Source organism: Ambystoma mexicanum, chromosome 3p (genome assembly GCF_040938575.1).
Source record: "Ambystoma mexicanum isolate Mex_15411 chromosome 3p, UKY_AmexF1_1, whole genome shotgun sequence".
NCBI lineage: Eukaryota > Metazoa > Chordata > Amphibia > Caudata > Ambystomatidae > Ambystoma > Ambystoma mexicanum.
Window position 1 is genome coordinate 152,036,972 of NC_090925.1, and position 524,013 is coordinate 152,560,984.

The window sequence follows — 524,013 nt, forward strand, 5'->3', positions numbered from 1 at the left end:
TTGCCCCAATTGTACAAAGCTACTCGGGGATAGTATATCCTGTGGAGTATCTTCAGTTGCACGAGCCGAATTCTTGCCGAGACTGCAGAGTCTCTAGGATACATCAGAGACGAGATACAATCTTCGGGTAGTATTGGGCCCACATCTCTTTCCCATTTCATCTTCAGGTTCTGTAGCTCTTTCGTGGCGAATGAGGAAATAGCGTTGTACATGGTAGACTTGACCTTATTACTCACACTGTCAAGGACTATGTTCCTTTCCATAGGCGTGCATTCCGGCATGCCCTCCAATTGGGCCCTATGTAAGGTGAGTGCATGTTATAATTGTCCATAATGATAGTGTTCAGTGTCTGGAAGATTGTGTGATGCCACGAGCTCGGGAAACTGTATCAACTGGTCGTTCACGAATATCTGCTGGATGGTCTGTATGCCAGCTGTTGCCCAGGTTGGCCATTTCGGGAGGTTACTGAGGCTCGAGAGGTGAGCATTGTTCCAGATGGGTTGGACTGGGGTAATTTTATTGTCCCATCCTAGGTACTTGTGCACTTCCTTCCACACCAGGGCTGTGTGTGCCACTATCGTGCATTCAGGCGGGCTAGTCTGTTTACAGTAGAGGCTTTCAATCGGGGACATGCCGTGTCGTGCAGCTAGTTCGCCCTTTATATGGGGAATGGTTGGGTCCCCGTGTAATATGTCATTGACTGTCGCCATTTGTGTCGCCCAATAGTAGATCTGGATGTTCGGAAGTCCTATTCCCCCGTCCCAGACTGAGCGTTGGAGGGTTTTGAGGGCAATTCTCGGGTGCTTCCCACCCCACAGGAGTTTACGTGTTGTTCCATCTATTCTGTGGAACTCTACGGTGGGGACATGGAGAGGGGCATTTTGGAGGATGTATAAGAACCGGGGTAGGGCCAGCATCTTAAAAAGTGCCGCCCTGCCTAGCAGTGTCAGTGGCAGTGCTTGCCAGTGGACTGCATCTTGCTCGTATCTTTTAACTAGCGCGTGCAAATTTTGTTTTACATAGCTATCTAGTCCATTGGTGATTAGAATGCCCAGGTAGCGGAACTGAGTGGTTTAAACTTGATATGGGGAACCCAATGCCGGTATGCAGTCTACCCCTTTTACCGGAAACAGCACGGATTTGGACCAGTTTACTCTAAGTCCACTAAAGTCTCCATAGTTAATTAGTATTTGCGTGACCACAGGGCAGGAAAACGCTGGGTCGCCCAGGTATACTAAGAGGTCATCTGCATAGAGGGATACTTTATCTTCCCAGTTCGACCCCCATCTGAAGCCAGTCCACGTGGTGGGGTCCCGCAAGAGGGCTGCTAGTGGTTCTATTATTAGTGCAAACACCATTGCCGAAAGCGGGCAACGTTGTCTGGTTCCTTTCCCCAATCGATATCACGCGAGGGCCACCCATTTACTCTAATCTCCGCCACTGGATTGTTGTAAAGGAGTTGCAACCATTTTATGAATGGTTCCCCAAATTGCAAAAGAGTCGAACACTTTTTCGAAATCTATAGCCAACATAGCAAGTGATTGTTGCAGGGCCGGTGCTCTCTCTAGCACCAGATGCAGCCTGCGAATGTTCATTCTTGTGGACCGTTGGGGCATGAAGCCACATTGGTCAGGATGGATCAGTGACGTGATGACCAATTGTAGTCTGTTGGCTAGTATTTTGGCTAGTATTTTGGCCTCACTGTTGATTAGGGATATGGGTCGATAGGAGGTGCATTCCTCTGGGGGTTTGCCTTTTTTGGGGATCACTATAATGGTGGCCCTGCGGAGATCTGGTGGGAGCTCGCCCTGTTTTAGGGAGTGTTCAAACACGTTAAGCAAGTGAGTGGGTATGTCCAGGTGGTTTAGCTTTTTCCAGATGTCAAGTGGGAACCCGTTGGGACCTGGGGTCTTGCCTGTTTGGAGTTGGGCAAAGGCTGATGATATTTCGTCAGTCGTTATTTTGTTGTCTAAAGTGGTGGCTTGTTCTGTGGTGAGTGTTGGGAGGTCGATATCAGTCAGTATGGTGCTAGCTACAGCGTTGGTGGGGGGTTTGTAGAGGTCCTCGTAGAATTCAGAGAAGCCTTCCACAATCTCTGCATCGGAATAGACTAGATCTGCATTCAAGGTTCTAATGCACTTCACCTTCTGTTGTCCTTTGTCACGCTTTTCCAGCCACGCAAGCATTTTGCCTGCTTTTTCCCCTGTTTCGTACAGACGTGCCTTCATAGCAATATGTGCCTTTTGGGCACAGTCTAAGGATAAATTGTGCAGCTTCTTCTGTGCCATTATAAGGGCTCTGTTCATCTCTGAGGTGTCGCTGGCAATGTGATCTAATTCCATGGACGTGACTTCGCTTTCGGCTTCGATGATTCTCTCGCCTTGTACCTTCTTTTTTTGGGATGTCCATGAGATGATTTCTCTGCCTAGGACTGGTTTATATGCCTCCCATAGTGTGTTGGGATCGTCGACCGAGCCTGCATTTAATTCAAAGTAGTTGGAAGTAGCTGCCCCTATCTTTTCTTGGAATTCCGGGAACCCCAGGTAGTAGGAGTTCAGTCGCCACGAGGGGGGCGGTCGTGGTCTCGCCGTTTCCAGTTCAAGTATCAATGGGGAGTGGTCAGAGAATCCCTGTGGCAGGAAGGATGTGCTGCATACTGTATGAATATTTTGGTGTGGTAAGAAGAAGTAGTCTATTCTGGACATCGAGGCATGGGCCTCAGAATGGAAAGAATATTGTCGAACCTCAGCATGGAGGGTTCTCCACGCGTCACACAGGCCTAATGCTGACACGAAGGAAGCCAATTTGGTGGTGATGGAGGGATTCCTGGCTCTCAAGTGTGTGTGGTCGAGGATATTGTCCATGACCTCATTGAAGTCTCCTCCTAACACCCATGTGTCTGCGGGGTTTGCTGCCAGGATGGGGCTAATTTCGGTTAGCAAATCGTTAAGGAGAATTGGCGGGGAGTACACTGCCATGAGTGTCAGGGTTTGGCTCAATAGTGTTGCTTGGATGTGTACATCACGGCCTCCTCTGTCTTGTAGTATGTGCGTGATCACCAGTGGAAGACTTTTGTGAACTAGTATGAGCACCCCTCTCGCACCTATAGAGAAACCAGTGTGCACCGATGTGCGGTAGTTTGGTCTTTGGAAGAATTTGCATGTATTTCCTGCTAGATGCGTTTCGGACAAAAAGGCTACATCCGGGGAGTGTCTATTTAGGTGCTGCAGTACCAGTCGTCTTTTGATGCTGGATCCCAGTCCGTTCACATTCCATGAAAGGGGTTTGAGCTTTCTCTGGGTTGAATCAGTCTCAGGTGCCATTGGCTGTTCAGGGTTTAGGTTCGCACATGCGTTCCTTCGGTTGTATACGCGGCGGTTGTACCGCGTTTGATCTGTACAGTGTGCTCATCGTGCCTTTGTATGCTAAACGTTGAATGAAGATATTAACTCTAACTCCCCCGTCCCCATACTCCACCACCAACTGAAGCATCTGTCGCCCCGATATAAACTTTTAAACAATTGAACTGTACACTACATCTGCCCGCCCTATGGCAATCCGGTTTTTCAGTTCAGGTTTGCCGGATGGTGTGGATCTGGAATAGTTTGCGGTTGGGCAGTATAGCACCGCTTTACGGTGCTCCGGGTACACTCTTTGTATGGGGGGGCGGCTATTTTGCTGGCCGCCAGCCGTGTTAGCCATTGCACCCAAGTTTGCAATGTGCCTCGTGGCTCCTTTGCTTTACATTAGCGGTGATTTGGACATACGGAATACTGTTGCTGCTTATTATGCCTCAGCATGTTGTGGGTTGTCGATTTGTTGTTGCTGCTGCGGATCCAGGTCAGGTGGCCGCTCAGGATGTGGTCTGTTCCATTCTCCTCTCCTCCTTCCCTCAGCGCTCCAATCACCTTCTATGTGCCTTTCGGCCCAGCTCCACGCCTCCCTAGGATCTGTGAAATGCACCGTTGTGTTCTTATGGAATATTTTGAGTTGGCTGGGGAAGATTAGCCCGTATTTGACTCCCATTGATTGCAGGCGTTTCTTGAGGGGATCAAATGATTGGTGCGCTTTCTGTACTTCTTTGGTAAAGTCAGGGAAGAAAGCAATTCTTGAACCATTGTACGTGACAGTTCCTTTAGACCTTGCCAGCTGCAGTACCGTATCTCTATCCCTATAGTTTAGGAACCTTGCAATAACTGTGCGTGGAGGTTGCCCAGTGTGGTCTTGCCGGTTGTGATGCGGTGGGCCTGCTCGATGGAAAAGAACTTGGAGAAGGACTGTGCATCATATGTGTCTGCGAGCCATTCCTCAAGGAATAACTCCATGCAAGCTCCTTCTGCCTTTTCGGGAAGGCCCAGTATGCGGATATTGTTCCGTCTTGATCTGCCCTCACTGTCATCCGGTCTTGATTCCAGAAGCTTTATGCGTGCCAACATGCCAGACATCTGGCGGTTCACTCCTCGAACACTGTCCTCAGTTTCGGAAATCCGCGCCTCCGCTTCTCCAGTTCGTGAGGTTAGCTTCTGCAGGTCGTGTCTTAACAAGGATACATCCGCACCAATACTGTCCATCTTTTTCTCCATGGAGGTTCTAGAGCTGGCAATGGCGCTCATTATGTCTCTGAGGGAAATGTTCTCCTCCATGCAGTCTGCGTCGGAAAGCAATGGCCTCTCTGGTAAACGAGTCAGCGGTGTGGTTGCGTATTGCTCAATTCTGCTTTGTGTGGAGGTTTTCCTGGGCTTATCTTTCCCCATTTCTGATATTCTGTGGGATGGCTTCGAAGGTCTGTGTCACGCCTGGAGGGAAACGCCAGCTGCAGTGTGGAAAGGCAAGTGTTATTGAGGGGGGTCGGGGATGAGCGCTCCTCACCTATAGTGTTATGAGTGCAGTGGTCACATGGAGCCGTGCCGGATATGACTTTAGTGGTACCGCCTTACAGGGAGGATGACCACAGGATGGAGGCCCTCGCCTGGGTTTGCGTTGTAAATGAGCCTGCGTTTGGGTCCAGGTCTGCCGTGGATCCGTGTTTCTGTGCACCTCGATTGTTGTGGGCGCTTTGTTTAGTACAGCTTGTGTTGTTGTGTTCGGGTGCCTCTGCTGTGCTGGGGGGGAGGGGTATAGCAGGTTGGGCAAGCATGCACTCACTGGAGCTTCGACGACGATTTCCTCCAGGCACCAGAGGCGCAAGGGTAGCGGTCGCATGGGGCCCACTGGGGTCAGCCTGAGCCCTCCAAATCCTCTATGTGGCGGGGGTGGCAGACACCTTTGTGCCTATGTGCGAGATGCTTATTGACGCTCTGCCTAATACGTGAGGTCTTCAGCTCTGCCTCACAGGCATTCTTTTGAATTGCTGTCTTTTTTCCTTTTGAATGCCGTGTGGCAGTGGTTGCATCTGATTGCGCAACGTGGTAGGGTGACTGGGGCGGGAGGCACATCTCCGCGGTCATCCCGCCATGTGCATGCTGATTGTGCCGCTGTTGTTGCAGTACAGAGTTATTTCACTGTGGCGTGCCACCTCTCCTCGCACCAGTAGTACCCCTATGGAGCAAGGAGCTGCGCTTGTATGGACTGTGCTTATACTTGGAGCCTCGCTGTCGGCGAAGTGTAGTTAGATTGCGCAGGTCATGGTGCTTGCTTGATTATAACACGGGCCACATTGCCTGGTCGTCTGTGACCCACATGTTTTTAGGTAGCCGCTTGTCTATGTCCATGGGCTGAGGGGGCCTCTATATGAGTTCACGCAGTGGGGGCCCCAGGAGTGGAGCTGTTCCATGGGGGAAGCGTTCAGGAGTGTCACGCAGGGGGCCTGGCCCCAATCTCCCATCCCCCCTTCTCCTTACCGCTGATCTGGGCCGTCGGCAACTGTCGGGAGATGAGTGGGAGCCACCCCCAGAGTCTATCACGTGCTCGACGCGAAGCGGAGTGCCCGCGGTTCTACCACGGCTCCGGGCCAGGTTGGTGGTGTTGTGCCTGCCTCCCCGAGGCAGACGATAGCAGTACACGGGCTCGTACACCGCCGCGGCAGTGGTGACTGCTGGCTGTTCTGTGCGTCTGCGGCTGTAGGTCGTCGGTGACGGATGTTCTGCGTCCGCCCCCAGTGACACCTCGCCACTGCTCTCTGATCTGCAGCGGGGGAGGGAGATCTCACGTCTCGGGGGGGACCCGCAGGCGGGAAGCGGGGAGGCACTCACTGGGATCCGCTCTCTCTCAGTAGGGAGCGGCACCAGCGGCAATCCGCATGTTGCTACGTTCGCTCTCCAGCTCGCCACAGCTTCTCACACCCCTTCGGTTTGTCGTTGTTTCGCGGGCAGGACTTGTCAATGGCATGCAGCGCCCACCGCTCTTCCGCAGCATGCAGCAGCCATTTTATGGCGCATGGGCCCGCTTCTTGTATGCTTTGCAAACTGGGTCTCCCGGCATCGATTTGCTTCAGAACCGGGTAGAGGTGTGCAGCGCAGGTTCCCACGTCGATGAGGCATTTTCGGTTATCTTAGGCAGGCAAATAAGGCAGGATTAATTCAGGATCTGGCTGGCGGCACGGGAGCGATGCAAGCTCACGTCCTCATCGTCAGCCTGCTCTCCAATATGATTATTGATTAAGACTTCAATAACGTTTATTGACTCTCTGTTTCACTCGGTTTTGACATGTTCCTTGAATATTTGATGCACTTTTCTAAATTCACCGATTTCTTCGACACCATTGTGTTCTTCTTTAAAATTAATAAACATTTTAACCAGAGAGCATAGGGTTCAGCAATGTATGCAGTATTTTTTGGAAAGGACAGGCTCACAAACACATCCCTATGTCCCATTGCACAAGCATGCATGTTTGCGAACAATGTGCAGCTGCTTTCTGGGTGAGAAATGTGCACAACAATCCGTCCAAAATACACACAGTAGAAGTGCTGTGTACTGTGTTTGCACCTTTTCTGACCACCGGAGTACAGCACATATTTTTGCCCTGCAAGTTATGGTGCACCACTCCTGCTCACCTACAGTGCGTCTGCAACGGAAACCAGCCATGTTTCTGTCCTTAAGTATGCACACTAGGGGTGACAATTATGAATGGGCCTTGGTGGCACCCACAGCCGCAGCACCAACAGGTCCCATTCTGGCAGTGTCATTGGGACCTTCCACAAAAAGGGAGCATATGCACGTCCGTGAACCCAAGCACAGCGACGCCTTCACAACATGAAGCACAAACCTTCCGTATTCCCTTTCCATTCTGCTCTGTACAGCCAGCATCATTCCGTAGTGGTGAAAAGTTGCCCACGCTTCCACCAATCACTATAAAGAACTCTCCATTTCACAGTGCTACTTCTGTACAATAGGGCTCTGGTACACACCATGGCCACAAACGCAATCCCTGTAGCGATACAGTCCCATTTCCATGACCGCTATCCTCAAAGTTCCCGGATGTGGCTTTGGAACTGCGTTCCGCCATGTGGGAAGAACATCCAAGCAGGGTGCGGGAAGGCTGATGTAGGAGGTGGCTGTCAAGAATAGATTTGATTTTTTTTTAAAGTTTTCTGCTAAACACCTTTCCCTTCGGATAGTATTTGCTTCTCTTTTATCTTGTGCGGACATTCTTCTAGTACATTTTTCACTACTTCGTGCAGACGGGCAAACAACACAGCATTGCCAGTGGGCAATAAACAAATGCCATTTTCTTGAAATAACTCCTCATTCCCACAACCAATGAGGTCATTGTTGCAGAAGAACATTCCAAAACAGGACACAAAACAGTTCATGCTTCTGCTAATAAGACACCTTCCTGCGTCGCCCTCCGAACGACATCCAGGAGCACTGTCCCATACTGTGCGTGGAGTGCTAGATGAGAAAAGCACCTTCGCAGTAGGAAAAAGTCACTTCACTAGCTTCACCGACCTCCTCAGTTGACGAAACAAACCTTCACAACGCGCGTTACCCATATGCATACTGCCGTAATGGAGCACAACATCTGCTCTACACAAAGTGGGCAAGTCTTTCAAAAGTCGATGCATGTCAGCAAAATTGGGCTCGTACAATGCGTTCCACAATGCGTCTATTCCTTCCAATCCAAAATTGCCAGCAAGGTTTCTTTCGAGGGCATACTTGTGCAGATCTGTAACGAAGGCATCTCCCAAAGTCCACACAATGTGTTTTGCCATGTCAGCCATCCTCACTACGCACTACATAATGGACAACATTATCACTGCCCCTTCCTGTGAAGCGCACTCACAGTACCTCATTGGGTAATCCCAACAGTCCTATGTCCATTGGCCAGCATCTTCAGAAGGGCAGATTGTGGCTCATGCGGTGCTCAAAACACCACGAAGACCGCACACCAGTAAAGCAGGAGCAGTCCACCTTCCCTTTCCACTACTCTCTCTCCTCCACTACCTCATTGGATACAAGTACATCGGCACAAGCAATTCCACCAATGTCAGGCAAGAGGAACATCCAGAAGCACTGTCCAATTCTCCTCGTGGTTGTATGGATGTGAAGAGCACCTTTGCAGTGGGAGAAATGCACTGCTCTACATTTAGAAAACACCTCAGTCAATGACACAAACTTTTGCAACCGACGACACATCATTGTCAGTGGGGGACAAAAAAATGCCATTTCCTTAAAATAACTAATTCCCACAACCAATGAGGTTATTGTTGCAGAACAACATTCCAGCACCGAACACAAAACTTTTCATGCTTCTGTTAATGAGACACCTTCCTGCATCGGGCTCCGAACAACATCCACGAGCACTCTCCCATACTGTGCATCAAGTGATAGATGAGAAAAGCACCTTTGCGGTAGGAAAAAGCGACTGCACTTGATTTACCAACCTCGTCAGTCAACGAAAGAAACCTTCGCAACGCACGTTGCCCATATGCATATGACTGTAGTGGATCACGACAACATTTGCTGTACCAAAAGTGGCCAAGTCTTTCAAAAGTCGATGCACGTCGGCGAAACTGGCCTTGTACACTGCGTTCCGCAATGCGTCTACTCATTCCAATCCGAAAATGCCAGCAAGGTTTCTTTCGAGGGCATACTTGTGTAGATCTGTAACGAAGGGATCTCCCAAAGTCCACACAATGCGTTTCGCCATGTCAGCCATCCTCACAACGCACTATATAATGGACAACATTATCACTGCCCCTTCCTGTGAAGCGCACTCACAATAGCTGATTGGGTAATCCTGACAGTCCCATGGCCATTGGCCAGCATCTTGAGAAGGGCAGATTGTGGCACGTGCAGTGCTGAAAACACAGTGAGGAGCGCACCCCAGTAAAGCAGGAGCAGTCCATCTTCCCTGTCCAGTATTTTCTCTCTGCTGCTACCTCATTGGATACAAGTACATAGGCACAAGCGATTCCACAAATGGCATGCAAGAGGAACATCCAGGAGCAGTGTCCCATTCTCCTCGTGGTTGTATGGATGTGAAGAGCACCTTCGCGGTGGGCAAAAACACACTTCAAAACGTTTGGAAAGGTCCTCACTCGACGTAACAAACCTTTGCAACCCACGTAACCCATGTGCATGCCGCCGTAGTGGACACCATCATCTGCTTTACCAAAAGTGGCCAAGGTTTCGGCAAACTGCATATATGTCAGCAAAAGGAGGCTCGAGCACAGCATTGCACAATGCGTCCAGACCTTCCAAGAGGAAATTGTGAGAAAGGTTTCTTTTTAGGCTGCACTTCTGCAGATCTATCATGAAGGCATCACCGAACGTCCACAGAATGGCGATCACCATGTGAGCCATCCTCACTATGCACTGTACAACGTACAACATGTTCACCTCCCCTTACTGTGAACCACACCCACAGTGCCATCCTCACTACGCACTGTACAATGTAAAACATTTTCACCTCCCCTTCCTGTGACACCCACAGTGCCTTATTGGATAATTCTGACAGTCCCATAGCTTAGCAAACTGCAAGCATATCACGAAAAGGGCACCCAAGCACAGCGTAGCACAATGCGTCCACCTCTGACAAGCGGAAATTATGAGCAAGGTTTCTTTTCAGGGCGGACTTGTGCAGATCTATCACAAAGGCATCACCGAAAGTCCACACAATGCGTTTCGCCATGTGAGCCATCCTCACTACGCACTGTACAATGTACAACATTTTCACCTCCCTTTTCTGTGAACCACACCCACAGTACCTCACTGCATAATTCTGACAGTCCCATACCTATTCGGCAGCATGCCAACAATCACAGATTGTGGCATGTGCGGTGGTGAAAAAAAATGCGAGGGCCGCAACCTACTAAAGCAGGAGCACTCCATCTTCCCACACAAGTAAAGCTGGGTTGCCAACTGTAGCACATACTACTCTATGCAATGCACACTGCTCAACCACATATAAGAAGTGATACCACCATAACATCCTGTATATGTACAATACCCCACTGGTACATGCAGTGCACACACTGCACGACTGCTCACTGGAACATCTCCACCCACACACACCTACAACTGTAGTCACTTCCACCAATCACCACACCCATACCACCGCACAGAAACCAACACTGTGCCTGATAAGTTCCTTTCAAGGGCCAATGTGTTGAAGTAGGTTGTCAAGGAAGGCTCTTAAAAGGCCCTACCCATAGCAAACACAATTGCATCGATCTGCTGCCCCATTGCTCAAAGGGGGCTATGCTGAGCACCACATGCAAATGTATGTGTAGCAACCACATGTTCAATATATCGTACAACCGTTCTGTGCACCTCACCTACTTGAACTGCATGGCTACATTATGTTGTGCTCCCTGTGATGAAGGCATAGCCTGCTGGGCCATGCACCCAACAGTCTAAGCCTTGGTCACGCCAACCACACCTTACCAAAACCATGCAGGTCACCATCTAACATGTGTCCAAATAACGCAAACCACATGGCCTCCAGCACTTCCACGCAATCATTGCACCGCAATGCAGGAATACAAAAACATGTATTCCACTTACGGTAGCGCACACACATATCGCTGTGTGACTAACCTACATAGCACACCATAGTGTACTCTTTGCGTAAATGCTATCGTCTTCTGCAATGCCGACTGACAACTGCATGGCTACATTATGTTGTGCTCCCTCTGTTGAAGGCCTAACCTGCTGGGCACATGGCCTAAAGCTTACGGCCTTCAGCCATGCACCCAGCAGTGTAAGCCTTGGCCATGCCGACCACAGCTTAACTATGCCATGCAGGCCACCATGTACGCATGTGCCCAAATAACATAAGCAACATAGCCTCCAGCACCATGCACCTCGCCTACTTGAAAAGCATGCCGACTGACAACTGCATCGCCAGATTATGTTGTGCTCCCTGTGCTGAAGGCCTACTACTACATGCAGTGGACACACTGCAGGACTGCTCACTGGAACATCTCCACCCACACACATGTGCAACTGTACGTGCTTCCACCAATCACCACACCCATACAACCACACACAAACCACCAATGCCCCACCTGCTTTCGACCATTAGCCATAACTCTTCAGCGAGTCGTCATACTTTCCTCTCCTAGACCTGCAGCCATGCATCAAGGGACTGCAGACTTACCTCTCATAGCACACCATAGTGCACCCTATGTGTAAATGCTATCGTCTTCTGCAATTCACTCCCCTTTTTCCCATAAACACATCGCCCCTACAACTGCCATGCCATACCTAAGGAACTGTAAACAACTGTCTTTCCTACTCACGTAGCCGCCCATCCCCATACTGTACCCAATACCGTAGGCACACCACCCTCCTCTTCTACTCACATTTCTCACAAACAGTGCTTGTGACTCGCGCCCCCTTTCCATCCTTTCTTGCACCCACCTAATGTCATACACTATCTTCTTCAGCCCCTTTCGCCACCAGATTTTCCTCCTACACAACATTGCGCAATCATAGCACACTTTTGTAACACATACTGTTGCACACTGCAGCACAATCACTATTTCACCTGCGCAGCCACCATGCAAATGGAGCACAGGAGCTCAGCCACATATAACAAGTCATTTCAGTGCACTCAAACCAACTTACAAGAGGCCCAGCTTCCCACACTATCTCTTACAACATTGCCACACACACCACAGCCATATCCTCCGATACACCATGGCGGTGTTTCGCTAAATCGTTCACGCACAGCACACTTCCCTCGCACCCCCCTTTCCACCCCTTCTGGCACCCACCTAATTGCCGTACACGATGTTCTTCAGCCCCTTTCGCCAGCGGATTGTCCTCCTACACAACATTGCACCATCATAGCAAACGTTTGACACATACCGTCACTGCACAATGCAGCACAATCACTATTTCACCAGTGCAGCCACCAACAAAATGGGACGCCAGAGCTCCCCCACATATAACTAGTAATTTCACGGCACACAATCCCACCTACAAGAGGCCCAGGCGCCCACACTTTCTCCTATAACCTAGCCACACCTTGCCACACACACCACAGCCACATCCTCCGATACACCATGGCGGCATTTCGCTAAATCTTTCACGCACGGCACGCTTCCCTCCAGCCAACCACCGCACGTGCCCATTGTTTGCCGACATCACGCCGTTCCGCTGGCCAATAACACTGCGCTCCGCGGAGCGAACAGGGAAATGGGGATGCAGATTTTAGTAATATACAACAAAAGTACTGGTCTGATTTCCACCAAACACACAAAAACAGACTTTCTGGCCCAAGCCCCCGCTCCTGGTACAAATTTTGTGAAAATCCATCCAGACGTTCGGCCTGTAGCTGCGCGGAAACAAAATGTTGGGAACTCCCTATAATTCCCCCCCAACCTCCCACGCGAAACATCCCCCAAATTCAGAGCCGCCCATATACTTTTTCTGCGAAGTTTGGTGAGGATTCGTCCAGGGACAGTGAAGTTATAAGCCGCTGACAACATGCTCTCCCTATGGGTTTAGCAACTTAACCATACCTACACGGCCGCTACCACGGGCTGTGTAATTGGGCAGGGAGCTTGAGGGCTGCCTCGATCTGCATGTTAACTTTTGTATTACATGAAGATATCAATGTGTAGGGGGTGATTGTTGGGTTGTGTGTGAGGCAGGTCTGCACTGTGGTTGGTGGGACTGTGATGTGTAGGATGGTAAGGAATGAGTTCCTGGTATTAAATGTGGGTCATTATTCGGTGGGCAGTCAATGTCGAAAAAATAATGTCGAATTACAAAAAGGTTGAAAACTTAATGTCGGAAAAAAAAAATTTGAATGCTTTATTTTTTTATTTATTTTTTTGGGGTTACGCATGTTAAAAAAAAGGTCAAAACAAAAAATAAAATAAAAAAGGGGGGTTGGGGTGGAGCCCCCCATTTCGAATATAAAAAACATAGTAAAAAAGACATTCACATTTTTTTTTTTGGAAATTTTTTCGACTTTATGACTTTCGACATTATTTAATTCGACTTTATGATTATAAACCTCATTATTCGAGTTCACATCTTTATGGAGCAGCTGGCATTAACACCATTCATGAGCACTAGGTCCCACAAGCGCCTAAAGGAGAGCCAGATAGCAGAATACGCTAAATTAACATAACCTTAGTGTCAGTTAAAAGGATAACACGCCCCTTTTCCCCCCATACCCCAGTGTATTAGGCTTTCCCAGCTATTGCACTGTTTCATGCTTCGAATACACCTTCCCTCTTGAGAAGAGCAAACAATGTTGCCTAGCAGGAAGTGTGCAGGTCGTGTTTCCTGTAATAGACACCACTCCTTGCTTTTCTTTTAGTAACTAGGATACCTCACTGTCAACATCAACTACTGCAGCAACCTGTGCACAGCTTCTAAGTTCTCTTTGGTCACACCAAAACCGAGATAGGCGTGCCACTGAGTTGAGTGGCTGGAGCAGATGCAAAAGTCAGCCCACAAAGTAAATTAAAAGCGAGAAACAATTTCTAAACCACTTCAAGGTTCATTAAAGGCAGTGCTTTTTTTATTGGTCGTTTAACGCCCATTTTGATTGTGTGTTTCTACAAGACTACTTCATAAACCTTGCCATTTCTAGCATTATTCCCTCTCCTCCCTTTCTTTTCTCTGGATCACACTGTTTATATTTTTGTCTACTGATTCTTCAGTCTGTCCTCTGACGTTTCTGTATTTCCACTCGTTTTTTAATGCGCACGTGCACCAAAAGTGGTATGTTGGTACAGAGCCCAAGGGTGACTGAGGGAAGAATTAGTTAAAAAAAAAGACGAGAAAAGGAGGCCTGTTTTAATTCACGAGAGAAAGTCCACAGCATGCACATCATTTCGGGGCAACGGCTACCCTGGCATATTCCTTTGTACCCTTGGCACTGCCTCTGCACCCCTTAGCCAAATGGCCCTCACACTTTCAGACTGCTTGTATAGTGTGAGCCACCACCATAAGCAATTCCCAAAGAAGTACACACTTGGTTCATTTGCATAAGGAAATTAAACATTTACCAGAGCAGCACTTGCCACGGCATCTTCAGAATTATGTCTGTGCAGGTTGCTTTATTTCTATGTATACATTGTGTGTGTGCCCCATCTCTGTGATCGCAGTTTCCCGTGTTTTAGTAATATTTTTTATGACTATTGTGTGACACTTCATTGTAAACTATGCACAGCAGTTGTTTGTACGCAGTTTTTTATGTTTAGTAAATTAACTTTTTATGAACAATGTAGGAATGGACGCGGATAGCTCAGTGAATTAAGTGATTACTGCTGCTTCCCATCAGAATTATTCATACTTGTATAACTGTGTCGGATCATGTAAGAACATAATACAAAAAACATAGTATTTTGGTGCAATATTAACAAACATTGGCAATACTAACAGTTTGGGCTTTTGTGTAGGCATAGCAAAGGCACTTGCCAGGCACTGCCATAGTGGTATCAACTGCTCATTGATGGTAGCAGGTGAAAAATGGTGCAAGTACCTGGGCACTTAATAGCTGTGCCTGGCATATGCCCAATACTTATACACAAGCCAAAACTGTCGGCTTTGCTAAGGCTTGTTTTTAACAGGACTTCAGTGAAGGTCACACATAGAGCTTATAAACTGAATAGCTGAATTCAGACCTGGTTATGACATTGTTTTTAACAGGACTTCAGTGAAGGTCACACATAGAGCTTATAAACTGAATAGCTGAATTCAGACCTGGTTATGACATTTTTTTAAACCTTTTGCACATTTACAGCACAAATTAAGTCATTAACTCACTCTCCGGGGACTGCTTTGGAAAAACACTGCCAGGCATTTCAGATCCAAAGTTTGATGGTAAGTCTTGATTAACGTGAGCAAAGAGTTCCCATGAGGAGGTGTATTGGGTGGGGAGGAAAAGGAACTGCGTTGGAATGGCCATAAGCATTATCATAGCCCTGGGCAGTCAATGGGTGGGCATTTAACTACAGAACACCTACAAGCTGTGAATCCCTCCTCATATGCATTTCTCCCCATCTGTACTCTATTGCAATACGTTCAGTTTACAGGTGGCAGAAGTGCCACATAATAGCCTGAACAAATTAGATTAGTACATATCTCATGGAAGCAAAGACACTGCTTGGGATATGATTTTTGTAGAGGCATGTTTGAAGTTCAGTAAGAATCACAGCAGTCACACTTCAATCAACACTGACAACACTAATTTAAGACTATGGGCCTCATTACGAGATTGCTGGTAGGCCGCCGGTGCAACCGGCAGCCTACTGGCAATCTCGGTTTACCGTTTCCACTGCCCGATTACGGGTGGTGGCAGAACGGTAACTTCCCATTCCCATGGAGTTCATTAGAACTGCATGGGATTGGAAACACTGAAGCTCCAGCACCGTTGCTAACTGAGCCAGTGTGTGATGCTGGAAATGTATTGGAGGGACAGGGCCTCCATGTCCTTGTCCTGTACTCCCTTAGCATGTGTGTTCTGTGGTGTTTTCTACAGAGGAGTTCATGTGAGACTCCTGGCAGTGCAACTCTTCCTCTTTTTGGTTGTGGTGAACAGAGACCCTTGGGATAGCCTCATGGCACCCATGGGTGGGGGTACAACCCTGTACCCTTGGTGTATGTGGCCCACAGAGCATGGTATGGGCTGGTGGCAGCTCCATGCTGAATTTGACAGGTGCTCTGAGTATCCTCCATTTACCAGCCCAGCAGAACTCCCTTACATCACAAAACTGCATTTCAGCAGTTACCAGCAGAATGGCTTCACTGGCTATTTTGAGCACTATTGGCTTGCATCAAAACTGGGGTTTGCTGTCACCAAAATGATGGCTGTGCTGTCTTTACTATGCACATATGGGGCGAGATGAAACATAGGACACCCCGAGGATTGCTGCAAGTCATTTTCTGCATGTGCACCAAAAAGAAGAAATCAAAAGCAGTTTAGTGCAGCGCTGCTATGCTGCCAGTTTAATAACTTCCAACTAAAGTAAAGGAAATGTTCTGCGTTTAAAATGGCTTTGCACTGATGCCATTTCAATTTTTTAAAAATTACACAGTTGGTTCCAGTAAGACACATTCATGTCCATTTATCTTCAGGCTATACACCAGCAAAGGAGGGCAGTCCTCGCTGAAAGGCATTCTGTGTCAAGGAAAATCTGTGAAATAGCAGAGAAAGTCACTCCAGGCCGCACGACAAACGTTTTACTTTTGCAACAATCTAATACAGTCAAACTTTTCAGAAAAAGCTCTCTCTCTCTTTTTGCTTGATGTCCGTTTCAGAGAACCCTTGTGTTGGACAGATTCCTGTGTATTAGAAATTGATTAGGGCTATAAATAATGTTCAGAATATAGATGCGAGAAAAAGCTGCATTTGTAAAGTGACATCCAAGAATATTAACCCACATGTAAAATTGTGATTTTGCAAAGCAAGAAAATGCCTTTTAAAAGGTGAAATGTTAAACTAAGGCCATGTGCTTGCATAGACATCTGATGGGGGTTTGCTTTAAAATATAAACATGATATTTAAAGGGCTTGCTTTCTGGTTAAAGAAAGACAAATAAATAAATAAATAAAAATACTGTGAGGCCAGCAGAACAGGTTTGGCAGGCCCTGGCTTCAAAGAGCCCTGTCTCCCCTGGGAACATATTCCCCTTCCCCAAGTGGACCAGCCCCCTGGACACATGAAAGCGGACAAGGTGGAGAATCTAGCACCCTCATCAGACGGAGCGGCATTGCTCCAGCATGAAACAATGGACTACCCTGGCACAGAGGTGTGAAATCCTCTGAAACATCCCCTCAACTCAAACTGAAGGACTTCAAAGGCGAATCCATGGCAACACTGGGCTAAGCTGACCAGAGCCTGACATTTAGCTGGGGGTTGGAAGGAATGCCCATATTTGGAAAACAAAGCCAGCCCTTTTGATTTCAGAGACTGTTCAGATCGTGTCATTTACTTCAGTAATCAAAAGACATGTTAATGTGAAATTATGACCGTTTAAATATCGTGTTTGTGCCATTAAAATAAGACGTTGTAGGTTTTCCTGGCATGTTGGGGAGCCAAAAAGCCAGGAAAATGTAATTTCTGGTGAAGACATACATGGTACAGCTTTGACATTATATGAAAACATGCCCTGTGATAATATGTATAGATATATACAATTGTACAATTTTAGGCAAAATGTTTTCCATGGAAATGGCAAAAGATTGCCAGAATGACTAAACAGCATCGCACCGTTTAGGGATTTGAATGGTATATTCTTTGTAAAATATCGGATCTGTCTATCTAATTTTTATAAGGGGGGTATGTATAAAAATAAGTGTTTTGCTCCATAACTTATTTTGTCAAAAATAACTTTGGTGAAACAAAGGTACATCATAAAACACCCACCCTAAAAATGAATCACCTCCTTCAGTCCAATCTGCTTACAGGGAGGAGGCGACTTCCATAGGCAGACCTATCCGATTTAGAGGTATATCTAACTTAGTTCTGCCCACATAGTAAAAATAGTCTCATGTCATCCGGCCTATAAAGTGGGAGACATTCAAAATTCAGGACACACAGATTCCAGAAAGACAGACCTTCCATAAAATCCTACATACAGACATTCAGGAAAATCCAGCATTCATAACTCAAACATCCAGAGATCCAGATATTCCATATTCACCCTGCAAGATTCCAGATTCCAGAAGCCAGGCCAGAGGTAGCTGATCCTATCCAGGCAGAACCACTGATCCAGAATTAAAACCCTACTAAAATCCCAATAATTCAGGGAGTATGGGGGAAAGGCTGTGGTACCCTTTTTGGGAGTATCCTGTGACCCGACCGGCTTTTGCCCCGCTACCTGCTTGCCCAGCTGATGCACCTCGCTGTCTCCAGTGTCCAGACTAGGCCCAGCTGTCCCTTCCAGGCGCAGTGACCAGATCTTGCCTCGCTGCTCAGAAACACGGTTCGTTGTCCAAACTATCCCATTCAAGGCTCTTTGCAAGTATTTCCCTTCCCTCACAACCAAAAACTGCATCCCTTGCTTTGTTACCTTGTGTTATGTCCAATCCCATAGAGACCCTGAAACTGCCCTAGCAAAATCCTTAAAATTGTCAGAATTCTCTGTGTATCTTGTTCTTAGGAAAATCGCTAGTGATCTCCATGTGTTAGCGCTGTTCCTTCCAATCATTTCAGTTTGTTGTATAAGTCCTTAGTACTATTTGGAATACATTAATTAAATTCTCATCTAAAGAGAAACACGGCGTGAAGGGGTTGCAGTTGCAAAGTAACCTGTTTCGTGGGCGGTGTTCCTCTTTTCTAGCCACTAAAATATAGTATCAGTAAAACTTGTCATTTCCTTTTCAAACCGATTTTCGCTGTACAACTGCTTGCATTTTCTAAACCGATTTTTCCTTCACCTTTAAGAATCCCATACTGTCATCCATTCTGGGTTACCCTTTCACTCTCATATCCTACCTGTGAGGTGTCTTTGTACTTTAGCATCAAAACTGAATCCCGATTTTGCCTGTTTAGCCCAAATTCCAAACCGTTTCGCTATTTTAAACCTGTGAAATGAATCAATTGCAAGTTCTCCACGTGTGATTTTGCAGCACTGTGTTTTTCCTTCAAGGTTGATTTTCTGAACTGTATGCCCTTTGTTAGTACATTGCCTTGTAGTTTGCTAGACTTCTGATTTCTTTGATACTGCTATACCCATTTTTGCCTTTCTCATTCAACTGCACATGTAAAACAAGTATTTAGTAATTCTGAGTGCCATTTTGCTCAATTTCAAGAGTTTTCAATACGATTGTGCCTCTCATTCAGAGGTGGAAGGTCGGATATTCATTCTGTTTGTTGCTTAATATACCCGACTCCTTGCTACTCCGTTCTACCCACACAAAATTCGGTTAACAAGGGTTTGAGGGGGTGTGGCAGGGGGAAACATTAACTGTGGTGCTATCAGAAAATGCCACCCAAAAAGTAATCTTGCCTTTATTCAATTGTGCACTGTATATCTTATGTAACAAGGTCAAACTAAGTGTATTCTATCAATGTACAGTGTAGTTATCACCACACTGGTGATTTCTGCCCTATGTTAAATTTGTGTGATTTTCATTGGAGTTTAAAAATAAATAAATACATATTGTATTATTACACACCGGCCTGGTTCATAGACAATAGTCCATTGCGACCCGGGGTATTTGTAAAAGGGGGAGTGATACGGGTTGGGTGCCTTCTCAAACTGAATTCGTAATAAATAAAATAAAAGTGTTTTAATTGTGCGCTGCATCCCCAGCCAGTAGAAAGAGTTCTGGTCTGGAGTGTACCGGGCCTTTAAAATCCTTAACAATAGGAATCAGTGGATTCCTGATAGGAAACAAGATGGCTCCTGTGACCTCTTCTTTTCTATTACCTGTTGCCTTGTTTTCCCAAAGTCCTGGGAAGCCCTGACTCTGTCCCTTATTACCATGCTTACTGTTTGCCTACACAGACGTACCTCAGGAGGATATTGGCTTCAGCTCCTTCAAGCTTCTTTTTGGTTACCCTCTGATTGGACCCTTGGCTATAGTCAAGGAGGGGTGGGTGATGCATACTCCCCCTATCATTACCAATGTAGTGGACTATGTGCTGGGGCTCAAACAAAGAATGGCACTCCTGATGGGTCAGGCTAGTGAGAAGCTGAAGGCTGGGCAAGCTCTGGTGAAATATTTGCATGGACAGAAGGCTTCCCTGATCAACTTCCCACCAGGCCAAGTGAATCCTATAAGACCTAGAGCTTTGCAGGACAAACGGTCAGGCCCTTACACAGTGGTGGAGTCCCTGGGTGAGGTCAACTATTTAGTGGAGCTTGGGAGGGCTGGTCAAGCTCCAAAGGTGTTACATGTAAATAGGCTGAAGGCTTTCATCCCACGATTTGAAATAGTTGCACTGCTGTTGGCTTCAATTGTTGAGGAGGAGCAGTCAGAACCACTTCCTGATCTGTTCCAGGGCAGTCCTTCAGATAGCTCCATTGAGGGTGTCAAAGTGGCCTCTCACCTGACTTTTGATCAACAAGCTGAGGTGAGAAGTGTATTGAAGCAATTCTCCCCCTTGTTTTCTCTAGCTCCTGGTTTGACATCAACACAGGAGATAGTGTACCTACCAAAAGTAGGGGATACAGAATGTCAGACAAATTAAGGTCTGACATCAAGACAGACATTAACAAGAGGTTAGATCTTGAGGTGATTGAACCTTGCAGTAGTCCTTGGTCCAGCCCTGTGGTTTTGGCTCCAAAGGCAGGTTCCTCTGAGTTGAGGCTCTGTGCGGATTACAGTGCTCTGAATGCTGTCACCAAGACAGATGCACACCCCTTGCCTACAAGTGATGAGCTGATGGATACTTTGGGTACTTCCAAATACCTCAGCACATCTGACCTCACTGCAGGCTATTGGCAAATATCCCTTGCAGATCCTGCCAAGGAGAAGACAGCATTCTCAACTCCATAGGGTCTTTACCAGTTCAGGGTAATGCCCTCTGGGTTGAAGAAAGCACCTGCCACTTTCCAGAGGCTTGTGAATCATGTCCTTAACGGGTTGGATGAATTCTGTCTAGCATATCTGCATGATATAGCAGTTTTCAGTGCCGCCTAGGAGGATCATGTGAAACACCTCAGAATTGTGCTGCAGGCTCTTCAGAAACCCACTTTACCATAAAGGCCAGTAATTGCCAGATTGGCAAGGTTCAGTGGTCTACCTTGGACATGATGTATGTGGAGGGAGGATACAGCCTCTTTGCAGTAAAGTACAAGCAGTACAAGACTGGCCTACCCCCACTACACAGACCCAGGTGTGAGCCATTTTAGGACTCTCAGGGTACTGCAGGAACTTTATGGCAGACTATGGCACCAAAGCTGCCCCTCTGACTGCTCTCATAACTCCAAAAAACCCAAGAAGGTATCTTGGTCTGAGGATTGTGCGAAGGCCTTCAATGGCTTAAAAGACTCCTTGTTCCAGGCCCCTGTTCTCAGGGCCCCTGATTATCAAAGACCTTTTATTGTGCAGACAGATGCCTCTGACACTGGGATAGGAGCTGTACTATCACAAGTAGATGAGAAGGGTAGGGAACACCCAATTGGATTCATTAGTCGCCAGTTTAAGGACAGAGAGCTCAGGTGGTCCACAGTAGAGAAAGAATGCTTCTCTGTTGTGTGGGCCCTAATGAAGCTGAGGCCCTACATCTAGGTGACCCACTTAACTGTGCAAACTGACCATAAGCCCTTAAAGTGGCTAATGAAAATGAAGGGAGAGAATCCAAAGTTCATAAATATATTTCACTTGAACAAACCCCTGAATAGTGGATTCCTTATTCTTAGAAGTCGGACCATTAAAGTGTGTGCTTCTATAAAAAATACTTTTTTAACCTGATATTTTATGAATGCAACTGTTTAAATATATAATGCGCCTTACTCGTATTGCATGTGACCTTAGCCCCAGTGCGCTTTGCGAGTGCTTCCTCTCATTGCCCACTGCTTTCCTCATTTTAAATACCATTTTTACATCTATACATGCACTTCTCATATTTTTGTCAAAAATGTGTTTTTTTCTTTTTATTCTTGTTTTTTCCCATAAATATTCACTAATACATTAACTTACTTTTTACTGTAATTTGCACTCATGATTACATTTTTCCTCTCGGCGTCACCTTTTCAATTTGTGTGATCCTGGACAAATTTGTTTTCTTTTCTTCTCCAAATGCCCTTATATTGCATAATTATACTGCATCATGAGGGAAACACTGCTCCCCTTCTTGGCACCCCTCCAATCAGCTCTGGTCTTGGTGTACATGCTTAAACCTTCATATATGACACCCTTATGATTCTCCATGTGTAGTGCATAACCTATGCTTTTTCTCTGTCCCCAACTATCAATATTTTCCCTATTCTGGTTACGTAAAGCACCCTTCTATGTTTTCATTTTGCAATCTTTTTCCTCATGGCACACTGAAGACTTTTTAACAAATAATTGTTCCCTTTTCCTTCTCAACTATACAATTGTCCCATACATGTTCCAGGGCCTATGCTTTTTCTAAATGTCCCATCCTTCATCAACAAGGAGCGGCTACTTGCTCAACATAAAATCAACAAATCAGGGGCACTCTTAGTATCTGCTCAGCCAAGACGGCATCCAACACCACCCCAATGAATGACCAACCCACCCCTTTTACAATGGGAAGTGACCTGTGTGATCTTAAGCAATGACTCAATGGTGTCTCTCCAGCTCACACATATACAATAACTAGTAACATCCATCTTATTCAAAAAAACAATATATTCAAATATAAAGCTCAATCATATATAGCTCTTCTCACAGAATCAATCAACACTTCAAAATATAACACCCTTGCTTAACTAAACAACCAGGGTTATATTACCTCACAACATACCAATTCAATTCAGCGCTTCTTTCAACACCTAGCTTCAACAATTATATACTAATGCTATGAAAATATGCTTTTCTCAAAACCTAATTATTTGTCATTTTATTCAGCAGGTATCAGTCATTTTGACCCCTAACTGAGTGTCCCCACTAAGGAACATAGACAATATGCATTTGTACTTTAAGAACCCCAAAACACTTAAATTAACTTAATGGGTTCCGGTTCAAATTGACATTTCCATTTCTGTTCGGGTGAGCCCCTGACTAATTTAAGCCTAGCACCGAAAAACACATTTTTCTCAAAACTGTACAAATACATCTCTAAATGTTTTCCTTGCATTCATAGTACACATACTAAATTAATCTCTTCTTAGTTTGGTCACATTTCCATACTTGTTTTTCATGACTTTTTTTAATGTCATTCTTTCCTTGTTTTTAATGTGAATACATACCCAAATATTTTCGTGATCTGCCCACAGTTTTGCTTTAGTGTTTTATATAAATATTTTCAACAACATATTGCTGCTTTTTCTGCACAAGCTGTACATTAACATGCAGGACTATCCCTGTGTCGAACTGTGGAACAGTCCTGTTTTATTTATTTTTGCAACCATAAATTATTCTCCTCACTCTGCCAACTGCTTATCTCTCAACCTTGAACAGACATTCTAGCTGGTCCCAGCAGCGCAGACTTGAACATATTTTCCTGTGTGTGTCAGCGCTGGCGTTCCGCCAGCTCCACACAATGCATACAAAAGTGGTCCTATATTTGTGAAATTTCACCTTTAAGACATGTAATATATGACATCCCCTTTCCTTCTTACTGGAGGAAGGGGATCTGAGGTCAGATTTAGTATCACTTTGATTTAAACACCCCTAAATTCCTGCATAGTTCCCTGTTTAAAGCAAGATTAATTTCTCTTCTATCTCATGTTTTTTGTGCTTCTTCGTTTACATTAACATTGCACCGATTTTTGCTGTCCAAAGCAATTTAGTACCCCTGAGACTGTCAGCTATGTAGGAATATAAAAATCAACCCCATAACTGCCTCCCCCCATTCGCCTCAAAGGGTGCAAAGTAGCCACAATGTGGCTTCATTTTTTCTATCATTTTACCAACAATCTTAAAAATATTTCCAAAACAACAAATGCAAGCCTGTCTATCAACGGCTTGCTCAAACCCTCTGCCTTTTTTTACTGATCCCTGCCTATCTCTGGGGTGATATACACCATCTACCTTAAATAAATAATGCAATTTCTTGACCTCACCTCCCTTTGTACACCTCATTACGGCTTCTGCAACACTTTGAAATACACATATAACAAACAGACAAACAAGTTGACTTCCACATTAATTATCAGCAGCGCTCCTCGCTTCTATCTTGCCCCTAAAATACCTTTACAGGAGTGTAAATCATTCCCTCTCACAGACCTGTCTATGTGCAGCATAGCAATACCCACTTGGGTTTTGGAATGACTTCTTCTAGATGTTCCTTGAGCGTAGGACTCCGGGCTATTTCTGATGCTACTCATCATACATTAAACAATCAACCCCCCATTATTCTTCTAAAACTACCAAATACCCCTTAAAATACATGTTTGTATTGTTTCTCCCTTTCATACCCATATCCCATAATACATACCTTAATCTACAGGTGTCAAAGTGCACCATCATCACATGCTGACAGTTATATGAGACCTCCCCCACCAAAGAGGGCACACTGCAGATTCACTTACCCCTTCTCTCCTTCTGGGTACCTCTCCTATCGCTGCCAGCATAGATCTGAGTTCTTTCTCCCTGGAAGGAAAATCTTCAGGGTCCCTTTGTGCGGTCGCCAAGTAAACAGGAGGACCCTGCACCCTCCATGAACGTTGACATCTGTGGACTAAGGCACTGGAGACCAGACAAGGACAGAGCGGGAAACGGACGCCCAGGCACTTGATTCAAAACCATCTTTAATACAGATTCAAAGACTCCAGAAGCAGCAGCACTGAACTCCAAAATCATTTGCCTTTTTACCCTTTTAAGAATGATGTACCATTTCATACAATTACACATCACATCTCTAATTGGTCCCTTGAGCCAAAAGCAAACCCCTTCTTATCTGTGATTGGCTGGCTTAACTGCCACTCACAAAGCCACTTTTGCTCATGTTGGCAAGCATTATTTGACTGACACATAATCTGATAAGCTTGTGTGAGATTCAGCCGGACCTCATTATAAATCCTCAATTGCCTGCCAAAAGCAGCCCTCATCTGATTCATGAGCCCTGCCAATTTCACTTGGCAGGCTATACTGCATGTGTTCATTCTCTTGGTGCCAACCAAGCAGCTGTTCTGCCTGATTGTAGCCTTCCCAGGCTCCTTATCTGAATTATTACCAATCATTGTCTATTTTGTCTGACAAGAAATTCCAAATATACTCCAACAGACATGCTTATTTAAAGTGAACTGACAATGACCTGATAATGAACTGCTGCCAAAGAATTACTCATTATTCTGGCATCCATCTTAGAAAATATCTGAGCCTGTCCAGCCTGAATATTCTGTTCAGCTACCAACAGTGATTTACTTTTGTGCATAACTTTTTCTGTATCCAACTTCTGGACTACTTGTTTCGATACTCATGATGTGTGTATAATACCCGAGACACCCTGAGACACCCTCCACTGCTGGATCACTCTGACCCTAAAAAATATATGTCACCCTATTATGCATTCTTTGTTTTAAAAAGCACTATAATTCTGATTGTTGCAATACTGGAACATTGATCAGCCCACCATGCCATTCACACCTAACTTGGGGGTCGGGGGGTCTAGCATTTCCTATATACAGCCTTGTGTTTGTTTAAGTGGTATCTTGTGTTATTAGTCATACATTTATTATTTTTTTCTTACATTTGCCATGTCCCTGCCTCTGTTGTCATCACATATCTGTTTTGTACTGGGAGGTAGATCTACTTGCACATGGCAGTAGACATGTGTAGGGGGCATGGTTACCCACTTTTCTGACTTATCATGATTTAATCCTGGCTTATATTGTCATCAGTCGTCTCCCAATATACCTGAATTTCTGGATCACTGTACGTGTGCTGCTCTGGGATAAGGGTTGCGTCAGGAACAACAATAGGCATAGGAACACAATACACCAAACCCCTATGAAGAAATGCTAGGTTAGATTAAATGCACAACACAAGGAAAGGTGGACAAAGGAATGCTGGTGTATGGTCTTTTAGTGATTGGATGGTATCTGTATGTAACTTAAATCAGTCTGCGTACACCAGCAATTTTGTGTTTTATGATACAACACGGGATAGAACGCTATTCACTATTAACAGTTAAAATTCAAAGCTGCAGCATCTAAAAAAAAGTGCTTTAAACATAGAGTCCTTATAAAGTGCAGTTTATAATATAAAATTATACAAATGTCCTTACATGGAAGACAGCCTGGTCAAGGCTGTCTTGATGTCCACATTACTGCACCAGCTCCTTAGAGTGTTTCTTTGTTTTCTAGTGGCTGATTTCAGGGCAGCATCAGTATGGAGGGAGCCCCAAAGTCCTTCTTCCTCAGGCCACGTATGCCAGAGGCAGCCCTGCACATTAGCTGCAGTTTGTGGGACCCTGAAGGGAGTCCTTGCTGGGCCACGTATGGCAGTGGTCCTGTGCTAATTGCAGAAATGGGTGGCCCAGGAAACTCTCTCACACCAACCCTGAGTATGTCAGAAGTGGCCCAGAGATTTAGTATGGCCCGCCATGTCAGGCCCAGCAGCAGTGAAGCAGTGATCCCCTTCCTAACCTGGCAGCCTGGGAGGCAGCGGTGAAGGTGGGGTGCACCAGATCCCCACGGGGAGTGCAAAGCAGCAAGCTTTGCTGCAGCAGTGATTTAAAGTTCTGTGCCCCTCCTGGTAACAGGGTGCCAATTTGATGAGGAGCTGTGATGGTGATTGAGAATGCAGTGTCCCTCCTGGCAACTGGAGCAGGTTTTGTGGTAGAGAATAGCGATGCACCCAAGTCAATACTCTGAAGAAAGCAGTGTCTCTGTGCTTAGTGCAAGATTAACTACTATCCCTGAGCACCTGACATGCGTACTGTTGCACAGCTATATTGGTGTCAGTCTACTTCTGGAGTGTCTAAGCGCCAATGCTTACTGCCTTGTGTGTTTGGCAATAGCATTAAACATAAGAATTTGAAATAATTGTCAAAAGACACATGTTTAAACCCATAGAATTATAATCTTAGTCTAGTCATTACATTTCCTGCTTGCTTTCTTACCAGGAAGTCAAGTCTTGGGGATCATCTCTTGTTCTCAAGGCTTTGGCCTCAAAGGTATGTTGTGACATAGCCTTCAGGGTGTTTTGGTAAGTGGATCCTTGCTGTCTGAGCCAGCTGGTTTCTAATGGATTATCCCCTCCCCTTCAGCTTAATTTGTTCCACCCCTTGTCCATTTTAGCCACTACGGTACTAACAGATGAGTTTCAATCGTGCAATCAGTAGCACTGATTGAAATGGAGCCAAAGTTACTCTGTTGGCATTTCACAAATAAACTGGCATGTTTGTCTTTGAACAAGGAAATGCAAGACCAGTGTTTCGCATTTTAGTTTATTAACAACTGACCTTGGAACAGAATAGCTTTTCTGTATTTTTGCAAGGATCTTGGGGTTGGTCACCCTAAGTTACCTGGGGGAACCCAGACGTGGACCACTTGCTCACTACGCTCAGAGAGGCACAACTCCACCTCACTGATGAGGCCCGACTAGTCCAAAACACGTGTCTGGGGTTGCTGTTGGCACTCTTGTTCAAAGGAGGATTGCCAGGCCTTTTGGTGCAGACTGCCCTTGTGGGCAGGACAAAGACTGATATGCAAATGTTTATTCCTCCTTTGTGAAAAGTACAGTGAGCATACAAATGATGCCTGCAGACTCTCAAAGTGGGGGAAGAAAAACACAAAACAGGTTGTCATGCCATGTTCTTTCTAGAGACGGGAGCCTGCTACTATTTATGTATTTTCCCAAGGAACTTGGGGTTGGTCACCATAGGTTACCTGGGGGAACCTAGATGTGGACCCCTTGCTCACTGTGCTCAGAGAGGCACAGCTCCACCTCACTGATGAGGCCCAACTAGGCTGAAGCACATTTCTCAGGTTGCTGTTGGCACTCTTGTTCAAAGGAGGTTTGCCAGGCATTTCGGTGCTGGACTGTCCTTGTGGGTGGGACCAAGACTGCTATGCAAATGGTATTCCTCATTTATAAAAAGTACAGTGAGCAAAAAGCGATGGCTGCGGACTCTCAAAGTTGGAAACATCCACAGAACAGGTTTTCCTGCCATGTTCTTTCTAAAGAGGGGCGTTGCTGCCTTTTTTGTATTTTTGCAAGGAACTTGGACTTGGTCACCCTAAGTTACCTGGTGGAACCCATACATGAACCCCTTGCTCACTGTGCTCAGAGAGGCACAGCTCCACTTCACTAATGAGGCACAACTAGGCTGAAACACATGTTTGGGGTTGCTGTTGGCACTCTTGTTCAAAGGATGTTTGTGGGTGGGACACAAACTGATATGCAAATGGATATTCCTCCTTTGTGAAAAGTACAGTGATCAAAAAGTGATGGCTGCGGACTCTGAAAGTGGGAAAACCCCACAGAACAGGTTATCATGCATGTTCATTCTAGAGAGAGGTGCCTGCTACCTTTTTTGTAGAATAGCAGCATTTTGCATAACGAAAATATTTACCGGCTTTGCTATCTTATCTAAAAAAGGGTGGTTGTGATGGTTTAGTTTTTATTTACATTAGCTTGTATGTCCATCATTTGTTTACATAAGCAACTTCAGATGCAGACATGCCAAAACCCCTATAATAATTGCAGCTCCTAAGAATCTGCTTTTTTTAACTGCCAGTGCATCAGTTACCATGTTCTCTTCGCATTACATCACATTTGAATATTGTGGATTCCTTAGTCTACCAATTACATGGATTTATTTTAGGTAAGGATCATTTAAACTGACTAGTTCACATTTTACAAAGTTGCGCTCTGCGTGAGTATGCACATGTGTTTCTATTACAGTTGATAATTAATCCTTTTTAAAATACACTTTTAACAAATAGCTTTGTCTTTGTTTTGAATTGTTGCCCTCTCGGCTACTGTATTTTCATAATATGGAAGACATACAAGATAACATAGTACTCATTTAGCAATATAGCACTCACTTTGGCAAAGCACAAATCATTGCTTTGAAAAAATAATCTGTAAACATTTAAAATTATACATTAACCGTTTGTATATGTTCTCTATCTCTGTGCATTCTGTTCTGAATATGCTCAATTGGGTTTTAAAAGAGTAGGCTGCCAAGCCAAATGTTTGTAATGCCCATACATGAAATACATGCCTATCAAATTCAATAGGAATGTTCCACTCATATGTGGCTGCCTTGTATTGTGACCTATTCAAGTTAGTTTTATTTCTCAACTCAGGATATGACACATTTATTTTAGAATAGAGCATCATCAAATAGGTCTGAATCAATTTTCCATAACACAGTAAGACACATAGATTTGTTATATCCTCGCAGATTATCTTTTCAAGAAAGAAGGCGTCATATGAGACAGTCAAGCATGTAGTACCAAAAAGAAACATAGATGGTGTCCTCACCACGACTCAGTGTAGGTGCCAGAGGACATTGGAATACACCCTCTGTCTTGTGATATCAGATCAGATAATCAGATTATCGAGTGTGTTTGCTCTTTACCAGAGTTGAATGAGTTTTAGAGGAATACCCAGGCACATTGAGTTGAAAGTATATGGTTAGTACTTCATGAAAACACTTTAGGGCTTACCCTTAGGAGGGAACAGGAGATAGATATGGGCAGGGTCCAAAGATGAAAACTCCAGGGCTGGATCATGAGATTCACCTGGATTCAGCTACTTCATCCAGTGTGAAGGACAACCCATAGATCTCAGGCTTTAGAGTGCAAGAGCCCAACAACTCAGCACAAGAGTAAGAGAGTTACTCATGGACTAGAGCAAAAGTCTGGGTCTAAACATGAGGAGCTCCAATCATTGTAACTGGCGCCTCTTCCATTTCCTGCAGGTGATACAGTTCAATGTTTCTCATAAGTGTGTGTCTTTAATCAGTTGCCTTTAATAGGTATACTGTCTCCCCAAAAAGCCAAAAGTGATCAAATCCATAAAAGACACTCTGGAGTAATAGACACATTACATTCACAAACTGGCCATTGACTCCCGTTAACCGTATTTGAGGTGCATTCTATTCAAGCAGGGTCTGCAGCTTTATAAGGCAGCACACTCTGGGGGTACAATGATATCTTGTAAATGACAATAGCTGAAAATAAATTCATAAAGATATCTCTTACCCAATATCCCACTGTTGATGTTAACTGGCGTAATGCTCTTTGATTCCTCACCGACCAGACACTTTTATTTTTGGTTAAGTCTAAACACATCAAACAACCTAATGCTCTTTAATGAGATGTTTAAAGACGTAGATGAGTGCACTAATGGCAAATTGTGGAAGTGGTACAAGCACTTGTACAGCTTACTGCACTACATAGGGATGTTGCACATCCTCATCAAAGATGTTGCAGTCACAGAAGAAACTGTGAGGGGGATCAGGTCTAAGCTTGACCCCCTCTATCTAAAACCATGATTCTTGATGCTATCTCCCTATCTAGTTTCCCAGGTTATTTGTCAGTGAAAACCAACATATATCATGAACCCTACCTCAACTACATGTTTCCTACTTTTAATAGAGCCCTATTCATTAAGTTCGTATTGATTGTTTTTCCTGTCGCACAGTTAACCAATAAAGGGTCTTGTAATTTCTCCAAATTCTGTCAATTTTGCACTACAGATAGTCTGGCATGTGTTTCCTATTGATCTACCCAGCATATGGCTCTCTGAGGAAGAGATGGATTTATCCCACCCTCATCAGTGATCAAAGTGAGCGGGAACGGTCGGGGGCGGTGTTCCACTACTATTATTTTCTGTTTTACCATTCCTCTACTTTTTATGACCATATTCACCATTCTATATAGAGGATTTGTCCACTGATGTCCCTGTGCAAGTGTACAGCTTTAATAGGAGCCTTAGTTACTAGTCACTTGACACTATTGCAGTGCCCCAGCCGCAACACTGGTCACATGTTACACTATACTTCCACCCACCCTCTCCACTGACGAACCCACAATTCCACTACGTTTTTCAGTGCACTTCTACCACTGATCCTCATCAAATACCAGGCATGCTCTAAATCTGATGTGTATTTTTTATATAAAATGACCAGCCATAGGGATGTCATATTTGCAGTTTTTAGCTTTCTGAGCAAGGCATGGAGAATTCGGTCAAAAGCAATGATTCGAAACGACAACTGATTTTGCTTTTTTTTAAAAACATTTCATGACGATTACCCTTGTTGGTTACGGATAATATTACTGTAAGATGTAATGACATATGGTTTCTGATCTCACAATATGATGCTTCTGTTATAATACACTTTTATGGGCTTATGTCCCAAATAAAGATTACACTGACTGACTGATAGGTTGTCGGGCTTCCATGACTGCTCCCTGATATTCAGGAAGGTCACCCTCAAAGATGAAGCCCACAATTAACAGTGCTCTATATTACAAACGAAACTTACCGTGTTCTCTAGGTTTTCGTGGACTTCTGAGCAATTGGCCACTATTTTCATGGCAACACACGACATTGTGCAAAATGCAAAGTTATATTATTCAGTTTTCCAGAAATACAAGAGATTCCATTATACAACGAGATGGACATAAGATTGATAAATCAAAATATACATCTACTGTTAATCACAGTATTTTTATGCTGAGTCAGCATCGAAATACCTACATTATGTAAGCACATATCCTCCATATCAGACTTGAAATCTACTAGGAGTATTTTATTTTGGTGAAGGAACCGCCTCTCCCTTTTTGTCTTAGCTTTTTATACCAACAGCCGTAATATGTCAGACATGAACAATTATTTTACTTGTGACAGTCTGTCTCCACCAAGAGCGTGCAGGTTCATATAATTTAAAACTCTGCTTTGCACACATGGAACATCCTGGAAAACCCTTTCCATGATGTTTTCTGTTTCTATAGAGCAGGCCTCACTTTGCAAATGCAACACTGTTGCTTGCATGAGAAATACTGCAACCCGTAGCAGGCAATATCAACCAATATTCATTATGTAATGTGATACTAACAACCATAAAAAACAAAACAAAAAATGTTTAAAAGTTAAGCGATGGAATAGGTATTAGAAACAGTGAGGGAAAGGCTTGCATGTTTTTATTTTAACAGAATGTATGACTGGGCAGTATAGCCTTTTCAAGCGAATCACTACGCACATAAAACCCTCAAAACAGAAACATGAGGTGGGCTGGTTTATTGCTGCACGCATAGAAGCCACGAAGAATTTGCTTGCATCCTTGAAATCTGAATGCATTGAAAAGGCCTGCAAATAGCACAAAGGGAAATCGTATGGAAATTGTTTAGCGACCCATTATGCAGAATTCCTGCAGAATGCCTTAACCTCCAAAATATTAGGAAAATCTGGTACCTCCTGTCTTTCAAGACAGCCATGCACCTCTTAAGCACTCTTGTCTTCTCTTAACTGGACTATTGCTCCAGCATCTTCTTTGATCTCCCCAATCATGCTTTCCATCCTCTCAACAAACTCATTAACTTTGCTACCAGGACCCTCTTTGCACTCCCTCACTTCACACCTACTTCCTTGTACGCACCAGGCTGGATGGCTGATGCTGCAAAACAGGGTCATATTTAAACTCCCCCTCCTGGTTCACAAATCCATCCACAGTAAGGCACTTCTGTATATATCCTCCTCTGTCCAACTCTACAAGCCTTCTTGTAATCTCTGCTCTGCTTCATCGACTACTCTTGTTGCACCTTAACCCCCTCCCTGTGTTTCCTCTCACTTCTACTCCTTCGCTCTGCTTGCTCCTTCTCTCTATTCACAATGCATATATGTATCATGTTTGTCTAATTCAATGATGTATTACAACTTGTTGCATCATACTAACTCACCATGTCACCATACACCTGCACATCACCACCCATGCACAGCTTTGACAAAGACTTTGGTCGAAACACGTTTTGGCTTTTTTCACATGGGACTAGCACTATATGTGACAAGTTAACCACTAGTACTCACGTCTCAATAAAACAAAAATAAAGCAACAAACTCAAGGTGTAATGACCTTTTTCACACCAATCCATACTAATAGAAAGTGACCAAAAATCCAGCGCCAATGCAAACAGGGTTTTCTTACCAGCTCTTGCACCCATGTATTGTCCCTGGTGACCGATCAATTTACTCCCCTAAATAACCTGGTCAGAATGTCACTCAAACTCACCCCATTGTAAGGAGCTCACTACTTCCCATCAACTCTGATATGATATGGTAAATCATTTATAACGCGCCTGTACAAAAGTGTATCTAGGTGCGACAAGACAAGAGAGGTAAGAAAGAGGGAGGACAAGATAAAAGATCGTACTAGGCCTTGTGCCATTCAGATAGTGCACGTGCGAGAACAAAAAGTGCAAGGGGAAAGGGAGGGGGGAAGTGCAAGGGAGAGGGGAGGGGAAAACAGTGCAGAAATGCTCTGAGTAAGTGCAGCCAGGGCAGCGCGGCTCTGGTTAGTGCAAGGAGAACAAGGGACTGTAGGGTTACAGTTAAAGCCCCTAAGTGCATGGTATGACAGATCAAGAAAGAGCCTGTTACCCAGTGAGACTTTGAGGGTAGCCAAGCTACCAGTCGGTACAGCAGACAGGTAGGTCAGCAGTGGAGGGAGAGAGAGAAAGCAGAGGAGAAGAGGAAAGTTTTGAGCTGCTTCTGAAACTTCAGGTGGTCCGCCTAATGTTTTGGCGGGGCAGGGAGGCCATTCCAGAGGGAGGCACCTGCAGATGAGAGGGATCTAACCCTTACACTTCCTGGAGAGGCGTCTTACCCTTAGAGAGTTGGAGATAGCTGAGCGAATGGCTTGAGAAGGAAGGTATTTTGGAAGAGAGCGTTGGATGTAGTGCTGGCCCGGCCCCAGAAAGCCTTCTGGATAATGCAATGGGTCTTGAACTTGATCCTTGTAGCTACTAGGAGCCAGTGGAGAGATTTTAGGGCTGGAGAGATACGGTCCCTGGGCTTGAGCCCAAGGATAAGTCTTGCAGTCCTTTTCTGGATTAGTTGCAGAGGGCGGAGAGTAGAGGCAGGCAGATTGAGAAAGAGGCTGTTACAGTAGTCCAGCCTAGATAGAGCCAGTGCTTTGGAGACTGTGAGCTTCTGGGGGAAAGTGAGAAAGGGAAGAGTCCCTTTGAGGAGGTGCAGCTGGTAGTGGGACTTCTAGGAGACATCCGAGATGTGAGGAATGTGAGGAGAGAAAGAGAGAGTAGAGTTGAAGATGACACCAAGGTTTTTTGCCTCGCAGGAAGGAGAATGAAGAGGCCCCGAGGCAGGTGGCCAGAGTGAGAGAGAGAAAGCAGGTACAGGGGTCCCAAAGAGAAGGATCTCCATCTTACTGGCATTAAGGCAGAGATCGTTGGAGTCACACCAATCCTGAATCACAGATAGACAGTCAGGAATGAGCGAGAGATGAGAGGCTGAGGGGAGCCTGAAGGAGAGCTGAGTGTCATCCACATGACACTGAAAGTTAGAGGAGAATAAAGATCAGGTAGGCCAAAGGGGCCAAGTAAAGGTTGAAATACCATGGTGAGAGGATAGAGCCCTGGTGAACACCATGGGTAGGGAGGGTGGTGGAGAGAAAGGGACCAAGTTAGATCTGAGACGGGCGGTCGAAGAGGAAGGAGGTCAGCCACTGCAGGGCCTGATCTGTGGGGCCCAGGTTCTCATGGAGATGATTTATCAAGATGGCATGGTTCACCGTGTCGAAAGCAGAGGAAAAGTTAAGGAGGATGAGAACAGATGGAATGCTAGAATTGAGATCAGTGAGCAGATCTTCATGGGTGTTCAGGAGAGCAGTTTCCGTGCCTCTGGCAGCTCTGATGTCAGACAGATCATCATGGAGACAACCAACAGTTTCAGTGTGGAGTGTAAGCAAGGATATGGCCAGCTTCTCCAAGAGTTTGCCCAGGAAAGGGGTGATGGAGATTGGGTGATAGTTTTTCAGCAGGTAGGATCGGCAGACAGCTTCTTGAGGAGGGGGTGCATAAGGGAGTGCTTAAGGGGAGAGGGGAACGTTCCAGTGGCGAAAGAGTGAGTACAGAAATCGGCCAAGGCTGGAGCGAGGATGTCAATATGGTCCTTGATGGTTCTATAGGAGTATGGGTGCACCTGTTTGGACGACACCTTAATAGACTAGTCTAGAAATTTTGTCAGGTGTTGTCAGAGAGAGTGGAGAAAGGAGGAGGCGGGGGAGAGATGGCCAAAGGGCGCCGAGAGAGGAAGAGGGAGAGGAAGAGGAGATAGAGGTCAGGATGTCCTGAGTTTTAGCAGAGAAGTGAGAGGCCACAACCAAGCTCTCTATTGTACGTTGATCTGTGTTCAAAAGAGCATTGTTCCTTCCTGTATATAAGCAAATAAATAAATAAATAAATAAGGCAAATAATTGGCTGAAGCAAATTGGGATAATCTGGTGTGGAGCTGCAAGAATCCCAAACTCCTGAATATTTTAGGGGCTTGCATCACATGGCCCAAAGTAAGAGGCTTCTCTTTCTATAGAGTCGATGGGGGTCATTACGAAGTTGGAGGTAGCCATGGGGCTATTAGTGCCATGGCTACCCCCTTACCGCATTCCGGGTCCGGGTTCCCGGAATAGGGACTTACCGGGTCATTCCGACCTTGGAGGACCCGGTAAGTCCCCATTCCGGGAACCATTCCCCATTCCCAATTGAGCCCCCATAGGGCTCAATGGGAATGGGAATGGAGCTAATAACGGGCCCGCTATTAGCAAGCCCGTTATTAGCTCTGAAGTTCCTTAACAGGTCCCTTCCATAATGCCTGGTAAAACCAGGCGTTAAGGAAGGGACCCACTAAGGGACCTCGTAGTAGGGCGGTAAGGGATTACCGGCACCGGTGCCCTTACCAGTGTCGGTAATCCCTTACTGCCCACCTCGTAATAACCCCCAATGTCTCAGCAGATAGTTGGGTCAGTCGTTCTGGGGTTTTAGCTAATTGGCCATGCCTAAGAACTGCCTATGTGGCAAAACTATTGGCATGGCATTGCTAAAGGGGAGTTACAGTGGCATATGAGGAGGGACACGGGCTGCTGATGTCCTTCAGTTATGGGCCCACCCATCATCTAGCAGGCGCAGGCTTATGTGTATATGCATTTCCACACATGTTATTTATTTAATTGTTCATTTGTGATGCACCAATACACATGTGCATTTCAAGGCACAACAAGGCAAGGAGGTGGGGGGCAAGGAGGAACGATTCTACTAGGCTTTGTACATTCGGATCATGCAAGTGCAAGTATTTATAATGCGCTTAATACCGAAGGTCAATTTTAAGCACGGATCCGGGATTCAAACCAGTGTTGCTCAGCATGGTCTTGTTTCCAAGACCCACGCGTTGCCACTGAGCTATCCTCCCTTCACATCCCATCACATCCCTGCCCAAACCACACCTACAGGATTTATTTTGATTGGTTGACTTCTTTGTGTGCATGTTCTGCTCTCCTAACACATGTTTATGTTTGTGCAGCGAAGTGTTTGATGTGTTGACTCTGGGCAGGCAGGGGCAGCACTCTCTCACACTGTGCAGAGCTTGCTTTTTAGGGCATGCGCCTGGGTGGTTATTTCTAAAGCTCATAGCCAGCCTGAACCGTGCCCGCATCTACCCAGTCCACATCTGTTTGACAATAGGAAGTGGATCGCAGGCAGGCAGCACGTTTGTTGCCGACAGTGAGTGAAATGCTGATGTGTCATTGGATCTCTGATGCAATTTTTGTCTGTTCGGCAATAGGGTGTTGTAGTAAAGTGGCCATTTCCTTCCGCAAAGATACACTTTGTTGCTCTGGGATGGATATATATAACTGGAGTAGCGGAGAGAGACCTCAACTTCCTCATCCTATTCCATACTGTTGCGATGAGGAAAGAGTCTACTAATTCAGACAGTTAGTGATCTTTTGGGGCACTCACCTCATATACAGTCACCAGATACCACTATAAGCAAAGGTGGAAGAGTAGATCGCTATATGGGCTGCAGATTGGTATCCTTTTCACCCCCCCCCCAGTTTGGGCTGTGGTGATAATGAGCTTTGTTTGTGGACTGGAGCTTGGTATCCTTTACATCACCCAGTTTGGGCTGTGGCGACAATGAGCTTTGTTTATGGACTGCATGTCATGATGCCTACCCCCGGGGACCCAGACCAACTCCAGCAACCCCGGAAGCAGGCATCAAGTTACCCCAAGTAAGCCCAACAGCCCCCGCTAGGGGCTATTTGGGTGCAGTCCTGGCACATATGGCGCCAGGCTCATATGGAGAGTCAGTCTTGGCGCCATAGGCGCCAGGCTCATAGATTAAAACTTACCTGATGCAGACCATGCTGCAAATTTACCTGATGCAGACCATGCTGCAAGAGCCCCAAGCCAAACGAGGCTTGGAAGGGTCTATTTTACCTAGGGACAATTTTTTTACTCGGGTGGGGCTGGGGAGGAATACTTACCTGGGACTACTTTGGAGGCTATTTAAACCACGCCCGAAGAGCAGCACACGCTTCGCGTTATTCTGCATCCAGCAGCGTAACGCTCACCGTGCCTGCAAATCTGTATCCAGTCTTCTGCCACGCCCGCCTCGAGTTTGGAGCTCCTAGAAAAAGGGAGAAAGAAGGAGAAAAAGTTAGAACAAGAGCAATACCTTTGATTCTTACCTGAATTCCCGATCCATCATGCCTTCGAGCTGGAAGAAAGATGTTGTTTTATGCGCATCGCCTCGCCTGCTGCAGCGCCGCGCTGAACTCACCGGTCTTCGCAGCATCTTCACATTTCACTGCATCCTCCTGCATGTCACCGCCGCACTCCGGCACCTAAGGAGAAGAAAAAAACAGCAAGGTGAGCCAAGGGAATACACAGAGGAATACCCCCCATAGACTTATCTGATTTTACCACCGGTGGTACTACTCTTCTTCACGGGTCGGGCAGCTTCCACTGCATCCTAGCCGAACCCCGGCCCCTAAGGGCAAACAAAGGACAGCAAGGTGAAACAAGGGACTAACAAGGGGAACCCCCCTCACCACAAAAGACTTATCTGATTTTACCACCGGAGGCATTATTCCCCGAGACTTCATACTTTCTCTCAGCGCCTGAATAATGGAGAAAGCAACAGGTTACATATGGACATTATTTTATCGAACTGTGTTAGATAATACAAATCTTTACCAGAACATTACCGGTTGCCACGAGGAACTCTTCAGTAGGGTCAAGCTGCAACCTGCAAGGAATCGGACAAGAGTGAAAGTCAGGCATTTGAACTCTTACGAACTACATACTTACGGCGTCTTGCCGGGAATATCGGAGTCAATATTGTCCTGGAACTCACCAATTCCTTCGAGCCAGTGAAGCACCTGGTTATCTACGCGCCCCTGCGCTCAATGCAGGATGGAGAGCTCATCGTTTCAAATCATCAAGTGAGACTATAACAGGGAACATCCAAGGTGATCAGTGGGGAGAAGAGCGGGGTGGGGGGGATTTACGGTCAACTCCACGGGTGGTTAATTCCGTTTCTCCCCTTGCAGAAGAATATTCCTACGGGACAAGCAAACAAAGCTAGGTGGGCCAGTCCAGTCCGTCATCTCGGCCCTATGCATCACATTGGTGGAGACCGCAGCAGTCCAGTCCAGATCGACGCCTCTGTGGGAGCCAGGTGAGCGTAACAGAACGCGAAGCCTACCCACAAATTCCCACCTGGGAGTTATAGATACCTCAGAGACTGACCAATTGGCCCAATTACTAGGGGAATTGAGAGCTGAAGTGCATTCCGCCCTTCAAGAAACCAATGTTCTTAGGAGAGAACTGATTTTGTCAAAGGAGCAAACTGATGATCTTGCTAGGCAACTATTGCAAAGCCAGGCTGGACAAGCACCCCTACCTGGTTCCGGGGGAAATCCAGCTCCTGTGTTATCGAGTAACCCTGTGCAAATAAACCTACCAAGACATATTCCATTAGCCCCACCCGAACGCTTTGCCGGAGATCCCAAAAGGTTCGCCGTGTTTATGAACCAATGCCGCTTGCACTTTTTATGCAGACCTGGAGCCTTCCCATCAAGCCAAGGTCAAGCCAAGGTAGGCTTTGTATTGTCATATCTCAGCGGCAGTGCAGCTGATTGGTCAATTCCACTAGTTACTCAGGATGACCCAATTCTTCGGGATTTTCAGGGCTTTCAAACTAGCATGGAAAGACTATTTGCCCGGCACTCCCAAGGACAGGCCCTGGATAACAAACTTTTGTCCCTTCGACAGGGTACCCAGGACCTTTTATCCTACATCGCAACCTTTAATAGGTTAATAGTGGAAACTGGATGGCCTGAGGTAAAACGAATCACGTTATTTCATCGAGGGCTTCGAGGAGAACTCAAGGATGTCTTGGCTCAAGTCATGAACCCCCCTCAAGACTGCGCTGAATATATAGACTTAGTGGTCCAGTTAGATCACAGACTTCAGAACAGAAAGGCTGATCGAGCCAAGTTTGAGAATCGGGTGTTGGTCAAAACCCACGCTAACCCCAAAGGAGCAGATGCTTCAGAACCCATGCAAATCGGAGGGGTTAAAGGACCCTTAACCCAGAAGGAAAGAGAAAGGAGACGACAAATGCAATTGTGTCTATATTGTGGAACTTTTGGACATTTTCTACGGGATTGCCCTGTAAAACCACCCATGAAGGTGGTAGGAGCTGCTGATAAAAGCCATATGGAGTCAGACTCGGGAAACGACCACGCCCGACAAGCGTAGAGGTCCGCTTGCCGAGCTTGAAGAAGGATACTCAGACCTCACATTTCATCATACAAATGGTCCTTGTAGATCCAGGGCAGCCATGGTCTATGCACGCAGTAAGGGCATACATTGATAGCGGGGCCATAGGAAACTATGTGGACTATGAATTGGCTTCCAGGATGAATCTACCTCTCTTTCCCGAAAAACCACCTCAGATGTCATCCAGTCAATGGAACTGAAATTGCTTCTGGGCCTGTAACTCACTCCACCGCAGAGATGACACTATTGGGTCAGGATGGGCATCGAGAGGCTATTGTGTGTGATCTAATCAAAGCTCCACAGTTCCAAATAATACTGGGGATACCTTGGTTGGAAACACATAATCCTTGTATTGATTGGCGAGAGAAGAGAATAACCTTCCCGGATTGTGCACAAACTTGTTACCCAAAGAAAAATCAGAACGCAGGCCTGGCCGCAGTAACCACAGCAGTCATGCAACTACCTCCAGAATACCAAGAATTCCAGGATGTCTTCCAATAGGAAAAGGCAAACACCTTACCTCCTCACAGATCGTACGATTGTCAAATCGATCTCAGACCCGGTGCACAACCCCCTTGTAGCAGGATCTATGCCTCACGGAACCTGAGAACCTTCACCTACGACAATACTTAGACCAGTACCTTGCCAATGGCTTTATTCGCCCATCCAAGTCCCCTGCATCTTCAGCTTTGTTCTTCGTACCCAAAAAGGAAGGTGACCTCAGAACGTGCATAGACTACCGCGCATTGAACCAGATAACTGTTAAGAACCGATACCCGTTGCCTCTGATCCCTGAACTACTAGACCAAGTGAAGGACGCTTGTATATACACTAAATTAGATCTCCATATCATCTGGTACGTGTAAAACAGGGCAACGAATGGAAGACTGCTTTCCGCACTAAGTATGGGTTATTCGAATAACAGGTGATGCCTTTCGGGTTGTGCAATGCACCAGCAGCTTTCCAATACTTCATGAATGATGTCCTTCGTGAACTCATTGACGTTTGTGTTGTTGTGTATATCAATGATATTCTAGTATACTCCTCTTCAGTATCTGACCATGTGAAGCACGTCCGAGCAGTCCTTGAGAAATTGCGCCAGCACAAACTATATGCAAAACTCGAAAAATGCATTTTTCATGCCACATGCCACAGGAAGTTGAATTCCTTGGGTTTATCCTGACCCCAAAGAGAGTCCGAATGGACTCACGGAAGGTGGACGCAAACCTTAAGTGGCCATCACCAAGTTCAGTTAAAGGAGTACAAAGCATGCTCGGCTTTGCCAATTTCTACTGCAGATTCATCCCAGATTTTTCACATGTCGTACATCCCATCACAGCACTCTTGCGAAAAAATAAACACTTTATGTGGACTGAAGAAGCTGAAAATGCCTTCCAAGAGCTGAAAGCGAAATTCACGTCTGTACCTGTATTAAAGCACCCGCGCCCTGAACTTCCATACATAGTGGAAACTGATGCATCCAGTCTAGCCATGGGAGCTGTCCTGTCTCAAAACGACCCTGAAACTGGCCAGCTTCACCCAGTAGCATTTTGGTCCAGAAAGTTCTCGGCACCCGAGTTAAACTATGCGGTTACCGACAAGGAGTTATTAGCCATTAAATCCGCCTTCAAGGCTTGGCGGCACTATCTTCTCAGTGCCAGGCATACCATTACTGTGATCAACGGAACTTACAGTATTTAAAAACAGCCAAGGCCCAATCGTCACGTCAACTCGGATGGGCATTGTTCTTTGCCGAGTTCGATTTCGTGATAACCTATCGACCAGGTTGTAAGAATGGTAAAGCAGACACCTTATCCCGAATAGGGATGGGAGAGGCAGAAGTGAACCCAGAACCAGTACCTATAATTTCTGAACAAAGGATTCTTGGCATGACTACTCTACAGACACTAGAGGACATTCAGGTAAAGATCCCAACTCTTTGATCCTACAGCCCTCCAGGACTGGGTAAATAAAGGCCCGGACTACTCTGTCACCAATGATCTGCCTTATTACCAAGGGCGGCTATTTCTGCCACACAAGGAACTACAAGAGCTAGTCATTTCCCGTTATCATGATACCCTAATGGAGGGGCACCCAGGTATTGCAAAAACTGAAGCTAAAATTAAAAGACAATTCGTGTGGCTCACTTGGCGAAAGGATATTAAATCATTTGTGATGTCTTGTGGCATTTGCACCCAAAACAAAAGTCAAAAGAAAAAACCAGCTGGACTCTTACAACCTTTAGACATTCCGCCTACACCATGGCACACCTTAGCGTTAGACTTTATTACCGATCTACCTCCTTGTAATGGGTTTAACACCATTCTAGTTATTGTGGATCGTTTTTCCAAGATGTCCCACTTTATTCCTTTAAAAGGACTACCTTCAGCCTCAATCCTGGCCAAAGAATTCCTCGAAAACATTGTTCGCATACATGGATTTCCGTCCGTGTTGGTCTCTGACCGGGGGCAGTCAATTCATTTCACATTTTTGAAAGAAATGTTGTCAATTGGCGCAAATTGATGTGAGGTTATCAACCAGCCACCACCCCCAGACCGATGGTCAAACGGAGAGGACCAACCAGACTCTCGAACAATACCTGCGTTGTATGTTACATCAGACGGAGAGTAATTGGAAAGACATTCTTTGGATCGCCGAATATGCATACAATAATTCAGTACACTCTGGAACTGGACAAATCCCCTTTTATACCTTATTTGGGCACCATCCTCGAACCTCAGACCTTGACTCACCCCAAGACTTAGAAATGCCCGCAGTGGGCCATCTGCACGCTACGATTACACAAGCCTTTAAGGAAGCAACTACACATTATAAACAGGCGAAAGAAAAATACAAGAAAGATGCTGATCGGCATAGAAGTGATTCTCCACAATACCAAATAGGGGACCAAGTATGGATAGCCACAAAACATAACTCTAAAGGGAACACGGACCTTTAACCCCAGATATTTGGGACCTTACTCTATTAAGTCCATTATCAACCCGGTGGCTGTCAAGTTGGACTTACCTGCTAATATGCAAATTCATCCCGTCTTTCATGTGTCACTTTTGAAGCCAGTACAACCAGGGACAAGACTAACCAAGCCACCAGACCCCATCCTTGTAGACGGAGAACCCGAATTTGAAGTTAAGAACATCCTGGACTCCAAGCTGATAAAGTCAAAACGTTTTTATTTAATCGACTGGAAAGGTTACGGACCACAGGAAAGGTCATGGGAACCTAGTGACCATGTTCATGTACCCCGATTGGTGAAAAAATTCCACCCAAATTTCCCAGACAAACCGAAACCACAGGGAAGAATGACTTTAGGAGGGGTCTTGGGGGGGTGCTGTCATGATGCCTACCCCCGGGGACCCAGACCAAGTCCAGCAACCCTGGAAGCAGGCATCAAGTTACCCCAAGCAAGCCCAACAGCCCCCGCTAGGGGCTATTTGGATGCAGTCCTGGTGCCTATGGCGCCAAGCTCATATGGAATGTAGAGTCAGTCCTGGCGCCATAGGCGACAGGCTCATAGATTAAAACTTACCTGATGCAGACCATGCTGCAAACTTACCTGATGCAGACCATGCTGCAAGACCTCCAAGCCAAACGAGGCTTGGAAGGGACTATTTTACCTAGGGACTATTTTTTTACTCGGGTGGGGCTGGGGAGGAATACTTACCTGGGACTACTTTGGAGGCTATTTAAACCACGGCCAAAGAGCAGCACATGCTTCGTGTTATTCTGCATCCAGCAGCGTAACGCTCACCGTGCCTGCAAGTCTGCATCCAGTCTTCTGCCACGCCCGCCTCGAGTTTGGAGCTCCTAGAAAAAGGGAGAAAGAAGGAGAAAGGGTTAGAACAAGAGCAATGCCTTTGATTCTTACCTGAATTCCCGATCCATCGTGCCTTCGAGCTGGAAGAAAGAAGTTGTTTTATGCGCGTTGCCTCGCCTGCTGCAGTGCCATGCTGAACTCACTGGCCTTCGCAGCATCTTCACATTTCACTGCATCCTCCTGCATTTTACCTCTGCACTCCGGCACCTAAGGAGAAGACAAAAACAGCAAGGTGAGCCAAGGGAATACACAGAGGAATACCCACATAGACTTACCTGATTTTACCACTGGTGCTACTACTCTTCTTCACGGGTCGGTGCAGCTTCCACTGCATCCTAGCCGAACCCCGGCCCCTAAGGGGAAACAAAGGACAGCAAGGTGAAACAAGGGACTAACAAGGGCAACCCTCCTCACCTCAAAAGACTTACCTGATTTTACCACCGGAGGCATTGTTCCCTTAGACTTCATTCTTTCTCTCAGCGCCTGAATAAAGGAGAAAGCAACAGGTTACATATGGACATTATTTTATCGAACTGTGTTGGATAATACAAATCTTTACCAGAACATTACCGGTTGCCATGAGGAACTCTTCAGTAGGATCAAGCTGCAACCTGCAGGGAATCGGACAACAGTGAAAGTCAGGCATTTGAACTCTTACGAACTACATACTTACGGCGTCTTGCCGGGAATATCGGAGTCAATATTGTCCTGTAACTCACCAATTCCTTCGAACTAGTGAAGCACCTGGTTATCTATGCGCCCCTGCGCTCAATGCAGGATGGAGAGCTCATCCTTTCAAATCATCAGGTGAGACTATAAGAGGGAACATCCAAGGTGATCAGTGGGGAGAACAGCGGGGTGGCAGGATTTACGCTCAACTCCACGGGTGGTTAATTCCCTTTCTCCACTTGCAGAAGAATATTCCTACGGGCCAAGCAAACAAAGCTAGGTGGGCCAGTCCAGTTGTCATCTCGGCCCTACGCATCACATTGGTGGAGACCGCAGCAGTCCAGTCCAGATCGACGCCTCTGTGGGAGCCAGGTGAGCGTAACACTGCAGCTTGGTATCCTTTTCACCGCCCCAGTTTGGGCTGTGGCGAAAATGAGCGTTATTTATGGACTGCAGCTTGGTATCCTTTGGACCCCACAGTTTGCGTTGTGGCGATAATGAGCTTTTTTATGGACTGCAGCTTTGTATCCTTTACATGACCCAGTTTGGGCTGTTGTGATAATGAGATTTGTTTATGGACTGCAGCTTGGTGTCCTTTACATCACCCAGTTTGGGCTGTGGTGATAATGAGCTTTGTTTATGGACTGCAGCTCGGTATCCTTTACATCACCCAGTTTGGGCTGTGGTGATAATGATCTTGGTTTATGGACTGCAGCTTGGTATCCTTTACATCCCCCAGTTTGGGCTGTGGTGATAATGAGCTTTGTTTATGGACTGCAGCTTGGTATCCTTTTGATCCCCCAGTTTTTCGCTGTTGTAATAATAAGCTTGGTTTATGGACTGCAGCTTGGTATCCTTTTCATTACCCAGTTCGGGCTGTGGTGATAATGAGCTTAGTTTATGGACTGCAGCTTGGTATCCTTTTCATCACTCATTTTGGGCTGTGGTGAAAATGAGCTTTGTTTATGGACTGCAGATTGGTATCTCATTGATCCCCCAGTTCGGGCTGTGGTGATAATGAGCTTGGTTTATGGACAGCAGCTTGGTATCCTTTTGAACCCCCAGTTCGGGCTGTTGTGATAATGAGCTTGGTTTATGGACTGCAGCTTGGTATCTTTTACATCCCCCAGTTTGGGCTGTAGTGATAATGTGCTTTGTTTATTTATTTATCTTATATTTATAATGTGACGGTAGCCCGCAGGCCTTGGGGAGCAGAGACAAGGACACGTTGCAAATGGACGGGTGCTTTGCAAAAACGGGACAGACAAACAATTGCGCAGTGGGCCTAGTAGTGGGTTTCCACAAAGGATTATGTAAAGATGAGAGTTTTCACTTGCTTGCGGAAACTCATGTAATTGGTTTCCAGTCTAATGTGGGTGGGAAGATTATTCCAAAGACCAGCTGCCAGTATCGGGAAGGATCTGCCAAGACCGCATTTGAGTTTATGTGAGGCAACTGTGATTTTGCTGATTTTAGCTTGGTATCCTTTACATCACCCAGTTTGGGCTGTTGTGATTATGAGCTTGGTTTATGGACTGCAGCTTGGTATCCTTTTCATCACCAAGTTCGGGCTGTGGTGATAATGAGCTTTGCTTATGGACTGCAGCTTGGTATCCTTTTCACCCCCAAGTTTGGGCTGTGGCGATAATGAGCTTTGTTTATGGACTGCAGCTTGGTATCCCTTACATCACACAGTTTGGGCTGTGGCAATAATGAGCTTTCTTTATGGACTGCAGCTTGGTATCCTTTACATCCCCCAGTTGGGGCTGTGGTGATAAAGAGCTTTGTTTATGGACTGCAGATTGGTATCCTTTTGATCCCCCAGTTCGGGCTGTTGTGATAATGAGCTTTGTTTATGGACTGCAACTTGGTATCCTTTTGATCCCCCAGTTCGGGCTGTTGTGATAATGAGCTTGGTTTATGGACTGTAGCTTGGTATCCTTTTCACCCCCAAGTTTGGGCTGTGGTGATAATGAGCTTTGCTTATGGACTGCAGCTTGGTACCCTTTACATCACCCAGTTTGTGCTGTGGCGATAATGAGCTTTGTTTATGGACTGCAGCTTGGTATCCTTTTCACCCCCAAGTGTGGGCTGTGGTGATAATGAGCGTTGTTTTTGGACTGCAGCTTGGTATCCTTTTCACCCCCCAGTTTGGGCTGCGGCGATAATGAGCTTTGTTTATGGACTGCAGCTTGGTGTCCTTTACATCACCCAGTTTGGGCTGTGGTGATAATGAGCTTTGTTTATGGGCTGCAGCTTGGTATCCTTTACATCACCCGGTTTGGGCTGTGGCAATAATGAGATTTCTTTATGGACTGCAGCTTGGTATCCTTTTCACCACCCAGTTTGGGCTGTTGTGATAATGAGCTTTGTTTATGGACTGCAGCTTGGTATCCTTTTGATCACCCAGTTCGGCCTGTTGTGATAATGAGCTTGGTTTATGAACTGCAGCTTGGTATCCTTTTCACCCCCAAGTTTGGGCTGTGGTGATAATGAGATTTGTTTATGAACTGCAGATTGGTATCCTTTACATCCCCCAGTTTGGCTGTGGTGATAATGAGCTTTGTTTATTGACTGCAGCTTGGTATCCTTTACATCACGCAGTTTGGGCTGTGGCGATAATGAGCTTTCTTTATGGACTGCAGCTTGGTATCCTTTACATCCCCCAGTTGGGGCTGTGGTGATAATGAGCTTTGCTTATGGACTGCAGGTTGGTATCCTTTTCACCCCCAAGTTTGGGCTGTGGTGATAATGAGCTTTGTTTATGGACTGCAGATTGGTATCCTTTACATCCCCCAGTTTGGGCTGTGGTGATAATGAGCTTTGTTTATGGACTGCAACTTGGTATCCTTTACATCACACAGTTTGGGCTGTGGCAATAATGAGCTTTCTTTATGGACTGCAGCTTGGTATCCTTTATATCCCACAGTTGGGGCTGTGGTGATAAAGAGCTTTGTTTATGGACTGCAGATTGGTATCCTTTATCACCACAGCCCCAACTGTGGGATGTAAAGAGCTTTGTTTATGGACTGCAGATTGGTATCCTTTTGATCCCCCAGTTCGGGCTGTTGTGATAATGAGCTTTGTTTATGGACTGCAACTTGGTATCCTTTTGATCCCCCAGTCGGGCTGTGGCAATAATGAGCTTTCTTTATGGACTGTAGCTTGGTATCCTTTTCACCACCCAGTTTGGGCTGTGGTGATAATGAGCTTTGTTTATGGACTGCAGCTTGGTATCCTTTTGATCGCCCAGTTCGGGCTGTTGTGATAATGAGTTTGGTTTATGGACTGCAGCTTGGTATCCTTTTCATTACCCAGTTCGGGCTGTGGTGATAATGAGCTTGGTTTATGGACTGCAGCTTGGTATCCTTTTCATCACCCAGTTCGGGCTGTGGTGATAATGAGCTTTGTTTATGGACTGCAGCTTGGTATCCTTTTCACCCCCTAGTTTTGGCTGTGGTGATAATGAGCTTTGTTTATGGACTGCAGCTTGGTACCCTTTTCATCACCAAGTTCGGGCTGTGGTGATAATGAGATTTGTTTATGGACTGCAGCTCGGTATCCTTTTGATCCCCCAGTTCGGGCTGTTGTGATAATGAGCTTGGTTTATTGACTGCAGCTTGGTATCCTTTACATCCCTCAGTTTGGATGTGGTGATAATGAGCTTTGTTGATGGGCTGCAGCTTGGTATCCTTTTTCATTACCCAGTTTGGGCTGTGGCGATAATGAGCTTTCTTTATGGACTGCAGCTTGGTATCCTTTACATCACCTCGTTTGGGCTGTGGCAATAATGAGCTTTCTTTAAGGACTGCAGCTTGGTATCCTTTTCACCACCCAGTTTGGGCTGTGGTGATAATGAGCTTTGTTTATGGACTGCAGCTTGGTATCCATTTGATCGACCAGTTCGGGCTGTTGTGATAATGAGCTTGGTTTATGGACTGCAGCTTGTTATCCTTTTCATTACCCAGTTCGGGCTGTGGTGATAATGAGCTTTGTTTATGGACTGCAGCTTGGTATCCTTTTCACCCCCCAGTTTTGGCTGTGGTGATAATGAGCTTTGTTTATGGACTGCAGCTTGGTACCCTTTTCATCACCAAGTTCGGGCTGTGGTGATAATGAGATTTGTTTATGGACTGCAGCTTGGTATCCTTTTGATCCCCCAGTTCGGGCTGTTGTGATAATGAGCTTGGTTTATGGACTGCAGCTTGGTATCCTTTTCACCACCCAGTTTGGGCTGTGGTGATAATGAGCTTTGTTTATGGACTACAGCTTGGTATCCTTTCGATCCCCCCAGTTCGGGCTGTTGTGATAATGAGCTTTGTTTATGGACTGCAGCTTGGTATCCTTTTCATCACCCAGTTTGGGCTCTGGTGATAATGAGCTTGGTGTATGGACTGCAGCTTGGTATCCTTTCATCACCCTGTTTGGACTGTGGTGATAATGAGCTTTGTCTTTTTACCTATTCTGAGTTAACTGGGTTTCTAGTTTGTTTGACACCCCATCCCTGGGATACATTTTTTCTGAGGGTTGCCTGATGGCTCTGCTCGGTTCTTTTACCGTAAGACAGGAGTCAGCAATGGGGATGTCGTTTGAATCGGTGACATGCAGGTGGATCACCGCGGAATCTGGTGAACGTAGTACACGTCTCTAATCGTACCATGGGCTAGGTTCTTCAGGGGGATGGGGGTATTTTAGGCTGACAATGTTGCAGATTATAGTCCCGGAAACAAGAAGCAGTTTCCACTCAAAGTGGGGCTCACAGAGAGATCACACTCCCTTCCTTCACCTGCTCCACAAGTTGCAGTAGATTGCATAAAAGCAATACAATTCTAGATGTAAAAAGTTGCCACGGTACAAGAAATGTGTTCTGAAAACAAGTGAGAGTGCACTCCCTTGGTCCACATGCCCAGACAAGCGATGACCCTCGTCGGCTACAGTAAAGCTCTCACGTTCCGCACGTAGTGCGGGGTCGAGCCTCCTGGATCCAGACTCCTTGCGTGAAGCAATTAGCTGCAAAATCAGACTGCACTGCCCTGCCACACTGCACTTTTCTATCCAGCGGGGTTCTCGTGTGTTAGGGAGAGTTCTCAGAAATGTGCTAATTCCCTTCACCTTATAGACCCCTAACAACTTTGCTGGATTTTGAGGACTTGATTTTTTTAACCTGGAAAGAGTGTGAGCCTTTTTTCCCACTCTTTCATATGTTTTGATGTGTGTTTTACATTTATGTTCACTGATTATGGAGTTTTAGATCCATAGGCATCATCTTTTCATGTGTGTTACACAGCACCCTCAGTGCAGTGACACAGGGATGTCTTTTAGATTTTCCAAAGGTTTAAATACCTTCTTTGGGATGAACTACTGTGTCCCAGAGAATGTAAAGTGGAATTTACTTTACTAGCCTTTCCCAAATTCATAGACCCAGCACACACAATCTTACAATGCAGTGCTGGAGGGGTTATCTAGTATTCCCTGTGTTTAAACACTCATGTAGCAGTCCAATGCTACCCTTTCCTATTGAAAAGGCTGGTGGCAGTGGTTTTACAATGAACTACCATGATTGTTCCTGACCGCGAACACCGGTAGCTAAAAATCACAGGAACCATGTTTTTCAAGATGGCGCCTTAAGCCCCTTTGTTTAAACGGGTTCCAGTCTTCTTTTTTCGCCATTTTGTTTTGGAAAGGTGCTTCTAGTGTTTGTCTCTGAGCGCCAAACAAGGTTTGGTCCCTTTGTTCGTGTGCCTTTGGCGGGCTTCAGGACTGAAGTCCGCCCTTGGCGTCTGAGTGTCTGGGCTGGGCAGGAAGTGAAGGAGGTTCCCTATACTCCCTGTGCTTAGTCCCCTATGCGACCCAAATGCACTCTGGCGTGATTGTCTGGCTGACTGTCTGGCTAGGACAGCCACCCTACTGGGTGAGTGACAGCTAGGCTTGAATGAAAGGGAGAAAACTGTTTAAAAGGCGAGTCTCCAGGACCGGAAGGCAGAGTCGACCACTGGAACGAAAGAACCGAAGACGAGCTGGAAGAGGATGGCTGCTGCAACCACTGGACCGTTGGTTTGCCCGGTGAAGCCCCACTGCAGGTCTGAATTGCCAAACTCCATTTGACAGAAAAGCTCCTTCAAGGACGGCTTCTTCCTTTGATTTGGTGGGACCAATTAACTCATAAGACACCTGAATACCATTCTCAAGGCTGGTTAGGTTTAACCAGGGAGAGGGACACCAGTTTGTGTTCTTGAATCTCCAGCTACTGCAACTGAAGTGACTCCATTTTTTTTGCTTTCTTCAACAAACCCGCGCAGTGCAGGAGTCCCCCGGCGTCCTCCCGCTTGTCCCCATGACTGAGGCTCAAGAACAGCGAGATCTGCAGGAACTGCCAGGAACCACGACTTCAGCAACATTTGTTTTCTTCACAAAAAAGGTACTGTGCCAACCCGAATGAGAGAACACCACTCTTGCGGAGAAAGTTTGTGAAACTTTCCCCACTTGCAGGCCTTATCAGTTTGTGACCCCACAAATGATTCTTGTTCGCCTGAACTACTTCTGAGAACTTTTGCAAAGACTTTACCGTTTGAGACCAGAACTGCTCTTTCCTATCCAGAACACTAGCCCATTGACTTTGGCATGGCCTATTGACTTGAATTGAACTATTCTGGTGAACCTAACTGTTTGCACTGCCTAGAACGTATATATAATCTATTCTACTTACTTTTGTCATTTTTGCTCACTGCTAAGTAACTGAACTGTCATTTGACTCTTTTTTCAAGGGAGCTCAAACTGTCTCAAGAACTTAGAGTTTTGTATTGAAGTGTATTGGTCTATAATATTAAGTTGCCTTCTTCTAGTGAAATGTTTTATAAATGATTGTGCAAATAAAGTAATATGCGTTTTACCAAGAAACCTTGAGTATAAATGTCTGTTTGAACCACTGTGATTAAAAGTCCTTTGTGTAACTACTTGTACTGCTCACATTCACTCTTGAGATAAGCCTGGCTGCTCAACTCGTTACCAACAAACTGTGTGGTACAAACGTATACCAAAGATTGGTCTTGCTTACACCTGTAGTCCTCATTGTGTGTGGTTGTCCCAGAGGGTACTGCATGCAATTCTACCTAACACTGGTGATCAGCTGTGAGGATAAAGTATAGTTATTACATTGAGAGTACTGCTATCACTTTTATTCAAATAACCTTCACAAGGCTAAGCATCACTAGAAAAGCATTTGTCTTATAATGCCAAATATGGATAACTTCAAACAGGAAGCCTTGATCATTCTAACAGTAGATCAACTGAAAGATATGTGTAAAGTCAGGTCTGTCTCTGTTAAAGGCAAGAAAAACGAATTGATTGAGAAATTGTTGAATCATCAAAGACTGGGAGATAGAGCTATAACCCCATCCCCCATCAAAGGTGTATACTGTTGATGAGGATGATAATGTTTCTGAGTTAGGCTCAGATGTTATTGATGAGTTAGAAGAGTCAGAGGAGTCTCAGGAAAAGAGGCCCTCTTTACCTCAACCAGCTCTAGGCCCTCAACCTATAGCCACAGGGACCCTATCAGGTCCAGTACTGAGTCCAGAATTTGTCTCTCTTTAAAAGTTGAGACTTGAGTTACAAGTTAAAAGGCTCCAAATGCAAACTGAAAGCAAACATCAAGAACTCAGGCACAGAGACATGGAATTGAATCATGCACTTGAAATGAATAAATTGTCTCTTGAAAATGGTTCTCTCCCAGAGTCTTCTAGGTCTTCCAGTCCTAAGAGGCCTCACATGCCTAAATAAGCTGTGAGTATGTATGAGGTGAGACTTGATATTTTAGATTGGTTGGCTGCTTTTGAATATACGTATGGGATTCAGGGTTTCACAGGGAATCAGTTGATTCCACGGCTTTTGTCTAGGCTCCCTCAGGTTGCAACTGATGCTGTAATGGAGGTGGGGGAACTTGAAAGATTGGAGTATGAAAATGTGAAGCTAGCTTTGATAGCTAGATTTGGGGACACTCCTTCCCAGTACCTTAAGAGGTTTATGACCCTCAAAAAGCATGATGGTACCCCTTGGGCCACCAGGGTATGTGAATGTTTGAAAAACTTAGATGGTTGGGTAAAGGGTTACAGAGTTAACACTTTTGAAGAAATGAGGAATCTATTTTTGTTGGAATCTATTTTTGATGCCTGCTCCCCTGAGCTGAGACAGCATTTGGCTGACTCTAAGGAACTTGATCCAAAGAAGTTAGCAAAGGCTGCTGACTTGTGGCTTGCCAACAGGGATACTCACAAGGATTCTGCGGCAACTCAGAAGAAGGATGATGGGAAGCAGCAAAAGAAAGATGGCAAAGAGAATTCCAATACCTCCAATCCAAAAGAGGGCCCCAAACATAAAAAGGGTAAGCCACATGGGAAACCGAATCAGCCTAGTGAAACCTCTGGTGCCAAACCAGAGGGAGGTCAGCAGAGGCCCCCATTTGTCAAAACATTTGGAAAATATTATGCTTGTGGGTCTAATGACCTTGTGAAAGATGAAAAGGTAAACCTTCAGAGATCCACACTGTCCCCTTAGCCTTTTCCCCAGAGGAAGAAGTACATGTGACAAGTGGTAACTTTCAAGTACTGGCTGAAGACCCCATTGGAGTCTCTGCCAGTGTTTCTTTAGTGTCCCTGGGTCTGTGGGAACAGCAGAATTTAGATGTCTATAATTTAATTCCAGATAACACAAACGAATATTACAATGACAGTGTACTTGTGAATGGTCAGGAGAACCCTGCCATTAGAGACACTGGGGCCAGCATTACAGTGGTGGATGAATCTTTTTTCAAGGCTAAGGATGTTGCTAAGGCACCCAAAGCCTTACTAAGCTTGCTGGAGGCCCTGTCCAAATGCTTCCTTGACTACCATCTCTCATCCAGTGCAACAACATGACTGTCAAGATACCTATTAGTGTGCAAAGTGAGGTGCCTGGGAGAGTCATGTTGGGGAATTACTTAAAATCTTTTGGAGTTGTATCAAGCACCCCCATGCCTCCCAGAAAAAGGAAACAGGAGCAGGCAAGGAGGGCCAGGGAGAGTACCTTAGATGGCTCTCCAGAGGATGTTACAGAAGAGTCTATAGCACCTAGCCCACATGAGCTACTGACTGCTATTTCAAAGAAGAATTAGACAAAGGGGAAACCCAAGATCTCCAAGAAAAAGCCAGAAAGCACTAATGTGCTAACCAGGAGGGAATCCCTGAGAGGACTGTCCAAAGTCACACCTGTGGCTACTCCATCAGCTGAGGCTGAGTGTGAGGAACAACCCGGAAAGGTTGAATCAGCTGCTGAGGATTCAGAGCTGGAAGAAGACCTGACCCCTGTTGGAGATCTGGATTCTAAAGACCATCCTGAGCTGCAGTCTTTACTGGCAGAAGGTGGCCCCTGTAGGGAACACTTCAGCAGAGGCCAGAGAGAGTGTCCTACTCTTGAGGGTCTTCACCAACAGGCAGCTTCCCAGCTGGACGGGCAAGAGCCAGGGAATCATAGGTTGTACTGGGAAGATGGCCTCTTCTACAGTGAACAAACTGAGTCTATCCCAGGGGACTACAGAAGACTTGTAGTGCCTCTAGAGACAAAGCACCAGTTCCTACAGTTAGCCCATGAGATTAGTTTGGCTGGTCACTTGAGCTCCAAGAAGACCAAGATAAAGCTTTCTCTGTATTTCTACTGGCCTAAATTGGGGTCTGATGTAGATATATTCTGTAGGAGCTGTCACACTTTTCAGACCTCTGGCAAGAGTGGAGCCAAGAATGTGGCACCTTTGGTGCCCCTACCAGTGGTGGGAGTCCCTTTTGAGGGTAGGAATCAACATTGTTGTTCCCTTACACCCTCCAACCTCTTCATGCAATCATTGTAAATTGGTTGTAGTAGACCATGCTACTAGGTATCCTGAATCCATACCTTGAGGACTGTTACAGTTCAGCCTGTTGCTAAGGCCCTACTTGGTATTTTGACTAGGGTAGGTTTTCCTAATGAAGTAATCTCTGACAGGGGATCAAACTGTATGTCCCACTACATGCAGGCCATGTGGAAGAACTGTGGAGTGACTTACAAGTTCTCAACTGCCTATCATTCACAAACAAATGGATTGGTAGAGAGGCTTAACCGTTCTATGAAGAGCAGGATAGGTGCTTTAGAGGAACCCCTTAGAAGAAAGTGGGACCTTCCACTGCCATGCCTTCTATTTGCTTATAGAGAGGTCCCTCAGGCGGGAGTTGGATTCAGTCCCTTTGAGCTTCTCAATGGTCATCCAGTTAGAGGTCCATTGGCCCTAATTAGGGAGGGGTTGAGAGTGCTCCTTCTCCCAAACCAGTGAGAGCCGCTGACTATGTGTTAGGTCTCCGGAGAAGAATGACACACATGATGACAGAAGCATCTGATAACTTAAAAGCAGGTCAGGCTCTGGTGAAGCATTGGCATGACCAGAAAGCCAACATGGTTGAGTTTACTCAAGACTAGCAAGTTTTAGTTATGGTACCTACAAGGCAGAGGGCCTTACAGGACAAGTGGATAGGACCCTTCAAGATTGTGGGAAAACATGGAGAGTTCAACTATCTGGTGAATTTAGGCAATCCTAAGGAGGCCCCCAGGGTCTTTCACACCAACCGTCTAAAAGCTTATGTCACCAGACCAGAAGTGGGAGCTTTGCGTCTAGCTTCAGCTCAAGAGGAAGAAGAGAGTGAACCTCTACCTGATCTCCTCAGGGGACAGCCTTTAGATGAGAAAATAGAAGGAATCTATCTCTCTTCTAATCTGACACTGGAACGACAGGAGGAGTGTAAGTTACTGTTAAATCAATTTGCCTTCCTGTTTTCACTATCACCAGGCCTGACCTCTTGGGGCCAGCATGATATTCTGACTGGTGACTGTTTACCTTTCAGATAATGTCAGAACCCATATAAAGGTAGAGGTCAACAAGATGCTTGATCCCGGGGTAATAGAACCCTCTATCAGCCCATGGTCTTGCCCAGTTGTGCTAGTGCCAAAGGCAGGATCCAAGGAGTTGAGATTCTGTGTGGACTATAGAGCTCTAAATGCAGTCACAAAGACTGATGCCCATCCTTTATCTAGGACAGATGATCTGGTGGACAAACTTGGTTCAGCCAAGTACCTCAGTACATTTGACCTAACGTCAGGCTATTAGCAAATAGCCCTGACAGACCATGCCAAGGAGAAAACTGCATTTTCAACCCCAGCAGGCCTCTACCAGTTTAAGGTAATGCCTTTTGTATTAAAGAATGCACCTGCTACATTCCAAAGGATGGTTCATCAAGTTATGAATGGGATAGAGGACTTCTGCATGGCATACTTGGATGACATAGCACTGTTCAGTCCTACTTGGAAAGAACATGTTGACCACTTAGGATAGGCCCATCCGACCATAAAGGCAAGTAAATGTCAAATTGGGCAGAGTAAAGTGGTCTACCTTGGACATGAGGTAGGAGGAGGTGAAATAAGGCCATTGCCCAGCAAAGTACAAACTGTACAAGAATGAGCCACCCCTACTACTGAAACCCAAGTGAGAGCCTTCTTAGGTCTCACTGGTTATTATAGGAACTTCATTGAGAACTACGGGACCATAGCTTCTCCCTTAAATGTGGTCTCCTCACCCAAATTTCCTAAAAAGGTCAGGTGGAATGAGGAATGCACTAAGGCATTTGAAGGACTTAAGAAAGCCCTTTGTCAAGCTCCAGTCTTAAGAGCTCCTGTCTACAACCAAACCTTAATTGTGCAACCATATGCTTCCACTACAGGTATGGGTTCAGTACTGACTCAGCTAGATGAGAAAGGTATGGAGCACCCCATCTGCTTCATCAGCAGAAAGCTGAAGGAACCAGAAACAAGGTGGGCAACCGTTGAAAGAGAATGTTTTGCTATTGTGTGGTCACTGAAGAAGTTTAGGCCATACTTGTAGGGATCTACTTTTGTGATTCAGAAATCCTAAATTGTTAAGATTGTCAATCAGCTTACAAGGGTTTGATTTGACCATTTAACATAGGTCAGGGTGTAATCACCAAAATGCAGATGGTCTCTCCAGAATTTTTGACCGACTGGAGTAAGGAGATTCATCTAGGGGTGGATTAAATCCTCTTGTCCCTGAGTCTGGGGGGGACGAGTGTTAGGGAGAAGTCTCAGAAATGTGCTAATTCCCTTCACCTTAGAGACCCCCAGCAACTTTGCTGGATTTTGAGGACTTGATTTTTTTTATCTGGAAAGAGTGTGAGCCTTTTTTCCCACTCTTTCATGTGTTTTGATGTGTGTTTTACATTTGTGTTCTCCGATTATGGAGTTTTAGATAACTCCATAGGCATCATATTTTCATGTGTGTTAGACAGCACCCTCAGTGCAGTGACACTGGGATGTCTTTTAGACTTCCCAAAGGTTTAAATACCTTCTTTGGGATGAACTACTGTTTCCCAGAGAATGTAAAGTGAAATTGACTTTACTAGTCTTTTCCAAATTCATAGACCGAGAACACACCATTTTACAATGGAGTACATGGAGGTGGTACCTAGTATCCCCTGTGTCTAAACACTCATGTAGCAGTCCAATGCTACCCTTTCCTATTGAAAAGGCTGGTGGCAGTGGTTTTACAAAGAACTACAATGATTTGTCCTGACCGCGAACACCGGTAGCTAAAAATCACGAGAGCTATGTTTATAAAGATGGCGCCTTATGCCCCTTTGTTTAAACGGGTCCCGGTCTTCTTTTTTTGCCATTTCTTTTTGGAAAGGTCCTTCTAGTGTGTGTCTCTGCGTGCCAAAACAGGTTTGGTCCCTTTGTTCGTGTGCCTTGGCGTCTGAGTGTCTGGGGTGGGCAGGAAGTGAGGGAGGTGCCCGAAACTCCCTGTGCTTAGTCTCCTAGGAGACCCAAATGCACTCTGGCGTGATTGACTGGTGGACTGTCCCGCAAGGACAACCACCCTGCTGTGTGAGTTCAGCTAGGCTGGAATGAAAGGGAGAAAACTGTTTAAAAGGTGAGTCTCCAGGACTGGAAGGCAGAGTCGACCACTGGAACGAAAAGAACCGAAGACGAGATGGAAGAGGACGGCTGCTGCAACCATTGGACCGTTGGTTTGTCCGGTGATGCCCTGCTGCAGGTCTGAAATGCCAAACTCCATTTGACAGAGAAGCTCCTTCAAGGACAGCTTCTTCCTTTGAGTTGGTGGGACCAATCAACTCATAAGACACCTGGATACCATTGTCAAGGCTGGTTAGGTTTAACCAGGGAGAGGGACACCAGTATGTGTTCTTGAATCTACAGCTACTGGAAATGAAGTGACTCCATTTTGTTTGCTTTCTTCAATGATCCCGTGCAGTGCAGGAGTCCCCTGACGTCCTCCCTCTTGTCCCCACGACTTAGGCTCAAGAACAGCGAGATCTGCAGGAACTGCCAGGAACCACAACGTCAGCAACATTTGTTTTCTTCACAGAAAAAGTACTGTGCCAACCCGATTGAGATAACGCCACTCTTGCGGTGAAAGTTTGTGAAACTTTCCCCACTTCCAGGCCTAATCAGCTTGTGACCCCACAAATGATTCCTTTTCACCTAAACTACTTCTGAGAACTTTTGCAAAGACTTTACTGTTTGATATCAGAACTGCTCTTTCCTGTCCAGAACACTAGCCCATTGACTTTGGCCTAGCCTATTAACTTTAATTGAACGATTCTGGTGAACTGAACTATTTGCACTGCCTAGAAAGTATATATAATCTATTTTACTTACTTTTGTCCTTTTTGCTTACTGCTATGTAACTGAACTGCCATTTGGCTCATTTTTCAAGTGAGCTCAAACTGTCTCAAGAACTAAGAGTTTTGTATTGAAGTGTATTGGTCTATAATATTAAGTTGCCTTCTTCTAGTGAAATATTTTATAAATGATTGTGTAAATAAATGAATAAGTGTTTTACCAAGAAACCTTGAGTATAAGTGTCTACTTGAACCACTGTGATTGAAAGTCCTTTGTGTAACTACTTGCACTGCTCACATTCACTCTTGAGATAAGCCTGGCTGCTCAGCTGACTACCAACACACTGTGTGGTACAGATTTATACCAAATGTTGGTCTTGCTTACACCTGTAGTGCTAATTGTGTGTGCTGGTCCCAGAGGTTACTGCATGCAATTCTGCCTAACATCGTGACGCATTAACTCCTGCTGTCTGGATTCCATAGGGATTGGCAGTATCTCAGAGGTCAGTAGTTGGTAATTAAAGCATCCTGTTAGCATTGCATGCATTGTCCGGAGGTTGGGGGAACACATTGGTTTGGTATATGCAGAGGAGTCTATTCCCATTACTGCCCACGAGTCATGCACGAACTTGCCTCTGCTTCGCCATTCTTTACAAGATCTGAACACTGAAAGCAAGCAGTTTGCTGAGTGGAAAGAGAGTCCCCCTAAAGGTGTGGGGAATGTATGACTGTTATGCAGGACTCCCCTGCAGAAAGTGAAGAAAGATGCACCAGAGATGAGAGTGATCAAGGCTTTCCTCCCAGAGTGCCCACAATTCACAACTCTCAAAGCATTGTTCTTATGGCTCCTTCAGAATCCCTTGTCATTAGCACATCATTAATGACAGTTCTGTAGCACATAAGCAGAAGAGAAGAGTCCTGCAAAATGGGCGTTTAGTCCCCTTTGGGAGTTATGGAGCTGACGCAGAGGTGGCGGCAGCTGTGTCCCTTAGCTACTGGATCAGGATGGCGATTACCATGACCTATGCAGTAGGCCGGTGACTCCCAGAAGTCACGTAGGGGGGCCGGGGCTGGGCCAATGCATTGTGTATCCCCGCAGGATATGTGCCGAGCAAACACTGAACATGGACAGTATTTATTTTATTTTTATTTATTTAACATATATAAAGTGCTCACACAGCCCGCAGGCATCGAGGTGCTGTTACAGGAATTGTTTGTTTTTCTTAGTTGCGTAATAGTGTTTTTTTTTTTTGTCTTAGTTGCGTATTTATAACGCGCTTAAACACCCAGAGGTTCTAAGTGGGGACCCAGGGATCGAACCTGTTGTTGCTTCGTGTCGTCTTGCTTCCAAGACGCGCACGCTGCCGCTGAGCTATCCTCCTGGGACAGCCATCTTTTCAGGCCCTAGCGTTCCTCGCTCCGACATTAACTGACGGTCGTGCAGGACTCGTTAATAACACGACCATGATGTGCGCAGCCGCATACCGTGGTCCATGCGCTCTGTCATGGGTCTTCTATCTGAGGAATGCGGAAGTAAGGCATACACTACTTGGCTGGAGGCAATGTTGATCGTGCTCGGAATGAGGACGTTGGCAGCTGCTGCTGCTGTTGTGGGTGGGCGAGTCAACTTTCCCTCTATTCTTTATCATGAGTCAGGTGCTTGGAGTGCATCTACAGTTCGGTTTGCTGTAGATCCGGTTTTGCATGTTCCCGGGGAGGGATACTTCTTGGCGGACATCCAGAGCTCGAGGCTTTACCTTGAGACATGGGAGAGCCAGGGAATTCATGGGTAGGACCGAGTCTAGGGGTCTGGCCTGGCTCCTAGGGCCCAACAAGAACAGAGCCTGGGGAAAGGCTGAGCAAAACGGGGGGGGAGCGTGGTGGGGGGGTCTATGTCAGGGGGCAAGACAAGGTGCTGTGAGTAAGGAAACAGATCGGGGACAATAAAGGACTAAAGCGGTTTGGGGCGAGAAAAGGGGCCAAACAGGACTGGGGCAACAAAATTGACTAAAAGGGTTGAGGACCACAAAATGGACCAGGACAAGAAGACGAGCGAAGGGGGCCAGAACAGGGCCAGCAAGGAATAGGGCAACAAAAGTGTGCTAAATTGGGACAACAAAAGGGGCTGATGAAAAAATGAAGGACAAGGGGCAAGAAAGGGGGCTAAACGGGACTGGGGGCTTCACAATTGGCTAAAGGGGTTGTGGGCTGCTAAAGGGCCGAAAGGGGCTGAAAAGGATTGGGGCATCAAAGTGGACACGAAGAGAGGCTAAAGCGGGCAGGTTCAACAAAAAGGGCCTAAAGAGGGCAGCAAAAGAGGGTGTGGGCTTACCTTTAAATTCACTGCCACGCTAGACGCTGCCAGTCTGACTTCAACCCTGCACCAGGGATAGAATACAAACATCCCTGTTTCAGACCCAAGTCATGCCTGCAGTTATCTAATTTAACAACTACCCAAGTGTCCCTGTAAAGTGGAACTATCCTATGTAAGAGGCCCTGGGGTGTACCCCAGTGATCGGGCTTGGCCCAAAGCAAAGAGCTCTGTATTGCATCAAAGGCTGCGGAATAGTCTATATGCCAGGTACGGAGGCAGGTCCCCAGTTCTGGCTGGCACAGCGAGTTCCCTTAACAAGATGTTGGGCAAGAGTTTGCCAAGAAAGTGCAATAAGGCAAGGAGCCGATCGCTTGCAGGGTCAGAGCACGGTAGCACCAGGACTCTTTCCAATAAACCGGGATGTGGCCAAAGCAAACTATGTTGGTAAAATAGCAGAATAAAACATGAGCCCATGTGTCCCTGCTGTTTAGGACATTATTATCTAGACCATCAGACCCTGGTGGCCTGTGAATTATCAGGCAATGGCATCCACAGTGTAGCTGCTTATATCCAACTAGATTCCCACAGGTCTTACCATCCCCAGGGGCCATGCTACGGAGCATAAGTTACAATTCTGCAGTGTCTATGTGCTCGTAACCAATTGCAGTAGCAATTTTTATTTGCCCTAATTGCCCATTTTGCCCTTCAAAAAGTTCGAGTTGGCCCAACTGGTGTGAACATCTAGTCTTAAACTGCGCTTCTTATGGGCAAGAAGAACGTCATATGGGGCCCAATTCTTAGCACACTCCAAGCCTACAGCACAAGTGGAGTGTGTAAAAGCAGCCGTAAGACCATACATCCACTCAGAGAACTCTTCCACGGCTTTAAACTTGCACAGAATATCCACACAGAGTCTGAGATTATCTTCACAATGTTAGGTGAGATCCAATCCACCCGATTGGCCTTTGTGTTAGTCACCACGGGACCCATGTCCCCTTTAGTGGATTGCTTAGTGCATGTCAAGGAAATCAGGGCATGGTCCCTGGCGTGAAATGCTCCACGATAAGAAAGACCATCAAATAGAAATCTTTCCAACTGATGACAAATAATCTATGGTAGATTTTGCTGTTACCCGTTGCCCAGGTCTAATACCACTAAGGGTGCACCCATTGGGCATGCATAGATTGGGTTTGTGCAGGCACTCCAACCACAGATTACTTGTTTTTCCCGTAGGAGTCCTAATGGGAGGGTCCCGTTTACTGACTCACAACAGCAGCCATTGAAATCACCCACTAAAGAGATGAACGCCCCCATTTCCTCCAGGATATTCAGTATGCTACACGTGCGTCTGCTTCCTGCAATGGGGGCGGGAGGGGTGTCGTAGCTGTTAATAAGCACCATGGTGAGGTTATTGTGGATCCTTACCTCAACTAGCAGCATATAGAGGGACCTTCCAGAAATAGGGACCTCCCTAGACTCAAGGAGGTTCGGGGTACCCATGAGTAAACCACACCTGGGCCTCCCTTTAGACTCCCTTAACAGTGGTACGGCAGAAAACCATTATCATCCAATAAAAACTCAACTCAGGAGCCAGCTTTCGTGCAGCAAAAACACATCATGACCCTTAAGGCACCTGCCTGCCTCCCCACTATCAATCAGCTTCTTACAGGCTTGTGAATTCCAAGTCCAAATGGTAAAAATGTTCCAAGAAAAAGCCAGGCCCTTTGCACTAAGTGAGATTACAAACCCCTGGAAGCCAATCCCTAGGCAGCTCACATGAGATTACAAAGCCCCTGGAAGCCAATTCCTAGCCAGCTCACATGAGATTACAAAACCCTTGGAAGTCAATCCCTAGGCAGCTCACATGAGATTACAAACCCCTGGAAGCCAATCCCTAGCCAGCTCACATAAGATTACAAACCCCTGGAAGCCAATTCCTAGCCAGCTCACATGAGATTACAAAACCCTTGGAAGTCAATCCCTAGGCAGCTCACATGAGATTACAAACCCCTGGAAGCCAATCCCTAGCCAGCTCACATGAGATTACAAAACCACTGGAAGCCAATCCCTAGCCAGCTCACATGAGATTAGAAAGCCCCTGGAAGCCAATCCCTAGCCTGCTCACATGAGATTACAAAACCACTGGAAGCCAATCCCTAGGGAGCTCACATGAGATTACAAAACCTCTGGAAGCCAATCCCTAGCCAGCTCACATGAGATTGCAAAGCCACTGGAAGCCAATCCCTAGCCAGCTCACATGATATTACAAAGCCCCTGGAAACCAATCCCTAGCCAGCTCGCATGAGATTACAAAACCCCTGGAAGCCAATCCCTAGGCAGCTCACAAGAGATTACAAAGCCCCTGGAAGCCAATCCCTAGCCAGCTCACATGAGATTACAAAGTCCCTGGAAGCCAATCCCTAACCAGCTCACATTGGTCAGAACGGCTGGTTGTGTGCAAATTACGGTGTATCGGTTGGCCTGACTGATACAAGTCATCTTTCAATGCCCTTGTATGCACTAGAAATGTCCTTGCATCAAGTCATACCATAATCCACTGTCCTTCGCAAATGCCATTATAACATGCAGGATATGTATGGACCCACAGTGTAGAATAGAGCGTGTAAGGTGTAGGTATCGAGCTGCTCCACCCAGGAAATGTCCGCTGATGTTACCACTCTTAAAGAAGGCATCATATGGAATAACGAGAGGATAGGCTCTGTTCAAACCACATTTAGGGACACACAATTCCCAAATTCAAATGCTATCTGAAGAAACAATAACAGCTGTGGTTTATCAGGAATTGCCCTCTGTATTAACAGGGGATTTGGCCAAACAGTTTGCTGCTGGTATAGTAACAGCCAGCAACTTTGTGGCTCTGGTTAGGCGAGCAATCAACGATGGCAGCAAAGATGTCAACGATGGCAGCAAAGATGTCATTGGAGCATGAAACTTCTTCAAGTCTGCAACATATGTCCCTTTCTCTGCTCATCTCCAATCGGTTTTGGATTCACTGTAGCACATCATTCTTTTGCCTAATTTACTTCTATGTCCTCTCTTAGGGAGAATTCTCATTCTATAGCTAATTTCCCTTACCTATAGAGTCCCCCAGGAGCTTTGCTGGATATGAAGGGTTTCTCCTGCTAAGAGTGAGACTCTTTTTCACACACTTAGGCATATTTGCTATGTGTGTTCTAGGCTATTTTTTGTGTTTAATGTCTATGGAATTTATCTCACCCTCATAGGAACCACCTTTATACACATGTGTTACACAGCACCCTCCCGTGTAGTAACACAGGGGTGTCGTAGTGACCCCCAAACATAGACTCAATACCCTGGGACTGACTACTGTCTCCTAGGGCATGTAAAGTCCCCATTGACTTTACTAGTAAATCTTTATGAACTAAACCAGTACAACCCGTCTTACTATGTAAGCACTGGAAAGGGTTAATACTTTTTCCCTGTTGTTCATTTTCGAGAGGGTACCGTACAGTCCCTCTCTCAAAAGTTTCTGGCTGGTGGCAGTGGTTACTACCAAAAATATTCGACCTCAAATATTTCCCTATGGGACTTTCCCATTGTTCGAGGCTACCACAATTACTGACAGCCTGTAACATACAGCCGTTTTTTTTTTTTTTAGATTAACTTTACTCCGGTAGGTTTTATTTGCCAGAACTTTTATATACATTCTTTCTCGTGTCTTTCTCTAAGATCATAACCCAGGTCAGGGATCCTTTGTTCGTCCTTTTGGCGGGCTTCTGCCAAGAAGCCCTCCTTTCGGCGCCAATGAGTCTGTGGTGGACCCATTGTGTGGGAAGGGGAGTAGGCCCCCTGGACAGGGTTGCCTCAGCAACCCATGTCGCACTCTGCCCTGATAGGCTGGAGGGTCTCCCACCAGGATGACCACTCCACTGTGTGAGTGACAGCTAGGCTGTATGAATGGGAATCTTTTTGCATAAAAGCAGGGTCCTTAGGACTGGAAGGACAAGACGTCGCCACTGGAACTAAGAAGCCAAAGAGGAGAGAAGCCGAAGATATCTGCAATGACTGAACCACCGGTGAAGCCCTGCTGCAGCGTCTCACCACTTTTCTCCACACGACGAGAGATCTTCATCTGCAAGAGCCTTCTTCCCTTGAGCTGGTGGGGCCAACCAGTTTAACAATCGCCTTCCAGGACCTGCCTTGGTCAAATCGCCAGTGCGCTGCACTCGGAGACCGGATAGCCAGGCACCCGTCCACCACAACCATGTTTTAAAGGAGCGTATCTTTTAATCCGTTTCGGCATCACCGCGGCTGGCTTCTTCCCTGGGCAGTGCAGTAACTCGAACCTTTCTCCACGATGAGAGCCTCTCTTCCTCTGCTGGACAACATGAACTGCAGGAACTGCCAGGAACCACCGCCACTGCAGGAGCCGCTTCCACTTTTTCAGGTACATTGTTTCGCCAGGCCTCCCGTTTTGCGGGGTATTGCTAATCCTTTGCTGAAATCCTTTACCTACCTCCTGGGTTGGCTACCCCTATCGACTAACATTGTCTGTCACTTTCTGCAACCACCTTTTCGAATCGTTTAACAAAGACTTGACTGAAGCTACAAGAACATTTTGCTCCTAGGCACGTTGTCCTGTACCACTGACTCTGGCACAGGCCTATTGACTCTGGCTAAATCTGTTAGAACTGCTTTCTCTAGATTGCTTCTCCCCTAGAAATGTGTTGGTGCACCTAACTCTTATAACCACCTTTTCTTTCCCTCTCTTTTTAAAACTTGTGAAGTGCCATTTTGCTCGGTTTTCACCTCAGTATTATACATGCTAATGTACTGCCTTGCCTAAACCTGTTCACAATCCTATTGGGAAGTGTTGCTAGGGTGTCTAAGAGTATATTTCTGTGCAACTTGTTCTTTCCCTCCCTTGTGAGAAATTGTTAGAGTGCCATTTGTGTTTGGTTTTCACTGTGCCATTTTGCTCAGTTTTCACTCTTGCTCAAACTTGTCTACAATTTAATCAGGGAGTTGTGTATACTTTTCTTGACAGATTTTAACCTGCTTTAATAACTGTGAATGATGTGTTGAACTAGAAGTGTGTATAATAAATATATATTCCTTTTAATACAAAGCTTTGGTCAGTGTTTCCTTGTGCCATAGTATTGTAGTCCTATTGTGTAAACCCTGAATACTGCTCATCTCCCTCTTGAGATAGGTCTGACTGCTTAGCCACAGCTACCAACTAAATTTCTGTGGTGCGGGCCGATACCAAAGGGGATTTATTGCTCATACCTGTAGTCTTAATCTTCTGTAGTGCTCCCTAAGGGAACTTCACAGGATTCTGCCTAACACTGGTGTACAGCGGTGAGGATAAAAATATTGGATTTACATTTTAGAGTGCTGCTAGTACCTTGGTTCAATTAACCACAAGGCTAACAATCACAAAAAGTTTATTTTAAACAAAGTCAAAGTATGGAACGTTACAGCCAGGTGACCCTCCTTACTAATACTGCTGATTATTTAAGGGATCTGTGTAGACAGAAAGGTCTTCCTGTCAAAGGCAAGAAATCAGAAATGATTGATAGACTGTTAGAAAAACAAAGTCTGGTTAGTGGGGCTGTAGTGCCTACTCCTCCAGCAAATGTAGCAAACATTAAGGATGATAATGTTGATGATGTTATTGTTGAAGAAAATGAGGAAGAGGAGGATAACCATGCCACCCCCTCTGGCCGTCTGCCTGCTCAAAAGCCTCAACCTGTGGCTACTGGACCTTTGTCAGGTCCCACATTAAGTCCTGAATTTATCTCACCGAAAACATGAGGCGTGAACTTGAATTCAAAAGAATTAGTGCCCAAACTGAACAGAGACACCAAGAACTAAGGCTCAAAGAAATTGAGCTCAATCATGAGCTAAAGATGAAGAAATTGTCTTTGGAAAATGCTTCTCTCCCCGAATCCTCTAGATCTTCCAGTCCAAAAAGACCCCGGATGCCTAAAGAGATTGTGGGTATGTATGAACCTAAGTTGGATGTATTAGATTGGTTAGCTATGTTTGAATACAATCATGGGCTCCAGGATATCACAGGGAATCAGTTGATCCCCTGGTTATTCTCTAGGCTCCCCCCTGTTGCATCTGATGTGGTAATGGAGTTGGGGGAGGTGGATAGGATGGATTATGAATGTGTAAAGCGAGCTTTAATAGCTAGATTTGGGAAGACACCTTCCCAGTACCTTAAGAGGTTTAGGACCCTCAAAAAGCATGATAGTACCCCTTGGGCTACTTGGGTGAATGAGTGTTTGAAGAACTTAGAGGGATGGATTAAGGGTTACAGAGTGAACACTGTGATGCTGGAAATGCATCAGAGGGACAGGGCCTCTGAATCCTTGTCCTTTACTGCCTTTTATCGTGTGTTCTGTCATGTTTTCTGCCCAGGAGTCCATGTGGGACTCCTGGCAGTGCAGCTCTCTCTTTTGGTTTGGTGAACAGACCCATGGGATACCCTTATGGCACCCATGGGTAGGGGTACAACCCTGTGCCCCTAGTGTATGTTTTTGGGCACCTGTGGGTGGCTCACAGAGCAGGGTATGGGCTGGTGGCAGCTCCATGCTGAAATTGACAGGTGCTCTGGCTGTCCTCCATTTTGGGATACCCAGGCCCTGCCATTGGAATCAGTTGATTCCTGATGGAAAACAAGATGCCCCCTGTGGCCTCTTGCTTTCTATTGCCTCTTACCTTGTTTTCCCAAAGTCCTGGGAAGCCCTGACTCTGTCCCTTCCCCCTGACTGGCTGTTGGGTGGAAGTTCCATATATGGTGTTGTTGTGAAGGCCCAGCTAGACTGACTGGAGCCTTCCCAGTGACTGTATGTTGTGGGTACCTCCTGTGGGTGGGACCTGGGTGAATGGAGTGTGTGACCAATATACACTCCTTGTTGTGGTTGTCTGGTTTCTGGCATGTGAGACAAAGACTGAGACAGCCCTGCCCGAAACTGGCCTGAATGCAGTGTGTAGTGTTGAATGGCTGGGTACTTGTCCCAATCCACATTCCTTGTTGTGAGTGTCTGAAAGGGAGGAGTGTGGCCTGAATGCACTGTGTGCCTGATTGGCTGACTGACTGCATGAATGCCCTGCTGTGTGATTGGCTGCTGTGTGTGTGCCAGCAGTGTGGATGAGAGACAGAATAGTATATCTGGGGACCTCTCACCACTGGAAATTGTTCAGAAGTTCAGAAGCGTTCAGAAGCTGAGTCTCCACTCAAGAGTAACTGGAACTGCTGACCCTCGACGCCCAGCTGGAAGAAGAAGACTTGCTGTTGCTTTTGCTTCGACCGATCCGAAGGCTGCCGTGTTCGTCGAGGTCTGACCCGAGAGAGGACCTGGCTAGGCGCCCTCTTCCCGTGCTCCGAGGGACCATCGAGCACCGCTGAATCTTCGCCGAAGCGCCCTGGAAGTCAGACCCTCGAAAGGCTGCCGACCCGAGACGGGACCGCCGAGGAGATCGAAGTGAAGCACCCGGACATCGACGCCGTCGAAGTCCATTGCCGTCGACCAGGGTTCGCAGGTCTGTGTAACCGCTGGAGGCCCGTCGAAGTTGTGTTGCCCAGCCGCGGGAACCACTTGATGCCGTGCCGCCGACGACCGGAGCCGTCCGCTCCTTGCCTAAGAACATCCGAATTGAAGGACTCCCTCGTCCGCATCGTCGACCGCTTTATCCTACCGGAGAAAGTCGAGGACGACCAACGCGCCGAGGAGAATCCGCCGGTGGGTTTCCCGCCACCTCACAACCCCAAAGACTCGAGCGACTCGACGCCCTTGCTGGGCCACCGTCATTCACAATCTTTGCGGTCCAGAACTAGTGTCGCTGAGGTGCCCCGCACGCCTCTTCCTCGCAGGGCGCCGACGTCCTGACGCCGACGAGCACCGCTCGGATCGAAGTCTGCCACCTCATCGACGCCGTTCTAACCTGTTTGTTGTCGGACGTTCGACGCCCCGTGTCTCCCGCTTGAAAGGGAAGGCAGTCAAGAAGGGCCGTCGATTCCCCGACACCGAACACCGAGTTCCTCAACGCTTCTCGACGCCTCTCGACGATCCGTGACTCCCGCTTGAAAGGGGGTCGCTCAAAAAGGATCTGTCGACGCCTCTTCGAAGAACTCGACTCCACCAGGTACATTGGGGGGGTAAAAACATTGTAGGAGAGAATAAGACTATTGAACAATATATGGACTGGGCTTGTGTTATATCTCTTTATTTTACAGGTTGCCCAGGTGGGGGGATCTCCACACAGAACTGTGTCCAGTAGCTAGGGCCAGTATTCTGCCTATTGTTTCAACCATCTGTTACCTCTTCTCTCTCTATTGCTGGTTTCCTTCTTATTGATCTGTGTGCCATTTTGACAGTATTGTGAATGCACTTTAATGAGGTCTAATATTAGTGGTACCACTTTAGAATTGTAGATATTTACCATTATTGATTTTCCTGAGCACAAAGTGCGTTATTGTGATAAGTGTACATAACCCTTGAATATTAATGATATAAAGACTGTGTTTTCAGTAATACAGTGTGTGGACATTCCTTTGTGGGGGCTTGGGGATACACTGTACTTAAGAACCAGCCTGCATCACCTCCTGAGAAGCTAGGCCTTGATTGCTCGTCCATCGCTACCGTAATAGAGAATCTTGGCTGGGGTCCTCTGTGTCTCTCCTCTACCATATAGAGAGTGGAAGTACAGACCCCCCCACCGGTCATTACAAACACTTATGAAGGAATGAGAAATCTTGTAATGTTGGAGTCTATTTATGATGCCTGCTCTCCTGAGCTCAGACAGCACTTGGCTGATTCTAAGGAAATGGATCCTGGAAAGTTAGGCAAGGCTGCTGACTTGTGGGTTGCCAACAGGGCTACTCACAAGGAATCTGGGGCAACTCAGAAGAAGGATGAGGGGAAGCAGCCACCAAAAGAGAACCAAGATAAATCTAATACCTTCCATCCCAAAGAGGGCCCCAAACAACAAAATAACCAGGGTAAGCACCAAGGGAAACCAAATAGGGCTAGTGAGTCCTCTGGTGCTCAACCAGAGGCAGGTTAGCAGAAACCCCCATTCCAGAGAGCATTTGGAAAATGCTGTGTCTGTGGGTCAACTGACCATATCAAAGGAGATCCCAGGTGCCAGGGTAAACTTGCAGGGATCAGCACTGCCTCCTTAGCCTTCTCCCCAGAGGAAGAAGTACAAATGGCTAGTACTCACTTTGAATTTTTTGCTGAAGAACCCTTGAGTCTTCAAGCAACGGTATCCTTAGAGTCCATGGGTCTGGTTAGCAAACAGAATAGGGGTGTGTATGACTCCCTTCCAGAAAACTCTAAAGTATATTACATGGACAGTGTTCTTGTCAATGGCCAGGATACTCCTGCCAGGAGAGACACTGGGGCCAGCAGAACAGTAGTGGATGAAAGCGTTTTCAAGCCTGAGGATGCTGCTAAGGCACCCAAAGGTCCCACTACTTTTCTGGAGGTCCTGTCCAGTTGGTTCCTATTCTACCATCCCTCATTCAGTGTAATAACATGACAGTGAGGATTCCTGTCAGTGTTCAGACTGAGGTGCCTGGGAGAGTCCTGTTGGGGAATGATCTAAAAACTCTAGGAGTAGTATCCAGTACCCCAAGCCTCTCGGTATAGAGAAGCAGAACCAAACCAAAGTGGCTAGGGAGGCCACTTTAAGGGACCACTCTAAGCCTGTGGGAACCTCTAGAGAGAACCCCACTACAAGCCCTGGTGTTAGCAAGATGGCCTCTAACCCAGGCAAATTTCAGGCTAGTATGTTAGGGAAATGGGAGCCCCAACCAAGCTCCATCATTGTTCCCCCAGTTTTAAAGTCTCTGACGCCCCTTGCCTCTGAGGAAGAGGTGCATAGGCCAACTGGGTCCCTCTCTAGGCCTAAGAGAACTGGTAATTCTCAGTGCTGGTGGAAAACCAGAAAAGAAAAGTCTAAGGCCAAAAGCCTCCAGACTGTTGGACCTTCTACAGAAGACTCCAACCCAAATCCTAGTATTAGGAGGGAAACTCCTAAAGTAGGTAAGGTTAGATCTAAGAGGAAGGGGAAGCAGGTACCTTGCTTAACCCCAGCCCCTCTACCCAAGGGTCTAAGACCCAACCTGCTCCCAAAAGAGGGGTGGTGAGGAACCCTGGAGGCCCCTCTAGATCTAAGGGAATCCTTTATAAGGACCCCTTGAAAAAGCCCATCACAGGTTCAGGAGTTGTACCAACCTCTGAGGGACTGGTCAACCAGATCCCCTATAACTTTAAAAAGAAAGGTGTTTCTCAAAGGGTTTGTAGGTCATATAGCTTACAAAGGAAAACCTTTGATTTTACCATTGAGCACAGGTCAGGATTTCACCACCAAAATGCTGATGATTTCTCTAGGATGTTTATAACCGACTAGAGGTAAGAGACTCATCCAGGAGTGGATTAGATCCTCCTGTCCCTTAGTCTGGGTGGGGGGGCGAGTGTTATGGGAGGATTCTCATTCTATGGCTAATTTCCCTTACCTATAGAGTACCCCAGGAGCTTTGCTGGATTTGAAGGGTTTGTTTTTTTTCTCCTGCTAAGAGTGAGACACTTTTTCCCACACTTAGGCATATTTGCTGTGTGTGTTCTAAGCTATTTTTTGTGTTTAATGTCTATGGGGTTTCTCTCACCCTCATAGGAACCATCTTTATACACATGTGTTACACAGCACCCTCCGTGCAGTAACACAGGGGTGTCCTAGGGACCCCCAAACATAGACTCCCTACCCTGGGACTGACTATTGTCTCCCAGGGCATGTAAAGTCCCCATTGACTTTACTAGTCAATCTTTATGAAATAAACCAGTACAACCCATTTTACTATGGCTGGAAAGGGTTAATAGTATTTCCCTGGAGTTCATTTTTCGAGAGGGTACCGTACAGTCCCTCTCTCAAAAGTTTCTGGATGGTGGCAGTGGTTACTACCAAAAATATTCAACCGCAAATATTTCCCTATGGGATTTTCCCGTTGTTCGAGGCTACCACAATTACTGACAGCCTCTAACAAACCACTGTTTTATTTTTATAGTAACTTTATTCCGGTAGGTTTTCTTTGCCAGAACTTTTATATAAATACTTTCTCGTATCTTTCTCTAAGATCCTATCCGAGGTCGGGGATCCTTTGTTCGTCCTTTTGGCGGGCTTCTGCCAAGAAGCACTCCTTTTGGCGCCACTGAGTCTGGGGTGGACCCATTGTGTGGGAGGGGGAGTAGGCCCCCTGGACAGGGTTGCCTCAGCAACCCAAGTCACACTTTGCCTTGATAGGCTGGAGGGTCTCCCGCCAGGATGACCACTCCACTGTGTGAGTGACAGCTAGGCTGTAAGAATGGGGATCTTTTTGCATAAAAGCAGGGTCCTGAGGACTGGAAGAGCAAGACGTCGCCACTGGAACTAAGAAGCTAAAGAGGAGAGAAGCCAAAGACATCTGCAACGACTGAACCACCGGTGAAGCCCTGCTGCAGCGTCTCACCACTTTTCTCCACACGACGAGAGATGATCTTCATCTGCAAGAGCCTTCTTCCCTTGAGCTGGTGGGGCCAACCAGTTTGCCAATCATCTTCCAGGACCTGCCTTGGTCTAATCGCCAGTGCCCTGCACTCGGAGACCGGATAGCCAGGCACCCGTCCACCCCGACCGCGATTTAAAGGAGCGTACCTTTTAATCTGTTTCGGCATCACCACGGCTGGCTTCTTCCCTGGGCAATGCAGTAACTCGAACCTTCCTCTACGATGAGAGCCTCTCTTCCTCGGCTGGACAACACGAACTGCAGGAACTGCCAGGAACCCCCACCTCCGCGGGAGCCGCTTCCACTTTTTCAGGTACATTGTTCCGCCAGGCCTCCCATTTCACGGGGTATTACTAAATGTGTTTGAAATCCTTTACCTACCTCCTGGTTTGGCCACCCCTATCGACTAACATTGTCTGTCACTTTCTGCAACCACCTTTTCGAATCGTTTAACAAAGACTTGACTGCAGCTACAAGAACATTTTGCTCCTAGGCACTATTTCCTGTACCACTGACTCTGGCAAAGGCCTATTGACTCTGGCTAAATCTGTTAGAACTGCCTTCTCTAGATTGCTTCTACCCTAGAAATGTGTTGGTGCACCTAACTCTTATAGCCACCTTTTCCTTCCCTCTCTTTTTAAAACTTGTGAAGTGCCATTTTGCTCGGTTTTCACCTCAGTATTATACATGCTAATGTACTGCCTTGCCTAAACTTGTTCACAATCTTATTGGGAAGTGTTGCTAGGGTGTCTAAGAGTATATTTCTGTACAACTTGTTCTTTCCCTCCCTTGTGAGAAATTGTTAGAGTGCCATTTGTGTTTGGTTTTCACTGTGCCATTTTGCTCAGTTTTCACTCTTGCTCAAACCTGTCTACAATTTAATCAGGGAGTTGTGTATACTTTTCTTGACTGATTTTAACTTGCTTTAATAACTGTGATTTATGTGTTGAACTAGACGTGTGGAAAATAAATATATATTCCTGTTAATACAAAGCTTTGGTAGTGTTTCCTTGTGCCATAGTATTGTAGTCCGATTGTGTAAACCCTGAATACTGCTAATCTCCCTCTTGAGATAGGTCTGACTGCTCAGCCACAGCTACCAACTAAATCTTTGTGGTGCAGACTGATACCAAAGGGGATTTATTGCTCATACCTGTAGTCTTAATCTTCTGTAGTGCTCCGTAAGGGAACTGCACAGGATTCTGCCTAACACCCTCCCATATGTTAGATGCGGCTCCTCGTATTGGAGGGACATTCAGACCAGCATTCACTAAGCCAATAGGAATGGCTTTGCAAATTTAGAGGACAAGAAGAGTTTTCTTGTCCTGTGGGACCCCAAAGAAAATGTACATTTCCGACTTCCACATTTGCAGCATACTTGCCAACCCTATGGACTTAGGCGGTAGGCTGCTCTGCTTTTTGTGCAGTCCTACCACCTGCCAATTTCATGTACAGATCCTACAGCTATTTATAGTGTCTGCTTGGATTAGTGGCAGCTTTATGGGGCTACGACCAGGCCTGGCTGACTGTCAGCCTGGTCCCTGGACATCCTGCTGCCCTGCAAGCAGAAATTAATTCTGTTTTTACAGGGGGTGAAGCGTTGAACTAATAAAATTGATTGATGGGCACATGACTTGAGGTGCAAGCACATAATGCCACACAGCCCATGGCTCAGCTATGTGCCCGAACTCTGCTCTCCGTGTGTTTCCTGCTGTGAGTGCACTGCAGAAATGTGCTTCCCCTCTGTGGTGGCATGCCCTCATTGTCTACTAGGTCTCGGTGATTCATTTGGAGTTAGACAGGTAATTGTGTCTTAACTTCCCAGTTCGCATTTATTTTCAGTATAGTCTGGGGAAATTATAAGCATTGCTCCTGGCAGTAAAAGTGCATGATTTTCAGCGATTGAGCCTGGCAAAAAACTGACCCTTCCCTGACAGTTTGCTCTGTGGGATGTAATTCTTCTGATCTTGATGCCAAGTTAGGTAATCGCATGAAGAATACATTTCATATTTGGCATGCAAAGTAGTTTGTAAAATATGAATTCCAAAGCCCACCAAAGATAGCAATACAGATAAACCTAGCCATTGCAACACCTATTTAATCTTGGATCAATATTTCATTCACTCGTTCACACTTTTGGACATTAGAAGTGTGCAGGAACGGCTTTAAAATCAATTTCTGTAAACCCTGGCAGTTGATTTTGTATTCATGTTCAGATTATGAATGCTGGACTATATGTATCAGAATACAAAATGAAAGGAGCATAGATGTTAGGTATTTATTATCATTTTACACCTGCCCTTTGACAACTAAAGAGCGCTTAAACGGCCCAAAAGGTTGCACTATTTTAAAGCATATTTTCAAACATGATCCATTCCACTCTATAGGTGCTTACCGAGCCCCAGTTTTTCTTTGCATTCTGGGACTTTTAATCTGAGTTTTATAATGGGAAAAACAGAGCTACAAGACCAAGAATGCAAAGGAAAAAAGTAGAACTGAATAAGCACCTACAGATTTGAATAATATGATATGATGTGGCCTTTTTAACGCGCATGTAGACAAGTGTTTCTAGGCGCGAATTGATCAAGTTGGAAACTATGTTAAAGATGTGGAAATCGCCTGAAGAGCCTATCTGATAAATCCATGTGCTTATAAGTCATGATTTGCTAAAGCTGGCATTTGTATACAAAGTGCAGAGCACTTGCACAACAAACAATCCTCATCATCATGTAACCCGGGTGGAAACCTTTGTGAGGGAAGAGACATCTACAGCTGGTGTTTGTAGCAGCTGTTAATTAAACTGCTGCTCATTACCAGAAAGTTAATGCAGAAATAGATTTTTGTTACTTGTATATTGTAAAATGAAAATATGTTTTGGTGTGGCAAAAGCTGTGAACAGTGCTCAGACTTCACTCATGAGTGGTATTACATGATAGACTGTCCTGCATTGGTGCAGTCACTCTGGCCATGTTTTCTAATTGTGGCATATCATTTTCACTGCCAAAACCAATATTACCAGTGTTCTTATGTGGGGATAGTGGCATATATTGATGCAGCCATAATGGACATGTATAAGCACAACCAGCATGAAACAGTTTTTTGTACTAGAATATATTGTGGGAAAAGCATCAGGATAATGCTCCTGTGCAATGCTGGTGACTTACATCTATTTGTTCATGAGTTCACCTACACAACTGATTGAAAACTGTGTGGCTTTATACTCATTTTTTAAAGAAAGTGTGTTTTAAAATGCACCATTTTAACCCATTATTTTAACTCCTTTCAGGAATTATACAATATGCCCTCCCACCGCCTCCCCAAACTCCCAATTCCTTGGTACAGGCTCCCTTGCTATCCTCAGACTCTCGTATGTTGGTGGGAAAACATTTACTCGTTCTAATTAAAAAATCACCAGCCGCTACTGCTCATTGAGCATTCTGATTTCTAATGATGGCTTAGAGGTCAAGGACACTCATTTACTGTCATTTGTTCTGGACCCTATGTTACGTTATGTTGTTTCCTGTGATGTCATGAGGTTAGTGGTTATGTGATGTAATTTCCTTTGTCATTATTAAGCTCATTCAGTGCTTTAAGTGGGATTGGAAATCGAGGGGGGGGCTCTAATTTGGGGATGTGGCCCAAGGAGATGCCTCCTAATGAGATCCCAATAACGAAAGAAGGGGTTGCCCCAATAGTGGTACAGCTGTGGTGGGGGTCTGGAGTAAAAAAACGTACGAATCCAAAAAGCTGGAGAGAATGATTCTAACCTAAATCAAGGTTTTGATCCAGTATATATTTTCATTTGGTATCACAGATATTTATAATTAGTTTCCCTCGGGAACTGAATTATAATCAAAAGAAGTAGATACAAAAGAAGAAGAGAAGAACCTAGTGGTTCTCAATTTATTCTGATTTACAATAAAAATACACTGAGTAAAAAAACAAGAATAAGGTCAAGCACTCTTGAATTCAGAAAATGCATGTGCAGAGAGTGAAAAATAAGTGAGCAAAAGACAGTGAAGACGAGGTCATACATACATTTATAATACAACCTGTGCAAGAACGTCACCAACTCAATCAGGCAAAATCATAAATACATTTATAACACAGCCTGTGCTGAAAGTGTCACAGGTGCAATTTACATTCAATTTACAATATTGTGAAGAGTTAAGTTCCATTTCATAAGACAATATTGTTGGATTAGAGGTCTGCCTATGTAAAAAGCAACAGTTACTAATGTCTTAAAGGTCTGGTATGGTATAGCTCAAAAACCTCAATGTCCCTTCTAGCATCGACCTGATTACGTTTCGGCGGGCCACCTGTAAGGCCAGGGTGTCAAAAACGCCTTCTTCGGGGCAGATTTGATGTGATAATCCCAACAGGGAAAGCAGACAAATATAAATTCCTAAAGATGGGTAAATATAATTGATAGAAACCTCTTGATGATTGTAATCAGTTAGCAGGGTAGCTTCATAAATCGCTTAATTAACTTGGTGTGACTACTTATTTGAAATGTCCTGAAAGAGCCTTACCCAACTAATTGGTGGAGAGATTTCAGGAACAGAGTTTTTTGACAGAAACCCACATCGCAGCAAACATGCGTGTCACAGCAGGGCGGACAGTCAAAACCAGTGTTCAACTGTAATATCTGTGGATGGACAAGGTTACCCTATTTTAGACAGTCCATCTATTTGTGAAATAATTTGATTCATGCGTGATAGTAAAAGTATGGCAATGCATACCTGGTATCCACAAATGTAGTGTGTCCATGGCGGGGTAGTGTCCTGAAAACGCGGTGTGTCCGTGTATCGCCAGAATTGTGGTAAAATGAACACTTCGTACCAATGTTCAGCCTAATTAGATGAATAGAGTGGCCTATAGTTAGAAAATACATGAGACCAATACACCTGCATTGCATAACGTGCATGGCTATTTCATAGCAAGTGAAAATGGTGCAATTTCTTACTTGTCACAAATGTGCCTGTTCCTAAGGATGAACTGGTCATGCGCAGATTCTCCAGTTGATTTAGTTCCTAGGCGCTCAAACAAAGTCGACCACTGTACTGTCCGGAGATACATTCTAATGCGTCCATTTTTAATCTATAGAATAAATGGAACACTAAGGGGTGGGCAGCTGGTAAAAGAGGTGGAGCTGGGGCATACTGGCGTCATTACCTGTGATTCGCCCAGCCCCTCCTTTTAAACAAAAGAAGGGCTCGGCGCACCAAAAGATGTGGCACCAGTGTGCTCCAGCTCGCATGCAGCAGGCAGCCCTTTCATTCAAGGAGCCCGCTTTAACCATGGGTTCCTTGAATGAAAAGTCTGCCTGCTGCTGGTGTCTATGTACTCAGGGCCATCTTAAGCACTTTGGGGGACCGGGGCACAGACACCTCTGGGGCCCCCCTCCAAAAGATCAAAGGAATGAAGGGATATAGATAACAACCCATAGCTTGATATGCTGCCACGCAGATATCAAAATAAGCATAGTAAACTTCCTTGCAATGATGTTAGAGCCTTATTGATTTGATATGGATGCACAGTGCCTTTAATGATCCTGCTTTTCAATAATGTGGTTGGAACCTAGCTGGTAGTCGCCAGTGTCTCTTGCCATACAAAGTGCTACTGGCCTGGCTTTGCCACAGAGTGTTGCATGCCCTGTGGTTACACACTCAGTCTAAAGAGGTACACATGCTCGTCTACATTTTTTTATAACTGCCCCTTGCCTTGTTCTCAACCTGAAATGGAGAAATCAGTATAAAAAATTACACCAGCCTTGTTCTTGAACATGCCTTATCTTGGACAAGCCAACCAGAATCCTCAGTATTCTGCGCAATTATCTTCACAATGCAGAAGTTATTATTTCACACAAGCGGCTTAACACATATATTGGTAACACTGTGTCGGCCTTGCTGGAATTTGGTATTGTAATCTTGCATGGGAACGCATACCACTGCAATGAGTACTTAACACACTGAGCTATCCTCTGAACCATTGGGACACTCAAATGTATCAATATGTATTTCAACTTTGGCTATTGCACATGGTCAATTTAATCCCCACAGAAAGGTGAGAATGCTACAGGTGTTGTGCCACGCAAACTATGTATACCACAGTGAACATAGCATTACAGGATGAAAAGATCAGAACAAAATGTACTTGTCAACAACAGACAGAAAATAGGTTTAGCCATAGCAGCAGACCATAGAAAATCCTGATGTGTGATAATTTTGTTGAATTGGGGAAACTGACTTTTTTTTTAATAAGGCTCCTTCTTGGCGCCCCCTCCAAGGTGGGGGCCCAGGACAAGTGCCCCTTTTCCCTCCCATAAAGACGTCTCTGTATGTACTTGAAAAAGGAGAAGGGCTGGAGGGCCCAGTCTCTCCTTTTGTTCCGAGCAACTAGTCATCACCCAGCATTCGTGCTGGGTGATGACTAGTTACTCGAAACAAAGGAGAGCTGTGTAGTCCAGTCCTCCTCCTGTTTCAAGTACATAGACATCAGGCAGCCCGCACTGCATGGTTACACCTGCTGCTTGCAGGTGTCAGTACTTCTGTTTAGAAAAAAGAAAAGGTGATGCCTTTTCTTTTTTCTAAACAGAAGTGCTGACACCAGCAGGCAGCTCGTGTAACTGTGCAGCCTCTTACACGGCTGCCTGAGGTGTCGGCGGGGGTGGGCCCCGGCAGGGCCCCAGCTCGGAAGCCATTTCTGGAGACTGGCGGGGTCGGCCCCGGCCCACTTAAAGCCCTGAGCTAATTACTATTTTTGAACCTTCAAGAATCCTACAGATTTCTGGTCACAGAATGTTGGCATGTATGTGTTTCTAGGTTTCATTACTTGAAGAAAGGGTAAAGGTCTGAGGTTCGTGTATGCAAAGTGTGATATGTTTATGCGAGGGATGGTGCAGAGCGGTTCATGTACGGCCGGGACTCTGAAGCTGAGAACAATGAAGAAAGGGCCTAAGGTTACTGTACATTTGGGGGCCAGAGAGGAACCAGTGCCGCCCCCTGGTCTCGATACAGATTCCAAACACGGTCGGGTACCGGCTGGGTCTTACCCTGAGGCCCCGTGTTGTTCAGGAGGAAGGTGGGAGGAGGAAGCAGGTAGCTACAGTGCAGATTAGGTGAAAGGTCAACCCTCTGTGGTGCCTTCCCCTTTAAGGGCACACACACGGCGGAAACATTGACATTGTCAGAGCTGTCAGAGGGAGACGGCCAGCAAGCACCGTGTGCTCTGTGGCTCATGGGGCGGGAAACATACGGATATTGGTAAGAGCGATCTCGACAGGATGGAAGGGCTGCACTCTCAGAGAGCTGCTGTGACTATTAAAGCCCCGGAGGATGGGAACACGGTGAAAGGAAAACCACCACCCAACCAAAGCAGCATCTCCACGGACTCAGGAGTTTCCCTCCATTACTCAGGGTTTAGCAGGGATTACGAGCGTTCCTCAGCATATAACACTACAATCACGTCTTTATATCCTTCAGACTACCCTGATGCCCTATCGCAGCCAGCACCCGGGGCACTGGACAGTGAAGCGGAGTCCACTGCGCAGGCGGGGTGTGAGGCGGGGTCCCAGCAGCTCCAGGGTCCAGGGTGGAGAAAGCCTGCGAGGGGCGAGGCCTCGGGACTGGCGCTTTCACTTTCCCAAGATGCACGCGGTGCAGGGAGAGATACAGAAGAAGGAGTGGATGTCACTGATGACCCGCTGTGCCCCCTGGCATGGCCAGGCCCCGCCAAGAAAGAGAAAGAATGGACTGAAGGCCCTCGGCCGTATCTACGGAAACAGCTCCCGAGAAAAGTGGACACGCGGCCCACGGAGACACCAGCAGGAGCCGGGAAGCGCTGCCCAAGGTGTCTGCTGCCCTCTAAAGGTAAGATGCGCAACTACACTAGTGATCTGTCATTTCTCAGGAATCGGGGACTGCGCTGCTCCGCTGCCAGTGCAATAATCCGCAGCTTCCGCATAGAAGTGCGTCAGTTCTTATCCTCACCCCAAGTTGCACGGCAGCGCAACTACGCCAGAAATCACAGCCCGATTCCCCTTTCTACAGTTAAACTAATATGTATTGTGGTAAATTGCACATGTCTGTCATCTCCTGAATCAACATTCTCTCCCCCTTGCTTCATTTGTGTCAGGGTTTGGCGGGTCTGAGCCCGGATGCATAGGGGTTCATTGTGAGTTTGCTGGTATCCCATTGGTAACTCCCGCAGATGCCGGCAAACTTACCCTACCGTTTGTTTCTTCCGTCTGATATTCCAGTGTTACCGGGATAATCCAGGTGGCGGAAACACCAGTAGGCCCCCGTTCCATGGGGTCCTATTGGACTCCACGCAGGGTTTTGCCGCAAGTACCGGTTCCGGTAATTGCAGCATTTTGTTACTGGTGGGGGCATGATTTACCGGCAGGTCAGGCCTCGATGTAGATCCGTGGCCCCCCACCAGCAAACTTGTGTTTATCCAGTCTGGTAAAAATGCTGGTGCTGAAATTACCGTGAATTTTACCAGCATTTTTTCATGACTGGGGAAACTGTAATGAGCACAATAATTGCCCTCACTGGCACTTATTAAACAGGTTTAACCACTTTATTGTAATGTTCAGATGTGGGGTTTGCGGTACACGTTTCAGAAAGTTACTTTTTAATTAAACCAGCCTTCACATTGTCATGGCAACATGCGCGGGTACATGCTGCTCATTGTTACTGAAAAAGGTTAAAGTTGATTGAACATGACTGACATTTGATGTGCAATCTGGCTGGCAGGCCCATCACATGCTCTGCTTTCAGCAAGATGTTTGTGTGCAGTAGCATATGAATTTTTGACACACCTTGATACGTGCCTGTTTTTGGTAGAGCTGGGAGAGCCAGAGATCTTGTGGCTACGACCGAACCAATGCGGAGTCAGGAGAATGGACGTGCAAAACGGGAGAGGTCTATCGGGAATGGAAGTGTAAAACGGAGATCTGTTAGAGCAGAGTATGTCCCGACAAATTTCCCCATCTCCTTAGCGAATGCCTCACCAAAGAGGAGGCCTTGAGCCGCTTTACCTCCTTTGTGTCTCTCAGAGGATAGGGCACAATTTGTGTTGCCCAATAGAAACCACTCTCTGTGTCCAATATGCCAGCATGTCTGGGTCTACTGGCTCCCCTGTGTCTCTGGCCCTCTTGGCTAGGTCCATGATCTTGGCTACTGGGCCTGTCCGATCGAGGAGCTTCTCCTGGCATCTCTTCCAGGATCTGTCCACCCCTCCGTGGAGGTCTTTTGAAGATTTTGTCACAAATATAATCATGCGTGGATCAAGCTCCAGCGTTTTTGCTACTTTCCCTGACAGTTCCGGTCTAGGGCATTCTGACCACATGCAAAGTCTCTCCTTCTCCAGTGGTTTTCGTGAAGGCTGCCAGTCTGAGGATTTTGGGTTTCTAATGGAATCGGGGTCAAACATTTCTGACACTTCTGTATCTGGTACCACAATAAGCTTTTCTTTTCTGGGTTTTTTCTTGCACTAGATGAGCACTGCTTCTGCCTTTGAGATGGGCCTCTCGTCATCTGTCAAGGTATCATTGTCCAGTGCCCCATCCGTATCCCTTATATTATCGTCCCTTGGGGAAGGGGGTAGGAGGCATGGCACTGCTGATCTCTGGAGGAAATCTCCTTTGAGTATCACGAAGGTGTCGGCTCCCTTTGGGGCTGTTTGTACTCCACTTCATTCTGGACCCGGGGGCGTAGAAGAGTCCTTTCTCTTTTGGGTCAGATTACTCCCCAGTTTGTCACCCTGTGGTTGGGAGACTATTGCGGGCGTGTCTTTTACTTTCCCACTCTGATCCGGGTGATTGTTGCTCCCCAACAGGGTCTCCAGAGTGTCTAATCTCTCTTGTAGGGGTCTAACACCCTGGGCCACAGCCTCCACCAGTGAGTTTCCCAGCACCTGTTTTTAAAACGGAGTGCCAGGTCGCTCTCAGGCTCTTTGCCTTCCTGGCTGCCCTAACTCCATGTGTATTCTTTCATGGTATCTCCTTGCCTGGGAGTGGACATTTTGTACGGGTGGTGCCACTGTCTGATTCAGCGGGCTGATGCGACACACCCGCTCTAACTAAGAAAGGCTTATCAGTAGAAATAATCTCACTCTTTAATAAATGTCTTTTTTGTGGCCGAGATGAGCTGATTTGGTGTATTGATTCCTTTCTCAATGGTTCCCCAGCAATCTCTGCTGTTGTGTGCTCCAACTCCGATATTCATAGTATTGGGGATGCTTGGTCACGCTCGCAGACCTTAGTGCACAATTATCACTCTTGCGAGGTCCCTGGCGAAGATCTGTTATATGTGCTGTTTTGCGAAGCCAGCACGTGCCGATTGCGTCACGTGTATTCGCACAAGAGCCGTGCACTGCTCCCTGCTCCTCGGCAAATCTCCAGAGCGCCAGGAGCTCCAAAATGCTAAGGGAGGTGGCAAACAGTCCCCCGGATGCGCACCTACTCAAGCACGGGCCCTGTTTTCTGCCTTCCTGTAGGTCGTGTGAAAAAAAAAAGTGCGCTGAAGCGGATCTCAACAGCACGATTATGGGACTCCACTAGCCCTCTCAGTGAAACAAATCACATTTACTACACATTAGGAGCATTATGAAACCTTCACACTACAATAAAAACATATAATTAACACGAAAAGTATCCATGCTGGACGGTATGTATACATGCAGTACTTATCTCATTGAAGAGCAGAAAGGAAAGAGGAAGGGACCTGGACAGGAAGTGAGTTGTTGGGTCCAGAGACAGGAAGGAACTACAGGATTGCAATGACTGACAGGTATTTGTAGTTCCATAATGTTAAAAAAGTTTTTACAAAAAAAAATGAAGTTTTTATAAGTATCAAAGTGATAAGATTTAAAACTGCTGAAGAGTAGAAATAAAGGAAGTTGAAGCATAATGCTTGCCTCAGGTCTTGAAGAATCAAACATGTTGCTAAAGTAACCATTCCAGAGGTATCTGTAGATAAAATGGCCAACACATAAGCATTCCAAAATACTGGAGTTAGTAAACCACAGTGGATCACCAATGTAAAAAACAGATTAGCAGAGAGACAATTCGGATGAATGCGGAATAGATACTGGAAAATCCTTTCATTTTTTGCAAATGGTAGCCACAGATGTCTATGGATTCCACCTCTAAGACTGAATTTCTACTGCTGAACAACAACACTGAACAGCCGGACATCCAGACCAGGCTCTCTGCTATGCACCCCGAGGGCTTCACACCCCAGCTGGCCACCTGTGCCAGGTCCATTGGGTTTGACATCAACAGACACCTCTCCTTCAAACAGCACATAGCAAGGAAGACACCAACGGCTTGGTACCAACACTATCTCCTGCGAAAAATTGAGCCCTTCATCTCAGAAAACAACATCAAATCTGCTGTCCTCTGCTGGGTTCTCTCCCACCTGTTGGTGGCTATGCCCTTTCGGAAGGCCTTTCAGCAATTATGCTGGCTACCCTGAGATGTGCCCTGCATGCTGCAGCATGACTCATCAAAGGACTCTGCAAATTCGACCACATCACTCAACCCTGATCAAACTGCACTGGCAGCAGCTGCAAGCCCAGAGGCGTTGCTGGGGGGGGGGGGTCTGAGGGGGCTATAGCCTTGGGTCTTTTGGTTGTAGCCCCGGATAGAAGCTCAGGGACTACTACCAAAAGACTATAGCTATCCCCGAATCCCGCCAGTCCCGACATTAGCTTAGCCCCTGATCTTTTCCAGACCTAGCAACACCCCTGTGCAAGCCTGTATCATCTGCAAATCCTGCTGCATCATATTTATACAAGGCTGTCACATTGAAGTCCCAAGCTACCTCACTGGGAAACTGAGCATTTCTGGAGGCCTATGATCCACCAGAAGTAAAGACATGTGCAGACTTGAACTCTCCTGTGCAGGAAATAAAATAACAGAAGACAGGCAATCTCTGTCTATGCCGCAAGACTCCGGAACCTCCTCCCCATGAACATCTGATTTGCCCCCTCACCTATAAAGTTCAGGAAGGATCTTAAGACCCTCCTCTTCAAGGAATGCATCGACCCTAAGACCTAGGTCCAGACACCCACCACACCACTCCCTAATTGAGACTGGGTGATCTGATCCCAACTATTTCCTTCCCTAGTTACGTGTAGATTCACTGCTGATAATTGGCTGCTTTCTGATTTTGTTAGATCCCCTCTCCCTTGTTTCTCTGCTCCCTAACCTTACCCTTCCCCTTATGATTGCAAAGTGCTCTGTTGCTTCCCGAAGCTCGGCACTCAATAAATACCCTAATAATAATACAAATTATAATAATGGATGCGTGTGTAGCTTTTTGTAGGAATGCATCAGTAACAAGGAGAAGGGGGGGCAAAAGGACTTTTTTGTTAGAGGGGGGCTTGACTCAAAAAGGCACTATAACGTGGTAAGAAAAAGAAGAAGAAGAAGAAGAAGAGTCATCAGCTACCCCTGTTCAACCGTGTAGGGGGGTAGGCTTAAAAGAGACAGGTAGCTAGTTTGTGCAAATACTAGCTACGGAAGGTCACAAGATGATTTCGAGAGAATTTTATGGTAAATCAATGTATTCATGAATTCAAACACACACATCTAAAAACTGTAGGTTCACAACGAACAATTGACAATAAATACTACCAGTTCACAAGTAGTATTGAAATTCGCACTATGGTACTAACCCTCACTCACTAAACTGTGATGTATAGAACAGTTTACAAATTAAATTTTGAGCTCAATTTGGCTCAAATGTATTTTTTATAGGTTCAATTGTTTGTTGTGAACCTACAGTTTTTAGATGTGTGTTTGAATTCATAAATAAATTGATTTACCATAAAAGTCTCTCAAAATCATCTTGTGGCCTTCCGTAGCTAGTATTTGCACAAACTAGCTACCTGTCTCTTTTAAGCCTACCTCCCCTACACTGTTGAACAGGGGTAGCTGATGACTCTTCTTTTTCTTACTATGCATCAGTAACAGAAATAATGTAATAATGGCAGACTTCCCAAATTTCAGACATCCTTTAGAAAACGTCGGAACTTAACTTAATGGTTACCCACTTGCCTCTGTTATGTTATGTTATGTTAGAGGCATTTAAGCGCAACGGCCACTCGAGGGTATCTTGCACTAGAGAGAGAGCAACGTCCATAGCAGGAAAGACAAAATGGAGTTAGTCATTTAAAAAAAGAAATGTCTTGATCGCTTTCGTAAAATCTATCTGATTACATAGTTTCTTTATGGGTAGTGGCAGCTCATTCCACAAAATAGCGGCTGCCACGGAAAAAGGCCAACCTCCTACCCATGCTCGTCAATAGGAAGTCACGATAAGCAGGTCAGCAGTTGCGGAACACAGCTGATGGTTAGGATAATCATGCACAAACTTGGCCTGGAGAAACTCTGCTCCCAGATTATGTACAGCCCGGTGAACAATAGACAGAGCCTTGAACCTTATGCATTGACTCACAGGCAACCAATGGAGGTGTCGTAAAAATGGAGACATATGGGCTCGATAAGGGGGGCCAATAGCTACTCTCGTGGCCACGTTTTGCAGACGCTGGAGTGTCTGAATAAGCCCCTTTGGTTCAGCCAGATACAAAGAGTTGCGGTAGTCCAGCCTGGATAGGATGAGAGCTGCTACCACCGGAGGACAAAGAGGCTCAGAGATCAGAGGGAGCACTTTTTTCAGGACTTTCAACTGGAAATGTCCTGTTTGACAAACGGCTGCAACCTGGCTATCCATAGAAAGAGAAGCCGATAGTGTTACACCCAGATTTCTTACCTTCCCCGTAGGAATGGGGAGGGCACCAAAAGAAAACATTTCTATGTATCTCTTCTTCCATATTTTTTCCTCGTTCAATATTCCAAGCTAAAGATCTCTAAAACCTGTTTAATTTCTCCCTTTTGAGCTCTTTTAGTGTTTCTCGTAACTGGGGGGTTGTGACCTCTGTGCTTTGCTCTTGCAGGGGGGTTGTGGCAGCGTCATTGCTGGCACTGTCTGGTGTTGGACCTGTGCCTTCTGCAGCTGGTGCCAATATTATGGCCCCTTCAGTGGTAGGACCTGTTGTGTCACTCTCGGTGGTGGTGGGGCCCCCATGCCCTTAAATGACAATTTTCTCTTCGTTGTTCATTGACCCCATTTGGCCCTGCGCCCTTTAGCTGTTTTACCCCCAAGTCAGTCATCATTTTCTCTAGCCTATCAAACTTCGCATTTACTAACAATTCTTGTTGCATGAAATATTTGGTTGCAAAATTATCCATCATTTCATTAATGCGTGTTTCTTTTTTATCTTTCTTAGTGTTCTTCCCGCAGTGTCTGCTGTCACTTGCTTCACTGTTGTAGCTGGGCTCTTGCTTTCCTTGGATTTCTTTTTCGGTGGTTCCACGGCTTCCTCGAGCTCTACCAACTCCTCTTCTTCTTCATCCGAATTCTCTCCCAGCCTTCTTCGCACCCATGCCCAGGCATGCACCTTCTCAGCCTCTTTTGCCCAATCCAGAAGCTTTGATCTCTTCTTGGTGGCCATTCTTTACCGTACTGCGTGTGCAGTCCTGAGCCCAGAATATCAATACATTTCTGACATTTCGGGCTTACGACTTTCTGTAATGTATGCGCTGTGCGGTTTAACAAACAGGCTTGTTTGCCTCCGACTGTGAAACTGAACATGTATCCTTGTGCCCAGAATATAAATAACTGTCTTTGAAAGCTCTGATGTTAACCTTTGGGCTCAGCGACTCAGTACAACGTGGGCCGTGCTGCTGCCCCCCACGCTTATTTTGCTTTTTCCTGTGAAAATGACACGTACACAATTTATATCAGTGTTGGCGGCTGCTCCGGATCACCGGGCAGCCCCGTGCTCGGGTCGGGTGGCACCCGACAACACACACACTTAGGCGGCGCCCATGCCGCATACTCAGGGGTGGGGGTTCTGCCCACCCCGCTCCAGAGCACCGGAGCTCCGCACACGTGGCCAGGTTGCCCGGCAGGGGCACCGTCCTTAAGCTGGGCCCCGTCCGTGGGCCCAGCCCCAACAGCGCAGCACCAGCCTGGTGCAGCAGGAACAACGCTGGAGCCAGAATGGGAGTGACTGGCGAGCCGGAAGCGGCTCGCCTCTTTTATTATGTTGGTTGCGTGGCTACTGCCACGTGACCCATTACAACATCCTGGGAGCTACCATGCTCCCAGGAGGGGTTTACATGCAACACCACTCCATTTTTTAATAAACAACAAAACAAAACACATCCCGCTAATTACCCACTACTACTCCTACAACCACTCTACTAATACACCCTTTATTAACCTGGGTGAGTGGTTTCACTATTGCTGAACGCCGCCCTTGTTGATCCCCCCCTGGCACCATTTAAAGCATGGCCACAATATGCAGGATCACAGCTTCCCACCGCCACTTGAATGGGCCGTTTTAAGCACGTCCAGGGTCTGCAGGATCCCAGTCTTCATGGGGGTGGCTACTGAGTCCACATTAAGCAACTGCGGGTCTGCAGGAGACCAGTCCGACATCATCCATGGGCAGCTATTCAGGACAGTTCAGTTCACAACTTAGGGCCGGCAAAGCCGCACCTGGGAAAAACCCAGGGGCCACATCGGCCAAGTCCACAGTCTTCGGGGGAGGCTCCCTCCGTACGCCTCCTTTCCTCTCCAGGGGCAGGCGGCAGGCAACCACCGGTGGTAGGGTGCCCTCTCTGCAGGCCCCTCCCGACACACCCATCACCAGCACCTGCTGCGCCCCCAGTCCTCTCCTTCATGCCTGCCCTTTTTTTTTTGCCGTTGGGGGGAAGGCAGGCAGCCCCCCTTCGTTGTTGCAGCTGCAGCCGCCACCACCCCCCCCCCCAGATGGGAGCGGGGCAGCCGACCCCCCCCCATTGCGGCGGATGCCGCTTCATTGCCTGTAGGGGCAGGGCGGGCAACTCCTCTGCCCGCTCCTCCGAGCGAGCACTCCATCTTTCTTGCGAGCCCCGCTGGTGCTGGGCCCGCCTTTCCTTTGTCGTGGCACAAAGCCACATCTTCCTCCGCACCGCAGGGCCGGGGAGGTCGCACCAGTCTTGTTTTGTTTGCGGGCCCAGTTGGAGTTGGGCCCGCATCATCTCTTTCCGTACGGCGATGGATGCCGTTACTCACACCCGCGACTTGCGGGTTGGGGGACGGGGCAGCGTCTCCTCCTTGCGGCCGACGCCGGGGCACCCTCACTCCCGACGGGGGAAGAGGCAGCCCCCGCGTTCTTCACTGCGGCGCGGGCCGCACACTTCTCCCCCCTCCGTTCCCTCGGCGGGGTACACCGACACACACACACGGCCGATGCCGTGGACACTCTCTCCCCCGTAGGGGAAACACCTCACCCCTGCTCCTGATGGTGGGGGAAGATCCTCTTCCTCTTTGGCGGGCCCTGCCGGAGATGGGCCCGCCTCCGTCCATGCGGCACAGCCGCCGACCTGTTCCGTCTCCCTCGGGGGACGGGGCGGGCAGCCATCCTATGTTTGCCGCTCCTCCCCTCCGCGGCTTGCGGGTGGGGAAGGGGCAGCACCTCCTCTGTGGCCGACGCCGCAGAAACTTCTCTCCCCCACGGGGATACGGGGGAAAGTCGTCTCCGCTCCTCCACATCGCGGGCCCAGATGGAGATGGGCCCGCACCATATCTTCTTCGGGGCACGCGGGGCCCCTCGCCTCGTCGCCATTGTTGGGGGCTGCTCCGGATCACCGGGCAGCCCCGTGCTCGGGTCGGGTAGCACCCGACAACACACACACTTAGGCGGCGCCCATGCCGCATACTCAGGGGTGGGGGTTCTGCCCACCCCGCTCCAGAGCACCGGAGCTCCGCACACGTGGCCAGGTCCACCTGGCCACCGCCGCCCCGGCTCTGGGGGCACCCAGGCCGGGGTCGCATCCCCAACCCACCTCACATGGCTGGGGGACCCACAGGGACAGCGTTGCCCGGCAGGGGCACCGTCCGGACGGCGTTGCCCGGCAGGGGCACCGTCCTTAAACTGGGCCCCGTCCGTGGGCCCAGCCCCAACAGCGCAGCACCAGCCTGGTGCAGCAGGAACGACACTGGAGCCAGAATGGGAGTGACTGGCGAGCCGGAAGCGGCTCGCCTCTTTTATTATGTTGGTTGCGTGGCTACTGCCACGTGACCCATTACAACATCCTGGGAGCTACCATGCTCCCAGGAGGGGTTTACATGCAACAATCAGTTCCTTGCCTCCTTGGCCCGCTTGCTCGTTCCTGTTGTCCCGGCATCCCCGGCCAGGCTTTCTCCACAGTTTCAGTCTTGGCGGTAACCTTCTCGCATCCGCTTGTTTCGTGCTGGGTCTGCAGTCCTGCCGGCTGGATCTGGTGCCACTTACGCCTCGACTGACGGCCGCGTTCCTGTGTTAGCGGTGAGTGGAATCCAATTTAAATAACTCTCTGCTCTTCTACTCCGTATTCCACCAGCGATGCAGCTTCCTTGGCCTCGTTCCCACGCTGGTGGTGAGTGGGATCGATTTAAACGACTTTCTGCTCTCCTGCTGTAGCTTTCTTGATCCATGCAGTAATATCTGTGTTAACTGAGCACGGGGAGATAAATCCCCATCTGAAGCAGGGTAAAGCTCACGGACCCGGCAGCTCGTGTTTGTAAAGAAAACCTAAATAAAGCTATGGTACTCCGTCCGGAGTCCCACAGTACGGGTTGAAAAAACCTCCGGGAGCAGGGCAAAGGTCATGGTCTCGGCTCCAACGAGCAGGACACTGCCTGAGGGGAAAAATAAAGTCTTCAGCGTACGGAGAAATACTTGTGTGGTGCTCCGTCCGGAGTACCTAAGGAACAGTTTTCTCCCTCCCTTATGCCTGGCTTTATACACCTAGTTTGGCGCTATGCCATGCATTTGCTCCGGGGGGGCTTTTGTTATACCCCGGCCAGCTGGCGCCGACAATTGTTAGCACCGCGTTGTGCCCCTTTTGTTCTGCTCTTCCTGTTCCGTGGGGCAAGGCACTTGCTAGTGCCTTGACACCCATGCCTGCCTATCTCCTATGCTAATGTAAGCGGCGGGGGGGGCAGCTGTGATGCTGGAAATGCATTGGAGGGACAGGGCCTCCATGTCCTTGTCCTGTAGTCATTTTTCATGTGTGTTCTGTATTATTTTCTGCCCAGGAGTCCATGTGGGACTCCTTGCAGTGCAGCTCTTCCTCTTTTTGGTTTGGTGTACAGACCCTTGGGCTACCCTTATGGCACCTATGGGTGGGGGTACAACCCTGTGCCCCTAGTTTATGTTTTTGGGCACCTGTGTGTGGCCCACAGAGTAGGGTATGGGCTGGTGGCAGCTCCATGCTGAATTTGACAGCTGCTCTGAGTAGCCTCCATTTTGGGATACCGAGGCCCTGCCATTGGCATCAGTTGATTCTTGATAGGAGACAAGATGGTCCCTGTGGCCTCTTGCATTCTATTGCCTGTTACCTTGTTTTCCCAAAGTCCTGGGAAGCCCTGACTCTGTCCCTTCCCCCTGACTGGCTATTGGATGGAAGTTCCATATATGGTATTGTGGGGAAGTCCAGGCCAGACTGGCTGAAGCCTTCCCTGTGACTGTATGTTGTGGGTACACCCTGTTGGTGGGACCTGGATGAATGTAGTGTGTGACCAATATGCACGTCATGTTATGGGTGTCTTATTTCTGGTATGTAATACAATGAATGAGACAGCCCTGCCCGAAACTGGTATGAATGCAGTGTGGAGTGCTGAATGTCTTGGTACTTGTTCCAATTCACATTCCTTGGTTTGAGTGTCTGGAGGGAGGAAAATGGCCTGAATGCACTGTGAGCCTGATTGGCTGCCTGCCTGTATGAACGCCCTTCTGAGTGATTGGTTGCCTGAGTGTGACCCAGCAGAATGAATGAGAGACAGAACAGTATATCTGGGGGGACTGCTAGAATTTGTTCAGAAGCTGAAGTTGATACTTGATGCTTATCCTCGAAGCCAAGCCGGAAGAAGAAGGTTGACTGCTGTTACCTTCATCACAATCTGAAAGCTGCTGTGCCTTCAAGAAACTGATCCAAGAGAGGACCTGGCTAGGAGACTGCTTCCCGAGCTACGAAGGACCATCGTGCACTGCTAACCTTCGCCGAAGCGCCCTGAAAGCCAGCCTTCGAAAGACTGTCAACTGGAGACGGGGACCGCTGAGGAGAACGAAGAGAAGCACTGGACAGCCATCCACCGAAGTCGACCAGGGTTTGCAGGTTTGCTATAATCGCTGGAGGCCTGTCGAAGCCGTGTTGGTCAGAAGCAGGGACCACTTGACGCTCTGCCGCCACCGAGCGGAGCCGCAATGCTCCATTGATTAAGACACTTTGAATTCAGGGACGTTCTCGCCTGCACCGTCGACCACTTTGTCCCGCCGGGGAAAGTGAAGGCAGCTGATGGGTTTCCCATCTCCCGAAGACCGCAGAGACGCTGACGACTCGATGCCCTTGCTGGGCCAGAGTTCTCACTAACTCTTTGCGGCAACAAACTATCATCGTCAAGGTGCACCGCATGCCTCGTCTTCACAGGACGCCCACGACTGATCGTCGACGAGCACTGCCAGGACGGAAGCTGCTGCCTGGACGCCTCTGTTCATCATTTCTTCAAGGGATCTCGACGATCCGTGGCTCCTGCCTTAAAGGGAGCCGCTCAAGAAGGATCCGTCGATGACCCAACATCAAACTCTGCCATTCCAGGTACATTGGGGTGGTAGAACTATTTAGAAGGAAATAAGACTCATATTGAACAATATATGATATGATATGACATTTATAATGCTCTCAGTACAAAAAAGAAGGTGGGTGAGGCGCGCACTCCCGGTCCTGGTCAATTGAACCTGTTGCAAAAAATATATAATAAGTAGCTGGGTCAAATCCCAAAATGGACAAATATTCACAGGGTTAGATCCCTTCTGCTGCAAATCAGGTACTCAGTAATAACAGGGTTAAATCCCTCAGCTGCAGTTCTGTGGTCTGTAGTTGTTCTCCTAGCGCTTTCTTATCTCAAATAATCATCAGGGAGGCTGTTGAGCAGGTGTGTCTAATTAGACTCAAAGGATTCTGGTAGCTGTAGTGAAAACGTTTTTTTCTGTTCAGGTGACCAGCAACCGACACCCCTCCAAAGCACAAGTCCTTCCCAAAGGTTCAATTGACCAGGACCGGGAGTGCGCGCCTCACCCACCTTCTTTTTTGTACTGAATGCTATGGGAGTCCCGGGCTCCAGAGGCAGCGCCACGGGGTGACTGTGCCCCACTTTGGAGAATCATAAAGATGGTTCTCTCCCCTCCCCCAAATTTGGGAAGGACTTGTGCTTTGGAGGGGTGTCGGTTGCTGGTCACCTGAACAGAAAAAAACGTTTTCACTACAGCTACCAGAATCCTTTGAGTCTAATTAGACACACCTGCTCAACAGCCTCCCTGATGATTATTTGAGATAAGAAAGCGCTAGGAGGAGAACAACTACAGACCACAGAACTGCAGCTGAGGGATTTAACCCTGTTATTACTGAGTACCTGATTTGCAGCAAGGGATCTAACCCTGTTATTACTGAGTACCTGATTTGCAGCAGAAGGGATCTAACCCTGTGAATATTTGTCCATTTTGGGATTTGACCCAGCTACTTATTATATTTTTTGCAACAGGTTCAATTGACCAGGACCGGGAGTGCGCGCCTCACCCACCTTCTTTTTTGTACTGGACATTTATAATGTGCCTATACACAAGTGTTTCAAGGCGCGACGAGGCAAGGGAAGGCGAACAAAGGGAGACAGAGACAACAATCTTACTAGGCCAGGTGTCATTCAGATTGCGCAAGTGCATGGGAAGGGGGAAGGGGAAAGGGGAAAAGTGCAGGGGGGAGGGTGAGGGGACAGTGCAGTACATGCGATACATAGGATAAATAAAACAAATACAAAATACGGCCAGCTTATGGCAAGTGCAAGGGTAAGTACAGACATCAGGTATAAGTGCTGGTAGGGGGACTGTAGGGATACAGAAAACAGTCCCAAGTGTGGGGGTTGCCAGGGAGGCAGTGCCGGTGTGTAACTGGTGGGGGAGGTGACCTGGGCACGAGATCAGCGGGTGGCCAGGTAACCAGTGCAGTTTCAGTGAGGAATTCATCAGGGGAGAGGAGGAGAGAAAGCAGAAGCAAAGAGGAAGGTTTTGAGGTACTTTTGGAACCAGAGATGGTTCTCCTCAAGTTTCAAGCAGGCAGTTCCAGAGGGAGGCCCCAGCCGAAGAAAAAGATCTACCACCAACTCGTTGCTTGGAGAAGCGACTGACCTTGAGGGAGTTGAGGCGGATGAACGAAGAGCTCGAGAAGGAAGATAGTTAAGAAGAGAAAGTTGAAGTTAATGAGGCCCTATGCCCCAGAAGGCATTGTTGACAATGCAGAGGGTTTGTGGACAATGGACTGGGCTTGTATGATATTTTTATTTACAGGTTGCCCAGGTGGGGGGAACCTCACACAGAACTGTGTCTATTGGTAGGGGCCAGTATTCTGCCTATTGTTTTAACCAACCTGCTTTCCTCCTATGTCTATTGTTGGTTCCCTTTATTAACTGATTTGTATAACATTTAAACTGAGTACCATTGATGCATATTAATGGAATCAAAGAGTATTTAATTGTGGTACCACATAGAAACTGTATATATTTGCCATTTTAGATTAACCTGAGCACAAAGTGTGTTATTGTGTGTGTATATAACTCTGACCTTATTTATATAAAGAACTGTGTTATCACTAACATAAGGTGTAGACATTCCTTTGTGGGTGCTTGGGGACTGCACTGTACTTAAGGACCAGCCTGCATCACCTCCCGAGAGATTTAGCCTTGATTGCTCGTCCTTCGGTACTGCATAGAGAATCTTGGCTGGGGTGCTCTGTGCCTCTACTCTGCCACATAGAGAGCAGGAATACAGAAGCCCCCTCCAGTCTTCACACTGGTGGCAGCAGTGGGATGCTTATGGTTTTAAGCCCGGGGGCGCAGAAGTTCAGCTGTCTGACCCGGTGTCTCCTTACCTCAGGCTGAATTAAACCTTCATAAATCAATATTTAAAGCAATTTTCCTCTACCCCACTCTCCGCTCCTGCACTATTGCACCTTTGGACCAAGTTTCAGCATGACTCGGACTTCCCCTCCAGCTCTGTGACCGTCTCTTCGGTGTCGGGCCTCTTCCCGCTTCCTTCCCAGAGCAGGTGTGTTGGGCCTCTGCCGGCTGCTCCTGAGTTCCTTCGGCGGGCTGTCCATCGTTGCCTCCTCTCGACTTTTGCTCCTCCACGTTTGCTGGGGTGCTGCGGCCGCTCCTTTTCCAGCCTCTGCTCCGTGGAGCCTGTCCACCCTTTTCCAGCCTTGTGGAGCCTGTCTGCCATGTTTACCACCCCCTTGTGGCTGTGGGCTTGCCAGCTTCGGTCGGACCTTTTCCCGCTCTCGTTCTGGGCAGGCGCGTGGGGCCTCCGCCTGCTGCTCTCAACTACTTGCCCGCTCTCTCTTCCATCAACGGACTGCCCCACCTCCAACAGGGTCTTCCTCAGTGCACCGTCCCTTCTGTGTCCTGTCAGTGCACCTTGACAGCGCCTACTCGGGCTCCCGCTTTTCAAGCCTCCGTAGAGGGGCTCCCTGTGTCCCCTCCACGTCTGTGGAGGTGCTGCAGCTGCTCCTTTTCAACTTCTGCTCTGGGAGCCTTGTGGAGCCTGGCTGCCGTGTCTACCATCCCTCTTGCTGCCGCAGGTTTGCAGTCATCGGTCAGACCTTCACCTGCTCTCATCCTGGGTGGACGCGCTGGGCCTCCACCAGCTGCTCTCAGCTGCTTCGCCCATCCTCTCTCCCATTAACGGGCTGCCCCACCTCCAGCGGGGTCTTCCTCAGCTCGCTGGCCCTTCTGTGTCTATCAGGGCTCCGTGACCGCGCCTGCTCAGGCTCACTACTTTCAAGCCTCCGTAGAGAGACTCCAGCGCCCGCCGTACCTTCATCGCTTCCACACTTTGGTCTCCCGTCATCATCCTGTCTCAGACAGTGCCTGCTCCAGCCCACGCTTCCCAGGCCTCCTGGTGAGGGGTTGCCCATCCGGCGCACCCTCATTCCGCCACGCACTGGTCTCCTGTCTTCAGCCTTAGACGCTTTGTGGCTTTCTCCTCCCACCATCATTCTCCTAGTCGTGTAGCTACTGTTCAAAGACCGCCTACCGCTATTGTGGCCCTCCTCACTGCCGCCTTCTACCAGCTGGTCTCACTCTGAGCTGCAGACCACCTGCTTCTACCTGGACCCTTCTTGTCTGCTGGCCCTCAGCTACCGCCTGGACTCTTTCTTCCACTGGCCACCAGCCACCACATAGACTCTTTGTTCCACTGGCCACTGACCACCACCTGGCCCCTTGTTCCACGGACTGCCTGCAACCACCTGGGAACACACTGCCAATTGGCCTCCTACCACAACCAGGACTTCATATCCCCTTCAAAACACCAACTACCACCTGGACCCTTCTGGTGATTTCCATCTGCTTCAACTTGGGCCATCCCTGTCTCCTGGATCATCTGCCACCACCTGGGCCCCCCTGATCTGTGGACCATCTACTCCCTCCTGGGCATTTTCTGTCTGTTGGCCCTCTGCCTCCATCTGACTCTTTCTTCCCATGGGCCACCTGCTACCACCTGGCCCCCTGATCTGCTCACTGCCTGCTACCATCTGAGCCACCCCTTTCTGCTGCCCCCATACCACCCCCAGGACTATTTCCTCCTGGAATGCCAACTACCACCTGGACCCCCTAACCTGTGGACCATCTGCTACCACCCCCAGGTCTCTATTTCCCACATACCGCCAACTACTCTGGACCATCTGCTATTGCCTGCCCCCCCAGTCTGCTGACACGCCCCTACCACCAGGGCTCTTTACTCCTACGAGCCGCCGGTCACCTCTTGTCCCTTCTGAACAGTGGACTTCCTGCTACCTTCTGAGCCCTACTATCTGCGGCCTGCTGGCCTCCTGCCTCCCCATCATCTCTTAACCGCTACCACCAAGGCCCTCCTGAATTATGGACCACCTGCTACCACCTGAGTCCCTCTTGATTGCCGGTCTCCTGCCTCTCCATCGGCTCCTTATTCTCCCACGTGCCGCCGGCCACCACCTGGGCCCTCTGAACTGCTGTCAGCCTCCCCTCCTGGGCCCACCCTTCCCTTGCCCCTGGCTCCTTCCACCTGGGCCTTCCGGTCTGCGTACCGCCTGCTTCCATCTCCCCTCACTCCATCTTCCTTTCAGCACTCTCCATCACTCCATCACCTCCTCTTCCTCTTCATCTCTCCATCATACTTCGCCACTGCATTCTCTTCCTCCCCCTCCACTCTCTTACCTACAGCACTCTCTTCCCCCTTTTCATGCACATTGCCAGATTTCTCTCTTCCTGTTCTCTTCGCCCTCTTCCCCCACCCCCTCCCTCTTCTCCTCTTCCTTCCACTAATCTTCACGTCTACTCCCTTGCTCAACCCCCTCCCCCACTCACCCTCTCCCTTCCCCTCCTTCCCTCATCGTCCTAACCTCATTTACCTTCCTATTATCCAACCCTCCAGTCTAATCAGCCTTGGCTTTGGAACGCCAGATCCCTCTGCAGTAAGACCGCAGCTGTCTTGGACATGTTCTTCCATCTCAACCTTCATTTCCTCTGTATAACCGAAACCTGGATCCCTCCTTACAACTCTACTGTTCCTGCCTCTCTCACCACCCTTTCCTCTTCCTTCACTCATGTCTCTCGCTCCACTGGTCGTGGCAGTGGTATTGGTCTCCCCCTCCACCTTAAATACCTTTCATCTACCTCCTCATTGTCTGTTCTTACCTTCCCTTCTTTCAAATACCTGTATAAATCCTTTTATTTCCCCTCACCCAATCTCCTTTCTAATCATCTATAGACCTCCTGGCCCCCTCTCCTCCTTTCACTATGACCTTGACCACCTCCTCTCACTCATCTCCCCCTCCCCCTCCCACCTCACTGTACTTGGCGACTTCAACCTTCACCTTCCCATTCCCCCTCAACCTTCACCTCTTCTTTCCATCCTCGACTCCTACCTGCTCTCTCCTCTCCCTTCTTCTCCTACTCACTCTTCTGGCTCCACTCTTGATCTCATCTTTATTTCCACCTGCTCATCTTTAATTCCACCTACTCCTCTTCCCCTGTCTCCACTTTACCCAACTATCTTTCTGACCATGCTTTTCTCTCCTTCTCCCTTACTCCCCCTCTCTCTCCTTCCACTCCTTTACCCTCCTCCATATCCTTTTTCCGACGAGACCTCTGTAACTTTAGCCCTTCTCTCTTTCTAGATACCTGTTCTTCTTCTCTTCCCCCTATCTGTGTCTTCTCCTCTCTCCCAGCTGATCTTGCTCTATCCTCTCTGTCCTCCTCTATCTCTTCCAGTCTCGATCAACATTACCCCCTCTCGTCTTTCCGCACTACTCGCAAACCTTCCCAACCCTGGCTCTCCCCTCACCCCCTGTCCATGCGTTGTCTCCTCCTCCATCTTGAGCGTCGCTGGCTCAAATTCCCCATTCTTTCTAACCAAACCTCCTAATTCTCTTACCACTCTCTATATGATTCCTTCCTTAACTCGACTAAACGCTCCTACTATTATAACCTCCTTCACTCCCAAGCCTCTCATCCTCGCCGTATCTTTCCAACCCTCTCTCGTCTTCTGTCCCCTCATCTACGTCTCTTCTCTCTCGCTGACTTCTTCTCTTCCAAAATTCTCTCTCTTCGCCAAAACATTAACTGCTCTCCTTTCTACTCCCCCTCCTTCCACTCCCCTTCAGCTTGCATGTCTGAATTCTCTACAATCCCTCCTTCTGATGTTTCTTTCCTCCTGACCAAATACCATCCTACCGCTGCCCCTTCTGATCCCCTTCGCACCCTTCTTATTCCTAAGATTTACCCTTCTCTCATTCCCTACCTATCCTCCTTCAATATCTGTCTCTCCTCTGCCACCTTGCCTTCTGCCTTCAAGCACGCCACTATCATCCCTATCCTGAAGAAACCTTCTGCTAATCCCCTTCTTGCATCCAATTTACGTCCAATCTCACTGCTTCCCTTTCTCTCTAAAATACTTGAACGCCTAGCCTATTCTCAGCTCTCAGCTTTTGTCACTAACCTTTCTCTCCTTCCCCCCTCTTAGTCAGGCTTCCGCCCTGAATACTCCTCCGAGACTGCTCTCACTTATGTTCCTAACTCCCTCCTCACCGCTCGCTACTCAAAGCAATCCTCAGTCCTCATCCTCCTCGAACTCTCTGCTGCCTTCAACACTGTCGATCACCCCTTACTTCTCAATACTATTTCCTCCTTTTATTTCAAGGGCTCTGTCCTCAACTGGCTCTCCTCTTACCTCTCTCTCACCTCTCTTTTGCTGTCTCTTGGGGCAGTCGAACCTCCCCTACTCTCCCCTTAAACTGCGGTGTTCCCCACGGCTCTGTTCTCTGACCCTTCTTATTCTCTCTTTACACCTCACTCCTCGCCCCTATCATCTCTTCCTTCGGGATTTCTCACCATTTCTACACCGTTGACAGCCAGCTTTTCCTCTCCTTCTCCTCCTTCACCCCTGACTTACACCTAAATCTCTCTTCGTGTCTTACCGCCATCAAAAACTAGATGTCATCCCACTATCTCTCTCTCAACACTGATCAGACTGAAGTCTTATTCTTTCCCTCCAACACGCTTACTCCTCCCTCTCCCCCTCCTATTCATTTTCCCCCTTCTAATCTTCCCATCTCTACCCATGCTCGTAATCTAGGCATTCACTTTGACTCTTCCCTTTCCTTTACCCTCCATATTTCTCTCACCTCTTGTACATGTCGCTACCACCTTTTCAATATTCGTGAAGTCTGCTCTTCTCTCACCTTCCATGCTACCAAACTTGTAATCTACTCCCTCATCTTCTCTCGTCTCTTCTATTGTTCTTCTCTACTCTTCAGACTCCCTGCTTCCCATCTCGCTCCCCTCAAATCCCTCTACCTGCTATCCGTACCCTCTGTCTTCTCTCTCCTCACGACTCCATCTCCAACTCGCTCTCTTACTTCGGCTGGCTTCCTTTCCACTCCCAACTTAAATTTCAATTCTTCTGTCTTGTCTTTAAATCTATTCATGACCTTGCCCCCCCCATATCTCTCCATTCTTCTTTCATTCTACACCCCCTCTCTCTCCCTCCGATCTGCTGATCTCTTCCTACTTTCTGTTCCCCTGCCCCATGTGCCTCTTCTCGTTTCCGCTCCTTTCAGCTCCTTGCCCCCCTACACTGGAACTCCCTACCTCTTTCTCTCCGCTCTATCCCCACCTATTCCTCCGTCCGCGCCTCTTTGAAATCACTCCTTCTCCATTCCCATCCTGACACCCTTATATCTTTCTCTCTCTCCCCTCTAGTACCCCCTTCATATTTCTCCTTACCTGCCCCCTTTCTCTCCTATGTCGTCCCCTCCTCTTGCTTCCTCACTCTATTCCCCATTCTCTCTCCTTCTTCCTTTCCCTTCCCCACCCCCTCCTTTCTTCTTTATCCTCATAGGCAAATTGTTCTACATACTGTTTTTCTGGTTTGATTCATATTTTATAATTTGCTTCTACTGTTATCATGTTCTATGTATTCTTGTTGTTAAATTAAAATTCGCTTTGGAGTAAAGCGCTACATAAAAACAATGAATACAAATACAAATACAAGAATCAGTGTGTAACCTTGCCGCTTACAAAATATCCACACTTTGTTAAACTGAGGTTTAGTTGTGTACTAGATAACTACATTACAAGCAATGGAATCTATGGCAAATGGTAAAATAACTAGGATGAGCTTAGAGACTCTCCAGAGTGCTTGTGAAGCCAGGGATTTAGACTTTGTAGATAAGTCTAGGGCTGAGCTGATAGCTGCCCTGGTGGACTACCAGACTTATTGTGAAGAACTTGAAGGGGGGGATGCAAACATTGAGGACCCTGCCCCTGCGGTTGTTACTGAATCTGATTCTGAGAGTGCCACCACTCTTGCTGCCTCTGTTCCGAACCCCAGCACTGCTCTCCAGGTGGAAGCCCTGAAGATTGAACTTTTAAAATTGGAGCTACAACTGGAACAGTTAGCCTTTCAATGTAAAAAGTTGGCAACAGAAGCTGAATTGAAGAAAGAGGAGTTGGCATAACAAGTGATACTCAAAGATAGGGACACTGAGCACCAGAAAATATAGCTGGAGAGAGCTAGAGTGGAGACTTCAGCAAAACTAGTTGAGAGTGTCAGGTCCCCTGCCACCAAGTTTATGAAAGATTTGGTTGGTGTGTATGTGAAGGGGTCTGATATCCACCAGTGGATTGAAGTGTTTGAAACGGCTTGTGCAATTCATGATGTTGATAAAAGAGATTGGGCTAAGTGTTTGTTAAGCAGAGTGCCTCAGACTGGATATGACTGTATTCTGAAACTGAGTGTAGAAAAAGGAGTCAGTATGACTGCAAGACACCTACCCAATACCTTAAGAAGTTCAGGGATTGCAAGTATAGAGATTATGGGCCTCATCACGAGTTGGGCTTTATTCCCGGCTGTAATACCGCCGACTGTAATAGCCCTAGCACCGACCGGTCCGGCTCTATTACCGCCGGATCACGAGTTGGGTGTTAACGGTAAATCCCCATTCCCCATTGGGTCCATTGGATTCAATGGGGAATTTTCAGCGCTAATTATGCGGGCTAATACAGCCGGCGGTAATACAGCCAAAAACAGGGGATTTTCACCTCCAGAGAAAGGCTGGAGGTAAAACAGCCCATTTAGCGGCCAACTCGTGATAGGGCCAGCCCTTAAATGCGGCTGTAATACCGTTACCACCGCATTTAAGGGCTACAGCCCAACTCGTGATGAGGCCCTATGTGTCTTGGATTGACAGGGTGAGTGTGGCGCATATGAACATAATGGGGTAGATTGATGGTTACAAATTGAAAACATTTGTTGAATTTTCTCACCTTTTTTTGTGTATTTAACTGTGTTTTACCCATTTTTACAAAATTGCACCTCAATTTCATGGTTTTGTTTTCAGATGGAGTATGTTCAAATCAAGGCTTTCCTAAAAGTTTCCAACAGCAATTACCAGTTTTCGATTTAGACCATCCATCAAATACGCCCACCAGTAATCTTCGTCCAATGTACAAAAGTGTGAGTTTAAGAGAGCTAGATGAGTTTCCTTGTTAGACACAAGTGCGGGCATTTAAGGATGAGGTGCTTCAGGTTTTCAATCGAAAGTGGATCTGTACAGAAGCGACAGGAAATTGCGTCAGTCTTATTCCAAATTCCCAGGATTTTGTTTGTTTTTAAGGTGTCTAACCTTTTGTTTTTTGAGCATTTTTCTGAAGCCTGTTCACTAGAGCTGCGTCAGTATGTTGCTGACCAGAACATTTTAGATCCCTTTCAGCTGGCCAGACTCGCTAACAAGTGAGTCTCCCACCGGGTGTCCCCTAAGGACTCCAGTGGGAAGGACAAGGACAAAGAAAAAGGGACCTCTCAGAAATCTGAGGAGTCCCAGAAGCAATCACAGTCGGGTAAACCAAAACCGTCCTCTCCTAAGACCCAAAAATCTGGTGGGCATAAGTCCTATGTGGGAGGGAGTAAGAGTAGTGGTTCTCCTGCTGAAAAGCAGGCTCCAAGTGGTTCCAGTAATGTACCTCTCATTCCTGGAACTTTTTGGGACTGTGGGGCTCTGGATCACAAGAAGGGTGACCCCAAGTATAAAGGTAAGGCACTTGGAGTCCAGGCTGTCAGCCTGACCTATCCTTACCCCTTGCCTGCGGTGGAGGCCACTGTCCGCCCCTCCTCTACAGGGGTCACATTCGGTGCCCCTGTGGAGATTTCCCTAGTGTCCCTTAGTGCCTGGGACCAGTATGCAGAAGTACTGGCTACTATCCCATAGAACAACCGTAGGTTTTTGAGAAGTCTCCTCTTGAATGGCCAGCCTTCTACTAGTTTGAGAGACACTGGGGCGAACATGACAGTGGTGGACAGTACCCTGCTCAAGCCAGAGGACTATACAGGTGCTCCTCTAAGAACTACCAGGTTAGCTGGTGGGCCTGCCAAATTATCTCCTGTAGCCTTAGTCACACTCATGATTGGAGACAAGACAGCAAAGCTTCCTTTCCTGGTTCAGGACAATGTCCCTGCTAACATTTTGTTAGGCAATGATCTAGTAGAGTTGGGCTTGATCTCTGATGGTCTCCCCATGACTGCTGCTGTAGTCACTAGGTCACAGGTGACACCGGGTCTGACGGAGAGTCAGGTACCCAAGCCAAAGACGAGGCCTAAGGCAAGAAGGAAGAACAAGAACGCCACCTCTGTGAAGGGGGCTCATTTTCCTCCTGATGCTCCTGCAGCACCCACTGCGATAAATGCTCCGCACAGGCTGGGTCCAGTGGTAAACCCAAACTCAAATCCTGAGGGAGAAGAGGCAGAAGACCCTCCTGCGGGAGAGGTGCTCAACCCAGAGGATCACCCTGACCTTCAATGCCTGCTGGCTCATGGGGGGACCCACTAGGGGTGACTTCTGCAAGGAACAGAGAGAGTGCCACTCTCTCTCTCTCGGGTGTTAGGAAACAGGCTCAGGCACAAGTTGAAGTGCCTATGGCATTCTGGATTTATTGGGAGGGTGAGCTGCTTGTTAGTGAGCCCACTAAGCCTGAACCTGGTGCCCGCAAGAAGTTGGTGGTACTCCAGGTTTACAGGCCCTTCCTACTGCAGTTGGCTCATGAGGTGCCCTTAGCTGGTCATCTTGGTACCAAGAAGGCAAAGCAAAGGCTCTCTGCCCATTTCTACTGGCCCCAGATGGCAGTAGAAGTGGAGTCCCACTGCAGGACCTGCCCAACTTGTCAGTTGCCTGGCAAGACTGGAGGCAGTGTTATTGCTCCACTGCAGCCATTGCCAGTGGCTGGCACACCATTTGAGAGGGTTGGCATCGACATTGTCGGTCCCCTTGATCCTCCCACTTCAGGTGAACATCGGTTCATCCTGGTCTTGGTGTTGATCATGCCACCAGGTTCCCTGAGGCTATACCCCTTCGAACTGTCACTGCCAAGGTGGTTGCCAGGGCTCTCCTGGGCATTTTTACCTGGGTTGGAATCCCTAAGGAGGTTGTCTCTGACAGAGGATCCAACTTCATGTCGAGTTACATGAAAACCATGTGCAAAGAGTGCGGGATAACCTACAAGTTCTCCACCTCTTACCACCCCCAGACCAATGGTCTGGTTGAGAGATTTAACAAAACTCTCAAGGGCATGCTAGGTGCTTTGGAAGAGCCTCTAAGGAGGAAATTGGATCTCCTCCTGCCATGCCTGCTGTTCGCTTAAAGAGAGGTACTGCAAGAGGGTGTTGGTTTCAGCCCCTTTGAGTTACTCTTTAGACATCCCGTGAGGGGGCCCCTTGCCTTGATCAGAGAAGGTTTGGAAGCCACCCCTCCAGGTCCTGCCAAGCAAGTGGGGGACTATGTGTTAGGCATTAGACAGCGGATGACACAAATGATGGGTCAGGTGACAGCGAATCTACAGGCAAGCCAGGAATTGAACAAATACTGCCATGACCTTAAGGCCTCGCAAGTGGATTGGACTCCAGGACAGGAGATCCTTGTGATGGAGCCTACCAAGCCTCGAACTTTGGCAGAAAAGTGGACTGGACCCTTCAGGATCATCTCCAAGATGGGCAAAGTCAAATTATCTGGTTGACATGGGAGTCCCTGGGGTAGCCCCTCAGGTATTCCACGTCAACAGGCTCAAGCCTTTTCATAGGCGAGCAGAAGTTTCATGTCTCTTGCTGGCTTCAGAGCAAGAAGAGGATGAGAGTGAGCCCCTTCCTGATTTCCTGATTCTCACTTGTGTACGAGCGCGATAGAAATAAAATATCATATATCATATCATTTGCTGCATAGCAACCCTCAGGATGGCTCAGTGGAGGGAGGGCATCTCTCTCCAGATCTGACACCAGAGCAGCAGAGGGCCTGCATGGCTTTGCTCCAGCAGTATACCCCTCTGTTCTTGCTGATGCAGGCACAAAATTGACATTGTTGACAGCGTACCTGTCAAAAGCAGATACTACAGGATGTCAGACACTGTGAAGAACCACATCCAGGCTGAGGTCGTCAAGATGTTGGATCTGGGTGTTATTGAACCCTCAACCAGTCCCTGGTCCAGTCCAGTGGTCCTTGTCACCAAGGCAAGTTCCAAGGCCGGTACCAAGGATTGGCACTTCTGTGTGGACTACAGGGGGGTCAGTGCCATCACCAAAACTGACACACACCCATTGCCCAGGGCTGAGGAGCTTGTGGACACCATAGGTGCTGCTAAATTTGTGAGCACATTCAACCTTACTTCAGGCTATTGGCAAATAGCTCTGATGGACCATGTCAAGAAAAAGACTGCATTCTCAACACTTCAGGGGCTCTACCAGTTTAGAGTCATGCCTTTTGGGTTGAAAAATGCACCGGCCACCTTCCAGAGATCCGTCATTCATGCACTCAGTGCACTGAAGGCCTTTTGTGTGGCCTACCTAGACGACATTGCGGTCTACAGTTCCACCTGGGAAGAGTATTGACTCGTCTGGAAAAGGTGTAGCAGGCCTTAAAAAGGGCAAACCTCACTATCAAGGCCACCAAGTGCCAGATAGCTCAGGGATAGTCACTTATCTTGGTCATGAGGTAGGAGGGGGTATAATCCAACCTCTCCCCAGTAAAGTACAGGATGTACATGACTGGGAGACTCCCACTGCTCAAACCCAGGTGAGAGCCTTTTTGGGTCTCACTAGGTATTACCGCAACTTCATGGTGGACTGTGGAACCATAGCTGCCACTCTGACAGCTCTGACCTCTCCTAAACAACCAAGGTAGGTTCATTGGACCTAAGACTGTCAGAAGGCCTTTGAGTGCTTGAAGGAAAGTCTGTGTAGGGCACCTGTGTTGTGTGCGTCTGACTACAGCAAACCCTTTTTTTCGTTGCGACGGATGTTTGCAACACCGGAATTGGATCTGTCTTGTCCCAGTTAGATGACAAAGGGAGGGAACATCAGATCATATTCATCAGTAGACAACTAAAGGGTAGATAACTTAGGTGGGCTACTGTTGAAAAGGAATGTTTCAGTATCGTTTTTAGCCTTAGGCGTTTTAGGCCCTATCTTACCGGATCTACCTTCAAGGTTCAAACCGACCATATGCCCCAGAAGTGGCTTATGCGGATGAAGGGTGAAAACCCGGAACTGCTCAGGTGGTCCATTACCCTGCAAGGGCTAGACTTCACCATAGGGCATAGACCAGGGAAGAGTCATAATAATGCAGATGGCTTATCCAGAAGGTTTGTTGACCATCTGGATGAGGGTGTCAATCTCGTGGGAGATTTGCCGCCCTATCCTGAGTCTGGGGGGGCCACTGTGATGCTGAATATGCATTGGAAGGACAGGGCCTTGCTCTCCCTGTCCTGTAGTCCTTTTTCATGTGTGTTCTGTATTGTTTTCTGCACAGGATTCCATGTGGGACTCCTGGCAGTGTAGCTCTTCCTCTTTTTGGTTTGGTGTACAGACCTTTGGGATACCCTTATGGCACCCATGGGTGGGGGTACAACCCTGAGCCCCTAGTGTATGTTTTTGGGCACCTGTGTGTGGCCCACAGAGCAGGACATGGGCTGGTGGCAGCTCCATGCTGAATTTTACAGGGCTCTGAGTATCCTCCATTTTGGGATACCCAGGCCCTGCCATTGGCATCAGTTGATTTCTGTTAGGAGAGAAGATGGCCCCTGTGGCCTCTTCCTTTCTATTGCCTGTTACCTTTTTTTCCCAAATTCCTGGGAAGCCCTGACTCTGTCCTTTCCCCCTGACTGGTTGTACGGTGGAAATTCCATATATGGTACTGTGGGGAAGTCCAGGCCAGATGTCCTGGGTGTTAGTCTTAGCAATGCACGTAGGTGGCGCGAGCTATGGTTGCTTAGTTTACCATAATTAGCGAATGTCAAGTGTTTTTCGGTTTTACTATGAAGTATAACGTCCCTTTAACAAAGTTTATTTTTACTGAATGTACATATATATATGTAGAGGAGGTCCCAGACATGGCCTGCACCCCTGCCCCTCTTTTTGAGGTACCAGGAGAGTACTCACCAAGGTATGTGACGTATGAGGAGCAGATGAACCAACAAAGAGCTGCACTGGGACTCTGCCCAGTGTACATCAGAAGATCCATACCTGTTGAAGCGCCCATAACCACACAGCCCTGGGTAGCACGGTACCCTATCAGACAGCCGTACCAGCCGCTGAGACGAAATGAAGAGTACCTACAGACAGTCCATGAAGAGACCCAAAGAGCCTTAATGGAAGGCCAGTGAAGATGACACAAGGGCCTGGACGGACTCGCAAATGAACAAAAACGGCTATTGAAGACAGCACGCCAGCACAAGCAGTTATGAAAATAGATGTAATGGACACAGGAAAGAGATGATGTTAAAACGTAAGGAAACGTTGCTACGAGACAAGATGGAAGCAACCAACCAGTAAAACGTGTGTAAATAGGTTTGGAATGCAAGAAGCTAAAGAAAACAATACTGCTTGCAATGCTTAGTAGAAGAGTAGAGCAGCAAGCGCCAACCATATATCTACCTCAACAAGGCACATTATAACAGTGCGACTCCATTTTGTAAAGCAGAAATGTACACGGGCTGCCAGAGGCCTAACAGGCCAAGTTTCATAACCCAGCCAGCGTCAAGAGAAGGAGCGGAATCGAAACTCAACCAAGAGCGGCTCATGCCTAGGAAATCGAGTCATCCAGAGAAAGGGAGGAGAGCGTCAGCTAACAAGACTCAAACTTCAGAGCATACCAGCCTGCCCCATGAAGGTCAAGATAAGGGAGCCCCAGGCAGGTAGCGAGGCTAAAGAAGAACAAATACACGAAAAGTTGGAAACTGAAGCAGATTCAAGGTGAACTAACACGTGATCAGCCAGGCGCAAAGAGGTACCACCGCCTGATGTCACCCAGAACCTGAGGATGCCATAACTTTTCCTGATAAGGGGCTAGAGTCTCGAGGCCATACCCAGCCAACTAATTGACACATAGCCCAAGATACTGATTGATGGAAGGGAGGCAGAATGAAACTTAGGAAACCAGGCACCTGGGTGTCCATTCTGCATGCTGCTAATTAAAAGTGGAGATTTATGTCTAGGGGTGTAACCTGCCCAATCACAATGGACCAAGTTATCTAGGGTCCTATAGATCGTAGAACCAATGAGACGTAGTACTCGAAATGACGTCTATCACGTGTGATGTAGAGGGAGGGGTGTAGACGCCCACCCGCTAAGAGTTATCCAATCCGCATGCTCCATTATCATACACATATAGCACCTATACTTAAATTCCCTTTCCTAACCAATCATATTGCATGACAAGTTTTTTTAGAATTAGACGTCAATGATGACGAGTTTTATGTATAAAAATTGCTGTTCGACTGAAGTTCGGGGAAGTCGGAGCGAGACAGCTGATGCTGATTCCCAACTGCTTCCCTGTTTGATGTACTTGTCATTAAACGGACTTCCCTTTGTCCTCATTATTGAGTCGTGTTGGAGTAAGTGAATCCTGCACCCGCATCCTTCACATGGTGCAGCTATCTTGTCTTACAAGTAGTAGAGGGTGAGCACTGACCTATGGGCTCGTTGTTGGACCTCTCGCTCTCCTGTACACTTGGTAGCAGAGGATGGTTTCGGCCATCGATTATGGACTATTGATTAATATAGTTATAAGACACCTATAGACCGACGGCACGAAGTAACTCTAGGCCTTCAGCAATATCACAAGTCCTTTCGCCATTCCGGCTCAGTAGGCAGAGAAGCTTCCCGCGGACAATGATAATGTAAGTCCATAAAAATTTGAAGTGGGTCTGAAGGAACCCGCCTTTCCAAGCATAACCCTTCTCATTCCCACGGGCAGCCAATCAGAGGCTGAAGAGGAAGGAGCGGTGATCCCGAAGCCCCAGAGAGGAAAAGATGCGATCGGTGAGTGAAACAACAAACTTGTTACTTTGGCAAATGTCTTGTAGGCATTAGAACAAGCAAGGGAAAGGTAACGGAGGGTGGCAAAAAAACAAAACAAAATAATATAATAGTCAGAAGTAGAGAAGACTGTATTATATATATATATATATATATATATATATATATATATATATATATATATATATATATATATATGGGTAATAACTCGAGTATAAAAGAGAAAAAAGCGTAAGGCTACCAGCAGGAGGGCACCCGAGAGAAAAACGTAAGGCTACCAGGGGGGCACCCGAGAGAAAAACGTAAGGTTACCGGGGGGGGGGGGGGCACCCAAGAGAAAAATGTAAGGGTACCGGGGGGGTGCATCCGTGAGAAAAACGTAAGGTTACCGGGGGGCACCCAAGAGAAAAACTTAAGGTTACCGAGGGGGGGCACCCGAGAGAAAAACGTAAGGATTCGCCTTGTTCCTGCACTTTAATACAGCGGTCAGAAGTAACGTGAACTCATAGCCCATATAATAAGGGACAATTAGACTACAATGACGTTTAAAGACGCATTAAAGGAGTTTGTTTAAACTCCATGACGGGGTATTGATTAGAAGGCAGGCAGAAGGCAGAATCGCGTAAAACCAAATTTCATCTCACACAATCAACGATACAGTTCTCTTTCATTCAACATACAACAGAACACATAGGACAGACACTTGACAGACTAGACGGACACCAGCTGGTCATACATATACCTATATTTGATTTTACGCGATTCTGTGAAGAAGAGGGAATCGCCAATTAATTGATGGTTTTGAGTTAATTGATAGTATACATTTTGGCGGGAAAAGATTGGATTGGAGCTTGTTTATCTGGTGCTCGCTCATACTAGTAGAAGGATAACAAACTGTATAAATAATGTTGGTAACGGAATTGAAATGGAGGTCACCCCACTTGCGCATCTATGCAAGCAACTACCTAAGCATGCACCTAAATTAAAAAACTATAGCCCAGAGTGGGTTAAGGGTAACACCCACAAGATGTTTATGCCTTGGCCACAGAATGGGTCCCTATCAAAAGCCGTCTTACAACACATGACCACTTATCTACATGCCACATATACAGGCAAGAAGCTAGAGAAACGTCTTGCTGTTCTAGAACTGTGGAAGATGTTTGAGCAGACGAAGGAGGAAGAGCCTCCTGCAGATTGGATATTAAACATATGCACGGAGGGGGGTGAGATGCCTACCGCGCCACTGGCCCCGCCTGAGCCAGCCATCGAGGGAAGTAAGACAGAGGGGCTCTACCCGTTAAGAGAACTAAAGGCAGCCGCGGGGTATAGCAACCCCGCTTATGAGTCGCCTAGGTATAGTAGCAACGACAATAAAGAAAAGGACCAGGAAATCAATCTTGCCTCTGCAGTCCCGAGGGACAAGGAGAGACGCAATGACGTAGGAAAGGATCAGGCACAGAGATGTGCATCTCTCGTTAAGGAGAGAGAGGGAAAGAAACGAAAAGGAAACGAAGGTAGAACTGATGCGATAACATTCGCAAAAGACGAATGGATGGGAGGGCAGATATTGCTGAAACTAGAAGAAAAGGAAGTGATGATGAAAGGCCAAGAGAGAGGTCTGATGAGACACAAAGAAGGGAGAGAGAAAAGGAGAAGGAAATGAGGGACGAAAGAATAAGAAGAAAGGATAGGCTGAAGCGAGAACAACTATATCGCGAAGAGCAAGAGAAACAGCTTGATCGCAAACAGAAGGCAGCCTACGACCAGTACAAACAGAATAAGCAAAGGTTGGAAGAAGAGCAAAGGGTACGTGAGAGGAGAATAAAGAGAAGAGAAGATGTGGAAATTAGAAGGGCAAAGGAACGTAGAAACGAAAGGAGGAGGGAAGTAGACAAGGCAAGAGAAGAAGCGAGGAAGCGCAAGGAAATAGATGAGGAAGCAGAACGTAAGCGCAGACAGACGGTACGAGATCTTGAATATTTGGAGCAGGAAGCTAAAAAAGCCAATCCTGTTGTAGAATGGGAAGACATAGAAGAATTCTTTCCTGCACATGACTCGGTACCAGGTACGAGTGGGACAAATATTGAGGATGACTTCGACACCAGAAGCATCGGGGAAACGATTGATAAGATATACGATGAGATGGGGATAGAACAGAGATCCCATGGGCGAAGGGAAGTTGAGTGCCTGGAGAGCACTCAGCTATATGACACAGAGGATGTTACCCGAAGTAGTGGGAACATGGGACTGTCCCTAGACAGACTGGAGATTGGGCAGGACGAAGAAGATGCAAGGAGTTGTGTAAACTGGGAGTATTCAGAATCTGACTCCGGTGGGGAAATGGAGGATGAGGCACACGAGGAAGGGAGACGGTGCGCAAAACGGCTCCCAGGGGACCGAGGGGTACGATGGTCAGATTCTAGCGAGTCCGCAAGTAGGACACCAAAGTCTTCCGCGCAGTCCGGCCGACATGAAGAAAAACACCCCACGGTCAGAGGGGGGCGTCAGCACCTGCCTGTGCAGATATATTAAGGGCATTGCCAGGGAGACGGCAAGGTAGAAATGCCACCCCAGCGATTGACCGGAGAGCTATGGGGAAAGAAAAGGAAGACTGCGCATTCCAATTCCCGGTGCTAGAAAAGGGTGGGGAGCAAGACCACAAAATATTCCATGGCCACACATGGAACGAGGGAACCTAAAAAATAAGCTTCCAATGCTGACATCGGGAGCCAGGAAGTGGATACATGAGTTAGAGAAAATGACAGGGGGAGTCACCTTAGCTATAGGGGATATTAAGGGCCTCCTAATTGCCACACTTGGTGAAAGAGCAGACGATGTATGGAAACAGGCAGGCTACCCTAGGGCAACCCTAATTAACACCTCCCATGATGGGGCGCCATTTAATAATTGTAGAGCAGCAGTGTGGAAAGTGCTGCGAACGCTATATCCAGACACTTCTGATATGGGGGCTATAATGACTCGGAAAATGAAAGAGTCAGAGGATCCGTTGATTTATATCCAGAACTTTCAAAACGCATGGGTGCTCAAAACGCATGAGTCTTGGACGAAATCTATCCCTGTATTCTACCACATATTATGCCAAGGGTTGCCCGAGCCAGTGCAAAAACAGCTCAAGAAATTGGTAGGAATAGAAGCCAAACCATGGGCTGAAATACATTTGACAATTGCACATTACTGTGGATTGTTGCAAGAAAAGAATCGGAAAAAAGAGGCAACTCGTAAGGGTGAGGAGGAGAAGCTGGTGCAAAAGAAAATCTCAAAGTATGCTCTCGAGGGAGCCATGCTGACAAGCCCAGCTGAACCGCGCGTACAGCAAGTGACTAATCTATCGCTGAATGATCAGGGGAGCGCAGGATTTTACCTGAGGGGAAGGGGTTTTGGAGGAAGAGGATGGCAGAGTAATTGGGGTGGGTTTCGAGGTAACCAAAGAGGCTTTCAGAATAATCAAGGTGCCTTTCAGAACGCACAGATGGGCGGTCCAGCTACGCCAGATGGACAGATGGCCCGACCACCGCCAGTGTGTTGGCTGTGTGGAATGACAGGACATGTGGCGCGCATGTGCCCAAGCCAAGGGATGTGGCAAAATGGCCAAGGAATGGGAACAGGCATGGTGAATCAGCCTGCCGTCCCGCACCAGGGCAGTGCCCAAAATCACACAGTGCAGCAGGAGGTGTCAGGCTCGCAGCAAGGTGTGCAGCAAGTGGTTCAACCCTCACACATGGGGAACGTACCGCAAGGACAATCCCAGCAGGCACGGCCGCAAATGTCGCAGGGCACAAGCTCCGGAGGGGGAGTCAACCCTGGAAATAGGGGAAATCAGCAAGTATACAGTGGGCCGAACTTATATATGAAATAGAACAGCTCACGGGGGACTCTGATGTGTTCTTTCCTATCAGTGACACCAGACCCTAATAGGGAACCTAGGGTGAATGTTGTCATAGGGGGTAAAGAATATTCCTTCTTAGTTGACACGGGTGCGATGCGCTCGTGCATACGAGAAGGCAAGTTTTCCTTGTCCGGCAAGGCCATAGATACTCAGAGTTTCACGGGAGCTCACAGCAGAGTTCCCTTTACAGACACGCTCCCAGTCTCTGTGGGAGAGCGCCAAATGAATGTACCCTTATTATATTCATGTCAGACCTCAGTAAACATCCTGGGTCGGGACTTAATGACTACGTTGAATATGACAATCTCATTTACCGATAATGGTATAGCATGCTCCTCTCCAAGAATGCATTATTCGAACGTGTGCGAAATGATCAGAGCTTACTCAGAAAGTATAGCCATGAGAGCTATACCATTAGAGCCAAAAGTCTTCGCATATGGCATGCGGGTGCGCATGGCGGGATTGCCAGGCCTCGCTGATAGAACTACGAGGACACCTGATGAGTTCCTATTCAGACCAAGAATACCTGTGCATGAAGAAGAGGGACAAGTAACCCTTAATGATACAATCTGCCGCAGTACGAGGGAAAGTGGTATTGGTCGAAGGATATGACGACGAAGGCAGACAATGGTGTGCGGTTATCGCCATCGAAGAAGGGTATCGAGTGAGTGACGTCACCGATGACGATCTGTTCGAAGAACACCCTGATCTAGAAGAGACAAGGGTGGAAGTGAGTCTCATATTTTGGGTCAAAATGATCAAACGGGAGGTGCCGCAGAGAATGATGTTGGTGCTGATACGTCCAGAATACTTTGATGACGACATGGCCCAAGTGCCTGTCGCGGTATGGACTACAGGACCCTATGACCTAGGCCTCCTGAAGGGGGCAGTTGAAGTGAAAATTAAACTGAAACCAGGAGCAATTTTACCAAGAGCATGACAATATCCTATGTCCAGAGAGGCAGATGAAGGGATCGCAAAGACAATTTCCGCCATGATGGAGCAGGGTATCCTAGTGACGTCAGAATCACCTTGCAACACAGTGATTTACCCTGTCAAGAAATCAAAGGGAGGGTCTTGGCGTTTAATCCAAGATTTAAGAGCATTAAACGATATAGTTGAAGCTGAGTTCCCTCTAGTCCCTAATCCATTCACAATTCTATGCAACATACCCACTGAGGCAAAATATTTCACAGTGATTGACTTGAAAAATGCGTTTTTCTCAATCCCTGACTCACAAGACCTGACGTCATTTACTTTCAGGCAAATGCGCCTGAAAAGCACGATGTTGCCACAGGGGTACTGTGAGTCTCCATCCATTTTCAACAGAGTCCTGCAGATGGATCTAAGCAATATTGCAGTAGACAGTGTTGTTTTGCAGTATGTGGATGACATTCTAATCTGCAGCATCACTGAGGAACAATGCAGGCGCGACTCTGTCCAGCTACTGACTATCCTGGCTGAGAAAGGATATAAAGTTGATAAGGAAATGCTACAATACTGTCATCGAGAGGTGCTGTACATAGGCCAGCTAATCTCACATGAGGGGAAAAAGGTAACCCCAGAAAGGGCTGAAGCTATTATGAACACGGCTAAGCCGCTCACGATAAAACAAATGCAGAGCTTCTTAGGCCTGTGAAATTATGTCAGAGCATGGGTCTTCGACTACAGCTCGTATACCAAGACCTTACTTCAGGCCCTAAGGAAGGCCCAGGTGACAAGGGAAAAAATCAAATGGACTGAGGTAATGAAAAGGGGGTTTGCAGAACTCCAGGGGGTGATTTGTAAGGCCCCAGCTCTCGGGATTCCTAATTATGCAGAGGAATTGTACCTGTTCTCACACACCGATGGTAATTTTATGACGGCAGTGCTCGCGCAGCAATCCTCACTGGGGTACAAGCCCCAAGCATATTAAAGCGGGAGTGTGGACCCGGTCATGAAGGGCCACTTCCTGTGCGAACAAAACCTAGCTGCTGCCGCGTTCGCCATTGAAAAGGCGTCATCCATTGTGATGGTGTGCTCCATGACATTGTACGTCGAGCACTCATTATTCGTCATACTAGAGAAGCCAAAGTGCATGCTGACATCTCAGAGAGCATCTGCATATGAAGTGATTATCTCTAACCCATTGATTAAAATAGTGCGATGTAAAACTGTGAATCCAGCTACGTTCATAGCTGAACCAGTCACAGAGGGAGAACCCGTACATGACTGTGCGAATTATGAGGAATTCTATGATGAAATCCCCAGGGTTAAGGAAAATGTCCTGGCAGGTGGTGAGATCGTGTTCATTGATGGTTCATCAAGAATCGACCAAGAAGATGGACAAAGATACACAGGCATGGCTGTGATAAAACACCTAGCAAATGGAGAGTTCCAGGTACTCATCAGTACACAAATACCATCTCACTATTCTGTGCAAGCTGCAGAACTATTGGCGCTGATACTCACCACTGAGAATCATGCAGACCAGGAAGTAACGGTGTACAGTGACTCTGCCTAGGTGACATCTACCGTGCATGCAGGCTTAGCATGCTGGAAAAGGAGGGGCTACCTCTGAGCGGACGGCACGCCAGTGCAACATGCAGCCTTATTGGATAGGTTGATAAAAGCACTACAGCTCCCAGTGGGCATGGCGGTCGTGAAATTCGCCGCCCACACCCAAGGGACAGATTTTGTGTCACCTGGAAATCATGAAGCGGACACGGAAGCCAAGCGTATGGCATCCAAGAGTGAAATGATCATGGACGTGGAGGTGGCACGTACCCATGAGCCTATGATGGTAGCACGAGCCACACCAGAGGCCTATAGCATGATGGGACAGACTTAGCTAAAGGAACTCCAAGGGGAGACACCACAGGAGGAGAAAAATGTGTGGAAGCGTCGAGGGTGTTCCTTAAACCCCTCTGACGGGTTGTGGAAGCAAGACAGCACTGGTAAACCAGTAATGCCTGTTGCCCTCCTGAAAGTAGCATTGGAGCAATTACACTACCCTATACATATGTCAAAAGAAAATCTCGCTGCAACGCTCGCAAAAGACTGGTTTACACCGAATTCATCAGAGCATGTTGCGTTCTTCATGGTGAACTGCATAATCTGCCAGCAATTCACCGCTGGGCACACACTAAAAGTAGTAAGAGGGGTTATCCCCCAGCCAAATGGGCCATTCCAGCACTTGCATATTGACTATGTCGACATGATTCAAGTGTGCAATGGGTACAGGTATTTAATTGTGGTGGTGTGTCCATTCCCTAGATGGATAGAAGGTGGTCCCTGTGCACACCCTGACTCTACCTGTGCTGCCAAATTTCTAGTGAGGGAAGTGTTCCCTAGATGGGGGGTGTGCGAGGTAATGAGGTCAGACAATGGGGCTCACTTTGTTAATGCAGTTTTCGAGCAGACCAGCTTGTTGCTTGGTATAAAGCACAAGTTTTCGTTGGCGTATCATCCGGAGGGGAATGGCATATGTGAGCGGCTCAACGGCTTGTTAAAGGAGAGGATAGCCAAGCTGAAACTCACATTAAAAAAGGGATGGCTGCACTGTCTACCACTGGCATTGAATGCACTTCGGAACCAACCAGGCTCCGACCATCATCTCACGCCGCACGAGATAGTCACAGGCAGAAGGATGAGGACCCCTCTTACCCCCCCGAGATAGAGCTAGTTGTGATGCCCAGCCAACAAGTGAGGTCTTGGGGACAGAGATGTAGGAGCACTTGAATTGTATGACATCCAGCGTCTCTGTCATTTCAGGCCAGCTGCAGCGACGGCGAAAAGGGTGCAGCACAGTACAAAATACAACAGGAAATGCTGAAACAGATGCCGCGCAGGGTTCATGCATGCCTCTCATCTTCCCTGGGGATGCTGTTCTTATAAGGAACTTTACAAGGAAGAAGTGGGATGAGCCACGATTCAATGGCCCTTTCATCGTAGAGGACTGCACACCTTCAGCCGTCAAAGTCCAGGACAGAAGGGCAAGGCTCTTCCTGAATGACATTAAACCTTATATAGGAGAAAACCCTCCAGCTGCATCCAACCACAAAGAAACCACAGACAACGGGGAAGGACCTCAGCACGTGCAGACAAGATCCATAGCGAGGAAGAAGGATGCATGAGCAGTAAAACAATGACAAAGAAATCTGTTTTAATTTGTGACTTTTAAATAAGAACATTTCCCCACACCAGAGGAAGGTGATAAAGAACAACAATACAGACACTCTGTGCATCACAGTTGCAGGGTGAAGAAGAGAACTACACATACAAAGCCACAACAACGTTGATAATACGAACTTGTGAAATCACGTCACGCTCAAGTGGTATAAAGACTCAAGACTCTGATAGACTGCAAATAAGACATTTTCTGAGAGCGTAACGCAGCATCCTGAAGCAACCAGTGTTGAGACTTTGTTTACAGAACGTATGGTATCGCCCAGAAGAGATCTCAAGTGGGATGTGCTAACCACTTCCAGCTGGTGATAACATCCTATCCGTCACTCATAGGAAGAGAAACCAGTGTCACAGACTTTATTCAAGATCCTGCCAACAAGAAAATAATCTGGCAACTGCTAACTGTCATCGCGGAAGCCTTCTCCGAGCTTCCTGAGCACAGTGAAAAAGACACTAATGCTTCCACTGCCAGCAGACATTGAAGAGCTCACCTTCACTTTGTTCTTTCAAATAATCGAGAAATGCCCAGGGCTTGTCGGGAGAATAACTGACACACACACTTTCATCAGAGACCCAAGAAACCTAGCTCAATTGAGCCAGCTGTGGACTAAACTAAATCACCTTGTGGCAGTCCACGCAACAGGAAGGTGCAGAGACTGTGTGAATCAAAAGAAAAGCTAATGACCAGGACCCAGCCAAACAGGACAAATGTCCCTATCACCCAAGGACACCCGGCTGGCGCATTACGTCCTGCTTAGACTAGTCACAGACTATCCGGAAATGGTGGGGAGGCCTGCAGATGTTGACATCATCACCTTCCTTAGAGATCCAGCCAACGTCCCACACATGGGCACACTCCTCCACGGCATAATGCTCCAGGTGGAGCTATCTAACTTCCAGCGAGAATACCTTAAGAGGTTCCAGTGAGACATTTCGCCATGGGACAGATCGCGGAAACAGAGAGACAGTGCCTTATCTTTCCCCCATGGGACAGATCGTGGAGACAGAGAGACAGTGCTTTATCTTTTCAATGTGGGACTGATCGAGGACAGAGACACAGTTGTTCAATTTTCCGCCGCAGGACAGATCGAGGAGAGCAGGGACAAGAACTACACCATTCTTACTCTTTCTTTTTACTTTTTCCTCAATTTTCCCATATTTTTATTTTTTATGTTCACTTTCATTTTTTTTTATTTTTGTGCGATTTTTAGCAGTTCCATCTTTTCATTCCTTTGCATTGGACAGGTTCCAGTATGTCCTCAGAACCAAGGCAAATTCGAGGAATGCACTGAGACACTTGAAAAGCACCTGTCACTTTAGTAGTAATGAACTCATGAGCTACGAGATCAGAGCAAGAAACGGAATAAATGACTAACTATGGACTTGTTTGAAATAGGGGCACAGAACAGTAACTTGGTTTTACCACCAGCACAGGGGCGCCCCCGCTTCCCTGGAAGGAAATGCTGCCAGATGTCCTACAAGTCTATTATGTGTATATGCGTAGTAATTATCATTGTCTTTCTATCGTTGACTATCAGAACTGCTTCCTCTATTGGTGCGCGAAGTGTCCCAATCTCAGTGCACCCACCAGATAATAAACGTCTGGGACCTACGAAAGCACCCAGACCCTATATAGTCATCCCAGTCCCAAGAAAACCTGATTGTAAAGTTAACAAACTAAAATGAAATATAATTATCAGTGATTCAGACACACTTGAGGTAACGAATGACGAGAAAAGCTGGAGACTTGGTCAGCACGGAATGAATGAAAACATGCCACTGACCACTGCACGCACCCGCACACAGAATGCACACAGACAAGGGCAAGTGACAATGGCTACATGGCCTCCAACGAAGGCAGCTGAGAAGGGGAGACTGCCTGCCGAACAATCAGTTCCAGAAAATAGTGGAAGTAACCAAGGAGAACCAAGTGAGAAACCAATGAAAGAGGGCATAGCAAAATCCTTCAAAAGAACAGAAGTAGCCGCAAAGGAACTCACAGAGAAAACACAAGTGCTGATAGATTATTTGATCCCATTCATAGTCAGAGCAAAGAAACTGCACGAGGAACTGAGAAATAGAACTACAGAGACTATAACAGTAAGCATGCCAGCTCAGACGCAAGAAACAAGCAGCAGACCTACGACACAGCCACACATTGGGGAGCCAACGGCGGTTAGAGAACCTCTATGGAAGATTACAAGAGGACAGGAAAAGAAACAAAAAACCTTCTCCTACCACTGCGATACAGCCAAGGCAGCCCGCTCCACCAAGACGCACAGAGTGGAAAAGCAGCGCAGATGCTTTTAGAGACATAGCAATAGCAAACTACAGAAGAACACTGAGAATCAAGAGAAACCCGCATGAAGATGACAATGAGCTCAGCGATTACCTGGACAACACAGCCCATCTCGGAAATAACATATGGTACCAGCACATGAAGGAAGTAGGACGAAGGCAGTCTGAAGGAGAATGCTTCGTCTGTGCTCTTCTACCGTACAGCATGGGAAAATCAAAGATCTTCGTGGCTGTATAAATTGATGTACCCACAGCACACTGTATGTCACATGTAGCAATGTGCAACACCAGAGGACAATGTATGGGAAGAGACACCTCCTTGATATGGGCCAACGAAAAGGTTTACCCTGATGAAGATGGCTACGTCCAGGACATTAAAACAAGAAACAGGGTGCACACAAGGAATCACATGATCAGATATGAGAATCCTGACGTCAAAGGATCAGGAACACGTTGGGTAATAAACCCAAGATTGAACGTTCAAGGAAAGCCTGCAGAAGAGGCTCCAATCTGGAAGAACAGAAGCCAAATGCAGATTTGGGGAACAGTGGTTTCCCCAAATGGATGGGAAAGGAGTAGTAATCTGCCGAGCTTGGATGGTCTTTGGAGCCTGCCGAGAAGCAATAGAGAATTCGCAGAGGTTATGCAAACCTCTATGGCCAAAACTGGTAAAGCTGCTAACATGGGTCGAAGACAGAGGAGGACCCCTGCAGATAGTACCAATGGAAAGCCCAAAACTATGCTTCAGAAGTAATGGCACGAGAAGGATGGGAGAGAATGTACATTGTGGACGAATCTTTGAAGCCCCAGGAATGACACAAGGAACTGCAGTTATTATGGACCATTACTGGGCGTGGGGATCCAAGGCATACATAAGGCTGCCGATAAACTGGGGAGGCATATGTACACTAGTGAACGTCCACGTTCCCGTGCTAGCAATCCCTAAGAATGACCTGAAGTTGCACAGTTTCCCGAAAGCAGATGCTCATCTAAGGAGAAGGAGATCTGTGGAACTGGTATCCAGAATGAAGAGAGAAAACTACTTTTCTGCCAAATCAGAAAAAAGAATTCCATGCAATTCCATACGAACACAGATTATTCAGCCTCACCTCAACAGTGTTCACCATGATGCTCTTGCCACACATCCAAATTGGAGTGAATGCTAAATGGTTGCAGATAACCAGTTATTACAGACCATCAATACCACTATAAAAGGATTTAACGCGATCAAAGAAGAACTGAGAGCAATCAGACTGATGACCCTCCAGAACAGATATGTGCTTGACATGATCACAGCGATGGATGGAGGTGTTTGTGCAAAAATCGGAGAATCATGTTGCACATTTGTACCATCGCACGATGAAGAAAATGGAACCTTAACAGAAGCCATAAGTATGTTGACAAACTTGAAAAACCAGGTGATCGATGAAAGTGATGAAGTGAACGATGACAGCTGGTTTGGAGACCTATTCTCGTGGGTCCCACAATGGATGGCAGATATATTCAAGTTTCTGGGCGCTTTACTAGCAGTGGTACTGCTAGGGTTCTGTGTTATCAAGATAATCATTACACAGTGCCAGAAAAATGCGAAGAAAGCCATAGGGATGAAAATAATGGTTGATGTCAACCAAGGGTGGAAACCCAGAGACCTGACCGATTAAGAAATAAGAGACATTGTGAAGGCCAGCAAATTTGCGCCAGAAGGAACAAAGTTCACATATCCTAAGAAACGAAGGTATGAAGGAAAATGGATCTACTGCAGCCCAAATGGACAATGTCAGCTAATGACATGGAACAAAGACGAACATGTGAAAACAGCAGGGAGTTTGATAGGGTCGATTAAAAATATGGACTCCAAAGACTCACACATTCACACCATCATGTACTAACCCTGAAGACGATGAACATGACACCGAAGAATCAAAGTAATAAATGCAAAAGAGATTGCAGAAGTGGTCGATGAACTGACCAGAGGGGGGAGTGTAGAGGAGGTCCCAGACATGGCCTGCACCCCTGCTGCTCGGTTCAAGATACCAGGAGAGTACTCACCAAGGTAAGTGGCAAGGGGGGGGGGGTTTGAGGTTCAGCGCAAGGATCTAATATATTTGGTTGAAGTGAGTAAAGCTGCAGGTGGATGCAGGAGGCGCGATTTGCCAAATCTACCGCCAAGTAAGGAACCAGGAAAACAATTGTTTTGCAAACACACTGCGCATAAACACTAATTGAGTCCAAAGTGGTATAGTGGATTTAATTGTCACTGAGGTAGCCTGACACGTGTTTCGGGCACTTGCCCTTCAGCTGAGGCTACAGAGTTGTACATATGTACACATTATTGTGATACAAGGTTGACCAAAAACAAGGAAAAGAAGGAAAACATAATTTTGGAACCAAAGTTGATGCAGGGTGTGGGGACCCAAGGTATCGGTGCATCCAAGGCGAAAGACCACAAAAACATACATTAATGGTATGGAAACACAAGATTTTGGTACATCATATCAAGAGTCAAGTTTCCAATTTTTAAACAAATTTCAAAGAGTCACAAAACAAGACAGAATACAATCAAACGCAATTGCAAATGAAAGATTGAATAACCGAAAAAAACGAAAAACATACCATTTGTATGAGTAAAATTCATCAGGTCAAGGTGAAAAGGGGAAAAAGATTAACCAGAAAATCATTAGCTGGGAGGTTCTAAGCGGGCCATACATCATTTAGGTTGGTGTTGAAAAAGGAAACTTTTTACCTGTGAGTTAGGTGTGTTCAGTGTGAACTGAGGGAGAAACCCGTAAAACTAATTAGGGCAGCATATAAATTATCAACATGAAAAATTGGAGCTTGCAATCATTTGAGAATAGAAATACTGACAAGGTACTTACCCTGATTAGGGTAAATGAGAGAATAATTTAACATGCGCTCCACTGAAAGACAATAATGGGCGCAGCTAATTAGACAAGTACACATCTATAGTCAACTAGCATTTGAAACCGAAGGCAAGTGCCAAATTGGTACCTGTCACTTGCAATTGCACTCAAAGATTTATGTAGAAGCGTTTCCGCGTATCTTTAAGGTAGAAGATGAAGGGAGATGCCGTCCGATTGGCGTGTGTCCAAAATGAGAAGGAAAGGGAAAGGTAAGGAGACGGATTAATTAGGTGCGGGTGCGTGTCTGGCTAAATAGTTGCGAGCCGCGCAGTCCCTACCACCTAGGGATCTGCGTGAAAGTGTTGAACTCACCAGCGTCTCCGCTGAATGGAACGAAATGGAGCCGGCTGGCCGCGACTCATACTGTCATTATTATGTTAGCCGGCAGGCGTAAAGCGACCGCAGCCGTACGTGAAGGGACGTGCGGCCGCCATCTTGGTTGTGTGTATTTAGGTGTCGATCGAATGAAAAGAGAGACGGTTAAGGAAGGGACTAGGAGAGGCGAACGATGCACAGATGTACTCAGAGTGGACTGAGACAACAAGTTCACATGAATCAGTTACAGTGAATTGCAATAAAATTTAACCCAGCATTGTGGTGTATGTTTAAATTAATTAAAATTAACAAATCCCATGTGGGTAAGTGCCGAGTAGACACTTTAGAATGTAAATAGAGGAGGCAAAAGATAAAGGCCTGTCAGTTGCACAAAGGAGAAAAATCAGGATTCCTTGGCCAAGCAAGGGCAGATGATACATAAGACACTCGGTAATTCCAAAAAAGCGTAGAAAAAGAATCATACCTTCCTGAACCCTCTCATATGGGCACTTAGAAAAAAATTATAGGAAGGAGAGAGAAGTGTCGGCAGCTAGATGTATGGCACACGAAGAAAACCCCCGCATGGGGAAGGAGGAGGGTGAATTATATAGATTACATACCAATTGAATTAAACATGCAAATTTGCTCATAAAAACACAGACAGTTCATGATCTGTATTAAGGCCTTGTGTGACCGTGCGAAAACGACAAATGAGTAGGGGGGTGTTCTATGTGTATGTTCGCACTTGAAACTAAGAAACTAGATTTTGGCCATTTAGGTAGATATTCAATCAACTCCTTCATGAACTGTAATACCAAATTCTGTGTATATTGCATCCTTTGTGTATGTGGGAAGCGCTATATTGGCAGTACAATTCGGCCTTTAAAGATTAGAATCAGGGAACACTTGGCCTCCATCTCTCAAGTAGATTCTAAATACCCATTATCTGTACATTGGCAACAAGTCCACCAAATGGACAACAAGGCTGAAATCAGATTTACTGGGATGGCCAAGGTTTCATTACCACAACGAGGTGGCAATTTGGTTCTGAAACTACGCCAGTTAGAAGTGCGACTCATTTGTCGTTTTCGCACGGTCACACAAGGCCTTAATACAGATCATGAACTGTCTGTGTTTTTATGAGCAAATTTGCAATATATAGATTGTTTAATTCAATTGGTATGTAATCTATATAATTCACACTCCTCCTTCCCCATGCAGGGGTTTTCTTCGTGTGCCATACATCTAGCTGCCGACACTTCTCTCTCCTTCCTATAATTTTTTTCTAAGTGCCCATATGAGAGGGTTCAGGAAGGTATGATTCTTTTTCTACGCTTTTTTGGAATTACTGAGTGTCTTATGTATCATCTGCCCTTGCTTGGCCAAGGAATCCTGATTTTTCTCCTTTGTGCAACTGACAGGCCTTTATCTTTTGCCTCCTCTATTTACATTCTAAAGTGTCTACTCGGCACTTACCCACATGGGATTTGTTAATTTTAATTAATTTAAACATACACCACAATGCTGGGTTAAATTTTATTGCAATTCACTGTAACTGATTCATGTGAACTTGTTGTCTCAGTCCACTCTGAGTACATCTGTGCATCGTTCGCCTCTCCTAGTCCCTTCCTTAACCGTCTCTCTTTTCATTCGGTCGACACCTAAATACACACAACCAAGATGGCGACCGCACGTCCCTTCACGTACGGCTGCGGTCGCTTTACGCCTGCCGGCTAACATAATAATGACAGTATGAGTCGCGGCCAGCCGGCTCCATTTCGTTCCATTCAGCGGAGACGCTGGTGAGTTCAACACTTTCACGCAGATCCCTAGGTGGTAGGGACTGCGCGGCTCGCAACCATTTAGCCAGACACGCACCCGCACCTAATTAATCCGTCTCCTTACCTTTCCCTTTCCTTCTCATTTTGGACACACGCCAATCGGACGGCATCTCCCTTCATCTTCTAACTTAAAGATACGCGGAAACGCTTCTACATAAATCTTTGAGTGCAATTGCAAGTGACAGGTACCAATTTGGCACTTGCCTTCGGTTTCAAATGCTAGTTGACTATAGATGTGTACTTGTCTAATTAGCTGCGCCCATTATTGTCTTTCAGTGGAGCGCATGTTAAATTATTCTCTCATTTACCCTAATCAGGGTAAGTACCTTGTCAGTATTTCTATTCTCAAATGATTGCAAGCTCCAATTTTTCATGTTGATAATTTATATGCTGCCCTAATTAGTTTTACGGGTTTCTCCCTCAGTTCACACTGAACACACCTAACTCACAGGTAAAAAGTTTCCTTTTTCAACACCAACCTAAATGATGTATGGCCCGCTTAGAACCTCCCAGCTAATGATTTTCTGGTTAATCTTTTTCCCCTATTCACCTTGACCTGATGAATTTTACTCATACAAATGGTATGTTTTTCGTTTTTTTCGGTTATTCAATCTTTCATTTGCAATTGCGTTTGATTGTATTCTGTCTTGTTTTGTGACTCTTTGAAATTTGTTCAAAAATTGGAAACTTGACTCTTGATATGATGTACCAAAATCTTGTGTTTCCATACCATTAATGTATGTTTTTGTGGTCTTTCGCCTTGGATGCACCGATACCTTGGGTCCCCACACCCTGCATCAACTTTGGTTCCAAAATAATTTTTTCCTTCTTTTCCTTGTTTTTGGTCAACCTTGTATCACAATAATGTGTACATATGTACAACTCTGTAGCCTCAGCTGAAGGGCAAGTGCCCGAAACACGTGTCAGGCTACCTCAGTGACAATTAAATCCACTATACCACTTTGGACTCAATTAGTGTTTATGCGCAGTGTGTTTTCAAAACAATTGTTTTCCTACTCACCAAGGTATGTGACATATGAGGAGCAGAGAAACCAATAAAGAGCTGCACTGGGACTCTGTCCAGTGTACATCAGAAGATCCATACGTGTTGAAGCGCCCATAACCAGACAGCCCTGGGCAGCACGGTACCCTATCAGACAGCCGTACCAGCCGCTGAGACGAAATGAAAGAGTACCTACAGACGGTCCATAAAGAGACCCAAAGAGCCTTAATGGAAGGCCAGGGAAGATGACACAAGGGCCTGGACGGACTCGCAAATGAACAAAAACGGCTATCGAAGACAGCACGCCAGTACAAGCAGTTATGAAAATAGATGTAATGGACACAAGAAAGAGACGATGTTAAAATGTAAGGAAACGTTGCTACGAGACAAGATGGAAGCAACCAACCAGTTAAACGTTTGTAAATAGGCTTGGAACGCAAGAAGCTAAAGAAAACAATACTGCTTGCAATGCTTAGTAGAAGAGTAGAGCGGCAAGCGCCAACCATATATCTACCTCAACACGGCACATTATAACAGTGCGACTCCATTTTGTAAAGCAGAACTGTACCCAGGCTGCCAGAGGCCTAACAGGCCAAGTTTCATAACCCAGCCAGCGTCAAGAGAAGGAGCAGAATTGAAACTCAACCAAGAGCAGCTCATGCCTAGGAAATCGAGGTCATCCAGAGAAAGGGAGGAGAGCGTCAGTTAACAAGACTCAAACTTCAGAGCATACCAGCCTGCCCCGTGAAGGTCAAGATAAGGGAAGCCCAGGCAGGTGGCGAGGCTAAAGAAGAACAAATACACAAAAAGTTGGAAACTGAAGCAGATTCATGGTGAACTAACACGTGATCAGCCAGACGCGAAGAGGTACCACCGCCTGATGTCACCCAGAACCTGAGGATGCCATAACTTTTCCTGATAAGAGGCTACAGTCTCGAGGCCATACCCAGCCAACTAATTGACACATAGCCTAAGATACTGATTGATGGAAGGGAGGCAAGGTGAAACTTGGGACACCAGGCACCTGGGTGTCCATTCTGCATGCTGCTAATTATTATATTATAATTGGAGATTTATGTCAAGGGGTGTAACCTGCCCAATCACAATGGACCAAGTTATCTAGGGTCCTATAAATCGTAGAGCCAATGAGACGTCGTACTTGAAATGACGTCTATCACGTGTGATGTAGAGGGAGGGGTGTAGACGCCCACCCGATAAGAGTTATCCAATGTGCATGCTCCATTATCATATACAGATATAGCACCTATACTTAGTTACCTTTCCTAACCAATTATATATCATGATGAGTTTTTTTAGAATTAGACGTCAATGATGAAGAGTTTTGTGTATAAAAATTGCTGTTCAACTGAAGTTCAGGGAAGTCGGAGTGAGACAGGTTGTCGCAACGATGCTGATTCCCAACTGCTTCCCTGTTTGATCTACTTGTCATTAAACAGATTTCCCTTTGCCAAACTACCCATTATTGAGTCATGTTGGAGTAAGTGAATCCTGCACCCCCATCCTTCACATGGTACAGCTATCTTGTCTTACAAGTACTGGAGGGTGAGCACTGACCTATGGGCCCGTTGGTGGACATCTCGCTCTCCTGTACATATATGTGGCAGTGAAAAAAAACAAAGGGGCTAAACATGTGATGTTGTCAGTGATGTCATCAATGACATTTGTGATGACATCTTTCATGGGTTCCATGTCATTTCATCGTGAGATGTTTTTTCGCTGGGTTTTTTACTGTGGATTTTTTTCAAAAAAACTCAGAATTTTTTATTTTTTATTTTTGGGGTTTACCCCCTAAACCGCCATCCCCTTTATTTTTTTTTATATTCCTGTATACCCACACCCAATTTATATAATTTTTTTAACCCCCCAAAAATTTGATGATTAAAAAAAAAAAAATCACGGTAAAAAACCCTGTGAAAAAACATCCCGCGATGAAAGGACGTCATACCCTTTCATGTCCTGGGTGTTAGTGTTAGCAGTGCACAGTGGTGATGGCGAATTTCAGGGGTTTTTCGGTTTTACTTTGAACCATAATGGCATGTTTGAAAAGTTTTTTTAGTGAAGTGCACACATTTTTGGTAGTGCAACTTAACCATAACGTCCCCTTAACAAAGTTTTTTTTTTAGTGAATTTTACGGGTTTTCAGTAGGGCAACTTAACCATAACGTCCCCTTAACAAAGTTTTTTTTTTTAGTGAATTTTACGGGTTTTCAGTAGGGCAACTTAACCCGCAGCGGCTGCCCCAGTACCCATCACATGTGGCGTCCCCCAGGGATCCTGTGTCTCTCCGACTATGTATAACATCTTCACGAAGCCCCTGTTGATGATCTAGACCTTCTGGGTGTCACCTACACAAACTATGCAGATGACACTCAGATTCTCATCCCACTTTCGGGGGATTATGAGCAGGATTTGGCCTTGGTGAACAGAATATAACTCATCATCCAGGCATGGATGGCCCGACATGGTCTATGCCTGAATGATGACAAAACGGAACTCATCATACTGGGGAACACACAAAATATCAAAAGACTGAACAATGACTATTCATCATTTGTCATAGATGGCAACACCATTAAAGTAGCGAAAGAAGTAAAAACACTAGGTTTTTACCTCGACTCTTGCCTCTCTCTAACAAAGCAGGTGAATGCAATGGCCTCTAGCACCGCTTACACCTGTAAGCTGATTAGAGTAGCTAAACCATATCTATCCACCGCCAGCTGCCTCACCCTATCAAGAGCCCTGGTACTATCCAAATTGGACTATTGCAATGCACTATACATAGGGTCCAATAAACACACACTGCAAAAAATCCAAACCCTGCAGAACAACGCCCTTCGAGCCGCCCTAGGAATCCCAAGAAGAGAGCATATCTCAGACGTCAGAAGACAATCTAACTGGCTATCCACAGCTGACAAAACTAAACTCAAAACAGCATCATTGACTTTCAAAAGTATTAATGACCTAGCCCCCAAATACCTAACAGAAAGATTCAAAAGAAGAACTTCTAACAGACCTACCAGAGAAGCATACACCAACCAACTAGCTGTGCCCCCATTTAAGTTGAGCACAGCCGGAGGCACCAGCTTCCCTGTCAAAGCGGCCCAGCTATGGAACTCCCTCCCATCATCCCTAAGGTCTGACCAATCTTATCCACACTTCAGACTTAACTGCATTAAATGGCTCAAAGAAAACGACCTATAACTGACTAGACTAGGACTTCTCACATCCGACCCACCTTTTAATCTGCAGCTGAACCTACCTTGCTCCTCGACATTCAATGTATACTGAGTACACACCCCTGTGTACATTCACCTGTGTACGTAACCATGTATATTGTCATCATTTACTTTCAATGCACCCTGTAACCTTCCTGAAATGTGCAACTGTAACATGTAAGCTTAAAGTATTCTTGAACACGCGCCCGGATACCCCCCGGTCTGGCGCGCACTATAAATAAATAAACAAACAAACAAACAAACAATAACGTCCCTTTAACAAAGTTTTTTTTTTAATTGAATTTCACAGGTTTTTTGAAGGGGAACTTAATCATAACATCGCGTTAATACAGTTTTTTTGCTGAATATACACTATCATCATGTGATCTTGGGAGATATGTAGTATAATTTACTTACTTTATATACATGAAACATAGAACATAGAGAACCCCCGTGCTATTGATATTTGAAAGGCACGGACTGAGCGCTTGTTTGCGGAGGGGCGCGGACGAGGTCAACAGTATCCAAACAGTCAGTTGGTAACTGAAATTGTACTATTGTCTTACACAAAAAAATGGTCATCTTTTAAAAAGGACACATAAAGACATTGTAAGTACTAATAAATAAGTAGGGAAACCTAAATGTGTGAAATAAAAACCATGCATTTAATGACCATGTAGAATGAAATGGATTATACCATTACAAAAAAAAGTATGCCTCCAACGTAATTACTTCACAGAAAATCTGCAGCCAGGACTGACAGTAGATGCACGCGGTACAACAAAGGCAAATTACAATAAAATAGTAAGTGAACTTCATTTTCCTTTTATGTGTGTGTACTTTTTTTAGTATGTGGGGCACAAAAAAATAATTTCTTTCTGTTGTTTTGACACAGAAATGTGCAGTACTTTGGAGTGGCTGGAGGAGAATTTTCCGCATGGGGAAATGTCCCAAGATAGCGATAATAACGGTACACACTACTCTGCATAAGCAAAATAATGGTCAGTATTTTATGGGAATTTAACATATATATATTTATTTTTAACAGACCAGGAAAAACAAGAAAAAAGGACAACAAACGACACAGAGGAAGACAGGCTGAAAGGGATAGAACTGAAAATGAACACACTGAATGACAATTTTAACAGTTTAAGGCAATTTGTGGAGGAGTTTGTGAGAGGAAAAATACGTTATCACTGTCCCACCTGTACCTGCCCGCCTTCTCCATTCCCTAGTGAACCATCCCCAAACCTTCAAGAAGAAAATAGACATTTTGATAAAATATCCATCCCTTCTTCCCCTCACAAATCATCCCGTGTTGAATCCTAATTCCCCAATATTCGGGTCAGTATCTGCTTCCCGTTGTATTTCTGTTGATTGAAGTGTGTGTGTATTTTTAGAAAGTTTTTGTATATTCGTTATAGTTGAAGAGTTTGAGGAAATTTTATTTTTTTAAAAAGACTTAAAATACAGCGCGCCTGTTCGAGCTATCCGTGAGCAATAGAATGTGGATGTTCTAACGGCAATACACCTGCCTGTACCAATGCCAAACAAGATGGAACTGATCTTAGAATGCACCATCTGTGCAAGTTGTGCGTAAATAAACAGAATGGGGCATCCTAGGGACATTATACCTCTCCGTACCGCTCACAAACGAGATAAAACATGTTCTTAGAACACACCAGGTGTCCGGGATGTCTGTAAATTAGCAAAATGGGAGTGTCCTAAGGACACTATACCTGTCCGTATCGTCTGCAGCCAAGATGGAAAAGTCCGTAGATTAGGCGTGGTGGCCGGCATGTTCGTAGTCAAACAAAATGGAGGTGTCCTAAGGACTCAGGACCTGTCCATACAGTTATCAGATCATGTACGCACATGCGCAGTACACCCATAAGGACTGCGAACATTGCGCCTGTCCCTAACTGTCTGTCTCACTTGTGTCGCACTTTTAATTAGTTTCAGGACCCGAACACTGTCCGTAGAACACCGGCGCGCATGCGCAAGTCCGTTACTCTGCATTTGCTGTCCGGCAGGCACACATTTCCCTCGCGGATGTGTTCAGGACGTCATCATGTGACCGCACCCACGCTGAGCGTGTGGACTAATTTGCGCAGTTTGTCTGCTTCCGCAACATTGCAAAAGAACTTATACATACATGGGAAATTATTTTACAGTATAAAATGACCATTTCACATGTCCCATACAATACCTCTAGCTGTGAACGTGTCGTTTGGAATTTTAGCAGCGCTTTTGAGTGATGAATACGGACACGAGGCACACCCCTCCAACCCTATAAATGGCCACACCCCCGAGCTCATCTTCATTGAGCTTCTGGTTATAGCAGTTTGAGTTGTGCTGCCTTTACTGCTGTAGCAACCATTTGGCAACTAATCCTTATGGCATCCATGTCTACTGTTGCTTCATTAGCCTCAGTACCAGCCCCAAACTCTCCACTGCCACCACCTCCCCAAGGGCCTGCAGAGGGATATACGGGTGAGGATGTAGAGATTGAGTAAGAAGAGGAATAAGAGAATGAGATGGAGGACTCGCCGAGAGTCGTGGGTGTGACGGTTTTCCGTTTGTGGGAACGTACCGAAAGCCCATGCGAACCTGGTCAGGTGTAACCAGTGCGAGTTGGTGCTGCGTTGTGGGAGACCTGGTGCGTACAGCTTTGGTACGACAACCATGAAGCAACACCTAACTTCGTTCCACAGTGTGGACATTCGCAAGGTGGTGCAATGCGAAGAACGTAGTAGATTGAGTTCCGCCACAGCATCCTCCGTGTCCGATCTCCTCACCACAAGAGACACTCCTGTGGGGGAGCGCATCCCTCCAGCACCAGAAGAACTGCTCCCTACCTAAGTAAAGCCCACCCTATATCTTTCTCTTTCCACCTGGCCCTTCTTATCCGCGTGGTTGGTGTACCTTCCTTACCCTCCTTTGCCCTCCTCTCCTAGTGTGTCGTGTCCTCAAAAGCAGTAAACTGGAAATTAACAAAAATAACAAAAAAGGCTCTTTTCAGAGCCGCCTTTCTCAGTTTAACAATAGAACTATCAAGGGACCGTTGTAGGCCCCCGTGCATTTTTGGAAAAGTCTGCGGACAGTCGTAAGACACACAAAAATGGAGGGTGCAAGCGTAGCAAAACCAATGGACTTTTCGCTGGGAGTAAGTGGTGCTCTGAAAAGAGCCTTTTGGTGTTGCGTGTGCTTCAAAAAATGTATGTTGGAAAAAATGGATTGCCAAATAGGTGACTATGATTCCCAAAAAAGTCGCAATGCATTTTGTACATTGCGAAGAAAAATCTGATTGCCAGCATATGTGAGATGAACTCCATCTGTGCGAAAAATGAAAGAGCTGCGAAACAAAATGTTTTCATTGTGGAATGAGGACATGCCACCATCTCTTAGAAAGGCACAAACAGCCTTATTCACATTGCGCCTCGCTTTCTCCAAATGCAGAAGAATGCAGCCATATTTGTCTTTGTACAATACGGGGAAAAACTATTTGGCAATTTGGAAACATGTCCATGACCTTCGTAAGTCCTTCCTTCATTGCAAATTGCACAGAAATTCCAGAGACATGGCCTAAACTGTTTCCTCCGCAATGAATGATAAGTATATCAGGATGACACTCTGTTTGTAAAGTTGCACAGAGAGGTACCAAGTCCAGCCACCTCATTCCACGCACGCCATGCCAGTGCACTTCCACATGAGGAAATCCAAGATCTGCACATAGACCACAACTTTCTTCATGCACCTTAAACCAATGTATCCATGAGTCTCCCAAAACCCAGATAATCTGTTTTCGAGCACACAGAGCCATGGCTGTCTGGTCTCCTGCCAAGACGTTCTCACTAAATTTCTCTGTACAGCACACACCCACTGAACTTTACTGACCAATCCCTACCTACGCACATTCTCATTTGCATGCGTCTCCACCCCAGAATCCCCGTTGGTAATACGCGCCGCCTGCAAACTACTGCCATGTTCGCGGACACGTACAGGATCGGAGCGTGATGACTGTACATTGAAATATTATTCCCCTTTTCCCCTTTAAGGTGGGCTCTGAAAAGAGCCATTTTTTATATTTTGGGCAGATGCCTTACAGACACCTGTTATTTTGTTTTTTAAAAATATTTTTTGTTCTTACTTTACTCCTACAACCATTACAGAACCTTCGCCAAAGCAAGCCTCGCATTCCAAAAGAACATGGCATTTCCCAAAGAAGATAACGCAACACCATATGCTTCAAAATAAGACGCATTACTGGGAAGAACGTTCTCGTGGCTGCAGAAAAACATACCAGCGCGTAACATAAAAGTATGCATGCCGCGATTGATGTTACACCTCCCAATACTTTGATCAGGACAGAAAACAGAACTGTTGCCCCATTTTCCTCTAGGGAGTAAGCCAGACAAAATTAATTTCGCAGTTGGAAAGATGTTCATGACTGCTTGAACCATCCATCTGTAGTAGAGTTTGTAGAGAAAGTTGTTACAAAACAGCTAATACAGTCGTTTAGCGAAACAAATGAAGCTTCAACTACCGAAACTTTACCTCCTCCAACAAAAAGTGGCACAAAACACAAAGCATTTTACAAAAAAATATCGGCTACCAGTACTGCTAACAATGCTCCTATTAATTCTGATATAGTAACAAGAACCTATAGTACAAAAAGTATTTTAGCAAAAATATTTTGCCACAGAGTCCTTCAGAATCTAATAAGAGGACCGAAATCATCCTCAACCCTTAAAACCTACCGTAGAAAATTACTCCTACAAGCTCTTGTGGACAGTGCAATCCTTCTCAAATGGAAGTTGTTTATATTAGTGTTAAATAGGATGAAACCACTAACAAAACTAAGTATCAATAAACGGAATGTGAACAAAAATAACATCTTACAAATTTGTGGGGGTGAATGGAATCACACAACAACCACAGAACCATATTTTAATGAAGAAGCATACAAACAAAATCAAACAAACACAATTGCCATACATAGCAGTGGATGAGGGTATGAAAAAAATCAATAATAGCATCATGGAACAAGAAACACTGCTTAGAAAAGTATCCCCTGAAAACTCAGAATTACCTCTCGATTCCACTGAACTAGACCGTCCAGTATACAAATGGCCGTGCACATCAATGTGTGCCATTCCTAACAAATCTTTCAAATATTTACGTCAGTTCCACAATCAGTATCTGAAAGGTAAAGACAAAATTAAAATTAAAGTGCTGCAAAATATGGATATTTGTCCAGTGCGCAAATACACAGGACTACAAGGACATTCATTAGCCTGCATTTCTGGACCTATTTGCAAAAGCACCTTCCATGATATCAAAAGCATATCAATACATCATTCAAATGTAAGAAATCTAGTGTATAAAATATACAATGCTAAAAGTCCAGCTTCAGAATTAGCCAATTTAAATCACACTCTTCTGCATGGTACACCCAAATATCTACAAGAAGAAATTGACTGTATCCAGAGAAAATATTTTGGAAGTGAAAGCCACTTACAAAATGCAATAGTTCTAGAACAGCCTAGGAACAATTCTGCACATAGCAACCTCCTATTACACACATACAAAAAAGAAATATTAAAATTTAAAAGTGCATCGGCTGAAATACCAAACCATGTGTGTGTTGCCGCAGAACGTTTTACAAAAGGAACACAAAAAATATAGACATAGCATACAAAATAGAAGACAATGAAGATTCCAAATGGTTTGAAGTAGCTCTCTACCTTTTAGCCGAAAACAAATATCAAATAAGTGAACCCCTAATATGTTGTAGTTACTGTACTACAAAACTAGACAACAACCAAACTCCTCCACGTGCTATCACAAATAATTTGGAATTGTTTCCACTACCAAAAACCCTGCAACAACTCAATTTGTATGAGAGCATCGTAATTCAAACAGTTCACACATTTCAAGCAATGTTACGCCTTCACCCAAAAACAGCAAAATTACCTCCCTCTGAATTGGTGAAAGGCATTCATGGCAAAGTAGTTTATTTGCCATTAGATTGAACAGAAAATGTACACACTGTAGGAGTGCAACGTTCAATAGAACATTCTTTAATTGTCTTGGTAAATGGTGTACCAACAAAATACAAAAATATTTGGCAACAACTGGGGGATTTACATAAAGTTAGACAATCCTTGCAATATCTAAAAGAGAATAACACATTTTTTAAAAGGAAATAAATATTGAAGAAAGCTTAAGGGAAACAACTGAAATTGAAGAGTCATCAGAAACTGGACAATTCGAACTTCTGGATCCTGCTGCAGTATCCAATCTTTTGGACAGGTACACAATTCATCCATTGCATTCCAATGAAAGCATAGATGATCCACTTGAAACTTACCAAATGCGAGAATCCAAAGGTTCACCAATAAGCATATGGGAAAAAAGTATAGACGCACGCGCTTTTCCACTGCTATTTTCTACTGGCAAAGGTGGAAGATACGATGATAGACCCACTCGGATTACGGCATCAGAATACCGCTCATTACGAATATATTCAGAAGATCCCAGGTTTAGACAAAATGTGGAATACATATTCCACCTACTCTTTGAAAGTGAACTAGCAACCCTATGTTACGGAGTTGCACACATTTAGAAATCTGGAACCCACTTTCAAAATATGTCAGCTACGCAATTAATACAAAAAGTACAAGAAAAAGATGAGGTTTTAAAATCAAGTATAACAAATTTGTTTGCAAACATGTGTGGTAGAAAAGAATACTGGTTCCGAAGGCACGGAGACGTACGCTGTATGATCAGAAACCTTGGACCACCAACTTTGTTTGTTACACTAAGTTGTGCAGAATATGCATGGGAAGATTTACATGAGTTCCTACGCATATCAAACAGCAACAAAACCAACATACATTTATTAACACCTGGAGAACTTTGCTCTCTAGATCCAGTTAATGTCTCAAGATATTTCCATCATCGTTTCATTGCTATGCTACACTTTATTTGCAATAAAACTGTTCCACCCCTCCGAGAAGTGCAACACTTCTTTTGGAGAAAAGAATACCAAGCGAGAGGAGCACCACATATTCACATGCTTTTACGTATCAAAGGTGCACCTAAATTTGGTCACGACACTGATGCCACTGTTTTGCCGTTCATCCAAAAATGTGTCACTTGTGAAATCCCTTCACAACGGACACATAGTGACCTGCATGGGCAGATTTTACAATTTCAAAGACACAAATGTGGCAAATATTGTCGTCGCAAATACAAAAACAAAGGGAAATACTACACCAAATGCCTGTTTGGTTTCCCTAGACCTGTTACAGAAACAGGTGAAGTGAACAACTTCATGTCTTCAGTTCGAAATAGTGTTAAAGGTAAATCACCTAAGAACAGGTATTACATAAAAAGAACAGAACAATCAAAATATATCAATGATTACAATGCAATCATTGCCCTCTTATGGAATGCAAACATAGATGTGCAGTACATTGCAGACAATTCCACTGCTGTTGCACGATATGTTACAGCCTACTTAACAAAAGCAGAAATCACAGATCTTCAAGACCTCTGGGATGACCTATCATCAGACAAAACACTATCTCAGAAATTGTACAGCCTAGGCATAAAAATGCTCTCTCATAGAGAATGTGGTACCTATGAAGCGGCAGATCATTTAACCGGTACTGCTTTGTATGGAAAATCAGACAACATAGTATGGCTAAGTCTTGTTCCTGCTAAATCTAGAAAAAGAGTTCTGAAATCATATGAGGACATAGAAACAATTGCCAGAAATGATCCCAACAGCCAAGAAGTTTTTAAAAACAATTTATTGGACACATACTATCCGAACAGGAGTAGCACTTCGGAAGGCATGTGTCTATACCACATAGCTCAAAACTTTGCATACAAAAATAATATAAAACCCGATGAAAGCAAAGGCAGATATAGAGTCACAGATTGTGAAGGCAGCTTATTGAAACTAACCAAATGAAGCTTAATTAATCATGTGAAATTGTCATTAAAAACTCCTCAACAGAAAGAACTATATTACATGTCTCTGCTACAACTTTTTAAAACATGGAGAAAAGAGGAAGAGATACTAGATAACTATGACTGCTATGAAGATGCTTTAAAAGCAAATGAAAGCACTATCACAGATGTGAACTTCACGCAGTACAAAACAATGTTGCACAATGAACAGCAACATGAAGAAAATCTTCATGCCCAACTAGATAAGGACTCCTCCGACAGTAGTCAACCTTCTGTAACAGGAAGCCACGAACCACTAGGACAGCCACTAATAGCAAATGAGGCAGAATTAGCTATGACAGAAGTGGAAAACACTATGGGCCTCATTACAAGTACTCCGGTCTGGAATTAACACTGCCGGTAAAACCATACCGGCACCGTTTCCATGTCCGCCCAAACATGACCCCCGGCCCCGGTAATAGCACCACCCTCAACCGCCACCGCGGAAATAGGGGTCCCGTTAAGTCCGTCTGCACGGAAACCCCTCCGTTACCGTCAACACGAAACACCGTGAGCATCACAACTAGCGCGGACACGGAAATACCGGCAAAAAAATGGCGTAAATACCGTGATCACGGTGGCGGAACCGCCGCCACCGCGAACATGGCGTTATACACTGCCTGATGAACTGAATCAGGGCACAGGTGCACCAAATCAGCCCAGCTGGACCTAGCAGGCCACTGGGAGCCTACAAAATGGCCACACCCAGCCCAACACAACACAGAACCATGCAGGCAGCAGATCTAGTAGCACTGGGACTGGGCCTACTCAACCAACAGGCAGCACTGCACATGGTGGCAGTAATGGCGCAGAGGAGGAGGCGTAGGCGGCGCAGGCGGCAACCAGCCAACCCTGCAGCTATGGCAAACCCCATTGCCCAGCCAGCCCGACCCCGCCGCCAGCCAGAAATACCACGCATCAGGGCCTCACCCTGGAACCTCACCCCAGGACAGATCCACACACTATACCGGCTGGACCGTGCAACAATCCTGCACATCACCGCCATGATTGAGGACAACATCAGCAGCCAAATTGACATCCCCACCGCCATCCCCCCCTCTTGAAGGTTGTCTCAGTACTGCATTTCCTTGGCACTGGCACCTATCAACACACGGTTGGTGAGCTGCACGGCATATCACAACCCTGTTTCTCAAAAATCCTGTTGCAGGTACTGGATGCCCTGTTGCGCCATGTGTCGGAACACATAGCCCTACCCCGCACCCTCCCCGAGGTCATTGCCACCAAGTTGGCCTTCCATGCCATAGCAGGCATGCCAAATTGCATAGGCGCAGTTGACTGCACCCACGTTGAGCTGACAGTACCACGTGCAATTGAGGCAGTGTTCCGCAATAGGAAACAGTACCACTCTTTGAATGTCCAGATGGTTTGTGATGCCATGCAACTGATTACACACTGCTGTGCACTTTTCCCAGGCTCATCACATGACTCAATGGTACTGCGGAATTCCACGTTGCCACGGTACATGGAACGCTATGCCGGACAAAGCACATGGCTATTGGGTGAGTACAGCTGACGATGCTACAACCCTGTCGAAGTGGTGTGTGTGTGTCCAGGCCAATGAGCATTGTGAGTGTGCCACTGTGACCGCACATGCATCACCCCCCTTCCATCTACCAAATACACAGCGGATGCCAAACATCATGAAGGAAGACATGACAGGGCACCACAATGTGCCCGTGCACACGCTGGCACAGCCAATCCCGTCACTGTCCCATGAACCTTGTGCCACTGCAGACACTCACCCTCAATTGAAACAATGCCTCAAAAGGCACGAGAGGCGTGTAAATGAGACGACGTGTATTTACTACTTCCGTACAGTGGAGTCACTCTGCCATGTGTGGACAGCACTGCACCGTGACATGCACATAATCAAATGTCACCCGCAGGGCACAGTAAACATGCAAGTTAATGTATAGGCCCATATCCAGTTAGCGACATACATCGTGATGCCCAAAACATACCTCCATACACTGCATGGTACATATGCATGAATGAATGATGATACAAGAATGCACAGCAGCAGATGAGGACATGATGCCACAAACACTGACATGTTCCCCCATCTACATCCCATGTAGGTGATGCTGGAAATGCACTCACGCCATGGATGATGACACCTGTACGGAGATCAAGGAACAGGCATGAAGAGGCATACAATAGGGCACATATCCACACACGTGGAATGATGAAGATGGGGATGGGGATGGGATGGCACCGCATCCCCCTGGGGGTCCACATGATGGCAAGAGAGCACGGGATGCCCTGATTCGCATTTACTTTTGAGTCACAGCACATTCACAGCAATGCACGAACATGGTGACGACAATGAATTAATAGTTGCACTGCTGCAAAATAAATGATCAATGTCCACACATGTATGTCTTGATTCGAAATGGTGATGTATTGATGTAATAACAACAGGGAAGGAGGTGCATTGGTTAGGGAAGCTGTACACCTGGGGCCACCCACCACCCAAACGTGCCCACCCCCACCCGGCCCCATTGTTCAAACCCCCAAAACTACCTACCCCACCACCCAAACATGCCCACCCCCACCCAGGCCCCATTGTTGTAAGCAATATTCAATCAACACTACAGCCAAGTCAATGCCTAGTCTGGGATGCTGAGGAAAACCCTTATTAATGTATTTTTATGTCTAGTTCAGTACTCTGGATGACCACCCTTGTATAACACCCCCCTCTTAGAATCCCCAGACCCCACTGAGCCAAGAAGTAGGTTTGTTTTGCAAATTAAAAGGTTTATTTGAGGATTTAAACAAATATATATATATATATATATATATATATATATATATATATATATATATATATATATATATCACACTTTATAATAAATTAATATCTGATAGTACACTTAGACATATGATGTTGATCAACAATGGGTAATCTGGCACTAGCACACTTCTTTACAATCAATGAGGAGTTAGTATAGGATGGATAAAGTAGCAAAAATACTTTTATGATTTCAAATGGATGCAATGTTGAATGAAAATGCAGTACAGAAACTAACTGATGGTTTCACAAGATATCATATGTTCACTTTTCCCCTGGTGGCAATTCACCCCCCGCCCCCCTTATATGCAATGCAAGGAGATGGAAGTAACACACACAGTTCTCATGAATGCAATCAAATACAATACGAAATTCAATTCCCACCCCAGCAAGCTTAGAGAAAACAGGTATGAGTTTTAAAACACAGGCCCAAGTGCTTTGAATGTGGTGGCAGTGAAGTGAGAAATATGCTGAAAATGCTTTTAATTCCCTTTAGGAGGTTCAGGGTGAGTGAGAGATACTTGGGATGAGCTCAGGCTCACTTTAGCAATGATTCAGGGATGGTTATTAAGAGGCAAACACATTTTTAGCAAAGGAAAGCAAAAAGCTGCTATCTTTTTACAGGTAAAGAAATCAGCCAAATCGCGGCAAAATTCACGAGTGCGTGAATCGCGATTACGGCAAAAGTATAAGGAGTAGCAAGTCGGTTTTAGGTTCGTTGGAAAGCTTAGATTCTAAGCTTTCAGAAATTTTGTTCCTAGCCCAAACGGTTCCAGAGATACGGACGATTAAATAAAGGTAGTTTTTCGGATTTAAAGTAAACTCAAAATGACAGGTGACAGCTTGCAGCTGCAGAATTGACAGGTGACAGTTGTGCAGCTTTAAAAATGACAGATGACACGATTTCTAGGAGGCTGTTCTACTTAGGTTAAAATAGTTTGGATTAGATTATTTTAACTAAGAGATTGGTTCTGCACAGTTCTGCTAGGTACTCACAATATAAATTTGAAATAGGCCTCGCCACGGATCTGGTCAGGTTTTGGACTGGACTCCGGTTCTGGTCTCGGCACTTCACAGTGATCTGGGTCAGCTCTCTGGTTCTGCTCACAGCGGTCTGGGTCACTCTGGATTTCTGGTCTGGTCTCTGGCAATCGTTCTTGGCAAAAGAATTCAAACAGCTCGCCCGGCTGTGGAATAGTTTGCAAATGATTTTAAGGATGCTGTACTGCTGAGAAGAGTTCTCAGTTTGTGGGTTTAGGCCCTTGCTTTAAGTTCTGAAGTAAAGTTCTGGTCTTTGGAGATTGATGGATTTGAAGTCTGGATCTCTGGATGTGAAGTCGTCGGTCAGCATGCTCCGCAGCAAATGGAATTGAATGTCCCTACCTGTCCCAGCAGTCTCTTTTTATGTGTTTTGAAAATGGGTGTGTGCCTGGGCCTAGCTAAGCCTGCCCCTCTCTACTTGTCATTGGCCCAATTCTCCACTCTCCCATGATTGGGGGAAGGAAATGGATTGTCATCATGATGAAGTCTGTTTATGGGTCAGAGGATCCTCCCCTGGTCAGTTTGCCCACAAATCTATATTTGATTCAAATACATCCTTCCCAGATATACAATTTGTTGAAATTACATGTGCACATTATATATTCCTTATGGTCAATGCTTGTCCGCCTCTGATCTTCTTGGGGGCTTGCAGTCAAAAATGACAACATTTTGCTTTTTAACTGGTTTTGCAATATCGGACATTTACCCAAAATTACACACATGTGCGCAAGGAGTATGGACATTAATTGATGAAGTGTCAGAGTTTTAACATGCGGACATTTGGAGTGAGACCCTATTTTCCGCTAGCAACCCCCCAGAATACACCACAGGGTCCTAACACCTCTCAAAATGTTCACAGAAATATCACAAAAATAATGATATTACTTATATAATTCTGACAAGTCCGCACTATGAGTTATCTATATTTTTGCCCTGGTCAAAAAGGGGTGTGGCTTCCCACATCACAAGGTGGAATAACTGGTTTATCCACTTCCCCCAAGCTCAGCTGCTAGCAGAGGCACTGCCCCTCCCAGTTTCCCCTAAGAGGAAGCCACTTTACGACGCCCCAATATAACATTTGCCTGAGTCAAGGGAGTTGCATTGTTCTGTTCCTTCCAGTTCCCAGGTGCTCCACCCCTAATCTAATCAGAGAGGTGTTAACTCCTTTTGGCCAGGGGCAGAGTGGCTGAGCATCCAGTTTCATCTCCTGTCAGGGGTAGTTGTCAGGCAGAATTCAGTTTCATTAAGCCAGGTTTCAGCTAAATGTCACTTTTTGTTCCCAGTTTAAATCACTTACAATTTTTACATATAGATTAAATAATTACTTCCTTCAAGTCATTTCAGGATATAGTTTTACATTGTATCCACCTCTTAGCAAGTCTTTCCTTGGTCTGGTTTTGTTTCATTTGTTCAGTTTTACACAAAAGTCTGGTGGTTTTAAAACGCCGGCTTTCTGATAGTTGTGAGTACTGGTAATGCAACCATTTTTGGGATTAAGAAAATGAATTCCATACAGTTCTGAGTTGCTTTTTTGGCAAATCAGCATTGCCATTCCCAATGGTTTCAGGCTACTGTGTGTGTAGCCCAATGGTGGTTTTAGGCAGTGCCCTCCTGTGCTCACAACATAGGCAAAAATGGGTGGCAGCCTATTCTTCATGTTTTCCCTGTGCACTCTCTGGGGAGTTCTGGCCCTCATGATGTTTTCCATGCTAGTACTGCACAGTTTTATGGTAGGGCTTGTATGCATGGGTAAAAACATCCCACATTGTACAAACCCCCAAAACTACCTACCCAACCACCCAAACGTGCCCACCCCCACCCAGGCCCCATTGTTCAAACCCCCAAAACTACCTACCCCACCACCCAAACGTGCCCACCCCCACCCACACCCTTGTAGTTCACATGTGTCCTGCACTGCCCCACACACATGCCATCACTTCCGTGTGCGCTTCTGTGCCTGTGCAACCTTGCCCGAGGGACCCGTTAGCCTACTCGAGCGCCTCCTTGGACTGGCAGTAGTGGAGCTGGATGGGGTAGGTGTGTTTGATTGCGCAGAATCTGCGATTGAGGGCATCCGTGCCAGATTTGCCTGTTGGCCAACCAACATGGCCTCTACAAGCCTGGAGGTGTGGTCGTTGCCCTCCCGCACATGGCGTGCAAGTGTCACTATAGTGCTCGCAAAGCGTCCGATGGACCTCGACAGGCGACGCACTGAGGTGCTGTAGCTCTCCCTCTGCAGCCTGGATTCCTCTAGCTGCCTCTCCACCAGCTGGGTGAGGGTAGCCTGCTGGTCCTCCATCCGCTGCATGCAGGCATTCAGTTCGGCCATGGATGGGGTGGGCAACCTCATGGGACTCCCCAGTGATGTGGGGCTGAACTCCAGCTCATGGAAGGAGCCCAGGTCTTCCAATGTGGGCATCTCCCCCTGTGGCCCCGTTTCCGAGTGCTCTTGCGGGGCACTGTTATCACTGCAGGCCGCCCCCTCTGCAGTGCTGCTGCCTCCGGTGTTGTGTTGGGTGGCCATGATAGGTTCCGTGGCACCTGTCTAGACTCAGGCAGTGTGGAGACGGTGGGGATGTCGGTGGTGGTGGTGGGCCGCACATCTGTAGTGGCTGGTAATGTGGCCAGAGGTGCAGAACTGCCGGCAGCATCCTCCTGTGTGGTGGCGGTGGCTTGTGTACTTGCCGGTGTAGATTGGCTGGCCTGTTGTGCAGTATCACTGTCACTTGAAACGGCTGTGGGGACACAAAGGGCATGCAATTAGTGTTGTTGTGGTGGCAGATGGGTGCATCACATGCGTCATTAAGATTGTACATTGAATAGTGTTAGTCACATGCATCTGATTGCTGGTGTATGCATTCTGTGAAATTGGTTGCCATACGGATCATGATGGGTCCTTTGGCCCACACATGCACTGCCTGGGGGGGGTTGTTAATGGGTCCTTTGGCCCACACATGCACTGCCTGGGGGGGGGGTTGTTAATGGGTCCTTTGGCCCACACATGCACTGCCTGGGGGGGGGTTGTTAATGGGTCCTTTGGCCCACACATGCACTGCCTGGGGGGGGTTGTTAATGGGTCCTTTGGCCCACACATGCACTGCCTGGGGGGGTTGTTAATGGGTCCTTTGGCCCACACATGCACTGCTTGGGGGGGTTGTTAATGGGTCCTTTGGCCCACACATGCACTGCCTGGGGGGGGGGGTTGTTAATGGGTCCTTTGGCCCAGTACTCACAACTACATATTTTCATGTGGCATTCATGTTTGGGCACTTACCGGCATCTGCAGGTGGGCTCACTCCTGCCTCAGCCTCCCCGATTGTCATGATCTCTGCTTCCAAAAGGTCAGGACTTACCCAACTCCCTTGGAAGCAGACCCATAACCCCGGTTCCGAGTGCCAGCCAGTCCCAATTGGGACCTTTTGGACCCTGTCCTGGTGCCAGTGGCACCAGGCACCAGGCTCATAAATATGCCCAGTCCCAGCGCTGGAAGCGCCGGGCTCATAATGCTTGGGTGGACTTACCTGCAGCAGACCATGCTGCTTACTTACCTGCCAGTTGAGTCCCTGATCCTCTTCTGTTTGGGACTACTTTTCCTGTTGGGTGGGGCAGGAGCCACTCCCTAGGTTCAGAACACTGGAACTCTTCTGGAAAGCAGGAACTCTTTTCTTACCTAGGCGAGGCTGTGGAAGGAGACACCTAGGCACTACAGGAGGCTATTTAAACCACACCCGATGGATGAATCTTGCTTTGCGTTATTCTGCATTCTCTGCAGCAGAACGCTCATCGTGTCTTCTGCTTCTGATCCTGGGCCTAAGGGAACAAAGGCTTACCATCCTGGAATCCAGTCTTCAGCAGCACCTATAAAGACAAGAAAGAACAGGTTAGCACTACGGTCTTCAGTGGCAGCGCATCTCTTACCTGGTCCATCGGCTGTCACCAACGCCTCGCGCTGCATTCCGGCATCTGAAAGACAAAGGCTTACCTACTCTTCGCATGCTCCGGAGGTCTTCGCACTGCATTCCGGCATCTGAAAGACAAAAGCTTACCAACTCTTTGCACGCTCCGGAGGCCTTCGGCGCTGCATCCCGCATCTGAAAGACAAAAGAAGGTTCGTTTAAAGACATTGGGCAACTTTATTACTCACGTGCCATTACTCCTTCCCACGCCGAATCCAGTGGGTATTCCAGCACCCTTCAGCTTCTCTAAAGCTCCGAACTTGTACCTGCAAGATAAAAGGGACAGTTAGTGCGCATCGTGAAGCAGGCAACAAGCGCTTACTTACGTGCTTCCAGGCGCTTCTATTCCTCACGCGGGTTCGATCCTCAACTCTCTTCAGCCCGCCATCCGCCATCGCCGGAACCTTGCAAAACAAGAGATATCATTACAAAAGACTTTTAAGACATTTGAAGTGCCCAGAACTTACCGTTCGTGCAGTAAACGACGGACAGCAGTCCTCTGAGGTCAAGAGGCCTGCACCCTTATCCAGTGAAGAAACTGGTTACGGCACCCTGCCCCGAGGCAGATGGAGAGCTCGGCGTTCACTTACCTAAGGTGAGAGCGTTAACCTTTGGGGTTCTACAGGAGAAGAGAAAGGGAAGAGGAGAGAGGCACCCAATAACCCCAGTGCATTAATCCCATATTTTCTATCTGCAGACATCTTACTCTTCGAGTCAGACATACAGTGCACAGAGGTCCAGCCCAAAGAGCCAACCGTGTGTTACACATCACCTTTGAAAATACGGCATTCACCCAGTCAAGACCGGCGCCTCTGCGGGAATCAGGTGAGCGTTACACCGATCCCATGGATTCCCTCTAGGTGGAGGACGCTGCTGCAACGCTCCTCCCATGCTTGCAGCCTCAGTGGGGAAGGGGGTCCTCCGCCTGTCCCACTGCTGCGTTGGCGGTGCGTGGAAATGAGGTTGCGTACCCTCAGCCTCAGGTCGTCCCACCGCTTGTGGCAGTCCTTCACGCTCCTCGCTGTCACGCCCACAGCGGTGCACTTGCGTGCAGCTTCGGCCCACACCTCCTTCCTCCGCTGCTGTGTGGCACGCCGTTGGTCGGCGCTGAACAGCATCTCCGCATTGTCCACAATGTGCTCCACCAAGATGGTTAGCTCCGCCTCGCTGAAGCGCTGTTTGCGCTGCCTCTGAGCAGGAATCCTGGCAGACATGCTGGTGGTCCCTTTTGGCTTCTCAGAGTTCGGATTGTGCTTGTGCTGGCTCTGGATGGCAATGGATTGTGCTTTATTTTATTTTTTTTTTAAACATTTTATTGGCATTTGTAAAAGTGCGAAACAAACAACAAACAGTGACACAGCAAACAACTTAAAACAAATTAACTAATTAACTACTTAACTTCCACAGCCTTCATAGAGCGATATATCGTCCGTGATGGGGGGCGGAGGGGGAGGGGTCGGTGTGCAGCAAATCCATGGTCGTGGGGGGCTGGGTATGGGGTTGGCCGTTCTTGAAAACCGGTCACAGGCGGTATTCTGTTAGGAGCGAAAATTCAGGGGGGTTTGTGGTCGGAGGCAAATTGAATGTCACGCACCAGGGCCTTCCATGAGTCCAGAGCTTCATTGGAGTCGTCATTGTTCGAGCGGATACCATCCTGCCAGGCCCTAGTCTCCGCCTCCGTCCACTTTTCCAGGTCTTTGAGCCAACGTCCGTGTCTAGGGCCCCTTGGGGATTTCCATGCCATCGCTACGGACCTCTTCGCAAGGATGCAGGCAAGGTCCATTAGTTTGACCTGATGCTTGTGTTTGCGGAGTCTGGGATGGGCTCCCAGTAGGCATTCCTTTGGGTTCCACTCGTATCTTGTGAGCCCCGCCTCAGTGCATGTGCATTCCACCATGGACCAGAAGTTCGCAGTTTTGGTGCAAGTCCAAAACATATGGATCAAGTCCGCCTTGTCGTTACCGCACCAGGGGCAGTGCGGGAGTGCACGATTGTTGAAGGTGGCAACTCTTAGCGGGGTCATGTATGTCCGGTATAGGACATTTAACTGGACTTGTTTAAATCTGATGTTCCTCGACACCTCCTTGGGGTATAGAAATATTCGCTCCCATTCGCCGTCGGTGAGCGGGACCCCTAGGTCGGATTCCCATTTTTGTCTCAGGGGCGTGCTTTTTGGGTTGGGTCTGTCGTTCAGCTTGGCGTATAAGCGGGAGACCGGTCTCCAGCCATCTGCTAGGTCATACATCTCCTGAAGGAGGGGGTCCGGTGGGGGTTCTTCTGGCCAGACGGGCCATTGTGCCTTTGCCGTCCGCTTGAGGCGGTGGTACCACAAGAACTGGGCGTTTGAAATGCCTTCGTTGGCTTGTAAGGATTCGAGTTCTCTGAACATGCCATCTTCGAACAGATCTCCCCATGTGTAGATTCCAGCTCTCTCCCATTGTCTCGCTGTCGCTAAGTCTGCGTGGGTCTTGCACACGTCAGCCAGGATGGGGGCACTGGGATTGTAGGGGTGCTCCAGATGTCGAAGGAAGCCGGTTCTGGCCCACACCTGCCAGGCCCAGGGTGACAATCATGGGGACTCCTGAAGCTTGTTTCATCGGGTTCCAAAGCATTTCCTTGGGGAACAGCTTGGAAGTCGGGTTACGGAGGAGCCTCGTTTCCGATGAAGGTTCATCAGAAAGCCATTTCGTTGTGTGGCTGAGCTGTGCGGCTAGATAGTACCTTTGCAGATCCGGTAGTTGTATCCCACCTTCTTTGTGCGGGAGCGTGAGTGTGGGGAGGGAGATCTTGTGTCTGGAGGACCCCCATATGAAGTCCTTGATGAGAGAGTCCAGTTTTTTGAAGAAAGGCGGCCTGATATAGAAGCATACGTTCGTAAAGTGGTACAAGAGGCGGGGGAGAATTATCATTTTGACTATTGCGGCTCTGCCCATTACCGCCAGTGGTAGCTTCGACCAAAAGTTCATGGATTTGCGAAGGGTCCTAACAGCTTTTTCCGTGTTATGGTCATGTGTGAGAGCTGGGGTATGGCACACCTCAATTCCCAGGTATTTAAACTGCTCTAGTTGCCATCGTTTCCCGACGTCTGGGAGGTCTGACTCAGCCAGGCCCCTAAGTCTCGCCAGCGGGAACGCACAAGACTTCAGTTTGCTGAATGTTATTCTGGAGTATCGGGAGTAGTTGTCGAGGATATCAAGCGCGACGTGTGCGTTGAGCCGGGGATTATTCAGGTACAGGAGGACATCGTCCGCATACATGGATATTATGGCATAGTCCCTGCCCAGCCCGATGCCCGCGTCAAAATGTTGTGCCCTGAAGTAGGCAGCCACTGGCTCCAGGCCCAGTATATATAACATTGGGGATTGTGGGCATCCTTGCCAGGTGCCGCGCTGTATCGGCCAGGCCTCGGACAACGTCGTTCCAGTCTTCACCCTCGCTGTCGGGGTGTTGTACAGTACCTCGATCCACCTCACGAAGCTCGCTCCAAAGCCGAATTCCTTTAGTACTTCAATCAACCACTCCCAATAGATGGAATCAAAAGCTTTTATGGCATCCAGAGAGAGTACAGCGAGGTCTTCATCTCGGTCGTGGGTCTCCGCCATGATATGTTGGAGCCTCCTCAGGTTCGCGGTGGTGTTGCGACCTGGCACAAAACCATTCTGGTCTTCATGGATCAAGGTTCCAATCACCTTCGCCAGCCTTTTAGCTAAAATTGTGGTCAGAATTTTACAGTCATAGTTCAGCATGGCGATCGGACGGTATGATTCGCAGTTGTTGGCGGGTTTGTTAGGTTTGAGTATAGGGATAATGATTGTCTCTTTCATGGAGTTAGGTAAGGTCCCAGTTTCAAATGCCTCCATATAGACCCTGTGGAGTGTCGGGGCAAGGGTCGCTGCGTAGGCTTTGTAGAATTCGGGCGGGAGTCCATCGCTCCCGGGGGTTTTACAAGTGGTCAGCGACTGGATCGCATATGTCACGTCCTCAGCGGTGATCTCTGCATCCAGTGACTCTCTCTGGGCCTCCGTCAGACTTGGGAGCTCAATCTCGGCCAGTGTGGTCCTGATGTCGTCCACTGGTATTTTGGTGTCATGGGCGTACAACCTGGAGTAGAAGGCCGCAAAAGCTGAGTTGATATCTCGTTGCGTCCGGTGAGTCGTCCCCCTTTCATCCGTTATTTCGGTTGGGCGGTGTCTTGGGAACTCGCGCCTACACAGCCAGGCAAGCATTCTACCAGGCTTATCCGCTTCTTTGTGAGTTCTGGCTATGTAGGTTGCGTAGTCGAATTTGGACAGTCTGTTCCATGCCAATAGGCACTCCTCCCAGATGTCCTTCAACTCTGTTTCGGCATCGGGCGCATTATTGAGTTCGGATTCAAGGTGGGTGATCCTGTCTTCCAATTTCTCCAGTTTCAGTCTCAGTTGCTTGCGAATACCTCCGGCACCTGATATAACTTCGCCTCTTGTGACAACCTTCATGGCCTCCCAAAGTGTGCTCCAGCGTGATACTGAACCTGTGTTAATGTCGAGATAATCTTCATGTTTGGTACCCAGTTCCTCCCTGAATGCGTGGTCCGTGAGTGCTGCGGGTGGCATTCTCCATAGCGGGATTGGTGGCCTGGGTCCTCTAGGGGTCCATTGCATGATCAGCGGTGAGTGATCAGATATGGTTCTACCTAGGTAAAGTGTGTCGTCCACCTGCTGAGCCAGCGCACGATCAATGAACAGTCTATTCTCGTGTGGACCTTGTGGGGGGCCGAGTAATAGGAGTAGCTCCTCTCGATGCGATGTTGTTCCCTCCAGATATCCACCAGGTCGAGCTGTTCTATTGCCGTGTTCAGCGCGTTAGACGCGAGGTTGTTAAAGGAACGGGGGGGGTCCGATCTGTCCAGAGCGCCGTTCCTGACGGAATTGAAGTCGCCGCCCCATATGAAAGCGCTCTCTCTCCTGGGAATGATTTTGGCAGTGAGCATTGCGAGGTGTGAGGGTATTCCTTGTTGCGGGAAGTATGAGTTCACCAGGCACACCGGTATGGAGTCGATGGTGCCCCATAATATTAGATATCTGCCCTCCTTATCGGCTTCGTGGCCCAACAGGTGGAAGGGGACAGTTGGGCTCACCCACGTGAACACTCCTCTGGCGAATTTGGAGTAAGGCGCCCCTTTCCCAGTACCTCCCCACTTATCGGAGAGTTTGGCCGTTGCTTCGTCCGTGAGGTGGGTTTCTTGGAGCATTGCTATTGATATCTTTTTCCTACGCAGATAGGAGTGGATCCGATTCCTCCTCATGTACGTGCCCATGCCCCTCACATTCCACATCATCACCTTGATTTGGGACGCCATGGAGTTATTGTCTCAGCCTCGTCTTCCACGACTCCCCCGCCTCCGGGCGGTACATTTTCCCCCTCAGGGTCTGGCAACGTCCCGTCCGCCGCCCCCAAGAGCCTCCGGTCCCATCTTTCTGCTTCATTAGTAGTCTGAGGGCTGTGGTATGAACAAAAACAAATAACAAAACTAAAACTGGTGCGCCCAGCAACGACAGGGTCTTGCGGGGTGCTCAGGCGCTCTCGTACCGTCTGGACCCATCCGGGTATCGGGCATGAGGAAGGTCGGGCAGGCAACTGGCCTGACCTGTTCTGTTCGTGGGGGGTGGGGCCCTGTGCCTGGCGAGGGCCGAGCGAGGGCCGTTTCATCTTTGCAAACTGTTGGGTGGTGTTACCTTCTTCTTAGATCGTGTGCCTAACGTCCGAGTTGGGTATATGAGGCATGGCATCTTCGCATCGGGCGAGGGGGTTCATCAATTCGCGGAAAGTTGAGAGTCATTGTCCGCTGCTAGATTGTTGTCCTCTAGCCACATGGTCGCCGCTGCCGGGGATTCCAAGAAGATCGCCCTGCCCTTGTGGATCACTTTTAGTCTGGAGGGGTAGAGCAACATATACTTTAGGTCTAGTTGTCTGAGCCGAGCCTCTCCCGTTGAACTTTCGGGGTGTAATCAGGGTAGATCGTGATCTTAGAGTCGTTGCGTTCGATAGGGCCCTCCTCTCTGGAGTGTCGGAGGATAATCTCCCTATCCTGGAAGTTCAAAACTTTGGCAATTATAGGGCGAGGGCGCAAGCCCGGCGGGGGTTTCTTCTGCAGCGATCTGTGCGCCCTTTCAATCGAGAATCCCTGCGTCAGCTTTCCTACGCCCACCTCCTGTTGTATCAGGGATTCCACATAGGCCGTCGGATTCGGGCCCTCGCTTCCCTCCGGTACCCCCAGTATTCGGATGTTGGCGCGTCTGGCTCGGCCCTCGGCCTCTTCAGCCCTGGCTTCAAGTGTGAGCACCTTCCGTTCTAGATCCGTCACCTTGGCCTTCAGCTCCGTTGTGTCTCCCGACGTCTCTTTAATGGTGTATTCGGCGGAGGTCACCCTTTCCGTCAAGTTGCGGGCGTCCTGGCGCACAAGTTGCAGCTCAGATTTGAACTCCCCGATTCTCATGTCTATGAACGCACGCAATGATTCAATCGCCTCCAATACTTGTGCTTGGTTTTCTGGAGAACCTGTTGGTTGTGCTCGGGGGGGTTCAGGAGTGGAAGCGCTTGGCTGCGGAGGAGTCTTTGCTTTAGCGGACACGTAGGTGTCCATGGTACTTGTCTTTGTCTTGTTCCTGGACGCCATATTGGGAGGCGCCACTCAATCGTGTGGAGACAGGCGCCGGGGTTATTTGTCGGAAGCAAGGTGGTCCAGGCTCAAGTTTTCGAGAGGGTGTGCAGTGGGATATTTATCAGGTCGTTCGCGCTCTTGCCCGGCGCTCTCCCCACCGCCACCGTCGTCTGTTGTCGATGGCCGGGGCCGTGCCCGATGGTGTGGGTCTGGGCCCCGGTTTGGTTTCCCCGGCCGGGGGCTCTGGTTGGTTCTACTCAGCAGGGCCGGATAGAGGTAGAGGATCCTCACCCCCGATGCAATCGCAGCGAAAGTTGATAGGTCGGTTTGGCTGCAAGAGCGGCCGGCGTTCTCCTGCGACATTAGTTTCGTAAGATGGCCGCCATCTTGGGTCCCGCCAAGGGGGGGGGACCGTTATCGGGACGAATCCGTGGGCTCGGGGGCCCGGATCCCGGGGAAGACCTCTGCAGCGTGTCCGGGGTCGGTTCCCCTCCCCTCGGAACCGATTCTTTCTATCTCAGGTGCGATTTTAAGCAGGCAAAAGGATCTGGAAACGGCACCTCGGCCGGAGCATGGCGACTCAGCTTCCACTCGCCATGAGCTCCAGGCCACGGCCCCTTGTGCTTTTATATGATGGCCCCTCTCTGTTTCCTGTTTTGGCGATCATGGTATTTCCGGTTCCGTGTCCGTGGCGGCGGAGGCGGACACAGGTTTTGCGCCACTCGTGGCTGCATTATTTGCATTTCCGTGGGATTTCCGTGACGGCGGTAACAACGTTTCCGAGTCCGTGTGGTGCACGCGACCGACAGCGTGTAATCGGACGGTTTTTCCGCAACCTTGCGGACACGGAAACATTTTTACCGCCGTCACGGATTTTGCACGGTCCCGGACTGGCAGGTTATAATGAGGCCCTATGTGTCACTATCAAGAAAATATAGAAGACTTAACTGTACGATAAGCAAAACTTAACAAAGATCAGCGCACCATTTTTGAAGACGTAACAAAACAAATTGCACATGGTGTACAACACGAAAATAAAGAATGTACCTGCCAAAACTACAAACCAATACTGCTGTACGTCAGTGGTGAAGCTGGGTCATGAAAAACATTCTTAATCAAAAGCATCAGCAAGTTCCTTCAGCAACTGACAAACTGTCAGCTGTTGTAACTGCCCCCACAGGTTTAGCTGCCTACAACATAGACGCTGTCACTTTACACCGATTACTACTTCTTCCAGTAGAACGCCAAAACAAATTAGACTATTACAAACTTTCTGCAGAAGCTTCAATGGAACTACGCAGAGTATTAAAGCAAAGTGAGCATGGTCTCCAACCTAATGTTGGCTTTGATTCATCTCAGATTGCAAGAAGTACTTAAAACAAACTACGAAGAACTCTTTGCAGGGAAACACATTATCGTTTTCAGAGATCTTCTACAATTGACACCAGTGAAAGATGAACCTATTTTTAAAACCTTAGGACACAAACACTGCTGTAAAACTGTTGGCAGCATAGGAAATGTCAACCTTTGGCAACATTTCCTATACAGAGAATTAACAGAAAACATGTGGCAATCTGCAGATCTCACTTATGCCAACATCCTAAAAAGTATTAGAGTTGGTGTACTATCTCAAAAAGCACAAGCAATATTGAAAACCCGGCCCATTCATGCACTTTATGGCGATAATGCATGTGCTACTGATGTTATGGAACAATTAGCGCACAAAAATGCAAATTGAATGGCCTTAATGCCAACTCTTGCAAGCTGTTTCAAATTCAATGAAACAATGTTAAATAAAGAAATGCAACCAATAATAGAAATTATCGCCACAGACAAACTAAACGTACATGGTATGACACTTGTGTGAGCAAGCCACAACAAGCCTAAATAGCTTAGAAAATTCAATCTCCAACACAGCTGGGTTGGAAAAAAATATTAAAATTATCCTTAAATTGTAGAGTAATGCTTAAACGTAACCTTGACATGGAGCAAGGGCTAGTTAATGGGGCACTGGGTACAGTTGTTGGCTTTCAGTCATACCCACGTGACAACAACATTCAGTTTGTCAATATTCGCTTTGACAAACTTTCAGAAGTGAAAATAATAGGGTGCTCAACTGCTCGATTCCTTCTGTTCAAAGACATGTATGTACGTAGAGAACAATTCTCTCTAACTCTTGCATATGCAGTCACCATTCATAAATCACAAGGTCTTACCCTAGACAAAGCATTGATAGATATAGGAAACACAGTCTTTAAAGAAGGCATGAGCTACGTAGTACTATCACGCTTACGTACACTTGACGGTCTATTTCTAATCAACTTTGATGCAAGTAAAGTGAACGCTGATATTCCTTGCATTTTAGAATACAATAGACTACGTTCACTCTACACCCCCCATCTGAAACAATATCCTGTTCCAGAAAAAGTAAAACGTGGTAAAAGAAAACTAATTCAAACAGAAATGCAACAGAAGCCGACAGCAAATCCTTCAAAGAAAACAAAAGAAGGTAAAGGTTCATCAATTACCACAAGCAAAGAAGAACCTGTTAGGGAAAGTAAACCAGGTACTTCTTCAAAGAAGGAAGAGAAACTCCAAAAAAAGCACTCAGATACAGAACTAGCTGGTCCATTCAAATTTTCAAATGAAACTGATTTAAGTTGCTATGCAAATATAGCAATGAATATTCTATTTCAATTGCCACCAATTGTTAACAATATTTACTTACACAGTACAGACCAATTGTGTTTGCAAATGTTAGTCCTTCATAGAAACGCAATAAACAATCCTGACAACACATACAGTGTTCACGGAATAAGACAAGAATTGGACTACTGTGCTGGAATGGTGAGATTCACTATAAACTCACAAGAAGATCCACAAGAATGTCTAATGTACTTACTACAAGTACTGGAAAACAAAGCATACCTATAAACTAAATCTTCCAGATTTCATACATGTGGAAACATACATGCACTCTCTGTAGCAATGTGAAACAGGAACAAATCCCAAATGAGCGATTTGTGTATGTATCCATACCTAATTGTGAATCCATTCCATTTCAGCAACTTGTACAGAATGCAAACCATGGCAGATTATGTACTATGTGCAATTCAGACAATCGCTCCACCTTACTGATACAAACACATAGTAATTACATAATACTTGTGCTGCTGCGTTGTAATGCAGATGGTACCAAAAACAACTACAAGCTCACTGGATTCACACACGGTCAAATGTCACTTGGAAAGAAAACCTTTACAACAGTAGGTATAATCTACCATGCAGGAGCTACAACCAATGCAGGTCACTACACTGCATACATTAAAAGGAAATGTGGATGGGTGGAATGTAATGATAGCAGCATTACTGTAAAGCATTGATTGCCAGCTAATCTTAGAAATGCGTATTTAATCTTCCTAAAGCCAAAATTTAATAACTAATGTGTACTTCAACATTACCAAAAAATGAAGTGAAAGACTACAAACAGTTAGAATACGCCAACAGGTATCTAACTGCCCAAGAGTGTATAGCAACGACACAGATAAATGAATACCACAGAACCGTAACAACAAATGCACAGTTAGAATACGCCAACAGGTTGTTAAAAATCGGCAACATGGCAACAAACATAACATTAATCAGAAAGAACAAGGAAACACTCAAAGAAAGCTAAGAAATAGTTTGTAGCATAGCAAATAAAGGGTTTTTTTAATCCGACAAGGATTTTTTTTCCCCCAGACCCAAGGATTTGAAAAAGAAACACAGAAACTGATCAAAATGCACAGTACACTGGTTTGTAAACTAAATATGAGGGTAAAAAAAAAACTATGTAATAAATCTTCTTAAAATGCAAACATTAACATGCTTTTTTCTTTTATCACAGAAATTAAAAAAGGCTAGTTCTGCCAAGTACTACAGTCATGTAAGACATATATGGATTCTGAACAAATTAAACAGTAAGTATAATTACAGTCATTTCATACATATGCCAATCTACACGGCTAATCTATGGCAGTAATATGGTGCAGTGGCTGTAGGCTGGGCCTAGCATCTTTGATGTATAACCTACCACCTACACCCTACGGCCAAGCAACCAAGACTATAGGTCCTACCCACAACCATCGCTGCATATCAAAACCATGGTGCTTCTAATTTGACTACTTCTAAGTTTAGTTTTGGGTGCATGGTCTGCCTCCCTCCCACCAGCGTCTCCTCTTTGAAGTACATTATGTAAAATCGGCCTGCGTTACCACCCCGCGCCCCAGCCCCCACACCCACCCAGTGTATATAACTAATGTGCGCTCTAGTCTGTTGCAGTGCAAAAATCTCACTTCACAGCGTTATCTGCCCCATCAGTTCACACTGTGTCTGACACAGTGGACAGCATTGTGTGCTATAGTCTGTTGCTGTGCCAAAATCTCACTTCACAGCGTTATCTGCCCCATCCGTTCACACCGTGTCTGACACAGTGGACAGCATTGCAGTAGGGGTAAGAGCCGAACATGACATGTGACACGTGCAGGTGTCACATGCTATGCCAAAAAAAATTATAATTCAGAAAAAAAACTCAGATGTGCATGTGACTACATTCCAAACAATGTCATAAAATTTTAAAAAATAACCTTTGATCTATCGTTTTAAAATGGACATGAAAATCCATGGCTGGGACTCGAACTAACGAGTTCCCGCACTCGTGTCCCGTTACTGCATCAAGGATGCTGTCAGTTTCTTTAAAACCCGCTTCCTTCGTGCACTGTCATGTGCTTCAGTGTTAGTTCCTATTCTGTTTTAAATCAAATCCTATTTTTTTTTTTTTACTTTGGTTTTATTGGTAATTTTTCAGAAAAAGAAACAATGACAACACCGGGAGCAGTATGAATATCACATTTAACATCATCATCAAACCCCCGTGGTCTCCTCCCCCCTCCCCCTCTCCCACCTCCCCAACTCCGCCCCTCCCCCCAGATCAGTGTCCCATCGAAAAACCAATTGCAGGAGTTGTCATCAGTACTCGTAGTTCGGTGCCTTGGAGCTGTGCTATGCGTTCCCATAAATGCTGGCCTAGACGGATCCGCTGTCTCCCGGGCCGTGGGTTACACCCTTGCCCTTGAGTGGTACTCTCTGGGCTCCATCGCCCTCACGCCCCGTGTTGTCCACATAATGTCAGTGAGCATCCCACCCCCATGCCTGGTAAACCCCATACCAGTTTGCCTGGAAGGTGCTCGATTCATTGTTTACCATACACGTCAGTTTGTCCATGAGGAACATGTTCTTAAGTTTTTTTAGCCAGTCTTCCTTAGAGGGGGTCTCTGGGCTTTTCCACCTTTGTGTGCTAGGGCCACTCTTCCTGCTCGCAACATGGTCTCCCACATTCTTGGGTACCTATATATTTCCGCCTCCTCCGGTGGGAGGCCCAACAACATTGTCAATGGATTGAGTGGGATTAGTTCCTCAGTGACGTCCGCCATCCATCCCTGTACCTTCTCCCAGAATCCCTGTACCTTGGGGCAGAACCACCACATGTGACCCCTCGTCCCCACTTGGCCACATCCTCTTGGGCATCTGGGGGACACCCCCGAGAACATCTTGGATAACTTCAATGGGTCTCTATGCCATCCCTGTAAGATCTTAAAGTTGTGCTCCATGTCCGACGTGAACAGGTTCCCATGGAAAGCTATTTTAAACACCCTGAACCATGCGTCCTCCGAGAGAGCCTCTCCTGCCAAGTCATTCCAGAACCACAAAAACCCTCTCCTCCCTTCCAAGTTAACAGTGTTCAATATTTGGTACATTTTGGATACTACCCCTTCCTTGTTGTAGCCGTGTCTAGTAACTTTTCAAAGGGGGTCAACTGTCTCCGCAGATTCAGGCCCCAAGTCTGGTCACAGAGGATGCCCTTCAGGCGCAAATATTCAAAGACTGAAAGAGACCCCCGCCCAAGCGCATCTCGCAGCTCCTCGTATTCGAGGAACTCGCCCTCCTTGAACAGTTGCCCCGCCCATTCCAGCCCCCCATCCGACCAGGACTGGGCATTCCTAAATCCCCTGCTACCTAGTTTGAGCGGGTGGCCCCAGAGCGAAGACATCGGGGAGGGCCATGAAGTGAGGTGCGCAGTTGTGGGTCCTTCTTTCCAGATTGACCAAAGTATTCCCAGGGTTGGGTGGGTCAGCAGTCTATTTGGGATGTGTTTACGCAGCAACCACAAAAGGTCGCATACTTTCAGAGGGTGGGCATCCATGTCCTCCAGATAAGACCAGTAGGTGCCCATCCCCTCCCTCATTTGCTCCAAGACCCTTAGCTGGGTGGCCCAGTGGTAGAGAAGGAAGTCCGGCATCCCGAAAACACCCTCCTCCCTAGGTAACGTTAGAATGGCCTTCCCTATCCTCGGGTTCCGCCCTTGCCAAACAAACTCTCGGACTGCCCTCTGTAGCTCTCGAAACATCTGGTCGGGGACCCCCGTTGGGAGTGCCGTGAAAAGATACAGCAGTCTTGGGAGGATGTTCATCTTCACCGCTGTCATGCGCCCGTACCAGGATAGGATCATACCTCCCCACCTCCTCAGGTCTGATTTAATCTCCACCATAATGGGCCCATAATTCGCCGAAGCCCCCCACCACAATCCCCGCACACCTATCCCGGTGGTCCAGCCCCGGGTCCCGAGCCCTCATAGGGAGTAAGGAACAAGTTACTTACCTGTAAACTGTTGTTCTCCAGCATGGGTCTGGCATGGATTCACATGCTCATGAATATTCCCCGTCGTCAGGCTGGGAATCCTCGGTAAAGAAAAAACCAGTATCAGTTTCGTTTCTGATCTGTCTTTCGTAGTAGTAACCAATCACTGGTCTCTGCGTCATACTGACCACAGCCAATGACTGCCCTCTACCTAAGCCCCGCCTCTGGCAGCCATCTTCAGATTTGGAAGCACGTGAAGTGGAGTATGACCAAGTGAAGAGCCGCAGAGGGGTAGGCGGGAGGGTTCGCATGTGAATCCATGCCAGACCCATGCTGGAGAACAACAGTTACAGGTAAGTAACTTGTTCCTTCTCCAGCATGGGGTCTGGCATGGATTCACATGCTCATGAATAAAGAATACATAGCAGTACACACATGCACAACCACGGGAGGTGGCACAGGCTCAACATTAAGCATCACATCAAACTCAACATTAAGCATCTTACCTCCTCACCAGGCTCACCTCAGGCGAACAGGTTGCGCAGCACTGCTTGGCCGACCCTGGACTCCTCCCTGGAATCCCGATCGACGCAGTAGAATTTCGTGAAGGTGTGCGTCGACCTCCACGTAGCAGCCCTGCATATGTCCAGCAGGGGCACACCAGATAGGAACGCCGTGGTAGCTGCGATCGCTCTGGTGGAATGGGCTCTCGGACGGCCGGGCAGCGGTCGGTTTGCCAACCGGTGACAGTACATGATACAGCCGGAGAGCCATCTGGAAATGGAAGCCTTCGAGAGAGCCTTCCCCTGATTGACAGGTCCAAAGTTTACAAAGAGTTGTGACGTCTTCCGAAAACACTTCGTGCGGTCCACGTAGAACTTCAGCGCTCTAGCCACATCCAGCGAGTGCAAAGTCCTCTCAGCCGGCGACGAAGGCGACGGGAAGAACACAGGTAACACCAAGGGTTCGTTGAGATGGAAGTCCGACGGTACCTTGGGCATGAAGGAGGGGTGCGTCCTGAGCACTACCCTCGTGGCGTGGAAAGTCAAGTACGGAGCCTTGCAGGAAAGGGCCTGGATCTCTCCCACCCGTCGTGCGGAGGTTATGGCCACGAGAAACGCTGTTTTCCACGACAGAAACTTCAACGGGGCCGAGTGTAGAGGCTCGAATGGAGGTCCCATGAGCTTTGTCAGCACCACGTTGAGCTCCCACGCCGGGGCCGGAGCCTTCACCGGCGGGAACGATCTGAATAGTCCCTTCATGAACTCCTTCACCAGACGATGAGACCACAAGGACGTCCGCCCCGTAGTTCTGGTGTAGCGGGAGATCGCAGCAAGATGGATCTTGATGGACGCGTGAGCCAGCCCAGCCTTGGCCAGCGTCGGCAGGTACGGCAGTACTTGGGGAGCCGTAATCCGTAGAGGGTTAATCTTCTGTGCGCGGCACCAGACAGAGAACCTCTTCCATTTGTGTCCGTAGCACTTTAGAGTCGAGGACGCCCTGGCCTTTGCAAGCACCTCTCTGCAGTCGGCCGGTATGTCGTATCCTCCAAACTCTAGCGCTGCAGGAGCCAGGCCTGCAAGTTCAGCGACTTGGGGTCGTGGTGGAGGATGGCGCCTCCTTCCCTGGAGAGTAGATCCGCGTCCGCCGGCAGCTTGATTGGCGGGGACGCTGACAAGTCCAGAAGGTCCGGGAACCAAATCTGCCTCGGCCACGTAGGTGCGACGAGGATCATCCTGCACCGTGACCTCTTGAGCTGGTTGATGAGCCGGATTAGCAGAGCCAGGGGAGGGAACGCGTAGAGGAACAGGCCCTCCCAGGGGAACGAGAAAGCATCGCCCATGCTCCTCGCCTGGGGAAACCTGCTGGCGAACCTCCGGCACTTGGTGTTCGTCGCCGTCGCGAACAGGTCGATCTGGGGTGTGCCCCACCGTCGGAAGAGGCGATCCACTAGATCCTGCCGTAGTTCCCACTCGTGGCACGAGCGCAGCTCCCTGCTGAGTGAGTCGGCGATGGTGTTTTTTTATCCCTGCCAGATGAAACGGCACCAGAAATATCCCTTGGGCGATGGCCCAATGCCACAGGTCCTGCGCCTCCTTGGACAGCGCTGAGGACCTGGTTCCGCCCTGTTTCCTGATGTAGAACATGGTGGTGGTGTTGTCCGTGAAGATCCTCACCACCTTGCCCTTGAGGGACGGAAGGAAGGACCCGAGGGCCCAAAACACTGCACGGAGCTCCAGGACGTTGATGTGCAGGGACTTCTCCGTCGGGAGCCAAAGTCCTCTTGCGTGCAGATTTTCGGTGTGCGCTCCCCACCCTTCCAGGGAGGCATCCGTGGTCACTGTCTCTTGGTGGGCTGGGGTCTGGAAGTCCATGCCCGCCGTCAGATGCGCGCGGGTGCCCCACCACCGTATCGCTCGTCGGAAGCTCTCGTCGAGCTTGATCCTCTCCTCGAAGCTGCCCGTCGTCTGGATCCAACGCGCGTCCAGGAATTCTTGCAACGGGCGCATCCGGAGTCTGCACCTGGGAACGAGGTAGATGCAGGAAGACATCATTCCGAGGAGAGACTTGACGGACCTCACTTTGGCCGCGTCGGCCACCAACATCCGTTGCACCTTGCCCAAGATGGTCCTGGTCCTCTCCTCCAACGGGGAGGCCAGAAGGGACACTGTGTTGAGCCTCGCCCCCAGGAACAGTGCGTCTTGAGCTGGTACCAGGTGGGATTTGGCGTAGTTCACGGAGAATCCCAGGTCCGTGAGAAGTTGGACGGTCCTTGCCGTGTGGGCCACGGCGAGCTCCCTCGTCTTGGCGCGGATGAGCCAGTCGTCCAGGTAGGGGTAGACGTGGATCCCCTCGCGGCGCAGCTGCGCCGCCACCGGTGCGAGGCACTTGGTGAATACCCTGGGTGCCGATCGCAGTCCGAAGGGGAGGGCTTTGAACTGGTAGTGGCGCCCTTGGACCACGAACCTGAGGAATTTTTTGGTGCCCCTTCAGGATGGGAATGTGGAAGTAGGCATCCTCCAAGTCCAACGACGATAGGAAGTCTCCTTCCTCCAGCTGGCCTAGGACGTGCTGGAGGGTGACCATCCGGAACTTCTGCGCCTTGATGAACTTGTTCAGGCGTCGCAGGTCCAGGATGGGGCGCCATCCTCCTGTCTTCTTCTTCACGAGGAAGTATCTTGAGTAGACTCCGGAGCCCCGGAGCCTCTTTGGGACGAGTTCGATGGCGCCCTTTCTGAGCATCGCCCTTACCTCCAGAAGAAGTTGAGGAACGTGAAGTTCTTTCCTGGTCACGGGGGGTACACGCGGGCATCTTCTCTGAAACTCGAGTGCGTGTCCCCGGGCCAGAGCGTCCAGCACCCAACGGTCGGTGGAGATGGACTCCCACACGCCGACGAAGCTCGCCAGCCGGCCTCCCACCGGGGTGCTTCGGTGGGGGCCCGACCCCGCGGCCGGTTCAATCCTGCTTGGACGCGGCCTTGCCGCCTTGACCTCCTTGGCGACGACGGCGGGGTCCCCCAGACTTGCCTCGTCCTCTGTAGGCCTCTTGCGACGACGAGCGGGCCGCTTGACGGTAGGAAGCGAAACCGCCGCCGGAACCTTTGGAGGCGCCCTTGCCTCCGCTGCTCCGAAAGGGCGTCCGTCGTTGCTGCAGGGTTCCGAGGGCCCGGGCCGTCTCGGTGTCTGCCTTAATGGCCTGAAGGGAGTCGTCCACAGCCTTCCCAAACAGGTTGTTCCCGTCGAAGGGCATGTCCAGGACTCTGGTCTGGACGTCTTGTCGGAAGTCCGTACCCTTGAGCCATCCACGACGTCGAAGGCAAACGCCGTTGCCCAACTGGCGGAACCCCGTGTCGGCGATGTCCGTCGCCACGGTGATGGCGTGGTCGGAGGCCACCTCACCTTCCTGCAGGATCTCCAGGGCCTCCGCCCTCTTGTCGTCCGGCAGAAAATCCAGCAGGGGAGCTATCTTGAACCAGAGCTCCCTGTCGTAGCGAGCCACGATCGCCAAGGTGTTGGCAGCTTTAATCGTCGTCGCTGCCGACGAGATGACTCTGCGTCCCATCGCATCCAATTTCTTTCCCTCGCCGTCCGGCGGGGAAGTCGATGTGGAGGCCGCACCCCCCCCCGCTTTCTTCCTGGCCGCCGCGGAGACGACGGAATCCGAGGTAGGCTGCGCCCGGAGGCACAGGGGGGCCGTGTCCGGGACCCGGTACTTTTTCTCGTACCGGTCTCTTCTAGCTGGCGTCGTGGAAGGATTCTTGAGGAGGGTAAGGCCCTCATCCCAAATGTCGTCCAATAGAGGCACTGCGAGGACCGTCTTCCTCTTGGCCTCGCGCCGCTGATAAAGGAAGCCTTCCTTTTTCTTCTCCTCAGGGCAGAGTTGGAAAAGCTCGGAGGCCCTGGAGATCATGGAGTGGAACGATCCGATCTCGTCGGGCGGGGAAGCCCTGGCGGGAGGCGACGACGGAATATTCTCGTCGTATGCCTCGTCGTCCGTGCCTGTCGCTGCCGTGTCAGTCCCCGTATCATCCCCTCGGGTAGACGGGGAGGAGGGCTGGACGGGGTGCGACGGCTGAAAAGGAGGTGGAGGATGGATCCTTCTTTTCTTGGTAGGGGGAACACCAGAAGGTCCCGGTTCTGGATCCCCCGACGGTAGAGGTTCCTCCGTCGGTAACGGTAGCCTCGTCCTTATCTCGGAGCATAAGGACTGTATGGCCAACAAAATGGCCGCCGAGTTGTCTTGCGGCGCTGGCAGAGGTGAATCCGACGGGCGAGCAGGGGCGTCGTCGTCGTCACCTGCGTCGGGGTCCACTCCGACGGGCTGGTCTTCTTCCACGCCTAGGCCGTGGCTCAAGACTTCGATCAGCTCCTCTTCTGAGGCTGAGGTCGAATCTACGACGACGCCCTGCCCCCCCTTCTTCTTCCCCACGGGGAGTTTCACGGGGGTTCTGTCGATGGGCACAAAAGAAGACTCCCTCCGAGGAGGCAGGGAGATTCTGGGCCCCGAGGTCGCCACCACTGGTGTAGCCTCCATAGGCTGAGCCAGGGCCGCCGCGACCTTCTCGATAGAGGGCTTGGTCGGATGGATCAAGGCCTTCACCACCTTAGGTGCGCTCACCGCCTTATCCTTGAGGGAGGGGGCACTGCCACGCTCCTCCTCTGCCTTAGAGCTCGACCGGGGCCTCTCCAGGAGCTTCGCCGGGTGCTCGGCCTTCCTCTTACCCGACCCAGAGCGTTGGCTCGTGGTTGATGGTGCCGGGGAGGGTGCGCCCTGCCTGACGCCCGTAGAGCCCGACCGTTCGGCGCTCCCGGTGCCAGCGGACTCGCGGTTCTTAGCCTTATGTTGGGCCCCCGTCGCCGGGGCGCCCTCAAAGGTCTTAGAAGACCGCTCCGATTTCCTCTTCTTCTCGCCGGACGGGCTCTTACCCTGCAGCCAGTTGGCGAGACGTTGATGGCGGTCCTTCATGGTCCGTTCCGACATGTTGCCGCAAAACGCACAGTCCTTCTCCACGTGCGTCTTGTCCTCATGAAGGCAGTAAAGGCAGAAAGAATGTTCGTCCTCCTTAAAGACGTTCTGCAGCTGGCATCCAGGGCAGACCCTGAACAGCTTTCCGGGCGTCGAGCTTCCCTTCTCCTGGGCCATCTCCGAGACCGGGCCTGAGAAGCTTCTGGAGTCCTCCGAAGCGTAGCTCGACGAAATCTTCACCCTTGGGGGGCGTAGAAGAATCCGACACGGGTCCCCGTTAATCGGATGTAGGATCGGTGGAGCTTGAGGCTCTTTTGACCGAAAAAATCGAAGTTTTTGTGAAAAAAGCGCGAAAAAATAGCACTAACGCTCGAGAGCAATAGCACGAGGATCCCAACACATGAACGTGCGGTAAAAATCTGAAGATGGCTGCCAGAGGCGGGGCTTAGGTAGAGGGCAGTCATTGGCTGTGGTCAGTATGACGCAGAGACCAGTGATTGGTTACTACTACGAAAGACAGATCAGAAACGAAACTGATACTGGTTTTTTCTTTACCGAGGATTACCAGCCTGACGACGGGGAATATTCATGAGCATGTGAATCCATGCCAGACCCCATGCTGGAGAACACTGATTTTGATGCGTTTATTTTTAGCCCCGAGAATTGCCCAAAGGTCGTCATCAGGGACAGGAGAGGGGGAAGCGAGGAGCTGGGCTCCACCAGGTAAGCTAGAATATCGTCAGCAAACAGGGCGAGCTTGAACTCCACTTCTCCTCTTTTAATCCCTTTAATGTTGGGGTGAGCTCGGACCGCTATGGCCAGGGGCTCCATCGTCAGGACATATATTAAAGGTGAGAGTGGGCATCCCTGCCGCGTCCCCCGCGTGAGAGGGAATGAGTCGGAAAGTTCTCCATTCACCTGTACTCTCGCCGTTGGGGCCCGTATAGGGCGGAAACCCAGTTCCTGACGTGAGCCCCGAAGTCCATTCGACGGAGGAGGAGTTGCATGTACCTCCACTCTACCCTGTCAAAAGCTTTCTCGGAGTCCAGGGAAAGCAGATTTGCTTCAAGGTCTGATTCATCAAATCCTATTTTATAATACTAAATGTAAAGAACAGTTTCTTACAAAAGCTGTTACTGTCTAATGCTTAAAATGTCCAATTGTATTGTTTACATGTTTTCCAAAGCAGTATGGTAACAATATTGAAGTGTGTGTTTGTGTGTGTAGATTAATTCATACTTTTTACACTTTACTGTATGAAGGTGATCAATACAGTACAACTACATTTTACTTATAACATTTATAACTTATATTGCAGAGTATATGCAGATCCATAAAAACGTTTTCATTTACAGATGTTGCTAAATCTTCAGAATTAGGTTAACAGCACTTATATATGATACAATCAGGCTTGCCCAATGAACGTTTTTAGAAGCTCTGCAAGGTAATGTAATATATTTTTTAATTTGTATAGTGCCTTTTCCCATTGGTATGGTCTCAAAGTGCTGTAGGCGAATGCCCTTGGTGGACTAAAGTCCATGGTATGAGAAATTTGTCAGATGAGTGTAGAATATGTGTGTGCATTGTGGTGTGGTCTCCTTTAAGGTGCGGAGACGCGGTACATTATTGCGCCATGTCAATAAACACAGCATCGCGTCAGCACGCATGGTAGTGCACAAGCGGGATCGCAGACCATGCACGCTGTGTTTGTGTCTCTGTTCAGGGCGGAGAGGGCATTCGTGCATCAGGCCTGCTGTTCCCGTCGGGACACCACATGAATTATGGTGAATACGAAGGAGGGTAAGGGTGGCTAAGTCTCTACTAGCTACCCATATCAAGCTGGCATGTGGATGGCTACTGTAGGACCGTCTGGATGTATGCACATGCAGGAGCTTCATTATGTAGCTAGACTGAATTTTTGTCATTGAGGATAGCTGCATTTTTATGGCAGAGGTGTTGTGCGATGTTTCTTAAGAGCGGTGTGTGGTGCAGCTGTGTATGGGTGGGTGGGTGATTGGTTGGCCTTGCCATCATGTATTTTTCATGAGCATGGAGTTTGATACGTACCCCTGTGCTCTGGCTTGTTTCCTGGTTTAGTAGAATTGGCGTGCATTCTGTCCTGTTGTCTGCTGTAGTTTATTTTCTGTGTTCTTGTGTTCTTGGTGCATTTTATTTGCAGGTTGCTAGGGAGAATTCTCAGAAATGTGCTAATTCCCTTCTACCTTGGAGACCCCCAGCTCTTTTACTGGACTTTAAGACTTTGAATTATTTCTAACCTGGAGAGAGTGAGACCTTTTTCCCACTCTGTCATTTATTCTTCTGGGATTTGGAATCTGTGTTTCTTTTTACTTTGACAAACTCCATAGGCATCATCTTTACATTGTAACACACTGCACCTCCAGTGCAGTGGCACAGGGAAGTCTCTTAGATTTCCCAAAGGTTTAAAAACCTTCTCTTGGTGAAACTACTGTTTCCAAGAGCAGTGAAGTGGAATTGACTTTACTTACATTTTGTAACTTTCTAGACCCAGCACATACTGGGCCTCATGAAGAGTCTGGTGGTAGCCGTGCCGGTAAAAACAGCACAGCTGCCGCCAGAGTCATTTTTTCTCCAGCTCCTGGCAGTGGAGACTTACCGGGGCTGTAATTACCGGGGCATTACAGCCCCGGCAGTCCCGGTAATTGCCCATTGCCGGGCGCTGGAAAAATGACTCCCCATTTTCATTTGAGTCCCACAGGACTCAATGGGAATGGGGAGGACAGATGCACCGGCACCATTCATAATGGTGCCGGTGCATCCATCAAGGTCTGCAAGCAGGTGCCGTTCCACCCGCTAGTTCAGTCCTAGCGGCCGAGAAGGCATCTGCTCGCAGACCTCGTAGTTTGCTGGTCTGGTAACAATGGTGCCGGTAGCTTATCAGCACCGTTGTTACCGGACCGGCATGCTTGTAATGAGGCCTAGTATCTTACCATAGGGTGCTGGAGGGGTTACTTAGTATCCCCTTTGTCTTGTTTCTCATGTAACATTTTTATGTAACCCTTTCAACAATGAATGCCTGGTGGCAGTGGTTTACTTTTTACTACCATTGTGTGTTTTTACTGTGGGCTGCGTTCGCAGCTGCAGTAATGCACCCATGGGTGCCCTTTTTTGTATTGATTTAGCTGAAATTAATCAACTTTTCAATTTCATTTTTATCATTACATACAAGAAACAAAAGAAAAGAAAAAAGAACTCAAATATTGACAAGCAACAAGATAAATATACAACAAGTAAAAGTCAAAAACCTATTACAATATGATCAATTTCACATTATTTAAACATCTGTTTACACATAACATCTCCCACTGAATGGGTGTTGACATGATCAAAAACAGAGCAAGGTTAAAGAACAGAATCTAATATAATGCTTCTTGTTTCTTCTTTCCATTTTCAACTTCCTATTTACTTTAGCTCTAATTTTAAAGATGTTAAGAGGTTAATTGTTGCTATTTGTAACCTCTTCTGAGATGATCCTGCAATGTAAGCCCAACACATTTTCTCTTCCAATTGGCCCAGATATTTATGAAAGTTCTTAAAGTGTGTTACTCTCAAGGAACTCATTTCAGTGCATTCTATAATTAAATGTTCAGTTGTTTCTTCTAACCCCTGTTTCTGGCAAAATCTGCATATATTTTCAGCTTTTGATATAAGTTTGCGTTTGTAGGCGTGGCCCTTGTGGACCACAAATTGAAGCGGAATCGCAAGATTGCATGTCTATAGAACACAGTTGGTATTTGTTCAAGATACATTTCTGGAATGCCCATCTGTTTCGGTGAAAATACTTCTGGAGATATAGAATGATAACTTAAACATTTTTCACGATTGTCAATCCAATCCCTTCGGTAAATCGAGATTTTTGCTTTGTTTGGGTTGGTTACTAACATGTCTATTGAAATATTCGCATGCATCATAATCTGATAAATTGTCACTATCCATTTCTGCACAAAAGGATGAGAACTGGAGACGATGTATTCTGCCAGTGTTTTTAGCATGCTTGGACTACATGTTGATATTATTCATTTCCGAAATAAAGCATATTTTACCCAAAAAATGTGCATATAATGAAGTGAGTCCTAATTCATATCGAATCCATGCCATGGGATTGCAGTGTGGTAATTGCAATATATGTACCCAAAAAAGTTTTTCCCATTTCTCGCATATAATAGATGATATCGGAATATCTGTCTCAAGGCCATATAAAATAGTTGGAATTATTTTAGCTTTCCAATAGGTTAATTCAGGACGCACTGTAAATTTACCATATCAGTATTGCATAATTTTTGCCTGAGATACTGCAGTTTGAATTTTATGTTCAATTACCATATGCTGTGCTTTTGCCCTTGCTGATCCCTCAAAACGTATACCAAGGTATTGGTATTCAGGCACAATGTCCAATGGTGTATTATTAATTGACCAATTATGCCCTCTACCTCCATATCTTGTCGGTTAATGAAGTGAGTCCTAATTCATATCGAATCCATGCCATGGGATTGCAGTGTGGTAATTGCAATATATGTACCCAAAAAAGTTTTTCCCATTTCTCGCATATAATAGATGATATCGGAATATCTGTCTCAAGGCCATATAAAATAGTTGGAATTATTTTAGCTTTCCAATAGGTTAATTCAGGACGCACTGTAAATTTACCATATCAGTATTGCATAATTTTTGCCTGAGATACTGCAGTTTGAATTTTATGTTCAATTACCATATGCTGTGCTTTTGCCCTTGCTGATCCCTCAAAACGTATACCAAGGTATTGGTATTCAGGCACAATGTCCAATGGTGTATTATTAATTGACCAATTATGCCCTCTACCTCCATATCTTGTCGGTTTATATGTAACTATTTGAGTTTTAGATATATCAATACTCAGTTCTTTATAACTAGTGTAATTTTCAAAAGCCGTCAATAACTTTTGTAGGCCCACAGGAGTCTTAGATATGAGGACCAAATCGTCGGCATACATGAGGGCTTTGACCAGTAATCTGTTCATTTTTGGTGAATCCGTATTTATTGCTTCAAACACATATTGGACATCTTGAATAAAGTAATGAAAAATAGCAGAAGCTAGGAGGCATCCCTGTTCAAGACCTCGAAAGGTTGGTATTTCCGCTGACAGCAAACCCTGTAGATTTAGCCTAATGCGAATTACAGTATTGTGATGAAATTCATATATCATATCGCATAAGGAAGGTGGGCATCAATCACGTATTAGTTTTGACATCAGGAGAGCTTGCGACACCGAATCAAAAGCGGCTTGCAAATCCACAAATGCAAAAAAAATGGTTGTTTTGTTTGGTGACATTGGTATTTCAAGGCATTAATGCATAGTAGATTAATACCTGTTCCTAAGCCCTTAACAAATCCTATTTGTTGGGGGTCTCGTAGTTTGTGTGCTGATGTCCAAGTATTAAAGTCCCTCAATACACACTTTGCAAAAGGTTTCCCCGGTGTATCAAGAAGGGCTATAGGCCTATAATTTGATGGATTGGAGTAATCGCCCTTCTTGAATATCAGGACCAGAATCGAGGACTTCCACGTGCTTGGCAAAGATTTATATACAAGCACTTGTTGAAACATTGAATGTAAGAATTTAGACCACAAGTCGACATTCTCTTTGAGCATTTTGTTATGTAGCCCATCAGGGCCAGTCGCTCTTGAATTACTTGTTTGTTTTATATAGTCTGAAATCGTATTTACTGAGCACTCTAGTTGCCATTGTTCATTCGTTTGCATCTTATACTCATATTTATCAAAACCAGGATCTGCATATAAATTGCTAAAATATGAAGACCACTGTGTTTCGGATACACCATTAGCTTGTGCCTCTATTTGATGGAATTGTTTGCATTCATTCAATAAGATCCATGAGGCAGCTGAGTTTTTTGTTAGGATAGTTCTAAAAAAAGCTTCACTATCATGATTGAATAGTTTAGCTTTATATGCTCTGGTCCAATTAGTATAGTTGCATTTAGCTGCTGTTAGCCTTTCTAGCATCAAGGGTGAACCCATTTTGAGAATATATATTTGTTCTCTACGATATGCAGTTTTCTTTTCATGCACTACATGATCATATTTATGAGTGTGTCTAACTGGCTGGTTATTTCGTATAAGAATGGTATCTTTAAAGCGGTCAAGAATATGGGTATTAAGAATGCAAACTGTTATCATAAGCATGGGTTTGAATATGTTCATTAAATGCCTGCAACTTTGATGTAGACCAGTTAAATCTGGTTCTGGCATTATTAATTGCTAGAGATTGTTGTAAATATAGCTGTTGCTCTTGATCTCTATTTGGCACCACTTAAATCGAGATACCAGCAAATTATGATCACTTGTAGGCAGTGGAATTAAATTCAGTGATGTAATACTTGTGAAATGTCAGCTGTCAACAAAAATGTGATCAATTTTACTGGAGCTGTTTTTTCTATGCCATGTAGCTTGTGCCGGTTACATCACCTGAGACCGCACCATTCACAAGAATAAACGCTCTTTCCGACATAAAGGCAAACCACCGTCGAGCCTCCTTTGATTGCAGGCCTGTTATTTTTTGGTTGTTAAGATCTATGTTGGAATCACCTACTACAAAGGTTGACGTTACCTCAGTAGCCAGTGCAATTATCTCTAACATACTAGATAATTTAGAATAAAATATATCATCCGATAGTCCATAAGGATTCCGGTATATGTTAATGAGTCCAATTGTTCCAGCTGCACTGATCAGTTTTACCAATTGTAAAAAGATACCATAATGTAGCCAGGGTTCCAACTTAAAACCTGATGTCAGCCGAGTTGCAACCAGTAGGCCAGAAGCTGGTCTGCCCTTAAGTCCTTTGACTGCCGGGATCAATGAAACCACATAATTATCCCACACTGGTGCCACAAGCAATCAGGTTTCCTAAAATGCTAGCACACCAAGGTCAATGGTGAACCTTTTCATTGAAGCTTCAAGATGAATATGGCCTTGTGTGTTCCAACAACCCACTGTGATTTGCGATACCCCCTGATCATTAGTTAGTTATGTTCTAGAGAAAGCAGAAGAGTTGGATTGCAATCTTGTTCTGCGATCTGGTTTTTCTAAGGGTCTAGTAGATGGATAAATAGCATGTGTATTTTGGTTGTGTATTCTTTCCGGATCCTGTGCTATCAGAAAGCCCATATCAATGAGCTGCATTTTTGCTTTCCATACAGCATTGTAAACCAATCCTGAGGGTATCCATAATCTTACAACTGTGAGATTTTTTTCCTGCAACAAATTGTATCAGTTCAATATCTCTAGATGTTATTGACTCTAATTCAGGAATGTCAGCAAAAATATTTAGTACACTTTCTCGATTTAAGTCAAACATATTGAACTGTCCTCCCCGACATTTCATTTTTAGCAAATGGCAATTAGGGCTAGTCTTAGGTTGAGGATGTTTTACCTGATAATTGTGTGCCTGTATCCGATTGTTCGTGGCTCTTAAAGGTTCAGAAGCTGTTAATAGGGATGGCTTATAGGGTCTCTGGCTTGATGATGAGGTAGTTCATGCTCTGTAATATCTTCAGGTTGATTATATATTTGGTTGTCAAGCTCTTGGTGAGCCATATTACTTAAAACTGGCTCTTTTCCAGACTGTTTTACCCGATTTCTCTCTGCTTCTTGAGTCTGCAGTCTAGTTCTGTTTGGGGCTCCATAAATGCCTTGCGAATCCTGTTTTGTCTTATCTATTTTGAGTGGTTGAATTCCAGCCCCTGAGGTTGTATCAACATCTGTCTTGGCCATGGCTGAAGGTTTCTCTTTTTCAGCTAGCTAGGAATCAATCATTTTTTTCATCAATTCTATAGCATTGGCAGGTGGTAACATTAACATATTGGTAGATCTAGCCTCGATCGTCCTTTCAACTTCCTGACATTCCAAGGCACTCTTGTTATTGTTTTCAAGTGCTTTCACTAGATCATTTAGTGGTGAATGTTGGATAGGATCACTAGCAAATTTAGGAGTGGTTTTGCTAGGTATGGCAATCGTAGTGACTTGCTGACTTCCCGCTCTTGTTTCAACCTGAATCACTTCCAAATCTGACTCCTCGGCCCCTCGCCGATCACCACACACTTGTTTGTTGTGTTGGTTACTAACTGCTGCAAGTGTGTTAAAAAAAGTTGTGATTTTATTTTTGGGCATCTTTATTGCTGGCATATTCTTGGATTTCCTTATTAAGGATTGTTTTGGTGTCTTTTTTGTCGTGATCTGCGATGTTGATTTCGTTGGTTTTTTTGCAAATTGCCTTTCAGATCTTACTTGACAGTCTCGTCTCGCCTCCTGATTAGCATCTTGATCAATACTTATCCAGGAAGCTTCCTCTATAACTACAACCGGCTCATTATTTATGATGTCAATTGGCCGAATGATCTCTGGGATCAAAGGTACACAACTTTGTTTAGATGTGCTTTCCGAGATAACCTATGTTTGCTGTTGTGTATGAAGCATCCAGGAGTGGATAGCGTTAATTTGTTCAGCTTGTGTAATGAGTTTCTGATCTAATTTTTCCATTAACTTGAATAATGTCAGTAATTTAGTGTTTATTGCTGCTAAAGTAATTTCTAACATGTTTGCTTGAGGTATATTTAAGTGCTGCGAAACATCAATAAAAGGTTGGTTCATAGGGCATTGCCTTGGGGTAGGATGAACATATTCAGAAGATGCAGAAGAATCCTCAAATTGGCTTTCGCTCCTGCATGTGTTTCACCTTGAAATGATGGATTGCTGCAAATGGTGATGGGTGACTCACATTGACTGGCGTACAGTGATATATTTACAGCTTCTAAACTATCAATCACTGTACTATTGAAATTTTGCTGTGGAGCATTTGCATTGGTGCCAGAGAGATTCTCACCACCATGCGCTCCCATCGAGTTCATGGCGGGATCTAATATGGTAATATCAGACACTACTTGCGGCATTGGTGACACAGTTGCCGCTGCTGTAATTTTGGGCTCACCTCTGCCCACCCTCCTTGGTGTAAAAAAAGCTGCTTTACTTATTGCATCATTTATGGGGGGCCCTCTCCATTGAAATGGTTTTTGGGTTTTATTAGAAATAGAAGGTCTTGTTGTTTTGGGAGGGGCGGCGGGGGTTAAGGTGATGGCTGTGCTAGAGACGCATAACTTCGTAGTCCCTACCACCATTACTGATTTACCCAGTATGCTAGTGTATGCCGTATTATTAGGCATGCACGTTGTCAAAGTGTATAGCTTACAAAGCATGCGCCACCCACTAACTGGGGCAGTTCACCAAATAAATAAGAGCAAACGAGAAACACACAAAAATGCTCAAAGAATACACAGAGCCAGCTAGAAAAAGAGTGCGACACAATTGTGAACCAATAACAAACAAACCTCTCAAAAGGCTCGGCACCAAACACCCGGACACGCCGGGCAAAGCAGGCTAAGCGGTACTTCAGCAAGGTACTTCCTTGCAAGGTGCGCGCGCGCAGGTGCGTGAGCAATCTCAACATATAGATGGAGCGAAAGTACGGCCCCTCCAGGGGCGTGACAATCAAATTATACATCAAGTGCTTTCTATAAGCAAACAAACAGTATGGAAGTTATATTGCTTATTGCTTAATGTCTTAAAAGTCTTTGCTTGAGTAAGTCGCTGACCTGGTAATCAAAGTTCACAATACGGCAAAGAGGAAACGTTCACTTTTCACTCGTTCTTTCCAGTGTTTTCAAGCGGGCTAAGCGGTACTTCAGCAAGGTACTTTCTTGTCAGAATGGGCCCGGTCTTCTTTTTTTGCGATTTCTTGTTGGAAAGGTCCTTCTTGAGATGTACTCTGTGCGCCAAACCAGGTTTGGTCCCTTCGTTCATTTTGTCTTTGGCAGGATTCACGAGTGAAGCCTGCCTCTGGCTCCAGTATGTCTGGCAGGGGCTGGAAGTGAGGGAGATGCCCGAAACTCCCTGTGCTTAATCCCCTTGGTTACAGGAATGCACCCAAAGGTGATTGGCTGGCTGGCTGTCCTTGGAGGACAGCCACCCTGCTGTGCGATTGACAGCTAGGCTGTAATGAATGGAAGAAACCTGCATAAAAGGTGAGGCTTTTTGGCTTGCAAGGCAGAGTCGACCACTGGATGAAGCAATCCGAAGAAGAATTTGGAAGAGACGCCTGCTGTAACTCCTGGACCATTGGTTTGCCTGGTGAAGCCCTGCTGCTGTGCTGATGCTCCGAATTTGTTTCAACTAGAGAAGCCCTGCAAGGAGGACTTCTCCCCTAGGGTTGGTGGGACCAATGAACCCCAAAGTGACCTCGCCTGGACATCCTCTCGAAGCTGGCTGTACTTACACTGCTGCTGCTGCTGGAACCGAAATGTCAGGGGGAGGACCCCACCAGACCGAGTGGATTGCTTTTAAATTGGACCCGAGCACCCGGACTTCAGACTTCCCTGAAGCAGGACTGACCAAGCCTGAGCCACCTCAACAGAGTGCTGGACCCCAGATGTGAGGAATTTCTGAAGTGGTATCCGAGAACCGCACTGTTATTGTACTGCTATTTGCTATAGACGCGAGGAGCTGAAACCACGAAGTGCCGCTGAATTGACGTTTGCTCATTGCTGCCGCTGACCTTCTCATTACAGTGCGGGAGTCCCTAGACGTCCTCCCTATTGTCCTCACGACTGAGGCCCAGGAACACCAGGATATGCAGAGCTGTACAGGAACAGAAGCCAGCTGGAACCATTTCTTCTAACCAAAGTTACTGTAAAGTTAAGAGGATTTACCTTACTTGTTCTCAGTTGAGACTGGTCTTGGTTGCCCTTGCAGAGTTGCTTGCAGCTTTGCCCCTCACACGCCTCACAGCTTGTGAACCTTCAAGTGATTTTATTTCTACAAACCTATCTAAAAACAGTGTGCAAGACTCTTACTTACCTACAAAGAAGATCTTCAGCTCTCCTAGACTTTGCTCTACTAACATTGGCTGTCCTGTCTCCCTGAGAGACTCTTCTTACCTCTCACACTGTGCCTTTACCTTTCTCCCCAGGAAAGGCTTACATTTACTTTGCATTGGAGGGAATTATTTGTTAACCTTTGTTTTATTCCCCAATGTAACCTTTGCACCAAACTCAGTATTGCTCTAAATGTACCAGTGATAAATCAAAGTCCACAGTGTCCTAGCTATTTAAGTCACCTGAGGGTGTAGGGAGTGTCTGTGTGCCATCCCCAATGGGTATAATCTGATTAGAGAAACTAAGAGTGTGTTTTGAAGTATATTTTGAAGTGTTACATGTTTTGCTCCCTTCTGAAGAAGGCTTATATAATGTTAAATAAATTAATAATAGTTTAATCAAGAAATCTTGAGTGTGTTTATTTGAATAACTGTCACTGTGAAACTCTGTGTTACAACCCTACTGCTCACATTGACCCCTCTTGAGATAAGCCTGGCTGCCAAGCCACACTACCAACCTGTGTAGTACAGACTTGTACCAAGGGTTGGGTTCCTATTGCCAGGAGGTCAAGGTTGCTGTAGTCTTCCAAAGGATACTGCACACAATCTTGCCTAACACTGGTGGCAGGCGGTGAGGATATATTGTAGAGTTGTTACATTGAGTGTTTGCTTTACATTTGTTCAACTAAAAAACCTTCACAAGGCTAAACTCCACTAGAACTGCAATTGTAACATGCCACATATAGATAACTTCATACAGAAAGCCCTGATCATTTTAACAGTAGAACAACTGAAAGAAATGTGTGGGATCAGGAATCTCTCTGTTAAAGGAAAGATAAACTAATTAATTACAAGATCACCAAAGGTTGGCTAGCAGGCATGTAACCCCTACTAATCCAGAAAATGAGGAAATTGATATTGAGGATGATAATTCAGAGTGTAATTCTAATGTCTTAGATGAGTTAGAGGAGAGAGAGGAGTCCCAGGAAGGGATCCCCTCTTTGCCTCAGCAGGCCCCTTTGCCTCAATCTATGTCCACTGGGACCCCACAAGGTTCATCACTGAGTCCAGCATATGTGTCTCTTGAGAAAATGAGGCTTGAATTGGAATTTAAAAGGTTGTAAGCTCAAGCTGAAGCCAAACATCAGGACATCAAACTCAGGGAGCTGGAAATGCAACATGCTCTTGAAATGAAATGATTGTCTCTTGAAAATGTTTCCCTCCCAGAGACCTCTAGGTCTTCCACTCCCAGGAGGGCTCGCCTGACCAAAGAAGCAGTGAATATGTATGATGAGAAACTTGATATTTTGGATTGGCTGGGTGCTTTTGAATACAAACATGGGATTCAGGGTGTCACAGGGAATCAGTTGATTCCTTGGCTTTTGTCTAGGCTCCCCCAGGTTGCAACTGATGCTGTAATGGAGGTGGGGGAACTTAAAAGATTCTAGAATGAGAATGTGAAACTGGCTTTGATAGGCAGATTTGGGAACAATCCTTCCCAGTACCTTTAGAGGTTAAGAACCCCCTAAAAGACTGATGGTACCCCTTCGGCTACCTGGGTGTGTGAATGTTTGAAAAACTTAGATGGATGGGTTAAGGGTTACAGAGTAACTACCTATGAAGGAATGAGAAATCTGTTTTTGTTGGAATCTATTTTTGATGCCTGCTCTCCTGAGCTGAGAGAGCACTTGGCTGTCTCAAAAGAGATGGATCACAAGAAGCTAGCAAAAGCTGCTGACTTGTGGGTTTCCAACAGGGCCACTTACAGGGCCCTGACAAGAAAACCGCCACCTGGGGCTCCACCCCAGCCGATAATAGCCCGGATCCTAAATTACAAAGATAGGGAGAACATCTTAGAACACTTTCGCAAAGGAAGAACGATCCATCGAGAACCAGCGACCATCACGGCTTACCCTGACTATAATTACCTGGTGCAAAAACAGAGGATGAACTACCTAGCAGTTAAAGGGAGATTATGAGCAGCTAATCTCAAATACATGCTGTTGTATCTGACGAAACTCAAGGTCCTATATAAAGACCGCTCAATCTTCTTTGAGACTCCGGAAGAGGCGAATAAGTGGATGGATACAGTGAACATGCAGACAGGAATGGAAGACCAAGCGGCAGCAACAAATGAACCTGTATTGTTTAGATGACGCATGCTTAGGCCGCACAGTAGCTATCACGGAACCATCCGATCATTGAACATGTTGAAAGGTCATATTGTCCGACCTCATAATCAGCTAAATGCAGGAACCACTGGTGCCGCACCAACAATGGCGGTGCAAAAAGGAATCACATTCCCCATACTAGTTTAGATAGGTTAGGATACTAGTAGTTATGTATCCTCGTGCTGCACTACGAATACCAGCATGGAAGTCTGGGATAGGAGTGAGATGCAGGGATGCCTGAGCTCTGGATCTGGAGCTGGGCAAAAGTTGGGAATTGTTGGGAAGAAGGGCGGGAAGGGAATTGGGGTAGTTAAAGGGGAGTTGGTCTACAGATACGCACATGGGTGGGATAGTGAATGCAGCATGGGAAATATTAGAGCTTGAACCACTAGAGGGGATGGGGGAACTTAAAATAGCTTCAACAGCCACATTAAGAGAAACCGGGTAATGGAATATTTGAGGCGCCAGAAAATAGATATAACTCTCCTGCAAGAAACTCATCTTACTAATGACAGGTAAGATACCTTGTCACGGAAGTGGAGGGGAGTGACCTTGGGTTCAACATATTCCACATATCTGTGATTACCGTGTTGTTGCACCTGCCCCTGAGCGCCACTTTAACTATCTACTCCTCAGGTGAGCTTGGTGTTGTCCAGACCCGCCCAGGCCTCTTATTTTGTGTTTTTGCCTACTGTTGAGGCCCCCAGGCCATGCCAGCAGCCCTGTGTGCTCTGCTTCCTCTACTCCCTCCATGGGCCTCCCTCCCACTATACAGAACTCTCAAGTCTGCTGTGTTTAATCTTGGACTCAACTCGTTGAGATCAACTTGATTCACAACCAGAAGTGTCCACACTATGATAGTGCAGTAACTACAGGCCCGTTCACACCTGATAGCATTCCAATTGCTAGTCCGCTCTACATTACCATAGTCTGTAGCCACTAGCCTGCGCCAAATTTCATTACACTGGGGAATTTGTTGGGAATTACCTGACTTACATCAGGAGGGGGCCACACGGCGATGGTGCTGTGATTGCTGGACTGCTCCACACTGTAACTGCTTACCTTCCCTGCACTGCAATCGTATTGTAACTGCTGGCCTGCTACATACTACTATGGCAATGTATCTGCTAGCGTACATCGCACACTAAGGTACCCGGATAACAGAGCTTGAGATTAACCTGATTCACTTCCGGAAAGATCTACTATGTGACAGCTCTTTGATCTCCAAAAGTATGTCAATCTCTAGGATTTCGATCATACCTACCTTAACCTAGACATCCATACCCTATCCCACAAACTGAAGCCAGGCCTCTCCCACTGCCCAGTCACCTCAGATCTGGGCACTGTATTATTACTCCATAAAACCTAGACCTAAAACTTCTAGCTACCAAGGGGTCCCGAAACTAGCTATTCGAACTACCACCCGAGACAGCTCGAAACACGCCCTCCCCTGGCCGTCTAAGCCCCAATTGAAGCATTAAGCACTGCATGTCACTATTGATCATCTACTCCGGTGATACCAAGTCCCAACATCCTGCCTATACCCTGAGATTTATCGTTACTTATCCTGAGTCCAAACCACCTGACAACCGAACGCCCACCACCCCAAATCCCCCTGACAGTGCACTGATAGGAAACACACCCAAACCATCGACAGAAAGGACAGACAGAACCCGAGAGCAGTCAAGAATATCAAGATTAAAGGAAACATCAATACTGTCCTTGCACAATACATCACAGAGGACCACATACCCTGCTGTCTCTGCACCGTGAACCAAAATGCCCTGACCCAGAAAGGGACGCTGAGAAAGAGAGCAAGATTGCGCAACAATGGACACCGACACACAAAGCCAACAGCACCCAGTAGAAGCCTCAAATGCAGAAAACACCCTGTCTAACATTGTTATCACCAGAACAAACTATGTAAGAGAAAAATCCCTATATTTTACACCATACCTCGTGACAAACACAGAGCCTCGATACCTCAACAACACTGAAATCCCAAGACAAACAAAGAATCCACCAAAACATCCAGAAAAAAGACGGAAGTACCCAATAAGAGAGTGGGATGACTCCAACCCTTACCCCATACATCACAAGAACAGAGAGGCACCATCGATATCCACAACATACCAGACAAGATGACGAACCCCTGGGAACCAACAACCCAACCGATTAAATGTAGAAGAAGCCACCAACTGGGATTCTCACCCCACTAACCCTACCTTCAAATCTCTTCATACCTAATTCAACAAAAAAAACACAACCACTCTCACCCAGCAAACTGCACGCACTTCACCACACCGCATCAACAACAAACTAACAACACATAAACAGCACCAACTGCACACGTGGTCTCGCCCCGGTCCAATAATTACACCAAAGCCCAGCGCACAGTGTATACCGAGCTGAAGCCGCCAACAGCACGCCACCTCGCTCACTCAACTACTCCCGCTTCTCCCGACTAACCCACCCACGCCCCTTCTTGTTTACAGATCCGCCAGAGCACCTGAGGAACAACTGTGTTGGTGACGGTGTGTGATATAAATACCTTTAACATATACCAGAGGAGTCATAATATGGGTGGCACCCACAGTCCCATTCAAGGTCCTCCAGGCCTTCCTGGACATGGATGGTAGGATGAATGGTGGAAAATAGAGAAATATGGGTTATTAATACGTATGCTCCAAACCATGACACAACATCCTATTTCAGATCCCTATACCCCAAGATAGGCCTGTATAGGGATTGAGAGTTGATATGGGGCGGTGATTTTAACTGTATGCTGGACCCGGCAATGGATAGATCGGATGGCAAATTCACTCATCCAGCCCCTTCAGCTAAAGCTTTAAACATGCTGTTATACACATTTAGGATGGCTGATGTATGGAGAACAATGTGCCCGCTGAGCAGAGTATACTCTCACTATACGGCTCCCAAGAACCTCTACACAAGGCTAGAGTATGTGTTTGTGGGGGAATAAGTTCTGGGAGAGTTCATAAGGGCTGAATATAAAGCAAGAGTCCTCTCGGAACATGCCCCTCTGTTAGTCACGTGGCAGTTCCTTCCCCCCCGAGCTAGGATCCCGACATGGAGACTTAGGGTTGAGGCATTTAAGGATAAAGGGTTTTGAGAACATCTGAGGGAAGAGGTGAAGGAATATTTTGAGCACAATACAGGTAGGGTGGAATCTGCAGGTACACTGTGGGAGGCCTTTAAAGTAGTGGTGAGAGGGGGGGGCTATAGCGAAGGGAAGCAAGATGTCATTTGAAGGGATTTACAAAAAGCAGAAGATAGACTAGAAGCCATTGCGCAGACAGGAGAGAGGTCCCTAGAGGAGGATAAGGAGGTGTCCCGCCTGCAACAAGAATGTTGGGAACAATGGAACAGGTTAAGTAAATTGAGCTGCAGGAAATATGTTGAGAGACAACATGCAGAAGGGGAAAAGCCAGGGCGCTTACTAGCCTGGCTTTAGGAGTGAGAGTAAACGGGAGACAATTAGAGCGATTGTGGGAACCGATGGAGAATTGTGTGAGACGTAGGATGGGGTTAACAATTGTTTTTATGATTATTACAAGAAATTGTATGAGGAAACCTCAGAGTGCTATATGTCAGAGGTAGAAGTAACATTGCCAGAGATTAGTCTCCTCAAGCTAAACATGGAGGAGAGAGACAAGCTGGAAACCCCCATCACGATAGAAGAACTAGAGTATGTGATAAAGGAGCTACCGACGGGCAAAGCCCTGGGAGTGGATGGGAAATGCTGAACTTGGGCAGGCTGCCCGGGTCATTGAGAGTCGATAATTGTCCCCCTTCTTAAACCAAATAAGCCAGATACAGACTGTAGCTCATATAGGCCCCTTTCATTACTGAATCAAGATGGGAAGATTCTTACAGCTTTAATGGTACAATGGCTTAAACCCACCATTGCCAAGCTTATACATTCGGACCAGACAGGATATGTCCCACACAGAAATATTACAAATATTACAAATAACCTGAGAAGATTACACCACATAATAGAAGATAGTACCCAAGGAGATCCACAGCAATTAGCAGTGGCGTTACTCGATGCAGTCAAGGCGATTGCTCGGTCAGATGGCCTTGGCTGTTAGCAGAGCTGGAAAGGTTCGGTATTGGACCCACGTACATGAAATAAGTGCGATTGGTACATACCCAACCGATAGCAAGGGTCAAAACGGGCACAATCATTTCAGAACAGTGGCAGTTAAGCAAAGGCACGAGGCAGGGATTTCCGTGGTCCCTGATGCTTTTCATTTTAGCGTTGGAGCCATTAGCGGTCTATTTACGGGAGGTGGGCATAGTCACTCCGGGAGGGAGGCATCTGATTTCATTGTACACAGATGACATGCACCTGTACTTGCAACACCCTGAGACGAATTTGCAATACATCCTGGATGTAATGGAGCGATATGCTGCCTAGGCATAACAATCGACCCACAGAAGTCGAGCCTGTTCCCTTTGGAAATTGAAAACCCCATGTCTTTCTGGGCCGGATTTCTGTTGTCCATGATGGGGCGAGCAGCATTGCTGAAGAAGGTGGTGCTAACGAGACTCCTTTATTATTTTGCAAATGTCCCGTTTGCAATACCGAAAAAGTGTTTCAAGAAACTGCATGGCATAAGCAGGAGCTTCCTGTGGCATAATTCGAGGTGCAGGGTGGCATTGTGGAAGCTGCAGAACTCTTACCATCAAGGGGGAATAAAGTTGCACAATTTTGAATTATATTTTGTTGCTAGTCAGTTGCAATTTGTGGCCAAATGGCTGTCCAATGAGCAAACGCCCGAATCACAGTTACTGAGAGCAGTTAGTACTCCGTTCTTTCTGAACAAAGTGATATGGATAACCATATTAGCGATATACCATTAGTTAATACCTAACTTTGACAATACAAGAGTTACAATATTATACATCAGAGAATGGTCGCGTGTGCCTTATTGTAATTCCCAAAGGAGGCCTGAACTCTGTCCTTTACTTCCACGTGGGAATGCAATTATTTACCAATCTTTAAACCCTGAAAACTATATCAAGAAGTGGTAGTGTGTGCCTAATTCAGATTTTGAAAGAAAGAATTATATTCTTTATTCTAATATGGCATACCTTTCATGTAAAGAAGGTAACGTGTATAATAGTTGAAGATGAATACAAGCATTACCCAAGCCAAGAGTCTCTCCACATTCACATTGAACCCACACTTTCCCAGAGTTGAGGAGCAATCTAACTGCACTGTGAAGTTGATAGCAGTTTATTGGCCTAAGATACAAGTGTGCACATATTGCCAGAGGCTAAGAGAGTGTCACCAAGGCTTCTGGGTAATTAAATGGGCTGATAACTGACAGAAAGGTGCAGATAAAGTTGGGGAAGGGAATCTGGCTGTTGTAAAAATTATTTTTAAATTCAAACAGCCTGTAGTGCCAGAGACTGTGTAAGACAGAGAGAAGTAAGTCAGAAAGGCAAACCCAGGTTGCTTTTGTGACAGACAGATAAGAAAGGCAAAGAGGCTGCCCTTTTGAAGAGAGTTATTCAGAGGAAGAGTGCCTTGTCTACTTAAAGTTGTTGAAGCAGTTGGAAGTGTATCTTGTCAAAACCTGACTAAAAGTACAAATTTGGTGAAACTGGTAGTAGTCCAAAGTACTAAAGCTGTGGTGGTATATCTGGTTGTCAGTGGATGCAATATTGTAGTAGTACAATCAAAGAGGAGTACTGTGAGACAAAGGTGACTGTTCTCATAGTAAATTAGTAGGAGTGAAGTTTTTAAGTTTTTAAAGATCTCTCCACCTTAGACTTTACAAAATGTAATTGGCAGGTTCCACTTTATGGCCCTGATAAAGAAAAAACTGCATTCGACACGCCCCTAGGTTTGTTCAACTTTAAAGTCCTCCCATTTGGACTACATTGGGCCCTGCAACATTCCAATGGTTGATTGATAAGATCTTACAACCATACTCTGAGTTCTGCAGGGCGTAAATAGATGATATTGTAATACACAGTAAGACCTGGGAAGATCATGTTTATCACCTCTATACAGTCATGCAAGTCTTGACAGCAGTGGGGTTAACATGGAATCCTAGGAAATGTAAATTGGCCCAATCCACAGTAAAGTAGGATGCAGGGGGCTCGGGTAGGTGAATGTATTTTTGAGGAAATGTGTAATGTATCTAATCCTCTCTTCCTCGCCTCCATCCCATTGTGGTGTTCTCTATATTATACATCAGAGACACCACCCACATCATTCAACTTACCGACAATATACCTTGGAATAAAGACTACTGGCTGATAACTATGGACGTCACATCATTATACACCAGCATTCTACATGATAAAGGACTCATAACAACCGAGTATTTTTTGAAAACCTGTTCCGTTTCTTTTCATGCCCAAAATAACATATTTCTTGAGACGCTACAATTCACACTACAGAACAACATCTTTATTTTCAACAAATCTCTTTATCGGCAAATACAAGGCACAGCCATGGGCGCAAAATATGCCCCCATCCTATGCAAACCTATATATGGGTCATTATGAACTAAAATTTGCGTGGTAACATCCATCATTTACTCACTTCAAAAATATTGTTTTCTGGGCCAGATACATTGATGATATCTTTCTCATTTGGAATGGATCAATAGAAGCATTTCAGGACTTCTTCCATGATCTCAATCACAACACCTACAATCTCAAATTAACCACGGAATATAGCCAAACAAACATCAACTTTTTGGATATCACCTTTTACATTGATAATGAAACCATCTGCACGACACTCTACACCAAACCCACAGCTGTTAATAGAATACTTCATGCATCCAGTAGTCATCCATAGCATGTTATCCGCAATATACCCTATGGTGAAATCTTGAGAGTTAAAAGGAACTGCACCAACGAAGATGATTTCACACAAAAGGCCATAACAGCAGTGAACAAATTTATCGAAAGAGGATACCCAACCAAACTCGTAAACAGCAGCTATTGGAAATCTTTCACCAGGACTAGGCATCATTGCTACAAATCAAACCCAAAACAAATTCTACAACAGAAAGCAAAGACAGGAAAATCAATTTCATCACGAATTACAGTTCAAATAACTTAACTATTCGGAAAATCTTACCAAATACTGGAAGATCCTCAGAATGTTCCAGAATGTTAAGCAAGAAACTTAAAAGACAAACTAAGCCCATCGCACTTTGTGAGCAATACAATTGTCAGAAATCCTGATACACAGACCATGTGGCTACAAAAACCACTAAAAGGAAGCTACAAATGTTGTCAATGTTCGATGTGTAAGTTCTCAGACAATGCAAGAACCACCATTACTAAACCAAACGGCACCATTCACACAATTCAACATCTCATTAATTGCAACAGCAAATGTGTTATATACATCATCACATGTCCTTGCAACAAACTCTACATAGGAAGTACTATCAGAAAACTAAAAACCAGAATCAGTGAACGTATTCGGGCAATCACCAACCAAGACACAAGATCTCCGATAGCCAATCATTTTTTGGAATCCCATCAACCGACACAGGTCAGTCAACTTAAATTCTTTGGGATCGCCAAACTCAAACCTCCCCTCAGAGGAGACAATGTTGAATTAAAGTTGAGAAAACAGGAAGCACGCGGGATCTGCTTAATGGACACCTGCAACACAGGTTTGAACACAGACCAGGAGTTATGCCACTTTCTGTAATCCTCCACAATTGGTAAAGTTCCCAACATTTGCACAAACACTAATCTAGCTTCCACTTTTCAGGCAACACCACATTATCCTTAAGAACTATAGTATTGCAAATCAACTATTTATTTTCCACTATCTGGGAACTCCAAATCACCTTCAGCAACATAGGGGGTCATTACGACCCAGGCGGTAAGTACGCCAACTTTACCACCATGGTGTAAACTATGTTTACACCATGGTGGATGGCGGATTTACCGCCCCATTCCAAGGTGAGTGGGGCGGTAAATCCCCATTTCCCATTTTCCCTTCCCCATTCCCATTTTTGCCCCATAGGGCATAATGGGAGTGGGGAAGGCGCTAATTACACCACCGTAAATTACGGTGGCGTAATTAGCATCATGGCGGGTTAGCGCCATGGATTTTAACGGCTGCTAAAAGCAGCCGTTAAAATTGGAATCAGGCGTTAAGGGTTAACGACGGCGTTAACCCTTAACGCCTGGGTCGTAATGAGGCCCATAATCACTGACAATTATCCTTCTCTGCTCAACCATGAGCACTGACTGTTCTTTTCCATACCTCTAATACTCACTTTCCATATCAGCCTTCATGATCCAACTGTTATATTGCTATACCAGCCCTCTTCTAACCACCCGAATTAAAATATATGTTTTGCACCATTAGCATGCCCGATACCATCACTGTTTAAATCAGCATGTTAACCTACACTCTCAACATTCACATTCACCCCCCCTCTTTTCTTTACTAGTTTTTATGACCTTTACGCTATACTACTAAATTAGCCATTGTTTTATTGCCCAAATTATTGAGCATGACTTGCACTATTAACTTGATCCACACCATTAACGTCCCAACCACCTATGTGTATTCATCTAAAATCAACATAGTTGGCTTCTGGCTGGCGACAACAATCCAAAAGCAAAATCAAGCACTTCACTTGCTTTGTGGGGATCCTCCCCCCTCCCTTTTCTTTCATTGCAAAGCCAAAGGTAAAAATTATTTTCTTATCTTTACCTTTCTTAAACATGCCGGACCTATAACCAAAATTGGTGTAATGCCACCAGGTGCTCACGCAATGACGTGATCACGCATCGACGTGATCACGCATGACATCATCGCGCATACGTTATTACGCGGCATCATGCATCAAAATAAACCGCTTCTGATTAGCATAGCAGATGCCAAATACGAACGAGAAGGACCTAGGAATCAGCTCAACAGCGGTAAGCACACATTTTATAACATCTTGCCTGATCACTTCTTTTGGCCTTCTCTGATATTCACTCTAGAACGCAATTCCTCTACCCAAGTCCAATGCATTATTTTTGATCTAGCTTTAATTTAAACATTGCACTAGCCTTCTGCCAGCTGCCCATCTTGTTAAAAATACCTCTTGCTTCCCATTGTATTCTCAAGTGATTTCACAGATTTTCTCTCTTAGAATACTTCAACTTGCCTGATACATGTACTCCTAGACATATATCCTTAGACAAAAGCCTATGTAAATGATTTTGAAAACCTATACTATTAAACTTGAGAACTAAATAGCACACAATTTAACTATTTCAGACCAGACCCTTTGCCAAAATCTGTAAGTGCTCCTACACTGTGTTGAATCAACAATTCTCTCAACATCAAATCTACAAACCTGTAAGTATCAAATCAGCTGTGTCAACCAAAGTGCACAGTGTTTAATTAATGGATTAGAGAGTGCAAGACCAGATGCTCTTGAAAACCATTTTTCTCTCTCTTCCTCTCATACAACTTCCGTACTCACATATGACATTTTCCTCCTGAAGAACCACTGCGACCACGCAGTGTGGAAACACGTGTTACGCTCACCTGGTTCCCACGGGGGCGTCGACCGGAACTCGGCCGCTGTTATTTCCACCAGCGTGATGTGTAGCGCCGAGATGACTGACTGGACTGGCCTGCTCAGCCTAGTTTGTCTGGCTCGCAAGAATATTCTTCTGCAAAGGAGAAGAGGAATTAACCACCCGTGGAATTGAGTGTCAACCCACCTTCCCCACTCCCGTTGTCTTCCCACTGATCACTCTTGATGTCCCCTCCTTAGTCTCACCTGATGGTTTGGAAGGATGAGCTCTCCATCCTGCGTCGACCGCAGGGGCGCGTTGATGACCAGTTACTTCACTGGCGTAGAGGAATTGGTGAGTTCCAGTATTGACTCTAAAGTCCAATTGTTCATAAAAGTTCAAATGTCTGCTCTTCACTCTGTCCGATTCCTTGCAGGTTGCCGATTAATCCACTCGAAGATTTCCAAATGGCACTCGGCAAGATTCAGCTAAGTCTATTGTGTTTTTCCCCTTAGGGGCCGGGGTACGGCGATGAAGCAGAGTTGACTGTGCCGACCCGAGATGAGGTGAGACCCCCGTGGTAAATCAGGTAAGTTTTGTGGGGGGGGGGGGGGTAACTGGTATTGTCCTTGCTTTCTCCCCTTAGTACCTCCCGTGGTAATCAGGTAAGTCCTGGGGGTAGCTTGTATGGCCTTAGAGAGTCCCCTTGCTCACCTTGCTGTCTTTGTCTCTTTAGGTGTCGGAGGGCGGCCGTGAGATGGAGAAAGCGTGATGGAATGCTGAAGTACCACCAAGCAGGTGAGTTCAGCGCGGCACCGTAGAAATGCGAAGCAATGCTTCAAGACTTCTGTCTTTCAGTTCCATGGCGAAATGGATCAGGATTCAGGTAAGGATTAAAGTTAAAACTCCTGTTCTAACCTTTATCCTTTTGTCTTCTTGTTTCAGGAGTCCCAGGACTGAAGCGGGCGTGGCTGAAGGCTGGAGCTGCTGAAAACACAGTGAGCGTTACGCTGCAGCAAGCAGAATAACGCGAAGCACGTGTGGCTGTCCGTGGTTTAAATAGCCTTGGAAATAGCCTTGGAAGAAGATCCAGGTAAGTATTCTTCCACAGCCCCACCCAAGTAACAAAATAGTCCCTTCAGTAAAATAGTCCCTCCTAAGCCTCATTTGGCTTGAGTCTTCATGCAGCATGGTCTGCCTCAGGTGAGTATGCAGCATGGTCTGCTTCAGGTAAGTTATCAATAATGAGCCTGGCGCCCATGGCGCAAGGACTGACTTTATCTTTATGAGACTGGCGCCATAGGCGCCAGGACTGTACCCAAACAGCCCCTAACTGGGGCTTTTGGGCATGCTCCAAGTGGCATGATGCCTGCTTCCGGGGCTGCTGGGCCTGGTCTGGTCTTCCGAGGGCAGGCATCATGACAACACGTCTCGAGGATTCAATTCGCTTTCAAGTTCTATCCACCCTAGGACTCCCCCCATTGAGGATTACTCCTGCATGTATTTGCTGTCCTCAAAAGGACTTACTCCAACTATAGAGCCAATTGCTCTTGGGATCAAATTTTGGAATTTTAAGCTTCTCTCAAAAAGACTTTGCTCTTCATAATCAAGGACACCTAGACCTAGCGAAAACAACTAAGGCCACAACTTATCTCTATCATTTGAAACCTTGATCCAAGCACCAAGACCTAGTGAAAACAACTAAGGCTACAACCAATCTGTACTATTGGTAACTTTGATCCAAGCACCAAGACTAAGGGCCTCATTACACGGACGGTGGTAACCATGGTGCAAATAGCACCATGGTTGCCGCCGGTATTTTACCGTGTCCGCCATGGTGAATGGTGGAATTACCGCCCTATTCCAAGGTGTGGAGGGCCGTTGATTCCCCATGGCCCTTCTCCATTCCCATTGAGCCCCATAGGGCTCAATGGGAATGGGGAAGGAGCAAATAACGGTACCGCAATTAGCAGTACCGTTATTTGCACTGAAGTCCCTTAGCGGGTCCCTTCTTTAGCGTGTGGTCTGACCACACGTTAAGGATGGGACCCACTGAGGGACCTCGTAGTATGGTGGTAGGGGATTACCAGCATCGGTGCCCTTACCGATGCCGGTAATCCCCTACCGCCATCCGTGTAATGAGACCCTAAGTGAAAGCAACTAAGGCCACAACCAATCAGCATTCTTTGGATCTTACTTTGACAACAGACATTAAGCTTGTCATTCAAGTTCATGAGTGCGACAAACTCGTTTTTTGATTTATATGTGTCTACACCTACAAAAAGAAATACACATTTTTATTCATGTAAACTTACTTACCTTGTGTCAATATCTAGTATCATTGAGAAGCGCGACAGGAGGGCTTTTTCTTTTTTAGCTTAGTTCAAGCCCAGGTCAGCCTCTGTGGCATCCCTCAGTTGCTGCATCTCTTTTATTATCACTGTGAACTCAGAAGATTTTTCCCACTTGGGGCGCCGACACTGTTTCTTAGGCAGATTTTTTCTCTCACCATAGGTTACTGGATGTTTCCTAAATAAATGGGACAAGAATGACAATCACAAAAACATCTCAGGGATTTTATAATCTCCCGGCAAGAAGAATGTGTTATACCGCGTCTCACCTGAGGACTTTTCCCCTTCTACTCCCCCAAAGACCCTGTGATCCGCCCTTGCTTGCCCACCCCTTGGTTGGGATCCACAAGTGATGGCCTTTCAATGGCCACTTGAGCAATGGATCCTTGTGAAATAAATGTGAGAACGTTCTCAGGTTTCTCACATAGTCCAGATGAAACACACATAGATATATACTAACGGACATATACCACTCCTGATTACCTGATTGGCCATTGCCTCTCCCATGGATGCAAAACGGTTACATAGAATCCACTGAGAGGCTCCACATATTGCACTAGCACCTGGGACCGAGAACAAAGGAGATAAGAACCTGAGAAATGTGGGGAACAGGGTGCTGGATCACCTCAGGAGAACAGACCCCAAGAACTGTGACCATAACCTCACAATTTACTGTATCCTTTGCCTGGGGACACCTGGCCCTGAACCTGCATAACATTTTGCTTACTGTGATGAACTGTACCTTGTAGTTTTGAATTTCACATTATTATAAATGTGCCTTGAAACACCATTTGCTGTATAGGCGCCTTATAAATACCCAATAATTGATTTTTATGTTCATGCTGTCGTATATTATCTTGTGCTGGTTAGTATATGCATCCCACCCTTTGTTTAGCCTTACATTCTTCTTGTCTTTACAGTTAGAGAGGAGAGGTTATCCTCAGTGGAGCATTCAGTGTTGACTTGTGTGGGTGACATGATTTTTGCAGCCAACCTGCTTAGATAGTGCCATTGTTTTAGAGTTGTCACAAAAAGAAAATGTTGTTGGCTACTTATGCAACTTTTGTTCTGTTAATACATCTTTCATAAAAAAAATAAAGAGCATAAAACTTGATTTCTTCTGTACCAGTTTCCTTCTTTCTGTTAACATTGATTAAATCAGCATAACTTATCCTGCTACAAATGGCCTTCAACTACACTGAATGTGGGCCAATAAAGCAAATAGGGCGTTGCCCATTTATGTATGCTGACAGTAACAACAGAGTGGGAAGGAACATTGCATACTGTTAACTATAAAGTGTATTGCTGTGCCTTGCAACGTCAGCCAGGAGAACTCCTTAGTAGTCCTAAAGAAGATATCAATCATCAGAGGCGCCGAGTACGCGGGTGCTCCGGGGCCCGGGCACCCGCCGGCAGAATGAAGTCGGGGCTGGGCCCCCGGCCATAGAGAAGAGACGCAGTATGGATGGCCCTTTGTTCCATCCATACTGTGTCTCTCTCTGGCGGGCCGGGTAGAAGCCAGGTAGAAAATGAGGTTTAAAAATTGAGGGACGGATACAAAGCAAGAGGCTCTTGTTTTGCATCTGCCCCTCAATTTCTAAAAATCGTTTTGGTTTGGGTGTACTTCTACATCTGTGCACCTGGGAGCACGGATGTAGAGGTACACCAAACCCAAAACAATTTTTAAAAATAGAGGCACAGATGCAAAGCAAGTCTGTCCCTCCATTTCTTAAAATCTTTTTGGGTTGGATGTATTTGTACATCTGTGCACCCCTCTTGGCAAGAGGGGTGCACAGATGTAGAGGTACACCCAACCCAAAACGATTTTTAGAAATTGAGGCACAGATGCAAAGCAAGTCTGTCCCTCCATTTCTAAAAATCTTTTTGGGTTGAATGTATTTGTACATCTGTGCGCCCCTCTTGGCAAGAGGGGTGCACAGATGTAGAGGTACACCCAACCCAAAACGATTTTTAGAAATTGAGGCACAGATGCAAAGCAAGTCTGTCCTTCAATTTCTAAAAATCTTTTTGGGTTGGATGTATTTGTACATCTGTGCACCCCTCTTGCATTGCATCTGCAAAGGGAGGTGGCAGGGAGAGGGCAAATGAGACTGTTTGCATGTCTCTGAGTGTGTACGTGGTGAGGGTGAATGCTATGCTATGGGCGCGGAACGGAGGCGTTGAGGGAGGTAACTCCCCTGAATTCTAAGGAAGGTAACCGCATGGGAGAGGGTGGGATTGTGGGGTGTGGTGGGATCACCTTCTTGGGTGAGGTTTAGAGGGTTGGGGGGGAAGAAGAATGTGATAATTCGGCCTTTTGAAGACCACACAAATCGGCCAAAATAAATCGGTCTTTTTTGTATTTGTTCTTCAAAATGCAGAATTATCACATAGAACCCAGTATGGACCTTGCCATACTGTTGACCTTGTTTAGTGTAATAGCACTCAATGGGACAGTACTTGCAGGGCCTAATGGTGCGGGCTTCTATATTTTTAAAGAGACAGTAACAGCACCTCTCAGCAGGGCGGTGTAATCTATTTTCTACTAGAGCTGCCATATTTGAAATGGGGCAATGCTGGTACTCCTCGGTTAGCTTGCTGAACAGCACTTCTATAATTGCAATACTATGCTTTTGTTGAGGCAATGCTAGTTCATCTTAGTGGGGCTGCTATACTTTTGATGGGACAACATCAGCACTTCTCAGTTGAGCTGCTACACTCTTATTGACAAGGCCCCAGCACTTCTCAGCAGATTTATTTATTTTTATTTTTATTGGTTATTTATAATGCGTGCAATAATACCCAGAGGTTTCTAAGCGCGGACCAAGGGATCGAACCTGTGTTGCTCCATGTCGTCTTGCTTCCAAGGTGAGCACGTTGCCCCTGAGCTATCCTCCCGAGACTGTGAAGAGCTGAAGTACATTTAATGATACGGAACCAGAACTATTGAGCAAGTCTAACATCATCTTCATCATCATCAGAATAACTCAACACTTTGGTGGTTATACAAGAGCTAATATATTTAAAGGGATGGAATGTAGCAGCACTCAATAACCCAAAGTGCTTAAGCATAGTTAATGTTAAAATACTACACTTCTCACCATTGGAACAGTACTGCCACTTCTCACAGAGGCTTCTACACCTTTAATGGGGCAGCACTGATCCAGCCTACTTGACAGCTTCACTTCTAATGGCACTTCTCAATAGGACTGCTATACTTCAATAGGAAATAACCAACACTACCCCACAGGGAATTGCATACTGTTGATGCCACCGAAGCAGCACTTCCACCCACCACAGCTGCTTTATTTTTAATGGCATAGTGGGTGTACTTCTCAGCCACTCTGCTTTACATTTAAACAGACCGAATTGTCATTTCTCAGCAGGGCTGAAACACTATACCATTGTGTTCTGTATGTTGAGTGCTTCTTCACCACCAATGTGGGTTCATGGCACTCTCCCAGTGCCTAAATAGTAGATCTGGCTACATTCAATTGGCAACAGGCATGTCCCGAGCTGCCTGCTGTCCCTAAACTGCCGCTCAGGATGTTGGAAGCTGTGATGGGGCAAGTGATAGAAGGCTCGAGCCTGTAGGCTAGCAGAATCAGCAGGGTCTTAAAACCTGCTCACTCATTCTGCAGTGAGGGGCCATGGGGCAAAATGAGCCTGATCCCACATACACAGGGTTGTTACCCCGTTATCTCTTCTGAATGAAAGAATGAGCACTCTCGGGCACAAGTTATCACCCCTGCACACACATTGAATGAATATGGTATGGATCCATAGATCGAGAAAACTGGAGTGAGAATTCAGAGTGTTTTAACAAAAATATAATTGTCTTCCCAGATGGGAGAATGACTCCATTAATATACATGGGGTCACTGAGATGACCAAGAGTGAAACTGTATGTTCATTTGCGAGATTACCAGCAACTGGTATACTATGCTCCAAGGAGTGAGGTGCCCACTCAATATATCACACTGTTTAAAGGTGTGAGACCCATCCTGAATGCTTTTCCAAAGAGCCTTGGCCAGAGTTTCACACAGAAGAAGTGAGTATGTGATCCAGGGTTTGCAGCCCACACACACACGCATGAGATTCCCATGCACCCACTTGCGAGATTTGCACCAAATTAGTGAGATTGTGCTCCAAGGTAGAGACACACGCACAGTCTTTGCTCTGAGGTTTGACACACTCACAGGATGGGATGGCATTTCGTTCTCCCATCCTAGTTGTGTTGCTCTGCCTTTCGAGGGCTACTACAACCTGGATGATTATAGAGGGGTTGAGTAGGGGCAGTGTTGGCCTACTGGAATGCAACTGCGCCCCCCCCGCCCTCCTCGCACCAAGTTGGCGACTACGTGCAAATGCGGTCATATAACTGCTAGTGATGTCACTTCCTATATTTGGGCACCCCCCGGGAATTTCATAAGTCAGCTCCCCTGTCAATCATAAGGTATACAGTAAATATAGTTTGAATCCTTGGTATTGCACTCAACATTTTTGACTGGAAGCTATTTGTAGGCAAACAGCCTAACACTCTTGGGCCCCGATTCCACTCGTAGCCCTAACGGAATGGCTCTCGTAATTGGCTACAAGTCACCAAAGAGCTATAAACCCAATTAGGGTTTAGCTAACCAACTATGATTCTATGAAGGTCGTTTGCCTGAGGGAATAATACAGTTGTGTCCTGCTTGGAGCTATTAATTATTATCAGGTAACGGAGGAGTGCTTTAGACGAAAAGGGTCTTGAGTATGGAGGGAGTTATATACATAAAATGTGGCCTTGAGGCATGCAAGGATGGCAATGACGTCTTCCATAGTGTGTGTCTTGAAAATGGTCCAGATAGCTGTGGTTTTGCGAGATGGGACGTGTACTGTGCTGTCAGTTGTAGCGTTGGTTTCAGCAGAAGTGCAATTCTTTTAGTGGAGGAGGCGGGACAGGACTTCTCATCAAGGGTGTGACACTTGCATAGGAGGAAAGCAGCACTTCTCACCAGCTGTTTCATACTTAACAGCACTTTAGGCGCTACTGTCCCATCTAGTCCCCAGACTCTGTTTCAGCACACGTACAGAGAACCCACAACCGTTCCCCCACAAGATGGTTTAGGAAATATGCAACCCATACCCTGCTTCAGTTACCCCTCCCCGACTGAACCCGCAACACCCCACCTGACACCCCTCCCTAATCCCCCAACACTATACCCAGACAAAAGCACCCATCACAAGTGTTGTGTGGGAGACAAAGACCTGCAACATGCTTTATAGGGCAAATGTTAACTTACAGGTGCTCCGTGTACATGACATCACAGTGATCGGATAATGCTCTGCACTAGCATCCTGGCTGGGCTGGTGAAGACAGTCTTTAACTCCTCATCCAGTTTCCTGACAGCGCATAGCTTTGAGCACGGATGTCAGAGAGGGAGGTTGGTGTCAGAACCCGAGTACGAAGTTTCAGTTGCCAGCATCTTCGCTTTGTAGTCCATGTACAGTGATAGTGTTAACGGCAGCCTGCTTCTCCTCTCCCATGACTGCAAACATATTGTTTTTCACAGCTGCTAAGCCATATAAGTCTGCAAGCATAATGCTGTGCAGTGCTGGAACCACTGAGTAACCCCTTGCCACGCTTAAATATCTGTCTCGTAACTCCCCTTCCTCCAACCCTTCCCAACCCGTCCCTCTTTCCCCTTTTCTTTGCGCTTGCCCATTTCAGAGTTCATACTTGCCTGTTGACTACCATCTTAATCCGACAGGCAAATCTGTCACTAGTCGCAGAATTACATTCTTTAGACGTCAAGAGGGCCTTAAAAGTATTACCTCAACCGCACAAAAGCCTTCAGGGCTACAAAACAACTTTTCTTTGCATTAGGTGTAGGTTAGGCAGCAGTGAGAAAGACCAAACCCGCTGAGATTCATAAACCTTTCATTGTTTCCTAGAAGGAATGCACCCTGCAAGGCCACAAGTGGGCCGAGAGCTTCCTGTGAGAAGTTATCACACAAGAAAGAGGGAACAAGCTTCCGAACTTCACCAGTCCAAACCCTAAATTATAGTGCCCAGATGCCCCCATCCCAATACCCCAGCATTCCAGTTTACCGGTCAACACCAGACCACCGGCCATAAAACTGTTAGTGTGCTAATCCATCACTAGGATCACAGCAGAAAAGATAGTTCACCCCACCTGATGTCCCTGTGATTTGTGCTGCGAGGAACGTAACCTATGTGATGGCAAACTGTGTTATCAGTTGGATTTTCTGACGGGTAGCAAAAAAGACATTACAATTGCTGTCAGATTTTTCTACCGTGTCAGATTTTCCTAGCGCTAGGAATTTCTTTCGGTGATCGAAAGTAGCAGAATCGTTGGAATAGAAAAGCAGCGAGACAAAACCTTTGTTACTTATGCTCACCAAAAGAACAGGGGAAAGGCTTCCACATGATACCTAATGGTTCATAAATACATCCCAGTCTCATAGTGGTTTGTTTCTTATGAGGAAATCACCAACACTTCCTTCTTCCTCCTCCTCCCAGAACTTACTTCTGAGGCAGAAGCCTCCGTAATAGATTCTCTTTTTCAAAATTAGTTAGGTCCTGCCTCTTTCACCTGGAAATGTAATACCTCTCTACACCCATAAAACCTCAGTTAGAATGTTCCTGTCTCCTACAACCTCTTGCTGCTGAGCATTGGGGGCAACTTTGGTGGCCTATGCATAGCTGCCAAATTACCCAGTCCTGTTTTCTTTCTCATTGCATGCTGGGACATGTAGGCCCATACTTATTCAAAAGAAAACTACAAGTCCCAGCATGCAAAGGGAAAAATGAGGATTGACTCGAGGTATCACACATACATACATGCCAACAGTCCAAAGCACCTGAGAGCAGGGCCGGTCTTATGTAATATTTGGTATTGCATACTGTTCTGGTAACCCCTGTCTTCGGCTGTCTTCAGAAATCACAGACCAAAGTAGGAGAGTTCTGAGCCTGCTCAATTAATAAAAGCATATATTAACACGCTGCAGTGGTGGCCCCGTACAGGGGCGCATCGAAACCTACATTTCGGGGAGGGGGCTAAGTGGTGATGGGAGTGGCCACCTCAGAAAATAGGTGGGGCAAACTTGCAGGCTCTGCCCCCACTGTTCTACTCCCCCACCATTTAAAGCACAATATGCAGAAAGGCGATGGAAGTCTTTCTTGAAAGTAGCAGCTTTAAAGTTTTACCTCATTTGTTCAAGTACATTTTTCTGAACAAACACAGTAAAACTTTAACACCGCCAGTTTCGGGATAGGCTTCCCTTACCTCTCTGCCTAACACAATGCAAGTGCACACATCCAGGGGTGCACCTAGGCTAAAATGTAGGTTGGGGCTAACCCTTCAAAGGTTGGGAGAGGCGTTCTGGTATTGTTCTGGTAGCCCCAGCAAAAAAGGACAGGATGACTTCCAGAAGGAGTCACAGTGTAGACTTATGATGTACTCCCCTCCCCAATACATGGGAAAGTTCAAACTGTGTTTTGTTAGATGCTAACCCTAATAATCAAGGCTATACCAAACATTACAACACTATATCGGCTATTATATTTCGTATCCCCATAAAAAAGGATGAGATGACTTCCAGAAGGAGTTACAATGTAGACGTATGATGTACTCCCCTCCCCAATGCAAGGGATAGTTCAAGCAGTGCTTCATTAAATGTTACACCTCAAAATCAAGGGGATACCAAAAATTATAACACAATATCAGCTGTTATATTTGGTAACCCCAGAAAAAAGGACGGGATGACATCTATTCCTCACAGGTGGCTTTGCAGGGCAGCAAAAAATGACTTTACATGCCGTCAGATTTTGCTTACCCTGCCGTCAGATTTTGCTTAGGCTACATCAATGACGCAACATAGGGTTAAAAATGCTGAGGCACAGCTCCAGTTGCCCGGGAAGGATGGCACCAAGCTACCATAGGGTTAAATTGGCAAAATTCCTCACATGCGAGTTTGCAGGGCAACAGAAAATTACTTTTTACGTGCCGTCAGATTTTGCTTAGGCTGCCGTCAGATTTTTCTATCACTAACTAAATGATGCAACATAGGGTTAAAAATGCTGAGGCGCAGCTCCAGTTGCCTGGGAAGGATGACACCAAGCTACCATAGGGTTAAATTGGCAAAATTACTCACAGGCGGTTTTGCAGGGCAGCAGAAAATGACTTTTTACGTGCCGTCAGATTTTGCTTAGGGTGCCGTCAGATTTTGCTATCGCTACCTAAATGAGGCAACAGAGTTAAAATCGCGGAGGCACAGCTCCAGTTGTCCAGGAAGGATGGTACCAAGCTACTATAGGGTTAAATTGGCACTCTTCATCTCCCCGCCTGGGCAGGAGCCCTTCCTCACCTTTCCCAGCTGCAGGAGCAGTGTGGGCCCTAGGATCAGTGTGTCCATCGAGCAGCATCTGTACTGCAGGGTCAGCACAACACATGCTCTCTCCCTGCTAGCGTCTTCCAGCAGTGCGCTGTATCGTGTGTGTTGCCTGATCTAGCAAATATTGGCCTGCACACCCCTCACTGAAGCCTTGTGAGTATTCCTCCAGCCCCTCTGCGACACCGTGCCTGTAAGAAACGGCGCGCTACCTAAGATGGCCGCCGCCCGACTTGCCAGCATTTTGTTTATTGTGGTTGCCGAGCAACCGTCACAACAAAGCATTTACCCTATCACTGGCGCCTGGAGGCAGAAGCCGGCCTACCTGACTATGGCCTACTGATCAAGGCCCTCCCCTGTCCGTGCCTGTCGGTGCCAGGAGGGTTAAAGAGAACTACCTCTCCACCTTGGGTAAGACACCCCCTAACTTTTGTTGACTACTCTTTCAGCCCATTGCCAGACCATTAACTCGGTATTGTTACCTCCTACCACACAGCATTGCAGTTGTCCTATCCTCCGTAGCGGCATCCAACCAAATATATAACAATACCTGCCATACCTTACGTCTTTCACCTGTCTGCCTGTATATGTCGCCCTGGCGCCAAATTGCTCTGCTATACTGTAATTGTACGGATGTACGGTCTGGGCGCATGCTCAACCAAACTGCGAATTTGATACTGCCCATTTGCACTACTAATATAGCTCGCATGTTTTGATCTGGGCGTTCAACTGTATTGCCTAGTCTAGATTGCATGCACGGTCCTGCCGCATGTTTAGCCGCATTTCAAAAACATAGTTTGTATGCACGGTTGAACCTAGCACTCTACGCCCCTGTGCCCTCATCTCCGGCATTTATGTCTTCCAGATTTGTGCTGAAAATATAGCAAAATTACACTCGGCCACATTCTATGACTTACTCTTGGTGCCTGTAACCTCCAAACATACCCTTATTCACTAAATTACGTGCTGCACTCTCGCCGATATGCTCAGATTGCACTGTTCATCATAGCAACTATTAACCCTCTACGGTGCAGCCCACCCTATCACCGTACCATAGACTCCACACAACCACCTTATTTCGTTGATTGTACCCGTTTACCTCCCTGTTGGATTATTATGCCAATGTCGGACTAACCCATCCCACTGTTCATACTAGCCCATGCCTATTCTAGTGTTTGTACCTGACTATGATAATATCGGACTGGCCTACTCCGCCGATCTGACTCGCCTATGCCTTTTCCATTGATTGTACCTGCCTGCCTATCTGACTAGCCTATGCCTTTTCCTTTGATTGTACCTGCCTGCCTATCTGACTAGCCTATGCCTACTCCATTGATTGTAACGGCCTATGCCAATGTCAGACTAGCCTACTCCGCTGATCATACTAGCCTATGCCTCTTCCATTGATTGTAACAGCCTATGCCGATGTTGGACTAGCCTACTCCGCGGATCTGACTAGCCCATGCCTATCTCATTGATTGTACCTGTCTATGGTTATTGTTGGACTAGCCTACGCTAACACGCTAACATCGGATTAGTCTACTCCATTGATCGTTCCTGCCTATGCTAACGTCGGACTAGCCTTCTCCGCTGATCACACTAGCCCATGCCCACCACACGGTGACAAGTCTACCAGATTGATTACACCAACCTTTTTGACCAGCCTCCCTGTCGACTAGCTAACTACACAGCACTACAGTTGCCAGTGTTGAATTATGTACACCAGAAAGACCCTGTTGAATCCTCTACTGCTGATCCTACCTATTATCTATACAATAATGTCCCAAGTTAGACACTCACCCTGTCCCCTACCAGACAGAAATAACAGACTCTGAGCCAGATTACCCCGTCTCTACGAGCCTAGATCCAATAGTAACCTGAGCTCAAATTCCCACCTGAATTACAATACCATTGCCCCTTGTCATGAATCGACATCTAGATCAGACCTTAAGGCCCTGCCAAAAACACTGAACCTTGCCCACCACCTTTTGAAATCCCATACCAGACCAATCAATACAAATCGGGCCCCACCAGTCTCCAAGAACCCAAAAACACGATCACTATCTCTGGAGCTCTCATCAATGCAAGATCTCTAGTGATGCATGCCACTGAAATAGCAGATCTTTTATCTTCCGATGATCTGGATATCCTAGCGGTCACTGAATCATGGCTGCATGACGCAGCAGGTCCTGCCCTTATGCTAGCGATGCCTGACAATTATCAAATACTTTAGTGGACAGACCCAATGCTGGAGGGGACGCTTTAGCCATCATAGCAAAAACCAACCTCGCCATAAGACTTCAGACTCCACCACCACTTAAGTCCTGTGAAATACTCACTGCCAAACTTCCCATATCTAACTGCCGCACTTTAACTATTTACCTACTATATAGACCACCAGGGCCTACCGTCACCTTTGAGGAGCACCTATCCAGTCTCCTTGCCAACAATACCAAAGATTCCTCGCAGATATTAATTCTGGGCAATTTCAACCTCGGATTTAACGACCCAGAGGACAAACAGGCCCACATAATAGCAACCATCCTCTCAGATCACAGACTTACCCAAAACGTCCTCGCCCCTAACCATGTCAAAGGAAGGACCCTTGACTGGGTAGCTGACCTGAATTGTACCACCTCTATCACCAAAATAACTCTGCAACTGTGGACTGACCACCACCTGATTGAGGATCTATAGCAATAGACAAACACCTAAAGTCATAGTCATGGCACCACCCCTTCCTACCAGATGCAAAAAAAATATCAAGCAAGACAAAACTACTACCTCACCTGCTCCCCTCCCTTAACCTTCTACCAAGCAACTCTGACCCCAATCTCCTCGTTGAGACTTTTAACAACACCATGACTAAGGCCCAAGACACCATTGCGCCAGTTAAACTACGCAAAAGTAAACAGAAGGCTCACCTTAATGCCTGGTTTACACCCCACCTCAAAGAACTGAGACTTCAAAAAAGAAAATGACAAGCCCTATGGCGACACACCCCATTGGATGAAAATAAACTACAACTAATCCATTTCTCAAACAATTACAAAAAAGAAATAATTTGCACCCAAAAAGACCTTTTCAATGAAAGAATATCCAAGGCTAGTTCCAACACCAAGGAACTGTTTGTGATCCTCTGGCAACTGGAATCCCCCATTCCCCCCTTAGAAAATGCACACAAGGACAAACAATGGTGCCAATAAAAAAGCCTCCCTGCTCCACACTGAGACACAACCCACCACCACTACTGAAGCCACCAACATCTCAGCACCATTCAGATTCACTAAAGTCACCATCCAGGAAATCGAGAAAATCATTTCATCCCTGAAGCCATCTGACTGTCAGGGTGACAACTGCCCCGCCCAAATAATAAAAGATGCAGCGAGAGACTTGGCCCCATTCATCTCAAAATTAATTAATGCCTCGTTCAAGACCAACACCGTCCCAAGCAACCTAAAAGAGTCCTGGGTTCTACCTTTGCTCAAGAAGCAGACCCTAGACCCATCCATCCACACTAATTACAGACCCATCACCACGGTACTGTTTCTCCTTAAAATAAAATCGACAGAGTAGTGTATTTAGCAAATTCAGAACTACCTTCAAACTAACCACCTACTAGGCTCTCGCCAATCTGGATTCAAGCCACAACATGGCACGGAAACGGCATTAATTGACCTAAAAACTCAAATTGACGAGCTCAAGGGCAAAGGCAAAACGGCTATGCTGCTCCTCCTTGATTTGTCGGCGGCCTTCGACTTGGTGGACCATGCAGTCTTATGCAAACATCTGCCTTCGGCAGCCCATTTCTCGAGCGATGCAATAGCCTGGGTCCAGTCCTTCTTAGAAAATAAAACGATGAGAGTCTTTTCCCCTGCGGCATCGGCAGACCCGATCCAGACTACCTGCGGCATTCCACAAGGATCATGTGTCTCGCCCACTATGTATAACATATTTACCAAGCCCCTATTCAACAAATCAGACAGACTGGGTGTCACCTACACGAACTATGCAGATGACACTCAGATCCTCATACCCCTTGGGCAATTTTGACACGGATACGGCCTTGGTAAATAAAATATATCTCCTCATTCAGGCATGGATGGCAGCTCATGGCCTCTGCCTGAATGACGATAAAACTGAGATACTGATCGTGGCTCCGATGCTAACTTAAAAAAATTGAACTAGAACTATTCCATATTAAATATAGACGGCAACACAATCAAAGTAGTTAAAGAGGTAAAACCACTAGGTTTCTACCTTGATTCCACCTTAACCCTAAGGAAACTGGTCAACTCCTTGGCATCTTTTACCTCTTACACCTGCAAGCTCATCAGAGCCTGCAGACCATTTCTAACTAAAGCTAGTTGCATTACCCTCGCTAACGCCTTAATATTGTCAAAATTGGATTATTGCAATGCCCTATACCTAGGAGCCAACAAATATATCCTTGACAAATTACAAACGCTACAAAACAATGCCCTTGGAACTGCCTTAAACATACCTAACAGAGAACACATATCCAACATTAGAAGAGAATACCATTGGCTAAAGATAAGTGACAGAATCCTACTCAAAACAGTCTCTCTTACTTCCAAATTCCTTAACAATGCTGCACCCCTATACCTTACAGAAGGAATGGTTAGGAGAACCTCGACCCCCCCGTCCAGAGCAACAAACTCCCACTGCCTAGAGATAACGGCCCTCATTACAACTCAGGCGTTAAGGGTTTAACGGCGCCATCGGCGCCATTAACCCTTAACGCCTGATTCACACTTTAACGCCTGCTTTTTGCAGGCGTTAAAGTCCAAGGCGCTAAGCTACCTTGGCACTAATTACGGCACCGTAATTTACGGTGCCGTAATTAGCTGTAACGCTCACATGATTCCCACGGAAGCTGCCTGCTTGCCTTTACCAAAATGCTGCCGTAAATATATAGTTCAAAAGATCAAGTCTTATTTGTCCCTTGGCCTTTGTTTAATTTTCAGGGACTAGGTGAGGAATCCGTGTGGAGGAATGGATTCGCCGAGGTAATCTCAGGCGAGTACTTTTAATGAAGGTGTGCCGTAGTGGTTTGCTCCGACACCTTAATGAGTGCGTCTTATTTCCCCATAGAGGCCAGGGTACGGAAAAGCCAGAATAGCCGCTCTGACCCGAAAAGGGAACTGAGGTCCCAACAAAATTCAGGTAAGACTTAAGGTGAGTAATCTGTCCTTTTGCAATTAGTTCGTTGCTCACCTTGTTTTGTCCTTTTTCTCCGTAGGTCTTGAATGTGACCAATGTCACCTATGGGCGCTGAAAAGGTTGCCGGCGCCACGTGAAGGTAAGTGGAAGTGGCACGGCAGCGTGTTAAGCAGAGCGCTTCTAACTATTGTCTTTCTTTTCTGTAGGTGCTGGGATGCGGCCGATGTCGCCTATGACCGCTGAAGAGCTAGACAACGCTACGTGAAGGTAAGTGGAAGCGGCGCTGCAGCGAGCGATGAGATGCGTTTCTAACCCTTGACTTTCTTTTGCAGGTTCGACGGAGTGAAGAATCCGGATGCTGGATGAAGGTAGGTAATGTCCTAATGCTTGCCTTTCTCTCCTTGCAGGTGTTCCGGGTGCCTGCGGGCGTGGCAGGAGCCAGGATGCAGGAGCTGACTCGGTGAGCGTCCTGCTGCAGATGCAGAATAACACGAAGCACGTGTGGCCATCCGGGCGTGGTTTAAATAGCCTTGGAAGAGCTTCAGGTGAGTGTTCTTCCACTGGCCCCACCCGAGTAAGAAAAGAGTTCCTGAAAGAAAATAGTTCCTCCCAAGCCTTAGTTGGCTTGGAGCTTCAGACAGCATGGTCTGACTCGGGTGAGTATGCAGCATGGTCTGCCTCAGGTGAGTTCACCCAAGCATTACCAAATGTTCTGCCATGATGAGCCTGGCGCCAGGACATATGCCTTTTATGAGCCTGGCGCCAAAGGCGCCAGGACAAGGTCCAAAGAGCCCCTATAGGGGTTTGCTGGGTCCTGCTTGGTGAGAATGAAGTCTGCTTCTGGGGACGCTGGGCCTGACCTGGCTCCTCGGGAGCAGGCATCATGACAGCGCTCCCCCCAAGGCCCCTCCCAAGGTTGTTTTCCCCAGGGGTTTTGGTTTGTCTGGGAAGGTCCGGTGACATTTTTTAATTAATCGAGGAGCATGTACATGGTCATGGGGTTCCCATGACCTCTCTTGTGGCCCGTAACCCTTACAATCGATTAGATAGAAAAGCCTTGATCTGATCATTTTAGAATCTAAAATGTTCTTCACCTCGAACTCAGGTTCTCCCTCCACTTGAATGGGTTCTGGAGGCTTGATTAGTCTGGTTCCAGGTTGCACAGGTTTCAAAAGTGACACATGAAAAACAGGATGTATTCGCATATGAGCTGGTAAATCCAGTTTAACGGCCACAGGATTGATTATGGCCGTAATGGAATATGGTCCCAGGTATTTGGGATTAAAAGTTCGAGGTCCTTTGAGTGATAAGTGTCTGGTAGCCAGCCAGACTTGGTCCCCAATCTGGTACTCAGGTGCCTCACTTTGATGCCGATCAGCACTTTTCTTGTATCTTTTCTTGGCTTGTTGTAAATGTTCAGTTGCTTCTTTGAAGGCTTTGGTAATTGCGGTATGCAGCTGGTCCACTGCGGGTGTTCCGAGATCATGAGGTGGATCCAGGTCAGAGGTTCGATGGTGAAGCCCATATAAAGTGTAAAAAGGACTTTGCCCAGTTCCAGAGTGCACAGAATTCTTATATGCATATTCAGCTATCCAAAGAATGGCTTTCCAGTTACTTTCAGATTGTTGCAGCATACAACGTAAATATTGTTCGAGAGTCTGGTTCGTTCTTTCTGATTGACCATCGGTCTGGGGGTGATGACTGGTTGATAGTCTTACATCGATTTGTGCCAATTGACAACATCTACGCCAAAAGTGGGAAATAAATTGGCTACCTCGATCTGAAATCAGCACAGACGGAAATCCGTGTAACCAGAACATTTTCAAGGAATTCTTTTGCTAGAAACGAAGCTGAAGGTAAACCTTTTAATGGAATGAAGTGTGCCATCTTGGAGAATAAATCCACAATAACAAGAATAGTGTTATATCCTGAACAGGGGGGTAAGTCCGTAATAAAATCCAATGACAGGGTGTGCCAGGGCGATGGTGGAATGTCTAACGGTTGAAGAAGACCGGCTGGTCTTTTCTTTTGGCCTTTATTTTGGGCGCACACACCACAGGACATCACAATTGATTTGACATCTTTTCGCCAAGAAGGCCACCAGAATTGCCTTTCCACCTTTTCCTCAGTTTTGGCAATGCCGGGGTGTCCCTCTATTAGTGTATCGTGATAACAAGAAACAACTAGCTTTTGTAAATCCGTGTGTGGAAGAAATAATCGTCCTCGGAAATAAGGTAAATCGTTATCTACAGTAAAATCAGATCCCTTTTGAACCCAGTCCTGCAAGTCTGTTGGGTCCAGGAGTTGTTTAACTCTAGTTTGGATATTTTCTAGCGATTGTGAAGAAGTCATACCTAAGATCCTCTGTTCGGGAATTATCGGCACAGGCTCTGAGTTAGTGACTGTGTCCCCCATTCCAATTCAGGATAGAGCATCCGCTTTGCCATTCTTACAGCCAGGACGGTAGGGGATTATGAAATCAAATTCAGCAAAAAACAGAGCCCAACGGAGCTGTCGAGATGACTGAGCCTTGGCGGTTTTCAAGTACTGTAAATTCCGATGGTCGGTGATCACCGTGATGGTATGTCTTGCGCCAAGGAGATAATGTCGCCTGGCCTTAAAAGCAGATTTAATCGCTAACAGTTCTTTGTCCGTGATGGCGTAGTTAATCTCGGGAGCGGAGAATTTTCTGGACCAGAACGCAACAGGATGCAGTTGGTTAGTCTCTGGGTCCCTTTGAGAAAGGACAACTCCCATAGCTAGACTGGATGCATCAGTTTCGACGATATAAGGGAGATCCGGGCGCGGGTGTTTCAATACGGGTGCAGAAGTAAATTTAGATTTTAATTCTTGAAAGGCTTGCTCAGCTTCTTTAGACCATTCAAAACGTTTATTTTTTCTTAAGAGTGCAGTGATGGGTTGAACCACCCGTGAAAACTCCGGAATGAACCTGCGATAAAAATTGGCAAAGCCAAGCATGCTTTGAACACCTTTTACAGAGCTCGGTGATGGCCATTTGAGGATAGCATCCACTTTTCATGAGTCCATGTGGACTCCTTTAGGTGTCAGGATAAAACCTAGAAATTCGACTTCCGCGACATGGAAAACACATTTTTCAAGTTTAGCAAATAGTTTGTGTTGGCGCAATTTCTCGAGGACTGCCCTGACATGGTTTCGATGATCCGATTCTGAAGAGGGGTATACAAGAATGTCATCGATGTATATGATAACACAAACATTGATGAGTTCCCTGAGGACATCGTTCATGAAATATTGGAAGGCAGCCGGTGCATTGCACAGTTCAAAAGGCATAACTTGGTACTCGAACAACCCATATTTAGTGCGGAAGGCAGTTTTCCATTCATCGCCTTCTTTGATTCGCACTAGATGCTAAGCCCCCCGGAGATCTAGCTTGGTGTATATGCAGGCATATTTCACTTGGTCAAGGAGTTCAGGGATCAAAGGCAAAGGGTATCTGTTTTTGACAGTTATCTGGTTCAGTGCGCGGTAGTCTATACAAGTTCTGAGATCGCCTTCTTTTTTTGGTACGAAGAATAAAGCCGAGGATGCAGGGGACTTAGACGGGCGAATAAAACCATTGGCTAAGTACTGGTCCAGATATTGTCGTAAATGAAGATTCTCGGGCTCGGTAAGGGCATAGATCCTGCTGCAAGGGGGTGTTGCACCGGGTAGTAGATCTATCTGGCAATCGTATGACCTGTGGGGCGGTAGAGTATTGGCCTGTTCCTTTTTGAAGACGTCTTGAAACTCTTGGTACTCTGGCGGTATTTGCAAACTGACAGGAGTTAAGGTAGCTAGGCCAATGCTGTATTTCGTGGATAGCAGGTTTGTACACACTCTGGAAAGGTTATCCTCTTTGCTCGCCAATCAATTTGAGGATTGTGTGTTTCCAACCAAGGGATTCCTAGAATTACTTGAAATTGCGGAGCCTTGATTACGTCAAACACCATTACCTCCCGATGCCCGTCTTGACCCAGCAATGTCACTTCCGTGGTGGAGTGAGTTACCGGCCCAGAGGCGATTTCGGTTCCATCCACAGTGGTGAAGACATCTTTATTGGTTTTAGGGTAAAGAGGGAGGTTCATCCTAGAAGCCAATTCGCGATCCACGTAGTTTCCTATAGCCCCACTATCGATGTATGCCTTAATTGCATGCAACCATTCAGGCTGCTTTGGATTTACGAGGACCATTGGCATGGTGAAGTGCGAGGTCAAAGAGTTGGTTTTTAAGCTCGGCAAGCGGACCTCTACGCTTGTCGGGCGTGGTCGTTTCCCGGCTCAGATTCTACAAGATCTTTATCCGTGGCTCCTACCGCCTTTTTGGGCGGTTTTACAGGGCAGTCTCGCAAGAAGTGTCCTGAAGTTCCACAGTAGAGGCACAATTGCATTTGCCGTCTTCTTTCACGCTCCCTTTGGGTCAAAGGTCCCTTGACTACTCCAATCTGCATAGGTTCAGTAGCATCGACACCCTTGGGGTGAACCTGGGCTTTGGCAAAAACCCGGGACCGATCTGCTTTTCTGTTTTGAAGCCTGTGATCCAGTTGGACCACTAAGTCAATATAGTCCGAGCAGTCCTGGGGTGGATTTACGACCTGGGCCAAGACATCTTTAGGTTCTCCACGTAGACCTCGATGGAATAGAGTAATTCTCTTATCCTCGGGCCATCTTGTTTCCACAACTAACCTATTGAAGGTCACAATGTAAGCTAAGAGGTCCAGATTACCCTGTCGTAGAGATAGGAGTTCGTTGTCCAGGGCCTGTCCCTGAGAATGCCTCGCAAAAAGTCTTTCCATACTTGTCTGGAAGGCTTGAAAGTTCTGAAGGATCGGGTCGTCTTGAGTAACGAATGGGATTGACCAATCAGCTGCGCTGCCGCTGAGATAAGAAAGTACAAAGGCTACCTTGGTTTGGTCATTCGGGAAGGCCCCAGGTCTGCAGAGGAAATGCAATCGGCATTGATTCATAAATACTGCAAATCTTTTGCGATCTCCAGCAAAACGTTCAGGCGAGGCCAGTGGCACGTTTCCAGGTAGATTGATTTGCACTGGATTAGTTGACGCCACGGGGGTGAAACTACCCCCTGAACTTGGTAGAGGAGTTTGACCAGCTTGACTCTGCAACAGCTGGCGGGCAAGATCATCAGTTCGTTCCTTTGACACAATTAACTCCCTCCTGAGGGCATTCGTCTCCTGGCGAGCGGAATGAACTTTGGCCCGTAATTCCCCTAATAGCTGGGCCAGCTGGTCTGTCTCAGAAGTTTCCATGGCGCCTGGGTAGGAAGTTATTGGTAGGCTTCGCGTTCTGTAACGCTCACCTGATTCCCACAGAGGCGCCGACCCGTTCTGGACTGCTACAACTTCTTCCACGGTAAAGCGTAGTGCTTGGAAGATGGACTGGACTGGACCCCCAAACCTCGTCTGTCTGGCCCATAGAATAATCCTTCTGGAGATGGGAAAAGGGAGTTAACTGTCTGCTAGATTGTGTGTGAGATTCCCCCCTTTTTCCCCTTCTCACCCTCCTCGAACCCTAGCTGTGCCTTCCGCAGACTCTCACCTTAATTTCTGTATGGACGAGCTCTCCATCCTGCTTCTGACGCAGGGGCGCGTAGATTTCCAGTTACTTCACTGGATCTCGGATTTGGCGAGGGTTCGATGTCTGCTTGCCTTTACCAAAATGCTGCCGTAAATATATAGTTCAAAAGATCAAGTCTTATTTGTCCCTTGGCCTTTGTTTAATTTTCAGGGACTAGGTGAGTAATCTGTCCTTTTGCAATTAGCTCGTAGCTCACCTTGTTTTGTCCTTTTTCTCCGTAGGTCTTGAATGCGACCGATGTCGCCTATGGGCGCTGAAAAGGTTGCCGGCGCCACGTGAAGGTAAGTGGAAGCGGCGCGGCAGCGTGAGAAGCGGAGCGCTTCTAACTATTGTCTTTCTTTTCCGTAGGTGCTGGGATGCGGCCGATGTCCCCTATGACCGCTGAAGAGCTAGACAACGCCACGTGAAGGTAAGTGTAAGCGGCGCTGCAGCGAGCGATGAGATGCGTTTCTAACCCTTGACTTTCCTTTGCAGGATCGACGGAGTGAAGAATCCGGATGCTGGATGAAGGTAGGTAATGTCCTAATGCTTGCCTTTCTCTCCTTGCAGGTGTTCCGGGTGCTGGCGGGCGTGGCAGGAGCCAGGATGCAGGAGCTGACTCGGTGAGCGTCCTGCTGCAGATGCAGAATAACGCAAAGCACGTGTGGCCATCCGGGCGTGGTTTAAATAGCCTTGAAGAGCTTCAGGTGAGTGATCTTGCACTGGCCCCACCCGAGTAAGAAAAGAGTTCCTCCCAAGCCTTAGTTGGCTTGGAGCTTCAGACAGCATGGTCTGCCTCGGGTGAGTATGCAGCATGATCTGCCTCAGTTGAGTTCACCCAAGCATTACCAAATGTTCTGCCATGATGAGCGTGGCGCCTACGGCGCCAGGACAGATGCCTTTTATGAGCTAGGCGCCAAAGGCGCCAGGACAAGGTCCAAAGAGCCCCTATAGGGGTTTGCTGGGTCCTGCTTGGTGAGAATGAAGTCTGCTTCCGGGGACGCTGGGCCTGACCTGGCTCCTCGGGAGCAGGCATCATGACATTAGCGCCTTCCCTATCCCCATTATGCCCTATGGGGCAAAAATGGGAATGGGGAAGGGCAAATGGTGAATGGGGAATTACCGCCCCACTCACCTTGGAATGGGGCGGTAATTCCGCCATCCACCATGGCGGAATCCGGCATGGACCATGGTGCTAATAGCACCATGGTCCACCGCCTGACTTGTAATGAGGGCCAACCAGTTTTAAGCTAAGTAAAGCTGAAGAAAGTAGCTTCCCGGTGAAAGCCACGCAGTCTTGGGACGCATTACCTCTAGCCCTTAGAACTGACCAGTCCTACCTCAGCTTTAGGCGCAATACTCTAAACTGGCTACGTTCTAATGACATACGATCCCCACTAGATACCCGTCTTATATACCTATGTACTTGCCTTATGTATGTAACCCACTGTACATTTGCTTGTATTTTTTTTCTTGTTCCTGTATTGTACTTATACCAGCGTGTAACTAAACTTTAAGTATCCTTGTACCTGTTGCGCCCAGTTACCTAAGGGTTCGGTGCGCATTGCCAAATAAATAAACAAACAAACAATTCCTCACAGGCGGCTTTGCAGGGCAGCAGAAAATGACTTTTTACGTGCCATCAGATTTTGCTGAGGCTGCCGTCAGATTTTGCTTAGGCTGCCTTCAGATTTTGCTATCGCTACCTAAATGATGCAACATAGGGTTAAAATTGCAGAGGCACAGCTCCAGTAGCCTGGGAAGGATGGCACCAAGCTACCATAGGGTTAAATTGGCACAATTCCTCACATGCGGCTTTGCAGGGCAGCAGAAAATGACTTCTTACGTGGTGTCATTTTTTTGTTGTTTTTTTAGTTTTTTTATTGTATTTGGTTTGAAAACAAACCTTTACAATCTTTTAGACATCTTGACTTCAATTTGCATGTTATATTACAAGACAAATAAGAGATACAAAAAGTTGCATTCTTAAGAGGTTAATTACAGTACCATGTTAGCTACATACTAAAAACCCTATCATCAAAACAAGTTGTTATTTACAAAGTCATTCAGAAGCTAAAACACAATAGTTAAAATATACAATCAATCCTCAAACAACTAGCAAGTCATAAAACATAAGTTGCCTCATTGTATGTTCCAATTCATAGTTATCAGTTGTGTTGCCATGCAATAGCAATACATCGAAAGGGAGAGATGAAAACAAACAATGGATTACAATAATTCATATACCCATAGACAATCATGTTACTACATTATATATACATATATATAAAAAACAAATGTGCCTCTTTAATAGGTCAATTAATTCAATTAGATGCAGCAAAGCGAGATGAATCGGAACAGACTAGCATAAGAGAAGTGCCCAATGATGGATTAAGCACAATATTATATACCCCATCATTACTATCAAAGTTGTTTTTTCTTAAGAGGGCTTCTTCAACTTTAGCTAGCACTCGAGTTAGGGCAACAATAAATCGAATGCTATTCCTCATGAGACAATGTTCCCAAAAGGTCATTTTAGCCAAATACGTTTCCTCTGGGTAATAAATACCCATACATTTACGCCTGTCAGATTCAAAATTGGGGCAATATACAACTAGATGTTTTAAAGTCTCCTGCTGACCAGTGTTTGTGCAGAATCGACAATTCATCTCTGAATTCCCAGAGGAAGATTTATACCAACCACCGGAGCGTTCAAGTGTATGATACTGATTCAATTTGAATCTGAGATAATCTGTTTGTGCTTTCTCACATGGAAATTGAATAATGTAAGGGAAGCAAAGGTTTTTCTTTCTTGAATACCTTGCATACTCTGCGTACGTTTTATAAGAGCTGTTGTTTTCGATGGTTCTGATCCAATCGTGCTCATATAATTTATGTTTGGCATTCACTAATTCCAATGCCAAGTCCTCAATAGAAGAATTGATTGTCGCAAGAATTTAGTTCATGTGGTTGACAAATGTTGACATCAATGGCATACTTCCCTCTCTCATGATCTCGTTGAGTCTTTTATTTTTTTATTTTTTTTCAACTTGAATTTTATTAATTTTGACATTGGATGTGAACATACAGGTGGGTACATATTATACTTTAGGAGCTATATCAAGAAATTGTTCCAGTCCACCTTAACAATATTTGACAACAACATTAACTTTCGATGTTCCAATAAAAGGAAAGTGAAAGCCCTACCCCCCTCCCCCCACCCTCCCTCCCGGATCCCGAGTCTCCTTCATCCGTGGCGTTGCTATGTTGAATCATAGTGGGTTGCGTGACGTTCATCTTCAATCGTCTCTAAATCAAAGATCTCCTGTATGGTCTGTGACAGGCATGGGCTGTTGGGATTGGGTTGTTCAGCGTTCTGCCAACGTTGGCATGGGTTGAGTGCTAATTTCATTGCCGCGTTCAGTCATCCGTAGCTGAGCGTGGAATATATTGTTCAACAAAGTAGCACCAGGCTTCCTCATGTCGTGCGGCCTTGTCATGGAGTATTGCTGTTATTTTTTCCATTGTATAGATGTTTGTGGTGATTTGTATCCAGTCCTTTTTTCCAGGTAAGCATGAAGATTTCCATTTTATCATGAGGGCTGCTCTCCCCGCGAGCAACAAGGGGGATACTAGACCTTTTACCCTGATCAGTTCGTCATCATCTTCTTCAAGGCCAAAAAGAATCAGGAGGGGCGACAGTTCCCTCTCTATGCCGTCCAACTGTTTGATCCATCCCAGGACTTCTTGCCAATAGATGCGGACATTGGGGCAATTCCACCACATGTGCCAGTAGTCGGCAGTCATACCACCTTGTCGCCAGCCTCCGGGGCTGTAGTTCTGCAACATTTTGGACAGCCTGTATGGATTGTATTGCCATCTATGGAGCAGTTTTATAGTGTGCAATTTGTACTGGGCTGCAATTGATATTTTGGATGGCGTCTCACAAATTTTGTCCCAAGCTTGCTGGTCGAACTCTCTGCCGAAGTCTCTTTCCCATCTTGCCTAGAGACGAAGGCTCGGCGCGTCATCTTTGGTGATTAAAACCCTGTACATTCGCACTATGAGGCCCTTGGAGGTGGTGGTCGTGTCCAGGATCATCTCAAAGGGCGTTAGTTCTCTCTGTGTGGTTGCCTTCCATTCTTTTCTAGATAATACGCCTTTCAGTCGTAAGTACAGGAAGACTGGTATTGGGTGAATTTGGAGGGCCTCCTCTAGTTCCGTTATTGAGATGAATTTCCCTTTTCTCCATAGCTGACCGACTCTCTCAAGGCCGGCATCGAATCAAGATTGATATCTAGCGTGTTCTGGGATTTCCTGTCTGATCCTGTGGGACCAGAGATGGCTCAGGGGCGAAGGCCATGTGGTGACTCCGAGCATCGCTTTCCCCTACTTCCATATGTTCCACATTGTGCCCAGTATTGGGTGGTTGCGCAGTCTCCTCGTGAGTTTCGGTCTGGGGACCCATAGCCATTCCGCCAGAGTTACGGTGGCCAGAACGTCGTTGTCCAGTTGGATCCATTGGAGGTCCGTCCTATCTCGCAGGTGTGAGATCAGAATTCTAAGCTGTGTGGCTTGATAATAGCGTTCGATGTCTGGTAAGCCTACCCCTCCTAGGTCATTTGGCAATATTAAGACATCGTAGGGGATTCTGGGTTTCTTCCCATTCCACAGAAAGTCTAGTATGGCCTTTCTGACTTGTCTGAAGAAATGTTCCGGGATTGTAATGGGCAGGACCTGAAAGGGGTATAAGAATCGTGGGAGGGTCACCATTTTGATCGCGTTTAGGCGTCCCATCCAGGATATTGTCAATGGTTTCCATTTCTTAAGATCCGCCTTGAGGGATTCGAGAAGCGAAGGGAAATTTGCTTCGTAGAGGTTATCGAGGTGTCACGTTAAGTTAATCCCCAGGTACCTCAGTGTTGGGCCGCCGATGATCAGCCCGAGGCACTCCAAGGCGATTTGGTGTTCTGGAGTTGGATCATGGAGCGGAAAAAAAATGGATTTGGAATTGTTGATTTTGAAACCTGAGAGTGTGCCATACTCTTCTATCAAATGGATCGCTCGTGGGATGGAAGACATCGGGTTTGACACATGAAGCAGAATGTCATCCGCGTACAAGGCAAGTTTATATTCTTTGCCATTCACCTGAATCCCTTCCACTGCAGGATCTGCTCGAAGCATTACGGCAAGAGGCTCCAGGGACAGTGCGAAAAGTATCGCAGAGAGGGGGCAACTTTGTCTCGTACCCCTGCTGAGGGAGAACCAACGGGAGAATTGAGAGTTCACCATGACCGATGCTCTTGGTGTTGTATAGATTGCCTTGATCCCTCGGTGGAGTGTGGGTCCCAGGCCTATTTTTATTTAGCGTGGCTTCCAGGAAATGCCATTCGACTCTGTCGAACGTCTTCTCAGCATAGATTGAGAAAAACGCGGGCTTGTTCAACGATGTTTGGGCCTCGTGGATTAAATGCAGGGCTTTCCGAGTGGAGTCCGCGCCTTATATACCTAGGATGAAACCCACTTGGTCGTTGTGGATTATTGCAGGCATGTGCGACTCCAGCCTTGCAGTGAGGACTCTCGTGTAGATTTTGGCATCGATATTTAGAAGGGATATTGGACGGTAGGAGGCACACAGCTTTGGGTCCTTACCCTCCTTGGGGATGACTGTTATCAGTGCTTCAGAGAAGCATTCAGGTGCCACACCGGATTGAAGGATGTTGTTAAAGAGGTATACCATGAATGGGAGACGGGCATCTTTGAAAGTCTTATAGAACCCCGTTGTGTACCCATCGTTCCCGGGGGCTTTCCCGGTTGGGAGTCTTTTGATTTGATTTCTTCTCCTGTGATGGGGGCTTCCAAGGTATGTGCTTTGTCGGACGGGAGAGTGGGCAAGGGTATTTTGTCCATATACTCAGTTATCACTTCTGGATGCAGAGCAGCGCGTGACGTGTGTAGCTCCTCGTAGAAGTCGGCAAAGGCGTCCAGGACAGTGCGGAGATATGGCTTGCAGGAATTTCCATCCATCTGGATCGTGGGGACCCACCTCTCCTGCCGTTGACCACGGTGTCTTGCGGCTAATAGGGCGCCTTCCTTGTCCCCATGTTCATAATGCCTCTGCTTCAGGCATTGAAGCTTGCGCGCAATGCTACCTGCCTCCAGTTGTCGTAGCTCCTCCCTCTTGTCGTTGGCCTCCTTAATCTTTTGCATTCTATCTTGGTCGGCTGACTGTGCCATGCGATCAAGTCGGGTAATTTTGTTTCGGAGCCTATTTTCAATCAGTTGACGCTCTCTCTTTTTCGCTGCTCCCTCCTTAATAAGTAGACCTCTCCAGGTAGCCTTGCCAGCTTCCCAAGCTATATTCATGGCAGTTAGTTGTTAAGCTCAAAGTATTGAGTGATGTCCTGTTCAAGTTGTTCCCGAAAAATTGGGTCCTTAAAGAGAGTCTTGTTGCAACGCCATTTAGAGCATCTTCGAGGAAGGGCCATTTGATCGAAGGTGACCGTGACCATATCGTGGTCTGACCATGAGATAGGGCTTATGCTGGCTTCAGTCATTGCCCTGACAAGGTCTGCGGTTAGGTATATATAGTCTATTCTGGAAAAGGTTGCACGCAGTGCCGAGAAGAAAGTAAATCCAGTTTGGGTGGGATTATTATGTCTCCATGCATCGTGAGACTGTAGGCATCCATCATATCATGCGGCTGATGGGTGTCCGACGCCCGCTGAGGGGGGCGTAGAGGTGCGATCTGATTGTCTATCCAGTTCCGGATCCATCCACGTGTTCAGATCACCTCCCAGTATTACCTCGCCCTCTGCTTCGCTCATGACTTTCGGGATTATCCTCTGCAGGAATCTAGCCTGTCCTGTATTGGGGGCGTACACTGACGCCAGAGTGATGACGGTGCCTTGTATCTTGCCTACTAGGACTAGTGCTCTGCCGCTGACGTCCATCCATGACTTCAAGAGTTCAAATTGAATCCCTTTACTGACTAATATGCCGACTCCCACTTTCTTCAGTGGGCCAGAGCCCCAGTATTCAGAGCCTAGCTTGGCATATAAAACCCTCCTCTCTTCTCCCTTGCTGTATCGGGTTTCTTGTAAAAAGAGTATATCTAGTTTGGCTCTCTTGAACTCTCTTGTTACTAGCGATCTTTTGGTGGGGGAGTTAAGTCCCTTAATGTTCAATGTGCCCATTTTGAGTGTGCCCTGCCTGTCACTTGATTCGTTATATCCGTGGCACATTGATATGTTCGCAGCACTCAGTCGGAACGTCACTCTGCCCATTGCAGGAAATTGCCATGATGGAAGTAATGTAATAGCTGCCCCTACCAAGCAGAGGGTTCAAGACTCGATGTTCCCTCTCCCTCCCCTCCCCCCCAGGGTATTAAGCCTCATACCCATTGTCCCAAGATCCCGTCGTTGACTCCTCATTATCTTCATGGGGGTCTGTGTCCCAGGTTGATGGCGTCCGGTTTGGACCAGATGCGTACAGCCGGTCTACTGTCGGACCACCAGTGAGGGTCGTAGCCCCCCTTTCTTCATTCTGTCCCATTCTGTTCCCAACAACATATTAACAAAACCATGACAACAGTTACCGTTAACTTGATTGGTGCATCGATGCGTGTAGTTAGAAGAGTCGACCCCACCAGTTGTTCATCTCTGTGCTTCAGATGGCTGTCTCTTCACGTATATGAAAAGACCAAGTGACTGTACCAAATTCTGAAATGCTGGTGTATGCTAGACAATGGTGTCAGGCCATGCTTTGTCGCGATGGAGGACAACCCATTTCTATTTCATTTGTTCCTATCCGGTGTGTCATTGGGCCGTCTGTACTTTCTTGATCCCTTGACTTTTTTCCTTCTCGCACCTTGTGATCCCCATCTCGCTCTGTTCTGCGATGAGTCCACTTGCATTTCCTCGCTTGGGGCGGTTCCAAGAATGTCTGCGATGCACTCACGGATTTCTTACTCAGAGCGAAGGGTTACCTTCCTGTTTCCATGCTCAAAAGTGAGGGAGAAGGGGGTCGGGCTTGAGTAGCGTTCGGAGGCGGGGGCGGGGGGGGCACCTACCCACTCTGCTGCGCTGCTTCCTCTTCTGCGGCACCAGCCTCCACCACAGCCCAGGTGGGGAGATGGGGATAGTGCTTGGGTCTCCCCGTCACGCACCAGTTATCCTCTGTAGAATGCTCGGTGCAGGCGGGGAGATTCCAGCTGCTCTGGATGATGGGAGGGGCCGGTCACTCCAGGGCCCGCATCTGCGCTGTAGAGTCTTTTCCTGCTACGCGTGTGTTCGGGGAGGGGAGGCTCACGCCGTGGGTCTTTTCTCCCCCCTGGAGACACCGTTTTTCGCCGAAACTTCGCTCCGCGACGGAGGACCGGTTCACGGAGCATGGGGGATCCAATCTTCACGCGGGGGGGTCAAAAATGGGGGCTCAGGTCACTTTTGTGGGCCCGCGTGTCGGAGCTCACACGGAGGTGCTGCTCATCCGTGCGCCCCATGGTGGCCAGTCCCTCGTTGAGTCCTTTAAAGAGTGAGTTCTGAGGTGGAACCAATATTTTTGCATAACCAGCTAGTTTGCCCGAAGTCCATCTCGATGCTAGCGAGGAGAGGCACAGTTCCTGCAAGATTATTGTGTTGGGTACTGACGATGTCAGACCCAACATGTGTTTCACATCTGGGCCTGGATATTATTAAGGATGTCATCCAGCTCCAGTATAAAGGAGTCCAGCCCGTATAATAAAATGTGTTCTACCTTCATCATATAGAATTCAATTACTGGGAGTACTGAAAATGTACAATTCTTCCCAAATATTATTCTCATCATGGACACTAGAGGACGAGCCTTTGTTTTTAAGCCGACAGCCCAAGATTTTTTAGAGTTGGAATTAGTTAATGTATAGCCAAGATAACATAAGCTATTTAGGCGTTCAATTCTAATGCCCGCAATGTGCCAATTATTGAATTTGATCTTTTTCTGCTTGGTGAATATAATAATCTTTGATTTGATGGAATTGGCCTTCAAGTTGTGGCTTGTAGCATACTCGTTGAATTTGTTTAGCTTGTTTTGACGCCCAAAAGCCATCCTGTCCAGCAGTAAAATGTTGTTGGCAAAGCATAGCCAATTGAGCTTGGTCCTGCCAAATTTCACTGGAAACATGGATGGCTCAAGCCAGAGTTTATCCATGACGCAAATATAGAGATTAAACATAGGTGAGGCAAGGTTACACCCTTGTTTCACTCCAGTCGAGGTTGGGATGGGAGGAGTCAACGCACCATCTTGGGTTACCCTGACTTGGAAAGCCGTGTTAGAGTGAAGCATTGCAATTACTTGAACCAGCCTCTTTGAGAAGCCCATAGCCAGTAATTTGTACCAAAGCAATTAGCGAATTATCGTATCGAAGGTACAAGATAGGCCTAAGGCCGCTAAATAAATCAGACCAGACTTGGATTGTTTAGCTTGGCCAATAACTGGGCAACCATGGTGGCATTTAAAGAGGGCCCATGTGTTTCCGAAGTCTACTTGGTGGCTGGAATAGATGTTCTGTTCATATATAAAAGACTCAAGATGTTTCAAAAGAAGGATAGCAAATACCTTAGCTAATGTATCCATTAAGGCTATAGGCTGAAAATTTGCCGGGTCTTGAGGGTCCCCTTTTTTAAAAATGGGAATAATAATCGCATTCAACCACGATCCTGGAATCGTATTAGATCGCAAGATGTTATCAAATTTTGTGAAGAGGATAGCAGCCCAAAAATGGGGATCAGATTTAAGAATACACGAAGGTATCCCGTCCGGCCCGGCCGCTTTGGAGAATTTTAGACTTTGGATGGCTAGGATAATTTCTTCTAGAGAGAATGATAGGTGCTTGGTACATTTGAGGTGCTGAATCCCTGAATCACATTTAAAAAAACTGTGCGGTGGCTGGAATTTTACACCGCTGTACTGTTGCCAACAGTTAGATGAAAGGCTGCTCAGTGATAATGCTCAAGGTTATTCTTCCCATTAAGGGTGGCCCAGATCTTACGGGTGTCATGTTTTACAAGAAGGTACATCATCCCTTGGTTTGCCTTTAGGTGAAGATGATGTTTGAGCACTTTAATTTGGTTCCGATATTTTAAGCAGATCTTATATTTGGCCTCCCGGTACTCGGGATCACCTAGTTTCAATTGAGTGAGAGATCTTAGTCTATAATTCTTTTCTCGTTTAAGGCTGGCTATTTTAGGATTCAAAGTGAACCGATGTTTGGTTGGTGCAGGTTGGGGGCGAAGCATGATGTCACGTATATGTGTTCGAATCACCATGGAATTATTTTCCTCTCTTGGTGAAGCATTACAAGACATTACATTTGCCTTGTACACTCTCCAAGCTTCCCTATTTACAATATAGGAAAATTCCCTACACAAACGAGGATGCCATTTCACAGAAATACAGGTTCATTCAGGTTGAATTAAACCCAAAATTGGGTTGCTAACTAAAGGAGCGGTCTTCCAGTGAATCTGCAGAAGGATCGGCGCGTGATCACCGAGTGGAGAATCCAAGAGAGTCATCAAGTTCACCAGGTTTAGAAGTCCTATCGAAAGAAAAAAAGTAGTCGATAAAGGAAGATGCAAGTCCCCTTATCCAGGTGCCTCGATGATGACCCGTTTTGAACTTCACATAGTGCATGTTCCATTCCAACAAATAACACAGCCAACGATCCCCCCTCTTTACCAATGGAGTGCGATTTTTGCGAGTTGAACTATCAGTAGGCCTTGGGATGGCACTTAGACATACTGAATTAAAATCACCACATATAATTATATGCATAGCAGGGCAGTTGATGTAGGCATCTTCCAACATTACATCTAAAAGGGTTAAAGAAGGCCTCCAAGGTCTGATTTGCTGGGTTAAAATATATGCAAATCAATAAGAAAGAACATAAAGGCTCATCTACCAGGTTACACTCAATAACCTGTATTTGTGGTGAACAAGAAATCACCCGAGATCAGTGATTAAAGGAGTTGTTGATTAAAATGGCCACCCCACCTGAAGGTCGACCACTATGGCCCTGCATTGCTGGTGCACAGAAGGTAGTGAAACCATCTGCAGCTAACTGTTTAGAACACATTGTGTCCTGCAGAAAGAGAACATTGGGATAATCACCATGGAAGGTTTGTCCGAGCCAAGTCGTAAAGTTTCTGAGGCCACAACAATTCCATGAAATAATGTTAAAGCGTTTCTCGCTAGGTCTGCTTTGTCACTTTGCACATTTCTATAATAGAAGACAACAGAGCTAACCAAGTAATGCTAGAAGCAGCCCCTACTAAAGAGGAAAGCTGCATAATTAAGTCAGCATTCAAAGGGGAGGCACTTGAGATGATTGTGTCCCCAGTCAAATTAGAGATTGTGGGTGGAAATTGTTCTTCCAGGAATTCACTGGCCTCTTCAACTGTGCGAAATAGCTTGAGCATTAGCCCACGCATTTCAAAATCTTCCCTATACTCCCACAGCAATTTTAATATAATCACAGAGTGCAGGGCACACATCATGCGGTAGTTGTTATGATTAGCCAACTTTATCCATTCTATGTCATCTGAGTGTAGTGTACAGAGTTGCGGGCTACCTTTGAAAATATTAAAGAGGAAAGATCGATTCAGTCTCTGTTGACCGTTTTGGTTTGGGTCACTCCGCCACCCTAAAGTGTATGGAGTATCCCAAGCAAAACTGTTGGCCTCACTTTCTGATTTCGAATTCCTATGAACCTCAACACTCGATGGATTTGATACCGGTAGCCTACCCTGAGGGTTAAAGTTGATATTGTTGTCAGATTGTGATCTGAGGTCAACCACTCTAGGCACGTTATCTTTGCAATTTTTGGAAAGCACAGTAGATTGAACATGAGCCTTATTTATAGGGGAAATGTGAGAGGCAAATTTCGCAGAACACAGGAGTGTTGTAGGAGGGTACATAGGCAGATGAGGGTTAGCCGGTAGCCCCGCAACAGGCGATTGCCTCTTTGAAGTGTCCTCTGTAGGGGGAACCATATTATCACAACATATAGATAAATGCTGAGTAGTTTTGTTTGTGGTCATGGGATAATAGTTGGAAAATTGCCTTTGTTGAGGGGAGGATGGTTCAGGCTTGAGGAAGATTTTCTCAACACTCACTGGGTTATGTAATATAATCGTTGGTATGTTTCCTTTCGGTGGACAGGCCTGACCATCCTGCATCCCCAAATTAAGAACTATTTTCGACTCATCATTCAACTGATTGAAGTCAATGATTGCATTTTCAATATTTTTAGAGATGGAATTTTGACCACACTTTTTCATAGGGGATTTTTTTTATTTTTGATTGTTAGTGTCTTGAGAGACACTGGGTTTCTTTTTTAAGTTATTATTCCGTTTAAGCGCTCTTGCATGGGCACACCTCATTTTCCATAAAACAAAATTGCAGAAAAGCAGAGGCCGCACTCAAAGGAATACAACCTAGCACTACTAACATTTCTCCTATCAGCATCTACTGTAGTGTCGCTGGCATTGAGGGCCCTTGTTTCTGCCATTTCTGTACCTACAGAGTGATACAATTGGGTTAAGCACACACTGCACATTTAACTTTTTGTTGCATTAATTTTCATAGCAGTGCTTTTTACGCAATCATCTTCATTTCAGTGTGTTTATTTTTTAGCATATTCTGAGAGAGAAAGTGAGGAAGACAAGGAGAGATGAATGAGATAAAAGACACAGAGAGGGAGAGGGAGAAAGAATAAGAGAGAGAGAGCAGGAGGCAGTTAATTATTCAGACAAATGTATTTTCGCATTTTACGAGTACCATTCACTTTTATATACACTTCTTTCATTTTTCTATGTACACCTTTTCCTTTCGTTTATGGTAGTTCACTTCTCATTTTATTTCTCTTTTTTATCTGGCTCTGTATTATTTCTCAGCATCATTATTAAGTTACGTTTGTGTTGTTCCTTCCTCAACATTTCTTTCTCTAACCACTACAACGCTGTCATATGCTTTTCGTATGTCTGATAGATGGATCCAGTATTTCAGGTCTTTTATTTTCACTGCAGTGGGTGTACATTAAACTACCTTGTATGGGCCATGAAATCTTGGAGCATTCCATCTCCGCACAAAGCTGCACTCATATACCGTCTCCCCAGGCATTAGTTGTACATTTAGGCTATATCCTGCCAGGAGTTACTGTGTCTCTTTCACTTTCTCGTGTGAAGGGTGGGGCTATTTGCTTTGCTATTATCCTTGCTGCTTTGGTCAATTTAATTAGGTAATCTTGGAACTCCTCACCCAGTACTGTGGCTGTTCTATGTGCATCTGCCATCCTTCTTAGGGTCATATCTATCTCGTGGGGTGACAAGTGGTGGTCTTTGCTGGGCTGGTTTCTCGATTAAAATAGGGCCAACGGCAAGCAGTACACCCAGTTTCTCTTTAGGGTGTGGCACAATTTTAACAATCTACTCTTAAGGAGGCCGTTGATTTTTTCCAAAATTCCGTTAGCTTGCGGGTGATAAATCGAACATAGTTTGTGTTTTATCCCCAACAGCGCAGTCACTGCTTTGAATAAGTCGTTGACGAAATGCATTCCATTGTCAGATCGTATGACGTCACAGATCCCCCACCAGGGAAAACACTTCCCTCACTAAGAATTTCACTGTGCATTTTTCTCCCATGTCAAAGGCCTCAAGACCTCATCCGAGACTCTCTTGGAGTCAGTCCTGGTGCCTTTGGCACCAGGCTCATAGTCATTATGGAAAGCATCTTTAAAGTGGGACTATTTACTTTGGACTACTTTCTTTGGACCTACAGTCAACATGGAGGCACCCACATAGCTCAGTTGCAAAGAACTGAACTATGTTGTATAGTGTTTTGGGTGTGGTTGGCCTGGACTACTTTACCTGGACTACTTTACAGGAAGGCTAATTAAACCATACCCAAACAGCAGCACATGCTTCGCGTTATTCTGCTGAAGCAGCGTAACGCTCACCGTGCCCAGTGTTCTTCTTACCAGCTATCCTCGGGGCCACGAGCCTGCAGAGAGAGAAAAAGGGACACCGTTACAGAAACTTACCTGCGAATAGCATCCAGTCTTCAGCCCCTCGCTAGCTTCCGATTCTGCTCCCCTGGGGACAGCAACCCAGCGAATTACATTTTCTGGACACTGCACGCTTCCCAAAATAACGCGACCTGAAAAGGGAGAGAGAGAAGGGGAGCATTAGTGAACGCTCACTAAAGGTGCACACGAACGACGGAAAACACAAGACTCTTACCTGGGGAACCGCCTCTTGGCTGGCATCGTTCCGGAACACCACGCCTACCGGGAAAGAGCATTGTGGCCTGCAAAAGAAGGGGAGAGACACAGGTTAGTACATAAGAGGCAGAACCACCGCGCATCGTGCATTTCTTACCGAACTGCGTTGCACGCCGCGCCATCATTTACTGGCAGGTGCTAAGCCCAACCTGCACTACAACACCAAATCTCCACCTAAAGGGAAGAGAAAAGACATTAATCACATAGGAGGAAGGATGGGAAGAACAGTATTGAGTACAAAGACTGTAAAGCAGCAAGACCTACCTTAAGGACACTTAAAAGGGCGCCAACCAGTGAAGTAACTTGGTCGCTCACACCCCCACGAGACTATGCGCCCCAGCCACGAAGAACAGGACGGAGAGCACGCCTTCTAAAGAAACAAGGTGAGGAGAGGGCCAAGGGAAGGTTGAGTCCAAGAGAGGTGGGAAGGCACCCCACCAGAGACAGCTAAATCTTGAATCCAGCCCTCCTGTATTTCTGGCTCAACTGCCATCAGAAGCATCACCCGGGATCGGTGAGAGGGTTCAAGGCGCATATCATCCAACCAGGGCTGAGTGGCATCCCTGTGGATACAAGGTGAGCATAACAGAACGCGAAGCCTAAAACAAATAATCCACCTGGGCATCATGGAGACATCCGAGATAGACCAATTGGTTATTGGGACAGTTATGTGCCGAAGTACATTCAGCCAGGCAAGAAACAAATGCTCTCTGGAGGGATCTAGTTGTTACCAAAGATTGTACCGAGTAAATCAGTAGACAAGTACTCCCAGTCACAGGCAGGACAAACTCCATTACCTGGGAACAATCCGCCAACGCAAGCACCAATCTCATCAACCACTCCGGTACAAATAACTCTTCCTGGAGCAGTTCCTTCACCTGAACGATTCACAGGTGATCCCAGGAAGTATGCTACGTTCATGAATCAATGTCGTCTTCATTTTCTTTGCCAACCTAGTGCATTCCCCAACGACCAGGCATGGGTAGCTTTTGTTTTGTCATATTTGATAGTGCGGCAGATTGGTCGGTACCATTAGTAAGCCAAGACGATTCACTGTTACATGACTTTGGGAGGTTTCCGAGGGAAATGGAGAAACATTTTGCTCGTCATACCCAGGAACAAGCAGTAGACAACAAACTTTTATCACTCTGGCAGGGGAATCAAGATTTTCTAACGTATATAGCGACCTTTAAAAGATTAGTCGTTGAAGCTGGGTGGCCTGAAAACAAAAGAACCACGCTGTTTCATCGAGGACTACGGGGAGAGTTAAAGGATGTCCTAGCCCAGGTGGTTGATCCACCCAGAGACTGCACTGAATTCATCAATCTGGTTGTGCAACTAGATCATAGATTACAAGACCGAAAGGCAGACCGGACTAGATCAGACACTCGGACCATGTATGTTCGGCCAAAGGACAATGTCTCACACGTGTCGGAGAACGCTGTAGAACCCATGCAGATTGGAGGCGTGCGGCCACTATTAACAAAAACTGAAAGAGACAAGAGAAGGCAACAGCAGCTATGTTTGTACTGCGGAAAATCAGGCCACTTCCTCAAGGATTGCCCAGTGAAACCCCCAAAGAGGATTGTAGGGGCCACAGAGAAGGAACCCAGACGGACCAGTGAAACATCTTCATCAACCTTGAAAGAATTTCCTAGCAAAAAAATCGGATATAGAAACGGTCATGTCAGCCATGATGATCGCCCTAGCTCCTTTTTGCAAACTGTACGAGGCGATAAAAGAAGGAGTACAAGATAACAGCGCAATACTGGCTAATTTAACAACAAAAATGACCTATATTGAAGGATACATTACCGCCCTAGAAGAGAGAAATAACATCCAACAACAATGCTGGGAGAAAAAGTAGAAGACCTCAAAAAAGATCTTAAAAAATTAGTAGACTCGCTCCAAGCTGAGAAGAAAAGGCAAACAGTAACAGACCAAACACAACGGAATCAAAACGACATCAGAGAAAGGCTGAAAGAACTGGACGCTTGGCAAGAGTCAAAAGAACAGGCAAAAGAGAAAAACAGGGTCTCTTCAAGAACCACCGACGCGGCAGCACCCAATTTGGGAGAACCAAGTCTCCTAGCCGCAAGCGACACAAGGGTCGTCAAAACATCAGGCAAAGACTTGAAGATCATGCCGCCTCGTTCACCCACAGGAGCGAAGCAAAAACCAAAGAAGGACTACACAAAGAACCCGATCCAAAAAAAGGAATCTGTAGAAACTGTGGGATCACTGAAACAGAGGCCCCACAACCAAGGCTCCCCAACTGCAAACGAAGAGTTTTTGGAGGACTCAGATTTGATGAATCTCTCGCAACATTGGGAAGAAAACCCTGGGTACATAGACCAGGAGGTATTTATCATCGAAAAGGACGAATAAATAAAAACTGCAGTCAAGGAACAATCAGCAAGCAGAAAAGAAGTAAAGGAAGCAGACGGAAACAAGGAACGGCCAGGCCTGAAAGATCGTCAGGAGCCAAACGTAAAGGAAAATGAGAAGCGACTCTGCAGCAAAAGAGACAGCAAAGAGGACAGGGCCAGAACAAGAAGGCTAGCAACTCCAGAGCCAAGAAGAGAGGACAAAAACGCAAGCAGACAGCAAAGCAGAAATGTAAGAACAGATGATGCAAAACGCACATTCAAAATCGAACAAACTAAAGCAATCAAAGACTACATAGTCTTGAATAGGAGAACTATCCTTCAAATAATAAGCAAAACAACGACGTTAAAAAGCATCAAGTCGGAACACATCACACTAGTGGAGCCGTATCATAGAGGGAATACAGCAAAGGCATCCATGTCAAGGCGGTGGGAATTCAATACATTAACCCTATTGCAGTGAGAGAATTGGAAAAAAGTGGCTTTACATTAACAGAAATAAAAACCATAAGTTACAGCGAAGATACAACGAGGAAAGTACAAGACAGGGAGGAATGAACACAGCGATACATATCTAGAACAGAAGAGCGATATAAAGCAAACCGATTGTGCAAAGAATGGCATGAAAAAAGGCGCTTCAGTCCTAACAGATATACCTGACAGGAGGACTTGGAGCACCGGTATAACCATCGCAACTATACCTCCTATACTGGCGGAGTCGTGAGCTGAGTCAGTCTACGGCAGTCAGCTACGACTTTTCTTCTTGTGAGGAGCTGCAGCAACGTGTTTCAATTCTGCTTGCACTGCCGGCTGGAGCCGCAGTGCACTGTGCCTGTGCCTTTAACATCGGCCATTGACAGCTTGGAGGCGGACCCTATTTAGCCTCGATTCCGGCGCGGAGTCGTGAGCTGAGTCAGTCTACGGCAGTCAACGGCTGGTCTCGGCAGTGCGGATCCAGTCATTCATGACGGCGCACTCCGGTATAGGTGGCCAAACGGGCTCTGGCCCCCTTACCCGACGTAAAACCATTCAACAACGCCGTATGCAGAACCCTTGGACAGCGCTAAAAAGTGACTCGAGACCGGAGCCAATAAAGGTAAGCTCCTTGCTCCACAAAAGTGCATCTAAAAACATGTCTGAATTCAGATCTCCTAATCCTTTGTCAACTGACCAGAGTATTGATGACGACATGACCACTGTTAACCCTTTGCCTGTACCGATGATAATGTACTCAGACGAGCAGCACACTGAGGAATCCACTGAGACTTCCACCGAAATATGTGCACCAGCTACCCTTGACAAAAAGGGAGACACCGTGCCTCCGCAAAATTCATCATCTCCACCTGATATTGTGACTAATGAGACAACATCAATTGATCCGCCGACGTCAAGTCTAGATGATTTTGAAATCAACGTACCCAACACTGACACGTCTGGTGGAGTCTCCGCATGTGCCCTGCACGTGGCTACTACCAGCGAAGTCAGCGAAGGAGAAACTGTGGTTTTAATTTCAGACGATGGAACCGACGTGGAAGTTACCATCAGCTCTCCACAACGACCGCTACTATCATTACTTGATCTCCCCCCCTTAAATAGGAGCACAGACTCACCAACCTCTGTTAAACCACTTTACTCGAACAAAGGAGACGAGTTCTTTACGCCATTTGATTTAACGGATGTTGAGCTCATGGAAGCCTCACAAGACAACGAGGATTTTGCCTCAACAAGTTATCCTGAAGCCAAAAATACTGCTGCATCGAATTTAATTGCAACCGCAACTATTGAACATGACGAAACCACCTTGGCCGTGAGCTCCTTAGTATCAAACTTGAAGAACATTAAAGCCCAAAGCGCGGTCAAACGTCGAGCTGTTGATATTCTCGACAAGACTCCCACACGCACTGTCTTTGTCTACACAAAGCCTAATTCCTTCAATGAAAATGACACCATACCGTTAAAGAGGACCTCCTTTATTGCTCAAACAGAGCAAGGAGGCCAAAGAAACAACATCGATTGGTCCCACAAGAAAAACAGTGATGAGCAAAACTTAGCAAGGATACCTCACACCAGCGAATTGATGCGACAAGCACCTCATCTTGGGCATTTAACGCATCCCAAATGCGTGACTGACGACAAATCTAATCACGCGTTATGGCATACAACGCACAATGCCCAATCACAACATCAAACTACACCTTCCGTGCACCCAACAAAAAACAAGAATTTGTCCTCAAACATTCAACCTGCCCCAAAAGCAGTCCTGGTGAATGTAACTGGCGATGCAATATCAACACCAGATTTTCATTCAGACTCCATAAACAGCAACCAGTCTAATTTAGGCGAACAGACTGGAGCGGGCCCTAAACCGAGTCTTTCATCAGCAGCAGCAATGCAGATCTACAACAACGTACTAGCTGCATCATCTACAGCACTCTTGCCTTTTCTAAAAATGTATGAATCTTTGCTCGATGCATACAAGGACCAGTCCACACTTATTATTTCATTAAAGGAAAAGATGGACAGCTTTGAGACTGTAACAAACTTTCTACAGGAACAGTTGACTCAGGAAGCCGAAAGGACAATGCGTTGGCAAGAACGCCTAAGTGATCTCGCTGCCCGACATCATTGCCAAAATGACTCCTTGTCTGACGGCCTTCTTGAGGCGGTGAAATGGATGCGTCATTTCTCAACCGAAATCTGTTCCAAAACTGAGTACCAAACTACAGACTCAACGCCCATGCGAAACCCTGAATCCCAAAGAATTCTAACGCAGGACGCTTCCTTGCAGGCTATAACAAAGACAACAATCCAGTCAACAGCAGGTCAAACTTCAACTTCAATCGAAAAGATATCCAACTCATCGATCTCTGTTCCACAGCAAGTCTCTGCGACCAGCTTAAACAAACCTCTTTTAATTCATGAAGCTTCCGATTGTGACCATTCAAAAATTCTCCCAACAAATGGCCTTTTATCTCAGCCCCCGGCGATGAAGTCCGTGGCCTCCTTTGGCATCTTTCAGGGCCCTTCAAAACAAATAGAAGTAAAAGACTTTAACGCTGTAAACCACATCAAACGCCCTGTTCTGAACCCACGCCAGACAATACCAAGACAGGGAGCTAAGAAATGTACATCATCCCTGAACTCTCGAAACCTGATTAGAAATTTGCCGAAGGTCCCCACCCCCGGATTATTTAATCAGGCCAAAGTAGTTAACCAAAAAGATTCAGACATTAGAAAAAATCAAACAAAACAGGCAAAGGAGCTTGATGCCCCAGAAGCCCATCCGAACAAACGTCAAAGAACTGACTCTGACTCAGTAACTGTTCCAAACAATTCTTCCAGCTCTACAATTGATATCTGCGACCTATCTACATATTCTGAAGACTTGTCAATCGACCACCAAAACTTTGTATCGGACACAGCTCAAGAAGCTTCACAATCGACTCACCTACCGTTGACTACGTATGATCTCAATCGATCCACGAACATTGACAAAAATCCAATAAGGACGAGGCCAAATAAGGAACAAAAGTTTTCCCATTTGAATCCAAAACACACAACTTCGCATGGAAATAGGTCAGTTCATTATCGTTCTCAGGCATCTACTTCATTGGGTTCTAGTGTCGGTTTAACACCTTGCAAACTTAGATTGCAAAATCTTCATCACGATGATCATGACGTGAACATGAACAGGAAGAACGTGATGAAACTACTCACTTGCATTCCGTCACTACGAACGATAGTGTCAGCAGACATAAGAATTGTGGAATATGCAACGGAACGACGTTGTGATCAAGTGCTTTTGCACATTCCATCCGCCTTAGTACGGAACACCATTCTGCAAGCTGCAAATGAATTACTGAGCTATGGCTTTGACGTTTCAATTGAACCGCAAAATCTGGTCACAAACAATCGGAAAACCAGTCCGGAGTACTCTGCTCCTAGACATCGTGAACAAAGACACATGGAGCACAAACGGAAATCACCACGAGTTGATTCTCAAAGATCTGGAACGAATCGGACCCCGATGAATAACTTGACGAATAGCACTACAGATCGGAATTAGCCATCAGTCCGTGTAATTGAATGCACACGTGAAATTCTCTCTTGGAATACCAGGGGGTCTTCCCACTTATTCAATCGATTTGATGTCAATCTGGACAAGGCATTCATCATTTGCCTCCAAGAAACCTGGTTAAGTGCACCCCCAATGAGAGATGGCTTTACGACCTTATTAAATCCTGCTGTCAAAGGACCAAAGGGTCGTCCCTTTTCTGGCCTACTAATGATGATTAAAATCAATACATGGTGGCAGCTTAAGGCTTCATTTGCCCCAAATCCTTTCATACAAGGCGCCCTATTACAATCAAATCACCAATCTGATGACGCCAGGTCACACCTTCTCATTCTAAATGGTTATTGGAATCCACATAAAATCAGTACCAAGCTTTTTCTTAGTTCTATGCTCCACATTCTCGATGAGGCCATACTGAAATACAGGAATCTCTCAATCATTTGTGCAGGAGACCTTAATTGTGCCTGGTTTAAATACGAGCGTGAAACGCAGAGCTACAAGCCAGCTCTAGACAAAGACATCCCCATCCGTGGCATGCTATGGAGCCGCGCCCTTCGCACAAGGAACTGTCTAATGGTCAATGGGAACGTCTCAGGGGACCAACCGCCAAGTCAAACGTGGTCAAATAATAAGACCCATTCAATCATTGACTACTTCTGGGTCTCACATAACCTATTTGAGAAAAACCTGTCTTTAACAATCTTGCCTATGTCAACGAGCGATCACAACCTTTTGCGATTTACCTGTCAGCTGGAATGGTCATCGGATACTCGTTACTATGAAATTCCGATTTCAGTGACTGCAGGTGGCAACCGTCTCAGAATAAACAGAAGGAACCTTCAGGAAATAAGACAGAACTTTGATAATAAAGACGATTCGCTGATTGAGTACATTCCTTTATTCTCCGATTTTGTCACCGTACGTACTTCCAACTTAACCATGGGTCATTTACATAAACATGTCTCATCCATGATAATAACGTCGGCAAAAAGAGAAATGCGACGGGATGTGAGGAAGCTAAAGAAGCTGATTAAGACCACCGACAATAGAAGCTCCATTATTCATGACATCCAAAATCGACGACAATTGTACCGTTCTTGGCTTAAATCACAAAAAACCATAATTGAACAAGACAAAGCGGAGTCGCTATTGAAACAGCTAATTCAGAAAAACTCCCGCGAAACTTGGGCCATACTAAATACTGGGAACTCCAAACATCAGCCGACGACGACAAACGTAATTGCCCCCGAGCAATGGACACTACATTATGCAAAGATCTTCAGTAACATACAACATGAAGATCAAAGTGTTCCAGACTCAAACCTAACTTCATGGGGGCTACGAGTTACCGCCGCCGACATAAAAACTGCAATACAAGCATTGAAAAACTCTAATGCCGCTGGCCCCGACTTAATAACAAACATCATGTTAAAAGATAAACGCGGAGGAATGGGCTAAATTGATAGAAGTCCTGTTTGTCAGACTGTCCACAACAACAACAATTCCTGGATCCTGGCGAGAAGCAATAATAGTCCCAATTTATAAAAAAGGCAATCGGGCAGATCCATCCAACTATCGCCCGATAGCCTTGCTGGACACCATTGGGAAAATGTTCGCATCGTTTTTACGCTTACAGCTTACGCACTGGTCAACGACGAACTCAATCCCCGACATCCGACAGACCGGATTCACAAAAGGGGTTGGGGTGGAAGTAAACCTGCTCTTAATGACAATTCTAAAATTGGAAAGCATAAGGGCCAAAACCAAACTGTTCGCAGCCTTTATCGATCTACGGAGTGCCTTTGATACCATTAATCGCTCAAAACTTTGGGCTAAACTAAAGAAATGGAACTGCCCAAGTAGCCTGATGGATCCAATAAGAGCGCTACATTCAAATACCTCAATTAGCATCCGACTAAACAACCAAGGTGCTCTTTCTAACCCTATACCAACAAACACAGGGGTGAAACAAGGATGTCCATTAGCAGCTGAGTTATTCAAACTGTTCATTGCCGACATACCTGAACACCGAATAAATGTGAGATGCTTTCCACCAACTCTAAATAACATCGAAATCGGTCATTTAATCTACGCAGACGACATAGTCCTTCTGGACAAAACCCAGATAGGCCTACAACGGCAATTGTCCAACCTTAATGAATACCTCGACTGCAACGATTTGTCAATTAACACCGACAAGACCAAAATTATTATCATCGGCAAACCAAAATCTAACAATCAACGTCCTTTCACCTGGCATATTAACAAAAAACCACTAGACGTGGTCGACTCAATTAGATATTTGGGGATATCCTTTAATAATTCACTCTGTGAAACTCCTTGGAAAGTAGACCTGAAAGCCCGCATGGTGCAGTTTGGAATCCAAGCCCAGCTTCTGGATAAATCTTATGGCAAATTCGCACTCACCCCAACCCTGAAATTCTATCTGCAGAAAGTCGTTCCAGCGATTACTTATGGATCTGAAGCAGGGTGGTCCATTGAAGCGGCTTTTTGGCAGAAGCTTGAAGGTATTTTTTGGCGGCGTGTTCTGAAGCTACCAACTTATACTTCAATGATCCAACTAAGATACGAACTTTCCATAAATTCGCTTCATGCTTGCGTAATTTGGAAATCTCTGATGGCATTTAGAAAAATGATTATGCCGCCCAAACCACCTGCCTATCAGCCCTTTTCCACTAGACCTGGACCGGGGAATTCAGTATTACTTGAAGAGTGGAAACAACGCCTGACAAACATCCTAGCCCATGCCAACTCAAACACTGATGAATTGATAATGCGACCGCAATTGGTTAAGCAAAAGGTCGACACAATGCATTGGATCCAGAACAACGACCAACGTTGCAAGATGGTCACAACTCTAGACACCGGAATTGGACAACACAAGCTGGGTGTTCTATGTAAATACTTGGCAAACTGTCCTTCCCGTCATCACCGGGCTCAGTTTTTACGAATTCGGTTAAATGCAATTAATACAAGAGCAGCATTGTGGCTTCGTCACTCAAATAAAGTAAACAACGACAGATGTCGTTTCTGCATGAAAGAACCTGAATCCATCGAACATCTGATAACCAAATGCACGTCACTCACAACAAAACGATCCTTACACTTAGGCAATTTTTGCCCAGCGGATCCAGAAGCACGTGACTGGTGGTCGCAGGCAATGGCCGGGAATGTTGTAAAACTTTGCTGTGCGATAGTCAACTTTATAGACGCACTTGATCTAGAGAACACAGAAGGACGATCTTAATGGAAAGCACATCAATTGAATTTTTGACTACTAAAAGAAACGGACTAAACGAAATGAAACGAGAGGAAAAAAAAAAAAAACTTTGGATGAAACTCGTAACAAAAGTCTGATGTCACGGTATTACATTGTGACATATTTCGACTGATGTTTCAATAAAAAAAAAAAAAAAAAAAATACCTCCGAAAACAGGCCCCCTGGTGAAAAGAGAGAAAAAAAGAGAGAAAGAAAGATACGAGAGTAATCAGCAAAATTATAACTCACGGTTGAACAGAGAGGACCCTCAAAGGGCAACAATCCTTAGCCCAAGAAGAAGAACGCGTAGGAAGTCACCAGAGGTAAATCAAATGAGAAACTTGGAAAAAATAAAGGCAGCTGCAACACCACAAGGTCCTTGGTCTTGGTTAAAAGCAACACTAAACCCGAAATCTCAGAGATAGCAGCGAAATTTCTCTACGGCACAATCGCAGACAGGAACAGTCAACACACAGAGAGAGGCAAGCGTTGAAAGAATAACCCTAGCTTCATGGAACACGCGAGGTCACGCTCACCTGACAGTGGCGAGCGACGTGGACCTAACCAGCATGGATATCGTGTCTCCAAGAGACATGGCTTTTAGAGAAACCGTCACTAGATGGATTTGAAGTGGAAATATCACCGGCCATAAAAGGCTTGTTGGGTCGTCCAACGTCAGGCCTGTTGACCGCAATAAAAATGGGCTCCGGTTTGTCTTCGCCAAAGAAAATAATGGAATCTTACGAGTTGCTGGTGACAACCACAACATGGAGCAAACAAATGACACCGAGGGAACAGGGAGACACTATTCACCTAGCAATAATACATACATATTGGAACCCCCAACGGACAATCACAAAAGCATATTGTAGAAAGATGGGTGAGACAATAGACTGGATCTACACAGAGTTCGAAAAGATTGAAATTATTGTGTGTGGCGACTTGAACGCTGATTGTGCAGAACCTCAGTGGACCACAAAAGACAAGGCCCTACAACGTAACACAGTGAAACGGGGAAAGGCCTGGAGGGCGGTCACCAAATCGCGGAATTTACATAACATGGAAACACTATTCCCTAACCAAGTGAACATCCCGACCTGGGAAAACCTGTCCTCCAAAGCCACTTTGGATCACATCTACGCCTCCCAGGGTCTTCTGACGAGTATCCTGGAATTCAAAGTACAAAGAACCACGCACAGTGATCATAACCTTGTGATGTGCGCATGGAATGAGAAGCAGCCGGCCAACCCAACATATCAGTTTCAAGTGGAGGTGAATATCCAGCAAACCCGATTGCGCCTGACGGAAACAGATATTATAAAGATATCCAGAAACTATGGGTGGCCGACTGAAGTAGACGCAACTAATGGTGGCGCAGAGCGTCCAAACTATCTACCGATGTTGCTTCCATTTAGAAGAGTAGTCGCTGGTAAACAAAGACAGGCGACGCATCCTAAACATACCTATGACAAACTGGTAGTCGAAAAGAGGAAAATTGCTCGCAAAGCAAAGAGAACTGCGAAGAAAAACACCAACGAAGCATGTGAGCAGTGGCAAAAGGAAGCAAAAAAGTACAAACATTGGTTAAAACATCACAAACTCCAACTGTACCAACAAGATGCCGAGAAAATGTTGAGAGCCCTCAACACAAAAAAGTCAAGCAATTTCTGGGCACTAATTAAAACTAGGAACTCGAACACGGCCACAGAAATCGCAAACTCAGTGTCAGAGGAGAAATGGGTGTCATATTTAACGGCCCAATTCGACCTACCGCAAGAGAGAGCACTGGAGAGTGACGAAGAAGCCACAGCAGAGTGGGTAAACGTGTCGAACGTGGCGGAAATCGAAAACGCCATCCTCAAACTAAAAACCTCAAGAGCTCCTGGTCCAGATGGATTGACCAACGCAGATCTGAAAAAAAATCGCCAAAAGCATGGGCGGGCGTGATCAGCAAAATCTTCTCCCACTGTAGGAACACTAACATGATCCCCGAAACCTGGCTGAAGGCTATAATCGTCACCATTTACAAAAAAGGTGGCAGAGAAAATCCAGAAAGCTATAGACCCATAGCCTTGCTAGATATCGTGGGGAAGATTTTTGCATCACAGTTATTGAACCACTTTAGAACCTGGGCCAAAACGGCTCGATGCAACGATGCCTTTCACACAGGGTTTCAGAAAAATGGGAGCACCTCTATAAACATCCTATTGATCAACATACTAAAGGCCAAAGTGAGAGAAGGCGCCCCAAAGTGTATCTTACATTTGTAGACCTGTCGAAAGCCTTCGATAAAATAGATCGGGCAAAACTCTGGGATAAGTTAAAATCATTAGAATTGCCCCCCGGCAATCTTGAACCCGATCAAAGCACTCCATGCCGACATGAAAATCAGGGTGAAACTGAACAAACAAGGTGCCCTGTCAAAGGAGATCCAGGTGAAGCGTGGCGTTAAGCAAGGCTGCCCCTTAGCTCCGGCTTTGTTTATCACGTTTTTGGGGGAACTATCAACCGGAGGAGGAACAAATCAGAGCCTTCCCCCCCAGGATAGGTAAAGCACAAATATCACGACTACTCTATGCAGATGACACCATCATCATCGACCAAACGCAAATTGGATTCCAGCGCAAATTAACAAACTTGGAAAAATATATGGACACAAACCATTTGGAAATCAATATAGCAAAAACAAAAATGCTAGTTTTCAACAAATCAACAAAAAAGTTGGCGTGACCACCAAAATGCTACTTGAACAAAACAAAAATTGAGGTGGTGAATGAGTTTAAATACTTGGGGGTGATCATTGATGGTTCAGCAAGAGACAAAGCAATGCAAGAACACCTATGGAGCAAGGTGAGATTGTTAACAGCACAGACGAGAGCGGTGGACAGAAAATTTTGAAAATTCTCTATGCTACCGGCCATCAACTTTTATAAAGGGAAGGTGGTCCCATCGATCATTTACGGCATGGAAGCTTCATTAAACATCCCCAGAAGCGTGTGGCAGAAGCTGGAAGGCCACGTCTGGAAGTCTGTTTTGGGTTTACCGAAGTCAACTTCCATGCCCGCGATCAGGCGGGAACTAGGCCTTGTCTCGCTAGCCTCGCTGGTAGAACAAAGCAAAATGAGATTATGGAGGAAAATCTTGATGTCGGACACCCTACCAATTTACAACATTATCGCAGAAGAACTAAAGAGTGGCTCATGTAAGGCTTTCAAGATGTGGGCTACAAGACTCCAACTCATCTTTACAGAAATAGCCTGTACAGAAGAAGATCTGATATCCAATCCGGACCGGGTGAAACGGAAAATGGAATGGAGGGACTGGATTTCGACAATTGAAAAAGCCAGTACTAACAAACTACTGGCCCACCTCCCGCCAACATTTAACAAAGTCAAAAAACAGCAAAACTATTGCCTGAAATTCCCAAACAAAGGCATGCGATGTATGATCTTGAAGGCTAGACTCAATCTACTAATGACGCACGAAATCTTAGCCATCCGCAGTCCGGCAATGGACAACAGCTGCCACTTATGCAAGAACATGGACAAAGTGGAAACCTTGAAACATCTGACGCTCCAATGATCGATGACCAAACAAAGCAGAGCCACATACCTTCAACCTCGACTCCAAGGGGTAACAACAGTAGAGGAAGAGGTTTTGTGGAACAGGCTAATCTCAGGAGAGACAACACATTGGTCCTTGACATTGGTGAAACTAATAGAAGCAGCCTTTAGATTGATAAACCAGTAAGGTTCAGCGAGAGAGTCACTGAAATCAGGAGACTAAAGCTCAAAAGGCAAAGAGGGAGGCATCTGCATCGCTTAAAAACCAAACAAGAAAAGAGACTGTGAGGAAAGGAATCCGGACTCACTCGTTTTTCCTTTGGGGTTCTCTAAGTTGGGAAAACCCTTGTAAAAATTAAAAATTTCTTTTTAATTAAAAATTCAAGTAAAAAAAAAAAAAATTAGACCAAGTCAAAGATGCCCAGATTTATACCAAGTTAGACCTTAGAGGAGCATACCACCTGGTCGAGTAAAGACAGGAGATGAATAGAAAACGGCTTTCGTACCAAATATGGCTTGTACGAATATCAAGTAATGCCTTTTGGACTTTGCAACGCTCCCGCTGCATTCCAGTACTTCATGAACGTTGTCGATGTTTATGCCTTGGATTATATAGATGACATCTTAGTGTATTCAGCCTCAAAGCAGGACCATGTCAAGCACGTCCGTTCCGTTCTCACCAAGCTCCGCCAACATCAACTGTATGCGAAGCTCGAGAAATGCTCTTTTCACGTAACCAAAGTTGAATTCCTTGGTTTCATCCTCACTTTGAAAGGCATCAGAATGGATACGCACAAGGTAGATGCCATTTTAAAGTGTCCGTCACCAACTTCGCTTAAGGGAATCCAGAGCATGCTGGGTTTTGCAAACTTCTACCGCCAATTCATCTCAGACTTCGCTCAAATCGTACACCCAGTCACGTTACTATTGCGAAAAAACAACAAGTTTGTTTGGACCGAAGAAGCAGAGAGAGCCTTCCTAGAGCTTAAGAAAAAATGTACCTCTGCCCCAGTCCTGCGACACCCTCGTCCAGACCTTCCTTACATCGTAGAAACTGATGCTTCCAGTATGGCTATGGGAGGTGTTCTCTCACAAAAGGATGCTGAAACTGGCCAGTTACATCCTGTGGCCTTCTAGTCACGAACAATTTCACCCCCAGAGCTTAACTACGCTATCACAGACAAAGAACTCTTTGCTATTAAATCCACTTTTAAAGCATGGCAACATTACCTCCTGGGAGCCAGACATATCGTTACTGTAATTACGTATCATCGAAACCTGCAATATCTGAAAACACCGAAGGCTCAATCTTCACGTCAACTACCATGGGCACTTTTCTTCGCCGAATATGATTATGTAATCACATATCGACCAGGAGTCCGGAATGGGAAGGCTGACGCCTTATCCCGCATGGGCATTGATGAAAAGGTATATACAGCTCCAGATCCAGTAGCCATCATTCCGGAGGACAAACTCTTAGGCCTTACAACGACTTTGACACAAACTGAACTCCAAAACAAGATTCAGCACGTAATGGGTCCTAACGCCTTGCTAGAATGGTGTGCTCAGGGAGAGCAATACACTGTTAAAGACCAACTGCCATATTTTAGGAACCGTTTATATTTGCCCAAAAAGGAACTACAACAGCAAGTCATTTCGGAGTATCACGATTCCCTGATGGAAGGCCACCCTGGAATTGCCAAGACCCTGGCCATGGTAAAACAAAACTATTTGTGGCCTGCTTGGCGCAAGGACATTATCCAATGTGTCCAGTTATGTGGCGTGTGCGTACAAAACAAATCACAAAAACAGAAACCAGCTGGTCTTCTTCAACCATTGGAGATTCCTCCCGCACCATGGCACACACTTTCCCTCGACTTCATCACAGACTTACCTCCCAGTCAAGGATTCAACGCTATTTTAGTGGTCTTAGACTTAAATGCTGCACGTTATTCCTTTTAAAGGTCTACCAGATGCATCCAGTTTAGCAAAAGTGTTTCTGGAGAATATTGTTCGGTTACATGGCTTCCCATCGGTTCTGATCTCTGATCGGGGGAGTCAGTTTGTGTCCAACTTCTGGAGAAAGTGCTGTTCAATGGCTCAAATCAACATCCGACTATCCACCAGCCACCATCCCCAAACAGACGGCCAGAACTAATTAGACACTCGAGCAATACTTGAGTTGCATGGTGCATGAAGTGGAAGGAAACTGGGAAGACTTGTTATGGATAGCAGAATATGCTTACAATAATTAGTTACATTCCAGCACAGGTCAAACCCCATTCTACGTCCTGTACGGTAGACACCCACGTACTTCTGAAATGGACATTTCAACTACTTTGGAAATGCCAGCAGGCAAGAACCTACAAACAACCATTTCCCCAGGCCTTTAAAAGGGCAGCAGAACACCTAATCCAAGCCAAGCACAAACAAAAGAAATTCGCTAACACTGCAGAAAGGCCCTGACTATCAAGTTGGAGACAAGGTTTGGATAGCATTAAGACATGTACCCATAAAAGGCACTCGCACCTTTCGTCCTCGGTATCTGGGACCTTACTCCATTGAATCTATAATCAACCCAGTAGCTGTCAAAATAACATTACCATCCAACATGAAAATTCACCCGGTGTTCCACGTTTTGCTCCTGAAACCGGTAAAACCTGGTACAAGGGTCACGGCACCACCAAAACCAGTAATGGTCGACGGAGAACCAGAATTCGAAGTAAAGGATATCCTGGATTCCAAATACACCAGATCCAAGTTATATTACCTAGTCAATTGGAATGGATATGGCCCTCAAGGCAGGTCCTGGGAACCTAGCGAGAACATCCATGCGCCACGTCTGATTAGGAAATTCCATCAGAATTTTCCAACCAAACCAGGACCAGGCAGAAGGACTACCGTGAGAGGGGCCTTGGGGGGTAGGGTGGAAGGGGGGGGGGGGGGGGAGTGCTGTCATGACCCTTACCCTTGACCCACACTGGCAAGGCAGCCTGCCAGGTAGGGCTGGGTTTCGGGGTTCCATTATGGCCTCAAAGGCCTCAAGACCTCATCCGAGACTCTCTTGGAGTCAGTCCTGGTGCCTTTGGCACCAGGCTCATAGTCATTATGGAAAGCATCTTTAAAGTGGGACTATTTACTTTGGACTACTTTCTTTGGACCTGCAGTCAACATGGAGGCACCCACATAGCTCAGTTACCAAGAACCGAACTATGCGGTATAGTGTTTTGGTTGTGGTTGGCCTGGACTACTTTACAGGAAAGCTATTTAAACCACACCCAAACAGCAGCACACACTTCGTGTTATTCTGCTGAATGCAGCGTAATGCTCACCGTGCCCAGTGTTCTTCTTACCAGCTATCCTCAGACCACAAGCCTGCAGAGAGAGAAAAAGGGACACTGTTCCAGAAACTTACCTGCGAATAGCATCCAGTCTTCAGCCCGTCGCTAGCTAACGATTCTGCTCCCCTGGGGACAGCAACCCAGTGAATTACATCTTCTGGACACTGCACGCTTCCCGGAATGACGCAAGCTGAATAGGGAGAGAAAGAAGGGGAGCATTAGTGAACGCTCACTAAAGGTGCACACTAACGACGGAAAACACAAGACTCTTCCCTGGTCAACCGCCTCTTGGCCGGCATTGTTCCGGAACACCACGCCTACCGGGAAAGAGCATTGCGGCCTGCAAAAGAAGGGGAGAGACACAGGTTAGCACATAAGAGGCAGAACAGCACCATGCATCGCGCATTACTTACCGAACTGCATCGCGCGCACCGTGCCATCATTTACTAGCAGGTGCTAAGCCTAACCTGCACTACAATGCCAAATCTCCACCTAAAGGGAAAGAAAAGACATTAATCACATAGGAGAAAGGAAGGCAAGAACAGTATTGAGTACAAAGAGTGTAAAGCAGCAAGACCTACCTTAAGGACACTTAAAAGGGTGCCCACCAGTGAAGTAACTCAGTTGCTCACGCCCCCACGAGACTATGTGCCCCTGCCACGAAGAGCAGGACGGAGAGCACGCCTTCTAAAGAAACAAGGTGAGGAGAGTGCCAAGGGAAGGTTGAGTCCAAGGGAGGTGGGAAGGCACCCCACCAGAGACAGCTAAATCTTGAATCCAGCCCTCCTGTATTTCAGTCTCAACTGCCATCGGAAGCACCACCCGGGATCGGGGAGAGGGTTTGAGGCGCATATCATCCAACCAGGGCTGAGTGGCATCCCCGTGGATACCAGGTGAGCGTAACAATGGTCCAATGGGGCGGGGCAGTGTTCCTCTCAATGTCCTCAAAGTCATTTGTGAGTTGTATGTCTGACAAGTTGTACATTCTATCAGCAATTTTGCCATGTGCTCCTGTAACCCTGGCACAAACCAATTTTCCTGTATGTCGGCTGCTATGTCTTGTTTTGCAGTGTGTGTGGGGAAGTGTAGTTGCTGGAATGCTATCTCTAATAATTCCACAGGCATTACTACTTTTCCTGTATAATTTTGCCGCCAGAGGACGTTGGTGGGTGACTGGGTATACTCTTTTAGTCCAGAGTTCCTGTTCCTCGGTAGGGATGTAACGGTATTACGGTATACCGTTAAAGATACCGTGAACCACTTAATTGAACAATAATAACCGTCACATTGTTTATACCGGTATACCGTTCATACCGTTAAGTGTGCTTTTCAATCTGATTTGGAAAGGCTGCAGTAAGCAAGTGCTGCGCAGTCTTGGTCTTGCACTGTTGGATGTGCTGTCTGCCAAGTAGTTTCAGTTGGAGCAGTTTTTAATGCCATTCCATAAACCACACGTGCCTGAGACAAAATCAATATGTTAGCAACAGGAAGAATAAATACAGTGCCAAGAAGGAAAAGGGTTTACTTTGGGTTGGCGGCTTTGGGGTTTATATATTTAGAATGAATAATGTTTTCTAAACATATGACAATGGGGGATTTCCCTGGTTCGATCATTGAATTTACATATAAGTTACACTGCGAAATCCACTCATGTCTGTGGGTATTCCCTGCTGCCATACCAAAGGGTAACTTGTCTGTGATTACTGAACACCTTTTGGCAGGCAAGTAAACTAAAGGCTGTAACGTAAAGAGAGAGTGTGTGTGTGTGTGTGTGTGTATGCGCACAAGCGTATACTACCATCAGACTCCATTGATCTGTGGCATGTAGGTTATCAAGATGGCAACATGTTCATCTTCACCAGTAGTCAGTGGGGGAGCTAAAAGCCTAAATGACCACTTAAGAAAAGCTATTCAGTTTGCTTTGCTAGTCGCAGCAGGGCTCCCCCCACCCCTCTCCACACGTGTGTTTGTGTTTGGTGGAAGCAAGGGGTGGCATTTCAGTGGAAAGTATATTGAAAAGCCCAATTCTGCCCCTGGGTGCCTGGTTTTGTTTGTGATGATAAATCTGACAATTTCTGACCTTTTAGAAAATATTTGTTAAGATTAGTTAACTCCACCTGATATACCGCGATAACCATGATATACCGTCATTTGGCAAGAAGGTTATCATACTGTCATAAAACTAATACCGTGACACCCCTATTCCTCGGGTGGGGCCCTTTTTTGTAACTTGATTATTTGTGAAATTGGCATTGAGTTGTAACCGTCATCTTTCTCTTCTTCCATACTTCTCTTTAATACGAATTCCCCTTGTACCTCTCTTTCTAAGTATGATGCCTCTTTGGCAGCAGCATCCACTGCCGCGTTGCCCAAGGAGATGACGTCATTATTGTTTGTGTGGGCCTGGCGTTTAACCAGGGCCACCATTGTTGGTTCTGTTAATGCTTTCTATCAGCTCTTTTAGAAGTTTGGCATGTTGTACCGGGGACTCATCTGCCTTCCTGAACCCTCTCTTCCCCCATCGTGACAATCCCAAGTGTACTGTTGTGGTCATATAAACTGAATCTGTGTAGATAGTTACTGCACACCCTTTTGCTGTGTGTAAGGCTTCAATTAGTGCTACCAATTCTGCTGCTTGCTCTGAAAAGTCTGCTGGCAACCGCTTTTGTACTATTAGCTCATATTCCCCTTCTGCCAGTCTCACTACTGCTGCCCCTGCGTGTTTTGCTCCTGTTCCTGGGTGTATTGACACTGAGCCGTCTCCAAAATACACTTCTCCTTCCTCCAGGGCTGTCACACTCACCTGTCTCTCTGCAGGCGTGATGGATAAGCCTCCCTTGACCCCGAGTTCTCACTTCCCCTGTTTTCACCCAGAGGGATTCCTGTCAAATACAAGATATACACTCAGACCTGAATTCACCCGATTCCCCTGCACCCTGCCCTTCACTTTACGTGTGCTGCGATGTCCCCTATGGGCTTACCTTGATATTTAGTAAGATGTGGACTTCATCCTGCATTCGCAGGGGCACAATTCGCTCATATGAATGATGCCAATGTCTGTTGGCTGAGTTCAGATGCCACACGCTGTTATATGCCTTCACAGCGAGGCCGAGTGTTCAAGGCGCCAGTTTCTTCACTGGCTAGAAAGTCTTTGCCACAAGTGAACGTTGCGTGGAGAATGTTTGGTGTCCTGAATTTTCCGTATTGTCTTGTTTGCCAAGGTATTTTGTGGGTGAGTAGCTCTGCGTGTAGAAGTCAGCTGCTGGTAGGTAAGCGCAGCGTCTTCAATCCGAGCGCACCTGGCAATGTCTCTCCCTTTTCCCTTGCAGGAGTGGATGTGATATTAGCGCCTCAAATCCGGATTCAGCGCTACCGGAGACTTGCTGGTCTGGTAAGTTTGCACGGAGGCTTTGGTAAGTATGTACTGCGTTATGAGCGGGAGCGCAGTGCAATAGTCTCTGCATTATTGGGGCGAGCGCAATGACTAATAACTCTTCTTTCTTTTGTAGGGGTTTGTGCGTTCGTACAACTGACCTGGATTCCAGCGTCGCGGGAAGATTCAGTGAGTATGCACAGCATTATTGAAGTGTGTTTGCTAACACTGTTCTTCTTTGTTCTTTACAGGTGCCGGTGTTGAAGTCCCCTCTTGACCGGAGATAGCTGTGGCGTGGAGAAAGCACAGAGTACCTGTAAGCAGAAGCAGAAAGTTCTGGAGCAGGTAAGCTGAAGCAGGATGATCTGGAGCAGGTAAGCTGAAGCGCGAGGATCCAGAGCAGGTAAACAGAAGTAGGATGTTCGGGAGCAGGTAAGCTGAAGAAGGATGATCCGGAGCAGGTAAGCAGAAGCTGGCTGATCCAGAGCACGGCAAGTGTGTTGCTGATCCAGCTCACAGTAAGCGACATGAAGCACTGGATTAAACTTGGGTGTGGCTTATATAGCCAGCCACACCCAAACACTAGAGAGCTAATGAATTGTCATGCACTTCCTGCTTGGTAACAGGAAGTTCCTACAAACACTAGAAAGGAGTTAAGTGGAGGTATCTGCAAACGGCTTTTTGTGTGCCTATGTCAGGCCTGCCAAGCCTCCACCCAGCTTGCCCCAACTATCTGCCTGGTACCCATGACAAGGGCATTCTCGTTTGCTTTGGGCATATCATCCTCTTCCCCTTTGTATGTGGTACAGTCATGGTTTTGCATGTCTTCTATGGTACATGCCACTGTGAGGAACGTAGCTGGGTTCACCGTTTTGCACCGCCCTATGTGTATGTTTGGACTGGAAAGGATAATCACATATGCTGTGGCTCTTTGTGTTGTCAGTGTGGAATTTGATCTTTCCAGGATGACAAACAATGAATGCTCAATAAACAACGTTACTGAACATCGCATTACAATTGTGGTGATTTTCTCAATCGCGAACGCGGTGGCTGCAAGAGCCTGTTTGCATGCGAAATGTCCCTGCATTACCGCATCAAGTGTTCCGCTGTCGTATGCTAGAGGCTTGTGCCTAGTGACGTTTTTTGTGTCAGTACTGCTGTCATCAATATTCCATCGCAGTGTGAGAGCAGGTAGAATCATAATCAGGGGTCGCTTCAATGGAAATTAAATCTTTGAGCGTGTTAAAGGCTGTGCTCATTTCTGGGGTCCATAACAGTGTTGTGTTTTCTCTGTGGGCTTCTTTTAGTGCATGCAATAGAGGTTTTGTGTATGCTACATAATCCAATATCCAGGCTCGGCAGTAATTGCACATGCCCAGAAATGTTTGCATTTCCTTCACTGTGCTTGGTTTGCTGACTTCGCGCAGTGCTGCTGCTCTGTATGGTATTATTCTCTTGCCATCTTTTGATATGATCTTTTGATATGAGTTGGCCCAAGTACAACACTTCAGTTAGACAGTACTGTAACTTTTGTTTGTCTACTTTGTACCCCTTGTGGGCTAGCAAGGTAAGTAATATTATCAAATAAGTCCTACACTGTTCCTCATTCTCTCCACAAATTAGCAGGTCATCCACGTACTGATTAATAGTGCTTTTTGTGTCAATGTTCGCAAGGTCTTCATGTAGTATCCTGTTAAAGATACTTGGACTTTCGCAGTATCACTGGGGCAACCTATAATGCTCGTACCTTCTCCCCCCCAGGGTGAATGCTGTTAGGTATTGTGACTCTGGGTCCAGTGGTACCGAGAAAAACACATTTTTCAAGCCTACCACTGTGAAACATGTCGCCGGCTTTGTGATGCTGCACAGAATTGATGCTGGGTTTGGGACAAGTGGAAATTCCTTTTGTATGACGTCATTAAGAGGTCTTACGTTCTGTATCATCCTCTAAGCCCCACCCTTTGCTTTTTTGATCGGATAAATGCAAGTTTTACAGGGCGAATTTGATGGCACAATAATCACTTGCTCTAATAAGGCATGTATTGTTTCTTTTATTCCTTCCTCTGCCTCGATAGTGTTTATTGTTTTACACGGGGTAGTTTTGCACCTGGTTTTAGCTCTATCTTAACTGGTGTTACCTTCTGCAGGAGTCCTACATCATGGGGCCCTGTTGTCCACAGTATGGAAGGTACTTGTCGCATGTCCTAATCGAAAAATGCTGGCGGTGCACTGACAATGGCCCTGAGGGGTGTCGTCACTTGTCTGAGCTGAATCATTATCTCGCATGGAATGGAAATCTCCATTATTATTTCTCCGTCAGTGTCATTGTCAGTGAACAGCTCCTCGGTCACATAGCGCTATATTGGGGTCTATGCACAACACTGTTTCACCACTCACACCCATGCATGTCCATTCCAATTACCGCAATTCGTCGCGCTTATACTTGTACTGCATGCAGATCTATGGTTACTATCGACCCAGGCACCACCTCTGGGGCAGCTACGGGGGCGAAATACAAATTCTGATGGTACCCTCCACTCTTGACGTGTTATTTTTGGCACTACTCTCGCCAGCACCTGTATCCCCTGCACAAACATGTCTGTATCAATGGGTATTCCCCGAACGGTTAGTACATTGGCTTGTGTGTGTAATAGTAACATGGCTCTCATGGCACATATCCCTGGTGTTGAACACACTATCCCTCTTTCTGTAAAAAAGATGGTCATGTTGAGCTTGCTGAGGAAGTCCCGCCCCAGCAAATTTATGGGCGAATCTTCATAATACAGCAGGGGCGCCCGCATTGTTTTTCCCGCCTACTGTTACATCCAAATCTTCAGTGTATGGAACCTCGACCAGCACCCCAGAAAATCCCTGCGTCTCCATTTTTCTATTCGAAAGCGGAAACCGGCCTTCTTTTAGACACGATTTTTCTGCTCCAGAGTCCACCATAAAGATGAACTGTTTGTTTCCTATCTCCGCCCCCACCAGTGGCTCCTCATCTGTGCGGAGAGTCGTTGATAGTACTGAACACGCGAGTGCTTTCTGTGGGCTGTCCTATGCTGGGTGTCTCATTGTTTTATGTTTGTGGAAAACATTGTCTCCCATCACTGCTGTCCATCTAAATGGTGCCAGTGCGCCATTTGCTGTTGTGGCGAATGGATTGCTGTGTGTAGGTGTCATGTGACTTTGTGATGGTGGGTGTTGCTGTGTGCCTTGCAGGGGTGCTCTGTGTTCATATGTAACAGGGATCTGCTTGTTCTTCGCGTCTATACCCTCCCATCGGCAAGCCATAGGGGCTACCCGGGTGGGGGTAACCATACTGTTGTTCATTTTGGTAAGGCGCCATGGGACGGCTGCAACACTCTTGAAAAATGGCCACATCAACCACAGTTCCAACACATTCCTTGCCCCCCTCCTCTGGGCCCTTCACCTCCATACCCCCTCTTGACCCTCTCTACCCACCTCTTCCTCCTCTTCCGGCCCTTCCTTGCCATTGTGGCCCTCCATACTGTTCTTCGCCGGCCCATTGTTCCTGTCCATTAGTTGCCCAATTTGCTGCCTTTCTTGCTTGTATTACTATCGGCCCCTCCTCCCCGTCTCCCAGCCGCTCTGAGGGGAGGGCAGCAGCTACTGCTGCAACCTTCACCAATTTCATTTGAACTCATTTTGCCTCGTCTGCCAACCTTTTCTGCACTATCTCCTTTTCCCTCTCTTTGCCCCTCCTACAGTGTTGTACTATGATGCTCTGTATTTCTGGTCAGTCTTTGGCTTCTATCCCTGCAATTTTATTGAGTGGCTTCTGTACTGGCCCCTCTAAATTATGAAGTAAAAAAGGGAGGTGGATTGATCCCAAGTCGTGCCTGTCTCTGCTCTCCACATGTCCTGCACACGAAGAATGTAAGCCGAAGGATCTTTGTCCTCCCCCATGGTGCACTGCATTACTGACTGCAAATCAGGAGTGTCTGGGAATGTGCTTCTCAGCGCATCTCATACCCGGGCCCTCACAGTGTTGAATGATGCTCCATCATGGCGGTCAGAATCCAATGTCACTCCGGGGAACCCTGCCTTCGCCCACACCCTGTTGGCCTGATCACCCACTGCATAGACCAACAAACATTTGACATTACCAATTGCTAGAGGGACCCCAGCTGTGTTTTTCTCAAATGTGTATATCCACTTGCTTGCCCCCCCCTGAAAGTGGAGGCAATGTTTTCAACAGATTTGCTTTGTCCATTTGTGCCCATGGAGCATAATGTGACCTCCCCGCCCCCTTATGTATCAATGGCATCTGTAACTTGCTCTTCCCTCTTCCCATACTTACCTTTACTCCTTTTTTCCCTGCAACTGCCACCTTTCTCATCCTGTTTCTTAGTCTCCCTCAGTGCCACCATTCCTCTTCATCCATTCCTCTTCCCTGTTCTTGCCGGGCGATGATTCTATGAGCAGTGATGCTCCGCCTGCCGCTCCACCTGTCTCCTCACCTGCTCCATCCCCCTCACCTTCATCTAGATCGCTCCAGTATTCTTCCTCCCTCTCAGATGACACACTCTCTTGCCCCGTACTCACCTGTACCTCACCTTGATCTACTTGTATTATTCTGGCGGGGGTGTCATTTATTCGAAATAGAATTTCCCCTTTCTTCCAGTCATCACCCACTATGTTTACCGGGGTACCGGGCGCCTGGGGCGCCGACATCTGCTCGCCCCTCTGTAAGGGTTTACTTTGCTCACATATCCCTCTGATCCGTGCTAGCTCGGCTTGTGTCATTGTTAATCGTATTTCTAAGTCCTGTGTTACCTGTTCTATATTTAGCGCAGGGGTGCATATCTGTCCGAACAACCCTTTTGGATCATACAGGGGTGGGGTTGGGGCTGTTGCTGGTGACACGGGGGGTGTGCTTGGCTTTGATACATACACAGGGTCACTATATCCCTCTGCAGTTTTCGTTAGCATTGGGTATATTCTTGTTGGCTCTGTTATTTTTTCCTTACTATCCCCCCTCCCCTCACTGTCGTTTGTTGCCTGGGGAGACGTGCCTTGGGCCTTATTCTTTTGTTGGGGGTATTGCTTCAAATAGCTTCCACAAATCTAACACTTCTCTTTCTGTTCTTCGGCTGTCTGCCCTTATATTTTATGGTCAAGTATGTTTCTACCATATCTAGTACTGACTTATCAAATGACCCACCTTCATGCCATATCTGGGACATACCTTCCCCTTTCATTTCTGCACGCCATTGTTCATGGTATTTTCGATTTTTTTCACTATACCCTCGCAAGCTCTAGCATATATGTATAAGTGGCGTTTCTCCCCCCATTGTACCTTGTTTGTGGCCTATGGAGTGTGCGTGCAAATATGAACAATCTAACACCAATTTCAACCAAGTTCTTAAGGACAATTACCTTTTTTCAACAAAATTATAGCAATGCTGTTTACCAAATGCTTTCTCTTGGATTTTCAATTACCACACTTTGTCATTATCAAACCAAAATTAAATAGGACATTGGCCACATGAAATATAACACTCAATTAGACAGACACAATGTGGATCATGCGACATCGAACAAAACGTTATATACGAACATTAAAACATGGACCCTGCCTACCTGCTCTCCCCCGTTTCCCCCCTACCCTTATAACGGCGACAATCGCGCCCCTGTCCTGGCCCCTTCTGGACCACCCTTTAAGAAACAAGAAAGGAAGAAGAATAAATAAAAGTGTGTCTAAAAACTACTCAGAGTCTCCTCTTTACACAAGAATCCTACTTTGTTTACTTTGTCATCATTTAATCACTGTACTAGTCGAGATAGTACTACGTGGCGCCACCTTCTACCCCCTCGCAGAGCTAGGTTCCCGTACCTCTGTTAACCTCTTATAAAATCCTAGTGGCCATATGCAAAAGAAAAAGGGCAGTAAAGAAAAGTTCCCCGCTTTAAAAGAAAGTTCCCTGTTTCTATCCCCACCATATATTCTCAACACACCTCTATCTGACTCTTTTCCCGTTTCCCCCCTCCACCTTCTTTTAGGATCTCTCGCACTTGATACTCACGTGTCCGTGTTGATCCGAGAGCCTCCGGCCCCGGTCTATCAAGGTGCCGCCCCGCACTCAGCAGCCACACCCGGCTCCGGCGAGCGGTACAGCCGGGTATTTGCAAAGCCGGGACCCGTGGAACCTTCTGTCCTAATGTGTGCACTTCTAAGGGTACCATTTGCCGTAGGTGGGCGGCCTTGACGGGGGTGCCCTGGATCTCGCTGCTGTGGCCGGGGGACGTCTCGTACCAAACGGAATGAAAGAACGCTATAGCGTCGAGGTCACCAAATGAAAGCTGGCATTCCCCACAATTACAGTGAAATAACCACATAAGAGACACTAATGGACACACCCCAGTAGGGAATGAGACCAGGACCAAGTGCAAGTGCGGTAAAAGAAAAGACTTTATAAAGTTAAAATGGGGCATGCAGAGGACTCTGCTACTCCGAGAGCGCTCTACCCAAGACACGAAAAATACACATATTACAAAAACACGTCATCTATGACGTGTGCTATAGGGGATACAGTCATTAACACTCATTGGACGAAGGGGGCTGGTCAGTATGTTGCACATATGGTTGATGCTCCTGGATTGGTCGGCTTCAGATTGTAGCTTTGTGGAGCACGCGAGTCAGCTGGGCTCATCTGGGAGGGGTGCAGGGTCAGGCGATGTCCACGTTGCTGTAAAATTAGACTACATTTGCCCTTTTGGTCACACAAGTCTTAGCATTTTTCATAAATCTCATTCTGAAATATATAGATCATTAGATGTTTGACCTTAACAATAAAAAGTAAGGGTACATGTGTCCAGGTGTCTTATCTAACACAGTATTTCAGTAACACCTTTATCAAGTATCTCATTAGATGTATTGGGGGTGTTTTTTCTGTTTGTTAGTACAAGAAGAATAAATGGCCACATGGGATTAGTGATAGGGGGTGAACTGGGATGGCACACGAGTGAGGGGCATGCAACTGTTACATCAAAAGAGGTGTGGGGTTAAGGGGCTTGTGGTCTATATTTCTCTAGACGGGGTCTGCTAGTGCAGAGGCAGATTTGTGGAGATGGATGGTTTTTTCCAGGACCAGGCTTCGGCTTGGTCACACACAGGGCAGTGACGTAAAAGGAAGAAGAGAGATACAGTGTTTAGCTCGTTACAGTTCGCGCCCAAGCTTCCGTGAGAACAGGACAGCCGCGGAGACGGCAGAGGGGAGAACATGGGAGGGTTGACATGCTGGCTGTGTGCGGAGAATGAAGGGGAGAGGTGCAGGCCTGCACTCTGCATTTGCATGCGGCCTACTAGAAAATGGAGTTCACAGTTAACAAAATGGAGTCTTGTGGCTCATAGGCCATGCGCAGTTATGGGTCATTCAATGGTGGCCCCAAACCTTGGCCAGAGGTGCGCTGCCAACCGAGGAATGAGCATTTCATGTGCGTTGTTAGGAATGAAGGGGGGCCTGGGTGACCCTTCTTCCCTTATAGGTTTCATCACTTTATAGTAATGTTCAGATGTGGGGTTTGCGGTACACGTTTCAGAAATGAAGTTGCTTTTTAATTAAGCCAGCCTTCACATTGTCATGGCAACATGCGCAGGTACATGCTGCTCATTGTTACTGGAAAAGGTTCCAGTTGATAGAACATGACCGACATCTGATGTGCACTCTGACTGGCAGGCCCATCACATGCTCTGCTTCAGCAAGTTGTTTGTGCGCAGTAGCGTGCCAGCGAGGGCACAGGCTCCATTAATTTTTAACACACCCGGACACAAGCCTGTTTTTGGTAAAGCTGAGAGAGCCAGGGATCTCTTGACTAGGGCCGAGCCAAGGCTGAGTTTTGTGTTTAATGGTTCTTCCCTTTTGTTGGTGTGATTGATTTTTGTAATGTGGTGATGCAGTGTTTCAATGTGATATAGCTGGGGGTTCTAAAGTAGTCAGTTGGCTGAGGAAGGTGACGGACAAGGGCCCAGTGGATGTCTCCAGTGTGTACCTGTGAATTTACCTCACCTCCTGTATTTACCTCATATGTTCGACCAGGAAACTAAGTAAAGCTTTTCTACTTACCCCACGTGGCTCAGTGAACGTTCATCATATAAAGTACAACCCATCATTGGCAACGAGGATGCTTCGTCCGGCGATGGGACGTCCGTGAAAGAGAGATTCGCTGATAAGAAGTTTTCACCCAAGAGACTTCAGCGGTCAGAGGCGAGGTGAAGGTCTGCCAAGCACAGCTGTCGCAGTGAATGACATCGGGTGACTGCCAGGACAGGCTGCGCTGCGTAAGAGCTACGGAGTGCTGCGCAGCGCAGGCAGACATCCACCGGGGTCCAGGAAGGAGGCTGCAGTAAAGGCCTGTCTTTTCAAAAGTTTGAATTTTGGTTCCCCAGAAGTTGGTGCCATTACACACGAGTGATGACTAAAATAAAATCTGCTCTCTGTCTTCCCAGCAAAGCAAAATGTGCGAAAGGGAGTGGTCTGTTGAGAGGGCAGAGGCGGAAACAATTATCTTCCGGCTGGGGGCCACAAGTGAAGATCGACCCCGTGGACAGTGTCTTGTTTGGGGTTTAGTGAGGCAAGTGTGGGTTGCGTGATCCGCCCGCAGGTAGTGGTTCCCTTGCAGTCCGTTGCGGGGTGCGGAGAATCGTATGCTTTTAAACTCCACGCAGGAATGATGTCGTCACTACTGAAGGAGGAGGAGTACGATAATCACGTGTGTGGCAGTTGGCGTGATAACAGCGTGACGTTGAGAAGAGCGCACGCTCAACAATGCGTGGTGCGTGATTTTTTTCCAGCAAAGATGTCTGGTGTTCGTAAGGGGAGGAGAGTTAATTTGAGAACTGTGCCTCGAAATATGAATATTCACGTGAATGCCAAACTACAAAGTCAGTGTTTTTACGAGTGACACATTTCAAGAGAGCAAGTTTGTCTGGTTAGTCAAGACGTTGGGAAACTTTTGTGAGTCAGCGAAGAAAGATCTGGGAAGCTCGGAGTTTGGGATGTCGGATTGTCGTTACTCAGAATGAGCAGAGAACTCTTCCTGGATGATGATATGGGAAACTTTCAAGATTTCCAGAAGTGTTGAATAACAGAAAAAGAAATGTCCTGTGATGTTGGCATTGATCGTACAAGTAGCCTGATGTCGTTTAATTAGTTAATTATGACCGTTGTTGTGTCTGAGTTATTATGGCTGAGGTTCTGAGAGTAGATTAGAGTGGATTGTGCATTTATTAATAGCTATTGTGAGTGCGTTTGCAGTAGAGTAGATGTGAAAAATGCTGCTTAGGAATGCTGATTTGGGTTAATGTGAAGAAAAAAAAAGAATTCTTCCACAGGTTGTACGTACCCAAAGACTATCAAATGTAAAGAAATTGCCTCAGAATGAATGCACTGTTTGCCATAATTGATGTTGATGTTTAGTTATAAAGTGCAATGCTGTGAGTCTGTCGCAAGAATTGTTGCAGTAGTGATCGGTGTGAATGGGTGTGGATGAGACTGAGCGTGCCTCTCATTGTTCAAGAAATGTTACTCGCAATGGATCACCAATGCTATCGGACTTTGTGGCGCAGAGTTTGGAACTCGATCGAAGCATGTCTCTCGTTTACCTGGTTTATATGTACGAATTGCCTAGGCTTGTGTGTGCATTGTGTGGTGTGACTATGTGCTAGTGAGATGCCAAGGAGTTATGGTTAGTGGACTGTGAGTCCAGGCGCAGAGGCGTCAAAAATTATGGTTAGTGGACTGGGGGTCCCGGAGCAGATGCGTCAGAGTTATGGTAGTGGGATCTTGCGTCTCGGCGCTGATGTGCCAATTGTGGCCTTGGGCTGTTGTGGGGGTGATAACCTCAGTGTAATGTCTTAGGACATTTTGTTATTGGTGGAGTGATGTTGGTGGATATATGGAGTGTGGTGATTTGGTTGCTTGGCTATGTGTTGTGAGTGAGGGCTGGATCCCTTTACAGGTGTCTGTGGTGTGGGCCCACCTCAGATTACATGTATGGGTGTAAGTGGTCTAGCTATTTGGCTGTAGAAGGTTCCAGTGGGGTGAGCAACTTGTGCTCAGAGCGTATAGCTTGGAGGTGAGGATTTATTTTGGATGGTGTTCTTACTTGGTCTGAGATGAGTTTGTTCTTTTCAGATTGTCCAGGATGCTAATTGTCCTGGATGCTATTTGTGTTGTCCTTACCTTCATTGTGTGGTTGTTTGAGGAGGGGAGATGTGTTGTGCTTAATGGTTCTTCCCTTTTGTTGGTGCGATTGATGTTTGGACTGTGGTGATGGAGTGTTTGTATGTGATGTAGCTGGAGGTTCTAAAGTAGTCAGTTGGCTGATGAAGGTGACGGACAAGGGCCCGGTGGATGTCTCCTGTGTGTACCTGTGAACTTACCTCACCTCCTGTATTTACCTCATGTGTTCGACCTGGAAACGAAGTAAAACTTTTCTACTTACCCGCACGTGGCTCAGTGAATGTTCATCATATAAAGAACAACCCATCACCGAGCCAGGGGAATGGACGCATGAAACAGGAGAGGTCGGTATCTGGAGCTGGGTGCGTAGAAGGGAATCTGCAGGTGTAGAAAAGGAGCATCAGAGGGCTGAGAAAAGAGGTGCGAGGGGCAAGGGTCCATGAAGAGGGATGTGTGGAGGCTGAGAAAATGGGTCCAAGGGGGGGTGTGGACCATGAAAAGGAGTTCAAGGGGGCTGTGAAAAGAGGTGTAAGGGGGCTGGGGCAGTGCCCCCAGCGAGTGTGATGGGACTGGGGGCTATGAAAAGGAGTATGAGGGGCCTGGGGAATGTGAAAAGGGACACGAGGGGGCTGAGAAAAGGGGTGCACGGGGCTGGGGACTGTGAAAAGCAGTGAGAGGTGGCTGGGAACCGTGAAAAGGGGTGCCGTGCCAAGAAGAGAGGGCTGGGGGCTGAGAAAAGTGGTGCAAGGGAGCTGGGAGCTGTGAAAAGGGGTGCAAAGGTGCTGGGGCTGTGAAAAGGGGTGCGAGGTGTCTGGGAGTCGAGAAGAGTGGTGCACAGGGGCTGGGAGCCGAGAAAAGGAGTGGGAGAGGAGGGGGGCTGAGAAAAGGAGTGTGAGGGGGCTGGGGGCTGAGATAATAGTTCCAAGGGGGCTGGGGGCTGAGGAAAGGGGTGAGAGAGGCATGGAGGCTGAAACAAGAGTTTTAAGGGGCTGGGGGCTGTGAAAAGGGGTGTAAGGGGACTGGGGGCTGAGATCCTTATAGGGGGTGCGAGGGGGCAAGTGGTCCAAGAAGAGGGACGTGTGGAGGCTGAGAAAAGGGGGGTCTGGGGTCTGAGGAAAGGTGTGGGAGAGGCATGGAGGCTGAGAAAAGGGGTGCAAGGGGCTGGGGGCCGAGAAAAAGGGTTTGAGGGGCTGGGGGCCAAGAATAGGGGTGAGAAGGGGCTGGGGGCCAAGGAGAGGGGTGCAAGGTGCTAGGGGGTAAGAACAGGGGTGCAAGGGAATGGGGGCCAAGAAAAGGGGTGGAAGGGGATGCGGCCAAGAAAAGAGGTGTGAGGGGCTGAAAACGGGGTCTGAGGGGCTGGATCCATGAGAAGGGCTGCAACAGGGCTGGGGCCGTGAAAAGGAGTGTGAGCGGGCTGGGGGCTCTGAAAAGGAATACAAGGGGACTGAGAAAAGGTGTACAAGGGGATGGGGCCATGAACATGTGTGCAAGGGGATGTGAAGGAGAGGGCTGCGGGCTGAGAACAGAAGTGCGAGGGGGCCGGTAGCTGTGTAAAGGGGTGCACAAGGGCTGGGAAAAGAGGTGCGAGGGGGCTGGGGGCAGAGAAAAGGGATGCAAGTGCTGGGGGCAGTGAAAGGAGTCCAAGGGGGCTCGGGGCAGTGCCCCCGAAGCGTGTGAGGGTACTAGGGGATGTGAAAAGGGGCCCAAAGGGGCTGAGAAAAGGGGTGCACGGGAGTGGGGACGGTCAAAAGGGGTGCGATGTGACTGTGGGCCATGGAAAGGGGTGCAGTGCCAAGAAGAGAGGTCTAGGGGCTGAGAAAAGTGGTGCAAGGGGGTTGGGAGCCGTTAAAATGGGTGCAAGGGGTTTGGGAGTCGAGAAGAGGGGTGCAAGGCGCCTCAGAACCAAGAAAAGGAGTACGAGAAGAAGGGGGCTGAGAAAAGGAGTTCAAGCGGGTTGGGTGCCATGAAAAAGCGTGCGAGGGGCCTGGGAGCTGAGGAAAGGGGTGAGAGAGGCCTGGGGCCTGAGAAAAGGGGTGCGAGGGGCTGGGGGCCAAGAAATGGGGTCAGAGGGGGCCGTGGTTCATGAAAAGGAATACGAGGGGGTTGAGAAAAGGAGTGCAAGGGGCTGGGGCTGTGAAAAGGTGTGCAAGGGGGCTGGGTCCGTGAAAAGGGGTGCGAGTGGGCTGGGGCTGAAGAAAGGGGTGAGAGAGGCCTGGGGGCTGAGAAAAGGTGTACGAGGGGCTGGGGTCCATGAAAAGGAATACGAGGGGCCTGAGAAGCCAAGGTGGCTGGGGCCGTGAAAAGGTGTCCAAGGGGATGTGAAGAGAGGGCTGGGGGTTGAGAAAAGAAGTGCGAGAGGGCTGGTAGCCGTGAAAAGGCGTGCGAGGGGGCTGGTGCCGCTAAAAGGTGTGCAAGGGGGCTGGTGCCGTGAAAAGGTGTGCATGGGGAAGAGAAGAGAGGGCGTGGTTGGGGGGTCTGGGCAGAGAATAATACATGTTCTCTTGTGCCCTGTTTAGTTTTGGAAGGAAGATGCAATGCTTGCTGTGAAGGTGTATTTCCTGGACCCTGCTAGTACTCTTTGGTAAAACGGTCTTGCAATGCACTGCCTAACATGAAATACCATCCTTCAGGTGTCCCACACGGCCACCACAGGGGGCCCCCAAGCAGACCTTTGCAGTGGGCCCCTGATCACCTTCTGGCGGTCCTGATTGGAGCCATTATTATTTGGCTGATGATTGTGGCTGTTGTGGAATCCCTGGCCCTCACTGCGTTGTTCCGTGAGCCCGGGCCCCCCTCCGTTCCAAGCACTCACACGGAGACATGGGTCAGGCTCGGGCTACCCGGTCGCAATGCCGAGGCCGTGAATGCCCTTTTTATTTATAGGGCACGTGGCGGAGTGCAACGTCACTCCGCCGCGTGCTAATCTCTTAAAGGGGCAGCACCACACTCCTCCTTTTTCATGAGGACGACAAATAATAACACAACACACGGCATAACTACCATTAACATCTACAACACACTAACACCCTTAACCCAAACATCTAGATCCCCAATGAGCCCCTTTATTCACAGCCACCCCCCTTCCCTGCTGGGCCGGTCCCTCCGGTTCGGACTCCATTAAGAATCCAAGACAAAGTCACTGAAACAAGCAGGTTTCCGTCGCCCTGTCCTCAGGGGGTACCTCCTGCTTGCCTTGGGGGTGGGAGTCACGCCGTCAGCTGGCGTTCTCACAGGGGATCGAGGGAGGGGCTCCGCACCCCCACCCTCGTCAGGTATGTTCGCAATGTCCTGGTCCACGGGCACCTCGGTCCGGGGCTCACCCAGTTTCTTGAAGAAACTAACGTTCCTCGTGACCGAGGCTCGGCCATCTGACGCAGTCACCATGGACCCCTTGACTGCTATCACGTCCAGCGGCTCTGGATCATAGGTTAGTGACAGTTTCCCACGGGGGTGCCTGTTTCTAATTAGCACTTCATCCCCGGGTGGAGACCCCTCCTTTCATTCTCTTGCACAGTCTGTCGTTACCGCTCCATCTCCACTTGTTGAGTGTCGATGACCGCCGGCTCCTTTTCCCCCACGTCTGGCAGCAGACCTCTCGGGCACCGCTTGAAGAGGGCTTCGACCAGGGCCACTCCCATTGAGGTGTGCAGGGTTGTTCGATATACCCGCAAGAATTGGAAAAGGGCCCTCTCCAAACACTGTCCTTGACCCTGCGCAATCCGAAAGACTTTGTTTAACGTGCGCATCATCCTTTCAGCCTCTCCATTGGCCCTTGGCCACAGGGGTGTGACCTTCCTATGATGTTGTCACCGGGGTCGGTGATATCTTCGTCCGAAAGTGTAGTTTCTGAAATCTCCCCCTCCCCCGACTCCTCACCTTCTTCTTCCTTCCAAGAACCCTTCTTTTCTTTTCTTCGAGCAGACACCTTTTTTTTATGAAGATAGGGACGACCCCGGAAGGAAGCCACCGTGCCCCCCAAAGAGGGGAGACCAGGGGGCCCTCCCCCGGGATCGACCAAGAGGGGAAAAAGCCCTTAGGCACAAAAAACCCCTGTAGTATAGTTGGGTGTCTTGTAGGCGTGGAACCAGGAATACTTGCAAGGTAAGAGTTGGTAGAAAGTGACTGGAGACAACACGTGGAGTGAAGACTCAGAACTCAGGCAGTCCATTAAGAGGTCCGAGGATCTGGTACACAGGCTAAGAGAGGAAGTACGAATACAGCAAGCAAAGGCAGTCAAGGGGAACAGGCCGGAGTCTGGTACACGGGAGGTCACAGAAGCAATACTGAAGGTAGGCGAGGGAAGAGCGGAAAGAGGAACAGACCGGAAAAGAAAAAAAAGGTGGTAAGTGAAGATGGGAAGGAGGGAGGGTAAGCAAGTTGGAAGGAGGCAAGGGAGACGGGAGAAATAAGGCAAAACCAGGGGAAAGAGGGAAAGGCAGAAGTGCCTAGCGGAAGGAGGAAGGAATAACAGAAGGGGCCAGACAGGGTACGAGGACCCGACCAGCAACAAGCGAGAGACTCGTAAGAAAGTCACAGGCAGCAAGCAACTCAGCTAACGGACGAAACCGGAAGTGTTGCAACGCATCCGTGACCCGGAAGTGGCCGGTTAAAACACCGGGCCGCGGAGCGCCCAGCCAATCAGAATCCGAGGAAGGGAACCAGGAAACAGGGGGCGTGGTGGAAGCGAACAAAGCTAAGTTCCGCGTCGCCAGCGGCTCCATAGACGCCAGGAACTCGGCGGTATGACAGTATGCCCCCTCCTATAAGCCCCTCCTCCTGGTTTCCCTGGATGGAAGAAGTGGTATTTGCGAAGTAGGACAGGAGCATTAATGTGTGTGATGGGTTCCCAAGAGTTTTCCGAGGAAGGGTAGCCCTTCCACTTAACCAAATACTCCAGCCTGCCCTTGTGATACCTGGAGTCACAGAGTTGGGCGACCTCATATTCAGCTCGAGAGGAACCCTGGGGAATTGGAGTCTGTCTAACCTGTCGTGCCCATGTATCAGCATGAAATGACTTGAGTTGGGAAGCATGGAAAACAGGGAGGACCCTTTTTGGGTTGTTGGGCAGTCTTAGGCGAAAAGCCACAGGATTGATTTTCTGTATGATCTCATATGGCCCTAGATATTTGGGAGATAACTTGGAGGGATGTACCCAACGAGGTAAATATCTAGTGGAGAGCATAACTTGGGTACCCACATCCCATCCTGGTACAGGTCTACGATGTTTGTTGGCTTGAATGCAATATCGGGCTTGGGCTGACTTAAGGCCTTCTTCTACCTTCTTGTGTGTCTCTCTAAGGAGGGAGAGGGAAGAATCTACTGAAGGTACGTTAGTAGAGAGGCCCGAGACAGGAAGAATGGAGCGAGGGTGAAAACCATAAGTACCAAAAAAAGGGCTGAACCCCAGAGCGGCATGTGTGGAGTTATTGTAAGAGAATTCAGCTAGAGGGAGTAGGGTGCACCAGTTGTCTTGTTGGGAGTTGATAAAGCATCTTAAGTACTGTTCCAGGGTTCCGTTCAAGCGTTCAGTTTGCCCATTGGATTGTGGATGGAATCCAGAGGTGAGAGCTCTTTCGATACCTAGTCTGCTACACAGGGCCTTCCAGAACTGGGAGGTGTACTGACTACCCCGGTCAGAAATTATCTTGTTAGGTAGACCGTGTAACCGGAAAATATGTCTTGGAGAAACACTTCCGCCATCTTGGCTGCCGTAGGGACGCCAGGCAATGGGGAGAAGTGAGCCAATTTGGTAAATGAATCCACTACTACCATGACACAGGTACATCCTTCAGACGGAGGTAAATCCACTATGAAATCAGTTGAAATCGTGCTCCAGGGACCCTTCAGTACAGCATTAGGTTCCAGTAGACCAATTGGTCTTTTACGGGATGATTTACTCCTCAGACAGACGATACATGACTGAACGTACTGCTCTACATCCCTTCTCATTGTAGGCCAGTAGAAATGTCTTTGAAGATAGTCGTGAGTACCAGCCACTCCCCTGTGTCCTCCTAGTTTAGAATCATGACACCAGACAAGTGCGGTTTTACGAAAAGCCGGAGTGGGTAGATAAAGTTTTCCTCCTACAAGGTAAAGGCCGTTCCTGATTTCATAGGCCAGGTCTTTAGAGTGTCTTTCAACTTCAAAACGACCTCCAGAATCCTCCTGTACCTGCTGAAGGAATTTAGAAATTATTCCGATAGTCCTGGACTGGGGAAACATCCGTTCAAGATGCGTCTCTGACTCTGACAGGTAATCACACCGGCGGGAAAGAGAGTCGGCTACAACATTCGTTTTGCCAGGGATGTAGGTTATGCGGAATTCGAATTGGGCGAAGAAGTGAGCCCATCGGGCCTGTCGAGTATTGTAACACTCGAACTGTTTGAGAACCTGTAAGTTCTTATGATCGGTCCTTATGGTGAACGGGAACCTTCCTCCTTGAAGTAGATGGCGCCATTCTACACATGCCGCTTTCATGGCTAGAAGCTCTCGCTCAATGACCGAATAGTTCCTTTGACTGGAGTTTAAGGTCTTCGAGAAATAAGCCACCGGATGTTCTGTACCCTGGATCTCTTGAAGAAGCACCGCCCCTATTGCGGCTGAAGAAGCGTCCGTCTCTAGAATGAAGGGTAGATGTTGGTTTGGTTGTTGTAAAATGGGTGCTGAACAGAAGGCTTCCTTAAGAGTTCCAAAGCTGTCTTCCGCCTCCGTTGTCCATTTAAATGAAGTTGCAGACTTCTTTAAGAGCTAGGTGATGGGTAGTATCTTTTGAGAGAAATTTGGGATGAATCTCCGGTAGAAGTTTGCTAACCCCAGGAATTTCTGTATCTCTTTGACTGAGGTGGGTGAGGGCCATTCAAGGATGGAAGACACCTTGTTAGGATCCATGGAGATACCGTGGTCTGACAGAATGTATCCTAAATAAGGAATGGAGGAGGCTGAAAACACACATTTGACGAGCTTAACAGACAACTGGTTTCTCTGTAGCCTTCTGAATACTTCCTTAACATGTTCCACATGGTCTTCAGGTGTACAAGAGTATATCAGAATGTCATCTAAATAAACCAATGTGGTTTGACACAGGAGATCGGAGAATAGTCTGTCCATAAACCGTTGGAATACCGACGGGGCATTTACCAATCCGAACGGCATTACCTGGTATTCGAAAAGTCCGAAAGGAGTCCGGAATGCTGTCTTCCATTCGTCTCCTTTCTGCACCCGGAGTAAGTGATACGCATTCCTCAGGTCGAGTTTGGTAAAGATGGTAGCACCCTGTACAGCTTGTAGGATATCGGTTATCAATGGCATAGGATACCGGTCTTTTATGGTAACCTTGTTTAGGCCGCGATAATCTATACACGGCCTCAACTCCTTAGAATCCTTTTTTGAGATGAAGAACAGGGATGCCCCTGCAGGGGATTTTGAAGGCCTAATGAGCCCGTTCTCCATGTTACTGTCCAGGTACTTTCGGAGGTATTGTTTTTCTTCTAATGATAGTGGAAACATCCTACCGAAGGGTACCAATGCACCTGGGGTGAGATCAATGCAACAGTCTTCAGGCCGGTGTGGAGGGAGCTCGACGGGTATTTTTTCTGTTGCCACTTCATTGAACTCCTTCAGGTAGTGTGGGAGACAGTGCACCGTTCTGACTTCGCAGCTATTTGTGGTCTTGACGGTCTCGAATCTTGGTTCTGGCAAGCATTCCGATTTGCATAGTGAGGACTGAAAACTAAGTAGGTTTCTAGACCAGTCAATACAGGGGTTGTGTCTGCGTAGCCAACAGATACCCAGGATAAGAGGGAAGTGAGCAGCCCTGATGATATCGAATGATATACTTTCGGTGTGTTGTTGGATGGACAAAGTAAGTGCTTTAGTGGTGTGAGTGATCAAACCCGAGCTCAAAGGTTCGCCATCAACTCCTTCCACCTTTTGATCTTCTCGTTTGGCTATCCTCTTGACTCCATGTTGTTCTGCCCAATGGCTATCCATGAAGTTCCCTGCTGCTCCACAGTCGAGTAGTGCTAAAGCGGTTACTTCTTTGGGGCCTACTCTGAGAGAAACTGTGAGCACCATCAACCGGGAGTCCTCAGATGTTTCTGTAGAGGATACAGAAAGTGGCGCGTAGGGACTAAAAGCAGCCCCTCGGTAATGCGTCCCAATGTTTACCGAGGGCGAGCGTTTCCCGATCTTCTGGGTGGTACTTCCGGACAATCTCTTAATAAATGTAATGAAGATCCGCAGTACATACACAAGGAACCCTCCCTGCGCCGTTTCCTTTCTTCCGGTGTCAGCGGGGCTCTGGTGGTTCCAATCTGCATGGGTTCTTCTTTAGTTGTCCGTTGGAAGGGCACAGATGCTGGTGAAGGAGTCTCCACGAGAGGGGGTGCACTTAGCCTGGTCTTCTTCTTTTCTTGACGTCTTTCCGTCATCCTGAAGTCAATTCGGAGGGTAGCTGTCAGAAGTTCGGCGAAAGACACCGGTCTTTCTATTCGGGCAAGTTCGTCCTTCAATTCCTCCCTTAAACCTCGCCGAAATATGGCATACTGAGCCGGTTCCTGCCAACCTGCCTCTGCAGCCACCTGTTTGAAAGTGGTGATGTATGTCAGTAGATCAGAATTTCCTTGACGGATGTCAAGGAGGTCCTCCGAGGCCAAGTATGTACTCTCTGTTCGCAAAAAGGTTTGTTGAATCAGGGCTTTAAAGGCATTGTAGTCCTGTAAAACCGGGTCTGGCTGGTTTACTAGAGGGGTAGCCCAAGCCAGGGCATTCCCGGTCATGTGGGTGATCATAAACCCCACCTTGGCGTGATCTGAGGCGAAGGTCTGAGGGCGAAAGGTAAAATGAAGATTGCATGCGTCCAGAAACTCTTTAACCTTCTTTGGGGATCCATCGAACTTCCCTGATACTAGGGGAAGTGGAGGTAAATCGGCTAAAGGTTTTTCTCTGTCTGTCAGACGCTGTTGAAGGGTGGCGTTAGCTGTCTTAAGGTTCTGCATCTCCAGACTTAGACTTTGTACAGCGGCTACGAGTTCTTGTACCTGCTGTGGGGTGGCCATCTCTTTTTGGCGTTGCAAACTGTCACCGGGGTCGGTGATATCTTCGTCCGAAAGTGTAGTTTCTGAAATCTCCCCCTCCCCCGACTCCTCACCTTCTTCTTCCTTCCAAGAACCCTTCTTTTCTTTTCTTCGAGCAGACACCTTTTTTTTATGAAGATAGGGACGACCCCGGAAGGAAGCCACCGTGCCCCCCAAAGAGGGGAGACCAGGGGGCCCTCCCCCGGGATCGACCAAGAGGGGAAAAAGCCCTTAGGCACAAAAAACCCCTGTAGTATAGTTGGGTGTCTTGTAGGCGTGGAACCAGGAATACTTGCAAGGTAAGAGTTGGTAGAAAGTGACTGGAGACAACACGTGGAGTGAAGACTCAGAACTCAGGCAGTCCATTAAGAGGTCCGAGGATCTGGTACACAGGCTAAGAGAGGAAGTACGAATACAGCAAGCAAAGGCAGTCCAGGGGAGGTCACAGAAGCAATACTGAAGGTAGGTGAGGGAAGAGCGGAAAGAGGAACAGACCGGAAAAGAAAAAAAAGGCGGTAAGTGAAGATGGGAAGGAGGGAGGGTAAGCAAGTTGGAAGGAGGCAAGGGAGACGGGAGAAATAAGGCAAAACCAGGGGAAAGAGGGAAAGGCAGAAGTGCCTAGCGGAAGGAGGAAGGAATAACAGAAGGGGCCAGACAGGGTACGAGGACCCGACCAGCAACAAGCGAGAGACTCGTAAGAAAGTCACAGGCAGCAAGCAACTCAGCTAACGGACGAAACCGGAAGTGTTGCAACGCATCCGTGACCCGGAAGTGGCCGGTTAAAACACCGGGCCGCGGAGCGCCCAGCCAATCAGAATCCGAGGAAGGGAACCAGGAAACAGGGGGCGTGGTCGAAGCGAACAAAGCTAAGTTCCGCGTCGCCAGCGGCTCCATAGATGCCAGGAACTCGGCGGTATGACAGATGTACACAATAGCCTTCACCACACACATGAGGCGACATAGTCATCCACCCGTTTCTCAAGTTCAGGGAACCACACATTTAGGCGTAGCTGGGCTTTGGTCTTTGCTGCCCCTTGATGGCCTTGGTGTGCCAGGCCGATCAGCTCCTGTACCTTGGCCTGCGGGACACCGATCCCCTCTCAACAACAGGCCCTCATCCAAAAATGACAGCTCCTCCCGCACTCTCTACAGCTGCTCGAGTACCACCTTTGCTTCTTGCGTGCGCCCAGCCAGCGACTCCAGGACACTCTTCCATGACCCATGCTGCAGTGCGGCTCAGAGGATGCAGAAGCACTCGTCGTTTGCATCCGCCACTTCCAGTTCTTCGAGTGGTAGGGCATGCGGGGTGGAAGCTTCAACCACCAGTTGTATATGATCACCGGCCTCTTCCGCACAGCCGTCAGCTTCTCCGTCCTGGCGACTCCCCGGATGGCGAGAGAGGTAGTCGGCTGCATTGTCGGCACCCGGCCGATAAACGAATGAGACCCCGTATTCCAGCAGCGCTAACATCCATCTCTCAATCTTCGCTGGTGGTTTTGAGGACGAGCCTGCCAGGATCGGCAGTAGGGGCTAGTGGTCTGTCACCATGGTCACCGGCCTTCCGCGGATGTATAGTCGAAAATGCCTGCACCCCCAGAGGACGCCCATCGCTTCTCGCTCTATCTGAGAATACCGCTGCTCCGTGTCGGACAGAGCCTTGCTGGCATAAGCCACGGGGCGGACGCATGAGTCCTTCCCACTTGCATTAGAAATGCTCCCAGGCCAAACGGGCTGACGTCAACGATAATCTCCGACTGCATGGCAGGGTCGAAGAAGGCCATTGTGTCTTCCTCAGTGAGGGCGCTTTTAATGTCCTCGAATCCCGCCTGTTCCAACGGTCCCCACTGCCACAGCGTCTCTTGTTAGGCAGAATCCTGTGCAGTTCCCTTAGAAGCACTACAGAAGATTAAGACTACAGGTATGAGCAATAAATCCCCTTTGGTATCAGTCTGTACCACAAAGATTTAGTTGGTAGGTGTGGCTAAGCAGTCAGACTTATCTCAAGAGGGAGATGAACAGTATTCAGGGTTTACACAGTAGGACTACAATACTATGGCACAAGGAAACACTGACCAAAGCTTTGTATTAAAAAGAATATATATATTTATTTTACACACTTCTTGTTCAACACATTAATCACAGTTATTAAAGCAAGTTAAAATCAGTCAAGAAAAGTATACACAACTCCCTGGTTAAATTGTAGACAAGTTTGAGCAAGAGTGAAAACTGAGCAAAACGGCACAGTGAAAACCAAACACAAATGGCACTCTATCAATTTCTCACAAGGGAGGGAAAGAAAAAGTATACAGGAATGTACTCTTAGGCACCCTAGTAACACTTCCCAATAAGTTTGTGAGCAAGATTAGGCAAGGCAGTACTTTAGCATGTATAATACTAAGGTGAAAACCGAGCAAAATGGCACTTCACAAGTTTTAAAAGTGGGAAGGAAAAGATGGTTATAAGAGTTAGGTGCACCAACACATTTCTAGTTGAGAAGCAATCTAGAGAAGGAAGTTGTAACAGATTCAGCCAGAGTCAATAGGCCTGTGCCAGAGTCAGTGGTACAGGGCAAAGAGCACAGGAACAAAATATTCTTGTAGTGCAGTCAAGTCTTTGTTAAACGATTCGAAAAGGTGCTTGTAGAAGGTGAAAGACAATGTTAGAATATGGGGACGGCCAACCCAGCAGGTAGGTAAAGGATTTAAAACACCTTTAGCACTACCAAACGAAAAGAGAGGCCTGGCGGAACAAAGTACCTTAAAATGTAGAAGAGGCTCCTGCGGTGGCGGTTGTTCTTGGCAGTTCCTGCAGTTCGGGAGATCCAGCAGAGGAAAGAGACTCGTCGTGGAGGAAAGTTTGAGTTACTGCACTGGCCAGGGATGAAACCAGCTGCAGTGCTGCCCAACGAAATAAAAGGTACGCTCCTTTAAATCGCGGTCCAGGTGGACGGGTACCTGGCTTTCCGGTCTCCGAGTGCAGGGCACTGGCGATTCGACCAAGTCAGGTCCTGGAAGGTGATTGGCAAACTGGTTGGCCCCACCAGCTCAAGGGGAGGAGGCTCTTGCAGATGAAGATCTTCTCTCGTCATGTGGAGAAAAGTGGTGAGACGCTGCTGCAGGGCTTCACCGGTGGTTCAGTTGGTCCAGGTGTCTTTGGCTTCTCTCCTCTTCGGCTTCTTAGTTCTAGTGGCGACGTCTTGCTCTTCCAGTCCTCAGGACCCTGTTTTTATGCAAAAAGATCCCCGTTCATACAGCCTAGCTGTCACTCATACAGTGGAGTGGTCATCCTGGCGGGAGACCCTCCAGCCTATCAGGGCAGAGTGTGACATGGGTTGCTGAGGCAACCCTGTCTAGGGGTCCTACTCCCCCTCCCACACAATGGGTCCACCCCGGACTCAATGGCCCCGAAAGGAGGGCTTCTTGGCAGAAGCCCGCCAAGAGGACAAACAAAGGATCCCCGACCTGGGTTAAGATCGTAGAGAAAGACACGAGAAAGAATTTATATAAAAGTTCTGGCAAATAAAACCTACCGGAGTAAAGTTAATATAAAAATAAACCGGCGGCATGTTAGAGGCTGTCAGTAAATGTAGTAGCCTCGAACAATGGGAAAATCCCATAGGGAAATATTTGCGGTCGAATATTTTTGGTAGTAACCACTGCCACCAGCCAGAAACTTTTGAGAGAGGGACTGTACGGTACCCTCTCGAAAATGAATATAAGGGAAAAACTATTAACCCTTGCCAGTACCTCCATAGGAAGATGGGTTGTACTGGTTTTGTTCATAACGCTTGCCTCCACCGCTGAACCTCCGTCAGGTGCTGCCCCCCTCCTGCCTCCACCATCTACCAGCCGCCAGGAGCAGTCCCTCCCTCCATCACCCTGCTGCCCTGGCCCACCTGAAGTGCCTGCCTCCACCGTCTTCCCACCGCCAGGAGCAGCCCCTCCCTCCATCACCATGCTGTCCTGACCCACCTACCGTGCCTGCCTCCACCTCCAATTCACCGTCAGGTGCTGCACCTCCCCTCCAACATCTTCCAGCCCCGGCCCACTGCCCACTCCCAGAGGAGTTCTGTAGTGCTGCATAAACACTGCGCTGAACTAGGCACTGCGTCCCCGCTAATGCCTCCTTTGCCAGCTGACTGCGCCTAACATCACCCCCACTCCAACATCAATCTGGAGCCTCGCCCACCATTAGGACCAACTTCATCTGACTTTCATCGCCCAACATCCAACTTCCATTAGGTCCCTGCCGAGGTCCCCCCTGACATCAAACCTGCTGCGCCGGACATCAAGCCCACAGCCACCTCACTCCGGAGCTCACCTCGGACATCAACCCCACAGCCACCTCATTCCGGTGCTCACCCAGGCCACCCACTCCTACTGTGGGCACCCCACTGTTTGTCCACCTGCACTTACTCTCTCACCCCCTTCCTGTCATTCCTTCAACCTCCCTTTCCATCCTACGGCCTCCCTCCATCTCCCTCCCCCTCTCCCTCTCCCTCCTCCTCTTACTCTTCCTTCACCTTCCACTCACCCTCATGCCCCCCCTTTCTTACCCTCCCTCCTGCCCACTCCCTCCCCCTCGCATCATCCCTTCGTGTTCTAACCTCATCCACCTCCCCACTGCCAATCCCTCCAGTATCATAAACATCGCCCTCTGGAATGCCCGATCCATCTGCAATAAAGCCACTGCGGCCCTTGATCTGTTCTTACGACTCAACCTTCACTTCCTTTGCATCACAGAGATTTGGATTTACCCCTTCAATTCCACAGTTCCTGCATCTCTCTCCACCCCCTCTTCCTCCTTCTTTCATGTCCCACGCCCCTCAGGTCGCGGAGGCGGCACGGTCTCATTTTTCACCCTAAATGTCTTTCCTCATCTCCTCCCTCATCTCTCCCTACCTTCTCCTCCTTTGAATATCTTTTCAAATCCTTTACTTACCCTCATGCGATATAATTCTTAATCATCTACAGCCCTCCTGGCCCCTCTCTTCCTTCTATGAAGACCTAGACCACCTTCTCTCTCTCATTTCTCCCTCACCTACCCCTCTCTCTGTCCTCGGCGATTTTAACCTACCTCTCTCCCCCTCATCTCCTCCTTCCCCTCTTCTTTCCTTACTTGACTCCTACCTCCTCTCTCCCCTTCCCACCCCCCCACCCACTCCTCTGGCTCCACTCTCAATCTCATCTTTCTCTCATCTGACTCTTCCTCCCCCTTCTCGTCCCTCCCCAACTATCTCTCTCACCACGCCTTACTTTCCTTTTCCCTTACCTCTCCCTCCTCCTCATTGTCCCCCCCTCACTCACCTTCCTCCTTCTCTCGTTGTGATCTCTGCAACTTCAACCCTTTTCTCTTCCTTGACACCTGTTCTTCCTCCCTCCCTCTTCTCCCTGACTTCTCATCCCTCCCGCCTGATGACACCCTCTCCTCACTCTCTTCCTCCATCTCCTCCAGCCTTGACCTACTCTATCCTCTTACTCCCTTCTCACCCTCTCACAAACCTTCCCAACCTTGGCTCTCCTCTCACCTTCTGTCCATGCGTTGCCTCCTTCGTCGCCTCGAACGACGCTGGCTCAAATCCCCCTCTCTGTCAAACCAATCCTCTTACTTCTCATATCACTCTCTCTACGACTCCTGCCTCTCATCTGCCAAGCGCTCCTACTACTCTAATCTTCTACACTCACAAGCTTCTCACCCCCGCCGCATCTTCCAAACCCTCTCTCACCTTCATTCCCCTCCCACTCCTGATCCTTCCACAAACTCTCCCCCTCTCCCTCTGATTTCGACAACTTTTTCTCATCCAAAATTCTCTCTCTTCGCCAAAACATCCTCTCATCTCCTTCTTTGTCCCCTCCTCATCCCCTTCATCTTCCACCTCCGCTAACATGTCCACCTTCTCTACTATCACCCCCGCCTGTCTCCCGTCTCCCGTCCAAAACTCACCCCACTGCTGCCCCCTCTGATCCCATCCCCACCTCCCTCATCCCCAAATTCTACCCCTACCCCCTCCTCATCCCCTACCTTACAACTTTCTTTAACACTTGTCTCTTCTCTGCTACTTTTCCTTCAGCTTTCAAACATGCCACCATCATCCCCATCCTGAAGAAACCCTCTGCGAGCCCTCTTCTTACCTCCAACTTCCGACCAATCTCTCTTCTCCCCTTCATCTCAAAGCTCCTCGAACGCTTAGCCTACTCTCAGCTCTCTGTTTTCATCTCCTCTCAATCCCTCCTCCCCTCCTCTCAATCTGGCTTCCACCCTAAACACTCTACTGAGACTGCTGTCACATATGTACTCAACTCTCTCCTCACTGCTCGCCATGCCAAGCAATCCTCAATTCTCATCCTCCTTGAACTCTCTGCAGCCTTTGACACTGTAGATCACCCCTTACTTCTCAGCACTCTGTCCTTGGTTTCAAAGGCTCTCTCATCTCCTGGCTCTCCTCTTACCTCTCCAACCGATCCTTTACTGTCTCTTGGTGCGGCCGCACCTCCTCCAACTTCCCCCTGAACTATGGCATCCCCCAAGGATCTGTACTTGGACCTTTCCTCCTCTCTCTCTTCAGATCCCTTCTCGATCGTGTCATCTCTTCTTTCGGCATCTCCCACCACTTCTACGCGGACGATACCCAACTCTTTCTCTCCTTCCCCTCCTTCACCTCCGACCTCCAGCACACTCTCTCTTCCTGCCTCACGGCCATAAAAAAATTGATGTCATCCCACTTTCCTTCCCTCAATGCTGACAAGACTGAAGTGCTCTTCTTCCCTCCCAACACTCTCTCACCTTCCCCTCCTCCCTTCATCCACTTCCCCCTTTCCAATCTCCCCACCTCGACCCATACCCGCAACCTTGGCCTCCACATTGACTCCTCTCTCTCCTTCTCCTCCCACATCTCTCTAACCTCTCGCACCTGTCGGCACCACCTCTTCAACATCCGCAAGATCCGCCCCTCCCCCACCTTTCATGCCTCTAAACTCCTCATCTCCTCCCTTATTTTCTACCCTCTGTTCTACTGCTCCTCTCTTCTCTTTGGCCTCCCTATCTCCCACTGTCCCCCCTAAAATCCATCTATCACTCCTCCATCCGTACTCTATGTCTCCTCGGCCCTCGAGACTCTATATCTACCTCACTCTCCCAACTCGGCTGGCTCCCTTTCCTCTCACAACTGAAATTCCAATTCCTCTGCCTTGTCTACAAATCTCTCTATGACCTCGCTCCCCCTATCTTTCCTCCCTCCTCTCATTCTACTCACCCTCCCGCTCGCTCCGCTCGGCTGACCTATACCTTCTCACTGTACCCCCTGCACCTTGTGCCTCCTCACGCTTCCGCTCCTTCCAACTCTTGGCCCCCCTCCACTGGAACTCCCTACCTCTCCCTATCCGCTCCTCACCCAACTACCCATCTTTTTGCTCCTCCCTGAAAGCCCTTCTTCTCCACCCTCCCCCCTGACTCTCCATCCCTACCTCTTCCCCCCCAAAACCCGTTCCCCTCCTCCCGATGCCCTTTTATTGCCCGTTGTAACCACCTGTGCGTGTCAAGACCATCTGGGAACACCCCCCTCCTTTTGAGTAAATTGTTCTATGTACTGTACCACTGGCTTGTTTCAAGTGTGTAAATATGCTTCTTTCTTTTGCATTGTTGTTATGCTGTAAAGCGCGTTAGTGTAAAGCGCTATATAAACTCAATAAACATAACATAAAGAGTGACTAATAAAGTCAATGGGGACTTTACATGCCCTGGGAGACAGTAGTCAGTCCCAGGGTATGGAGTCTATGTTTGGGGGTCACTATGATACCCCTGTGTTACTGCACGGAGGGTGCTGTGTAACACATGTGTATAAAGATGGTTCCTATGAGGGTGAGATAAACCCCATAGACATTAAACACAAAAAATTGCCTAGAACACACATAGCAAATATGCCTAAGAGTGGGAAAAAGAGTCTCACTCTTAGCAGGAGAAAAAAAAAACCTTCAAATCCAGCAAAGCTGCTGGTGGACTCTATAGGTAAGGGAAATTAGCCATAGAATGAGAATTCTCCCTAACATCTATTTCTTTGTGAGGGCCCGTAGCGGCTTTGACCTGGATGCCAGATTTTTGATAAACCGGCCACAGTAGGTGACCATACCCAGGAAACTTCTTACTTCAGACACATTTTCTGGGGGTTTCGCTTCCTTGATGTCCTTTACTTTCCTGGGGTTTGGAGACACTCCCCCCTCGTTAAATATGAATCCAAAGAACTCTATGTTCATCCTCAGTAACTCACATTTTTCGCGGTGAAGTGTTAGGCCCAATGACTGAAGCCTCTCGAAAGTTTTCGCCAGTCTCTGCAGATGGTCCATTTCTGACCTGGCGAACACCAGGATGTTGTCACTGATGTTCAGAACACACTCTAGGTCCGCCAGCGCCCCTCTGATAATGTTTTGAAATACCTCAGCCGCTGAGGAGACCCCGAAGCTGAGTCGCTTGTACTGGTATAGACCCCGGTGGGTCGTGAAAGTCGTGATATATCTCGACTCTGGATGCAGGAGGACTTGGTGGTATCCCGCCCTGAGATCGAGCTTCGAAAAGAAGCGAGCTCCCTGCAGCTCTGCGATGATGTCGTCAATAGTAGGTGTGAGATGGCGTTCCCTCCTGATAGCCTTGTTGGGAAGCCTCATGTGCACACAGATTGTTACCGAATCGGGTTGCTTGAGTTTCCTGGCAACCACAATTGGGGACACCCAGGGCGTTGGACCTTCCACCTCCTTGATGATGTCAAGGTTTACAAGGTTGTCCAGTTCTTTGTCCACCAATTCCCTCAGATGGAACGGCACCCTGCAGTGTTTGAGGTCAACTGGCTGCACCAAATCATCGATGTGCAGTCTCACTGACTCCCCAGCCATGTGACCAATGCCTTGGAACATGCCTGCATACTTCCCCAGCAGTGTTTGTATGTCCTCCACATATATGGAGTACGCGAAGCTCACCAGTCCGAGGGCTTCGGCCGCCGCACAACTCAGTAAGGTGTTGGTACTGACGGGCGTTATGTGGAAACGTGCTTTGATCTTGGAGCTTCCATGCCCTAACCGAGCCACAAACGCACCGTCCAGGGGAATAGGATGTGATCCCCCAAATGTGAAGATGCAAGCTTTCAGGTTGATAGTCTAGGGGGGCAGGGCATGGCATCATAATGCTGATGGGCCATAATGTTGACTGAGGCCCCCGTGTCTAACAGCACCGATACAGGAGAGTCATTGACAACCACGATGCACCTCCGCTGTCTTCGGCCCTTGGACTGGAGGGCGTCGATGCTTGACTCAAAGAAGATGTTTTCCTCTTCCTCCTCCTCCTCGTCGGGTTGGGCACCTTTCTCCCCTTGTTCTACCTGGGCTACATTCGGAGGGCAGGACTGTCTGAAAAACCCGGATCGCACTGGGCCTCTCAGTACCAACACTGGCAGGGACACTCTGCACACCCTTGCGAAATGGTCCATCAGGCCACACCGTCCACATGGCCTTCCTGCAGCTGGGCACTCACTTGGTGGGGCAGGTCGTACTTCTGGCATGCTTCTCCCGGCTTCCCGCCCCTGTCGCAGAAGTTGCCAGCTGGTCTCCGGGCACCCCTGCCACCACGTCCCACAGCACAGACCTCTTCTGACTTGGCTGCGCGGGACCCTGCCTCCATCCTTGAGGCACGTACCTCAGAAATCTCCTGGCAGCGGCCCAACTCCAAGATGCGAGGAAGGGTGATCCCTGGCTCTCTCAGTACCTGTCTCCTCAACTTGCCTGAGGAACACCCTTGGATGAGCTGATTTCTGACCATGCAATCAGCGTTGTCCCATGCACATGCCACAGAGACTCTCCTCAGACGACCATGAAACGTATCGAGGGTCTCGTCTTCTTTCTGTTTGGTGGATAGCATGACAAACCTCTCGTAGTCCGCATTGGCCAGTGGAAGGAAATAGTTGTGCAGGTCTGTCTTCGCTGTGGCATAGGTGGTGTCTGTGGGCTGGAGGAAGTCAAAAATCTTGTGTACAGTCAGCCCAGCGGCATACAGTAACGTGGCCAGCTTGCTGTCATCACTGGTTTCCATCGTCGCCCGAAAGTACATGTCAAGGCGATCGATCCATCGCGTCCACCTAGGCCCCAGGCTCGATGGGGGGCCAGACACGTGAAACACTGGCATGGATGGGTGAGCCACCGGGGCCCTCATCTGGGCCATTGTTGGAGGTGGGGGTGCTCCTTGCTGTTGTGGGACACTCATGGGACAGAGCACACGAGCACCCCTTCAGTATTGCACAGGGGCCGCAACTCAACCAGCTTGGTTCTTCTTCACACAGCCAGCTTGATGTTCCACCGTCCAGACCAGGATCACAGGCCTCCAGGCCTCCTTGATCTTCAAAACTCCCCACCAGTCCTTCACCAGTGCACACAAGCACTCACCAGCTTCCAGCAGTAGCAGTGGTCCAGTGGCCAGTCACCAGATTGTCCAGCATTGAGGAGTGTCCAAAAATTGAGCCAGTGAGGCCTAGGGTAGGAGTTCCAGAATAGCTAGTTTCCCGCCAGTGCCTCCACTTCACTCGGTGAAATACATCTCAAAATTACAAATATTTGTCCATGTAGGGATTGCACTCTGCTATCCAGCCGTCCAAAGATTGTGCCTGGATGGCACTCACATGCCACACCGGAGCTCTGTGAAGCGTCTGTTTATGAGGGACAAAATGGCCGCCGCCGCGTGGTCTGGCCCTCGCCCAAGCGTAGAACGAGAGATCCGTCCCTCATTCGGTGAAAGAAATGTATTGTAAAGATCACCGCCGGGTCTGGGCATGTCTCTGGCCTTCTTGCCACTGTTGTGGGGGAATCCCTGGCCCCCACTGCGTTGTTCCGTGTGCTCCAGGCCCCCCTCCGTTCCAAGCACACACACGGAGACATGCGTCAGGCTCAGGCTCCCTGGTCGCAATGCCGCGGCCGGGAACGCCCCTTTTATTTATAGGGCATGAGGCGCAGTGCAACGTCAAGCCGCCGTGTGCTAGTCCCTTAAAGGGGTAGCACCACAGTGACTATTTCCGAAGAGACCCGATCGTTCCCCGCCAAACCCCTGCTCACTCCCTCGTCCATCAGAAAAGCCGGCATTTGTATATTGAAGAAGGCTTCTTAATTTAGTTACCGTTAGTACATATATATTTTTGTATTCGTATGTGTCCTGGTGTGCAATACAAAGCACCTTTCATACACTCATCACATTACATGTGATTCACATTGTTCACGATGTAGACCAGAGCTTTTTACAGTTTTCAATGTAAAGAGCAGTTAATAAACCGTGCTATACAGCACAAGCCATGTTAATAAGTAAGTAACCAGTGCAGCCAATTCTGCATGTGTAGTGGGTAATCCGTGACTGGTGTGTCTCATGTGCGTGCAGTGGTGACCCGTTGCTTGTATTCATGTGTATTCTGTTATTCACACATCACACAATGTTATAAGTGACTTCTCCATCCTGTTCCACATCCTGGCCATATGGTATATTAGTGAGATCTCATTACCATTCACACGGTAGGACCATTTCCGTCTGGGTTATTGCTTGGAGTTAAATAGAGCATTGGGTGCTTTAATCTAATCTCATGTATTGAACTGTAGAGAGACAGCTGGTGCTTAGCACTTTCCACTGCACCGGTTCTGCATAGGTGACAGGTTTCTTTCTGCTGCTATCAATTTTACGTCAAGTGGGGACCAGATAGCATTTTACTCTTAAATAATCTCTTCTAGTGTGGGGCTCAGGGTACTCGCATACGTATAGTGGTATCTGTCCATATTACAGTATTCACTTGCTAGTTTTTTGTAGCTAAATGCACTTTGTTTTGCTCTTAATTGTACATCTTAATGTTTTTTTTTAAATCACGTGTTTACGTGCACTGCCATTCATATTTGTATTCTTTCTACTGTTTTAGTATGTGTTCCAGTTCAAAATAACTTTTCATGTACATTTCTATAATATTAAATACATATTTTCAATACATAACAGTAATTAGTATACAATATTGATACAGTACTTTCGAAACATCAGAATAAGAATTCATACCAACCTACAAATAATTACATTCCAAAGTCTAACATTGTTACTAAAACCTAATTACATAATCAATAAAAGTGCCTGATGTGGCGTATGCTAGAGGTTTATAGGAATTTCTACCTACATATATCAGACAGACCATCATATGCCCTCACCACCCTTCCATTGCTTCCTTATTGCAGGCAAGGGAAGGATGGATTGCCACATCTTGAAAAGTGCAATATTGTGGTGACCATTCTCGGCCATGAGGCAAATTCTCCAAAAAGAATATGTTTTTATTTCATTAGGATCAAGAACAAACTCGCCAAAATAAGCCATATAAAAATGGCCCAATAGCTTACATTGAGTGAACACATGTCAGTTTGCCTATTATTACACATCCTGCAGTTTGTTTCTTCTCTTGGAACACCCATTCTAGGGCCCATGACTAAAAGTCAGCAATTGGTTAAAGCGAATAAGCCTTAAGAACCTTCTTAATGCTGGATCAGGAGCCATCATCATGTACTTTTGGGGGCACAAGGGGGCATGGCTAGAGAGCCATGGGATAGTACGTGTCTTCCTTGAGCTCCTGCTGATCCTACCAGATCCTGCCGTGTACATGTAATGGAGACCGTACATTTTGAAAACTACTGAAGCTCCTGCAGTGGGAATGTGTGGAGAACGCTAAGGTTGCTCATCTGCAACGATCCGACACGTGTAACTGAAGTTACACGCAGAGGAAATCAGGAGAATTCGGCAAAGACAGAAACAAGATGGCGACCGGCCCTAAACAAAGGAAAGTGCCCGCGAGACACAGATGAAGTTGGCAGGGACTGTACTTTTGATGTGAAGTGGAGCGATTGTAGCGGACGAGGGACGCTGCTGAGAAGAGGTGACAGGCAAGCGAGAAGAAGATCCTTCCCACACTGATTAGCACACCAATCACCAGGACAGTGTATGCAGAGCGACAGACTGTGCCCCGAGAGAGAGCAGTGCATGTGATATGGAATTATGCACCCCTCTACCGAAGGCATAGACGGCCGGGAAACTCTAACCACAATAAGCTCCTGATACATCATAAGGAGGTATTGTTACAGTAGCAAGAAGTGTGCGGAAGAGGACAAATAAGCAACAAGCGTGCACAGCAGTCGTAATAGTAATGGGCTGGCAGCAGGACTGCGCGAGGCACCCTTCGGTGTGATACAGATGGCGAGGACAAAGGAGGGCTACATGTAGCAAGTGAAATGTCAGTCAAGCGAAACAACGTACACACAAGTGGCCAGTCGGCACACATAGGACTCATTGAAACACAGCAGACTGAAGTGTCCAGAGCCATGACATAGCAAAGGAGGCCGTGGGCTGCCTGGACTAGGGGTAATGTGTACCACAACACGGAAAGCAAAGCGCAGGCTGTAACTGCACCTTAGAAGCACGCACAGTAAATGTATAGAGGGTGCCCCAGGACTTTCAAAATGTCTTGCAATGCAGGAACATGATCGACCGTAAGCAGCAGGAACAAGCAGCCTGTGACTCAGTGTGTGTGTGAGGAATGAACGGACGCACTGTAGCACCCAGTGCATGCTGTGCGGAGTGCAGGTGCAGGGAGGTGCGGAAACGGCACGGGCCACCAAACTGGGCTGTTGATGATGGTGCCTGCACATGGTGGCGCGTAACAAATGACAAGAAATGCCCAAAATAACTTGATCAGGGGTGGGACTGGTGAATCTAGAGGGCCACTAAAAATAATCTTATGATACTGGGAAGACCTGGATGATACAGCCTAACCCCAGGAGTGCACGGAACAACGAAGCGGGACAAGGGCGGGACATCAAAGGCCCCTATGATACGGAAGACACCTGGTAGCAGCCTGAAAGCAATGCCACAGGCAGTGCAACATGATCAACAGGATCGTATGTCTCAACAGACTTAATATAACCAGGGCCCGATTGGCTTGGAACAACACATCCACCGGTAACTGGAGCAGCATGAAACAGGGGGTGGTGTGGAAGTGCATGCGGGCCTGAACACTGCTCAGAAGGGACAGAGCTCTATAGCTCAGCACTCAAAGGTTAACAGAGCGACCTGGCCCGGGATCATAGTGCCCTGAGTGCGTGCTACGATACAAGGATTGCCACTGTTCGAGCCACCCCACTGGGAAAACCCGACTGATGCGGGCTCGGAGACAGGGCAGTGTCCGGATAAAGCCCTCACAGAGAGTGGTGCAGGTGATGCGTCCAGGTGGCAATGACGGACCCTGCAGCTACCACGAGGGACAGGGGCGGCATTGTCTCTGGACCGGACAAACAAGCGCACCCTGAGGAAGCCTCACAGGGTACAGACAAGTGTACAGCCCATAAGGTGTAGGGGCGTTATGAAGGGAACAGGCGCGCCTGTGAGTGGAAGCTCTGTCGATGCAAAGCGGAGGGACCACCTCAGGAACGGAAATGGCGACTAAGCTGCCTGAAGGCAAAGGGAAGCAGTCAACGATGGAGGAGTTTGCCGAAACTCCACAAATAGAATAGGTGGTCAGGAGCAAGGGACAGAATATACAGGGCAAAGTATCCCCAGCACGAAATGACCAGCAGATGCTAGACGCGATCGCAGACTTGAAAGTATCCGGGGAAGCCAAGCTCGATGCTGCAGTGGCCGAATTAAAGACCTTGTTGGAATTTAAGATAGACGCAGTGCAAGTGGACGTCAACTTGTTACGGCAGGATGTGAGGTTGCTGGTGGAACGCACCAGCGGGCTGGAGACGGAGGTGAAGGCGAATACTGCCACCTGCACGATGAATGCCACAGAAGTCCACACACTGCGACAGCAAGTGCATAACCTAGTGAATAGAGCGGAGGAAGCAGAAGGGCGTGCACGCAGGAACAATGTGAGGATTGTGGGGCTCCCGGAGGGGGAAGAGGGATCGGACCCTACTAACTATGTCGAGACTATGCTGTTACAGGGAATTAAGGGGGGGAGCACTCACCCAGGGGTTCGCAGTGGAGAGAGCGCACAGAGCACAGGTTTGGGAGCTGCCACCGGGAGCCCCCCCATGGCCGATCATATCCAAAATATTGAATACAGAGACAGGGAGAAGATCTTGGAGGACTTTCAGAAAGGGGGAACAATACATAGGGTGTCTGCGTCCATCACAGCGTACCCGCATTTCACCTTCCTGGTACAGAGACAGCGACTGCACTACGGAGCGATCAAAAGGAGGCTGCACGAAGCAGGGTGCAGATACATGTTTCCTTCATTTTTGTCCGTGTATGTCATACAGTCATGTGAATAGTGCCCTTCCTGTATTGGTTCAGCTATAAACCCTGCTGAACTCACTGTCCTGCATCTTACGTCTTCTATTGCATGGTTTGTCACTATTATCTCATACCCTGATGCTCTTTGTGTAGTCAGTTTTGATTTCGCCCTTTCCAAAATTGCTAAAAAAATGCTCCACGTTCAAAACTGCTGGACATCCCATTGTCATTGTTGCTGCTTTCTCAATCGCAAACGCAGCAGCAGCAAGTGTCTTTTCACAAGGAAAATGCCCCTGCATCACTGGGCCCAATGACCCGCTGTATTATGCTAGTGGTTTGTGTCCTTGCCCTTTCTTTCGCTGTCAAAACTGCTGTCATTATTTTGCCATCTGAATGAGAGAACAAGTGGAACTTCTTGTAGTTGGACGTGGCCAGTACTGGAGCCTGTGCTAGCTCACTTTTAAGTACAGTAAAATGTTCATACATTTGATCTGTCCATCTGATATTACTCTTGTTTGTTTGAGCTTCTTTTAGTGCTTGGAGAAGTGGCCTGGTGTATGCAGCATAGACAAACACCCATGCTCTGCAATAATTGCATAGCCCCAGGAACTGTTGCATCTCATTTTACTGTCTTTGGTTACAGTGTTTTGTGTATTGCTTCTACTGTTTGTGGTGTTATCATTTGCCCTTCTACTGTTATTATCTGTCCCAAGTACACCACTTCTGATTGACAATACTGTCGTTTTTCTTTGTCCCTTTTGTACCCCTTGTCTGCCAGCAACATTAGCAACATTATTGAGTCGTCCCTGCACTCATCCCTAGTTGTGCTGCACACTAAAAGATAATCTACATATTGTATCACTGTAATAGATAATTGTAGATTACTTAAATCCATCTGTTTTACTCTGTTAAAAATGCTGGGACTCTCTCAGTACCCCTGTTGTAATCTGGTATGTTCAAATCTTGTTCTACAATACATAAACGCAGTGAGGTATCTGGTGTCTGGATGTAGGGCAATGGAGAAAAAAGGATTGGGAGAATGCACTGCAGGTGCTCTATTGAAATTAAACGGCCAGGCACGAGATTTCTGGGTCACAAGTTTACCCTCTGTAGCTCTGCGACCTCTGACGAGCTGGACTTTAAAACCGCTCAACACTTACACTGCTCTTGTGCAAATGCGCAGCACCTGTGTTTTTTAGGATGCCAGCCACCAAGTTGGATTGCCGAGTTGTCAGCCCAAAACAAACGATCCAGGTAAGATTAAAGCAATGCCTTTGCCAGAGAGCTATCTGCAGGACTGCTCCACTCTTGCTCTGTACTTGCGGAAACCTGTGTATTTATATTGATGTTGCTTGGTTCAAAGTACAGCTAGCATTTAGCACCCTCAGTAATAGTAGATGGAAAGGTTCAAGGCCGGTTATAACAGCCAATATAGTTCATATACACTAGAGTCTGCCTTTCATCCAAGGTAAATAATAAAGGGTGCCTGGCTATGTCCTGATATGCCCAGGAAGGTAAATAATCATTAAGAAAAAAATCAGGATGGGAAAGCCACACAACCAGAATTATGGATTAATTAATTTAATCTCAGAATTGTGGTACAAATACAAGAAAAGGTTCACTTATTCATAGGATAACAGACAACGGACAGATTTTGAATTGACATTTAGGGGTCCCACTGCGTACCACTCTCTTTAGTGTTGAGGGTATTAGCCTCACAAAGGTGCAAAATCTCTCAAAGACTATTTGAACATTGGTTACAGACAAGAGTAAATGCTGCCCAGGACCACTACTAGTCGGTGGGTTTTGTCAAAAATAACACACAACAACAAGTGTGAACAGGTAGATGTGCAATCATAAATCGACACTGTAGTGTTTCGGCCGAATGTAGCGGAGAATGGACGCTAGTTGCTGCCGTGGCCTTCTTCAGGATGGGGGTGAAGAATAAACACTGTCCGTAAGATATCTGTTAGATACAATGTTGACAAGTCATTAGGGTGGTGTGGGATCTCTACATTATTTCCAATTTAAATACTTATCAGTGACTGATTTATGTGAACGGTTGGACTCAAGAGTGCATGTTTTACAGATGCTTACCATTAAAAAGGAGCAATATGGCGGTAAAGCTTCTGTTCCTTTCCAACTGTACAAATCCGTGGAGAGTGGTTGGCGCGGTGTGTTGAGTACACTGCTGCTGTGGACTTTGGGCCACACTGCATATGCTGGAGGTAGAGTATCCAGGGTGCAAGGAACGCCTATGAGTGGCGTGTGCCTCTCAGCAAAGCTAAAGGAAAGGACAAGGTTTGAGTAGCGTCCTGGTCAGGCTGTGTGGTGTGAGCAAAGGTCGTGCCTACTGATACTGACCGGGGGTTGGGTGCCTGTGTTGGCTGTGAAGACTATTACCCCAGTGTGGCTAAACTCGCTAGTGGTGCATGATCATAAATTATTTAGCAAGTACGTGCGGAGTGTTTATGGAAGCACATGGTGGGAGCCGCCATAGTGGTGGAAAGGCTGTAATTAGTTGACCTAGTGCTCAATGACCGTGAGCTATAAAAAGCGAGCGAAATGCTCCTGCCTGGAACGAAAATCGCTGCCTGTTGTGTGCTGATTGATCGAATCAATGGTGAGCGTTATTGGTGCCTAATCAAAGTTGGCTGCGGATGAGGTGCCTATACGAACTCCATGCTCGGTACGGTCACGTAGCTGGGAACATTTTAGACACGGTATGAATGGGGTGATGGCCTCCGTGCATGGTGGCAGCATTGATGAAAAATCTGTGGTCGTGAACTCAATGGTGGAGTGGGGTGAGAGCAATCTGATCATGCTTGAGGAAAAAGGTCACCTTTCTTACTTGAAATCTCTGCCGGAGCATCTAGGTGTCGCTGGACGGTTATGGCAGTGGACTGAGCGTTGTCAGAGTAAAAGAAGCTGTGGCAGTTTCACCCCTAGGCCGGCTTGGCCAATCACGATGTGACACCCGGGCCATTCAGAGGAGGGGAGTGCTGCACGTCCGAAGTGAAAATGAAAGTAATTCAGATTGGCTATTGTGGCGCGGCACGGGACGAAACGCTAATGATGGGAATTGTAATCCAGGAGTGCTGATGTAGTGGCGATGCCAGCAACTAGGCGCAGCCAACTAAAATACGTTGGAGGTAGTAATAAATACAGGACATGCCTAGCAGGGAATTGACAACGATGTTTAAGTCTGGTGCAGTCCAAAGACACGGTTGGCCAAAAAGTATGCTACTTCACGGAAATACGTCACCAAAAATTCAAAAGGTGGGGTACAATTGGCATGTTAACACAGAGTGGAGTTCAGAGACAGAGATGTTAGTGCCAGGAATGCATTACCATAGTATGACAAATTCAGATGGCTGTTCTATATTACAAGGATTGCTGGAATGTGCGTATAGCTGGATACATGGTCACTCGAACAGGTTACTGTGCACGTCAATTAAGAGAGCTATAAACCAAAGGGCACAGTGTTGGTGTATGACCCACTGTACAATTATATAACAGAGTGCAGATAGAGTTTAGGCATACGAAAAGTGTTGTCTCTAAGTTACTGTGTATACTATGAGGTGAAACATCTATGTATGATCAACAGCCCCCAGGGGTCAGAAGGTGGACACCAGGTAGACTCTATGTTAGTGCAACCTGGGCTCGGTGTGTGTTCAGATTGATGATGGAGGGCACGGTGGTGGAGGATTAGTTCCAAAAGTGTTTCCATTCGACCGTGATATTTAAGACGTTTTTCACAGTGTCCAATCTATGGACCCATTTCTGTTCCAAGCGGGTAAAGGATAAGTTTATGTCACCCCCTCTTTTTTGGGGGTTCAGTTGTTGTATGATCGTCCAGGTGAGCTGTTCATTGGTGTGTCCTTTCTTGGCGAATTGGTCAACCAGTGGTTTGTCAGCCACAGCATTTTTTATGCATGACCTATGGCCACTAATGCGTTGTTTGATTGGCCTGATTGTCTTTCCAATATAGAGTAGGTCACAAGGGCATTTTATGGCATAAATGACATATTTGCTTTCGCAGTTCGTATGTTTTTATAGAGTCCAGTGGAAGTCTTTGTGGTCGAAGGTTTTGCTGGATCCAGCCTCTACTCTGCGCCCTCTTCAACTAATGCAGAACAGGACTGCGAGACTTGTCTTTGGCCTCATGCCCAGGGATCATATCTCTTCAGCCGTGAAATCTCTCCACTGGCTACCCATGGGCGTGAGGATCAAGTTAAAGACCCTCTGCATAGACCACAAGGCTTTCTGTGGACGGGGACCATGTTACATCCAACTCTCTCTTCCTAAGCATCTTCCTTCTCGAGCCCTTCGCTCATCTACCTCCAACTCTCTGGGGGTCAGTCGCTTCTCCAGGCAGAGAGTGGGAGGTAGGTCTCTGCCCTCGGCTGGGGCCTCCGTCTGTAACAGCCTCCCTGCCTCTCTCAAACTTAAGCAGTACCATATCAGGTTCCAGAAGCAGCTCAAGACCTTCCTTTTTGCTTCCACTTTCTCTTTCCCTCTCCCTTGCTGATGTCCCGGTATCCTGTGCAAAGTGGTTAGCTGGCCTCCCACTGAATTTGGGGACCAGGCTCCTGCACGACCAGTAGCCCCTGCACTGCCTCCAGGCCGAATCACTTAAGGGACTGTATCTGTAACCCTACAGTCCCCTGACTCTCTGCACTTATGATCCACCTCGTGGCTACACTTTCAAATTCTTGCACTCCCCCTTCCCAGCAGCACTTATGAGCTCTTGCACTCTCTCCTTCCCCCTCCACCCTTGCACTTCACCCCGCCCCCCTGCACTTGCACAACCTGAATGACACAGGGCCTAGTAAGATTGTCTGTTTCGTCCTCCCTCCCTTGTCTTTTCACGCCTAGAAACACTTTTATACAGGCACGTTAAAACTGATTTATCACATCATATTATATTATAACAACACCCAGACATACAGACCTGACTATCAACCATGAACACTTCACTTCACCCCCGAACTCACCTCCTGCACCAAGTCCCTCGGGTTCCAGATCGACAAACACCTCTCCTTCAAGACACACATAGCTAAGAAAATTCAGACAGTTTGGTATCAGCTCTCCCTCCTGCAGAAAGTCAAGACCTTCCTCCATCTGGACAACTACAGATCCACTGTTCAATTCACTGGTTCTATCCCACCAGGACAGGGGCAAATCCCTCCTCGAAGGCCTCCCATCGTCCTCCCCTGTGCCTCTGAGAAGTGTCCTACTTGCGGCTGCATGCCTCACCCAGGGTCTACTCAGTTAAGACCACATCACCCCGGTCCTCATCAACCTTCACTGGCTCCCACTGCATGCACAAATCACCCGCAAGTCTTGCTGCATCGTCTATAAGGCAGTCACCTTCACCATCAAGTCACCCAGTTACTTTGTGGAGAAATTCAGCACCAGAAGCCAGGAAAGTACAGACTTGAAATCCGCCACTGCAAGAAGGAAAGGACCAGAAAGCAAGCCTTCTGTGCTTACACCCCAAGACTAAGGAACCCCCTCCCCGTCAGTATCAGATTCACCACCATGCTTCCACAATTCATAAAAGAACTCAAGACCCACCTCTTCAAGGAGTCTCTCCTCCTCAACACCTAGGCCATCAAGTCACCCCCCACCAGCTGACTTGATAGACTTGGTCCGCCCCTCTCCCCCGTGCCATCCTGTACATATGTACCCCTCATCTGTGCCCCTCTGTATCCTACAACGGCTGTATATCTCTTCTGTTACCTCTGAAAATTGCTCTGTCATGCATCTGTACTGTTGCATTCCTCTGGAAAGCACTCCGCTGTGTGTCTGTATTGTATACCTCTGTAAAGCACTCTGTTGCTTCTCGAAGCTAGGTCTTTGCTCAATAAACACAATAATAATAATTATAATAAAAACAGCAGAAGAGACATTGATTAAGGGGAGAGTGTATGAGGGGAAAGAGACCCGTTCCCATCTAGAGCGGAACATCCTGGCTTTGGTTTGTTTTGGTTGATCCCATTTTCATTTAAACTGGCCAATTCCTATGACAAATCCCCTAATAAAGATAGAGGACTATAACCTATTGTATTGGTGTCACTTTTGGTACTAGGCAGAACCCTGTGGCTCTCCCATCACATGATTCAATGTCAACCTTGGGCTTCCATGTCAATCTCCATCTTTTGAGCTATGCAGGATTGCCACTCTTCTGTTTCTCTTCCCTATCCTTTTCTCCCCCAAACCTCTACATGCCCTATTCCTGCTCCCTCTCCACATGCACTCCCATCAGCGATGTTGGCAAATTTGCTTGAATTGCCCTCCTAGTTAACCCTTCATCCTTGCCTAAATGCAGTTGGTTTTCTGCATGTTCCCTTTCCTTTATTCCCACCATACAGCACTGATCACTTCCTATCCACCTTCATCCTCCTTACTCCTTCCTATTGTGCCAGCCTGTTGTAGGCTTGTTCTGCAGTGTGGGTCACGGTGAGTGGAATGTTGTGAGGTCATGATGGAAGGTTGTGGTTTGAGTGTCGGGAGTGTTCTATAGTCAGTTAGAACTGGAAGCTGGTGTGTGTGGATGGCCAGTGTTTGTCGGAAACCAACCTACCTGTTAACTTACCTGGTACCTGGGAATAAACATGCCTGAAGAAGCATTGGTCGTAGCATCTTCATTACCTACGTGGCCACTTCATTTTGGCAATGAGCTGGTTCCCCAGGGCTCCCAGGAGCTGGTGCTGCGATGGAGGACGCAGCTTTGGGCCAGACACCGTCCTCCAGGTTTACATCCACACTGAAGGTACCAGCATACCAGTGGGCTGGCAAGGAAGCTGGCAGGGATATTGTGGGTTGCAATGGAAGTCCCTGCAGGCAGACAGGCTGAGTGGTGTCAGCGGAGGCTGTGGTGAAGCCCAAGAGTGGTATCCTAAGGATGTTTCCTGCAAGATATGTGCTGGGTGGTGCAGGCAGATGCTGTTCAGCGGGTGCTGCCGAGGCCTGCTGTGTCATCCCCTGGTGGGGAAAGCAGCAAGAACATTGTCCTTGGGGGCCAGCGGTGTCACGGCCGTCATATTTGTTACACCACGCTCAGGAGGGTGCCGTAGTGATTGTGGGTGCCGGCGCTGTCAGTGCTGTCAAACTTGTTTACGTTGCTGTCAAGAGGACACAGTATTGTTTTCCTGTGATGCGGAAGATAGCACAGGGGCAACGCGCTGGTCTTGGAAGCAAGACCATGCAGAGCAACAGAGGTTCAATAACCAGGTTCGCGCTTAGAAACCAAACTCAGGTACGGTATTAGGCGCGTTATAAAAAAACAATTAAACTAAATAAATAAAATGTCGGCTGGTCAGGTGTCTTTTCCTCTGCTTGGAGATGTGGTGCTTGGGGGATCCATTCAGCCTTAGGAGCTGGAGACTTTTGGGCGTGAGGTTCCCAGTGGAGCTCCGGTGCTTGCTGAGACCGGTGGTGGAATGAGGACGTTGGCTCTTCTAAGCCAGGGCATGTCATTGTACAGACACTTTGCAGGCCACGCACAGAGTCACCTGGAGTCCATCAGAGACAGGCAGTACTGTTTCAGTCTCTGGGGGGGGAAGCCTATTAAATAGTGTCATTGGTTTCGGCAAAGGTTGGTCTCTCATTGGAAAATGCCTCGAATGGAGAAGGCTGTTTTCGGTACTCCTGTGTTGACCGACTCCCGTATTCAGGAGCTAGTGCAGGTGGGGGCGCTCTGGAAAAAGAGTCAGTGGACATCTCCATTGGGGTTGTGGACCTGGGGCTTCTGGTGGATCCTACCATTTGCTCAATTTTTACGGCTGGTTAGTTTTATAGTGAGGTGTTCTGCCAGGACTACTGCCGTTTCGTCAACAACTTGAAGGTTTTGGATCCGGATTTATGGGGTGTAAAGGCATCCTGAAGCAAGACACAGACAACAGATTCAAAGTTCAAAATAATAATGCTTTATTAAATCAAATGTCAGGATGGTTGAAGGCCTAACTCGCCCTAAGCTAAGGTGGGATTTCTCTACCTGAACGAAACTAAGGAAAGTCTGAGTCAGTAAGTCGAACTTAAAAGTCTGTCCAGGTCTAAAACCTATCCTTGCCCTCACAACTAAAGCTAAACAATGTGTAGGGATGCTAACAATAAAGAAATGGTGATCAAAATAAAGTTCTGAGCTTCTTCCAGCTCCTAGTATCCTTTTCAGATCCCTTTGCCCAAGTTTTTAAATATTTATTTTCATTTTATACAGAGAAGACACATAACATAGGCAAATCAAAGAAAGATGAAATTGCATATTTACAATAAATCCTATCAGAACACAGTGCAAGCTATAAAAAAAATTATAAAATAAATACAATTCAAGTACACCTCCCTCCCCAACCAAAAATATATTACAAGATAAAATGAGACTAGTACAAATCCAAAAACCTCCCCCACATATTTTCAAAAAGTCTTAATTTCCTGTCCCTTCTGTAGATTGTCCTTTCCATGTTAGCCAGTACATTCATTTTAACAATCCAATCACTTATAGGTGGAGAGACCCTGGATTTCCACCCACGGAAGATAATTTTCTTGCCAATCGCAGCACTTCTAAGAAGCCATTTCTTTTGAGAAATTGTCAAATCTTCCAGCAACTCCTCCCACCCAGGATCATCGTCTTAAAGTCAAAGTCAATTCTCTCACCATGCACCTCCTCACATATTGTGCAAATATACAGCCAAAAATCATGCACTCTTATGCAGTTCCACATCATATGTTCTTGAGTACCAACCTGGTGTACACATCCCCAACATTCATCAGATTCAGAAATAGCTCTTTTTATACAAGCGTTCAGGACTCCACTAAACCCTGTTTAAGATTTTAATTTGCCTTGATCTATCACCTAGGTTAATAGCACAAGATTGACATTTTTGCACATATTTGCCAAAGTTCAGCAGTAATATCACAGCCTAACCTCCTACCCCAGTCTTCCCTTAGACTGTCATTCTCCTTTTATTTTGCAGCAACCAATTTGTAAACCCTGCTGGCCAGACCTCCTTCTCCCTTTTTGGATTTGATAGTAAACAGATCTAGGTCCAGACCATTTGTCCAATCCACCTTTCCAACAGCCTTTTTCAATTGTCTATAAGCCCTGCTTGAAAAGTCAGGAATATCCAATTTTTCTCTTATTTCCCTTCTTTTCCAAAATCACTGATCCATTTGACCCCTCCCAGATACCAGTCTGACCAGAAAAGTGTTCTCCCATTGTCTTTAATTGCAGCATTATACCAAATAGAGGCATCTGGCACCTTTAAAGCATAATCTCCTAGCAGCCTTAGCAAATCTTTCCAGGTGTCACGCAAAAATTCAGTACTGGGGATTTTTTTACCTCCCGGGATTGCCATTGTAGATAGGCTTGCTCTAGGGGTCAATTGACCTGCACGGTCCAATTCTGCTATCGTCCAGTTTAAGGCAATACAGTTCCTCAGATCCTCAGGGTTCCCTTTCCCCAAGTTCAAGGAAGCACACTTCCAAAGGAAAAGGTTCTTGAGGACTTTGTCCTCATGAAAGCATTAAAGACTTCAACTTCGCCTCCGTACTTCAAGATACATTTCTTATAAGTTCTCTCACACTCTGGTTTTGCAGGGGGTAGGTCCTAGCCACTCTTGTTGGATCAAGTATTCCTCAGATTCAGAAAACAAAGACATTGTTTTCAAAAGATTCTCTTGAGGGTTTCCTGGTCTAGGCGCAGTTGTCAGACCACACGGTTCACCCACTACAGGTTGCGCAACCAGGAACCCTAGGCTCTTGGCCCACACAGGTTTTTCTGCATCTGCCCCTGTGTGAATGTTCACATTCACTTGGCTTCTCCTTATCAGCCTCTTGGCTTTATGTGAAGGTCTCACCCTCACTTGGCTTCTCCTTGTGGTTGCCACACTGTATTCACACATAAAGTTCACTCTTCCACTCCTGCTCTCTTACATCTTCCTTTGCTTTCAGGCAGGCAGTACTTGCACTTCTGTTTCATTTGTCATCTTGGTCGCAACTTTGCCCATTAAGGTTTAATTCAGTTTGGTATTCAATATTCGCTTTGCCGCTTAATTTCCACCCAACCCACATCTTTGGGTCATTTCATTCATGGCATGCTGGCTTGCACGTTCAATATTCACCTTGACTTCCCCCAAAACCCTAAGAACGCCCCGGTTTGAGTGACGTTCTCCCTTCACTTACCAGTCCTTGGCGTTCCCTCCAGGCAGCTGTGCTGTTCAGTCTCAAGTCCGCCCGCTGTCTTTCCTTTAGCCACAAGCCCCGCTCGCTCTTCTGATGCCCTTCTGTTCTCGCCGGCAGCTCTGGTTCGCTTCTGTGGATGCTGGTGGCTGCTTCGTTTCCTTTTCTTCGCCCGCAGCTTCGGCTGCTCAATTTTGACCATGGAGTCTCCTAAACCTGTGGTTTTCTTCGAGCCCGCCTGCTCCTGGGCTCCACAGTTCCTTGGGAACATTTGCCTTCATCCTGGCTTCTCTGCAGGACCCACCACAGCGGCCTCCTTTCAAACAGGACTCCCTGCTTGTCTCTCGCACTCAGTATTCCCTGCTGCTCCCTCGCACCCAGGATTCTCTGCTGCTCTTTGTGTTGCTGGTTTCCTCCCTTCTCATACACCTGCAACCATTTAACAAGTGGCAGGTGTGAGTTCCCAATTGGAATCGCCTGAATGCAATTAGAGGGACATGTATGACCTTTAAAGTACTCTGCAGACATCTTCCTCGTCTCAGTACTAGAGTGGTGAAATTACTCACTGGTGTTTATGGCTCCTAGTCGCCTCTTCCTCATCTCAGTACTGTAGTAGGGTGAATGAGAGAAATTGAGGGGAGTTGTTTTTCAATAGTCCACAAAGGGGAGGTTGGTTCTCATAAGGGAAAGGGGAATACCATGTCTTGCTTGTCTCACCCTTAAACCTTCTCTTCTTCATCCTCTTTTTTGTGTTTCTATACTGCCTTGCATTTTCTTGGTCAGTGGGACAGGGATAGCAATACCCCATAAAGGTATCTGGGATTGAGGGTTCCTCCTGAAATGGAAATGACTGATACCGTGTCTCACCTAAGGATGTCTCATCCCCACTCCCCAAGGACACTCCTCCCAGGTGAACCTCCCTCGCTTGTCCACCCCCACGGTCAGGATCCTCAGATTCACAAAACATAGTCTAGTTAGTTTTTGTGTTATAGGGGCCAGTATTTTCCGGCTGTTTGCCTTTTATGTAGTGGCCTCTGGTGGGGTTAGGAGCAGTGGGTTTAGGTGGGCTGCTGCTAGGACAATGTTAGTGTTCAAGGTCTATTGTTATTTCATTGCTGTCATGTTTGGCCTTTTGTTTAGGGTGCTGGGGTACATGCATAATTTTTGCATCAGTGGGTGAGGGGGAGCACAGGGCAAATTTTACTTTTTTGTGGGTGCTTGCATCCTTCCTTGGGACACGTGGGTGCGCGGTTTGCATTTTGGACATATGTTCTGGGAGGGTGTCCTGTCAATTGGTCGAATGCAATTTTGTCGACACCATTTGGTCGAATGCCAAATGGTCGAATTTTTATTTTTTTTATTTATATATTTCTTTTGTGGGTTTTCATGTGGGGAAAAAAAAAAAAAAGAAAAAAAGGGGGTTGGGGGGGGACCCCCCCCCCCAAAAAAAAGGGGTACAAAAAAAAAGAAAAAAAAAATCGACCATTTGGCATTCGACCAAATGGTGTCGACCAATTGTCCTGTCGACCAAATTTTTTCGACCAATTGACTGGTAACCGTTCTGGGAGACATGCATTCTGGTCTAATGTTTTGGATTTAGGTTTATGTTTTCCTTTGGAGGTTGGACTTGGATTGGAGGACTTGCGGGTCCGGGGATCTTTTGAAGTACATGTGGATCCAGTAACTTTCATCTCATTATTTAGGGATGTTCCTGTGTATTTGTTTTGTTTTGGTGTTGTTCGTTGGTGTTGTCCATAGGGGGAATTTTTATTTTCTCTCTGGTTGTTGTGGGATATTTTGCAGTATGGCCGGGTGGAGTCTGTGGCTATTATTTTTATGGGTGTATGTATGCACTTCCTTGTGTGGTCGTGTTTGTTCTGGTGTTTACAGCGTTTTGGAGTTGCACAGTCAGTTTTGCCTGGGGCTGTGGGCTACAGCCGGGATTTTGGTTGCACCGTCTGCAGTGTTGTAGGGCTGTGGGTTACAGCCAGGACCTGGTTGTACTGTTGGAGGTGCATAGGGCTGTCATTTGCAGCCAGGATTTTTACTTTTGTCGGGTGTTGGGGCTGTCGGTTTCAACTGAGTTGGACTATTGTCCGGTTATGGGGCTGTTGATTGCAGCCAGGGTTTTGGTCAAGTTTCATGCATGTGTGCAACTATCAACTTTCAGACGTCAAGCTTTGGGCCTGGACTTGTGTGGCTCCTGGTGTGTGTGTCGATATTTGTCAGGTCTTCTGTGTCTCCTGCTTACCGCTAGTTTAGTTTGTGGAGTTGTGTGGGTCCTCTTTTCTCCATGTTTTGGTTGGGGGAGGGTTGAGGAGTGTTTTGTTTGCAGCATGTGTTTGGTTGATGTTGGTGCACAGTGTTTTGGTTTCGGTTTTCTGGAGGTGAGGAGTGGAGTGCAGCACAGCATGTATGGAGGGAGTTTGGTGTTTCATGCTGTGTTCCTTTTGTGGCATCATGTTTTGTTTGTTTCATTTTACGGTTCTTCATGATTGCTGTCGCCATTGACGTCCAGCGTTTTGTCATTGGCGTTTCTGTTTTACTGTGAGGAGAAGGGTTTGGTGTACTTTCTTCAGGGTATGGAGTTTCACGTTGAGGTTGGGGAGTATGGATTTTCATTCTTTAAGTGGTGTATTTGGTTGAAGTACTGGCGCTTGAGAAGTCGGTATGTTCTTCATGGCTTGGTAGCTGTTAGGAAAGATTTCATAATTGTAGATAATCTTCCTTCCATGTGGAAACACCCTAACTTTTTGCTGTTGTTTACACCCTGATCTAGACTTTGTCAGAGAAGCGCAGCCTTCTGCCGCACTCCTCTGGGCTTTAGCTCCATTCTTACGGGGATACTGACAAGCCCTTAAGACAGTCAGTACCGGGAAATGTTGTTTTCCGTAGTTCTTTCACTCATGTTGCAGCTTCCACGCAACATGACACAAGAGGGCACTGTAAGCTTAGTTACTGCTCTTTTGGGTCTCTAGTGACTCGATAGACCCTAGCCTCTCTCAATGGATTGCTAATGAACGGTGCAAGTGTATCACGGATGGGACTGGTGGCAGCGATCGTTTCTTTGTGTTTTGAACTCCTTTCGGCCTGTTAAGCACGCTTCCGCGTTTAGCCCAAAAGGGTGGCCTGGCTTCCAAGATGGCTAGACCACGAGGTTCTTTCTCCTGTCCGCTGACCATCTTGCCCCCTTCACCTTCCCCAGGTCGCGCTGACCCGGGGCCTTCCTTATTTGGGCATGTACTTTCCCACGAAACACAGATGCTTTCGCGGGCTTCTGCATGCCTGGTGTGAGCCTCCAGGATGTGGGCTGGGATGTCTGTTCCCAATACACATCCTGGGTGCCAGAGAGTCTAGTGTGTCTTGAATGCCTGGGACCAACGTGGTCCGTGATAGGTCCACGTATGGTGTGAGTGTTTTGTGAGCAGATCTCCTATTGGGTCCCCTCCGTTTTAGCGCGAAGGGAAACCTGGATAAGAGGAGGCTGGAAACACCACTACCATGTCGATCTCCTGAGTTCTCACGAACAAAGGATAAGGAGCCAAGTATCCTGCAACTAAGAAGCTGAGTCAAGGAATCACTGGTGGCCCGCTGAAGGTTTGCTCCTCTGCACTGCTGTCGCCCTGTGAGACCACTCTGACTCTGATCGAACGAGAAGGCCTGTACTGGTACTTCGACCCTTTGGAATAGTGGGAACAACTATTCTCAGCATTTTCCTCATCTCCTGCAAGTAAGCCTTCGGAAGCGTCCCTGGGCCATCCAGCGGACTGACCAGCCTACCCAGGAGTCTTGCTCTGTCACCGCCATCAGGTAGCTGCTGTATTCCAAGTCCCTCGCACTCTCACACGATTCGTACACTTGGCATTCCCAGAACTGAAGTGAGTAGTGTACATTGGGCTTCGATACACACAGCCGCTTCGTTGCCCTGCTGTGGTAACAATCTGTGCGTGTTCGCTGCATTTGGAACATCCTCCCCTAACTTCTGTTGCCGCGGAATCTACACGGCGCCAAGACGTCCTCTGATCGCATCTGAACCTGCCAGCTCTGAATCTGAAACAGAGAAGCCTGGGTCTGCCTGCAACGGGGACCGGTGAATAGCAATACTAGACCCGGTCGCCCTCCCGCAGTAGCCTGGGGCTTTTCCCTCGCTGTGTTAAGCAGCACCCCTTTTTCCGCACTCACGCTCTGCTTCTGCCCGCAAGTGGAGGCCGCGCTTGAGTAGCGGGGATCTGTTCATCATCGTTTGTTTCACCTTTCTGAACTGCCTGATTTCCCTGAAGAGACTCTCCTTGGCCCTTTGGCACCCGCGTGTGCAGGTACTTTTGAGCACAAGGCTCCACTCTTCGTAGGGCTCGGACTTCCTTCTAGTTAGTTGTCCTCTGATGACGAACTGGGTCTAACGATTACGTGCAATGCTTGTTTTCCTCCCCATCTAGGTGGTCTGCATATTTCATGCTCCTAACTCTTTAGACCCTTCGGTAATTGTATATATATTGTATTTGATTGTGATGTGTTGGTTTACGAGAGTTTTACCGTGATTCTTTACTATGGTCAATGTTACAAAGGCCTTGTAATAAATGTGTCTATATTTTTAATATAACACCTGCCTGGAGTAATTTGTAAGCGTTCTTGCTTTGTGTGCTCATTGCAGGTTTTCAGTCACCCTCACCCCTCTTGAGACCTAGTCTTGACCGCCGCCATCGCTACCCTGATTGGTCTGGCTTGTCCAGAGGTTACCCTGTTCCAAGAAACTAGGCGGGCCTTCTGAACCTCTGCCCCTCCAGGACAGAGTTCAAAAATCCATCTTAACAAATTGGTGTACAGCGGTGGGATAGGACTGAGGGTACCCAGTGTTGCGCACGAGTGAAGGCATTTCAAGTTATTCCTACCAGGACACGTAGTGAATTGTTGTAGTATAACTTTTTAAAGGCCATAGTCCTTTCTAATCAGTATGGAAACAAATACCTTGTTAACTTTAAATGCTTCTAGATCCGAAACATTGAAAAATATGTGTGCTGAGAGAGGTGTCTCCTCTCAAGGCACTAAAATGGAAATGATCCAAAGAATCATGGCGTGGCAAGAAGCTCAGCTTAAAACTATAACTTCTGAGGACAGTGCGGAAGGAGGTGGGGCTGCTCTCACTGGCAGAACTGACAGTTCTGCCGCCGCACTGGTCCACAGCGACCATGAGGACAGGGAGGATGTAATGTCCAATGTTTCCTCTGCCAGTACTGATGGGGAGGCCATGCTTGAATTCAAGAAGCAAGAGCTGCTGTTTAGGCAGAAGGAGCTTGAATTCAACATGGCCAAACTAAAAATCGAACAGGCAGAAAAACAGAAAGACAGGGATCACCAGTTGGAACTGGCCAAGCTTCAAGTTGCCAATGGATCCAAGGGTCCTGGACATGGGACTGGGGCCTCCTCTCATCCAAGGTTTCCAAAAGCTCTGCTCAGTGTGTATGAGGAAAGGAATGACATTATGGAATGGCTGAATACATTTGAGTATGCATGTGAAGTTCAACAAGTTGACAATGCTGATAAAATTGCTTGGTTACTTAGCAGACTGCCCCATTCTGGCTGCAGTGCCATTATGGAAATGTCGAAGGCTGAGAGAGCCGATTTTGCAAAATTGAAGCAAACTCTCCTTTTAAAGTTTGGAAAGACTCCTGCCCAATATTTAAAATGATTCCGAGAGTATAAGAAAAAAGAAGGTGGTACTTGGGTATCTTATGTCACCACCGAATCTTTAAAAAACGTAACTTGCTGGGTCGAAGGGTATAAGGTTTCTACCTTTTGAAGGCATGATAAGTCTGAACATATTTTTGCATCTTCTTCACCGGAGCTTAAGCAGCATTTGGCGGATTCCAAGGAGATCGATCCAAAGAAGCTTGCCATTGCAGCAGATTTATGGGTGTCACATTGAGTGTCCCATAAGGACAAGACTCATCCTGGTAAGCAGGAGGAGGGGAACAAGTCCAAAGATAAGGAGGGTGGGGAAACTGATAAATCATCTTCTCAAAAGGGCCACAAAAAGAAAAATAAGGGTAAGACACAAGAGAACTCACAGGGTAGTGGAGGTCAGCCTCCAAAACAGAACTCTGGTTATAGTAAGCCTCCCTATGTAAACAGAATCAATGGATCTTGTTTGGCTTGTGGAGCAACTGACCATGTGAAAGGGGATCCCCGGTGTAGGTTAAACCTTTGGGGGTCCACTCCGCTAATCTGGCCTTCTCCTCCTACGAGGAAGAAGAGATTACAGGAGCATCCTTCTCTTCAGACTCTTTCCCCAGTGGGATAGAAGCTGAGGTAGTTTTAGTTTCCCTGGGTTCCTGGGTGCCTAAAGTCACTGAGGCTTATGCTAGGATTCCAGATAACACCAAGCACTACTTTAAAGACAGTGTGCTGATCAATGGAGTAGATACTCCAGCTCTTAGGGATAGTGGGTGCAGTCGCACTGTAGTGGATTCTACCTTGGTAGACCCAGAGGAAGTTGCCAGAGCTACTCTGATGCCCACTAAATTGGCGGACGGCCCACCTCGCATGTTTCCAGTAATACCTGTAAATCTTACTTTAAATGGTACAGCAGTCAGGATTCCAGTGAGCATTCAGAGAAACGTCCCGGGAAAGGTCTTGTTAGGCAATGATCTCAGAGCTTTAGGGCTTGTAGGAGACACTGCTGACAGACCCTGCACAAGGTCTCAAACAAGGGCAGCATTGGCCAAGACCAATGCGCTGCCCCAGCCAAAGGGGAAACCCAAGGCTAAAGGAGTAAGAAAACCAAAACGAGGGAAAGAGAATATTCCCCCGAACTCACCTACCACTGCGGTGGAGGAAGTTGGTCAATCGCCCGGACCAGACGAGGAGGTGGCGATGCCTGAGGTATTTGACCCCAATGACCATCCTGAACTAAAAGACTTATTAGTAGAAGGTGGTACTGACAGGGAAGAATTCAGTAGAGGCCAACGTGAGTGCCCATCTCTGGAAGGCCTAAGGAGACAGGCCTGCTCCCAGCTTGAGGGTGAACCTCCTGGGAAGCATCGGATTTATTGGGAAGGTGGACTCCTATATAGTGAGCCCACAGACACTACAGAAGGAGACCATAGGAGGTTGGTGGTTCCCCTTGCTGTAGGACCCTTCCTCCTGCAGTTGGCGCATGAAGTGCCCCTTGCTGGTCACCTTGGTATTAAGTGGACCAAGCAAAGGTTATCCATGCACTTCTACTGGCCCAAGATGGGGGTGCAAGTAGAAAGTCACTGCAGGAGTTGTACCTCCTGCCAGTTATCTGGTAAGAGTGGTTCAACAATCCAAGCTCCATTGGTACCACTCCCAGTTGTGGGAATACCATTCGAAAGGGTAGGGATTGACATCGGTGGTCCCCTTGACCCGCAAACATCCTCAGGCAATAGGTTTATCCTGTTGCTGGTCGACCATGCTACCAGATATCCATAGGCCATCCAATTGAAAACTGTAACTGCAAAGTCAGTTGCAAAAGCGTTACTTGCATCTTTACTAGGGTTGGCTTTCCTAAAGAAGTTGTATCGGATCGAGGCAGCAACTTTATGTCAAAGTATATGCAGGATATGTGGAAAGAATGTGGGGTCACCTACAAGTTCTCTTCTGCATACCACCCCCAGACCAATGGCCTGGTGGAACGTTTCAACAGAACGTTAAAAAGTATGATTGGGCCTCTGGAAGAACCTCAAAGAAGAAAATGGGACCTTCTTTTACCATGCTTACTGTTTGCCTACCGAGAGGTACCACAGGAGGGTGTTGGCTTCAGCCCCCTCAAACTTCTGTTTGGTTACCCTGTGCGGGGACCCTTAGCCATAGTCAAGGAGGGATGGGAGATTCCCACTCCCCCTATCACTACCAACGTAGTAGACTATGTGTTAGGGCTCAGAAAACGGATGGTACTTCTGATGGGTCTGGCTAGTGATAAGTTGAAGGCAGGACAAGCGCTGGTTAAACATTGGTATGACCAGAAAGCTTCCCTCATCAACTTTACACCTGGTCAGCAAGTCCTGATCATGAATCCCATAAGGCCTAGAGCTTTACAGGACAAATGGTCAGGCCCTTACATGGTGGTGGAGTCCCTGGGTGAGGTTAACTATTTAGTGGACCTTGGAAGGCCGGGACAGACCCCAAAAGTGTTCCATGTGAATAGGCTGAAGGCTTTCGTCCCAAGAGTCAAAATCGCAGCACTTCTACTGGCTTCAGATGTTGAGGAAGAGGAGTCGGAACCTCTCCCCAACCTGTTCCAAAGCGGTCCTTCAGATAGCTCCATTGAGGGTGTCCGAGTGGCCCCTCACCTGACTTCTGATCAGCAGGCTGAGGTAAAATGTTTGCTTAGGCAATTTCCCCCCCTGTTTTCGCAGTCCCCTGGTTTGACACCTTGGTGCAAACATAACATAGACACAGGAGACAGTGTTCCTACCAAAAGTAGAGGATACAGGATGTCAGACAAAGTACGGTCTTATATTAAGACAGAGGTCAACAAAATGTTAGACCTTGGGGTGATTGAACCCTCCAGTAGTCCTTGGTCCAGCCCTGTGGTTTTGGTTCCAAAGGCGGCACTTCTGAATTGAGGTTCTGCGTGGACTACAGGGCTCTGAATGTTGTCACCAAGACAGATGCACACCCCTTGCCTCGAACAGATGAGCTGGTGGATACCTTGGGCGCCTCCAAGTACCTCAGCACGTTTGACCTCACTGCTGGCTATTGGCAAATAGCGTTAGCAGAACATGCCAAGGAGAAGACAGCGTTTTCCAATCCTGACGGGCTTTACCAAATCCGGGTAATGCCGTTCGGATTGAAGAATGCACCTGCCACTTTCCAGAGGCTTGTGAATCATGTGTTGAATGGGTTGGATGAATTCTGCCTTGCATATCTGGACGATATAGCAGTTTTCAGTGCCACCTGGGAAGACCATGTGAAAAACCTCGGGATTGTGCTACAGGCTCTACAGAAAGCCCACTTGACCATAAAGGCCAGTAAGTGCCAGATTGGACAAGGCTCTGTCGTTTACCTTGGACATGAAGTAGGTGGAGGGAGGATACAGCCTCTACCCAGTAAAGTACAAATAGTACAAATCTGGCCTAACCCCACTACACAAACCCAAGTGAGAGCCTTCTTAGGACTCACGGGGTATTACCGCAATTTCATGGCAGACTATGGCACCATAGCTGCCCCGCTGACTGCTCTCACCACTCCGAAGAAACCCAAGAAGTTAACTTGGACTGACGAGTGTGAGAAGGCCTTCAATGGCTTAAAAGAATCCTTGTGCCAGGCCCCTGTCCTCAGGGCCCCTGATTATCAAAGACCTTTTATTGTGCAGACAGACGCCTCTGACACTGGGATAGGAGCTGTACTATCACAAGCAGATGAGAAGTGTAAGGAACACCCTATTGGTTTCATTAGTCGCCAGCTTAAGGACAGAGAGCTCAGATGGTCCAGAGTAGAGAAAGAATGTTTCTCTGTTTTGTGGGCCCTAAGGAAGCTGAGGCCCTACCTCTATGGGACCCACTTCACTGTGCAAAGTGACCATAAGCCCTTAAAGTGGCTGATGAACATGAAGGGAGAGAATCCAAAGTTGCTTAGGTGGTCCATAAGTCTCCAAGGCTTTGACTTCACTATTGAGCATAGGCCAGGTGTCCAACATAGCAATGTTGATGGGTTGTCCAGAATGTTTAACTGACCTGAACAAGAAACTCTTGGATTAGTTCCCCCTGTCCTTAGTCTGGGAGGGGCGAGTGTTAGGAAAGATTTCATAATTGTAGATAATTTTCCTTCCATGTGGCAAACCCCAAACTTTTTGCTGTTGTTTACACCCTGATCTAGACTTTGCCAGAGAAGTGCAGCCTTCTGCCGCACTCCTCTGGGCTTTAGCTCCATTCTTATGGGGATACTGACAAGCCCTTAAGACAGTCAGTACCGGGAAACGTTGTTTTCCGTAGTACTTTCACTCATGTTGCAGCTTCTGCACAACATGACACAAGAGGGCACTGTAAGCTAAGTTACTGCTCTCTTGGGTCTCTAGTCACTCGATAGACCCCAGCCACTCTCAATGGATTGCTAATGAACGGTGCAAGGGTATCACGGATGGGACTGGTGGCAGCGATCGTTTCTTTGTGTTTTGAACTCCTTTCGGCCTGTGTAAGCACGCTTCCGCGTTTGGCCCAAAAGGGTGGCCTGGCTTCCAAGATGGCCAGACCACGAGGTTCTTTGTCCTGTCCGCTGACCGTCTTGCCCCCTTCACCTTCCCTAGGTCGCGCTGACCCGGGGCCTTCCTTATTTGGGCATGTACTTTCCCGCGAAACACAGATGCTTTTGCAGGCTTCTGCATGCCTGGTGTGAGCCTCCAGGATGTGGGCTGGGATGTCTGTTCCCAATACACATCCTGGGTGCCAGAGAGTCTAGTGTGTCTTGAATGCCTGGGACCACCGTGGTCCGTGATAGGTCCACGTATGGTGTGAGTGTTTTGGGAGCAGATCTCCTATTGGGTCCCCTTCATTTTGGCGCGAAGGGAAACCTGGATAAGAGGAGGCTGGAAACACCACTACCATGTCGATCTCCTGAGTTCTCACGAACGAAGGATAAGGAGCCAAGTATCCTGCAACTAAGAAGCTGAGTCAAGGAATCACTGGTGGCCCGCTGAAGGTTTGCTCCTCTGCACTGCTGCCTCCCTGTGAGACCACTCTGACTCTGATCGAACGAGAAGGCCTGTACTGGTACTTCGACCCTTTGGAATAGTGGGAACAACTATTCTCAGCATTTTCATCATCTCCTGCAAGTAAGCCTTCGGAAACGTCCCTGGGCCATCCAGCGGACTGACCAGCCTACCCAGGAGGCTTGCTCTGTCACCGCCATCAGGTAGCTGCTGTATTCCGAGTCCCTCGCACTCTCACACGATTCGTACACTTGGCATTCCCAGGTCTGAAGTGAGTAGTGTACATTGGGCTTCAATACACACAGCCGCTTCGTTGCCCTGCTGTGGTAACAATCTGTGCGTGTTCGCTGCATTTGGAACATCCTCGCCTAACTTCTGCAGCCGCGGAATCTACACGGCGCCGAGACATCCTCTGATCGCATCTGAACCTGCCAGCTCTGAATCTGAAACGGAGAAGCCTGGGTCTGCCTGCAACGGGGACCGGTGAGTAGCAATACCAATACCTGTTCGCCATCCCGCAGTAGCCTCTGGCTTTTCCCTCGCTGTGTTAAGCAGCACCCCTTTTTCTGCACTCGCGCTCTGCTTCTGCCCACAAGTGGAGGCCGCGCTTGAGTAGCGGGGATCTGTTCATCATCGTTTGTTTCACCTTTCTGAACTGCCTGATTTCCCTGAAGAGACTCTCCTTGGCCCTTTGACACCCGCGTGTGCAGGTACTTTTGAGCACAAGGCTCCACTCTTCGTAGGGCTCGGACTTCCTTCTAGTTAGGTATCCTCTGATGACGAACTGGGTCTAACGATTACCTGTACTGCCTGTTTTCCGGTGGTCTGCATATTTCATGCTCCCAAGTCTTTAGCCCCTTCTGTAATTGTATATATATTGTATTTGATTGTGATGTGTTGGTTTACGAGAGTTTTACCGTGATTCATTACTATGGTCAATGTTACAAAGGCCTTGTAATAAATGTGTCTATATTTTTAATATAACACCTGCCTGGAGTAATTTGTAAGCGTCCTTGGTGTGTGTGCTCATTGCGGGCTTTCTGTCACCGTCACCCCTCTTGAGACCTAGTCTTGACCGCCGCAATTGCTACCCTGATTGGTCTGGCTTGTCCAGAGGTTACCTTGTTCCAAGAAACTAGGCTGGCCTTCTGAACCTCTGCCCCTCCTGAACCTCTGCCCCTCCAGGACAGAGTTCAGAAATCCATTTTAACAGTAGCTGGTTGTGTTACATTGTTACCCATAGGTCAGGGCCCGGTATGTTTGGTTTGCTTGGAATTGGATTCTTATGTTTGGCTTGCATGCTGGCCACATGTGAGCTTGGTAGTGGAATGTATGGTCTGCTGGTTGAGGTGGGTCATCTAGTTTTCCATTGGTCCTTTTATCTGCGGTGTTGCTGACTAATGGGAGGAGGTGTGTTGTAAGCTTCTTCCGCAGTGTGGGTCAGTGTGGGTCATGGTGAGTGCTCTGTGGTGTTGTTGGGTAATGAGAGGAGGTGTGTTGCAGGCTTGTTCCGGAGTGTGGGTCAGTGTGGGTCATGGTGAGTGTTCTGAGGCATTGTTAGTTGGTGGGAAGAGGTGGGTTGTATGCTTGTTCTGTAGTGTGGGTGATGGTGAGTGGAATCTTTTGAGGTCATGATGGAAGGTTGGGGTTTGAGTGTTCTAATGTCAGTTAGAACTTGACGCTGGTGTGTGTGGATGGCCAATGTTTATCAGGAACCAACCTAGCTGTTAACTTACCTGGTACCTTGGAATAAACATGCCCGAAGAAGCATTGGTCATAGCATGCTCATTACCAACGTGGCTGTGTAACTCAGAGTTACTGTAACTTCTGTGAATCAGGCCCAATGTCCGTTAGCCTTTGTCTAGTACTTCATCCGTGGTCGCACAGGATTATATATTTTCTTTGGTTTCTGTCTGCTGTCTCAAATCTTCACCCCTGATGATTACAGAAAATGTGTATTGGTACAAGGGCATTTTTCACTGTATTATCACTAGAGAAACAATTGCCCTGGCACAAAAATCCTATGCTTTCAATCAAGTTTTCACTGTATAAGCACCACTGCAACAATTGCCCTGGTGCCAACAACCTATGCTTTCAATCAATGTTTGCACCTGGCAACAGTTTTACTTGTGTTCATACCATTGCGCATACGCACTAGGGTAAAACTCCATATTGCTGCAATGCATTGAAAACATAGGTTTTTGCCCAAAGATAAACCAAATCCGTGCAACATTGCACTTGCCTCAGTGCAACGTTCCCAGATTGCCTTCTCTTTCTGTGTGGCCCCTACTCCACTGCATAGCTCACAGGGGCCCCGTGGGGCATGGTCTGTGATTCGTAAAACTGTGTAAATAAATGAACAGGCAAAGAGAAGAGGAGGCAGATACTTCAAGATTCAGAATAAACACATTAGTTTGAGTCAGAGTTTGCCTTAATTAAATCGCAATTCTTCTGCGTTGCTGTAACCTGTTAATGACAGTCTTGGCAGTGGCAGGAACCCGAGAGAATTCTCATTTTATCTGGGAAATCCTGATCTTGAGGTGCCATGGTGAATCCCCCACAAGGTCTAAGCAAGGGATAGCCTGCAGCAATGCCCTGTATTGACACGTTTTGCCTTGACTCTCACTGTGCACTACATAGGGTGACTCTATTGCAGAACTAAGCAGTCTCTTTTCCTTCAGTCACACTCTCTATGCGCCTTAAACAGAGTTTTCACCAAAACCTCGTTCTTTCTCCTCTATTACAGAGCTACTCTCCGACCCCTACTTCAGGACAGTCTCCCTCATCGCTGCTCTTCTGCTCCTGGGTGTCCTCATCTTAGGAGCCATAGTGTCTGGTAAGTCTTTGATTGTAAGGAAGTTATATCATGTTACTTTGCTTTCATACTGCACCACATCATCACTGTAGTAGTTTCAGAGCACCTAGGCTTGGCCATAGAGTCGCATAGTGTGCAATCGCCAGCGGTAACCAGACCTTAGACAGAAATAAATGAGCAGGGGAACGATAAAAGTATGGAAAGAGGGAAATAGATTCTACAAACTAAAGGAGGAAGAGATACAGTGAATGAAGAATGTTTTGTGGTAACACGAGTGCATGCCAATCCTGTTAGGTGGATTATAGTTCTATTTGAATAAAAACAATCCTTATGCAAATAACATGCCAATATCATAATAACAGTAACAAGAGGCATGAAAGCTCAGCTTCAGATAATAAACATAGATTGTAATGTATTAGAACAACAAGATGAGGCTAGTTCGGTCAACATTGGATCAAGCAAAAAGAAGGAAGGACAAAAGAAAAAAAAAGAAAGAGGCAGGGACACATCCAATAATAAGAAAACACATGGGGCAGGAAATCCCGAAAAGGATACTCCAGCAAGAAGGGTCAGGAGTCTTTATTCTTTGAACCATAGTTCTAAAAGAAAGCAGGGTATGTCCTAAGCAGAATTGGAGAAAATAAAGTTAGTATACAATGTGATGAGTCGATCTATGATTGGCTTGAGACTATTTGTAAGGGAAGTCCCAAATCGATAATAAAAACAATCAATTCAAAGAGCCAAAAAAGAATGTGCAAGATGAGAGAAAAACAACACAGGCTAGGACGAGAATTATCCAAAAGACATTCGACAGTATGATTTAAAAATGGTTGGTTATATAGCAATTTACAGAAGAGAAATGACAACAAATGTTACAGATTATTCATGGTTTTCTGGCTTTTGATTGGACATCGCCATTTACACTATAGGTGAATCCCTACACTACCTAGTGGTTTCTGCAAAAATGACTGAATCTGAATGACCTAACCAACTAAAAGTCTGAAAGAAGGTATCACCAAATGTTCAACCTTCTAAAAGGTTGATTTTTGGTTGGGTAGGTCATTTGGATTCGGTTTAGGGCTGCAGGGGGTCCCCCCCAACTCCCGCTTACTATACTGTGAGCATGGGTTGCAGGGGGGTCCCCCACAGCTGTCCCACAGTCGAAAAAAAGAAGAAAAGAAAATAGGCTGCGGGGGTGTCCCCCGCAACACGCCACTCACTATACTATACAGTATAGTAAGCAGGGTTTGTGCGGGACAGTCCCACAGCTGACCTGAAAAGAAAAAAAAAAGAAAAGGGCCCTGCGGCACCGGTTCCCGATCACGGAAGTGAAAGGCAACAGGTGTCTCAGGGACATTGACGGACGGAATAGAAGGTAAGTAAGGGGCTTGGGGGTGGGGTGTGGGTGGGGGTGTGGTAGATCGGGAATGTTTAGGGGAGAAAAGACCGAAGATTATTTCAAACAAATAATCTTCGGTTGTTTCTCCTTCGAACATTTCCACTTACAGGAAAACAACCCCAAATCTACCTAGCCCTATTGACTTATTCTACCCTCGTGACCGGACCAAAATATACATTTGCTAAGTGACTAGCATTGAGATCATCTCCTTTCTCATGGTGCTGACTAAATAGGCAGACCTCCTTCCTCCTGGACCGACCCTCCCAGGTCTAGCTAGGCTCCTTTCTCTCCACCACCTCTCTCTCCACATGTGGTATCCTCCAGGGCTCTATCCTCTCACCCTTCAACTTCTATCTGGTCCCTTTGGCACATCTAATCTCCACATTCTCCTCTAACTTTCAGAGTTATGCAGATGACACCCAGCTCTTTTTCAGGCTACCCTTGACCTCCTCCCCTTCTGTTATCATTGATGAATGTCTATCCGCTATTCAGGCATGGTGCGCCTCCAACGATCTCTGCCTTAATGCCAGTAAAACAGAGATTCTTCTCATTCGGACCCCTGATCCCGCTTTCCCTCTCTCACTCTGGCTGAGTTCCCTGGGCCCCCTGCCCTCACCCTCTCGTGAGGCAAAAAATCTATCCTTTTCTCATCACATCACAGACCTTGCCAAGAAGGCCCACTTCCAGCTGCACCTCCTCTGAACTATTCTCCCTTTCCTCCACTTCTCCCAGAAGCTCACTGTCTCCAGAGCTCTGGTTTTCTCTAGGCTGGACTACTGCAACAGATTCTTCCTTAACCTTCCTAATTCTGCTCTTCGCCCCCTTCAGCTAAGCCAGAACAGGACTGCGAGACTTATCCTTGGCCTCAAGCCCAGGGACTGCATCTATCCAGCCCTGAAATCGCTGCACTGACTCCCGGTGGCTGCAAGGATTAAGTTCAAGACCCCCTGCATCATCCACAAGGCTTTCTGGGGCCTTGGGCCTCACTACATCCAACTCTCTCTGCCTAAATACCTTCCTTCTAGAGCCCTTCGCTCATCTACTTCTAACTCTCTCCGGGTCAGACGCTTCTCCAAGCAGATATTGGGGAGTAGATCCCTCTCCTCCGCAGGTGCCTCCCTCTGGAATGGCCTCCCTGCCCCTCTCAGACTTGGGCCAAACCTCTGTAACTTCCAGAAGCTTCTCAAGACCTTCCCTTTCTCCTCTTCTTTCTTGCTCCCTCTCCCCTGCTAATCTATCTGCCTGCTCTCCTGAACTGGCAGATTGGTGCCCTAGGAGTCCTTACAGGACACCACTGACCCTCCTTGTCCACTCCTCCTGCACTGCCGCCTGGCCTACCTTGCACTGCTTGGCTGGAACTGCATCCATGTAGTCCCTTGCCTTCCTCGCACTTAACTCAGAGCCCTGCTGCCCTGATTGCACTTCCCCCGTGCCCTCTACCCTGCACTTCTTGTTAACGCACTTGCACGATCCGAACGTTACAAGGCCTGTTAGGATTGTTTGCCTTGCCTTGTCCTTCATTTCCCCCCCTCTTGTCTTGTTGCACCTAGAAGCACTTCTGTATAGGTCCTTTATACAATCAATCAATCAATCAATCAATTGTTCTCTTTTAAGTTTGTATCAGCTGAGCCTGACATTTTATTGACTGTTTCAGGAGGAGTATGTGTGAGGTGAGTGACTGAGCAATTTTCAACCAATCCCTGTGTGAGATGTGACAGTGTGACAATGAAATTATAACTTTTACATCCCCTTCCCATTGACCTAATCTGTTGACATTGTCTTACCGTTCCCATCATTGTGAACTGTTCATCGCTGGTACAACTTTGCACCTCATCATTGGAAACTTGCTTCTCCTTCCTTTCTCATGATTCCATTTGCCCAGCCTCTGACCATAAGAGCTGGGGCTTAGCTGCTTGCGAACCTGATTCTCTTACACAGATATGAATATATGCATGCAGCTTGCAATATTATAAATATGCATAGCCACTAATATTGTGTATATGCTGTGAGGGTCGTGCATAGTTTTCCATAAAAGTTACTGATATCTGATCAATTCTATTCTATGTGCAGTGGTGGTTTTCTTGTGATTTCTTACTTAGCAATTGCAACTCTCTCAGTGAGATTTTCTCTACAGGGGCAATGTTGTTCCTTGAGTATTCTATCTTGCCGAGTGCATTTTTTACTGCTCGTAGTTCAGTTCCTACCAACGTGTGACCTTCATTATGATACATTTTGATGCCCTTACTAGGAACGCAAGTTGCTATATATCTTTTAAACACGCAGCTAAGCTTATGTATTTTGACCATTAAGTGCAGTGTTCTGTCCTCCAACTCTAGGGTCTGGTATTTCTATGTAACATTTTCATGACATCACTACTGCAATTCGGACCTGGGAACCTGTTCGCCCCCCTTGCCTCAACCAATCACTGTGCAACATTCTGGGCCTCATTACACGGAAGGCGGTAAGGGTTAACGGTCACCGTTAATTGTACCGGTGACCGTTAACCCTTACCGCCTTACTACGAGGTCCCTTTGCGGGTTGGATACTTTAATGCCTGCTTTTTGCAGGCATTAAAAACCAACCCGCTAAGGGACCAGGGAGCTAATTACAGTACCGCAATTTGTGGTGCCGTAATTAGTACCTTCACCATTCCCATTATGCCCTATGGGGCAAAAATGGGAATGGGGAAGGGCAATGGGGGAAGGGGGAATTACCACCCTGCCAACCTTGGAATAGGACGGTAATTCCCCTTTCCTCCAAGGCGGTGCCAGTAATTTACCGGCATGGACCAAGCTGCTAATAGCACCTTGGTCCACCGCCTACCGTGTAATGAGGCCCTCTGTCTTAATATTGAAAGTTACATCTTGGTATGTGTGCTCTTCGTTGCAAGGGCTTGGCTGATGTTTTCTAATGGGGGTGATGGTTTTCATTCTTTGAAGATGGCTAACTGGGTCTTGAGGCCTACATCTGTTATTTTTTTGATTAGTGTAATGATTTGCTATCGTTTACTATCATTATGAGTACTCCTCAATGTTTCCCGGACTAGTGCTAAATGCTGCTGTATCCATTAAGGACACATGGTTATGTTCAGATGGAAGGTATGTGCATTACAGATCACTGACGCATGGCTACTGGCATCTCGTTTAGCCTACATTGGGAAGTTTCTATATGTGGGGCTGCGCTCTTTGTACTCTGTGCTTTCTTAGAATGACTTTCGAAGCTTGTATTTTCGTGCCTGTTTGGGGCAACATTACTGTACTCCCCAACATGTTTTGGGCAATCCTAGAAGATTTGGTGCTTCAATTGACTGGGGTGTACCTTTTAAATGTTAGCACGGGCGAGCTCTATAATATCAACTCTGGAATTGCCAAGCTTGATGGCCAAGAGTGACCAAGTCAAGAGTTAACCGTGTAGAAAGGTGAATGTTGTAGTTTTTTTAAAAACAATTTTATTGATTTTCTCACAAACAAACAACATATAACAAAACCTTGCAGTACATGTCGTAGCATTTCAAAATTGCATATGTTATTCAGTGTCTACTGCTTGCCCTTTTCCCTCCCCCCCATTCAAGCCTCCTCCATTTCGCAGTCCGCCTCTACTTCTTCCTGAAGGGTTCTTTTTCCTATATCCTCAACAGAGTCCTGGTCACTCGACCAGTCTTGGGTGGGCCCATATAGTGTGGCCACTAAATGTTTATAGGCTGTCAGGGTTTCTGCCTCTTCCTCCCCTCCCCTGTTTCACGCTTCCTGCCACACTGCTGTTTCAGCTTCGGTCCATTTCTGAAGGTCTTTCCACCACACTTCTATCCTAGGTCTGTTGCATGCTTTCCATCCCTTGGCGATTCTACGCTTGGCAAGTATGTGTGCCAAGTCCTTCAGTTTACTTATATGCTTTGATTGGCGTGGCCTAGGGAATCCTCCTACCAAGCATGCCCATACTGATTCAACATCTATCTTAATCCGTTTCTCCTCTAGCCGGTGGGCTACTTCCTACCAGAATTTTCCAATTTCAGGGCATGCCCAGAACATATGCGTCATCCCCGCGTTTTCCTCCCGGCATTTGGGGCATGCCTGTCGTTCTGCATTCTTAAATTTGGCTATCCTCTGGGGTGTCATATACGCCCTGTGGGTTATATATAGCTGTATTTGCTGTAGCCTCGCATTCCTAGATACTTTCTTGTGGTACCCTTGGGCCCGCTCCCACATCCCGTCACTCATGGGTATCCCGGCCTCCTCTTCCCAGTCATTTCTCAATTGTGCCACTTCCTTCCCCACTTTGGACATCAATAGCTCATATATTCTGGATATCTCATTCCCTCCTTCTGCTATATCATATATCGTTTCTATGGCGGCATCAGGTTGCTCTTCTAGTGTCATTTCCGACCATTTATCTCTGATCCGCCGTACCATTCTATTATATGTGATATATTGCCCTTCATGCCATCCTGTTTCCTCCACCAGCATCCCGAATACCTTTATCTTCCCTTCTTGCCATATGTCCCCCAATGTTACAATTACCACCGGTTCCCAGTGCCTCCTAATCGACTTCATTAGTTGCTAATCCCCTCCCGTCAGTGTGACCAACGGCACTTGTGGAGAACACGGGGCTGGGTTCTCCATGGCTTGACAAGCTCTGTGCCATATCTTCCATCCCAATACAAACATCCTTGAGTGCTCTTTTTCGTCTAATTCGGGCAGCCATATCATTTCCTTCAGGAAGTACGGAGCACACTGTAGTCTCAACAATCTCGATTCTGGGGTCGGATCTTCTGATAACCATTTGGCCACATATTGTAGTTGACTGGCTAGGCAATAGATCTCATAGTTTGGCAGTTTAAAACCCCTTTATCATGCGTATTCTGCAACTTCCGCAAGCCTATTCTATTCCTAGTCCCATGCCACAGGAATTCCCTGCATATGCTTTGCAGCTTGATATAGAATCTCCTCGGTATCAGGTATGGTATGTTCCCAAAGTAATGTAATAATATCGGCAACACCACCATCTTCAGCAGCGCCCCTCTTCCCATCATTGCCAAGGGGAGCTTAGTCCAGAACCTCATATTTCTTTCAATATTCTTAACCTCTCTCTCAGTATTATGCTTGTGTTCTGCCTCTACTGTATGATGAATATCTATCCCCAGGTATCTGAACGTGGTGAACTGCCATGGTATTTGCAAGATTGGTAATTTATCTGGTGGGACTCCTACATACCTCCCCAGTTGGAATAAGCTTCATTTTCTGGGGTTCACCGCTATGCCAGATAGCGATGTGAATCGTTCCATCACTTCCAGGATATATTGGAGGTTTTCTTAAGGGTATTGTAGGTACAGCAGCATATCGTCTGCATACAGCGAGACTTTGATGCTAATTCCTATTACCTCGTACTGCTGCCTCAGGTATATTGCCAGGGGCTCCATTTCTAAGATGTACAGCATCTGAGACCACCGGCATCCTTGCCTAGTACCCCTGCCATCTTTCCAAAATGATTGCCCCTGTTTTGACTCAGGCTAGCGGTGCACTATATAGTAGTTTGACCCATTTGAGGTACCCCGGCCCTATCCCGTAGTTGGTCAGGGCAGCAGTCAGCCATGGCCATTTAACTGAATTAAAGGCTTTTATCGCATCCAGCGATACTATTGCCATCTCACCCGAATCCCCTTTTGTATACTCTATAACCCGGTGAAGTCGTCTAAAGTTGTCGGATATGTTCCTGCGCGGAACATATCGGGTTTGATCAGGGTGTATTAATTTGTTAATGATCCGTTTCATTCTATTTGCCAATACCGCCATAAACATTTTGCTGTCTTGATTCAGCATCAATAGCGGTCTGAATGATCCACAGTCCTTGCTTGGCTTATTGGGTTTGGAGAGTGGAATAATAATCACCTCTCTCAGGGATTCTGGTAGCCATCCCGTTTGGAATGCTTTATTAAGCATTGCTAGCAGCGGGAGTAGCACCTCTTTTCTATACAGTTTATAAAACTCACTGGGAAGTCCGTCCACCCCCGGGGTCTTGCTAGTGGGTAGTTGTACTACCACCTCTTCTAGTTCTTCTAGAGTAATTGGGGCATCTAGGTCTTCTCACTCCTCCGCGCTTATTTGTGGCATACCTATATCCTCCAGTGTGTCCATTATCTCCCTACTGTCGCTCCCTCCTTCATCCCCATACAATTGTTGGTAGTATTCCAGGAACTCTCAATTTACGCCCTCTTGGGTGTCCACCATTTGCCCATCCTCCTCCGTTATTGCTCTGATCACGGGTCTGGGAGTCTCGCTTTTATACAACCAAGCCAACACCCTTCCTGGCTTGTCTCCACCTGCATGTTGCCTCTCTACATACTTTTTATAGCTCAGATTACATAATCTTTCCCAATGTCCTTCACACTCCTGTTGCAGTTGGCTTATGGGATCTGCATCCTCCTTAGTGCTACCCCTTCTTCTTAGGGCTGTTTCCAGCCTGGTTTCTGCCTTTTTCAGTTCCCCTAGTATGCCTCCCTGCAGCCCTTTGGTTTTAGCTATAGCTATCCCTCTCACCACCACTTTAAAGGCTTCCCATAGCGTGCCGGCCGACTTAACACTTCCAGTATTAATCTCAAAGTAACTTATGATCTCTTCTCTCGCCACGTTGGAATCCTTGCCCTTGGAGGTCGGTATTGCCATATAAGAACCAAGGGCGAGTGGTCCGATAGGAACCTTGCCTTGTATTCTGTCTGTACAATTTCCGCCACCACCTCCTGCGTGGCAAACATGTAGACTAGCCTTGTGTACAGATTCCGTGGGCGGAATAATGTGAATATTGTCTTTCTAGTGGGTGGTGCACCCTCCATATATCATCTAACCTGAAATCTATCAGCAGTGTCTGCAGGGCCCTGGCAGCAGGGGCAGGCCTGTCGTTATCATCTGACCTATCTACATGCGGGTTTAGTGTACAATTGAAATCACCATCCCAGATCACTGCCCCTCCCAGATGCACGCTCAATTTATTGTATAGGGTCTTGTAGTATGCCGCTGTGTCCTGATTCGGGGCATATGTATCTATAATGCTTATTTCCTTATTTTCCACCAGCCCCCGTATTACCACCATCCTCCCATCCTCTTCAACCATGGACTGTGTCAACTGAAAAGGGACATGTGGTGCTACCCAAGTAATCACTCCTCTGGCATATGCCGAGTATGTTGCACTGATAACCGTCCCCTTACACTTCTTCTGGATCACCTCTAATTTTCCTTTTGTGAGGTGAGTCTCCTGTATTAGGGCTATATCTATTTTCTGCCTTCTTAGATACATCATGACCATGTTCCTTTTTAGGTAACTATTGAGCCCCCTGACATTCCAAGAAATTACCTTAAGGTCCCCCATTTTTTGGCAGCTTCCTACCCCCCCTTCGTATATTCAACCTCTCTATGAGGCGCTGACGCCCATGTCTGTAAGCTCGTTCCCTGACTTAAACTACCCCTACTCATTAACACTGTAACTTCCCCAACTTCCCTCCCTCCCCCTCCCTTCCCTGACCCAACTCAATCTCCAACTCCCTACCCCTCACCCCCATCCTAACTGATACCCAGCTCCATCCCTGGATCTCAGGCACCCCTGCATCTAGCCCTTTTCTTGGTGTTGCAAGTAGTTGGGGCACTGCAGGGAGATGTCACCTTACTGGTGCTCCTGCTACTCTACCTATTGAGGGATAGGTTGTCTACATCCAGTGTCTCCTATATTTACTCATGATCACAGCGCACTTACTGCTCATATTTAACGTACGTGCTGCTATATTCCATCCAATAAGTCCGCCTTTCAAGAATATCAGTACAATGACACCCGCCCCCAGCAATTTCAAACATGGCACTGTGTCACCTATCCTGTCCATCTCGCTCCTGCCCATCTCCAGACTCTGGACAGCCCTGAGTGTCCATCCAGAATGCCGCCTCCTCCGGGGTGTCAAAGAAGTATGTCTTGCTTTTGTGGAGGACCTTTAGTCTTGCAGGGTACAAAAGCATGTTTTTGAATCCGGCTGTTCGCAGTCTTCTCTTCACCGCCACATAACTGTAACGCTGTCTCTGCACCAACATATTGTAATCCGGGTATGCAGTAACATTCGCTGACGCCCTCATTATTGTTCCGCCTTTCCAAACCAAATAAATTCCAGGATCTTTTCCCTGTCTTTGTAGTTTAGTATCTTTGCTATGATTGCATGGGCTGGTGCCCCTGGTTGGGGCCTCCTTGTCTGGGCCCTGTGCGCCCGTTCAATCGCGAACCCCTGGGAGAGCTTGCTTGCCCCAATCTCCTGGATTATCATGTTCTCCACATAGTCAGTAGGGTCCGTGCCTTCTTCTCCTTCCGGTAGGCCCACCACACGTATGTTGATGCGTCTCGCATGCCCTTCCGCCTCCTCTGCTTGGCTTTTTAGGTTGCGCACCTGTTGCTGTGGTATGTGGACCTCTTTGGCGTTAGCCACGCCGACGTCGGTGTTGGTCTTCACTTTGCTCTCCAGGCCACTTGTGCGCTCTGCCAATGTCCTCACATCTTCTCTTAGATGGTTGATGTCGACACTGACCGCAACAATTTTGAATTCCAGAGTGGTTTCTAATTCCTCCATGGCGGTGTTGATCTTGCTCCCTGATGAGGCTTTAAGCTCAGCTATGCCTTCCAGGATCTGGTGGTCGTCCCCCAGCAGGGTGGTTGTCCCTCGTGATTCACCTTTCGCATGTGCGGATGCATCCGGGGATTGCGACGGTTTAGTAAATATGTCCATCGTGGGTTGCTTTCCTTTAACCTTATTGGTCTTGGATGTCATTTCTCTCGCTGCCTCGCTGGTTCACACTGCGCTATATTATCCAATACCTCCTTACCCCATGTCCCTGGTTGTCTGGGAGCTTCTCTAAAGCAGATACGTGTGCCCTGCGTGGGCAGGCGGTTGTTAGTGTGTTCTATCGCATTCCCTTGGTCACTTATTCCGTGTTTTCCACGACTTCTTCTTTCGTCGCTATTTGGTTGTTATAGGTAGCAGCGTTCCCCAATATGCGTTGTTATCTAAGCAGTGTTCCAGCACCTGTCCATGGGGTGTGGCTGCTCAGGGCCAAAGCCATACCTTGTGTCCCCCACAGTGCTACAGCATGTGCGCCAACATGCGCGCCTCTCCCCGCTCTGTTATGGAGTGCGTTGCTTTTGCAGCCCGCTTTTATCCTTGTGGCTACCCCCACTGGCTTCTGCGGTCTGCTACTGGTTTATTTTATTCTGGAGCTCAGCTCGGGGGAGTATTGTCCCAAGCGCCTCCACGCCCTCCAGTAAATTCCTGTTTCTTGTGATTCGTTGGGGGGTTCACCTCGGTCTTGTTCTGCCTCAAAGTTGCCTTTGTTGTTCCTCATGCAGTCTCTTGCCCGCCGTTTGCTTTGCCCTTTCTTTGTGTGTTATTGGTGAAACCCTTCCACCCCCCCCACAGCGTGGTGCTGCGCACATAATGGCTTCCGGACCGTACCTCTCTTTTTCGGGGCAGCTTGTCCTTTCAAAGTTTCTACCAGGTGCCGGCTTTCTCATCGGGTCAGTACTGTCGCCAGTGTTCTCACAGGGCCACGCTCTGCTGCACTAATATCACCCCGTTTTAATTCTTCTTTCATCTCACAATCTCTTTAGGTGCTTGCCTTTTTGGCTGGGCCTCACCCCCTTGGGTCCGGTTAGCCTCGTACCATAGGTGGTGGCGTTGCTCTTGCCTCTCTGCAGGCACGTCGCCTTTGTGTTCACATTACATCGCCCAGGCCAGTCTTTGTAGCTTGTGTTGTATACACGCAGTCTGCATCTGCTGCTCCAGTTCCCGAGGCGCTTGCCAGGTTCAGTCCCCTTATACGTGTCTCAGCTGCAGAAGGCTCCCGCCAGCCGTGTGTGGCCACGTACCACTCACTTTGTCAGGGAGACTATGCGTTCTCGTGATGCTCCGCTCCGTGTATTTATTTGAATAGTCTTTTGCAGTGCCCGAGGCTTGCCCGCACCTCCGTCACCCGATCACCTGGGCTGACCTGCTTTGTTTATTCGCGGCCGATATAATGTCCCGTGCAGGTCCGGGTGCGCACGAGACTCACTCGGCACGGCTACCATGAGCCCGCTTCCATGGGCACTCCTTATCGTTCGACGTTCCACACTGCAGGAGCGTTGACAAAAACTTGAAACAATGTATCACCGCAATGTTCACTTTGTGGCGGTCGGCTTTAGGCACTAAGTTCCAGTCATGTCCCTGCGATGTAATCTCTCACGCCGGCTCGTCTCTAATTTATTGCGCTGTACGGTGGGCTCCATCATCGCCCCGTACAGTGCTCTGGCGAATTCCTTTGTTCGTTGGCATCCGCCATGTTGATCTTCGTGGGATCGAGTCTCTGCACTTATGAGGCCATATCTGCAGTTTTGCTTAAATGTTTTGCTCCGTTGGGCGCTCAATCCACGCTCCTTGCTTTCCGACTGCTGCCAGTATATTACTTTCTCATTTCAGCATTCTCTTTCTATCTCGTGCGTCAGGATCTATGTCGGATTTATAGGAGCTCACGGGAAGAGCAGCCTGCTCCATGGCTTTTAAGCCATGCCCCAATGTTGTAGGTTGACAAAGGATAGGGATTAAATAAATTATCTCTTCACGTCCTGACACCTTTATAATGAGGTGCAAACATTAGATAATTCCTCCTTTTCCTGTCCAAACAGAACCCATTCTGTTCCCTAAATTACAAATGGGGCTGTATTGTGCAATCCATGATCAGCAAGCGTATTCAGTTCATATTACCCGGGCAAATAATCTAATCCTCCCAGAGCAACTGAAAGCAGTACTATTTTCTTGACGCTGGGGAGGTCATTTAAATATGAATTGATAACCACTTTGTTTATGCTATTATGATTTTTTATGAAGTGTAAACATTTTCACAAAGTTTTTAAATAATCACTCTTCAAAAGAAAACCAAAGTCAGGCAACATGAAAAAGGTGTCAAACGCCACTAAATGTACATGTTTCGATAAAAAGTGATCATTCTCAGGTGGCCAAACAGTCAGGAAGCTATTTCTCCATTGTACAGTGGAGATGCCGTCTTTAAGCATTTGAAGAATGAAGATTAAAAATTTTTGAAAATGTTTATACTTTACAATAAAACATTACGATAGAATAAACAATACAATAAACAAAGTGGTTATCACTTCATCTTTAAATGACCGCCGCAGGTACAGCGCTGTGAAGTGACATCAATAACAGCTGAGCCCAGTACTGAAATCGGTTGCTTTGGGATAGATGGTCCTAACTTATTGTGCCCACTCCAGCTTTCAGCTCAGCATCCCAATAATATCTGTCAGAGTGCTGCGATCCGAATTCAGTTCACATGCCAGCAATCCACTAACAGTCAAACACCTGGTACTTCTAATTGAACATGTAACAGGTAAAGATAATGTTACAGTACTAGCCATCTCTACAAAATCATTTGACAAGTTTCTTCCATAATGCACAGTCTATCCTGTGATGTTTAGATTATAGCGTACTGAATGCCCACACCATCCCAAATGCTTCTAGACCATGATGATGCCAGACAGCCACTCTACAATAGCCACACAACATAACAATGCAAACCACCAAATAAATGATACACTGGCTCTATTTTCATATCCTTCCACAATTCAGACCCCCATAAATCACATCTAAACCCAAATCCTCTCCTGAATGAAGGGCAATAAGTCAACAAAAAGCAATTCCAGCCCACATAGAGAAAAACACACTGCAGCCTCCATAGCTCCAGTCCTTTACCCCCACATCTAAGGTAACAAACCCAATCCACCTGCCAGTCAATGTCAGCCCTTTACCGATAAGTGGATAACCCCTCATGATGCAGCCACTTTTGCAGCATTCCACATGTAATATATAACATTTACCCACTCTTGACTGACTGATAGATGCAGAGGTGCCGTTTTCTTAATCAGCAACAACACCTAATTCCCCTCATTCTTCACCCTAAGGATGTCTAGCACGGTGTCTAATCAAATGGTCGACAGACAAATGGTCGACACAATTTGGTCGACAGGACAAATGATCGATTTTTTTTTTTTTTATTTGTATATATATTTTTTAGGTTTTCGTTTAGGAAAAAAGGGGGTTTTAGCAAAAAAAGGGGTTTGGGCCCCCCCCCCCCAAAAAAAAGGTGAAAAACCCCCCAAAAAAACATTCAATCATTTGACCTGTCGACATTTTGGTGTCGACCACTTGTCCTGTCAACCATTTATATTCGACCAATTGACCTACAACCGTCTAGCACAGGTCTTGTCGCAGACACATGAAGTTTTGCTTTATAATACTCTTGATTGCATGCATCTTGTGTGATCTGTGGGGTGTAATGACAGTCCCAAGAAAATGAACAGAAAGGCCAGGTTGGACCTCAAATGTGAAATACATTCTTCTTATGGAAAGGCACACAGGCAGAGCGGCAAGCCTTCCTTAAATCCTCAACACTGCCAATGTGCCTAGTAATTCTAATACATGTACTTCTGCAGTTGAAACAAGGAGTATGCGAAAGGTGATGCCCGATTGCAGAGAGGAATTGGAAAGGCACATTATGAATGCCAAAATTATCAGCATCATTTAACATGCATCTGCCACTTTAAAGGCAGTTTGTAAACAAAAAGACATAGGGCCTCATTACCAGTTTGGAGGCAGCCATGCCCTTAATAAGGGCATGGATGCCTCCAAACTCGGGTCCGGGTTCCCTGAATGGGGAAATACCGGGCCATTACGACCTTGGAGGGCCCGGTATTTCCCCATTCAGGGAACCCGGACCATCCCCATTCTCATTTGAGCCCTCGGTCTCAATGGGAATGGGGAGCATGCTGACAACGGGCCCGTTAATGACAGGCCCGTTGTTAGCATGCTGGCCCCCTTGCGGGACCCACTAAGGATGTCTGGTAAAACCAGACGTCCAGAGCGGGTCCCGCAACGGGTCCTCGTAATGGGGCAGTAAGGGGTTAACGGCGCTGGCACCTTTACCAGCGCCGTTAACCCCTTACCACCCCTCTCATAATGAATCCCATACACTTACTGCTGGGGCCTTGCATGTGATGCAGCTGCTATAATAAACACATGGAGTTAAAATGTTTGCTAAGAATGAACATATCATGATCATAAAATCAACAGCAGTGTTTCACGTTCAGTTGCCCAATTGAAAAACAAATGCTGTGTACAAGAGAAACTGATTCAAAATGACCTGGCATGTGCATTTCGCAGTGGCAAAGAAAGACAATGAGAAAAATGTTCAGCTGCCAAAATGAATATAATATCAGAAGGGCCTGAACAGTGATGGCAAGATGCAATTTATTAAAATTAATAAAAAGGCTACACATGAAAAATACATGCCACCGATTGAATAGGCTATTTTCTTTCAGATGCAACATGCAAAGGCCTTATGTGCCCAGAAAAGAATTGACTAAGTTTCTATTCAGAACACTCAAGTCATTTTACCCCAACTACAGATCTGCTTGGCTCTCTATCTGAAAGTTAAATCTCTTTGAGGCCTTAGAAGGAGGACATTTATAGAGTTGCTATGCGACTAGATCAAAAAGAGAACCACCCCTGGAAGATTGCAACTCCTAAAAATGCAAACCTTTATATTTTAAATGTGGTGTGGTCAAGATTTGAATGACACATTACAGAACTGCCTCATGATGTTCGATGGCAAAGGTGAGTCATGTTGCCGGAAAGATAAGAATCTCTTCTACAGACCCCGACTGGCAGGATTGGTTAATGACTAATTGCATGCTAAAATCGACATTAGAGCAGCTGACTGGAACAGATGCTTCGCCCTCCCAGCAACTTAAATTGAGAAATTAAACTTAGGAGTAGATATGTAAATATGTGGCCATAGGTTTATTTTAGGAATTACATTTTGCCCATGAACATTTGAACTGTGGTACTTTCAGAATTGGGGCATATGTCATTTTAAACTTATTCCACAGTGGTTGTGTTTCCACAACTATCATCCAAATCCGAGTTTTGGAACTTAAGTTACAACCTACAATGTGTTTCTACCTTTCTCGAAAATGTTCTGAATCCAAAAGTTGGAGAGCTGGTGGCTTATTGAATTAGATATCTCAGTAGAACATTTCACATTCATAACTATTATAATTTAATTGTGAAATTGCGTTAATTGTGAAAAACCAATATACAGAAGAATCAGAAATGCTTTTCATAAGTCCAACATGATTAGGGGAACGCACAAATATATAAGAAGTTATGTTTATTTGTAAAACTCAAAGGTTTTTGTCACTTTTTCAGTGCAAAATTACAAGTGTAAAAAAATGTCATGCAGGTGGGTGGATCAATCATAGTACTCTAAGGGCCTATTGGCAGGGAGGGTTGAACCTTGGGAAGGAGTGGACCATAAAGCGACCAATGAAAATTCAGTGCCAATAAGTTAACACCTCCTGACCTTAATATTTGGGTATGGAACTTAGGGGGTTAATAAGTGGCTGCACAAGCCAGAAGGGGAGAACTGAATAAGATGTCACGCATACGAGCAGCACGTTGGCACCTACTTCGCATGCATGCTGGCGGCTATGTTCATAATGGAGATTGCGCTATTGCCCGCTGCCCCAAAGCCTGGCTGGGTGCCCTGCAGGATTCTGCCTACAGGCACATCACCATCTTGTTTCACGCACGGTCGCGCTGGGGCCTGTTGCAGTGGAAACCGGCACGTTCCGTGGCCTTACATGCGCTCAACAGCACCATCATGTTTCTGGTTTTTGACACTCCAGCATCTGTTGCCATGGACACCATCACGCCTCCACAAGCCTCATTCGTGCCTACCTGCCAGTATTTAAGCGAAGGCTGCATGGATGGCTGTGTGCCTCAACGCTCCCCAGTACATCATTAGTTCTGGGTCTGTTTGTGCCCTTTTTTCTGTGCTATTCTGGCTCCTCTTGTCTGCTGGTTCCTGCTGTTCTGGCTCCTTTTGTCTGCTGGTTCCTGCTGTTCTGCCCTCAGTAATCATGGGCTTTTCCTTAATATATTTGGGCTTCTTGTCCTGCTGATTACAATAGTTGGGGCTCCTTCCTCCATCTCTGGCCCCTTCCTATTTTTTCTATTGCTTTGCTTTCCAAATTCAGCCTGACTCCTTGGATCCCAATAACATCTACAGCCTTTAAATACCATCTTTCCCTCCCAGTTCCGTGCTTGCACTGCCCTTTCACCACGTTCATTCTGGTAGGTGAGTCTGTGGTGTTAGAGGTTTGGTTCCGCTATCTCCCATGTTAAATTTCATGGAAGGAGTTAGTGCAAGACACTTAGCATTTGATTTTGTTCATCCTGAAGAATCTCAGAGACAACATACTACCAAGACACACTCAAGATACACAGCAAAGAAGACTTACGCCTGAAACCACCAGGACCACAGGTACCTCATACTCGTGTGACGTTGTGCTTGACAAAGAACAGGACTTGTCTAAAACCAACTGAGTGAATCCTGACACTACTGCCTAATACTACCTGGGTTGGAAAGGACTAAAGATTGCTGCAGGACAATATTACCTGGGAGACAGCAACTGGGAAAGCCTAAACGCTGACTGGTGACTATCTTTTACTGAAGTGCCTGACCAGACCCCTGTGCTACCCCCCACCCCCAAAAGAGAAGACCTTCTGACTGTCCTGAGCACCAAACCCAGAGAAATACAATGCAATTAGCTTAATCCAAACAAATCCAAGTGTGTGGGGGACATACTTGCCTTAATCTTTTTCCCTTAACAGTAGGTGGGGGGCAAATTTTGTAGACCCTTAGCATATTGTACTGAATTTTAATATGATTAACTCCCATATAGAGGGGAGCTCGGGGAGTTCGAAACCTAACCCTCTCTCCTAGTGGTTAGTAAAGTATAGTCATTTAAAGTAATTGGGTTTTCCTATTTTGCTTGTCAACCCCAGACCTCGCTAAATGGAATGGGGTGCCATTAACCAAAAACTAAGATCGTAACTGTCCCCACTCCCCAGACCGGCCCTTTAAACAGAGGGAAGCTGCATATAACTGAAGCCTGGGTGTTTGGTGCTGGGGAGAGAAGTGCTTTGCCAATTGAAACTAAGTGTAATTCTCCATTGGAAAATGCACATTCTCTCCTGAGAGTGAGTAACTGACCCTGATAGAAGAAAGACTTTACATTGTTTTGGGGGTGAAGTGGGATGGAATGTTCTATCAATCAAAATTATTCTCAAAAGTCTGTGTTATTTCAAAACTGCTAGCATTTTGAAGTGTGCAGGGAAACTAAATGTACAAAGTACTGCATGTGTGAATCTTCTTTTGAACACAGAAACTGTTGCAGTTGTTTTAAATCTAAACCTTATCAAGAAATGCTTATGCTCCAGTAATGTGCCAAGGTATTATTTAATTTTGACCTAAAAGGGGTGGGACCAGAGTGGGACCAGAGGATTGAATTGTTTATTTGGTCTGTGTTCCATGTAACTGAGACAAAAAGGAAAAAGTGTGTTTGGTATTGCAGTTTTCTGCCACAGAGAAGGTAATATGTGTAACCCTTTGGTGAAAATATTCCTTGAACCTATCTAAATAGATATATATTCTTTCTATACGCTGGGTTGGTTCTTGGCTCATTGTTGGCACAGGGGGAGGGATCTACGTGGATCTATATGAGACATCAGTAGGGCTAGTTTGAATTAAATAAATGATTTGTTGTGTGGCACCTTGATTGGGGCGGGGTGATGTCTCTGTTGGCATTTTCAGTCAATGTAGCAAGTTAATGGTCTGTGCTAGTGGAACTTTCTGCTCCATCGTTCACTCCATCTGGTTTCTAAAAGTATCAATGTTCAGCCTTGTAGTGCTGCATTTGTGCTGACATATATTTCCTTTTGTATGTTTGTCTGGGATTTATAGAGTGGGAGCATATCTGTGAAGCAACAGAGTGCCGTATACATGTAGGGTGCAGGTGTAGCTGAGGTAACAGGAATGGGCAGAGGGAGCAGGGTAGTGGGGCACTCCAGAGGGGCAGAAGTTGACTTCATTGGAGTGATTCACCATTGGTGTGAGGTTATTTAAAGAGTAGCATCTTCAGGTCTTTCCGGAAGTGTAGGATAGAGGCGGCAGTCCTATCTGCATTAGTACCTTATTCCAGAGATGGCAAGGGCCTGAATTCCACTTTGTTCCATCTTTCCAGTTCGTTTTTTCCAGTCTAGCAATATCTTGTTTTCTGGTGGTGCATTGGCGTTTTGATCTGGTAAGCTTCTTGGCCAGGATGAGTGGTGTTTTGGTTATGACTGCTATGGAGGTGATTCGGGCAGTCTTGAACATGATGACTGCTTGAAGGGTTAGCCAGTGTGGCTTCTTATGGATGGCGATGCTAGGGTCAAATTGTATTAGGCCTGTAATGAGGCGTGCTGCAGTGTGTTGGGCGGTCTTTAGAGGTGCCAAGGTGGCACCTGAGACTCCTTCTAGTAGGGGTCTGTGATCATCCAGGAGGAGGTGATGAGGCGTTAATAAACTGTTCTGAAGCTTGGGGCAGAATGGAGGGCTTCAGTTTGTTTAGGAATGTAGGCTGGTGGCAGACTCCTTTCCTGGCGATGTTTGTTTTGAATGAAATGTCACAGTCAATGTAATTCTGTAATGAATAATTTTTCTGTTCATTTGTGGTGTGTTATGTTCATTGAGTGGTGTGTGTGTGTGCGTGCGAGTGTGTGTATGTACACATGGTGGGTGTTTGATTCTGGGTGTGTTCATTTGGTAACTGTGCTCTGAGACGGGTTAAGGCTTGGTTTTACAGTTTGCTGTTTCTATGGTCAGTTGCATTTCCTTGATTTGTGTAGTTATTTGTTGTCTTGTGCAAGGTTACATTGATGCTGTGGTAGCAAAAGGACTGTGAGTATGTAGGTATTTGGATACCATTGCATAAAGGCATGCCGATATCTAAGTTTCTCCATTCAGCAATCATTTCAGAAGGCTACACTTCTATATTTAGCTTCTTGCAAACAGTTGTTAATATTGTAGTAATACATTTTGGTGACTACCTGCTTTCTCTATCTGGTCCTTCTTGTGTACTGATTTCCATTCAGGGATTGCACCATATGAAAAGGTACTCATTCTTAGGTTTTGGATAGCATGGTGTAAATAATGGAGGCTGTTCAATTGACTGAGCAGAAGTGTATAATCCTAACACCTAGGCGTTCATGTGTTTCTTCGCATGCATTGGAAATGCCCAGTGCCTTCACTGTGATGCCCTTACCCGCTTGCCTTCAACATCCAGATGCCTTCTCCCATCATATGCATGCCTCTCCTTCACAACCGTCACCCATGTCAGAGTACACGTGTCATTATTCTTCTGAAACTTATTTGCATTTGTTGAAGAAGTCAAAGAACCACACACACTACTGGAAGACCTTGAAGGACATCCATCAGAGCTGGTCACTGCTACATGGGTGCAGCTGTATTAGGCTCTTGGCATGCGGGTTGGGCCAGCTAGGTTAGTTTAGAATTGGAGGATGAATCACTGGCCTGAACTTACTTAGTCTATCGTTGATGTTATACAAAGATGTGGTACTCTTTGTGTTGCCATATTCTCTGCATTTCCCCGTTTTCCTCTAAGTGGCACCAATGGGTGGAGCTATGTTTGCTGCCCGGTCTCTTGCTGCAATGGAAAAGGGTGGACTGGCTGCTCTGCTTCCTGAAACCGGTGCACTGCCTGATGGAACTACAGTAATGTTACTCACTGCAGTCTTGAGGCGTGAGAGTATCCTGCTGCAATGCATGCTCTTGATTGACAGAAGACGCGCAATATACCCAGATAGAGAAGCATGGATCACTCTTAATATGTGCTTCCTTTTTCCCTTTCCAGCATTTTCTTATCAGGTTATAGTGGGAGGTTCTCACAAAGTGTGGCGCGGGATGTGTTGTCTTGCACTATTCAGCCTGCATCAAAGGTTTGCCACAAATGTTGGCAGTGGTGGAAATGGAGACAATGTGAAGGGGGATCCCACAAGGGCCGGGGTGGGCGCGGAGTGCGGAGGAGGGGGTAGAGTTCTGTAGAAGCGTATTTCATAGAGGGAAGTTGAACTCTGATCAAATGAAATTATTCCCCCTGCCCCCTCCTCTCTCCTCTCCATGCAGGCAAAGGAAATGATTGGGGCTTTGCCTCCAGCTCACTGTCATGCAAACTTAAGTATTGGACCGATACTTTAGTTTGCATGACAGTGATCCAACTGCAAAGGAGACAATTTCCCAGCACATTTAGTCAAACTATGTGCTCCCACCCTCACCCCTATCATCACCAATTTTGTCAATGCATCCTTCAGCTCCAATCTGGTCCCAGCCAGCAACAAAGAAGCTTGGGTCACACCATTACTAAAAAAGCCTTTGCTGGACCCGCTAATTCCGACCAACTATAGGCCTATAACTACGGTCCCATTCCTTCTTAAAATGATTGACAAAATAGCATATAACCAAATACAAACCCATCTCGAACAGAACAAACTCCTAGGAGCCAGACAATCCGGGTTCAGACCGTACCATAGTACCGAAACCGCTCTCACCGACCTCAAAATCCAAATAGACACCATCAGAGACTCATGAAAAATGGCCATATTGCTGCTGCTGGACACATCAGCAGCATTTGACTTTGTAGACCATGACAAACCTTGCGACACATTAGCCAAAGTTTTCAGTTTCTCTACCAATGCCACCCTCTGGATCAAATCTTTTCTAACTGAACGAACATCCAGAGTCGCCATTGGGAAAGATGCGGCTGACCCCATAGCGGTTCGCATCGGAGTACCCCAAGGATCATGCCTCTCCTCTACCCTGTATAATGCCTATACCAAACTCCTTTTCTCAGTATTAGATGATATGGGTGTCATCTACACAACTTTTGCAGATGTCACCCAGATCCTCATCCCTATCAGCAGGGATTACGCCAAAGATACCCAGTCCATTAACAAAATCTATGCTATCATTGAAACTGGATGGCAATGAACAGTCTCTGTCTCAATGATGAGAAGACTTAGGTTCTCATCGTAGGATCCCATTCTAGAATAGGCTCTCTCCTTCCTGATTACACACATATCAATATCGACGGCACCTTGATACCAGTACTCAAGCAAGTCAAATCCCTTGGCGTTTATCTAGATGCCAATCTCACCATGTGTAAACACATTTCAGTCCTTTCATCCTCTACGGCATACACATCCAAACTCATTGCTCTGAGCCGTCAATTCCTTACACCCGTCAATTGTATAACACTAGCCAGAGCGTTGATATTAACCAAGCTCGACTACTGTAACGTCCTCCTTCTAGGAACTTCTAATGCCAATACAAGTGAACTACAATTGCTGCAGAATAAAGCTCTTAGAGCAGCTTTAGGCATAAAGAAATCAGACCACATCTCTAACATTAGGCTAGAAAATCATTGGCTGCCTATCAAAGCCAGAATAATTTTCAAAACCTTATGTGTTGTATATAAATGTCTCACTAACAAGGCCCCCATCTACCTTAACAATGCTATAAAGAAAAAAACAACCAACAGAGCACTCAGATCGAATAATAAGGCACTACTAGAAATTCTGCATCACAAAAGCACCAATGCAGGAGGGAGCAGTTTCAGAGTCTTGGCCCAAACCCAGTGGAACTCCCTACCACTTAGAATCAAAAATGAGGAAACCATTGCTAGCTTCATAAAATCACTGAAAACATGGTTGTTTGACAAATACTGATTGACTAGGCCGTCCCACCTTCATATTCCCAGTACAGATTTACCTTACTAACTAAATGACTATCCATGAACTATGCAGGACCTCATTTGGAACTACTTTGTTTATTAAAATTGTAACTACACGGTTTTTATGAGCCATTCGCACTACTGTTATTCAAATTGTTTTACTTTAACATTGTACAAGAAATTTGACATGCTGTCTGTAACCTCGCCGTGAAACCCAAGGGTCTGTGCTTGTAACAAATGAAAATTAATAAAGTGAGCTGGAGGCAAAGCACCCTTTATTTTCTATTGGTCAAGAGCAGCAGGCTGGGCCACACACAATATAAGAAAAATCTGGCACATGGTGTTGTGTGAGTTTTTTGCCAGGAGTGAGGTAGAGGGAAGCCTGATCCCGAGATCCAGCTAGAGATCTGACGCCGTATCTCAGATCTGTCGAAAGCTGGTTCATTGGTCAACCTAGTGTGTTTTATGGATTATTTTAACAAGGTGGTGAAAGCACTTTACAACGCGACAAACCGTTACGCCAAGCGGAACGACCCATCGCAAGAAGAACTACTTTTGTTTGGAAAAGGTTATGAAATATGGACATTGAATTGCACCATGAGATGAGACATAATGTTTTCATGGAAAAGAAGGCAATGTACAACCATCATTGGCAATGCCACCAGTTCCAGCGCTTGTATAGTCATTGGATAGGCATTTGCCAGTCACTGCCATTATATGCGGTTGGTACGGCCTCTCACAATGTAAATTCCTATCGGTGGTTGAGGTGGGATCCTGCGGTCCCACTACTTCCCATGAGACGTGGTAAACCCATTGTGAGTCCCTGAACCAGGGATGAAATATGTGTCCCAAAATACCTGTTGCAAGTGCATTATCAAGTGCAGTCAGAGTGCTCCAAGTGCTTCTGAGCAACTGCAGCTCATACCTGTTAATTATTTTTGGAGAAGCTAGCTTTTGGCCCCAACTACCTCAACTGACATAAGAACTGGAGTGCCACGCGTAGTACTCGCGCATTGGCAAGTGCTTTTGCAAGAGCAGTCAGCGGTGGTGGTCTTGGTGATAAGACTGGACTAACTTTCAGCACAGTTGAGCTATTCCTGGGTCCATCAGGGAAGGTGTTAGGAATCAAAAGACCTGCTGGTCGCTATGACAAAGGTGGAGGAAAAGACATTCAAACATGGTTTTTTCCCTTCAAGACAGCGCCTTGTTTGTACATTATTCTATTCCAGGAGATATGCTCTAGTTTATTCCAAGATGGTGACCGGAGTCCCGTGCAGCTCCACACGTGCTTCACCAGCCGATGCACTTAAAGCCTGCAGGACAGGTAAGCTCCTTGCGTCGGTTTGTTTTCCTTAAGCCTTGACACTGTTATTAGATAACTGTGTTACCCTGTCCTGCTACTCACCTCTCATCAGCTCCCGTTTCCTTACCTTATTCTTCCTCTCCATTGCTTCGCTTCATGTTCCATTTGTTCTTTGATCTCCTATCCCTTGTATCGCATTGTCGCCTTGTCATCAGCTACAAGTATATCTGCGCTCCTGTGTCCGGAGTAGGGTTTTTCTTTACAAGATGTTTCCTTTGGATCCAGCTCATCATGGCCATCTCTTTCTGCTACATCAGAGCCCCTGTGTGATCCAAAGTGTTTTCTGCCCTGGATGGTTTCCCTTGGGATCAGCCCATTGAACTCACGCCACCCTGTTATTCCAGGTCTGCGGATGTTCATTGGGACTCTCGCCTAATTTGTCATCTCTTCAGTGAACTTCCTGAAGGATTATCGACCTGCTGCTTCCCCTTACAGGTCAGAGCCTAAGTTACATATTCATATTCTGCCAGTCCATCTGTGGTGGACACCCATACAGCCCCCATCCACATACACCATTGACCGCTGCAGTCATCGCAGCAAGATGGCCGCCACCATCAACACCAACACGGTCTTGCATTGGTACTTGCCCTACTAATCCTGCACGCCGACTGTGCATCATTATATCCACCGCAGGAGGGGGTTTGTTCATTTCACTAAACTGTCACTATTCCTCCTGCATGTCTTTCTGTACTACAACATGATTAGCGCTTCACCAGTGGCACCTTTGGCTTTTGCACGTTTGCCATATCTCGCACCAACAATTGCTCCATAATTTACTGTGTGCAACATACCTGACTTGACACACAGCCTTGAGCTTTCTGTTTACCTGATCTTGCCCATACCTGGCCTAACCTGCAGCTTAGCACTGTATACATATCTTAACTTGTCTGCTACACACCAGATTAACCTGTAACCATGTGCTGTTCATATATCTGATCTTGCCCATATTGGATTTGACCTGCAGTTCAGTGCTCTATACATAACTTAACTTGTCTTTTACATACCAGATTGCCAACCTATCTGCAACGCACCTGTCTTGACTTGCAGTCTTGTACTGTACTTGTAATTGAACCTGCCTGCAACACACCAGATTTGACCTGCAACTTAGTGCACTTAGTGCTGTGTACATGATTTAACTTGCTTGCAACATACCCTACTGCGTTTCTTGTATGGTATTACCCAAATTAACCTTTTACAATTGACCTTTTGTCCTAATTGACCTAATTATAGTGGTCCTAATTGATCTTCTGCAAAATTGACCTTTATTTTATTTTAGTTATTTTATATATGTATTGGATTGGTTTTGGATTATAAATAATATTCAGTGAAAAAAATGTGTTAAAGGGACGTTATGGTTCCAAGTAAAACCGAAAAACCCTTGAAATTCGCCAGTTATGGTAAACTAAGCAACCATAACGCGCGTCACCACCGTGCACTGCTAAGACTAACACCCAGGACATCAAAGATGACATCACATTTTATTTTACTGAATTTCATAGTTTTTTATTAGTGCAACGTAAACATAACGTCCTTTTCAATGGAGGAAGACCACTAGCATCCTAGGTTCTCAAAGTGGGAACCCAGGGTGGTAAAAAAACGATTTTTCTTCCCAAACCGGGACGCAAAAGGGAGGCAGGTGTCCCGGTGTAGGAAGGAAAATCTTTTACCAAGATGGACACCAGGGAAAGGGAAGGCAGGGTGTATAAAGAGAACACAACAAGGCATTGGCAGGGGGTCGGGAAGACCAGGAGAGAGACACAGGGCATGAGTGGGGGGTAACACGAGGGAGACACGGGGCATGAGCGGGGGTGAACAGGGGAGACACGGGGCATGAGCGGGGGACAAGGAGGGAGACAGAGACGGAGCATGAGCGGGGGTGGGGGTGAACAGGAGAGACACAGGGCATGAGCGGGGGTAGGGCAAGGTGAGGCCCCCACCCCGCTCATGCCCCGTGTCTGCCCTGTTCCAACAGTGCAGACACGGGGCATGAGCGGGTGGTGGGGGCGAAGAAGGGAGACACGGGGCATGAGCGGGGAGTGGGGGGGAAAGGAAGACACGGGGCATGAGCGGGGGGTGGGGAGGGGAGAAGGGAGACACAGGGCATGAGGGGAACAAGAGGTCAACAAGGGGCATCATAGGAGAGGGGACAAGAGGAAAACACAGGGCATGAGCAGGGGTTGGGAGGGAACAGGAGGAAGACACGGGGCATCAGCGAGGAGTGGGGGGGACAGGAGGAAGACACGGGGCATGAGTGGGGGGTGGGGATGACAGGAGAGAGACACAGGGCATGAGCGGGGAGTGGCGAGAACAGGAGACAGACACGGGGCATGAGCGGGTGGGTGGGGAAAACAGGAGACAGACACGGGGCATGAGCAGGGGGTGGGGGGAACAGGAGGCAGATACGGGGCATGAGCGGAGGGTGGGGAGAACAGGAGACAGACATGGGGCATGAGTGGGGGGGTGGGGAGCAACAGGAGACAGACACGGGGCATGAGCGGAAGGGGTGGGGGGAACAGGAGACAGACACGGGGCATGAGCGGGGGGTGGGGGGCAACAGGAGACAGACACATGGCTTGAGCGGGGGGTGCGGGGCAACAGGAGAGAGACACGGAGCAGGACATTTCGGGGCGGCCAGTGCGGCGTGGGACGATTTGGCCCGGCCGGTTCGGCGCAGGAGCCGGTTCGGCGCGGCGCGGCGTGGCGCGGCACCCCGAGCCGAACTGGCAGCACATAAATGTCCTGAGAGTTCTTCATGCAGGCACCACAGCCACGCAGAGTACACAGCCGGGCCCGCGAAGGTGGGGGCTGTGCTGCTCGGAGCAGTTTGCTCCGAGCAGCACAGGCCCCACCCTCGTGAGCCTGGCAGATCAATTCTGCTCTGTGCACCGCACCCCAGTAGCCATTGCCTGCTGTTTAGGGAAACGTTCAGTGCACTGAAAGTGCGAGTTTCAACTTCATCCCACACTTTTCTAAAATGAAACCGCTCTAGAACAGTTTCATTTTAAAATAGCGTGGGGTGAAGTTGAAACTCGCATTTTCAGTGCACTGCACTGAACGTTTCCCTAAACAGCAGGCGATGTACACTGGTGTGCGGCGCGCCAAAACATCCCGTCGCGGAACCGGCAACGCCGAAACGGGGTGTACCGACGGGGCATGAGCGGGTGGGGGGAACAGGAGACAGACATGGGGCATGAGTGGGGGGGTTCAGGAGACAGACACGGGGCATGAGCGGGGGGTGGGGGGCTACAGGAGACAGACACGGGGCAGGGGGTGGGGGGCAACAGGAGACAGACACAGGGCATGAGCGGGGGTGGGGGGAACAACAGAGAGACACAGGGCATGAGCGGGGGGTGGGGGGCAATAGGAGACAGACACGGGGCATGGGTGGGGGGAGGTGAGAGACACACGGGGCATGAGCGGGGGGTGGGGGGTAGGGGAGAGACACATGAGGGAATGAGCGGGGGTGCGGGGGAGAGGGAGAGACACACAGGGCAATACACGGAGGCTGGGGGGAGGGGAGAGACAGGGGGCATGAGCGGGGGGTGGGGGGCAGGGGGAGAGACACACGGGGCATGAGCGGGGGCAGGGGTGGAGGGGAGAGACACACGGGGCATGAGTGGGGGGTGGGGGGAGGGGAGAGACACATGGGGCATGAGCGGGGGTGGGGGGAGGTGAGAGACACACGGGGCATGAGCGGGGGGTGGGGGGAAGGGGAGACACAGGGCATGAGCAGGGGTTGGGGGGAGAGACACACGGGGCATGAGCGGGGGTTGGGGGGAAGGGGAGACACACGGGGCATGAGCGGACATGAGTTTGTGTGCAGGCGGCAGATCCCGCTCCTCGGCCCTCCGCTGGCCACCGTGTGTTGATGGCGTGAGTGGGGGGCTGGAGGAACAGGGGTGACACGGAGCATGAGTGGGGGTGCGGGGGACAGGAAGGACACACGGGGCATGAGCGGGGGTGGGGGGGAAGGGGAGACACACAGGGCATGAGTGGGGGGTGGGGGGGAGGGGAGAGACACACGGGGCATGAGCGGACATGAGTTTGTGTGCAGACGGCAGATCCCGCTCCTCGGCCCTCCACTGGCCACCGTGTGCCGATGGCATGAGCACGGGGCTGGAGGAACAGGGGAGACACGGAGCATGAGTGGGGGGACAGGAAGGACATACGGGGCATGAGCGGGGGGTGGGAGGAACAGGAGACAGACACGGGCATGAGCAGCGGTGGGGGACTTACTGTGCAGGCGGCAGATCCCGCTCCTGCTGACCTGACAAAGCCTCTCATGCGAGGAACAAAGATGGCGGGTGTCTCTGAAGCCACGACGCACTGCACGCTTTCACCGCATCCAATGAGAGAGCACGTCAGATGTCCACAGACATCATGCAAGCTGCTTGCCCAATCACCGTCCTGTCCGCGGAGCGAACAGGGAAGTGTGTCCGCGAAGCGAACACAGATAGCACTAATTTTTTTTTACCTACTTTTTGGTCATTTTTTTAAAAACTACTGGATGGATTTTCACCAAATTTGCAAAAGCACGCTTTCGGGACCAAGCCGCTGCTCCTTGTCCAAATTTGGTGAAAATCCGTCCAGTGGTTTGGGCTGTAGGCGCGAGCAAAATTATTTTCCCATTCAGTCTATGGGAAAAAAAGAAATTTTGGGACCCCCACTATAACTTTCCCCCCCTGGACGAATCCTCACCAAACTTTGCAAAAATATTCAGAGTGGGCCATATACTTTTTTTTGCAAAGTTTGGTGAGGATTCACTATCGTGGCCGTGTAATAAGGGGATTGGGTGGGCGGTTGCTTGGGGTTATGGATTGGGTAGGGGGTTGCAGAGGGGTTTCCTCCAGCATATATGTCCTAATTGACCTTCTAAATTAGGTAAATTCTCCTGAGGTCAATTCTCCCAAGGTCAATTCTGAAAAGGCCAATTAGTATACAACCTTCTGTATACCTGATGTAGCCCCTCAGTACCATGAGGTGTGGCTTAGCCAGACTGTGCACCTACCCTTATCGTGTGTTTGTGTATCAGTACACCTGATGTAGCCCCCAAACCATGAGGCATGCTCAGCCAGGTATTGCATCCAATTACCACATGCATTTTGTAACCCCTATGCGTGGTCCTGCACTTCTTAGGATGTCACTTTGCACTTAATGTAACTAGCGCCTAGATGCCTGTGGCTTTTGTGCGCTGCTGTAAATGTTAAAAAAAAAAGGAAAAAAAACATTGCTAGCCCCTCTTTTTCTTGATTATTATACCCTATAATCTCCACAGCAAAGGTTGTGTAAACTGACAGTCTAGGGGGATGGTCATCTCTGGTTCTATCATTGAAGCCTTGGACCTTCATATGGCTACATGTGCAACCATTATCCCATTTACACGCGTCAAGATAACCGCTTTCTCCCCATTTCGGGCTCATAAAAAAATTGTTCATAAAATCATCATCGAAACGGAGAAGGCCATGATACCAAACAGGGTTTCAGCCGAGTGTACCTTGCACAATCCTTCACCTATCGACAATAACTCAAGATTGTGAATGTGTTACGATTTTCAACATGAAGTTAAGGGCGCTGCAACTATTGTCGTTACTGCAGTTAATGACATATCTAATTTAACTAATAATGGTGTATCTTGATGTCTGAATTTGGAGGCACCGTCAGACGATACTATCAGATCCTGTGATACTGCAAGTTCAAAATCTGATAGCCCGGCATTACACAGTGATAATCAAACATAAATTATTTTGAAATCAATATCGTTAACCTGTGTAGAAATCCCGCAAGAGCAAGTTCCACACAGTCCTAAAACGCATTGAGGGCTCGACTGCATTCCGTCACTCTGATTTATCACGTGTAGAATCAAGTTTTATAGAAGCCGGTCCACTCCGAAGGGCCGCTCATAAGGGCCATGATGCCTGTGTTGGCCCGATTGACCGACACCAGCGCAAGCGAGCTGAAACACCTGATGGTCCCCCCAGTTCCCCTTGCACCCTCATTGCAGGCATTGGATCGCTGCCGGCGAGAAAACCATAATGAAATGGCCAACAGCACTTCAGCCAACCTCAAAGCTCCTAGAAGGACTTTCAGCAGCCCTTCCGCCTCCAGCAGCAAGATTGGCCACCACTGCTTCAAAGGTAGACACCAGCTCCAAGCCGGCAGGCACAGCTGGTCTACTCTGAAGGGCCGCTCATAATGGCATGATGCTTGTTTTAGCATAATTGACCAACACCAACTCAGGACAGCTGAAACACCCGATGGCCCTGCCAGTGCCCCCTGCACCCTCACTGCAGGCACTGGATCTCCTCCGGTGAGAAAACCATTCAAAAATGGCCAACAGCACTTCGGCCAACCTACAGAGCTCCCAGAAGCATTCCCAGCAGCCCTCCCATCTCCAGCAGCATGACTGGATGCCACTGCTTCAAAGGGAGACAGCCGTTCCAAACCGGCAGGGGCAGCCGGTCCACTCCGGAAGGGCCGCTCATAAGGGATATGATGCCTGTCTTGGCCGGTCCTGGACAGGCCGACACGCCGACTGCTGCTCCACTCAGCCATGAGGAGTCTCTAGGACCAGATTCTACATCCATAATCCTTACGGTCGAAATTGCTGCCTGCACATCTGTGCCAGCCTCTAAATGTAGCCACCTCAATGGTATCCTACCTCCTACTGTGTATATGCCTAACCCCATCCGTATTTCGAGTAGCACTCTGTATCATAGATGTCTGCCACTCCATCCACCTTCCTACTTTCTACCATCATTTTCATGTGTTTCTGCCGCTTTGCCTACCTATAGTAACCCACAAGCACAAAACCTCCCCCAAGCATTATCCCAGCAAACGCCATCCTATCCAAATCAGCATTGTGCCTTGCGGCTTGCACCCACATTGGCTCCCAGAGCTTGGAGGGCCAAGTGCCTCATGAATACGAACTTCACCCGACAAGTACTACCAACACCTACCCCCTTCCTTCCATCACTCATCTGCATCGGCTCCCCTGCAGCCTTACCAGTCGTCCCTCAGTGATCACTGCTACCAATGCCAGTAGCCTTGATGCCGCCTCACCACAGGTTGCAGAGCACAGTACCCATTGCCCTGCAAAACTGGACCTGCCCCCTAATAGCAGCATTAGCATATTCCCTTCAGCCTCCATTGGCAGCTGCTCCCTCCCGCATGACACCACAATGAGAAGTTTTCGGCTGAGTGACTGCACTGTCCTCATACCATTACCATGCCAAAGCAATGGACACTACCACAACCTACCACCAACAGAAACACCTGCCTAGGTGACCGCATAGTCAGTACCCTTGGAGCTTATTCTAAGGCACTAGAACTGCGCTGCTCAAATAATGTTTCCAATTTTCTCATCCATCTAAATATTAGGGATCCCGCCTCCATAGACAAAGCTGAAGCTAACAGGCCCTTCAAGTCCCAAGTACTAGAAAGTAAGACTGTAGCCAAAACAGGGTTTCAACAATCTGCTACCTCCCCACGCACAGCAAAGGATGTATCCTTGACTGGATTGCTGACCTTAATTGCCAGGTAAACATCCTTACAAACAACCCTTGTCCATGTTCGGATCACATCATTGTGCACTTTACTATCTCGCCTTCACCCCCCTCCACACCTATTGCCATCCCCTTACTTCCTACCCTAGCTCATAGCTCCAAGAATATAACCAAAGAGCGTATCACCCCTCTGCTTGACTCTCTCGTATTGGAGCCCCCTTCTGTCACAGACCCCAACACACTTCTTGACCTATACCACAAAACTCTGACAGAGGCCATTGACACTATTGCCCCCTCAAACCACGTAAGCTCAAACAGTCTGCACACAGGAACCCCTGACTCACCCCTGAACTGCATTAACTTCGCTCTAAAAAACAACTTGCAGAAGCAGACTGGAAAGTACTACCCTCAGAAGCCAAGAAACAACTCCTTTCTCTTGCGGCCATACATTATAAAAAAGCTATAATTTCCGTCAAAGCTACTACCTACAATGCCTGCATCACCAATACAAAATGTAACACTCCTGAGCAGTTCACTATCCTTAGGGAACTGAAAGCCCCCACCAACACCCCCTGATACCACCCTGAAAGATGATGGCTGGTGCACTCTTATTCAGAACGATATGCTCGCCAAAATTCATACCCTACACAAAAATATTGATACCAAGCAAGCCCTAATTAATCTCCTTCCATCATCCCCATTAGCTAGTACCGCTTCCCCACTGGCCCAAAAGATCTACCAATGTTCCACTTCACTGACATCTCAGAAACTGATGTTAAATCGATTCTAAAAGGTCTTAAACCGACCTGTTGTGAAGGAGACATCTGCCTGCAAGCCTCATCAAAGATTGCGCTGAGATTTTGGCACCATTCATCGCCTCCTTCATTAATGCCTCTTTCACCACCGGCATTGTCCCCACTAGCCTAAGATAATCTTGGGTTCTCCCTCTCATCAAGAAACCATTGGTGGACCCTATGATTCCCACTAACTACTGACCAATCACCACTGTCTCCATCGTTCTAAACATGTTGGACCAAGCAGCCTATCTGCAAATCCAAAATTATTTGGAAACAAACCACATCCTAGGCCTGCGCCAGTCTGGTTTCCGCCTGGGCCATGGGACTGAATCAGTGCTACTTGATCTAAAATGTCAGATGAGATTAGGGATAATGACAAGCCCACACTACTGCTACTTGTCTGCTACCTTTGACTTGGTGGACCACAAAATCCTAGGTCATCACATCTCATCTGCAGCAAACTTCTCCCCTGAAGCCTCATCCTCGATTACTCCTTCTTAAGCGACAGAGTCATCCGAGTATTTTCTGAGAAAGCAAGCGCCCTTCTTGCTCCCATAACCTCCCCCATTCTGTACAACATTTTTACAAAACCTCTCTTCATCCTCCTAGACTCAATTGGCATATTTTACACAAATGATGAAGATGACACTCAGATGCTACTCCCCCAGCAATTATCTTCAAGACTCCACTACTGTTAACTCCATCTACAGGTCCATCCAGGCATGGATGGCAACCCACCGTCTGTGTTTAAATGATGACAACACAGAAATCCTGCTGGTGGCCTACCCATCTATTATCAAGAAACTCGATTCACAATACTCCTCCTTTAATATCGACGGCACTACGATACCAGTTTCACCTTCTGTGAAAATGCTAGGAGTGTATCTGGATGATACACTATCCCTCTCTCCACAAGCAAGCGTTGTTGCCTCCTCAGCCACTTACACAACAACATGAATCAAATCAGCCAGACCCTTCCTTTCCTCAGAGAGCTGCCTCACTATAGCCAGGGCCACAATAGGATCAAGACTTGACTACTGCAATGCCCTCTTTGCAGGCACCCCAGCCAACAACATTAAAAAGATGCGGGTTATACAATATAACGCACCAAGAGCAGCCTTGAACATCCTTAAACTGGAGCATATCACAGCAGCAAGAAAAAAGGCCCACTGGCTCCCTGTCATAAAACGATTCTCTTTAAAACACTCTCCATCACCCACAGATGCCTGTCCAACGATGACCCACCCTACCTTGCACAGAAATTCTCAAAGACTTCTCCTCTAGACTGATGAGAGCCGCCTACAGTCATCGCATCATCCAACCTAAAATCAAATGAGCCAAAGTGGGAGGCTCCAGCTTCCTTGCCATCGCTAACAAATAATGGAACCTTCTCCAGCCCTCCTTGAGAGCTTTTGCAATTTGCTATAAATGTGTCTGTTCCTCTAACAGGCCGCTCTCTAACGCCGGCTTCAACACATGGACAATGGCCTCCCTGGGTATACACACTGGCAGCCTTTTTACTTGGAATGTACTACTATGCTATTGCTTGCTACACTCAGAATCTCTGACCTATAACTTATCCTGTAACAGCCCCTTGATGCCCCTGGGCTTAGCGCGCTTTATAAATGTAAAAACCCATAAATAAATAATAAATAAACCACTTGCAAGTTGACTCATCACTGATGGAAACAATAATGATGCCGCCGCAGAGCTGGGGAGCGCAGAAGTGATTATCCCTCAAAGCTCATTGATATTCAGTCAAGAGTACAGAATTGTCGCCATCCTTCAACCGCTGCCTGTTTGACATCACTCAATGAGGATATATCGCCCATGGTACGATGATGTTCTAAAAAGACACATAGCCGGAAGAAGTTTAAACATAAATATAAGAATTCTATGCAGGGCCAGGTGGTTTCTAACATAACAGCCGCTCCCAGTACAACTGACGTGACTAACGAACAAAACTCCATGTTTTAGTCCTGCAATTTGTGGCCTTTTTGCTACCCAAGAAGATTAACCATTGAGTCGCTCTTTTATTTTAAAACATATGCATATCTCAGTTAAGGGTCATTGCATCTAATGATGTTGATTATGTTGAAACTTTAAATCAGCAAACACAAAACATTCATTTTATAACACTGTACTCAATAAACCTCATGATGTCTTATGCAACTAATTTTTTTAAAGATGGGTTTCGCAATTGAGTATGATATTATATGCCTTAATACCCAACTCAATTACATTTAACAATTAATGATTGGTATGTAACAACAAGGGGAGAGGAGACAAGTACACAATGTTTGGGTGAAGGGTAGTAAGAAGGTAGTTAATAACCCTAGTACTACCTGGGATTGGCTGCCTGAAATGTTACGGCTCTGTGAACCCGGGGGAAAGAATGGTTTTGGAAGGTTTTTATGATAATGCTTTGATTGCAGTTTCACAAATGAACATTTTTCATTATAGTTATGGAAAGTTTACTATTATGCCTTTGCTAATATTCTATTGAGCGAAAGTTATTCCCATGTTGATTTATGGGGCTGAAATACATCATAGGTTGTTAGATGATGATTTTAAACATTGTGAACGTGTGGGGTAAAAAGACAGTCCCAGAGTGATGCCTGACATTTAAGAAATAAAGTCAAGTGACAAATTGCCTTTATCGTGAATAATGAGACTTAATTTCCACCGTATAAAATGACAGCCTGTAAAGAGAAAGGCATATTTCGTTTTTGTAAAAGTGAACACTGGTTTCCTATGTTAACTGTGGCCTATCTGTGTGCATTAGATTAATAGTGATCTACCTATGTTCTAATATAGTAGAAAAGAAAGATTGCATTTATGAATAGCAGGTCTAGATATAATACTAAAATGTTATAAGTAAGCACATATTGTTGATTTAAAACTGTATTTTCTGAAGCATGGATGCAGCTGGTGTTTTCCCCATTGAACTGAAAGGTCTCTGCCTTTGAAAATGTGACCTCAAGACCTTTGGCTGAGGACCACCAGGAGGAGAAGGTCTGGTTTTCAGTTTAAATGCTAAGATATACAGAGAGAATTAGATTGAAATTATGGGATTTAGAGATAACACCGCCAGCAGAATTTACCTTTAAGGTCAAACCACCCCATAAATTGTACATTACCTCCAAGCAAAGACCTTTGAAGCTCAGTGGGGGGCAGAATCACATGGGCTGAAAAGTCCGATGTCCCAGTCATGTGGTTTGGAGAAAAAGAAACTGCTTGGATTTGATCTGAATATGAAACTGGAGGTCCCATGTAATGCATACCATATGTTTAACATTGAACACATTTTACTAAATAAAAAGAGCATTGTGTGCTTTCCTGAGCTCACCCCAGCCTAACTTTAAAGGGGATAAAAAGACAATTGGGACCATGAAAAAACGAAATTGTTATGATGGTTACAATTGCATTTATGATAATAATTATGATTCTGGCATTTTCATTAATCTAAAGAACTGGATAATTGGTGAGGTGGTAGTCTGAAATATATATGTTGGAAGTGGAAAACTACAGATGTGTGACTATTTCCGCTCAGGAGCAAATCACGAAAAATGATTGCTCTGCCCAGGAAGGGCGTGCCAAAATAAAATTAATATTGTCCAACTCGCCATAAAAGGTAGCATCCAAAAATATATAGGTGTATGCAGTTATCTGAAAAATAAGGGTAGCTGCCACTTTGTGAGATTTTTCAACCCAAAAAGGTTAAACCCACCTGTCATTTTTGGATTCTGTATTTTGCTTCCTGCCTTAGCTTCCATAACCTATACGTCTCAACTTCTGGTCCTATCAGCAGCCAGTGGGTGTCTTGGTGGGAGGTGAAGGGAGAAAACTGGCCAATCCATAGCGTGAGAAATATGATAATGTAGGAATGTCATCAGCCCTATAAGAGTTCAATTTTCCATCAGAAGAGGGCTTTTTCCACTTTATTCCTGGAGGTATTCTACTGCTGGACTCTTGTGAGGAACAACTAGCAGAGAGGCCTCAATACTTGCATTGGAGACAGTGACAGGGAAATCTAGAAGCTAGCTGGGACCCCCAGCAGAGGATCCAGAGGAAGTCTGGATGCAGGGGAAATTCCTTTTGGCCATACCACTAAACAAAATCCCCAATTATATTAGGACACACCCACTAGTAGGCCCAACACTGTCACAATGGCACAGGATGAGAACACTTTTGGGCTCAGATGTCTGGGTGCCTCTGGCGTGGATCAACATCTGTGCGATCCTCTCGATAGGTCTAGACCACGTAATACATCAAAATCAAAACACCCATTGGCCAGGGATTAGGGTGATTGACATATTTGATGGGGATACACTTATTGGCTCTCATGAATCTAGCCAGGCGCTAAGACTACAACATACAGAGTGGCTCCAGTACCACACTATACTTGCAACGATCTGATCAAGCACAACCAGACAAGACACCACAGGCTAATCAGACAATGGGTGAACTGGAGTTGGAACAGAACATAATTGAGTTCCCATGCCTACACTCATTCTACATCATATGTAGCCCAAACAACTGTAAACTAAATCAAATACTTGTATCACAATTGTGAAGCCCTGTTGAGATAAGGGCTGTTGAGGCTGTGAGGCAGTGCTCGTGGATTTTTCTCGTGCTGCTTGGAAAAAGCGAATTCTACTGGCGGAGTTGGCTGTAGAGTTGCAGTCTGTGGCAGTCACTCCAACCCTTTCGTCAGAGACAGGAGTCTCTCTACTGTGTCAACCTCTACACGTGGGAGGAACCATAAAACCCCCATCTAGCCGCGGAGCGGCCGCGGAGTTGGCTGTAGAGTTGCAGTCTGTGGCAGTCACTCCAACCCTTTCGTCAGAGACAGGAGTCTCTCTACTGTGTCAACCTCTACACGTGGGAGGAACCATAAAACCCCCATCTAGCCGCGGAGCGGCCGCGGAGTTGGCTGTAGAGTTGCAGTCTGTGGCAGTCACTCCAACCCTTTCGTCAGAGACAGGAGTCTCTCTACTGTGTCAACCTCTACACGTGGGAGGAACCATAAAACCCCCATCTAGCCGCGGAGCGGCCGCGGAGTTGGCTGTAGAGTTGCAGTCTGTGGCAGTCTGTGCACGTCTGAAACAACAGAAATGGCTGCACTATCAGCAGACTTCACCCCCATTGACATAGACACAGCCACGGACCGCGATCCCATGGATCTACAAGATTCACAGGAGGGTCGCCAGCTCCGAAGCGCATGCCCACGCTCCGCCGTTGAAAAAAGCCTTCAATATCGCAGGGGACAACCGCACCACCCGCTGGGGACACGTCACAAAGACTTAAAAACCCCAACAGCAACAACGGCAAACGTCCGCCTAAAACAGGACCATCCTGAAAAACCTGGACCAACCATACCAAAACCTGAAATAACTTACCAAAAAGCAAACCCAGAGGAAGCAGAGGACCAACTTCAGCAGACACCCGAGACCGTGTCTCCAGCGCCGGACCCATCGAGCCCGGTCTTTGAAGGCGTCTCACCGGCGCTCCGGCGCCCGCGCCAACGACTCCCTGCTCTGGCCATGGCCTCCACCAACACCCGGCCAGCGCACCCTCGCCTGCAGCCCCTACCCCCACAGCTCCGAGACCCGATGACCTCCGGAGGGAGGATCGAGGACCGTGAGCGGGGGGAGAGGCAGGTACTAGCAGATAGCACGGATCAGACGCCGAGAGCCAGCCTGGAGGGAGAACGAAGCTCTGCTCCCTCGACATCGACCCTTCCGGAAATGGCCCAGAAAGAGGCTGCGCATCCGCGGGCCTTTCCGAGGAAGGAGCCAGGTCCCATCGCTCATCCCCCGGTAGGACGCGGTAAACAATGGGAAGGGCTTGACCGCCCCAAGACCACACCCCCCATCGAGGAAAACCCGCAACCAACTCGCCAGCCACAAAATGGCCAAATAGATCTCCCAGTAGAGCATAAAGGCCTCGAAAGAAACGCTGATCCGTCCAAGGAAAACCAAGATACTAACGCGCTACTCCAAACTGAAGCGCAAGTGCACTCCAGCAAGCCAATAATACTTTCTCCTCGTCACTTAACAGACGAGCACAGAGCTTCAGGAACCACAGGAAACGAAGACCAGGCCTTTGGCCTGGAAAAGTCCACGCCAACACTGCCATCATCGATGGCAGCGTTGAATAACAAAAAAAAACGCCCCAGGAAAGAGGCGGAGTCCCCCGACACAGAATCCTCAAGACTCAACAGGAAAAAAGCTCCTCCAAAATCTACAAACAAAACACAAAAAAGCGCAACCAGGCCACAGTTGTCAAAAAAACAAAAAAATGTTCAAGCGAAAAAAAAACCCAAGGGCTCGAAATCAACAAAAACATCGGTCGTCACCCTCGTAACCGATTTTTTTCATGCTTTCGCGCCAGAGCCTCACTCCAGGCAAGCTGACCTCACCGATGAGGAAATACTGGAGGCAATAAAAACGTGCCAACCCCCAGAAAAAGCGAGGAAAATAACCCCACCGCCAAACCCGTGTGTCCAACATGAAATCTCTGCAAACGACATACATTCTGCCTCGCCTTTGAAACAGGTCCCACAGGGAAAATCAGTAAAGCAAACCGACCCAACGCCATCTCGAGCATCGGGGTCCCAAACCACATTAAACAGGGAAAATACGCCGAAACAAATTGCAGAATCCAATCAAGCTATCGTACTCTCAGAAAAACTAGTTGGCACGAAGCAAACAGCATTACCCAGGAAAAACTCGGCTATGGTCAATACCAAAACTTCACAACCAGTCAGTAAAGACTCCCCACAACCAACCCTACAGAACCCAAACACTTCCGCTGAACCTCCGGAGCAGACAGGGCCACAGTCAACCCAAGTTCAAACCATTGAAACACAGAGACCAATCCCCCCGCAAACCAATCATAAGTCTGAATCTTCCTCAAATAAGGCAGACGTGCCCAGTCAAAACAAGGAACGGCCGTTCGGCACACGGCAGGACGAGGCTTCAGTCGCCCCACCACCAAAACTACACCTACCAGGACGACAGGGGCAGACAGGGCCACAGTCAACCCAAGTTCAAACCATTGAAACACAGAGACCAATCCCCCCGCAAACCAATCATAAGTCTGAATCTTCCTCAAATAAGGCAGACGTGCCCAGTCAAAACAAGGAACGGCCGTTCGGCACACGGCAGGACGAGGCTTCAGTCGCCCCACCACCAAAACTACACCTACCAGGACGACTCAGTGGTGGCCCACTGGATCTACCTCCGTCGCCTGTAGTTAGACGGATCCTAAACGAGTCTAACTCATTCTCGCCAGCTCCAAAACAGCGCCTTCAACCCCAGGCTTCGCCAATGGAGCCGGCAACGCAACACAAGAAAGACCTACTTTCAATAATGTCAGCAGTTACCATTGCAATGAACCCGTTCACCAAACTATATGAAGGAATCAACGAAAACCTGAAAGACAACACATCGATTCAAGCCACAATGCTCACGAAACTAACTTTTCTGGAGGGATACATCACAGCCCTAGACGACAAATTCAAAACCCTAAAGCGGGTCATGGAAAAAGGCCAAAAAGAGTCGGCAAACCTTTCCACTTCATCCTCCGCAGGGGACAAACAGGGAGGCCAAAGCTCCCCAACACATCAATCAATTTCTCCCTCCAGCATAGTCTCCAACAAGCTATCGGACTTTGGCTTACCAACCCCAGACCCACATGACGTGATTATTATCACAGATGAAATAGCAAACGCTTCGCTCGCATCAAAGCATACAGTGAGGGCGATAGAACCCTCGTTTCCCTTGTTTTCTAGCAAGAGATCAGAAAAACACCCCCCGGGGGGAAAACCTGAAAGTCAACATCCAAACTCAGCAAAGCTACAAAGTCCACGGCCAACAAAAAAGAAAGAGAAAGAAAGACCTCTGGCTCGGAGTCTGGCCGCAAACCAACAAACATCAAACGCTTCCCCCAGAACATCAGAGGACTTCCTAGTAGACGAGGTCCTGATGAATATCTCTCAACACCTTGAAGACACCGAAAATTCACCACCTGACAAAAACGAGAAAACCACTCAGCCACTAAACTCGCAGACCCCCCCACCTAAAGTGGATCAAAATGCAAAAAAAGAAAACCTAAAGGAATCGTCAGAAGAGGACTCACCATACAACTTCACCACTTTGGAAGAACGTAGGAAAATCCTCCATTGTCGGAAATCTGCCTCCACTCGCAGCCCCAGGAGCTCCAGAGTAGTGTCGTTCACCTATCCAGCAGTACTTGAAGGACAAACTTGCAAAAAGCCAGCTTCTAGCGTCCAACACAGCCCCCAGCGAACGCGACGCACCAAGGACTCCCTGCAAAAGTATAAAGAAGACACATACCTGGAGCCAAGAAAAACCGAAAAAAGGGGGCAACACCTGCGAACTCACTTTATTTCAAGGACTGAACAACATCGGAAAAGACACGATTCCGCGAGGGAAGGGCCGATCAAGCTCGAGCAACACGCGGAAAACGACGACGACATCATACTGAATAGAAGAGGGATTCTCACGCTATTCAGTATGATTCCAACTCTCCGGAAGATAAAGTCCTCTGATCTAAAAATTATCGACCCATACCACTCAAATGAAAGAGCGAAAGCCTATATCTTCCCAGCCTCAAAGTCCATAAAGAGGCAAATCGCGGATGCCACAAACGATCTGGCAGAGCTAGGTTATATAGTACAAAGAGACCCTCAGAACTCACAAAGGGGGGAGAAAACAAACCTAAAAAGCAAAACGGGCCGAAAGGACAAAACCTCTGGGAAAGAGCACAAAGCGGAGCCACGAATACTTCCAGAACTCACCCGAACAGTAGAAGGCGCATCCTCAAAGTCACACGTGAGCCACCGAGAAATTAAACATGCCACCCCCAGGAGCGACAAGCCGAAAAAGTTCACAGAAGCGACGTCCCCGAAGCATCAACAGCCAAAAGTAGACCGACCCAATTTGACTAATACCGAGTCTATGGCGAAAAGAAACAGGATGAACATCGGAGCCAAAACAGATAGAGTCTCTCCCCTTTTAAAAACAGCCACGAAACTACAGGGGCTATGGGCCTGGCTCCCGAAGGCACTATCCCATGGGACGAAATAGCAATTCGCAGGTCGGCCTGCCGAACTCATGGGAAAACGGAATGTCGACCGCCTCATCTCTTCACTACACTTCTGCTCATGGAACACGAGAGGTCATACACATCTCACCTCAACGGGAGACGCAAACCTAGCCTCATTCGACATCATTTGCCTCCAAGAGACTTGGCTCAGACAAAAGCCAGCCATGGACGGTTACGATATAATCTTGGCCCCAGCCAACAGAGGAGCCCTAGGTCGACCAACATCAGGTCTCCTTTTGGCCTGCCGACAGGGAATCGGGCTGACCCTCAAGTCTACCCTCCAAGCAAACCTCTCAATACTAGCTGTACTCCTCGAATGGGTCGAAAATCCCTCCTCCAGTCCATCACAAATAGTGGTGATTAACACCTACTGGAACCCAGCGGCAATCAATCACCAGGCCTACCTCTTAATGATGGAAAACCTGGTCGACGAAATCCAAGCTATACGACAGGTCTCTTCAATCATCATTTGTGGGGACTTGAATGCCAAATGCTCCAAGGAAGTGCGAATACTGGACGCATCCTCGCATACTACAACAGCAGTGAAAAGAGGTCACCTATGGTCCTCCCTGATGTCCTCCAGAAAATTCGAAAACCTGAACTTCGTCTTCCCATATGAAAACCGTATACCGACCTGGGAACAAGGCTCTCTAAAAGCGACCATAGACTACATCTATGTATCCAGAACACTCCTGAGCAAAGTACAAAACTTTGAAGTCCGACAGACCACAGCCAGCGATCACAACCAGCTGACGATGTCCCTGGCAAACCATCACAAAGCGCCTGAACCCTACTCCATGGAAGTAGAATCAAACGCCCGCGGAAACCGCCTAAACTTGACAACCCGAGCGGTCAAAACCCTGTTGGCAAGCTACACCGGGGAAGAAAGACCAAAGGGCGTAAAGAATCTCGACTATGTGCCTCTGCTGTTAAAACATAGGATGAACGAAAAACAGAAAGCCCCAGGCGCTGCATGCACAAAGCATGCCTACGATTCCACCCTGGTGACAAAACGAAGGGAGCTCCGAAAACTCAAAAGGCAGCTAGGTAACGACCCGTCAAACAAAGAAAAACTAAAATCGGCAATCGTAACCTACAAATCATGGGTGAAAGATCACCGTCACCGACTATACCAACAAGATGCCGAAATCATGCTAAAAGCCATCAATGGCAACAAAGCTAAAGAATTCTGGTCATTGCTGAAATCTACGGCGCCTTCCATAAACAACTCCACAATTAACGCCATCCCAGAGCACAAATGGATCGCGCACTTCTCTTCGGTCTTCCAAGCCCCCGCACATACCATGTGCCGGGACACCACAGGCCAGCTGTCACCCTGGGCCCGTCTGGACGACCGACAAGAAATCTGCAACCACATTAAAAAACTGAAGACCTCCAGAGCAGCGGGTCCGGACGGGATCTCAAACATCGACCTGAAAAAAAATCGTCAGGAATGGGCAACACTGCTAGCCGCCATCTTTCAGAAATGCTCCGAGCAGAAATCCCTGCCGCCGTCCTGGACAACAGCTATCATAGTCCCCATTTACAAAAATGGGGACATTACTGAGCCCCGAAATTATCGCCCAATTGCCCTGTTGGATTGCATAGGAAAAGTCTTCGGAAGCTTACTCCTGAACCGATTTCAGTTGTGGGCTGAATCTGCACCATGCAATGACAAATACCAATCGGGCTTCAAGAAAAACATGGGCACGACGGCGAACATCATGGCGATCAGCACTCTAAAAAGCAAAGCTTGGGAAAAAAAATCTCGAATCTTCATCGCCTTTATCGATCTCTCACAGGCTTTTGACCTTGTAGACAGACACCGTCTATGGAAAAAACTGGAGAACTGGAGTTGCCCACAAGAAATATTACAACCAATCAAAGCTCTCCACACGGACACTTCCCTCAGGGTTCGACTTTCCCAAAGAGGAGCTCTATCCGACGAAATTCAGATCGGGAGAGGGGTAAAACAGGGATGCCCGCTAGCTCCTGCACTGTTCCTTGCATACATCGGCGATTATGGGGAATCAGTAGATTTGGAACACACCTTTCCACCAGTTCTTGCATCTTCGAAAATAAGCCACCTGTTGTATGCAGACGACCTAATTCTCCTAGATCAGACCCAGATTGGTCTCCAAAGACAATTATCTAACCTCCTGAGCTACACAGCTGAAAATAACTTAAAAATAAACCAGGAAAAAACAAAAATAATGATATTGGAAGGAGGAAAGAAGAAAAACAAATCCTCTGAAAAATTTAAATGGCGCCTTGAGGGAAAAGAGATTGAGAGGGTCTCTGTCTACAAATATCTAGGCGTCCAGATCGACTCCTCAAAAAACGAATCATCAATGCAAATCGCCCTGGAAAAAAAGCTAATGAAACTAGCTTCCCAAACCAAGGCGATTGACTCAAAATTTGGTAAATTTTCGTGCATCCCGGCAATAGACTTCTATAAGAAAAAAGTCGTCCTTTCAATCGCCTATGGAGCCGAGGCTATGCCAACAATCCCAGAAAGAACCTGGCAAAAACTAGAGAGCAGGTTCTGGAAAACAGTCTTGGGACTTCCAAATTCCACATCCATTGCTGCAATTCGTCGGGAGCTAGGTTTATTGTCACTCACAGCAACAGTCAACCTCAACTCACTCAGGCTATTCAGGAAATGTATCATGGCCAACAGTGACCAAATCTTCGGCCTGTTGAATAAAGAACTACAAAGTGGCAAAGTCAAAATGCTAAAAACATGGAAAGACAAAAATACGTCCCTCCTAGATTCAGTGACGTGTTCGGAAGCTGACCTCATCACAAATCCGCTGAGAGTCTACAAGAAACTGAAAGAACTAGACTGGATCCAGACCCAAGACCTAGCCACCAAAAACAAACTTCTTCTCCATCTACCCCCGTCATTTTCTAAACTAAATGAGCCGATGCATTACCTCCAAAAATTTCCAAATAGGAGGGCAAGAAACTACATGCTGAGAATCAGGCTGAATCTACTGGAAACAAACGAGATTCTAAACATCCGAGGCCTGTCGGACTCCAACATATGTCGTCTGTGCAACACCAAAACAGAATCCATCAGGCACCTACTGCTCTCATGCCCAGCAACTCTAGCCCTGAGATCGGCCTACATAAAGCACTTTAGCTCAGAGGAATATGGGTGGGATGAAGACACCTGCTGGAACAGACTGATAGGAGGGGATCGAATCTCCTGGTTATTAGCATCAATCAAAATACTGCAACACACTCTGCAGAGATTTGAGGGCTGACGGTCCCACCCTTGTGCAGCCACGGGTCTTTGGTTTTTGTCTCTCAGCGCTAGAAAAATTTCTCGTCTTTTGTAAAGTTCAAATTGAACAGACACAAATAAAAAAAAAAAAAAAAAAAAAAAAAAAAAAAATATTCCATTGATCTGAACATACTAGTAGACTTGGGAGACATATACAAATTCTTTGATAACATACCAGCAACATCACATAATATTCCTAATAGGGATATCCAATTTAAAATGATCCAGAGACTATATTACATGCCCAGCAAGCTCTAAAGGATGGGTCTCACACAATCATCCACATGTTGGTGGCAATGCAGAGAGCTAGGCACAATAGGCCATATCCTTTGGACGTGTCCAGAGATCAGCACATACTGGAGAATGGTCCATAACTTTGCCACCCGGGACCTCAGAGCTACAGTGGAACTCACCCTCAGCCCCATGCTATCATGGCTCAGAAGGTGAAGACTGGCATACCGACCCCATGGATAGAAAATGAGTACATATAGCTTTCTTTCTCTGCATGCAAACTCCTGATTATCCATTGGATGACAGACAAGACCCCCACCAAACATGCCTGGCTAGCCCTGCTCACCAAACTATGACTGATGGAATGCTCCGTCCTAGAACTTCAGGGTAAGAATGTGCTTGCAGACCTCTTGAGGGCACCGTTGAACACGCACATCTGACTGGCGCTGGCCCCCTATTTGGGTAATGTGGCCCCTTTAACCATTATGGCCTGTACTATGAAAAAAAACACTTATAGTGAACGAATAGAGACTCTGATGTTGACCGCTGGAAATGCTTTGTAATACTGTTATACTGGAAGAAAATTGTTGCAAACGTAGGTGTGGAAGCTTGGTCTATACACAAACCACCCTAGGATCATGTAAAATTTGTGAATAGTGGGGAGGGGGGTGGGAACATAATAGAATAGAAGTTTTGAATTTGGGTAATTGTGAAGACCCGAGGGCGGGCGGGTGGAAGGAGGAGGGTAATTATGAAACAGGAAACAAGAAACAAGCATTGCCAGCGCACCACTTGTGCTTGGGGCCAGATGGGTGCACAGTTGTTTACTATATGCCTTGCAAATACCCAATAATAAGTGTTTTAAAAAAAGAAAAGTAAACATGTTGTGGCAGCCATCATATCCATTCCTAGGCCCTCTCAGGTGCGTAAAATGTTGCTGATTCATTTATATGGCTCACCTGGGGGTGTAAAAACTATGGATTTACAGTAATATATTGAGACCATTTTAAGTTGCTGATAATAATGCGTCTGCCTGTTTGACTATGATACGTAGAGCCAGTAGTTGCTGGGCCTCCGTTTTAGATGGTTTTGATATGGAGCTTCTTAACCCATGGGAATCTAATCACCGGGATGTACTGCATCCAGGTTTTACATAGCAGAGGGGTCCGTTTAAATCTAGAATCAATTATGTTTTTGTCTCTCAATCTCTGAAGGAAATATTATATGATTAAGTCCCCCTGAATACTGAGCTAAGTGATCATGTGGCCTTGAGCTACTGTACACATTTTGTGGTTCATAATACACAAAATGTGAGGTTGGGAATGGTGGAATGTAATCCGCAAAGTGATCGGTTGAGATTGCCTGTGAAGAACGTTGAAAAATTCAATAAGATGGTGTGGGGGGGTCCTGTGCTGCAATGCTTATTGTAGTGAATTAAGGAGGATGTGTGTGGATCTTTCTCCCATGGAAATCATGGATAAAGTTGATATAGTTGTAAATGCAATTTGTGGTTTGAGTAACAAGACATAATTGCCTAAAAATGTAAAGGGTGGGATATATAATGCTGAGACACCCAAGAACATAGCAACCAATGGCTAGGAACATGGATTCGAGAGACACCCAAGATCATAGCAGACAATGTCCAGGGACGTTGATTCTAGAGACAGCCAAGATCATTGCAGCCAATGGCCAAGGACGTTGATTCTAGAGACACCCAAGAACATAGTAGCCAAAGGCCAGGGACGTTGATTCTAGAGACACCCAAGAACATAGCAGCCAATGGCTAGGGACATTGTTTTGAGAGACACCCAAGATCATAGCAGACAATGTCCAGGGACGTTGATTCTAGAGACAGCCAAGATCATTGCAGCCAACGGCTAGGGACGTTTATTCTAGAGACACCCAAGAACATAGCAGCCAATGGCTAGGGACGATCTGGAGTTGGAACAGAACGTAACTGAGTTCCCATGGCTACACTCATTCTATACCATATGTAGCCCAAACAACTGTAAACTAAATCAAATACTTGCATCACAATAGTCCAATGATCTGAATATACTAGTATACTTGGGAGACATATAGGAATTCTTTGATAACATACCAGCAACATCACATAATATTCGTAATAGGGATATCCAATTCAAAATGATCCAGAGACTATATTACACGCCCAACAAGCTCTATAGAATGGGTCTCACAAAATCATCCACAGGTTGCCGGCAATGCAGAGAGCTAGGCACAATGGGCCATATCCTTTGGAAGTGTCCAGAGATCAGGGCATACTGGAGAATGGTCCATAACTTTTCCACCGAGACCTCAGAGCTATAGTGTAACTCACCCCCGGCACCATGCTATTATGGCTCAGAAGGTGAAGACTGGCATACCGACCCCATGGTTAGAGGATTAATACATATAGCTTTCTTTCTCTGCACGCAAACTCCTGATTATCCATTGGATGACAGACAAGGCCCCCACCGAACATGCCTGGCTAACCATGCTCACCAAACTATGCCTGATGGAATGCTCCGTCCTAGAACTTCAGGGTAGGAATGTGCTTGCAGACCTCTTTAGGGCACTGTTGGACACACACACATGACTGGTCCTGATCCCTGATTTGGGGAATGTGGCCCCTTGAACCAATATAGCTTGTAGAATGAAAAAAACACTTGTAGCGAACAAATAAAGACTCTAATGTTGACCGCTGGAAATGCTTTGAAATACTGTTATACTGGACGAAAATTGTTGCAAACTTAGTTGTCGAAGCTTAGTCTATATACAAACTGCCCTAGGATCACGTAACATGTGTGAATAGTGGGGAAGGGGGTGGGAACATAATAGAATAGAAGTTTTGAATTTGGGTAATTGTGAAGGCCCGAGGGTGGGCGGGTGGAGGGAGGAGGGTAATTATGAAACAGGAAACAAGAAACAAGCATTACCAGCACACAACTTGTGCTCAGGGCCATATGGGTGTACAGTTGTTTATTAGATGCTTTGAAAGTACCTATTAATAAGTGTTTTAAAAAAAGAAAAGTAAAAATGTTGTGGCAGCTTTCATATCCATTCCTAGGCCCTCTCAGGTGCGTAAAATGTTGCTGATTCATTTACATGACTCGCCTGGGGGTGTAAATACTATGGATTTACAGTAATATATTGAGACCATTTTAAGTTGCTGATCATAATGCATCTGCCTGTTTGACTATGCTAGCCAGTAGTTGCTGGGCCTCCGTTTTAGATGGTTTTGATATGGAGTTTCTTAACCCATGGGAATCTAATCACAGGGATGTAGTGCATCCGGATTTTACATGGCAGAGCGATCAGCTTAAATCTAGAATCGATTATGTTTTTGTCTCCCAAGGAAATATTCTATGATTACGTCCCCCTGAATACTGAGCTAAGTGATCACGTGGCCTTGAGCTGCTGTACAAATCTCGTGGTTCATAATACACAAAATGTGAGGTTGGGAATGGTAGAATGTAATCCGCAAGGTAATCGATTGAGATTGCCTGTGAAGAGCGTTGAAAAATTCAATAAAATGGTGTGGGGAGTCCTGTGCTGCAATGCTCATTGTAGTAAACTAAGGAGGATGTGTATGGACCTTTCTCCCATGGAAATCATGGATAAAGTTGATATCGCTGTAGATGCAATTTGTGGTTTGAGTAACAAGATAGAATTGCCTAAAAATGTAAAGGGTGGAATATAAACTACTGAGATTGTTAATAGAAGAAAGATATATAGTTCTGAGATGAGACAAGGTAAATGAAGGTTGAAAGTAGAACCCTTAAGATTTAGGGCTATTGCTAATTTATGCACCAACCATAAAAACTGGGCATGGATGCACAAGCAAGCCCAATATAGTGCACATTGTCTTAATTGTCTTTGACAACTTTAAATCTAATGACAATCAGAATATTTGACATTATACCAATATGTTTATGGAAAGGATGCATAATATTACAGTCAACCCCATCCCTGAAAAGGACTGGATTGAATATGTAAGAGGACTTTACTATATGCGCCTTGGCGGAGAGTCAGGGTCTGTATTTAGGAGGATTAATAAATAAACTGAAACTTCCCGAGCGCCTGGGCCAGATTGTATTCCCAATGTCATTATCAAGGTCCAACTTCGGCTATGGGCGAGTATACTCCATACGCTCTTTATAAAAATCGTCAAGATGTGAGATGTCCCTGAATCCTTGAAGGCAAACTTGGTTCCTAAATACAAGCTGTGTTGAGGTCTAATCCAAACAATTATAAACTTATTGATTTAACTGATTCAGTCTCTAAAATATTTTCGATCTGTATAATGGAAAAGCTTAATGAGTGGGTAAAGAACTCAAACATATTACCCTATCAACAAACAGGCTTCAGGAAAGGGATGGGAACCAAGTATAATATCTGGATACTGATATATTTAATAAGAGCCACTTTCGCTATTAAGGGAAGCATTCTTTATATATGTTTTGTGGACTATTCCAAGGCCTTTGATTCAGTATCTCGGTCATTGCTATGGCAGAAGTTAGACCATTGGGGATGTGATAGTTCTATATTGGGTATGAACATGCAGCTCTACCAGGGTACATCAGTTAGCATAAGACTAGACTGTAATGGTTCCTCTACCACTAGCATGGAAACACATTTTGGTGTGAAGCAAGGGTTTGTGCTGGCGCCCTTGCCGTACAACTTATTTGTAGCCGACTTGCAGGATAGTCTGACTAAATGTAACAACCTTTCACTAAAGCTTGGTAACAGGGAACTTGCGTGGCTGTCTTATGCCAATGATACTATTATTGGACTGGACTGCGATAGAACTACAATGCAGTATTAATGCCTTGGTGTCATACTCTAAGGCAAACGATCTGACTACAAATGTAAAAAAAGAAAAAAATTAATGGTGATATGTGAAAGCACCAGTATTGGTCGCAAGATCATATGGAAGATTGATGATATTTTCATTCAGATTGTACAGGAGTACATTTATCTAGGTATACCAGTTAGTTCTTCTTTAAAAGTAGATGCTCTTTCTAAGTCTGTAGGTCTAAAGACTTTACGGAATACAAGAATAATGAAATCATTCATGAAGTATAAGGGGTGTTTGATAATTGGTTTTAGAAAACCATATAAAAGCTCTTTAGTTCCTAGTATATTGTATGAGTTGGAAGCCTACTTGGAAAAGGAGGTATCCTGGCTACACGGCCTGGAGGTTAGGGTATGGCATATCTTCTTGGGACTACCTAACTGTGTACCTATTGAAGCTATCTAATGTGAAATGGGCCTTACCTCTTTGTGGACATCTTGGAGAGCTTATCGGGGCTCATTTTACTTGAAAGCATGTGATATGGATCAGAGTGCCGCTTCACTATTGCAGCATTTTGCGAGTATTGCAAATGGATGCACTCTTAAGTCGAACTCTTTCTGTAATTTGAATCAGAGATATTGAATTATTTTGAGGAATTTGATTTTAAGTTAGAGGAATCTATTAACTTGACAGTGGCCTTACGGGATCTGAAAATGAAAGCTTGTTTATTTATTTATTTGGATTTGTCAAGCGCCCAGCGTCCCGGGGGCATTGTGGCGCCGTTACAGAATATTCAGCTTAGTACATGTTATCCACATTGGTTACGAAGTCAGATACAGGTATTTTTAAACATTGTAGACAGGTGTTCCATGGTTACAGAGGAACAGTGTTGGAGGCAGTTCAGAGTAATAAATGGTTTAGTTGAACAACTTTGTTTTGAGGGTTTTTCTGAATGTAAGGAGGGCTTTGTCACTTCTTAGACTGGGTGGTAGTGAGTTCCATGCTTTAGGGGTTAGAACTTCAAAGCTGGACCTGCCAGCTTTCGCTCTTTTGAAAGCTGGGACTAAGAGTTGGTGTGAGTATTTGTTGCATTTTGGTCTGTGAGTTGACACTTGGTTTATTCTCTCTATTAGGTATGCTGGTGTGGTTTGGGCAAGGCATCTGTGTGTGATTGTGAGGGCTTTGAATTTTATGCGCTCTTTGACTGGGTGCAAGTGGGCATCTATTCTTGCCTGTGTGATGTGCTCTCCCCTGGGGATGCTGAGTGCCGCTCTAAGAGCATTGTTTTGTGCTATATGCAATTGGTTGATGTTGTTTGCAGACGTGTCAAGGAGTAGGATATTGCAGTAGTCTAGTTTCACACATATTGTGGGTCTGGCAATGTTGAGGCGGTTCTTTGGTGATAGGTAAGGTTTCACAGCATTTATGATTTTAGAGGTGAGAGCCGCTGCTGATGACATAGCACTGACTTGCCTGTCCATAGATAGGGTGGAGTCCAGGTAGACGCCTAAGGTTTTCACTGCAGCTGAAGTTGTAATGACTGTGTCATCAATGATGAAGGAGCTATATGTGTTTATGGGATAGAAGTGAAATAGCTAAACTATCGGTCAAATCTAAGTTTAAGCATTATGTATGTCATGGCTTCTGTTTTCTAGATCCTTTTGGCTATTTAACTAAACTGGTAAATGGGAAAGTGAGGAACTTTATATTAAGGTGAGGCTCAATCAACTCCCAACATATGAAACTAGTGGTGCTTGGTATGGCATCCCCCATGCTCTAAGAGTATGTAGATTATGTAAGTGTGATGTCAGAAACTATTTGCTTCATGCTTACTTGCTGTGAAGAACTGTCTACTATGTATAAGAACATATCTTTCCTCTGTGTTTCTAAAGCCGAGAATATTGGAGCTAATCAGTTTTGAGACACTATATTTTCTGGCGAAATACCTGTGCAGCATTTTTCATTTGGAAGGAATTCCTGAAGAGAATTTAATGTGTTTTTAAGTGTATACAATCAATGTATTGTTTGCTTATTTATTGTTTGATTTTCTGGTTGATATTGTGATGTTTTGATGAAATGAAACGATGGTGAAATTGGTAATTGTACTAATTATGTTTATGTAAGTTTATGATGATTTTTTGATAAATCTGATTTTTATTAAAGATTTTTCACATTAACAAACAGAGTTAAAAAAAAAACACGTGTCCTCCACAATCAAAGCATCTAGAAACATAAAATGGGTAACACACTAATGGCTACAGACACGAGCCCAGGGTCATGTAGCTTCATTATCCTCCCTCTATGATGGAATGACCATGTTTTCTACCCCATAACCTCTCTCCCTCCTTGGTGTTTAGCGTCATCATCCAAACATCCCATTCATGACACCCCTGTAACCCTGGACTCAAAAAAAAGAAAGAAAAAAAGAAAAAGGGGACAAGACAAGACAAGAGACAAAAGGATTCGAACCCGGAGAAAAAGGCTGCCACACCACAGAATAACATCTAGATGCAACTACTCTTAGGGCCCCCCCCATGGAGTAAAAACAGCCAGACCCTCACCCCTCCATCCCCCTCCCACCCCTTTCATTCTCTCAACTTGCCTACCTCAGGTCCCACCTCTCTTCCCCCCACTACCAGACCCACAGGTAACTATCTTTGTCCGGGCCAACTCACCCCTACCCCCCAGATCCATAAATAGCTATGAACAATACCCACTCTCGTTTAATGGGGACACGTCACCGTGGGCCATGTATGTGAGATTCTCCATTAAAAAGACCTCGCACACCTTATTCAACCTTTCCTCCTTGACTGGGATACCTGGTGCCTTCCATGTTTGCACCACTGCTAATATTTCAACCAACAGGAGGGCTTCCAACATCCTATGAAGTCTATACCCTTTATACCTCTTTGGTGGTATCCCAAGAAGCACTGTGAGGGGTTCAACTGGACGTACACTGCCTGTATTGTCTTTCAACTAGCTCAAAAACTCCTTCTAGAAAACCGGTCATCACGAGAACGCCCACCACATATGTCTTGACATGCACCTGTCCCCACAGCCCGTGGTACACAACGGGGAGCTCCCCGAGAACATTTTCGTGATTTTCACCTGGTCCCTATACCACCCAGGAAACATCTTGAAATGATGGACTATCGCATGCATGGAGATGTTACCATGGAAGGTCACCTTAAATATCTTCCCCCATAAACTCTTAGGCACCTCATCACACAGAACTTAATTCCAATATGATTTAAATCTCCTAGTCCCTACTGCCGTGGATAGCATTAGGACCTTATACATTTGTGAACTAATGCCCTTTGTGGACTGTGCTAGTGCCAGGACTTTATCAAATGGAGTAAGATCATGAATCGTTGTATCTTTCCATTTCATTTTTAGGAGGATAACATTCAACCTAATATATTCAAAAATACTAATCTCCATTTGGCACCTCTGAACCCCCAGCTTCACACCGATAATGGGGGACACCGTAATTAACTTAATTGTGAAGGCCATGATGACAGGTTCCTGTTAGCTCTATTATTCTTCCATAACTTCCAAAAGACCACCAATGCAGGGTGTTCCCTCACCTCCTTTGGGAAGACCTGCCTAGGCGACCACAGATAATCCCTAACCTTCCTAGGATATGAGACACAATCCTCCAGAAATGCTCAATAAATGTGCAGGCCCTCTGTCATATGCTCAAGCATGACCCTCAGTTGGGCAGCCTTATAATACAACATCAGATTTGGGAAGCCATAGCCGCCTTCCGTCTTGGGCAGTGCTAAAATCGCCCTCGTAATGCAAGCCCTCTTTCTTTGCCACACAAAACTGAAATACATGTCTTCAACCTCCTTCAGGAATCCCGCCGGCAGTAGCGTAGGCAACATTTGAAACAAAGAAAAGTAGGCGTGGGCGCACGTTCATCTTTACGACTGTCATTTTATTGATTACCGAGGGCGTAATCCCTGACCATCTCCTCGGGTCCTTCTTAATCTCATCGACCAATGGGATACAGTTCTCCTTAAAAAGTTCCTCCAGTTCTCTATGCAGCATCACCCCAACTACTTTATCTGATCCATCGCCACAGGGATGCCACAGCTTTCACCCGCATCGAGAACTTCCTGCGAGATCGCCCCAACCGGTAACAAGAAGAATTTACAATAATTGATTTTCAAGCCTTCCAAAACTCCATAAGATCCCATGAGTGCTCCAAAGGAAACGATGTGTGTTGAAGTTTTTTTTTTAAAAACCGAAAAGCTACACAAATAATTCTAGCTTCACTCCGTGGACTGATAGGTTTTAAGCCCACTTTTCATGTGTGAATATTTAAAGGTCAATTACAAAACATTTGGATTGTCCCATGTCCAACTGCTCGGCCTCTCACAATCCATGATGTTTCTATCAGAAAATTAGATTTACTGTGTCTTCTATTACTAAAGACGTTCTACAAGTTCTATAGAGATACCAAGGTAAAAGGGGACTTACAACTGACACATCTTGCACTTTTCTCTAGCATGTGAACAGTAAAACATCCATTCTGTGTCAATTTGCTCACCCATGCACTGTTGGCCTTACACTTCTTGACTTTTTGTGAACGTTTAAGGGAAAGAGGAGCATTCACGTTGCTGGAAATACGACAGTAAAAGATGTTCTTAAAAGTCATTTCTAGGAAACCTGGCTTGTAATGCCACCATCTTGAAATGGTTATAGCGAGGAATACACACTGTGTGAGAAACTCACTTCATACTGCAGTGCTGTTCTAAATTAATCTTTCCCACGGGTAGAAATGAAAAATTATCTCGTGTTCTATTTCACAAGGTTCACAGTGATTTTCTTCTCTTTTTTGGAATATTTGGTGTATATTATTTGACAGAGAATGGTTGCCTAATTGTTAATTATTATAAATGCAAACACTCTATTAGTGGTCTACCATGTGTTCTTGCTATATATTGGGCAGGTTTTTGCCTCCTGAAGCAAATTGTTGAAATGCAAGCCATGCCCTCGCCCCCCCAAAAAAATACAATAGTTCCAAAGAGCATACCTTTACTTTATGCCATCATTCATAAACCTTGTGTCACACACTTGTGGTATCATTCTAGGTTATGTTTTTTAAAAGTGAGCTTTTACAAAATATTCTACTTTATGGCATTTACAAAAGATGTTTTACTCTTTCATTATTTTGTAGTTATGCTTTTTTAGGGAGCACAACTTGTGTTTCCATTGTTTGTTAGAGAGTATAGAATGTGTGAAATGGACACAGTGGATCATTTACATTGCTCGGAGTGATAACACAATTCTCTGCAGTTTAAGAGGCCTAATTGTCCTGAAAATAATATAAAACATAGATTGTTCCCCAATGTCCAGGTGTATTTCTATGTCCAGATTCTAGAGACACTCAAGATCATAGCAGCCAATGGCTAGGGAGGTTGATTCTAGGGACACCCAAGAATTTAGCGGCCAATGGCTAGGGACATTGATTCTAGAGACACCCAAGAACATAGCAGCCAATGGCTAGGGACGTTGATTCTAGAGACACCCAAGAACATAGCAGCCAATGGCCAAGGATGTTGATTCTTGAGACACCCAAGAACATAGCGGCCAATGGCCAAGGATGTTGATTCTTGAGACACCCAAGAACATAGCGGCCAATGTCCAGGGACATTGATTCTGGAGACACCCAAGATCATAGCGGCCCATGGCCAGGTACATTGAATCTAGATACAACCAAGAACATAGCGGCCAATGGCTAGGGATGCTGATTCTAGAGACACCCAAGATCATAGCCGCCAATGGCCAGGGACGTTGATTCTAGAGACAGCCAAGATCATAGCAGCCAATGGCCAAGGATGTTGATTCTTGAGACACCCAAGAACATAGCGGCTAATGTCCAGGGACATTGATTCTGGAGACACCCAAGATCATAGCGGCCCATGGCCAGGGACGTTGAATCTAGATACAACCAAGAACATAGCGGCCAATGGCTAGGGATGCTGATTCTAGAGACACCCAAGATCATAGCCGCCAATGGCCAGGGACGTTGATTCTAGAGACAGCCAAGATCATAGCAGCCAATAGCCAGGGACATTGATTCTAGAGACCGCCTCTGTATTGATTGTAAACCAGCAAGCTAATTAGGCAGCAATGGCGTCTGCTGTGTAGCAGCAACTTTGGTGATCAGTGGCAAGCACATGCCACTATGGAGGCTAAAAATTGAGATTACGCCACTCAAATAACTGGAGGAATACGTTTCCGTAAAGGCCATGGCACAGCATGAGTAACCAGAAGTGCAGCCAGACTCACAATAGCGCAACATTGTGTAAAGTCTGAACCTGCGAGAGCAGTTCAACTCAACAACCTCTTGGCCATTTATAATAATAGTGGTTGATAAAACTACTGGATTTCAAAAACACGTAGATTTGTTCATGTGCTGGGATTTGTGCACAACATGGCAAGTAAACAACTATGCTTCCATTTTGTGTTGCAGTTTTATACATTAATTATACCCAATATTATTAACCACATTGGTTTTACCGTCTCTTGTATTAATTAGCATTTTTTAGGGAGCAGGTCTTGGTTTCCACCATGTTTTAATGTTTTTCTAAGAAATGGAAATGTGTTTGTTCTGTGAGCCACATTCACAACACTGCAGTGATGCTAAAGTAAATTAAAATAGTAAAACAACTCCTCTTCATCCAGGAGAAATTAGATCAGTTTCTCAGCATCACGCATAAATGCCAAAATACTACAATAATGTTTTAAATAGATTTCTACTTTGGTAGAAATTCGATGTACTTTGCTAGAAAGATGCATGTTGGCATTGTTTAAATTATTTTTTTGGGGAAGCATCACTTATATTTTCAAAATATTCTAACAAGGAATCCAAATGTGTTTTTTTGTTTTTGTTTGGGAAACACAATACCCTTTGATGCTGGGATAAAAGGATTATTCACGTTGCTGTGAATTCTGACTCGCCATGTTCACGATCGAGGTTCTCCTCTTTTATAAAATATCACTAATAAAGGGGGTAATTCATAGATTTCGGCGCACAAGTGGCGCACGTGGCTGCACCAGCCGCGTGCGCCAATACCCATTTCAGCGCACAACGCAGCAGCACCAGTAATGCCCCCAACCCCGCCCCGTGTGCCAAAAACATCGCACAAATCCCCTACATGGCGCAAAGGCCAGGGGACCAGCATACAGCCCCCCCAAGCACGAAAATGCATGGAAAACTCCCCGCACACTCCTCGGAATACATGTACCCCACTGGTGCCAGCGAAAACGCTTGGAAAACTCTCTGCGCACCCCTCGGAATACACGTACCACGCTCACGCCAGCAAAAACGTGTGGAAAACTCCCTGCGCACCCCTCTGAATACACGTACCCTGCTCACGCCAGTGAAAACGTGTGGAAAACTCCCTGCGCACCCCTTGGAATACACGTACCCCACGCACGCCAGCAAAAACGCATGGAAAACTCCCTGCGCACCCCTCAGATTACATGTACCCCACTCGTGCCAGCGAAAACTCATGGAAAACTCCCCGTGCACCCCTCGGAATACACGTTCCCTGCTCTTGCCAGCGAAAACACGTGGAAAACTCCCTGTGCACCCCTCGGAATACACATACCCCGCTCACATCAGTGAAACGTGTGTAAAAGTCCACGTGCACCCCCGGAATACATCTACCGCATCCCACAAAGAGCACGTACAGAGCGATGGAAACGCACGTGGGACTTACAACCCGTGGCGAGGGAAACACCCGAGCGTGTTATGTCACAGACGCGCTTATGCACTAAGGGCCTTTCCTTGAATCACACGCTGACGTGCTGTTTTTTCACATGCCAAATCACTCCGTATCAAGCTGGCCACGCGACAACACACGGAAGACCACACTCCTGCCCAGAAGGCCAAATTACTGCCCCCAGAGCCCCGAGCAGCCTCCCACTAGCCATCTGCTGCTGCGTGCCTGCCTGCTGCCACCGTGCCCTGCCATTTGGTGACTGCACATCTGCCATCTGCACGGGTCCAGTTGCAGTGACCACCCCTGCTGGAACAGAATACTCCCCACAGAAGTTCCATCACTCCAAAGCCCAGCCCCAGGACCCAGCTGCCCACCCACACCTGCCTCGGGGGTTGCCATGTCCGACACAACACCTTCCGCCACCAGTGGCAAACCCCAGCCAGAGACGCAGAGGGCTACCAGCTTCAGTGAAAAGGAAGTTGGTATCCTGGTGGAACAAGTTCTGGGGCATTATGATGCCCTCTTAACACCATTGCACGCTGACAAGGAAGGACGGAAGAGGATCTGGAAGGACATAGTGGGTGCCATCAATGCAGAGGGGGTGGCACCCTGTGAGATCAAACACATCCAGAAGCGCTGGGAGGCCTACAAGTCCAGGACCCTCAAGAAGGCCTGGTGCCTCTTGGAAGCAGCGGATGCAGTGGGTCCAGCTTACCACCCAGCAGATGAGGGTACTGGAGCACATTTGCCCAGTGCTTCACCACCAGATCCTCAGGATGCAGGCCCGTCTGGAGTTGAGCGGTAAGTGTCCATGCATTCACGTTTCTAAAAGGGCATGTTGCAGTGTGCTGGTAGTTAGCTACTTGGCTGCATGTGTGACATGGGTCATGTTTGGATGTGTGTGTGCAGGGACATGATGGTGCTGCATGTGAGTCCAGTCAGGCGTGACCCACATGGATGGTGTATGTGTTGTCTGTGTAGTGTGGGCACCATGGACGCATGACACATGTCCGTGACAAGGGCCCTCATTCCAAGGTGGGCGGTAAGGGATACTGGGCACCGGTAAGGAGACCGGTTCCAGTAATCCCTTACCGCCGTACCACCTGGTGCCTCTTGGAAGCAGCGGATGCAGTGGGTCCAGCTTACCACCCAGCAGATGAGGGTACTGGAGCACATTTGCCCAGTGCTTCACCACCAGATCCTCAGGATGCAGGCCCGTCTGGAGTTGAGCGGTAAGTGTCCATGCATTCACGTTTCTAAAAGGGCATGTTGCAGTGTGCTGGTAGTTAGCTACTTGGCTGCATGTGTGACATGGGTCATGTTTGGATGTGTGTGTGCAGGGACATGATGGTGCTGCATGTGAGTCCAGTCAGGCGTGACCCACATGGATGGTGTATGTGTTGTCTGTGTAGTGTGGGCACCATGGACGCATGACACATGTCCGTGACAAGGGCCCTCATTCCAAGGTGGGCGGTAAGGGATACTGGGCACCGGTAAGGAGACCGGTTCCAGTAATCCCTTACCGCCGTACCACGACGTCCCTTAGCGGTTCCCTCCATTAACAGCTAGTCTGACCAGCCGTTGTGGACGAGACCTGTTAAGGGACCAGGGAGAAAATAACAGGCTTGACATTCGCAAGCCCGTTATTTGCGCCCTCCCCATTCCCATTGATCCCTATGGGGGCTCAAATGGGAATGGTTGGTGCAATGGGGACTTACCGGTCCCGCCAAGGTCGGACTAGACCGGTAAGTCCCCAGTGCACCATACCGGACACAGTCCCGTTATTGGTGGCAGTCATGACTACCACCAAACTCGGAATGAGGGCCAATGTGTTCATTCACTGATACATCCTAGTCATCCTTGTATCCACTGTGTCTGGGGGTATACCAGGCCAGATGACCCTCCAGTGATGTGTGTGCATGTGACCAGCATGTCCCATGGTGCATGTGAGAATCAGCCCACCATTGGATGCAACTACGGTGCATTGGACATGGATGCCAATGTATGTTGCATGTGCCATGCCTGTTCCTGCATGTGTGTTGCCTGCACTGACCCATGTGTTGTGGAGGGACATGATGGAAGTGATGTTTGACAGTGCCACTCATGTGCAATTGCTTTGTGTCTAGGGGACTATAGTTCAATACCCTGATGCTTGTGTTCAATGTCTCCCTTTACACAGCAGCGAGTGAAGAAGAGGGCGGAGACGGCGCTGTGGAGGAAAGTGGCAGGAATGCCTCCACTGGCCGGTGACGTAAGACCCAATCACCCTCCCAGGAAATACCATCGTCCGGAGGGGACTGGTGCCGCATCTGCCACTACGACTGCAGCGGAAGGGGCGGATGAGCCCCCACAGGGGCTTGCAATGGCGGAAGACGGTGTGGAGCCATCCAGGTTGGTGGTGTGTATAGAGGAGGAGGAGGCCGCTACAGAGCCGCACATGGGGCCTGATGGGGGTGGTACCACTGGTGCAAGTGGGGCAATCCAGGGGCGGGGGCAGGAGCACAGGTCACCGCAGAGGTGCCTGACACTGTTACTGCATCACAATGCACCAGCAGGGATGCCCCGTCCCAGCCGTCTGAAGGTAGTGGAGAGGTCCACGTCATCTGGCACTCCTCTACCTGCGGACGAGGGGACCTGTGACCGGATGGAGTCCGTCCTGATTGGTTTCGCGTTGCGCACATTTGTGATGACGCGTGTGATTCCTGGGGGGGGGGCAATGCACGTCATCACGAAGAGCTGTGTGCCAACGTGGCCCAGTTGGGAGGGTCCATGGTCGGTGGTTTCCTCCATGTGTCGGCCAGTCTTGCGGCCATCTCCTCCTCTGTGCACACCATACGCCAGTCGTTCTCCATGCCATCTTCCGGTCCAGATTCCAACACGGCCCCCTGTGGATCTGCCACAACCAACGCAACCAGCCTTGTAGAGATCCCATCCCTGCCACAGTCGAGAGTCAGAGGTCCAGCATGGGTGGACACCCCACCAACTGGACCCCAGCGGATGGAGGATGTGCCGCCATCATCGGGCAGGGCATGTGCACGACTGCGCTGGTGGATTACATCATCCCTGATGCCGTCGTGGTGGCAGAGGCAGTTGCGTCCGAGGCAGCAGCAGGCTCAGCATGGGAGGCATCATGGCTCGGGGCCATCAACATCACAGGGGCAGGCATCGGCCGGAGGGCAGGAGGACCCTGGATTAGGAGTGTCTTCTGTGTGGCAGCGGTTGGGCCAGCGGATAGATGCGGAGCGGCGGCAGGCGGAGGAGGCACGGCTCACTATAGTCAGGGCGGAGAACTCCATGCGCAGGGCATTGAGGCAGGCTGATTGCCTCGAGGCAACTCGCAGGGAGTTCGAGGATGCCATGGCTGCATCCCTGCGAGACCTCGGCCCAGGGAAGAGGCCCGCTTCCGGGACGTTGAAGAGGAGTTCGATGATGCCCTGGCCCGGAACATCAAAGAGTGAGCTGTAGAACTTACCCGACACCTTTGTACGTTTCTGTAGGGTTAGGTTTCCTTTGTTTAATATTTTTATTTGGAGTTCATGGACACTGCTCCACTTCATGTATATAGTTTTTTATTCATAGGACTTCTTTGTAGGTTTCTTTTTGTTTTTGTGGATCATGGATCCTTAGGACTTCCATTGTAAATAGTTGCAGACTTGTACATACTTTCTTTCTTTTTGACATTCCATGGAGCAATGGTTTTGATTTTTTTTTCTTCAATGTACATTATATGGACAATTGCAATGGACCACTTTTGTTCTCTCCTGTTGTGGATTTTTGTTTTACATTTGAATTTTTATTTTCATATTTTTTCCTTTCATTATTTCTTAATTAGCACATTACATTTTTCATTTACTTATTTCATTAGGTTTTTCAATACATTTCATAATCATTCATTATTGGTGTGGTGTACTCTCATTGGTTTTGTGTATGTCTCTATGAGCATTGCCTCAGTCATGTGTTGCCACTGTGTGGCTCTGTTGTACACTCATGCATGGCCATGCTGGTTCTTTTGAGACTTCCATGGCATGGCTACTTTGGGAGTGGGCGCAGTGGATGGTTCCATGCTTGGACTGGGGGGTAGGGGGGATTGTGTTTGGCATTAGGGCCATGGGTCTGTTTAGTTATGACATGTTGTTTGGTGGTCCATGTTTCGGGGCCTGCTGGCATGTTCCCGTCAATGGTGGGTGCGGGTTGCTGGGCATGAGACAGGGCCTGCTCGGAGGTGCCTGTCAATGGTGGGGGGGGTGGGAACATGGGACGGGGCCTGCTGGCAGGTGTCCGTCAATGGTAGGTGGGTGGGGGGGATGGGAGACATGAGTCGGGGCCTGCTGGCAGGTGCCCGTCAATGGTGGTTGGGTGGGGGGGTGGGTTGACATGAAACATGACCTGCTGGCAGGTGCCTGTCAATGGTGGGTGGGTGGGGGGATGGGGCACATGAGTCGGGGCCTGCTGGCAAGCGCCCGTCAATGGTGGGTGGGGGACATGAGTCGGGGCCTGCTGGCAGGTGCCCGTCTCCAGCTGGAGGTGGGATCCCTGCCGCTGTGCTCCACAGCACCATCTCTGCCCTCTTCATCAGTTGACGCTGCACACAGGGAGAGAGAGAAGACAGGCATCAGGGCACTGTACAATGGTCTGATGTACACATGACAGTTGCACATGAGTGGCAGTGTCAAACTTCACAGATGGCATCACACTCCCCAACACGCATGTCATTTGAACCCACACACATGCGCAAATTAACAGGAATGTTGCAGCAGGCAGCCTCTTCCATACACATACAACAGCATGGACATCCAAAAGTTAGCATGACGTCACATGCAACACGGGGAGTGCCAAACACATGCACACACACCACCAGATATACATGCATCTGTACATCTCCACCACCTGTCACAGTGAAATAATGGGCAACTATGTCACATCTGCCAATCAGCCTCCTACATGTTGACGTCACATGCATCCATGGTGTATCACAGTTGCACACATGTCAAATACACACACATGCCCATGTACACCATGCACGTACATGAAGGTGGAACCACATCCATGTGTCACACCCCAACCATGCCATAGTACATACACAGAAATGCTAACATGTGTGCATCCCCACATGCATCCGTGCATCATGCATTTGAACACATACACCATTGATGTGCCTCACACATGACTGGACTCACATGCGGCAGGCTCATGTCTCTGCACATACACATCCATACATGGGCCTTTCCAGACATACGTCCGAGCAGCACACTCCTGGCACACCTCAACATGCACTGCATCCAATCAGTACACATGGACACTTACCGCTCGACTCCAGACGGGTCTGCCTCTCTAGGAACTGGAGGTGAAGCGCTGGGCGTATACATTCCAGGACCCTAGTCTAGTCGTCAGTAAGGCGGACCCGGCACCCCTCTGCATCCGCTGCCTCCAAGAGGTGCCGGGCCTTCCTGAGGGTCCTGGACCTGAAGTCCTCCCAGCGCTTCCGGACGTGTGGTATGTCACGGGCTGCCACCCCCTCCACGATGATGGCAGCCATGATGTCCTTCCAGATCCTCTTCCATCCATCGTTGTCAGCGCGTGGTCTTCTGAAGAGGGCATCATAATGCACCAGGAATTTCTCCACCAGTATACCAACTTCTGTGGCACTGAAGCTGGTAGCCCTCTGCCTCTCTGGCTGGGGGTTGTCAGGGGTCTCCAATCGTGTTTGCCCCAACATGGCAACCCCTGAGGCAGGTGTGGGTGGGCAACTGGGTCCTGGTGCTGGGCTGCGGAGTGATGGAACTTTAGTCGGGAGTCTTCTGTTCCAGCAGGAGTGGTCACAGCAACTGGACCCCTGCGGATGGCTGATGTGCAGGCACCAAATAGCACGGCATGTGGCCAGCAGGCAGGCAGGCAGTAGCAGATGGCTGGTGTGAGTCGACTCGGGGCTCTGGGGGCAGTAATTCCGCCTTCTGGGCAGGAGCGTAGTCTTCCATGTGTTGTCGCATGGCCAGCTCGATATGGAGTGATTTGGCGTGTGAAAAAACAGCACGTCAGCGTGTAATTTGAGGAAAGGCCCTGAGCGCGTAAGCGTGTTTGTGACATAACACGCGCGGGTGTTCCCCTCATTACGGGTGCATAGTGATTCAGCATGTGAAAAAACAGAACGTTTGCCTGTTAATGCATGTAATTCGAGGAAAGGGCCTAAGCACATAAGTGAAGTGACGTGCGTTGGTGTTTCCCTCAGCATGGGTTAAAGGTGAGCGGGGCCAGCAGTTTGCTGTACGTGCCTTTCATGGAGACCGACATGTGTTGCTACTTCTGGTTGTTTCACGCGCCATCAAAACTTCACAGCGGATCAAGGGCGTATCTCTTCTTTTGGCGCAGGTATTGGCTACGTGTGTTTTTCATTATCACGCTAGTCAGACGGTGAGTCGCGCATGCTATTTTTCCCACTGCGGGTGCCCCTGTGTATTGTGTACCCATTTCTGAGGTCATAGTAGCCTGCGTGTCCCACGCGTACGTGTTTTACGTGTCCCTGGGTGCCACTGCGTACTGTGGAGGTTAATTCCACACACGTGGGCTACCGGGGGTTGGGTGCACGGTTTTAATGCAGTTTTGGGGTGCCTGAGCATTGTGTGACCTGTCACTTTATCACCGGGGTCACATACAACCTTGCAGGTGCACAGGGGAGCTGTTAACATCCTGCATACCACCCCCTTCACCCCAATTGCCCAGGACAATTGTCGTGTACACCTCCCATTCGCACTACTACATCTGTGCCAGCACTACTCCATCTGTGCCATGGTTGGGAGGCCACGAAAGGTGAGGGGTGCCTCAGATGGGCATCCTCCCCATGGCGGGCATGGTCAGGGATGTGGCCGGGATGACAAGGGTGGTTACCAGTCATTTTGTCGAAAACATATGGTTGAATAACAAATTGATCGAATGAAAATGGTCGAAAAAACAAATGGTCGACATCTAATATACACAATGTAAACAGGTCAATACATCGAATCCAACTGGTCGAAAGTCAAATGGTCGACAAACAAATGAATAATATGGACAGTGAATGGAGGCAGATAGAGATGGCCATTAACATAAAAAAAGTGTCACAGGAAATAACATAAAGAGAAGAGTAAAGCACCTCATATGAGACCAGTGATCGCAGATGACGGTTAAAAACAAACTGTCAGTTTGTCAGAAAAGTGACAGGGAGAGCAGCTGATCAAAACATGCGAGTGAATAGCGTATACGTGACTAAAACAAAGGTGAGTTAAACACACTAAAAAAGCAAATTAAAGAGTGGTTCACACAGTTTTATATTAGAAATGGGGGGTTCCCCCCAACCCTCTGTTTTTTATTTTTTTAAATTTTTTTTATATACATACGAACCCTCCCAAAAATAAAATTAGTAATCAAACGTTTTCTTTTCAGCATGTATATGTTCCATTTTGCATTTTTGAAGTAACAAACCTATAACTACAAACTCGTTTACCCAAAATACAAGTGGATTAGTTAGATCAATTTTATAATTTTGCTATTTCAGATACTGCTTGCTAGTAAAAATGGAATTCATAAAATCCCAAAGGGGTGCAGCGCAATTAACGTATGAAGGCTACATATACAATAAAGAATGCACAAAACAAGAAAAAAGCTATTGGAAGTGTAAAGAGTACACCAAAAATAAATGCAAAGGAAGGGCAATAAATGAAGGCGAAAACATACGTTTAACCTGCGAACATAACCACATGCCGGACAATACGGCGGTTTTCATAAAGAAAACGCTTAATGCATTGAAAGAAAATGTAGAGAATAATAAGAATGAAGCATCGACTTCACAGGTTGACAAGGCATATGAAAGTTTACCGCTTCATATAACGGCACAGATGCCAAACACGACAACTGTAAAACGAAATATGAATCGCCTAAAACAACAAAAAGTAAACTTACCCATGGCACCAATAAGTTATGAAAATATGGTTATACCAGAGGTATTACAAATAACAGAAAAGGGAGAGCAGTTTCTATGGAAATCTTTAGAAATAAAGGAGGAAAAAATGTTAATTTTTACTACTTTTCAAAACATAGCGCATTTAGGAAATTCAAACACTTGGCATGGAGACGCTACATTTAAAACCTGTCCTACACCCTTTCATCAGTTTTATAGCGTTCATGGAACAGTAAATGAAACCGTTACACCTCTAATCTTCGTTTTAACGCCAGGAAAAACAGAAGAACTGCACAGCTGTAGCTATAAATTAATTCAGGAATCATTGCCAGAAAAAAAACCAGAAACTATAATCATGGACTATGAACAGGGACAAATGAACGTATTTTCTAAAATGTATCCAGAAACACGTATTCAAGCTTGCTTTTTTCATTTTGGACAATCACTGTGGAGAAGAATTCAAAAATTAGGATTACAAACATTGTACACCGAATTTCAGCACCAAATCAAACGATTATACGCTTTAGCATTTGTAAAAGAGGACATGGTTACTACATATTATGATACTTTGATTGCATCTAATTACTATACTAATCATGAAGAACAGTTATGCACTTTACTTGACTACATGGAAAACACATGGATTGGGCAATTTACGAGACATGGAACCCGACGGGAAATATGAGATTAAAATATGGAATTGCTACACATCAGTAATTAAAAAATGCCCAAGAACAAACAACGTACAGGAAGGTTGGCACAGCAAGATAAACAAAGTATTCAATTCGAATAACCCAACCTTATGGCACTTCCTCAAAAGTCTGAAAAATGAGCAAAATAGACAAGAAATAAAACTGTCCCAAACACTGTCACTCGAAAACCGACCAATAGTGAAAAAAAAGAGACCATGAAGAAAGAATAGCAAGCATAGTGCACAATTTTGAAAATACGGAGCCAATACAGTACCTTGAAGCAATAGCCTACAATTTGAAGTGTTAAGAATAAATAAAAATGACTCACCGAACTGAGAGCGCCAGCTCCAGGCTCAAAATCCATTCCCCAAGTACAGGAAACCGACTCCAAATGGGGGCTGCGTCCACAATCCATCCATGATTGGAAAAAAAACATAATCCACTTAAAAGGCAAACTCCAAGAAAAACCATTAAAAAAACGAAAATACATCCAGAGAGTGGAAATCCAATGTAAAATCCGCCAAGTCCATTGAAGCATCCATCCACGTAACGATCCAGGAGAAAATACATCCAGAAAGTGGAAATCCAATGTAGAATCCAAAGAAACACAGAGATCCTCGCGTTACAAAAAAAAGCCATCCAGTGCGGTGAAAAAATCAGATCCATTAAAAAAATCATTCCAAGACACGACCCAGCGCAAAAAAACATATCCAAAGGAAGAAAAAACCATTGCAAACTCCATCGGAAAATCCCCCCCCAAAAAAATCCATAAGCAGGTCCGGAGCGCGAGCAACAGGTATCCAACCAGGAAGAAGGAACTTCTAAAATGGCGTCTACGTCGTAAACGTACAACGTCATGCGTAACAAACTTTGTACAAGTTAAATTTACTATAGTATTGAAAAATGGTCAAATAGCACCACCTAGCGTTAGAAAATAAATACACACATAACTTTTTTGGATTAATAAAACGTTTGCAATATTTTATTATTTTACAGGTTTAACTATACAATGTTGAAAATAATTAAAATATTAAAAATATACAGTATATTTAACTGCTTGCATATCTTGTATTCGACCACTATACAATGTTGAAAATAATTAAAATATTAAAAATATACAGTATATTTAACTGCTTGCATTTCTTGTATTCGACCAAAAATAATATATTCGACCAAAATGTATTTCAACCTAATTGTAATTCGACCAAATTCATTCGACCAAATAACTTTCGACCAATTTACAGTCGACCATTTGTCTGGACAGCGACCAGGGTGTAGGGGGACTCCAGGGTGTCCAGGGTGGCCGCAGAGGGGGAAGAGGCAGGGTTGCACCACTTCAGCACGATGTTGTGCCATGTGTTGCTGCAGTCATGCCACCACCCCCTGTGGTTCTTGGAGATGCAGCTCTTGCATCTGGCTCTGGTGCCCATGTAACCCGACTGCCACGGGCCCAAGGGTAGTGGTAGCTGCAGGTGCAGCTGTGGACACCACCACCCAGGCTCAGGGTCCGCCAGCGCATGCTGCGTTGGCACCTGAAGAGTCCCAGGATGATTTCCAGGAGGTCAAGAGGCACATGGGAAGTGCACTCAGGGCTTACCTGACTGAGGCACATGTCCCTGGGGCAGTATTGTCATCTGCTGCCCCGAGCAGACGGGTGTTGGCAAGTGCATGGGCAGATGCAGCCGACAGCAGCCCAGCTGTGAGTCTTCCATCCAGGACAGTCCTGGTCAGTGACCTTAGCACAGCAGATGTTGCTGCGCAGGGTCAAGTCAGGAACACCCAGCAGCCACTGACGCAAGTCAGGGCTTCCATGCTTGTTCCACCTGCCACTCCCTTGGTTCAATCCACCAGTGCCACTGCCCATACTGATCAGAGCGGCATTTGCCAGTCAGGGTCCATACCACTGTCCAAGAGGAGGAAGGTTGCACCTGCAGTAGAGGCTGGGACCCCAGACACGGCTCCGGCCTCCGACACGTTGAGGAAGAAGCCTCTCTGCATGCAGGAACTGGACTTCCGCGTGGACTATGTGTCGGGACACAACCGTGATATGCTAGTGGGCCCGAATTGTCACACTATGGCTGCCCAGCGTATGTCCCACTGGAAGCATGTTGTGGAGAGTGTCAGTGCAGTCGGACATGAAGTGCACACAGCTTAGGAGTGCAAAAAGCGTTGGGATCACCTCCAACGCTGTGCTAAGGCGAAGCATGCCTCCAATTATGCCATGACTCAGGTGACTGGCAGTGGGTCACCACCTGAGGAGGTAGATCTCACTCCTCACGAGTCGATCGTTGCAGAGTTCATACCGGCAGAATTGTACGAAGGAGTGAGACAAATGCTGGACTTTGATACCCTGTCCAGTGAGTGTTGTCGCGTGTTTGTCCAGACCATGTGTGGTTTGCTTTTGTGATGTGTTGTGCTTGACTGCCACTACATGCTATGTGTACATGGTTCTCATGTGCGAGTCATGCAATGCTTCACTGATGCGTGCCTGCTGTGCCGGATGCTGGACATGTAGAACAGACGGGGACTGTCCTCCTCATCACACCTGCACTATGCTCACATGCTAGTCTCCCGGCTGCCCCTCCGGTCCATGTTCCAGCTCAATGGCCCTTCTGCATGTAGCCTCGGGTGTCTCAGCACTGGGACTATGTCATCGCATGACTGACGTGCATGTGTATTCTGACTGCATGCGGGTACTCCATGTAGGCATTCTCCCTTTCCCCTCCTTCCACCAGCACCCAAATTTCACCATGACACTGGTGGGTATCATGTTGGAATACTGCACTGGCCTGTTTGCAGCATTGCACTGCTCCTGTTACCGGACCTGAGAGTACGCAGGCAGGAGGCCTGCACTCACCCCAGAGATAAGTCTCTCTTTGGCTTGCATTTGACCCATTTTGTACAATGTGCACGAAGAACATGGTTTCTCTGATTACGTGTTATTGTCAATAGCTGTATTTTCTCTTTTGCCTACTTTCCCTTGCCCATCCACCTCCTCTCTCCTGACCCTCTTTCCGGTTATCCTGAATACCGGTGCCTATCCAAACGATGGATCCCTGACCCTCTTTCCCCACCGGGGTCTCGGAGGCCTGCGTAAGTTTTACCTTGCAGGCGCCTAGACCACGGAGGGGATGGTTGGTTTGTGCCACTCCTGCGCCTGGAGACTGGAGCTGTGGCACTACCCATCAGTTGTTGCATCCTCATTGATTATTGTGTACTGAAAATGCTACCCACCCTGTTGAACCATTGTTGAACTGTGCTACGGATTTGTGCTTGGCCATTTTCAGCGACTTCAAGTCATCTACTGGAGACTCTTCCAGGGTTTTTTGGTGGCTGCAGGCTTTTTCCCTGGTTTGGGGGTTTGGCTCCTTGGATTTCTCTGCAATTTGGTATTTTTACCAGTCAAGGTGGCCTCTGAGGGGGCTGCACCCTATTTACATGCAAGGTAGAACATGGAAACCAAGGGGTAAGGTGATCCTGGAGCCAGGTAGACTAGAAGGAAGAAGGCAACGGACCCAGACATAGTTCTTCAGAAGATCATGGTGATGTGCCAATGAGGGAGGGACTTTTGTTGTCAGACAGTACGCTTGGGCTACAGTGTTTGGGCACTCTCTGACATTCTCATTGTGGGGTACTATGTACATGATGTGTTCTGATGGTCAATGGCTGTTCCTGTGTTGTGTTAACTTTTCAGGTGTCAGAGGATTGTTGTGGTTTGACATGCTGGGGTGTACACATGGGCAATGTTCACATGTGATGTGTAGCGGACACTGAGGGTCACTTGATTTCACATGCATGTATTAAGTGCATGTCCCTACTGACACACACACTTATACAATGCTCCACCACACATAGTACCACCCTTCCATGCCCACACGTGCACACAGATTGCCTTCCCTGGCATGCGGTGTCCCTGCAACGCATGATCACTTACCATTTGGGGATCGTGTACATGCGTCAATTGGTTATTTTTGTTGCTTGTCCTTTTTATGTGATGCTCAAGGTGTATCTCCAACACAATCGTGGCTCACAGTACTGTGTGCTGAGCAGTGTGTTGCAGGAGACGCACACGGGGTAGGGATTAGCGGATTTCGCTTGGCCAATGTGCATGTCAACAGGCATTCAGTCTTTGGTTGATGGTACCACTGCTGGCATGCATTTGTGTATGACTTTGTTTGTGTGGGAGGTTGTTGGTCAGTCATTTCATCTGATTCCATGTCAGGTGTGATTGTCTCGGGCCTCTTTCCATTTATCACATGTGACTTCGTATCTAGTTAGTCATGTGTTGGGCTTTTGCTGTTGCATGCCATGTCATGGTGTGGCAGACAAGGGTGATGTGGTTTGGGAGGGTTTGGGTGACATACCAGGGATTGCCATGGCCTGTTTTGCAGGGGCAGGGGGTGTGATACACACCTTGCATGTGTTCCTTTTGGTCACACACGATTGGTTATGTTTAAGTCGCTAGGGATGCAGACAATGTAGAACTTCCGTGGCAACATTCTCAGGGTGGTATGGTTGTGACAGTTGACTGTCTCTTTGTCATCATCAATTGTCACCTGGTATGTGCCAGACCTGTGTGCACTCTGCAGGGGTGGGAGTTTAGGTGAAAAATGTGGCCACAAGCTGGGTCCGGGCTGCCTCGCCATGAGCCCTTTCCCCTTCCATGGGCAGCGCCTGTGCCTGTGGTTGGGGATGGGGGGGCACCACCATGTCCGCCGGTATGTCCCGCCGTGTTGCAACATTGTACAGGACACATGCTGCCACAATGATCCTGCACACTACTGGGGGTGCATATAGTAGCTGCCCGCCAGAGCGGTCAAGGCAGAGGAAGCGTTTCTTGAGCACTCCGAATGTGCGCTCCACTATGGCCCTGGTTGCAATATGGACAGCATTGTATCTTACCTGGGGTAGTGTGGTGGGGTTCCGTATTTGCGTCATCGTGTGGTTGCTCAGAGGGTAGGCACTGTCCCCTGGGGAGGTTAGGATGGTTGTCATTAGTTCGGTTTGTGTATTTGTCTGTGTGTGACATGCATGCATGTGCACAGACATTTGTACTCACCAATGAGCCATGTGTCGCCATGCTTCACAACTTCCAGGTACCTTCTCAGGGAAGACATTCTGTAAATGAAACTGTCATGGGTAGATCCAGGATATGGCAGTTAGTTACAGATAGAGAAGCCAATTTGCAGTATGATTTATAGCAGGAGAGGAGACAATGTACCAAGGGAGAAGAAAAGAAAAACAAGAATTTTAGTTAGTTAGGGGAAGGGCTGCAGGAAAGTTCCAATTCAGCCCGATATGAGAAAGTTCTAAGGTCTTACCCAATTGAGTTATTTGGTGAGCTTCAAGGTACGGTGGGCTGGTCCTACCCATGTATGGGTGCCAGGAGGCTGGATAGCCGTTCTGAAAGGAAGATGGATACGATTGAAGGAAGGGATGCACTTTAGGACAGTGTGGAGAGTGGGCAAAGGAAGGGTCGATCGCGTGTGTGCGCTGAGGTTGAGTCTGGCTATCAGACATGCTCCTTGCCGTGATTAAGTAGGTGTTGCCACTCACACTGGCAAATGCCAAGATCAAAGACTGTTTATAAAGTTTGTGGGAGAATTGGATCCATCATGTGATGTCTTAGTTACAATAAGGAGAGCTGAGGTGGTGTGGAGCGACGCCCGTGAGGAGGTGCCTGGAGTTGTTACCGGCAGAGTGAAAGAAGTTAAGGCATTTCGCGTAGGGTCTGTTATTGTAAAGTCAAATGAGCCGGATAAGTGAGCGGCTGCAAGTAAGAATGGCAGAGGCCGGCGTGATGCGGATCAATCATTTGATGCCTCTGAAAATGTTTGGGGCAGATAGTAGGCATGACTATAAAGCGGCTGGTCAGCCAGATGGGCATACCCATTTTCTATAAAAACGAGTTCAGTTGCCTGGTAGTTGCGTGGACACGCGTTGATATTACGTGTTCTAAAGGCTGGTGCTTAGTAGCGTGGACACGTGTTGATATTACGTGTTCTAAAAGCTGGTGCTTAGTTACAAGAAGGGGGCTCCAGTGGTGTGGAGCGGCGCCCGTAGGGGAGGTACCTGGTGTTGTTATTGGCGGAGTGAGAGAAGTTTAAGCATTACGCGTAATGGTCTGTTGCTGTAAAGTGAATTGAGCCGGATAAGTAAGTGGCTGCGAGTAACAGTGGCAGAGGCCGGCGTGATATGAGGGATGGTGCACGTAGCGTCTGCAGTAGAGCGTGGGGAGCCGCACAGGATGCTTACCTGTGGCCGGTTCGGCAAGTACGGAGCTCAGAGTTGCGGAGTCGACAGTCGTCTGGTGTAAAAGCGCATTACTTCCTGTAGATAAGGAAGGTGCACTGTGATTGGTTCAATTAATGAGCGATGTGATTCGTTCGTTACGAGCAGCCCGCGGGTAGGTTGCTGTGTTTAGATCAAGTTGAGTTGGCCGGTTCGGCAAGTACGGTGCTCAGAGTTGCGGAGTCGACGGTCGTCTGGTGTAAAAGCGCATTACTTCCTGTAGATAAGAAAGGTGCACTGTGATTGGTTCAATTAATGAGCGATGTGATTCGTTCGTTACGAGCAGCCCGCGGGTAGGCTGCTGTGTTTAGATCGTGTCATGGTGCTGGGTCAGGCACGGGCAATGTTAGGAGTGAATGACCAGAGGCATGTATTCAGTGGTAATCCTGGGGGTGGTCATGGGGAGTGCAGATTGATAATTTTCAATTCGGAGGTCACATGGGTTGTGAATTTGAGGGAAAGTGATCTCAAAAGGGGGACAGGGTTGGGGACTCAAATGGTTGAGTCAAGTTGAGGGGTGGAGGTGGAAGAAGGTGGGGTTGCCCCTGGATAGGTTGGCAGGAGGCCTCAAAAAGGCTGGTTGGTGTGAAATTAGAGGTGGTGAGGAGGCCAGATTTGTCCAATACTAAGATAGCTAGAGCATGCGTTGGGGTGAATAGGCAATTCCCTAGGTAAAGAAAAGGGCGGGTAGCCACACATCGGTTGGAGGTGTAGGGGAGTATCGTTGCATTAGGTAGAATTTTCGACACTGGTGTCCTTATAAGGTATTTTGAATATGAACCATGCAGATTTCAATGATTGTAGACATTTTCATAAGAATACATGGAAATCATGGTCACTGTTCAAACCAAAGGTAACAGATCGATATTTGCATATCAGCTTTGCTTCTTTCTGACGCAGTTGAAGTTCTCTGTCACCACCTCTTACGTTGATCGGAATTTTTTCCAAGCCTACGAAGGTGATGTCATCCTTGTTGTCCCACTGGTGTTTTTCCTGCCAGTGTTGCGCCAGTGGATATCTGGTGTCCTGAGCATGAAGGGAACTCAAATGTTCCCTGATCCTTGTTCTGAGCTCTCTTATCGTGCTTCCAATGTATTTCCGGTTACAGACACAGTTGATAGCATACACCACAAATTTGGATTTACAGTTTATATATTGCCCAATGGTATGTGTGTCAGTGGTGCTGAAGGTTACCGTTTTAGTTGTAGTGGCGAATTTACACATAGAACAGGATCCACATTTGTAGAATCCTACTGGTTTGTTGCTGGTGAGCCAGTTGGTGTCAGTTTTGGCAATGGGTGACATGAATGACGGACTGAGAATGTTTTTTAATGTTCTGGCTTTAGTATAGGTTAAAGTTGGTTTATCTGGGATCCATGCCCTAATGTCTTCATCAATTGTTAGGATATGCCAATGCTTCTTAAGGATTCTCTGTACTCGATGGCTGTCACTGCAGAATTGCGTGATGTACCGTATTTGGCTGTCTTTGGTTTCTTCTTTGTTGGTGTGTCTTCTAGGGGTCAGGAGTGTGCTGCGCTCCCTATTGTTGGCCATAGTTATAGCTGATTGGATTGATTGCTCGGGATAGCCTCTCTCGAGGAAGCGTTTGCTGAGTGTTGAGCATTCCTTCCCAAATGCTGGTAGGCCACTACAGTTTCTTTTGGCTCGAAGGAATTCCCCCTTGGGGATATTGTTGATTACAGATTTCCTGTGGCAGCTTGAGGCATGTAGAACAGAGTTGACCTCGGTGGGTTTCCTGTAGGTTGTGGTTGTGAGACTTGTACCTGATGGTGTGATGGTAATGTCCAAAAAGTCAATGTTTTCCTTGCTTGAGGAGCCTGTTAATTGAATGCCAAAGTTGTTTTGGTTCAAATAGAGTTCAAATGAGACGAGTTCTTCTTTTGTTCCACACCAAATCATCAGGATGTCGTCAATAAATCGTATCCAAGTGTGGATCAGTTTGTTAAAGTCATGGTTGGTGAAGGCATGTGTTTGCTCGTAGTGGTGCATAAAGAGGTTAGCCATGGAGGGTGCATACGTGGCCCCCATGGCTATGCCTTTCGTTTGTTTATAGTACTGTTGGTTAAAGAGGAAAATAGTATTCGTTAGTGAAAATTCCAGGAGCTCCTTTGTGAGTTCCAGGTGTGACCAGAAAGAAGCTGATGCTTTTGTGAAGGCATAATCGATGGCCTTTATAGCTAGTCCATGGTCAATGGATGTGTACAGGGCTTTCACGTCCAGAGTGATGAGAGTGTAATCATTGCTCCATACAATTTCTTTTAGGATCAACAAAGTATGCATTGTGTCTCGTAGGAAGGTCGGTATCTTGGGTACTTCAGGTGCCAGGACATTGTTGATATACTTGTTTAGAGGTTCCGTGATCCAACCAATCCCGCTTAGAATGGTTACCGTTTTAGTTGTAGTGGCGAATTTACACATAGAACAGGATCCACATTTGTAGAATCCTACTGGTTTGTTGCTGGTGAGCCAGTTGGTGTCAGTTTTGGCAATGGGTGACATGAATGACGGACTGAGAATGTTTTTTAATGTTCTGGCTTTAGTATAGGTTAAAGTTGGTTTATCTGGGATCCATGCCCTAATGTCTTCATCAATTGTTAGGATATGCCAATGCTTCTTAAGGATTCTCTGTACTCGATGGCTGTCACTGCAGAATTGCGTGATGTACCGTATTTGGCTGTCTTTGGTTTCTTCTTTGTTGGTGTGTCTTCTAGGGGTCAGGAGTGTGCTGTGCTCCCTATTGTTGGCCATAGTTATAGCTGATTGGATTGATTGCTCGGGATAGCCTCTCTCGAGGAAGCGTTTGCTGAGTGTTGAGCATTCCTTCCCAAATGCTGGTAGGCCACTACAGTTTCTTTTGGCTCCTATCAATGTATGTATAATGGATGCAAAATGAATATCCTCAATACAAATTGTCCTTGAATGTCACCACACTGGGTATACCAATCACCACCACACCAACTCACAAAATCACAGCCTTGAAAAAGACTAAGGTTGAAACGCGCGTCGGCTGTGTAACATATCATCATGCTATGAATAGTACATTTACATACAATGATGTTTTTCATTGGTGCTGATTACAACAAGGAATAAAACCTTAAAATCTCGTGTTTGACACACCAACAACCTGGATCATCTATATTTTGTGTGCAAACTGCCTACGAACAGGTACTGGATTATCAAATCCAACCAGCGCCTTTCCAGTCCAAAAGTTTGTCACTCCCCACAATAGATCCAGGATAGTTTGCATAGACAGAGGTGATGATGCCATGGGCAACGCATACAACCTGTACGTTGATGGAATGCCAGTGCTTGCGGTTTCGATAGATGTGCTCAGTGGCCCTAAGTGGACGTAGGGCCACATGGGTGCAATCTATGGCACTGAGCACTTTGGGGAAGTGTGCCACCCTCTTAAAGTCCTGGACCATGGCCTGCCTTTCTGCGATTGTTCTGGGCATGTATATGTGCCTGTGGACTGAGGGGCACATAGTCATGATTGCCAACACCTGGTGTAGGCAGTGTAACTGCATGGCCTGTGAGACACCCCCTCGACTATGGCAGTTGTCCGCTGAAATGGCACAGTGGCCAAAAAGTACAGGACATTGAGCACCTTCACCAAGGGGCTCAATGCTTGGGAGCACAGGGTGGGTGATGTAAGGTCATCTTCCCACTCCCTGACCAGGTCTAGGATGATACGAGGTGGAAACCTATACCTGCCATAGACCTGGTCATCAGGCATCCCAAAAAGGCTGGTCCAGGACAAAGAAATGCGGGGCCTGGCTATTCTCCTCCTCCTCCTGCGGTGTTCCACGATCAGTGCTGCAACAAATGGGGCTTTCATCATAGCTGTATATATGTGTTTGTTGTTTGCGCGCACTTTTATATTGCGCGCGGGGACGCTTCCGCCTGCCTTCGTTTGGTGGACGTGTTGACGCCTGTGCGCATCTTTTGACATGCGCGGGTTTCCCGTATTCAATTCCATGAATATGTGTTGTCCGCGTGCATGTGGGCTTTCCTTGTATTTCCCTGCAGTACTTCCCTAGTTACGCCTTCTTTTTCACGCTGTAAGTGACTTCAATTCAGCACTCCATCTAAGTCAATGCCTAGTCTGGGATGCCCAATGGAAGCCCTAATTTATATATTTTTATGACAAGTTCATAAATCTGGATGATGAACCCTTATATAACGCCCCTCTCTTTGAATCCCCCTGACCTCACTGAGACAAGAAGTAGGTTTGTTTTGCAAATTAAAAGATTTATTTGAAAAATTAAACAATATATATTTGTCACACTTTTATGAATAAATTAATATTTGATAGCACTCTTATGAATAGGACAGTTATCAACGATGGATAATATTACAGTAGCACAATTCTTTAATTACTTAGGAGTTGGTATAGAAAGGATAAGGTAGCAGAGAATACTTTGTATGGTTTCAAGGAAAAGCGATGATGGAAAGAATGCAGCACAGAAATAAACTGACATGGTTTCAACAATAGATAAGATGATCATTATTTCTTTATGACAGCTCACTCCCCCCTCATGTAATATGAAGAGATGGAAATGAGGGCACACTGGTTTTCAGGAATACAATCAAAAGCAGTTCAGTTGCCCCCTAGCAAGCTTAGAGCAACCGGTATGCTTTTAAACAGTCAAAGATACTTTTACATGTGATTTGCAATGAAGTAAAAAATATGCTAAAAATTATTTTAATTTCCTATAGGAGATTCAGGGTAGGTGACAGCTACTTTGAATCAGTTCAGGTCAACACTAGCAATGATTCAAGAATGATTATCAGGTTGAAAACGAATTTCAGCAGTGCAAGCAAGAGACAGCTATTTTTAACATGTGGTGAAATTGAGCTAGTTTGCAATTCACGGCACTTTTTTTCCAAGTGCGTCGATCGCAATTACGATGAAAGTTAAATCTCGCTTCTAGGGCATACGGTTCAAAAGATACGGATGTTTTTGTGGAGGTAGATTTTCAGAAATAAAATCAATATTTCGGAATGACATGTGGCGTTTTTACAGGTTTGAAATCACAGAATGGACACACCATTTCTATGCAGTTCTAGATAGGTTGAAAAGGATGGGATAAGATGATTTTAAACTAACAGATTGGTTCTGTACAGATCTGGCTGGATACTCACTCCTAGTTTTTGGACCGGAAGGGGCCTCGGACTGCACTATCGCCACGGGACGGTCTCTGCCACTGGTTCTGCTCACAGCATCTGGTCTGGGTCTGCTACCGTCACTGCACAGCAGTCTGGTCTGGTCTCGGTTCTGGCAGAGAGTTCTAGCCAGAAGCAAAACAGCTCACCCGGCTGTTGAATAGTTTGGTTAGGTTGCTGGATTCAGAGGCCTGCTGAGAAGAATTCAACTTTTGGTTCAGGCCTCTCTGCTTCAAGTTCTGGAGTCTATCTGGAGTCTCTGGTACTTCTGGATATTGTCTGGTCTGGCAAAGTGCTGCGCAAGAAAGTGAAAAGAGCAGTCCCTATCTGGGTTTCAGTGGTTCTTTTTCTGTCTTTTGAAAGTGGGTGGGAAAGCTGACTTTCTATGCCCAACCCTCGGAGGATCCTGATAGGTTAGAGGATTTTCTGTGCCCTGACTGGAGAATGGAGAATGGAGTTGTGAGTCATCCTGTGTCATCAGGTATCATTTTTATGGCTTTAAGGAAAGAACACTCCCCTTTGGTTTCTTATAGAAAATCAATTTTACCCAAAACACATATTTACCAGATACACAAGGTGTTGAAATTACATGTACACATCATAGAATAATTAAGACAGGTCTTTGTTCAACCCTGATCTTTCTAAGAGCTTGGGTTCAGAAATGACAACATTTTGCGCTTTTAGTGGGTTTCGCCATTTGGTTTTTCATCAAATCTTCCACGGATGTACACCCCCTCTCTGAGGATATTACTGTAAGTTTGTGTTGTCCTAGCATAAACACAGTGTCTACAATATTAATAAATCAATCCAGGGTTTTGCCTCAGAACATCCCACAATGTCCAACTTCATCTTCAACTGTGAGTTAATTTTTCATATTAAGAATCCCCAAATTTTAAATTTCTGTCAGCTTGATACAATATTTTATAAGCAATTTAATAGAACATACATTTGCTCTCAATTCAGTACACCCATTTGTTTGCCCCCGCCCCCGGGAACTTGGCTTGACTCAGAGATCATGTGTCTTGCCTTCCCCAGAGCAGTGTTGACAGTTCACACCCAAAATCAGCATATTCTATTCAGCTGAAGGCATCCATTGTCTCATTCCTCAAGGCTGCAGGGAAACTCTCCTCCCCTTTTAATCAACAGGACCCCGTGATATCCTGTGCTGTTGGTGTAGGGCCTGAGAAGAGTAGGTGTTAAGAATTCTCATTGACCAGCAAGCCTGTTGAAGTCTCAGCTTATTTAGAATGCTGTTTAACTTCTAAAATACAGGTCTCCTGTCAGAATTTAGATCGCTAGCGCTGGTTAGTGTCAAGCACCGGTATTGCAGCCATTTTTGACAACTGCCTTACCAGTAAGCAATCCTCAAATTATACTTTGTTCAAATATAGATGCACTTCTGTGGACCTCAGATTCATGTAGATTCTTGTGGGAGAATGATGTTGACCCCCCAACAAGGAGGTGGGACCTTTTTAGTGGTTCTGTGAGCCATGATTTTAGCAATTTTTGACACCAATTAAAGCGGATTTTGACCAGCACTATATTCCTTTGAACTGATTTTGCTCTGTGGGTAGCCAAAGGATGAGGCTGGCAACGGTTTCCTGTATTAACACTGACAGAGACAAAAGTGGATGGTGGCCTATCTGTCAGGTTTCACTGCGCATTATTGGATGATCTCTGGCGAGCAACATGCTTTCCGGCGGCCATTATGATGTTTCCCATGTCAGTAATGCACAATGATGTGGTAGGGCTTGGATGCGTGGATGGAAACATCCCACAAGCCCCCCTCTTGCGATGGCATTGACTTTCCATCAATGGAACTCGCAAGACTGGGATGCTCGCCTCATCTTCTTCTGATTCCGCCGATGGCAAAGTTCAGCATCTTTTCCTCCATCAGGGTGGATCAATCGTTTCTCCTCGGCGGTCCTGATGGGTGTATTGGGCGGTACCCCGGGCCCCTTTGATCTTTGCTCCCGGTCCTCGGGTCGTCCTCCTTGGTCCGTCTCCATGGTTTATCTCTCCTAGGATGACAAAGCAAAAGCGGCAGAAACATATTCGTGGACATTTCCCCACCACTATTAATGTAGTGGGGTGAACATATACATTTTTTTTAAATCAGGAGACATTTGCATTCTTATCATTTATTTTATATACTATATGTGGGATATTTTAGGGTTGGAAATGTATTGATCTGGAGCAGCCCCCTCTGGGATTGCAGAGGACTCCTCCAGTCGCTGCAGAGTGTGCCTGGGATGGCAACACTTTAGCTGATTAATATGGACCCACTTGTCTTCCCCTTCCGCCAAACTGCCTTTGGGGATGCAGATCTTGTAGGCGACTGGTGAGATCTTGTCTACAATTTCAAAAGGTTCCTTCCATGTAGGCAGAAATTTCCGCTGTTTGTCCTGGTTCCTTTAGAAATTGTATAGATAGACCCGGTCTCCCACATTGTATTCTTTCCTAGTAGTCTTCAAATCATAGTGAGTCTTCATGCTATCACCTGATCTTTCTAGGTTTCTCTGAGCATAGGCAAAAGCATGTTGAAGGTGTTTCCTTAAATTTTCAACATACTCATGAGTTATGGAGGCATTGAACAATGTAGAGCAAATGCTGGGGAAGCACCATCCTGCGTCCAGTCATCAGCTCAAACGGTGACATTTTAGTTGCAGATGAAGGGGTAGATCTGATGGCCAATAGGACCAGAGGTAATCGAATATCCCAACCTGGCACAGAATCTGCCACAAACTTTTTTAATATGCTCACAATGGTTCGGTTGTAACATTCTACTGCACCAGAAGAGGCTGGCCGGTAAGCAATGTGTAGCTTCCTTTTAACCCCCAGTATCTCCCACATCTTTGTCATTACTTCGCTGGTGAAATGGCCACCTCTGTCTGACTCAATCCTTTGGGGTAGTCCAAAACGCGAAAAGATGTGATTGATCATCAGGGCAGCTGCTGTTTCTGCCTTGCAGTTTGGGGCCGGGAGACATTCCACCCATTTGGTAAATAAGCATGTCACAGTCAACATGTACTTATTTCCCCTAGAGGAGCGAATCACGGGGCCTATGAAGTCGACTTGCAAATCTGACCATTGCAGGGTCATCCCTCTCTTTTGGAGAGGTGCACGGTGTGTGAGGGATGTTGGCTGAAATTGTGCACACACGAGACACCCCTTCAAGTATTGGTTGAGGTCCTGCTGCATGTGTGGCCAGTATGCAACCTCTCTTAAGATCTCAAGTGTTGTCTGAAACCCCCGATGACCGGCGGTAGCCGCATCATGGGCGTGACTTAACATCAGGCTTCGGAATGAGGTAGAAACTACCCACTGATCATAGCCAGTTTGGGATTTCCTTACCAACAAACCGTCTTGGATTCAGAACATTTTTGGTCATTTCATCAACACTCTAAGGTCCTCTTTCCCAATGTAATCAGTATCTGTCAGGGGAAAGTTCTCAGGGTCCTCAATGGGTTGGTAAAACTTACCAATTATTGGATCCCCCTTCTGAGCCGTAATCAAATCAGCATCTGGGGTCTCCTTACTCCATTGTGCAGTTGAAAGATCATTGTGAGCATTTGTCTGGGACCTAGTGATCGCAGTGACCTGGATTTCCCCCAACAGAGACTCAATCTCCATTAGATTCCCTTGGATGGCCCCGGTTTTGGCCAGCTGATCAGCTAAGTCATTTCCAGTTTTGTCTGGTCCCTCTACTTTGGAATGACCCTTGATCTTTTCCCAGTAGATGGTCATCCCATTCGAGGTGACCAGATCATCAATATTTTGGATTAACTTCCCATGTTTCAAGGGTTTGTTATTAGCACATAACATCCCTCTGGTTTTCCAATTAACCAGGTGCTCCACTAACCCGTTCCGTACATAATCCGAATCCGTGATTATGACCAGTTTGTGGAGTTGATGTTGGACAGCAGTGAGGATAGCTTGGTGCACAGCCATCAACTCTGCCACTTGACTACTTCGGGGACCAATCTTGTACCCAGTGGAGGGTTCTGGGGACTCATTAACTCATGCATTCCCTACGCCGGCCACAAGTTCTTTTTCCCCGTTGTTGTCAGCATGGTAAGAGCATCCATCCACATAGACAGTGCACATTCCCTCACACTTGTCTTCTTCAAAGACTTGGTGTGGGGAATTGAAGTATGCCTCCATGTTGTCCTTGATTTTTAGACTTTCGTCCTCGAGACAGTTTTCTCTGGCACAATCATGCAAGTCAGCCAGACCTTGCGCGAGGGGACTCTTCTTGTTTTGGCCATATCTGACCGCCACAGGAAAGCTTTGTATTGACAGAATCCAGGAAGTATATCTGGAATTACTCACATTCCCGGCCCGGATTTAGTCACTTTGGAGATATTGCAAAGGCTGATGATGTGTTCCCCCTGGATAAACGGGCGGTAATTCTTCAATGCCCACACCATTGCCAGGAGTGCCTTCTCACAATCGTTGAATTTTTCCTCCACAGAGGATAAGGTTTTACTTGCATAGAAGATTACTTTATTGACCTTGTCATGCTTTTGATATAATACTGCAGTCAAGCATGTATTAGAGAACCCTGTCTCCAAGAAAAACTCCTTGTTTCTGACAGGGTAAGCTAGGCAGGGTGCTTGTGAGAGTCTTCTTTTGAGCTGTCTTACTGCCTCGGATTGTTCTGGACCCCATTCCCACTTGACCCCCCTCTTCAAGAGATGAATCAGGAGTCTGGTGATCTCTGCGTAGCCCTCAATGAACTTTCTGCTGTAATTAGTCAGTCTAAGGAGGCTCCTTAGTTCCTGCAGAGCTGTGGGGTCCTTTAGTTTCTGAAGTGCTTCCACTTTCTTTTCCTGGGGACAGAGACCCTGAGGAGTAATCTCATGCCCCAAGAAATTAACACGGGTTCTGCACCACTGTGCTTTCTGAAAGGAAAGTTTTGCTCCGGCGGCCCTCAACTGGGTCAGAACATAACGGATCTCCACTATGTGTTCCTCCACAGATGAACTTTTGATGAGGACATCATCTACATAAGCCATGTTACCCCTTGCACCCAGGTCGGGCATGGCCTTTTGTAGGAAAATGTTGAATTCATTGCCAGAGTTGAGGTATCTGAAGGGAGTCCAGGTCCATGTGTACTGCTGGCCCCCAAAGGTAAAAGCCAGTTTGTATTGGTCCTCCCTACTGACAGGCACAGTCCAGTATCCATTGGTCAGGTCTATTGCAGTGAATACCTGTGACCCCTGGATCTGGGCCAGCCCTTGGTCAATGTAGGCAAGAGGCCATCGGGAAGTATGGGCCCATTTGTTGAGCTCCCTAAGGTCGGCGCAGAGTCTCCACTGGCAGTTTGGCTTCAATATTCCCAGCACTGGATTATTGAAGGTGCTGTGAACTGGACAGATTATACCCCGGGACTCAAGGTTCTTAATTATTTCAGTAAGGGACTCCATGGATGCGGGAGGCAAGCGATATTGCTTCACAAACACTGTAGTCATGCCAGGGTCCGTGGGAATTGTTGTTGTGTGGATGTTGGTGCGACCACAGTTGTATGAGTCCACCGCAAAGAGATGTTGGAACTCCAAGAAAACTTGTTTCAACTTTTGCTTCTGCTCCAGAGTCACACAGGCATCAGCTAGGTTGACTCTCTCTTCAACCATCTGCCTGAAGCCTGGAAAGACTTCTGGTTTTGCTATCTCAGCGGCCTCTTCCAGCTGGGTGGAGAAGTCCCTGGTTAGAGTGCTGATTTTGGACTGGAGGCTTCAGGTGGGAAAGGCAGCCCTCATGGACCTGGAAAATCACCTCATCCCTTCTGAAGTCACAAGTCACATCAAGTGTACACCAGGAAGTTCCCCCCATGCCGGGTAAAGATTCTGTCTGGTGTTGTGCTGTCATCACTGTCACTGTCAAAACAGTCCTTGGGGATTGGTCCTAACATTTCATTTCCTAAATCAATGGAAAAATGTCGGTCATCAACCGCCATTCCAATAATGGTGACTGCGGCTAGAGTAATACTCTTAAGTCACTGTTATCACCTCTATTGGAATGGTGTCATGTTCTATATTGACTAATGGTGTTGGGTTTACCCCCAACCCTTGCTGTTGGAGAGAAGCACTTAGATGAATATAAGCATCAGGGTTTTTCAATTTTTGTCTTCTTTTAACTTTCACTTCCAGGGAGAATTGTCGGGTCCTTTCTGGGATGGTGACTTCCTCTTTAATCTGAATTTCAACTGCATAATGTAGCAATTGAGCTGATCTAAATGCTTTTTCTGGATCATCAAAGCCCATGGGATTATCCGCTAACCGGGACCAAGCTTTGAAGTTTATTAGTTCCAAACTAATGGCAAAGCCATTGAGAATGTCACTGCCTAAGTAAAATGCGGCAGTGACATCTCACACGACCCAACAATTATGGACTATGCTCTTGTTGCCAATGGAGATTTTGTGCATACACCTGCTTGGCAGGAGATGTTTGGAATTGGGTGTTTCCAGATCCATTTCCCATTTGTCTATCAGTTTGAATGTGGAAATGGCTGGATCTTTTGGGAGTTGGCAGAACATGGCTTCGCTGATGAAGCTTTTACCGTTGTTCACACACACTCGGGCGAGAACCGAGTCCTTCCCATCATTTAACTGAACAGGGATGAACAACTGCTCTCCAATTTGTTGGATGTCAGCCAGGCTCTGAGCTGATTTCACTGCTTCATTGACTATTGGAGTGGGAATGTCTGATTGTGGATTGGTAAAGAATTTCAGAGTGTTTCCTTACAGTGTGTAATACCACCTTAAACTGGAAGGAAGGTTGATTTTCAGAAATAGAGAGGACCCCCATCACCAGTCTGCTGTCCTACTGCTATTACTGTCATGTCTGGCATTTGGTTGTTCTGGAAGTGAAATTCTACTTGGTCAGATTTTTGTTCAACCATGTGGCATGTGCCGTTTAAACTAACATGGTTGACAATCTGTTTTAATTTTATTGGTCGGCTAGTCTGGGTCCAGAGGACCTTGTTTACGCAATCTATTAGGGGTGACAACCTTCTCAGGAGGTCATTCCCTAGTAAACAAGGGGTGCCCTCTGGAGTCACTACTATGACCGGGTGTTTCACCTTGTGTCACCCAATTTTAATGTCCAGATCTGTACTCCCCTCGATGGGAATTTCCTTCCTGTCAAAGTTCTGAAGTTGTCCAGGAAGAGAGGTGAGAGGAATTTGGTGATTCTCCCCCCTCCCTGCATTTAGTTTGTCAAAGGCTCTTTTGGACAGAAGGGTAGCTTGGGATCCAGTGTCCACCAGTGCCAAAATTGTACCCTGCCCCTGTACTTGTACCGGGGCATAGTATCTTCCCTCCTTCTCCTCAAGGGGGCACAGATAATGCAAATTTTTGGACAACTGGTGGGCTAATTTTCTGGTTTTGGACAAGGAAAGAGAAGAGATTTGGACAGAATTCTGTGGCGAGTCTTGGGCATCTGAAAGAAAAAGTTTGCAACTGGAAATAGGAGACATTTTGAGTTCCCCTGGTTCTGGTTCTGGGCTGCCCCCCCCCTTTGGAGGCAGTCACCAGGATGGGTTTGAACCAGGGGATTTTGATGCTGTTGGTTCTGGGATGAGATGATGGGCGGCACTAGCTCAGTCCCCACATCTACCCAGTCTGTCTGTGAATCCCTTGGGACCCATTTTTCTTTGTGAGGAGTTTCCCCATCTCTGAAGGAGAAGATCCTTTTCCCAGGATCCTCTGAGGATCCATCTCCCTCAAATTGGAAGATCTGTACCTCCTCCACAAACTGGGTCTGTTTGGGTCCTTTGTTTCTCCTACCTCCTCTCTGCTCTTTGGGTGGCAGACTTTCAGGGGTAGGAGATTTTGTTTCCGGTTCCTGGGTTTCCAGGGGCTGTTTACAAGTGGGGAAGGAAGCTTCGTCCAAGACTTTACACCCCCCCTTCTCCTTGTGCCTCCTCCCTGGGAACCGGTGGGTTATCGGGGTGCTTTCCCCGTCATTTTTCTGGAGCACCAGGTCCCGAGTTTGGGGCATTCTGCGCCGGCATGCTCATCTGAGGGTTCTGTTGAGCCCTCAGCATGTGACCCAGATCCCGTGCCATATTTTGGACCTGGCGCTCTAACTGTGAAACCCGCTCAGGCTGATATGGGGTTCTGTTTTCTCCCCTGGGCTGATCCCGGGAAGGGTAGCTATCCCTTCTCTGGTAGTACCCCGGGTTGGGAAGATTTGGGTACCCCCCACCCTTGGCCTCCCCTCTCCCGGATTAGGTGGTCTGGGCTCAGGGAAGTGGGGAAAGAAGGATGGATGATTTTGGGGCTGGAAGCTGGGTGGATACCTGGGGAAAAAGTTCTGCCCAGGATTTGGTGAATTTCTGCCCTCCTGGGGGAAGTTAGGAGGGAAGTTCCCCGGGTCAGGTGCTTGGCTGGATCCCCCCCCTTGGGCTGGAGGAGTCCACACATAACCCAGGATGGGTCGGTTTCCCTTGTACATAATTACATAATCAGGGGAGTGAGAGACCCCATTTGTAGGACTACCTCCTTGACTCCCTGCCTGTGACTGGCCCAAGGGCCTTCGGGGCTTAGAATTATTCTGCGCAGGTAGGTTTTTAGGCCCCCCATCTCCAAATCTAAAATGGGGGCAACCTTTACCTCTGCCACTTTGGAAGCAGCAGGGGTGCTGGACGATTTGGGGCTTTTCTGGGCGTTATTTTTATTTTATATGGGCTTCTGCACCTCATAGATTCGGGTGGCATGTTCAATGACCCAGTCTAGCGACCTTTTCTCATGAAAATCTCTCGCTAGCTGGGTCATGATGTATTTGGGCAAGGCATGGAAAAAAGCGTTAACAAACTCTTTGCTGTCCGTGCACACCCTTTTGGTAGTCTGTGCAAAGGCACGCTTCAACTCCTGCACACATTCTTGTGGGGCCTGATCCTCCCCACATTTCAAATTGTAGGCTGCCTTGCGAGCCTCTTGGAGGTTCTGGTGAACAGAAAAATGTTTCAAGATGGCCACCCTATATGTGGACCATCTTGAATGGTTTTGGTCCTCCAGCCCCGCAAAGAAACTGGAGTATTCCGGGGAGAATGTCCATTTGACATACTGCATGCAGCTACTGCTGTCTTTCAAATGGAAAGTCTCCATCATTTGCTCAAAGAGCTCCAAGTGTTCCCACACAGAATACCTGGCGTTCTTGTGATAAGGCGTGATGACACTCCTTATTGCCTTAATTTGTTTTAAGGGGTCCTTAAGCACGGCCCTTTTTTGCCTTATTGGCCTTCTTGGTTCGGGTAACCCTGGTCCATTCATCCTCTGACCCAGAAGCACTGCTCCCAGAGGTGCCCGTCTGATCTTCCAGGTTTTCCCAAATTCTGCGAGCCTGGGAATGTCAGACAGAATGTGGGGACCTAGTCTCTTGTGACCTGGGATGCGCGGAGGAGGCTTCAGATTCCTCCTTGCTGCCCGGATTTGATGGGTACCCCCTCCACTGACCTAACTGGTTAGAGATTTTCAGAATTCTCTTAGAGGGCCTACTCTCCCGGGGTTCCCCACTATATTGCGCTGTACTTGGGTTCCCATACACGGATGCCCGCCCATCCATTCCTGGGAGGTACTGGCTTATGTGTCCCATACTTTTGGCTGGATAGTAATCTGCCATCCCCGTGGGCCTGGGCTCATGTGCCCCATGGGACATGGGGGTGGCAGAGTGTCACGTCTCGCTCCCTTCGCTCCCGTTCCCGTCACTTGGGGGCATATTTTGTTTTTTTTCCCCTACTGGACATTTCCTCCGAACCTTATGCTACAGTGCTGTATCGAATTGGGAGCGCGAAAACCTTATTTTCCAAGTTACTTCCCTTCCGGATCCATTCCAGGTTTTTGGCAGCCAGCATGCTACGTTAGTCTAATGACTATACTTCCCAGAATGCCTTGCTCACTGCCTCACCTCCTCCCTTGCAGGACAAGGTTGGGTGGAGGATTGGCAACACCTGTGGCTGCAGGTGCAGCAGGCGGCACACCTGAGGGGTGTGCTCGTTAAGGAGCTTGAAAAGCCTCAGTTTACTTCAGTCCAGCGCTGGTCATTGTTGCAGTGTTCCTGTTGTGACTGGTCCCTTCTTCCTGGTTCCAAGTTTTTGTGCCTGTTTCCTAGTTCCTATTTCTTGTTCCTCTATCCTGGATTTCGAAATTTATGTGCTTAATTGATTTCTGCTTTCTGGATTTCCCTTTCTGTCTTCCTCTGTCTGCAGGCAGCCTTTCTCTGTGCTTTACCCTTTGATGCTGCCCAATTTGCCTGTATCCTCTGTTTCTTTGAAGCTGTCCTTTGCTACTGAAAAACTTGATGCATTAGTCTTTCCCTTTATAGATTTAGCTTCCTGCCTTTTCTCCTTGGATGGGTGGGAAAGGTTTCCTTTTGTGATATCATTTTCCCTGCTCCTGATCCTTACTTTCTATTGGGATCCATTCCATGTTTTCCATTGCACTTCACATTTATTTCCCATTGATTATTAGGTGTGGGGTGCTGTTGTAACTAGTCCCTGTGTGAATGCCTTTTGTTTTCCTCTCTATTCTATAATCACTTTTCCTACTTGCCCCTTGACTAGGGTCTTATGTATTTAGTTTCCTCCACCCATTGCTGTTATAGCCTTCAGGGTCCCTGTTTCATCAACTGGGTTTGTGGGTTTACTGACATTCAAGTGGTCTTTCCGGTCCACGTGAGTACTGTTACTAAGTTCCTTATTCATTATCATCCAGAGTGTCAGCTCACAGATCCTGTCCTTGCTTGCCCTCTATGTGGGCTTAGCGCTGTCAGTATCTGTAATAGCATAGTGGGTAAGGAGTTTGCCGACTTTCCTTTCAGTCATAAGGAGGTTCTAAGTGCTTACCCCACTTCCCTTTTCATATATTGGTATTATTGTTTCACTCTATTTGCACTCCTGGGTTTTAGTATACACGAGTCTTGGGTATTGTATGCACGTTGTTAGATTCAAAGTTGTTCACTGTGTGATTCTGTGCAGATTTTCCTTGCCATATTCTTTGCCTTCTTCCTTTCTTAACACAGAGTCCAAGTACTGGGAGAGATGAAGGCCTCTGGTACTAGGGCTCCTGAGGTTATGCTCATGTGTTTCCCTTTCCCAGCAAACCTCATCTCTGTCAGCTCCTGCTCCCTGTTGCCACGCCAGAGCCTGTGCTTTCAGTTCCTCAATCAGTTCCTCTATCAGTCTCTCCTGCATGGCTACCTATTGCGGGAGCCTATCATTGTGCTGGCAGAGAGCCTCATTCTCTCTCTGTGCTTCTTGGTTAGTCTTGGAGTCTGGGCCAGTCTTTGCTGCAGGAGGGTTACCTCCTGGGTATCGTCCCTACGCCTGCTCCTTTCTTGCCAGAGCATCTTCCAACCTCCTGGTGTGCTCTAACAAGTTCTGGTGCTCTTTTTGGAGATCACCCAGTCCCTGGAGGGCTAGGTGATTTTCTTCCATTTTCTTTAAGTGGCAGACTTCCTGGCCTAAGGTATCCCTTTCCTGAGTAAGAGCCTGCATATGTGCCGCCAGGTCGTCCCTCTGCCTTTGAAGGGCACCAGCTTTCTGGCACTCCTCATCAAATTCTGCCTGGGTATCCAGGTCTTTAAAAATCAGTTTATTGCTCTCTGCCTTTTCCTATCTAGGTGGCTTTGCAGGGTAACAACCTGCTCTGCGCATGCCCTGTTGAAGTCCAGTAGTTGCTCCAGCTTTTTCTGGCTCTGCAGTAGGGAGTCCAAACCTTCTTGGTACTCCTACTGCAAGGCCAGAAATCTGGTATCCTGGTCTGCCTTTTCCTGTTGCAGGATACACATGTCCTCTTTTATTTTAATGAGATACTTTCTACTATAATTTTTGGACTCCTGGCTCCTGTGCAGCCTCTGCTCAGAAGAGTCCAGGTCAGATTGGGCCTTCTCTAATGCCATCACTTGCCTACTTGCCAGATCTTGGCCTTCAGCACATTTGTCCTGTATGGCTCCCATATATAAATATAAATATGCCGATATCCTGGCAATCTTGTCGTGCTCATCTTTGACTTTAGGGGTCATATATAGTTCACTCAGGGCCACATGTAAGGGACCCTGATCTCTCCATATATCTGACCCTGTTGCCGTGATCTGGGGTGCGAATGCCTGCAACCACGCCATCTGGTCCTGCTGAGTCCACTCACCTCTCACAAATAGCTTATGTAAGAGGTACTCTCTCGCTATTTTGATGTCTACCAGTGTCGTCATTCTGGAAATTGATTTCCTTCCTGACTTGCAGAAGTTAGTATTTTATTTTGCAAAACAGACCGTTTCCTTAGAGCGTTCCTTTGAGGAATGCTTTTACAGCGTAACACAGCGTGGTGATCCAACAGGGTTTATGTATCCTGTCAGTTAGCACACTGTATTAAGCTGCACAAGTGGTAGCTCTAATTCAGGCGTCCCGTTACGAGCCCCCACTTTGTAAGTGACTTCAATTCAGCACTCCATCTAAGTCAATGCCTAGTTTGGGATGCCCAATGGAAGCCCTAATTTATATATTTTTATGACAAGTTTATAAATCTGGATGATGAACCCTTATATAACGCCCCTCTCTTTGAATCCCCCTGACCTCACTGAGCCAAGAAGTAGGTTTGTTTTGCAAATTAAAAGATGTATTTGAAAAATTAAACAATATATATATGTCACACTTTTATGAATAAATTAATATTTGATAGCACTCTTATGAATATGACAGTGATCAACAATGGATAATATTATAGTAGCACAATTCTTTAATTACTTAGGATTTGGTATAGAAAGGATAAGGTAGCAGAGAATACTTTGTATGGTTTCAAGGAAAAGCAATGATGGAAAGGATGCAGCACAGAAATAAACTGATATGGTTTCAACAATAGATAAGATGATCACTTTTTTCTTTATGACAACTCACTCCCCCCTCATGCAATATGAAGAGATGGAAATGAGGGCACACAGGTTTTCAGGAATACAATCAAAAGCAGTCCAGTTCCCCCTAGCAAGCTTAGAGCAACCGGTATGCTCTTAAACAGTCAAAACTACTTTTACATGTGATTTGCAATGAAGTGAAAAATATACAAAAAATGATATTTATTTCCTATAGGAGATTCAGTGTAGGTGACAGCTACTTTGAATCAGTTCAGGTCAACACTAGCAATGATTCAGGAATGATTATCAGGTTGAAGACGAATTTCAGCAGTGCAAGAAAGAGACAGATATTTTTAACATGTGGTGAAATTGAGCTAGTTTGCAATTCGCTGCACTTTTTCTGAGTGCATTGATCACGATTACGGAAAAACTATATGTCCGTCTGGGTTTGTACGAAAGCTAGATTCTTAGCTTTAAAATGAAAGTTAAATCTCACTTCTAGGACATACGGTTCAAAAGATACGGACGTTTTTGTGCAGGTAGATTTTCAGATATAAAATCAAGATTTCAGAATGACATGTGGCGTTTTTACAGGTTTGAAATCACAGAATGGACACACAATTTCTATGCAGTTCTAGACAGGTTGAAATGGATGGGATAAGATGATTTTAAACTAAGATATTTGTTCTGTACAGATCTGGCTGGATACTCACTCCTAGTTTTTGGACCAGAAGGGGCCTCGGACTGCACTCTCGCCACGGGACGGTCTCTGCCACTGGTTCTGCTCACAGCGTCTGGTCTGGATCTGCTATCGGCACTGCACAGCGGTCTGGTCTGGGTCTGCTACAGGCACTGCACAGCGGTCTGGTCTGGTCTCGGTTCTGGCACAGAGTTCTAGCCTGAAGCAAAACAGCTCGCCCGGCTGTTGAATAGTTTGGTTAGGTTGCTGGATTCTAAGGCCTGCTGAGAAGAATTCAGCTTTTGGTTCTGGCTTCTCTACTTCAAGTTCTGGAGTCTATATGGAGTCTCTGGTACTTCTGGATATTGTCTGGTCCGGCAAAGTGCTGCGCAAGAAAGTGGAAAGAGCAGTCCCTATCTGGGTTTCAATGGTTCTTTTTATGTCTTTTGAAAGTGGGTGGCAAGGCTGACTTTCTATGCCCAACCCTCTGAGGATCCTGATAGGTTAGAGGATTTTCTGTGCCCTGACTGGAGAATGGAGTTGTGAGTCATCCTGTGTCATCAGGTATCATTTTTATGGCTTTAAGGAAAGAACACTCCACTTTGGGTTCTTATAGAAAATCAATTTTACCCAAAACACATATTTCCCAGATACACAAGTTGTTGAAATTACATGTACACATCATGGATTAATTAAGACAGGTCTCTGTTCAACCCTGATCTTTCTAAGAGCTTGGGTTCAGAAATGACAACATTTTGCACTTTTAGTGGGTTTCGCTATATTGGTTTATCATCAAATCTTCCACGGAGGTACACCCCCTCTCTGTGCATATTACTGTAAGTTTGCATTGTCCTAGCATAAACACAGTGTCTACAATATTAATAAATCCAGGTTTTTGCCTCAGAACATCCCACAATGTCCAACTGCGTCTTCAACTGTGAGTGAATTTTTCATATTAAGAATCCCCAAATTGTACATTTCTGTCCGCTTGATACAATATTTTATAAGCAATTTAATAAAACATACATTTGCTCTCAATTCAGTACACCCATTTGTTTGCCCCCGCCCCCGGGAACTTGGCTTGACTCAGAGATCATGTGTTGCCTTCCCCAGAGCAGTGTTGACAGTTCACACCCAAAATCAGCATATTCTATTCAGCTGAAGGCATCCATTGTCTCTTTCCTCCAGGCTGCAGGGAAACCCTCCTCCCCTTTTAATCAACAGGACCCCGTGATATCCTGTGCTGTTGGTCTAGGGCCCGGGAAGAGTAGGTGTTAAGAATTCTTGTTGACCAGCAAGCCTTTTGAAGTCTCAGCTAACTTAGGATGCTGTTTAGCTTCTGAAATACAGGTCTCCTGTCAGAATTTAGATCGCTAGCGCCGGTTAGTGTCAAGCACCGGTATTGCAGCCATTTTTGACAACTGCCTTACCAGTAAGCAATCCTCAAATTATACTTTGTTCAAATACAGATTCATGTAGATTCTTGCGGGAGAATGATGTTGACCCCCCAACAAGGAGGTGGGACCTTTTTAGTGGTTCTGTGAGCCATGATTTTAGCAATTTTTGACATCAATTAAAGCGCATTTTGACCAGCACTATATTCCTTTGCACTGATTTTGCTCTGTGGGCAGCCAAAGGATGGGGCTGGCAATGGTCTCCTGTATTAACACTGACAGAGGCAAAAGTGGATGGTGGCCTATCTGTCAGGTTTCACCGCGCATTATTGGATGATCTCTGGCAAGCAGCATGCTTTCCGGCAGCCATTATGATGTTTCCCATGTCAGTAATGCACAATGATGTGGTAGGGCTTGGATGCGTGGATGAAAACATCCCACAACGCGTTGTTCCCCATTCTGCGTGTTCCGCCCCCTTTTTGGTGTGTGCACTGACATTGTGCGCATTCACTGTGCGCATTGCACACGGCGTTCTGGATGTTGCAATGACGTGTGAGCCTGTGTGCGCCAAGTATGGATTTGGCACACATCCCGGGGCAAACATGCGCAGGACCTTCCATGAATCGCACGCGTGCCCGTGTGCTTGCTTTTTCACGCTTGCGCCAGCTTGCGCCACGATTTTCTGCGCACATTTGTTCCATGAATCGGCCCCTAAATCTCACACAGAAATGCAACATACGTATTAATTTTCAGGAATGTAAACACCTATTCATAACATCCCAATGCCATTGTGTGTGTTTTTTATTCTCTGGGAAACACGCAACATAGTGCATGTTGTCATAATGTCTCTCGGGGTTGAGGAATGAAACGGCAACATAATTATAGCACTTGAAAACAACAGGTTTCCTCATTTGCAACACTCTAAATGCTTTTTTATGAGTATTTAGTGGCAATGTGATTACATAGAGCGTTACCACAATATTCCTTCACAAATATAAAAAGCATTGGAAATGCCAACCGTTTTGCTTTTGTGTAGGCATGGTAAAGGCATTTGCCAGGCACTGCCATACTGGTATTAAATGGCCATTCAAGGTAGCAGCTGACAAATGGTGCGAGTACCTGGGCATATATTAGCAGTGCTTGGCATACTTATACACAAGTCAAATAGTTTGGCTTTGCCAATGCCTGTTTTTAACAGGACTTTATTGAAGGACACGTATTTTAAATCAAATGGCTGGAGAAAAACATTTTTATTATACTAGAAGCCTGTTTACAGCTCCAATTTAGTATTAAATCTAAGAAGACTGCTTTGAAAAAACACGGGCAGGCACTTGGAGAAGAAAGTTTGATGGTAAGGCTAGCCCAAAGAGATACCAAGCGGATGTGTTTTGGCAGGGATGGGCAGGAAGTGGGTGAGAATGGCCATAGGGATTAGCGTGGGCATGCGCAGCCAATGGGTGGGAAAATAACCAAACAACACCTAAAAGCTTTGTGTCCCTCCTCATATGCCATTTCTCCGTAGCTGTACTCTGCAATAGTTTTGGGTTGCAGGTGGCTCTTAGCTCCACCTAATAGCCAAAACTAAAAATATATCAAATAATATAGTTTACATATTATACTAAATATATATATTATATACATATTTTGGAGACTTGTGGAACTGCCTAGAATCACCTGCTTTGCATAGGCCGACATCTAGTGGTTGGAGCAGAGTATTACATCATTTAATTTAGATTTCGAAGAAGGAAGTTGACAGGGTATTTCTGTAATACTTTCCCTACTGTGACATGTACTGCGCCATGGCCTATGCAAAGCATGTGAATCTAAGCAGATACAAGCATCAGAAAGATGATTATAGGTATGTCATGTTTGTCATATATATACATATAACACGGCCCGCGGTAGCGGCCATGCACTTATGGTTAAGTTGCTCAACTCATAGGAAGAACACTTTTTGGGCAGCTTATAACTTCGCTCCCCATAGACGAACCCTAACCAAAATTTGCAGAAAGAGTATATGTGCTGCTCTGGATTTATTTGAGAAATTTGGTTGGGTTTTGTCAAGGGGGGCCAAAGGTATAGGGGTGTGAGTCTAGAAAATGCCCTAGCATAGCATAGGTGTTATGTTGGCCGAGAGCCAATAGCATCATATGCGAGGCATCGCCAGATACAGAATCATCAGCATATCCATAGAGTGTCCATTTTGTATCATCGTGATCCACCATTTGCTTACTCTTGCTTTCTGTTCAAATGCTTTACAAACATGTATATTCATTTCGTTCTGCTCCTACACAAGGCAAGGCCACAAGTTACATGTCGAGAGACCAGCCCAGACAGAAATGCCAAAGCAGTACAGAAAAACATTGTTTTCCTCCCTCACAAGTCCTTGTAGGCGAGCAGAGAGGCATTTAATCACTGAGCCAGGTGCCAGCCAGTCTCGCTAAAACTGCAGAAACAGGCCATTAAAGGCATGAATTATACTCCCCTTACAGCCCCCCTTTTTGAGCCCTCTTAGATCAGACTGACACCCAGTTCACAAATAGAAACTAAAAGATAGCATGCTTTGGAATGTGTCTCTCCTACGAACACAGTTTGCTTACTAAACAAGGACATTATGTTCTCTGTAACAAGGAATCCTGTCTGTGTCCTGTAAATTGCAACTGTGCATAAATGAAGTAATATAGATTAACAAAGAGACGTCTTAGAAGGTGTTATATTCGTCATATTTGTCAATCACCGTACCCTAGCTCAAGAAGATACATTTATGGGCAGTTTTAATGTGTCACAAAGAGATGCTTATGATTGTCCTTTTGTATATATGACACTGTTGTAGAATGCTTGCCCTCTTGCATCCCACGAGGTCTGGGTGACACACGTTGCGGGACGTGAGATCCAGTCGGCTGACTGAGACTATTTGCTTTGCAATAAATCCTAGATTTTGGGAATTGAACCTTGTGTCTGGCGTATCCGTTTGTGTATGGTGATTGTGCCTTGTTTGCATGCCCGAAGGTCTTCAGGGCCTAGCAGGGGGGGGCCCAACATTTGTTTTTCCATAGACTGAATGGACAAAAACTTTGCGCATGCGTACAGGTCAAACTGTTGGATGGATTTTCATGAAATGTGTGGCAGGAGCAGCGGGTTGGTCCTGAAAGCATGCTTTTGTAAATGTTCGTGATAATCAGTCCTGTACTTTTTTAAAAATCAGGTGAAATGTACGTCTCAAAACATTTGTGATATCTGGCTCTGCTGTCCCATTTCCCTGTTCGCTCCGTGGTCAAAAGTCTGATTGGGCTGGAGTGTGCTGTGATGTCGGTGAACATCGGACACGCCCAGTGGTTGGCTGGAGGGAAGCGTGATGTGCGTCATAAGTTTGGGAACACCGCCATGCTGTAGCTGAGGATAGTGGGTCACCGAAAGGGGTTGGAAAACATGTGTTCCCGCATATGGTGGTGGGAAGAGGGGATGGAAAGGGTGGGGGAGTGTATCCATGCATACTGCACGAATTTGAAGGAACATCCTCAGGTGACTAGCTTGTATGGTGACTGCAGGAAGCCTTTGTTATGGCACGATACGTCCTGAGGCAACCTGTTTCTGTGGTGAGTGCTGACAGGCTGAATTGCAGATAGGGAGTGGATTGCACATGAGATCAGCATTTTGGCATAGGGTGTACTAGGCTTGTGTATGGTAAGCCTTTGGCTTCTTTGATATATGGCTTGACATGTCATCGTGCAGTTCCGAGATTGTGGCCATACATGATGTATTGATTTTGTGTACTTAATAGACTACTGGGAGCAGGGGCAATGTTCTGAAAATGTGGTTTGGTTGGCAGTAGAAAAATAGTATATGTGTGGAAATGGGTAGAGGTGCTTGAGGCTGTGTTATGTGTGTGGATTTTGCTAATTACCTAAATGTTTGCATGCATGACTGTGTTATGGTGCGGGGGTTGAGTAGGAGTGCCAGTGGCTGTATTAGGTTTGTGGGTTTTGGTACATGGCCTCATGTTGACATGCATGACTGCATAACGTAGCCATGGGTGTGGCCAAGGACTAGGCGCTTGGTGCACGGCCAAAGGCTGTAGGCCGTAGGAGTGCTGCTGGCTGTATTACAATTGTGGGTTATGGTATATGGCCACATATCCGTATGCATGGCTGCATAACTTGCGGTGGGTGTGCCCAAGGCCTAGGCTCTTGGGTGCATGGCCAAAGGCTGTAGGCCATGCACCCAATATCTTACGGCTTGGACACACCCACTGCAACATTATGCAGCCATGCAAGCCAACACTCTGATATTGCTATATTGATTTTCTTTTTTGAATTGCATAGAAGCTCTACATTTGGCACAATTCATGAGTTCCTCTGAGGCCTATTTTCCAATGAGCTCTTCCCCTGTTGATAGAGAGGTATGGCAGGTTTCCATTTCCTGCCACCATGCTGCTACAAAAACAAAGTCAGGTGGTACCGTCTTACTGTGTAATTGTGCATTTCTGATGCAAAGTACTCCAGTTACGTACAACTTCGTCATCCAGTATTTACAAGTAGGTGTGCAATTGTTTCCTTGTATGTGTGGTATGTCAGCATTGTACATATTGTTGGCTGAATGGGTGTGGTGTTTGTTGTTCCATCCTACAGTTTTGGGTCCATGGCTGGACATGATCGAGTCAACAGTCCTGCAGTGTGTCCACTGGGTGATGTGTTGGAATACTTTGTGTATAGAAGTGGATAGGTTTCCAGTGCATGTTTTATGTGGTTGGGTTGTGGCTATTGTATGGTACAGCATTGTAGGGTACTATGATGTATTGCATGTGTGTACTTAATAGATGCTGGGAGCAGGGGCAATGGTCTGAAGATTTTGTGGTTTGGTTGGCAGTACAAAAATAGTATGTTCGTACAAGTGGGTATAGGTCCAGGAGGCTGTGTTATGTTAGTGGATTTTTCTACCTACCTACATGGTTGCATGCATGGCTGTATTGTGGTGCGGGGTTGGGCAGGAGTGCCAGTGCCAGTGGCTGTATTACGTTTGTGGGTTCTGGTACCTGGCCACATGTTCGCGTGCAGGGCTTCATAACATTGCGGTGGGTGTGGACAAGGCCTAAGATCTTGGATGCACGGCCAGAGGCCGTAGGCCATGTACCGAAGATGGTAGGCCTTGGCCACACCCACCACAACGTTATGCAGCCATCCATGCCAACACTGTGATACTGGTAAATGGATTTTGTTTTTCAATTGTATAGAAACTCTACATTTGGCACCATTCATGCGTACCACTGAAGCCTATTTTACAATGAGATTTTCTGCTGCTGAATGGAGAGGTATGACAGGTTTCCATTTCTGGCCATCATGCGGCTACAAAAACAAAATCAGGCGGCAACATGTTACCATTTCATTGTGAATTCGCAATGCTAAGTACTCCACATATGTACTTCGTTTTACGTACATAGAGACATGTTGGTATCTTATACATGGTGCAATGAATGTACAGCTGACACAATATATACATATACATTTACGGCCCCTATCTACTATTTATATGGCCAGTGAGTTACCAATCAACCATGTATGCTGGCAGACTCTGTGTGTAATGGCTGCACATACGTGGGTGTCAGGCCATTTTACACACTTTAGTGTCTTTGGGGAAGATGTTTTTTGGGTCTGTCCTTCATGAAAGGAAAGGAATTCCTTTACAACTTATTCAAAGATTATGCATGCTTTCTAATGTACGAAACGTAGTGACCTCACCTAGGTGTGTCGCCTGTGTGGCACATTATGCTATTGGTGTGAACATTTTGCTGCCAAATGACACCTGTCCATATGTGAAGGTAGTAAGGTTGCAGTTCTTTTTTTTCACATCCTCATTGTACGTTGAAAGCATTCATATTATGTGTTGCCTATGGGATTGCAAATGTAAGGTGGAACGGTTATCAGTATTGGAAGGCCTACACAATATGCTATGGTTTGCATTTTGAGCCACCTGTTAAAATGGAATGGAATCACAGTTAGGTCAACATATAGAGAGAAAACTTTTGTTAGGGACTTCTTCCTGAAATGCATGATTGCAGAGAGTGCATGTATGTTTCCACATGTAGGAAATGGGAAAGATTTCATTTATGGGTATGTTTTTGCTTTCCAATACCTGCAGTAAGTACATTACCACTTCCCGCGGATGTACTTGTCTATTTAACATGCATCTTCCATTCAAGCACAGTAGTCCAATTCCTGCCTTATTTCTGAGCCCCTGTAACTGTTTCCAGGATTGTGTGCAGCATTTCTATGCAGCCCTATTATTTCTAAACACAAGTGGTGTGAGCCGTTTAAATAAATGCTTTTAACAATTAGTGCCATTTGCAATACACCATTGCTGGGTGCTGATGTGGATGAATCTGGATGCAGAAATCTTGGATAGTTTCACAGAACTTTCTACTGGGATCGCACAAGACTTGCACTCTGAATGTTTAACGGTACATCGGGAGTGTTTTACAAAACTGATAGCGTTACATGCAGAGGTCTTGGATGTGATTGGTGCATTGCGTGTGTGACTACTTAAAAGTAGCCAATGAGGGAGTGCTGGAAAGAAGATGGTGGAAAGGGAAGAAGGACTGCTCCTGATTTACTCAGGCACGGCCCTCGCGGTACTTGGGGAAGCGCACGTGCCCATTCTGCCCTTCTCAGCATGCTGGCCAATGGGAATGTGACTGTGGGGATTATCCAATCAGGTCGTGATGGTGTGCTTCACAGGAAGGGGCGGTAATACATTTTTTCATTACTCTGTGTAGTGAGGCTGGCAGAGATGTGCAGACACACAGTGTTGATTGTGGGTGATGCCTTTGTGCTAGATATGCACATGTATGACGTGGAAAGAGACTTTGATGGCAATTTCGGTTAGGAAGAAGTGGAGGCATTGTGGTACGCTGTCGATGTGTGCAGTTTCGGTTTTGTGCTTGTACTTTGCAGAGAAGTGGCCACTTTAGCTACTGTTCATGTTGTCGTGGTGCACTATGGAGCCCTGCATTTGGGTTACATGGCTTGTTCACATTTGTTCCATCAACTAAAGAGGTTGATGAAAGCAGTGAATTGTCTTTTTCCCATTGCCAAGGTCCTTTTCTCATGCATACCACCAAGAAGTGTATGGGACTATCCTTTTGTATTTTGTTCCTAGCCAGAGGTTGGATGTTGTCTCATCAAAAGAAGCATGTCTGATTTTTTGTGCGTTAATGGGATGTTCTCCTCTAACAATTGACATAATTGATTCTCGAAATGCATCCTTTTTCTATGCCAATGGCATTTCTTTGTCCCCCATTGGCAATGGTATTTTGTTTGATCATTTACAGGATGCGTTCAAGAGGTTATTGTAAGAATGCGAGGAGTAAAGAAAAGTGTTAAAAGTTAGAAGCATCTACAAAGAAAAGGCTCTTTTCAGAGCCACAACTAAAGATGAAATCCCCTACCCTGGTTGAAATGTATTTTCCACGCCCACATGCAGCACAACACATGCCACATCCAGGGCTTTTCAGGATGGTGGGCATGGAAATGGGACTGTGGAGGCTAAGGGAGTGCACAATAAGGTTTCTGGGTGTGTTGTGTACGCGTAGAATGTAGTAGAAGGTGTATTTGTAGTGAGGAATGCAGAAGCCTATGATTGTGGGTGGAAGTTTTAGGAGGCAGAGTGTATGGAATTTAGGGTAGTCCTACATACATTGGTTGAAAGTGATGGATGTACACTGGTATGGAGTACGTGCAACGAAGTAGCTGATTTTGGTTCCTCTTTGTGCCAATTTCGTGATGCGCAATCATCCAGACATTATTATTCTACCTTGTGGAGGGAAAAGTTTAGGATATATTACCGGAGTTGGTCTGCAGTTTGCGATGAAGGAGGCACTTGGCCAGGTCATCCGTATGTTTCCGAACTCCTGCATAATTTTTTGTCGCATTATGCAGGCACACATGTGGCTGCATTCTTCTTGATTTGGTCCACAAATGGAGAAAGTGAGGCACATTGTCAAGAAAACTATTTCTGCCTTTACAACATGTTCTACTTCCACAATGGAAATTGTACGTTTAAAAGTATGAACATTTTCCCCACAATTGGTGTTGAACTTACTGATCCTGGCAATTATGTTTTTCTGCAATCTATCCAAAATGTATTGCTGCCCTTTTTGGAAGTACACCAAGCATTTTTCTAGTATGTGTTGTGCACTTCAACTCTTCCAAATGCAAAGAAACATGAAAAAAAGCTTTTTTTTACAGCCAGCTCTTTCTATCCGACCTGACTGCAATATTTTTCATAGAGCCACGCCTCTTACTATTTACCACACAATTTGTGCAGAATATAGGCTGCGCAGCGGCTTGCATCGTTTCATTGGCAATTTCATTTTCAACCCCTGAAAGGAGGCTTTTTTTTATTTTTTGCTTTTCTGTTGTTTTCCATCTTTCTTGGTATTGTAACACACGACATAGAAGGGAAGGAAGGGAAGGGAGGGTACAAAAGGGGCACCACTCACAGGGATTAGATAGGGTAGTGCAGAGAGAGGAAGATGTTGGGTGGCCTTAACTTAAGTAGGCAGCAGTCATTGTCATGCTCCCGGACTGACCCTTCACAAGCACTTTGAAGTTGCTCCCCCCTGCACAGTACCGCGTAGCAATACACGTACAATACAATGACATTCAACAGGTAAGGGTCTGCTGCACAGCATATGGTCGGCAAGGATGCTTTAGGGAACCGCTGCCCTACAGGAGTGCCACTGGTGTTGACAGGAGCAGATGTGGAGAATGCTGTAGACGAAAGTAACCTACTGCATTGTTGGAAGGTCAGTACCCTGTGCACTGATGTCTTGTGTTTTGATTTGAGGTGTTGTCGCCTGGAGATGGTGTTGTAGCTGTAGCAGCCAGGTTTTGTACAACTGAGTAAGTGCATGTCACCTGGTTAGTGCGACATTTTGGCATGTTTCCTATGGTGGTACACAGTTTGCAACCCAGCATGACACTGGCTGCATACATTGTGGATTTGCTCAACTTAATCCACGTACTCCTCTGAATCCCTATCTACATTAGCACACTTGGTCCCTTGCCCAGGCTGTTAGTAAATGTCCCAAAAAGTTTCCCAGTGGAAATGCACTTCGAGTCTTTGTAGCAAATTGTCACAGAAAGATTGGACCAGTTTAGAACAGAAAGTTAAGAAGGCCTGGAGGCGACCCAGGGGGAAGGTAGGGATTTAAGACACCCCACGCTACCCGACACGAGGGAAGCCAGGCGGACACGGTACCTTGTAAGTGCAGAGACAGCTCCAGCGGAGGCAGTTGTTCCTGGTGGTGGATGCAAGTCGGGGCTTTGCCAAGAGATGAGATGCTCTCGTCGTCGAAGGAAAGTTGAAGATCTTTGCACCACCAGGGAAGAGACCAGCCGCGGAGTGCTCCGTCACAAGGCACCACCTTTTGGTCGCGGTACAGTGGTTAGTCGCTATCCGGTTGCCGGGGTGCTCAGCACGGGCAATTCGACCACTACGTCCTGGAAGCAAAGAAAAAGCAAAGGGACTGGTTGTTCCCACCAGTCAGGGGAAGAAGACTCTCCAGCAGGGAGATCTCCTCTGTCGTTGGGAAGTGGTGAGTCGGTTCAGCAGGGCTCCACCAGAGGTGTCGTCGTTGCAGATCCGCTCAGCTTTGCCCTCGTCGGATTCTTAGGTCCTGTGGCGACTTCTGAAGATCCAGTCCCAAAAGCCCTGCTTTTATGCAGAAAACCCCCATTCATTCAGCGTAGCTGTCAATCAACACATGCTAAGTGGTGAGCGGGGTGGCTCACCACTTGGGCCAATCACACCAGAGTCCGACTTGAGTTGGCAAGGCAACTCAGTCCAGGGTGCCTAAACCCCCTCCCACACCCTCTGTGGTACCCAGACAAAATGGCACCACTTTGGAGGGCTTCTATGCAGAAGCCCGCCAAAAGTGGAACAAAGGGCTCAACCTTTGGTTCGGCGTTACAGAGGCGAACACAGACGCCATTTTAAAAACCGAGTTCTGGCAGAAAATACCAACCGGTAGATTTATTTAAGACAAATAAACTGGCTGTATGTTAGAGACTAACAGGAAAAAGTAGTAGCCTCCAACAATGGGAAGAATCCCATAGAATTATATTCGGGGTGGAATATAACAAGTAGTTTCCACTGCCACCAGCCAAAACTCGATGAGGGGGGACGGGACAGTGCCCCCTCGAACAACAGACCCTGGGGTAATCGAATTATCCCTACCAGTACGTCCACAATAGGATGGTTTGTACTAGTTCTGTTAGTAAATTTAGGTCTAGTAAAGCCAATGGTGACTTTACATGGTCTGGGAGACAGTAGTCAGTCCCAGGGTATGGAGTCTATGGTGGGGATCCTCTAGGACACCCCAGTGTTACGGCACGGAGGGTGCGGTGTAACACATATAGCAAAAAATATGAGACCCTATGGAGTAAAAGACCCCATAGCCCATAGAACACATGGACACTCAAAGGAATTAACCACATTCAAGTCCAAGAGTGGGAAAAAAAGAGTCTCACTCTTGGCAGGACGGAAAAATCAAACTCCAGAAATCCAGCAAAGCTTCTGGGAGACTCACTAGGTTAGGAAATTCAGCCTAAACAGAGAATTTTCCCTAACACAGGCCCTTTGGACGGAGGTGGTGGTGGTGGTGGTGAGGGTGTTGGTGCTGCTGGCATAGAGGTAGCAGACATGGTTGCCATTACTGGCAAAGGTAATATAGCACAGCAGAATTGCTCTGAAATCATTTCCAGCTCAAAGCAATGTCACCCACTACTCGGTTTTGAAAAGCCAGAAATAGAATGTGGAGCCAGTCTGGGATGGGGCCTTTTGTAGGGCTGCTGTGGAGCCCTTGCAACTGGAAAAGAGGCCTAGATGGTTCAAACACACACTTACATGTGCAATGGCACACTGTGTGATGTTTGTAAGCGTGTACTTTCACAATAACACTCTGTGCATTGCAGAAGACAGTACTTTTCACTGGCCTAGGGCCGGGATTGTGTCCGGGAAATAAGGGCCCACGTGCAGCGTGGATGCGGTCACATGGTGATGTTGCCTATGCTGTCAAATTGGACGGCTGTCCACAGGATGCGTATCAGGTGGAATACTTTCTGCACTTGCACATAGGAATGCTGCGAACAGGGTTGTATTCCTTGGATTTATTAAAAGTGTGACACATGTGCAGCAATCATTTTCACACAAGCTGGGTGTGTGTAAGCTACACCAAGTGCAAGGTTCGTCTGCACAGTTGTCCGTGGAACGTGGGTGGGTGGCTCCACCTACTGAAAGTACGTTACTACTTTTTCTTACCATGCTGGCCACATACATGCCAACATTTTGTGACCAAAAATGTCGAGGAATGTAACGTTTCAAAAAAAGTAATTGGCATAATGAGATTCCAGAAAATGATGTCACATCAGCTTGATCTGATGAAACGACAGGAGATATCATCACCAGAAATTATGTCAGGAAACTTTAGAACTTACAACATCACAGGAAATTAGTTCACTTGACATATGGACTTGAAGAGATTGTAGGAAAGGACTGCCTGTCCTCTGACCCAAGATGAGAAAGAGATGTACCAAATGTGTGAGCTGCGAGCACTGTCACCAGCTTTGTCTTCATTAAGACATTCTTTTCTCTTCCAACACATATAATGAGCTGATAAGAAATCTGTACTCCCTAAGCTAAGTAACGGCCACACAGAAAAATGCAGATTGTATAGTGAGCTCTGCAAAGCGCACATGTAAAGTCCAAGAAAAACAGTCATACACAAAGAAATGTATTGTTGTTGTATTACCCTGCTGACTTGCAAGATTAGGTTGTTGCTGTGGACCTCCCTGCGCCTCATGGCCACTTTCTACTAAAAGAGTGGAAAGGCCCTGATGCTGTTCCCACTTTTCACCCATGAATTGCCAAATATTGTTTTGAAAGTATGGCAGTGTGAAAAGGCAATGAGGTGATAAAACTTCTGTATACCCAAAGGGAAGTAATAGCCACAGAGGCTCCAGCAAATACAGCTTGTAAGACGAATGCTGCAAAGCGCACATTTAAAGCCCCAAACGAAAGTAATATAGAGAGAAATATATTGCTGTGTTGTGAGACTGTTGGCTGAGAACATGGGACAGTTGCTGCACCCCATCCCCATCCGGCTCAAGGCTTCTTTCGACTGAAAGAGTGGAAAGGTTCTAATGCTGTAGTGAGACAGAGCACTGGGTCGGATCCGGGAACTAACAATGGAGCTGCTACATGTGTTTTGAATTTTTGGATCTGCAGATGTTTTGGACTACAAATCCCAATATCCCTCTGCACTGACAGTGATATCTAGGGCATATGGGACCTGTAGTCTGAAACATTTGAGTGCCAAAGGTTGCAGACTTCTGTGCTATTGTTTTCTATATGAAACAATTTTAAGAAGATGGTTTAAAATCTTTGTTACTGTGCTCTGGAGCTGGGCGCCATTGCATTAGAAAATTGTTTACACACAAATAGTAAAGTGGGCTTTTCTGGTTTGCTGTTGTCTTTTCACTTTTCTGCTCTATGTATTTTTAAAGGGAAAACACACATGTGCACTGTAATGTCCACCTCATGTGCAAACCCTTACCTCCTGAGCTACTGAAAAGGAGAGAGTATGGGAAAAGTTTCAGAGAAAGCTTCACAATAAGGAGATTGACATTGTACATACAACACAACACACCAAGGGCCCGATTCATGGAATATTTGCACCGTTCAAAGTCAGTGCATGTTGATATTTTGGCAGTACTAAATTACTTTGCACTGATTTTCCACTGCAAAAATAAACTTTGCACAGTTCCATGAATCAGGGTTTGTGTCAGTACTTCAAAGTCTTTTTTAAGTAATGCAAAGTCACTTTTAACCATGTAAAATGTCAATGAATCAGGATCCAAGAAAGAAAAATACTGCCTGCCATTACGGAACCAGGTATCTGGAATATTTTTAGACTTGGTAAAAAATGTGTTTATGTAATAGTAGCGTTCTATCGCTTTCCATGTCTGAAACCAAATCTACTTTTCAAATGCATTTTAGACTGCTCTGTCATGTAAACCAATCTGTACAAAAACATAAACATTGCTACTTCACTTTTCCATTTTTGGAGGGCCCTGACAAATTGAACCGTGCATGTACACTTTGTGAAAAATCCAACAGCATAGTACTGTATATATTCTTGCTAGTACGTAATTACAATAGCTATTACAAAGCGTGGCAGGGATTTGGACATGCATTGGGAATGCTGGCCCCAATACCTGCATGTTGCCTCCTCCTTGGCGGTGAACAAAGCGACCCAACAGGTTCCTATGAACAGTACAAAACTAAAGTGAATGTATATATCCCATGTCTGATGCATTAATCACAAAGACCTTGTGCAGTGGCACTGCCATATCTTTGAATCTCTCCACATGGGCAACGGGTTCTCGCAGATATTGAACTGCAGCATAATTGATGACATCTATTACACCAAAAAACTGCTAATTGTAAGTCTTCAAATAAAGCAATCTGTGGATCGAAGGCAAGTATGGTCACTTGATGGCACAGCATTAGCCGTAGCACCAGCATTCACAGAGATTAGGACATTCTGACATACAGGAATGCTTTCAATAAGGATAAACACAGTTTCATTACGTGGAGCAAGAAGATAATTGTTCAGGCAGCCCCATGCGGCAACAATACCTTTGAAACCACCACTGATGATCTTTGAGATCCAAAGATTCTGTTGTTTATTTAGTTGTATGGGAGTTAGGAAACAGCAACAGCGCTGCCATTTTCCAGACTGAACAGAGACTGTCATACGTGCAGTGAAATCTTTTCTCCAACTGTACAAACCGAAGTCGACAACTTGGCACTTTACCTCACGGTGTTCGGTGCAGAAGCGGTGTGTCAGTTTCACGGGTCATGGAAGGGCAAGCAGCTCATCACTCAAAGTAATGGGCCATTTAACACGCCCAGAGTATTTGTCATTGACAGTGCACACTAATGGTTCAGGGTATGTAACTGCTTGACACTTAATAGGTAATGGGCCTCATTACGACCCAGGCGGTAAGTTACCGCCTGGGCCGTGACTTTACCGCCATGGCGTAAACTACGTTTACGCCATGGCGGTAAGGGGATTTACCGCCCCATTCCGACCTTGGCGGGGCGGTAAATCCCCAATCCCCATTCACCCTTCCCCATTCCCATTTTTGCCCCATAGGGCATAATGGGAGTGGGGAAGGCGTTAATTACGCCACCGTAAATTACGGTGGCGTAATTAACACCAAGTTCCCTTACCGCCATGGTTTTTTACACCTGCTAAAAGCAGGTGTAAAAACCGCCATGGCGGAAAGGGAACTCGGAATTGGCGGAAAGGGGTTGGCGCAGCTAACGCTGCCGCAAACCCCTTTCCGCCAGGGTCGTAATGAGGCCCAATGTGTTTTTGAAACTTGAGGTGCAGAGGAGAAAAAATGGTCTTGGCACAAAACCAGAATTGCTGAAAGAAGAGGAAGTAAGAGGATCCAGATTGGGAGCCCTCCCGTCCCCTGCACACGGTATAATATTGTCAACAAAGACATTCAATAAATTACGTACAATTTTGCATATGCAGTATGATCAATAATAATCAAAAGAAATCTCAATATGAAGAAGGTAGAGAAATTTAATTTTGACAAGAACAATGTACAATAGTCATCATTGACTGTCGGTCAATAGGCATACAAAATGCAAAACATAGCAAAGGAAAGTATCCATAGATTAGACTGTGCTTGGCTGACGCGTTTCGAGGTGAAATCCTCTTCTTCTTGAGCCTATTAGCACTCTGACACAAATGAACACATCACTAATGCATTTCAAAGTAAAGTCTTGGCTAGTGGAGCATTTTTAGTCAAATACCCCTTCAAAAACGACCACAGCCTGAGGGTGCTGAATTAGACTGGGTTTGTTCACAGCTAATTTCTTGTAATGGCGTCGTTACGGTAATGTGGACAACAACTGTAAACAGTCGCTTATTGTGGAACGCGTGAGCACCCTCTTCCACTTTCACCACACATTACAGCAGCAGCTAGCGGGTCTGTAGAAGCAGGCAGCAGGAAGTGAGTTTAACATTTAAAAATTTAAATTTAACACGCCCACCATACACTGGATGATGCTGTTCCTTGCTCCCAATGGGCCTCAGGCCACCAGGCCTGATGCAGACATAAATCGGTAGGTTTGGATACCAAAATCCGTAGGTGGTAGGACTGCTTGAAATGCTGTAGCCTGCTGCATGAATCAGTAGGGTTGGCAACAGGGGCGGTGTTACCAGGACACAGAGGATGACATACACATGCGCATAGCTGTGCAACAGACAACATCAACTTCCACAACTACTTAAAAGTGTATTAGAAGATGTGGACATGTAGCCTGTACTGTAGTCCTACGGACACCTCCATTGTGATTGCACATACGTTGGGCAGGTGCACTCTCTCTAGGAAATCTCCATTTCGCTTACCTGCAGTCATCTCGGACAGTACTGTGCGCTACAGACTCACCATGCAATTATAACACAAAAGGAACAGCTACTCACACACTGACAAACAGTTTACATATATATATATACACCATTAATTTCTAAGAAAGAAGGACACTATTAGGAAAGTGAAGGGGTAACACAAATGGATACATACACAGGGGAATTTGGGATTTCACCATAATCGTCATTAGGGGAGGCAAGGATTGAGGTCTCAACGTTAACGTCTGTGCTCCCAGGGATTTTGTTGGGGATGCTGGGCTGGTACACGTGAAGGTGGGCCAGTGGTATTTTATATTTCAAATAATATGTTGTTGTATTATATCTTTTAAGGTGGCTAAATTGTTTAGCAATTGTTCCATTTTTACGTCCAGGCTGTCTACGTTGATTTTTACAGTGTCTCTTTCATTTCGTGTGGCCATATGCTGTTGTGGGAGAGGTGCCACTTGTAATGTATTCCTTTCATTTACAGTATGTATGTACTGTTACAGATGAAAATATATGTTAAGTGTAAATAAAGCAATGCATATTAACTGTCTTACTTTTTACACTGTGATGTATACCAATGGAGTTAGTATCGTTACTCATTTCGTCAAGAGGGAAATTCTCTTCCAGCCATACAAGGGTGCTTCGTATTGCTGCGTAGAAAAAAAAAGCTATCATGGTCTTTTACTGTTGTACACTGCATAAGCTGTGCAATTATAGGAGAAACTTCAGTGTACTTACCGCATGCAGTGACGTACTGCTCTCAATACTTTGCAGTCCTTACTCTGCCATTTCATTCTTTGTTTCCATGTAAAGTAGCAGTGCGGTAATATTGATGGACGCAAACGTTACTTCGTCTACTGGTGCATTCGTTTATGGTGTACACTCTATGCCTTTGCTCCGTCTGTTTCACAAGTACTGAGTTTGCAGAATTACTCAATTTTTCCTTGCAATGCACATACATGGTGCCGTTTGTACTTGTTCCTTCACTTTGCTGAATGGTACCGCTATGTAAGAGAACCCCTGCCTTTTTCAGCAGATTGAATCCTAGCCGCTATCCACGAACAGGCGCATAGTCCGTGGTTACTGTGCTCACTGGCATGCAGACATCCATTTGGTATGCTGCATGGTACATCTATACAAACTAATGGTATCCTGCTAAAAACCTATGAAATTCTGTGAAAAAAACGCTGTTAAAGGGACAATATGGTTAAGTTTTGCTACTAAAACCTATCAAATTCCATGAAAAAACACTGTTAAAGGCACGTTATGGTTCAGTTGCCCTAAGAAAAACTTAGCACATTCAGTGCAAAAGCGTTGGTAAAGGAGTTTACACTTACTTTGCAGTAACACCAACCTATCCATATTATGGCTACACTTAAAACCTAAAACCCCAGAAATTCGCCAGTTATGCTAAGCTAAGCAACCATAACTCACACCACTACTGTGCTCTGCTAAGACTAACACCCAGGACATCAAAGATGACATCATTACATCACGGATGACATCACATGTGAAATTAATTTTGATCAAAAGTCCTTACAGGAGGTTGTGTTAATAATGTTCGTAATAAGATGTCAGGGATGATCGGGAGACATATCATGAACTACTTAATGTATTAAAGAATGTACTACTGTAAACAACATTGTATTGGAGTGTTGTTAATACAGCAATTTAACCATATATAAGCATAGGCAATGGCTGCAGCATGCACCATAGAAGTACAATATTTATAATCTTGTAATTTTGGAAAGTAGAATAATGAATGCTACCTTATGTGAGTTTTGAGTAATGTTAAACATGTGATAACTAGCTCACAATTCAAGACTTACTACACTTGTGCTAGCACAAACAATACATATGAAGAACCACAATGCATACAAATCAGAGGCACATACAGGGAAACTAAAGTAAGGAAGAACAAAACAGCATCATCAGAAAATCTTAATAATATTAAAGTTTATCTTCATGTATAAAAATGAATTGTGTGTTTTAGGCCTGCTTTTTTCCCCATATATATGCACCATCAGCTGAGACTAAACCCTAAGGATGGTACTTTACGATCATATGACAAAGTTGATGTCTAGATACATAGCACCTTTTCAATTTTAATATTCTGACTGTCAGTGAACAAAACCACCTGACCTAGATATGTCAGTGAACAAAAACCAGTGGCCCAGATATGTGATGTCATCAATAACATTTGTGATTTTTATTTATTGATTTTTTAGAGCGCTTTAATCCAAAGCGCTTGTGATGTCATCTTTTATGTCCTGGGTGTTAGTCTAAGCAGAGCACAGTAGTGGCGCGAGTTATGATTGCTTAGCTTACCATAACTTGTGAATTTCTGGGGTTTTTAGGTTTTACGTGAAGCCATAATATGGATAATATGGATAGGTTGTTACTGCAAAGTAAGCGTAAACTCCCTTTACCAAAGTTTTTGCACTGAATGTGCTAGGTTTTTCTTAGGGTAACTGAACCATAACGTGCCTTTGACAACGTTTTTTTCACTGAATATATATTATACACACACAACATATAGGATTATAAGAAACTATTTATATTCCATCTATCTAATGTTTAACATATTCTCAATCTCATACCTCTCATATCATAGCTTGATTATATGATGTATCAAAAAAAGTCACACCCTAATACTAAGTTGCTTACATCCCCATAAAATACAGTACAAGTGATGAAACTCAGGTATTACTTCGGAATAGCACTTAGCTCTGTACAATGCAACAGCAAATGTTTAATGCTTACAGTCTGTGCTCTGTCAGATCCAACACATTCTATCTTTCATTGGAAGACCTGCTCATGCACCAATAACCTCAAACATTCTTTGACTTCTATGGTGACACCCTAAACACAGCCCTAGCCTGTCCAGTGCATCATTATTCCCACAAGATGTCCATCAGAAGCAAGAGATCCTGCCAACTGGAGAGGACTGCTTCACACATTCCTTGTGACCTATTATAATGCTAACAATAAGTTGAGGACTAGAGGAAATATATAGTATGTAATGATTATTGCACATTCTTTCTTTTAGTGACAGAGTCATCAATGGTAGAATTAACACCACCCCGCGCAGAGGTAACACCACCCCGTGTAGAGTCGTGCCCCCTGGACTGGCTGAACAATGGAAGGAAATGCTACCACTTCTCCAAGAAGCAAATGGACTGGGAGGACAGCCAGATCTTCTGCTCCTCATATAACGCATCACTGGCTCTCATCGACACCCAAGAAGAACTGGTGAGAATATAAAACATAAATGCAATATGTGTTTATCTTGGACACATACCCCTGCAGGTCAAAGTACATAACCAGAGATGGGCCACGCTATGGGCATACACTCAGCCCGAGGCAATCCGCCAGGGCCACTGTGGCACATGGTCAGTGACTAGTAGATTATCACTAGTACAACATTTGTAATATAATTTTTTTTAATGTAGCACTTTTGCCAAATTCCATTTGCTTCTATTAACTGCAAAGAGGTTGTTGATTTGTCAGACACGCTTGTCTGTGGTTCAAATCCTTTTGAACTAATAGAACTAATAGGCCCTCTAGCTGGTGATTAAGGAGTTCGACTGCAGTGAAGGTAATCCTTCAGTGTGCTGGCAGCGTGTAGGTGTCCCGTGATGTGCTGTGTGGAAGGTTTAGTGCATAGAGAGTCTAGAATGGTATGGGGGCGGTTGAGAAGTGAGAGGGGGCTGCATGGATGGATGCTGCGCTTCTGGTGGGCTCTGAAGAGAATTACTTAAATAAATCCACCTTCACCACAATCCTGTTCCCAGGCGTAACTTTATACATGCACGCTAACACAGAGGCTGTGCAGGTAGAAGGTGATATGAATACACATATAGGAAAAGTGGGGTGGGATAAGCACTTAGAAGCTTCTTATGGTTACAAGTAAAGACAGCAAGAGCCCCACCCACTATTGCTCTTACATCTACTGTCAGCGCTAACCCCACATCCAGGTCATGCATTTACACAGTCTGTGAGCTGACATCCCAGATGGTATAATATAAAGTAACTTCACGGCATTGCACATAAGGATGAGAAACACCACCTGTGATGCCAGCAAAGCTGACAAAGTCACACCAGGACACCACAAGGCTATGGGAGGATCATATAGTAAGTAAGAGTCTTGAAAGGGGACACGTAGGAATAGTGCTTGCAGAATGGAAAGTAAAACATTGTCCTTCATATGAGAGCAGGACCACAGAGGGGTGTCGAAAGGATAACGTTTATCTTGCAGAACACAGCAAGGTCACAGAACTGTAGAACACAGACACACAGGGCCGTGTAGAAACAGCAAAGCACCGGGAGGGACTGACTTCAAAATGGAAGATTGAAAGGGAATTCAGAAAGCAGGAAATGCTAATAAGCAGAGAGAGTTCCAACTCCAGTGATAGAGGAACATGACCCAGGGCGCGTTTAACATAAAATAAAGAAGCAGGAAGAAGGGACTGAACACAAACAGGGGTGTGTATGCACATGTCACTGCAATGTGTCCTAATTACACACTCTTGCTGTAGGGTACAGGCACTGTGTACGTGGATGGTGCAGAGCCACACTGCAGCATCCTGCTGGCATGACATTTGTCCACTCCTTTGTATTTTGGGAACATGCACTGAGAGCCCTCCAAAGGATTCCTCTATGTGTGTGTTCTCAAAGTTGGCCAATTGCCAAAAGAAACTAAACACAACCAGACCAGCGTGCACACAACTGTGGACAGATGTGTTCCAGACACACATTCAAACATTGAAGTGGTCTGTTCACAGCATTATTGGAGATTGCATCTATGCTGCATTTTCCAGAACTAGCCATGACACTGGCCATGATGTCTGAATTGGTGGATGTGACAATGACATGTCACATGCTGTATGTATTGTGATGGACCATCTCAAGGTGCATTCAATGTTGTCATTCTATAACTGCCTTGGCGCATAACACTACGTAGGGCACAACCATTCACCTGGCATGGTGTGCAGCCTGAGTCTCTAGCCTAAACCCTTCCCCTGTGTTGCCATTTGCTTGAGCCTGTAACTCATCGACCCCCACCTGTCTTTGTATTGCTAATGGCAGTCTTTGCAAAGTACCAACGAGAATCAGACTGCTGATGTCCGCCAATGCCCCATTATTGGGAATGTGCAATATAGGTTGCCATGACGAAGAGGATAGACAGTCAGGAGTCAGGACGTTCGCCTATGTGCAATGGCGTGTGGTTGGGGAGATGTATTTGTCTTTGTGTATTCCCACTCTGCAGAGTAACATGTGTGGAACTGTCATGTTTCTCACTGAGGAAGTAGAGGTGATGTGGGCCAACATGACAGTGACTTGTGTGTGGCAATGGCCGCATGCACCAAGGACTCCATTTATTTTTTGTTCTGCTTCATGTATGACCCTGGTCAAAAGTTGCGGCCGTGCAGGAACACCAGTGTCGGCATGAATCTGCATCAATGTGGGACATCTCCAAAGCATGAAGAAAAGGGATGCATTGGTGCTGGAGGAGCACGATTCAGGGCCAGAGGACCAATGTCGTTTCCTAGGGGCCACACGTTCAGTCCCAACTACTGCCACCCCTCTGTCTACTTCTGATCTTGTGAATATTCACGCCTGGCTTATAGATCTTCCTCTGGGTGTCTTGTACACAGCACCTCAGCACAGAAAAGTGAAGTCTCCAATACACTTTACCTGAGGGTCGCACCCTCCTGTGTTGTCCGGCCAAGCCCATGTCAGCACACACCCTGTTGCCTCACTGTGTTGCTGAGGCATTACCCACTTCCTAGTGATGAGACGTCATCGGGACCCTCATGTCACCACCAGTAGAGTGGGTTCTCAGTGAATTGCCCAAACATGTAATTCCTAGAGTGCTGGACAGTCTGGTACTAATATATGCCTAATGCAGTCCAGTACCACACACGATTAACAGGTGGTACCATAGTCTTGCACAGGGAGTGCACCTGCAGACACGCTTTGCTTGTGTCACGTTATTCCAGGTGAAACATAGGGCTATACATCTGTGCTGCTTTTATTTTTCACAGGTTTTTTGCAATGTGCTGATATTCTTAAACTTATATGACAATTTTAAATACGTTTGTTTCCAGCTGCTGTGTTTTTGTTTCGCTCATGACAGCACAGTACCTCTCTAGGACATCATTACTCATAAGGGGTATGTTCTTCTTCTGACTCTTGGCTGTGGTGAGTGAACCTGCTGCAGAGCCACCTGGCTACAACTAGTTTTATTTATTCAGGCAGCGTTCTAGAGCCGCTGCGCCTGGCTCAAGGCACATAGTTGTGCTTTACTTTAATTGCGCTCTTAGCACCACAGCCCCTGTTCTCCCACTCCCCCTCCCCTTGGCCACGCTTCCCTTTGCCTCCCTTTCCTCCCTCCCTCCCGCCCACTGGGCTCCCATTGGTGAACGGGCCTGTGGCTCATGAGGGTTTATACCCACCGGGCTCCAACTTGTTTTATTTATTCAGGTAGCGTTCTAGCGCCGCAGTGCCTGGCTCGTGGCACATAATTGTGCTTTACTTTAATTGTGCTCTTAGCGCTGCAGCACCTGTTCTCCCGCTCCCCCTCCCCCCTTGTCCTTGCTTCCCTTTGACTCCCCCTCTCACCTCCCTCAGCCCCACCACACTCCCATTGGTGAAATGGGCCCTTATCCGACGGACTTCTAGGCAGCCCCTGCAGTGGCCGCCCCCTTGGCGAAGGACCCTGAGGCTAAGGACAGCTCCAGTGGATGCATCTTCAGTTGGTGTTGGCCAGTGTCAGCCAGGGAAGTATGAAGCCTGCAGCCGTCAACCTGCTGTGTTTGACGAGGTAGGTGCAATTAGGGGGGAAGAACTCACTTCATTGCACCCCCTCCCGCTCATATCACTCCATTGCTGCTTTCACACCACACATTAGCATCTCCGTAAATTGTCTTGTTCAGCCTCTGTCAGGTGACTTCTCTTATCCAGAATCTATTTTGCGCAAAAATGAAGAGATACTAATAGGAGATCAGCTCACATTCAGCCACCCCAGACATGGACCAATCATGGACCACGTTTGTCCCAGTCATTCCCAGCACACTAGACATCCTGTCACCCAGGGTGCGTCTTGGAGTAGACAGCTGCAGCCCACATCCTTGGCGCACACACACAAGGCATGCAGAAGCCTGCAAAAGCTTTGGTTTGCATGGGGATCTGCATGATCAAATAAGGAATTTCCCAGGTCGGCTCGATCTGGGGAAGGCAAAGGGACAAGATGGCCAAAGCACAGAACAAATGACCTTGTGGCATGGCCATTTTGGGCACTTGCCACTGTCTTATGCCAAATGTGGTAAACGCTGTTTGGACCATAGAAAAGAGTCAACAATGCTTTAAAAGTAACTGTTGCCACCAGCTTTGTCCTGGGCACACTTGTACATTCACGATAAATCCTTCGAGGATGTCTAGGGCCTTAAAAATGAAGAAGGGACCCCAGTGCACTGTACTGTAAGGTACATTGTGCCCTGATAAAACATTACTAAGAAATAGCAACAAAGTGAAAGACTAAGGGAAACAAAGGGCATCATTATGAGTATGCCGATCCGGTAACAACGGTACCAGTAAGCTTGCTGGTACCGTTGTTACCGGGCCGGCATACTCTGAGTTCATCGGGCGGGCACTCTCCCACCCGCCAGGTCTTACCTGGCGGCGGAACGGCACCCGCCCTCAGACCATGTCGGATGCACCGGCACCATTCATGAATGGGGCTCAAATGGGAATGGGGAGTGATGTATTCCGGCACCTGGCAATGGGGAAATACAGGGTCCGCCAGGGTTGTAATGGCCCTTTATTTCCCCATTGCCAGGTGCCATAAAAATTCGCAAGTTTGGTGGCAGCCTGCCAGTTTTACCCTCAAGGCTACTGCCAAACTTGTAAAGAGGCCCAAAGTCTCCCAGTATTGACAGTCTGAAAGACATGTCAGTTTCCCCATAACAAAATGAGCAAAAGCCCAGCAGAGTACAGCAGAAGGCTGGGTTCTGCTGGTAAATGTCAGGCTAGGATAGTCAGACAACAGCAAAAAGTTGGGGGGGTTCACAACTGGAGGGAAAATTACCCATAAATGGAAATCTTTCCTAACATGTACTCTAAGCTTTTGCAATCGTGGCCAAAAAATGACTACATTTTTCAACGTTTCGGATGCTTTTGCATCACGACATAACCTACATTTCCTTTTCTTGAGCTTCAATGCCCCTTTGTGGGCCTATACATTCTAAGGTAACTAAGTCTTAATTTAAAGCGTTTTAATGTAAAGGTTTTCATGTAAAGGTAAACCTGCATTGAAAGAATCCATTGAAAGAATCCAGGAATTAATTCTTTAGTCAGACATTCCCATTCCCCATCCAGATAATATGCAAATATGTTAGAACCTTCTGGAAGGTCTCAAGTGTTATTGGTTCCCCATGAATTAAAGTACAGTAGATTGTCTATACCCATACAGTTGCCAGAAGGGATTTCTCGCATTTGTTAAATTTTATCTCGCGATAAACGTTTTCTCATGTAGGAGGGCAATTGATTTACCATGTTTCTGATAGAAGACCACAATTAAACAGGTGTCAGAAAATCTCTTTTTCATGAGAAATTATTTGTGTTTAATTAATAAGCAAAGCATGGAGAGTTGGAAATACATCTTTTTAGTTTTGTTTGATGGTCCACCCTCCCACTTGAACCCCACCCTTAAACACATGGACAGAGATTGTGCGATCTCGTTGTAATTCTCTATGAATTTATGACTATAGTCCATCCTAAGAGACTTTGTAATTCACATAGATTTGCAGGGTTCTTCCATTTCAGTAGACCCCCAACCTTCTATTTCTGAAGATTAAGATCATCAGCTGTTATTTCATGTCCTAGAAAGTGTAGTTTAGTTCTGTACCACTGTGCCTTCTGAAGATAAATCTACACACCTGCATTTCTTAATTAGGTCAACACATGTTGGATGTCTACCAGGCGTTCCTCCACAGTTTTACTTTTGATGAACAGGTGATCTATGTAGGCCAAATATGCTCTTTCTACAAGATCTTGCATAACTTTCTGTAGAAATATATTGAACTAATATCTGCTATTAATATGCCCATAGACCCAAACAAAGTCACGGGTCAGGTATATTGTTGCCCCCAAAATAAATACAAGTTTATATTCATGTTCACGGAGTACCAAAATCATCCAATATCTATTTGTCAACCTTGGATCTGTGCTAATCCCTGATCGATATAAGGGTGAGGCCACCAGGATATGTGTGCCCTCTTATTTAATTCTCTTAGGTCTGTGTAGCGTCTCCGTTATTCTCGCACCCTCTTCTTAAGATTCCCTCTGCCGACCCATCCTGCCTGGCTAACTACCACCCAATCTCCATCACTCTTTTCCTGGGCAAACTCCTGGAAAAGTTGGCCATCTCCCAGCTCAATCTTCACACTGAATCTGTTGGCTGTCTCCATGATCATCAGTCTGGTTTCAGAGCTGACAGAAGCATGGAAACTGCTCTCCTAAACATCCATGAAGACCTGCTCACCAACCTTGATTCCAACACCCCCTGGGTCCTCATCTTACTTGATCTCTCTTCTGCCTTTGACACAGTCAACCATGCATCCTGCTCAACCCGCTCCATGATAACCTGGGTATCAACGGTCAGGCCCTGGCGTGGCTGGCTTCTTTCCACTCTGATCGACCCTCCTAGGTTCAACTTGGGTCCTTCCTATACTCTATCTCTATCTCTACCTGTGATGTTCCCCAGGGGTCTAACCTCTCTCTCTGGATTTTCAACCAATACCTGGCACTTCTTGCTCACCACATTGCTGCACTCTGCCCCAACTTCGAGTTGTATTCGGATGACACTCAGCTCATTTTCAGGCTACCTTCAGCCACCTCTTCTCCCTCTCTCATCTCTGACTGTCTGTCTGCCATCCAGGAGTGGTGTGCTGCCAAGGATCTCTGCCTTAATGCCAGTAAGACTGAGATTCTCCTCATCGCCACACCCGCTCCATCCTTTCCTGTCACTCTCTGGCCAGCCTCCCTTGGCCCTCTTCCTAACCCCACCTGTGAGGCTAAAAATCTTGGGGTCATCTTTGACTCCACACTCTCCTTCTCTCCTCACATCTCTGACATCTCTAAGAAGTCACACTACCAGCTGCACCTCCTCAGAGGTATTCTCCCTTTCCTCTCCTTTCCCCAGAAGCTCACTGTCTCCAGAGCTCTGATTCTCTCTAGGCTGGACTATTGCAACAGCCTCTTTCTAAATCTGCCTGCTTCTACTCTCAGCCCTCTGCAACTCATCCAGCACAGGACTGCAAGACTTGTCCTTGGCCTAAAAACCAAGGATCGTATCTCTCCAGGACTGAAATCTCTGCACTGGCTCCCAGTGGCTGTGAGGATTACATCCAAAACCCTCTGCATTGTCCACAAGGCCTTCTGGGGCCTGGGACCTCAATACCTTCAACTCTCACTTCCTAGATATCTTCCTTCTCGAGCTCTTCGCTCATCCACCTCCAACTCCCTCAAGGTCAGTCACTTCTCCAAGCAATGATTTGGTGGTAGATCTCTTTCTTTGGCTGGGACCTCCCTCTGGAACAGCCTCCCTGCCGCCCTGAAACTTGAGGAGAATCCTCTCCGGTCCCGGAAGCACCTCGAAACCTTTCTCTTTGCTTCTGCTTTTTCTCCTCCTCTCCCCTGCTGACTTCCTGGCTGAAACTGAATCTGCACTTTCAACACGGGGAGCGAGGCACTGAGCTGGCGACACAGTCCGGTGACTCCTTCCTTGCTGTTTAAGAAGGAAACCAGAGTGTGGTAATGTGACAGGAAGGTGAGTGCTTTCAGTAAATTAGTATGCTACAGTGGCGGGTGTCAGAATGCGGCCTTGAGTACCAGAGAAAACAGGAGATCTTGCCCACGTAGTGTAGGCGAGGATTTCTCCTAACCAATGGAACTCTCTGGGTGAGGGTACACGCAGAGTGATCAATTGGCTGAAAGATGAAGGACACCAGCGGGAACCAGGTAACGTCGGCAGAGAATGGAGTGCAGCTGCCGGGGTCGTAATACTGTAGGAAAACAGGACAGTTAGGCAGTGAACATACCATCAAACAAGCACTGACAATAGTACTCTAACCTGCTATGGGGAGTCCTGATTCTGGAGAATTGATTGCAGGGCCATCTGTACCAGGCCAGAGGTAAGATATACAGAACAGGCAGTTCCTCCTATAGGAGAAAGAGAAAAGGGCTTAATGAAATAGCAAGATCTATACTGAGAATAAGAGAGACAGCAATGAAAGCCAGAACACTTACCCGCTGGGTTTGATGTTTATGCTCGTGTGATCACCACCCCACGGTGTGTATTGCCAGAGTAAGCTGTCCCAACGCCACAATGACGCCTAAAACAGGTTTGACAGTCTCTATTCCAAAAATCCACCTATCCAGGTGGAACTTGGGTGCCTACGACCTAGTAGCGCCAGGGATGGAAGTCCAAGAGTTCCTGCGCTGGGGAGGCATTGAATGGATGATTCCATTGAATGGAGCGGGTAAGTGAAAGTGGAGGAGTTGATGTGCCAATCCAGGGTCGTTTTCCATGTGGGAGGCAATATGCAGGTCGAGGGGCTTTCCGAGTTCGTTTTTAGGGCTGGGTAGAACAATGGCCGAATTGTCAGGCGAGTAGCAGTCCGGATCCGAATAACCGTGCTGGAGAAGACAGACGAAAATCAGGAGTCAGGTAGCAAGTCGAGTAGCGGTCTGAGTTTGTTAACGTTAGAGAGGACAAAAATCAAGAAGCAAGGTACAAGGCAAAGGGCTGGAAGGAACAAGGAAGCAGGATCAATAACAAGAGCAAGGCAAAATCAGCGACTGGTTTTAGGAAAATCAGAAGCACAGAGCGACACCAACCCAGAAGCTAAATACCTATTGTACCCGCCCTCGAATGCATCATAAGCTATCACGTAACGGATGCCAGAGTCGCCATTACAACCTCCACGTGGTATGCTGATTGTAACAAAGGCACAGGGGCAGGCCCAAGGATGACAGCCATTGGCTTCGCTGTCCTGGTAACCCAGCTATATAGGGCCTTGGTAACAAGTGGTAAACAATAGATGTCCTACACCGGGGAATTGCCTATTGCGAGCTGATGACTGGGACATGACGTGCCCTTTGACTTGAGGGAATCCTGACAGTGGGCATCTTTAAAGGTTCAACCGCCATAGTTAGTAGGCGAGATTAAAGTTTACATTAAATTACAGCACTAATCTGGTGACTTCATTCTCGATTTCCCCTTGCTACTGCTGAAGTACAACCACTATGCTTACCCACTGAACAACGGAGGCCACTTCCAAGCCACTCCTAGAGGAAACTAACAATGAATTAAGGTAAACAGAAATCACAGTGCACTATGGCTGCATCGCCGTTCACCGATTGCAGCAAGTGAATTGAGGTGCAATAGGATTTTCCTGCACTTCTTCCTTACTGCCATCACACATGTTTGCTGGCCGGTGTACTTGACCGTAGTCTGCGACATTACTCTCTGCTGGATGGAGTTGTGTTGCGTTACCCTAGCATCAGATACTTTTTTCGCAACCACCTTTGCATATGTTTTCCGACAGGTTTCGTCGACTGCATTCTGAGCCTTTAACCATCGCTGATACACGCCGGATGCAGTTTTTGCAGCGTCACCCTTGTGCTAGATAGAAGATTATAAGTGAAGATTTTCCACTCCACCCTATCCTTCCAAACAAACGTCAAGTACACAAGATTATTGGTAAGATATACTTTTTGGATTTAAGATGTGAACAACTTAGATTGCAAAGATTGATGAACCTTGCACCTCTCTAACCATATGCACCCTTGGTGAAGGGGCCCCTGAGGGACCCTCGAATGTGGAAACAAGGCACAATCACCACACACGAACTGATACGCCAGACACAAGGTTGTATTCCCAAAATCTAGGGTTTCTTGCAAAGCAAAAAGTCTCAGTTGGCCAACTGGTCCTACGCCCCGCGACGTGTGTCTAACATTCCTCGGGGGACGCAAGAGAGCTAGGATCGTACATCAGTTACATATATACAAAAAGAGCATCTTGCATTCAGTAATGACACTTTCGATGCCGCCCCTAATTCATTCCGTTTGAATTGGAGGCGATGATGGACCATGGTGATGAGTATGACACCTTAGAGCATTATATTTAGCAACAGTTTGCAATCTCGGATTTACAGATACCATTCTTTATTTTAAAGAACACAGCACTTCTGTTTTCATGGAGAAGCTGCGCATAGGGGAATGGCACATTCCAGGCCTTTCTATCTCCTACTTTCTATTCACGCTCTGCAGGTCAGCTTGCTCTCTGGGGCATCACAGTGCTAAAGAAGGGGGGCCGCAAAGAAGAACATAATTCAAACCTTTTAATATTAGCTTTGTACATTGCTATTCTTTTTGGGAGACTCGCTGGCATCTGTGTACTGATTAGAATGGCTTGCTCCTTGCCTCCAAGGATATGTGAGGGAGGGAACCGGGCATTTCTGTCTGGCTTACGGCGTTATGTTTCAACATGTCTCTTAGCAACCTTGGACCATTGAAGCAGAATAATATCTCAGCAAACCAGTATTACATGAGGCAAAGAGGCAGCGTTAGAGAAAACAGAGAGAAAACAAAATGGCAATTTTGATCATCTTAACATGGCCTCACTTTAGTTAAGCTAATGACTATATCTTCTTAACACTAGAATGAGGCGGTTGGTCTTCGGCCAACCAATTATCCTACATTGCCTTCCGTTCGAGGGGCATCTAATTTTTCTAGACTGACATTGGGCCCCATAGTTTTCCCAACCAGGATGCAAGACCAAAACCTAAAGGAAAGAATTTGTGCCCAGCCCTACCTCTATGCTTGCTTAATTGCTCTATACTCTTATATGCCATATAGACAATTTGGTTGTCATTCACGTTCTCTCTTATCTGATTGACCAGATTGAGAATTCTGTTTGTTGATTATCGAACAGAATGTTTTAGAGACAAATGGACATTGACCCCCTTGTCTCTTCTATTGCAGGTGATACCCTGTGTCACCAGTCGTCGAACTACGGATGCACCAGCCACCCCCTAATCTCTTGTGAGGTGGTTAATGTGTGTTCTTAGCACTATTGCAGTGTCTAATGTCATCTAGATTGTTTCTGCATTAGTTCGGTATAACTCTCTAAGATACTACTGTTTCACAAATTGCTGATTACAGTGCACTACATTTTTCCCAGACAGTTCCCTGACAAATTTCCTAGTACTTTGCACTTTATGTTATGGAAAGAAACATGTTGGATGATTCTGTTAATAGTATGTGGATGTGTGAGTAATAATGAGAATGTTTGAAGTGTTGAATGTGGTTGACTTGCGTATTTTGCACAGCACATGATACTTTTTCTCTGACACTACTGATATTATAGGGCTGCACTCTACAAGCCCATAATAATTTTTATCAAATCACTGTCTGTTCTCTTTGCACTGTTTGACTTATTGGTTTAATTAAATGTTTTTTATGTTTTTTTATCTCAGAAATCTTTTTTGTATCATTATGACTATTGATTGTTACTTATTGCAAATTAATAAAACCATGTATTTTTTTGCTACTACGTTTTCGACTTCACAATTTAATTAACTAAGAAGCTTCTTGTTTTGTGGATGACTGGTTTCTCCTTGGGAATCATTTGGTTCCAATAGAATTTCGCTGCCCTTCTAACTCTTGTTGTTTATGGTCAAAGGTGACATACCTTTTTGAAGGTTGGTTAGAAGTGGGCATTTCATCCCCGTAACCTCTTGTTGTGTTTTGTGGGACTTCATTCTCATCACCAGTAATTCAAACCATTTCTCTGAATATTATAAATACTCCAAATGTCATAGTTTTCTCTCGTTCTGAGTTCTTATATTCCTGACCTGCTCCATATGCCAGCTACATGTTTATGAGGTCCTCTTTACATCCTCTTCTACTTACGTGAGTGGGGACGGGGCACAGAAGCAAGCAACCACTACCAATCACCACCCCCAGCTTACTACTACACACTGCGGTTCAGATGTGCAACAGGGCACAAGTCCCTGCCATCCATACCCCAGTAGCAGCGGAGGCCATTTTCAAATGTGTGCAAAACAATCCCCAATAATTTATATTGTAATTCATTGAACACGATCTATCACAGTAGAGTCACTCAAAATCAGAATTAAAAAATCCAAGAATCCTCAACAAGTCCTCACTCGAGTGGATTCACTACATTGAGTATCATTCCTGTCAATTTTATTCTGTCAGATAATTAGATTCTGCGCACAATCTAATCTAAATGGAATGTTATCCAGTACATGCATATCAGGATCTGTTGGTCCAATCTCAATATACGAATCTTAGCATCACAAATTGGAGACTTATACCCCTTCCACTGATTTGTGCAGAAGAAATAACCTTCTACTCACAATCTACAAATGTCATCAAACACCAACCCTAGATGGTAACTTCTCCATGGTTACTTAAGATTGTCAAAATATACCCTCACTCCTGTTTCTTGGTGCGCTTCTCAATGCAATATCATAGAGTGCATACATGTTAGGATCTTTACATCCAAAGGTTTATGCCTCAAAAAAGGTTACAAAATGATTTCACTTACACTGTTTTTTGAGAAGGAAAGTCCTTTCTACTCACAATTACCAATCTCATAGAGTAACAAATCAGAATTTTGGCCATGCTTCGATTTCAGGGGTCTCAATAAAATTACTGCAAAAGACAAATATCCTTTGTCATTAATAAGGACATTGCAGTGAAAGGATCTACCATCTTCACAAAACTGAACTTGAGAGGAGCTTACCACCTTATCCTCATTCACCTGGGTGATGAGTGGAAGACTGCCCTTCGATCACTGTACGGCCATTTCCAGTACCATGTTATGAAGTTTGATCTAGCCGATGCACAAGCGGTATTCCAACAGTTCATGGATCATCTTTTCGCAGACCTCTTGGGACACTATACTATTGTGTATTTGGATGACATAATGATCTTTTCTCAGAATTTGACTAGGCATACTAAGAAGTTCTTAGACAACGGTTACTCAACCACAATCTTCTAGTGAAATCCAAAAATTGGGAATTTGACTTACCTTCCATCCTATACCTGGGCTGTCGTTTATCTGCTTATGGTATATCCATGGATGTGAGGAAAGTGAATGCTATTCTTGACTGGCCCAAACCCATGTCGCTTAAAGAACTGAAGCATTTTATAAGTTTGGTGAAACTTACAGAAAGTGTATTGCCCATTTCTCCCAGGTGCTCTTACTGCTAATCAATCTCCTAAAAGCTAACAAGATCTTGGCAGCCAAAGCGTTTGCGGAACTCAAAGCTGCCTTTACCACAGCTTACGTACTTCAACAACCAGATCCCTCCAAGCCTTTCACAGTTTAAGCTCTGACTCTGACATCTATTACTCAGCGATAGTGCTATAAAGGCTGCTGGTAAAGAGTGGCAATAATTCTTCCTTGGGGCACAGGAAGCAGTTTAAATCTGGTTGGGTCATCACAATCTTCAGAAGTTCCAACAATTCTAATGCTACAAGAGTAGACAAGCCCGTTGGGCATATTTCTTCATCCAAAATGACTTTCATTTCACCTATATCCCTGGTACCACCAACATAGTGGCTTACAATGTATCTCAAAAAGACTTAGGGATCCCCAAAGTCACATATCCCACCAAGATAATGGACGGAAAACAGATAATTCATCACATTGCACACTCCTTGGACCTGGTAAGAGAAGAACAAACATGTTCTCCAAAAGATTCATGTCTTCAACACTTTAATGAACTCTGATATCAAGAACTATGGCTGTATTTACCCTCAGAACCTTTACAACAGCTTTGTCACACCACCCCTGTTGCTGGATTTGTAGTGACTACTGGTGGCCCTTTTGACATAAGGGCACTCAATGCTTTGTTTCGGCCTGTGTGCTCAATATAAAATAACTCGTATTCGATCTGTCTGCAAGTTATACCACTCTGAAATACCTGTGGCACCCTGGAGACAGATCTCCACAGAATTCATCGTAGCACTGCTGCCCTCTGATGGGCAAACCATCGTCATGGTGACAATTGATCGCTATTCCAAACTTGTCCACTTTTCAGCATTCCCAAGTCTACCAACAGCAGAAGCTATGGCTCATGTGTTCTTAAAGGACATATATTGTTTACACAGACTACCTGATGGAATCATCACTGATAGAGGGAGTCAATATACCTCACGTGTATGGGGAACATTATGCAAACAACTAGAAGTCCAGCACCTTCTTTCATCTGGGTATCACCCGCAGATTAATGGTTCTACGGAGCGTCTGAACTAAACTCTGAAAAAGTACCTTTGCTGTTTTGCTTCAGCCATCCATGTCAATTGGTATGAACTGTTACCTTTAGAAGAATATGCCTCCAATTATAGCATTCACATGACTAGTCAGACAACTCCATTTCATTGTACCAACAGATATCATCTGCATCCTTTCCTATGTCCTCTCTGATCTCAGATGAAGTACCTGTGGTATTTCAGCACATTTAATCAATCAGGGACAGACGGCGGATTGTCTCACTTCACTTACTGAGGTGCAAAGAAAGATGAAGATCGCAGCTGATTCACACAGAGCACCGGAAACAACATACAAGCAGGGGGACTTTATCTGGCTATCTACTAAATACCTACCTGAGTATTTTGCCCAAGTACATTGGCCCCAAAGTATTTCAGACCCTTTCGAATCACCAAGAATATTATCCCAGTGATATTCCATATACAACTACTTGCATCTTGAAATAGGCTACAGCCTGTGTTTCATCTTTCTATTGAAAAGCATTATCTTGATGTAACGCTCACCTGGTATCCACGGGGACGTCACTCAGCCTGTTCTGACCTCTTACGACCTTGAACCCTTCCCTGGAGGCTATTCGACTGGAGACTGGCCCTGAAACACAGGATTAGCAGAAATTAACCCCCTATTGTCTCTGTGTGCTTGAACCCCTTCTTCCTGGGGTCCAACCCTTCCCTTTGATCCACAGCTCACCTTGTTTTCTTGGATAGTGTGCTCTCCATCCTGCTTTCAGTGCAGGGGCGCGTTGATTGATGCGGGCTCGTTGCTGCCTAGTTACTTCACTGGCAAGAGTCCGACAGGTAAGTATAATGAGTCTTTTGAACAGTTCTCTAACCTCGTTCCTTTCCTTCCTTATATGATGGCCGGCGTCCGGGGATGGCGGCGTGCTGCTGAGATGAGTAGCGCTGAAGCTGAGTGAGAGCGCGATGCGCGATGCACCCCTTTTGTATTTTCATAGAGCTAAGTTCTTTTTCTGTGTCTTTTAGGTGCCGCGACGTTTTCAGCGTGGATGCCGGTTGTGAAGAACAAATGCAGTGGGTAAGCGCAGAATGCGGCGCCTCTAGATGTTTCCACGCTAACCTGGAGTGTCTTTTCCCTCTTGCAGATGGATGAGAAGTTCCAGAGATAGAGTTCCCCCAGAGCGGCTGGGATTCAGGTAAGTGTTTGAAGCTCATACAGTTTAAAATGAAGCCAAGAGTTGCAGAATGCTTACTAATGCCTTTTTTCTGTTCTTTTCCCTTTTCCTTAGGAAGCGGCGTGCCGGGATGGAATGACACCGCCGAAGATGCCCGAAGAATAGAAGGAGATATGAATGATGGGCAGAAGCGCTGCAAGGTAAGGCTGTTCCTAACAGTGTTCTTGTTCTTGCAGGAGCTGAGCGCAGAAGAAAGATGCTGGCCTACTGGAGACCGATCCGAACACGGTGAGTGTCACGCTGCAGTTGCAGAAAACGCAAAGCATGCCTCTCAGCCTGGGTGTGGCTTAAATAGTCTCTGGGTATCCCAGGTGTCTCTGGGCTGAACCACACCCAAAAGACTAGACCGCACATGCAGTTCTGGGAACCAAATATGTGGCGGCATCCATCTTGTCCCCATCAATGCATACAAGTCCAATCCCCAATGTTATCCTATGGGAGTGAGCGAGTCTGGTGCAAAAAGCGCCAAGTCTGACTCCAAGTGGGTTTTTGGAGGGATAGAGAAGCCCTTGAGGGCCGTGTAGGTAATCGTGGCCTGGCTCCAGCCTGACATCTCGGAGGGCTGGGGACATGAGGGTCAGGAATCATGACACTTGAGTACTTTTTCTGTTCAACAACACCGCCCCAGCCTTCCTGTCCAGGATGATGCTCCAGACGAACATGAGGTATGTGTGATATGTGACTTTCGGTATCATTGCAGTCACCTGCAGTATCTAATTGATTGGTTGGGATAAAGCCCATTTGGCAGATCATGGGAACCCACCTTGCAAGTGATGGCCTGTAGGCAGGTCTGCCGTTTTCATCTCTTATCCTTAGAAACCTGCTCTGATGCCAATTGGGAGGGGATAGACTTGGTGGCATTTGGCAGACTATTCCAAGATGGCTGATCACAGACTTCCCCGGAAGCCCGTTCCAAGATGGCGGGTATGTTCATGATGTCCCACCTCAGGTGTACACAAGCTCACACTTAGCCCAGAACATAGGGCTGCTTCTGTACTGATTCCTCACGTCTCAACATTCAGCTACTGATTGGATGTTGTTTCCTTGGTTCCCCCTGAGTATTCGTTCTTGCCTCACTGACCTCCTATACTCTCGCTTCTTATCCCTATTCCCCTCCTTCCTCTCTCCACCTGGCCTTGTTCTCTGGAGATACCTTCATATAATCATTCCTGAACTATGCAGCTTACCGTCTTCCTGTTGATTCTGGCTGGGATAACCACTCCAAACTACTTCTTGATTCCAGATCCGATCCGCTGGACATCTTTCTACTGGACCTGCTTTTACTCCAGATTCCATCTTTCTTGTAGGCTACTCTGCTTAGGTGTGTTAATTCACTTTAGCTAGATTGGCTTTTGGGAGGGACAGGCCTTGCCTCACACACACCAACCATCACCAACCATCAGCAGCCTGATAAGGTAAAGCCTGTTGCTGACAACTACATACTAACATCCATGACTGTTCTACATTGTTCTGGGCCATGAAGCATGTTCTAAATGTCGCCAGAACTGATAATTCTGCTAGGAATTTAAGCTTCAAGGACTTCTCTAATCTCTGTTTGCAGTTCAATTGAATCCAGTTACATGTGTGAAATGTCTCTTAGCGGCTGACCTCCTATGTGAATGCAGGCCCTTTCAGACAAATGCATCACTGAAACAGGTCACTGTGCTTACTTTTTTTTCTTCTCCCTTTTCTCACTCAGTTCCTCTTTTGCCTCTGCCTCTTATAGTGATCTTGGCTTCTTCGACCTTTTCCATACAGATCTGTACATTCACCCACTGCTCTCAATCAAATGTTTCTCCAGTCTCCAGGCTTCATCGTGGTGTTTGCTCTAACAGCCATTTTATGAATCCAATGTTGTTTAGGTAATTTATCAGTGCAAATCATGCCATCATCCGTTTAGAAATTCTACAATTTTTCAAACAGAATAATTTCAATTTGTATGGTAAGGGTTAATAAACCAACCCTCCAGTTTATGGCGATTTTGTGATCCCACAAAATGCCATGAAAACAGGCATTTTTTTAAAAAAGTACAAAACCGGCCTATTTTGCAAAAAACACCCGCAAAAATTGACAATTTTGCAACACACAGTTTTTTTAAAAATACTTAAGGGGCCAGTTTCTCAACACTTTTTTTTGTTTCAAGAAATGAAATGCGTAAGCACATCTCATCGCTTGTGCAAAAAAAAGAGCAGCCCAATCCACAAAGGACATCTGAATGGGTGCTTTTCACCCATTTGCGCAAATAAGGGGGTATTTCTGTGCATTTAAAAGCACATCCCAAATTGACAAACAATCCTATGCGGCCACTTTGAATAGGTGCACAGGGGTGCCACTGCAAGCCAGGGTGTTTACTGATCCTACTGACTCATACAATACTTTTTTGTTTTTTTAGTGTGACAGCTAGTGTCTCACTTGAATTTCTGTTCCCCAAATGGGATGGAAATGTGTTTTTTTGGGTTGCATTTTACAGTGCCAGGGCCCTTAAGGAGCCTGTAGACCATTGTTGAGAGAGCGCTTCAAGGCGGCGGGCCAGAGCATCATTTGTGCTCCAGCTCAGCCCCATTAAAATGTGCTTTGGGAATGTACAAAATTGAAAGAGTACTGGAGGGAGGTATGTGCTGCGCTTGATGAGATGGCGGACCTGCCTGTTCTGTGGACGCCGAAGCTATGTTTGCTGGGTGTGGTGGGGAAGATGAATCCGACGTGGCGTAAACTATTAAATTTGAGTCTGCTAATTGCCAAAAGGGCAATATTGTTGAAATGGAAAAGTGTAACCCCCCCAACTAAGGCTGATTGGGAGAAAGACATGCTGTGGACTAAAGACACTGAAGAACTGTATATAGACTCTGTACTACCCATAGCCAGACCCAGAAATATATGGGACCGGTACAAGCAATACCTTGCTGACAAGGTTATAGCGGAAGAATCAGAATTGGAGAATAACTGATTGTGTATTATTATTGAAGTGTAACTAAGTTGGGATGGTGAAATGTATGTGTTGGCCTGTGTGCACCAATAAATAAAGATTTAAAAAAATAAAAAAAAAATGTGCAATGTGCAAGTCACCTTTGAGAATAAGGTGACCTGCTCATTTCCAAAATGGGTTATCTAAAAATAGCACATCCTCCGCTCGATTTTTAGATGCCCCATTTTTTGAGGATCTGGCCAAAAATCTAGTTTTTTAAAAATTAAAAAAATAGGCACAATATGAGATGGAAAGGAGAGAGAGGGGGAGTGATGAATGAGCTATGGAGTGGTAGGCAAGAAAGAAGAGGGAGGTCAGAGGAAGAGCAGTGGGTCAGAGGGGGAAGCGATGGGCAAGAAAGGAGAGGGGATGCAGTGGGACGAGGGGCCAGATATCAGAGAGGGAGCAGAGGTGCAGAGAGTGGTAGGAGCGTGAGCTCAGGGTTAGCAGTGGCCCAAAAAAACAGAGAGCGTCTGGCCGGAAAGAGTCATTTGGGTGCAAATTGGTAGAAAGGATGAGGAAAGAGTGCGATAGAATGGGAGAAAGGATGCAAGATGCAGAAGTAGTACGAAAGAATGAAGGACTATATACTGCGGGAGTAATCAGGGATCGTAAGGTGTGAGTTGGGAGCATAATTTGGAGTTTGGCAGGGATGAGAGAGTGCAAATTGTGACTTGGCAGTGTGACCAAGAATGTGAGTATGTGTATGAATGAGAGTGAGGTTCGAAAAATACAAGTTGCAATGGGAAATTGATGAAACGTGTGAGGTGTGTTGGGTGAGAGAGGTGTGTGGGTGTTTGGTGGATTGGAGAACATAGAAGGGGAATATTTTCAGCAATACAACTGATAATGATCAATACCATTAATAATATTAAATATGCATGCACATTAAACCAAAAAACATAGCCAAACAAACACTGATATGCCAAGTTGGAGACTTCTAGGACTCTTCCTATTAAATTGATACAAAAGGTACAACTATTGACACCCTGGATTTCTTGTAGCCTTGCACACTTCCTCTTTCGTGCAGTGTGCCAATCTTGCGCCCTCCAGTCAATAGAAATTGTGCTGCAAAAATGCTGCAATGAATAAAGGTTTGCGCTGCAAAATATGCCATTTAATGCCGCAAAATTTGCAATTTCATGCCACAAAATCCTGGAGGGTCTCAATAAAGCTTTCCATGGCCATGATGTGTTGGATTGTGTTTTTCACAAACTGATTGTGGTCTCTTTACTTGGATACAACTTTCCTCATCAGTAACAGCCCCTACTTGAATTTTCTTCCCTGCTTGCATATTTGCCCCAAACCCCGTCATAATGACCGTAAGGAGGTTGCCTAGGTGTATGGAACGGGCTATCCTCTCTAGTCTCTCTCCAATTTGTCTTCTAGGTTTGGGGACACCAATCTTTTCTGAAGGGCTGGATTATAGGGTATTTATACTGTCAATCAGTGTTTCCCCACGAGGGGTTCTGGCTATCACCATAATAAACCTTGGCATGAATATGGCGTCTTTAAAAAGCCCTTTTTGTGTTGCATTTTCTTTCTCTCAATGTTAGCCAAATGGGTTGGCATTACAAGAAAGGCCCCGGCTAATTGTAATATCTTGATTCACTAATTCTCTGTTTGGGAGTGCTCTCATTTCCTCTCATGTCCAATCCTTACATACATGGTGCAACACTCCCCTCTCACCTGAATATGTTTTTTTTCAGCCGTACTTGATAGGGAAGAACATTCTTCCTGTGTACCTGGGCGAGTTTGGGAAGAGGGAATGTTATGTATTTGTATTTAATTGTGTATTTTATATATTCATAAGGCACTTTCACCAACTGCTGCAGATAAAAACACGCAGTAGAAACATTCAATGAAACAAGATGATCAAACCAAACAAGAACAGTTATGGCATAATAGAAAGCAGATCATTCTTAACATGAGAGTTAAATATGGTGGAAGAAGAGATGGATATGATGTGTAAAGACAAAGCATTCCAAATTTTGGGGCAGGAAGACAGAATGACATTGGGATTGAGCACAGGGGTCCTTAGGAACAGTTAGTAGAAATTGAGACTTGGAACAAAGGAACTGAGCGGGGACATGCAAAGAAAAGATCAAACAAAGGTAGGGAATGGCAAGACCACAGAGATAGCCAATGAAGAGAATGTAGAGAAGGAGAAATGGAAGAAAATGGAGGGATATTGCAAAGAGTGTGAAAAGCCGAAATAGAGATGGAACACAAAAGCAGCAAAATGGGAATGTCTTGCTGGCACACCTTGTCCAGACTATGGCTAGGGGTACCAAACCCACCATGAAGACTCTGGAAAGGTCTGGGCAGTGGAGAGTTACTTTCAGGAATTGGAGATGATTTCCCTTCTGCAATGAAATGTATCAGTCTGAAGGATTTCGATTGTGTTTTGGGGACTCAACTGAATATCTTTGATTTCTTGTCTCAGTATAGCAGTATAGCATCATGGTCTATTGCAATCATTAGCTGTTGTTTACTCTGTACTAGCGTTTCCTTAAATGCATGCAAACTAGCTTGGCTGGTGATTAGTGCTAGAGTTTTGTAAGCCAGTTTTTCTTCGTATTGCATCTATTACAACGTGTTATTTCTGCACAAACACTTGCTTGTCACCCAGAGTTTCATTCAACTGTTAAAGCTCTTGTCCCCGCTGATCACTAGCTTGTTGTATCTGTGTTAATTCTGCAGCTGTCTTTTTGGCATTTTCTGTAACCTAGTGCTAATAAAGTCCGTTTTCAGCAGACAATCTGTCCTCCACCAGCTTAAGGTGAAGTGAGAGATGGACAAATAGATTCACAATCATTTGCTTCTCCTCCTTCACTGTGCAGGTTAAATATCCTGTGATGACATGGCTGGATTGTAGGTTTGATCATAAGTATGATTTAATATATATGTCTATAGGTAACCTCCTTTAAAATAAATAATCCACTTTAATTATTTTTCTCACTTCAAAATCCACTATTTTTCAACGTACAATTGCACAAAGTCGCAATAACTAACTGTATACTCTAATGCGAAGGCCCTCCAGCTTAATGTGAGTTTCACGATCACGCAAAATGCAGCAAAATATGTATTTCTTCTTAAAGAAACACAAAAAAGCCGTTTTTGCAAAAACACATGCAAAAGAGTCCTTTTTGTCAAAAAAGGCTGTTTAAAAAAAGAAAAACGAAAGGCCAGCTTCTCAATGCTTTTTGGGCCTCTCCTTACTTGCACCAAAAAAGCAGCTGCTCAATCAGCAAAGGACTTCTGAATGAGTGAATTTTATATGCTACCATTCAGATACCCTTTTTCCATTTTTTTTAGCTTTTTAAATACCTGGAGCTGTGTTGCTATTTTGAAAGCACTAGTTCCTTCCTACTAATGCTTATTTGACTGTTTTTGGCCCTTCCAAGACGGCCGCCGTGGTTTTCTTTGTTGTGTAGGCAGGCTGTGCTGAATCACCTCTCCCTGTGCTGCACTCCCATTGGTTGCTGAGTGTTTTCTTCCATCCAATCAGGGACCGGCAGGCTTCAGCCGGCCCTCTCAGCAAGGCCCACTGGCTGGAACTGGTTTCTTTCATCTGCTTCTCACTGAGAGTAAGGTCCTGTTTCCACCCTCCTGGCCATCTGTTGTTCTCCTGCACATGTGGAGTTTGTGCCTGGCTGCTGACCATTCGATTAGGTAGGTGCACTTTCTGTGCATTACTGCACCTCCTGGGGAGTTATTGAACCTGAAAAACGAAATTTGAAAAAAAAGAAGAAAAAGAAAAATAGAGGAAATTTGAATAATATTGTTGGAAAGGACTGTTTTATTTGGCATTCTCATTGTGCAGCCATTTTTTGAGCTTTTTAATACCTGGAGCTGTGTTGCTATTTTGAAAGCACTAGTTCCTTCCTACTAATGCTTATTTGACTGTTTTTGGCCCTTCCAAGATGGCCACCGTGGTTTTCTTTGTTGTGTAGGCAGACTGTGCTGAATCACCTCTCCCTGTGCTGCACTCCCATTGGTTGCTGAGTGTTTTCTTCCATCCAATCAGGGACCGGCAGGCTTCAGCCGGACCTCTCAGCAAAGGCCCACTTCCAAGGACATGTCTACTCCCTGTACACTTCCGGAATGCTAATTGGGGTCCTCCCTGCACCTTAACCACAATGATGCTGTCACCTCACTCTTCTAAGAAATCCGGACTGCCTTGACTTTGCCACCTCCAGAACTATGGGTTAGTTCCCTCCTTATGGACTCACTTCTACTGCCTTTGACTATCACTGTTCTTTCTTCTTGTTGCTCCCATGTTGTCATCCTGCTGCGCAGTGCTTCGTAAAACCCTTTGTTAACATCCGATTCCAAGATTGAAAAAGTCAAACCTTGCTGTTTTTGCTTTGTACTAAAAAGTCAAATCTTGCTGTTTTTGCTTTGTGCTAAAAAGTCAAATCTTGCTGTTTTTTGCTTTGTACTAAAAAGTGAAATCTTGCTGTTTTTGCTTTGTGCTACAAAGTCATATCTTGCTACCCATTGCGAAATTCTCTGTATTTTGCTTGTATACTTTTTCTTCTCTGTAACTTGCCAGCCCAGTGACCCCACCACTCTCTTTTGTCTCACACCTACCTGCCTTAGCCCCCCCAGTATCTCCATCCTCTCCTTACTTCCACCCCAATGGTGCTTTGTTTCTCCTATCTTCTCCAACTGCTTCTCCGTTGACTATCCTTCCCTTCTCACTAAGTCTGGTAGGAAGAAGTTCAAAAAGGATATCTTGGCCTCTAATCCTGGTCTTCCTATCGCCGACACCTACTCCTATGCTTCCGCCAAACAGACCCTTACCGACATCCTCTTTGTCGTTCCTTCGCCAGATCTATGGACTCCTCATATGGTCTCTGTGCTCTGCCCTATCTCCTCCTCTCCCATTAATGGTGGCACTTGCTGGCTTCCTTCGACTCACTAAAGTCATCATTAATGTCTACCTAAATGCCACTGTCATGCTCCAGGGCCCTCAGGCCAATCTCCTCCTCTTTGATAGGCACTTCCCTCGCCTCATCAATTTCCTTTCATCTCCTGCTGTCCCCTCCTCTCCCCCCTTGGCTACCTTGCCCTCGCTCTCCTCCTCCTCCTCTGCCCCTCCGAGGGCTCTTTCTCCTCCACAGGGCATACCTCTGATCTGTACCCCTCCCCAGAAGGTTTTTAAGGCTGGCAACCTTCTTCATATTGCCACTCTCAACTCTCGCTCTGCCGTCAAACACTCCTCTGACATCTGCCACCTCCTTGACGAACTAGACCTTGATGTCCTTGGTCTTACTGAGACATGGTTCACGGCCAGCTCAGTCACGAGCTTTGACACTCTCCTCCCTGATGGCTACAAGATCCTCTCAGCACCCAGATCCTCCCGGTCCGGTGGGGGGGTAGCCCTGATCTTTCCTGAGTGGATTCCTGCCTCTATCATTCCCACTCAGACCTACTTCTCTTTTGAATGCCATGTCTGTAGGCTTTCTCTCTCGCTTACCCATTCTCTTACAGTGGTTACCATCTACTGGCCTCCTGGTCAATCACCTCATTTCTCTCTGAGTGGGCAGACCTCTCCTCCTCCCTCCTGGCCTCTACCACTCAACTTCTCCTCCTCGGTGACCTAAATATACATTTAGACTCTCCATGCTCCTCATCTGTACTCTTACGTGACCTCTGCGACTCCCTCTACCTGTCCATCCTCCCCTCTGGCCCGACTCACTCTGCAGGGCACACACTCAATGTCTTGATCTCCTCTGACCTCCACCTCCCCATTCCTCTGACCACTCCTCTCTCCTGGAGCGATCACTCCCTCCTCTCATCCCATCTCTCCCTCACTTCCCCCCAAGCCAAGCCTACCCCAACACTGCCACCTACCTTCTCGGACATTCGGCCCATGAAGTGTGTGTCAGTTGAGGCTTTTGCCACCACTTTCTCCCCCCCCTCCACCTTTGGCTGTCTCTCATCCTGATACAGCCCTGTCTCTGCTCTATTCTTCAATTTCTGATACGCTTGATGCTCTTGCCCCTGTCATGAGGATCCTTTTGAAGTCCAAAGCCAAGTGCAATTCCTGGTATGACTCTGACCTAGCTACACTTAAACCTAAGTGTAGGGCAGCTGAGAGGAAATGGAGGACTTTGTTGGGTGTCCTGACCCACGTTTGGACTATTATGCTGCAACACTTGGTGCTGTGGGCTTAGGAAATCCAAGAGGGCGGAAAAGCCACATTTTTTATTTTATTTTATTTTTTATTTTCATTTAGTTTATACAAACTTTTTGAAAAAATTCTTACATTATCATTATCATTCTCATCCCTAACAAACATAGCTTGCGGAATCTTAAATATGTATTTCTTCTAAAACTTTTTACAATTTCATGGGAAAACGCTCCCTTTCACTCCACTCCATCATGGTCTGTCTAGAGCCACTTGGCCCTTCTAGGGATCTCGCCGGCTTCAACATATTTCTTTTGGAAGCAGGCAGTTTCCTGCATTTCTTACTCCGTTTCCCGCATCTTAATTTCCATCTGTTGTAGGAACAGTGTGTGCGCAAGCGACAGTTTTTTATGGGCACTACAATGCAAGCAGCATCGCCACTCTTCCTCGCTGTATGTTGCAACTATATTTCTTTCGGTGGCTAAATATTTCGTTCTCAAAACTTTGAGTTTGCTGCAATACAGAACCAAGTGTTTCAATGATTCATTCTCTATTTGGCAGAAACGGCATTTTAGGTCATTATTCAGCAGTTTCGTACAAGTTCAACCTAAATCTTAGGTAGGATCTTCTTAGAACTTTGCATGGAAACATTTCCAAGTATTGTAATGTCTGCGCTCTTCCCTTAGCTTCCCCAGGATGATTTGTCATACATTTATGGGAGTTTCTTTTCTCAATTGTTTTAATCCAATCATGTTCCATTACTTTCTTTTTCACAGCGTTTGGATTGGTGGTCAACTGGTTCTCCTCTGCTCCTACCTCTTGCAATATATTTTTGCAATTCAGTCTCCATTGTTGGAGTATCGGCTTTGGCCGCTCTTGTTCATGCTCTGCCAGTATTTCGAATTGTGGAGCTGCGACCTCGATCGTCTTGCTGTATAGGGTCAGCATGTTCCAAGTGATTTTTGCATCCAGAGTTGGTACTCCTACTTCATAAAGTACACATGCCGTTGGGAAACTTGTTGGAATTTGCAAAATCGTTTTCAAAAACGACCCCTCGCATCTTGACCAGATTTCGCGTGAGCATCCAAACATGCATTCCGCTCCAGATATAAGGGCTGGAATTACCTTGCTTTTATAGAAATTTATCACGGGTCTGTAAGAGAATTTCCCATACTTGTTGTGGACTGCCCACGCTTGTGCCGTTAATTGCTTACATTTGCTTAGTGTTTGAGATACCATTGGTTCGTCACGTAGGCTGGAATTAATATGTACTCACAGGTATCTACTGCTCTTTACTTTTTGGATGTTTTCTTTCCCAAGTGACCACTGCAATTGATGTTTTCTTGAGGCTGGCCCTTTTAGATTTTCAAAGGTCAGGATCTCTGATTTTGCCGTATTGACTTCTAGGCCCATCTTCGCCGTGTATTCTTTCAGTGCCGATAGTTTGCGTTGCAGGCCTATTGCAGTAAGGTCTAATATCACAATATCGTCTGCGTATAGGAGCCAGCTGACTTTGGTTCCATTCAGTGTAAGGGGGGTACTTCTCACTTCATCAAACGCTTTTCCCAATTCGGATATGTAGAAATTAAACAATGTTGTGCCTAGGGGGCAGCATTGCTTTATTCCCCGGGCAGTTGGTATTGTGTTTGAATAGTTGCCTTGTGTGTCTAGCCGGATTTTAACTGTCGTTTGCGAGTACAGTTCTCTTATTGCCAAAATGAGGCTCATGGGGCATCCTCGATCTTTCAGGTTCTGCCAGAGAGTTTTGCGATCTACTCGGTCAAACGCGTGGGCCAGGTCTATTAAGGCTAAGTATACCTTCTGTCCCAATCTGATCCCTTCCATTTTTAGCAAGTTTAGTATTAACAGATTTAGGCTGCACCCTACGCCCTTAACAAAGCCTGTTTGTCTGATGTCGATTGAGTTGCTTTCCTTTAGCCAGGCATTCAACTTTTGTAGTAACATGGTAGCGAAGATCTTCCCCACTACGTCCAACAGGGCGATTGGCCGGAAATTCGTTGGTGTTAACCGACATCCTTTCTTAAAGATCAGTACAATTATACCTTCTTTCCATGTCAGTGGTATTTTCGCTTCTTGCATAATGTTTCGAAATAACCTGTCACAGAATATGGACCATTCCTCTATGTTTTCTTTCAACATCTGATTTGATAGTCGTCCGGCCCTGCTGCCCTTGACTCACTGCATTTCTTTATACAGTCGTGTATCTTCTTATGCTCAAAGCTTAAATCCCAAGGTTGGATTTTGGGAAGCTCTGGTGGTTTGGATGCCATTTTCTTCTCAAATAAGGAGCTGTAATGTGTTTCCCATTGGCTTTCTGTTACCATGTTTTTGGTCATTGCCTTTTGCGGATTGTCCACTTCATTTATCAATGACCAAAAACCTCTGGTGTTTTGCTGCCCTAGGGTCTTCAACATGGTTTCAGCATCCTTTTGGTCCAGCACTGCTCTATGGATTTTCACCCAGTTCCTATAGTTATTTTAAAGTGATCTTAACTTTCGCTTCTGTTCTTCCTCATTCACATTTCCTATCTTTCTGCAATTTTTCCTTAGAGCTCTTTTTTTTCATCTATTTCTGTGTCATATGTGTGTTTCTTGTAGAACGGTTTCCCCAGGCAATTGACTCTCAGTGTGTAAATTTCCATAAATTCTCTATATTCTGTTAGATGGTCATTCAAGGCGCTAGGGTGGGGTTTTATGACATCTGTCAATATCTTTATGTCTTTGGCTATCATTCTCAGCCTTGTTCTGCCCGGCTCCAATTCAAATGGTTGGTTTGTCTATGCTTTTTTCTTGAGAGTGGGTTGGTTCCAGGTAAGAGAGACTAAATTATTATCACTTTGGGTGGTTTTTATCACCTTCATTGATGTTATTTCTTCTGCCATTCCCTCGGTTACAAAAAAATAATCGAGGATTGACTTTTGCGGCCCTCTCTCCCATGTCTCCACTGCTGGAGTATCACCCATTATATTCCCGTTCATCATATTCAATGCACGATCCTCCATCTCTTCCAGCCATGTTCTTTTTTTTCTTACATCATTTATTGACATTTTCGTCTTCCCAGTTTTTTTCCCGTCTATTTCTAGTAATTTTAGATTGAGATCAGCACATAGCACCATGTTCAGTTCTCTCTCAGATTACATCACATTGTCTACAGCATCCAGCAGATCATCCATTAGATTTCCTTGTTTTGGTTCTGGGTGATTCCAGTAGATATTGAATATGTGTACTGTTTTTTTCTGTATTCTATTTTTGCGTATTGTATGTTGGTTGACAGGTTTCTCGTGTCTCGTATCTCGAAACCGCGTTTGTGCCAGAATCCTGGAGAACCACGCAGTCTTTGCACACAACAAAATGGTCGCCTGACCTGCCACCCACCAGTGTGAGCGTGAGGGGCCAGAAGCGCCATGAACGAAATCAGTGCTAAGGAATATGGTGCTGTTCAAAATCTGTTGTTATTAATGTAAAAAATGGGTGAAATACTGGTGCTCCCCACTATCAGAAAGCTGGCGTTTTAAAACCACCAGACACTTGTGTAAAACTGAACAAATTAACCAAACCAGGCCAAAGAAAGACTTACCAAGAGGTGGATATAATGTAAAACTATATTCTGAAATGACTTGAAGGAAGTAATTGTCTAATGTATGTATTGAAAATAGCTGGGGATGTCAGCAGCTTAAGTGAATTTGGGTTTAAAGCCACTAAAATCGAAATGTTTAGAATAAATGAGTGACCTACTTTTGAGTGTCACATAGGTTGCAATTGTTTAAATGTCATAGTTTTGAACTTAGAATCAGTGTTCTAGCTGCATGTGTAAAAATTGCAAGTTTGGTTTGAATGTAGAAAACTGGGAACCAAAGTGACATTTAGCTGAAGCCTGGCTTAAAGAGATTGAATTCTGCCTGACAACTACCCCCGACAGGAGTTGAAACTTGATCAGCAGCTGTGTTCCCAGGCCTGGTTGCATTCTGCTGCCCCTGCCAAAAGGAGATGACACCTCTCTGATTGAATTAGGGGAGTGGCACCTGGGGACTGCAGGAAACTGAACAAAGCACTGTCTTGGGCTCAGGCAAATGTTATATTGGGGGTGTCTTAAAATAGCTACCTCTTGGGAGAAGTGGGAGGAGAAGTGCCTCTGTGAGCAAGCTGAGCTTGTAAAAAATATATAAATAATATCATCCTTCTTGTGATTTTTCTGTGCACATTTTAAGAGATGTCAGGACTCTGTGGTATGTTCTGGGGAGTAGTAGCGGAAAATAAGGTTGTTACTCCAAATGTATGCATGTTAAAAATCTGACACTTTATCATCTGAAACCCATATCCCTTGTGCAAATTTGTGTAAAATCTGGAAAAGTTTAGAGGTCGTTATCTGGATGAAAAGGGCAGAATTCTGTCAAAAGTGGACACGACATCTTACAAAGACAGGGATCGGATGGTTTGGTGCTACAGAAAATATGTTAACTGGACATATAATATTAGAAAAATGGTACATAGATAAATGGGTATTTGGATCAGAAATAGATTTGTGTGCAATTTGACAAAGGGAGGATCCTCTGACCATAAACCTACCTCATCACTCTGACTCAGTGTTCCCTTCTCAAATCAGGTCAAAGAGAAATCCTTGACCTATCAAATTGTGAGTGGGTTGGGCAAAGAAAGTTAGCATCCACACCCATTTTCAAAAGACATAAAAAGAGCCACTGGAACCCAGGCAGGGACATTCACTTTCCACTTTCTTGCGGGATGCTTTGCCGGGAGACTCCAGACTTCAAATCCATCAATCTCCAGAGAGACCAGAGATCCAGAGAGACCAGATTGCTGTGCAGTGCTGAGAGCTGACCCAGATTGCTGTGCGCAGAACCAGTACCCAGTGGCGAGAGAACCGCAGCCAATCCTGACCCGATCCGTGACGAAGTCGCATTCCTGTCCAAAATATAGTGTGAGTACTCAGCCAGAACTGTGCAAAACCAATCTCTTAGTTTAAAATAATCTAATTCAAACTATTTTAACCTATTGAGAACTGCATCATAGAAATCGTGTCCCTCCTGTTGATTCAAAGCTGCAAAACTGTCATTTGTCATTCTGAGCTTTACTTTTATTTTGAGAATCTACCTTCACAAAATCGTCTGTATCTCTTGAACTGTTTGTGATAGAAGCGAGATTTATTTTAAAGCTGAGATTCTAAGCTTTCCAACAAGCTCTAAAACGACTTGCTATTCCTTATAGTTCCTTCGTAATTGCGCTCGACACATGCGTCTAAATTGCCGCGATTTGACATTTTGCTTCATTCCAGTCACGTGTAAAAACATTTGTCTTTTGCTCCATTACGGAATTCCGTTTTCAACCTAGTAACCATCCCTGAATCATTGATAGGGCTGGCCTGAACTGATTTAAAGTATCTCTCATTCACTCTGAACCCTGAACCTCTAGAGGGAATTAAAATAATTTTTAGCATATTTTTCCCTTCTTTGCATACCACCTTTAAAGTACTTTGCCTGTGTTTAAAATCATCCCTGTTGCTCTCAGCTTGCTAGGGGGAACTGAATTCGTATTGTACTGTGATTGTATTCCTGAAGACTCTGTGTGTTACCTCCACCTCCTTACATTGCATAGAGGGGGGGAGGGGTGAATTGCCAAAAGGGGAAAAGTGATTATATTATGTTTTGCTGAAATCATATCAAGTTTATTCCTGTGTTGCTTCTTTTCCACCTTGCACTTCCTTGTACCATATGAAGCATTCTCAGCTACCTTATCCTTCATACTAATCCTAAGTAATTAAAACAGTGTTCTAGTATAACATCATTCATAGACAAGTCCGATCTATTAAAGCCTCTTCAAAACAGGTTCTTCCCTGTTCCTCTAAAACCATCAAGGACCACATTGACACCCTCGCTCCGGCCCTTGCTCATTTTTGCAACCACTCCTTTGCCTCAGGATCCTTCCCCTCCCCTCTGAAGCACTCCTTTGTGCATCCTCTTCTCAAGAAACTGTTTGTGCCCACCCTGACTCACACGTGTAAAAATGAATAAAACAAAAACTCCCTCGGCAGGGAATAAGGCACAAAAGCACAGGCTGCGAGAGTTTTAAGGAAAGTTTATCTAGATCTCTGAGAGCGCTCTGACCACATCAAGGTTACAACACATTTATATAGTACATCTACATTTTTAACATATGATGCTACGTTGGACCAGGATTGGTCAGCCGTGGTGGTGACTTAGGTGTGGGCATCATCTCTTCCTCCGGGTTGGTTGCTTGGCTGGCGGAATGATTGACGTCAGACATTTGTGCTCCGGATGGGTTAAGGTCAGGTCGCTGTGAAACACGGTGGTCACTATCTAAGCTAAGAAAATACATTCTGAATAATGCATGCACTAAATAATGGTTGATCAAAAAGACTCTCAGTCGTGTATCATGTCGCTATACAAATCACTCAAGGGTTTATACCATCTACACATTTGGGTTACACAGGTCACGGGTTTAAGGGCCTTGACCACTATAATACTGTCATTGAACTATAGGGTTAGTCTCATAAGAATCTCAGGTATGTGGCACTTGTTATTATTGGACACAATATACTGCACAGGGGTCTAATGTTAGCTGGGGGGTCTGTTGGGTGGGCTTGATAGCGAGGTTGGCAATCTGGCACATGAAAGGGATGCCTTGCAAAGACACAGGGTTAGAATGGCAATAAGTTTCAACTGGCGAGGGTAAGAGGGCAAGGACACTTTTGTGGAGATGGACAAGCACTGTCCTTGGCTCATGTCGGTTCACATGCAGGACAGTGATCTCAGAGGAAAAGAGATGTGTTACATTTATTATTTGTTGCAAGCAGCTCTGGCCTCAGTGTGAGAAAGGATCCCCAGAGTTTTCCAGTTGGAGTGGGGACAAGGGTGGGGGCCATGTGCTCCGGGCTACTGCAGCAGGAAAAAGGGAGAGATGCGTTTTGTACTATCGCAATGAGGCCTGGTTACAAAGATGGAGTCGAAAGGGGGTACAAAAAATGGAATCCCGGTGTCCTGCTCGGTGGTCCCGTCTACGCGAATGTAACCAATGGTCAGCATCGCATAAGGGCGAGTGGCGTACCCACCACTAGAGGCACTTGGTCCAAGTTTTGTATTGAGAAGTGATGGTTGAGAGGGGCCCCTTGGCCCCTCGCTCCCACACAAAACCCACAGCTGATCCTTCTTGTCCAGCTAACTATCGCCCAATTTTCATTACTCCCTTTCTTGGCAAACTCCTGGAAAAGTTGGCCATCTCTTAGCTTAACCTTCATTCCAATTCTTTTGGCTTTCTCCATGACCACCAGTCTGGCTTCAGAGCTGCCAGAAGCACGGAAACTGCTCTCCTAAACATCCGTGAAGATCTGCTCACCAACCTTGACTCTAACATTCCATCTGTCCTCATCCTCCTCAATCTCTCTTCTGCATTCGATACGGTCAACCATACCATCCTGCTAAACCGTCTGCGTGAAAACCTGGGTATCACTGATCAGGCTCTGGCCTGGCTGACCTCTTTCCTCTCAGATCGACCCTCCCAGGTCCAACTTGGGTCCTTCCTTTCATCTATCTTCCTCTCTACCTGTGGTGTTCCCTAGGGGTCTAACCTCTCGCCCTGGCTTTTCAACCAATACCTGGCAACTCTCGCCCACTGCATTGCCATTTTCTGCTCAAATTTCCAGTGCTATGCTGACGACACTCAACTCATTTTCAAGCTGCCCTCTGCCACCTCCTCTCCCTCTCTCATCTCTGATTGCCTAACTGCCATTCAAGATTGGTGTGCCACCAATGATCTTTGTCTGAATGCCAGCAAGACGGAGATCCTCTTCATCGGCACACCTTCACCATCCTTTCCCCTCACTCTCTGGCCGGCCTCCCTTGGCCCTCCTCCTATCCCCACCTGCGAGGCTAAGAACCTCAGGGTCATCTTTGACTCCACCCTTTCCTTCTCCGCCCACATCTCTGAGGTCTCTAAAAAGTCAAATTTCCGACTGCACCTCCTCAGAAGTACTCTGCCTTTCCTCTCCTTCCGCCAGAAGCTCATGGTATCTCAAGCTCTGGTTCTCTCTAGCTTGGACTATTGTAACAGCCTCTTTCTAAATCTACCTGCCTCTATTCTCCGCCCTCTGCAACTAATCCAGAACAGGACTGCGTGACTTGTCCTTGGCCTCAAGCCCTAGGATCGTATCTCTCCAGCTCTGAAATCTCTCCACTGGCTCCCAGTGGATGCAAGAATTAAATTAAAAACCCTCTGCATTGTCCACAAGGCTTTCTGGGGCCTGGGTCCAAAATACCTTCAGCTATCCCTCCACAAATACCTCCCCTCTCAAGCTCTTCGCTCCTCTACCTCCAACTCACTCAGGGTCAGTCGTTTTTCTAAGAAACAAGCTGGGGGTAGATCTCTGTCTTCGGCTGGGGCCTCCCTCTGGAACAGCCTCCCTGCCACTCTAAAACTTGAGGAGAACCATCTCCGGTTCCGGAAGCACCTCAAGACCTTCCTCTTTTCTTCTGCCTTCGCTCCCCCTCTCCCCTGTTGATCTGTTCTCTGTTGGCACTGTGCACCTGGCCACCCTCTGTCTTTTGGGCCCAGGTACCTGCTCATCCTGCCACCCTCCAGCACTGCCTCCGGGCCACCCCTTGCACTGGGGTCTGTATCTTTACCCATACAGCCCCCGTTTTTCTTCCTGCACTTATCAGACCTACCCTGTCTGCTGCCTTAAACCTATCACTTGCAAATTGCTGGCTGCATTACCACTGTTTGTTGCCTTTATTATTTATTTATTGTTATTTATCTGTTTCTCCTCTGCTTCGCACTTTCCACCTCTTCCCCCCTTCCATGCACTTTTCCCCCTCCCCCTCTCCCATGCACTTGCGCGTTCTCAATGTCACTGGGCCTAGTAAGATCGCTGTTTTGTTCTCCCCTGTTCCCCTCCCTTGCCTTGTCGCGCTCTGAAACACTTGTTTACGAGCGTGATAGAAATAAAAAATCAATCAATCAATCAATCATTCCATTGCGCATTTGGAGCAATGGTGTGGTGTTTTTGCACATTTAAAAGTGAATCCCAAATTCACAAACAGGCACAGATAACTAAGTTAACCCCCATTCTCCGTTTTTGGAACAGGTGCAGGGGTGCGCATTGCATGGCAGTGTCTTTCCTGATTCCGCCATGAAAATTCTTTTTAGGTGTCACTTGAGAGGTATGTAGCAATGCTGTCTCACTTGCATTTCTATTCCTAAAACATGGATAGAACCTTTTTTGGGATAACATTTTACAGAGACGGGCCATTAAATGGCCCGTGAGGGTGAAATGCGCTTCCAGCACCTACTTGGTAGCAGAGGTCTGTAGAACATTAATGTCGGGAGAGAGCTCACAACAAAAATATATTCAAGGTGGCTGGCCAGCGTATCATTTGTGTACAGCTCATCCCCCTGGAAAGGCACAGGTAACCTTTTAAAAAATGTAATGTTAAAAAATGGGGGATCTAAAAACGGAGCCTCTTTTGCAATATTTTTAGTTGACCCATTGGTGGAGGAACTTGTCCAAAATCTAAATTCTTTTTAAAGTCACAATATGAGGGGCAAAGTGTAGTGTGAGTTGTGACTTGCCTGTGTGTCAGATCTCATTGGTATGCACATGACTGGCAGAGTGAGAGGTTTGGGAGTGGACGTTATGATGGAGAATCTGTGAGTGTGAGGGATGTGGTGTTTAGGTGCTTGCAGGGTTGTAGAACATAGAAGGGGAATGTATTAACCATGGCAACTGATAATGATCAATAACGTTTGTAGAAAATAGGTATACACATTAAACCAAAAATGTAGTGGAAATCAGATACTGTCCAGTCAATCCCAAGACATCTGGGACTCGTCCTACTAAATTGATACAAAATCTGCACATAATGACAACCTGGCTCTGTTGTAGCATCACACACTGCTTTTTTCTTTGAACCTGTCAATCTTACACCTTCCAGCCTATAACAAATGTGCCACAATGATACTGCAATAAATACAATTTTGGGCCACAAAATTTGCTTTTTTAAGCACAAAATATTCAATTTCATGCTGCAATATTCTGGAAGATCTGAATGACTATACAACATGGACTATCTCATTCCACAAACGAATGCACTACACACACATCTGTGATCTGAGGCACATTGTGGGTTACACAATGCATGGGTGTATTGACATCACTGAGATATTTGTTGATATATATATTTTTCAAGTAAGTGGACATTTCTAATTTAACATCTTTTATACAGTCCCGCCCCGTAATTCTGGGACAAGAAGCATGAAATGATATTTTATTTATATTGCGCTTGTACACAAGTGTTTTAGAGTGCGACCAGGAAAAAAGGGAGGGGAACAAGGGATAGAAAAAACAGCGATCTTACTAGGCCCAGTGACATTTAAGAAAGCGCAAGTGCATGGGAAAGGAAAATGGGGGAAAAGTGCAAGGTGGGGGAGTGGAAAGTGCGAAGCAGAGGAGAGAAAACAAATAAATATTAAATAGATTAAATAATAAATAAGGGCTTTAAACTATGGTAGTGCAGCCAGCAAGTGGCAGGTGAAAGTTAGTCAGAAAGGTATATCTGATAAGTGCAGAAGAAACGTGGGAGGGGGACTGTATGGGTACAGATACAGAACCCTAGTGCAGATGGTGGCCTGGAGGCAGTGCAGGAGGGTGGCAGGGTGAGCAGATACCTGGGCCCGAAAGAACAGAAGATAGCCAGGTGCACAATGCCATGAGAAGAACCAGATCAACAGGGGAGAAGGGGGGCAAAGGCAGAGGAAGGTCTTGAGAAGTTTCCAGAACCGAAGATGTTTTTCCTCAAGTTTCAAGGTGGCCGGGAGACTGTTCCAATGGGAGGCACCAGCCGAAGACAGGGATCTACCCCCAGCTTGTTTTTTTTCAAACCGACTAACCCTGAGGGAGTTAGAAGTAGAGGAGCGAAGGACTGGAGAGGGTAGGTATTTACAGAGGGATAGTTGAAGGTATTTTGGACCCAGGTCCCAGAAAGCCTTGTGGACAATGCAGAGGGTTTTACATTTAATCCTTGCATCAACTGGGATCCAATGAAGGGATTTCAAGGCTGGAGAGAGTGTTTTGTTTGCTGTGTTTTATCATTAAAACTTGAATTTGTTTAAATAAAAGATTTTCAAAGATGCATGGTAGGTCACCCCAAGACATCTGATATACATTACCATGAGCATTTACCCAATTAAGGTTGGCCTTACTGGGACAGCATGGCTAACATTTGTAATTCTAAATAAAGCAAGACAGTAAGCAGTACTTAATTCTATGACCATAACGCCACCCTCAGCCATTAAATAGTAAGTGCAGAACGTTTTATTTTCTGCAGTAACAAACACAAGCACAGGTACCAGAGAAAAGTTGCTTAGAAAAATGACATTTATGTACACATATTTACATCTGTTTGCCCCGATTCCCGTATAAATGGGGGTTGCTGGTTTGTAGCCTATGGGCGTGCAATTTAAATGCAGGCTTAAAATACGGGTTTGTGGCAGGAAAACCTTGCTATCAGTTTAGAGAACAGGGGCTCATGTTCTTGAGAGCTGTAACTTGAATAGAAGGCGTAAAAGCCTTGAGTAAGCCTTTATCAGCATCTAATCACACCAGGGCTCGTTTTCAAGCCATTGTATGGTGGAAAGGAGGGAAGGAACGCAACTTGCATGTCCGCCTTACCTGCCACTCCGCCATACAAATTCGCCAGCATCTGCGCGAGCATGGGTTTTTGGGCCGGCGTAAAAGCTGAAGATACCCACCTGTTTTATACACCAGCATAAAGCAGGCAAACCCCATAGGGATCCATTGTACACAATCCCTCCAATGCAAGCATGTCAGGCAGGGTTTCATTGGATTTGTGAACACTGCCTTCCAATGCAAGCAAGATATTGACCAGTGATTGGCAGATTTTATGGCAAGGTTTGTGGTTTTTGAGGTTTTGAAGGACATGATGATATCTCCTTTGACAATGTTATTATAATTTTACTTAAGATTATCTTATTTTTTATAATTTGTTTTGTATTAATACTGTTGTGATTGCTTTCTTTTTTTATGTATATGTTTTAACACTGTTATGATTATTCCTAATGAAGCTTGTTGTTGTTAATGATTGGGGAACGCCAACAATTGGTGTCAAAGTGCATTTGAATGGGATCCATTTTCTGACTCTCTCCCCACCTGCCTTAGTCCACGCCCCTTCCTGCACATCATCTCTTAACTCTGGCGCCTACCCTTCCTGTCATCTTGCTGCTATTCCTGTATCCCTTCATAGATTAGCTTTGACAAGTCCCACGAGTATGCAGACCTTCCCTTTTATCTGAAATGTGTTGCTATCCTCTCTCACTTACTTTGCCTTCTCCTTTTGCTACTACCCGGGTTTCCCCTTCCATGATTACTCTACAGAATAACTTAGAAACAGCTTAAATGTGGCAATTGTCGCTCTAGGGAAAGCACTCTAAATAAATACACATATTGACAACAAATGAAATGCAGTTGATTTATGTCACAGTTCATAAATCTCACGCCTGAATTGTTTTCTCTTTTGCAGGATTTCATGCTGGACCTCATCTGCAGGAAGCACATGTGGGTCGGTCTGCGGCACAACGGGACTCAATTCCACTGGGTGAACGGCACCGCCTGCAACAGTACTGTGTAAGACACTTTGCAAAATGTCCCCTTAGATAAAAGAGTGTTCAGAAACCTATCAGGCACACAGACTAAAACACAAAACATTACCTGCGTTCAGACTGTGGCTGAACACTACCTTATATAGATATTTAGTGTGATAAATGCAATGGCCGTCATTGGGAGGGTATGACTGGTGAGCTGGAAATAGAAAACCATGTCTATAAGGAGGGGCTTAAGGCCATTTCAACTAAAGACTTTAAAGATTTTGTTGTTGATTCTGTTTCACTCTTAGATGAGGATGCCACCATCTTAAAGTGGTGGAGTATTGTTCTCTTCCTGTTTGGGTGCTTGGAGTAACAGGAACAATCAGGGTATTGCAACGATTTTGGGCCACTTCAGTGAGTCTTCATTCCATGGCAAGATTTGAATGTTCTTTTAGACGCCATGGTCCTGGTTTACAAAGCTTTTTTCAAATGGATTGCCCCATTGTGGAACGCTTTTGTAAATTAGGCCCTCTGAGGGTAGTCTTAAGTACTCTGTTCTGTTCTGTGTGCCCTTTGGGGAGGGTTCAGGGTTGTTAATGCCAAAGCCTGTCCCATAACTGGGCTTAATGCTGTTAGCATCCTGGGCTTACATCCGAGGTTAGATGTGAAACGGCTTTGACTGCAGGGGTGACTCGTCCACAATGGGCGAGGGGGCGTTGACCTACTGGGTCTTGGCACCCCCTCTCAGACATTATGGAGGAGCCATTCCAGTAAAACACCTGCTCTCCCTCAGCTGTTTCTTTCAGCTGAGGGAGTGCTATTAACTGTGAAAGGGAACATTCACTATGGCTTGCTTGGGTAAGCCTTTGCAAGCAGGGTCCCCTTTCAAAAGCTCAGCTCCTTGCACAATAACCAACCTTTGGGTTGTGAGAATGCAGGTGTCCCTGTGCTAGGGGTGTCTGTGCTCTTCTTTTCTGGGTGCATGGCTGAACTAAAGTTGCAGGGTTTCCCTTCAGGCTTTTGGCGATCTGATTTCGAAGTAGATTGGAACTTCATCCTTTGTCCTTTCCATCCATGTTAACTTTCTTGTTTGGGGATTTCTCTTAGTGTTTGGGTGGCTCACCTGAGTTTTTTTCTGCACTCGAGTACTGACAAACCTGTCAACAGCTTTGGCAAGCTCCCCTGGGTCTGTAATAGCCTTGTCCACAAGATGCTGGTGTACGTCGACCTCACACTTCTTCAAGACATGCTCACATGCAATCACATCGTACATCCCTTAAAACGTGTAAACTTTGTTGCAAGACACCCAACCACTCAGATATTTCAATGACAAGTGTGTGAACACTTCACATGTCTGCCCACTTTTCATGCTAAGCTCTCTGAAGCTATTGAGGTACTGTTCTGGGGTTTTACAGAACTTCCTGAGAAGGGCCATCTTCATGCTCTCATAAATGGGTCTTTCTTCAGGAGTTAACTGAAGAATTGCATCAGTCCCCTGTGTCGGTAAGCAACTCATCAGGGCTGCACCCCTCTGTAGCTCCTACGCCTCCTGTGGCAAGCATGAGTGCTTCAAACCAATAAAAAATGTCCTTCCCCACTTCATAAAACTACACTAAATCTTTGGGGATGCAGCGCCTGGGCCTGTCACGGGAACCACCTTGGTTTTAACCACTACTGCTTCCCTCGCTAGACATGGATCTGTTGGCCTCCTTCTTCTCTTTGAGTGCCAGCTTGCGCAGCTCTATGGTGACCTTGTCCTGCTGTTTGTGTTCCTCCATGGCTTGTCTCCACTACTCCAATAGGAGATTTCTAGCCGCTACATCGTTTAAAGCAGGAACAATTACTGGGCCACTTAGAGAATGTGCCAAATCCTGGGACCTGCGGGATACCGCACTAGCCCCTGAGCTTGCTGACACTCTGGAGTGTTGAGAAACCAAACTTACCTCCCCGAGGGGTAGTTAGTGGGCAACACTACTTAGGTTGTCTTCCTTGCCATCTTCCACCACAGCCTGTGGAAGGTCTTCAACATTCGGGAACACAGGGCGTAGCCCGTCCCCTGGGGTCTCTTCCCCGGCCCCCCTAGCTTCTACCCAAGCTTGGGGGCTGATCAGAAGCTCAGGTCTATTAATCCTGATTCTGTGGGGATATACCCCTCTCTTGGCATAGGATGCACGTGCACGTGCACGCGTGCGATTCATGGAAGGCCCTGCGCGTGTTTTCCCCGGGATGTGCGCCAAATCCGTGCGTGGTGCACATGGGCGCACACATCATTGCAACATCCAGAACACCATGCATGAAGAGCACAGCGAAAGCGCACAACGTTAGCACACATACCAAAAAGGGGGTGGAACGCACGGAATGGGGAACAACGCGTGAAAATAAGGGCATAACTGGGGAAGTACTGCTGGGAAGTACACGGAACACCCACACGCACGCGAACCACACATATTCATGGAATCGAATAGGGGAAACCCGTGCATGGCCAAAGACATGCACAGGGCTAAACACGTCCGCCACACGAAGGCAGGTGGTAGCATCCATGCGCATTACAAAAGTGCGCACAAACAACAAACACATATATACAGCTGCGATGAATGTCCCATTCTGTGGCCCCCTAGGAGAAATGACATGTCATGCAACGCTCAGGCATCCCAAAAAAGCAAGAAAAAGAGATAAGCGACCCATGTAGCCCACGTGCGTGTTAAAAAACACACGTAGCATGCTGTGGCAGCCAGGAACACAACAAATAGGTACGTGATCAACACGCAGGCTAGTATGCCTGAAAAAAAGGGGTACGCGACTAACAGGGACATCCGCATTATGAAAAACAGCCTGTGCGACTCACCGTCTGCCTTGCGTGTAGAAGAAGAATGCGTAGCCAACACCCACACCAAAAGAAGAAGTACGCACTGTAGCCACTGTGAAGTAATCGCGTGTGAACCCTAACGCCTGGAAAACACACGCACCGCTTTCCACGAAAAGCACGTACAGAGCTATGGGAACCCACGTGGGACCTTCAACCCGTGCCAGGGATACACCTGCGTGCACGTTACATCACCTACGTGCTTACGCGCCAAGGGCCTTTCCTCGGAATTCATGCAAATGTGCTGTTTTTGACATGCCAAATCACTCCGTATCAAGCTTTTCACGTAACAACACATGAAAGGCCACTCTCCTGCCCAGAAAGCTGAATTACTGCCCCCCAGATCCCTGAGCAGCCTCCCACGAGCCATCTGCTGCTGCCTGCCTGCTGCCACCGTGCCCTGCCATTTGGTGCCTGCACGTCTGCCATCTGCAGGGGTCCAGTTGCTGTGACCACCCCTGCTGGAACAGAAGTCTCCCGAATGGTGTTCCATCACTCCACAGCCCAGCCCCAGGACCCAGTTGCCCACCCACAACTGCCTCGGGGTTGCCATGTCCGACACAACACCTTCCAACACCAGTGGCAACCCCCCAGCACAGAGGCAGAGAGCTACCATCTTCAGTGGAAAGGAAGTTGGTATCCTGGTGGAGCAAGTTCTGGAGCATTATGATGCCCTCTTCACAACTTTGTGCGCCAACAAGGAAGGACAGGAGAGGATCTGGAAGGACATAGTGGGTGCCACCAATGCGGAGGGGGTGGCACCCCATGACATCAAACACGTCCAGAAGCGCTGGGAGGACTACAAGTCCAGGACCCTCAAGAAGGCCCGGCGCCTCTTGGAAGCAGTGGATGCAGTGGGGTGCCAGGCCCCGCTTACCACCCAGCAGATGAGGGTCCTGGAACTCATTCGCCCAGTGCTTCACCACCAGATCCTCAGGATGCAGGCCCGTCTGGAGTTGAGCGGTAAGTGGCCATGCATTCACGTTTAAAACAGTGCATGTTGCAGTGTGCATGTAGTTAGTTACTTGGCTGCATGTGTGACATGGGTCATATATGGATGTGTATGTGCAGGGACATGATGGTGCTGCATGTGAGTCCAGTCGGATGTGACCCACATGGATGGTGTATGTATTACAATGCCTCATGCAGAGCAGCATGCGGAATGCACAGATGTATGCATGCCTGTGTCTGTACTTTGACATGTTTGGGGTGTGAGAGATGTGTGCTGCTGTCATGGACATGCATGATGTACATGTCCGTGTGTCTGAGTAGTGTGTGCGCCATGGATGCATGACACATGTCCGTGACGATGTGTTGGTTCACAGATACAGCCTACTCATCCTTGTATCCACTGTGTCTGTGGGTATACGGGGCCAGATGCATGACTCTCCGGTGATGCGTGTGCATGTGATCAGCATGTCCCATGATGCATGTGAGTTTCAGCCCACCATTGGATGTTACTACGGTGCGATGGACATGGATGCAAATGTTTGTTGCATGTGCCATGCCGGTTCCTGCATGTGTGTTGTCTGCACTGACCCATGTGTTGTTGGGAGACATGATGGAAGTGACGTTTGACAGTACCACTCATGTGCTATTGCTTTCTGACTAGGGGACTATTTTACAGTGCCCTGATGCTTGTGTTCAATGTCTCCCTTTACACAGCGGCGAGTGAAGAAGAGGGCTGAGACGGCGCTGTGGAGGAAAGCGGCAGGGATGCCTCCACCGGCCGGCGACACAAGGCCCAGTTGCCTTCCCAGGAAATTCAATCATCCGGGAGCGAGGGGACTGGTGCCGCGTCTGCCACTACAGCTGCAGGGTAAGGGGCGGATGAGCCCCCACAGGGGCTTGCAACGGCAGCAGAGGGTGCAGAGCCATCCAGGTTGGTGGTGTGTATAGAGGAGGAGGCGGCTGCTACAGAGCCGCACATGGGGCCTGGTGGGGGTGGTATCACTGGTGCAAGTGGTTCAGTCCAGGGGCAGGAGGCAGCACAGATCACTGCGGACGTGCCTGTGCATGTCTCTGTCCCTGACACTGTGACTGCATCACCATGCACCAGCAGGGATGCCCCGTCCCAGGCCCATCCGCAGGTATGGGGGAGGTCCATGTCATGTGGCACTCCTCTACCTGCGGACGAGGGGACCCGTGACCGGATGGAGTCGGTCCTGATTGGTGTTGCGTTGCGCACACATGACATTTGTGATGACGTGCGTGTTTCCTGGGGAGACCACACACGTCATCACGAAGAGCTGCGTGCCAACGTGGCCCAGTTGGGAGGGTCCAGTCTTGCGGCCCTCTCCTCCTCTGTGCACACCATACGCCAGTCGTTCTCCGTGCCGTCTTCCTGCCCGGATGCCATTATGGCCCCCTGTGGATCTGCCCCAACCGACGCAGCCAGCCAGGTGGAGATCCCTGTCATGACCCTTGCCCCTGGCCCTCACTGGCAAGACAGCCTTCCAGTTAGGGCCAGGTCAAAGGCCTTAAAACCTCATCCAAGACGCTCTTGGAGTCAGTCCTGGCGCCTTTGGCACCAGGCTCATAACCATCATGAAGACCAACATTAGAATGGGACTACTTACTTGGGACCAACATGGAGGCACACACATAGCTCAGTTACGAGGAACTGAGCTATGCGGTCTAGTCTTTTGGGTGTGGCAGGCCTGGGACTATTTTACCTAGACTACTTTACATGAGACTATTTAAACCGCACCCAAACAGCAGAACATGCTTTGCGTTATTCTGCTGTGGGCAGCGTAACGCTCACCGTGTCCAGTTCTTTGATGCCAGTTTACCTGAAACCAAGGACCTGCAGAGAGAGAAAGAACAGTACAAAACTTACCTGGAACAGTATCTTCTCTTCAATCCATCACCGACTTCAGTTCCACTCACCTGACGGTACGAACTCCATCATCCGGCACTGCATGCATCCTGGAATACCATAACCTAGAAAGAGGAGAAAGAAAGACAGCATTAGTAAGCGTTTACTTACGTTTCCTCCCGAATGAAGAAAGCCACACAATTCTTACCTGGGTAGTCATCTCTTGGTCAGTATCATCGCTGGAACATTACGGCGCTCGGTGAGGAACATCGCAACCTGCAAGGAGAGAAAAGACACAGGTTAGCAATGTAAATGGTGAAACAGCGCCACGCATAGCGCATTACTCACTGGACAGCATCGCGCACACCACGCTTTCGCCTACCAGCCCATGCTCATCTTCAAACTGCATGACAACACCAAAATACCTTTCCATACCTAAAAGGAAAGAAGCAAGACATTATTATTCAAACTAAGAGGATCATACGAACTGCATATAAAGACTGTAAAGCAGCAAACCTATGGAGTCACAGCAGGCCTGGATTCCCACAGGGGGGCTTGCACGAGGGAAGTAACTTGGTCGCTGCTCGCCCACCACATCTATGCACCCCTGCTACGAGGAGCAGGATGGAGAATCCACCTTTTACAATATTAAGGTGAGGAGAGGGCCCAAGGGGGAGGAAGGAGTTGAGGCCAAGGGAGGTGGGAAAACATAAAGACAATCTGGTATTGAATCCAGCTCTCCGTTATTGCAGACCCATCTTTAACCAGAGGCCTTACCAAGGCACCGGGAGAGGGTTCGAGAGTGCAAATCATCCAACCAGGGCTGGGTGGCGTCCCCATGGATACCAAGTGAGCGTAACAGAACGCAAAGCCTCAATAATATTATCCACCTGGGCGTCATGGAGACTTCAGGCACTGACCAGTTAGTTCAGTTGTTGGGACAATTACGCGCTGAAGTGCATTCAGCCAGATAAGAAACCAACACTCTTAGGAGGGATTTGATTTTTTTAAGGATCGTACTGTCGAAATAAGTAGACAATTGCTCCAATCACAGGCAGGACAGACCCCATTGCCTGGTAGCATTCCACCAGCACCTGTGCCAACGTCTTCCACCAATCCAGTACAAATAACCCTTCCTGGGGCAGTTCCTTTAGCTCCGCCCGAACAATTTACAGGGGACCCCAAGAAGTACACAATGTTCATGAGCCAGTGTCGTCTTCATTTCCTTTGCAGGCCAAGGGCTTTTCCTAATGACCAAGCACAGGTTGCTTTTGTCTTGTCATATCTGAGTGGCAGTGCTGCGGATTGGTCGGTACCATTGGTAAGTCAGGATAACCCATTGTTACATGATTTTGGGGGTTTCCTGATGGAAATAGAAAAACTCTTTGCTCGTCATACCCAAGGCCAAGCATTACACAACAAACTTTTGTCACTCCGTCAAGGAAGTCAAGACTTGCTTACATATATAGCAACATTTAACAGACTAGTCGTTGAAGTTGCGTTGCCTGAGGAAAAAAGGACCACACTATTTCATCGGGGTCTACGAGCGGAACTAAATGATGTCCTTGCTCAAGTGGTTAACCCACCTAAAGACTGTGGAGAATTCATCAACCTTGTGGTGCAATTAGATCACAGATTACAAGACTGAAAAGCGGACCGGACAAGGTTAGACACTCGAGCTGTGTTTGTCCGGTCAAAGGATAATGTTTCACGTACATTGGAAAACACGGTACAACCCATGTAAATCGGAGGTGTGCGGCCCCCTTTAACTAAAACTGAAAGGGACTAGAGAAGGCAACAGCAATTATGCTTATATTGCAGAAAATCAGGCCACTTCCTCAAAGAATGTCCACTGAAACCACCAAGGAGAACTGTTGCAGCCACAGAGAAGGAAGATAATAACAAGGAGTCAGAAAACTACCAAGCCCGGCAAGCGTAGAGGTCACTTGTCGAGCGAGAAGGATGAGCCACAGACCTCACACTTTGAATTACCAGTAGTTTTGATCAATCACAAACAACCGTCTCGGATGCATGCTGTCGAAGCATACATAGACAGCGGAGCAGTTGGGAATTATGTAGACCAAGATCTGGCAGCAGAGATGGGGCTTACCTTAGGCTCTAAGTCGACTACTGAAAAAGTTACTACTGTTGATGGGACAGAAATAGCTTCCGGACCAGTAACCCAATGCACAGCAGCACTAACCCTACTGTGCCAGGATGGACACAGAGAATCTATTGCATTCGATCTCATCAAAGCTCCTCAGTTTCAACTAATCTTAGGGATGCCATGGTTGGTAGCTCACAACCCTCTAATAGATTGGCGTGCCAAGAAGTTGGCCTTTTCCGATGATTGTGCTTGCACCTGTTATTACCAAGAAAAGGGGAAAACAGACTTATGTACATCTGCTACTCCCAGTACGGCGGCGATTGTACTAGGTGTGACTAGTACTCTACCAAATGAATACCAAGATTTTCAAGACGTGTTCCAGAAAGAACAAGCCAATACTCTACCAACGCACAGATTGTCATTTCGACCTCATACCTGGTGCGCAAATTCCTTGTGGTCGAATCTATGCACTTACTGAACCAGAAAACCTCCATTTGAAATGTTATCTTGATCAGTACCTGGCAATTGGATTTATCCGCCCATCTAAATCACCGGCAGCCAGTCCCTTATTCTTCGTACCAAAGAAGGAAGGAGATTTGAGGACTTGCATCGACTATCGTGCATTAAACCAGATCACAGTAAAAAACTGTTATCCACTGCCCCATATTCCTGAATTATTGGATCAAATCAAAGATGCCCAAATCTATACCAAACTGGACCTTAGGGGGGGTACCATCTTGTTCGAGTGAAGAAAGGAGACAAATGGAAAACCGCCTTTTGTACCAAATACGGCTTGTATGGATACCAGGTAATGCCTTTTGGACTTTGCAATGCTCCTGCTGCATTCCAGTACTTTATGAATGATGTTTTGCAGGAGTTAATCGACGTTTGAGGCCTGGTTTACATTGATAACATCTTATTGTATTCTGCTACAAAAGAAGACCATGTCAGGCATGTCCGCTCCGTCCTTACTAAACTCGTCCAACACAAACTGTATGCTAAACTTGAAAAATGATCTTTTCATGTCACCAAAGGGGAGTTCCTTGGTTTTATGCTCACACCAAGAGGTATAAGAATGGATAGGCACAAGGTAGATGCCATTCTTAAATGGCCGTCACCAACTTCATTTAAAGAAATCCAGAGTATGTTGGGCTTTGCAAACTTTTACCGCCAATTCATCCCAGATTTTTCCCAAATAGTGCATCCAATGACATCACTATTGAGAAAAAACAATACAAAGTTTCATTGGACCAAAGAAGCAGAGAAGGCCTTTCAAGAACTTAAGAAAAAAATTCACTTCAGCTCCAGTTCTACGGCATCCTCGCCCAGACCTCCCTTATATAGTTGAAACAGATGCCTCTACCATGGCTATGGGAGCTGTTCTCTCACAAAGGGACCCAGGAACTGGCCAGTTACACCCTGTGGCCTTCTGGTCACAAAAATTCTCACCTCCCGAACTCAACTATGCTATCACAGACAAAGACCTCTTGGCTATAAAATCAGCTTTCAAGGCATTGCAACAATATCTCCTTGGTGCTAGACATACTGTCACGGTCATAACTGATCATCAAAACCTGCAATACCTAAAAACAGCAAAGGCTCAATCATCCTGTCAACTGTGGTGGGCTCTTTTCTTCGCTGAATATGACTATGTGATCACCTGCCGGCCCAGAGTCCGAAACCGAAAGGCTGACACCTTGTCCCGCATGGGTGTTGATGAAAAGGTATACATAACTCCAGATCCAGTAGCCATCATTCCAGAAGACAAACTCCTGGGTCTTACAACAACATTGACACAGGGTGAACTCCAAAACAAGATCCAGCTCTTAATGGATCCCACTTTCTCACAAGAGTGGTGTACTCAAGGAGAACATTACACCATTAAAGAGCAGTTACCATATTTTAGGAACCAACTATACTTGTCAAGTAAAGATTTACAAGAGTAGGTTATTTTGGGTTATCATGACTCCCTGATTGAAGGTCATCCTGGAATTGCCAAAACTCTAGCTAAAATAAAACGAAACTATTGGTGGCACACATGGCATAAAGACATCATCCAATTTATCCAATATTGCAGTGTGTGTGCACAAAAAAAGTCCCAAAAGCAGAACCCAGCTGGTCTTCTCCAACCATTGGAAATTCCTCCCGCACCATGGCACACACTGTCCCTTGATTTCATTAAAGATCTACCTCCCAGTCAAGGATTCAACACCATCTTAGTAGTTGTAGACTTGTTCTCTAAAATGGCACAATTTATTCATTTCAAGGGGTTCCAAATGCATCCAATTTAGCAAAAGTATTCCTGGAGGAAATCGTACGGCTACATGGCTTTTCATCGGTCTTGATCTCAGATCGAGGTAGTCAGTTCGTATCCAACTTCTGGAGGAAATGCTGTTCAATGGCCCAAATTTACATTTGACTATCCACAAGTCACTATCCTCAAACAGATGTCCAAACAGAAAGAACAAACCAAACCCTCGATCAATACTTACGTTGCATGTTACATCAAGTGGAAAGAAATTGGAAGGACTTGTTATGGATAGCTGAATATGCCTATGATAATTCATTACAAGCCAGCACTGGACAAACCCCATTCTACATTATATATGGTAGACATCCACGTACTTCAGAATTGGATCTCCCAAACCCTTTTGAAATGCCAGCAGTTAAAACCCTACATACGACTATTTCCCAGGCCTTCAAAGAAGCAGCAGAACATTTACTCCAAGCCAAGAACAGACCAAAGAAATCTGCTGACCAACATCGTAGTAAAGCCCCCGACTATCAAATTGGAGACATTAGCATCAAAATATGTGCCCATAAAAGGGACTCAGACCTTTCGTCCCCGATATCTGGGACCTTATTCTATTGAATCCATAATAAATCCAGTGGCAGTTAAACTAGCCCTACCACCTATTATGCAGATTCATCCTGTGTTTCACGTATCACTCCTGAAACCGGTACAACCTGGTACTCGGGTTACAACACCACCAAAACCAGTATTAGTTGACGGAGAACCAGAGTTTGAAGTAAAGGATATCCTAGACTCAAAATACACCAGATCCAAACTATACTACTTAGTTGATTGAAAGGGATACAGCCCTCAAGAAAGATCATGAACTAGTGAAAACATCCATGCACCTCGCTTAATTAAAAAGTTTCATCACAATTACCCAGCCAAACCAGGACCAGGCAGAAGTGCCACCGTGAGAGGGGCCCTGGCGAGGAGTGCTGTCATGACCCTTTCCCCTGGCCCTCACTGGCAAGTCAGACTTCCATTGGCGCCAGGCTCATAACCATCATGAAGACCAAAATTAGAATGGGACTATTTACTTGGGACTATTTAACTTGAGAGGGTTCAGCCAACATGGAGGCACACACATAGCTCATCTACAAGGAACTGAGCTATGCGGTCTAGTCTTTTGGGTGTGGCAGGCCTGGGACTATTTTACCAGGACTACTTTACCTGAGACTATTTAAACCGCACCCAAACAGTAGAACATGCTTTGCATTATTCTGATGTGGGCAGCCTAACTCTCACCGTGTCCAGTTCTTTGATGCCAGTTTACCTGAAACCAAGGACCCGCAGAGAGAGAAAGAACACTACGAAACTTACCTGGAACAGTATCCTGTCTTCAATCCATCGGCGACTTCAGTTCCACTCACCTGAAGGTACGAACACCATCATCCGGCACTGCATCCTGGAATACTATAACCTGGAAAGAGGAGAAAGAAAGACAGCATTAGTAAGCGTTCACTCACGTTTCCTCCCGAATGAAGAAAGCCACACACTTCTTACCTGGGTAGTTATCTCCTGGTCAGTATCATTGCTGGAACATAACAGCGCTCGGCGAGGAGTATCACAACCTGCAAGGAGAGAAACGACACAGGTTAGCAATATAAAAGGTGAAACAGCGCCGTGCATCGCACATTACTCACTGGATAGCATCGCGCACACCGTGCTTTGACCTACCGGCCCATGCTCATCTTCAAACTGCATGACAACACCAAAATACCTTTCCATACCTAAAAGGAAAGAAGCAAGACATTATTATTCGAACTAAGAGGAACATAATAACTGCATATAAAGACTGTAAAGCAGCAAACCTACGGAGTCGCAGCATGCCTGGATTCCCACAGGAGGGCTTGCACCAGTGAAATAACTTGGTCGCTGCTCGCCCCCCACATCTACGCACCCCTGCCACGAGGAGCAGGGTGGAGAATCCACCTTTTATAATATTAAGGTGAGGAGAGGGCCCAAGGGGGAGGAAGGAGTTGGGGCCAAGGGAGGTGGGAAAACATAAAGACCATCTGGTATTGAATCCAGCTCTCCTATATTGCAGACCCATCTTTAACCAGAGGCCTTACCAAGGGACCGGGAGAGGGTTCGAGAGTGCAAATCATCCATCCAGGGCCCGTGGATACCGATGTGAGCGTAGCAATCCCATCCCTGCCGCAGTCGGGAGTCGGAGGTCCAGCAGGTGTGGCCACCCCACCAACTGGACCCCAGCGGATGGAGGATGTGCCGGCATCATCGGGCAGGGCATGTGCACGACAGCGCCGGGGGATTCCATCAGCCCAGATGCCGTCGTGGTGGCAGAGGCAGTTACATCGGAGGCAGCAGCAGGCTCAGCATGAGAGGCATCATGGCTGGGGGCCATCAACACCCCGGGGGGCTGGCATCGGCTGAGGGGCAGGAGGACCCCGGACTGGGAGTGTCTTCCCTGTGGCAGCGGTTGGGCCGGCAAATAGATGCGGAGAGGCAGAAGGCGGAGAGGGCACAGCTCAGGATGGTCAGGGCGGAGAACGCCATGCACCGGGCTTTGAGGCGGGTGGAGGGCCTCGAGGAAACTCGCAGGGAGTTGAGGGATTCCATGGCTGCATCCCTGTGAGACCTCCAGTCCAGGGAACAGGCCCGCCTCTGGAACATCGATGTGGAGTTCAATGATGCCCCGGGCCGTGGGACTATCCCGCTGCCTTTGTAAATAGTTATGTAGTTGTAGGTTTCCTTTATTTATTTTTTCCTTTGGGGCGCATGGACTATGCCCCGCCTTTTTGTAAATAGTTATTTATTCGGTTGTTTTTTTCTTACGTTTCCTTTGGATTGTTGGGCACATGGACCCTTGATTTTTACATTGTATATAGTATAGTTATGCACCTGATTTTTCATATTCATTTTTACCATGGAGGAATGGTCCAGTTTTTATTTTGACTTTGGATTTGGTGTTATGGACACTTTGGAGGAATTTTTCTTTGCATTTTATTGATTTCACTGTTAATATTTTTTCCTTCATTTCAGACATCCTTTTATTTATCATTTTTTTCTTGTGTAATTTCGTTTCATTCATTCATTTTTGTATATAATACATTTCTATTTATTACTTCTTTTGTGTGGTCTTCTCTCATTGGTTTTTTGCATGTCACAATGTGGGTTTTCTCAGTCATGTGTCGCCATTGTGTGGGTCTGACAGACTTGTATTCATGCCCATACTGGTTATTTGGGATCTATCATGACATGGGGATTTCAATGTGGAGTGGATGGAATGCTTGGTTGGGTGTTTGGACTGGGGTGGCGTGGGGTGGGATTTGGGTGGCCATAAGGGCCATGGATCTGGATTGTGATGACGTTTTGGGTGGGGGACATAAATTGGGGCCTGCTGGCAGGTGCCCGTCAATGGTGGGTGGGTGGTTCAATGGGTGGTCTGGGGGACATGAGTTAGGGCCTGCTGGCAGGTGCCCGTCAATGATGGGTGGGTGTTTGGGGTGGGGGACATGAGTCGGGGCCTGCTTGCAGGTGCCCGTCAATTTGGGGTGGGGGACATGACTCAGGGCCTGCTGGCAGGTGCCCGTCAATGGTGGGTGGGTGGTTGGGGTGGGGGACATGATTCGGGGCCTGCTGGCAGGTGCCGTCTATGGTGGGTGGGTGTGTGGATGGGGGACATGAGTCGGGGCTCCCAAGTGCATGGTGCCATTTGGCCTGCCTGTGGGTCATGTTCAGGGATGATGGGCTGCCTGCGGGGCATGCGCAGGGGTGTAGGTATGCATGCAGGGCATGGGGACGGGGGGAGGGCAAACCCGGGAGAGCCGACACTGCCAAAACGCGTGTAAAACACCCCACACACCCCTAGGAATACACGTAGACCGCTCGCGCCAGTGAAATCGCATGTAAAACTCCCTGCACACCCCCAGAATACACGTACCCTGCTCGCGCTAGGCCAATCGCATGTGAAACTCCACGCGCACCAATCTGAATACGTTTACCCCGCTGGCGTCAGGTAAAATGCATGACAAAAGTCCCCCTGTGGTGTGGGCTGCCTGTGGGGCATGGGGAGGGTGGATGGGCTGCCTGCGGGGCATGGGGAGAGTGGATGGGCTGCCTGCGGTCATGTTCATGGTGGATGGGCTGCCTATGGGGCATGGGGAGGGTGGATGGGCTGCCTGCGGGTCATGGACTGGGGTGATGGGCTGCCTGAGGGGCATGGTCTGGGGTGATGGGCTGCCTGCAGGTCATGGTCCTGGTGGATGAGCTGCCTGCAGGGCATGGCCAGGGGTGTGGGGTGGACCCCTGTGATGTGGGCTGCCTGCGGGGCATGGGGAGAGTGGATGGGCTGCCTGCCGGTCATGTTCATGGTGGATGGGCTGCCTGTGGGGCATGGGGAGGGTGGATGGGCTGCCTGAGGGGCATGGACTGGGGTGATGGGCTGCCTGCAGGTCGTGGTCCTGGTGGATGGGCTGCCTGCAGGGCATGGCCAGGGGTGTGGGGTGGACCCCTGTGATGTGGGCTGCCTGTGGGGCATGGGGAGGGGGGCACACCCAGGAGGGCACACACTGCCAAATCGTGTGTGAAACTCCCCCGCATTCTGGAATACACGTACCCCGCTTGCGCCAGGCCAATCACGTGTTAAACTCCCCGTGCATGCCTGGAATATGTGCAGGCAGCCCATCCACCATGACCATGACCCGCAGGCAGCCCATCCACCCCCCCCCCCATGCCCCGCAGGCAGCCCATCCACCCTCCCCATGCCCCACAGGCAGCCCACACCACAGGGGGGACTTTTTCCACGCATTTTCCCTTGACACGAGTGGGGTACGTGTATTCGGAGGGGTGCGCGGGGAGTTTTACACAGGATTGGCCTGGCGCAAGCGGGGTATGTGTATTCCGGGGGTGCGCGTGGAGTTTCACATGCGTTTGGCCTGGCGTGAGCAGGGTATGTGTATTCCGGGGGTGTGCGTGGAGTTTCACAAGCAATTCCGCTGGCCTGAGCCGGGTACATGTATTATGAGGGTTGCGTGGGGAGTTTTACATGCATTTTCGTGGTTGGGGGGCTGTATGCTGGTCCACTGGCCTTTGCGCCATGTACTGGATTTGTGCTATGTTTTTGGTGCACGAGGCAGGGTTGGGGGCATAACTGCAGGGTCGCTACACCACGGCTGCTTATGGATGTATGAATCCATGAATACGCTGTGCGCCAAAATGGGTTTTGGCTCACGCGGCTGGTGCAGACTGCCGCACGTGCAATCTGTGTGCCATCCGTGTGCGCCACTTGTGCGCTGAATTCTGTGAATTACCCCCTAAATGTCAGTGTGGCTAGCAAATTCATGTGAGCAGTACGCGTGGGCCTGTTAGATTGAGATCTGGCGACTTTGTTTGCAAGGTAGTTAGGAGTACACTTGTGGAGGAATTTATGTGTCAGGATGAGGGTTTTGAACACGATGCGTTCATGAACCGGTAACCAATGAACATTTCGTCTTTTATTGGATATGTGCACATTTTGGGGAATATTGAGTGCTGCTCTTATGGCGTTATTTTGTATTACCTGAAGTTTGTTGATGTTTTGGTTCTTCGTGCCACCATAGAGGGCATTGCAGTAGTCCAATCCCGTCAGAATGAGGGCTCTGGTCAGGGTAATACAACAGTTGGGAGACAGAAAAGGTCTGCAAGCATTAATGAGTTTAGAGGTATAGGCTGCCACAGAGGTGGTGGAATTCACTTGTTTAGATAGTGTGAGTAAAGAGTCCAGATAGAAACCAAGGGTTTTTACTTCTTTGGACACTTTTATCAGGTTGCCATCTATGTTGAAGGTTTTGAAGGCATTGTTTAGTTTATTGAGACAACATTGTGACCCTATGAGGATAAGTTTTGTCTTTATCGTCATTTAAGCATAGCTCATGGTGGGCCATCCAGGCTTGGATGGTTAAATAGATAGTGTTAAGAGTGGCAGAGTCTACGTCAGGGGAGTCTGTGATAGGGATGAGGGTTTGGGTGTCATCGGCATAGTTAGTGTAGGTGACACCCATGTCATCTAGTTGGTCAAAGAGTGGCTTTGTAAACATTCTGTAGAGTGTCAGTGACACACAAGAACCCTATGGTAAACCACATGTGACCAGGGTTGGTTGTGGTTCCGAGCTTGGGGAAAGAAATCTAATTGTTCTGTCTGTCAGGAAATACTGTTTCCATTGAGTGGCACTAGGGGAGAAGTGGGCTGCAGAGGCTAGATTATTACAGAGGACCTTGTGGTTGACAAGATCAAATGCAGTAGAGAGCTCGAGTAGAAGTAGTAAGGCTAATTTACCTTTGTCTTTTAGATCATCCATCTAGATTTTTAAAACCAGAAGAGCTGTTTCTGTTCCATGTCTTGGAAAAATTGAGATTGTCGAAAACCCAGGAGGTTGTTGGATTCCAAGTAATTTTGTTTTTGTAGGTGCGCTACTCTGTCTAAGATTTTAAGTAAGAGTAGCACAGACGATAGTTAGTTGGAATATTAGGTCAAGTGAGGGTTTTTTTAGAAATGGGGTACCCAAGCATTCTTAAGATTGGTTGGGACAGAATCATTCTATTATGAAAGGTGTGAGTTCCTGGGTGCAATCTTTAATAACCGCTTCTGGGCAAGGGTCACCCTGGCACCTTGACGGTTTGAGGCTAGTGATGATTTTTAGGACTTCTGCATTAGAGACAGATGAGAGTTCAAATTGGGACATTTGTGAACCCTGTGACCTGTGCCCCTTTAGGAAGAGATAAAAGTACTTAGAGATGGATGGGAATGCAGGACCTACTCATATATCAATAACCAGACCGACTCAGGAAGTTGACAAAACACTACTGTTTTATTAACAATGATCTAAAACAGTGAGTTACAACGGACATCAACGGATGTCGCACAGTGTTCTCTCAATGCTTTTCTTAAAAAACAGCATTTTTATACAAAAAATCTGTCATACGTGACAGCATTCTATGTGGCAAAATAAGAAAACCTACTATGGAGAGTGATTGGCTTTCAGGGAACATCTAGGGATATGTTCTATACAGCCGGGAGTAGGGCTTGGGTTCTAGTCATCTTCCTTGTCATACTAATATTCAACACCCTATTGGCTTCTCACTCTATATGGTTCTGTACTATATGACCCTCTACAATTGGTTGGCATGCTTGTACCCTTCTGGAATATGCCACTCGCTAGCAGCACGCAAGCTGGTACCGCTTGTGCCAGGGGGGATCGGCATGGTCATGCCTCCTCACCCAATTAGCCCTAATCCATCAACACTCCTGCCGTCTGCCCTTCAATTAAGGCTTTAAACTCAGCCTTGTAGCAGTCACTGTGCCTTAGAACAAGAGAGGCTGTGGCATGATCTTATCTTCTAGTTTCAGTGTAGCTCGACCCAAAGTCTATTTCCATCTGACCATGTGACTGGAGAACACATTTTCGAGCTCTTCGCTGTATAAAATTGTTGCGAAGACACCAGAGGGCACTGGTAAGTTTATCAGCAAGTGTTTATTTAAGTTAGTAAGGAATAAAACCCCCAACAACAACAAGGGCTCCCTACAGTGACACGGAAAAGATCAACTGACAAAGTTAGAACGCTGAGATACCTTGCAACCTGTATGACCTCATCGGAACTAGAGGTACATAACATTCCACGCCATCCAGCTTCACTATGCTGGGTGGCTAAGACTGCTCTGTTGGCAACAACGTCATAACACATCTCCTCTTCTTTTTTTAATAGACATTTTCTTCACAATAAAAAGTTTCACACGTTACCTCTCTTCACCGTGGCAACTCTATTCATATTCCAAACTTGGCCACCGGCCACCCTCACAGCACCCTTCAACACAGCTACCACTCTCACTGGATCGGAGTATAGCATCTCACCCTTCCTTTTCACTACTCCTTTCTTTATCCTTACCAAATCACCAAACTCCACATGCAATACCTTCCTTCCTCTCCTCTTGTTTTCCCGCATGACCCATTCACTTTTCTTCTTCTTGAGGGACTTTCTCACCTCGTCGACAACCACATCAGACTCCCTGCTTCTGCCCAACCAAGGCGGGCACGCCAGGGAATAAGGTTTTCGACCTCTCATGAGCTCGAATGGACATAGTCCGGTAGTGGCGTGGGGTGCCATGCGTAACGCCCACATCCTATTTTGAATAGTTGCCAACTTATCAAATCCACACTCTCCCGCCATGCGAATACTTTCCATCACACATCTGTTGAGTCTCTCAACAACTCCATTGGTTTCTGGATGGTACAAGGCTGTCCTCTTGTGGCTCACACCACATTTTTCTAAATATTTTGGAAAACATCCACCAGTGAATTGCGTTCCATTGTCCGTAAGAACACTTCCTGGGAGACCCTCAATTGCAAAAATCTCTTGCAATACTTTTACCATGCTTTCTCCCGTTATCTCCCTCACAATTCTAAAATCCGCCCATCTAGAAAATAAATCAGCCACCACTACAACAAATTTCCCCCGACCATATCCCAACTCAACAGGTCCTAATATGTCCATGGCTATATCATCCCAAACCCTCGACGGAACTCCCACATCCACCAGGGGTTGCTTCTTAGCTTCTACCCCCCTACCACTATGGAGGCAGAATTGGCATTCACCCAACCTAACTTCAACTTCCCTGTCAAAACCAGGCCACCAGTAATCCGTTCTCAACACTCCCTTGGTCTTCGCAATGCCTATATGACCGGTATGCGCCAAATCAATAATCCTTCCCCGAATCCCCTTGGGAGCCACTGCCCTTTCCCATCTAAACAATATCTCATCAGCAACTGACAACTCATCTCTTACTTCCAAGAAAGGTTTCTCTTTCTCCAATAACGATGCTTTGTTTGGCCAACTTGCGGACTCAACATATGATATCACTTTCTCCAAAATCACATCCTTCCTTACTTCCTCCAACCACTCTTCCTTGGATACGATACCCTCTGTACTTACAAACACCATCTCCATCTCATCATTATTTATCCCGTCCTGGGAATGAACTTTTACTCTCGACAAACTGTCCGCCAATATGTTTTCCTTCCCAGGAATTACTTCCATAACAAACCTGTGGGCCTGCAAACTGGTAACCCATCCAGCGACTCTGCGAGATATTTTGTCCAGCCCTTTTGTCTCAAAAATAACTTTTAACGGTTTGTGATCTGTACGGATCAAAAACTCCACACCCCAGACAACATTTTTGAACTTCTCCACCGCCCAGTAACATGCAAGGGCCTCCTTTTCGAGAACCGAATAACGTACTTCCGCACCTTTCAATCCACGAGAAGCATGGGCTATAACAATTTCCGATCCATCATCTTGCCTTTGTGCTAGGACAGCACCCAGGCCGCCCTCACTTGCATCCACCGTAATAATCGTCAACTTCCTGGTGTCAAAACATCCCAAAGGTTTCGCCATATCAATTTCTTCCTTGATTCTGGCAAACTCTACGTCACACTCACGGCTCCATATAAAATCCGCACCTTTCCTCAATATCTTTCTCATTTCCACAACCTTTGCAGCATAGTTCTCTACGAATTTCTGGTAAAACTCTGCCATACCTAAAAATGACCGCAGTTCACTCTTGGACGTTGGCCTCTCAATCTCTTTTATGGAGTTGATAATACTTTCCTTGGGCTTCACCCCTTCAAATGATACCTCATGACCCAAGTAATCCACCTTGGAAACTGCAAATTTGCGTTTTTCTTCCCTCAAAGTGATGCCTCTCTCCTCAAAAATCTTTAGGACCGCATACAAACTTCTGTCATGCTCCTCTAACGTCTCACCGCATACTAGCACATCATCCTGAAAACAGAACACTCCCGTTACACATCCAAGCAGCCGATCCAATATTTTCAGAAATACTGATGAAGCTGATGCCAGCCCGAACGGCATTCTTCTAAACTGAAACACTCCCTCATGAGTTATGAAAGCTGTGATCTTCCTACAATCTTCCGTCAACTCGACCTGATGATACGCCGACGCCATATCGAGTTTTGAGAATACTTTCCCTTTGCCTACCATGGTTAACATCTCACCCATGTTAGGCATAGGATGCCTGTCAACCATAACGCACTTGTTGAGCTCCCGCATGTCTATGCACAGCCTCAACTCACCTGAACTTTTCTTCACCACAACAACCGGCGACACCCATTCCACACCACCTGCTCTCTCAATTACGCCCATTTGTAACAACTTCTTGAGCTCATCTTTTACCCCTTCTCTTAAAGCAAATGGTACTGGCCTAAGTTTAGCCACGACGGGCAAACTTCCCCTTTTTAGAACAATCTGGTGTTGAAACCCCTTCACTTTCCCCAAACTTTTCTCGAAAACTTCTTTATGTTTCATCACATATTTGCTTGACCCTGTGCATGGTACTGACACTTGGAGCACCTGTTCGGGATGATTGGGGTCCAAACGGATACCCAGACTCTTCTGTTCTCTCCATCCTAATAGAGACTGCCCTTTTCTAGTGACATATACCTTGCCCTTACAACTCCTGCCCTTAAACTTAAACTCACTCCATTCATAACCCAGTAAATCAATTCTGTCTTGATTGTATCCGCCGGGACTGATATCCGGACGAATAAAGCGACTAACCACCCCACTCATCTCCTTCTCAAACACATTTTTGGATACTAAAGTTATTTTCGACCCTGAATCTGCCATCATAGAGACATCCCGACCATTCACATTCACTGTTGCATACGGTCGCTCACAGTCATCTTGATCACCCTCCATCACAACATTGACAGTATTAACAATGACATTTGGCACTGGAAGTGTCACTTCCTCATCCGACGATCTGCCGTCCTCTTCTTCATTTACATATAGTACTTTTCTTTGACTTGATTGTCCAAACTGGTAGTTTTTACAACAGTTCGCAAAATGACCTCTCCTCTTGCACCTTGCGCATGTTGCCTTACGACCTGGACATACAATGGATGAAGCAAAATGCGTCCCACTAGCACATCGAAAACATAGTCTGTCCTCTCTTTTCTCAGATCTTTGCACTGTCTCTTGGTTCTTCTTCTCCTCACCCCCAATTTTATTCGGTTGCTTGCTTCTTCCTCTCCTTTTGCTTTTGCTATCTCCTACATTCAGTACTTCATCTTTGCTTTCCTTAGGATCATTAGTTTCACCTTTTGATAGTTTGGCAACACATGCTAATGAGTGCTCCACTCGTTTCGCCAGATCTAATACCTCATCCAAGTTGGGGTCATCTTTCAACCACAATTCTTCGCGTATTTTGTTAGATCTGCAGTGCGTCATGAACTGGTCCCGAATGTGTTCATCAAATGTTCCTTGGAACTTGCAGGTCAACGCTAAATGTCGCAGGGCCGTCACATACTCCTCGACTGATTCACCCTGGGCCTGCATCCTCATGCGGAAATTATATAGTTCCAATATTGTGCTGGTTTCGGGGTTAAAATGCTTGTCCAGCTTCACCAAAGCTACGTCGAACTCATTCCCAGCATCACCTTCACTACTTCCTCCTGTTGGTTGTGGGAGAGTCTCATAGATTCTTTGGCCTTCATACCCCAAGAAATGCAACAATAACGCCAATTTCCTTTCACTAAAGTATGACGTTCCGCCAGCAGCTTTTAAGTAGTGTGCAAAACCCTTGCGCCATTGAGCCCATGGTATCTTCGCAGGTCCTGGTGTCGGCATAAAAATTGGCGGTCCAGCTATGCCTGGCAAACCTGCCATATTGTGTTCTCCCTCTCTTCACCGATATATCGCTCCTCTAGTGGACACTTCTGCCTTCTGCCTCGCTGCACTGCCTCTCTTGTGCTCAGCTGTCACACTTCACCTTTCACCACATCACAGTTTGTGTTATTATTCTCTTCTGTGCATATTACCATCAGCTGCGTGGTGTGTTATGCGCTTCTACAAGACGCTGCGTGGTTATCTTCTTCGGCTCACCCACGCTGCGCTTTTTATATATGCTGCGTGGTAATCTCCTTGCCGCAACGGCGCCTCTCGCTTTCCATTCAGCATCCTTGCATAAAAACTGGATGTACTTTAAAAAGGCCACGCCGGGCCTCAGCAAACACCGCCCTGGCGAGAGAGAGACTACCATCCACACACACACCCAGCGGGAACGCGGTGAAGGTGGCGCAATGTAACCTTGATGACTGCGTCAAAACCAACCGATGCATGGGCAGGCGAGCAGCGCACTTACTTGTCGGATATGAAGTTTTTGGTGGCCGCTCGACGCTGGGGCAAAGCGGAGCAGCCAGCACACCATGTATCTTCAATTGGGCCCCAAACTGCCACTACCACGCTGGGGAAGACAGCGGAGCGGCAGTGCCTTCAGTAATGTTGCTGGGGGTTTTCAACATCCCATCCTCGTCGCCATTGTTGCGAAGACACCAGAGGGCACTGGTAAGTTTATCAGCAAGTGTTTATTTAAGTTAGTAAGGAATAAAACCCCCAACAACAACAAGGGCTCCCTACAGTGACACGGAAAAGATCAACTGACAAAGTTAGAATGCTGAGATACCTTGCAACCTGTATGACCTCATCGGAACTAGAGGTACATAACATTCCACGCCATCCAGCTTCACTATGCTGGGTGGCTAAGACTGCTCTGTTGGCAACAACATCATAACAAAAATACTATTAAATGATGAACTCTTGACACTTTCAGTGTTTTTCTATTCCACCTCAAACAGAAGTTTGTTTCTTTCTCACGTTCATGTAGCTTCTTGACAGACAACTAGGTTCACAGCAACCTTTCTTGAATTCTCCTTCCATCAGCGATTTTATTCAACTGCACCACAGTCCAAACTTCTTCCTCTCATGGGGTTCATATTTTCTAAAGTGCCTTGTGGAACATCCAGATTCTATACATTCCTTGGCGCGTCGCCTGCAATCCATTCCACTACATAGCTAGCCTCATGATTACTTTGTCTACTTGCATTACAGCATCTGACTCACTCCCCTGTGATACTAGGTCCCGCCACCTTCTTGTCTGCTGTGATCAAAGCGTCTCTATGGTTAATTGTTCTCCCTGTGTGGTTCCTTTTTAAAGTGGCAGATCTCCCTTGAAGGTGCTGCAAGACCAGATTCTCTGGCTTTCTGCAAACCACATTCTGGTATCTTATGAATGGGGTCTCCCTACCGAGGGTTGTCTACTGCAACAATAGACTCAGACATGTAAATTCATTGTCATTGATAATGAGAGGTGGGAGCTGGCTTCAGGTTGACACAGTTACATATGAAAGGTTTGTTGGGTTTCCTGTTTCCTTTGTTATCCTCTAAAGCCATACCCCCTGGGAGCCTGTTTGAAGTACCCTCTATTGGTATGTTAATCGCTGCCACCAGCTGCTGGGCTAACAAAGGAGCATGGCGGTTTAATGAAGCTGTGTCAGTTAATCAGGCTGTCCATGGCAGGGGAATGCTTTTCTGCCCACTCCTTGGGATGACAGCATGCTCTCCTCTCATGTCATATTCCAACTAAATATGACAGGGGTGGACTGTGCCTGTAGGCTGTGCCCATGCAAGAGTACACAGGTCTATGTGTTTGTTGTGGTGTGAGCATAGGGAAATGTGTGTGGATTAGCCCCACACATTTTCCTGAGTCAGGTCTACCATCGTACATTTGATTAAACATTTGAAAAAAGTACAGTCGGGCCCACACTCACTATGCGGATTGTTTATTCCTCAGTGTCATCATTTAGAGGATGAAAGAGGATGAAAGCCATACACTCCAGCATAAGCATGTCACTGTACGATGGTGGCTCTATCCCTGTCTAGAGAAGGGTGCCCAAGTAGTTTGCAAGCTCTGTAACACTAGTCCTGGCACTTATTCAGGTATTCACTTACCAGGAAGCAACCTGCTCCTCTAAGGCTCCATTCCTAATCTTAATTGATGTCACACATCCATTGGTTCTGCACTGTTGTCACTCAGTCTCCTAGCAATGTGGCCTTGCCTGTTGGATAACTATTGGACATTAAAGGTGAGTAATCTGTCACCACAGACAGGCTGACTGTGAAAAGCAATAAACAACCGGGCTGTAGCAAGTGCCGAAGTTATCAGGGGATTAGACCCATTTCTGTTTTCAAAATAAATGTAAACACCTAAATACATTTTAAATAGACCACTGTGAGAAACCAGAAGGTGTCTCACCTGCTAGGCCCGGGAATCTTTCTCAGGTGGCCAGGGCACGGCCATCGCCTTTGGATCCAGACCATGGGGTTGGACCAGTATGTGAGGATCACCTGGGTGAGGGGTCTTCGGGGAGTGGGACACCTGATGGAGAGATGCGATATCCCCCTCCCTGTAACAACTTTACCCCATCCTACCCGGTAGGATATTTGGGAACTATACCGCCCCCCCCCCCCACTTCCCTTCACCAAAACTTTCACATGGACATTCACTCTGGGAGAAAACATACTCACACCCGAGCATTGTATCTGACATGTCCCTCTATTAAGGTCAGGTAGGGTCAGGCAGTTACTGGTAACCACTCACACCTGACTTTCATTAAGCTTCCCCACACAGATAAAAGGCAGAGCATGAGAGCACACTCTGAGTGAGGCAAAACACACAAAGGAACAATATTTTCCAGATGGCTGCTGAATGAGGGGAGAAATAAGGCAAACCAATAAGGGTGCGCTAGGAGGGAGATACCCTTGACCTTTCGGGCAAGAAACCGTTTTTTTCTAGAATCCTTCAGATTCAAAAACATAAGGCCAGGAAACCAGACTGAAGAATCCTGCATTGTGTGTTGGAGATACCTGAGGCCCACCTGCCTGGCTGACCGAGTCGGAACGAGCAGTAGCCACTGTGGTATCGTCCTTGGCTCCAAGATCAAAGCGGTGCAGAGAGATCAACACAGCTGGGAAGACTGATGCAAGACCAGTCTGTGTTGAAGTCAAGTTTGCAAGCAGCAACATTGTATAAAGATCGCAAGAGCGAAGATTAATAATATGTGTGTTGGAAGACACTAGGAAATCTTAATTGCTGATGGATGTTTAAACTTTAACCGAGAAAGATGCAATACCAGTGACAGAGTGCTCCGACACCAATGGATGTGTGCTCAATCGAAGGTCTCTATGAAGTATCCAGCCAAGAAGTGGCAGAAGCAAAAGTAAAGAAAAGATGAGAATGATGAAGTGAATCAAAGTGGTCCTGCGACGGTGTAAGTAAAATCCATCACACAATTGAAAGTCTATGGGCCTCATTACACGGTGTGCACTAAAAATCGTCATTTACCGGCATGGTGCTATTAACGTGTCCGCCTTGGCAAGAGGGCGCTAATTGCGTACCATTATGAGTACGCGGACACAAGCTTAGCGCCATGCCGGTAATGACCCTACCGCCATGCTGCAAAAGACTCCAAAAAGTCCCTTTCCGGCTTGGACGAAAGTGCTGATAGCATGTCCGCCCTCCTTCTGCACGCAAATAGCGGTCACCGCTAATAGCAGTGACCGTAAAATTGCGTAACCGGAAATAGTGTCATCGCGCAGGACGGGAAAGAGCACGGCGGCCATCTTTAAAAAGACAATCCATTGCCACCCTCTGCATCCAGGACCTCTTTCCACATGACTCGAACACCAAATCATCCCAGAAACCCCGAAGATGCCAAAGGCTGTCAAGAAAGGCGTGGATCGGCAGCGCAAAGAAAAATTCACAAGCGAGGAGCTGATCATGCTTACAGAGACCCTTGCAGCAAATGCCAGTGTAGAATTTGCTAATGACATGCGGCGCAAGACACTCTTTAAGAAAAAGGCCATCTGGGCAGAGGTTGCGCACAAAGTCAGTGCGTTGGGCACCACCACCCGCACTGTCAAGGACTGCAGAAAGCGGTGGGATGACCTACGGCTCCGGGTCTGTAGCATTCTGGCTGCTAATCGCAACCTAGCTATGGCCACATGAGGTGGGGCTGATTCCCCAATAAAACTGAGGGAGTGGGAAGAGACCTGCGCCAGCACAATTGGCGTGGAATCGATTGAGGGTGTTGGAGACATGGAGCATGGTGCGCCCACTTCATCTGATGGAGGTGAGTGTACACATGAAACAATGCACTGTGAAGGGTGAGGGGCCTCCCAAATCTGAGTAGTCCACAATCAGGCCATAGATCCAGCAACAACCACACATGCACGCATCACCACACACACGTGCAACACAGACCCATTCATGCATGAACCACCCGACATCCACATCACCGGATTCCCAACTAAAGAGGTCCCGATGCAAAGAGCGGCATGACGGAAACATTCTGCATAAGGCACGTAAAACCATAAACGATGATATTCCCTATTTTTGTCCCCTACAGGATCACAGACAGACACTGATGAGCCGGGCACTGTGACATCTGCTCCCCCAGCAAAGAAAAAGGCCAGGACACATGAGACAGGGGACACCGCCACCACCTCAAGCGGCACCGGGAGAAGTGAGCAGCAGCAGAGGGGTAAAGGCAGCAAGAGCACAAGTTCTACCCGGCCTGAAGCCACAGCTGCTACAATTGCTGCACCCACGGCAGTGTTAACCATGTAATTGGAAACAAGCACGGAGGGCCCGCACTCTGCTGCCACCAGTTCCACCGGTGAGGCAGCAGCCACCATGCCGCTGTCGGACGTGGAGGAGGCAGTTGACGCTGAAATTCAAAGACAGACCCCCAGCCCCCCGCAATCCATTGAGGCAAGCCCTAGGCCACCATCACTAGCAAGTAGCCATGGAGAATCAGGCAACAACACCGTGGAAGGGCGCTGGAGCCCTCAGGTGTCCCCCCCTGATGCCCAAGGCATAGACCAGGGTGCAGCAGCCACCCCAAGAGTTGCACGCAGGCAACATGACCTGGCAACCATCAGCCAGAGGCAGGTTGAAATCAATGTGCTGGTTGGCCAGCACGTGGAAGAGGCAATCCGTCTGAGGGAGGAGGTTAGGTCGTATGCAAGCCAGACAAGAGAGGGCATGGAGGCCTGCACAAACAGGATGTGTGAGGAAATTGCCCAACTGAGGCAGGTCCTCACACGTATTGCGGACGCCATGGAGCGACAATATCCCCCCCACCACAGGATCAACCGGGCACCTCCTCCTCTGCGAGTTCCCGTCAGACAAGCCCCCGCCGCCTCTCCTTGCGCATCATGAGGTGCACGCCATCCCAACCTCCAAATGGCGGTGGAGGGCAGGAGAAGTAGGGCCAGCAACAACTAGCTGGCACATGTGCAGCAGGACACCTATGCACTACAAGGCACACATGGGAGTGTTTTGGGGGGAGAGGGGTAAGGGTGCTTTTGGGAGTGTTTTTGGGGGAGGGGGGTAAGGGTATTTTTGGGAGTGTTTTGGGGGAGGGGGTAAGTGTGTTTTTGGGAGCGTTTTGGGGGACGGGGGTAAGGGTGTTCGCACAGTTGGGGCCATACACTTTCTTTCACAATTTATTCATAATACACTGTTGACAAGTTGAAACACAGGCTTGGTCTTCATCATTGTGTATGTGTACTTTATTGGGGACAGGGTCCTTTTGCGCCTCACCACATACAGCAGGGCAACAATGCCCATCTCCATCCTAAATTGTTGACCCTTGTCTCTCAAAATATTTGTTTAATCAGATGCTGAGGCACATCGTGTCCCCCCTGGCCATCGCCTCTTGCATGTCGTGGCAGCCCATTTCCCCCATCCTCATCCCCATCTACATCATCCTCAGCAGGTGGTTGCATGTCAATGTCAGGGGGCATAGGCACATTCCGTCTGATACACATTTGTGCTGCATGACACATGCCATGGTTCTCATCGTCACTTTGTCATGGCCGTACAGGAGGGCCTCACCCAGGCAGATTAGGTACAAGAGCCATGTCTTCAGAAGGCCTAATCCCTGCTCAATCACGATGCGGGTACGGTTATGTGCAAGGTTCTATTCCTCTTCGTGCCTGTTCTGTGGGTTCCGTATAGGGGTAAGGAGCCACCTCTTCAGGGGATAGCCAGCATCACTTGCATGGGTGGAACAATGGGGCCGTGTTACTGGTCACCTCAATTGCAACCTGGACATTTCACACTGATTCTGTTTGCATTCTGATTGGCATCCACGATTCCCAGCATGCATGGAGACGATCAGTGTAACTGCAATATGAGAAGGTAAGCTAGTCCATGCAAGTGGATGTGCACCATGCATGCCTCCGGCAGTATTTCCCATGTCCTGGGTGTGGACAGGTCTTAGGTGTTCCTGGGGCCTGACAACCTTTGTACGACACTGCTAATGTACGGCCATTATGAATCCAATGTCCCCATGCTGTGAAGCGGCACATGAGTAGTGGTGTATGGGTGTGGTTCTGTACAATGGCTACAGGTGATCCCTTTTCATGCACTCAAGGGCGCATATCTGTTGTGATGTTGTTCAACGCACATTTACGTTATGCATATTGGCTGCATGTAGCAGTTTTGTGTCATATAGGGTATGGTATGATGTGCAATGTGCATGTGGATAGATGTATCATGTTTTGCGTTATTGATTGATGTCTTTGTTGTGCAGCTTACTACTTGCATGTGGTTTCGTGTCCGCTCCATTGTGGGCTGCCTTGGTGGACATTGGCGTACATCTGTATGTCCCTTTATTGTATGGACGACAGTCCACAACCAGTTGGAGTATGCATCTCTCCCCCCCAAACACACCCCACATCACACTGCCATGTGCTTGCCCTGCTACTCACCGAGTAGCCACAAACGTTGTCCAGCATGTCGCTCCATGTTGCGTGGTATCGTTGAGTTCCACAGGACCATTGAATCATGGATTGATCAGGGGTATCGGGCACAAATGTGTTGTTATCTTGTTTGAGTCACATACCATTTGGACATTGATGGAGTGGTAATGCTTTCTGTTTCGGTAGACTGCCTCATTGTGATGTGGGTGCACCATTTCCACATGGGTAAAGTCGATGGCCCCGATGCTACTTGGGATGGCTGCCAGTGAATAGATGCTAACTTTGTTGTTGGAGATCTCCTGGGCTGTCCGTGGCAGGGATATGTGTTCACTTGTGTGCTTCGGGGGCCATCAAGCACCTGGGTCAGCGTGCGTGAGAATACTGGTTGTGAAATGCCATGCATCTGCCCTACCGTATGCTGGTAGGTGCCTGTGGCCAGGTAGTGGAGCATAGTTACCACCTTCAGTAGAGGGGGTATGGCATTACGGATGTCTATGAGGCTCACTATGTCATTGTGAATCATGTCCGCAATGGTGGTGATGGTATCCCGGTCCAGGCGGCACAGGGCGGCATTAGGTTGAATGGAATGGCTAGAATCCTGGGGATTGCTGGCTGCCTCTGTGGTATGACTCGGTGCACTGGTGGGGCTTGCTGGGCCAGTCTCGCCATCCTCCTCCACCTGCGTCTCCTCTGTGCTGCCTGTTGTTGTTGGTGCTGCAATACAATCATGTCCTCCAGCCCATGTAATGCGACAAGTCTTGGAACCATCTTGGTGTGGGAAGGGGTGTGGGAAGGGGTGTGGTGTGCTCTTTTTGTGCTGCCTCAGTCACCATTGCCTCCACCTGTGCTGTTGTGGCCACCTGTGGCAGGTGGGGACACTACTCAGCTCTCTTAACGGGTGGTTCACGATGCCGGTATTTCCTCCATGCTGGTATGGGCTTCTCTGGCCAATACCATACCGCTATTTGCATGTCCGCATGGCTTGTAATGGTGTGCTATTAGCGCCATGCTGCTATTTCCGACCTGAGGGGTCGCGTGCCCACGGGCTGGCCGCTATTAGAGGCACCGTTCTTAGCGGTGCCGCTAATAGCGGCCAGTCCGGGTCGTGATTGGCTAGGGATTTTAGCAATACCGGTAATGCCTTACCGGTATCGTTATTCCCTTACCGCCTAACGTGTAATGAGGCCCTATGACACAAAGAGGACATCTTAGAGAGTGAGATTACATGGGCCAAGCCCGAACGAGGGAGGCAATTATGAACATTGTATTTAAGGGGTCCTGGCCTGAAGGAGGGGGATCCGTGGTCCGAGCCCAATGTAGGGAGACCAATTGTGAACATTCTGTTAAATGGGGTCTGAGCCCAAAGGAGGGAGATCCATGAACTTGTGAATGTGAACATCCTGATGATTAAGGAACTTTGGTACTTGTTTGTTATGTCAGGCCCTCTGTAATAAGAGACTTTTATTGAGGAAGAGACTTTGGTACAGAAGGCCCTGATAACTATGCTTTGAACTATGTCCTTGTAGGAAAGAAGCCAGAGTGTGTGAGACGCCCAAGTGTGCCACCTTGCCCCGTGCTGAAAACGTGGGGAAGGGAAGCCAACTGCTGAACTATCCTGACATATTTCTTGAACACTTTTCTTTTTGCATACATTGTTGTCCCACACCATTTGTATTTAGAAGAAAGGATTGGCAATAGGTTTATTAGTATAGTCCCATTTTCTTTTTTGACAGAGAATCCACTAAAACTGTGTTATTATTATCTTATGGTGGTAGCTTGTTCCCATACTTATTTTTAGGGGTAACGAGGCCTTCAACCAACCCATTTAGTTTCAATAAACACCCTTGAACTGAGATCACTTGTGTCTGTCTTCACTGTTTGATAGTATGCCTTCCTTATCTGTGGTGTCAGGATTGGGATGTGACTCAATTGAGACAAATTGGGGGACCCTAAAATTCCAGAAACAAAGTCACAGAGCCTCAGATTCCTCTACTGCCATGAAAGAACCCATAGGTTCTGATATTTGTGGTAGCAGAGAAGCTACTATTCCTCCAGGAGTGATTCCACGGACCTAGTCCTAATACCCCCTGATGGTTGTTATATAAGATTGGCCTAGCCTGGAAGTATAGTCCAGATGTCCTGTCAGGCATCATAGATCCCGACATCTGGGGAGACATAAATGGCGAAACTCCATTTGAAATACATTGTGGGGACAAAATTCCCCCGTTTTAAGGAAGAACGTGAACCAGAAGAAACTGAGAGAGGCAGCTGTTAGGCAGAATTATATGCAGTACCCTTTGGGAACACTACACACAATTAGGACTACAAGGGACAGTACAATTTCACCTTTGGTACAAGCCTGTACTACACAGTTATAGTGGTAGCAGTAGCTGAGCAGCCAGACTTATCTCAAGTGTAAGTGAGCAGTACAAATAGTTACACAAAGGACAGCAATTACTATGGTTCAGGCAAACACTGGCTCAAGGTTTCTAAGTAAAATAATATATATTTATTTACTCAACAGTTGTATAACATTTCACTGTTATAAGCAAGTTAAAAATCACAATCATAAATACACCACGCCACTTCCCTTAAATTCTAGACAAGTTAAGCTCACAAAATGAAGTGGGAGCAAAATGGCACTCCAGCAATTTAAAAAGGGAGGAAAAGACAAAGGTATTAGAAATTAGGCAAAACCAACAGGTAAGTAAGCAGGGCAACAGAACAAGAGAGACTACAAGGTTAAAATCAGATAGAAAAGGCTTAGGGGCAAAGTCAATGGTTTAAAAGTCTTTTGCTCAAGATAATAGGTTCAATGTAGTTCGCAGTAAAGTTTGTGGCACAGATTCCGGACGACTTTGGTTGGTATAAAAGTTAGTTCAAAGAGAAGAAAAGGACAAGCCCTCGGATTGGAGAAGGATTTCAAACACTTTCACTGCGGCTGAGTAAAACGCACAACAGGATTTGCACAGTACCTTAAAACGGAGAGGGAGCTGTAGCTGAGGCGGCCGTTCCTGGTGGTTCCTGCAAGCTCACGGTTGCTGAAGCGACTGTCGGACTGACACGAAGTATGAAGACTGGAGGGTCCTGCGCCACCCAGAGAAGAAACCATCAGCAGAGCAAAACAACAAATAAAAGGTGCGCTCCTTAAAACCGAAGCAGGGTCTGACCTTCCTGGCTATCCGGCCCACTGTAGCTCTGTACAGCGAATTCGACTAGAGGAGGGGTCCTGGCTTGTAGTTTGGGTGAACTGGTTGGTCCCTCCAGCTCAAGGGAAGGAATTTCCTGGAGGATCTTCTCTGTCGTCTGATTTGGAGATTCGGACCTGCAGCAGGGCTTCACCGGGCGGTTCAGTCGATGTAGGGGTCCTCTTCTTCCAGTTCCTCGTTGGTTCTTTCGTTCCAGTGGCGACTCTGCTCTTTCAGTCCCAGAGACCTGCTTTTTATGCGGCTTTCCCCAATTCATGCAGCCTGGCTGTCAATCACACAGCAGGGTGGCTGGCCTGGCAAGGCCAGTCCCCCTAGCCAATCAGACAAGAGTGCGACTTGGGTTACTAATGCAACCCATGGCAGGGTTCCGAAGATCCCTCCCTCACATCCTGCCTACCTAGACTATCAGGCACCTTAAGGCAGGCTTCTGTGCAGAAGCCCGCAAAAAGACAGCGAACAAAATAATCATCCCATGTTTGGCACGCAGAGAAAAACAAGAGAAAGACTTTAACAAAAAGAAATGGCGAATAAACTCAGCCGGAACCAAAATAAAATGCATTTAGTCAAGCTGGTTTATGTTGGAGGCTAATATAGTAGCCTGGAACAATACCACGTTTATATAACATAATCGCGGTAGGAAAGTTAGGGTAGATATCACTGCCACCAGGCAAGTCTTAAAGTTAAGGGAGCGAAACAAGGCTCCAAGAGGCACAGACAAAAAGGGATAAGAGTTAACCCTTTGTAGTACTCCATGTAAATTGGGGTGTACTGGGTCTGCAGTTTAAAGTGACTATATAAAGTTAATGGCAACTTTACCTGTTTCTGGGGGACAGTAGTCAGCCCCAGAAAAAGTGAGTCATTGGGAAGTCTCAAAGACAACCTTGTGTCACTGCACTGAAGGTGCTGTGTAACACACACAAAAGAAAAGTGGTGCTCTGGAGTAGGTGAAGGTCCAGTGCCCAAGATCACACGAAAAGTGAAAATACACACAGCAAAACACATGTAATAGTGGAAAAGAGGCTCACACTCTTACCAGGTGAAAGAAAATAAACCCTAGAAATCCAGCAAAGCTGCTGAGGCACTCATTGGGTAAGGGGAATCAGCCATTTTTTGAGAATTCTCCCTAACAGCAGCTTAGGCTTTGGAGAGGCTGATGAAGCACTCATCACTGAGGCAAAGAGGGAAGAAGAACCCACCATCCTTCCCGATCTAGCCTTCAGCCAGCGAAATGATCCAGCACTCACAGAGGCTTTCTTACAAGTGATTCCTGATTGAGAAGGACTAGAAAAGGGGAGCCCCTTTTCTTCCTGAAACAGGGATAACTATATAGAAAGGAAACCTCCACAGAAGGCCTAAATAAAACGCAATTAGTAATCCCCAAAACCCATCGTAAGATCGTGCTAGAGATTGCACATTCTCATTTGACAGGGGGACAGCCTAAAACCCAAGCTCATATCAGTGGGAAATTCTACTGGCCAGGTATCCATGCTTACATAAAGAACTTTATCCAGACTAGTGAAATTTGCCAGAAATCCAGCACACATATTCCATTACATGCCCCTCTAAACCCCTTACCAATCATAGAAGTCCCTTTCTCCCGAATTGGTCTAGACTGGGTAATATATATGTTCTCGTAATTGTTGATTACGCTACCCGATACCTGGAGGCATTCCCCATGCAGAGCAATACAACACAGCAAATCTTAAACACCTACTACCATTCTTTTCTAGGGTTGATTTCCCCAAGGAAATTCTAACGGATCAGGGATCCAATTTTATGAGAAAACTCATGGGTGAAGTCAATGAATTACTGCATATTTCCACCATAAGAACCTTAGTTTACCACCACCAAAGAGACAGATTGGTAGAGAGATTTAACAAAACCCTTAAGATGATTTTGAGAAAATTGGTAGATAAGGATGGAAAGGACTGGGATAGCATCATCCCCTGGGCCCTATCTGCAGTGAGAAAGAACCGTCAGGCATCCACCGGCTTCTCTCCTTTTGAACTACTTTATGGTAGAGAACCAAGAGATGTCCAGACATGCTTTAGGAGATCTGGGAAGAAAGAGAAGAGGCACCTATTCCGCTCTCAGAACCAGCTGCCCGATTTCGAGTGCATATGACACTCGTTCAAAATCTAGTTTAAACTCACATCGAAAAAGCTCAAGCCCAACAGAAGTCCACCGATGACAAGAAGATACATTTAAGATCCTTTTAAGTATGATGAAAGGTATTTGTCCTCTTACCTACCTCTGATAATAAAATTGTCTCAAAGTGGCATGGGCCATAAGAGGTACCAGGGCATACAGGGACCTGTACCTATAAAATAGCCCAACCGGATAGGAAGCAAAAGACCCAACTTTACCACCTACATCTCTTAAAGGAGTGGACAGAAAATCTTTCTGCTGCCTCCACCTCGATATTGCTTTGTTTGGTACCAGTGGAGATAGACAATTCTGATCTTATTCCCCAAAAACTATCTAGACGGAAGCAAAATGATTTAAACAACCTGGTTATGGCATTCCCCGATGTATTCTGTGAGAAACCAGGGAGAGTACATGTTACTTATCATTATATCAGAACTCCAAAGGGAAAAGTGGTCTATTTGAAACGCTATAGACTCCCAAAAGCCTGAAAACAAATAGTGGCTGAGGAAGTGAAATAAATGCTGAAGGCAAACATTATCAAGCCCTTTTCAAGCCCATGGTCCTCCCCTATTGTATTGGTAACTAAACCTGATCATCCTTGGCGGTTTTGCATACACTTCAGGCAGGTCAACACCATTTCCACCTTCAATGCCTAACCTATGCCTTTAATCGATGAGTTAATAGATAAAATCGGAAATGCCACATTCCTATCAACCCTAGACTTAACGAAGGGATATTGGCTGGTCCCAGTGCATGGTCCTGATAAGGAAAAGACAGCTTTCTCAATGACCCCAGGACTGTTTCCATTTCAAAGCCCTCCCGCTTGGCCTGCATGTGGCCCCAGGCACTTTCCATTGGCTTATGGACAGAATATTACAGCACTACTCCGATTTCTGTGGGGCCTATATTGATGGTACAAGGAGAGACAGAGAACGACAGCAAACTAAGAAGGATGCACAAGAAGGGAGATTACCTTGACCTTCACCCTTGACCTTCACCCATGACCTTTCTGGTGAGAAATCGTTACTTTCTAGAATCCTTCAGATTAATAAGCGTAAGTAAGGCCAGGAAAGCAGACTGAAGAATCCTGCATTGTGTGTCGAAGATACCTGGGGCCCTCCTGCATGGCGGACCGAGTCGGGGAGGAAGAGCAACCACCATGGTACCGTCCTTAGCTCTAGGATCAAAGCAGTGCCGGAGAGATCAACACAGCCGGTGAGTTGGGGAGACTGGTCTGTGTTGAAGTCAAGATTGCAAGCGGCAACATTGTATTAAGAGCACAAGAACGAAAATTAGTAATGTGTGTAATGAAAGACGCGAAGAAAGCTTAATTGCTGATGGATCTTTGAACTTTAACCAAGAAAGATACAACACCAGTGAAAGAGTGGTCCGACACCACAAGTGTGCTCAATTGAAGGTCTCTGTGAGGTATCTAGCCAAAAAGTGGCAGAAGCGAAAGTAAAGAAAAGATGCGAATGATAAAGTGACTCGAAGTGATCTTGCTATGGTGTAAGCAAAATCCATCACACAATCAAAAGTCTTTGAATTTTTTGATACAAGACGAAAGTTTCAAAAGTGATATTACGTGGTCTGAGCCCGAACGAGGTAGACCAATTGTGAACATTGTGTTAAAAGGGGTCAGAGGGAGACCCACGAACTTGTGAATGTGAAAATCCTGATAATAAAAGGAACTTTGGTGCTTGTTTGTTCCGTCAGGCCCTCTGTAATAAGAGACTTTTATTGGGAAAGAGACTTTGGCACAGAAGGCCCTGATACCTTTGCTTTGAACTATGTCCTTGTGGCAGAGAAGCCATAGTGTGTGTGAAGCTCGAGTGTTCTGCCTTGCCCCGTGCTGAAAACGAGGGGAAGGGAAGCCAACTGCTCAACTATCCTAACATATCATTTCTTGAACACTTTCCTTTTTGCATACATTGTTGCCCCACACCATTTGTATTTAGAAGTAAGGATTGGCAATATTTTTATTAGTATAGGCCCTTTTATTCTCCACTAGGACTGTGTTATTATTTGATGGTCGTAGCTTGCTCCCATGCTTAGATTTAGAGTTAGATAGGCATTCAACCAACTCATAGAAAGTTCAATAAACACTCCTGAACTGTGATCACTTGTGTCTGTCTTCACTGTTTGATACCATGCCTTCCTTACAGCCGCCAAATAGCATAGTGTCACAAGATGACATAATTCACAAAATCCATGCCCTACCATACAGAGGGGGTGCAAGCATAAACCCACACAAGTAGTGAAACAGTATTAACCAGTAGCCTCTGTGGGAGCGCTCCTTTTCCCCTGCACCAGAACTATTATTTACCTTCTTGTCTAAGATTATGACCATGGGCTGTATAACCGCTAGTTGGCGCCAGTCGATTCTCATCCTGGTTAATAAAAGGGGCAGTCTCACAGATCCTTGGAATGTCAGACTCCTGGTTATGCTGGATACTAGCAGCAACATCTTTGCTACTAGTCTACTAACACAGCTTAATAGATGGGCGGAGTCTAAGACATTACTCAGGCAGCAGCAGACGAAATTCAGAAGATGATGCAGCATGACGCACCGTATATGGGCCCTCAAATTTCTTGTGCAGCGGTAACTCGGAAGTCCAATCGCTGCCTCTATCTGTGTTTCATTAACTACTCCTCAGCGTTTGAGTGCGTCTTACGTACCCGTCTCTGGAGTACACTGGAAAAAGTGGGGATTTGATTCCACCTTATTGCACTACATCAAACTGTTATATACATACACAAGTGCATTGGTTCGAGGATTTCAGTATGGCACCCTTGCCAAATCTATTAACACTAATATAGGGTTAAAATGGGGTGTGTGCGTGCCCCTGCACGATACAAATTGTACATATGTGACTTGAACTCTCCTCTAGATGAATGCCGTAATTTCCCCCAAAATTAGCTGGTACGTCGCTGGGATGGTTGTCATACGCCGATGACACAGTCCTTATGGACCAAACTCCTGTGGGACTGCAGAAATCGATTGACGCCCTGCATGGTTTTGCAAGATGTAATGGCCTTAGGGTCAACCAAAGTAAAAACCAAAGACATGACCTTGGGCAGAAGCAAGCACAGCAGCATGCCTTTTACATGGCATACAGGTGTGGAAAACCTGGAGGCTGTCGATTCGTATGTTAATCTCTGACACCCCATAAGATCCTAACCCGTAGTATCTTTTTATAAAGATATGCTACATGCCAAAGCTATGGGGCGATGGCAGGTAATCAAAGACTTCATTAACAGGAAATGTAGTGAGTCATTGAAGGCCTGCTTGAGCTATATAGAAAAAAGTGTCATTCCTTGCATGATTTACGGCTCGGATGGAATGCCGGAACTGCATTTACTTGGTTAGATGGAATTGAAGGGAAATTACAATGTTCAATACTTACTCTCCCCAAATTGGTACCAGTCGAGGCATTTACGCCTCGAGTTGGGGCTACCTTCATTATCTACACTTTGGAAGGTGGCGTGCTGCAAATTGTATATTAAGCATCTAAATAGGGAAGATGATAAAGACACATTACTGGCCTTAAGGGCTCAACATGTGAGTAGTAAGCAGGACAACCTCGCATATACATAACTGGTCAAGGCCGTAGAGCTGCACTTGACAGATATCGAAATATGCTCCACTAAAGAGAATGGGGTTGCGTTATTCATCAAATTATTAGAAATTAGATTGGTAAACTGGGATAGATCGCAATCTATCTCTGCGCTCACACTTAGGAAATGGTATTGTTTATATGCCACTCAGGGTCACGTGCTTGGTGCTCCCTGGAGTTACCTAACGAAGTACTGCAGCACATTGCTGGGGCGTTTTATTACATACCTACGATTTAACATCTTCCGGGTGGGTGTATGAGTACACGGGTACACGGGGTGTGGGCTGGAATTAAGCGGGAGCGCCGATTTTGCCACATGTGTAAACTCAGCATTGAATCTTCAAGGCATATACTAACTGGATGTGCAGAGCTGATTACATCACTCCTGCAGGATTATGGTGATTTTTGCAGTACAGGGGCCAGCATTCAATCGGAAACATTTTGGTTGTTAATCTACTCAGATGCCTCTATTATAATTACACGGCAGCACATCATATCTGGCTATTGGCACTACAGAAAATCAAGAATCCAGGGGCAACAGGATGTGAGACAGCACTGACCACAAAATGACATCACAGGTGTATTCCCATGTCGCTCCAAACTCATATCAACATGTGAAAATTTGAATATTTGTGTTTGGATAAACACCTCTTAATTACTATCTTATTGCTAGTGTTTTTCTTTATTATGAGGCTTTGTCATTTCATTAGTAATGCTTGAGGTATTTGTAGATTTTATTTTATTTTTAGTTATATTTGTATGTGCACGTGTATATTGTTTTTCTTCTATAAAAAAGGTGCACAAGACTATTTTTAGCTACACGTACTTAGTTAATAAAAATGAACAAATAAAAAAAAAACTAAAAAGCAGTGAAACAGTATTAATCAGAAGCCTCTGAGGGAGGTCTCCTTTTCCCCTGTACCAACACTGCCCCGCCACTGCTTTTAGCTCTCTCTCTAGATCTTAGAAATTATTTACATCCAATCAAGATCCATGAATGACTCAACCTTTTAGATCTCCTCCCAATGCCAGGACTGATTCCCATTATATGCCAGTCCCTTTAGCTGTGTGTTAGGATCTCCACTGCTAACAATAGTCGTGATGATGTGTGTGTCCCCTGTGTGATCCAGTGTGTTTCTCTTTCCAGATGTGCAATAACAGATGAAGGCGAGTGTGTCTACATGGGATCCAAGGCCCTGCGTGTGTCAGGATGCTCACTGAGAAGACCCTTCATTTGTACCAAGAAGCCGCATATCTGAAGGAGCTCAGCTGGAAGCCACAGGGCGTTGCAGATGTGTTTCCCACAGTGGGATCCAACACGTCCCTGAAATGGAAATCTTTGATATCTTTCCCCTGACATTTCGATTACACTTTACTTTGTGTCCATTCACAAAAGTTTGCTCCAATGGAAAAAACACTCAGAAAAGTCAACCTGCCCTTGGGATCCCTGGCGGTAGTTGATGCAGTGGGGAGAAGAAAAGAGAGTGTGAATAGGGGGAGGCCTGCGTCATCATTTGTAGGTGAATGAGACAAGGAAATCCACAGATACAATGAGGAGGCGCAGAGACTTGTAAAAGGGAAGGGGACACTTTGGACAACCTTTTTTCTATTATGTCAGGCAGATGACATGTAGAACCACTATACATTTCATAAATGTAACATCCGTTATAATATAATTATGTTCTTTGTTGTGAATTCAAAAGCAATAGTTCCCATGGGGGAAATATATACAAAAATTAGATTAGGTCACAACACAAGCATTGGCAACGCCAACAGGTCTGGCTGTTTCAGTGTAATGAGTAAGATGTCTAGTAAGATATCTTGTGTTGCATGAATTGAAAAAAAAGGCAAAACGTCTTAGGGTCTGATTTACAAACGTGTTTTTCAATGGGAAAGTCCCCTTCAAAAACGCTTTCTAAATCAGGCCCTTACACTCGTATTTACAAAGCCAGACATACAGGTTGTGCCAGTGCTTGTCAAATGGAATCTCCATTCAAGAAAATGTGACTTTTCATATTGTTGTGTGATACTTGCATTGCACCCTGTGAGCTCGTTTGGCACCCCGAACAATGTATAAACAAACAATAATGCCTAGTTCAAACCTGATGGAAGGCATCTTCCCTGGACCATCATATATGACCGCATGTGCTCTCCCGCTACCTAACTATCTGACCCCCTTGCAGCCCTCACTTAATGGTTATCCTCTGAGCCGTGAGGTAGCTTTTCAGGCCCACAGAGCTAGAGAGTCTCCATTACAGGTCAGTCCTGACAACATCAATGTAGCTCTGAAGGTATCACCATCCCAGGCAATTATAGGGAAACTCAATTGTTGTCTGTTAAATACCCACTCCCTCATCAAACATGCAGCTGAAATCGCTGACCTGGTCTTCGAGCAAAACCTTGATGTACTATTTCTAACAGAAACCTGGATCACAGAAACTTCCTACCACGCCATGTTAATGGCTACCCCCGTTGGATATTCTGCCCTCCAGGTTAATAGGGAAGAGGCTAGAGGAGGAGGGGTGGCCATCATATTTAAACATGACCTTAAACTTCATGCAATGAATGGTCATGACTTAGAAAACTGTGTAAACCTTTATTAAATCTTTGAACCAAACCAATTGGTTCTCGAACACATTTTGGAAATTAGCTGCATTAAGCGTAAAGCCGAACATCTTTGGAGGAAAGCTCAATCTGCCGAAATAATGCTTATTTATAAGCAATCAGTCAAACACTACAAAGATGTGATCTTCAATGCTAAAGCCAAAAAATGTAATAACAGGATGCTCCAAGCCAAATCGCAAACCAAAGACATTTTCTCCATCTTACAGGAGCTCAAAAGTGCCCCAGTAACTAGCTTGGAACAGGAAAGTGATGCTTGGTGTCAAGCTATCCACGATGGCTTTTCCAATAAAACTGAAAAACAGCAACAGGCCATCAAAGAACAATTTAATAATTCCCATAATGACATCCCGGCTTCAGAGTCTGAAGTCCTTCCTGTTCACAGCCCTCTCAAAAACCTTTACTTTTGTGGAAGTATCAGAGTTGGAAGTCCTTGACATTAATAACAACTTGAAACCGTCCTCGTATAAGGGGGATGCTTTTCCGGCCAAACTTTTTAAGGATTTCGCTGAGACACTGGTGCCATGGGTTGTTCAGTTTGTGAACCAATCCTTTGGCGAATCATATGTTCCAATTAACATCAAAGAGGCTTGGACTACACCACTCTTAAAAAAAAGATAATCTTGATCCATCTATTCCTGGCAACTTTAAACAGATAATTAATGTGCCTTTTTTTACTTAAGATAATTGATACAATTGCATACCTACAGTACCAGAAGTTTGTGGAAGAAAACGACATCCTCGCAAGTGAACAATCAGGCTTCCATGCCAATCATGCCACCGAGATGGCTCTTTTGGATCTCCAGTCTAATATTGCCTCTGTTATCGAAAAGGGAAATCCAGCGCTCCTTCTTCTGCTGGAACGCTCGTCAGCGTTTTACTTGATTGACCATGATCTTCTTGTTGAAAGATTAACTTCAGTTGGCAGATGCTCTACCGTGGCATCAAAATGGTTTAAATCCTTCTTGGGACCTAGAATGGCGGCAGTGGTTAAGGGGAACTATACCTTACAAACAACTCTGCTACTCTGTGGCTTCCCGAAGGGATCCTGTTTGTCTCCCTTGCTCTTTAATGTCTTCGCTAAATTATTATGTGACATGCTACCCTGGGTGTCAGATTCACGAATTACGCTGACGACAATCAGTTGATTTTCACACTGTCAGGAATTTAGATAGAGGATGCCCTAATGCCCTAACAATAAACAGGGTTTTTCTTGCCATACAGAAATGGATGGCTTCAAACTCACTGGCCCTCAATGAAGCCCAGACAGAAATATTGATTTTGGGTACTCCTCAAAGATTAGTATCAAAGTTTTAAAATCAATAACGCTAACATTTTCCTCTCAGAACATGTAAAAACGCTAGGTATTTACGTGGATGCTCATCTTTCCTTCAAGAGACATGCATCATACCTTAAGTCCTTGTGTGCCTATTATACCCATCTGATTTGGCAAATTCCCCTGTATCTAACCAAACCTAACCTTGCAGAGATTGCTTGAACTATAATAAATTCCAAATTGGATTATTGCAATAGCTTACTAATGGGCACCACAAAATCCAACATAAGTAAAAGGCAAACCATTCAGAATGGTGCGGTGAGAGCTATAACTGGGATCAGCAGGCGATCCAGGATTTCAACCGCTAGTAGGAACCTTCTTTCGCTCCCAGTCAGACAAAGAATAAAATACAAAGCCTCAGTCATGGTCTATACATGTCTAGATAGCACTGCACCAAATTATCTATCTGACAACATAAAGAAAGCTCCCTTCAAGAGGAACCTGCGGTCTAATGTTTATCTTGACCTATTCCAATCTCGCCAAGCTTTAAGGACTGGAATTCTCTTCCTTTAGTCATAAAAAAATGTGGATCCATTAATACATTCAAGAAGCAACTCCAGACTTGGTTGTTTGACAAAGGCATAGAATAAATCCTCCTCCACTCCTGTCGACCTTGCGTTGATTGCCTCCGGTCATCTCCTCGTCTCTTTTTGTATCCACATATTTTTTTTTGTCTTGTTAGCGCCCTGAGGCCCTTGGCCGAACGGCACAATATAAAAAATAACATAGATAGATAGATATACCTGTCAATGTAACTAATACATTTGAACAGTAATATTTTATGTATTCATTTGGTTAATACAGTGCAGACAGGACTGCCACAGGGTCACCTGTTTTAAGAAAATACAAAAGTCTGTGAATCTGGACAAACGGAGGACATTTTGAGAGGTTTCGCACCACAGGATGCAGCTGTGAATGTTGCCATTTCTGGTGGGCCTAGTGAACAAGCGCTCTGTTGTCAATATATGCTGAGCATGCCCAGCACTGTGTAATCTTTATAGGCTAAGCATGTCCAGCACTGTGCCATTTGTACAGGCTGAGCATGCCCAGCATCGAGTCATCTTTATAGGCTGAGCATGTCCAGCACCATGTCATCATTATAGACTGAGCATGTCCATCACTGTGTCATCATTATAGGCTGAGCATGTCCAGTATTGTGTCATCTTTATAGGCTGAGCATGCTGAGCACCATGCCATCTTTATATGCTGAGCATGTCCAGCACTGTGTCATCTTAATACTCAGCACTGTGTTATCTTTATATGATGAGCATGCCCAGCACTGTGTCATCATTATAGGCTGAGCATGTCCAGCACAGTGTCATCTTTATCGGCTCAGCATGCCCAGCATCAAGCCATCTTTATAGGCTGAGCATGCCCAGCACAGGGACATCTTTATAGGAGGAGCATGGCCAGCACTGTGCCATCTTTATAGGCTGAGCATGCCCAGCATTGTATAATTTTTATAAATGTATAATTGATTGCCTGAACAAGTCGAAGCCACTACAAAAAAGCAACTCATGCAGGAGCGTGAGGTACTCCAATTCCATGAGGAAAGAAGACAATTTCTATTTCTATTTTTATGTATTTCTAGAGCCCCAATGCTATTAGGCATCCAGGCTCTACACTGAACAACTAAAACGAGCACAGAAAGAAAACAAGCCAAATAGAACAATACAAGGACCTGTCTAGGCAAATAATCTAGTTTTCTGAGGTTTCCTGAATGTGAGATGATTATTTTCTTTCCACAGATGCTCTGTGAGCTCATTCCAGGCCTGTGCGATCAGAGTAGGAAATGACCACCCATTCCCCCGAGTTCTATTGAACCGGCGGACAGTTAGGCTGTGCACACCAGAGGACCTCAGGCTTCTAACTGGCTTATAGAATTCAATTTTCTCCTTCAGTTGGCATGGTGCAGTCCCAAACAGACACTTATGGCCTAGTGTGAGTATCTTAAACTGTACTCTGGCTACCACAGGGAGCCAATGAAGTTCCCTGCGAGCCATACATACCGGATCTCTATGTGCAATGTTGTACACTATGCGTACATTTTGAAGATTTTGAAGCTTGTTCATGCATTCCTTGCTTACTCCACCAAGCAGTGAGTTGCAGTAATTGAGCCGCGGTAGAATGATAGCTCGAACCAACTTTTCATGATTTGTCTTAGTGACCAGAGGGCAGATCTGTCTCAAGACTCTTAAATAGTAGTTAGAGTTTTTGACTATATAGTTAACCTTAGCGTACGCATTGAGCGAGGCCTCCATGAAAGTGCCAAGAGTTTAGACCTTACTGGTCATGGGAACACAGCCTCTGTCAATACAGAAGCTGTTATAGTCCCGACTTAGGACCTCATGCATAATTAGACCCGTAGACCATGAGCTCAGTTTTAGTGGCATTTAGACAAAGCCAGTTAGAGGACATCCAACCTTTAATGAGCATGTAGATTTTGTATAGTGTTCCCTGGTCAATTGTGTAAAATCCCACTCAGTTCTATAGATAGCTGAAAGTCATCTGCACAATTGGAGAAAAATACACTCAGTCTCTCTATGTCATCACCCAGTGGTTTGATGTAAATGTTAAAAAAAAGGATGGGGATAAACAAGCCCACTGCGGAATGCCACAGAGAATTGGCTCAAGGTTGGATGAAATATCTCCCCAAAAGATTCCGGAGTTTCGGCGACAGAGGAAGGATTCCATCCATGCTGTGGATTTCACTGAGAAACAACCAATCCGGCAGACTTTTTTTGATTGAGGAGGTCGAAAGCTGCTGATAGGTTTTAGAGAATCAGCAGTCATGAATCACTCCTATCTAAGACTGAGAGCATATGGTCTGCTCTGTAAAGCGCTTTGGGTTAAGGTGCTATATAAATAACACATCATTATCATTATCATATGGGTTTGGAGGTCGAGCAGAGCCCTCTCGGTCCCATGGGCACACCAAAACCGGATTGCTTCTTATGGAGGAGGCCAATGGCAATGAGATTGCATTTGGGTAGTAGCTACTTTATCAATTACTTTGAGGAGAAAAGGCATATTAGTCATTGGCCTCAGATTAAAATAGTCCTTGGGATCAAGCCCTTGTTTCTTCAGGAGGGGCATAACCACCACATCCTTAATAACCGCAGGGACCAAGCTTTGTGCAAAAGAAGCATTAATACATCTTCGAAGGAACAGCACAATTAAGTCCTTGTGCTCAAGAATACGTTTAGAGGGTAGGAGGTGTTCTGGACAACTGGCGGGGTGCATAGCAGTAAATAATTCAGCTACCTCTTTGTCTGCTACAGCGGAAAAATGTAACAGGAGTAGAGGGTCTTGAGTTTTTTTACCCCAACAGTGCAAGAATGAACTAGCAGAATTAATTGATCCAGGTCCATCCAAGCCCATGCATATTCTAGCGGGCGCTGATGTGATTTTGTCCACGAAAGCTCTTTGTACCCTAGTGCAATCGTCTTTATCCAGATTAATAGTCTGATTCGGGGCATTGGGTTTTTCAAAGTGCTTCGCTGGAATCAGAAGAGAGAGTGTCTATGTGTTGTCAGCTGTCTCTATTTATCCTTTCAAATGACATCACAAAAATGGGTGTATGGCCCATTTAACTAAACTTGTCCCTGTGAATTGGGATTTGATCAAAGCCTCATCTCCACCTTGCATCAGAGTGATTGGCTCAAAGGCAGATGATGTGAAATTTATGGTTTGGTTTTTACAATCCTTAGAAACCTCCCCTAGCCACTAATATCACAATCAAATTTCGTCCTAAATACATATTTATACATTGGTAACCTCTATGAAATTCACATACAAGGATTACATATTTTATGAAGTATCTGTTCATCAAAATCCCGCAGCTCTGAGATCTTGTTTCATTTCCAGGCAGCGTCAGGCGGAAGTCGGAAGCGGCCTTAGCGTGACCCTTACGTTAGCGTCGGTACGCTGGAGAGGTGCGGCTTGACATCCTGACGCTCGAGAGCCGGAGCTGTGAGTGAGAGGGAGCCGTGAGCCGCGAGTGAGCTGCTGTGCTATGGCTGGCTGGTGAGACGCGGCTCAGCCCTTGCATCGCCTGACGGCTGCAGCTGCGGATCGAACGAGCGTGGTGCCTGGAGTGTTTGAGCTTTCTGGAGGCGAGCGAATGAGGTAGCGCCCCAGGAACCAGACTCCAGGGTGGCCGTGTGACCTGGACACGGTCGACAATCACGCAGGTATCGTGGCATTCTCTGTGCTAAGTTGTTTGCTTTGTGGCCGGCCCCGTGGCGGATCCTCTTTACAACTGTACTGCAACACTCAGATTAAGGTGTTCGCTGGCATTGTAACATATGCCAGTATAGCTGTGACACCTATTGAGATCTTGGCGAGCCGGGCTGGGGACACCTATGTGACTAAGTAGGGCTGTAAAGTCACTGATGAGGGCCCTTTTTTAACTGTCGGATTCACAGCGGTACACAACAAGCATTTTTCTCTTTCCCTTTAAGTTTAGAGCACCAGGGACACCTTAGAGAATCGGGTCTGAACTTTTGAGACAGTGAGCACTGAAAGGCAAGTGCATCTATTGCGACCCTGAAGCTATCGTTGTACAGCTGAGTCTATAGAGTCTATAGAGGATTAATACCAGACAGCTCAGTCTTATATATTGATAACGATTTAGAGTAGACTAACCCTATGCCTCCACGTAAGAAGCTCCAAGCACCCTATAATCTGCGTCAGCGGAAAATAAGGAGTAGCCCAACGAAAGGCGAGAGAGCTATGGGCAACGAGAAGCAAACAAAGCCAGCACCAGTTATTAAAGGTGCAATAACAGATTTTTTTCCAGTGAATCCGCACCCTGAAAACAATTCTACCACCATGGATGAGGGGGAGGCGAACAATATTGACCTGCAGGATCAAGAGAGCTATGGAGATATTGATAACAACTCTCTACTGGAGCTATGCCTCTCTATGCAAAGATCGATGACACCTGCGGTGATCAAAGTATTACAACCGGCTCCGAGAGATCAAATAGAGGAAGCTACTCAATCCCCGAGAGCTGGCTCTGTGAGATTGTCAACAACACCAAATCTAGAAATCCACAACGACTCCAAGCTGGAACTTAGAGAGGAGGACGCAAGTAGCATTACATCTCCCAGCCCCATAGACTTGGCTGAATTACAATCGTCGATTGCTTCTGTACAATTTGCACTCAAGATCCTGCTAAAAATGTGTGGACGCATATTGTAAACCACATTAAGTTTGCATACACAAAACCCTGCTGCAGAAACAACTACTGTCAGACCCTCAGGGGAGAGTTCGGTTCCAAATCCAGCGGCAACCGAGACAGTGGAAAACCTGGAAATGTCCCCTAATGCAGTTAACACATTTGAAGTATTTCTTTCCCGTAAACAGCGGAGACTAGCCAAAAGAACTGCAACGAGAAAGAAGGCTTGTGAGGTGATACCTCCTGTATTGGAGATTGCGACATCCGGGAAGAACAATAAAAAACCGAGGAAATCAATCACAGGCGGGGGTAGATGTAAGAAGAAGCAAGCAGGCTATTTAACAAGCTGGGTACTGTCAGATGACGAGGGGGACCACGAAATAGAAGTTGGAACCACACCTGTATCTGTTAATATAGCTGATACAGAGCAGCCTGAGGAGTTTTATGTAACTGGTGGTGAAGGTAACATACCAGCCGACAGAGATCAAAGCAGAATGGAACCTGTGGTTAACCCTAAGAACAAGGAGGTTCCTCCTAAAGAGAACAGGATATGCCTCATTAAAAATCTGTACCAGCAAAGCGAGAACAGCTGGCTTACTAGAACTGAGCTAATGACTAGATTTCATGCAGTCCCACAACTACGGGTACTAAGATCAGATGACTTCGAATTTGTTGAGCCTCTGCAAGTTGTCAATGCCAATGTCTCCGCCATTCATTGTAAGTTTATCTCTTCCGCCCAATTGATACGTAACTACAAAGAAAGCCTTTGAGATGTCGACATTGAAGTGGATACCGATCCAGACCAGGAGGATCCTAAGTGGCCACGTAAAACCCCCTCAGTGGTAAAAGAAACTACCGAAGGACTGCCTAAACTGAAAAGGGATCAGGTAGCGATAGCTGATGTCCAGAATGTGCTAACCTGGCTAGTATCAGCATTACCGAAGGTGGTGAACTCAAATTGAACCCCCTCACTAGTATCATGGAACTGCAGAGGATTTAAGCATTTATTCACCTCGGCAGGTTCTCTTCAGCTCCTAACTGAAAACATTTGTATATGCCTGCAAGAGACCTGGTTGAGGGCATCTATAATACTTAATGGCTATTCAATTTACCAATCACTGGCGATGAAAGGAAGGAGAGGGAGACCTTATGGAGGACTGATTATAGGTATTAGAATCACTGTCAAATCTAGACAGCTGGAGACACTATCCAGCGATAAAGTGATTGCAGTGGAAATGGAGAGCATAAGTGATGGATGCAAAGAAAACATACTCATCATTAATCTATATAGTCCACCTTATGGAAATGGAGTTGAACCCCTTCAATAAGCAATTCATTAATTACTAGCGGCTTGGGTGATTGATCCGACTAATAAATCGGTAATTATTGCTGGGGACTTTAACTGTCATATGTCAGGCGCAGCTGGTACTACGACTAATCCCCTTTTGAATCCAATAAATAATATGAAACACAAAGTCAAAGATCCAATTGGTGCCTCTTGGCAGACCTTTTTCAATGAATGGGAAATGGAGATGATTAATGGCAGAACTCCAAGCGACAACCCAGGAAATTACACCTGGCATAGTGGGAAAGCAAAAAGTGCCCTGGACTATATATTTGTGAGCCCTCAGATGGCCCTGAGTGTAAGAGATTTGAAGATCACCTCAAACGATTGGAGCGATCACTCTACTCTCGTGTTAAAGTGCAAAATAGGCACGCCAGCCATACATACTAAACCCCTGGGTGATATGTCATCTAACCACTCGGGCACTCGAATATGCTGGTCTGATAAAAACATTAACGCAGCTGGAAGCTCGGTACAAACTGTGGATGATAACATACTGTCCCAGCTCCAAAACATGTCCATAAATGAGATGGAACATTGGGCCACCACATTCTCCTCTATACATGCGACATCTGCAGTAAACCAAATAGCGACAGATGGTAAAACGTCAGTAATATACGACAAAAGCATAAGAGATGCGAAACGCAGGTTAAGAGCAGAAATCCGACAAACTAAATGTACCAGCAAATCCTTTGGAGACTTCCATGGAGTTTGCAGAACTTTAAAAAATAAATATAGAGCGTGGATCAAAGCCAAAAGGATCGAGCAAAAACTTAAGCGATGGCAGTCTATGGTTCAAACCATATGCTCCAAAAATTCGAGAAGCATATGGTCTTTACTTGGCCAAGCAAGGGGTAGCGGTAGTAGGGATCTGATCAACCCGATAAGTGCAAATAAATGGTCAGACTTTCTTATGTGCCGCAATATCCCCAATGAAGAGGTGGGTAAGCTGGTAGAAAAAGTGACACCAAGGTCCGCCCCTTTCAGCATAACAAGCGAACACCTAATCTGTAAAATTAAAAAGCTTAAGTCATCTAGGGCTCCTGGGCCTAATGGTCTTTCAAATGCTGTACTGAGGAGCCAGCCGGAATTCTGGGCTAAATTTGCAAGCATATTATTTGGCAAAGTGCTAGCGGTTGGGAGGATTCCTAAATCATGGCAACATGCCTACTTAATACCAATCTTCAAGAAAGGTGACAAGAAAGATCCCTGTAATTTTAGACTACTTTCAATGCTAGACTGCACAGGGAAACTCTTTGCATCACTTTTACTGGAGAAATTAGAAGAATGGGCGACCAAAACTGAAATATTCAATACATTTCAGAGTGGCTTCCGGAGAGGCTATTCAACAATCCATAATATCATTATTTTGGACACTTTGCGCTCAAAAGCCATGAGGAAAGGAAATCCACCATTATATGCTTTGTTTGTAGACTTTAAAGCAGCCTTTGACTCGGTCCGCCGAGAAAAACTGTGGGCAAAACTTGAACTATTAGGCTGCCCCGAGATCCTTCTGTACTACCTAAAATTACGGCATGAGGACAACACAGTGGCCTGCAGACTTAGTAATCAGGGGAATTTGACAGCTAGGATCCCACAGAACCGTGGCGTCAAGCAGGGATGCGTGACGGCCCCATTTTTGTACAATCTGTTTACATATGATCTACCAGGTGTCATCTTAAGTGAACATAACTGTCCTCCTGTTGTCGGCACCATTCACTGCGCGGTATTAGCGTATGCTCTGATAATTATGGATCATACATTTAGCGGTTTACGGAGGTCCGCTCTGAAGCTGTGGGCATATGCTGCAAACAATGACCTAATTATCAATCAGGAGAAAACTCAGGTGATGGTCTTTTCAAATAAGAAGATTGCACGACCCAGACTAATACCGCATGAAACAGAAATTAAATATACCCAGCAATACAAATATCTTGGGGTCGAAATAGATGCCAGGCTGGGCTATAACACTTGCATTCAAATGAGAAAACATCGGGCAGCTCAAGTAACGTCGTTGATCAGCCAATTTGCAAGACAGAATTGTGGAATGTCACTATGTGGAATCCGTCAAATCTATACCCAGGTATTAACTCCTATGGTCGTTTACGGGCTGGAAGCGTTGTTGCTAATGGACTTAAGCTAGCTGCAAGTGATAGAGGGGAAGTTCTGGAGAAGAATCCTAGGTCTCCCTCAATCTATCCCAATGGCACTGCTAAGATTGGAAGTTGGGGTTTCCTCGCTAAGGTCCATTGTCCTGAAAAGTAGAGCAGAACTGTATTTAAAGATGTCTAATCAACCAGAGTCTCGGCTATTAAAAGAATTTGGCATGGAAAGTACAAAGGAAACCACCAAATGCCACCTGAAAAAGGAGACTGAAGCCCTCCTGAGGACAATATGTTGGACCATGAGTGGAGGGAAGCTTACTGATCCTCAAAAAAAAGCACTATCCAAAAAAATCGACCTTTGGGACTGGCTAGAAAACTACGCACATCTCGACAAGCTTCCAAAATACAAATTTATTCAATACATGCTCTACTCATTCAAACAAATGCAGCCGTATTTAACCCTCAGTCCCTCTAGTAGACTTAGGCGATTTTTACTCTTACTGAGGGTTGATAATCTGCCGCTGTTGACTAACAAAAGCAAATATAACGGTTTATCTTCTACAGAGAGATATTGTAGACTCTGTAAGGATAAAGGATGCAAAGAAACAGCTAATCATGTACTAACTAGTTGTGTAAATATGATGGACATTTACTTAGTAAATTTTGGCAACTTTGTCCATGATACGGAGTTTATAGGGGAAGTTGCTTTCTGGCAACGCCTCATAAACACTCAGAGTATGCAGCTGCAGATCGCTACCTTTAGAGTATGGTTGGAAATTGAAAGAACTTTGAATATCTTTGTATGAACCAGTTAAACACCATGACATTGACTTCTGTAGAGGCCTATGATCTTTGTCATATGTATCTCAGTATCTCAGTATGTGTAATCGTTATTAATGTCCAATGATCAGAAGAATAGCAAGTGCAATAAGTTTAAACTAAGTTGAGCTTAATGGTAACTTAAATCTTTCTAGTTAATTAGAATCAATATGTAATATGCAATATGTAATATGAAATTGTTTTTTTTTTTATTTTCTTCTTCTTTTTCTCTTCTCTTTTTTCTCTTTTTGCAGCTTTTTTTCTAGTTTTATATTGTATTTATCTTTGATCTTATATAATTTATCAGTATGTGTAAAGTTTAAATATAAACTGTAACACATGATTAATAAATTAAAGAGTTTCATTTTGTCCATTTCTCCATGAAAACATTTTTCAAACTTTCTCCAAATTTCCACAAATATGTGTGTTTACCATAGGGATGTGTGTGTAAAGTTTAACAATTCTAGCCTAACTACAGTTCCCATAAAACCACATATATCGCCATACCGGTTCAAAATATGCTACACAGTTCCACCACATTTTGAAATGTAGTGCCAAAAATTTGACTAACAAATCTGCCCTTGTTATATTTTTCACCACTTTGGATAACAAGTGATGAGTCTCTAAAAATTGTTCATTACATGTTCTTTAACAGCAAATGGTCAGCCTTTTGTCTCTCTCTGGAGCTCAAGGAGTAGCCCCCACCTTTGCGAACCTTCTGCAAGCCAAGTTTACAACCTGTTCACACGTCCATTTCCTGGCCTGGATAATCTGCCATTGTTCAGTCTCTGTTTGCAGACAAAAGTCTGTCCTATCCCTCGATTATCATATGTCAGTGAGTTTCAGCTGAGAGGATTTCCCTCCCCTTGGGAGAAACCTGTTTTTCCACTTCTTGCTGGCCCAGGCTGGCTAATTTATTCTTAATTTCTTAATGACATAGATAAATGACATTCTTAGCTTTAAACCTGTGAGATCAAAAACAACTGAGATCTGTATTCCTTTCAGCAACAGTCCTTTTATATTTGCTAATCCGGCAGGCTTTTAGTTTAGATAACTTTAAAGTTTCATCAGGAGAGACCATTTGACAGGGGCTGTCATTCACAGGTAGCCCAAGGTGCTGCACATAGATTTTTGACAGGGGCTGTCATTCACAGGCAATCCAGTTTTGCTGAGGAGGTTTTGTTCTTAACATTTCAGGACTTTGTACATTCACAGTGCTTCATTAGGTTAAATGAATTATAGCGCCAAGCAAGATTCTGAGTGTTAGGAAGTGTTATGTACAGGCATTTTGGAGTTTTAGCAGCAAAGTAAATGTCATTTGCAGGCAAATTTTTGGAGTTTCATTTTCAAAGCGCTGCTTCTCCCTCTGTACTCCATGTTTGCTTGTCATGGAGTCCACTGGCACTTTTTCTGCATCATGCGCTCTGTTCCACCACATATGCACCATGGGTGGCAGGTTGTGCGGCCATCTTTTTGTGTGCTGAAAAATGCGGTTTTTGGAGGTTTTGGCACGCACAAGGGTTTTTGCTGCCCTTTCAATGTTTCTTGCACCATAGATAGCAGAGTGATGCCACATAGTATAGCAGAGTGAGTCAATACATCCCACAGTGATATTTCTTGACGTAGAAATCATTGGGCCATGCTTTCACTATGAAATATCTCCATGAAGTAGAAACAAATACAATAAATGTGGCAGGCAGACTCTAATGAGTGTCCTGTCAGGGATTAGCGCAAACTAGCTAGTCCGTGACGGGCCTGCTCTGACTTGCCTGATAACTGACTAAAAAGGCGCAAGGACTATAAAAAAAAAGGGAGTTGTATTTCTCTGGTGCAAAACAGTTGTGGGGAAGCCTGGATAATTATTAGGACACAAGTGGCGTCTAGGTACACGGGATCAACTCAACATGAATACAATTAAGTTAGCACAATTAAAGCACTATCTAATGAAGTCAAAACAGTTAACAGTGTTAAAAGCAGAAAGAGCAAAAATACTAAAATTCGAATTTAGGTGTTAAAACTAGTAATTCTTGTGCAAATTAAATGGCCTAAATGCAATTGATACAATAAAATCTCAATCAGGACAACAGTAACTAGTTTAAAGTAGCACAAGCGCGAAAGGACATAGGTTATATAATAGCAGACTAGGTAAACTCTGACATGCATACGCAACAGATAATTGGCTAAAAAGGTGCAAGGACTACAAAAATACAGGGAGTTGTAGTTCTCTGGCGCAAAACATTCGTGGGCGAAGCCTGGATAATTATTAGGCGTGTAAGTACACGGGAGCAACTCAATATCAATACAATTATGTTCCCACAATTAAAGCACTATCTAATGAAGCTAAAACAGTTAAAAGTGTTAAAAGCAAATATATCGAAAATACTAAAATTCGAATCTAGTTGTTAAAACTAGTAATTATTTTCCAAATTAAATGGCCTAAATACAATTGATACAATAACATCTCAATCAGGACAGAAACTACTAGTAAAGAAGCATCACAAACAGAAAAACTATACTAAGTGTAAGTGTAATACCAAACATTACTACAATATGCAAAAGTATGTGTTAGTTTCCAGTTCTATGTTACTGGAGTGCTGCCTAGATATGACGTGTAGGCTGCCATAATATGTCAATGAAACACCAAATAGACTCATCATAAACAAGGGCGGGTGCATGCATGTGCCCACCCAGGTTCATATGGCCAGTTACTGTCGTCGTAGGCAAGTTAAATCCTCAAATATCACATATAGCTATTTTATGATAAATACAGCCTCACATGCCCAATGCAGCCATGATGTATATGAAGTGCAGCTTCATATGCCCAGGTACAGCCATTGTGTGCCATGCTAAGCTTCATGCGTCAAGTAAAGTCATGTAGAAACCCAGATTACATTATAATCCAGTTAACAATCTCATAGACAGCAACAGTACAGACAGGAATTATTTCCATACAGCTGTGCCGAAATGAATAAGGAAACTGACGTGTTATGCCCATCCCAAAAACGTGTGCCCTGAGCACCAAAACATCAGATTACCTATGAGGGTTTTCACAATAAACCATATGAAGAAGAGTCAGATGGATAGATTTAGTTGGTTAAATTGTCATGGAATTTCCTAACAGGTCATCCTCCGACCTTTGAGGGCGTGGCTTTACAGCACAATTTGAGGCCTGTACAAGTCCTCTTTGCCTACCCACGTGATATAGACCACCGCCTCTAACAGATCTTTCCATTATACATAAGACCTGACCATGTACCTTGTGCCCAGGTGATTCCGATTCTCATATGACTACAGGTCTTCATGTGGTGATGCAGAGCATGTTGCATGCAGTACCTGTGCCTAGGACAGAGGCTTACATCATACCCACATGACCATATGATCTCCCATATGTTTGCCAACCAATCAAAACTCTCACCAAAACTACTCTCACCACACTGCCTCCCCAAACATGCCTCCAGTCAACTTTCATTAGTCAATTTTGGCTACAGTTAATCTTTTTTGGGTACACTGGTGCCTACATTGCTGCCTTGAGAGCCTGAACGATTCTCTCCCAGCTCTTCAATGTTGTGAGATGACCATACTCGGTTATTAGGCTCTACACATAACACAAATTTAGTGTTACTGCTGACCCGCTTATTAGTTATAATCAACAAAGAGATTAAAATCAAAACCATGCCGGTTTTTGCATGACTTTGTTCATTATCATCTGTGAAATCATTTATCGAGCTTTGCATTGACTAAGTCAAAGAGGGTCCATAATAGTAAATTGCATTGCATTCTAAACATGGTATTGATATTTTGCTCAGGTATTATTGTTGCGTGGGAATGCATTTTGCTATGTCTATCTTTGCATATCTCTTCTGGATTATAGTACTGCAACGAGAACTCTGTTTAGAATTCCAGTCCAGGGATGTCATTTTCTGTGCATATAATAACGGTGTATACAAATATATATTTCTATACGTTTATTATTCACCTGCACTGCAGAAATGGAGATGTTGGTTTTACATATACAATCGTTTTGCATAGAATGCTATCCAATGAGAGGAATTTGAATTTGCACATGTAATCAGGAGAATATATCAAATCGAAATGCTAATGATTCCTTTTAGAGTCTATTACGTATTATGCACAAATCAAAATGCTAATGATTTCTTTTAGAGTCTATTACGTATCATGCACAATTCGAAATGCTAATGATTTCTTTTAGTGTCCAAGTCATATTACGTAGTATGTATTACTCAGCTACTTGCAGAGAACCTCCTATTTTGCTTTAAGCAACAACTAAGGAAAACAAATAATGTTATTCTTTTTAAGAATCTGTCTTCTTTTAAAATAACCCATATGCAATTATGTTGCAACTTATTGTGTTAAGGTGACACGTTTGTAGATTGTAAATAGTTTTTTGTTTTTACGTTTGACTTGTTTTGTAATATACATTTTGTGATATATATATATATCTAATGATTTGAAGAAATGTTGTAAAAATGTGTAAATCAAGCTAAAAACAACAATAACGAAAAAATAAAGAAATAAAAATATATTGCTTACTTTTCTCCTAGGGACAGGCAACATAGTTATTGTCTAAACTACGTCAATCCCACTCCCTTACAGTCTGCCACTTACTAGTGCCTAGTGACGTCCTGCCCTTGGGTTGACCTGTCTTCTGAATATGGATTGGCAGCCCTAGAATTATTATTGAGGAATAAACCTGCTGTCCCATGAATAGACATGGCAGGTATTGTAAGAATACATAGCTACCAGGATTGGCAGAACACGATCCGTGGCCCCTGACTCACCCAACACTTCTCAATCTCTATCATATAATTATCTTGGTATCCCAGTGCATATACTAGGTCAAGATATACTGTTGTGTAACGTCTCTTCACATATATGCCCCCCCCCACACACACACAAAAATAAAAAAAGAACGGAGTGATTTCTTTCAAGCAAACTGGTATTTCACACAGTAAAACACTTTGGGCTGAAATGTATCCCTTTATCCACACCCGTTGGGTAGTGCACTGCATTTGTTACCAGGAGTTGCAGAATCAGTGTCAGAAATAACACGGGCAGGGCGAGAGGTAGCAGTTGTAAATGAGAGTGCAGTGAGCTTGCTGTAGTGTATGGGTGCATGTGTGTGAATGAGGGGGCTGCATGTATGTTGTGGAATATGGGTGTGGAAGTGTATAAATGAGCAGTGTGCATATTGTGGCATATTGGTATGCATGTGTGTGCATGCTGGCTGGGGCAGTGAGCCTCTGGCTGGGTGGGAGGCTTCTTTAATGAAGCCAATATGGACATGCTTTTATTTTTTATAATGACAGTAGCAAAAGTACGGGTTGTCCAAATGGATTCTGTAGACAGACATGATAACACTCTCATCAATTGTTGAAAATCAATGATCCTGTAGGTCACTGTTCCGATTCGCTTATCGCTTGAAGTGCTTTGCACTCTGAAGTAAACTGCACTGAGAATGGGTACGTGTGACTGGCTGTCGTACCCCGGAGAAGAAGTTGGGCGGAGGCGAGAGTTGGTGTGCTGCTTCTTATTGGGACCCTCTGTGCTCTCTCCTCACTTGTTGCCTCCCCCTGGCATGGTGCAGTTTGTTGTGGTGCAAATATCTTGGGAACTGTGCATCCTGGGGCCTTGAATCATGGTGTTCGAGACCAGGAGTTTCATTCCTTGTGTCAGGGCCAGTCCTTCTATGACCACATTGATATTTTGCCGATTTCATGCAACCGTGGCATGTGTCAGGGCACTGAAATCTGGGGAAAGGGTGGGGTGTCCAAATGTTAACTAACCAGTCATGCACGAAAGGTCCTAACAGCTAACTATGAAAGGATTGGTGCAAATTAGTGTAACAATGTGGAATTGTATTAGGGCAAAGCTTCGCCAAGCCACAAACCCACAAACTAATGTAGAGTTTTGCTGGAAACCAGGGAAAGGGGCCAGGTGTCCAAATGTCATGTGGCTAGTAATGTCCAGAGGGTCCTAACAGGTAACTATACAAAAGTTGGTGCCGATTGGTGAAACGGTGTGGAATTGTATAAGGAACAATGCTTTGTCACAAACCAAGCCACCCACACATTTTAACTTTTATAAATATATAATAATATAGATTTATTTAATTATTTTATTTATTTGGATTTATAAACCACACAGTGCCCTGGGGCATCGTGAAACTGCTATAGATAACAGCATACCATTTTTACTGGCATCATGGGCAAAGCCAACATGATGAGTGTTTGTAAGGGGGTGTGCTATATTGATGCAACCAGTATGGCAATGTTTTGATACAGTGGCATGGCATTTATACTGACATTATAGGCAAAACCAACATGCTAAGCGTACTTAATTGAGGATACTGTCTGGAATGTGTGCAGACAATATGGACATGGTGTCCATTTCTGGCTGCACCAATGAAGACCATGCTTTCTTATTGTGGCATATCACTATTACAGGCATTATGGGTAAAGCCACTTTGAGTCTTATTTGGGGAGGAGTAATTGGTGCAGCCAGTGTGGACATTTTTTACAGTGGCATAGCATTATTATTGGCTGTTTAAAAAAAGCCAACATGATTTTGATTTTTTTTTCATTTTTGAGGCAATTATAATACTTTAGACCCAACAGACTAAACTGCCTCTGGTCACACAACCAGGCAAAGTAAATGGACAAAAGAAAGAGCAGCAACCTATTGTTAAGGATTTCAATCAGGCTATACACCCGGGTCTCGCCTAGCATGTAATGCACAAATGAAATACTTATTTAATGTGTCTATAGGTTCAATATTCTGAGTGATATACCACTCATATCACACCCTTCTCAAAATACCCCCTAGGTCACAATGGACTATGAATCAGGCTGGTTGGTAAAGGTAAATATTTATTTATGTATTACAATTCAAATCAACATCTCTTTTGATATATAATGGGCAGCAATCACCAATATCGTGACAATACAAATAAGAAAGTAAGGCAATTGAAATCACTTTTTAGCAACACGGAATGTAACACACTGACAAAAGAACCGTTTTGTCGTCTTGCAAAGATAGCGCTTAGGCTAAGATTTCCCCCTGCAAATTTCTCAATTCACAAATGAGCAATTCTACATAGATGTAAGTAAGTAGCAGGTATTTAGGAATAAAGCATAGTGTATAGGGTTTGAATGCAATCTTCCCTCCCCAAACAAGAGAGAACAATGTTTTTGGAACTTTTACACTTTTAAAATTACATTTGAAAATGGCTTTAAAAAAAATGACAAATGTGCAAAAATCCTTCAATTTACACAGGTTCCTATCAGAGCAACACTGAACAGGTCCTAACAAACATAAGCTATAATATTGGCAACAATACACACTTAGAATCAGAATGGAAGTTTGGAAATACTTTGAATGGGAAAAGACACGTGTAAAACTTTTTCAAAAATGTGAATTCCCGCATAAATTTCACTATGCGAGTTTTAATAAAAACGAGTCAAATGTATGTTTTGGGGTTAACTCAGAGTTGAAATTAAGTCTCTAGCTATAAAATTGAGGAAGTTATACAAGTTTGAATCAGATGCATTTTTGAAATAAAGGCGTGAAAATGAAAACAGAAATCAGTTTATACAATGACAGTTATGCTCTAAACTAGGGTATTCTGGCTGGTTATCAGTTTGAAACACAGTAACCTCCAGAGTGGTCTGTGGAAACCAACCCCAGCACCTCTCTGTGTCCGCCTTGGAGATTCAGTCGGATTACCCGTGGGATGATTTTAAGGGTTTGGGATTTCACAAGATAACAGGATTTTAAGAAATTATTAATAGCTCAAGAAATCAAAGCAAAGTTTCAAGACTGGTGTGGCACTATTACAAGTTCTTAATTTAAAGAGAGGATAGGTTGAGAGATGGGGATAAGACAATGTAAGACAAGATATTATATGGTTTACTATGATTCCTATTTATACTTACAGTCCACTGTAAATTAAGAGTGGACCGTCAGGTTCTGGTCATCATGGGGCGCGTCTGCAGACAGCAAGGCACTTCTGGCGGATGGTCAGCTGGGCGGTTCTGGTTAATTGTACCGGCACCTCAGATTGGATTGCATTGGATGGCCCTTCTGGTCACTGGACATGGTAGATCAGCGGAAGGCGAGTTTCAGCAGGCAAGCCTTAATGGTAGCAAGCCAGAATGGATCAGAATTAATACCCCTTAAATTTGGGATGGTTCAGGATTTTGGTCTAGCTGAAAAAGAGTTCAGTAATTGCTGAGGCCTGGGTTTTGCAAAGTAGTCTGGATCAGAACAAGATGAAGAATTCTGGAACAGGGCACCATGCGGAAATCAGTATGTAGTCAGGAATCAGTGTGTGTCTTTGTGTTGTGAGGTTCCCATATTTATCATGCCAAGTGACATCACTAAGTTTATGGTAGGGGCAGGCTTACAACCCACAAGCTGTGGGTTGTGGGTTGTAAGCCTGTGGCTGTGATAGGTCAAAGGCACTTGCCTTTTTTGACTTGGGAACTCCCACAGTTAATTCAACCAAAATGTAACCTTCCCATAAATACACATTTCTACAATGATGCCCTCTAATAAAATTGGACACATACATACCATGTTTTGTAATTTACATTGACATCCAACTCCTACGTCATAAAGATTTGGTCTAACAATCCCTAAACTGGTACATATCTGTGCAATCATCTCTAGAACATGGGTATACAATATTAGGTTTTCAGCATTAATCCTTGCACAATTAGTGTTTTTGTATAACTTTGGTTCCTTATGCAGTACAGGGTTCAATCACATCTTCAAAGAAAGAGCATACAATTAGATGTACCCCCATTCCTGGCAATCTGCCATACTCGTCCCTATTTTCAAAAAGGGAAATAGATTAGATCCTAATAACTATAGGTTATTATCTATGTTAGATGCTACAGGAAAACTATTTGCATCCTTGCTATTGAGCGAAATGCAGAAATGGGTGGATAATGCCAACATTCTGTGTAAATTTCAGTGTGGATTTAGGCAAGAATATTCCACGACACACAATCTCGCTGTGATGGATATCTTACACACTAGAGCGCTCACCAAGGAGCAGCCTACACTTTACGCATTGTATATAGATTGTAAGGCAGCATTCGATTCCATCCCCAGAGACAGGCTATGGCTCAAATTAGAAACCATTGGGTGCCCAAAGGGATTACTATACTTCCTCAGACTCCTCCATCATAATACTACGGTCAGGCTCAAATTAGATCAGGAAGGGCATCTGACTAATATGGTTTACCAAAATAGGGGAGTCAAACAAGGGTGTGTCACTGCACCATTGGTCTATAACCTATATGTGCATGACATACCATGTCATGCATGAGGCTGCTAACAACTACCCCCCTAAAATTGGAGATTCTCATTGTGCTGTGTTAGCCTATGCAGATGACTTGGTACTGCTGGACAATACCATAAGCGGCCTCAGAAGATCTGCTGTAGCACTATGGGAGTATGCCAATAACAACAGGCTGACGATTAACCTTGATAAAGCCAAGGTCATCAGATACACACATAAAAGAGTCAGTCGGGTCAACCTCATGGTGGGCAACACGAGCATAGCATACACACCATGCTATTGATAACTGGGGATCGAATTCGAACCATATGATGACTATAACGCATGTAGAAAAACGTGTATTACCAAAGCCGCACAAGTGTCTGCCCTTATGGCTAGTTTTTACTACAAACATGGGGGATTCACAATGTGGGCTACGCGGCACTTATACATCCAGGTGTTCTCTCCATTGATAACCTACTGCTTAGAGGCACTATGGACTTCGGATCTGGCTTGGCTCCAGGTCATCGAAGGAAATTTTGGCGCCGGCTCCTGTGGTTACCGCCTGGAGTCCCAATGGCCCTTATACGGCTCGAACTCGGTCTCCTCTTTTTAAAAGCTACTGTCCTAAAAAAGAGAGCAGACTTTTCTCTGAGGACAACTGGTGGCTCCACCAACCCATTATTGATAACTATCCGACAGGAGTTTGGTAAAAGCTGCACCACTAGCTCACTGTACAAGCCCATGATTAAATTCCTAACAGAGATAGGATGGAATCACAGAGGAACTAGCTATTCGAAAGCAGTGCAAAATGTGCTCCATAAGTGGGTAGCCTTATGGGACTGGCTAGAAAACTATGCCCATTTGAGAAAGCTAAAGCGATACCAGTTTGTCCATCACAGACACTATGACTTCATGAAGCCCAGGCATACCTAAATCTCTGCCCAGCAATCAGACTCAGTCAGTTCATCATCTTGCTAAGACTGGAACAACTCCCCACTAGGATGAACTTGGGAAGTAGAGCAAAAATACTGATAGAAGATTGAATTTGTCGACTCTGCAAACAAGCAGAAACCCCTGAGACTGCGAGACATTTACTAACTAAATTCCATGTCATGGCAAAATCCATCCAGGAAATGTTAGCCAAATATGTACATAATTTAGGAACCATTGGCGATCGATCTTTTTGGCAATATTGCATAAACTCTTGGAATATGAGCCTGTTAGTGGCTTTATACAACATATGGACAATGATTGAATCTAAATTGGGCCCTCTGCTATAAAGTGTGATCAAAAATAACCATACAAACTGTGACTGAAGTTACCCTGAGTTGAGTATCAGCATAATTTTTTACAGGCAATATTCATTTCTTCTTTTTAACATGTCCTGTGGCTGATACAGGAAGGTATATTGTTAACTATGTTATAATGTGAAGATATATATATATATATATATATATATATATATATATATATTGATATTGTGTACTCTATTCTTATTCTGTTTTACCCATTGTGTATGTTTTTTTTTATATGTGTAAAGTTTAATTTACTTAAACTAAATAACATTAAATAAATTAGAAATATAATTAGATTTACAACAACCAACTTTTAGATGTATCCGCCTTCTTGTGCCAAAGTTAAAAGTCTTTAAAGCTTAATTAGAAATAGGCATTTAAACACCAAAATCCTTTTTTTTACTTTTCTTACCACTGGCAACATCTGCCAAATTCCTTTGATCAGGGTTGGGGTCCTCTTCCTCGAGAGGTAAGTTTCCTGACCATCCCCTGTGGGGGTGAGTGTTCAAGCCTGCCATTATCTTTGGGTGGGGCCCAGACAAAGTCTGAAGAGTTCTTTGTCATGAGTATGTGAAAACCTCCCAGCAGCAATTAGTCCTTTTCTGCCAGCAGTGAGGTGTCACCCATTCCCAGGCTGAGGCTTTCAGATCAGAATTAAATAGTTACTTAACTCAGGACTGAGCTTTAACTTTAAGTTACTTACATCTTTCATTAAACATAGACACAGTTTATAGGTGGATTTTGACATGTTAGCAATCTTTTGATATTTCTGACAGAATTAGGCCTTTCAACAAAACATAATTTTAAACAGGTGATTTTGCACTTTCTGAAGATAAAAGCACATAAAAATTGAGTCCTTTGACTGGCCACCAGGGGGCGCACGGATGATCGCCTACCCCGTGTGAGCTCCTTCGTCGATGGTCCGCGAAGTGACTTGAGCCCCCACATCGCGACCCCCCCCCACGGCGACAAACCCGTGAATAAGGCGTCGGAACATCTCCCCACGGACCAGGAAAAAACCCGAACGAAATCGGGGCTGGGAAGCCCGGGAAAACCCTATCTGAAGTTTTCATCCCGTTGGAAGCGAGGAAACGAAACCAGTTGGCCCGACGCAACCGCGCTGGAAGGAAAACACTCGACCTCTGGTCTCCCCGTCGACGTGCCTCCCCCAATTCACAGTGGAGTGTTGGAGTGCCCCCGTTGACTTCACAGTACGGACCCCCTCTCCTGGCCTGTGAAACAATAGAGGGCCCAGCCAAGGAACTAGGCCACACTCCGAGTCGGTTGGGGCCTACACAAGCCACGTGAGAATAAAGAGGTGAAGCGCCCGATCCCCTGGATAACTTTAAACCTTCGACGGTTCCACGTTAACCCACACGAGATACCGAAAGTGGAAGACAGCCTTGAACTCGCAACCCTGTTGGCCTCTATAGAGGGAAGTGCCCCCTACCCAGGGGCGTGTGCCTCCTCTAACCCGGGTCGAACTGTATGGACCCACTCCACAAACTAGCCAGATTTGCCTACGACCCTCTCCCCCCGCCACGCAGGCCTGCAGCAAACATGTCCATGGACCCATCGGAGGAGAGTGCTGCCGCCACTAAAGGAGACATTACCACATTACTGAATGAGATAAAAAACATGGGAGCCAACCTAGGCGGCAAAATCGATAAAATTACCCAGAGGATGGACAGATTTGAGGAGCGGTTGGAATGTGTGGAAAATAATCAAACGTCGATCGATACCCTCGAAACCCAGATGGATGTACGGATTCGTAACATTGAGAAAAGAGAGGTTGAAGCGCGGCTTAAGATGGATGACTTAGAAAATAGGGAGAGGAGGAACAATCTCTGCTTTTTCGGTATCCCAGAGCGCGAAGGAGAAACGGAAAAAGACCTCAGAGATACCATATATGATATCATAAAAATACTCACCGCTGATGAGGATATTGTAATGCTCACCTGATTCCCGTAGAGGCGCCGGTCTTGACTGGGCGTATACCGTATCTTCAAAGATGATGTGTAACACACGGCTGGCTCTTTGGGCTGGACCTCTGTGCACTGTATGTCTGACTCGAAGGGTAAGATGTCTGCAGATAGAAAATATGGGATTAAGGAACTGGGTTATTGAATGTCTCTCTCTTCTTCCCTTTCTCTTCTCCTGTAGAACCCCAAAGGTTAATGCTCTCACCTTAGGTAAGTGAACGCCGTGCTCTCCATCTGCCTCGGGGCAGGGTGCTGTAACCAGTTTCTTCACTGGATAAGGGGAGCAGGCCTCTTGACTTCAGAGGACTGCTGTCCCTCGTTTACTGCACGAACGGTAAGTTTCGAGTAATTCTAATGTCTTTAAAGTCTTTAGTAATGATGTCTCTTGTTTTGCAGGGTTCCGGAGATGGCGGATGACGGGCTGAAGTGAGTTGAAAATGGAGCCCGTGTGATGAATAGAAGCGCCTGGAAGCACGTAAGTAAGCGCTTGTTGCCTGCTTCACGATGCGCTCTAACTGTCTTTTTATTTTGCAGGTACAAGTTCGGAGCGGTTGCAGTGTGCCGGAATACCCACTGGGTTAGATGTGGAAAGGAGTAATGGCACGTGAGTATTAAAGTTCCCCAATGTCTTTAAACGCACCTTGTTTCGTCTTTCAGATGCGGGATGCAGCGCCGAAGGCCTCCGGAGCGTGCGAAGAGTTGGTAAGCTTTTGTCTTTCAGATGCCGGAATGCAGCACGAGGCGTTGGTGACAGCCGATGGACCAGGTAAGTGAAGAGCTGTCACTGAAGACCGTAATGCTAACCTGTTCTTTCTTGTCTTTATAGGTGTTGCTGAAGACTGGATTCAGGATGGTAAGCCTTTTTCCTTAGCCCCAGGATCAGATGCAGAAGACACGATGAGCGTTCTGCTGCAGAGGATGCAGAATAACGCAAAGCAAGATTCATCCATCGGGTGTGGTTTAAATAGCCTCCTGTAGTGCTTAGGTCTCTCCTTCCACAGCCACGCCTAGGTAAGAAAAGAGTTCCTGCTTTCCAGAAGAGTTCCAGTGTTCTGAATCTAGGGAGTGGCTCCTGCCCCACCCAACAGGAAAAGTAGTTCCAAACAGAAGAGGATCAGAGGCTCAACTGGCAGGCAAGTAAGCAGCATGGTCTGCTGCAGGTAAGTCCACCCAAGCATTATGAGCCCGGCGCTTCCAGCGCTGGGACTGGGCATATTTATGAGCCTGGTGCCACTGGCGCCAGGACTGGGTCCAAAAGGTCCCAATTGGGACTGGTTGGCACTCGGAACCTGGGTTATGGATCTGCTTCCAAGGGAGTTGGGAAAACCCTGACCTTTTGGAAGCAGAGATCATGACAGATATTGATGAGCCCGCGACCAAATGCATACACAGAGCTGGTGGACCGTCTGGCGGCCCGCGATCTGTCCTAGCCAAATTCCACCGCTATCAGGACAAGACCAGGATTCTGGAGAAGGCCAGATCTGGAGGCCCACTCATGTTGGGGGGCTTCCAAATCACGATCTTTCAAGATTTATCGTCACTAACATTGGCACTTAGACGCCTCTGCAGCCCCCTGACGAAATGGCTCAAGGACCAAGGTACACGATATAGGTGGGGCTACCCTTTCTCGCTCACCTTTGAGCACGAAGGTAAAAAAATTGTGCTACGCTCTGAGGACGAGATCAAGGATTGTATCGTGACTTTCTTGGCACAGGCTCGAAGGGCAACGAAGGAGGTGACAATGAGCAGCGGGGACCACAATGGGAGCTCCAGGGCCCCAGGTGCAAGAGGGTGAAGAGATCGAGAAAATACAGACGCGCCAACAACACACCGGATAAGGAACAAGGGAGTTGAGATGTGAACGACCCGGCCAAATGTGATTACCGGTGAGGAACGAGACACCGGCCCCGTAGAGTTCTGAAGAAGCAATACCTGCCGTTGGGGTGCCACCGCTGGCGGGGCGCCCCTCTGGACTAATCGACGATGTAAACTCTCGCGGGAGGCCCCGGGAACACACGTAACGTTAAACTTTTATATGTTTGTTGCCACTACTGTTGAATTGTTGAAGTCTTTTTTTGTGGGGGGGATTGAAACAAAAGGAGGCTCACCCTTAAGTTGCGATGGTATACTCGACCGGGACCGTGAAGCAACGGTCCCCACTGATGGTCCGCCAACGGGCCGCACAATGCCATCCGGCCCGTACCGGATGCCGTCAACAGCTGGCTAGGCAGCACCCCCAGTTCCCAGGCTCAATGGAGCTCCTCCAGATACGATGGAACAGGGGGGGAGAGGTGAAGGGTCAGAGACACTTGGGAAATGTATGCGCATCATTGGGCGCACTCCGGAATGTCACCGTCCAGATGCCACTGAGAATCGGTCAACCTAGCTGGCTGCAACGAAAGGGCGATCCTCAAACCCAAATCATCGATGGCTTCACTTGAGAAGTTTAAGGATAAAGGTCTCTTGAGGATTGGAACTGTGAATGTGAAGGGTCTGAACTCTCCTACTAAGAGATCACTGGTCCACAGAGAATGCTGTAGATCTAACATAGACATTCTCCTCATCCAAGAGATAAAATTTGCAAGGGGAGAAGAGCGTAGAATCCTGGGTAAACGCGGGGGTATGGAATACTGGGGCTCCGGCCCACTCAGGAAGGCAGGGGTTGGAATCCTCATCAAGAAGGGTGTCGGGTTTGAGTTGGAAAAGACTTGGTCGGATGTGAGTGGTCGAGCCCTTCTAATAGTGGGGAGAATTGCACGAGTCCAGGTCACAATTGCTACAATATACTCACCCAACAGCGGACAGGCTGCATTCCTTAGGAAAACGATCCCCAAAATTGTGCTAGAGACTGCGGGTCAGCTCATCCTGGGTGGTGACTTTAATCAATGGGCAGACCCTGCCGTGGACTGGAGACCAGGCACGCCGGGCCTGATGACCCAACACAAAGGGAACTGTGAAAGCACAACACCACACCAGCGATGAGTTGAAGTCTTATTTTATTGCAGATATTCAAGACTTCATGTAGAGACCCCCACCCCTCTCCATAACATTAACAAACTGGCATTCCTTGAAGCATAACATTCTTTATCAGTCATGCCATAACATTCCACTGTAACCATCAGTGATGTCATGGCATCCTTCGCACTAAACATTCTAATAACATTGCACTATGTCTCAGCTGCATTGAGACATTGACATAACACACCCCCCTCCCTTATCAAAACAAACTATATACAAGTGAAATTTTAACAACATTTCAATATGCAACATCCGGGTGGCCGTAGCCTACTGAAAGAGAGTAAAGAGTTGCCGATTATCTTCTCAGCTTAGCAACTCGCGATAAGTTCCACATTTGCCCACTCTCCAATTTCACAGCCCCATCAAAAACTTGAGTTACTTTAACAGGGTCTGAATACAGTGGATCTCCCTTTCTCGCTACAACAGCTTTCCTTATTCTAACCATGTCTCCCACCTCAACACACGTTTTTCTCTTGGGAAATTTGGTATTGATTTTAGTCACCCACCTATTTTTCCGCTCGTCCATCCTTCTCTTTACCTCTTCCACAACATTGTCTGTCTCCCTTGCACGGCCTAACCACGCTGGTGACAACACCGTGTTGGCTTTTCGCCCTCTCATCAACTCAAATGGACTGATTCCAGTCTCAACATTAGGTGCCATTCTCAGCGCATACATTCGTTCTTTTACAGTTACCTTTCTATCCAGACCCATTGCAGTACCTCTCCTGATACCCTCCATAATGCAACGATTAACTCTCTCAATCATTCCATTAGCCTGAGGATAATACAGCGCAGTTTTCTTGTGCCTAATACCACACTTGTGCATATATTCTTCCCGTGAATTGAGGGCCATTATCCGTCAACACGCTTCTAGGTAAACCTTCCCTTTCGAACACACCTTCCAGGAATGCCACTATAGACACCCCTGTTACATCCCTCATGATCTTAAACTCCGTCCACCTCGAAAACATGTCCACCAACGCAACAATGAAATTTCCCCTGCTCCTACCCATATCTACCGGTCCTAAAATGTCCATTGCCAAATCCTGCCAAACACCCCTTGGACTCTTGACACTCTTCAACGGTTGGGCAACCGCAGATATATTTTTTCCGGATTTGGTACAATCAACACAACATCCGACTACCTTCTCAACTTCACGGTCTAGTCCTGGCCACCAGTAATCTGCCTTGATAACTTGTTTAGTTTTAAAAACACCAATATGACCCTGATGTGCTAAATCAATGATTTTGTTCCTCAGCGACCTGGGCACCACTAGCTTGTCCCACCGAAATACCAGACCATCCTTTACAGATAATTCAAACCTTACCTCCCAGTAGGCCCTTTCATCGCTAGATAACAATCTCTTTTCGGGCCAATCACCTCTAATGAATGCCATTATGCGTTTCCACATGTCATCCACACTAAACGCATTGACCCATTCTTCTTTGTGTATCACGCCATCAGCGGTGGAAAACACCATGGACTCAACTTCTTCACATTTATCAACTACACATTCATCCTCAACTCTTAGCCTTGAAGCATGATCAGCTTGTATGTTGTCTTTCCCTGGAACCACCTCTATAATGAATTTGTGGCACTGTAATCTTGTGACCCAACATGCAACCCTTCTTGACACTTTATCCAGTCCCTTACTCTCAAATATAGCCTTCAACGGTTTGTGATCAGTCCTCAATATAAATTCTTGGCCCCACACAAAGTTTTTCAATTTTTCAATTCCCCAATGACATGCCAATGCCTCTTTTTCTAAGACAGAGTAATTGAGTTCAGCTCCCCTCAGCATTCGCGAGGCATGTAGCACCACCATCTCCGATCCATCCCTCCCAACCTGAGTCATTACCACTCCAATACCACTCTCACTAGCATCCACAGGTAGGACCGTCCTCTTCTTCGTGTCGTACATGGCTAAAGGTTTAGCCATGTCGATTTCAGCTTTAATCTCTTGAAACTCTCTCTCACACTCCATACTCCAATCAAATTCTACGCCTCTCCTCAGGAGTGCTCTCAATGCCGTCACCTTGTCGGCGTAATTCTCTATGAATCGATGATAAAATTCTATTGTTCCCAAAAATGAGCGCAATTCCGCCTTATTCCTGGGTTTTTGCGTTTTCATAATACCATCAACCAACTCTCTTTTTGGCCTCAGACCTTCCTCTGATATCTGATGACCTAAATATTCCACTACCCGAGTGGAGAACACACATTTCTCACCCCGTAGCGTGATGCCACGAGCTCTACATATTTCTAATACATTTTTCACTGTTTTCTTTAGCTCTCCCTCAGTGTTGCCACATATCAATACATCATCTTGAAAACACCACACATTGGGGATACCCTTAAACAACCCATCCATCACTTTCTGAAAAACTGAGGACGCTGATACTAACCCAAAAGGCATGCGTTTGAACTGGTAAATACCATCATATGTAATAAAAGCTGTCAATTTTCTTGATTCCACATCTAGGTTTATCTGGTGGTAGGCACTTGCCAAATCTAACTTGGCGAAATACTTAGCATTGCCAATCCTGCTCAACATTTCACCCATGTTAGGTAAAGGGTGTCGATCCGCCACCACACAACGATTTAATTCTCTCAAGTCAATGCATACTCTCAACTCCCCACTTGGCTTTTTAACCACTACCACCGGGGATACCCATTCGACAGCCTTGGCCGGCTCAATGATACCCGCTTTCATCAGTTTTTCCAACTCAACACTCACCGCACTGCGCACTGATAACGGTAAGGGCCTGAGTTTGGCCGCTACCGGTTTACTGCCGTCCTTCAACGTTATTTTGTGAACCATACCCTTGAGACAACCAACATCTTTATTGAAAACCTCCGGGTATTTAGTAATCAAATCACTTGGCACAACATTCTCGCTAACGCGTTCACATTCTCTCACTACATTTAAAACTTGTTCTTCACTATTAGGGTCTAGCTTGATGCATAAGCCTCTTTGTTCTTTCCATCCTAACAATGTCTCACCATGTTTCGTGACATACACTTTACCGCATGTAACTCGGTCCTTAAATTTGAATCTCGCCATACAACACCCCAAAACTTCAATTCTACTCCCATTATATCCGCCTGGTGTCTTATCCGACGGACTCAAATCACATATCCTACCACCAACCACATTTTCATACACAGCTTTAGACATCAAGGTAATTTTCGAACATGAGTCTGCAAGCATCTTAACTTGACACCCATTAACCTCAACCCATGCTGATGGGTGCTCGCACTCATCTATCTCCTTACATTGAACCATGTTCACTGTTATGATTTCACTATCGGAAATCTCATACTCCTCCGACGATGGTCCATCAACTTCCTCAATTACCATCGTGTTTCTCCCTGCACCAATGTTATAGTTAGAGCAGCATATCTCAAAATGCCCCCACCTCTTACAAATTGTACACTTAGTTTTCCTTCCAGGACATATCGGGGATGACGATAGATGGCGGGGACTCCCGCATCGAAAACATAAACGTTCGTCCTTCTTCTTCCCCAGTTTTTGCACAACCTCCCTTTGAGGCACTCTATTGGATGTCTGGGACATCTGAGCTGGATTACCACCCCTTCCTTGGCTCGCATCACCGAACCTTACATTTCTGCTCTTCTGCCTTCTCTGCGTTTTAGACACCTCCCTTTTCTTTTCATTTACTTTGAGGACTTCTACCTGTTGCTCCACTCTGGTACCTTTCGTTCCCAATTTTGCCACACACTGCAGCGTGTGTTCAATCCTTTTTGCAATGGCAAGCACCTCATCCAGACCAGGATCATCTTTCAGCCAAACTTCTTCCCTGATCTTGTCATTCGAGCAATGAAGCATGAATTGATCTCTAATGTGCTCATCTAGGCTCTCACCAAACTTACAGTTCAGGGATAAATGTCGGAGAGCAGTGACATAGTCTTCCACTGATTCCCCGTCATGCTGTGACCTCATTCCGAAATGATATCGTTCCAAAACAGTACTTATCTTCAATTCGAAATGTTTATCCAGTTTAGCTAGTGCCAGATCGAAGTCATTCATGTCACCTTCAGCATCCAACTCACTAATATTGGGTAACGTTTCAAAAATCCTCTGCCCTTCATATCCCAACAAGTGCATGAGCATCGACACCTTTCTCTCTACGGACATCCCATTTCCACATGTAGCTTTCACATAGTGGAGAAAGCCCTTCTTCCATGGTCCCCATTTGATCCTTGGTGGACCCGGCGATGGCAGGAACATTTGGGGACCCGGTATCCCTGACACGGCCATAAGTAGACAATAGTACCACCACAATGTTACCGCCCCAAGCCGATTGTTTAGGAAGGCAACACTTCAACGTCAATAGCGGCGCAGTTCTGCGGAGGGAACCTTCGGAAACTACCAATGCCTTCCCCACAGCTCCCTTCTCTGACTCAGACAGGATCGTAGCGAAATAAAAGTCTCACCTTTGGACAATTGCTCTTCAAAAGCCTCACCACACGCGTTCCTTTCCGCAGGTAATCTTCCCGCACCTCAGTCGCCCCAAGTGGGTACCGAGAGGCAAATCCCGTGTCCTCACGTTGTCTTCCGGACACGTGACCGGAGAACTTTGGGTCCTTTACTTGGGACGTACCCCGCTGCTTCTCCCTCAGTACGTCCCAAAAGGGTGCCGTGCTCCCTATCCTCTGTGTTGAGGAAATAGGCAATGTTACAGGGACCCACCTCCGGTTACGGGACTTCGACCAAAAGAAGGAATCCGGACGACTTCCTCTACTGATGGGAAGGTAGACCAGTTGGTTGTTCCTATTATCCTGTGGGTGAGCTGGCTCGCCTGTCATCCGATCAGCACCTGGTTGGGGGTCTCACATCTCGGTGTCGCTTTCGATGGATTCGCTCAGCAGGCATCTGTGTGCTGAAATCCCATCCTCGTCGCCATATGTGAAAGCACAACACCACACCAGCGATGAGTTGAAGTCTTATTTTATTGCAGATATTCAAGACTTCATGTAGAGACCCCCACCCCTCTCCATAACATTAACAAACTGGCATTCCCTGAAGCATAACATTCTTTATCAGTCATGCCATAACATTCCACTGTAACCATCAGTGATGTCATGGCATCCTTCGCACTAAACATTCTAATAACATTGCACTATGTCTCAGCTGCATTGAGACATTGACATAACAGGAACCGTACTGAATTCACCGCCATGATGGATCTATACGACCTACGGGACGTATGGAGATCTTTACACCCGGACGAAAGTGGCTTTACCTTTTATTCACATCCCCATGGCACACGCACACGGATAGATTATATATTCCTTTCTTCTGACCTTTCGGAATCCACAAGCTACTCTGGAATCGTCCCAATAACATGGTCTGATCATGATATTATTCTGGCGGACGTCAAATGGACCGATCTACCAGCCACTGGCGGATCTTGGCGCTGCAACGAGTCCTTTGGACTGATGCAGTATTCAAAAACGAAATGGAGACCGAGATCGAAGAATATTTCAAGGTAAACAACAACGGGGAGGTCTCCAAACAAGTGGTTTGGGAGGCTGGGAAGGCCACGTGGAGGGGAGTACTGATGCGCAAGGGCTACTCTAAAAAAAGGGAACGCAAGATTATAGAAAATAAACTACGTAATGAGATACATCAGCTGGAGGCGGAAGTGAGAGGAAATGCAGGGGCAGACCCCACCAAACGTGACGCAGTCCACCGTAAAAGGGAGGAATTACGATTGTTGGAACAGGGCCAGGTAGTGAGAAAACTGCAATTCCTCAAGCAAACGTACTATGAGAAAGGGGACAAGGCCGGTGCACTACTGGCTGCCTGGCTAAGAGAACGGAGGGAAGAACGTAAGGTGAGAGAGATAACAGAACCCACCACCTCCCCTGCCGACCCACCCTGTTCAATCCCTGAGTGCTTCGCCGACTTCTATCAAAACTTATACACCTCTGACCTGGCCTCTACCCAATCTGACGGGTCCTCCTATCTATCCTCAATCAATATGCCCACAGTAACACTCGCGGAAGCCGAGCTCCTTGATGCCCCAATACTTGAGCATGAGATACGAGATGCTATTAAACGATTAACGCTAGGGAAATCCCCGGGGGAGGATGGTTTCACGGCAGGCTTCTACAAAACCTTTTGTGACCAACTCTCGCCCTTCCTCACCGAACTTTTTAATGAGATAGTGGACACTGGGGCTGCCCCTGAATCTTTCAAGAAAGCCCTCATAACAGTTATCCCCAAAGAAGGCAGGGACCCCAAATTATGCGGATCATACCGCCCCATCTCTCTCCTCAACCTCGACGCCAAGATCTATGCTCGAGTGTTGGCCGCAAGACTGGAAACCCTGATGCCTAAATTGATCCACCCTGACCAGGTTGGGTTCATTCTCGGGAGACAAGGTGCCGACACCATGCGCAAAACTCTGCATCTCATTCACGCAGCAGATAACCTACCGGAGGACCCGGTCCTCTTATCCATTGATGCAGAGAAGGCCTTTGACAGGGTGGAGTGGGATTTCCTGAGAGCAGTCCTCCAGAAAGTAGGGATAGGCCCCAAATTTTGCGATGGGATACGTGCGATATACACCTCCCCCAAAGCATCGATATTTGTGAACGGGGAGTATTCCAGGTGGTTTCTGCTGCACCGAGGAACCAGGCAGGGATGCCCCCTTTCCGCGATTCTGTTTGCACTATCCCTTGAACCCCTGGCCCAGAAACTTAGAGGAGATCCCCTGATAGAAGGTATACGGCTGGGAGAAATGGAATATAAAGTAGCGTTGTACGCAGACGATATCCTTCTACATGTGACCAAACCCAACGACTCTATTCCCCACGCCCTAAAACTAATAGTAGAATATGGCCATTATTCCGGATTCAAAGTAAACAAGTCAAAGTCCACCCTCTTCCCCCTCCAAGGCACCCCTGATGAGAACGATGCCAAATTCCTTCCACTCGGGCTTAATCTGGAGCACACAAAACTGCAATACCTGGGGATACAGATTACTAGATCCCTAAGCGATTTATATGAGGCCAACTTACCCCCCCTCTGACGATTCGAGGCAAACCTTGAAAAGTGGAGTAAACTGACGGTCTCTTGGTTGGGACGTATCAACGCCGTCAAGATGGTGTGCCTCCCCCGCTTCCTCTACCCTTTCCAGATGCTCCCAATTGAGATGCCCAAAACATTCTTTACAGAGGCCCGGAAGATCATGATGCGATTTATTTGGCAGGGGAAAAGGCCGAGGATCGCATATGACACACTCGTACTCCCCAAAGACAAAGGAGGGGTAGGCCTTCCCGATCTAACTACTTCCTACAAAGCCGTCCAGCTACGTGTCTTGATCCCGCACTTTAGAGACCACAAACACCTGCAATGGGTACAAATGGACAATCATTACCTGTCCCCCGCCACGGTGGCGGAATGGCTATGGTCTCCTTACCAGAGGGTCCAGAGGAGAATTAAACACCATCCCATATTGACCACCATATGGAGCATATGGCACACTGGGAAAGAGATGCGAGACGTTACAACCTGGCCGTCCCCACTTAGTCACCTGTGGTCCCCAGGCATAAACGACCATATCCCGAATTTAGAACGGTTTCAGGCATGGTACGAGGCGGGCCTGGAGAGGGTGGGCCAACTCCAAAGAAAGGACTCGTTCATAACGCTACCGGACCTAACCACAGCATTGGGGATAGGTAACCTATCGACATTCCACTTTCTCCAATTGAAGGGAGTGCTAACGAAACCTGAGTGGAGAGAGAAACTGAAGAAGGATCTTACCGCCTTCGAGAAACTACTGGACTCCAGAACGGAAATGAAAGGTCTCATATCTGTGATGTATCAAACGCTAATCGCGGCGGGGGATGGATCCACAAACCCCCTCAGAGCCAGGTGGGAAAAAGACTTGGGTGAAGAGATACTCCCTGACCAATGGGATTTAATGTGCAGAGCTGCACCCAAAGCCTCCTTGTCCAACCAATACAAGCTCCACGCCATAAAGCTCTTACACAGGTGGCATAATGATCCACTTAAACTCTCTAGAATGTTCCAGTCGTTGAGCCCGAGATGCTGGAGGAACTGTGGTGCATCTGCTGACTACGGGCATATGTGGTGGAGCTGCCCGCATATCACAGTGTATTGGACCGAGGTCCTGGGATGGATCAAGGAGATCGATGGAATCCATAGAGAGCTTGATCCACTCCTTGTGCTGTTCAGCCTGGAGAGAGGCGATGAAGAGTGGCTTCGGATGAGAGGTCTGGCCCCCCAGCTGCTGTTGGCGGTGAGAGCCTTGATAGCGATCAAGTGGAAGTCTCCCCTAACACCAGGGAAGAATGAATGGATCAAACTAGCCACGAGCATCTACGTTATGGAAACGATCACAGCCTCCCTGCACAATAAATCAGCCAAATGTGAAACCTTATGGATGGACTTTAAGAACAAACACATCACACCTATCACAGACTCCCAGCCAGAAGAACCCTCAGAAACCTAACCTAATGAGGTTGTACTCTAAATAATACTGTGAAGGACCAGAGACTCATTCCCAGCAGCCAAGGTGACGACAGATGTTGCATAATGCCAAATTTGTGCTCCCAATGTTTGTGTCAGACGATTATACTTACGATGTACATTATCCCAAGTGGGGGAGGGGGGTGGGAGCGGGTTGGGGTGAACAGTGCAAGAGACATACCCAGGCAAATGGAACTGTCACGAATCTAAGACATTTTAATATTGTTTGTTACTGTGCAGTGCTTCTCAGACAGGTACCCCTGGACGATGTACAATTTTTCTTTGAATACTGTTTGCCCTTCTTTTGTCTTCTGTTTTTGTAAAACCAATAAAAGAAATTAAAAAAAAAAATTGAGTCCTTTAAATCAGATGTTCCTCTGCAGCTACACATTTTATTCAGTCCCAGTTCGTTCCTTGGGTGCTTGGATCTGTTTTGCAGTCTGGATATATGTATCCAGCCTTTTGTTTGGAGTTTCTGCCTGCGCAGTTGAAATTGTTACATGTTGCCATTTTAGCCGCATTTTTCCCATTGAAATTACAACAAATGTTATTGAGCTGGTTTTTCATGAGATACATTTCTTAGCTGCTGTCAGTCAATGAGGCCCGGTTCCTCTGAGCCATACTGGATGATCTGTAACCCTTTCACTCTCAAGGATTCACTTGGAAAATAAATGATCTAGCGCCAAAACAGCACTTTGAAGGTTGTGAAGCTACATTTTAAAAGGCCTTTTTGATTTTCAGGTCAATTCTGCTGCCTTTCTCCATGTTGAATGTAACAGGACCCACTGGCATACTCCTGCAGTGAGAATTCTGTTTGTACCCCCCCTTGACTGTGTGTGGCTGGCTGTGCAGCCTTTTGTGGTTGTGACCCCAACGCAGTTTTGCAGATGTTTGCGCGCACAGGCGTTAGTGTCTCCATTTTTGGCTGTTTCTTTCCCCATTTGTAAATTGATGCAATGGGGCACATTTGGGATGGGTCAACATATCCCACACTATCAAAAAATATGTTGTTTTTAAAGCTCTCAAAAAGAGATAAGGATACCATGTTATGAATAGCCATTGGTAAATTGGTCCATAGGCAGAGTGCAATCCCTGAAAGTCTACAATCACTTCTGTAAATATCTAGAGGAGGGAATAACCATAAGAGAAAGGTGTTCTGACCATAATGCTCACAGTGGTCTGGCGAGTTTAATCTCACATGCTTAGTATTGTGGATCTAAGAAATATAAATACTTCAAAACCTATGAACAGGATCTTAATAGAGATCCAACTATGTGCTGAGAGCCAATGTAGAGACTGTCTAGAAGGAGCAATGCAATATCAATTAGTCATTCCAAACACGAGCAAGAATGCATTGTTCTGTGCTTGCTGAAAGCATTAAGCCTGAAAGTATGTGATGACCAAATCAAAGATATTAGCATAATCGAGTTTGAAATTGATAAATACCCCAAGTTTGACAGCCTGTACCTTCTGAATAAAGAAGAAGACATTTTGAGATGGGAACCTTGACAACATCTTCAATTTGAGCAGATAGATCGAGATCATCCTGTCACAGAATTCTCAGATTATTTAACTTGTTGACACAGGTCGTGGAAAGGAAAACTAGATATGGATGGGGTGGAAGGAACCTGTGAGCCTTGAGCTGTTGCCTGGGGCCAAGAGAATAACCTTGGTTTCATTAGTATTCAAGTTGAAGGAATGTAAACATTATACAAAAGTGGAGTCAATGGGGAGACCTGTGGGACTCTACAATTAATAGAAGTTCAAGTGAGCTGAAAGTGAGTTGCAGTCAGCAGTTACAGCAGCGTTGGACTATTGTTTTTTTAAGTTTAATTTTGTCTCTTGTGCTAACTGCCATGAAGATGGCAGAGTGTATTGGAGGATTGAGCACTCTGGATTCAAGTGTATTCTGCCGGTGGTGGCACGGTAAGCCTGTTGAACCACGCTGGGGCTACGTGATCTCTACAAAAGCTGCCTGCATGTGCATAAGCGTACGCGTTCAAGTAAGCTGCAAGTGATTTGAGGCAAGGAGGTGAGAAGGTCAAAATCTATCGGAAACATTCGTTACAGGCTGTTGTCTTATGTCTGGGATAGTCGACACACATAACTGCACCCCCGGGACCCCAGAAAGACAGGCACTCCACATTCCTGGTGTTTAAAAATACTATCTGTTAAGTAATG

At 46.4% G+C, this 524,013-nt stretch overlaps 1 protein-coding gene and 1 long non-coding RNA gene across 2 annotated transcripts; one reads left to right on the forward strand and one right to left on the reverse strand.

The window, feature by feature from the left end:
• Positions 1–78,997: 78,997 nt before the first annotated feature.
• On the forward strand, positions 78,998–486,305 carry LOC138580182 (C-type lectin domain family 2 member L-like). The gene is made up of 5 exons (XM_069650510.1): positions 78,998–79,680; positions 298,767–298,856; positions 409,350–409,552; positions 446,554–446,657; positions 485,444–486,305. Exons 1-5 carry the CDS (start codon positions 79,095–79,097, stop codon positions 485,553–485,555), a joined length of 1,095 nt encoding a protein of 364 aa, XP_069506611.1. The 5' UTR covers positions 78,998–79,094; the 3' UTR covers positions 485,556–486,305.
• Positions 247,036–249,323, reverse strand: LOC138580183 (uncharacterized). Its single transcript, XR_011304198.1, has 2 exons — positions 248,708–249,323; positions 247,036–247,330 (listed from the first exon to the last, which is right to left on the reverse strand). It is a non-coding gene; the product is annotated as an uncharacterized lncRNA (long non-coding RNA).
• Positions 486,306–524,013: the final 37,708 nt, after the last annotated feature.

What these genes read in the sequence shown, in the direction of transcription:
- LOC138580182 (XM_069650510.1), top strand. Translation starts at nt 79,095, where the DNA reads ATGGAAGGGCTGCACTCTCAGAGAGCTGCTGTGACTATTAAAGCCCCG. An exon ending in CTTAGGAGCCATAGTGTCTG is followed by an intron (nt 298,857 to 409,349) that starts GTAAGTCTTTGA and finishes TCTTTCTTTTAG; the next exon opens with TGACAGAGTCATCAATGGTA. An exon ending in ACCGCCTGCAACAGTACTGT is followed by an intron (nt 446,658 to 485,443) that starts GTAAGACACTTT and finishes TTCTCTTTCCAG; the next exon opens with ATGTGCAATAACAGATGAAG.